Genomic DNA, 501,088 nt, shown 5'->3' on the forward strand with positions numbered 1-501,088 from the left:
TCTGGATAGACGTGATTGATATGAAAATCTCCTTCCATAATATGCCATCGATAGTTGCGCACTCTGTTTTCGGCACAATGGAAATATTTCATCCTTTGATGATGTCGGGCACATTTTTCCCGATACTTCCAAATGATTCCATCTGGCACATAAATTTCCGTCACGGGTTTTTGATAATCCAAGGCTTTAGCAAAGAATTTAGCTTTCTGGCATCCCACCACATAAATCGTGGAGAAGCTGTGAGTGAGCGATTGGAGAATGCGTCCTAAATGGTTGTAGGGAATATGACCCTCGTTCCAACGAAGTCCGTGCCGGTTTCTTGTCAGCCAGGCATTTGTCTTTTGGTTTTTTTCACTCAGTTGGTGGAAGGGGTGAGGAGGAGTAAACGTCAACGATCCCACGGTCAAAAAATCTTTTGTCGCATAGCCCAATTCTTTTAAAACGTAGGTAAATTCACCCTTCTTGTGGTTGTAGGACTGGAAACCCTCTAGATCGAGCACGATAAAGTTTTCTGAACACGCCATGGCGATGAATACGGTGATGTCTTCCACAAACAGGAGCAAAAAAGAGAATCGAAAAGGTATATATGTATAACAGGGAAGATCTAGAAAGGGGGGGAAAAACAATAAAACGTTTTAGAGTCGTCGTCTTGAAAGAGACATTTTTCTTTTCAAAGGGTTAAGAAGTTTCAAAGGTCTTTTTAAATGAAGTTATGATTATTATCATTATTAAAAAAAACTAAGAATCAAATCGAGTTTATAGATAACCATATTCATAGGACCAAAGGGACTTACCAGCTCAGTTCACGTCTTCTGTTCTATGAAGAAATCTCGCGGAGGACACACACTTTTATACTCGCGCGACATCTGTCGGGATCGCGACCCCATCTAAATGTCAGGGTCATTCCAACCTCTTAAAAGAATCGGAATGAAAGAAACACTTTGATAAAAAATATATTTATGAAAAGATATCTGAGGGTCGTGAGAACATTTTCTCTCGCCACCCCCCGCCTATTTCAAAAAGAAAAAAATAATAAAAAGTCTTTCTTGGATCGCGTCAAGATTACAAAACAACTCACAGGACTTGTTTATCTCGATCTTGTCAGGGTCACCGTTTCACATAAGAAGATGGATGGACCCTGAACTTTAGACATGATAAAAATTAACTCTACCCGCCTTTTGTCTGGGAATAGGGTCTCACCGTTTCTAAAAATAGACCAGATCCCATTCTTGAAATTCTATTCTTTAAGAAAGGAGGAGTGATGGTCTATTTTTAGAAAGTGTGAGACAACATTCCCAGACAAAAGGGGGGGTAGAGTTAATTTTTATCATGTCTAAGACATGAAAAAAATTAACAAAAAGTTTTTTTTTTTTTTAAAGGCTGAAAAATTTTTCTGAGAGAGCTGAGAAAGATTTTTCCTCCCAATCTTTTTCGACGATGAAAAGGGAAAAACTACTGATCCGATCTCCCTACGCTTTAGGGAAAAAAATACTTATGAAATATTCATGTGTTGAAATTGACTATTCAAATAAGTGACATTTTGTTTCTCATTGGAACTGTTCAACGGCGAGTCCACTCGTCTCATTCTTTGGGGTAGGGGATGAAAGTACAGCGGTTTGTTGAAATCGATGATAGTTTCCTCTTTAGTCGGCGGAACTGTAAATCTATCCCGTCTTAACTCTTCTAATCTCTTTGAAAGTCTTTCCACTTGCTCTGCTAAGGTTTCCTCGGTACTCATGGTCTCTCTTAGTTTAGGGAAGTCTTGACGTATTGACTAGAGAACAGAGGGTCTTTTTCTCTCTATACATATATCATGTGGGAGCGTGTGATTTATAAATCCTTGTGAAATCTTTCTACGTCTTGTGTAACTTGGAAGATTCGTCTTGTGTAACTTGGAAAATTCGTCTTCTTCTCGTCGATTGGGCTGGAGTTATAGAAAAGAAATGGGATTGGAAAGAAATCAACACATTACAAAAAAAAGGAACTTTTTTTTCTATTTTTTTTTTCTCTAGGGATTTACATACCATTTCATTCATGAACATTCAAGGGTTCTCTCCAAGACCAAATTTTAGAAGAGGACCACAAAGAGTACACTTGAGGATCCTCTTTCAGGTCTAGGTGAGATAAGGGTTGAGACCAATATTCTTGGGTCTCTAAAGCATCCCAACTTAGACATTTATTATTATTATTAGAAAGTTCATCCTCCTCCTCCTCCTCCTCCTCATCGTCGCACGAGTTCTCCTGGGGAGATTCTTCCGCCTCCTCTTCGTCTTCGACAGCTTTGCTCTCGGAGGGGTAACAATGTAATTTCCGGAAAACGTAACTACCCTCCATCAAATGGTATCGAAAATTTCTCACCTTGTTCTCGGCACAATGAATCATCTTTTGGAAATATTGGTGTCGCGTGCATTTCGATTTGTTCCGCCACTCGGTTTTCCCTGGGATGTAAAACTCGTAAACGGATCGCTGGCAGAGCTTGCTGAAAAATTCGGCTTTATCGTATCCATTGACGTAGATCACCTCCACATTTTCGGTCAGTATTTTCAGGATCCTAGGAAGATGCTCGTAGGAAAGACGACCCTCGGTCCATTGAAGGCCGTGTCGGTTATTTGTAGTCTGGTTGACCACAGCTTGATTGCGGGACGATAAGTCATCGTAATGGACAGGAGGGAGAAAAATCATGGATCCGCATAAGGTTAAATCACAAGTGATGTAGCCCAGTTCTTTCAAGATGAAACATATATCTCCCGTCTTTGGATCATAACAGTGAAAGTATTCCATGTCCAGAACAATGTAGGAATCTTTGAGAAGTTTGGTACTCAAAATGTCCATCTTCTTCAATTGAGGAAAAAAAGAAAACAAAATTCTCTCTCTCTCTCTCGCTGTGTGTCCTGAAGGAAAAAATGGATAGCGTTCTCTCGCCGTCTCCTCTTTTATATATATAGAGAGAGAAGGTTGCACGTGACAGGTCGTATGAATTCTGGGAAAGGTCACATTTGTATATATATATTTGTTTTTTGAATAATATCGTGCGTATCTCAATACACATCCATCGTAATAATAATAAAGGTCACCTTGGAAAGAAAAAGAAATAAAAAACATGGAACTCGTGCTCGACTTTGAAGGTTTCTACGATTCTCAAGGAGCCTTTATTGTGAAAGAATTGGCTTACGTCACATTGGACGGTACTTCTCGAGGGGTATTTGTTTTTAAACCCCCGTTTCCATGGCAAATGCTCACCGAGAAAGAAAAACGAACCGCTGTGTGGGCGAGTGATTATTATCACGGCTTGTCGTGGTACGAAGGAGAAATTCCGTACAGTTATTTTCCATGGGTGTTAACGATGTTGACGGAACCTTTTTTCATGATTTGGGTGCGAGAAGAAATGAAACGGCGGTTTTTAGAGAAATGGTTGCAAAGATCCATTTATTGCATTTCGGGATCGACGCAAGAGATTCTCAAATACAATGGGATCGAACACATGAATTGTCCTAACCATACGAAAGGTTTTTTCCATTGCGCTCTGCAAAAAGCGGTTCGGTATCATTATTATTTAAAGACACAGAGAAAAAATTCGCAAGGTCGATCCTGCACAATTCAATCTTGACAGAACTCATTAAAAAAAAATACATATATCATGTTACTTCTTCAACAGCACAGATGGTTCTGAAGCGAATCTTGGAATTTTGAAATAATAGATCAGGGAGAAATCATTCTTAATAAAATGGTAAAGTATCGAATCGGCTGGGAGAAAAAAAAATTTGTCAGAGCTGAGATAAAAATTCTCTAATGAAAAAAAAAAAAACTTTTGGTTAATTTTTATCATGTCTTTAGATATGATAAAAATTAATGACCCTCCCTTTTTGTCTGGGAAGGATGTCTCACCCTTTCTAAAAATAGATCAGGACTCATCCTTTCTCTAATGGCAATCATTCCATGAATGAATCACGATTTGTTTTTCAAAAGAGTGAGACAACATTCCCAGACGAAAAGGGAAGAGGGTCGTTAATTTTTATCATGTCTAAGACATGATAAAAATTAACAAAATGTTTTTTTTTTTTTTTTTTTTTTTTTTTTTTTTTTTTTTTTTGAGTTGGAGAATTTTTCTCAGCTCTGAAAATTTTTTTCCAGCCGACTCAAGACTTTACCATTTATATTTACGAATAGTCTTTGGATTATTTATTTCTTTTCTTTTAAAAAGAAAAATTCTGAGCTAGACCTATCTATTGGCTTAACATTCTGGTCATAGAAACAGTCTAGAATCTCATTTTATTTTTCGAGGCTAATGCACGGGTTCTCCAATCAAAAGGGTTACTATAAAGGGATTGGTTTGAATGCATTTATCTGCAAATGTTGTAGGATTCTGTTGTTGAGATGGGGATATATTATTATTATTATTATTATTATGATTGTGGCAGATGCGTTTTCTACATGGAAGTCTAATCTCCTCCGAAGACCTTTTCTGGGGATTGTCGATAGATGGTTTTTCAATAGGAATCGTTTCTCTCGGATCCTCAAGAGATAGAGGGGGGTCCTGTCTTGAGACATGGAGCGGTCTCTCCTCCTCCTCCTCCTCGACAAGTCTTGAGAAAGGGAGAGGATTTTCGGTTCCCTTATTCTTGAGGGGTCTTGACAAATTGAGAGGTCTCTCCTCTTCGAAAGAGAGAGAAGTTTTGGTTCCCTTATTCTCGAGGGGTCTTGACAAATTGAGAGGTCCCTCCTCTTCGAAAGAGAGAGAAGTTTTGGTTCCCTTATCCTCGAGGGGTTTTGACAAATCGAGAGGTCCCTCATTTTCGAGGGGTCTTGATAAATGGAGAGGTTTGTCATCTTCGAGGGGGTTTGATAAAGGAAGAGGTCCCTCCTTCTCGAGGGGTCTTGATAAATGGAGAGGTTTTTCATCTTCGAGGAGTTTTAACAATGGGAGAGATTTCTCCTTCTCGAGGGGTCTCTCTTCCTCAAGGGGTTTTGAGGAAGGGAGAGGTTTTTCATCCTCGACGGGTTTTGACAAACGGAGAGGAATCTGAACAGGCTTCTCCTCATCCCCGTCATTATCGAGGAGGATGAGGATAGGCTTTTGGAAAGGTTTTTTCTTTTTCTTCTGAACAGGCTCCTCTTGATGCTCGGGGAGAGGGATGGGGTAGTTGTTCCACCATTCTATTTTTTCTTGCTCGAGGATTTTTTCAAAAGTCGTAGCCTCTCTATGATGAGACGAACGAGGAGAGTCCTCGAGAAGAATATAATAGGTATTCTTCCCAGTCTTCTCGATCGAGAGAGGTTCGTGCAAACATTTATGCAACCATTCACTAAAATGAACGAGAATCCCTTTTGTCTTCTCAAGACGATCCATAATCCTATTCATTTGCGAGACGGTTAGAAAGTGGGACGTGTAAAAATATTTGGCTCGTTTCATTAACAAAATTTGTGCATCCAGAGGTGGAATGTCACGAGCCATCAACACGTTTTCGTCGGAAAAAAATTCGTCCCGCATCTTTTGATAACTCCCCACGGTATAATAACCCGCACATTTTGAAAAATCGGAGGCTTTCAGGTAAACGACTCCTTGGATGATATAAAAGGAAAGATCCAAATATTTATATTTGAAAGGAATACACGTAGTGAGCTGGGGATGCCTCCTCATGATCCACTTGGACAAAAATACGACTTTGGGGCTCTCCCCTTTTATTTATAGAGAGAAAGAGAGTGTGACCTTCCCTTCCCTCCTCCTCCTCTCTCCCTGCTTCCTCTATCTCTGGACGTCCTTGGATTGGAAAGGGTGACTTTGAAAAAAAAAAGAAGGTCATGGTTGGATAATTTTTTGTTTATTAAATTATTACTTTCACTTCCTCATTCCCACACACATTCATCTTTTTAAGAAACGAAAAAGAGGTCATGGAGATAAGATTTCTTGGAAAGAAGAGAGAGAGAAACAAAAAAAACAAATAAAACGGACGTCATAGAGCCTCTATGTGTGTCTGTGTGTGTTTATATAGATATATAAAAAGACGAGAGTACTGGGCGAGATCATTTCTTTTCCATTGGGAGCCATGTCGCTATTAGACGTTTTTCCAACTCAACGGATTTCGAACCTGGAGGATTTGAAGACGCTAAAGCAAATCTCCAACTTGAAAATTTTTTTGGCGTGTCATTGTGCGACATTTATTCCGCATTTAGCACCTCATCAAGCGATCGTTTCTTTCAACCAAGATGTTGAATCCTCCAACCTGCTCGTTCAGAATATATACAGAAATTTATTCGAATCGCAACAAACGAAAGAGGAATCTCCCTTCTCTTGGAATCGGATGGATCGAGCTTTGAGACGGCCCATTCAAACAGACCGGCGATATACAGATCCGCGCACGAGTTTTCGGTGGAAGAATATTTTTCTCACGAAACGATATTTTACGTTTGGAGTGAGAACGACGGCTGAGGACGAAGTTCATATTGTTCAAACCACAGCCGCTCCTCTCGCCTATTACGAATCATCGTCCCCCAATCTGAAGGAAAGAAGTTTTAAAGTCAGCGACAGGATGAAATATAAGAAATATATTCTAAGACCTTTTCAAAACTATGTCGTTCCCCCGAAAACGCAATATCTCATCGTCACAACCCAGAAGAGTCTCTTTCTCGTCGATCGGTGCTCGTACTCGCTTTGGAAACAATTGAAAGAGGAGATTTCTTTCCAATCGCCGATGATGTTTCAAGAAAAAGAAGAAGAAAACCCTCCGCCACCTTTACCCATCCCTTCCTTAGATGATAAGAGGAGCTGGACCAAACCGTCGTCATGGCCCGAAACAAAATCGACCCGGCAACGGAATGAAATTGAAGTCATCACAATTGAAGATGAGGAGGAAGAAAAAAAATTACCTCTTAAAAAACGGTCGACTTACCGGAACCTACCTGGCGTGCAAGATCCGCTTCAGAATCCAGAAGCTTCTTCTTCTTCCCCGACTTGTTCCAACAGGCAACCTCTTTCGGACTCCTCACAGACAGAACCTCTTCCAGTATCCTCTTCTTCTTCTTCTTCTCCTCCAACCTGTCCCGAAATCGTAGAGGTAGAATGTCAGACCTGTCCACAAGCTTCAAAAAGTCCCGACATCGTAGAGGTAGAATGTCAGCCGGGTCCACAAGTTCCAACAGGTCCAGAAATCATGGAGGCAGAATCACAGCCGGGTTCACAAGTTCCAACGGGTCCAAAAATCATGGAGGTAGAATTTCAGCCGGGTAAACAAGTTCCAACGGGTCCAGAAATCATGGAGGTAGAATCGCAGCCGGGTCCAGACATCCTAAATCCCTCCACTCATCCCAAAGAGACTCCAAGTGTTTCAAGACAGCCTTGTGAGGATCCAGCCCTTCCCGTATGGAATGATTATATGGACTTACAAAATTTGGTGCAACAGGAAGGAGAAGAAAATAATCATACGGATGGGTGGGTCAAAGCCTGTTTAGATCATTTAACCTCGAATGAAATTGAACTGTTATGGAATTGCATTTCTGAAATCACATCGGAAATGGGATAAAAACCAAAACAAAAAAAACAATTTTTTTAATAACAAATGGGAGGAGGGTCATGATGTCAATTTTAAAAAAAATATTATATAGAGTCCAATCTTGGTGGTTCACTTCAGTTTTCCAGCATGAGGTGATCCACGTTTCCCGAAATATGGATCCCATTCCAAGAGAGATTGTGTAGAGCCCTCACTTCAGTTCTTTTTTTTTCCTACCAAGAGGAGAGGGTCCCCAAAGGGTTACCCATGTCCAAAGAGAGAAAGTGTAGAGCATTCATTTCAGTTTTTTTTTCAAGTTTAGGGGAGGGAGGTCTCAAAATGACACCCCCCCATTTTCAAAGAGAGATGGTGTAGAGCGTTCATTTCTGTTTTTTTCCAAAGTTAGGGAGTTTTCAAATGGCTACCCATTTCAGAGAAAGAGAGAGAGAGAGAGAGAAGGTGTAGAGCGTTCATTTCAGTTTTCCAACATTAGAAGGTCCCAAAATACCTTCTGAATTCAAAGAGAGATCGTGTAGAGCGTTCATTTCCAGTTCTCCAAGATCAGAAGAAGAGGGTCCGCTTTTCCCAAAAGGGCTTTCCGCATTCAGAGACAGCGAAATGCAGACTTCAGTTTTCTCCCTCCCCAAGAATAGAGGGTCCCAAAATGGCTTCCCATTTCAAAGAGAGAGGGAGAGGCGTTCATTTCCATTCTCCAAGATAGGGTCGTCTGCTTTTTCCCAAAATGGCTTCCCAATTCAAAAAAAGAGAGAGAGAGAGAGTAAAAGGGTGTGTAGAGCGATCATGTTCATTCTCCAAGATAGGGTCGTCAGCTTTTTCTCAAAATGGCATCTCCCCATTCAAAAAGAGATCGTAACCAATTTTTTCCAGTTTTTTCCAAGATGGGGGTGAGAAGAAAACCTAGGATGGAATAACACGACACACAGAGGAAAAGAGAAAAAAAAACGCCATCTTGTCATTTTCTGATAGGGTACCGGTGTTCGAATACTTTTGTGACCGACTGTACATCATTTTGGTTCTGCCGGGGACAGTGAGCTCTGCTTTAGAACTTGGGAGGTTCATCATCTTTTTTGGGTAGAAGGGAAAAAAATTAAAAGCAAACTAACCAAAAATTTACTAATTTAAGTAAAATAAAAGTTGATCTAAGGTAAATATGGTGTGGTGTAGAACTGCAGACAGACAGAACACCGATAAAGAAAAGTTAATGATATATGGTTCACATTTTGTACAAATCTTTAGCTAATACGAACGAATAATTTTTACTAAGGTATCATTCTCATATTCTGATGATTAACTAAAATTAATACTTGGAAACTGTTAAATGAATTTGAACGAAAGATAAGCAAACAAGCCTTCATGTTTCCTAATCCTCAAATTATAATTTCATTTTTGTACAAGAAGATTGGCATCATCGTTATTTGTTGTGGTGTCTTAATCGTCGTTGAGTGTATAATAAAAATGTGGTAGTTAGGTGAAATTTTAAAGTGTTAAGCGTTTTGGGGTGGTTATGAACGTAATATATTAATCATAAAGTGCGAGGCGTCTAATGTATTCTGAAGAATAGAATTGTTTTTTTTTTGTTGTGCATTGTACCGGCTCCGCCTAGTTCTGTAAAGGTTTGTGCTTATGTATTCTAGTTTTGGTTTTCGATTTATATAATAGAGTACGTGAATGGTACCTATAAATGTATTTTAATCATATTTTGACCGTTATTTAATCTTCCAGTGTTCTGTTTGTAGAATTTTGTTATTTTGCTCTTCCAATTATTCTCCCCGTGTTTGTAGTTTTTAAAACTTAAGACCAGAGTTGTGTGCTTTATAATTTTAAAATTTGATTTGTAGCTTGCTGTTTTCTAGATTTTCAATTACAGATATTGTATTTCTAATATTTATAGTATTTGAACAAAAATGTCTGATCGGAGACAAGAGTTAGAAAGGAAGAAGCAGAAACTTGCTTTAATTAGAGAAGAGAAAGAAAAACGTCGAAGAGAAAAAGCTAAAGAGGTATCTTTTCTCTAGTTTATTTTATTTTATTTATTTATTATTACAGCAGATCTGGATTGCAGTCAAAAAGTAGTTTTAGTTGTTTTATAATATTTTTTATCTAACAAAGTAGGTTGAAATAAATAACCAAAATTTTGCAACTTTTTATTGGGTACTAATCCACTCTAAGTAGAATCGAAGATAAAAGGGGGGCTAATCTTTGGAATATGGTAACAGGTAGTTTGGCGACATTTTGGAGGCGATAAAGGTTACTACCTAGGACTTTGGGAATAATGTGAGAAGTACTCAGTTCCGATTATGCATTATTTCGTGTGAGGGAAATGAGAGATCATGAGATATGTCATGTGACATTAATGGACGAATTACAGTTCTTTAATCGGAAAAGGGGTAAATTTGGAAAAATATCTGCAGTACTATAGTATTTTGTATTAAGCTTCATTGTGTGTTGTGTGAAAGAGTGTTGATTAATTTTTGGATAGCATGGCGCCATGTAAAGTGAATTCTAAATTTTTAATGCATTTATCTGATAATAATAATGGGTTGAGATTGTGTGAAAGGAAGGATATTACAGTTAAGTTTAAATGGCGGTGCAAGAAATATGGTGAAAATGGACATTTTGTGAAAAGGAGTGTAAGAAAGGGTACATGGTTTGCTGAAAGTAGTTTGAGTATAGGTGAAATTTTATTAATTTCTTTTTACTTGGTGAATAGACTTCCAGTTGACTACTGGATTTAGGATTTAGAAATTAGCAGTTGTACTGCAGCCACGTAATGAAGATTCTGAAGAAGAATAGGTAAGTTAGTATTTTTAATCATTTGAGGATGTTATTTTTATGCATTGTTCTAAATGTAAGGAATAAATAAATTAATGTGTTATTATTGGAAAAATGTTATTAGCAATGATTTAGTTTAAAGTAATTAGGATTGTAATTAATTTTTATTAATTTAATGTATGTGCTTATTTATATTTTAAGTAGTGTTTTTTAATTTAATTATATTTTAATTTAATGATCGTGATTTTGTGAGTTATATATTTGTAGTATTTTGGAATATGTTTGAGTAGTGTACGTTGAGTATTTTCATGAATTTTCGTGAAATTTTTCTAATTTATGAGAAAAAAGCAGTGTATAAAAATTGTCGCGTTTATGCTCACGAATTCACGATTCTATTTTTTTAAAAAAACAAAACATTTAATGAAGAGCTTATGTACATTATTTACATTATTGAAAGCAAAAGCACAAAATATACATATAATATAAATTTTCCCATCATAGGCCAAGATTAGTTTATCAAGAACAGTTATTATAATTGTTCATTACCGCTATGCGGCCAAGAACAGATCATTTCAAGGCGTCGCCCTCAAGCTGACTAAAAGAGTATTACATTCCTTCTCTGCCGCCAGTCACGTGACCTAGTCCGCGACAGACGATAAAAAATAAAAGAAAAACTGAATCCATTGGAGGGAAAAAGAAATAATTTCAACAAGCAGTGTACATGGATATAGTGAAGAGTGCGCGCAATGCCATTTTTGTGCAATTCTGGGATTTTTTTAAGTAAAAATAAGTCGACGTGTACATAGTTTAGTGATATTTTAATTAAATGATAGTTATTTTGTGAATTTTATGTTTGTAGGAATTTGGTATACCTTTCAGTTGAAGTAAATGTGTATGGAAATAATTTAAATATTTGACACTAAGTATTTGTAACTATTTTTAATGTTTGCGTATAAATTCGTTGCTGACGTTTATAATATAATAGATAATTTAGATGTAAAAGTTTTTGGATATTTTATTAATTTTATACGTGGAAATGTTCATCCTTGTATTACACTTTTTCGCGATGAGGTAATTTCATGTATGTTCTTTTTACCGGATTTAAAGATTCACAAAATTTTCATGCATTTTCCTGAAATTTTTCTAATTTATGACAAAAAAGCAGTGTACATGGATATAGCGAAGAGTGTGTGCACTGCCATTTTTGTGCAATTCTGGGATTTTTTTTAAGTAAAAATAAGTCGACGTGTACATGGTTTAGTGATATTTTAATTAAATGATAGTTATTTTGTGAATTTTATGTTTGTAGGAATTTGGTATACGGTTCAGTTGAAGTAAACGTGTATGGAAATAATTTAAATATTTGACACTAAGTATTTGTAACTATTTTTAATGTTTGCGCATAAATTCGTTAGTGACGTTTATAATATAATAGATAATTTAGAGGTAAAAGCTTGAGGATATTTTATTTATTTTATGTGTGGAAATGTTCATCCTTGGAAAGGGTATGTACTTTTTCGCAATCAGGTGATTTCATATATGTGCTTTTTATCTAGTTTAAAGATTAAGAAAATTTTCCTGCATTTTCATGCAAATTTTTGTAATTTATGAGAAAATAGTAGTGTAGATGGATAAAGTTGAGTGTGTGCAATGCCATTTTTGTACAATTTTGGGATGGTTTTTTAAGTAAAAATAAGTTGACGTGTAAATAGTTTATGTGTATGTGCTATTCTGAAAAACGCGCAAGGAGTTTGCGATTCTGCACTTTTTCCCAATTTTGCAGTTAATATTTGTCATGATTAAGCAGTTTTGTTACATAAAATTTCTAGCATCAGTGTAATTCTGCTAGTAGATTGTTGGAAAAAGTGTTGAGAAATAAAAAGAAAAGAAACATGTCTTTACGAAATAAAGACAAAATGGCGGCGAAAAAAAAATAGAGGGTTGCTGTAGCAGAGTTGATCGCCAAAAATCGCCAAGTTACCATAATCCAAAGATCAACTATAAGTTTGAATGGCGGTGCAAGAAATCTGGTGAAAATGGACATTTTGTGATCCGCCATACACTCAAGATTTTGTAGAAGATTAGGTAAGTTAGTACAGTCAAAAGTCGTTAATCCGGACTCGTTGGGACTTCTGCAATTCCGGATTATCGATTTTTCCGGATTATAGATCATCAGTTTAAATCTGGTAAGATGGCATGCAGAAATTATAAAATTAAAAATATGAAACCGTAATTTATGAAATGAAGAACGATTATGATCTAAAGGATATCAAAATTTACACAAAAAAAGCTTAATATTTATTTGTTTACTTTATGTTATTTATTTGTTTACTTTATTTCTTTCAATGTAAGTTGTTTAAGTTGCTTTGTTTTGTGTGATAATACTTTCACTTTAATTCTATGAACAGACATAATTTCTTCTTCAGTTACGAAGTTCCACTGTTAAAGTCCTATAATTGCTGTGTCGAGAACACCGACTAATTTGTCAATCGAAATTTTTTTGTTTTCAATAACCTCTGTGTAACTTTCTTCACTATCGGAAGCGAATTATAATGACGAGGAATTTGATTTAAATCATATCAAAGACGGAGTACATCGAGATGAAATACTACATTTAGTAAGGAATTATAAGCGAAATAAAGTAAAAACATCTGCCCTGAAGATCAGGATAGTGCTGACAGATCAGCTTCCAATTCATTACGTGCCGTGGGGTCCCCCCCCTCGCCGCAGAGCAGCATGAAATTGGTAAAACAAAGGATATGCCTTTATCCATTTTTTGCAGGAATTCCACTTTTTGTTTAATGGACTTCGAAACATACTTTCGAAACATACCTTTACATATTAGTAAATATATATCGGAAATTCTATTTGACATAATTGAAAGTTCAAGCTTACTTTTATAAAATTGCTCTAACAGTCTGCAAAAAAAAATATAAGATGGATCCAATTCAAAGATTAAGGAACAGCGCAATCTGAAACATTAACTGAATTAGATAATTTTAGCTTAGCTTATACCATCCATTATACATTAAACGTGCACGCGTAAACGTATTATGTTCATGTGCACACACATATTTGCAGTCATAAAGTTCTTACGCGCATGCGTCAATGTTTGTAGTTTTGAGGTCTGGATTATAGATCATTCCGAATTATGGATTATAGATGGGCGTCTGAATTAACGACTTTTGACTGTATTACGTCTCTTTCTAGGTGTCCAAGCTACTCTTTTATTTGATGTCATTGCTTCTTGACTAAATATTAAAACTTTTTAGAAAAATTCCTACTTGTAATTGCAGTGTATAAGAAACAGGTCCTTCTTCTACAGAACAGAGCAAATTAAGGAATTGTTTCAAGTGTAAACATGATGTCAGCTTCTACTGGCAGTTACTATCATTTGATTGGTTCTCAGAACAAGAACAGTGATTGGTCAGGAAAGCTAGACATTACAAACCACTTCATAACTGTGTTTTTCATTTATATTAAAGTACATATAACTTTTTTTGTATTGCAAATAATTGAATTTTGTGTTTTGTATTGAATTCAGTAATAAATTTTCTTTAAAATAATATATACAAGTTTGCATTTTGCAAAACGTAACATTTTCTATAAGCATACAAAGTTCAAAAACATAAAAATTTCCAAAAGTGTCCACAATTTTGGCCACCACTGTACTATTTAAGTGAATACTAGCTAGTATACTTCAGATTTGTTTTGCTCGTTATTTTTCATGAACGATTATGCTAGTGCCTTTTACATCCAGGGATAAAAAATCTTTTTAACTGAAGATATAATCACCTAAAGCCAGTGTTATTCCTAGGATTTTTTTGGAAGAATAAAAATATTCCTTGACATTTTTAGGAGGAGTGAAATATGGAAATAGCATAAACTACATATACAGAGACAAATTTTCTATAAAAAAACACTTTTTTAATTGACAAAATGAAATAGAAAAAAATGAGGATGCTGTTTTGGTTTTTGAGAATTACAGCATATGTTAAGTATTAGTAGAAATAATAAAAAAATTTTAGAAATAAGAAATATTAAACATTATAAATAAAAGAAGGTACAACTCTAATATATGCCCTAATTTCACTAAATGTGGCGATATGTGTTCTGCGCTGGTTTTTGGTGCGATTGCGTGTTCTATGGCAATTCTGTTGACGTTGAAAAATCTTTCGCTGGAACTCGTTGGTTCGCCTCTGTGTCTGAGAAGATGGGAGGGAAAGATAAAATGGTAGTTGTTGAATTGAAGTTCGGCAAAAGGAAATATGATTGTGGCTATCCTGTTGAGGGGTAGTGGGTATTTGGAAGTGTGGAAAGAGGGTCTGGGAGATTATTTTTAATGGCAGTGCATGATAGAAGTAGGGATTTGTGATTTTATTTATTTGTGAACCGTAGTATAAATTTTCTGGATAGTGTGTCTGGCTGTCATGTAAATACGATAGTGATAACGTGGCGGCATGTTAAAGGCGGTATGAAATTTATATTTCTGCTATTCGAAAACGCATTAATTCATGGTAATAGCATTTTATTTTATCCTTGTTCTTATTTTGTAGAATGTTATGTTCATTGGTTCTTTAGTATGAATTTCTGTCGTTATTATTGTTTTTTTAAATTGTTTGAAATTTATTTTAGTTTATTTTGTTGTTTAGTGTCTAGACTGTACAATTCGTAGATGTTTTTTAAAGTTGAAACAGAACGCTGTGTACATGGTATTATTTGAAATTTATTGTTATGTTATTTTATTAAAGCGAGGAGTGCGTAGATCGTAGATTCCTTCCTTGCCTAAATTGTGCAATTCGTAGAATTTTTTTTAAGTTTAAACAGGATGCTGTGTTCATGGTATTCTTTGAAATATATTGTTGTTATGTTAATTTATTAAAGCGAGGTGTGTTATGTTGTTATGTTAATTTATTAAAGCATAGTTTGTAGATTCGTTCGTTGCCTACATTGCGCAATTCGTAGATGTTTTTTTAAGTCAAAACATGTCGCTGTGTACATGGATTCTTGTCAAATATTTTTGGTTAGAAACTTTACGTTTTTGCTATCTAAATTTTTTGTTTTTGTTTCGGATTTTTAGCTAAATTGTGTGTTCAAAACATAGTTTTTGCATGTGCGAAAACCGTGTTTTTGGAGACATTTTAGGCTAAAAGTTCAAAATGTAGACAAAAAATTTAGATAGTAATATGGTAGCGTGAAGTTTCTCGCCAAAAATATTTGGCGAGAAATTTGGCGACTTGAGGGCGCATATCGGAGTAGTTCCTAAAAGAATTTATTTTACATTAAACGTTCTAAATGAAATATTTATTTAATATTACAAATTTAATATCCTTTTCCTCTGATTTTTCCACTATGGTACAGCTGATTTCCTTACAATATCAAAACTCTTTCAAAATTAAAGTTACAAAAAACATTTTTTCTTGGTTACATTACAATTTTAATCTCTTTCTTCCCTGATTTCCTTACAATATCACAGCTTTTTCAAAATTAAAGTCATAAAAAATATTTTTCCATGGTTACATTACAATTCTAATCACCTTTTCCTCTGATTTTTCCACAAAGTTACTGCTCTTTCAAAATTAAAATCAAAAACAACATTTCCCTTTTGTTCTTTGAAATTCGGGCCTTGCTCAGATATTCTCGTTAGAATTTCCAGTAGTTTTCCCCCCAATCTATTTCTCCTATTTCATTTGATCCTATTTTGAGTAGAAAATCCTCTTTCACAAACAGCCGTTGATAAAGGTATAGTCATAGCTATTTGTGCAAGGGCTGTAAATCCTGGAAATAAGAGTTTACCATCTAAGCTTGATGAGAACAACAAATTGGCAAACTGTTTAAATTTGAATTCTCTGTAGCGTGCATAAAAACACTGTACTTCAAGGTGTTCTTGCTTTAACACTTCTGCTGAAACACCCAAAACCGAAGTTGAATCTGGCCTATAATAATGTTTAATAACATTATCTTGGGACTCCAATCTTGATGATTCTGTTGTAACACAAGAGGGATTCAACAAAACATCAAAATCCTGCAAAAGATGCATCTGCTGCAAATTAAATCTTTCTTGCTGATTCTCTATCAGTGCACTCAAAAAAGCATTTTAGCACTCATGAAATCATTTAAAGATTTAGTAGAAATAGATAATTTAATATCTTGAATTCGATAATACCCATTATTAAGAGCAGACTCTAAAAATTTCTTTAGATGAGTGCCATGACCTTCCTCCTTTTTTATTTCGTGCATGCAATTAATAGTTGATTCTAGACTGTTAACCAGCACTGAGAAGTCCAGATCAATGCTCTGAAAAATTCTGCTGACTTTGTTCATAATCAGTAACACATCTCTCAAAAATGACAAGGTGGTTGCAAATGAAAATTGTGAGCATTGTTTAAGTAGTCCTGAGCCCTTGTCCATAGGATTGCTTGTTTTTCTGTTTGCAATTATGTCTGACAGGGTTCGAGTGAGTCTCTTTCACAGTCTCATTTTCACGGGATTTCATAAGCATCATTAAAGGCTTAAATTTCATTAAAAGAAGTTCTTCTCCAATAGTGTAAACAGTCTTGAACACTGCCAAATCGCCATCTGTTGCTGTAGATTTTTCCTTTTCGATGATATTTCCAAGAGCTTTGGCAACTTTCCTGGCATTTAAAGAAAGCATGTGTTCTGTAGTTTTTTCATGGTGAGACAGAGTACTTCTTTAGAAACATGATGAACCCATCACACCCATGCCATTCTTCATATTGGCAGATTGACATGTTTTACAAAACATTTTATTTTGCTCTTTATTGAAGAGGACCCAAGGAAATTCTTTAAACCTTTTACTTAAAAACTTATCATGTTTAGAAGTAGTTTCTTTTGGTTGTTCATCAATCTTTGGTTTCTTAGCTGACGGTGCTGAGCTGGTTGACACTTGGCTTAACGGCTTTTTTATAAAAAAAAAAAAAACTCCTTGATGGATTTAGAACTCATATTTAAATATTTAAATTAATTTTCTCCTGGAATAATTGCTTCAGTCTCAAGGGGACCACCCAATTGAATTAAATAGTTTTAAAAAATTAGTTAGAAACTAAAAAATATTTTTGATGTGTTTCTCCTAAAAGCTGATCACTTGTAGAAACTTTCGTTTCGTTTTGCAGACTGTATGGAATTTCTTAAATTTAAAATTTTCTGCATGCATGATCTTAACTTCGCTTAAAATATTAATTTTTATATAAAAGGAATTTATCTTATAAGCGCGAATACAAATTACAATCGTTTTAAGAGCGATATTTAGTTAAAATCAGTAATGAGTTAGGTGATCTCGCCCCATCAAATTAAAACAATAATTATAATAAAAATTATACTTCTCTCCTACAGAATATTTCAAGAAAACAAGAGTATTTACCGCAGGGTTTGTACAATCCGAAAAAGTACTTATTTTTGCCCAAAACTCGGTAAAAATCTCAAAATTTACGCCAAATATGAATTTTGAATAGATGTCAGCTAAATATTGATTTTTGCATGGGGTGACTCTTAGACGAATTAATTTCATATAACCAGAACGTTAAGTCTCAATTTGCCCACTAGAAGATCGCAAGGAAATGTCTTTTTATCACAGCCGACAATTATCGATGCGATTCCAATTTTTGTTCCGAAAAACGTGATAAAATTGCTATTTTTTTTAATGAAATAGCAATAAAACACCCAGATATGTGCTGTAATACTAGTGAAGATCAGTATTTTTTAAAAAGAAGATTGGAATTAAAATTTTATTTTTGTACTGGTAGTTTTTGTACTGGTTTGTACTTGAAGTGTCTGGTGTGCAAATATAGAAAAATAACACTTCTCTGACTCCTATGGAACCAATATTTTATTCCTTACGATGTTATAGCTTCTTATTCATAATATTTATTTACATTTTACATGCACGTAGCATCGCGTGACAAAAACTCGGAGCTTGTTTACTTCGTTCTTCGCGGAGACTAGAAGGTGTTGCCATTCCGCTTTAACTAAATTTAATTAGAAATGTAACGGAACTGAAGCGACACTACACACCCCCTTCCTAGTGACAGCGATTATGGAAGATAGTCTTTAAAGTGACTGGGGAACTTCACATGTCTGCCGGTTCTAGTAGTCTTAGTTTCATGATGATTTTCTGAATTTCCTTCAGTGTTCTTGAGTGAAGGTGTTTCCCCAAGTTCCGCTTTCTTGGAATGGGAGTTTTGAAAAGGAATATCAGAATCTTGCACTAGGAAACATGGCTTTAGTCTGTCTATTGAAACTCTTTTAACTTTTCCTTGGATTTCAATATCGAAGTACTTATCCTTTCTTGCTCTTACAGGATACGGTCCAAGATAGACAGGCTGTAGCGACGAATTATTAATGTTGTTGTATAGGAATACGTGAGAACAGTTGGTAAGATGTTTAGAAACAAAGACTGTTCTATTTCCATGGGTGGTGGTAGAACTTGGCTTCATAGCTCTTATTATTTTCTGAAGGTTTTGAGAAAATTCAGACTGTTTCATATGAGGTACTGTTGAAAAGAATTCACCAGGTAATGCTAAAGGAGTTCCGTATACAAGTTCTGCGGATGAGCAACCTAAGTCTTCCTTGATGGCAGATCTTATGCCTAATAGAACGAAAGGCAATGCTTCCAGCCATGATTTTGATTCGAGTAGATGACATTTGAGACTTGCTTTTAAAGTTCGGTGTTGTCTTTCGATCAGGCCATTTGCCTGTGGATGGTACGCAGTTGTAGTGTTTGTATGGAAACCAAGATATTTTCCTAAAGCTTGAAAAAGTTGGCTATCAAATTGCCGACCTTGGTCAGATGTTATGCGATTCGGAATTCCAAAGCGTGAAAACCAAGTATAAATCAAAGCTTTAGCAATAGATTCTGCTGATTGATCTTCTAACGGTACCGCTTCGATCCATCGTGTATAACGATCGATGATGGTTAGAAGGTATTTGAATCCTTTGCAAGGAGGTAGTGGACCCACCAGATCTACGTTTAAATGCTGGAATCTGTGTGGAGGTACTTTGAATTCTCCCAAAGATGAATGTGTAGGTCTGTGAACTTTAGATCTTTGGCAAGATAAACATGCTCTAGTCCATAGTTGGCAGTCTTTATTCATATTGGGCCATATGAAACGTCGTGTTATCAATTTTATCGTGGATCTTATTCCAGGATGAGATAAATTATGGATTGAAGAAAATATTTTCTGCCGAAACTTTGCAGGGATGTATGGTCGATTATAATTTGTAGAAGTATCACAGTAAATTTTCTTGTCGCTGTCCGGTATAGGGATCTGTAGGATTTTTAAGTTTGGGTTGTTTTTAAGTATCTCCAAGTCGTCATCTTCTTGACAGTCTACTATAGTTTGTAAGTCTATTGCAGATGGTACAGAAATGGTGTCTATGCGAGAGAGAGCGTCAGCGACGGTATTTTCATGCCCTTGTATGAATCGGATATCGGTTGAGAACTGGCCAATATATGACAGTTGTCGAGCTTGTCGTGGGGAAGCTTTTTCCAAATTTTGTTGGAAGGCAAATGTTAGTGGTTTGTGATCCGAGTATATTGCAAAAGTTCGCCCTTCTAAGATGTATTTGAAATGTTTTACTGCTGTATAGATGGTTAAGAGTTCTCTGTCGTAGGCACTATATTTTTGTTGTGCTGATGTCAAATTTCGGGAAAAGAAACTTAAAGGTTGTTTTTCATTATTCACAATCTGATGTAAAACGGCTCCAATGGCAGTATCGGAAGCATCAGTTGTTAGCGATATTTCAGCCTTTTCGGATGGGTGAGTTAAGTTTGTGGCATGAATAAGTGCATCTTTTAAGATCTGGAAGGCGTTTCTTGTTTCTGCCGTCCAGGTTATTTCTTTTCTGCAGTTCTTTTTAATACCACTGAGCAATGTTGTTAAAGGTTGTTGCAATTTCGCACAATTTGGTATGAATCTGTGATAAAAATTCACCATACCTAAAAATCGTCTTAAACTAGTAAATGACTTTGGTTCTGGGAAATTTTTGATGGCATCAACTTTCGTTGAGAGAGGTTTAAGTCCTTCAGCTGACACTTCGTATCCCAGGAATGCAAGTTTTGCTTGACCAAATTTACACTTTGCCGCATTAATACACAGGCCATATTCGTTTAGTCTCTCAAGGACTGCTCGTAGATGTTTTTGGTGAGTTTCTTCATCTGGGGAGGCTATTAGAATGTCATCCAAATAGCAAAACACGAATTCTAGTCCATTCAACACACTGTTCATGAAACGTTGGAACGTTTGGGCCGCATTTCGTAGGCCGAAGGTCATGAATGGGAACTCGAATAAGCCAAAGGGAGTGAGAATGGCCGTTTTCGGTATATCTTCTTCGCGAACAGGAATTTGTTGGTACGCTCTAATGAGGTCTATGGATGAGAAAACTCTTTTTCCAGCTGAAATGGAACTGCAATCTGTTAAAAATGGTAGAGGGTATCTATCAGGAATCGTGACGTTGTTTAACGCTCGATAGTCTCCACAAGGCCTCCAATCACCTGATTTCTTCATAGCGAGATGTAGTGGGCTCGACCAGTTACTTTTGGATGGTCTGCATAAACCCATTTGGAGCATAAATTCAAACTCCTTTTTAGCCGCTTTAAGTTTCTCAGCTGGGAGCATAAATTCAAACTCCTTTTTAGCCGCTTTAAGTTTCTCAGCTGATAGTCTCCTGGCTTTAGCGAAAACTGGTGGACCTCTGGTTTCGATATAATGTTCGATGTTGTGATTTTTAACTTTATTATTAACTACATTGAGTTTTAACAAATCCGGAAAATCGTTAATGATACGTTTATATGGATCATTTACGGCATTTAAAATCGGAATATTATTATTGTTATTTTGAAAACAAGGAGTTCCATTGGTTGTTAAGAATGTAGTACCATCAATCAACTTGCGATTTTTAGAATCTACCAAAATGTTAAAATTTGCAAGAAAATCCATGCCTACTATCGGTTTGTTTACGTCCGCAATTACAAAAGGCCATGTGAATGATCGTCTGAGTCCAAGATCAAGCTTGTGTAATTTTTGGCCATATGTTTTAATTTTCGTACCATTTGCAGCAAAGAGTTCTAATTTTGAGATGTTTTTTTTTATCTGCAGGCAAGGGAGGAATGACAGAAATTTCTGCCCCAGTATCTATTAAAAATTGGGTAGCCGATTCTTTGTCGCTGATGAAAAGACGACTCAGCTGCACCCCTTGTCCCTCCGTCGTCAATGAGAGACGGGGAGCTAAACTTGTAAGCTAAGTTCACTAACCTGTTTTTGTAAACTTTCAATCACTTCCGTTTTTACCGTTATAGATGATGCAGCAGCTATTTGGGGAGTAACAGGGTTTAATTCCCAAATCTTATCGGCCATTGTAGCCACTTTTGACAAATCTTCACTACTAACAGATATAATGCTACGCATATTAACGGGTAAACGTTGTAGCCACAATGTTTTTAGGAAAGTATCTGTTACTTTATCGCCAGCCAAATTACGCATCTCACACAGTAATTGAGATGGCTTTTTGTCACCCAGTTCTAACTCACTCAGTAATTTTTGGGTTTTTTGAGTCTCTGAATCAGCATATAATGAAATTAGTCTATTTTTAATTGCCTCATATTTATTATCTTGTGGTGGACTTAGCAGAATATCAGATACCTGTGACAAAATATCAGGTTCAATGGAACTTATAACATAATCATATTTTGTTTGATCTGCACTAATTTTTGCATTTCTAAATTGTGCTTCTAGTTGAATAAACCATATTTTAGGATCTGGCTTCCAAAAAGGAGGAACATTAACGCTTACCTTGGCGACAGATGCAGTTGTTGCTTTAATTTCGGTTTCGTCTTCGTCAGCCATTGTAGAATTCGATCACGCCGGGATACACCAGTGAAGTGTCTGGTGTGCAAATATAGAAAAATAACACTTCTCTGACTCCTATGGAACCAATATTTTATTCCTTACGATGTTATAGCTTCTTATTCATAATATTTATTTACATTTTACATGCACGTAGCATCGCGTGACAAAAACTCGGAGCTTGTTTATTTCGTTCTTCGCTAAGACTAGAAGGTGTTGCCATTCCGCTTTAACTAAATTTAATTAGAAATGTAACGGAACTGAAGCGACACTACAGTACTCAATAAAATTTCGACTTTTTTCCTAACTAGCGCAGAATAATGAAAGAATTAAAAATGCAAACACTATACGCATAAAAATGATTTAAAGGCATATTAGAAATCATGCTAGAAAAATTTGGAAAAACAATTACCTTTATATATGCCTTTAATTTTCAATTGGCCTTCAATTTTCTGAAAAGTGTGCAAAAGATTCTTCCATCTCGTAATGTGAAATTTCACCGAACTCCCAAACAACTTGTGTCGATAACCAATTCTACTATTCAAATGACCATTCAGTAACATGGAATGTGTGACAAAATCTGTGCTCGTAAATATACAATGAAACTTCAATTTCACTAGTCAGGTTCTTTCTTCTACCCTCTGGCTGTGATCGCTGAGTCAGCACGCCGCCACACAGTGCCACGCCTATTCTTTGTTGCGGAGAAGGTCGGGCAAAAATGTCTCGATGGTGTTTTGAGTAGAAAAAAATATTCTTTGTTGATTTCAATGGGGCGCTATGCATATTTTAAGCTAAACCATTGTTAAAAATTCAATACGTGAAAATATGCCTATTGGGCTAGTTTTTTAAAGCATATTTCCGATTTTCAGTGTGTGAAATACGCTCTCAGAGGCATTAAAAATATCTCTGCCTAAAGCTTTTGTGAGCAGGGCAGTAATTCCTAGTAAATTGTCTTTAAGGTATTAGCCTTATTTTTTGTAAACACCGTATAATTTAATTTTTAGACAATCAATAAACAGCAATGCATGAATAATGTTATTGCGTGTTTGATGCAAGTACATTGTTTTGTTTTCTTCCCCATGCTATTCCACATTTTAGTTTTCTGAATTTTTGTTTTCTTAAATACAAGCTTATCTCATTGTTGGTTTAGTAATTCTTCTATAGAATGTTCAATATGTGTTATGCATTCTGGTCTGTTATTTGTTTTTAAGGAGTTCATTATCCTTGAAGAGAGGAAGAATTTTTCTGAAATATTATCTTTTATTTTCTTCCCCATGCTATTCCACATTTTAGTTTTCTGAATTTTTGTTTTCTTAAATACAAGCTTATCTCATTTGTTGGTTTAGTAATTCTTCTATGGAATGTTGAATATGTGTTATGCATTCTGGTCTGTTATTTGTTTTTAAGGGGTTCAGTATCCTTGAAGAGAGGAAGAATTTTTCTGAAATATTATCTTTTGTATGTGTGTGTGATAATAGTTCAAAAAGTGATTATACATAGCAGTTCTTCCTGTTTTCAAGATAAGCATATGTATGAAGTCTTTTGCAGAGTTTAGTTCAATTTATACAGTTATAGGAAGTTATGCTGAATTCAATAGAAACAGATAACAGCTACTCATGTGTATATATATTTTTTTTATTTTGCATTATGTAAATGCATTTGAGAGAATTCAAAATAAATATATGATCAAAGAAAGAGGGGAGAATATTTTGAAATTTGTGTGTACATTACAACTACTACGATATACAAAAAAATTATTTCAATTTAGTTGCAAAAATACACATAAATGGCATTTTAAAAAAATAAAAGTGTAAAAACTAAAAACACAATCAGGATGTAATTAATTATATTGTAGGATTTTCCACTGTGTAATTCTAAGTTACAGTGAAAAGTGAAGAATTTTAAGAACTAGTAAGCGAATAATCACTTGAGTTCGTGAGACAATAAATAAACTTGGAAAGGTTTCAAAGACTCTTTATCATTCAAATAAGATTTAACAGAACTCCGTCTCTGAGTTGTACAATAAAGCCGAGACTTGGGCTTGAACTTAAGAGACTAAGAATCAAATTAAACTAATCTTAACTAAGGAGATATAGCCGAAGCTATCAAAATTCTAACAGAGTTGGCCCTTTAATGCTAATTGACTGCGAAGCTATCAAGGGCCTAAAGTACAGCCGAGCATAATAATAGTTTACGAGAGAGTAGCTTAAAAAGGCGGATGCGTGCAGCCAGAATTTCTGGTATATCTCTCTCTATTTTGATTCTTGTGATCTTTTTTCTTATTTGTATTTTTAACATTTGATAAATAATCTTTTGCTTACCTTTCTTGATTAAAATCCACATGAACGCTTGGAATTCTTTTCCATTTTTTTCACACAGAAGCTTTATTTACAGCTATGTACAACAATTGTATGCTTACAGAAGAACATTCATCATGTTTCTTGGTTGCCACTACATCTATATCAAAATCCGCAATGTGGTAAGAAAAAAATAACAAGCTAAAAGTAAAAAAGTGGCGCCCTCTCATGGCCAGCTACATAAACTGTAATACCCTAAGACAGTAGAACTTCGCGTTTAAATACCACTCTTCCTCATTAGCATTCAGATGTGATTCTAAAACTACGTTCTGCCAGGAAGTGGTAAGTTGAAGTTAAGAAGCGATAGGAAAGGAAGTTTAACTCAAAATGTAACTGTTAATAAAATTAACACAATCCTTACAACATAAAAATTTCTATTTTAATTTTTTAACAAATATTTGTTGGAATTATTAATTGTTAGAAATATACAAACACAAATTAAAAAAAAAAGCGACTTAATACAATGAAATACAATTGGACAATAAAATACACACACAGTTATAGTGCTAATTAAAACACAATTACAAATCAATTATTTACGTAAAAATTTTAATTATAATTCTTTAACAAATATTTGTTTAAATTTTTAATCTATAGAAACATATTTCAGGCTGAAGAAGCTGCGAGATCAGTTATAAAACCAGAGAAAGATCTGAGAGCTCAAACAGAAGAACTTTTAGAATCACTAGGAATTCCTGCTAATGGTATAGTAGTTTTATGAATTTTTTAAAAATTGTCTTTCTTTTGCACTTTGTAAAGATTTAACTTTGAACTTTTTATTCAAGTCTTTGGTACATTAATATTTTTATTTTATTAAGAATCACCTATTTCTCGAGTTAGTTCTTCACCCCGCTCTGCTACTCCAGAAATTCGAAGTTCACCTACTCCTGATAGTCTACCATCATCTGCACCACAGTCTGGGTCTTGGAATTCAAAGTAAGTATTAAATAATTTTATGATATTTTAGGCTGTTTCTGTAATTATGTTAACATGATGTATTCTCTTTCTGTTAATAAATGCTAATGCATGTAATTTTGGTACTTTTCCGTTTCGTCGGCGCAAATCTCTCCAAGCAGACTTTATTGGCGACAACATACAGTATATACATAAAATATGTTAACAAATGTTAGTTCTAAGAATTTTTTATTTTAAAGGCATAAACATTTTAATATCATTTAAAATTTTGTGAAAAGCCAATAAATTTGTAAAATAACATTAGTTTAAGAATTTACTGTACTTTCATGGTTCAGCATTCTGATTCGCCGGTTCATATCACGTGATCCCATCTCATGCAAACTGCGCTACAAAAACATAATTCTCTCAGTAATTATCTACATTAATTTCAAGTTAAATCTTAATTTGGAATACAAGTTTAAATGCAAGAATTATTTCAGTTCGTACGATTAGCTTACTCAGAAATTATGTAAAACCGCAGTGCTTTATTTTGCTAGTGAATTCTCAGTAGAATTGATGATTTTAACCCTTGACTTTTTTTTTTTCTGTATTTTTGCCTTCGGGTGAGCGGTGTGATTACATCCTAATTGACTTAATTACCGCGAATGCCCTTAGGGCTTAAAATTGAACTATCTGGTAAAAATTCTATGTGATTGTATGCCAGTATTGAAAGAAACAATCAATCTGACAAGAAATGGCTGCAACTTGTTTTGAAATGAGGCGTAAAAGGTTAGCAGCGAGGATATTCTGTTTGGCATCAGTTGTACCATTTTTGGCGACTTTATCGCCTATGCCAGCAAAACAGAAAAGTACTGTAATTTTTAATGGTATTTCCAAGAAGTAATTATCAGAAAAAATATATCTAACTGTATGTAATCATGAAAATGAGTTAATATTTGTTTAATATACATTATAGATAAGCAGATAGCATGTATCTGTTAATGACCCTTAATTGTGACTCAAGGGAGCCATTTTTTGACAAAAAAATTATACCAAGTATTTCAAATTCTGAAGCATCTAAATGCTGCTTTTAATTGCATTTTATGTTTTCATTTAAAGATTGTTGGGTACTTTCCGTTTTGCTGGCGCAGGCGATAAGGTCGGCAGTAATGGTACAACTGAGGCCAAACAGAATATCCTCGCTGATAACCTTTTATGCCTCATTTTCAAAACAAGTCGCAGCCATTTTTTATCAGATTGATTATTTCTTTCAATACTGGCATACAATTACATAGAATTCTTACCAGATAGTTCAATTTTATGCCTAAGGCCATTCGTGGTAATTAAGTCAATTAGGATGCAATCACATTGCTCACCCGAAGACAAAAATATTGAAAAGGGAAAGTCAAGGGTTAAATTCATCAATTCTAATTTAAATAGACTAGCGAAGTAAAGCACTGCGGTTTTACGTAATTTCTGAGTAAGCTATTCATATGAATTGAAATAATTCTTTCATTTAAACTTATATTCCAAATTAAGATTTAACTTGAAATTAATGTAGATAATTACTGAGAGAATTAGATTTTTGTAACGTAGTTTATATGAGATGAGATCACTTGGGGTCACGTGATATGAACAGACGAATCAGGATGTTTAATCATGAAAGAATAGTAAATTCTTAAATTAATGTCTTTAAAAATTTATTGTCTTTATTGGTTTTTTACAAAATTTTAAATGATATTAAAATGTTTACGCAATTAAAATTTCTTGGAACTAACATTTGTTAACATTTTTTATGCGTATACTGTATGTTGTTGCCAATAAAGTCGTTTGCGCCGGTGAAACGGAAAAGTACCGATTTTTGATTTAATTAATTAGTGATTTTCATGGTCATATCGTTAAACTTTTCATTGTTAGTTCATGGCTAAAATAATGTGGCAACCCTCGAATTCGCCAAAACATACTTATGTAGCAACATCGGTATGCATGCGAGATAAAAAAATTATGCAAGTCAGCTTTAGAATTAAATTTAACAAAAGGTTTTTAATTCCTCATTTTTGAGTATTTCCTCTCTGTATTCTTAAAATTACAATAACTTTCCGGGACCGTGTCATTTCTAGATAAATCTGTGTCACGCGGCTTGCATAACTCTGATGACATAGCTAATTTGTAATTTGAATTAAAAACTTCATTCTCTGTGTTGCTTGGACACTCTCTCTTCCTATCGCATTAGTATTAAGAAATGTAAGTGTTCTGAAAATAGGTATGATTACTGTGTCAGGTGAATTGTAGAAACAAATGTCAGTTTAAATAAAAATAGAATTCAATCCATCTCGACTACTTCCCCTTCAGTATAGATCTACGTTCTAAGCTTTCAAGTATATTTCTGCATGTCTACGTCTCAGTGTTCTTACATCTGTACTTAAAATTTTGCTTTTATTACATGCATATAGCTTATGTTCAATTTGCTGGTGTGCAATGCCAAAGCTAAAGTTGTTTGGATGTCAATGTGCCAATTCTCTGTTTTTTTTTTTTTTTTTTTTTTGTAAGTGAAACAGATTGTTGTGTACATGGAAAGAACAACAGTGGAAAAAACAATTTAAAAAAAATTACTGGCCTCTACTCTTGTATGTGCCCTAAGATCACCAAATGTGGCGATATGTGTTCTGCGCTGGTTTTCGGCGCGATTGCATGTTGTATGGCAACTCTTTTGACATTGAAAATTCTTTTGCTGGACTGGTTTAATTGCTCGATGGTCCGTGCCGTGCTTGTTTTGAAATGGCCTATGTTGCAATGAGAGACATGGTTGCAAGATGGTCTGGGACAGTGTTTCCCAACCTTTTTTCCTCGCGAACCAAAAGAAAGGTCCGAAAAAATTTGATGAACCCCCTATGTAGTCGTTAATGACAGGTAAAAAAAGCAATAAAATTTGATAGAATACATATTTTTCATATTGCAGAATAATTGATTATATTAATCGTGAAACATTTAAATAAAACATTAATAAGATTAAAATGATAGCTATAAAAGTTGAAAACAAGATAAATTTAACAAACTGGTTCTTATGTTTTACATTTGGAAAAACTCTTAATGGGATATTTGTGGCTGTTTGATAGAACAAAGGAATTTAAAGTTAGGCTCAATATCTGACAATTTCAGTCTTTGATCAGGTTCTGTATTTAGCCTGTTTCTGCATTTATCTTTCAGATAAGTATATGTTGAAAATCCTTTCTCACATAGATATGTTGTGCAAAATGGTAATAGAACTTCAATGGCTTTTTTTGACTGAACAGTATATTCATTTTGTATACTGAGCCAGAAGTCAATTAAAGATTGATCTTTAAAAATTGCTTCTAGAGAACTGTCACAAAATAACTCTATGAGTTTTCCTTTTTCCAGTATATTTAGAGAGGTTTCTGAACTTACATTTCCTTGAAATGGATTACGTATCCAATTGTTTGAGATGGATATATTGCATCTGTTGGGAAAATAGTCATCGAAAGTTAACTGAAGATAGTTCAGATGTTTGCATATACTCCTTTTAATGTTTTCGTCAAGTTTAATTGAATTTTCTGATAAAAAAAAGTGCTGACAGAATCTAAACATCCATACTCATTCATCTGCAGGCATTGAATCCAAAAATTGATCTTTTTCAACATAGCCTCAAATCTATCATGTACACTGAAAATGGTGACACCCTCTCCTAGTAAAGACATGTTTAATTCATTCAGTTTACAAAAAATGTCAGCTAAATATACAAGCTTTTGCAGCCAAAGAACATCGGATATACAAGAAGACAAATGAAAAATGGATGATCAATAAAAATGCTTGGAACTTCAGACTTCAATTCAAACAAACGTGCCAAAACTTTACCACGAGAAAGCCATCTAACTTCTATGTGAAGTAGTAAAGAAACGTGGAAATTTCTAATATCCTCACAAAGCATACGGAATAGACAGCAAATTGTAGCACGTGATTTTATAAAGTTCACAATTTTCACAGCATCACATAAAGTGATAGATAACTCTGCAGGAATACGCAACCAAAAAATTTTCCTCTCATTGATTTTGCACCATTTGTACACGCACCCACACAATAAGACCAGCTTATTCCATTCTTTGCAAAATACCCATTGATCATATCGAAAATCACTTCTCCAGTTGTGTAGGTTTTCAAATATTTTACAAATAGTACATCTTCTTGAACAATATTCATAAAAAGATATCTAACGTAGACAAGCAAGACTGCAGCATTTGTTATATCCATCGATTCGTCAAGTTGAATTGCAAAATAATTCAATTTTATTCTTCTTAGAAGTTCATTTTCCACATAATCAGCCAAGTCATAAATTCTACGCGACACCGTGTTGTTTGATAAGGGAACTAACTCAATTTTCTTTGCTGCCTTTTCCCCAAGCATACATTTGGCGATATCTTTCGCACATTTTCCGATTAAATTTTCTGCTATTGTATGCGCTTCTCCAGATCTTGCAATTCTATAACTTACTCGAAATGATGCTTCAAGGGCCATTTTACTATCTTCATTTGAAATCAAGAAAGAAGAAAGGCTACGCTTTTTGATATTTGCTAATTTTCTTTTGAAATATTCAAGAGGTTTATCTTTGTGTGTCGGATGTTTTGTTTCAATATGTCTACGAAGAAGTGATGGTTTTAAACTGCTGTTGGCAAGAACTTCGTTACATATAGCACAAAGCGGTTTAGGTTCCGACTCATCCCCAGTAAAATGGAAACCCAATTATAGATAGTCGCTGTAATATTTTCGCTTTTCCCCTTTTTTATCATCATTTCCTTTGTTTTTCGTCTGTTGAAACTGTACCTCACTACAGCTTTCAGTACTATCATCTCGATTATCATGTCTCGTTTCTAAAGACCCGTTTTTAACCATTGATCCATAATAAAAATAAGCTATAATAATCATTAAATTAATAATTATTAAATCATTTACACGAGAACTTGACAATCACACTATGACTATCGCTCAAGCTTTACAAGTGCTAAGCCTATGTATGAACATCGACAGACAGACAGACAAAATAGACAGTTAATACAACATTACTCTCCCAGTTCCCGGTTGTGAACAAGTATCTAATTCTAAAATCTGTAGTAAACTGCCTTAATTTGATATTTATTTCCAATTGTATTGTAAAAAAAAATATTACATAGAAGGAAAAACTGCTGCAATGATTTTAAATATAAAGCAGAACATCATACTAATCACATTGATAAAATGTTTCGAATATAAATAAATGTTTGTAATAAAAAAGAGAATAGTATTTGATTACTTGAATAAGAGAAATAAATTATAATGTATAAAACTGTTGATATAATTTGATATTGATGAAGTAATTTTGAAAAACAAATAAGGAGAAAAAATGAAAATATTGAAATTTATTATAGATTTCTTAACAAGCAGGCAGCGAACAATCTGTTTTACAGTGGGCATGTTTTTTATTTTTTTTCTTTTGATTTTAATGCCATTTTAAAAAATCTGCCATTACAATATTATTTTCGTGAACCCCCTCTGCAAACACTGTGAACCCCCAGTTGGGAATCACTGGTCTGGGAGATTATTTTTAGTGGCTGTGCATGATAGAAGTAAGGAAACAGTGATGCAGTGTATTAAAGAGTGGATTGAGCCTTGTACAACTATTTTTTTGGATGGCTGGAAATCTTACAAGGATTTAGGAAAAGAGGGTTTTGAACATTTATTTGTGAACCATAGTATGAATTTTATGGATAGCGAGTCTGGCTGTCATATAAATACCGTAGAGAGTATGTGGCAGAATGTTAAAGCTATGTTCTGCTGTCCGAAAAAAAACATCCACTATTGTAAGTGCATTTTATTTTATTGTTTTTATTTTGTAGAATGTTACGTTCATTGTTTTTTTACTCTGAATTTCTGGTGGTATTGTTGTTTTTTGAATTATTTATAATTTATTTTAGTTTATTTTGTTGATTTGTGCGCAATGCCTAGATTGTGCAATTCATAGATTTTTTTAAAGTTTAAACAGAATGCTGTGGATATGGTATTCTTTGAAATTTGTTGTTGTTATGTTAATTTATTAAAGTGAGCTGTGTGTAGTTCCTAGATTCCTTCGCTGCCTATATTGTGCCATTCGTGGATGTTTTTTTAAGTTTAAACATATCGCTGTGTACATGGATTTTTGTCAAATATTTTTGGTTAGAAACTTTACGTTTTTTTGCTATCTAAATTTTTTGTTTTTGTTTTGCAATTTTAGCTTAAATTGTGTGTTCAAAACATGGTTTTTGCATGTGTGAAAACCGCATTTTTGGAGACACTTTAGGCTTAAAGTTTGAAATGTAGACAAAAAATTTAGATAGTAATATGGCACCGTTTGGCGACCTGAGGGCGCATATAAGAGTAGTTCCAATTACTGATGTTTCTTGCATTTTTAATTTTATTGATTAATTGCTTTGTGTGGTGTTTTTAATACACCACAATTTAAAAACAACTGTTGCCTTTCATGCATTAGGATGGCAAAAAATTAGTCACCGAGTTTGCGAATGCTCGCCAAAGTTGCCATTGAGTTTGAGACACTTTGGTCTGGGTGTGGATAATCAGAATATATCCCAAAATTGTAAATATATTTTTATGAATTTGTACATAGGTTGGTCATTTTTGTACAATTATATGCGGAATTGTATTTTTCTGTGTAGTGTAATGAAAAAAAAATTAAACAGACAAGCTATGCCGGAAAAGTAAGAATATATAGGGTCAAGTCCATTTAAAATTAAGTAAATGGATATCTTGGTAATTTGGCAAGATATTACAAAGCTGGCAACGGTTTTGGCAACTTATTTTTGTCGCCAAATTTGGCAAGAAATTGTTGACCATTTAGTGATATTTTGATCCAGCTCCTGTATCACCGTAATAGGTATTGTAACTGAATAAATGTAATTGATTACCAAATTAGCTGTAATCGTAATTTGACCCTCATATTGCCTTCCAGTTATTTCAAGAAGCAGAAAGTACTAGAAATATCTCATCGGCTGGGTGAAAACTATATAATGCCAGTGAGAGCATCTTCTCATGGTTGTTATTGTTGTTGAGGTTAGCTCAGCATGAGTTTGGAGTACTGAGATTTCTCTGTGTAGCTTTCTCTTTAGGTTATCTTTGCGTTGTGTTTAATGTTCATAGTAATTTGAAGTGTAACTACTGATTGCACTATGTGATATTGTGAAGAGTTATACGACTATTTTTGTGGAAAGTTACAGATCTGTGAAGTTTTATTTTTTAATAAAATAAATTTTATCAAGCTATCATTGGACCTGTGTGCATTTAGTCTGTAATGAACCTTACACAACAGTATGAAGATCTATATAAATATCTTTATCAAAGAGGAATAAAACAAAAATATCATGCTTTTTACCTTAATTTAAAATCAAAGAAAGAAACAACATAAAAATGAAAATAGGTTTTATGAGCAATCATCCTCGAGCTGCATAGCAGTTAGGGTTGTCGTCTATCTGCCTTTTTATTAATAATGCCCAGCGCACATCATTTCTCACAGTGTCTGGTAGGCATTAAAATTATTTTTTAACTATGTAACATTTAATCAGATCTATATTTATATTGCATTTTGTCTTTAAAATAAACAGTAGAAAATCTTGTGTTGTGTGAGTAATTGAGCACATAAACTTATGACTTGTCAACTACAGCATGGCATTGACTGAAGCCACTTCAGGATAAGATAACAAGGGGGGAGAAAGTGCTGTGTAAAGAATTTTATCAGATTACTAATACAGTTAAAAGTCTTTAATCCGGACTTGTCGGGACTTCGGTGATTCCGGATTATAGATCATCAATTTAAATCTGGTAAGATGGCATGCAGAAATCATAAAATTAAAAATATGAAATCATAATTTATGAAATAAAGTGCAATTATGATCTAAAGGGTATCAAAATTTACAAAAAAAAAGCTTACTATTTATTTGTTTACTTTATTAAACATTTCTTTCAATGCGCGCCTGCGTAAAGCATACAATACACATAGTCGAAATTAGAAAATGGCAACCAGAAAACTATTTGATGTGTATTCGTGATATTTATAATGACGAGGAGATTTTTAATTTGTGATATTTATAATGACAATTTATAATGATTCGTGATATTTATAATGACATTTAGTAAGGAATTAAAAGCCGAATAAAATAAAAACATCTGCCTTGAAGATAAGGATAGTGCTGAAGATCAACTTCTAGTTCATTGCGCGACACAACGTTTCCCCCCACCCCCGCAGAGCAGCGTGAAATTGATAAACAGATTTCGGACTGGTTAGAAAACAAAGGATATGCCTTTATCCATTTTTTGCAGCAATTCCACTTTTTGTTTGATGGACATCGAAACGTGCTTTCGCTTTGTAGATCCTTTGGCAGCTCCAGAATCGGAAATTCTTTTTGACATAATCGAAAGTTCAAACTTACTTTTATAAAATTGCTCTAACAATCTGCAAAAAATAATAAGCCGAATCCAATTCAAAGATTAAGGAACAATGCAATCTGCAACATTAACTGAAATAGATAATTAGATAATTTTAGCTTAGCTTATACCGTCCGTCATACATTAAATGCGCATGCGTAAATGCATATGCACATGCATAAATGCATATGCGCGGTTATTATAGATCATTCCAGATTATGGGCATCCGGATTAATGACTTTTGACTGTATAGTGCACAAATAATTCTACAGTCCCATTATGATTTGATTCAAGACAAAGAAATCTAATTGTCCACAACAATTGTCCAAAATTGAACATGAACTCTATAAGCTTCATCTGGAACTCGTTAAAACATATCCAAAATTCACTGCCCTTGAACAAAAGTCTTGGTCTAGAACGGAGAATGCAGTTAACCGTAATAAAAACACCCTTGCAGTTAAATTCGAAAAACTTCTTTTACAGTCTTCCAGTTCAAGTAGTTCAAAAAATCTTCCCATTGTAAACATCAAGCCAATAGTTAATATTTCTAATGTTAGTCTTTCAGAAGAACAAGAGAGAATTCTAAAATATAATTTTAACTTCTCACAAACCTGTAAACCCTCGATTCCAAAGATTTTGGCTCCTATCAAAAAAGCTTTCAAGTTCAGTAAAGTTTCAGATTCACAGAAAAAAATGATTAGGCATCTTATCGCTCATAATGTGAAATTCAATAATAAACCTTTGAAACCAAATCTAACTGCGAGAGAAAGAGCTACAATGCGCGAGATTCATTCTAACCCGGATATTGTCATTTCAAAGGCCGACAAAGGTGGCCAGATAGTCGTCATGGATAAGAACACTTACATCGATGGTGTCACTAAACTCTTAAACGAAGGACCATATAATCCGATCCCTGAAGATCCTTCACCTTCGGACTTATCCAAAATAAAAACTGCGATCAAATCTTCGCAAATCATTTCGGGCAACTTAAAACATTCGCTTATCTCATCTGTTGTGAATTGTGCCAGATTATATGCTCTTCCGAAAATTCATAAAAGTGGTATTCCTTTCCACCCTATTGTATCAAATTTAGGTGCTACCTCGTATCCATTGGCTAAATATTTAGTTTCTAGATTTTCCACTCTATTAGACAATAACATTTACACCATAAAAAATTCAATAGAGTTTGTAAAAAAGGTTAAAAACATTTCTCGTAATTTACTCATGGTTTCTTTTGATGTAAAATCATTATTCACCAATGTCCCAGCGGAGGGTGCATTAAGATGTCTAGAAACCAGACTTCGCGAATTTCATTTCTCTTGCATCGAAATTGATGAGCTAATTTCTCTCACTCAACTCTGTTTGAAACAAACACATTTTGTTTTCCAAAATAAATATTACAAGCAAACTGAGGGATTAGCCATGGGAAGCCCCCTCAGTCCCATCCTGGCTGATATCTACATGCATTATTATGAATCAAAATTGTTTGAAACTTTAAACTTCCCGGCATGGTTCCGCTACGTAGACGATACTTTTACCCTGTTTGAAGGTAATAAAGATGATTTAAATAGAGTTCTTTCAACAATGAATTCTATTGATCCTGCTATTCGGTTCACTTTTGAACTTGAGACTTGCAATTCTCTTCCGTTTCTCGACATTCTGGTCACACGTAACACATCCAACTTCAGTACTACAGTTTACCGTAAACCTTCATCGGTTTGCCTTCCACCACACTTTAAATCATGTCATCCGACTAAACAAAAGTTAGCTTCATTTTATTCCTATGTTTTCCGTGCTCTTCAAGTTTGCTCCTCCAAACTAGCCCTTGATGAAGAACTAAATTATTTAAAAGCAATAGCTATTGACAGGGGCTTTTCACCCAACATTATTAATCAAGCAGTTAAAAAATTCTCATCTCAACACACTAAAAGCCACACTCTTATTTTAGGAGATTATAAAAATTCTGTTGTCATTCCCTTCTTTCCATCAATTAGCTATAAAGTTGCACATATTTTGCAGAAATTTAACTTTCGGGTTGTTTACTCTCCCATCAATAAAATTCCAACTTCTATACTCAAGGACCCCATTCCGGATATGAATTCCTGGGGTATTTATAGGATTCCTTGCCAGTGCGGTTTAATTTACATTGGTCAAACTAAGAGAGCCTTAAAATTTCTCGTCAAAGAACATGAGGCATATGTTAGAAAAAAGGAAACACAGAAGTCTTCTGTTGCTCAACATTGTTGGTAGAAGTCTTCTGTTGCTCAACATTGTTGGTCCGAAAATCACACTTTCAATTTTTCTGCTGCCAAAATTATTCAAAAAACATCTTCCATTGGAGAACTGGATTTTCTAGAGGCATTTCACATTCATAAAAATCTTTCTGTTCTAGTTAACGATCCTAATTCCAATCCAAATTTGCCTTCGGCTTTTAGAGAAATTATGTTTTAGTTCTGGTTTCGCCAACAGATGGCGCCACTTGCTTATTCTTGTCCAGGCTTTCTTATCTTATCTAAACATTATTTCCTATCTTGTTCATTTGCGGTTTTGCAGCTGAAGATGATGGTTCGGTAAAACCATCGAAACTAGTCCTGTGAAAATTTTGTGAATTAACGCTGATTTTTGTTGTTTGACTTCTGAATCAGTATTTATTCGGCGTGTTATTGTGTCTTAAAGAAATCTAGTCGATGAAAAATGTGCTGATTAGAAAAAGAGCAGGATAAGATAATATTCTTGTCTCCAACAAAACGTTAATCTTTTTTTTTTTTTTTTCCATGCTCTTCTCCACATGTACATAGAAGTCTGTTTCAGCTAAAAAAAAAAAAAAAAAAAAAAAAAATCAGAGAGTTGCACGAACTTGGCATTTGTCTCTACTTGGTACTGTACATGTTGCCATTCTCCCTGTGTGCAAAGGGATCTATTTTTGATTTTAAAAAAAAAATCAGAGAATTCCATCAATTTAGCATTATGCACAAATTTTGATCCAAAAAATTTTATCATATAAGAAGTACAACTGCACAGAATGCAGATTTTTGCCTTCTTTATTGTTGAACAAAGCACCATATTTCTGAAGAAATCCAATGCTTTCTTTCTCATCAGCTAGCAAATCCCACAATCCCATTACAATTCCTTACTAGGAAAAAAATGTATTAGAATGCAATAAAAAACAAACACTAATCAGAAAAATGACCATCACTCTGCTCTTGTCTGCTGCATATGCAGACGTACCTGTGTTGCCACATAAATACATTTTGGTGACATCATGGATTGCCTGTTTTGGTAACATGGTGCATTACCTCCTGAATAGTTTCAAAAGGGTGTAGATAATCAGAAAATACAAATATTTTTCTTGACTTTTTATTAGAGGTGCAGGTAATCAAAAAGGACCAATAATTTTTGTATGACAAACAATTGATTATATGCTGAAAATAGGTCTGTTATTCAGTCTGTAATCTAAGATTAAAGCTTAGTAATGCTTATTTATTTCATTAAGAATTTTAAAATTTGTTTCACCTTAATGAATAAAAAGAGATAGCAGTTATATATCATCAAAATTATTCTAAATAAAACCAAGGAAGTTCTTTCTAAATAAAAATAAGACTGTTAAAAATTATTTGAGACACATAATTATCAAATTACTTATTGGATATATAAATTTGACACCACTTCTTTAAAAGATCTTTTTAAAAATATTATTTCAACATAAGTATCTTTTTTTTTTAGAAAGCCTTCTCTAACATTTGTAAATGTGAATCAAGTAACTATACCACCAAAAGAAAAAGTAATATATAATAAACAAACGCAGACTGCTTCTACTGGTCAAGAAAAAGAAGGTAATTATAATTATTTTTTCTCTGTATATTTAAAATTTTAAATTTATAAATAAGCAATAACTACTAAATATATGTACTGAAAATGTAACTGCTGTTCTTACTTTGATAATCCATCATTAAATTTATAAAAGCATTAATGTGGCTTACAAAGTTATGAAAACACTGTGGGGAGACTGTATTATGTATTTCATTTTGTATAAGTGTTCATTACCTGAGTAGGTATTAGCAGCAACATTATGTCTTGAATTCTCAGCAGTTTTGTTCTTTTGTTATGTATAGGTAGGTTTATATATACAGTATTAATGCATATCTCTAGTTCCAAAAATATTCTAACTTAGCAAGAATTGTTAGCAGTATGCTGTTTTGAGTAATAATGTTTTCTGATGAAATAATTTGATTAGAATAGTAACCTGTTTTACACAATAATCTAAATTAATATGTGTACTTATTTAAAAAATATTAAAAAAAGAATAAAACTACTGCAATGAACTATTAATTAATTGTGAGATCTTTGATTGCTCAACCTGTGCTAGTTATCAAACTGGCACTCTATAATCGGAATTATTATGAATATTTTATTATTATTGTTGCACTTTCATTTAAAACAAAATATTAGCCATAATTTTGAAGATGTCAAAATTCTGAACATCTATTAGACATTAGAGCATGTATTGAAATTAAATGCAATAAAGTGAAACCTTGTTATAATTCCCATCCTTTTATTATGTATGACATTTGGAAGCCACAACAGAAATGTAAGAATGACACAACTAATAAATCTATACATGTGCTGCTGTCGTAGGCATTGTTGTCAAAATTAACAGAACTTTTTAGTATCACTGTAATCCATTAGGTTAATTCCTTTGGGACTATAGCGAAAGCCACATTGGTTTCTAGAATCAGCTTGCTATAGTAGTCTGTCGGGATTTGAGAATGAATAATTAAAAGGCCTTAAGAAAGTAATTAATTCTTAATTTTCAGCAGTTTTGTTGTTTTATTTAAACATGAGTATTAAATTTAACATTATGTTATTATTATTGTTGCACTTTCATTTAAAACAAAATATTAGCCATAATTTTGAAGATGTCAAAATTCTGAACATCTATTAGACATTAGAGCATTAGAGCCAAGGTCATTTTTAATGTTTAGTAATCTTATTGTATTAGAGCTATGTCATCAGTTTTGTGGTTAATTATATGCTTTCCTTTCCATTAACCCTGTATATTTCTACTTCTAAATTTCTGGTCTTTTTGTTAATGAACTGTAAATGCATTGTATATATTTTTAATTCATTGTAGTTAATCAGTAAGAACATCATTAAAGGAAAGACCAGAAATTTAAAGATATGTATGCACTGTAGTGGGCAAATTAGAAGTATAAAAATTCATTTAATTTAAATGATTTCGTAGCTAAGAATATGAAATTTGTGTAAGATCTTTGCCATGCTTGACATATCTGCAAAATGCAGAACTGTGTATATCTCCAAAAAAGAAATTTATATAAGGACGCAAGAAATGTGATGTAAAGTGGAGACTGTAACTAGGGCACTTTGCAGCCCAAGTTAGTAGGATGCATATCATGTGTTCCCTGCATAAAGCCTTTTTTTTTTTTTTTTTTTTTTTACACAACTCTCATGATATATCTGGATAGTTGAGTTTTTTTTAGAAGCAGTAAATTTCCTTGCAATCTGGGTTGATATCAGGTGCATCTTTCTTTTAGCAATTGTTGCCGAATAACAGTGTTTAATGTCTGTTGTGGCATATTTTTGACTTTGGCCTGGCCATATATATCACCAATATCTAAACCATTTCCAGATTCTTGACATATGCTCTTGGCTACTTACATTTTTACAGATCTGTGTCAATGTCTGTTCCATATCTATTCTTCCAATCTCGTACCATATCTTGCAATCCATCAGATGCCTTCTCAATGTTATATTGGATTTTCCACATGTAAGAATTTTACTGAACTACTCATACAGTTCTTCAAATTAAAATCTGAAGTATCCTCTTGCACTCTTTTCGATATATGCTGGAAGAAAAAGTTCAAAAATTTGCATATTTGTATGTATCAAAGCTGAATTTGATTAGACTACACAATAACATCAAGCTTGATCTACCAAACAGCTGCCTTTCATTGACTTTTTTTAATAGAATTAAAATACAGCATGTTTCAAAAAGAATATACGTATTTCAAATCCATATATTTATTAAACTGCGTGACATACGAATATGAAACTTCACACACATATGTACGAACCTCTCAAGTTCAGATTACAGATGTTCAATTGTCCTCCATCAGCGACATGAACAATATCACATCGATACTCAAATTCCTCCTATTACTCGGGCAAGCATGTCCGTCATCACTGATGTTATGGCAGTACAGATCCGGTTCGTCACCTCTTCCAGGTTTTGTGGGAGTGATGGTACATAAACTTTGTCTTTAATGAAACCCCAAAGAAAGAAGTCACAGGGTGTCAAATCTGGTGACCGTGGAGGCCAGCTAAGACATATTAAGTATCCAGCTCCTTGACGACCAATCCAACGGTTCATAGAGTTTCATTCAGATAATCGCGCTTTTAGTGACACGTCGGGAACGAGGGCGGCCAGGACTCTTTCCTTTACATACACATCCTTGTATTTACAAACTCCACCCATTCAGAGGATCACTTTGGTACCTCAGCTTGAAACGTTTTTGCATTGTAATCACGGAATTGCACTTTGCAAACTCGAGAACACAATATGATTTCTGCTGTGGAGTAGCCATTTTAAACATGTGACAGTTACCACGCAAAACAGAAGACAACTGACATCTAGCAGCTATTAATATAAACTAGACTATGTATTCGTTTCACCAATAGCCAAGCCGAGGTGCTGTGATTCATAGTTTGGACAAAATAACACTTTGTAATACGTATATTCTTTTTAAAACACAGTGTATATCATCTTTTTATAATTGTTTCTTTAATTTTCTCCTCCAGTGTATAATTACTAGTTGATTTATTTATATTGCATTGTGCTGTAAATGCATTAAACTTCATTCAATTGCATGCTTCACTAATTGAAGCTTAATTTACCTTATCAGTTTGTTATTCTTATTTGATTTCTAATTAGGTCTGCCCGCTGCTGGTGGTGAGTTATATCATTATTAAAAAAAGAGCATTTTTATGAATATTAGATATCTTCTGTAACATCTGTATCTGTAATATCATCTGTTTATTTATTATCAGATGTGATAGTGTATTTATTCTGATTTTTAAATTGATTGAATTTATCGAGTATGTATATATACATGTGTGTGTGTGTACACTACACATGTACAATTACACATGTCACACATGTCGAGTAAATTTAGTAATTTAAAATATATGCCTATATATGACTTGTTATTAAATAATTATTATTAATATGTTAAATTTGGTTTTCCCTTTTTTTAATTTCAGTGTACTTCTAATTTGTGTTTGTTTTTCTGTTTTCTTAAGAATGGTTTTTATGTTATCTTTAGCCTGTTTAAATACTAGAATTCATTTTGCTTTAGGTGTTAGCATTCATTTTGCTTTAAATGCTGGTAATAATTATTTTTTGTTGTTATTAGCTTAAGCTTTTCTCTTAACATGTGGTTATTTTTCTTAAACATCAGTGGCATCATGTATTGTGTTTAACTGACTATGCTGTTTCATTTAAAAGTTGTTTTTTATAATTTAATTGTTACATTCATTTCATACTTATAATTTCTTTAATAATAGTTTCCCTTTTTCAAATCTATTGAATGCATTGTTTGAAAGCTGTGAAAAAATTTCAGTTAGACCTTTTTATTTATAAAATTGGTGAATGATTGTTCTAATTTTTATGCTAATATGCTGTTGCATGAATGTTTTATTATATCCATTTATGTGGCTTACGCAGTGCATTTACAGTTTCAGCATGCTGAAACTTATTATTTTTTAAAAATTACCTTTTAAGATATGAGCTGTTTGTAAATTCAGACATATTTGTAGTTTCAAAATTGTTTGCTGTTTGATATATTTTTTATTCAAATGTGTACTACAAAATTTTATTGTATTTTTTTAAAATTATATTTTTATGGAGATTTACTATGCAGGTGTGATAGAACAGTACTTTCATTACTTTATACTTAAAGTTATTTACTCAAATAATGAATAAATGGAAAGTCTTTGATTAGCTATTGTTAAATAGGAAATATTTTAAACATCGTACATTGCAATATAAATAATTATAGAAATTTCTGGTTTAATTGGAATTTTCAACAGCTTTCAACGTGTATCACAGGCAAAATTAATTTTTTCTTACTTGTTTATATTGTTCCATTGTATAAAACCTATATCTATTAATTTAAATGAAGGCAATTTTTGTATTCAGAAGAATAACTATAATATTAATTGAGTAATTGATTGTTATGTTGATAAGCATAGCTATAAATATGAAGTATGCATAATTTCTCAATATAGTTACGAGTATACATATGAGTACATACAGACATTCATGTGTATTTTTCAACTCACCTTTATATGAAAGCATGATATTTTAAATTCAGCTAGTCAGGTAAATATTAGCACCTTATTTATGTGTACAAAAGGTATCCAATATACCTTATATCTTCTTTATCCAATATTTCTGTAAATCAGAATTAGAGTATTGCTTATTCACCTTCAGTTAATGTGATTTATTGTAGTCTTCTGACTAATCCATCATTTTGGAAATGGATGTGACTTTAAAACTTTCAGACACCTTTTTGATTTTTTGGTATACCATAATTCATTCACGTATTTCAGACAACAGTTTTTTTAGCTCCCCAGTTAATGATATCTCTGTAGCATTGCACCTCCAGTCATGGCAAAAACATTGCAGATGAGCTTTAAAAAGGGTGGTAAATGGATGTATCAAATAGTTGCAGTATTCAAGCCATTCTTCTTGGTATTGCAACCATATCACTTTTATCCTCTGTTATCATCTTTTTTGCATACTTGTTCAAATGACTAGCTAGTGTGGACTGTCAGCTTAATCATGTAACTAGATACTGGAACAGTATTGTCTTTCTGTTTATTACTCATCTCCTGTTGACCAGGCAGAAGGCACGTCAAGAAAACTTACTAGAGTGGGCGCATGGGGTGTTTAAAATTCGGTAAAAACATATTTATTTAGTTTTAAAGCTGTTTTTATTTTATAATATGTGAATAATATTTGGATTATAAAAAAAATTTCCAAAATATGCTTATAGAGAGTTAAAATTAAGATAAATGAGAATAAACAAAATAAACATCATACCTCTAAGTTTTATTGCATATCTAATACACAATGCTTATTTTATTTGTTTACCCTTTGAACAAAATACATTCATGTGTTCTTAGCACAGAAAGTTTTCTCATTTTAAATATCGCATTCACGTTCTTCTGTCCTTGGCTCGAGGACATTCATCACATATTTTATACTTAGTTGCTCTGAATTTCATATATTCTTTTGAATTATTCCTTGAAAATTCTGCTCTTCTTTTGCATGCAGTATATAAGTTTCTCGGTTAAAGTATTAATGTCTGATCGTTGTTCAATACTTATTTTTTTTATTAATTGCAGTACTAAGTCTCTCAAAAACAGATATCTGCTTCTGTATATGGATTATTAGCAGTTGAAAGTAATAATAATTCTAGCATTTACTACAGCAACATTCAGTGCAGAAAAGAAAAATACCATTGGCCACCTTCTTGTTATTCTGGCAATTGAATAGCATGCTGCTGTTTCATCCATAGTATCCATTGCTCCCTTAGTCATATTATAAAAGCATATCATTTCTGGTGTTTTCTTTTCTTCAGTAGTGTCATCTATAACATCATCATTATGTAATGTTAAAAGTGTAAAAACAGTTTTTCATCTTTTAGAAACATAAGAAACTAATATTTCATCTTTTTCGATGCCATACAGTGTAGAAAATATTCCTATTTTCATCTTCAGTTTCTGAAATGCTTCATCACTTTCAAATATTTCTCATAAATCTCACAGCCGTTGCATTTCCAATTCATACGGAGTCATTTGTTTTGCCATAATGCGCTTAGAAAGCTTTAAGAATTTAATTTCAAATACTTTAAAATCGTTTGCGAGTAGAAATATTTACTGTTGCACTCTAGAAATAAATTTCTCAAATAAATATTCAGTCAGAAAAACACTTACGCGGACAGGTGCATGGAGTGTGTCATATCCCAGTTGTAATAAAATATTGATAAATCTTTTTTCTGAAACACACAGGCAACGGAAAAGTGGTTCTGAAAGTCACTCACTACTAGAAACTCAGCTACTAAATGCAGCACAGAATTTCAGTAGTTAGGAATATTCCACTTTTTTGTACAGTATGATACACCCCACAGGTTAATATGCACTGAGCAAATATTCAATGATACTTATTAACTATCACTCAAGCCTTTGGAATTTGTGTAGTTTCCACATTTCTATATACCCTTGTCTCTCTCTTTTGTCACCTGTTGATGGAATTCTAAAATTATTTTTTTTTTCCAAATATGAGATACAATTTATACACTCAAGCAGCTCCACCAGCAGCTGAGTGTTTGACTACTAGGCACTGGCAGTTAAACCATTTTCACCTCAGGTGAACAGGCTCCCTGCATTCAAATGTAAATAAACTTCATCTCGTTACACTGAAGAACATATGATTTGATGGGGAAGGTTTGACACTTTACTTATATGTGCCAAATTTGTCAATAATATAATGCCATTTTTCTCAACATATATTGCAACATTTAATCTAACAAACTTAAGCACTTTAAATTATTTGTAATAAAAAATAAACCACTTTAATGTATGTATTCAGAATTAATATGTAGGGATTTATATATATTTATTTTACCTAACAATTTAAAGTTCAGACTTTGATTTTTTTTTTTTTTTTTTTTTTTTTTTTTTTTTTTTGTTTCCCATTGTGTAGTTATAATATAAGCCTTCAATTCCCCCCCCATTAAAAAGTCCACATCAAAGGCACACCTCATCTTAGGCAGATAATCCTTATATGCTTTGCCGTATTTCAGTAACCATAATCTATACACTCAAGTTATCTGTATGCACATAAATATAGTATATGATTCGTTGGATTTTAAAAGTGCAAATATAACTCTTAATTTTGCTAAGTATCTAAAACACATTTCACCTCATCGAAGTAAATTGAATAGTTGGTAATTATAATGTAGTGATAAATTTTTTGTACATCCAGTTTGCATTAATCATATAATATGATAAATTCCTTTTAAGACATATCCTCTCAACTGTGCATATCTGTTATTTTTAATTATCACACAGCCTATCATGTTTTTAGCCTACATTTTTCTAATTTATTATTTGCAGTGCATTTAATCAGTGTAGTTAAAAACTCATTAGTTGTTTTAGCAAATTAGATTTATCTGATACCTCATAATTTTTATTTTATTAACATCTGAAATTAAACTTGCGATTATGTGTATCCTATTTTCTTTTATTTCCTTGGAAGGGTTGATTTTTTATTGAATGCAGATTTCTTTATATTTTATTGCACATGCTAGATGCAAGCTGGTATTAAAAGAAGTTGTAAATTAGATGCTTTTTTTGCCATCATTGTAGCTTGTTATTTTTATTATTAGAAAAATTGCTGTAACATTCTTGTAATCAATTTGTGAAACTATGTTATTTCCAAATGAGGTCCATGTTTCAGGATTACTTTTTCATTTTCGTTATCGCAGAGGCATTTATATGAGCTAATAGAAGCTTTCTGACACTGTTAGACGGCGGTTAAAGCCTAATTCTCTCTAACCCCTACTGAAACTCGCCTTTTAAATACTTTCTACAAATTAGAAATTTGCATTCCTTCTTGTGCGCTACAATATTTACCTATTCTGGCACTGACAATTAGGGGTATGATGGCTTATAGAAAAGTCTGAACTTTAAATTGTTAGGTAAAATAAATATATATAAATCCCTACATATTAATTCTGAATACATACATTAAAGTGGATTAATTTTTATTACAAATAATTTAAAGTGCTTAAGTTTGTTAGTTTAAATGTTGCAATATATGTTGAGAAAAATGGCATTATATTATTGACAAATTTGGCACATATAAGTAAAGTGTCAAACCTTTCCCCATCAAATAATATTTTTTTCAGTGTAACGAGATGAAGTTTATTTACATTTGAATATGATTTCAAAGTAAATGATGATTTGAATTCTCTTGTCCTGCAGAATAATTTATGCTGTTATAAAGCACTATATATAATATTTGATTACCATTCAATGATTTATTGTTTTCTAATAAATAAGTAGTTTTTTAACTTGATAAACTGTTTTGTATAAAGTTTAGTAATCTTCTTATAATAAGTTATAACCAAACTTTAGACAGACTGGCAGTGAATCATAATTAAGTCTCAAATAACAACTGAGCCTTGACTAGAGTTTAAAATACCCATTATTTTAAAGAAAAAAGGCACACCTGGTGCTTACAAGCTCAGCCAGCACTTATGGTGAGATAACTTAAAGTAACATTAAGTTCAAATGTAAAATTTAAATAATCTAATAGCTAAAGGCTACATAGAGCAGTTTAACATGAAGTTAGCTTACAAATCTAACCAACATGGAGACTCAGTATCAGCAATTATAATGCATGGCCAAAGATTACAAATCTTACCTGAGCTAGCAACCTAGTAATGTGGCCTAGAGAGGCAGAACAATCGTCTTACAATCTAAAAGCTTCAGTTTAAATACATGCAGACTGATTTGCATTCTGGTGTGCAAATGGTAATAAGAAGTGACAGTAAAGTTCTAAATCATAAAATAACAGATTAATTAACATAAAGAAATTTTACATCTCTATATAAGCAATTAATTCATAATTTAAAAAATTTTATCAACATTTTTAAATTATGAGAACTTGGATATGTTTATTATAAAAATTAATTTATTTGTTTATTTATAAAAAAATTTTCATGAAATCTTTTGAAGTGGTTTAAAGTTTTGACTAATTCTCATTTCAGATTATCCCCGTTGTAAAATGGGCACTGGTATTCAAAATTAAAGCATATTTCCCTTGTATAGCTGTTTAGGAATACCAGATTTCTTGTTTAAAGATGCTGTAGGCACAGATTTTTGGTTCATGGATAGCAGTGCTCACACTCATCAAGCTGCTGTAATGTCTGAATATCTTCAGACTGAAAGTGTTGTTTTGTTAAATTAGTCGACATATTTGTCTGATTTCACTCCTATTAAACATGTCTGAAATTCTTCAGATTGGCAAACTGTAATGCCTGGCCCCTCCTTATATCTGCAGAAACTCAAATCTGCCATCTTTAGAGAAATGCCACATTGCATAACTTGCAGTTTAATTTTTAGTGTGAAAATATAGGTACTTACGTATTGGCTTATATTAAATCATGAAAGTTGTCAGAGAACCCACCAAAGTTGCACCAGTCATTCCTTTGGAATTCTGAAATAATTTATTCCTTTTTATCTAATAAACATCGAGTATTCAACCTGCCTTGTTTCTGCACTTTGGAAAAAAAGCTTTTATCGATTTCTAGCCCTCTCATTTTACCAGAAGCTCTGTTTAGAACACTAAGAGTGTAAGCTTCCCATAGATTGCAGTCTATTAAACTTTTGTCAGCTATATACAGCTGACCATATCATATCCATTTATGCATACTTTTATTGATGGTAGGAAATTTGAAAAAAAGTCCACTGTTTGCTGTTCTGCAGAAGACAAGTCCCAGATTTTAATAACTTTTACAAAATGTATGGAAAAAATGCAGCAGTAACAGCTGCTTTATATACTTGTTCATAAAAACAAAATGTGGCTTATCAACAATTTATAAGGATTACATCAAATGAAAGCACAGATGTTTTGGGTGTGTTACATCACGCTTATCCATAATTGCCTGATATCACACTGCTTAATGACAGTTTTATGAATGGTATGATAATGCATAAATACTGTAACATCATCCTTATCCATAATTGCCGCTATATCACACTGCCCGGCAACAGTTTCGTGGTTGACAGGATGTTACATAAACACCAAAAGATGTTACAAAGTGCACATTTCATTTTCTCTTGAAGAGAGCATATACATTGTATTAAATAATTGTACTTTCAATAACAGAGATGCTTTCATTTTTTGATAAATTTTATTTATTTTGCCATATTAAGAGCTATTCAACTTGCAAACAAGGCCATATATTTCTATAAATATTCGTGTAAAATTTTTGTGTATTCTGTTGTCCTGCAGCAAAAGTAGTTTGATTTTAATAATTATCCTTTGATGTTGAACATGGTGTTGTAAACATTTAGTTGAATTTAAGGTGGCAAAAAGTAGTTTAAACTTTTAACTAATTTTTTTTTTCTGCCTGTATTACATTAGAAATAATCAAATAGCTGTGCTGAGAAAAGACAAAAAAAGCAATCTAACAAAAGTTGCTGAAGTCAAAATGAATATTGCTGAAGTTGCAAAATACATATGCTGAATGTTATTTTGTTAATTGCAATATTCAGCATATGTTGGATATTGCTGAATATTGCAAAAGTTGCTGAAGCCAAAGAAAATATTTCACCTTTGGGGCAAATGTCCCCAAAATGAAATTTTGTCTAATGCAACACCCCATTAATATCTGAAAGCAGTTAGCTTCAGAATATTAAAAAAATAACTTAGATTCTATTCCTATCTGAAGTCTAAACATATGGTATGCTAATTAGAAGTTAGTTTAACTTTGGAAGTCTTCCATGAAGGTATTCCTCTTGATATAAGTAACACTTGCATGATATGTCATGAATGTGTGTATAACTTCTCTAGCATGATTGATTGAAAGTCTCTTCTCACTATAGAAGTTCTAAAAGAAATATTCAAAACCTTTTATTTCTTGCCATCTATTTAATTTTAAGTAAAATTTTATGCTAATTATTAGTATAAATAATGAAATCATACAGTATTAGTTAAATAAAGACTTTGTATTAATGTAATATATGAAATTAAGTACTTTTGAACTGCTTGGAATCTGCATTCAAATCCAATTGATTTTAATTCTAAAATATCCGTATGTGCCTTTCTTGTAATAGTAATTAAAATGCTTTTTTTTTTTCATTTAACTGTGCAGTGATATTTATTTTAAAACAAAGATAAAACATTTGAGTTGCAGACTACCTCTCTTGCAGTACTGTATGCTTTTAGCTCACTCCTGATTCTGAATAAATGGCTTATGCTATTACCCAGCAGATCTAATTTCATAAAAAGTTAGTTGGAAAGTTTTTTTCACTTTTTACCAAAATTTTTGGTAAAACTTTTTTATTTCAAAAAACTCGTGTCATTGAAAGTAGAAAGAGAAAATATGCTAAAGTAAAATTTTAAGCCAATTATTAGTATAAATAATGAAATCATACAGTATTAGTTAAATAAATGACTTCGTATTAATGTAATATATGAAATTAAATACTTTTGAATTGCTTGGAATCTGCTTTCAAATCCAATTGATTTTAACTCTAAAATATCCGTATGTGCCTTTCTTGTGATAGTAATTAAAATGCTTATTTTTTCTTTTAACTATGCAGTGTTATTTATTTCTTTTATGATGTGAAACTCAGCCATTTTACTTTTCCTTCTTATAAATAAATTCTTAATAATTTTCTGTTCATGATAACTAACTAACAAAACTAATGCAGCTTCTTCTTCCTCATTGCAAGGCTCTCTTAGTTCTTCTCCTTTTAAGGATAACAGTTATTATTGGAGGACTCGTAAAGGTTTGTTGAAACAGGCATTAGAAATTATTACTCATAAACTTGTAAATATTTCTGTTATAAGCTGTATTCAGCAAGCCCTTTTACTTTTTTTTCTTACTTATGTTGTATTCTGACTGATAGATAATGTATTGGATTAAAATTTTTGCATAACTCATTGGATCTAATGTGTTCAAATTAATTTATTCTAAAATTAAATTTTTCAATTTTTTTTTTTTTTTTTTTTTTTTTTTTTTTTTTAAATGTTAGAAATGCTTAAGATAAAAAAGATTCTGAAGCTTAGACAACAGTCTACTGAATATATTTTGATACCTGTAAGTCATGCATTACTGCTGGCTACATGCAATGGGATTTTGTGAAAAAATTTACATTATAAGTATTGATTTTATTAAAAAAATTTTGAAAAAGACAATACTTTATTTAAAGGCTTTCGTAAGTTAAACCAAGTGAGGCACTTATTTCATGCATAAAATCGGAGAAGATGCAAAACATTATAAATAAAATACTAACTTGGAAGTGATAAAATGTACGTAGATAATGCAGTCTATTTCAAGTACTGGAATTTGTTAACATGATTCTCATTATAATTGTTAGCAGTGATAAAAATATGTGAGTCATACAGGTGTTTATCCTGATTATCAACAGCTGAAATAAGTAATTCTGTCTGTTTGAAAGAGAAGCATAGTACAATTTAAAACTAGGCAAAAGGGCAAATATTTATGAATACTGAACAAGCTGAATATTATTTTATCTAAAGGCCTAAAAATGCCAGTCTAATACAGCATAAAGTCTGAAATCCAGACATCCAGTAGCTGGAATAATCTAATATTCAGACCTCTAAACCACCAATCCAATAAGTAAATAAGTATATGAATAAAATTTAAATAACAGGAAAAAATTCCCCTCCTTGCTCACAAAGTCCAGGAACAGAGGATATACCGTATTTGACGGCATATAAGACGCACTTTTTTTCCTAAATTTGGTCTCAAAAAAGTTACCTGCATCTTATATGTGAAAGAGTCTTATACGTGAAGGTAATTGCATTCAATAATTGTTTACTTGGTTTTTACGAAATGTAAGAACTAAAAGAAACCACGCTATTGAAACTTTTTTTCCTTGTGTATGGCCGTCTAAATAAGGGTGCGTCTTATATGCCGTCAAATACGGTAATACTCAACAGAAGGAAGCAGGTGAGCTGTAATTCCGATTTTCCTCCTTGCTAACTGAGATTCCCAGAATGTCACTTTCAAACTTGTGCTGTCCTAGGGAATCATGCTGTGGCCAATGACAGTGAATTAATCAGCATATTGATGGTGGCCAGAATTCCACTTTTGAGCCTTGAGTGATTGTGACGGGGTTGGCATTTTTTCTAGAATGTTACCATGTCTAGTCATTTCACTAAATTTAAACTGATGATCTGAAAATTTCTGAAGTCTGGAATCAACTAATTTCTGATCTTGGATTTTGTACCGTATAGTAAATTATTGAATAAATCTTTTATCTGTCTCCTAGTAAACCAGTACATCTAACTAGTAAACCATCACATCTGCTAGTAAACCGTCACATATTTTTAATGTTTTGCTTATTTTTTTAAATTTTATTCATTGACTGGATTTGAAAAGGCTTTCTTAAAGTAATAACAGTATCCTATTCATTGCATTAGCTACAAGTTTATTATTCAGATTATGAAACTAATCATGTATGAATATCAGTTTTCATCCATAATAATAACTAAAAAATTAATTCTCCAGATTCTAGAAATGGTAAGCAAGTAAATTGTTTACTATTTGTTTTCTCTTGCATTTTTTCTACTTGACAATTTTATTTAATCCTCTTTTATGAGACTGTTTTATATCATAATGATTTTATAGTTAGATTAGATTGTTTTTCATTGTAGAATGAAATTTGAAGTTATTTCTTATTTTTCTAATAGCTTGTGAGATTACTTGCATATTTAGGAGAGATTTTTAGTGTAATTGCTTCCTGTCTGTAGAGCTTGGAGCTGAAAATATGAAAATTATTTAATAGATAACTGAAAGTATTAATCAGCAAATTCAAATATCTCACTGTCAATCAAATAAAATATCAATCAGAATACAGAAATAAATTATTATAAATTATAGTTAAAATGCATCATACCAGGTGTAAAGGCCTGTGATGAGTTACTGTACCATCCCAGACTGACTAATACCAGGTGTAAAACAGACCTTCTTGCTGTCTTTTACGCTAATTACAGCCTCAAACACGTGTATTTTGAAGCAAAATAGCTAAATAATTAGCTGAAAAATAATCATTTATGGAATTTCATGTATGCTTGTAGATTACAAGCCTACTATACCAATCTGTGGGGCTGGCTTTTGGTAGAAGTGATATTGTAAAAGATGGGAGAAATAAAATATCCTTTTTTTACCCAGTTGATTGATTCTTGAAACTAGTTGATAAAAATTAGCTAGCTAAAAATACATTTATATGCAATTGTTTAATAATGAGACAACTTTTAAGCAAATAAAGTGCTTTCGTTGTATTCTGTATTTTTGGTTTGTGTGTATGTTCCATAGTTTTTTATTTGTAGAGTGGTTAATTGATTGCTGTTTATAAAACTTTCGAATCGGGAACGTTATTATGGGTTAACACAAAAAATAAAAGAAACGGTGAATTCTGTACATTGAATAGTTAAATAGTAAAAGCCTAAATATCAGGCGAATAAAGAAATTTAAAACTAGGCGAAAGGGCAAATATTTATGAATACTGAACAAGCTGAATATTATTTTATCTAAAAATGCTAAATATGCCAGTCTAATACAGCATAAAGTCTGAAATCCATACATCCAGTAGCTGGAATGATCTAATATTCAGACCTCTAGACCACCAATCCAATAAGTAAATAAGTATATGAATAAAATTCTGTTCCTTTATTAAATAAGTATATGAATAAAATTCTGTTCTGTTCCTTTAAACATCTGCTAAAATGACTGGTGAAAGTTTGATGGCATTTATGCTAGCTTTCATAGTCAGCAGGACTTAATGATTGGGTAAAATCTTTTGCTTTCATATAGTTCATATGTTCCAGGTGCTCAAGCATATATTGTACATAGTTTTTTCTTCTTCGGTTTTTGATAATAATGGCATTAGAGAGAACAAATATGTTTTTGTAAACACTTTTAGAAGCTATAAATAATTTTGTTTTCATGTTATGCCTCTTTTTTGTGATTTCCTTTTTTAATCATGGTATTTTGACCTGACAGAAGTTTGTTTTCATTTGTGATCAGTGAGTAATGTTATAAAACTATGCCATTTAGCATATCTGTCATATTTAAACATTCCCCCCTCCCTGATTTGAAGTGTCAATTGTACAAGATCAAATGCTTTTTTCTTGAGGGATTAAAAAATTGTGTCTAGTTCATGCATAATGCCTTTTTAATTCAGAGACCATTAAAAATTTATGTGTATATATATTAAAAATTGGTAAAATTGTATATAAAAATAATAAATTAAAAAAAATTTGGTCTTGAAGTCTTGAATGTATTTCGTTTTATGAGAATTTTTTTAAGTAATGTTTGCATGGAGGGCGAGTATTTTTTTTTTTTTTTTTTTTTTTTTTTTTTTTTTAATTATGTGTCAGCTGAATATTTCTGATATACTCTAGTACAAGTGATATTTTTTATTTGTGTGGATCAGTGTAGAAAAGCCAAATAAAAATAAAAACCCACTTGAATAGATCTTGGTTGACATTGTTCTTATTGGCCTCTCTTAAATAAGATATGTTTTTCTTATTTCTGATTATAGTGTTCACGTTTTTAAAATTTGTGTTGTCAATGAAAAGTTCAAAAGATGTCATTCTGTTTTAGTTATTACTTTATTGTAATAAGTAACTTGAGAAAGTTATTCTTCTTATGTTTAGAAAATTTGTAGCTACTTGTTGTTCTATAATAGGAATGATCCTATTTTGATGATTTCTTGATGATTTGCTCTTATTCCTGAGCATATCTAAAACCTCAGTTTTAAAATAATGCTTAAGTTTTATTCAGAAAACAATTGTGTAACTACAGATTTAAACAAATGTTGGTAAAAGAAAATACTGTTTTATAAAATCGCTACAATAATACTACTATCAAATAATTTATAACTATTTTAAATCTATCTCACCTGCATAGTTGAATGAAATATTTTGTTTGGAGGAAAGGGGGAGAAAAAATGAAAAACAGCTGCCTTTTTTTTATATATATTTCATATTTTCATTGATATGGTATATTATAATTTAAAAAGTGTATATTATCTAAATCTTTTTAACATTTAATACTTGTTTATTAAGTGAATGATTAAGCTTTATATTATCAAAATCTGGAATAAAAATTAATTTTTTTCTCTTTCATTTTTAATGTAGCTCATCCATTGGATTATTATGGTGAGAGTTTTTCTTTTATTGTTTGTTTGTTGATTAAATATGTGCATTTTATGTATTTGTCTGCTAGAGGTATATTTAATAACTAAGAATTTAAATTTTTTATATTCTATATTATGACAATTTATCACTGAAATATCTTTATATATGAATATCTATGCATTGTTTTACTTTCATTAAATGATAATAGTTAACAATAAAAAATTTTACTAGTCATTCATTGGGATGAAGGTAAGTTAAATTCTTTTTTTAATTTTATTGTTAATTTGGTGTGTGTAATTTTTTTTTCCCATTATAGCTAGACTTTTAAACCGTTATTGCTTATAGGTTATAGCTGAGCATTTTTGCTTAATTAATTTTTCATGAAAATTTCACATAATTATTGGCTGAATTGAATGTATTTTTGGCTATGAATTTTGAGCTCTATGCAATTTTTGTGTCATTTTTAAAAATTAATGATTAGCCATAATTAGGTATCAATTGAAATGGTTTTATGCAGTTAAATATAAATGTCTTAATGTCTTGAAGGGACACAAACTTTTCTATGAAACTATTTTTTATCACTGTTGAAATTTTGTACATTAATAAGCTAAAGAATTATGTATAGTAGCTTCATAAGTTTTGGATTGCATTAAATGTGCAGTTTTCTTGTACATAAATTTTCCATGAACTGTGTGAGTGAATTTGATATTTCTTCCATTGTAATCTTGAAAATATATATATATTTTTTAAATTTTCATCCAACAACTTTTGTAACTGGCATTACTGCAAAAAGACTATGCTTAAAATATATCTTAAAAAGAAATCAGACATGCCCATTTATAATCTAGGTTTTAAAAATAGTAGTTGTTTATTTTTGAAAAAGAAATTAAATTGCAGATATGTATGTTTTAAATCTTGTTTTATATTTCTATTTAAAGCAACTGTTACAGAATTATTTACACATTTTACTGTTTTCTAATGTGTTTATTTGAAATGTTCTTGTGGAATATCACTGTTTTTAATGAATAAATTGCTTATATAATAATATATGAACATTCAGTTTAATGATATGGTGATGCTGCCTGTGGAAAACTAATAAGTAACAAATAATACCATACAACTAACATTTGAAAAAAAAGTCTTAAATAGGGAATATGAAATAATTTATTTTAGAAAATGTTTCTATGGACTTACAAAACTAATAATTATAAATTACATTTTTTTATATCAATTTATTAGATAATAATATAATTGGAGACATTTATTGCAGATGTTCTTTATGTAGTGACTGTATAAAAATAATGCACGTGCAGTAGAAAAGCTAAATGATGCAAATGCCTTATTTATCATATCTATAATTTAATATTTGCATGTTCTTTCTCTTGTCTTGTTATATTTTATTGTGTTTAGTTGCTTGATTTCTTTTATAAAAATTATTTAATCACATATAGAAGTAACACCTCAAAAATGGTAATATATATTATTTTTTAAGGGATTCAAAGAAATTAATTTTGATAACTTTAATTTCTCTCATGGAAACGTGAGTTCGCTCTTTTTTTTTCCCTTCAATATAATAAAAGGTAATATAATAAAGAGTCTTCATGTAAAATATGTCATGTTCAAATATGTTTTCTAACTGGAATCTTTAGTAAAGTTTATTGATTGCTATGGTTCTCTTCGCTCTGGCACCTTTCAGTATAAGCTGCTTGTTTAATTTTCTTGCAGAATATTAGATCTTCTTTTATTTCAAAAATGTTCAGTTAAACAAGCATTGTATTTATTTATTACTCAACGTAGTTATTAATGTGCCAGTTACTTGCTTTTCGTTTGGAGAAGGGGTATAAATGTCAAGAGGAAAAGGCAGTCTGTCCTCCTTTTGACTAATTTTCTGTTTGGGATTTATTTCTCCATTATTTAATCACTATTTTGTTATGATTTTTGTTTCCTTATCTCATCCATCTACTGTACTTTCCCCTAAATTTAAACTCGAAACAGTGAGAGAAATTTTTTTATAGTAGCAGGAATAAAGTTCTTAGTACTGCAGCGTCTGAGCAAAGGACCAATATCTATAATAAAAATAAACAAGGAAAATATAAATTTATCAAAATTTAACCTTTATATTGTATTTTGCAAAGTTCTTTTCAAGCGATAAGTTAACTAGAAATAAAAAGTTGAAATCAGTTACATGGTATCAACAAACATTTGTATATAACCAATACTTTATCTAAACACAACTTGTAAATTTAGCACTTGATATGCTATGGGATGCTTATTGTTTCTATGAAATATAAATTGAAAAATTGTCTTTTTCTTTTTGGTATTTCATTTAATAAATGATTTATTGTCATGCCACATGGCATGCAATTTATGTCAGTGAATCTGTATATGATAGAATCAAAAATAGGGGTAGATTTATTTCATTGAAAAAGTTAAAAATATCCTGATTTTTTATTAGTTAAAAATTTTTATTACAAAAACTTTCCCAATCTCTAAAAAATTATTATTTTATTAAAATAAGCGATTCTGTCATCAATGACTACCTTTTCATGGTTGATGAGATTGGTTCTAATTTGAATTACATTTTCTGTTAGATCTTAATTTTCTTCAAGTACTTAGAGGAATATTTCTTGTATTTAAATATTATCCTTCAATAAATACAACTTTGACGGACATGTTAAATTTTTCTGTTATTTTTATTTTTTGAAAACTATACTTTAAAACAAAGTCTTAAAATTTTTAATTTAATTAATTGATTTTATATTTGAAAATTTAATATTTTATATATTTATCAGTTACTATGCAGAAATAAATAGGGAATTCATAGTTTTATGGACTTTTTTGTTTTGTCTCTTCAATTCTGTTAATATTTTTTTTTTTTTTTTAATATAAATGCTGGTAAATGACCTGTATGATTTTGTGATTATGTTAATGTAGTTTTATTTTAAATAAAAACTACTAACAATTTGCCTTTACTAACCGTAATAGAATGAAAATGCAAAATGGTGAATTTAGTGCCTGTAAAAGAAAAGGAAAAAAATTGTTTGTAACACTTTGTAAATGAAAAGGAAAAAGTTGAGAAAAAAGATCTATTTTATTAATCTGTGTTTAGCATGGCTGATAATGCTGCTTTTGAAGGTTAAGTCTTAACCATAATTTTGAGAAAATAAAGATCCCATATTTAATTTGCTTACTTTTTGCTTCATTTATGCCTCTTCTGCATTCATTTTTTTTCTATCCTGAAATGTTGTAGACAAAATTTTAAGTTCTAAATTTTGGAACTTATCAGTGGGATTTCAAGCAGTATGAAATTTTCAGTTTCTATATAGTTCATTCCTATAGGGATTCAGTTTTACTGGAGTTTGTCTTATATAAAGTCAGCTTAAGTTAATGTGTAAAATATATCAAAACCATTTTTTTTAATACATGCTATAGTATACTTTTTCCTCAAACGGATAGATAAGCTTTACATAAGTTTATCTCTGAGATAACCTTACTTATTATACTGCTGCAATGTATTTCATTCCTTAATCTATACAATTAAAATTGCACATCCTATTAAATTTCTTTATTTACCTTTTCTTTTCACTTTCAATCAAATCTTTGTAGTAAGACTGAAATACTGCAGTTTCAAATTTATGATTTCAGTCTTTAAACTGGAAGGTATTAAGGTAATTTAGACCTTAATTTTTGTTACTGCAAATACTTTAAATAAATTATGGTTGTGTAATTATGGTTTATGAAAATATATTTCTTTTAAACTTATAAAAGAGTGCTAGCATAATTTAAAAATTCAGTTTTTAGACATTACGGTGATTACTTGCAAATGGTATAAATTTTATTTTCTTAGTTTACTATTGGTGTCTTCTGTTTATAATTCTTTTTCTGTTATTCTTTTATGAAAATTCTTAAACATATCATCATAATATTTTTATACATTTTCAATTAGAAATTCTTTTAGTTTTGATTTTATAATTGTAGTTTTAGTTAAGTATTATAATAATGTAATGATGAGCACACAAGAATCTAGAATGTATGCTAATACTGTAGCATAAGTATTTTCCTGGAATATATATTTTCAAACATTATTCTGAGTTCTTATTCACAACTGATATGGCTATTTTATAATTCTGTTGGCTCATTTCAAATTCACAGAATTCACTTACTATAAACTGAATTTTTTCAAAAAGAAAAGGAAAATACACTTTTCAAGTTTTATTTCCAAATGTGATCATTGTCTTTTATGTGTTTTGGCTTAAAATAAAATGATTTACAGTTTTTATTAGTAAAAATATATTTCTTACATTTTCCAAAATTTTAATTGATGCAATCAGTACTATTTCAATTAGCTCTTAAATGGGCTTTTCTTGTAAGCACATATTTTTTGGAAATTTTAATCTAAAGCTGGTTGTATTTAAAAAAATGTGTTGTGTTTTATAAAATATTATAAACTGTTAAATTTAATTTTGTATACGTTGATTTGTGGAGAAATCTATAACTTTCCTATTCTTATTCCAATTCCGCTGGAAACGTTATTTTATCACGACTCTAGAATGGGATGATGAATTTCAAGGTAGGTCTTCTCCGAGACAATATCAGTACAAATGCTAGTGACATACTGACTTGCTTTGCTTTATCAGTGACCATATTCTTGTAGTTTTATGTATGCATGAATTTTAACAAAATTTAATTGTACTGAACCCTGACATAAAATTGTGCTATATATTAAAAAAATTGTAGATATACAACCCTAAAAATTTTCAATCTTTTTAACCAATTAATATGTCTTTGCCTTAACATGTTAATAATATTTGCTATTAATATTTACCAGGGATACATATATGCTGTGTTTATTCATTTATTTCTAAATTTATGTATTTATCTTTAAATTGTGTTACATGTTTTATGCTTTATATATATGTTTGTATGTGTGTTTCTTTAAATTTTAAGAGTAAATTTGTTATTGTGTATGATATTTTGCATGAGCTGTTTGTGCAGATTTTGTTTTCATCAAAACACTTATTTTCTTTTATCCATAATAGCTTTGCTTGTGCATTAAAGCTTAATGCTTATTTTATTAATGCTTATTAACATTTAATGGCTTTGTTTTGTAACTGTTTATGCTGGATTACTTTGTATATGTATTTTTGTAGATTTGAAGTCTCATGACTTCCGAGAGAATTTTTTTCTCCCTAAAAGTTGTAAAATTTAACTATCCATGGTTTGGAAAACATGCAGGGTGATCATAAAAAATTTTCTCCATATTCCCTTAGCGGCTTATCTGCTCAGCCAGTCAAAATGAAATTTCAGATTTTGTTATTTGAAAGTAAGTGCTCGAGATTGTGATGTTTTAAAACACTAGAGCTTTCACTTTTACAGTTACACTGAAAAAATTTGGAAATTTTCTAATGGCAGAACCCACTTTTTTCCTTCCCAAATTGATCTTTTTTCCTTCCCATTGAAAAACCGTACATTGTGTTGAAATTATATGCGCATGATGAAAACTGCTGATGTAAAACGTTTGCTAAAGGATCCATAATAGCACAAGAGAGGTGGAGGAAAAAACTTTTATTGGAATTACAAGCCTTCAATGTGCCAACCTTCGCAGATAATAATGCATGGCAGTTGGGAGATTGTTGACAACAGTGACAAACGTAACATCACAGGAGGAATACAGGATCAAACAGAAAGGCTAGTTCATTCCTCTGAGCAACTCCTCACCGATGCAAGCCTCATTAATTATTTAGTTTATATAAGCAACACATATGCTGTTGCTTTGACATTCATATAGTGATAGCTATCTATATGTTGCATTTCTTTTTTTTTTTTTCTTCATCAATATCAGTAAAAAATTTTCATTGTCAGTATTTTTCATTTTAATTTCTGTCACAGATGTCTGGATGGGGATCATTTAGATATCTGCATTAAACAGTATCTTTTAAATATTAAAATGTATTCTCTCCTAGACACTTAGCAATAGATAGTTTAATTATTTTCATCATCAGCATGTTTTACTAAACCAGCACACTCAAAACAGTTTTAAGAGGTTAAATGTAGAACAGATTGCCAAGATATTTTTATCTTCTACCACATTGCCTGAAGAAGATAATGAATTATTTTCTATAATCATATTTCAAGATGGTGATCACTTCATGATCCACAAGCTGTGTTTAGATATTAAATTCAGGATTAGGAAAGCAATCAGTTATAAATTTCTGATATTTTTACTACTGTGGTCACCAAAACGAGAATTTAATTTTTTTTTGGCTAAACCTCATCATCCCACATTTATAGCTCTTACACAGTTTTGTCATCATTAGTACCATATGGTTAGCTTTTCGAAATTAGGCTGTGATAGTTTTCAGTCCTGGTTGCAAACACATGGTCTTATTTGTAATTTTGATAATTTTCTGTTACACATTTTCCCTTTAAATTTTATAATTTGATTTAGTGTCATGTAAAATAGACCAGCTTCATCTGTACTGATACGAAACATTATCCCAAACATTTTTCTCTATGTCTTGACATCATATGTTGAAAGATTTTCTAATACATTAATAATTTCCTCAAGAAAATGTTCCATATCCTAAACTTGATTGCCCTGTCATTTGAGCATAAAATGCATTATTTCCAAATTGTTTGGCAAATTCATTGGTCTTGCTTTCATATTCTGACAAATAGCAGCAGCTTCTGTGGATTATAAACCACATGGATGTTTCTTCAGCATCTTTATGCTTGACCTTTTATATTTTTCTCTCGGGTATAATTTTTTATGTTTTGTATAAGTAGAATTTAATCCATGTAATACTGACTATGGTTTTAGTAAACTGCATTATTGGGAGTTGTCAGTTTTGCTATATCCATTTTCAATTTTTCTAATTATCTTCACCCTATTTTTTGGGCAGAAAGCTTTTATTTAACAGCTTGCTAATTTTGACACAAGTTTCATGAATATGGATTGAAGTGAGTGAGTTTAAAAAATAAGTAACATTTGGAAAAGTTGGAAAGAGAGTGAATTTTTTCAACAATCTGCCCTACCCATTTTCAATTAAGAAGCCTGCTCATTTCCACTTCCAAGATATATGTATTGTGAAACCTAATCTTCTAAGATGTTGGATCTCTTGGATGTTGCCTTATATGAATTTTGTGCGGAACAGAAAGAAAGGTGGAAAGATACAGTGCTGGAAGTTTTTGTGTGAATTTTTTTGGAACACAAAGAAAGACGGGAATCGATACAGTAATATAAATATTGTTACGAATTTGGTATTTAAAAAGCTAATGACAGTTCAATTATAAATCAAATGGTTTTATTACAGTGCAGCGCGTGACGAATATTAAAAGAAAGCTAAGCCGGAAAATTGAAAATACAAGAGCGCATGCATTAAATAAATAAATATCTCTTTTTGATTTCGAGAAAGTACTGGAAAATTCTAGCGCGTGATTTTAAAATCTTATAAAAGGAGGAAAACATCTCAGTTTGGAGTAGAGTTGCTTAGTTTGTTGTTGTTTAGAAAACTGCCGTTGTTGATTATAGCGAATTCGCGGATTAGCGTTTTTTAGCTGTTTTGAATTACGTTCTATTGTACATTTAAGTAGTTAAAAGATAACTACTGTGAGATATTGTGATACTGCATGATAATTTGAGAAAATTTAAGCATTTCTGTTGTGATAATAATAAATTTTTTTCATTTTTCATCGGACTTGTGCATTCATTTCATAACGAACCCGTACGCACGCAACAATTTTTGGTGTCAGAAGTGGGGTTTGAATGCCAATAACAAGAGGGATGGAAGAACAATTGAGACAGCTCATTACTGCTTTTGCTGCTTTCCAAGAAAAGATGGAAGCTGGCCAAACATCTTTTAAAGAAGAAATGAAATTGGGCCAGGAATCCCTCAAAGGAGAAATGAAATTGGGCCAGGAATCCGTTAAGGAAGAGATGAAATCTCTTAAAAATGAGATGAAAGCAGGTCAGGACGAAATGAAAAGAGAAATTACCTGCGTAATAGAAAATAAATTTGAGGCTATGGAAGGCAGAATAAACGCGGTTGAAACTAAAGTTGGACATATAGAAGAGAGAGTTTCTGCCGTCGAACAACAAATTGATGATAGGGTTTCTGCTGCCGTCGCCAAAGAAGTTGACAGCCTAAAGAAGTGCATAGCGACGGTAGGAAACAATTCTGAAGGTTTCAAATTTTTATCGATGCCTGCTCGTTCCGTTCTGAAACTATCTACATATGATGGGAAGACCTCCTGGCAGGTGTATAGGACACAATTTTCTATCGTTGCGGATGCGAATGGGTGGGATTCCCAAGCTAAGGCCTGTCATCTCGCCGCTTCTCTGAGAGCAGACGCTTGCCGAAAATCAAAGGCTAGATTTCGAAGCTCTATCCGGCGCTTTGGAGCTGCGCTTCGGCGAGAAATGTTTAAAAGACTACAGCAGGCTCCAATTAAAATCTCGTCAACAGAAGCTCACCGAAACGCTTCAGGAGCTCGCCACGGATGTTGAAAGGCTGTCACATCACGCCTTTTCAGAGTGCCCGACAGAAACAAGGGAAATCCTGTCCCTGCAATATTTCATCAATGGCATCCGGGACCCTGAAATACAGAAAGCACTGCGAATGGCGGATGTTAAAGATCTGAAAAGCGCTTTAGTGTATGCCATGAAATTTGAGGCAGCCCAGCAAGCCACCCGTCGAGACCGCCATCCAGTCAGAGCTGCTCAAGTCCAGGAGCCAGGGGATCAAGTCACTGCTCGTCTAGACGATTTAACTAGACAACTGAACGCCTTGAGACAGAATATTCGTGACAAGAAACCGACCGTAAAGTGCTGGAACTGCGGTGCTGAAGGACACATCCGACGAAACTGCAGAACACCCCAGGGCACGAATGCTAAGACCGCTCCTAACAAACAGCAGGGAAACTAATTAGTGGCCATCTCGCGGGGCGGAGGTTGCCAGATCATGAAAAGCCCCAGTTTAAAGCGCTTCAGATTTCTGCAGTGAGAGGCGGCAGTAATGGACTTTTCATAATAGGACATATTAATGGAGTTCCCTGCAATATGACGATAGATACAGGAGCCAACGTTACCATCATCCGAAAAGATTTGGCTCAACAACTGGGAAGCAAACTTATCTGGACGCCGCCCTGCGTTACCCTACAGACTGTGTCCGGTGAGAAGATCAACATTGATGGAAAAGTAAATGCTAACATCACGTTTGGAAGTGCCGCTTACCATCACACGGCATATGTAGCAGAGATCACTGATTCTTGCATACTCGGATTGGACTTTCTAAGGAAATACAATTTTTCCTTGGACTTTAAAAATAACGAATTGCATTCTACATCTGAGGACATAGCGTTATTTGGAGTCAATGATGAAGTTAAATCTGTCCATAAAATCATAGCACAAGACAATATCACAATACCGGCAAGAACAGAAATTTTACTTCCTGGATCCATAGCCGAAAACAGAAATTTCCGCTACGGCATCATAGAATATCCCAATAACTGTAATAGCCCAAAAGGAGTACTAGTAGCCTCAACACTCATCGACCTATCCAGAACGGTTATCCCAGTGAGAGTCGCCAATGTAACTGAGAAGGGGAGAATTATTAAGAAAGGTGAAGTGGTTGCAGCATGTACTCCAGTAACCACCGTTGAAAGAAAGAGTAACATCCAAGAATCCGTGTCTTCAGAGAGAATTACATAGGAGTTATTGCAGAATGCGCAATTAAACGATGAAGAGAAGAATGCTGCCGATCGCGTTATTAAAGATCTTCAAGTTGTTTTTTCCCGCTCGTCTTCTGACGTGGGTCGAACTAGTTTGACACAACATAGAATAGATACTGGCGATCATCCCCCGATCAAGCAACATCCAAGGCGTCTGCCGTTTGCTAAACAGGAAGAGATGCGAACACTGTTAAAAGATATGGAAGAAGGCGATGTCATCGAGCCTTCAACAAGTCCATGGGCATCTCCCATTATTCTCGTCAGAAAGAAAGATGGCTCAACAAGATTTTGCGTTGACTATCGCCGGTTGAATGAGGTTACGAAGAAAGACAGTTACCCTCTTCCTAGAATTGACGACATTCTAGACACCCTTTCTGGAAGCACGTGGTTCTCAACGCTTGATTTAAAGAGTGGGTATTGGCAGGTAGAAATACACCCTCATGACCGAGAAAAGACGGCATTTACTACGGGACAAGGGCTTTGGCAATTCAAGGTGATGCCGTTTGGACTGTGTAATGCGCCGCCAACATTCGAACGCCTCATGGAGACTGTTTTGAAAGGACTTTCCTATGAAGCCTGTCTGATATACCTGGATGATATCATCATCGTCGGAAAGAGTTTTGAAGAGCATCTAGAAAATCTTAGAAAGATGCTTCAGAAACTGAAAGAAGCCAATCTAAAGCTGAGTCCCGCTAAATGCAAATTGTTCCGAAAGGAAGTGACTTACCTGGGACATGTCATCTCTGCAGAAGGTGTGCGCACGGATCCTGAAAAGGTATCAGCGGTTAAATCCTGGAAACATCCCGAAAATGTCCATCAGCTGAGAAGCTTCCTAGGGCTTTGCACCTACTATAGGAGATTCGTGAAGGACTTTTCTTCCATCGCAAGACCCCTTCACAAGCTGACAGAGCAACCAAAAGTTCTTGTGGACAAAAGAATGCGACGATGCATTTAACAACTTAAAGGAGGCTTTAACATCTGCTCCAATCCTGACGTATCCTCAGCACGGCCAACCATTTATTCTCGACACCGACGCTAGCAATGAAAGTGTCGGTGCTGTTTTGTCCCAAGAAATAGACGGCCAAGAACGTGTAGTGGCATACTGGAGCAAGTGCCTGTCTAAACCGGAGAGGAATTATTGTGTCACCAGGAAAGAGTTGCTCGCCATAGTCAAAGCTGTAGAACAGTTCCATCACTATCTATACGGCAGAAAATTCCTGCTCCGCACCGATCATGCATCATTGACCTGGCTTTTAAATTTCAAGAATCCTGAGGGTCAAATAGCCAGGTGGATACAGAGACTCCAAGAATATGACATCACTATCCGTCATCGTAAGGGATCATCACACGGAAACGCCGACGCCCTGTCTAGAAGACCTTGCCAAGAAAACTGTTGATATTGTTCCAGGGTGGAAGCGAAATACGAGCTGCTGACTCCGGTCGCAAGACAAATTACAACATCAACATCGGCTGATCGAGAACCGTGGAGTGATGATGAAGTCAGGAAAGACCAGCTGGAAGACCGCGACATTAAACCCATAATTGATCTAATGGAGTCGTCAAACAGAAAACCTACCTGGCAGGACATTTCTATCTGTAGTCCTACAACCAAACAATATTGGGCACTCTGGGATTCACTTCACATTCGAAACGGCGTCTTATACCGGAAATTCGAATCGGATGATGGGGAGACGTTCCGATGGCAGCTGATACTTCCAAGATCCCGCATTCCTGATGTCCTTAAAGAACTACATAACAGCCCTACTGGAGGTCACTTTGGAATAATGAAGACCTTACAGAGAGTTCGTGAGCGCTTTTACTGGAATAATGCAAAGGATGACATGCAAAAGTGGTGCCGATCTTGCGATGCCTGTGCAGGTCGGAAAGGACCTAAGAGACGCAGCCGAGGCAAGCTGCAACGTTACAACGTAGGGGCGCCTTTTAAACGAATCGCCTTTGACATCCTGGGACCTCTGCCACGAACTGCTGATGGCAACAAATACATACTCGTTGTCGTTGATTACTTCACCAAGTGGCCTGAAGCTTATCCTATTCCTGATCAAGAGGCTGTCACAGTAGCTGAGGTAATGATACAGCACTGGATTTCCAGGTTCGTAGCGCCTCTTCAGTTACATTCCGATCAGGGAAGGAATTTTACCTCGGTAGTAATCAAAGAACTATGCAAACTACTCGGCATTGACAAGACCCAAACGACGCCATTACATCCCCAGTCGGACGGCATGGTAGAGAGGTTCAATCGAACCATCCTTAATAACCTCTCATTAGTGGTTTCCAGAAACCAGCAGGACTAGGACAAGAAATTACCACTCTTTTTACTGGCTTACCGCAGTGCTGTCCACGAGACTACCGGCTATTCTCCATCACAGATGCTCTTCGGTCATGACCTTCGTCTGCCTTGTGATCTATTGTTTGGCCGCCCTCCGGATGCTCGTTCATCGTCTGAGGAATATATTCAAGATCTCCAGGTCCGGTTTGAAGTGATGCACAACTTTGCATGAGAGCGAGTCAACTTGGCGACGGAGAAGATGAAGACCCGCTACGACACAAGAGCTACTGAACATCAGTTCCACGAAGGAGACAAGGTGTGGTTGTAGAATCCGACTCGACGGAAAGGACTTTGTCCGAAATTACAGTCACCTTGGGATGGCCCGTATACAGTCCTAAAAAGGCTGAATGACGTCGTGGTTCGGATTCGTAAGTCTTCGAACTCTAAACCTAAAGTCGTTCATTACGACAGGTTAGCTCATTACTATGGCCATAGTACGTAATGTAAATAATTGTAAATAGTATCAGACCATGGTCCTTTTTGTTTTTAAATGTGTATTTGATTTGATTTGTATTTAGTATTTGATTTGCTTTAAGTATTTTATTTGTATTTAGTATTTGTTTTGTATTTAGTATTTGATAGCATTTGATTTGTTTAAGTTAGTTATTGCATTTATTGTTTATGTTGTATGATATTGTAATGTAATGTTTATGCCTCAGTTGCATTTATGCCACAGTTGTAAGTTTAGCTTCCTGTCCAGGGATTGTACTGCCCGAGACGTGCAGTCCTTGGGAAGGGGGCAGTGTTACGAATTTGGTATTTAAAAAGCTAATGACAGTTCAATTATAAATCAAATGGTTTTATTTCTCGCACAGTGCAGCGCGTGACGAATATTAAAAGAAAGCTAAGCCGGAAAATTTAAATTACAAGAGCGCGTGCATTAAATAAATAAATATCTCTTTTTGATTTCGAGAAAGTACTGGAAAATTCTAGCGCGTGATTTTAAAATCTTATAAAAGGAGGAAAACATCTCAGTTTGGAGTAGAGTTGCTTAGTTTGTTGTTGTTTAGAAAACTGCCGTTGTTGATTATAGCGAATTCGCGGATTAGCGTTCTTTAGCTGTTTTGAATTACGTTCTATTGTACATTTAAGTAGTTAAAAGATAACTACTGTGAGATATTGTGATACTGCATGATAATTTGAGAAAATTTAAGCATTTCTGTTGTGATAATAATAAATTTTTTTCATTTTTCATCGGACTTGTGCATTCATTTCATAACGAACCCGTACGCACGCAACAATATGTTTATCCTAACAGCTTAAGTGTAGATAGTTTTAGGAACTGGTAATTTTTGAATTAGAACTTGCAGAAATTTTGAGAATTATGCAAAATATGAAATTTCATTTGAAAATTTCAACAGAATTCATTTTCTCTAATTCTTCTAAACATAAAGAAATTAAAGTGAGATATATTTTCACATGTTTTCATAAGTCTGCATACAGTAATATTGTGTGTTTATAAATTGCAATGTAACCAAAATTTTATTTCATTACAGTAATGGTTGCATGTAAATAAAAATAAAAATTTAGCTGAAATGGGACCGAAGCATAACTATAATTTCGATTTTAAACCTTTAAAAATTTTTTATTACTTTTAGTTTAATTAATTAATTAAGGCTGATACTGATTTTTTGTAGGCTTATGTTGCCATTAAATCAATAAGAATATTGAACTAATTCGACCCTTTAATTAATCATATATAATTTTCATGAACGTTTCTCTCTTTTTAGAACAAAAATGCAGTTTTCATCTTTCAGAACATTAAAAATATATTAAATTTTCAAGACCATGCATTTTTGTTTTGATATACTTAGTTCATCTTATAATGTATCATTCAGATCATTGAACTAGTTAGAACATAATTCTGAGGTAAAATACTTTAAACATTAACTGGTAACAATATTTAATTCAAAGTTCTAAATTTTACTTTCTTTTTGGTCAATTGCATGCCATTTTACAATTCTTCAAAATTTTTTACTGATCAAATTCAAGTAGGAAGGAAATATTTTTATTAATCAAAGTGCTTTTAAACACAATATAATTAATAATCAGCATGCATGTATTATGTAGGTAAATGTAGTAATGTATCGCTTATAGATGTAAACGAAAATGAAATATACTAATATATATTTTTGAAACATCAGTTAATTCTTCATAAACTGGTTCATTAGTGAATTTATAAAGTTGTTACTTGGTTTTTCTTTAATTCTTCTATATAAATCCTTGTAATAGGTTAAAGTAGGTAAGAAAATAAAATTTAATCAGAAAAATTATGCTGAAAATTACTGTTGAAAAACAGGCTTAATTTTAATTAAGAAACTACAATATTAACCTTTCATTGAGAATTTTTCCTTAGACTTTTCTTCACATTTCCTTTCTATTCAACTCTTCATGATAAATATTGGTTTTAAAGAAATGATATACAAGAGAAACAAACCTAAATTCAGATAAATTTAAAACAAGGATCGGGAGTGCCACGGACTTACTGAGAAGGTTCACATCTCTACATATGTAAATATTTTCCCCCCTAAAAGTATTTTAATAAAAACAATGCATATAACATTGGATTTACTACTTAATGAGAGTTCATACAATTGCCAATTGGAATATTTACCCCCCTCCCGGAAATGGAAAACCATCTTGACAATGCTTCTTTGGAATATTGAATTAATTAATAGATCTGCACAGTGTTGAAAATGTACCCTAAGAATTAAAGGATATAATTTGACTGTTATGTTTATGAAGCTGAATTGGTTTTGAAAGTGTTTTTGTGCATGGATATCATATTTTATTAATTTCTGTCTATCCTTAACCCTGTTTCATTGTACAATTTTACGTTTTTTCTGCCTATTCTGCTCAATTTATGTTTTTCCTGTGAAAGCAACTTTTGTCTTTTTTTTGATGAAATTATTTTATCACTGCATGTATTTGCATTATTATTCATCTATTAGTTCTCACATATGCTGATATGCCTGCTGAAGATGATGTTGAAGGATCCTCCTTAACATCTCATGACATGGATACACCTCCTCCATTATATACCCCAAGCCATCGTCATTCTCATAAAGGATTACCTCATGTTGAAATGGTTCGACCTGCTCAAGATGGTAGTACTGTCATTACACCTAGTTCAGAATCAGCAAAAGATGAGAAAAAGAAAGGTGAGATATGATGTTTACTATGTAAATTAAATATGTATGTGAAATACATATTTAATTTATGATTTTTGAAACTAGTGTGAAGTTGCATTGTATAAAAATAGCATAGCAAATTATTAATCTTGATTGTATGTAATTTCATTATGCATTAATTCACATGGTAAAAATAATGAAGACAGTTATTGCAGAAATCCAGTAATATAATTGTGTAATATTTATTAAAAATTATAATATATAATATATATTATTTATAAATAAATATGTAATTTTATTTGAGCTTTTTTACCCGTTTGTGAGATTAAGCTGATACAGTAGAATTTCTGGCATGTATTCTTATATTGGATAATACATATTTACATAGAGCAAATCTCATGGAAAGAAGACATTGATCACGTGCAATGGCAACCATATTCGTGTGACCACAGTACCTTTGGAATGCCCTTAGATATGCTATTTTTGCTCATGTACTCTGTACTCTTTTCTTGAAAGAGCTACAGGCTGTTCTGTGAAATGGACAAGTATTGCCTTTTGGTACAGTTTGACATTTTAAGTTTGGAATATTACTGCAGAATTTGCATGAAAGTCAGAGATGATCATATCCCTTATTAAGATGATTTTATTTTCATGTATTACAAACAGTGTCTAATACACAAAGTGTAGTATGGCAGTATTATGAGAAAGTAATAAGAATTTTACTTTGGATTACAAAGTCTCTGACGTAGATATAGCTATACAGGATTTCGACTGCATAAACAGTAACTTCCTGTAGCCCAAAGTAATTCCACAATGGGCATGTTGACATAAAGTCATGGTAAAGTAAACATACAATTAATATTAGTAGGATTGGAAATAATCTAAGTATACCTTATGTACTGTAATTTTTCATTGAGGAATATATAATGATATTGTCTACTTTCAAGTGAATTTTTGTGTGATCAAAGCATAATTTTCCCAATTATGTCAAATTTACTATTGGATGCTTAATTTTTGGAAAGCCAATGTATTGCAGATTCAACTGTTATTTTTTAAAAGTTCAAACAAGAGAAGGATGCATATTGAAATGCTAAATAAGAATCATAGGTACTAAAGGAAATCTTAATAGCAGTACATTTTTCAGGCCTAGTCTTTCACTCTAGTAATATGCCCTGATTTGAAGCATATTTTTGCCTTATTAAATCATTGGTTATAATGCATAATTGGTAGTAGTTTGATATTTCACTCAATGTTTTTAGCATTCTGCGTCTAAGAGCAGCCAAAAAATTATTGTTGTTTTATACTGAAATCAGTGACATTGTAGATGACATTTATCTGCTAGAAGGATAAAATAAATTAAGCCATGAGTATTTTTTTCTATCTTGAGTTACTAAAAAAATATTAATTCATTAATTAAACGTTGATTCAGTATTTTTCATTTAGTATAAACTTTTAATTCTGTTTTGAGTAAGTAATGGAATGTACTAAAAAACCATGGTAATACTTGTATGAAACTTGTTATATTTATTAGTAGATATTCTTTATGGAGATAGAGAAAGTGAAAAATCAAGCCATACTTTTAATAGGTTAGGTTATTCAATTATGGCAAAGCCTCGAGGGCTATCTGCCTAAGGGGAGGGATGCCTTCTTGGAGGACTTCCTAAGGGAAACTGGCTCGCATACACGTTACACATGGGGAAAACCACGAAAGCACCCATGCAGCCAGCCCGTTCGTGTGATTCAAACCTCGGACCGAACTACCAGTATTCAGTGACTTTACCACTCGGCCGCTGGTGGACCTCATACTATAAATATCTAATTTTATTATTGTATGTAATACAATAGTAAAATTAGATATTTTGTATTACATACAATAGTAATGAAATGGCATTAAAAATTTTTATTAAATTATTTTTTTAAAGACTGGCAATTTATTTCTTTTTCTGCTTAAAGGTGATTTGAACTTATGTTATTTAATATTCACAGCTTCAAAGTGAAAACAGCAGGGAGAAGATATTTTTCGTAATGTAAGATAGATTAAAAGTAATTATTCTTACTGATAATTGCAAATAATTTTATTAATTTTTAGTCAACCTGGCTGAACCATGCTTTAGTAGTGAATATGAAATCGAGGAATTTGTGTATAGTGTTAAAATTCATTATAGGTCCATTATGTTTAGAAGTAACTTTGATCGAGTTGAATCAAAACTTTAACAATATGTTAGTCAGAACACGTGAAGTATATACCTCAATTAATGCAGAGTTTAAGGTTCTGTGCAGCAAATTTCCTCTTTCTTGTCAAGCTGCATGCAGATTCGATTAGTGCATAATGAGACTTTAAAGATAAACCAGATGTCATTTTGGAGCTTGGTTAAATACATTATTTTCATTTATTCATCATACTCAGTAAGAAGTGGACTCATAATATTGATGGATGTCCTACTGAATTATGCCATTAACTTTATAAGGCTTCATTTTATGGAATTGGAACCCTGATGTGATGTCCAATATTTATTTTACTGTTGCAAAAATTCAGAAACATTTATTTAATGCAGACAGAGTTGTTTACAAAAGTTATTTCATATTTTCACTTGCAAATGCCCATTCATTCTCTCTGAAATGGATACCCATAATGAATGAATTTAATTGTTAAATGATAATAATTGTGTAGTTAGAGGCATTAAATTTTAATATGAAGTTATAGCTTGTGTTTGTCATTTGTCATACTGATTGGAAGACAATGATTTATGATCGTTTACTTTTTTTGGCAGAGGGATTTTGTTGTATACAGTCAAAAGTCGTTAATTCGGAATCGTCAGGACTTCGGCGATTCCGGATTATAGATCATCAGTTTAATTCTGGTAAGATAGCATGCAGAAATTAAAAAATTAAAAATATGAAACCATAATTTATGAAATAAAGAACAATTATGATCTAAAGGGTATCAAAATTTACAAAAAAAAAAGTGCTTAATATTTATTTGTTTACTTTATTAAACATTTCTTTCAATGTAAGTTGTTTAAGTTGCTTCATTTTTTATGTGATAATACATTCTCTTTAATTCTATAAACAGACATAATTTTTTGTTCAGTTACAGAGTTTCGCTGTTCAAGTCCTATAATTGCTGTATCGAGAATACCAACTAATTTGTCAATCGAAATTTTTTCGTTTTCAGTAACCTCTGTCACTTTCTTCGCTATCGGAAGCGAATTATAATGACGAGGAATTTGATTTAAATCATATCAAAGACGGAGTACATCGAGATGAAATACTACATTTAGTAAGGAATTATAAGCCAAATAAAATAAAAACATCTGCCCTGAAGGTACGGATAGTGCCGACAGATCAACTTCCAATTCATTGCGCGCCCGCCGCGGCGTTAAAGATAAACAAAGTTTAGATAAACAAATGTTAAAGTTTAGATAAACAAAGGATATGCCTTATCCATTTTTTGCAGCAATTCCATTTTTTGTTTAATGGACTTCGAAACATACTTTCGCTTTGTAGATCCTTTACATATTAGTAAATATATATCAGAAATTCTATTTGACATAATCGAAAGTTCAAGCTTACTTTTATAAAATTGCTCTAACAGTCTGCAAAAAATAATAAGCCGAATCCAATTCAAAGATTAAGGAACAACGCAATCTGCAACATTAACTGAATTAGATAATTTTAGCTTAGCTTATACCTTCCATTATACATTAAACGGGCATTCGTAAATGTATTTTGCGCATGCACACACGCATATTTGCAGCCATAAAGGTCTTACGCTTACGTAAACACCTATGGGCATGCGTCAATGCAATGCATGCGCAGAAAGTTTGTTAATGGTCCGGATTATGGGTGTTCGAATTAATGACTTTTGACTGTATAACATATTTAGGTGTTCTCTTCTTCCACATGGAAGATGCTTATAACCTGGACTTTGGTTTCATATAAGATAAGATGCATTTGGAATAATTTATATACATATACACTGAAGTGACAAAAGTCATGGGATACCTCCTAATATTTTGTCGGTCCTCCTTTTGCCCAGCGAAGTGCAGCAACTCGACGTGGCATGGACTCAACAAGTCGTTGGAAGTCCCCTGCAGAAATATTGAGCCCTGCTGCCTCTATAGATGCCCATAATTGTGAAAGTGTTGACGGTGCAGGGTTTTGGGCTCGAACTGACCTCTCGATGATGTCCCATAAATGTTCGATGGGTTTCATGTCGGGCGATCTAGGTGGCCAGATCATTCGTTGGAATTGTCCAGAATGTTCTAACCAATCACGAACAATTGTGGCCCGGTGACATGGCGCATTGTCATCCATAAAATCCCATCGTTGTTTGAGTACGTGAAGTCCATGAATGGCTGTAAGTGATCTCCAAGTAGCTGAAGGTATCCATTTCCAGTCAATGATCGGTTCAGTTGCACCAGAGGACTGAGTCCTTGCCATGTAAAAACAGCCCAGACCATTAGGGAACCACCACCATCTTGAACAGTGCCTTGTTGACAACTTGGGCCCATGGCTTCGTGGGGTCTGCGCCACACTCGAACCCTACCATCAGCTCTTACCAACTGAAATCGTGACTCATCTGACCAAGCCACGGTTTTCTATTCGTTTAGGGACCAACCGATATGCTCACGAGCCCACGAGAGTCGCTGCAGGCGATGTCGTGCTGTCAGTAAAGGCACTCGAGTCAGTCTTCTGCTGGCATAGCCCAAGGAAGACAAATTTTGCCGCACTGTAGTATCGTACACGTCCCTCGTATGTCCCACATTAATTTCTGTGGTTATTTGATGCAGTGTTGCTTGTCTGTGAACATTGACAACTCTACGCAGACGTCGCTGGTGTCAGTCATCAAGTGCAGGTGGTCGGCCACTGCGCTGTCCATGGTGGGATGTTATGCCTGAAATTAGATACTCTTGGCACACTCTTGAGACTGTGGATCTCGAAATGTTGAATTCCCTAACGATATCTGAAATGGAATGACCCATGCGTCTAGCTCCAACTACCATTCCGCGTTCAAAGTCTATTAATTCTCGTCGTGAGGCCATAATCACGTCAAAGCCTCTTCACATGAATAACTTGAACACAAATGAAAGCCCTGACAAAGCACTTCGCATTTATACATTTTCTACGCGATACTACTGCCATCTGTATATTTGCATATTGCTATCCCATGACTTTTGTCACTTCAGTGATGAGCCAAAATATTATGACCACTTACTCAATAACATGTTGCATGACCTAGCAAAACAGCTCCAGCTTGCCTTCGTATGGATGCCACATGTACTTGACAGATGACGGCAGTCAGATTTTGTCAAATGTCTAAGCAGTGGTCTTGCAAAGTCAAGATATTCCAACATAGTGGTGTTTGAAGTCTGAGCTGCTGCTCCATGGCATCCCAAATGTGCTCTATTGGGTTTGGATCCCACAAGTTAGGTGGCCAGGACATTAATTGGAATTCATTCTTATGTTTGCCTTTATATACTGTACCCTTATTTTCACAAAAATGAATATATTGGTGATTTCGGGAGCTGAAAATTACGCGAATTTTATATGAACAGATCCGAAAGTTGAAAAATTTCAAAAGTACCTAAGTGAAGTTGAGAAAGTTGAAAAATTCCAAAAGTACATCTTTTGCATAAAACATTTTAAGAAACTTCCTTTTGTCCGAAAAGTTCTTCCCCCCCCCCTTCCCATCTAAATGGCGAGTTCAAGCGCTTGCTCAAGAATGAGTTTATTGAGTGGTATTCTAATGAGTTTCAATTTCTAGAGGAAAAAGAATCTGTGGACTTGCAAATATCACGACTAAAACCGATTCATGCTTCTTGGCTTGTGTGCGTATTTAACGGTATTGAAGCCAATAATGAGATAATTTTGAATTGCTTCAAAGAAGCTAGTATAAATAGTATTCTAAGTGAATGAGCTGCCTTCTATTAATTTTATTGTTTTATATTCGAGAAATATATATTATTCAAAAAATAGTTATAAGAAAGAAAGTTGTCAAATAAAAGCTTGTAACTGCAATAAATCATTAAATTTTGGGTAAGGGAAAAAATTCTGATTTTTTTATTATTATTTGAGGTGGAAAAAAAAAAGTATTTCGTGAGGCTTAAATTTTTGCGATTACGATGGGCTCGTGAAAATTAAAGCCTCGCGAAAATAATTGCCTTTACAGTAATATATATATTGAAACAGCTTTTGGACTATCTCCTAAGAAAAGAAAGGAAATTAGGAAACTTAAAAAAAAAGTAAACTTTAATGCTAGTGTAAAAAATGTTTTATTAGCATTGTGTATAGCAAGTAAAAAAAATAATTTTATGAAACAGGTAAATAACAAAAATGATAAGAAAGAAATGAGCCAACTATTTCTATCAAATGGAAATTAATTGACTTTTCAAGGGGCACAAACCAATTTCCAATCAATATACAATAATTAATAGAAGCCAATGTGTTTCATCATCTTAATGTGCAAGAACCAATTATAAAATACCAAACCAAGAAGATATTGCACCAAAATTGATTCAAAGTACTAGTTAAGAACAAATCTTAAAGGGATATTTAAGTAATATATATAGATAGATAGATATTGGGTTTTGACAAAAGTTTCCCCAAACAGTTCAAGTTGGTGTGTTTCATCATATTTTGTCAAGCAATTTTTGGCATTTGAAAGAAAGAGACTTGTTTTAGAGTACTGTGTTTAGAAATTTGTAAAAAAATATCGTTATCATTAAGTACAAGGTGTCTGATATGGAACTATCACGCTACCAGATTAGAACCATCATTTACTTCCAGTTCTGTTGCAAAAAGTCAGCCACAGAATGTTACCAAATCATGTGTACCACTTTAGGTACTAATGTTAAAAAGGAATTAGATAGTAAATAAAGGAATAATAAATAAATAATAATTAATAAAGGAATTACACATTAGTTTATGTGATGCACATCGCACTGTGCATCGCATAAACTTAACATACAAGTTCTGTCACAGGGTGTCCCATGAGCTGACTCGAGCAGATAAGAACTCATGTGTTTGGGCCTTCATTAATCTGCTCTAACATTGCAACTACAAAATTCTGGACTGGATCGTCGCATGTGATGAGAAGTGGATTTTCCTTAACAACAGAGGCTAGAAAAGGAGTTTGTTTGCACCCGGTGAGGCCATAGCCAGCGTCGCGAAGTGCAATTTGACTAAGAAAACGATCATGCTTTGTATGTGGTAAGATTGCCATCTATGAAGAGTATCTGGGAAGAGGTAAAACCCTCAACAGTAGGGTGTACAGCGAGATGTTAGTCCATATTGTTTCTGCTATCAAGAAAAAATGTCAAACTGAGTTCCATCGCAAAAAGATAATGTCCCATCAAGATAATGCAAGACCACATGTGTCTGCATTTACCAACTTGACTCTGTACGGTCTCAGATGGGATCTTTTGCCACACCCTCCATATAGCGTGACATCGCTCCTTCGGACTGCTACCAGTATTCACATGTGCAGCTACATCTTGCTTGTACTGTCTTCCATTCTGCACAGGACACCCGAAATGAGGTTGATCTGTTTTTTAACTTGCGGCCACCAAATTTCTAAGCTGAAGGCTTTAAAAAACTATTAGCAGAAAATCAGAGTTTTGGGTGGTGATTATTACCTGCACTAATGGTACTGTGTTCATGTTTTTTTTTTTTTTTTTTTCCCTAACTTTATTAAGAAGGATTTTTGGTGAAAATTTTTATTACAACCATATATATATATTACTTAAATATCCTCTTAAGATTATATATATATGTATTATTTCTTGCAGCTTTTAGTTAACAAATACAGTATTTCAATTGCCATAGCTCTCAAAATCAGTAATTGATTCTTTGGTTAAATTCAGAAATGAAAATTTCTTCAGATATCAATATTTCATGCAATTTGCTGTGCATAATATTTCATTGGTAACCTTAAATCCATTATATAAATTCAAAGTAATATATTTTTTTTTTTAATTTGTTAATGCATTTTATCTTTAAAAAAAATTTGTAATTGACAAAAAAATTTATGTGAATGTGAGAAATTTCACTTGTTTGTTTTATATATGCTATATAATTCTTTATTAATCTGTGCATTATTATTTGAAGTTCGAGAATTAAGTGAGGAAGAAAAAAAGCAGATAATGCTGAGGGAAGATTTTCACCAGTTTTTTGACCGTGCCACTAGAATTATTGAAAGAGCTTTATATGAAGATGTAGATATCTTAGTTGATTATACTGGCACGGGAGAAGAGCAGGATGGGTAAGTCAGTATGCCAGTTAACTTGCATAATATATATTTTTTCTTTTTAGTAGTCTTTGTAACTAAAGGCTACTGTAATAAATAAGTGCTGTAATAACTTTCGTAAACATTTTTATACATATCATTGTTTCATTGTTTTATCAGGATCAAAATCTACACAAAAAAAAGCAAATTATTTGTAGGCTTTAAAATCTGAAAAAGAAAATAAATGGATTGTTTTTAATGGCATAAAATTAAATAATTTAGCATAAATTTTTTAACCAAAATTATCTTTAGTAATGAATTAGGATTATTGTGAAATATTTACTTTTGTTACATTTCAGTATTAATCTCAGGATCCATTAAAAGAATGTTATATAATAAGGATACATTTTTTAGTATTTAAGTCTAATTATAAATATATCTGTTTGAAAATCGATATGTGTTTGTGGGCTATTTAACTTTTATTGTTGGATTAATAGCCTTATCCAATATTTAGTGCTTTATTTTTGTCAAATATAAATGTAAATGTAATTCGTCTAAATATATAAAGGAATTTTCTGTGCTGTCAACTTTCTTCATAGAAGTTTCCAAGATCTCAACCTAAATAAAGTATTTAAACAAGCTAAACAGAAATCTCTGATTGAGTCTAAAATAATTGTCTGCTTGAAGTACGACAAAAGACTGAGTAGTTATATTACCAACCCTCATGAAGAAGATTTTCTGGTACTTGATACTGCAGTGAAGAGAGATTTCTCTCATATGTGGATAAACAAGCATATTATTACAGGAAATCTAGATATTGCACAGGATCAAGAAATAAAGCAGATTATAAATAAAGGTACACAATTTAGACCAGTTAAATACATTCCTAAATTCAGTTAGTTTGAAAGGATTTCAGCAGATGTTGATAAGTTCATAAGAAAGGCAAGTTCTCTACTAAGTTCACCTACTCATCTTTCTTTTTATGGAATGGAAAAATAAAATATTCAATCAAAGCCTTCATCTCTCAAAAAAAAAAAAAAAAAAAAAAGGATTTAAAGGTATTAAAAATTGGAAAGGTTTACTTCAGAAATTTTTGTAGTTGAAAAAGCAATTTACCGTTACAAAATTGATAAAACAAGCAATAAGTTTAGTATTATATGAAAAAAAATTACAATTCTCTTATTAAAAAGGAATGCACAATTCAACTACATATTGTATTTCCAAAAATAACGAAAGGACAATAATCAACAAAATTTATGTTTCTCATAAAAAATCAAAAATTTCTCTTTTTACTACAAACAAACAATAGATTTGCCAATTTATATGCAATGCCAAAATTTCATAAAAATGCTGTCAAAATTAAATTTATGGCAAATAGTACAAGCAACTTCAAGAAGAATTTTGATAATATTTTAACATATCTGTTTAAATCGGTATGTAATTTAGTTTTTCATAAAGCTAATACAGTCAAAAGTCGTTAATTCGGACACTCATAATCCGGAATGATCTATAACTCGGACCTCAAAGCTACAAACTTTCTGCGCATGCGTCGAATTGATGCGTGCGCGTAAGACCTTTACGGCTGCGAATATGTGTGTGCGTGTGCACAAAATACGTTTACGAATGCACGTTTAATGTATAACAAAAGGTATAAGCTAAGCTAAAATTATCTAATTCAGTTAATGTTGCAGATTGCATTGTTCCTTAATCTTTGAATTGGATTCAGCTTATTATTTTTTGCAGACTGTTAGAGCAATTTTATAAAAGTAAGCTTGAACTTTCGATTATGTCAAATAGAATTTCTGATATCTATTTACTAATACGTAAAGGATCTACAAAGCAAAAGTATGTTTCGAAGTCCATTAAACAAAAAGTGGAATTGCTGCAAAAAATGGATAAAGGCATATCCTTTGTTTATCTAAACTATAACGGTTGTTTATCTTTAATGCCACGGTGCACAATGAATTGGAAGTTGATCTGTCAGCACTATCCGTATCTTCAGGGCAGATGTTTTTATTTTATTTTTCTTATAATTCCTTACTAAATGTAGTATTTCATCTCGATGTACTCCATCTTTGATATGATTTAAATCAAATTCCTTGTCATTATAATTTGCTTCCGACAGCGAAAAAAGTAACAGACGTTATTGAAAATGAAAAAATTTCGATTGACAAATTAGTCGGTATTCTCGATACAGCAATTATGTAGGACTTGAACAGCGGAACTTTGTAACTGAACAAGGAATTATGTCTGTTTATAGAATTAAAGAGAATGTATTATCACATAAAATAACGAAGCAACTTAAACAACTTACATTGAAAGAAATGTTTAATAAAGTAAACAAATAAATATTAAGCAATTTGTTTTTTTTTTTTTTTTTTTTTTTTTTTTTTTTGTAAATTTTGATACTCTTTAGATCATAATTGTTCTTTATTTCATAAATTACGGTTTCATATTTTTAATTTTATTATTTCTGCATGCCATCTTACCAGATTTAAACTGATGATCTATAATCCGGAATCGCTGAATTTCCGACTAGTCCGGATTAACGACTTTTGACTGTACTGATGAAATGTACTGTTGGATTATTCGCAACAACTTATAGATAGCTGAGAAGATTAAAAATCTAAAAGTTTGCAGTATCAAACTTTTTCAAAGACTCTAAAAATCTCTATACATGTGTCCCACTTAAAGAAGTTTTTGAAAGTTTTCTTGAGCTACCATATTATTATTTTCCTGAAATGTTTACTAGTCTGGATTTTCAAAAATGGAAAGTCTCTAATTTTAGCTTCTCAGTAACTTACATAAAGCATGCAAATTTTTGATACCTACAAACAAATGATATTCCAATGGAAAGTTCTTAGTCAACTCACTTATGTAACCTCTATCTGTTTTCTAAAGAATATAAATTTCATAAATACCTTTCTGATAATGACTTCAATAAATTTTAACACACTTTTCAGATATATTGATGATGATATAACATTCAAAAATAATATTCATAAACCTTAAAAAACATTAAAAGAAAAATTGATGATTTTGGAATAAATTTTGTCAAAATTTTGCAACAAGGGGCTAAATTCTTTTGCTTTATTTGTTGGAATTTTTTCATACCGATGTGTTTTGTATATTTCTCTAATGGATTGCCTCTGCATCCACTGAGTAAGTTATGATTTCAATGTTCTCAGTTTATTTCTTAGTATATTTCGTATAAGTATATATTAATTTCAATTTTAAATTCGGCAAAATGTGTCTAATTAATTTCTTTTGCTTTATTTGACATTGAAATTTTACATAGGTCTTTGTATATTTCCGTAATGGACTGCTCCTACTTCAAGGAGGAGTTTAAAATTTTCAGGTTAATTGTTGTAATTAAATAATTTAAAATGGTTTACCATCTAATTTTAAATGAACAGAAATGCAGTGTTTTCCAAGGGAGGGGGGGGGCAATTGAGTCTGATCTGCCTTAACGATAACAGATTTTCTTGGTACGAAACCACTGATTGCTAAAATAAGCAACTTTTGTTTGTATTTTTTTTTTCCTAAATCTGATTGAAATTACTTTGCAATGGGGATTAAAAGATACCTAATTTGGTTCTTGAAATTCTGTGCAAATTTTGCGCATAAAAGAAACTTAACTTACGAAAGTATGATGGGCATTTTTTTATTTGATTTTTCTGTCTGAAGGGAGCATATAAGAAGTTAGATTTTGTTTTTACCCTGTTACTGCTAGTGCTGAAACTGTTTTCATAACATTCTCAATTTTATTTTGAGAAATTGTAATTTGAAGTACATGGCTAAGATCAGTATTTAAGAAAATAAAGCCAGTAGCATTTTTTAAAAATATTTTTTATAAAGCCTAAAACAATGATTTTTGAGTTGTTTTATATCAATGCTATCATATAGTAAAAGTGTAATAATAATGTGTGCTATCTGTTTAAACAAATGTAATATACATTCAGGGTAATTTAACTTTCCCATTTGGAACAAGTATATGCAGATCTTGCAGCTGTTTGTGATCATGATGCATGATTAGCTTGTGTTGGTTTGTGGGAGAGAAAGAAGAGATGATCATCTGTTAATGTCATGTCAATGGTTTGAAGTCCTCAGGTTTCTTATGTCTGCAACTTCTGTATTTACTTCAAAGTTGTCGATCAGATTTTGTCATCTGCTAAAGTGGCTAAAGCTGAAGGGCTTCAAATATGATAGCATGGCTTGACTGTTGCATCTATTTTCTGTTATGAAGTGTTTTAGAATTTCTTGTAAGAACTTCCGAAGCCCAGTGGCACAGTGGCTAGTGCGTTGCGCAGTAGCATCACAGGTCCCCGGGCTGGGCAAGGTTGACTCATTCTTTCATCTGTTGAGTGGGTCGATAAATTAAGTGCTAAGTTCTCCTGGGAACTAAACACCGGCGGTCCTGCAACAAACTGACCACTTGTTCAGGGCATATGCTCCCGCACCCCAGGGCCCATGATCAAGAAAGCAGATTTTCAGGCACTGCAGGCCTTGGCCCACTGGAGCTGTTGCACCACTGAGTTTACTTTGTAAGAACTTGAGAGCATGAGAGTGCTTTTATAGTTTAAATTATACTTTTTGGCCAATGCAAATGAAGGCTGAGATCTTTTTTTCACTATTTGCCATTTGTTCTAAAAGCTGGTTTTGAATTTCTTTTGGTTAGCAAAAGCAAGTACTTTAAAATCTTTCATAAACATTATATTCCATAAAATTAGCATTGGCAAAATTAGGGATATTTGTATAATTTTGAATTAAGTATTATTATTATTATTTAATATTAATGATAGCAGATAGTTTGGGAAAATGATCTTGTGCTTCAGGTGAGAATTAATACTGATGTGCATAAATTGCATTTAATAATTATGAAGATGTTGGCTATTATGATGAAATTTATGCATATTGTTGCCAAAGTTGAAATGATGTTAAAAACGAAGGACGTACCTAATACTGTAGTAAGTAGGTACTACAGTATGATATACTTACTATAGCTGTAAGTATAATTTAGCTATAATAATTTTTTATTTAACCCCTGTAACACTACCATGCCCTAAAAATATCTAAAATAAACTCATCATGTGTATTATAAAGGGAGCTATTCACCATGTAGCTGAATACAGCTTTAAAAATTTGTTCCTTCTAGATATTGGGCTGTGATTTTTGCATTTAAACAAACAGTATTCTTTCTGCCAAACAGTATCTTTCTATTACAATCTTAATAGAGTCTTCTTTTAAAGGAATATATAAGTAGCTAAAACTGAGAAAGCTGTATAATTTGGCCCAGTTTTGGTTTCTAACAGGCTGATTGCTGGACATGATTTTTCTTGCACATGATATAAAAGCAAGCCATTTATTGAGATTAAAATATCAACTCACTGCAGATATTTAGAAGCCGATTAAATATACTGTTTCTGAAAACTACTGATCTTATTTCATCTTCACATTGTCTGATATAGCTCTGAAATGTTTCTTTTGAACATGATTTGTGCAAAATGAAAAAAAGAAAAAAAAAAGTCTACGTTTTTCAAACTGATAATTTCTTTTCAGAGATGACAAGAGCGGCATAAAATTATCTTTAAATAGGACATTTTTTGATGACCATTGGTCGAAAAATAGGACTGTGACTAGTTTTGATTGGTCCTCACAGGTTAGTATAATCTTATTTAACAGTCATAGACTTTTTTTCCTTACAGAAAGGTAACAGTCACTAAGGAATAATATGGATAAATGTTTATTATTAGGGGGAAAAAGATATAGTTCGCAATTTTTTACATAATAAAGCTTGTACGTAATAAAGCATGAAGTTGATGTTATTTGTTATGACTTTATATACTAGTTTTAAGTGACTTTATATACTAGTTTTAAGTTTAATAAGTGTGTTAACTAAAAAAAAGATAGTTCTAATTATGCTGTGTAAAATTCTGAGGTTTTTTTTATATATGCAAATTACTATCTATTTATTGGTTTTTAAAAATTGTAAATCTCTAGTTCATGTCTAAAGTACAACCTATGTATTGAAATTAGTAAATATCTTTTACCACAGATAAGATTTGTTCATCTAATATATATTTTTTTCTTCACATTACACAGTTTCCTGAATTACTAGTTGCATCTTACAATAACAATGAAGATTCTCCTCATGAACCTGATGGTGTGTGTTTAGTATGGAATATGAAGTTTAAGAAAACAACACCTGAATATATCTTTCATTGTCAAGTGAGTGATAATTTTTTCAGTTGTGTCATGTTCCACACCTCTAGGTTTAGTAACATTTATCTTAGGGATCTCTCTCCATTTCACTGTAAAATTAAGTTTAAAAATATCCTATCAGGTGCTAGTGCTATTATCCTTTATTTTTTAGTATAAAGCTTTCTTAAATTATATAGATAGAATTTGGTGGAATTATATAATTTTAGAACCTTTGATATATCTGTCATGGGATGAGGATGTGAATTAAATATTTCATTATTATTTCATGAAGTTTGAAATATGTTTTATAAGCTGTTAATGTGCATCAATTTCTTTAATTTGGAGGCAAGTTAACTGGCAAGTTGGAGAATAATAAATATTTGTAGGTTTCATGAAATTAACTTTTAAGAACACTTAGTATATTTATTTATTTTTAACTTTTAATTTCTTCATATTCATGAAAGTGAAAATAATAGAAGTAAGTGGTTTAAATTTAGGTAAGAAATAGTATTAGAAATACTTACAAATTTTAAGAAATATGTCATACAGCAATAATTAAAGATGCTAAAAATTGGGGAACTCAAACCTATAATTAACTGGGTTGCCATGCTACCTGGAAAACCGGAAAAAGTCAGAGAATTCGAAAATTGACCAAAAAAGTCAGGGAATTAAAATATTTAAGTCAAAATCTGGAAAATTCAGGGAATGTCATACGGCAATCCCCAAAAAAGTAAATTTTGCGCCAGCGTTGGAAGCAATCACTTTGTTGGTGAATTATTTATCGGATGAGCGTCATTCAGGCAACTGGCATAGCGCCAATTTTCGCAGCTCCAATCAGATTGTCTTTTAGAAAGGCAAAGCAAGTTTCCGGCAAGTTTGGTTTCCAGTAACCTCGAGAATCCTAAGACTCGCATGTGCAGTACATGTTGAACTAAAAAAAATACCTTCCCATTCTCGTATACAGCAAAATCGGTTTAATCCTAATATATGGTATCATGGAGGCTAGAATAGCCCCCCATGTACTCTGTTCTAATGTAAGAACGTCTATGTAAAGAAAGAAAGGTTCCGTAGATGTAATGTATGTAGCGCATTCGGAAACTAAGTACCGTTTCATTCTAGCGGCGTCGCAGCACTGTGGTAGGCGTTCCACGCATGCGCACGAGTCTTTCTTGTTCACTGACTTTCAATTTTCGCCATTTTGGTTGCTCTATGTTGTGTTTTCAGTTTGCTGTGCACATTCAAAATGTTTAAGACAATTAGTTCTCCCGCTGACTGGGAGATTCGTGCCGTGATTAAATTTTTGAACGCGAGGAATGTTAAACCGGCCGCAATTTATCGTCAAGTGACAGAAATTTACGGTGAAAACGTGATAAGTGATGGAATGGTGAGAAAGTGGGTAAGAATGTTTGATGCAGGTCAAACAAATGTCCACGCCGAGGCTCGGAGTGGTTGGCCTTCTGTTGTCACCGATGATTTGGTAAGGAAAGTTGATGAAGCAATTCATGAGAACAGACGCTTCACAATGACAACTCTTTCAGAGGCATTTCCACAAATTCCACGTACTGTTTTGTTCAAAATTGTGTCTGAACGCTTGAATTATCGCAAACTGTGTTCTCGATGGGTTCCAAAAATGCTCACTGATGTTCACAAAACAAAGCGACTTGGCAGTGCCCTGACATTTCTCACGTGGTACAGTGATGAGGGAGAAAACTTTTTAAACCAAATTGTGACAGGTGATGAAACTTGGGTGTGTCATTTCACACCAGAATCAAAACAACAATCGATGGAGTGGAGACACACTCATTCTCCGAAAAAACAAAAGTTCAAAGGGACAATGTCATCACAAAAAATCATGTGCACTGTCTTCTGGGATAGGAAAGGCGTTTTGCTTACTGAATTTATTCCCAGAGGTGAAACCATTAATGCGGCACGATATTGTGAGACTTTAACAAAACTAAGGCGTGCCATTCAAAACAAACGAAGAGGAATGCTCAGTAAAGGAATTGTTTTGCTCCATGACAATGCTCGGTCCAATACTGCTGGTGTCACTCAATCGTTAATTCGACAGTTTCATTGGGAGCACCCGCCGTACAGCCCGGACTTGGCGCCGTCCGACTATCACTTGTTCCTGCACATGAAGCGCGAGCTTGGTGGCAAGCGCTTTGGATCTGACGATGACACGAAAAATGCTGTGGAGTCGTGGTTTTTGAAACTGGTGGGAAGTTCCTTTGACGATAGTATACAAAAACTGGTCACCCGCTATGACAAGTGTTTGATTATTGGTGGAAGCTATCTTGAAAAATAGTTTAAGACATGTATTTTCATGTAAAAATAAAATTGAATTCGAAAAAATTGTTTTACTTTTTTTTTTTTTTTTTTTTTTTTTTTTTTTTTTTTTTTTTGCAAATCGGTATTTAGTTTCCGAATATGCCTCGTAAATCAGTTTGCTATAGCGCCACTAGAAAGCGGAGGGAAAAACTCACCAAGGGATTTGGCAATGGAATCTGACGGCGAGAATTACTCCCTCTGCGATGTGTACAGGAAATTGTGGAGCATGTGTTAAGAAGAAATGTTCCTTGACTTTCACGATAATTTATACTCGGATTTTCATACTCTTTTGGCTCAAAATAACTAATCTATTAATTAATTTACTTGCGCGAAAAAATATTTTCTTTTCCTTTAAAGTTTAAAGAAATTTAAAATGATATTCGTTTTATGTACTCTTGATAAACTTGACCTTTGTGAGCTTCGGTGAGAGATATTTTGCGCATACGCAGCTGTTTCCCTCTACATTGGGACAGAACCATTCCTGTTGCAGAGGTTTTTTTGTATCTTAACAATACATATTTTTTTATTCTAACCTCCATGTACGATACACACGAGATTTAGCGACATTATGATAAGCAGTAACAACAGTTACCTCTCTGTCTGTTAGTCTCTGTTTAAGAAGATGTTGGGCAGTAAACTGGTCATTTTGGTGTTGGCGGCAGTTTTCGAAATCGTACCAAGGCCATCGCGAAGACTAGGATTTTACCGCAAAATCTTTTAACCCTCTGGCTGCTCATCATGCGATTTCCGCAATCACGTGTTTTTCTTTTTTTATTGAGGAGCACATCCCTTTTTTTCCCCCGTTTAACCACTGAAATAAATTATATACAGTATTACAGTATTAGACGTTTAGTTTACGCTTTGGTCAATAGTTATAGTTAATTGTCCACTAAATTGCTTCGTTTGAAGGTACGTGATATTACCACTCAAACAACCGCTTTTTTCTTACAAAAATGGGTGCTAGAAAACATTCAGCAATTATCTTGATTATTAAATTATTAATTAGATTTATTGAATCTGGTGCAAAGGCTGTGAAGTTGGACTTTGCCTTGAACCCTGTTTTGAACTCTATCATATTAAACTGCATTTCTAAGATATTTTTTCCTCAGTGCTTTATATTTTCTTAAATTTTATATATTTTATGTTTTTATAATATTCAATAAATAGAAATTAACTGTAATTCAACTGAAATTTATTTTTAAAAAATTTGGGGGGGGTGATAACATCTGAAATTGGTTTTTCTGGCAACTTAGTTTCTCATGAGAAAAATCTATGTAAAAAAATATTTTCTAGAAAGAAAAAATGCATTTTCAATTCTCTAATATATATAGATTTAAAATATGAAAAAAAATTTACACAATTTTTGAAGCGATTTTGGTCCACAAATTGAGCAGTTAGAGGGTTAAACTTTTTTCATTTAATAAATGCCTTATTTTTCATTTTGCAGTAAAATTAAAAAAATAGTAATCAGTCATCTAGGCTAACGTTTAATATGACTATATTCGCCAAAATATCATTGATTATTGTAATTCAATTTTTAAGTAATTAACTTCATTTTAATGTTATTTATATCATTTAATGTTCTTCTTTCCTCTAAATTTATTTATCATTAGTTAATAATACTTTCAGATTTCAGGCAAATTTCTCTGGCATAATTCTGAAACTAAATCTAGTAGTATGATGACATACTATCACGGAATTTAATGAAATTTAAATAACTCCTATTATAGCTATAATAGTATAATATATTGTATATATAATAAGTCGTATGCAATTGGCAAATTTTTGTGTTTTCAAGCGGTACCATAATTAATTTACCTCTCAGCCCAGCCAACACACACTATGCGGATAGACTGGAATTTTCTCAAAACACACCTGGAAAACCTAGAAAAGTCAGAGAATTTCATTCTCCTCTTTGAGTGGCAACCCTGAATTAAGATATTCACTTTTTAAAAAATATTTTCTTGAATGGTAGAAGGAAACTGTGAGCATGTACCCTGTACCCCAATTAAAAATCAATGTATAATGAATTATTCCTTCTGTATCATAAAATAAGCTGTCTATTTAATCTTATTATTTTTTGTAATGTCTTGAATTTTTTACTGTAAAAATAAGTATATGGAAAGAATTTGGGCACTTTTGCTTCCATGTAGTTGTAGTGTACCAGTTTTATTATTATTATTATTATTATTATTATTATTATTATTATTTCCTCCCATTTTAGGAGAGCGGAATGATTGAGATTTTAATGAACTGAGAATTGAAGAAAATATTTGTTGTTCTCTAAATATTTACACCGAGTCTCAAATTGGTTCATGTATATCACTTGCGGAAATTTTTTTCAAAAGAGTCTTTTTTTTTTTTTTTTTTAACTTACCGAATTTGCTTGTTACTTTTAAAATTACTTAATTATTTAACTGAAGTTATTGAATATTAACAAATCCCTAGATGTTCCTTGATTACTTTGTTATATATGCTTCTTTATATTTTTTTAATGCAAAATTAGCGACTTTAAAGTTTGATACACATGAATAAGTGTGTAGGATACTTTAACTAATGCTTGATAAATAAATATTCAAAGAGAATAATTTTTAAGTAATCTGATATTCTGGTTGGGAAGATTTATTATAACGAGTTTAAAATTTTTAGGAATTTTTCCTACTGTGCATCCCCACTAAGAAAAATTACATCTAAAATTTCCTGTGACATACCAAATAAGTATTTCATATGTAAGAATTATCTTGCTTCTACGCTTTCATTAGTATTTATAAAAATAATACTTTTTCTTCCCTTCTAGTCAGCTGTAATGTCTACATGCTTTGCCAAATTTCATCCTAATCTGGTATTAGGAGGTACTTACTCAGGACAAATTGTCCTTTGGGACAACCGTAGCAGTAAGAGGACACCTGTTCAAAGAAGTCCTCTTTCTTCTGCTGCACATACTGTAAGTATTGTTGTTATTTAGATTAAAATATTAGAAATCTACAAACCATGATAGCCAGAACAATACTCTTTCCAACTATATATGTCAAGTCAGTGCTCAACTGATCATGTTTCTTTAACTAAAATAGCTGCATTGCACGTAGATGTGTATGCTTTTTAAGTATTCTCAAATTATATAAATTAGGAAATTATAGTCATTCATTAAGTCCTGTAATCTTTGAGTAACTGTTAAAATGTTTAACTGTTGATTTGTTTCCAAAGGACTTTTTATAAAATTAAAGCTAAAGAATATTACAGATAATTTGCAGACTTTTACTTTAATACTTTATGTATTGTATGTCACAATTTAACTTGCATGTAAAAACATAGTTGTTTTGTACTTATATATTAATGTTTTAGTGTTGAAAATTTTTGTCCAAGAACAATAACATAGTTTCTGTTCCCCTTCTTCCTTTGCAAATTGCAAAATATATTAAAAAAAATTTTTTTTAATTGCAGGTTGGAAACTTATTAATCATAATAATCAAAAGAAGCTTCTTCATATGCATTAGAATAATTTTAGAGAATGTCATATTTTAGAGAATTCATTTAAATATAGGCTATTCTATTTGATTTTATATATTTTTGGATTTGATTAATAAAGAAATATACTTTTTACTGCCAGTGTAATATAAATATTTATTAACCTTTGTAGCATCCTGTATATTGTATTCAAGTGGTTGGTACTCAAAATGCTCATAATTTAGTTAGCATATCCACAGATGGGAAGTTTTGTACTTGGAGCCTTGATATGCTTTCGACACCTCAGGTAAATAATTACATAACTATACTGAACCATCTGTAACTTTTGTGAATTAAAATATTTGTGTATTTTTGTTCTGTGTGTTTTAATGTTATCATAATATATTTTAAATGGTGCATGAACAATATGGCTTCCGAAGATTATTAAGACTTGAATAAAAAGCTTAAAAAAATTGATAATTAGTTACTGAAAGAAAAATTTAAGAGATAATGTAAAAGTATCTGAAGCACAAACTAATTTTTAATGAAAAATAACTTGGTGTAAGTAACTGTGCATTATGCAGGATGTGTATTTCATGGAACTTGATGTGTTACTTGCATAAAAATTATAGAATGCTTTTTTTTTTTTTTTTTAAGGACCAAATAATTTATAACCAAATAATTTCTCTTAGAACAATAGCTATGCCAGAGTATGTGATTGAGTATTGATTTTCTTTCTTCTCTTCCTTCCCTTATTAAATTTATGTCAATGTTGAAATAAAGACAAAAATCCCTTTTGAACAGATCTTAGTCAACATTGTTACTTATTGGCCACCTTCAAATTTAATGTGTTATTCTTATCTTTTATAATGAAGTTCTTGTTTTCAAAGTATTGTGAATAAAAGTGTTAAAGTATATCCTTCTATTTTGATTCTCTGTTTATTTAAATAACTATTCTAAGGGATATATTTTTTATATTTAAAAATTTTTACTGCCATGTTGTCTTATAACAGTAAAAATTTTTATTTAGCTTTCAAAAAGGTATTTTCAAAACCTACTGATAATTTGAATGTTAATGTGATGTATAATGAGATCAAATGATCTGCATTCAAAAAAGTCTTAATTTATTGATAAAAAAATTATTAGTGTCATATATATTTCTCTCATGAGCAATTAGCTCAAATTCTTTTCAGTTGCAGCATGTGAATTTCTTGCTATTGGTATCATACTAAATATGCATGGCTAAACTGCTTTTGCTGTTTAATAAGAATGATTTTCTGAACTTAGCTAATTCTTTAGAAACTTTTACCTTTATTATGAAGATCTGCCTAAATACTTCTTTGTACAAAATATTTAATAAAAATTGATCAGAAAAATGTGTCACTTCCTGCTTACCTGTATTCAAATTTTTATCAGATCCATCTATTTGTCAAAAAAAATTCACTGTAAAAGGTAGCATCACAAGAACTAGTGAAGATAGCAAAGTAAATGTCTTGAGTTTGAATACAAAAGAGGCCTATTACTCTCCCCTTGATCAATTATACACTGGTCATCAAAATTAAAGATGATGAGAAAAAAATATGCTTACTAAGTTAATGTTGCAACTGGTGCCCACTGCTATAATTACCTATGTTAATTAAATGCAGTTGAACACAAAATTGTACTTCTGTGCATACATTAGCGGCAGAAATATGCAAATTCGGTGATTGACAGTGTGTTGCACAGTAGATGCATGTTTAAATTCTGGTCTGTAGTGTTGATTGAAGTGAATGTGGTTTATGAGAGTGATTAGCATTCAGTAGTTATGACTCAAAGGCAACATTAAAGTGAATGTCAAAAGTGGCAAATAATTGGTAGAATCAAGGGAGACCAAGTGCAGATGGAGGTCGCCCAAGATTTGAATATCCGTCAAAATGTTATATCAAGAATTCGGAGCCACTTTTTAAGCACCAAATCAGTTGATAGACAGCCTGGTCAAAGGCATCCAAGTTCAAAACTGCATTAGAAAACCATTTTCTGTCATTGTTGGTTCAAAGAAAACTGCAGTGACTACTAGAGATTTGGTTTTAGACCTTCAGGCTGCCACAGGAACTCGAATTACCCATTCTACTGCTGCATGAAGACTTAACAAGGTTGGACTATATGCAAGAAAACCAATGGTTTGTTTTCCCACTCACTCCAGCTTCCTGAGGTGCCGTATTAAACTAGTGCCAATTTCATGTTCAATGCAGCCAAGACATTATATCGTTTACTGACGAGTCCAGATATAGTATGAACTAGATGTGCTTTGATTCTAGATCTGCGTTGATCTGGGGAGAGGAAAGAACGTGCATCTTGGCTTCCCATGTCTGTGAAATATCATGTTTTACCATCCGTGGTTTAATGGTTTGGGGAGGAATCATGACAAATGGCCGCACTCAGCTGCATGTCTTTCAAGGAGGTTCTGTAACCACTCAGAGGTATCTAAATGAGGTATTGGAATCCCAAGTTAGATGGTTTGGGCTACTGTTGGCCCAGAGTTTTGCTGATGGATGACAGTGCTCAGCCTCATTGAGCATATGTGGTGTCATAATACTTTCAAACAGAACAAATCACTCAAATGGACTGGTCATCTTACTCACCAGGCTTGAACGTGATTGAGCATTTGCTTAATGCCTTAGGGTGCCAATTCCTTCCTGGACCTTCCAGAAGCTGAAATATGCACTTTTGGAAAAGTAGTATGCAGTTTCACAAGACTTGATCAACACCTTGAGAAAGTCTAGAATCAAGATGTGAGGTATGCATATATGTACGAGGTGACTGCATACCATATTAAAGACAAAAGGTTTCCACAAGCGGTGACCTAATTTTCCATAAATTTGGTTTTAATTTCTATATTTTGCAAATAATGAACTGCCAAACTTTGTAACTTATGCTAACTATGCTTTTGTATAAATTTCTATTAATAATTTTTCATTAAGTATCAGTTACATTTGATTTTTGTCATTATCCTTTAATATTAATGGCCAGTCTATATAACTTTTCTTGCTGTTTATGGACTTATGTAAATTTATAACACAATTATGGATACATTTTCTCCAGTTGCCATTGAATAATTATAATTCCTATTAATGTGTGCTACTACAACCTGTGAAAATGTGTGACAGTTCTGCAGCACTGAAATGTTACAGAAGAATTGGATTTTTTCTTTTGTTCCTTTTCAAACTTCTTGCCATGTATTTTTTCCCTGTTTGTTCTGCATTATCTAATATATTTGAAATAGCCCATAATTCAATGTTTTATTTATGATGCAGCTTAATTCCCCACATTCTAAATTAATACAAGAGATTCTAGCTACCTTAAACAAAAAAAGGGAGAAAATCAACTTTTGGTGATAATTCTGGAAAATGATTTTGTACAAATTTTGAGATAAATATTTATTCCTTGTTATTAAAAGCTGTGGCCATAATGGCTGTTTTGAAGATTTGTAACATACCACTTCAGTTGTTATGGTGGTCAACGATACGTGACTAGCTGTGATGCCATAAACATTGGGAAGGAATTACCATATTTACTCAAAAATATGCCCCTCTAATGCATGAAAGGTTTCTTACATTTTAAAAAATAAAAAATGTAGGTAAACTATTTTATTTTGCAATGATTCTAAGAAAAAGAATTTTAGTTTATTATGTTTTGAGAATTTCTTTAACATAACAGTACCATTCATTAGCTGTAGCCCAAAGGCAAGGTAAGAAAAATTTAGTGATGTCTTGTTACCTATTTGTTTGAAGGCGTATCATTACAGTGGCTGCAGGCCTAAATTTAAGTAGTCTGCTAGAGGAAGTAAATATCACAATCAGTGACACTTTTTAATAATTACCTATGTTGTTCATTTAGTATTTAAACAGTATAATTATCTAATGATAGTTAAATGTCTTCCTCTTATTTTGCAGTTAAATTTTTTTTAAACAAAAAACTTACACAAAAAAAGAAGTTTTTATTTTTGAGTAAGTATAGTAATCTCTTGTTTTAAGACTTTCTTATGGGGGGTCTCCATTTTCCTTTAAGTGTCGTATCAATCATCTACTCTTTGTGATGCATCCTGGACAGCATTCTGAGTGACTAGATGGTGAAATGACATGAACCTAAGCCAATGGTGAAATGACGTGAACCTAAGCCACAATATGGTAAAATTCACCATGAGATGGAAGAAAACAATCTTGAAAATAATGGAGAATTTTACTAAATCAGAAAATTCTAAATATCATTGAATGAGTATTAAAAATACTATTAAAATGTCATGTTTCAAGAGCTCCTGAATTGCATTTAAATAGCAGTATGTGAGTGTGAGTGGGTGGATGAATGACTGGCTGATTGACTGATCTGATCATATCCTCAGATCCTGATCTGATGTCGAACAGTGCGAGTATGTTAAAGAACTGTTGTTAAAAAGATTTATGTTAACCCTTGAGAAATTCTGCCAGTTATTCGCTTCACACTCAAAGACACCAGCCAGTGCCTGTCCTCACAAATTATTCATATACTTTGTGAAGCATGGATGTCAGGATTGAAAATAACAACATTCAAATAATAAAAGAGTTTAATTGTCAGTGATCAAATTAAGGACCAAGCTCCACCATATTTCAGAGAATATTACTTAGACAAATGGAGTAGTATTGTTTCACCATTAAAATTGGTTAAAATGTTTGATGATTTCAAAAATGTAAGAAAACCTTCTAAAACATCATCTAATATGGAATGTGATCAATCAAAGATATCACAATCTCCTTTTTTCAAATTTTTGAGAGAAGTTCAGTGGGAACAGAGAACAAATAATGGGTTTGTTGACCAGAATGTATCCGGAAACTGACACACTGAAAAGTTTAAGAGACAAAAAAGTTCATTGAAATGTTATGAGTGTAGAGACAGTGAACATTTCAAATCTTATTTTCTCAGAGTGACCAGGAAGAGAGGTGATCCTGTAATAAAGGTCAGCGAAAAGGCCTCAGATGCTCATATTATATGAGCATATAATGATGTTGTGAATAAAGGATTTCAAATCAAAAAAGTGACTTTTAACAGCATGACTGTTGTTGTACTGGTCAACACAAGCAGTTCAGTGTGTCTCCTGACTGAAGAAGCATACTTCAAAACAGCTGGCATGTCAAAGCTGTCAGAGAAACTGATACTTTTATTCAGAATTGGATCATCACAAGTTTGGACTATGGTATCATTTAAACATGAAGCTGAAATAGATGGATCGATGTTTGCTTCGACGTGGAATGTGGTACCCATACTCAGTTGAATTATCTGGCAGTGGTAAAACTGGGTATTCTTGACCAAACTTCACTATTTTAGTAAAAACGGTGTTAAGTGTTGTAAGTATGAGACTGCAGAAGAAGATTATGCTGAATTTAAAGATGTTATTGTGAATGATGTGAAAAATGGTTCAGAAAACTTCTGTGAGAGCAGAAGCATAATCTAATTTTCCTTGTAATGGGAAATATAATCAAAAAGCTTAAAATTTTGATTCTCCTAAGAGGCGTAATGAATATTACAAAAGAATTATAACTAGCATAATTCTTAAGATTATACATACAACAAAAGACAACCTTATGCATAGAATGCCGAGTGTAATTTCAGAGTAGAGCAATAGCTGCCAGTCTTACCATAAACTAAATTATCATCAACATTAAAAGATCAGTTAGTAAAAATTGTTTCTTCACATGAATCCCAGGAAAGATAGTTCTTCTATTTCTTAAAGTTATAGAGTATCTGAAAAGGAAAATACTGTTTAGTTTCCTGGAGTTTTGTCTTTAAATTTTGAAGAGAAAGTGAAGAAAAATTCTTGCTCTATAATGTATTTCCTCATGTTTCCCGCCCTCCTTTTTTTAATTAATTTTATCATCTGAAAATCAAGAGGGAAAATTATGCTAGTCATTTAATTTTTGAAGATCTCAACTATAGTAAGAACATAACAAATGAAAAGTAGTCATGGATAAACTTATTTGACCAGTGATAATTATAATGATAATTTGACCCCACTTATAATTATTACAATATTATTTCTTTAAAGGAAACTTACATTCCAATAAGAATGCATAGTAATATTAACATTACAGTATCTGATGTATATTGAGCCAGTATCTGACAGTTATTGAGCTGATGTTCGGCTCAATTGCCTTGTAAAACCCAGGGCATCTTATATGAATGAGTCTTGACCACAGTTCCCAAAAGAGAAATTGGAGGAGCTGAGGAGAAAGGGGTAAATAAAAAGACCCGGCTTTCAAATGGTTGAACATATCAGCAGCAGATAAGGCTACAGTGAGCTGTAACATAAATAACAGAAGTAAGGTGTTTGGAAAGTTTCTAAAATGTGAGAACTGCCATGTCTGTGTAGCTTAACAAAGAATCTGCACAAAATACAAGTATGTTTAAAGAATAAATGCGAGAAAAAATAAAATGGATGAAATGCCAATTCAAAAATGCAAATACCAATTGAATGTGCTGAATAAAAATAAAAATTATCAAGGGAATACAATTTAATAATAAACTAGCTCTGAGAATTATGTGCAATAGAACAAAGAGAAAATTATGCAAATATTTTTTCAAATTTTCTGAACCTAGCACTAAGGAGCTAGAAGAAAAATGCTCAAGAAAGTACGATGTATGTGGGAAATGTAAATTATGGTTCCATACCTTAAAAACTTGAGTAGCATTGTCATGTTTGTGGATTAATAAATCAAGTTACAGTGCAATGCGATAAACATACTTGGTTTTGCTTTTATAGAATTTCCAGATAAAGAATCAGTAAGTACTTCTTCAGCCTTTGATAAAACTTTATTTCAAGGAAGATTAATTAAGGTACTCCCTAAACATGCAAATGCCCCAGGCATTAATAAAATTAACAAGTTACTTAGATCAAAGTTGTGAAGAATTCCTAGATATCCTTCTTTGATTATCCATTTATGAGGAGACTATTGAAGAGACATATCTAGTTCTCTTCCTAAAGTATCCTTACGGTGACTCCTAGGATTGTCACTGTAAGATATAAATGTCGATTTGAGTGTATTATCTTTGAGTGGATGTTATTGAGAACAGCAGGTTCTGGTAATGGTTTTTCTTCTGTAAGAATATGTATTTATATTACAGTCATGTGTCTCTTGAGTAAAAATAAATGTTGTTATTAAGAAAGAGGACTCATCATGACAAAATACCCCTTACAGACCATACCACATATGTATGAATATATTACATATTGCTGTATGAATGCCATTCAGGAAAATTATATATGTATACTATATTTACTCACATATTTTCGCCCTTGCTTTTCCCCCTACTTTTTTCAGCATATGATTTATGGCTTCTGATTTATGGCAACAATGTATGCACAAATAGTATATAGTAAATATAAAGAATATCATTGAAATTGATAAGTTTTTTGAAACACATAATATTAGTGTGTCTTTCTGTATGCTTTTTAATGTGCTATGTTTATCATTTTATATCATCTCTTCAGAAATAGTATATAGTGCATATTTTACATAAAGTCATCACTCATAAAGCAGATAGTGTTGAAACCTAATCTGAAGTCAAAAAACAGCACAACAAGAATGCTACACAGTGAAACTGAAAAGCTGCATAGTAATAATATTATGATTTAATCAATTCTTATTCAACACTGTATGAGGACTAGAATTCTTTCCCATAGGTCTTTATATACTGTGACTAAAAGTGGGTAGTTGAGCAGAATATTGATTCTTGAGATGTTGAATGGTCACAATAGAGCTAAATACTGCAAGTTGCATTATACATGAAATTTTATAGGACATGCAGTAATTATGAATGTATTTGCATTTGCGTCATTTCAGTTACATACATCCCAACTTCTTAATATTTGAGGTACAGTTTGGAACAACTTATTAGTGAAGTTTATTTTCTAGCCTCATGTAATAAGCTTTATAATTAGATCTTATACAGAAATTAAAGATATCTACTTTAAAGTTGTAATATTCTTAGAATAATTTTATAAATGTTATTTTGTTTAACGATATGAACATCAAAGTTATATAATTTTTAGCTGTGTATTTTTTATGCTCTTTAGGCATAATAGTTGAAAGGTGTCTTTCATGTATCATATGGCTTCCATTCAACTGCCTTAAAACAATTTCTTAATAATGTTGATACCATTGATGATATGAAAGATATTTGAAGACATTTTTGCAGAATTATCTGCTTATGTAGTATGCTGATAAATAATCTAGTGTACTTCTTATGTTAATTTAACTTGATATTACTCTGTCTTAGGAGAAAGAACATTTTTTCCTTTTGAAATATAACACACATATTTATTGCTAGGATACTATGGAGTTATCACACCAAAAGCAGTCAAGACCTGTATCAGTAACAAGTCTCTCATTTCCATCAGGAGACTACAACAATTTTGTAGTTGGAAGTGAAGAAGGAACTATTTATACAGGTAATTTATTAATTTATAATATATTTGTGTATAAATTAATATTTATGCTTCTGTTTTGTTAAAACTGTTACATATTCCAGCATGCAGGCATGGTAGTAAAGCAGGAATCCATGACTTATTTGAAGGACATCAAGGTCCAGTGACTGGCATTAGTTCTCATAGTGCTCAAGGCCATATCGATTTTTCTCATTTGTTTTTATCTTCATCTATGGACTGGACAGTGAAATTATGGAGTTTGAAAGTAAGTTTTTAGGGCATCTAGTTATTGAAATGTATGAACTGAAATATATATTCATCATGGCATATGTTTTGCCACCATTAAGGATATTCATGAAAATATGAAAACTGCATTTCACAATAAGTATACAAAAAGCAAAGTCTGAGAGTGTCAGTCTTTGGATGTGAAGGTATTTCTCTGGCAATGAATAGTTTGGCTCTAAATGAGCATTTGATGCACAAAAGGTGATTGGTGTGTATTAAATGATCTTACTAATCCAAAGTACAGCAGTCCTTTGGATTAATATATGGTAATAGATGGTGAGTAATATGGTGAATTTTTGCTACATAAAGCTTCTCCTGTGGCTGTGTAATGTGTAGTGTTCTGAAATGCTGCCCATATTATTACATAAGATGTAAATATATATTCTGGAATTAAATTCAAATATTAATTAAACTATTATGCATATATTTAATACTATCTGTATCATCTTTAAAATTTACCTATTGTAAGATCATTTTGTAAAATTTAAGAATAAAAATTAACACTGTAGAAATTTAAGCCAATATGATAAATTATTTACACTAAGCTGAATTAATGATTGGGTTCTTTAAAATAATTTTGCTATAAATAATGAGATCTGGAAACATAATTCCTTTATTTATCTAGTACATAGCATCATTCTGACAGTGAAATTAGGTATATTGTCAGTCTCCTTAACACATAAATAATTGCCTTGGTGGAATTAGAAAGCAAATGTCCTAAAGAATATTGTTACATTTATCAACAAGGATTTTTATCTTTTCTCAAGAGTGCTGAATTCTCAAGAAGTTTGAGAGTTTTATTCTCAAGAATGCTGAGTACTTTCACATTGTGCCTGGGAGAAAATATGCTTATGACTGTGTATTACTGAGAAGAGTTACTTGAATAACTCCACAGATATATTTTAAAGAATTTAATGAACTCTCATTCTTAGGATAGAAACAATAAGCTTTATTCCCAAATAAGCCTTTCACTGTTTGTAGTGCTTTTATTCCTAAAAATGTATCATTAACTAGGCAACTCAGATTTCTTTAAACCGTGTTTGTAAAATATCTTCAATCTTCTCATAAGGAGATTTTTAAGCATTTTTTGCTTTTTAGCTTCACTACCAAACTTCAAAATTTTTTCTTCCATAATTTCTCTGTTATTAAAAGTATTTTGAAGAGTGAATGGTTCAATTCAAACTTTTGTGCAAGAAATTTAGTTCCTTATAAGGGTTAAACTTTAAACTTTGGCTTGTCTTCAGAAGTTAAATATCTTTTTTCATTTAGTAGCCATATTATTCACAATAATAAAACTCCTTAGTTAGAACAATTTTAGAAATCAGCGGTGATGAAACTAGTCCTGTGAAAAGGAAACTGGAGAAGTCTAGATAAGTAAACATATATAAGAGTTCAGGTTTTTCAGTTTAACCTTTTGAGGCCGGGGCTTTGGTAGCAGTAAAGGCTACCAAAGGACGGGTAATCTTGAACCGAATGCTTTCCCCCCTTTAAGAAATCACCTCCTATTTGCAACAAAGATTCTTGTGTATAGTTTAATGGATTCTCAGAGGGGTGCATCTATATCGCAAAAGGAAGACCTTTGAAAGAGATAAGTGGTTAAAACCCCAGGGACGTCAAGTTTGACATTTCACCCCACTTTTCAGCCTTGAAAATGGGGGAAAAAGACATGGCCACTAAAGTGGACAACCCCATCTTTTCAAAGAGAGGACTCTATGGCCACTATAATGGCCATCCCGTCTTCAGAAGGTTAATTGAAAGGAGTGTTTCTTATATAAATATATGGCTTATAGATGTAAAAGTGTGTATTAAAAAGTTTCTAGTCTAGTTCTGTAATGCACAGACATATAACAACATAGGGCTAATTTTGCAGCTCATAGTGACTTTCAAACATGATAAGGCAGTATGCCTAGAGACATTGCTGTGTTAGCTCAGGAGCATCAGTGTGATTTTTGTGGTCACATATATATGGCTATTTGGAATTTTATAATGGACAGGAAGGTGATACAATGAACCATTACAAAATTTTGCATTAAACTGGGCAAATTGGCCACAGAGATATTTAACATGTGTCAGCAAATTTAAAAAGGTGATGAGACAATGAATCATATGCAGTGTTTTAAGGGGCAGAGATACTTTAGAGGTGGAAGAACATCTGCTGAACATAACTAGACCTTGAAGTTATGTAGAAGACCTTGTGCATCCATCATCCCCAAATGTGTGAATGAACTCAAGATGCAGGTCATTGAATGACAATCAGTGACATTGCAAACATTGTTGACATGTATCATATGGATCATTTCAGACAATCAAATCATTGATGTTTAACATGCAATGCATCAGTGCCTGGTTTTATCTCCTAATCCCTGAGCAGAAAAATTATCTTATTGCAATACTGTAATTCTGAAACCAGTCCATTATTATGCAAAGTGAACCCTTTTGAAGGAGAGGGTGTTCAAATTTAGGTAGGTAATATACAGCATGTTTCAAAAAGAATATACGTATTCCGAATGCATAAACTGTATGACATATGAATATGAAACTTTACACACATATGTACGAACCTCTGAAGTTCAGATTACAGATGTTACAGATGTTCAATATGTTCTCCATCAGCGACACGAACAATACCACATCGATACTCAAATTTCTCCCATACTCGGGCAAGCACGTCCATCTTGACTGATGTTATGGCAGTTCTTCACCTTTTCCTGGTTCTGTGGGAGTGGTGGTACATAAACGTTGTCCTTAATGAAACCCCACAGGCAGAAGCCACAGGATGTCAAATCCAGTGACTGTGGAGGCCAGCTTAAGTCGCCATCTCCTTAAGACCAAACCAACGGTTCAGTAGAGTTTCATTCAGATAATCACGCACTTGGCGACACCAGTGAAGGGGTGCCCCGTCTTGTTGAGATATGAAGTTGTCTTTGTGCAGCCTTGGAAACAACCAGTTTTGTACCATTAACTGTGTTTCCATCAAAGAAGAATGGGCCGTAAACAGATGATCAGTATATCGCGCAAAACACATTGATTTTGGACGAATCTCCTACATGTTCAATGGCTGCATGTGGGTACTGTAGGCCCCAGATTTGAACATTGTGTTTGTTTACGTGACCACTAACTTGAAAAGTGGCTTCATCACAGAACACAGTGCATTGTGCGAAAGTGTTATCATTGTCAATAGCATAAATAAACTCGTTACAAAATGCCACATTTTTGTATTTGTCATCAGGACGCAGAGCCTGTAACAAATGTAACTTGTACGGCGTCATAACCAACCGACACCTCAAAACATGCCAAATTGTTGTTGTAGGCAGTTGTAACTTCCGATTGGCACGACGAGTTGATTTTGAAGGGCTTTGTTGGAAAGCAGTTTGAATATTTTCATCAGGAACCCGAGGGCACACAGAACTCTTTCCTTTACATACACATCCTGTATTTGAAAACTGTTGATACCACCTGCAAATGTTCCTCCCATTCGAGGATCACTTTGGTACCTCAGCTTGAAATGTATTTGCACTGTAATCATGGAATTATACTTCGCAAACTTGAGAACACAAAATGATTTTTGCTGCATAGTAGCCATTTTAAACATGTGACGGTTACCACGCAAAACAAAAGACAACTGACATGTAGAAGCTATTAATATAAACTAGAATATGTATTCATTTCACTAATAGCCGAGCCGAGGAGCAGTGATCGATAGTTTGGACAAAATAACACTTTATAATATGCATATTCTTTTTGAAACACAGTATACTTTTTTGTCATCAGAGCTAGTCTAGAACCTTTTTGATACACTCTTTTAACTTGCTTGTAGTCATAAGCATATAGATGCTAAATGGTCAAATCGTACCCAATTCATTCATTTTTCTAAAATTTAGGATACTTTAATGCTGACTGGAAAATAAATGAGGTAATAGGACTATAATTCTTAAACATGTTTGTATCATTTACAGGACAGCAAACCCCTTTATTCATTTGAAGATAATGGGGATTATGTTTGTGATGTAGCATGGTCTCCTACTCATCCTGCAGTGTTTGCCTGTGTGGATGGCATGGGAAGATTAGATATATGGAATTTGAATAATGACACAGAGGTAAATAATTATGTGTATTATTACAATGATTATGTGCCTGATATTATATTATCACAGCTTTTGTGTCATGCATCATTTATCTCATTAGTTATTCTTAACTCTTGTTCAATGTGTTAATAATGAGAACATTAATATGCATATATACACACACAAAATTTAAAAAAAAAAAAAAAAAAAAAGTTCAAAACCTAATCTATCTGCTTGTTGATAGCATTATAGAAGCAACAGGTTGTGGTATTAAAAAGATATGTTTACATTTCATCCCATATTCAGTTTGGAATAAATTGTATGCAAAACCAAAAACAGAAGTATAGTGGCAAACTGCAAGACATTGGGGAGGAGGGGAACAAAATATGCCAAAACCAAAAATAAAAATGAAATTTGCATCTTTCGCTGCATTGTTATTAGAGGATTGGTGCAATGAAAGAAGTAAATAAATAAAACAGCCTGTTTCTGAACCCATAATATTTAAAATTTTAAAAAAAATCTTAGTAAGACAGTCAAAGTAATCTGTATCTTTTATCAGTCAACCCCTGCAATAAGTATTCGTGCCCAAGTGAGCAGTGCCAAAAATGCAAAATTATAGCATCAAAAACGTAAATTTAAAAAAAAATTGTGAAATAGACAAATTTAAAAAAAGTATTTTGAGTAGATTGAGTTCAAAAAGAAAACTTGCAAAAATAATAATCCGATTGTTGAAAACTGAACTGTGGGCAAATTTTTTAATCTAAAATTGGTAAAAACGAAATTATATGCAAATTTTGAAAATATGCATATATTTCAACTCAACCTGTGTTAATTATTTTTAACTCAGGTTGAGTTAAAAATAATAGCATAAATCAGCAAATCTCAACCTTTTGACTAACATGTACCATCTAAACAAAAACTGAAAACCTTTAGTACAACCACTATAAAGTACTACTAGCACCACCACTCTTGAACAAAGCTCAGATCGCATAATGTGTGTTATGCAATTTGAGTGTTAGAGAGAAAACTCGGAGTGTTAGAGGAAAAAACTCTTAAGTGTTGGAGAAAAAACTCAATCTGTTGGGGTTTTAATTTTGAATTTAATTATTAAAAATACTTTCACACCACCTATTTTTTCCTTGCGTACAAACGGTTGAAAACCCCTGTTATAAATCATAAACAAGCAAAAAAGCTTTAAAAAGTTTTTTGGTATGAGTGGACTCCAAAAACATGTGAAGCAGAAGTAATATCCAACATACGCAAAAATAAAAGAAATAAATGAAAATTTGATGTAAAAAATAGAAGAGTAGTTCTTAAAATCTGTAATGCGAGAGCAACAGAAGCTTTGAAATGAAACACACACACACATATATATAAAAGTAGTAAAAGGATTTAATAACTTATATATATATACTATTTTGCAAAAGAACCGAAGTATAAATTTAGCTCATAGGCTATAGCTTGAAGAATTTACTTTTTAATTTTATATACATATATGCCTGTATAGTTGCAAAGCCTAAATTGTGTAAAGTTATTAATTTATATAAGTTTTGAATTTTTAAGTGATAAAACTCAATAAATATTTAGAAAAAACGTCTGCTGTAGCATAAAAAAATGTAAAAGTAAAAATGAAAAATTTCAAAAAGGTGAAAATGTTGAATTACCTGCATTATGAATCTCTCTTTGTGTATATATATAAATGTAATTTGCATAATTACAGGTACATAAATTTTAATATAATAAAATGTATTTGTTGGTTTAATATTACGTACATGTTCATGAATTTACTAATTACAAACCTCCCTTTGGGTGTAATTGTGATCATGTAAACATTGTTTTTTCCCTCTTATTCAGTATGTAATAGGTGTGATAGTCATAACTTTAACAGGTGATAGAACATGGCAAAGGTAACAATGTTCTTAATACTATGATGAAATGTGAGCCCGGAAGCACAATAAGTATGAAGTTCATGAAGAACAAACAGTTGTTATTTATGAAAATGAATGATCACCAACTGCAATATGCGCATAACAATGACAGTAAAGTGATTGTCATATACTTTGGAAGATGCCGAGCATGCAAAGTATTTTTCAGCAGCTGCACTAATTCTAGTGACCCGCCAGTATCTTTTTTCTAGTACAGCTTTGTGAGAAGTTCTTTCATCAGACTTCTTTATGGCTCTCCCAACTCCAGGGGCAATTTACTTTCCACTGCATGTTCAAAAGAGACTAGGCAGGCGTAATTAAAAATAAATTGCAATTATTAAAGTGAAAAAAGTATTGTCTAAAATGAATAAACTTATGAGGGAGGAAGTTATCATCAGTCACTGATTAATTGAAATTGTAGAATAAGTTATAGAACTGGACAATAGGTTGCATTGTTCAGGTTTGTTTTCCAGTAGCAAAATGATTTGACTGCATATGTGTTTTCTTGTTTTTCCCAGAGAATATAAGTTTTTTTCAAAAGTTCTCATTGATGACATGTCCCCCCAAGCATTCTGCTAATTAATTAATAGGATCAATTAATTAATACATATATTTATTATTTATTTTTTTATTCTAGAAAAATGTTTCTAAATAATCAGTTTAAGAAAATATTTAAAATTAATTATTTTTGCTGTAAGTTTACCATAAACAATAGGCATGGCCAATTTATGGCTGTTTTGGTTCCTTAAACGGGGCTCGTGAACCACAAGCAGTTTTTTTACCCCTTAAATGCAACTTGCTTGCGGTAAGCAGTATGTTATTTTTGAAATGTAGCTGTTTTGAAACAGAAATTCAGCAATGCCACATTTCTTTAATAATTTCATTTTTTAAATCGCATCGTACGTGTAAGAATTTAATTGGTTTTAAACCATTCAATGTGCACTAATCATCATAATAACAAACAGAATGGTGGGTAAATTTGTTTCTGCTAATTACTACCTATGTCATATTATGTTTTAAAGTTGATAAAGGCTTTTTGAGCAGCATAAAAGATAAGTTACAAAGATTAATTAAAAACTAATGCACTTTATTCATTCATTCATTCATTCATTCAGGTTCATTTTAGTTCAGACAGTTTCTCCTTGTAGTCATTCCTTTGGTTCTCAGAAGAATCTGAGATCTGGTGGACTCATGTGTAGTTGTTATAGCAGATGAAATAAAACTTCCAGTCGAATTTGGTCAACAAAGCAGTCTTAATTTTCTTACCTATGGATGTGCAAAATTAAATTGCCTATCACTGAGCAAATCAGTTAATCTTTTTATGCTTTGCTTCAAAATTTTTGCAATATTCACAGTAATATGTTGCACTGACACTTTGCCACATGGTACTCTATATTTTGAAATAATTTACTGACAGTCCTTAGCCAGTGATCATCATTTGCTTCACCTATAATTGTGCATGTCTGTAATTTTTGAAGAATGGACTTTTGTATCAGCTCAGTTGACTCAAAATCTCTAAGTAATGTTTTGTCAATATTTTTCTCCATCATCAAATTGTCATCTCAGCAACTTTGTATCAAACAATTAGAGCACAAACTTTTTTTTTTTCTTGAATATATGTCTGTTATTTATTATTTTTTTTTCCTTGGTATACTAATATTGATGAATTTGCTGTAGCTTGTGATATTACTGTACATGTTGTTCATAGAATGTCTTCCTTTCTAGCCCACCACATAAGGAACACTTCCTTTGTCTATTCATTTATTTAGGTTTTCCTGGACTTTGGTCAATTTTCAGCTGACAGCTCCTTCAGGAAAGGAGTCTCTCAATGGAAGTATATATTACAATCAAGTCACCAAAACTTCATGCAATGCTCTATAAAATTCTGTTGGGGTTTTCCACATAAACTAGATGGTTGAGAACAGCCTTCTCAACCTTTTGACTAATGCGTACCATCTAAGCAAAAACTGAAAACCTTTAGTACCACCACTACAAAGTACCACTACCACTACAACTCTCGAACAAAGCTCAGATCCCATAAATTTATGAGTGTTAGAAAAAAAAAACTCAATCAGTATGTTCGGGTTTTAATTTTTGAGTTTAATAGTTAAAAATACTTTGCTTCTTTGCGTAACCTATTTTTCTCTTGCGTACCACCGGTTGAGAACCTCTGATCTAGAATTTCTTTTAGAGAATGCATAGTGCATCTGTCAAAATGGATTGAAATATCTGTGGCAGTGGCATTAAATCTAGAACTCGTGCAGTCTAGTATGATATAGGTTTACACAGCAAGATATAAGTTATGGATACTCTATAAAAGTAAATAAAATGGAAAGGCAGGAAAAAGGTGTATACATTATGTGCAAACAATGTGTAACAATCAACAACTGCCAAACTAATTATGCTAGATATCCTTCTGTATACACATTTAATGGCTTCTTGGTATCGTCGGTTGATGTTAGCAAAGGATGATAGATTCAATCTCACTGCGTTTGAAGTGGATTCAAAAACTGTATTGATAATATCAACATCATACGCAGATGTGTGCAGTATTTTGGCATGAAATTGGGTGGGAATTCTCCTTTGCATGACTAATTTTTCCATTTATTCTGTCATTCACTTAATTCATAAGACTTGATTTTATTGTTCTAACAAGAGTTGCTTGACAAAGTGAATCCAAATCCTGAAAGATTCTTTAATCTTTCAAATCTCAGATCTGCTGATTTCTCCAACTAAGAAAAGAAGAGGAAAAACATTTACTTAATAGGGCTTTTACATAAAGGAAAATTCAAAGCCTGCATTTGATGAAAAATAACAATAGGTTTCTAAAAAAAAAAAAAAAAAAACCTTTGTTTATTAAAAAAGATTCAAATGAAATTTAGTAATTGAAATGTAGATTTAAAGTCTTAAATGCTGAAGTATGTTTTCTTAAAATAATTTGATAAGCAAGTTCAAAATATTGGTTCAAAATTTAGCAGCCATGGCTGGCTTGTTCGACTAAGAGATAGATTAATATGTTGTAGTGCTTATATAACATAACTTGAATTATTAGAAACATTCAAAAACTATTAGTAGTAGGTTATCTATATCCATAATTTAGATCAGTTAAGATATTGTTTTGAGAATTTTAGAGAAAGCAGAGTGCATTGATTCAGGCAGATTTTGCCAAATATTGTACTGAAAGAATTTAGCTTTCAGAGTCGACACGAGCTGACACTAATAATTTAATACAACTAAAATTGCATCAGTCACATTTTCTTTTTTATTGAGTGCTTCTATTGGACATCAGTAAAACTGATCTTTCTAAATATTTGAGCTAAACTATTGTGATTTCTTAATTTAGGAGTAAAAAAATTTGATTGGTGAAAAAAGGCTAAAATTCGAGATTTTGAATTTTAGATCTCTTTGAAAATTCGCAAGATCTGATAATTTGAGTATCCTATCCTTACAAAAAGCAAAACAGAACAGATGATCTGTTTCTTAACTAGTGAATCAATTCAAATAATTAAAGCTAAGTTTGATCTCAGTATGAAATCCTCTTGTTAATTTTAGGTTTTCCTAATTATGTGGGAATTAAATTGTTATTTTTTTATGCAAAAGCCTGTGAAAGTTGAGTTTGTTTCAAATTAATTTTCCTTTCTTGAATAACAGTTTCTTTGCAGTGCATGCTGCTTCCATGTTGGTTATTTTATTCTTTCCAGAGGAATAGGTGTGATATATTTTTTTTTAGCCCAAAGGGCATTAGCCCAGAAAGGCTATTAATTTCAAAACAGCATTTTACGTTGATTCTATTTTCAAACTGTTGCCACCAAATATTATTGCCATGTATTATATTTAAAGAAACTAAATGAAGAATCTGCATGAATGTTTCTTGCATTGTGAAAAAACAATGGTACTTAGAGCCATCAAATTTTGAATAGCATAGTCTTCCAACCAAACATGGGCACTTGGAAGCCTGAATTTTGAATTTGTTTTATTATTTATTACAAATCTGTAAAACATTAACGAATTTTTTTATTACAAACTCAATCATTTCAAAGCGAGCAATGGCGGGGGGGGGGGAATATCTCTAGCGTGCAAGACTGTATCAGAAATTCTAAAGATACTGTTTTTAAAACAGTTTTAAGCATGTACACTGCTCAAAAAAAAAAAAAAAAAAATGGGACAGTCCTATATCTCCCGATCTACTGGGCCGATTGACAAAATTCAAATTGCGTTCTTCATGTCTCGAAAGCACAACTTAGGATATATATTAGATTTATATATAGCACTATTCTAACATAGGTATTTTGACACAAAATCGGACTTTTTCTGAAATAACATACCAATTTTTTTACATATTTCGATTCTACGACTCAAATTACGCTTAAATATGAAATTTTGTAAAATTTGGAGCGAAATTTACGGAGAAATTCACAAATTTATGTTGGTATTTTATGTCAGTTTGCGCCAAGAATACTTCACTTGGCGAACTTCTTAATATATGGCAACGTAGTTTCCTTTCCCATGAGAGGAAAAAAAGTCACCATCGTTCCTTTTTTCCAAATAATATTCTTTATATTATATTTTTAATTATTATTTTAAGTATTTTTTTCTTTTTCGAATTTCATTTTAATTGTTTAAGATGCACATGTTTTTTTTTTTTTTTTTTTTTTTTTTTTCCCCGAATAACTGTTTTAAAAATTTCTATTTACCTATTCGAACTGCGTAAATAAAGGTGCAGCGATTATTTTTTTTCAAATAGTTTTCTTTATATATATTTTTGTCATAGTTATTATTTTAGGTAATTTTTAAATTTTTATACTTTTATTTTAATTGTTTGTGTTGCATTGTCTCTTCAGATAATTGTTTTAAAATTTTCTATTTATTCCTTCGAACTCATTTTAAATATATTTATTAATATCAATTTTCCAGAATTTGATTTTATTTATTGGAACTGCGTTTCTTTCGGAAGAATACTTTGTAACCCAGACTACGATGAGTTTGAAAACTGCATACTATATTATAAGAGAAAATACACTAAAGCACACTTTTACATGCCTTTCAATGTTCCGTTCAGAAAAGATATATATAAATAAGAGAGATGTATAACCGACATTTTAACTTAGGATGACTTGCATACACTACTTTAAACAGTTGTGCCCATTGCTTTACACAATTTTATCCTACATTTGGTTTCTTAAAATGTTATTCATATTTTATTCAAATATTTTATTTTTGAAATCGCAAGAATCAAATATCATAACATTGAAAAGTTTTAAATTAAAAAATACAAATACTAAATTTTACGAAAAAATTTATTTTTCTTCTCTTTTTCTTTAAGCATTCTGAAAGTATAGTAAAAAGTATCCAACTTTTCGAAACATTTTGGTATTTCTGACAATCATTTTAAATAAAGTTATCGCCTTCCATTTCATAAAGGCCCACAAACGGTCAAGCGGTAAAGACGCTGATCACTGGTAGTTCAGTCCGAGGTTTGAATCCCGCGAACGGGCTGGTTGCATGGGTGTTTTCGTGGTTTTCCCGATGTGTAACGTGTATACGAGCCAGTTTCCCTTAGAAAGTCCTCCACGAAGGCATCCCTCCCTTTAGGCAGATAGCCCTCGTGTGCTTTGCCATAATTAAATAATCCAATCCAATCCTTAATTAAATATAATTGATTTGTAACTTCTACTAGAACTGATGTTAAGAATTGAAGTGCAAATAAATAATATCGTGTGCAATCTTGATTAATATAAAATTAAAAATATTTGCACAGAAAAATATTTGCATTCAGACAGAAAATTTTTTGAAATATTTGCAATTACTTTATAAGAAGGATTTATTAATAACCGTAATAATTACTTATTATATTACTGATGATTAGGAATCAGTTCTTGACAATTACATTCTAAATTAGAATTTTAAGAATTATTAGAATTTTAAATTAGAATAATGAAAATACGCTATGCACAAAAATACATTTTTTGATAAAAAATGGGTTGATTTTTTATGTTTTAAAACTTCTTGAATTCATTTAATAAACATCGTATCCTCGTTGTTAATTGAATTCAGAATGTTGGGTGTCGTTTATATAATTATTCTTACTTGTCCATGGAATCTGCTGACTTATCCAGCGATTAAGTAGCTGCAGATCATTTCTACATAACCATTGAACTTCCATTAATTCAGTCTCTAGAGGGTTGTATATTTATATCATAATTTGACTTTTATAAAAATGATTATTCTAAATCTTATGTTTCTATAAAAAAATACTGTGCTTTAAAAATATGGATGATAGTACCAGCCGCTCTATCAGCCACTTCAAAAGCATTAGTTTGTTTAGAAATAAATTGTGCAGTTAATGTCATAAAATTCAAATAAACATCAAACGAAAATTCTCAGTTTTAGACAATTCGATTTAAACGGAGTAAAGTAGCAAATGATAAAATGCCGAAGGTAGAAATTTACTCTTACAAAAATGTACTCTTATTTAAAAAAAAAAAAAAAAAAAAAGATAGAGAGAAATTTAAAAAAATATTTAAAAAAATAGATTTTCATATAGTATTAATAAATATTTATTACGCATCATTGAGGGAAAAAATGTCATATAATTAATTCTTCGTAAAATTTTACTTGAAATTTAAGGTTAAAAATAGCTGTGGCAATACAGTGAAACAAAAATCCATAGACCACATTTGCCGTTATTATCGCTCAAAAAAAGATGCCAAATTTCAAAACGCGAAAATATGTAAATTTGTGTATATCTTAGAAAATTTTGAATAAAAAAGTCTAATTTTTTGCAGATATGCTTAAAAATATACCTACTTTAAGATGATGGTAAAAATTTTATAGGTTATAATTCAAAATTTTTTTCGAAAAATTTATAAAAATTATTTAAAAATAGAAATTTAAAAAATAAAACACAAAAAATGGGTAAATTTTATTTGGAATGAACCTAAATTTCGAAATGTGAGAGAAAAAATCAAAAAAGTTTAATAAAAAAAGAGACATAAATAAATATTTGCCAAATTCAATTAACATTGAGGAGCTAAAATTTTGAGAGTTAATATTTCAAAAACTACTCGTACGATTTTTACAAAACTTGGTATTCTGGCATAATTTGAGTCGTAAAATCGAAATATGTAAAAAAATTGGTATGTTATTTCAGAAAAAGTCCGATTTTGTGTCAAAATACCTATGTTAGAATAGTGCTATATATAAATCTAATATATATCCTAAGTCGCGCTTTCGAGACATGAAGAACGCAATTTGAATTTTGTGAATCGCCCCAGTAGAACGGGAGATATAGCACTGTCCCCCCCCCTCTTCTTTTTTTTTTTTTTTTTTTTTTTTTTTTTGAGCAGTGTACAATAATTTGATGTGTGTTTTTCAGCTGCCTATAGTGAGTGCTATGGCTGATGGCAATCCAGCTTTAAACAGAGTAATATGGACTCCCTCTGGCCATCAAGTTGCTGTTGGTGATGATCTTGGAAAAGTCTATATATATGATGTTGGAGAGGTTAGTTTTAAGTTACTTAATATGATTTTTTAATCTTATTGGTTTTAATTTTCTTCATTGTTTCCTATAAAGCTATTTAAATTCCACATCAGCCTATCTACGTGAGGAAATATGTTTTCAGGTGGGATGGGAACATATTGCTGATGCTTGCCCCAAGAAGTTATTTATTATTACTAAACTACTGCTGTGTAAAAAAATAAGCACAAAATAAATAATTAGTGAAAACTTGGGAAATTATTATGTTTGTTGTGAGAATAGAGGTCTCGTAATGGATGTGAATCATACCACATTCTGTAACCTCTTTGATTAGCTTAGTAGTACAGAGTAGTTTTAAAGCAAAATCATCCTGTTTAGATGAACTGCTGTACTGCTGTCAGGCAGTAAGGTTATAAGAGAAAATTATTGCAAGTATTTAATTTTTTTCTTATTATTATATTTTTTAAAAAATTTTATTTAAAGAAAAAGAAATCCTCGTGCACCACAAAGTACCACACGAGACTTACAAATCGTAAGTAAAAAAGGCAAAATTGTAAGTAATAAAATCAATTTTCAATAATACAATAAAATCATACACAAAGGGAAAAAAACACAAAAAAAAAGTATAAAAATGTATAAAGAAATCATTTACAATGTTTAAAATAAGAGTTAACAAAATCGTTGAAAGCTCGGTAGGCCGAAGCTGAAGATACAAAATCATAACATTTCGATGGCCAATGAATTCCAATTAATTTTAATCTGCATTTCAGTAGATTTCTTGCTTTATCAAGCAATGGGCAGTCAAAAAGCAGGTGGAAAACACTTTGAACGCTACGTTTGCAATAACACAAATTGGAAGATGTCAGCTTAAACCGCTCAAGATAAACATTAAACTTTCCATGTCAAGACAAAAATTGCGTAACTTTAAAATTGAGCAACAAGTCCTTACTTTTCAGTCTTTCAAAAATAGTTGGGAAGAATGTTTTTGTAACAGATCTCTTATCAGAAGAGATATAATCACAGTTCCACTGCTCAATCATTTTAGCCTTGAATGTTTTTCTGAAATAAGATTTTGGAATATTTACATCAACATTAATATCATTTTTAGTTGCATTTCCACAGCAAACCAATCAGCTGTTTCATTTCCATAATTACCTACGGACCACGGGCAAATGTAAAAAAACATTGAAATACCTTTTTTCTCCAGATCTCCGAGAGACTGCTGTATATTAACAATAATATCACTACATAAAGAAGTATTTTAAGGGACTCCTGGGAAGAGAGTGAATCTGTACAGATTAAGTAGCTAGAACCACGTCCATCCTGCGTAATTATCGACTTAATTGCAAAATTAATACACAGAAGCTCAGAAATATATACAGTACATTCATTTCTAATGCGAAATTGGTGGCACTCAGTTACCATATCATCTTCAAAAATAACACAAGCAAAAACAACTTTATCACCAATCCTTCTATCATCCATATACAACACAAGTGAGAATGAATTTACATCAGTGTTCATACTATTCAAACTATTATTGCAAGTTAACTTAAAATTCATTTATGTTAAACAAGCTTATAAGGGAAATTTATTGCACCAGCAAGCAATGTTATTGCCTCATATAGATGGCCTTGTTATTCATAGAAATTTTTCATATGCTGTTGTTATCAGTTTCAAAAGGATGTATAAAAATTTATATGTTATGTGCAGTATCAGTATTTTCCAGGTAATATAATATTGTGAGGTTAGTTGAACTGTTGTCCACAACCAGTTATAATAGCTCTTTATCACTTAGTATAGAAAAATATAAGAGAAGAAATGTTTTTAAATATACATATTACTTCTATTGATACTGTGGCTAGTGGAAACTGTTTGTCATGCCAGAAGACTGGAATTTAAATTTCAGGTATGACATGGACTTTACTGTCTGTAATATGTTTAAGTAGAGAAGCTTTTTTAAATGCATTGTCGAGAAATTAATCACAGAAGAAAAACAATTATGAGTCCATTGTCTGAGGTGTTCGTAGTCAAAAGTGTGATTGAGGTAGGCAGATGATCCATCATGTGCTTAGCTATAATTACGTAATTCAGTACTTAAAATGATTGGTATCTTTTTCCTCTTATGTAAGGTTTATGGAGTATTTAATTTGTTATTTGGCAAACACTTGATGAGTGGCTTAATTAATTTTTGCTTTTTGGAAACAGAATATAGGAACTTTTCAAAAAACAAATTCCAAGAAGAATAAAAAAGTATTTGATATTATTGTGTTAATTAAGACTGACACAAAGGAACTTCGTGAAAGAGTATGCATTAAAACCGGTCAAGGACAACTCCTAGCCAGCAGCAGTAGCCATATTTTAACCACCCACCGCAGAACATCCCTTCCCATAGACATAACATTGCAAAAAAATGCTGAAATAGATACCATTTGTAAAAGCCAGGACACAAGAGAAAATGTCTGCACCTCTCCAGTATAGAAAACAGTAGAATGCACAGTCAAATCTGTCATGCCTGCTTTGGATTTGGAGTGATAGCCAAACCGTCAACTCCCCCCCCCCACGGCTGTGCCCATGGAAGGCTAGCCCATGCAACTTTCCACCCTGAAAGACTTGAATCAACCAGATCAGCTATTGGGCACAGAGCCTGACTAAGGCAGGGGCATTCGGGCCAGTTGCACTGGGCCCCCACATCACAGTAGGGCCCCCCCAAATTGAATAGAAAGTTTATTGTTATAAAATTTTAAATATTTCCATAAAGTTTGCTTGTTCATTACTGAAGTAGTGCAGCAGAGGGAGCCCCCAAAAAATTTTTGCACTTGGCCCCAGTTAGGCTAAGTTGGGCCCTGAGCCCTTCGAGGAACATTTTTTACTCTACAGATGTTTAAATGCCATCCCTTTTGTAACCTAGTGGACAACTGCATATAATTTTTTGGTTAATTTTGCTTGGCTGTCAACAAATGCATCAGCTACTCCCAAAGGTACTCGAATGGGTTGAGAAGAGAACTTTGGCCATCCAGTACAGATCATATGTCCCAACTTCCTGCAGTCCCTCCATTTATGATCTTATCTTTATAAATGGATACATTATCAGAATTAGTTCTAAACAGTTGCAATAAAGTAGGTAGAATGAAACTATTCAATACTGCTCTATAGATGCTGGTAATCAAGCTTCTGAGTGTAAAACCTAGTAAAATCAATACCCCTTTCCTCCAAAAAAAAAAACCCACATGTGAATTGTTTTCAGATCAGATTTAATAGTGGTGACAACAGACCTCCTCGACATATAACACGATTCCTCACTTCAGAAGATGTTTCACATTTCCTTTACACAATCAACAAGCAACATTTCATTCAGTGATCATTGGCTCATGTATTGCAGCTTGGCCGTAAAATCCATATGCAAATGCCACCACACATCAGGATTCTGATCTGTCAATTTTGAGGTTTCTAGGTTAGGGCTGGGGTTTTATTGTTTTTCTATGTTTTCATTTTAGTAATACAGCACTTACTGTTGTACATGGCATTAGAAATTTATCAATAACTTCACAACAGAATGACCAAATCAGTGGGTGCTTAAGATCATACCATGTTGAGCTTCACTTAGCTCACATTATGTTTTCATTTTTAGAGCAGTAATCAGTATAGACATCTACTCAGAGCTCATGACCTTTTTATTGGATGATGACGTACAGATGTTGTTATTTAGGTTCCACTGGATGCGCAGTCATTGATGACAATATAGTGTATTTTGACCATAATTCAGAAATGCATTGTGTTTGCAATGTTTCAGGACTAGATCATGGAAAATTGAAAACAGGAGGAGACAAAATTCTTATTTTTAGATTTCAGTATGCAGTCTTTGTAAGCATATCAAGTGCCTGGCATGACTTGATTCTTCCATAGAACTTTCCCTTTAGAATGCTCTTCATATTCAATTCCACGATTTTCTAAATGGTTCTTTTCAGGTCATGGTTTTCTAAACATTCTTAGGACTATTAAAATAATGGATTAAGGGGGAAAAAATATAATAACCTGCAGGTGCCAGTTCTGAGTTACAAAACTAGTTGAGAACTGTGACGTTTTGGAGGGGGGTTAGGAATTTCTTGAATATACTTCTGTGAATGAATTCTTAAATATGTTGTGCACCAGAAATCAGTTATTCAATTAAACTTTTCAAGCCTAGTGAGATAAATTATCATGTATAATCGATCCATTATGTCTATAAAACATGAAGTTCACATCTTTCCATCAGAATAAATTCTGCAATCAAGTTTTATTGTCACCTGCAAGTTGTTAGAAAAAATCGGAATTAATTTCCACCTTGTCTCAAAACTGTATTGCTGTTCTTTGCTTACCTTTTAAATTCATGACAGCAGATGTTCATTGGATCAAAGAAAACAATTAACTGCATAGAAAAGTCTGTTCATAAGTAGATATTATTAGAAAAGCAAGTTAACATGTAAAAGTAATAATTATTGTCATCATTTAGCAAGTTTTTTTTATTTTTTCAAATTAATCCTACAACTTGATAGACATGTAATATATATACTCCAGATTGTGAAACATGCCTAATAAAAGGAACTAGGATATTTAATATGAGGTTCTGTTTGTTTTCTCTGGGGAAGTATACATACTTAGAAATATAGAGTTAATTTTAGATAATCATATTGATTATTTCTGCTTTTCTCATATGGTTGTTGCTTTAAAGTATAATGAAATACAAAATTCCTTTTATCTTATAGTATATAAAATTATCTGGTATCATTAATATTAAATTTTTAATTGCAGTTGATCTCCTATGTCCTAAATTGAAGGGTTTGATGTTTAAACTTTTGAATATAAATATGCAATGAAAATTTTAAGTATATTATTGCTTATTCATTTGTAAAATATGATTTAATACATTTGTCCTTTTTTTCCTCCCTAGCAATTGTCTATTCCCAAGAGTGATGATTGGTCTAGGTTTGTTCATACTTTACAAGATTTAGAAAATAATAAAGCTGATCAAGAATTAGACTCTCTTAATAACTTTTCATCTAGTAACTCATTTGTACTTCCTATTCGCTGATGAAGATAAAAATCTATATTGAGTAAAAAGTTTATTCTAGCAGTTTTTCTTTGATGCACAGATTGGACTGCTGTATTATATTTTATTCAAAGTTAAATTAATAATTTATGATTCTGAAATATCTTATTAAATCAAATGTGCATGCCTTTCACCTAACACTGTGGATCTGTATGTCAAGTTAATATTTGAATGTGCTGTAATCTGACTTTGAAATAAATTTATTACTTGCAGTGCAAATATCTTGAACCAATTGTTAGTATTTAATTCATGTGTAATGGTTGTTATTTATCAGCACTGTTATTTACTTTTGTTGTATAAAGAACCAATTTGTTTTGTAGTTTGTACTTATTTTATTTTGAATACAATTTAAAACAGAGCTGAGATGCCATTCATTTTTTTTATCCCATTTTTGGATGAAATAATGTATTTAGTCATTGTTAGTGGATATGATTATTATATTTGAAGTTTTTATTAAATATGTGCAGAATGTTTTTTCAGTTCATAGTGATATTTTGTTATATAGCAATTATGATTTACTAAATTAGTTTTGCCTAAATTTATAATATCAGAATTGCGTTCTTTTTATGGTTGCTAGGAATCATAAAAATTTAAATTATTTTTAATTACTTAGAATACTTAAAATTATTTTTTATTGTGTTTTCAAAAGGAAATATAAAAATGTAAAAAAGTTTAGTTGTTATTTTTTTAAGGGTCAGTATAATGTTCTATTTGCTGTTTTAATTACAATCATCACATTAGCAATTAAGTTGTAATTTAAAGTTTGTTTTGTTTTGTTTTGTTTTAACAGTGCCATATATTTCTTTAGACATTACAATATTAATATGCATTGTAGTAATGTGTTTCATGTAACTTGTAAGTTTGTTTGGTAAATGAAGTGTATTTTCATTATTAAACTAATAACAAATATTTAAGTGCATAAAATTGTAGAAACTTCTTATTTATGTGGTTTCTTAAACATTTGTTTAGTTTCTGTTTTTGAGTTTTCTAAAAATGTTCGATTAATTTTAAATGTAGAGTTGGGGAATATTCATTCATTGATAACACAGGCCTGCATGATCGTTTCTTAACTGTTGCTAAAACACACAATACATTCAAAATGAGAAAGGGAAATAATAGAAGTTAAAAACTTAATTATACAGTACGTTCTAAATGAGAAAATAAAATAACAGTAATAAAAAAATTTACTAAATTATGTGATTCAAATCTTATTTATTGCAACAACTTAAACTATTATGTCACTTTATGACCTCTCTTTTCGACTTTCACCAGAGCATATCTGTGATTGTCGACATGAGTGAGGGTCCGAATATATACAAGAATGTAGTGAAATATTCGGTCTTTCACTGACGTATTTAGTGAATGTTGATATTCTCCGGTGAAAGTCGACATTCTCCAATTTCGGTCTTTCACAATAACATATACATTAAAAGAATATATTTTATTCAAATGAGAAGTACTGTGTATATTTGCAGAAAACCTTGAAATACAATTGTTAACATAAGGAAAAAAACATTGAAATACAATTGTTTACATAAGAAAAGAGCACCCTGGATAGTATACTGGTTTGCAGAAGTTGACTGCTAATCCAAGTGTATTCGCATATAAAGTTTGGCTGCTATTTTCTTTCCATTCCCTTTTTTGTAGGTGTTAAGATTTAAATTCAGCCTGAACTCAGCAGCAATGTTTTTCAGTTTTTGAGTGAAACCATAAACCCAACTGAAGTCACTAATAAGATAAGCTCTGGTACTTTTCTATAACTAATTCACAGAATTACCATAAATTTTATTGTTAATTTAATTAATATATTTTTTCTTGTTTATAATGATCTTATGCCAGAATTCAGTATTTCTGATGTTAGAAGACAAGCAATGGTAATATCAGCTGCTCCTGTAGTACACTCTGAGCAGCGCTCTCGCTGTCGAGATAGTAAAATGACCAGTGTGTCTGGCCATTTTCAGTGAATATTTAACAAGCCTGTGTCTGGCTGTTGTGAAAAATTTCCAAAGTCCAATCACTGCTTTTGATAGCAGAGCTGCATCGATTTTCTTTCTTTTATGTAATGTCACTGGTTTCTGATGTAACAACAACATTTTCAACATTTCAACAACCTTAGTTTTTTCTATGTATTTTCTTTACTAAAGTGCTTTCTGTACTTCTTTATGAATTAAAATAAGGTTTAAGAGTGAATTTAAAAAGTTAACTTTTTACATTGAGTAGTGTAAAGATCCAAATTTTTTAAGCATATCTCTTAAAGCATATAGTTATGACCAAAAATACAATTGCTTACTCCAAAAACTTAGCTATTGTTAATCCTTTGCAGCAATTAAAAATTATTTTTGAAGCTCTTAAGGAATGTTTTAATATCCATCTTGATTTTTGAAAGAGAGAACTTTTTATGAAAGTATTTTAAAATGTTTAGCACTTTTCTAAAAGGTCTGCGTGAATTATATCTCATGAGACATACTTTCATGTAAAATAGAGGTAAAATTATTTTCTCTTTGCTCACAAAGCTTCTCAAGTCTTTTGCTGCAGTGAAGATATTTTCTTAGGTAGTCTTTTTACTTCAAGAGCTGGTTTTTAGCTCAACTGTCCCACTCATATGAAACATGAAAACTTTAGAATAACAATGCTGTTAACCATGAAGTGAACCATTTATTTCAAAGTACTTCCAAATTATTTCATGACTATTATATTTTATATGCTATGGAATTGGTTTCAAATTCTCATGCATATTTTTGAGATATATTAGAATGGTTAACAATTATATAAATTACATAGGCATAGTTTTTCTCACTTCCAAAAGAATTACTTTAAAATTCTTAAAGAAGAGTAAATTTAAAAAAAATCATTTTTGAATTGATAGTAGACCATAATTGTTAGTTTGTTTATTCAAACTTTTGGCCATTAAAATTTCTTTATAATTAATTCAAATTATGCATTATAACAATAAGCAAATATTAACATATTTAATATGAGATAAAAAGAATCAAGTTTTTGAAAAAAATTGTATATGATTCAATTTTTAGTACCATTTTTTAATTCATTATCTGAAGATACTTTTAAGAGCAGCTACAATTTAAAAAAAATAATTTCAGGTCAATGTAATTTAAAATTTGTATTTTTTGCTTATTTTCAGTTGCGTTCTGAATTTGTGGTTTGCATTTTTTTAGCAAATTAATTTTGATCTTGTGATTGTGCATCTCAGATTGTACAGTAATATATTGTAATAATCTTACGTGCAGTCATTGTTTATTAGTACAAACTCATGTAACTTAATTTTCTTTTCTACTGTTTGGCAACTGACAAGATGTATTGTATCTGAATTATATTTAGAACAATTATTGTGTTATTTTTATTGTGTTGAAAATAAATTCTTTGGAGCACTTGAACAAAACATTTTCCTTTGGGAATTTATTTTCTATTTATTTGAATTATAATCTAAGTACAGGAATTCCTCATTTAACATGATTTAAGTTACCACATTTTGAAATTTACTTAGTTTATTAATTACAGCCCTGTTATCTGCTTGTTAAGTATTTATGTATTTTAATATCAGAACGTAAGCTTTATGTTAATACAAACAATATTTTATAATTTTAATATATTTAATTTATGAATAGCAACAATATTTAATTTCAGTTTATTGGTGTTCTTAAAAGAATTTCTTTCAATTAATGTATTAGAATGCAAGATTTTTGCGACATGCCTGGAAGAATATATGCTGTCTTTATTTGAGAATCTTTAATGTATAACGTTTCTTTGTTATGCAAATTCTTTATTAAAGACGTTATGGAGCCTGGAGTTTAAAGGTAAATGGTTTAGTAAGTAGTAGTAGTAATTCAGTGAATTTTCATATTGCATGTTATATTTGGCATCTGCTTCTAGGACTGTTAACTAGCATTTATAAATCGAGGTTCAAATGCTGTATTCATCAGTAAGATACTTCAATATAGAATAGAATATTAAGATGACATAATGCGGAGTTAGTTTTCAGATATGACGCAGTTTCGAAAAAGTTACTACTATTTTTAGAATAGAGTGGGGGAAGTGCCCAAATTTAAAAAGAGGAATTAAGGGGCTATTACTAGTTTAAAGTATAATTCAAAGCTAAATATTTTTTTACTTATGTATTATATATACATAGCACACTCATTGGTCATAGTCATATAGTTCCATTTACAAAAGTGCTTTTAAATGACGAAAATATACACCTGTGGCAGTGTCAAATTAAAAAAAAAAAAAAAAAAAGTTTTTGTCAAATAGCCAATTTTACTTTTAATGGGGTCTGTCGGTTCCTATATGATATTTGGAAAAGTGTTATGCTCATTATAAAAAAATAAAATTATAAGAATTTGACAAGGATATTTAATTTCAAAATTGGCAAATTTTTATATTATTTTCAACTTGCCTGGAGGGATCGGTTAATTCAGTTAAAATAATTTGAGGAAATAAGTTTAAGCGAAGTGCAGCAAAAAATGTGTTTAAATTAATAGGCCATTCAAGGAAGTCATGTTGTGTCCACATGAGACTTTTTTAATGTATGTTGCCGCAATATTGTGTATTTAGTATATTCAACATGATGTGAAAACAGAATGTAAAATATTCTGACTGTAATATATAGTCAGAAGGTGGAAAGATGTAGTCTGCTTGTTAAGTATTTATTTATTTAAATATAATGCTTTAAGTACAAACACATTTTTATTAACATAATCTGCAAGTGCAACAATATTTAATTTCAGTTTATTGTTGTTCTAAATAGAATATTCCTTGAATTTGCATATTATAATGTGGGATGCATTATGTTGGCTTTAGTTTTCCTTATGCAAATTTTGATCGGAGGTCAATCGGCGGTAAGCTAACGTGGTTGCCGCCGATTTTCCGATGACGTCAAGATCGATGGTTTGGCCAAGTATTATATATATGTACGCCGGTATCGGCGAATGTCTTGTTATGAGTTAGCATTATGCTAGTTTTTTTTCCCTCAAATGGTTTTAAACATAAAGGCTACAGTGTTAACTTATTTTAATTTACGGATTAAAGCATGAATTTTATTTAGATTAGTGTTAGCTTTACGTAAGGGAAGCAAAATATGCTTTGCCTTTATCACCACCACCAACACATTATACTTCACTTGTCTGGCAGAAAATATGGTGTAAAAAAAACATCTTTATTTGAGAATCTTTGATGTACAATGTTTCTTTATTAAGGCCTGGGGTTCAAAGGTAGGTCAGTTAAGTAGCAGAAGTTTCGGTGAACTTTTGGATTGCATCTTGCAAACGTATTCTTGCTTAACATATAGCAAATTAAATTTACCACAGTTGGAACTCCTTAAATTGAAAAATATGTGAAAGAGAATCAAATTTTTAAATGTGTAAAAATCATATAATAATTTCATTTGTTTTAATCAATCATCAAATTGGAATGTTTAAATCTTCCATTGCAGAGACTGAATACATCTTGTTCTGAATGATTTTTTATTGAAAAATACTTTCTCTCAATTATCTCATTATATTTCAGAATAATTTTTGATGGTATCAAATTTGTGTGGAAAAATATAAGAATAAAGTAAGCATTTATTTTTTTCATAAAAACTAGTGTTTCTCAGTGTAATTTTTTTAAGATAAATTTTCATTTGTTTCATTGATCAGCCTTTCTTTCACTTTCATATGCACTCCTTTTGTTCTTTTCCATTTCATTCTCCTATTCTGAAACCATACTTTTACCTGAAAAAAAAAAAAAAAGATTTATTGTTTCAATATATTATTATTAGCTCTGTGTGGGGAGGGGAGGGTCTATAAAATAAACTGAGAAAAATCATCATATTAGAATAGAGTTATTCGAGATGCATATTTGCTGAGTTTTTCGTAATTTTTAAAAACTATCCCAGAATTCATTTTTTACAAGTATTGCGATTTTTATAAAGGTTTTTTACACTCTAGCTGAGCTTGCAGTCCAATCTGCTGTTACACTCACTCCTGCTAGCACATTTCTTTTTGTCTTTTAATCTTTATTATTGTGCATCATTTTCTTCGCACTTACGCCATATACAATTCAACAGCAAAATAACAAAGATTTTAAAAGTGGCAATTATTTAGAATTCCATATGCAGTGTTAAGTGTTTGCATGCATTTATTTTATTTTTAGACCAAAGGACTCTTTTTATCCAAAGGCATTTTGCATACTCTCACTCTCTGCTTTGATTCACTGTTGCCATCAAATATTATCGCCATGTATTATATTTAAAGAAACTAAATAATGAAGAATCTGCATGAATGTTTCTTGCATTGTGAAAAAACAATGGTACCTAGAGCCATCACATTTTGAATAACATAGTGCTCCAACTGAACATGGGCACATGGAGGCTCGAATTTGTTTTATTATCTACTGTTTCAAATTCCGGAAAACTTTAACGAATTTTTTATTAACAAACTCGACGATCTCAAAGCAAGAGTGGCAACACTATGTGGAAACGGAAAAAAACGTTATCTCCAGCATGCGAGACTGTGCATGGGAAATTCTAAGGATATGCTGTTTTTAAATATTTTGATATTGCTGTTGAATTGAATTTTATATGGTTTAAGTGCGAAGAACATAATATTTAATAAATATAGGTAAAAAATAAAACGTTAAAAAAGCCCTTTTGAGCATAATATAAAATCTAAAAGCGGATTTCTTTCTTTCTTTCTCTTTTTTTTTTTTTTTTTTTTTTTTTTTTTTAAATCCCTCCGTGTATTTTCACTGTTGATCATATCAATGTTCAGTTTTCTCAGTAACATGGCTTGAAAACGTTTTTTCCTTTTATTATTAACGTTTTGTGTGTTAACTTTTGTTATAAATATTTTTATTAAATACCACGTTCTTTGCAAATAGGCCACCTCAAATTCAGTTTAACAGCAAAATCACAAAATGTCTAAAAACAACAAATCTTAAGAATTTTCAATTGTCAGTCTCGTGCTTTGGAGATAAAAATGTTTTATTTCGTGCCGTGTTGCCACAGCTCGCTTTGAAATTGTTGAGTTTACATAATCAAGAATTCGTTAAAGTTTAACAAAATACGAAAGAAATAAGGAAAAAATATATGATGTCATTCTCTGAAAATGCTGAATATTTTTATTTAGATAGATCATGAAATAAATGCATTTCTATTATTTAAATCAATCCGACTGAAAAGTAAGAAACGATTATTCTTAAGATCTGCATCTGTTGCTTTCAAATACCTTAGTTTTTTAATCCACAACAGGTAGATTCAGTTTGAAAGATAATTATTTTAGATTTTGCTTAATGAACTCGAATGAAAAATTAAACGAAGCAAAATCTCATTTCGAGACTAATAACCCCTTTTTAGCTAAAAAAAATTGCAAATTTTAATAAATTAGAATCTTTTTTTTTTACACATGGTGATTTTTAATCTTAATAACCACATCAATCAGCTTCACACTAATTATTGAAGCAAGAATAGAAACCTACAGTAATTAAAAGGAGAGGGAGGAACATTTTAATATGTAATAATCTTTTATAAAAATTTTATATGTAAAGAATTTTGCTTATGAAGTTTCCGAAATAAATTTATACTTTTAAAGTTACGGTTTCAGGTTCCCATAATTAAATGTATGCTTTAAGACTATAAATTTGTGTGAATATGTAGCTTAAATATTAACTGCGCGTGTAGAAAAAGAACGCTAGTTAGTCTTAAGAAGTGTAAGATGCACGATGTTTCTGTAAGATGATAAGACGTCATTAATGTTATCTATATCTTAAAAATATTTATGTTATTAAATATGTATTGTGAATAATAATGTAAGTAGTCACTCGGCCATGGTAAAGTCCCATATGTATATTATAAAAAAGATGCGTAATTATTTTTTGAAAATTTTAAGAAAGGTGTATTTGTTGAAGAAAGCATCACGATAGAAAAGCGAATTAAGTAATGTTCAAAGGAAAAGCAAGAAGACAGCATCATTGTGAGTAAATAATGCAACGAAACAGGAAAAGAAGCGAACAAAACTCCTAAAAACTGAATATCTGCCAAAAAATTATTTCAGTTTTAAAGAGCACGGGGTGGTGCAATAGAACACGAGTTATTGGGGAAAACGTGCAATAAGTGAAAATATACGAGGGTTGGGGCAAACTATTTTTTTCTTGTAGATATGTGAACGGATCGTAAAACGTATATGTGTTGTGTGGAAGTTCTGCAGTCATAATGTGTATGCAGAACAACAGATGGCTCTGTAATCAGTTCAGTTGGTGAGTGTCGTGCGAGATGGAAGTAACTCGTGTTGAGCAACGCTCTTACATCAAACTAGCCGTTCTCCGAGGGAGAAATGCGATGGAATGTCACAGTGAATTAGTAGAAGCCCTTGGGAATAATGCCCTACCATATCGTACAGTAGCACGGTGGGTAGGAAAGTTTCAGCAAGGACGTGTGTCAACCAGTGATGAGCAACGTTCGGGACGACCGGTGAGTGTACGGACCGACTTGGCACGTGCCGTCATCGAGCATCTCATGGATGAAGACAGACGATGGTCGTTACTGGAGTTAGAGAGGGCAAGTGGCATCGAGAAACGCACCGTCCACAGGATATTGCGTAATGAGCTACAGCTACGCAAAATCGCTTCGCGGTGGGTACCGAATGCACTGACGGAAGTTCAAAGGTGGGTGCGCTATGCAATATGCTCCGACCACTTTGCACGTTGGCAACAGGACGGCGATCAATTCTTATCACGAATAATCGCCATCGATGAATTTTGGGCCAGGGCATACGAACCACAACTGAAACGTTAGTCCGCGGAGAGACGACATCCTGGATCACCAAAGCAGCTGAAGGTCCGTCAGAATCCTTCCCTAGTCAAATTGATGGTGATCGTTGCGTATGACTTCAGGTGTGTCATTGTTTGCCACTTTGTTCCTCATGCCAGAACAGTGCTACAAGGACTTCCTGGTACGACGTGGCGTTCGAGATAAACATCCGGATCTTGTGGACGGTGCAATAATTCTGCATGACAATGCAAGACCACGTAAAGCAGAGTATGTACGGCAGCTACTCCGACGTTGGGGATGGAAAGAATTGGAGCACCCACCGAACTCTCCTGACCTTTCGCCCTGTGACTTTGATCTCATTTCCAAGTTTAAGGAACCAATATGTGGTAGGCGGTTCGCAACACGAGAGGACATTGCTAATGCTGTGCGCCAACAGATGACCCGATTCACACATGGTGCGGCAAATGCTGAGGCTGATGGTATTCAGCGCCTCCCACATCATTGGCAGCGTGTGGTGACAGTAGCAGGGGACTACATTGAGGGTCTTTAGGCCCAGGTTTGTCATGTCAACTTTATGTGTATTGTGTTATCATTCTTTCACACGGTGAAGGCCATATTGCCCTGTATACTACCGTGATAAATTCGTGTGCTACGATATTTCAGTGCTATTCATTGTCCCCACATGTAGTCAAGACATTGTCCTTTCATCTGTATATGTCACATTTTCCAACCGGACTGGTATCTTCAAGAAAAGATAGTTGCCATGACTTTTGCCCCAACCTACGCAAATATGGAGAAAACAGGTGAATGAAAAGAAGCAACTTGATATTTAAAAGTATATAATTACGAAATATATAAGTGTTTACAATTTTTATTTTCAAAATAAAATGACTATTGACAATAAATTATGTATCAGCCTATGCTAAACTTCTCTAGAAAATACAGTTTTGAAGGCGATTGCTTTGAGGGATCTCAAACGAGCCCTGGCTGGTAGTTTTCTTATATTTAATCTGAATACAAGTCAGCTTCACAAAAATGCCTTACAAGATATCTTTCTCTTCAGGCAGATAGCTCTTTCGTGCTTTACCATAAATACTCTATGTAATTCAATCCGAATCTGGCCGTGCCACGGTGACAGAAATCATGATCCTTGCATTACGCATCACCATTCCGATCCATCACCTGGGGTTGTGGTTTTCGATGTCATTGGATTTTGCTTCCGCTCCCACCTGATAAGCATTCGCTGCATGCTCAACAGCCACCTGTAATTGCATTATCATATGTTGTGCTCTTTATTTAAAGAAATGTACTTCAAAAAGATTTGGAACATTTACACCAAAACTTCAACTATTTGCAGGTTAAGTTAATTGATTAATTAGGTAGATAGGTTATGGAGGACTGGAACGCCTGGTGTCTAACAGAGGTAAACAGGCATGTGTTCCACGCCCTCCTCTAACTGCAGCAAAAGCTCCCTGGATCCTCACGAGGCTGCACCAGGCGATTATTGAGGTTGTCAAAGGGAAGTATAGGCCTTACAAGGGCATTATAGGATTGTATTACAGATTGAAGAGGCAAGCTGTGGTGTTACAGATGGTAGGTAGTTAAACTAAAAGTACGATAGGACGTACACATAAATACACATACCCCCCCCCAAGTCCTGCTATGCTGCCTCAACATGGCGGGGGGTGTCACTGGACGGAACGGGCGAAGTACGTCGAGAGCATAGCTCCTACTAGGGCCACCCTAGGCGTGAAGGCCGTTCCAACACGCCCAGCTAAAGCATAGCAGGTGAAGATCCTTCAGGGGATTACCGTCTCGGTGATCGGGTGTCACAATCCTGGAGCCCCAGTGATCTCTCCTCCTTTTTGACTCCTCTCCTCTTCACTGCTACTTTTCCCGTTTTCCTTCTCCCATGTGGTTTTCTCTGAGGTTCGGGCTCGTCATAAGAAACTGGAACAGCCTTGTCCCTAGTTCTTCGAGTGGCGAGAAAACCGCCCACGTGTTCGCCGTACGTGGAGGCCCGTGTCACTGGAAAGGAGGGTCCTGGTAGTTGAGGGGCGAGGTACTGTCCCCAACACACTGCTTTGGCCTCTGCTTCAGTTAAGCGGGAGGCACTTTGTCGTCCTCACGGGTGTCAATCGGCTGGTCACTAGTCCTTGTGTTGTGGCTTCGGGACAAGCCCTCGGGAGTACCTGCTTTTGGGAAAACCGACTGTGGGACTTCAGATTGCGTATAGGTCCGGCTAGCCCTGGCGTAGGAATCTGCGTCCCCTTGTTGGGCTCCATGGTGGGTGGGGCGGTCGGACCTGAATCTTTCTCAATTTAAATATGAATACTATGATACCTTCCTGCTCCAACAATGTACCTGATACTCCAACTGTGACTAAAAGACTAAGAAGCGACATAGTAAGCACTGCATCAGATGTACTTTGTCCACGTTTCTTAATTATAACCAGCTCTGAAGAATTGAAAAAAATGTCACCCTTTCTAATAAACAAACATCTTTTGTCTTCTGTAGGAGAACTGAAAAATATTAAGAGACTTCGATCTGGGGACCTTTTGATAGAAACTGTGTCTGGAAAGCAGTCTACTAGTCTTTTGAAACTAACTAAATTAGGACAAGCAAACACTGTAGTTAAGCCACATAACACTCTAAATTCGTCCCGAGGAGTAATCTCTGAAATAGACTTACTGCCAGTAACTGAAGAGGAATTTGTTAAAGAGTTGGCAGATCAAAACGTGTGTGGTGCTCGTAGGATCAAAATACGGAAACAAGGTCAACTCATTCCCACTAAACATGTCATACTTACTTTCAAGTCTCCTAATCTGCCTAAAAATATCAAAGCTGGATACCTAAACTGTTCAGTCAGGCCATATATACCGAATCCAATGCGTTCTTTTAATGTTAGCACTTTGGACATGGAAAGACCTCTTGTCGCGGTAGCCTCACGTGCGCTCGATGTTCCATCGTAGGCCACGCTAGTGAAGGCTGCTCTGCTGCCCCCTTGTGTATAAACTGTAAAGGCGAGCATCCAGCTTTTTCAAGATCATGCCCGAAATAGCAGACAGAAAAACAAATTCAAAACATTAAAGTTACACAAAAGATATCATTTGCAGAAGCCAAAAGCCAGTTCTAATCAGCCAAGATCTAATAAATCTTATGCATCCGCAACAAAATCATTGAGATCAGTATCAACGCAAACCACAATAACCGCACAGAAAAAAGAAGTAGCAACCACAGAAGATCCTAGAAACCAAAAACCAGGTAAAAAAACCTGACGTTGAAAGTAGTACGCCAGTGACAGCGACCAATGGAAAACAGGATATCCAACAGAACAAGCATAGAGATGGTATCAAAGAGAAAAATAAGCAAAAACCCAGGACCCCAGTCAAAGTTCCATCGCAAGCATGAGTTCAGGATGCTTAGACGACTCCGACAAAATGGACGTTGAGGAAGGGTTATCCCTTCCGAAACACCTTTTGCCTCGAAAGTCAAAACACCAACACCGCCAAAACAAGCATCAATAATGGTTACATTTATTTCGTGGAATTGCAGAAGAATTTATTTCTGCATATGCAAGAATTTATTTATTTCGAAGAATTTATTTCGGGGTTTTCGTCAAAACCTGGATAACATCAAGGATTTAATAAACATGTATCAACCTGCCTGCCTTGCGCTTCAGCAGACCTTGTTAAAACCAAGCAGACATGCTAAGATACGGAGATATACAACAGTAAGAAAGGACAACCCATCTGGGGATCGTGCCTGTGGTGGTGTGGGCCTTATCACCTTCCACAATCACCCATACATTGCTCTCCCTTTGACGACCTCCCTGAACGATCCCTTGACGTCCCTGACGATCTGACGATCTGTCCCCTCCCTCCCTTGACGATCTGAACCGCCACAGCTTGAAAGCTGTGGCGGTTCAGATTAATTTACGCTTTTCAATCTCTGTATGCACCATTTATTTACCCCCACATAAGCATATTGATTAGCGAGAGTTGGACAGAATAATAGAGCAGCTCCCAGAACCTTTATTGCTTTTAGGTGACTTCAATGGCCATAGTACATTATGGGGAAGTAGGGACACTAATTCAAGGAGCCGGCAGATCGAACAATTAATGGAAGATCATTCTATTTGCGTGCTCAATAATGGAGAATACACTTACTTTCATCAGTCGACTAGAACCTTTCATGCAATTGATCTGGTTTTTTGTTCTCCATCTCTACTACCTTTCTGCTCTTTCAGTGTAGGGGAGAATCTCTACGATAGTGACCACTTCCCAGTCATTGTAAATATTACAGGGAATTCAAAGATCTCAAGACAACCCCACTTACTTTACGATAAAGCTGATTGGGATCTTTTCTAATCTTGTGCTGTGTTGACTGAAGAAATGGTCAACGATGTGGACATTAATACTGCAGTAAAAATTATCTCTGATACTATTGTACAAGCAATTGAACTCTGTATTCCGAAGTCCTCAACAAAGTTCCCAAAGTTCCCTAAACCCTGGTGGAACAATGATTGTCATAAAACTTCGAGAGAGCAAAAGAAAGCTTGGCGTATCTTTCGCCGATATCCAACACTGGAAAATCTTCTGGCCTTTAAAAAAGCTAAGGCGAATGCAAGAAAAGTGAGGCGGCAAAGTCAGAGAAAATCATGGGCAGCCTACGTGTCCACTATTTACCTCCTCAATGTCTAGCAAAGAGTTTTGGGAAAGAGTCCGCAAAGCATCTGGACTATATAATGCTTTTCTGTTCTAGAAAAAGATGGAAAGTTGATTAGCACTAGAGAAGAAATAGCCGATGCTTTAGGTGATATATTTGCTGCTGTATCTGGCACTAGCAATTAATCAAAAGAGTTTCTGCCCACAAAGATGTGCTTTGAAAGGATTCAAATCGACTTTTCAAATCCTAATGGAGAATCTTAAAATAAAGATCTCACCATGTTTGAATTAAGAAATGTAATATCTCGCACTGATAGGACTTGCCCTGGTCCTGATGGCATAAGTTATCTGATGATAAAGCACCTGCCCAATGAATCTCTAGTGGTCCTTCTTGCTCTGTATAGTAAGATATGGAAAGAAGAAATTTTTCCTACTGCCTGGTGCAGGGCCTTTGTTATCCCTATAGTAAAACCCGGCAAGGACCCAAAAAATCCTTTAAATTATCGCCCCATCGCGCTCACTAGCTGCCTTTGCAAGATTATGGAAAAAATGGTAAATCACCGTCTCACCTACTATCTGGAGACTAATCATTGCCTATCGCCTTACCAAAGTGGTTTCCGTAAGGGAAGATCTTCACTTGATAATGCCCTGTTTTTAGAAACCGCTATACGCAATGCATTTGTGAAAAGAAATCATGTAGTTTCAATCTTCTTTGACATGGAAAAGGCGTACGATAGAACTTGGCGAACTCTTCATGACCTTTACAGCACTGGATTGCGAGGTAATCTACCCAACTTTATTCAAAACTTTTTGAAGGACCGCACTTTCCAAGTCAAGATTGATTCGTTGCTTTTTCAAGTATTTGTACAAGAAGAAGGTGTACCACAAGGTTCAGTGTCACTCTTTTCAGCCTGAAAATTAATTCAATTTTAAGAGAACTTCCTCCCACATCTACCCATCTTTATTCAAAACTTTTTGAAGGATCGAACTTTCCAAGTCAAGATTGGTTCGTTGCTTTCTCAAGTATTTATACAAGAAGAAGGTGTACCACAAGGTTCAGTGCTCAGTGTCACTGTTTTCAGCCTGAAAATTAATTCCATTTTAAGAGAACTTCCTCCCACAGTGCATGGTTCCCTGTATGTTGATGATCTATTGTCAAGGTCAAGATATGAGATACATTGAGAGACAACTACAAATTGCTCTAAACAGAATCATAAAGTGGTCCAACAACAATGGTTTTTAAATTTTCTAGCCAGAAGACAGTCTGCGTGCACTTCTGTCGCAAAAGAACTCTACATCCTGATCCAGAGCAGCCTCTTGACGGCTCTTTGATCCGAGTTGAACCAGAAGCAAAATTCTTAGGAGTTATCTTTGACCGAAAGTTCACTTTTTTCCGCATATCTTAAATCTAAAGAAAAAAAATGAGCTAAAGCTCTCAACATACTGAAAGTCCTGGCCAATACCTCATGGGGAGCAGAACGTTGTTCTATGCTCCGCATTTATAGAGCTTTAATCCGTTCCAAACTTGACTATGGCTGTGTTATCTACGGATCAGCAAGACCTTCTGTGGTCCTGAAATTGGATCCAGTCCACCATCAAGCGCTACGGATTTGCTGTGGAGCCTTCAGAACATCTCCAGTCCAAAGTTTATGTGTAATCTGTTTTGAACCATCTTTGGAATTCAGACGCAAGCAGTTGTCCATTGATCTTCGTTATAAAATAATGTCACAGGCCGAACATCCTGGTCGACTCATGACATCTGATCAGTACTGGCGTCTTTACCATGCCCGTCCTTCATGTATCCCACCTTTTGATCTTCGCATTCACTCACTGATTGAAGAATTTAACCTAAATGTTCTGCATCCCAAAAGCTTTGACCTTTTCGGTATTGCTCCCTGGCAAGAAGTGAATATTCACCTACTTAACATTTTTGGAGAACTAAAGAAGAGGATTACCAATGATGTCCTATATCAACAACGTTTCCTAAAGCATAGAAGCAGTCATTCTAACTACAAAGCAATTTTTACTAATGTCTCAAAGAATCATGACCACGTCGGGGCAGCTTTTGTTTGTGATAAAGAAATAAAGAGTAGTAAACTTTATAAGGCTGCATCTGTCTTTACTGCGGAAACTTTTGCCATTTCGAATGACTTAATCTTTATCTCTTGGCAGAATAGCAGATCGTTCATCATCTACTCTGACTCTCTGAGTGCTCTTGAATCAATAAATACAAATAGCAGCCACATTTTGGTCTTAGAACTTTTAAAGGCACACCTCCGTTTGAGAAACGCAGGTTATTATATCGCGTACTGCTAGGTGCCTGGACACGCTGGCATCAAAGGCAATGAACTCGCCGATATTGCAGCAAAATCTGCTGATATTACATCAGAAAACGATGTCCTTTTACAGACATACGGAATTACATTATAACTAAGGTCTTGTTCAGATGGCAAGAATTCTGGGAATGCCAAACTCTGAACAAATTAAGGCAGGTAAAACCCAATTTGGAGTACTGGGAGTCGAGAGGGAATCGGAAGGAGGATATACTACTGACTCGCTTACGAATTGGTTATTGCAGACTCACACATCAGTACCTCTTGAAAGGAGATTATGAGCCTATTTGTGGCACTTGCAACGTTCCCGTTTCAGTCAATCATATTTTATTATTGAATTTTTATTTTAACTCTACGAATGTTAACTTAACAGATCTCATTGGAAAAAACCCTCACATCAACCTCATAAGTTTTTTTTTTTAAAAAAGACATCTCCTTTTACCATATGATTTGAACTACATTTTATTCTCCTCTACCTGTTGCTAGAGCATTTTTCAGTCATTTCTGCCTGGACATTTTAAAGTCATTTCTCCGTGCCTTCGTCAGTATTTCACGCTCCTTTTATCAATTCACTTGATACTTGTTTATGCATCTCTAATTTTACTCACCATTTGTCTGGCGCATAATAACCCTCGAGGTTTTGTGCCATTTAAAAAACTAACCAACCAACATAAATACTCATAAGCAAAATAATACACAAAGCGCAAAATGCATAAACAGAGAACACATGAAACAGGTACATACACATAATCACTTAAGGCACAAAAGACAAATGGAGTACATGAAGGCTGGAGCACAAAGTTAGTGTGGGGCAGGGTGATCAGCAAATAAGCCCTGATTTCAAAATTAAATATCTCTACGACAAAGATCGATAGAATTATGCGGTAAACTGTACGTTTATTAGCAAAACTGTAAAAATGGTGTACAAAAGTTTAGAAGATTTAGTTACGAAAATCGTTAACAGATGGCGCTCTAATCGCAATAACATATCAATAGCCTTTAAAATGTGCTTCAAGGTCTAAAGTGATCAGCATTCGACCGCGTCTGGCATGAGGGGTTTATTTATAAACTTATAAATCTCCCTATGGATAGAGAGCTGATTCAGCTAATTATGTATTTCATCACTAATAGGAAATTCACTGTGGCTATTGGAAAGGACATCTCCAGTTTACGCACCATGAATGCAGGCGTCCCACAGGGGTCCATTTTAGGGCCCGTCCTGTATTTATTTTATGTTCATGACTTCCCTAGGGCTCACATTGGCAGAAATTACTTTCTTGGGTGCTATGCGGACGATACGGCATTAGCCGTAAAGTCCGTAAACGCACACCATGCAATCAAGAAATTACAGGAGCTTCTACCAGTGGTAAGAAAAGTGGTGTACTACTTGGAGAATTGCTATTAATGCCAGCAAGTCGCAATTATTATTGATATGGAGGGAAAATACACAGTTGACTATTAATAGCAAGCTCTTCTTATTCTCTGAAGAGATTCCTAGAGTTAGTAAGGCGAAATATTTAGGAGTAATGCTAAATGAAAGATTAAAATGGGGAGATCATGTAACAGAGGTCAGAAGAAAAATTTTCACTGTTGTAACTAGTCTCATCCCTATATTGGGTAATTATTCTAGCTTAGACCTCAAGAAAAAGAGGCTAGTTTATATCACGGCAATTAGGCCATTGATGACTTATGCGTCGCCGGCCTGGTGCACGGCTACCAAGGAGGATATAAAAAGACTTCAAATCATGCAAAACAAAGTCTTAAGGCTTATCATCCATGCTCACTTTTTTGTGAGCAATGCTACACTGCACTGTGACTTAACTGGACACTCTAGAAGAGCACCTGAACAAGATCAACAGGAAATTCTTCACGAAAGCTCTGAACTGTGACCATATGAGAAATTTTGATATCTTTACCTACGAAATATTGAAGAATGAGGACGCCAAACTGCGCCCACTTGCGGCCCACCTTATCAGGGACCCGAACTTTTCCACCTAGTGCCCACCTGTAAATAATGTACCCAATGTGTTTATTAGCATTTTTAATTTTGAATCTTACTCATTTATTGTACTGTGTATTTCTTAAATTCACTAGTTTTATTCACATTCTACCCTCATTTTATGACTTCCACTTAGTCACGCCTTTACCGGGCCGGTTACTTGCTAGTGAGCTCTTGCGTTGCTGGTCTTCCTATTCTTTATCCGTCTTTCTCCTCCTTACTGCGGACATTATGTGAAGATAGTTCTATGTTATTGTGCCCATCCGGCATAAATTTGATTGATCCAGATAAAGTACTGATCTCAGTAGTATTCTGGCTATAAGTTATCAGTCAGTCAGTCAAAGTGATCAGTACGACTGTTGGCTAGTGAAAAGAGGCTAGCGTAGAAAGTGAAATAATGTATTCCATTGAACAACTTTTTTTTTTTTTTTTTTTTTTTTTTTTTAAATTTCACCGATTAGAACAGACTCCTACGGCAACACGTCGCAGTTTTCAAAACCAATCCAATGTTCTAGTTGGACCCGATGCGAAAACCATTCGCATGCTCTTCGAAAAATTCGAATGGACTGGCAGCGTGGCTGATGGTCGAAAGGGAAATGTTAAGCCTAGGCAAACTGTAGTCATTTCTGAAAAATGCAGCCAAAGTCTCTGGAATTGCTCAGCAAAATCCTAGGAAAAGCATCCGATGGATTGCATCAGAGACAGGTTTTAAGTACACGAGCACGCAAAAAATGTTAAAAAATAGCCTATGGCTGTTTCCATACAAAATCCAGAGTCATCAGGCCATACCCATGAAAGCTGTGCAACAAAGGGATGACTTTGCGAATCAGATTCTAACAACGATCTACAAAAACAGATTTGATGTGAGCTCCATCTGGTTCAAAGATGAGGCACAATTTCATTTGAATGGAATCGTTAATAAACAAAACTGGAGATTTTGAGGTTCCGAAAATCCTCATTTGTGTGAAGAGAAAGCACTGCATTCGCCTAAAGTTATTGCATGGGCTGCGGTTTGCGCCAGAGCCATTATCGGGCCCTTTTTCGTACCAGAAACGATAACTACTGAACATTACGTTACAATTTTGGAATAATTTGTCAGCACTCAACTAGCGCTGGAGGTTCGACCAGGTCTCGATTGGTTCATGCAAGATGGGGCTCGACCACATCGAACAGATAAAGTTTTTCGCCTTCTTCATGAATACTACTTTGGGAATAGAGTAATTGCGTTAGATTATCCGCAATTTACGGACACAGGAATAGCTTGGCCTCCATATTCTCCCGATCTGAGTGCTTGTGACTTCTTTCTGTGGGGCGCATTGAAAGACACTGTCTATCGAAACAATCCCGCTACTCTAGATAAGCTTGAATTGTTATTGGCGTTGCATGTGATTCCATTTCCGTTGAGACATTGCAAAACGTGATGTCAAATTTCCTTGTTCGTTTATGCCACCTGATTGTTTCGAATGGTGAGCATTTTGAAAAATTTTTATTTTGATTGCAAAGGCTGCTTCCCTTTATTTTATTTTATTTTATTTTATTTTAGACTCCTTTCAGAGGAAGAGTTTTCATCGCAGAGCACCATCTGTTAACGATTTTCGTAACTAAATTTTCTAAACTTCTGTTCACCATTTTTGCAGTTTTGCTAATAAGCGTACAGTTTACCGCATAATTCTATCGATCTTTGTTGTAGAGATATTTAATTTTGAAATCAGGGCTTATTCGCTGATCACCCTGTAAATACAGGTACATCGTGAAGGATGAGTTCGTGAATACTCATGTGTGCAGAAGAGTGCAGTTAGATTGCTTAAGGCGTTGATTATTGTAGCGTCACTAAGAAGGTAGATAAAAAAAACACTGATTAAAAGAGCACGAGGATGTTGTAGCACTAATTATTGGGCTCCAGCAACGTGAGTGCTCCAGCAACGTGAGGCACACAAACATACAATAACACTGCACAAGCACATGCTGTTGAACGGATTGCGGTATGCAATATATCATAAGGATTGCGGTATGCAATATAACATATATCATAAGGAGGCGTTCATAAGTGCTACGAAATAGGAAATCGATAATAAAACAAATTTCAGATTCAAATTAGGGCTTCCACATGCCCATATTCTATGGAAGATTAGTCAAATTTTGATGGCTCTAGGTACCGTTGTTTTATCACAATGCGAGAAATATACATAGATATTCATGCAGATTATTCATTATTTAATTTCTTTAAATATAATACAGGGCGACAATATTGGGTGGCAACAATTTGAAAAGTTATTCGCCGTTTATAATTTTCAATGTAAAATGCCAAAACGAAATTAATAATCCTTCAGGGCAAATTGTCCCTTTGGACTTAAAAAAAAGCATATGTAATCATACCGGTAAACGTAATCAAAAGATGCTGCAGATTAGGACAGATTATATTTCTAATTTAAATTTTTTTTATTCAGATCTGTATATGAAAATGCTGAAAAATACTTACTTGTCTTTCAGTAAGATCAAGGGCAACGGCAATTTCATATCGTCTGAGTCTAGTTAAGTAATTATGCTGAGCAAATTCTTGTTCCAGTTCTTGAACTTGGTGTTTGCTAAATGCTGTTCTCTCTTTGCGAGGTTTGCAAAAATCTTCTTCATTCGGACAATCTAATAAATAAAATTTACGTCATGAAATAATCATTTTATTAGTTTTGAAGATTTATTAAATGTTTCTATAAGTTCATTCATATCCTGTAGAAAACATAATTTTTCCGGCCTTTTTAATTATGTAAAAGGCATTCATTAAGTGAATATATATTATTGACAAGATATTTCTTTCAACATCGTCAATTTATAATGCACAGAATAATAATAACTGAATGAATTTTTAAGTACGACGCTCAGAAATAAGAAACAGATTTAAAGTGGACCTATACTTACATATGGGCCTGATTCTAGTGTTTCGATCTTCTGAATGCTGGGAATTCGTTTCGGGTTCAATTTCACGGGAACTGGCTGGATGCGTGGTTAATATTCATAGTTTTAAGCGTGTGTAACGTAATTACTGGCCAGTTTTCCTTCGAAAATTCATCATGAAGGCATCCCTTCCCTTGCACTAACAGCACTCATATGTCTTGCCATTGGCCTAACTCACTGTTGTGTTCGTAATAGATTGAATGTACACAGGTCCGATAATAGTTTAGTAAAATTAATTTTTATCAAATGAAAGACTTCAAAATTCTGAAATTTTCCACAGAAATACTCGTATTGCTGTTCACAGTATTACACAGTACAATCAATATTTACGCTTCAAACTACTAAAATCGTTAAACACAATGCAATGAAAAGCGGCTTTAAGGAGAAAGCTAACCCGGAGATAACCCCGCGTTCACGCTGAACTGACAACTCCCAACAACAATAATTGAGAGCAAATGCTCTCGCCGCCCTTATATAGTTCCCACCTGGCTGCCGAGAGATTTCTAATAACTTCTGCTTCTTGAAATTACTGTAAAGCAATATGAAGGTCGAATTACGGTTGCAACTAATATAGTGATCAATTATATTTATTCAGTTACAATACCTATTACGGTAATACAGGTACCGCACCAAAATTTCACCAAATTTGGCGACTTTTGGAGAACTTTCGCCAGATTTGGCGATAAAATAAGTCTCTAAAACTGTTGTCAGCTTGCCGATATGTCTCTAAATGACGGAGATACCCATTTACTCAATGTTAAATGAACTTGCCCTTATATTCTTACTTTTCAGGCATAGCTTTTCGCTCCTAATTTTTCAGAAAAATACCACACTTTGACATATAATTGCACTAAAATCATCTATTTATAAAATTCATGAACTAACGTATAGTTCAGAAACTTGGAACCTTTGAAACCTTTGAAAGTGCAAAAAATTTACTACTTTTTCGGCTGAAGAAGAATGTTTCAAAAAGATGCAGAAGCTTTTACATTCTTTAAAAATTTTAATCACTTAAAAGTGTATCATGTATCTCTTGGTTAAGGGAAGAAAAAGGATTTTATTCCCATGGTAATTACGAATTCAGTGTGTTATTTCAATGCAATTCTTTCCAAAATTTAATCGGTAGAGAATGACTGTGTATTATGCTCTTGGCATATAAAATCTCCAGACCTGACCTTTTATGAGCTTTTCTTATCTACCACTTAGCAGAACTTCTCTATCGAATTGTTTTAGCTGCAACACGAAAATGATTATCGTTTTAATGTGTGGGAACTTACGCAAGAATATATGGCATCGTACACTTCAGTCTTCTTCCTACCGAGTGATGTACAACATATTCTTGAATTTAAAAAAGTAATATTTTTACAATCATATTAAAACAACTATTTCATTTTGAAAGATACGTATTTCTCACGGTACACAGTTATGGTATTATAAGGGTAAAAAGTAAGTCCTAGTTAAAATTGTTAATAACTTGTTTAACTAATAGAATTTGTATAGGAGAAAAAGTATTGTGGTCTGTAAATGACGTAATGTGCAAGAATTGTATTGTTAATATCTTAAAAATTTAATTTGTTTTATTTCATAACTTAAATTTTAATTTGTTTTATTTCAGAGTAATAAGAGCAGCAACAGAGATAACCCAAAACTCCGCAATGCGTGATCTTGCCATATCACATCCTATGACAAAGTGTGGCAGTCTGTTGTGAAGGTGCAGAGATGGTAGCCCAGTTTTCACCCCGTGTTTCAATTAATGCCAAGACCATCAAGAACTGCAAAGCCAAACTCAAGGTATGTGTACTACATACAGGTTTTGTGGGCCTACGGGATGAGAGGGTATGTGGGAGGTACTTGCAGAAGCGATCATTCCTCGGCATCTAGAGAGGAGAATATGCAAAGCTGTGCCTGAAGTCCACAAAAGTCAACAGGGCAAGCTGCTCGCGAAGGTGGTCTATCTCCCCACTATCACAGTGTGAGCTGTTTTTTTTTAAAAAAATAGGGCTCATTCGTAACGGGATTTGACACGATCACTCAGTATCGGGTGTTGCGTCATTCTTCGTTGCTCTTCATTGCTTAATAAAATTAATAAAAACAGATGTTAACGATACAAATATTCTATTTTAGGAGTCACAAGATTATTATTTTAGGAATACAGGATTAGCCTAAAAGAAATTTGCCCCGCTATCGTGCAGTATTTTTTTATGATTGCGCAGAATTTGTAGGAAGAGAAGGAATATAAAAACTCGGGTCTTTGGTTTAATTCCACAAGAATAAGTCACACGCTGTTATTGGATTCCTAAGTAATTAATATGCATTCTCTGATTTGTTGAAATGACAGTCCAACGCCGAGCAGATTTTCATCTATACCACCATACCACGCTTTAAAATAAGGCAGTATAACAATAATAAAGTTTGTTATTTACGTATTCGAGGCCCAGTTGCGCAGTGGCTAGCGCATCGCGCAGCTGCATTACAGGTCCGGGGTTCGATTTCCGGGCTGGGTAAGGTCGACTCAGCCTTTCATCTCTTGATTTCCATCACTTGGGTCGATAAAATGAGTATCAAGTTCGCTTGGGGATTAAACACTGGGGGGTCCTGTGACAAACTGACCACTTTTTCAGGGCATATGCTTACACACCCCGGGGCCAACGGTCAAGAAAGCAGATTTCGGGCACTGCAGGCCTTGGCCCATTAAAACTGTTATGCCACTGAGTTTATTTAAGTATCCGAACATACAAAAAGCTTTTTTACTTCCTTTCATCATACTTTCGGCATTTATTTTCTCTTTAGTGGCTTGCGTGGCAACCTACCAACTTTTATTCACAATTTTTTTATGACTAGAACATTTCAAGTAACGCTTGACAGGTGTGGTGTCACAATGTCAGGTGTGGTGGGACAAGAAGATGGCTTCGAGGTTGTGTGCTAAGCGTTACATTGTTCAGCTTGAAAATAAATTACATGTTGAGGGAACTTCCCCGTACCGTTTTAGGAACATTTATGTGTTGATCTCCACATAAGCTGCTGAAGATATGATATATGGGAAGAGACAGTTGCAGATCGTTCTTAACAGGATCCAAACACAGTCAAATAAAAGATTTGTGTTTTCAAAACAGAAAACTGTGTGTGCCCAGTTCTGCAGGAAGCATAATTTTCATCCTGAGTCTGAGCTTCGCATTCAGGGATCCTTAATGCCTATGATATCTGAAGTGACGTTTTTAGAAATGATGTTCTACAGAAAACTGAACTGAACTTTCTCATGTCCTGTACTTGAAGAAGAAAATGTTTCAAAACATTGAGCGTTCTGAATGCCCTAGCGAACACCTCTTGGGTTGTTGCCGATTGCTTCGCATCTATAAAACACTTATCCGTTCAAAATTATTTTTCAGTGGTTTATGTTTCTTTTGTATACATTGTCCCTGTATACTTTTGTATAGTCAAAAGTTCCTATTAAACTCCTGATGACGTACTTCTGAAGCGCAAGGGAGTTCTTGCATTGCACAGCTGCGCCGATTCTGGACGATACTCGAGTGGTTCTTGTAAGACGCACGGGTGTCAGGACCTGCTTTCGCTTGTATTACTGAAACTCGATTCTGTTCATCACCAGGCTCTGCGGATATTTCGGAGTGTTTGGAATATCTCCTGTTCAGAGTCTATATATTGATTGTTATGAACCCTCACTTCACTTCAGTTGAAGAGCAAGCAACTGCTCTTCATCTTTATTTCAATATATTATCTCAGAATGACTACCTGTGTAGGCTGCTTTTGCTTGATGATAGGTGTAAACGTCTGTTTGAAGCACGACTGTCTTGTGAGCCTTCTTTCTTTTTAAAGATTCGCTCGCTAATTGAAAAACACGGCATGACTAATGTGTATAGCCCAGCAATAAAGTATTTTGAAATTTCACTTTGCCATCAAGCGAAAATCCAGTTTCTTGATGCTTTTCACCATCTTTACAAAAGGAATACTAACGAGATCGTACACAGACAACGCTTTCTTAAACATAGGCAAAAATACAGCGTATACATTCCAATATACACAAATGGGTCGAACGAAACTATCACGTTGGAGCATCTTATGTGATTGGCAATCACACGGAGGGCATAATTTTGCAAGTTATTTGCTCAGTACTGACCTCTGAATTATCTGCTATATATTATATCATTTCATTCATTTCTGGACTATGCCGCAGGAAATTTATAATTTATACAGACTTCTTTAGTATCCCAAAAGCTTTAGAAACATTTTCTGACACACAGAACTTAAGAGCTGTTCTTGTGATAAAACTAACTTTAAACTTAAGGAAACCAGGTTATCAGATACTTTACTGCTGGGTTCCCGGGCATACGGGGATAAAAGGCAATGAGCTGACAGACATCACAGCAGTGTCTGCTTTTGAACTGTCGAGCCAGCTTGTTTCTTTTCAAGATATCAGTACTGTCATCAAACATAGTATCATCAATAAATGGCAGCGACTATGAGACATTCAGTTTTTCAATAAGCTGAGAAGTGTAAAATGTAGAGTAGAAGGCTGGGAAGCCAGAAGAAGGAAGTCTTTTTGATTGGACTTAAAAATGGCCACTCTGTTATACATAATTATCTTCTAAAAGCCTATTTGCTCTCTCTAATCCCATTTTCTCAAAGGGTAATGCTTCTCAGTCTGTGCTTCCCATTTTAGTAGAATGTGTATACTTAAAGAGTTTACGTTTTATATATTTTAATAGCTCTGACTTATCTTCTGTTTAATCGGATAAGTGATCAATTTTAATCTGTTTCAGTATTTGAGAGAAACTGAATTTTATTATTTAATTTGAAGATTTTTAAATACTTTATTTTTTTGTGTTACATGTATTGAGATTTTATCTGATTTTATATTAAAATTTATATTGTAAATTTCAAGTAACTATATTTAAATTTGAGTAAATAGACTGTAAATTTGGCACATTACCTTTTAGGTTATGCGTCAAAACTAATCAACCAACCTTAAAGGACCAACGTGCAGAGACTACTGCAAATGAGTTTCTTGCCAGCTTGGTGTCGAGCCTTGGAGTTCCTAAAACGATCACGATAGATCGAGGAGCAAACTTCAAAAGTTAGCTGTTTTGTTGCCGTAACTAAATTTTTAGATGCCTTTAAGAATCGATGCACTGCTTACAATCCTAAGTGCAATTGTATGGAGAAGCGTCTGCAATGTCAGCTTAAGGCCATCCTGATGAACAACAACTGTACACAGTGGGTAGACTCTCTTGCAATAGCGTTGTTTGATCTGCGTTCTAGGCTCAAGTATCATTTAAATGCCGCACTTGCACACTTTGTTAAGGAGCTCCTCTGCAGAATTCTTTAGAAATTCGAGCCAGAGTGCTGTTTCCCAATTAGAAATTTCTCCGATCTCTGCAGCTTAAAATGAGGGATCTGACACCACCTCCATCGTTGAGACATACGTCCTGTGGTGTCTTTATTCACCCGCAATTCTCAGTTGATACACATCTTTATTCGAAGATATTTCGTTAGGTTTAGGCCTTTGCAGCAGCCATATTCTGGTCCCCATGCCGTGAATTCCCCGTTCAGATAAGTACTTTATATAGTGATCATTAAAGGCAAGGACGCATCCGTATCTGTTGATCGTCTGAGGCCTGCGTTTAAACTGTTCCTGAAGGATGGGCATGGGCAAGCACCTGCGACTATGACAGCGATCAGTAAGTCTGTCGTAACGAGATCAAACCGCATTTCTCGACCCATTGTCCTGGTCCAGAGCTGACGTCCTTCGCATTCCGGAGGTGAGCGAATGTAAAATTTGGGTGGAGAGAAATGCGCACGTAGCCAGCCTAAAAGCATATAAGTCAAGCTATTTTTTTAAACCGGCAAAGAAAGCATAGACCGAGAACTGAGCAAATGGACAGCGGAAGGAGCGGCAAGCTGCAGTGGATTTCTTCAGTCGGTACCTGAAGAAAGCAAGGCAAGGTAACCCAGTAAAGAATATGGACTTTCAATCTTAGTAGCATTGCTGGTGTTACCTTTCTCATCGTTACGTTCCTCTCAATTAATAACAGGATTTCATTTTCAGTATTATTTTTGGTTACGTTAGTTTACTAAATTTTGTTATTTAAATGGGGGGCATAACAAATAACGGTTTAGTTATTAGTAGATTCTGTTTTCATTAACATACCTTCTGATTAAACGGAGTCATATGTGTGAACATGTTTTTTTTCGTGCCACCACAATTATAATTACTACAGTATAAAAATGTAACAAAATAAATGAGTTCTGAGATTTCTGGAAATTATCACATTTTTATCTTATGCCATAAAGACAACTTAATTGCCAAATTTTCCCGATTGGACAGCATAAAATTTGGCATTACAGATAGCTTATACAGGGTGATTCTACGATCATGGGACAAACTTAGGAGGATGGTTGAGCGTACCAAAACATGAAACTTTAGTACATGAATGTAGGGTCTAAAATGACGTGTTAAGGCGCGAACGCAAAAAAAATGATAGGGGAGGAAAAATGTATTTATTCACAAAATGAACTCAGAGTACTTCTTTGCAGAAATATAGTATTTACAAGAAATGTTCAAAATGCGACCACCAACAGTACATACTTGGTAGCATCGTAGAACGGATCGGCGAACCCTTTGAAAAATGGAAAGTATTTCGCGCACGCTTGCCCAAGCATGTCACTTGATGACTTTAGCACCTGGAGAAGTCTTGAGCTAAAAATTTTGCCTTTCTCACACTGCGTTTCTTCAAAATATATCTGTTTAAGTTACCTCAGTATTAATTGATACCCGCTAATATATGCCAGTGTATACACTGCCAGTAACATATTGCCTGCTTTGGACAATGAAATATATGTAACTTCGGCATTAGAAGATCGATTATATACGTTTTTTGTTTGTCTGTTTCCGGCAAGTATTGTTTGACAGTTGCATCAGTTTGTTATTATCCGCCTCTTGTCGCTGCTTCTATGTGAATTTTGTTAAACGAGATTGATCTGTTTAGTCATGGCAAAACAGGCGAGGGCTATCTGCCGAAAAGAAGTGATAACTCTCAGGAAACGTTTTTAAGACACTGTTTCGTATCCATATCACACACGCTGGAAACCACGAAAACGAAAATCCAGCCAGCCCCGTTCACCAGGATTTGAGTCCATATCGGACTACTAGATTTCAACGATTTTATTGTTTGGCTGGTGGTGGGCCTCTTTTGCTATATATAAGGTAAATGACTTCTCTCGAGCATTTCTCAGTTCTTATTCTAGTGCGTTGTCAGCTGTTGAGGGCATTATTTTTCCATCACACATCTTCTGTCATAATATAGTTTCATTAGGTTAAATTCGGAACATTTCCGTTCCTTTTCCTTTTTCTTTCCAAATCTCGGAAAATCTAATAAACGCGTGATGCAAAATGCAGCAAAATTAATAAACATTATCCCGAGAATATTTTGTAACATAAAAGTTAAAAAAAAAAAAAAAAAAAAAAAAAAAAAAAAAAAAGCAGTGCAGATATAACGCTTGCTCTAATTGTTCGGAAATTAACGTTGGAATAAAAACAGGAGACCCCGCCGCCTTTCCTGAGGGAAGGAGGAGTTTCATCTTTCCAGAAAAGAATCCTGAAAAACGTCTAGGATTGCAATATTTTTGGCGATGTATTGGAAGATACCCACTGATACACAAGCGTTGCATTTAATTTGAAGTTAAGTGTTGTCCAAAATACTATACACTTACGACGTTCTAAATAGGAGTTATGGAGTAATGGAATGTTGGCGCCAAAACATCCACGTGAACACAAACATATGTGCCACTGCCCAATTTTGCATAAGCCAGTAAGTTTTTAAATGATGATCCGGTAGTTGACAACTTTAGCACATAATAGTCCAATATTATCATGTTCAAGTAACACGTGGAATTTATCGTTGTTGGGGTGAAAAAAATGGACCAGTGAAAACACGTCGGATAAATCTATGCCTTAACTTTTCATGACAGTGGTCTGATTTTTTTGTCTCTTCAGTTTAGATAATAAGAATTTTGTACATAGATAGATGATTTTAGTACAATTATATGTGAAAATGTTGTATTTTTTCTGTATAATGTAACTTGAAATTCTAAAGAAGCGAAGTTTGCAGGAAAAGTAAGAGTACAGGATAAAAGTAAGAGTACATTGAGTAAATGGCTATCTCGCTATTTTGGCGAGATTTCGCCAAGCTAGCAACAGTTTTGAGGACTAATTTTCCAAATTTGGCGAGAAATTACAAAACTTGGCGACATTTGGGTGTAGTCACTGTATCTCTGTAAAGTGTATTGTAATTGAATAAAATGTAATTGGTCACCTTATTAAGCTGTAAACGTATCGTGTCCTCTTATGCCTTTCAGTAAGTTCGAGAAACAGAAAGCACTAGAAATATCTCGGCGGCCGTGTGAAAACTATATATATATATATTCGGCTTTTATTATAACGTCAAAGAGAGCATCTACCCTCAATAGTTGTTGTTATGAGTTCTGGGTTCAGAGCGACTTCGGAGTATTAAAAGCTTTGCCTTTTTTGATGCTCTTTGCTTGCGTTGTGCTTAACGTTCTTAGTAGTTTGAAGTGTGACTATTGATTGTTCTCTGTGATACTGTGAACATCTGAAAGAGTATTTCTGTGGAAAATTCCAGAACTCTGAAATTTTTCTTTTGATGATATAAATTTTGGTGCATTCAATCTATAATGAGCCACTGGGCACGAAACAATATTTTACTTATCTTTATCAAGATGAATTAGCCTCATCCCAGAGGTTAGGTTAGATTATTTGAATACAGCAAGGCGCTCGAGGGCATTCTAAGAAAGGGCTTTCATGGAGAGCTTTCTAAGTAAAACTGGCTCATATTCGCGTTACACACGAAGAAAACCAACCACGCAGTCAGCTTGTTTGCCTGGTACCAATATTCAGCTTTCTTAACCACTCGGCAACTGGTAGGCCCGCCTCTGCACAGAACTATGCATTTCCAAATGCACAAATATATTGGAGAAACGCTATGCGTACTGAAAAGCTATGTGATGATCAGTGAATTTATATTAATATATTTAATGCAAGGCATAAATTTATACTTTTGCGATTGTAAATGTTTTTCCTGTCCAATGGTCGAAGTTTCAGTTCTCTTTGTACTCGTATCTCCACGATTCATCAAAGTATTTAGTTATAAACATTAGCTTACGTAAAGTTATTTTAATTTGGTATTTTTAAATCACAAATAAAAGTAATCAAATGGTATGGATTTAAAATAGTTTTAAATGTCGTTGACTAGCTGTACATTTTCACTTTAATACAATAAATAAATAAATAAATAAAATAAAAAAGTCTGAACGGTTTCAGATTTTAAATTACGTTCAAAGGGGCGTTTTGTTAACATTTTGTTTGTTATCTTTATTTACTTTATTTATAAATATCATGTTCTATGTACTCAAACTATAAAATTCAGTTCAAAAGCAATATCGCAAATTAATTTTAAAATGAGCATATCTTTAGAATTTCGTATATAGAGTCTCGAATGTTGGAGATATTTTTTCCCCGTACAGTGTTGCCATTCTCGCTTTGAAATCGTTTAGTTTTTTTTAATCAAAAATTCGTTGAAGTGTTACAAAATCTAAAATCGATAATAAAACAAATTTGAAATTCAAATTAGGGCTTCCACAAGGCCATATTCTATGGAAGATTACGGTATACAAATTTTGATGACCCTATGTACCGTTCTTTTATCACAATGCGAGAAACATCCATACATTTATGCAGATTCTTCGTTATTTAAGTTCTTTAATTATAAGATAGGTCGATAATATATAGTGACAATGATTTGAAAAGTAATACAGCCTTTTAAAGTTTTCAACGCAAAGTGCCAAAACGAAACTAATAGTCCTTCAGGGCAAATTTTCTCTTTGGACAAATAAATAAATATGAAGGTTGCTATTTATATTTCTGGCCTTGGCAACAGCAAGTTTTGCTAAGCGACTACAGAGGATTCCAATCGAAAGTCTGATATTTTTAACCAGAACTTCATCAGAACGTTTTGCCATTTTAGCGTGATTAATGTTGTTTACAGTAAATTGAAAAACTAATCTCGGGCAAAAAATGGCATTGACTCGTGAACATTTTCGTGAGATTATTTTATCAGGGTCAATGTTCCTTCTAACCTTCTTCGGGAACATACAAGGACCTGACTCGGAACAGAGAGCTTACTAAAGCTACGTTCACTAATTGTGGTAAGTAGACAGGATACAGACGAAGGGTATACAAAACCCTTTATTTTTCTCTATATACAATAACTTCCGTACTTCGGAATACAATGACCCGCCACTCGGGGTCTAACGTAAAAGTATAAAAATAAAACTAAACTCTAATTTAACTTTAGAATAATACACGTGGAAGATTGGCCTTATAATAACAGGAAGCGTATGTAGCACAGAGACTGTGAACACTACAATACGTTTAATTTATCAAGAGGATTAAAACCTCTGGCCTGGAAGGCAAACAGCAACTGCGTAACTTCTAAGGTAAGCGGCCTGCGTTGACTCACTGCTTCCTCTCTTTCGCTTGGCAAAAAGGCCACACTTAAATACTTGGCGTTCGCCAGACAAACTTTGCATAAAAACCATCACGCTTATAATTCTGGCCGGAAGTAGAAAATAAGAAGTGATAGTAAAGATTTAAAATAAAATAAACGTTAGTAAAACTTAAGATCCTTACAATTTTTCATAACTTTCGACGTGAATTATAAAGACAAGAGTGCTTAGATGAATTTAATTCTTTATATAGCGATAAAGCACCATCTTACAGTACTATAAAAAACTGGTATAACAAATTCAGTCGTGGTCGATGTTCGCTCCAAGACAAATTCCGTGAAGGTCGTCCAAAGTCGGTTGTAGTGCCAGAAAATATCAATGATGTGCGTGAAATGATAAAGCAAGATCGTCATGTGACATACAGTGAGATTGAGGCATCTTTGGGCATTAGTATGATAAACATCAATAAGATATTACATGAATATTTGCCCGTAAAAGAGATTTATCTGCATTGGATCCAGCATAATCTGACAAATGCTCAAAAGAAGACTCGTGTGGATTGGTGCAAGGAAATGTTGGGAAAATTAGTTCCAGGTGCATCAAAGGCTGTGTATAACATCTGCACAGGTGACAAATCATGGATCTATGCATATGAGCCCGAAACAAAACAGCAGTCGACTGGATGGGTTTTCGAACACCAGCTAAATCCAACAAAAGTTGTTCGTGGAAGAAGCACATCGAGGCAAATGGTTGCTTGTTTCTTCGGCATTACCGGTCACATGGTGACAGTGGCTTTAGAGCAACGCAGAACGGTCAATTCCGAATGGTACACGACCATTTAGTTGCCAGAAGCTTTCGGAGAAATTCGAAAGAAGCAGAAAAAGAGGCAAATCATTCTTCATCATGACAATGCGAGCTCTCACACATCGGATTAAACAAAGAATTTTTGACGAGCCAAACCATCGAATTGATGGGTCATCCACCGTACAGCCCTGATTTGGCAATCAATGACTTTTTTATTCCCGCACATCAAAAATAAATTACGTGATCAACGATCTACCATACCCGAAGAAGCGGCTGATGCATTCAAAACGCATGTTTAGGAGTTACCTCAATCGAAGGGATAAAAAGTGCTTCGAAAATTGGTTCAAACGCATGCAAAAGCGTATTTATTGATCTGAATGGAGAATATTTTGAAAAACAGTAAAACCAATTTCGATCATAAACATCTGTTTTTTCATTATTAGGCCAGAAACATAAATAGCAACCCTCGTACACTCCTTTTTCTTGAAATTCTTTACGCGACTTTTTTCGCAACCGACAGTCATAGATATATACTTTCAAATACAAAAATGTTTTAAATCCCAAAATATGTTTTGGGGGTGTTTAAATTTAAAAAATAAATTTATGAAAATTACGAAATATAACTTTTTATATGGCTTCCCAATACCTACAGCTATTTTTAGTAAACTTTTATACTCAAAAAATAAAACAAGAAATTTGACTCTCATACGACAAAAATTAGCCGATATATTTAATTTCAAAATTTAGCATTTTTGTCATCGTTTTCAGCATTTTCTGATGGACTTCATTAAAATGAATATGTTGTTTTGGTTTTCTGCTATTGCATGGTCAGATGGAATTGATATATCAAAACATAAAAATTTAAACTTCCATAGGTACATCGATTTTATTTATAAAATAATTGATATTTTCCTTTCCATTCGTATTCATTCTGCTTTATTTTGAGTTAAGATTACTTGGTGGGGTCATTTTTTTGCATTGAAAATATGTATGTATTATTTACGTTGAAGATAAAATAATGCTGGATATAAGGAATATGAACAGAAATGTCATTCTGAGTATGTTTCTGAATTCCTAGCGGAGAATTTCTAAAAAAACAAAACTACTTTATATTTAGTTAGTTAGTCCTAAGCACTGGCCCCCCAGCCCACCTAGCAGTCGAAACCTGCCATATGGATATGAGGGAACAGGGCAAGCCACAAAGGCATAACCCCAAAACAAAAAAAAATGTAAAGTAGATACATACATTCCAAACACTCTCGGTGAATTAGTATATAAATGCGTCGTTTCCATTTCTGTCTTTTTTCTGAAGTTTAAAATCTTTATAATTTTTACTCTCAATTAGTTATTATTCCAATCTTCTTTAGATTATCAAAATTCATCTTAAATTTATAAGTTACATCAATTATTTCCTGTTTTCAGTATGATTTTCTGCTTTGTTATATCTCGATACCAATATTCTTCTTATTCTCATTCACCGTTTGCATAATATCTCTTGCAAATGTTCTAATTAATTACTAAATAAATCCTCAAACTTCGCAAATTTATATTTTTCTCTCACACTTCCACTCAGGCAACAGTCTTCGACGAAATGCTTTGAATCGCCGAATTTATTACAAATTTTACATATATCATTTTCCTGGAGGTGGAACCTTTTTAAGTAAGCAGGGAACCTTCCATGTGCAATGAGAATTTGATTAACATCTGCATCTCCTAAAATTCCCATTTTTTTGCTAATTTTTAAACATTTTAGATAGTTTTTGTTTCTTTCAGAGAGATCCCATCAATTTTTCCAGTCTCTAATAAGCTTGTCATATATATGTCATTCAAATCTTGAATAAAAACCTTTTCGGTCCCAACCCCCAGGGAGGCTTCTTTTGCTAGAGCATCCGCTCTCTCATTCCCATATTAATTTATACTCAGGTAAACTTTATGTTTAGTATTATTTTTTTAGTATTAAAGTAGTACTTATGAATGTTACAGCTGCATACAATTTAAATTTTACTACTGTCACTTAAATTATCCGCTACTTACGTATTATCGCAACCACCTTAGTAGAAGTCGCCAAATTTTCAGAATGTGCTCTGGCAACTTTGCTCATGAATATTCTTCAGGCAACGTTCATGTCAAAACTTTCGCACATTTTATTTATTTATTTGTTTATTTGTGTGTGTGTAGTATTTCAAGTTTCAATGGTTTTTATGGACATATCGTGGTATTTTTTCCTTAACTCAATTTTAAAATATCGTTTGTAGAATTTAGCACCAATGAAAGAAATTGCGACAAGATTTTCACAGGAACACAATATTTTGCCACAGAATTGCTAAAGGTAACAATGCTGACAGGTTATGATAGATAGCCGGAGCGCAGTGGAGTTTTTGCAATAACCTGATTACTGTGTATATGGGGTGAAGAGCAGCGTTAAAGAATTGGTGAAGAATTTCGCGGAAGTCATAAGTATTTGATTCTGTCAATGTATCATATAATCTTTATTTAAAAACTAAAATTTGTATTTTAAGATTTTCCAAATTTATTTTTATTTTTATGTTTTGTCGACTTATTAAAAATATCGATGGCGTATGGCGATGCTATTAAAAAAATGATAGATAAAAGAGAAAAATCGTAAAGTTCTACCCGATAAATAATTTTTACCTTTTCATCTGTAAAAGATCGCCAAATTTCGCTGAGGTGGTTGCGTTAATACGTAAGTACCAATTATCCATCCATATTTAAGTAGCAAAGAAGAACTAATTGCTTTGGAATTACATCTCCATGCTTATTATTGCTATTTAAAAACACTTATTAATAGTTTATTTTACGTTTATTGTAAAATGCTAATGCTCCTAAAATGCAATCGAGATAAATTTAAAATGCTTTTTTAATAGTGTGCGGAGTTTTATTTAATTTTAACTAACAATTCATTTTATTTTGGAAGTAACCTTTTCTATATCTCTTATTTTCAACCCACGTTCTCTTGCTAAAATGCGATCATAGTTTCGCACATTGTGCAAAGTAGAGTAGAAGGACTCCTGTTTAAACTGGTGTCTGACTTACTTCTGACAGAGCGTGTTCTGCCTTTTCGCTACGTTATTTTTTTGCTACTTAAACTTGCTATTTTACGGCCGTGCGTATTAATTGCCGGTTAGTTTACGTCGGTGGTAGGGCCAAGAGCCAACTACGCGTTTTTTAAATATCTTTGTGCTGCTTCCGCTGATTTATTCAACTTCGGATTAGCTTTAATTTTGCGTTTTTTATTTTGATTTGCCGCCGAAAGTATTGCGAGGCCCTGTAAGAACCACGAATGCCATCTGTACATAGTTGTTCTTGAGTTGAATAAAAGGGTCTTTGTACCTTTTCCCTGTGTAGTTACTGATACAAATTTATCTCAGCGAATAGTCGCTTCGTAGTTCAAGATCTAGCCTTCCAAATAACTTTAATTTAGCTAGAATCTTACAAGTGTGACAAAAATTTTTAGTTTTTACAAAGCAATATTTCCGTTAGCACGTTTTAAACAGTGGAAAACGCATAGAGTTACATATAAATAGCAATTTGACGAAACTCGACAAAAAAGTGCGCGGCAGGAAAACTTGCCTGAGCTTCCTACAGCTTCCTACGCTCTAACAAGCTTTTCCTACAGCTCCTACAGCTGACGGGCTTTCCTACAGCGTGGGTTGCTAGTAGAAGCTTAATTTACTTCTTACCTGAGAAGCTTCTGTTTGTGAAAAGCTCACAAACTGTGAATTACCGTTTCAAATGACGTGGAGAAAATAACTACTGTGCGACACGTGTTACGATCACAAATGGGGGACGTCGAAGTGCCTATTTTAAAGTAACAGCTATATATAGGATATAATATTAAAATGGCAGATGTATATATATATATATATATATCAAAGACTAAGTTAATTATATATATATACAAGCATTGAGGAGCCGTAAAAAAAGTTAGGTTTTTCTAATATAAATATAAAACTCGTTTATAAAATTGATTTTTTTAAATTCAAAAATACAAAAATATGATCACTTGCGTCTTTAAAAACAATTTTAGAAATGGAATTATATGTTTGTGATCAACTGTTGCAAAAATAAGAGCCATATAAACTGACAGAAGTTTCGGAAATATTAAATTTTCTTTCTTACCTCCCAGTAGCTGACTTTGCTGCGATATTTTCTCCAAATCTTCATTAGGTGCCATCAGCGCAGAAACATTTATATCTAATCCTTTTTTTAGTTTCATTAGCTTGGAATTAATTTCGGTAGCGTTTTGAAAATTCCTTAGTATATCCGAGGAACATAATTCTGTTTGGAAGTTTCCATCGTTTTCAATGATATCTTCGTGTTTTAAAAATAACTTTTGATCATCATCTACCATACTTTTATCGTAATTAGTATTGCCAAAAAGTCTTTTATTATATTCTGATTTTGTTTTTGGTTCTAACTCGGCTTGGGGACTAGGTTTCACGTCATGTACTTCATAAGGTTGAGTTGATGCGAAGCTGAAGAACGGAAAGTATTTTTCAAAATGTTTTCTTGTCCATAAACATGGCATTTCTAACGTATCACTTGAAAGCATCTCAGAATTCGTTGCCTTTGAATTGTAAGCAGTGAAATTTAAAGCTTTATTGAAACACACACCTCGTTTATTTTCATCTATATTTATGTTTGAAATAGTATTTTGAAGACTTTCTGCGTCCAGAGATTTCCCTGAATAGCCCTCGCAAAAATAACATTGTTCTTCATGATTTAACAAGTCATTCCTGATAACATTTTCGAAAGAGTTCATTTCTTGAGTCTTTGATTCTGGCATAGTCAAGTCAATAGAGCAACAATCATCTATCAGAGATTCTGATGAAGATTCTAAGACATCACTGCAAAACCAGTCTTCTGAAGTCGTTGAAGATCCATCAAAATCTATGAAGTCAATGAAATCGGGTGAGAAATTGTAAGAACAAGGCGAATTCTTGTGTAATAGTCCATCAGAAATTTGCTGTGAGGGAAAATGATTCTGTGCAGACGAACCATGTTTGCTGATAATGGAAAGAGAAGCAACGTCAGAAGGAATCCATTCGTGACTGGCGTGGCTGCTGGACAAATTCAGATTTTCCATTCGTTGAGATGGTGTGGTTTCTGAAAAAAATGAAAATATATAATAAGAATATAATATGTCTTCATTCGTCGATTAACAACGATATCGAAGGGAGGACATTAAAACATGTACTGAAATGTTTTTTTAGTCATAAGCTACAAATGCTTCTGTAAATTAAATGCAACATGTAATTCTATGATTATTTTTTCTCTACAAGCATAATTTGAATTCACTGTTTCTATGAAAAATGTTAATAATCAGCATTAAAACTGCATAAATTTATTTTAAAATTAAATTAAAAACCTAATTTTGAATGAGAAAAATTAATTAAGCTCAGTATAAAGAAAAACCTTAACACATATTTCTGAAACCAACTCTTATACCTCTTTTCGCATGATAATTTTTGTCTTTTGAAATAGCTTAGAAAAATAATTTTTACAGTTTTTTTAAACCCTTGAAAACAGCTAAACAGATCTGATAATGGTGAACTGTGTTTGCATAAAGAAATCCAAAAAAATCTTCAGCAACAAATATGTTTCAATGTAAGAAATAAAAGGTAAAGAGCAACCAACTGATGTCCCCTGCTAAGATAAAAAGTTCCTTATGCATGCTTGAGGTATTGGCCACGACATTTATCAAAATTGTTTCGTCCCTGTATCAAGAGAATGATATCCTTCGCAGTGTAATAATTATGAGGGGTAATATATTATTGTACAAAACAATAAAATTTATCCAATCGCAATCTTATTTACAACATTCCTTCATACCGGAGATAATACTTTTTCCGTACTGCTTCTCTTTCCATTATCAGCAAACATGGTTCGTCTGCACAGAATCATTTCCCCTCACAGCAAATTTCTGATGGACTATTACACAAGAATTCGCCTTGTTCTTACAATTTCTCACCCGATTTCATTGACTTCATAGATTTTGATGGATCTTCAACGACTTCAGAAGACTGGTTTTGCAGTGATGTCTTAGAATCTTCATCAGAATCTCTGATAGACGATTGTTGCTCTATTGACTTGACTATGCCAGAATCAAAGACTCAAGAAATGAACTCTTTCGAAAATGTTATTAGGAATGACTTGTTAAATCATGAAGAACAATGTTATTTTTACGAGGGCTATTCAGGGAAATTCTGGATAGAGGGACTTTAGTCACTTTGAATCATCATACAATGCTGTCATCCTTCAGCAACGCCTTTCGGAATTCTGGGCTAAAGTAAACCATAACCTGAATTTGATTATATGTTAAATGGAAATTTTCAGCAAAAAGAACAGAATGATTAGTTTCAGAAGCAAAATAAATCACTGTTGACTAATTTTTGAAAACTGCAAAAAACATCGTTTCTGAAACAAACGAGACTTTGTGAGCATAAGAAGCGAATCAAATATATAGGGTTTTTAACGAAAATTTCCTGTCTTCGCAAATATCGTCTGCGCAAACAGTTGGCGTGTTTAATCATACTTTGTCGAATGATTTTTGACATTTGAAAGAGAGAGACTTGCTTTAGAGCAATGTGTTGTGAAATCTGTAAACAAATATCGTTATCATTAAGTAAAAGGTGTCTAAAATGGAACTATCACGCTACCAGATTAGAGCCATCATTTACTTCCAGTTCTTTTGCAAAATGTCAACTACAGAATTTCACCAAATCATGTGCACAGCTTTAGATTCTAATGTTGTATCATATGACACTGGGAAGGTTTGGTGCCGAAAGCTCAAAACCAAGGACTTTGACATTCACGAAGCAGAGCGCTCTGGCCGGCCTACTGATGTTGATGAGGCCCGCCTGCGAGAACTGGTGGAAGAAGGTCGTATGCAACCACTCGAGAGCTTGCTTAGGAGTTAGACGTTAGTGCCATGTCCATTAGTCGCGCTGTACATCGCACAAACTCGACGTACAAGCTTGACTGCTGGGTGCCGCATGAGCTGACTCGAGCAGATAAGGAGAGACGTTTGTTCGGGCCTGCATTAATTTGCTCAAATATCAAAGCAAGGACAAAATTCTGGACCGGATCACCACTTGTGATGAAACGTGGATTTGCTTCAACAACACAGGCCGAAAAGGTGTTTGATCTGCCCCCGGTCAGCCCATCGGCAGCGTCACAAAGCACAATTTAACTAAAAAGATCATGCTTTGTATCTGGTGGGATTGCCATGGTATTATCCACAACAAAAAATATCTGTAAAATGGTAAAAAAAAAAAAAAAAAAAAAAAAAAAAAAAAAAAAAAAAACATCGACAGTGATTTGCACAGGGAGATGCTAGTCTGTGTTGACGCTGTTATTAAGAAAATGCTGAGTCATATCTGAGTCAAAAAGGTAATGTTCAAGATAATACAAGACCATATGTGTCTGCATTCACCGGCTGCGCTCTGTACAGAATCGAATGGAATCTTTTGCCACACACACCATATAGCCCCGATATCGCTCCTTTGGATTTCTACCTTTTCTTTCGCACTTGCCAACTACATCTTGTTTGTGCTATCTTCCATTCTGCACAGGAAGTCTGAAATTAGGTTGATCTGTTTTTGGACTCGCCGCCATCAAGTTTCTGGGCCGAAGTCTTTGAAAAACTACCAAAATGTTGGCAGAAAGAGTGGTGATTATTACCCGCGCTAAAAGTATTGCTTTCACTTTTTTTTTTTTTTTTTTAAGTCCAAAGGGGGGCGACTTGCCCAGTGGACTATTAATTTCGTTTTGGCATTTTGCGTCGATTATCGATAAGCGTTGTTCCACTTTTCAAATTGTTGCCACCAAATATTATCGCCCTGTATTATATTTAAAGAAATTAAATAATGAAGAATTTGTATGAATGTACACTGCTCAAAAAAAAAGAAAAAAAATAATGGGACAGTGCTATATCTCCCGTTTTACTGGGGCGATTCACGAAATTCAAACTGCGTTTTTCATGTCTCGAAAGCGCGACTTAGGATATATATTAGATTTATATATAGCACTATTCTAACATAGGTATTTTGACACAAAATCGGACTTTTTCTGAAATAACATACCAATTTTTCTACATATTTCGATTCTACGACTCAAATTATGCCAGAATACCAAGTTTTGTAAAAATTGTACGAATAGTTTTTAAAATATTAGCTCTCAAAATTTTAGCTCCTCAATGTTAATTGAATTTGGCAAATATTTATTAATATCTCTTTTTTTTATTAAACCTTTTTGATTTTTTCTCTCACATTTCGAAATTTTGGTTCATTCCAAATAAAATTTACCCATTTTTTGCGTTTTATTTTTTAAATTTCTATTTTTAAATAATTTCTATAGATTTTTCGAAAAAAATTTTGAATTATAACATATAAAATTTTTACCATCATCTTAAAGTAGGTGTATTTTTAAGCATATCTTCAAAAAATTAGACTTTTTTATTCAAAATTTTCTAAGATATACACGAATTTACATAATTTCGCGTTTTGAAATTTGGCACCTTTTTTTTGAGCGATAATAACGCCAAATGTGGTCTATGGATTTTTGTTACACAGCTATTTTTAACCTTAAACTTCAAGTAAAATTTTACGAAGAATTAATTATATGACATTTTTTCCCTCAATGATGCGTAATAAATATTTATTAATACTATATGAAAGGCTATTTTTAAAATTATAGATGATATTATTCAAATTTTTAATTATTTTTTTTTAATTTCTCTCGTATCTTTTCTTTTTTAAAAAAATTTAAGAGTAAGTTTTTGTAAGAGTAAATTTTTACCTTTGGCGTTTTATCGTCTGCTACTTTACTTCGTTTAAATCGAATTGTCTAAAACTGAGAATTTTCGTTTGATATTTATTTGAATTTTATGACATTAACTGCATAATTTATTTCTAAACAAACTGTTGCTTTTGAAGTGGCTGAAAGAGCGGCTGATATTATCATCCATATTTTTAAAGCACAATATATTTTTATAGAAACATAATATTTAGAATAATCATTTTTTATAAAAGTCAAATTATGATATAAACATACAACCCTCTAGAGAATGAATTAATGGAAGTTCAATGATTATGTAGAAATGATCTGCAGTTACTTAATGGCTGGATAAGTCAGCAGATTCTGTGGACAAGTAAGAATAATTATATAAACGACACCCAACATTCTGGATTCAATAAACAACGAGGATACGATGTTTACTAAATGAATTTAAGAAGTTTTAAAACATAAAAAATCAACTCATTTTTTTTTCCTAAAATATATTTTTGTGCGTAGCGTATTTTCATTATACCCTTAAAATTCTAATTTAGAATGTAATTGTCAAGAACTGAATCCTAATCATCAGTAATATAATAAGTAATTATTACGGTTATTAATAAATCCTTCTTATAAAGTAATTGCAAATATTTCAAAAAACTTTCTGTCTGAATGCAAAAATTTTTCTATGCAAATATTTTTAATTTTATATTAATCAAGATTGCACACCATATTACTTATTTCCACTTCAATTCTTACCGTCAGTTCTAGTAGAATTTACAAATCAATTATATTTAATTAAGGATTGGATTGGATTATTTAATTATGGCAAAGCACATGAGGGCTATCTGCCTAAAGGGAGGGATGCCTTCGTGGAGGACTTTCTAAGGGAAACTGGCTCGTATACACGTTACACATGGGGAAAACCACGAAACCGCCCATGCGGCCATGCCCGTTCGCGGGATTCGAACCTCGGACTGAACTACCAGTGTTCAGCGTCTTTACCGCTCGGCCGTTGGTGGGCTATTTAATTAAGGAATGACCATCTAAGTTAAGAAGTTAAGAAACAGCGTACCGTAACAACATTTCAATTATTGGCGCCGTATCTTTCATGTTACTCCCGATTGGCTAGCTACATGATTTTTAATGAGTATTCTGATTTTACTAGTAACTTCACTTGGAAATCGCGCTTAAACTAGGTTAGTTGGTTATTGGAACATAGAAAGAACATGGGAGCAATTTGATTAAGATGCTTTCATAGAGAATCTTTGTAAAGAGAACCTAAAAAACTACGAAAACCAACCATGCAGCCTGGGTTAGACTGAGCAGCAAACAATTAGTATTTAACAATCTTTTTTTTTTTTTTTTTTTTTTTTTTTTTTTTTTTTTTTTTGTCAAATGCTAGGCAACTGATGAGGCTCCAATTTAATATTTTATTTGTAAATATTTAAAATATTGTTGTATTCTTAGACACAAAAAGCAGAATTTAAGTTTTGTTAACTCGTTAGTAAACTACCAAGCCGCAGTGCAAATAAATATTCAATTTCTTTGGCAATAATTGCACACTTAATATTCTTGGAATATGAGCTAAAGAAGAAACGTTCTCGGAAGATTAAAGAAGTGTTTAAATCCAGTGATATTAGGTTTGTCTTACAAGCTCAAACGATTTGTCAAAACGATTCTGCAATTGCCCGAGTAGTTGACTTGTAAATGGATGTGAATTAAGCAGATGACTTTTAATCTTACGTTATTCAGCCAGAAAACGTATTCCAAATGTTTTGTATTGCATGACAATGCATCTTTTCATTATTCAATAACCAGTCGGAGAACCGCTTGTGTTCCGAAAATAAGTATGTGTACTCAATCGTCCTGCATGTTCTTCAAATTTGTCTTCTTGTGATTTTTTTTCTTTCCCAAAAACTAAAGTTGCCTCTCAAAGGAAAGTTTTTTGACATTGAAGAGACAAAATTAATATGACATCTACTTTTAGAGGCATGTCAAAAACAGATCTCTACAAACCTTCTCTTCCATTACATGTTGTGCAGTCAGACAAAAAGTTACATCAGCGTAAATTCTATAATCTATTTTTATTACACTTTGATTACTTTATTAACATACAGTTAATATATACTAAATCTTTTACTTTAGCTTAAGTAATTCGGAATTTTTGACGGAATTGTTGTCGGAACTAGGACTTAGAAGATAAGTCAAATTAAATATTTCGATAACCCAATAAATTCAAGTTCGAAATTTCAATATTTTATTTTCGGAGAGAAAGGATATGTTTTCAGTTTTGATCCATTATACTAAGTATATTTGCTTCGATTTTTTATTTTTCCATAAAAGCGAAAATTTTGCGCATGGTATACATATAACGCATAGCTTCAAATTAAAATTTAATAATATACAGAGTGGTTATAATTAAAGTTCCACATTGAAACGGTCATAAAAGGAAAACTACTGGATCAAATGTTATCAAACTTGGAAATCATGTAAAGGAGGTCATGGGAATTTATTTTCCGCGAAAAAAAGGAAGTTCGAAACCTCACCACCAGGGGGGAAATGGCGCTGTATGCAATATTGTTAAACGAAATATGGGTCGGAATCTAACTTAACCTTTTGTTAAACGGGTTTAATATGTTGTATACACTTAAGAAACTTTGAAGTAGGCAAATTACCATTTAAAAGCGTTGAATTCGATAAAAGTCGAGTGCGCCATCCCTGTAAGTGAGAATTTCGTCCGTGAAAAACACGAATTAGCGATTAGAAAATGTGAGATCGCAAATCACTCTCACAAGCGTGTACAATCTGGAAATCGTTTTCTTACTGATCGCTAATTTGTAATTTTTTAAGCCTGAATTCGGCACTAAAACATGAAGATACTGATTCAAAACGCTTTTAATCGATTTGGGCCAAAGAAATCTCTCATGTTATCTATCTAGTTCCATTGCATTCTCCTACTGCATTCGATTGCATAACAGTCATTTCACACCGTTTACTGTTGAATGACAGCTAGTTTTATAACTGAACCATTTTTTTTCTGAAGAGTAGTCGACAGCTGGACCACTGCGATTGCAGCTCACTTAGAGCCAATATTAAAATGTTTCGTGATACATGAACTGCAGTAACGTGACATTTTAGATACTACGATTTTTATGCAGGGCTGGGCACCACCTCAAGAGTGTCGCATAGTTACTTAGGCAACATTTCACGAATGAACGTCTTATAGGCCAACACTTCCCCTCTTCCCACCAAACCTCAACCTCTGTGACTTTTGTCTATGAGGTTATCTCAAAAGCACTGTTTATGGTGATAATCTAAACAATTTGGCAGAAATGAAAAATGTGATACACTGAAAACATTCCTCCTGATATGCTATGTGTAACGTGTATACGAGCCAGTTCCCTTAAAAAGTCCTCCACGAAGGCATCCCTCCCTTAAGGCAGATAGCCCTCGAGTGCTTTGCCGTAATCTAATAAACCAAACCAAAACCAAACCTGATATACTAAGAGCTGCTGTTGAGAATGCAGTAACATGATTTAACTTACTTTCGGAAAATGCTGGACGCTACATTGAACATGCTTTGTAACACGTTTCGGAAAATATTAAACACATTTTAAACAGATGTTTTCGTGTCTTATTTCATTTAACAATATAGTATACAGCGCCATTTTTCCCCTGATGGTGAGTTTTTGAACTCTTTTTTTTCCGCCGAAAATAAATTCTCATAACCTCCTTTACACGATTCCCAAGTTTGATAACATTTGGTCCGGTAGTTTTCCTTTTATGACCATTTCAAAGTGGAACTTTAATAATAACCACCATGTAAAATAAGCTTTAAAAGTCTGACAGTTTGGTTCAAGTCCCAACTTTAAAAAATATATATATAAATATAAATTTTTATATTAATTCTCTTAGAAAGCATGTTTTAAGAAGCTAATTTTTCTCTCGCGTTATAGATTGTATAAAAATACATGATCTTTAATATGATTTAGATTGTTTCAGCCGATATAAGAATCGGGTTACTCTGTGGTACAGAATAAACCCTGCTGGACTGTTTTATTTCTTTGTCATTTAGCAAAAATCTTTTAATTAAAATATTTATCCTTTGGACTTCGCTTTAAACTTTATTTATAGCTAAAATGACTAGAAAATGAAAAGCTGTCTTTAGCTGAAACGCAATTCATATAATTGATATTTTAAAAAATTGACAAGAATGCAAAATGTATGGAAGTCTAGCAGTCGAAAAATCTTAATTTTCTTGTGTGAGCACTGAAAATAACTGTAGAAGGAAAGAAGAAAATTAGGGAGAAAAGTAAGCAAAAATTTGCAGGGAAATTTGGCTGTCAGACGTACCAAGATTGTTGTTGTTGAAAAGTTGGACGCTTTCGAATATACTTTCAGGATACTTCAAAGAATTTAGGTGTTCAAAGAGAAAACACTTGGACGAGTACACCAGCAAATACCATCAATTGAGCTTGTGTTAACAGAAAAGACAAAACGATATCATTGCAGATTAAAGTGAAGAGCGACTGGTTTTAAACTATATGGTTGTGTAAATTACGTTATAGAACATCATATCGTATCATAAATGGTGAATCCCATGATTTCCTCAGTCGAATTATTTGAAGATTCAGGAGTTTATCCAGTGATGTATGTGGATGTCACTTAAAGATGTTTTTTTCCCTTCCTGATGAAACAGCGGCCGAGCGGTAAAGTCGCTGAACACTGGTAGTTCGGTCCGAGGTTCGAATCCCGCGAACGGGCTGGCTGCATGGGCGTTTTCGTGGTTTTCCCCATGTGTAACGTGTATGCGAGCCAGTTTCCCTTAGAAAGTCCTCCAGGAAGGCATCCCTCCCCTTAGGCAGATAGCCGTAGTGTGCTTTGTTATAATAAAATAAACCAAAACCTTTTGATGAAACCAGTCTTTCCTTTCATCTCATACCTTCAAAATGTGTAGCCTCTAAAGACTGATAAAGGCTCTGACGAAATACTTCGTGAAGAACTTTCTAAGGGAAACCAGCTGTCATACGCGGTACACATGAGAAAATCCACGAAAACGCCCATGCAACCAGCCCGTTTACCGGGGTTCGAACCCCGGAGTGAACTACCAGTGTTCAGCAACTTTACCGCTCGGCCGTTTGTGGGCCTTTATGAAATGGAAGGCGATAACTTTATTTAAAATGATTGTCAGAAATACCAAAATGTTTCGAAAAGTTAGATACTTTACAATATACTTTCAGAATGCTTAAAGAAACAGAGAAGAAAAATAAATTTTTTCGTAAAATTTAGTATTCGTATTTTTTTTAAATTTAAAACTTTTCAATCTTATGATATTTGATTCTTGCGATTTCAAAAATAAAATATTTGACTAAAATATGAATAACATTTTAAGAAACCAAATGTAGAATAAAATTGTGTAAAGCAATGGGCACAATGATAAAACTGTTTAAAGCAGTGTATGCAAGTCATCCTAAGTTAAAATGTCGGTTATACATCTCTCTTATTTATATATTTTTTTTCTGAACGGAACATTGAAAGGCGTGTAAAACTGTGCTTTACTGTATTTTCTCTTTTAATATAGTATGCAGTTTTCAAACGCATCGTAGTCTGGGTTACAAAGTATTCTTCCGAAAAAAACGCAGTTCAAATAAATAAAATCAAATTCTGGAAAATTGATATTAATAAATATATTTAAAATGCTCAGTTCGAAGGAATAAATAGAAAATTTTAAAACAATTATCTGAAGAGACAATGCAACACAAACAATTAAAATAAAAGTATAAAAATTTAAAAATGACCTAAAATAATAGCTATGACGAAAAATATATATAAAGAAAACTATTTGCAAAAAATAAATAAATAAAAATAAACGCTGCACCTTTATTTACGCAGTTCGAATAGGTAAATAGAAATTTTTAAAACAGTTATTCGAAAAAAAAAAAAAAAAAGTGCAACTTAAACAATTAAAATGAAATTCGAAAAGAAAAAATTACTTAAAATAATAAGTTATAATTAAAAATATAATATAAAGAATATTATTTGGAAAAAAGGAACGATGGTGACTTTTTTTCCTAAGGAAACTAGGTTGCCATATATTAAGAAGTTCGCCAAGTGAAGTATTCTTGGCGCAAACTGACAAAAAAGTGCCAACATAAATTTGTGAATTTCTCCGTAAATTTCGCTCCAAATTTTACAAAATTTCATATTTAGGCGTAATTTGAGTCGTAGAATCGAAATATGTAAAAAAATTGGTATGTTATTTCAGAAAAAGTCCGATTTTGTGTCAAAATACCTATGTTAGAATAGTGCTATATATAAATCTAATATATATCCTAAGTCGCGCTTTCGAGACATGAAGAACGCAATTTGAATTTTGTCAATCGGCCCAGTAGATCGGGAAATAAGGGACTGTCCCATTTTTTTTTTTTTTTTTTTTTTTTTTTTTTTTTTTTGAGCAGTGTACGTATGTTTCTGGCATTGTGATAAAACAACGGTACTCAGATCCGTTAAATTGTTAATCATTACATATGTTTCACTTTCGCTTTTTTACTTTTACGTATAAGTGTTTGTTAAAATTTGAATTTAAATTTGTTTAAATTTATGATTATATATATAAAATTACTTATAAAATTTGTAAAACAGCATTTTACAGGGCACAATATTATCAAAGACCGTATTATTGACTTTTGCAGTTCTCTACAAATACTCGTAACAAATACAATAAATATTACTGCAAAATCAATTTCCTTCATCCTAACTATGATCATATTCAGTTTAGCAAAATTTTCAGAAAAAGACAACAACTTTTTCCAGCTACCAAAGTACAGATCTCACCAGCTTTCAAGTATCAAAAACCTCTTAGTAAATTGCTAATTAACCACCATGAATTAGCTACTACAGCCCATTGATACTGTAAAGAGCTTCAATACAAAGATTTCATAGATAAATTTCATCAACATATTATAACAGGCAATTTAGCAATAGTTCAAAACCAACATTTAAGAATTTTAATGGAAAAAGGTACCAAATTTAGACCAGTACTAAAAATTAACAAACATCACAGTTTTAAAAGTTTCGTAAAAAATATAGACGAATTTATAGTTAAAACTAGTTTCAAATTAAATATTCCAAATTCTACCTTTATGGCATAGAAACATGCAGTATTAGAAGAATTCAAGCAAAAAATTCGAAGAATTGAATTTAATAGCAATTTACAGTGGAATATTCTCATACCTCTTTTACAGGATTTAAAACAAAAGTTCATAATTACCAAAATTGACAAAGCCAATAATAACTTTAGCATAATATGAAAATTTTTTTATGTCTCATTAATTAATACTGAACTCAATAATGCCATTACTTACAAACTCACCAATCTACAAGAAAATGTTATTGCAAAAAAGCTAAAAGCATTTCATAAGAAACTGCAAATCTAACTACAATAGATTAGCAAATCTATATGCTCTCCCAAAATTTCATAAATCACCACTCAAATTTAGATTTATTGCTAATGGTACAAATAATTATAAAAAGAATATAGATTACATATTTGCAATTATACTTAAAAAATCTGTAATTTAATCCAACATCTTGTTAACAAACAACACAATTATAGTTGGATTATTTATAATAATGCTCCAGTTCTCAGCAGTTTTAAAAGTTTAACAATCAAGAACATTAACTGCTATGACTTTGAAAACCTTTATACTTCTCTACCATTAGAAGAAATTTTTACTAGTTTAATGCAACTCCCACAACTTTTTCCTGACATACATGACATCCTTTGTATTGAAAGATGGAATACTTATCTGAATTGTGCATTATTTAATAACTACATTAAATTCAATAATAAGATCTTTCAGCAAGTTAGAGGAATTCCTATGGGAGCAAACAGTTCTACACAAATTTGTAACCTATTTCTTTTTACTTTTGAATATAAATTCCAACTAAGTTTAAATAAAAATGAATTAAAGCTATTTGCTCATACTTTTAGATACATAGATGATATTATAACATTCAATAATAATTCTACTTTTGAGCAATTCAAAATTTACCCAAATAGTTTAACACTTAATAAAACGAATACGAATCAAGATACTATTGAATTCCTAGACCTGCAAATTATTAAACACAGCAAAATTAAATTATTAAATAAAAAAAGGAATTTCCATTTTCCTACTATTAAACTAATTAATTGGAACTCTAATATCTCTAGAAAAGTAATAGAAAACACGTTTCATAGCCAAATTATCAGAATAAAATATATATGTACTGAAATAGACGATTTTAAGGAAGAAATAATAAAGCTAATTAATGTACAAGTTGATAACCAAGTACCACCAAAATTTATTAATTTATATATTAAAAAGGCAGGCCTTGACTTTACTTTATAATTTTTTGGCTCTTTTGGATATGATAACATTACCTTAAATCTTAGCTGGAGGGTAATGAAGGATATAAAAGAGTAGAGAAATTATTGTAAATTTTTATTGTAAATATTTTGTAAATATATTTAATTAATACTGGATTCTTTCCTTTTACTAATAAAGGGCCAACTCTTTTCAAAAGTCTCAATTATAGCCCGAATTGAGTGAAGATTTTAACCTTCTTCTTCTAATTTTCCATACTTTAGCCAGTTTTTAGTTAAGTTTTGATATACCAATTGAATTAAAACACATTTTGTTTTCCAAAATAAATATTACAAGCAAACTGAGGGATTAGCCATGGGAAGCCCCCTCAGTCCCATCCTGGCTGATATCTACATGCATTATTATGAATCAAAATTGTTTGAAACTTTAAACTTCCCGGCATGGTTCCGCTACGTAGACGATACTTTTACCCTGTTTGAAGGTAATAAAGATGATTTAAATAGAGTTCTTTCAACAATGAATTCTATTGATCCTGCTATTCAGTTCACTTTTGAACTTGAGACTTGCAATTCTCTTCCGTTTCTCGACATTCTGGTCACACGTAACACATCCAACTTCAGTACTACAGTTTACCGTAAACCTTCATCGGTTTGCCTTCCACCACACTTTAAATCATGTCATCCGACTAAACAAAAGTTAGCTTCATTTTATTCCTATGTTTTCCGTGCTCTTCAAGTTTGCTCCTCCAAACTAGCCCTTGATGAAGAACTAAATTATTTAAAAGCAATAGCTATTGACAGGGGCTTTTCACCCAACATTATTAATCAAGCAGTTAAAAAATTCTCATCTCAACACACTAAAAGCCACACTCTTATTTTAGGAGATTATAAAAATTCTGTTGTCATTCCCTTCTTTCCATCAATTAGCTATAAAGTTGCACATATTTTGCAGAAATTTAACTTTCGGGTTGTTTACTCTTCCATCAATAAAATTCCAAATTCTATACTCAAGGACCCCATTCCGGATATGAATTCCTGGGGTATTTATAGGATTCCTTGCCAGTGCGGTTTAATTTACATTGGCCAAACTAAGAGAGCCTTAAAATTTCGCGTCAAAGAACATGAGGCATATGTTAGAAAAAAGGAAACACAGAAGTCTTCTGTTGCTCAACATTGTTGGTCCGAAAATCACACTTTCAATTTTTCTGCTGCCAAAATTATTCAAAAAACATCTTCCATTGGAGAACTGGATTTTCTAGAGGCATTTCACATTCATAAAAATCTTTCTGTTCTAGTTAACGATCCTAATTCCAATCCAAATTTGCCTTCGGCTTTTAGAGAAATTATGTTTTAGTTCTGGTTTCGCCAACAGATGGCGCCACTTACTTATTCTTGTCCAGGCTTTCTTATCTTATCTAAACATTATTTCCTATCTTGTTCATTTGCGGTTTTGCAGCTGAAGATGATGGTTCGGTAAAACCATCGAAACTAGTCCTGTGAAAATTTTGTAAATTAACGCTGATTTTTGTTGTTTGTCTTCTGAATCAGTATACCAATTGAAATCAAGTTCATTAAACTTTTAATATTTTCTTTCATTAAATTTAAGTTTTAATTAACTTCCTAAAGTAATTTTTGAGAAATTTCTGGAATTTTTTAGAGGTTTTTTAAGGACTTCTTTTCAAAAAATTTTGGGAAATTTTACTTTAAAACTTTAATATTAAAACATTTCAGTTTTCTTAATTACTTTAATTTTTTGCAATTTTCACACAAAAAAATTTTTCATTTAACGGTTTTTTTTTTTTTTTTTTTTATTTATTTATTTACAATTTTTACACACTTTTTCAACAAAACACATTTCACATTACAAACAGTTTACATTTTATTCACAATACCACTTCACTTTATTTTCCTTCAAGCAAACTTACATCTCTTGATTGGCTCAGTTCTTAACTCCCTAAAAATTTGATAATTACTACCTTTAGGATTTTTAATTTTTAATTTAATTTAACTTTTAATATTAATGTTTACAAAAAAAATTTTTTTACTATAACAAAGATAGCAGCTTGACACTCAACTTTACCTACATAAGCGCCATCTATATAATTTGAAGAACACACTTACTTCTCTTTTACAACACTTTTGCAGACCCCAACACTCATATAGTAGATAAGTTAGAATTAAAACTTACTATTTACTTATTTTAAGTATTTTTTTTAAATTTTTTATGTAGTACCAAAGTATTTTCTAAATATGAAATTATATTTTTAAATATATATTTGTTTTTTAAAAATGAATTAGTTCTTTTTGTTTCTTATTGGTTTATATGGATTATGTCTAGTTCTTTTTTAGTTTCTTTTTATTGATATGCATATGCGTGTAGGGGAGGTTTCTGTAGACAAGGGTTTCTAAAATACATTGGTTTCTAGATTTTGTTTTATTACTTTTTTATAAAAAATTAATTTTTTAAAAAAAAGTTTAATTCTTGACTTTACTTGCTTGTTTCTCAAAAGACTTCATTAGTATTTTCCTTTTTGAACTTAATTCTTAAATGTTAATTTCTAAGGGAACCACTTTATTGGAATTACTTTTGGTTTTGACTTTTACCCTTGCCTGCATGAATGACGAAACACGAATTGAATGATTGGAGAGTTAGGTTTGGAGGCAACTTCCCCTTGATAAGTCTGTCTCCTGCCTACTCAATGGTCATTCACATATGCATTTTTTTTAAAAAAAATGTTTAATTTAATTTTAATTTATTAAATTAGTAAATTTATTTTCATGGATTGATTTTGCACTTGATTTGCTTATGCTTCTGAATTTAAATGATATTGTAGATTAGTTCTAGTATTAAATCTTTTATATGTTTGCACATTTTTTTTTAAATTTTTTTTTTTTTTTTTTTTTTTTTTTTTTTTTAGGATTTAAATTCGCTTTTTTACTTTTATACGTATTTGTTAAAAATTAAATTTTAATTTGTTTAAATTTATGATTATATGTATATATAGATATGTATATTGTGCGTGTTTGTATAATGTTATGTTTTCAAACATAATTTAGAATTATTTTTTTATTCTTCCCCCCCCCCTACACACACACACAAACAGGTAAATAAATGGTCTTGCATTGTATATAGGGGCGCACATTTACCTCTTTGCCTCAGGTGAAAAAATATGTAGGCACGGCTCTGCCAGATGGACTATTAATTTCGTTTCGCCATTTTGCATTAATTCACTATAAGAGTTGATTCACTTTTCACTTTCAATAATATTTATTGCCACCAAATATTATTGTCCTTTGTTATATTTAAAGAAATTAAATAATGAAGAACCTGCATAAATGTTTATATGTTTCTCTCATTGTGATAAAACAATGGTACCTAGAGCCATCAAAATTTAAACAACGTAATCTTTCGTAGAATATGAGTATGTGGAAGCCGTCATTTAATTTGAAATTTGTTTTATTATCGATTTCATATTTTGCAACACTTAAACGAATTTTTGATTAACAAACTAAAGGATTTAAAAGCGAGCAATGGCAACATTGTAGGAAGAAAAAAAAAAAAACTTTTTTATCTCCAGCGCGTGAGACTCTGTATCGAAGTTATAAAGGTAGGCTCATTTTAAAATTATTTTGCGGTATTGCTGTTGAAGTGAATTTTATGGTGCAAATTTTATGGTTAAGTGCAAAGAACATGATATTTAATAAATAAAGGTAGCACACAAAACATTTAAAAAACGCCCCTTCAGACGTAATTTAAAATCTAAACCCTTTCAGCTCTTTTTTTTTTTTTTTTTTTTTTTTTTTTTTTTTTTGTTTGTTTGTTTGTTTGTTTTGTTTACTATTAAGAACGGTTTTTTTTGGGGGGAAGGGGATCGGAAAACTTCCGTTACAACCAGATTTTCTAGAAATTTTTAGAAAATGTGTTAATTTACAAGTTGCTTACTAATAAATAGTCAGTTTTAGGTATGAAATGAATGACTTAAGTTATTTCGTTAGCTTTACTGGACAAAAGGTAATAAAATAATAAGGTTCTCGAAGTTACAGCTTCTGACTTCAAATTTTTCTGATTCTTTAGATTAGATTTTACTCGTAAGTGCCTGAAATATATCTTCGATGGCACTTTTTCGAGTCCGAAATGATTTGAAGGATTCTGTTCTAAAATGGACTCTTTTTTCATTGAATCAACTCACAAATTAAAATAAACTCTACTAAGAACTTAAAGATAATAAAGTTGAAATAAAACGCTGATGTGCATAAATTAAAGATGCAACATTTATTCTCTTTCTTCTGAATTCTAAACGTAACCAGCAACGCTCTCTTGCGATACATCGCTGTTGCCACAAAAATCTTTAACATAAAAAATAATTCTTGCACATTCGAGATATTAGGTGCTAGCATAGTACATCAGTATTTACCAGACTCATTACTGGATCTTATCTGTAACGAATATTTACAAGCATTTACTGCAAAGATTCATTTTAGGTGAATTCAAAAATATATATCCAGAAAAGTTATTAATAATGATGTTTAAAACATTTATGTTGTTTAACAAGCATAGAATCTTCTTTTATTTTATTCTTACGACGTTTTATGCGTTTAAATTTTTTCAGATTTTTAGTCCAAAGGAGCAATTTGTCCAGAAGAACTATAAATTTCGTTTTGGCATTTTGCGTTAATACACTATAAACGGCGAATCATTTTTCAAATTTGCCACCAAATATTAGAGCCTTGTATTATACTTAAAGAAATTAAATAATGAAGAAACTGCATAACTATATGCATATTTTCCGCGTTGTGATAAAATCACGGTACCTAGAAGTTCTTATTCAAAATTTGAATTTGGAATTTGTTTTATTATCTATTTCATATTTTGTAAAACTTTAACGAATTTTTGACTAACAAACTCAACGGATTTAAAAGCGAGCAATAGCAACACTATACGAAAAAAAAATATTTTCATCGCCAGCGCGGAATACTGTGTATCGGAAATTCTAAAGATATGTTCGTTTTAAAATTATTTTGCGATATTGCTGTTGAACTGAATTTTATGATTTAAGTGCGAAATAAAGGTAACACACGCATAGTTTAAGTTACTATTGCATATGTAATTTTGGAGAATCTAAAAGAATAACGATCTACCATTTGAATTAAATAAAGATGTGGAATCAAAACAGCTAACTTCTTCTTTGTCGTCATTGATGATGTCAAGCTTATTCATTCTTGCGCCCGACCGCCCAAATATGACATATATATATATATAGTATAAAATAATAATGAGGAATATAATATAACATAATAATGAAGGATATAATATAACATAATAATGAGGGGGAACTTCAGGTTACGATCTAACACCAATTAAATATATATATATATATAAATAATTAATTGGTGTTAAATAGTAACCTGAAGTTTTGTAGCTCTCATTATTATGTTATTTTTCGTCTCCTCCTTTTTTCATTTGAAATATATGATTATTCAAAACATTCGGAAAATTATTCGGAAAGTGGAATATTCGAAAAGCACTGAACTTTAGAGTTTCGACCTAGAAACGTTACACTTTTTAGTTCCCTTTCCTTCACGATGGCAGCAGCTGCAGAACATTTATCTTTGGAGATTTCCGCAGTCGAAGTTGAGAGAGCAGGGAAGACACCTGTTTCTTAGAAAACCGAAATTGTGCTAAAGAAATTTATTGCTCATTTTTCCCCCTTGGAAGATTTTACAGAGAGTGACTTCAGTACATTAATTTTTCTAGAAATATCAGTGCATTTAGATTCAAGGAAGTAATTTGTTCTCGTAATTCTAGTGACATTGACCATCATCTTGTTTTTGAAAAATGAAAAAATCTTTTTATTCGAGCAAAATGTTATTTTCCTCAAAGTAAAGGAAGTACTGAAATCGCGAAAAATTTCGGGTATCATATTTCAACGAAAATATCCATTCTGAACGGTCTCGAATGCAATTTAACGATGTTTTTGCGTGACATCTGTACGTAAAAACATAATAAAGGACTTTTTCCCAAAACGGATTATAAAATGGATTTAGAAGAGATTTTTTCCGTGATGTCTGTACGTACGTATATATCTCGCATAAGTCAAAAACGAGTAGCCTATCAACGTTAAAATTTTGAATATAAGACTGCTATAACATGTAGTTGTGCATCTCCCTTTTTGGCTTCAATTGGCCGCACCAAAAGCGTATATATATACACCCACTCTGTTCTATCTTTAAGCCGGGTAAAGGGTATATATGTATATACGTTTGGTTTCCCCGATTGCAATAAAAATGGAAGACGCACAACTAGATGTTACAGCAATCCGATATATAAAATTTCAACGTTCTGCGGCCAATCGTTTTTGAGTTAAGTGGCATTATATATATATATATATCTTGTATATACGTCATGAAAAAATCCATTCTGCAATTCGTTTTGGAAAAAAGTGTCCTTTATTCCGTCCGTACATATAGACGTCAAGCAAAAAAATATTCAAAATGGATTAGGGAACGGTCAAAATGGATATTTCTGTTGAAATATCATACCCAAAAGGTTTCGCAATTACAATGCTTCCTTCACTTCGTACAAGGAAAAGTAAAAATGGAAGAGAGGCTTATTCTGGACTAATTTCATATGCCCATCTAATAAGTTCTTGACAAAACGAACTTCCATACCATTTTGCAAATATATCATGATGTTAAATAATTAAGCCAATATAAGAGAATTCACTGCACCCCCTCTAGTAAAAATTACGTTTACATCAAATTTCGTTGCTCGAAATATAATAGATGCGAAGCTTTTTGATACCCTAATAAGCAGTCAGACTTTTGTACTTTAGTTAACAATCCGTAGTTCTTCTTTTTATGGCTTTGTGAAAATCCTTCTCGGTGAGTTTCTTCTTGTGTATAAATGAAAGCAAAAACGTCCTACGAAACATTTATATAAAAATACACTTCTTGGTCTTAATCGTTAAGAAATTTCTTCCAAATTATTTAGTTATCTTTTATCTTTTAGCTTAATGTTATTAATTTCCTCAAATTTCATTTGTTGTAAATTTCTTTAATTAACCCAAAGGCGCAATTTTCCCAGAGGGGCTATTAATTTCGTTTTGGCATTTTGCGTTGACTCACTATAAACGGCGAATCACTTTTTAAAATTGTTACCGCCAATATTAGAGCCCTGCATTATATTTAAAAAATTAAATAATGACGAATCTGCATACATGTATATATGTTTCTCGCATTGTGATAAAACAACGGTACCTAGAGCCAACCAATTTTCAATAACGTACGTCTGCGACCGAATATGGGCAATTGGAAGCCGAAATTTGGAATTTGTTTTATTACCGATTTCATATTTTGTAAAGCATTTATGAGTTTTTGATTAAGAAACTCGACGATTTCAAAGCGAGCAATGACAACACTGCACGGAAAAAAAATTTCATCTCCAGCACGCGAGACTGTATATCGGAAATTCTAAACATATCTTCTTTTAAATATTTTGTGATATTGCTGTTGTACTGAATTTTAAGATTTAAGTGCGAAGAACATGATATTGAATAAATAAGGTAACACACAAAACCTTAAAAAAACGCTCTTTTGGGCGTAATATAAAATCTGAAAGCTTTTCATTCATTTCATTTCATTTATTATTCATTTGTCAATTCTTTTTGTTTAATTCGATTTTAATTATTTAATACTATTTTTCTTTTCTGCGTCCATGACAGCCATCCATAGCAGTTTTACATTTCGAAATTAAGCCTGGGTTAGACTCATTGATATGTTTACTTTACAAACAAAAACTTAGTTCGCTTTTAGGCCATATCTATCGATGTAAGAAGAAATACTGATACTGAATGAGACCTAAAAACACTTTTCTTTTAAAATATGTCTTCCCTTATGATCCCTCACACAGCCGCTTACTTTACGTAATTAACGTCAGTCTCTTGCTCTTGGCCGCATTTGCAAAGCCACCAGAAGAAATTGTTTCTCCAAGGATTAAACGTACTCTAATATAGTTAGTGATAATGTAAATGAGACCGAAATCCTCATTATAAAACCTGAAGGTATTATACTGGAAGTAAATAGTACAAATATGCTATAACATCATGTAAAGTACTGTACTGAAAAACGAATGAATTTTAAATGAAAACAATAAAATAATTATAAATATCCAAGTATGATATGTACATTGCGGGGTGGTGGTGGTGGAAAGAACAACTATATGTCTCCCGTTCTACTGAGCCAATTGACGAAATTCAAGTTACCTTTTTTATGTCTCAAAAACGTGACTTAGGACATATATTAGATATATATATAGCATTGTTCTAATATAGGTGTTTTGACACAAAATTGGACTTTTCTGTAATCACATGCCTTTTTTTTTTTTTTTTTTTTTCTATATTTTGATTCTACGACTCAAATTATGCCTAAATATTAAATTTTGTAAAATTTGGTGCGAAATTTACGGAGAAATTAAAAAATTTATCTTGGCGCATTTTTTCAGTTTGCCCGAAGAATACTTCACTTAACGAAATTCTTAATTTATAGTAACCTACTTACTTTCCTTTTTTTTCATTGATGCACGAGCAGAAAAAAGGTCCATTGTTCTTGTCTTAGACAATTTTAGCTAAGTTCGTAAACCACATTTCCGTTATTATCGCTTATACTAAATACGTCAAATTTCAAAACGCGCAAAAATGTAAATTCCCGTATATCTTATAAAATTTTGAACATAAAACTCTAATTTTTTGCGGGTGTGCCTAGAAATACATTTACTTAAGATGATGGTAAAAATTTTATAGATTATAAATCAAAGAATTGTTTTTATAAATTATAATTCAAAGTTTTCAATAGGTTGTAATTCAAATTTTATAGATTATAATTCAAAGTAAATTTTTTAGCGAAAAATTTACAAAAAAAAATATTTAAAAATACAAATTTTAAAAATAAATCATAAAAAAATGTGCGAATTATGTTCAGATTAAGCCTAAATTTCGAACTCTGGAAGAAGGAGTGAAGTAAGTTTAGTAAAAAAAAAAAAAGATATTAATAAATATGTATCAAATTCAATTTACATTGAGGAGCTAAAGTTTTGAGAGCTAATTTTTTGAAAACGACTCGTACGATTTTTATAAAACTTGGCAGTTGGGCATAATTGGAGTCGTAGAATTGAAATATGAAAAAAAACTTTGCATGCTGTTTCAGCAATTTTGCGTCGCAATACCTATATTAGAACAATGCTATATGTAAATCTAGACATAAAAAAGGCACACCGAATTTCGAGACATAAAAAAGGCTTTCGACTTTCGAGACATAAAAAAGGCACACTGAATTTCGTCAATCGGAACTGTGTCATATAGAACTGTGCCCCCCTTTTTTTGCGCAGTGTACATATGTATTTAAGGGTCTACATTAAAAATTATGTTTATGCACATCAGTCAACAAGTTATGATCAAAAAGCAACAAATGCTATACAAAAGAATTGAACACTTAAAGAGAACTATAGAATACAATGAATAAATGCTGTGTACATTTACTATAAATACTTTCATACCCTTAGTTCACATGCAACGTATCCATGTATGTTACATGAACTTGCATCGAGAAAAATATTTCCGACGTTCTCTGCATTTTTTTATACTTTTCTCTAAAATAAAATTTTGGAATGTTGATTATTGCTGAGTATTATTTCGCATTATTTCGAAACAGCGCTATTCGTAAGAAAACTCTTAACTTGGTTTTGTGGCTAAACGTTGCTGCTCCAGACCTGTGTTATTTATACGTGCTTTTAAAGACAAAACTTACATAATATGTAAAAGCGCGATGTGTCAAGCAGCTTTATAGAACAGGAGCTGGGTTCTTTTGTTACGGCAAATCTATTTATCTAACGAATGGGATGCCTTCGTGGGGGGGGGGGATTTCTAAGGGAAACTGACTCCAGTTACATACGGGCAAAACCATCCATGCAGCACGCCCGTTCGCCTGGGTTCGAGCCCGGGACGAACTGCCAGTATTCAGCGGCTTTAACCGCTCGGATATCGTTGGGGCAGCGGAAGGAATATTTTACCTTTTAACTCTTTCAGTTGTTTCTTATGAATCAAAGAATTGTAATCATATGATATAAAATATTTCTAAATCCAAAAATTCTCTTAAAACACTACTAAATATGGTTATCATTGATTATTGCGTCCGAGATTGTGGCCTGGACAAAAGATTAAAAAGAATTGCGGGTTTACAGGAAGAGGAAAAGACTGCAATCTTAAATGATATTTTTACTGGAGTGTAAGCATATCTGAATAAAACCAGGCAATTTTTCTAAATTATGTTGCATACTTTCCTTAATCCATATTAGTTTGTTCACAAAACTCGGCGGCAGAATTCAATGGATTCGCAATATTTCGGCAGAACCGTTTAGGAGTTTTTGTTCGAACTTGTTATTAAAAATTAAATTATATTTATTCAGGCAGTTTTTTTTACATTAAAATGGTGGTTAATTATCCCTTACTTAAGACAGTGAGCCAATTCTTGAATTATTTGAATCTTGCCAACGAACAGAACCTGTTACAGAATGTATAGTCTACTTTTCAATATTCTGAATATTCTGTTGACCAAATTCCTTGCCTTATATTTTCCTTAATTAATTTTTTTTTTTTAATTGAAAGTCTCTACTGGAGAACTGATGATACTGAAACAAATATTACTAGAAGTTTCTTAGTACTGAAATTTATTCATTGAAAATATCCTGGACAGAAAGAATCCCTTTTCTCTCCTGAATTATGAAAACTTTTCTACTAAATTTTGAGTACAATGACCGTTAATCGAGAAGAATTTAATCAAAAAATCACTAAGAATCCACTGACCATTGAAACAGAATGTCATTCAGAAATAAACAAACAGGAAGACAAAACTTACCATGGAACGAGGAGACCAATTTCTGCTGCTAACAGCGGATCACTCACCAGAACTAGGGTTGACAGACCGACATGTGCGGGAAGAAAAGTAAAGAAATATGAACGAGCGAAAGATACAGGATCTCGACAAAAGTATCAAAAAGAAAAAATCGCTCTCCACCCCCACCATCGCAACCACGTGATCCAGCTGGACCCGGGGATTGCGCCATCACAAATCACCACTAGCTACAAGTGACAGTTTCAGGGACTTGGAAGCGTTCGAACCCGCCAGATTTCTAGTTATCCCCTCCTTTTTTCTCTGTTTTTATTTTCCTTCTTTCAACAGTTTTCTGAGCGCTGATCCTACCCTTTGAGTCAACTCAACGTGACCGTCAACAAAATGTTTTGGAATTTGAAAAAAAAAAAAAAAAAGAGCTGCACAGAACTTGCACAGTTATGAATTCCTCCAAAAAAAAGTCAGGAATTAATTTCTACGTAAAATTGCATGCATTTTGTTTTTAATTCTAAGTTTAGAACATTTAAAATTAGAGGCAGAACGTGCTTAAAATTTTAGGCTTTTCTTTAAAAATCAGACACAGAGCCTTTGAAATTACTGAGAAATATAGCATTAAAAGAAACTGCAATCTTTTTCATTTAAAATTATAGGATTTTTAAACTGGAATTTTTAATCAGCTTGATCATATTTTTAAATAATTCCAAAATTAATTTCCAAGATGATCAGAATACAAATACCACAGAATGACTCATAAAAAAATATGATTTTTTTCAATGTTTCAAAGAGATTAAATTTTTTAATTTTCTATTTTATTCGCGTATACTTATTTATTAAATTGAAAAACAGTTTAGTTGCATTAATTCAATGATAGTTCTATAATTTAATTAAGGTTTGTGGTAAATTTGATAAGAATTTTTTTAAGCTCTTCTCTTTTTCTTCCCGCTGAAATTTTTTCAGGAAAAACAAGACACTGTTTTAAATTGTGCAAATTTAGGTTTTATAATACCTACTAAACTGACACTATGAAAAGAAAACTCACAGAGAGATGAAATCTACTATTTTTTTAATTAACAGTGAAAGAAAAATGTTGAATCACAAATTATTTCACGAAATGTTCTTTATATAAAATATAATTTGCTTCAGTGGCGGATTTCCTCACATATGCACGATGCTTTGGGCATCTTAAATAGAAGGGCCTCACATTTCAGATCTCAAAGTAAAGAGTTGTTTCATTTTACTTATTAATTAACTAGCAGCTTTGCTGCCAGCCTTCGTCTGGCTTTTAAATGTACCGGAAAAATGGCTGAAGGGAACACCAAACGTTAAATTTAAAAACTGCGTAGCATTTTACTCTGCAGAACAATTTATAAAAACAGTTATTACGTATAACAAAATTACAATGAAATAAGCAATATCCCTTAATACAAATATTAATTATCCTAATAAATAAATTAACCAACTTCCCTTTGTAAAATCTTAAGAACTCAAATGGTATAAAGGAGGTTAAGAACTTTGTTTCCTAAAAAAATCACTCAAAACTTTTCAATATCTTAAAAACAGTGAAATGAGCAATAAATAACATAAAAAATACAAAAAACAAAAAATTCTGAAAAGCAAAGAATAATTAATGATATTTTATCTTATATTTTCAAGAGAAGAAAATTACAATGAAATAAGCTATATCCCTTAATACAAATATTAATTATCCTAATTAAAAAAATTAACCAATTTTCCGTTAAAGAAAAAAAATCATGCAAAACTTTTCAATATCTTACAAACAGTGAAATAAGCAAAAAATAACATGAAAGAAACTCAAAAAACAAAAAATTCCGCGCACAATTTTACTCTGCAGAACAACTTTATCAAAAAAAAAAAAAAAAAAAATCAATAAAAATGTATTCTATATATATATAAATGACAATGAAATATGCCAATCTCTTAAAAACAGTGACATAAGAAATACGACGAAAAATTGTTACCAAATCCATATTTCTAAAATAATGAAACTATTCAAAATGATGCGATTTCATTAAAAATCTATCAACAACAATAAGAAAGGAACATTGTTGCTAAAATGACATTTTTAAAGATGTGAGATGTGAGAAAGTGTATTCGAAAGTTTCATTTAAAAAATGTTTTAAAAATACAAAATATTGTCATTTTCCCAAAATTCGTTTTGTAAAAGCAGTCGCAAGGATGAAAGTTTAACGTATCCAAAATCAAAGAAAAATAAACTGTACATTTTCAAAAATAAACTTTTTTAGAAAACATCCCGTTGGAAAGGTGTTAAGCTCACTTTTACTCACTTTGTTAAATAAATTCGTATTGAATCGATTTATTGAAACACGAAATTTATTTTAAGTTCGTAAAATAGCTAAATGCCTACGTTTCATGACGATGTGAAAATGGAGTGTGTAGTGTAAATTCTCGCTTTCCTATAGCCCATTATGTCTCAAAATGACGCGATTTCGTCACAAAACATAAAATTAAAAAAAAAAAAAATTATAATTCGAATTTCGAAAAAGTCGCTTCGAGGTGCTTTGGCTCTTGTCTAGATCACCTATGTACCAAATTTCGTAGCCGTAGGTCTATTAGCTTACGCGCAGCGCAAACGAAAGACACATACACAGACAGACAGACAGACTCTTTCTTTTATTATATGTAGAGAAGAGATTATTATTTTCCTAATAAAAATAACTAATAATTTTCTCTAAATTAAATTGACAAATATATGACTCTATGTAAGACATATTTTTTGTGGCAACTCTAACGGTCATATTTCATATGATATGGAAGTTTGTTCTACCGATGCGATAAAGATAAAATATTCTTTTCGAAATTTCTTTCTGAAATTATTTCCGAAGTTTATACCTATAATTCATTTCGAATTTTACGAAAATAACGGCATAGTTAATTTCATTGGTGTTTTAATTAGTGTAGATGTCCATTTCTTTTGTTATTGAGTAAGTATATGTAATAACTTAATATTGTTACAAAATACTAAGCTGCGGTAAGATAGCTTCCTCGCAAAGCGGAGTTAGGTTTGCCACAAAGTGGCAGAGAAAGGTAGGGTTGCCAAAATTGGCGCGAAATCGCTCTTTGGTGACAAAATCGTTGTTATGCCGTGGACGGAGAAAGAACATTCTAGAACGCATTCTTAGCGGTTTTCTCCGGAATATTCTCAAAGATAGGTTAAAGCTATATATACTCTGCCTGCACGAGTAGTGTAGTGTGTCCTGAGTTCAGAAATTGGCCTGAGGGCGATCAAATGAATCGGGAGCTGTACTTTGGTGCTTTGCCGTGAAGCTGTCTTCACCGTTATAGGCTGTCCTGATAGTTTCAGCGTGTTTGTCGCAGTTTTTCGACGACTGTAACGCGTCTTTGGAGCTGCCCTGTGTAATACTGACGAATAAATTGTGTTTTGATTCTTCATCAAGTATTGCCGTCAATGACTCGAAGTCCACGAACCCGTAGAACGCAACAATATTAATAACATTTATTTATAGTCAATTATAAAAATATAAAAATGTCAATACCTAATTATTTAGGTTGACATATACGTCATTCTTAATTGTTTGTAATGATATTCTCATCTCATGGGTGGTAAATGGGCATTTACTTCTCATGGGTGGCAAAATATATAACGTTGCCAAGCAACAGCGTCATATCTTCTGCTAAAGTAAGCTAAAAAAAAAAAATAAGGATTGAAATAACAAATAAAATAATAATTTTATGTTTAAAGCTCAGTGATAATTAGCAAATATATATCAGCAGGAGCTTACACATTAGAACCTCGCGCTCTATCTGACCTCAAGGCTTCACCTTCCACTCGAATACAAAAGCGCTCGACTAAAAAAAGAATGAAATACATTCCTCCTCGAATGTAATATACTATTTTGTAGTCGATCTGCCAATTCCCGAATAGAAATAATTATAAAATCGATAATTATTTTAATATCATGCAAGTTCTTATACTCTGTAATAACTTAATATTATTGCTCATAAGTTATTATTTATTTCATACTGGTTATTAATATTGCATTTTTAGGATTATTTTCCTACGAAAATTTGAATTCAAATAAAAGCTCCATTTTGCCCCGCCACATAGTAGTGGTTATACAGAATGTCTACGTATGTGGGATACATAGAAATTTTTTTGCGTTATTATTATTGATCTGACAAAAAGATTTTACTCTTCACAAGAAGAAAAGAAAAGAAAAACGAAACCTTACGTCCAAAGGGGCGTTTTTTTAACATTTTGGTGTGTTACCTTTGCTTATTAAATATCATGTTCTTCGCAAACTTAAACCATAAAATTCAGTTCACGAGCAATATTGCAAATTAATTTTAAATTGAGCATATCTTCAGAATTTCCGGTATACAGTCTCACGCGCTGGAGATAAAAAAATCTCTTCTGAATCCATTTTGAATCCAATTTACAATCCTTTTTCGCCGAAACAGTCCTTTATTCTGTCCGTACGCACAGATGTTAAGTAAAAAGATCGTTCAAATGGCTTCGAGAGTGGTTGAAATGGATATATTCGTTGAAATAATTATACCCGAAATTTTTCGCGATTACAGTACTTCCTTTACTTCGTACAAGGAAGTAAAAAATGACAATTTATTATTTGCTGCGCACATAAATTTTATTTGGCAAATTCGCTTGTTGCTTTAAAAATTTGTTTGCAAGTTGACTGGATCACTTTCTCATCTAACGTACCTTATTATACGAATTTACTTCCAGAAATGTTGTGGGGTTCTGTTTATTTCTACTAATACTTTTTTTTATTTTCGAGTCTTTCTGAGTTGTCTAATTTCCCCTCGCGTTTCCTCGCCAGGATGTAAATGAAATAGAGTGAACGAGAGTATTTAAACTCGTGGGGGAAGCTAATTTCGCTATTGCGAGTGCACATTTGTTAGTTTCTACCAGCTGTTAATAGCGGCTACGCATTCTTGCCGTCGAGTTAGTATCCTGTCGGCGTAGGTTCTGAGTTAACTTGTTAGTTTAAATTAAAATGTGTAGTCTCACACTATTCTTTACCTTTAAATTTAGTGTTACATTATCTTTTAAGTTCTCACCGCAAGTGGTTAATGTTTCTTGCAGTGCTTAAATTGCGCCGGAGCCCACCGGAGCTCGGCTCCGGTGCTTCTCAATTTTTTAGATAAATTACAATTTTAGCCGGAGCGCACCGGAGCCCTAAATAAGACGAACTCTGGTACTTCTTTTTATAAAACTGAACTACAATTTAAAGGGAAAAAAGTTTAGAATTCCTAAAGTTTTAGTTTAACAATAAGCAGACCTTGCACCTTGCAATACTCTATTTCCTAAAGTCCCCTCACTCACAAGCGGAAACCTTTCCCTTTAAGAAAAGCAATAAATTTGGGGGAGTTTATTTAGGAACGCCTAAATTTCTCGTCATGCCATTGTATCTAGTGTATTGTTACCGATGCTTACAGTTAGTTATCCTCGCAGGAAGGAAAACAGGGCTAAAGAAAGAGAAGCCCTGGAAGGAAAATTTGTGTTCTTAAATGTGTGTTAAGTGACAACGAGTACAATAAGAGTGAAATACTGAGATAAACTGCTCAAGCAAGTCCTATACATCGTCTTCCCACAGTATCCACTAATGGGGGGGGGGAAGCGTAGCCAGCAACTTTGCATTTAGGAGTCCAATTCATTCCGATTCATTTACCCCTGACACCCATCTGCTTGATGGCTATAATTATATCAACAGAGAGCCGCGGTCAAAGAGCTCGTTCTCTCTCACCAAGATTTCCCTCATTTTTTGTTTCCACCCACTCATACCCTCATTCTGTTTCGCCCTGGAATTTTCATCAGCTATACTTGAAGTATATTTAATTTTTGTGATGATAAAAGAACTCCCTCCCCCTACGATCAGAACTTAAATTGGGGCCGGAACCCACCGGATCTCGGCTCCGGTGCTTCTTAGCTTTTGTAATAAATCATAATTCTATCCGGAACGCACCGGAGCCCTGAATAAGAAGGATGCGGCACTTCTTTTATGTAATTGAATAATAATTTCAGTAGAAATTTTATCTCGAAAATTTTATTTTAACAATAAAATTATATTAAAAATCGCGTATTAAATTTCAATTTATCTCTTTACATTTTATGTAATTTTAATTAGTTAATTACTTCAATCTTTAATTATTTCAATAAATAATAATGAATTATCTAATAATTATCAATTAAATTACAATTAATTAATTATATAATAACTATTGATTAAATAACAATTTATAAGCATTAATTAAATATCTATTAATTAATTCGATAATAATTAACTATTTAATTTTAAATTTATTAAGGAGTTTAATAGTCATTTTATTTATTTATTTACTCTTGTTCCTCTCTGCTGACGGTCTTCTGTAGGGCTCCCGCACTTCTAATCTTAGAAATTAAGCCCTGGTTTCTTGTAAGCACGCAAGTCCGTGCCAGCTGTTAAATATTTTGGGGTCAAAAAAAAGGGTCTTTTGCATCCTTTTCCTGGTTTTGCTCATCTTCAGTCTCGTGCGAGAATTTGCAAGGAACAATACTTAGGTAGATCTAGTCAGATTTTACGACAGCTAAGCGTATTAGATCCTGCAAAGTAAACATTACTTTAGAGGGAAAGGAATTATTTCTTGAAATGCCAGTAATTGCAAAGCATTTCTTTAAACCGTATTTAATAAAAGAACATGAGCAAGCAGAAAATAAACAAAAATGACATGCGGGGAGCTGGCATATCACATGAAAAATTCACGGAGGAATATTTAGCCGTAGGTAATAGATGAGTAGTTGCTTTCCATCTCGCGGAATTCAAATTCCTCGCATCTTATTCTTCTTGAGTTTTAAGTCCAGAGGGGGGGGGGGGGGTAGGGAAAAAAGGGAAGTTCCCTTTCTAAGGTTTACCAGCCTCTGAAACTTTTCGAGCTAGGGAAAAAAAAAAAAAAAAAAATATCTTACCTCATTTTTTCAATAATTCCAGATGTTGTAATAGGAAACTTCAGAAAGCAAATTTCCGCAGGATCAAGTAGCTCTAAGTTTCCCTTATTAATTTCATTGAATGGAAAAATGAATTTAATGTCCATTTTAAATAAGTGAACGAAAATAAATCTTTAGTGCAGTGGTCTAAAACAAGAGGCTCTCCCACAAATTTTAGTTATGTATTTATTGTAAATCCTGTGACTAAAAGTTTGTAGATGGCCAAGGTTATGAAACTCTGAATCCCTGAGTTTGTTACATTTCTTGAAGAAATTAAAAGTGAGTACAGAGAAATTATTTAGTAAAAAGAACTGTAAGAAAGGAATCAAGTTATTATTGACATGTATGCTTGCGTTAAAAACTTCTAAATTGCGATTCCGGAAACACATTTTAAATCAAAATATTTCGTACATTTCCTTCATCTTAGAACCTGCGCTCTTATTGCAAATGAAAAATCTCAAAAACACGCAAGAAAAATAACATTTTTACGACAGCAGTTTGAACATGCATTGGTTTTAGTGATGTGCAGTCCAATTTTACGTGATTTTCATTACTGTTAAAAGGAAGTGGGGATAATACACCAGAAAATCTACAAATGGAGCTAATTAATTTGCCAAAATGATACAAACCTTATTCAAGGACATGAAGATATAAAACTTGTAAGGTAATTCTCCCGCCTTCGTGGTGTAGTGGCACTTCACGCTGGGCCGGTATTCCAGAGGTCCATGGTTCGATTCCCCGCGAAGGCGTTTGCTAATTTTTCCTCTTGCCTGCTTCCAAAAAATACCTAATGTCTCTACAGTGGCGCCCGAACTATAAAGGGTGTTGGATGATGATTCTCCTCACCCAGGATTTGGCGAATGGGTCCCCTAAAAACCCCAGTCGCCCTTTAAAAGGGGGAGTATGTAAGGTAATTCTCCCGGCTTCCTAGTGTGCCTTAGTGGTGTAGTGGTTCTGCACGTTGGGCCGGTATTCCAGAGGTCCGTGGTTCAATTCCTAGCGAAGGCGTTGGCTAAATTTTCATCTTGCCTGCTTCCAAAAATACCTAATGTCTCTACAAACTGATTGATTTCTATTTGCACTCGACTTTATTCAAGCTCGTTTTAATAGTAATGAAAATAATGTAAAACTGGACTGCAAAACATTAATACATCTTTCTACAAATTCTTGTCACAAAAATTCCCCGTAATTGCAATTTAAGAGTTTTAATACAAGCATGCATGTCAATGGAAAGCTTTTTTTAGCCCAAAGAGGTTATTAATTTCGTTTAGGCATTTCGCATCGTCCACTACACAACGGCGTTTCACTTTTCAAATTGTTGCCAACAAATATTATCGCCCTGCATTATATTTAAAGAAATTAAATAATGAATAATCTGCACGAATGTGTGTATGTTTCTTGCATTATGAAAAAACAATAGTACATAGAGAAATTTTGAATAACGCAGTCCTTCACCCGAATATGGGCATCTGGAAGCACAAGTTTGGAATTTGTTTTATTATAAATTTCATATTTTGTAGAACTTTAACGGGCTTTTGATTAACAAACTCAACGATTTCAAAGGGAGGAATGGCAACACTGTACAGAAAAAAAAAAAAAAAAAAAAAAACTTGTTTTTATCTCCAGAGCGCGAGACTTTGTATAGGAAATTCTAAAGATATGCTCTTTTTAAATATTTTGTGATATTGTAGAGACATTAGATATTTTTGGAAGCAGGCAAGATGAAAAATGAGCAAAGCCTTCGCCGGGAATCGAACCAAGGACGTCTGGAATGCGCGCCCAGCGTGCAGACCACTACACCACGAAGGCATGTTAAGAAGGCGAGAGAGATACCTTATATACTCCCACTTTTAACCCTTTCCGGCACGTTACCTTTTAAAGTAGGAGTTTTTATTTTTTAAAAAAAAGGTAAGCAGTCTAATTAGGCCTAGAAGAGTACACAAGTAAAATTTTGTGAAGATAGCAGTTATCGTTTATTTCTGTGGGTTTGCCCTAAGAGGGCTCACTGATTGAATAGAGCTTCGAAAAGAGTGCTGAAACGAGCATTGTTGTCAATGAACTGACCAATGAGATGCAGAGAAACAAAGAATATAGACTCTCAGTTGACCTAGATTATCGATGAACCCGGTCCGGGCACACCTAGAGTTCGCCGTTTGATTTTAGGCAAGATTTCAAGGTAAAAATTTAAAACTAATATAGAATAAGGAGATTAACATACAGCCAAAAAAATAACATAGAAATTTCTTTTCAAACAATTCCTTTTATACCTTAAAAAAATCTGGAAGATTTCTTTAAAAAATAAGGGTCTTAAAAAACTAAACATAGCTAAAAAATATATGGACTGGTTTGTGTTGAGCTGCCATCTACTTTTTATAAAGAAGGTTCAGAATAACCTATAGTAACCTATAAGAAGGTATACAGAAGGAAATTTTTAGGTGTGTCCAGACCGGACACACTTTGCCGCAAAGGGTTTTAGGGGACCCAATCGCCAAATACTGGGTGTGAAGAATCATCATCCAAGACCCTTTAGCAGGAGCCATAAAAAATCAGGGGAGTGGAATCACTGTTCTTGCTGGATATACTTAGCGACTTACAACACAACAACATGCCACGATGGAACGCAATAATACTCACAATTTTTTATTTCAAATTGTCGGTAGCCCAAAGTTTAAATTTTGATGGTTATTATTTTTCAAGTCGATGCCAAACATTTATATCTTCACCTTTTTTTTTTTTTTCCTGAAAGAAAAGATTATGAAGAAATAATTATTTTCATACTCTACATGTTAATAAAATTAACGAAAACAGAATAAAAGACTCAGATAACATGTATCTTTAAATGTCGCTGAGACATTTATCAAAACAGCAGTTTCGAAAAAGATGTTATTTGTTTTTCGTCCTGCCGACGTGGCGTGCATTTTGTGTGAGAACATCCGGGTACCACTGACGAGAATGATGTCATGTTGGTTCGAAGAAAAAAGGATCATGTTGTCTATAAAAAGGCTGTTCGTGTTCTTTTATTTGTTTATTTCAGTATTTACGTCTGTAAAAGCGCAGACGACTTATGCTCTCTCGATCCGGATGTGTCAAAAGATCACTGACATGGTACGAACAGTTGCAGAACTAAAATTAAAATTTTGAGATGCTTCTAGTTACACCATGATCACAATGAAAAAAAAATCTTTTGACAGATTCATTCAAAAGTAGAAATTCGTTCAAGAGAAGATCGTACAACTACTCGTAAATACATTTCCTTAATCATTAGTAGCTGCAGTAGAATTCCAAGTATTCGGACTAACTGTGACCATGCCGCATGGATATTCAAAAATGCGGATAATGTAGCTGCCCTCCTCTTGTAATTTAAATAGGCATTTATTGTAATATACGTCAGAGAATTCCATCTCTGCTTTATCGCTTTTTAATTCAGTAACGGTTATGCAGTTAAAAAAATAGCAAGACATTTTTATTTCGATGAAACAAAACGCACACTTTTTCACATCAAAATTAAGTAATGAAATTGGTTTTCTTTTGTTCAGATGCACAGTTCATTTCCATTTCAATTAAAATCAAATGATAAATTTAATTTCACTAATTTCAATTTTTGCAGAGATTCTAAATCTGTGTAGATAAAATTAGTTTTACCTTTAACATGCTGAAATTATACGAAGAATTAATTTATAATTTTGTAAAACATTTTTTCAGACAAAAGGAATTAATGTAACATTACAAATATTAATAAAGGGCATCACATTTTTTTCAATCTGTTATCAAAAATAATCTAAGCAATAGTTAATCACTGATTCATGCAATAAATAAAGAGCACTAGGCATTTGAATATTTGCTTTTAAGTTAATAATTAAGGCTGCCGAATAATGTAAACTAGTTTGCGTGTCTCTTTTACATTCATATAAATTAAATTAATAGTTTCTTAAAAATTTTCTACTTCAATGTTCAATTACTTAAATCTGCGAAAAAGTTTAAAACATATGAACTAATTAACAATAAGTGTAATTTTACTCGCCCAGTTATTCGAAACAATTCGAATAACTGAAGTTTCAAAGAAATAGTGCTTGGGTAACTGAAGTTACACCATACATTATCGTAAGAATCAGCCTCTTTATATACTATTATATGCATTAGCGGGCGAGTCCTCCACATAAGCGGGACTGGGGCCAAAGCAAAATTTGTAAGCCTTTGAAGACCTGAAAAAAAAAAAATTATAAAAACATTTTAATGTGAATGAAATCAGTTCATTCTTTCCAAGCAACAAGCAATTCGTAAATAATGCTTTTGTTGCCAAACCAGAAAACAAAATCTTTTAAATTTAATGTAATAAAACATTTTTTTTTCAATATCAATAAAATAAATAATGTGGCAATAATATACCGTGTCAATTATCCTAACTTGTAAAAAAAAGGTTGCCAACAACAGCTATTTATTAAAAATGCTGATATTAAAGAAAAATTTTCGACATACAATGACGTCACATGCAATCGCGTGTTTTCGTCAACGTCAGAATATGACCTTACATAATAATAATGTATTTAATGTTTGAAATGCAGCATTCAATTTGCTTATCCATCAAAACTGCCATCATCCTTCTACTTATTGCTTATTTTTAACATCTCACTCAGAGATTGAGTTATGCCTAAAGGACTGCTTTTCTACATTGCTTACCAAAATTGCAAGCAAGGACTCTACGCATAATTGCTACGTTCAAACTCATCATTTTCCATAGCTTTATCATAATTGCTGTACATACTTTACGTATATTTCTACAAGTCAACGATTCATCTGAATTGCTTGCCATAATCACAGTACAAACTTTATAATTGCTCAAGTCTGATACTACCTGACGTTGTCAAGATTGATTCTTGCCTATGGGTATTGGTGTAGTTATTACTCCATATCTTTAATTATAACCGCAAAAGGCCTAGTGCAGATGTATTAAAATACTGGTTAAGGCACTTAAAATTCGTGCACCAGAGGTAAGAGAAGTTCACAAGTTCACTATGTTTGACAGTGATATTTTTATTTCATATTTTGCAAAACTTACAAATTTTTTATTAACAAACGCTATGATTTGAAAACGAGCACTGGCAACAGTTTTCGAAATAAAGCAGATTTTTATCTCTAGCTCGCAAGACTGTTGCCAGTCGGAAAAATGAGGGCGAAAATTAGCGTTTTCAGAGTATTAATATCTCGGCTGATTAAAGTCGTATGAAAATGAGAATGGTCGAAATGGCTTCCCATAAATTTTTTGAATTCGGTAGTACCTCTTTCGAAACTCAACTCCTGCTGTTGCGGAGGAGATGATGCTACAAACAAGCAGACAGGCAGACGCGCACAGATTTTAATAGTATCGACAAGTGTGTGTATAAATGTGTATGCAATACTTTAGGAGCTGCGTAAAGTAACAGTTGCATTATAAATGTTAGTTGTCCCGATTTACGTTTATTTGTTTATTTTGAGAAGCACATTCTTAATATGAATTACACATGGCCAAAATCTGCGTACAAGTACAGATACCAAGAACGGATTGGCGGAATACCAAAATTTTGAAACCTCTACAATTTCAAACCTGCGGTCGCTTTCTACAATAAGTAATAACTTATTGTAGAATGGTGACTGTTTGTAATAAACTGGAGAAGCTGGTGACGTCGTGAAATGAACTCTTTGTAATAAGCCGGTGAAGCTTTTTGTAATAAGCCGGTGAAGCTTTTTGTAATAAACCGGTGAAGCATCATCTGATACATAAAGAATCAGAGACTCTCAAATGTAGCGGAATTGAATTATTATTTTTAATTCATGGTTGACACACGTTTTTCATTAAGCCAGCACACGTCAGATGCGCGTTATATAGCCCTGTTGTGAAAGAACTTTCACATCGGTATCGAGTAGACTTGCAAAATGCATTTTTGAAGATGACAGGAAGTAGCGACATATTGCAACAACGAAGCAAAGCGCCGAAAAGTGCCTACGCAAATTCAGGAGAAGCGTAAGAGATAGTGAGAAAGTTTCGGTTCATTTAAAATGACGCAGTTTAGATTGATATCTTATAAATAGTTACAATTTATAGAACAGCTAGGGGAAGTACGCAGAATAAAATGAAGAATACATAAACTATTTCAAAATTAAAAGTTAGTAGTTTGCTTTTATATTTTCTATCTTAGACACACTCACATATATAGAGAGAAAAAGTATAAAATCTTATTGTAATTTGAAAATTATAGTAACAGATAGAAGTTATGCCCAATTACAGTTATTTTAGAAGAAAACTTTTTAATTAAATTTATTACTGCTGTTGAATGGCAAAAGGTTTGACTTTTCAAAGAGTATTAGCCTTTCTCGATATCACCAACAATTAAGGAAATCTGAATTGTATTTCGTCTTCCAGACTACTTGAGTGAAAATTCGATTTAAATAAAATAAATAAGTGCATAAATTGGTATTTAACTCAATTAAACTAAATTAATATTTAACTCAATTAAGTTAATTCAAGTCACGGATTTAAGAAAATCTTCTAAACTTGTAAAACGTATTTTGCTATTATTGACGTTAATGCAAGAATATGTGTCCAATATGCTAAATCCTTAGGTTCTATGATTAGTCATAATAATAATATGATGACAACATTTGGCTCTATCAAAAAATTGAATTTGAAAAATCTTTTAGGAATTATCGTAAACATATTAATATTGGAAACATGGAAATAATAGAAAATTTAAAACTTAGAAATCTTATGAAACTTCGAATTAAATTCCATCTACTCCAAACACCAGCAATAAAAAACGCTTTGACATAGTTATCTACAATATTAACCATATCATGGTAAAAAATAATAATAACTCTGGTTAGTACCATTTTAGAATTAAATTCAGATTTATTACCGATGGTACTAAAAATGACAAAAATAAAATCAATTTTTTTTTTTAAAGTTTGTAATGACATAGCTAACGATACTTATGAACTACAACACAATTATTGTGTAAGATTCCTAAGTGTTTTAATCTATAGCAGGGTTTCTTAAACCCCCAAGGCGGTCGCTGGACCTGCAGCAGGGGCTCTTCAAAAATTTTAGCAGTTTTAATATTTCTTTAACTTATCCTAATAATTTTACATTTACCAAGCATTTTTACGCAATGTATCTGAAAATAAATAAAGATAAGACAATACAGACAAAGGAAAAATGAAAACGTCGCGACGCTGTCATTTCGTCCGTTACTTATTTAAAATTTTCACATTGTTCTATGTCTTAAAATTAGAAATTAAAGTTAATGACCTAAAAATGCAATAGTATATTACAGTACAAGTGAAAAAATTGACAGTTTCATTCATGCGTGTGTCGGATTTGAGTAATACTTATGGAGGTCCCACAAAATTTTTGTAAATACGAGTATTATGGGGTCCTGGGAGTCGCGGAAAAATCTCAGGATAAAAAGGGGTCGCGACTGAAAAAAGTTTAAGAAACCCAAATCTATAGCTAAATTTAAGGAATCTTAAGAACTGGTAAGCGAATTATCGCTTGAGTTCGTGAGACGGAGAACAAAATGTAAGAAGGGTAAAATTACCCTTTATTATTCCAATAAAGTTTTAACAGACCACCCCTTTCTTGGAGTTACAATAAAGCCTCCACTCGGACTTGAACTTAGGAAACTAAATACTAAAACTTAACTAATCTTAACTAAAAAGATATAGCTGAAGCTATCAAGATTCTAACAGAGTTGGCTCCTTAACGGCCCCTAATAACGGCGAAGCTATCAAGGGTCTAAAATACGGCCGACAGTAATAATAGCTTAAGCGAGAGAGTATCCTAAAAAGATGAACGCGTAATAGTAAGAATCACTGGCTCTCTAACGAAGTCAGTAGAACTTCACAATTAAATACTTCTCCTCATTTCCACTCAAAAGCGATTCTAAAAATACGTTCTGGCCGGAAGTTGTAAGCTTGAAATTAAGAAGATATAGGAAAGTAACTTTAACCCAAAATTTAACTGTCAGATAAATTAACATAATCCTTACAACTGGATTATTAAAAATAATAAAAAGGTTATAAAAACCATGAAAAATAATTATTAGTCTGAATAGCTATGATTTCGAAAACTTTTGTACCAATCTTTCGTTAAATGAAATCGAAAACAGTCTTATTTCACTTTATAGCATCTTTCCGGAACTTAATAGTATCTTAAACTTTAAAAATGGATTATATTTCTCGACTACTCACTATCAACAATTTTATTAAATTTGAAAATAAAATATTCAAACAAATAGAAATGGAAATGGAATACCCATGGGTACAAATTATCCCACTGTAATTTGTAATTTCGTCCTTTCAGCACAAGAATTCAGTTTCATTCAAAACAGATAACAATCTGAAAAATTTAATTTTACTTTTAGATATATTGATGATATTATTATATTCAATACTTCGTGTTAAATTTAAAATGTACCTGTGCAAAATGTTTAAAACTTAACGAAACCAATACCAATAACAACAATGTTGATTATCGTGATATTAAAATTCTCAAATGTAAACGAATTGTGCTTTTTGATAAAAGAAGACTTTAATTGCTGATAAATTTATCACCTAAAATTCCAGTGTCTCTAAAAAGTAATTGCAAACACAATAATTAATTACATTTTAAGAATTAAACAAATTTGCATTGATGTTCAAGACCTTAATAAAGAAATTAGCCTATTCAAATTTTTTTACACATATTCATAATAAAATTATTGTTAGTTTTCTTTAATTTGAAACTTCAAAACCTGCACGTTAGGTCTTTTTAATTTTTCGTTACTAATAATAAGAAGTATTGTAATCTCAAATGAATTGAATTGGATTATTTAATTATGGCAAAGCACACAAGAGCTATCTGCCTAAAGGAAGAAATGCCTTCGGGGAGGACTTTCTAAGGGAAACTGGCTCGTATACACGTTACAGATGGGGAAAACCACGAAAGCGTCCATGAGGCCAGCCCGTTCACTGGATTCGAACATCGGACCGAACTACCAGTGTTCAGCGTCTTTACCGCTCGGCCGCTGATGGGCCCGTAACCTCAAATGGAAATAATTACTTCTAGGGCTCACGTTTGTGTTTTGTATTCCCAGAACCCAAAAAAGAAATGTTTATTTGAATATGTGTGGCAACAGTGGTTTGTAGTTCATTTGTTGTCAGAAAAAGAATAAAATTTTGTCGGTTCATATAGTCGTCATTTGAGTTTTTTAATAGATGGATTCTAATCAACTTCATCTTTCATTTCCATTATATACTAGATGCGTAACAATTGTAAATGTGTAGCTACTGTCTTTGTTTTTAATGTTGATAAAGGGCTATTTCTATATAAGACCTATTACGGAAAATAAGTGAAAACTTTTTCTTGTTAACTCACTATATCCCATTTCTTAACTCTTTTCCTATTTCTCCTGCCAATTATTTCTACGCATTTTTAAAAACATAGAGTTCTGTTTTCAATATACCTCAATTTAAAATTGAAACTTAAAAAAATATTTATCTTTAATGTTAAATAAGGAAAAAGGCAGCATCTGGAATCATTAATTTTTGAACGCACATAGTCTTCAACTCGAACATGGCCTTTTGAAATCAGAATTTTGAATATTGGATTTTTTTTTTTTTTTTTTTTTTTTTGTTATTTCATATTTTGTACGAATTCAATGGATTTTTGATGAAAAAGGCCCCGTGATTTGAAAGCTAACAATGACAGCATTGTTCGAAATAAAAAAAGTATTATCTGTAACGCGCGAGACTGTTGCCATTCGGCCATATGTAAAATATTAGTCTTTCAATTTTCTTTTTTTTTTTTTTTTTTTTTTTTTTTTACCCTCAAATTAATGGAGAAAGCAGAAGTACAAACCTCTTTGACTCCAATTATTATAAAAAATTATTTTAGACCTTTAATCTGTATAAAGGAGGCGAAGCATTTGTGTTAATGATGAAGAGATGGTAGCAGAGTTCTGGGAGGGTGTAGGAGGAAGAATCAAAATCTGTTGTAACTAAAATACAATAAAATACAGATAGGAATGTATAACTGAGTCAGGATGGTGTGTTCTTTTGAATAGCAAAACTGAGTTTTGATGGTGTTTGACAGAAAGATAAAATTTTATTGCATTGTACCTTAGTCATTTATGCATTCGATTTTCAGATCTCTATGTGTGCCAGAGTTCATAAAGTACCAGGAAGTAATTTGTTAAAGGATCTTATTCTGAATGACCTGTATTTTGTGTATTTGGACCATTCAACCTCATACTGATTACCCCATAATGAGACCACATACTTCTATAGGATTACTTTATTGTTGATGGAGAGTAATTATTGTAAACGATATTATATACACCACTGTAAATGGTACCTATTGTAAATTTTATACAAAATTAATAAATGCCGGGCATACGGATGAGGGACCTGGTTCCTACCGGAGGGGACGGTCCTGGAGATGTGGGCAGCAATCATTCGCTGCTTGTTGTTGCTCCACTCGAGTCTTTTGGGCCCTGTGGGTTGTTGTTGGACTTACGCAGTAGTGCGACCTGTGTGAGCATATGCGAAGTTCTGGTGCTCCGTCCACTTTTCCCTTTCACTGTTGATAGAGATTTCAATATGGTGTCCGAGGAGAGACTGTATGCTGCAGAGAGTATAATTGCATTTCGCTATAACTTTCTTTATGTGATGGCTGCAGGTAAGTTTGGAAACTAGGGTGACTTCACGATAGGCCGTTTTGCTTTCCCAGGCAACAGTTAAGTTAAATAATCCGGATTCAGAAACATGTTTATTTGAATTTACTTTTCAGAAGATGAGGCAGAAGATTTGTACTTTGATATTTTTATTGGAAATATGAATAGTGTTTGCCAAGATACGTTATTCTGTATACCAGTGTTCAAGGAGGTTTATATAAAGTTTAAGTTATTACCGTACTGTTTTGATGTTTACAGCTTGGATGAATACTGCGGTATCATCGTCAGACAATGCCAATCGTATTTTGGAATCAAGCGGGATGTCACGTGGATGCCGAAAAGAATGAAGCTCAACCCAATGTCTTGGGAAACTCTTACACTGATATTGCGAATAGCAGAGAAATTCGAATTGATTCGGATACAGAATTTGCGGTTCTTGAGGAGAGAACTGATGATCTTGATGATATAATCAGGCAGTTTGAGTTGAATGAGCTTTAAGAGCAAGCTGTTGTGCCACACCCTGTCAAATGCTTTAGCGACGTCTAGAAGGACAATGCCAGTGAGTAATTTGCAATTGAACCTGTATGTTATTGACTATATAACTGTCCGCTCAGACGGTAAAATGCGTAGTGACACAAACGGCTGAGTTGGCTGCCATCCAATGTGCATTTCCCATATTCGTCTGGAATTAGTTACCAACCGAGCAGATGCCAACCATTATCTGCCAGATTACAGCCCCGAGACCAGATCCACAAATCATTGAAGTGGTTAGTGATACTGAATAGTATCGATGGACCCGGATTCGAATCCCGCAGAAGGCATGGATATTAGCACATAGTGTCTACGGCTAGCGGAAAGTCCTTTCGAATGGTTGATGGTAGGGGAAGAGAGGTGGGAGACCCTCGGATAGCCTTTCGGGGTGGTTTTCCTCAAACCTGGGGTGGAACTGCAGAGTTAGCTCTATGATATACTATACCTGTGCGATCTATGATGAAATTCTGATGGTACTGTGCTTATAATCCTGAGGAGCTGGTATATGGTTCTGTGACATGCTCAGAATCTAAATTGTTCAGGAGGAAAGTTCTTGGTAGTATTAACGGAGCAGCAGATGCAGGATCACACTTTCGGCGATCTTCGAAAGTGTGCTGAGTGAGCTGATGGTTTCTGCGGGAAAGTATATTTTTTTATTAGGCTTTGGAAACAAGACAATTGTAGCAATTTTCCTGCTTTTAGGAAAGTAATTGAGCTGCAAGTAGGAATTTAGGATTTTGGTAATATTGGTGACATTATGAGGAGGAAGAGGCTTCAAAGACTTCTTAATAATTCCATCGAGGCGGATAATGGGAAGGCATTCCGAGGGCAGCTGATACTTCCACGACTCCGGATATTCTTAAAGAATTACATAGCAGTCCTACAGGAGGCCACTTCAGAATAATGAAGACTTTTAATAGAGTTCGAGAGCGTTTCTACTGGAATAATGTAAGGTTTAATGTGCAAAAGTGGTGCCAATCATGCGATGCTTGTGTGGATGAGAAAGAATCGAAGGAACGTAGCTAGGTAAAGCACAATGTAGGAACGCTTTTGCAAGCATGGCCTTTGACATCCTGGGACCTCTGTCTCGAACTGCTGATGACAACAAATATATCCTGTTTGTCATTAACTACTTCACAAAGTGGACTGAATCATATCCTGTTCCTGATCAAGAAGAAACTGTTATGGTAGCAGGGGTAATGACACAGCATTGGATTTCCAGGTTTGGAGTGCCTCTTGAGTTACATTCCAATCAAGGAAAAAATTTTCCTCATGTGTGATTAAAGATCTCTGCAAGTTACTCGGCATCGAGAAAACTCAAACCACACTTTTACATCCTCAGTTAGACTGCATATTAAAGAGGTTTTATCGAACCATCCTTAATAAGCTGGACTGGTGGTTTCCGAAACCAGCAGGGCTGAGACAAAAAAGTTACCTCTGTTTTTCCTGGTGTATCGTAATGCTGTCTACGAGACTACCGGCTATTCCCCATCCTAGATACTTTTCGGTCGTGACCTTCGTCTGCCTTGTGATATCTTGTTTGGTCCCTCGGATGCGCCTTCATAGCCTCCAGGCACGTTTAAGACCTCCAGGCCCGGATTGAAGTGATGCGCAACTTTGCACGAGAGCAAGTGAAATTGAAACGGAGAAGATGAAGACGCGATACGACACAAGAGCTACGGTACATCGATTCAACGAAGGTGATAAGGTGTGGTTATGGAATCCGATTCGAAGGAAAGGACTCTCGCCTAAACTACAGTCATTTTGGAATGTTTTTTTTACACAGGTCTAAACAGGCTGTACGACATCGTTGTTCGGATCCGTAAGTCATCGTATTCTAAACCTAAAATCGTTCATTACTATGGCCATAGTACGTAGTCTCTATAGTGTATATAATGTAAATAGTATACTAAGATTATGGTCTTATTTGTACACGAATTTGTAAATTTATGCATTTATTTATTGCTTTAAAACTTGATTTGTTTTATGTCATTTATTGCAATTATTGTTTAAATACTGCATTCATTTGCCTTTGCTGTAAGTATGGCTATCATCCCTATACAGGAGTATAGGGATGATATTGCTCGAGACGTGCAGTTCTTGAGAGGGGGCAATGTTACGAAATTTTTATATATAGAGAGAGTTTTAGTGCCATTATATTCGAAATTGTTGTTCTTTTCTGTGTAATGGAACATAAAAATCTGAAGAGACGAAGCTTTGCCGGAAAAATAAGAATATAGGGAAAGTTTATTTAACATTGACCAAATGGCTATCTCGCTAAATTGGCGAGATTTACGCCAAAGTGGCGGATGTCTGGGGGCCATGTAAAACTATAATTGGTATTGTGATTGAATCAATGCAATTAATATGTATATGTACCTATAACCGTATCTGGCCCTCATATGCCTTCCAATAATTTCTAGAAGTAGGAAGTACTACAGATTCTTCGGCGGCCAGGGGGGAACACTGTATAAGACTGGAGAGAGCATTTGCTCTCAGTTGTGAGTTCAGCGTGAGTTCTGAGTACTGAGATATCTCGGGGCTAGCATCTCTCTTCGGATGCGCTTTGTTTGCGTTGTGCTTAACGTTGTTAGTAGTTTGAAGTGTAACAACTTATTGTACTCTGTGATACTGTGAAGAGTTGTACGATTTTTTTGTGGAAATTTCCAGAACTCTGAAGTGTTTCTTTTGATAAAATAAATTTCATCAACCTAGCATCGGACCTGTGTGCGTTCAATCTATTACGTTCACAGCAATACTGTAACAGTCAGATTAAATTTGAAATTTAGATATCTTACGCTTTACTGAATAGGAACACCCTGGTAAAAGGAAGACAGAAGTATTTTAATATCAAGCAGTGACAACTCATTGCTTTTAAATAGCAGATTTTGTTGATTAAATGGAGTGAACCTTCTTCGCATGTCATGTGCAATGAAGATGAAGCCATGACACATCCACGGCATGACGTTACGACTTATCATGATCGCTGCCATAGACGAACTTCTGGCTGATTTTGTTTATATTCTAACTGGGGTTGTCTATATGTTAGTTATACATCACTGAACGTTTACAAGTCTCCCGTTCTAATTTTAATCCTTAGCATAATTGATTTTCTACTTTTTATACAGAAAAAAGCGCAAGGATTGTAAATAACTGGGCAAGATTCTGTAGTGTGTACTTCTAAGTTATAGTTGAAGGTGAAGAATCTTAAGAACTAGTAAGCAAATAATTGCTTGGTTGGTTGGTTGACTTTTAATGGCAGAAAACCTTGAAGGCTATTATGCGCCAGACGAATGGTGAATAAAATCCAAAATGCACAAACACACTGTATCAGATGAATTGTTGAAATGAACCTGTAATGCTGATGAAGGCATGGAGAAATGAATGAGAAATGCTCTAGCAACTGGTAGAGCAGGATAAAATGTAGTTCAAATCATATGGTAAAAAGAGATGTCTTTCAAAAATCTTATGAGGTTGATATGAGGGTTTCTTCCAAAGAGATCTGTTAACATTTGTAGAGTTGAAATAAAATTCACGTTTCTGACTAAAAGCAGGACAGCAGGTTAAAATGTGATTGACTCAAACGGGAACGTTGCAAGTGCCACAAATAGGCCCATTATCTCCTTTCAAGAGATACTGGTGTATCAGTCTGCAATGACCAATTCGTAGGCGAGTCAGTAGTACATCCATCTTTCGATTCCCTCTCGACTCCCAATACTCAATTGGGTTTTACTTGCCTTAATTTGTTCAGAGTTTGGCATTCCCAGAGTTCTTGCCACTTGGACAAGATTTTGTTCTGATGTAATTCTGTATGTCTGTATGAGTTCTTGGAATAGGAAACTACAAGTAAGAAAAGTGAAATAACCCTTTATTATTCCAATAAAGTGTAACAGAACTCCGTCTTGGAGTTGCCGACACTCCGGCTTGAACTTAAGAGACTAAGAACGAAACTAAACTAATCTTAAACCAAAAATATATAGCTGAAGCTATCAAATTTCTAACAAAGTTCGCCTCTTAACGCTAATTACTTCGAAGCTATCAAGGGCCTAAGGTACGGCAGAGAGTAATAATAGTTTAAGAGAGTAGCCTAAAAAGGCGGACGCTTGCTACCCAGAATCTCTGGTTTTCTCTAAGACAGTAGAACTTCGCGGTTAAATACTACTCCTCAAATTTGCATTCAAACGTGATTCTAAAAATACATTCTGGCCGGAAGTTGTAAGTTGAAATTAAGAAACGATAGGAAAGGACTTAACTCAAAGTTTAACTGTTATATTAACATAATCCTTACAACTGTTTTAAATTTAATAAAATCTAGGTACATGAAAATGTGTAAAGGGTAACTATAAGACAAATGTATACATGGTTAAAACCATTTTGCCTAAGCATCACTTCAACCATTCAACTTGTATCTCAAGCAAAATGGGCTCCTAAATAACGAAATCCCAAAAGTATAAGCCATTAATTTTATAAATTTATCAACGGCACCCCATTCTTTCATTATTTGTGATATAAAATCGGAGGTGAATTTTGCAAAGGCAATTATTTAATCTTCTGCTCCCATTAAATAAAGGGTATGATAAACTCTCTTTCTACTTTTATTTCATTAATTTTTTAAGTAAAAACTTATTTTATAAAAATTATTAGCCTAAAGGGCATTAGATCAAAAGGGCTATTAATTTCGTTTTGGCATTTTGCGTGGGTTCACTATAAATGTCGGTTCATTTTTCAAATTGTTGCCACTAAATATCAGAGCTCTGTGTTATATTTAAAGAAATGAAATAATGAAGAATCTCCATAAAATGTATGTATGTTTTTCGCATTGTGATAAAACAACGGTACCTAGAGACATAAAATTTTGAATAACGTAATCTTCCACTAAATGTGGTCATCTGGAAGTCCGAATTTGAAATTCGTTTTATTATCGATTTCATATTTTGCAACACTTTAACGAATTTTTGATTAACAAACTCAACGATTTCAAAGCGAGCAATGGCAATACTGTATGAAAAAAAAAAAAAAAAAAATTCTCCAGCTTGCGAGACTGTGTATCGGAAATTCTAAAGATATGCTCATGCGATATTGCTATGAATTGAATTTTATGGTTTAAGTGCGAAGAATAGGATATTTAATAAATAAAGGTAGCACACAAAACGTTAAAAAAACGCCCTTTAGGATGTAATGTAAAATCTGAAAGCTTTTTGATTTTATTTTTTTTTGTTATTATTATATTTTAATACCAGTGAATCTATATCCAGATCCACAAGTGGCCAGATGGATAAAACCACTGAACACTGGTAGTTCGACCCTGATTCTAATCTCATCGAATAGGTATGCTGCAATAATGTTTTCATGCTTTTCCCATGAGCCGCTCAGCCGATATAGTGATTAGTGACACTGACTGCTCTACCGACAGGCTCGGGCTCGAATCCCGGACAAAACATGAATGTTAGCAAATAGAGCCTGTGCAACTAAGAGCCACTTAAAATACCCGGCGAGCCGAAATCCTCTGAGAGGATGGTTGCAGGCAAAGAGGAGTGAGACACCTTCGGACTGTCGCTCGAGATGTTTTCCCTCAAAAGTGCGGCAAAACTGCACAGTTAGTATGGCGGGTTAGTATGGTAGTTAATATACTTGCACGGCCAATTGTGAAATTCTGGTGTTCATCCCACTTCTGCCTATACCAGTGCCTGCTGCTAGAGAAAACATATAAATGTTAGCAAGTGCGGTCTGTGCGAAAAAGGGTCACTCAAAATACACGGCGAGCCGAAAATCTCTCGACAAGTTGGTTGTAGGCAAAGAAGAGTGGGAGACCCTAGTACCGTCTTCCGAGGTGTTCTTCCTCAAAATTGTGGCGAAACTGCAGAGTTGGTAGGGCTGGGCTATATCTGTACGACTAACTAAGAAATTCTGGTGCCTAGTCTGCTAGATGCAGAAGCGAGTACTAAGGTAAATTTAAAATGTCTGCCTGAAATTTTTCGTTAATTTTTTTTTTTTTTTTTTAGCTAGGTACAACTTACAGAAATCCATTTAAACAAATTTTTCGTATGCTATGTATCTGATCGCGCCACTATTAGTCCATTTTCAAGTTCGAGGTAAAGTTTAATATTCCAAGTGGTAAATGTGTTGAAGGGCAATGCTTGTTTTCTGAAATCTTGAAATATGTTCTGAGTCTTCTTATCAAATACCAGTCACTGCCGTATAGTTTTTGTTGCTTACATAACTACTCAAAGAAAGTTCTAGAGTGAGTTAAACTGCTACTATTAATGTGATACTACTGCAATTTCAGTTGAATTCGAATACACTCACTCTTTGAAAATATCTACTGTATTATTAAAATCTGTGCGCGTCTGTCTGTTCTCTCAGGAACCGTTTCGAAAGACGTACCCTCGGATTCCAAATGTTCATGGGAAACATTTCGATCATTTTTATCTTCGTATAACTTTAATCAACCGAAACATTAATTAAAAACTATGAAAACGCTAATTTTCACACTCATTTTTCGAGCGACAACAGTCGCGAGAGCTGGAGATAAAAATGCTTTATTTCGAAAAGTGTTGCCACTTCTCGCTTTCAAATCGTAGAGTTTGCTAATGAAAAATTTATAAGTTTTACAAATTATGAAACAAAATTAGCATTGCCAAATATTAAATATGTTATTATTACATACGGTCGTATTCTGAATCTGAGGAAAACACGCGTTTGTATGTGACATGATTGGATGTCGAAAGTTTTTCGTTAATGTCAATATTTAAAAAAAAAAAAAAAAAAAAAATCTGAAATGTTTCAGATTTTAAATTACGTCCAAAGGGGCGTTTTTTAACATTTTGTGTGTTACCTTTCTTTATTAAATATCATGTTCCTCGCACTTAAATCATAAGATCCAGTGCAACAGCAATATCGCAAAATAGTTTTAAAACGAGCATATCTTTAGAATTTCCGATACAGAGACTCACGCGCTGGAGATAAAAATGTTTTTTCTGCACAACGTTGCCATTGCTCGCTTTGAAATCCTTGAGTTTGTTAATCAAAAATTCGTCAAAGTTTTAAAAGATAGGAAATCGATCATAAAACAAATTTCAAATTTCAAATTTGGTCTTCCACATGCTCATATTCGTTGGAGGATTACGTTATTCAAAATTCGATGACTCTATGTACCGTTGTTTTATCACAATACGAGAAATATACATACATTTATGCAGATTTTTCATTATTTAATTTCTTCAAATATAATGCAGGACTCTAACATTTTGTGGCAACAGTTTGAAAAGTGAACCGACATTTATGAGTCCGACGCAAAATGCCAAAACGAAACTAATAGTCCTTCGGGATTCAAATCCCTTTGGACTAATAAACAGCTGCTGCTAGCAATTTTTTTGTTTCAGATTAAGATAATTAACATAATACGTTATCGCCACATTCATTCTTTTATTGATATTGAAAAAAAGTTGTTATATCCGATTAAATTTTAATCATGACGTCATATGACCTGAAGTGTCAAAAGTTTTTTTCCCTAGCCTTGGCAACAAAAAGTTAGTTACCAATTGGTTGTTCCTTGGAGAGTATGAAGTAATTGTATTGAAGTGTTTTTATGCATTCTCTTTTCAGATGTACATAGAACCTATAAGTTTTGTTTTGGCCGCAACTCGCTAATCATTTATAAAATACGCATTTTCCGTTCATTTAATTACGCTGTTATTTCCAGTAAAAGATCATTTAACCAATTCATGCTATTTTTTTCATTCAGTTTTCTGTTTCATAAAAGAGCCGCATCAACGCGATGGGAGGGATTCGCTTTGTCCACGCCTTTGTTACGTAGAAATGTAAACGTAATACCTGACCTATTTAATAAATTTTTTTATTCATGTGTTATTTCTTTTAAAAATTCCACAGCGGCATGGAATAAAAGCTCGTGTTTTCGATTACTAAAGCTCTTCGTACAGAATTTTTGTCAACTACAAGACTGAGCATGTTATGTTGTGACAATTCACCACCATAATAACGGGAGAATTGATTGGGATTATTGGATTTGGAACATATTCGCGGCGCCCTCTTTGGATGACAGCCGAACTCATCCATCACTGGAGTTGGATATTTTGAATCCAAACAAAGTATGCGCCAAGCAGAGAGAATTTGAGAAAAAGAGACCCGAACTCGCACGTGTCCAGCAAAAGCCCTCAATCTTCAGTCCAAGTTCCTCAGACAGTTTGATCCTCGCGAATTCAACAGATCTCATTCTTTTCTTTTTCGTTTAAAGAATGAGGTGATAGCAGATGATCCGTAGTTCTCTCTCTCTCTTCCTCAGCCCCTTCTTAGCTTAGAATCCTCTGCTGTTTTGCTTTTAACTGTCCATATAAAAGAAATTGCTATAACGCTCATGGGAAGCTCCACATGCGCTATTTTAATACTTTTAGACAAGCAGTTCTCTAGTTTTCATCACAGCTATAAAGGCACTGAATACATAACAGAGGTGAAATAAATACATCCATAAACATAAGTAAGTTAATATAGAATAGATAAATTTTTATTTATGACACATCCGATTTTTATTTATTAGAGCAACTGTTGCCATTCCTCAAAAATACAAATACTCTTCTAAAACACAAAATATAAAATTATCAGATGTAGTAGTGAAATTTTCTTGCAAACTACATTAGAAAAGCAGATTTCGAAATAAAAATGTGAAATTAATAATAATTAAATCCGAACATCATTTGTGTAGTTTTTCCGGTTTTGATCGCCATTATGAAATGTTACGAAACGAAAGAATTTAACATTCACTCTCAAGCTACCAATTCTCCAACCTGTTGCCATTCGAGTTTCATAAATTCTATAATTTATCTTTCAAACTAACAAGATATTCACTAAGTGATCGATTTGGAACAATATACGTATTTCTTAATAATTCAAATTCTTCCTTTATTTTTCAATAATGCCTTTAACTAATGTAATTTACAATGCATTCAATTCATACTATTTAGAATATATCTAGCTGATGATTCTCATAAATATTTTAAATATTATTTAATTAATAAAGGTCATTTCTACCCCCTCCGATATTAGGTATCAGTAATCAAAAATCGTTTACCAGGCATTTAAAAATGAGTTTTTATTTAGAATAATTTGTTACAATTAATTACATACTGCTTCTAATAACAATTAATTTTATTTTAAAATTCGAAATATTTTCAAAATACCATTTTTTCTCTAAGTGTAAATGTCTAGAAATAACAACAGCACGTCACTTTAATATGCACGACCACCAAAAATTTATTTATTAAATATATTGTATATTTAATAAAAGTAGGGAGGAGGAATTTGAATTCTTTTAGATATATGCAATAAATTATGTAAATAACTTGATGCTTCTTTACTGCGCGCGGATAGAATGATGACTCATTGTATTAGTTTGGTAAGTGCTAGAAGACATCATAGATATATAACGAAAAAGAAAAACTAGAAGACGTAGTAAGGCGTAATTTATTACTAGACGATTCTTGAGATACATATTCTCAAACACACATCATTTTGGGTGCGATAAGCACTCCAGAATTTTGTATGGCTCTTCACATCTTTAGACAATGGACAAAACAGAGTGATGAATTACAGATACTAGTACAGCAAGAGGAAAGCGGGAAAGTAAATGCGCAGTTAGCAGCAGCAATATTATAGAGTCTACGCTTAAAATTTGGTTCTGTGATTGGATAAAAAAAATATCCGATTGCTACTCTTACCTAAGATGGTATGACAGGTTAATTTTAAGATGATGTACTTCATTAGAAGGGAAGATTCATTAGAAGGGAAGGAGACGTAGCCAAATTAAAATGAGGAAAAGGGACTATTGCCAAATTAAAGTAGTTTATTTTCATATTTACTATTATTCACAACACATATTTAATAACAGGTAAAAAATATTTACAATACCTATATATATATGTGTCATCATTTCGAAGCACAGTCACGATGGCTGAGTGGTAGGGCGAGAGGAAGAAGTTGATAGTAAACTAAGTTCAGCCAATTATGATCTTTATTTCCGGATTTCCAGGCACTCTAAAATAATTCCACGTAGACAATATACTCTTTAAAGATAACAATTACGATAATTTCTTATACACATTGGTTTTCTGAAAAGAATGACGCAGGTATTTTAAGAAGCGAAATGAGGAGATATTAGCAAGGTGGAAGCTAGCAGAATAATGACGCAGAATTAAGACGTAGTTAGCTTGCCAGAGGTATTTACATCAGAGTAGGTGGATTCTAGAAACAAGCTATGATTGATTAATATTAGTTTTAGTTGCCCTTTTCCAGTAGAGTTACATATCGTAGAAAAATCTCGAATTTGGGAGAATTTAGGACAAGAGCACCAAATCTAGAAATATTAATTTTGAGGTCGCCAAGTATTTTTTTAAAGCAGCTATCATATTTTGTTATACCTTACACACATATATATATATAATATCTTAATATAAACAAAAATATACTTAATTTGCAGTTAGATAGTGCAATGTGCAGCGTTATTTCTAGAAGCAAAATGAAAATGCTGGATATTCCAATACGAAAGCCTGAACTCTGTTGCTCTGAACGATGTCATTTGGAAATTAGATTGAATCTTCGAATTAACTTAAGGAACAGGTTAGAATCTGGATACGTGCCGATAAGTAAACCGTTCAGGTCGTGCATTAAGTTCACGTAGTTGCACCTTTCCTGATGCGCAACACATCCCGGCTGGCTCATTTTTAAATTTAAGAGCATTACAATGCGGGTATTCCTTGTCCCTATCACCAATTACCACATTTGAATGAGCATAATATTGAATATCGGTCTCATACTCGAATGCTAGACGCAGGAATGAATCAGATGTAAATGATCGATGTACTTGTTGACGTTGTTGGTCATTTGCTCTGTTAACTATGAAACGGCGTGCTTGTCTTTGTTCTAATCTTGTTTGTTCATTTCGTTCAGCTCGTGCATCTTCTGATTCTGCTTGACGCCACTGCGCCATGCTCACACGCACATGAATATCATCTTGCTGGATTTGTTCTTCTGTTCTTTGGGCTTTTCTTTTTCGCATGTCTGCAGCTCTACTTGTTTGACGGCCCAGATTAGCCCCCTTGCGTCTTGTTGGCATTGTTCACTGTACAAAACACACATAAATAGAACAAGTTGAATTACTTAATGATGAAAAACCGTATAGTAATAATGTATTTATTCTTTGATATATACTATATTTAGTGTTATTTAGTGTATATCGTGTATATTTTCTTTTATTATTTTACCTACCTTTCACAAGATTTCTCTTTTAAAATGATTCTCATAAAATTTTGCACTCCGCACTGACTATAATATTATTATTATTATAGTTTCGTTTAATAATAAACAAATTAATAAATAATAAATAAAAACTAATACATGTATAAGAATAATTTATACGTGTAACACAATAGCCGTTGTTGGCGGGAGCTCATAACATGTGTTGAGTACTTTTGAGGTTATATGCAATCACTTAATTAATTAAACGTGAGAACTTCACTCAAAATTAATAATTTTATTAATTATTAATAAAATAGGAATAAATAATTATAGCCCTGCAAATTAATAATAAATTTACTTGAGAATATAATTAAAATGAGAGACGCTGAGATTGTAAACTTCACTACTACAATCGGTGCACAAACAATAATAATGGCCGAAATCTGTGTAGGGGGTGAGAGAAGGCTTATTTTTGAGAGAAACAGTAGACCGGCTTCGGTCTCATCCTTACTCAGTGCTGTTTACTGGGTGAGAAATCGACCAGGGTTAAAAATTATTAAATTACTAATATCACTATTAAAAAATAGGGGTTGGTGGTAGAAGGGTGAAAATTTAGGGTTGTATGTATTTTTTAATGCCACATCATAAAAAAAATATATAAATAAAAAATTTTGTCCAAAAAATGAAAAAAAAATTGCGGGGGTGGACCACCCCTTATCACTTAGGGGTATGAAAAATAGATTACGACCGATTCTCAGACCTACCGAATATACACATAAAGTTTCATAAAAATCGGTCAAGCCGTTTCGGAGGAGTATTGTTACAAACATTGTGACACGAGACTTTTATATATTAGATTGAAGTGTTATTTGGCTGTAGATAATTATCTTGTTGTTGTAGAACTGTTATGAAAAATGGCTGAAAAAAAAAAAAAAGAGTTGCATAGGCCTTGAAAAAACAATGTACCTTCCGTAGCGGACACCCTATAAATTAATTTCAAAAATAGGAAATCATTTATTTGAATCGAGTGTACAAATCGATGAATTAGAAAGAAAGTCTTTTTAGTGCAGTAACAAAACAAAGACGAGCAGCTTAAATATATTGACAATAAAATCGACAATTTTTAGATGACGCAAAAATCCATTCGGAAATAGAGCATACTGATAAATTGCTATGAAGTAATTTCTTAACTCAGTAAAAGTAAAAAATAAAACAAAACCGTTGCAATCCACAATTGAAAGCCCCTAACAAGACAAAGTAGATAAAATACACACAGGATGCTACCTAAATTGAAAGTTCAAACGTATTACGCTGATCCATCTGAGTATTGAAATTTCTGGAATCAAATCGAAAATTCGATTGACAAAAATTTTCCTTTCAGATGTCTGCTGCCATCGAGGCGAAGCTCTTTATTACATTTCGCTATTATCTCAGAAAACTATTATTAGGTTTCGCTATTATCTCAGAAAATTATAAGCCGGTTATTCCAAGTTTATTATAAGCCGGTTATTCCGGTTTTATAAGTTATTCCAAGATACCTTTAGTCAGAAAGACGCGTTAATCAATACCCGTATTTCTAAACTACTGAACTTAACCCCTTAAAAAAACATTTCCAATTTACAAGAGCTGAGAAATCTGAAGTGCCAAACCCAAATCGTAGTGTATAAAATCGGAAAATTCAGCGTATTGCTTTTAGCTTTAATTCGCTTCTTCGTTTGAAACATAAGATAAAAGTAGCAAATACTCTATCAAGGGTATCGAAAGATGTATACAATTTTAAAGGTACCGTACGGTATTTTTCATTCTTTAAGTATAACATTTTTGCTAAAATCTATATTTTTGTAGTTCAACAGCTTAGTATTTTATAAAACAAATTCATAATCAAAATCGCTGTTGTTAGTTATCGAAAAATAACTAAGATGTGATATTTGCGCAAATGTCACTAAACTATACAAATTGCTATTATCCATTACACTATGAATGTTTCTTTTATGCGGAAGTGTCTCGTTTTTCGATTTGTATGGAACTGCCTTGTGTCGAAACACTAAGAGAGCGCTGTCAAGTGAGCTTCTGAATGTAAACAAAAAACAGCCCATCTGGTGACCGAAGCTTCGGAGCAGTGCTTCACTTGCAGTACTGGTTTGGCCACTCCTTCCTTTCTTACCTCCATGTGCTGCGCCCGGGAATAGATGTCTTCCCTTGTCCCACCCTAGCTACGCCACTGATCGTCAGATTTTATTTTTTGTTTGGCAGTGGCTCTGAGCGTACGTTTTTGAAGAAAGCGCTTTCTGAAAGGCTGGGATCAAATATTGTTGGTTCCAAAAAACTGAATATCTATAGTTTGGGTGTAAAGACTCCCAAGCTGCAGGTTTTTCGAAGGGTAGAATTGAAGTTGCGAAATATTTGGAATGATAGTGACGTGTTTATTGAAGAATTAGATAGTAATGAAATATCGAAAGCTGCAATAAATGTTCCAGATCGAGGTATTTGTGCAGAATTGGAGTCCAGGAGATTTGCTTTAGCATTTGATTTTAAGGTGTTATCTAGCAACTGTCAAAATTCATTGCTGATAAAATCAAATTATTACTGAGATTTGTCAAAGAGATTTGTGCACTTGAACTCATTATTTGTAGTTATAGAAACTTCGTTCGGATGGTCAGTCCAGGAAAAATGTGATGAGTTAAGTTCACTTCAGTTAATATCGTTCTTAATGAAATGGATTCGGTCTCCACTAAGCTCAATCACGTTTAGGAATATGAGAGTTTGGAAATTAAAGTGGATGAAATAGATAACTCTCGGTGTGAAAGAAAGTTCTAAAGGAGTTTTAGGAATCGGTTCAGTTGATCAATGGCAGGTACAGTGTGAAGTTGTGGCGGCCGTGGATAATAGGTATGTGGGAGAAATTAGGAAGTAATGGGGAGGTTTGGCGCATTGAAACGTTTTAATAGCTCAGTTAGAAGGTTTAATAGAGATCTGTCGTCGTATATGAATACCGAAAGGTTGTTTACAGTTATCTTAAGGAATAGTTGAAAGTACTAATTATCATTTTACTTACCCTATCATGCTGTCGTTCGAGAAGACAAAGTCAACAGTCATCTGCGAATAGTGTTTGATGATGCAGCTCATGAGGGAGAACTTTCATTAAGTGATTGTCTCCACAGTAGAGTGAAATTGTTTCCTAATTTTTTTGAATTGTTGTTAAGATTTAGATAAAATCCTGTAGCTTACACATCGGAAATTCCTTCAAATTCAAATCAATCTAGAAGACCGTCGATTTATTAAATTTTTCTGGACTGACAATCTAAATTCAAGCAAAATTATTGTATTGAATTTTACTAGTGTCTTGTTTGGACTTACATCAAGTTCTTTCCTAACACGAATACATTACTCCCTGCTGCCTTAAAATTTCCTTTTGAAAATTATTAAAATTTATACCTAGAAACTTGTGAATTAGTATCAAATTCTTTCTGGGTTGCCGGTTTCGTTATTGTAACTGAATAAGTAGAGACAGCTCTAAAAACCAGCTCTGAAAGCACTTAAAAATGCTGGAATAGTGCTAAGTAAATGGAAGACTAATTTCGTAGAACTTCGTAATCTATGGAAAAGATTTAGTATAGAAATTCATAAAACTGAATAAGCCATCACTCGATAAAGTCTGCCATCAAAGGTTTTAGAAGAGACCTGGGACCGAGAAAAGGGCTTGTTCTTTTTCGAAGTAAAAATTTGAATGCATATTCTTAGCAATGGGTCTAGTACAAAGCGTTCCGTCTTGCAGATATTGGATAGTGTCTTGGACCAAAGTGAACTCATCGGGCCTTTTATAGTTCGACTAAATCTGTTACTTCAAGAGCTGTTGAACAGCTGGCATGGATTAGGATGATGAGTTACCATCTTCACTGGACTACAGGTGGCAGTTGTGGAGTAGCGAAGTTGAGTTATAGTTCGACTATTACTGAGTTATAGTTCGACAAGAACTATGAAACAGCTACCATGGATTAGGGTGATAAGCTACCATCTTCTTTGGACTACAAGTAGCAGTTGCGGAGCAGCGAAGTTGAGCATTTAAATGTCTCTGTTCTTAGATATTATCTTTTTAAATTCAGTTTCTGTGACTTTTGTTTTATTTGATATCAATTCTTTTTCAGATGTGTCTGTGGAAGCAGGTGAAAAAGTAATGCATTTGCGAGAGGTGACTAGAGAAAACTAGAGTTATAACTAATTTTGTGTTCCCCCAAGGTACAGTCGCTTGTCTCTAATCTATCACACTGTCCCGTTTGAAATTGTTAGAATGTTTATTGTCTTATAATTTGCTACACATGTAAGAAAATGTTAGAAATCTGAGGTAAATTGTTACTTCTGGCCTGATTCCGAAATATATCTGTTTTGGATAGGGGGCCAATGCCATTCGTAATTCATTCTTATGAATTATAAATTATGACATCATAAGTCAATCTTACGCAACCTTTGTGAAGAACTGAGTAGGAGAAATTTAAAATTTGGCCGATCCTAGCTCGTGGGTTCAACATTCTTAGAACATGTATCTGCACTTTCTTCTCGCGTACCAGAATTTAACTTTAACGATTTCAAAAACCCAACTTGGTTCTTCAATAAATATTAACAAAATCCTAAAATCAAAAACAGGAAATAGCAGGGTAACGAAAACGTTCGATACCCCTACACGAGTACATTGATAAACTAACCAAAAATCAAACTCTGAAATAACAAGCTCTGCAGCAAAACAATATTAGCTGCCCACTTCTTTCTATAAAAGTAGAAAGACTACAATAAAACCCCACTATCAGTATGTTTCAACACTCGAAATACATCAAAACTGCTGAGAGAGATAACAGAGTCTAAGTGGTTCAGACACTGAACAAACTAATTCCATTAAAGAATCTCAAAGTAAAAATCAGCAAAATAACCAAAATTAAAGGTTGTGGTATTGCAGTCTTGCGCAAATCGAGTAAAGGCATCGACAGCATGGAAAGTGCCATAAATATCAATGATAAAGTAAAAGAAATTCTAGAAAAATTAAAACGAGAAGACAAACCTCAAAAAATTATTATCAATTCAATACCGGAATCCATTATATCCAAATGAAGTGGCAAAGATAATTGCCCATCATCTTAACTTCAACAATAATAATTTCCAGCTCATGTTCAGATTGAACGTTCAAATAAGCAGATGTATTCTTTGGGTTCTGCAGTGTTCTTCATCCGCAGGATATACCAACAAATTACAGAAGTGTGGCAAATTATCACTATTAAAGAATGTCTTGGAATAAAGGATTATCTCGGAAGAATACTTTGGATTTAAATGTTTCGATTTCGGATATTCGTAAGAGCAATTCAAATTTAAAAACTAGTTACTAAACTCAAATTTAGTAGTGTCCACAAAAGCACTCTTTCAATATCCTGCATAAAGGATACAGCATAATTTATTAATTCCATAATAAGCAACAATATTAACAAAACCAAATTTGATAACAATTACTCGGCCTACTCCCCAGTACATCATTATTAAACATTAATAATTGTGAAGACAGTACCATCAGTAACCTTCCATACGATGAGAATATATACCAACAAATCACAGATGAAAACAGTTCAACAAGAGCATGCATAGCCTGCATAAATAGGACTCTGTGCCTCTTCCTAATTCACTCGAGCAGAGATATAGTCTCTAACTCCCTAAACAACCATCAAGAGCAGTATCTCATAACATCATTTTATACATCTCCCACAGAGGATTTGAATGAAAATTTAAGTATTCTTCAACTAGCATTAACCAATTTCCACAGACACCCCATATAATAGTGAAGATTTCAACTCAAACAGGGGGCTATTTAAGGAATAACCCAGAAGGAACTCTATAAATAACAAGCATGGGATGGGAAGGCCATACTCTGATCTTATACCATCTCAGCAACTGTATAAATGACTGGAAAGTTCTTCAAGACACAATAATTTGTGAAAAAAAAACCTTTCATAATAGATTAACAAAGCTTCTATCAGTAATGCAATGATATAAAATCAGAAAAAGCGCAAGTTAAAAACTTTTGAGAAAAATTGTGCCCCATCCATAATAAAATAAATGCCGCTAAAACAAAAGCAAGAACTAAATCATGCATTCATCCTTCTAACAAAACATTTAAAAATGTGGCAATAACTTCATAACAAGAACAAAGTTAACTGTTGCCCAGACGGTATTGTGGTTAACGGAGCCTACTACGGTACCGAAGGGCCCGGGTTCGAATCCCAGATATGACATGGATATTGTAAATGCATAGTGTTGGTGCAGCACTCTAAATGTGCGACGAGCCGAATGTCCTCTCATGTAGATTGATGGGAGACCCCCTGGGGTGCAACCTCTCTTCGGAGTAGGCTATAGCAACCATTGTTCCATGTAATAATATAGACAAGATAACAACAACAACAAAATGAATTGGTGAACAGGAGAAGTTCATGCAGAACGGAGCAGAACAAAAGTGCTCCAGAGCTCTCAATAATGAAGATATTACTACCAAATCACAAAATGACATCCACAGCCAGTGAAGAGGATGTGTATGAATCATTTGTTTTTCCAGCGACAACACAATACCCCACTCAGGGCAGATGCTACTATATCCATTAGAAGTGAATTCGGACAAATGCGATCCTTGATCAACCAACAGTTTATCTGTATGTTGGTGTGTGTGTGATTATGGCAAAGCCTCGAGGGCTATCTGCCTAAGGGAAGAGATGCCTTCGTGGAGAACTTTCTAAGGTAAACTGGCTCGTATACACATTACACAAGGCGAAAACCACAAAAACGCCCATGCAGCCAGCCCGTTCGCGGGATTCGAACCTCGGACAGAACTACCAGTGTTCAGCGACTTTACCGCTCGGCTGCTGGTGGGCCAGTTTATCTGTGGGATGGATGTTACCAAATGGGCAAATGCCAGAGCTCAGTGATGCTTTTAATCAATGATCATGAAATATCTGCATTGCAACACCAGCCTTATCATTTGATTCTGACTTAAAGATCACAATTCGCTGAGAAATAAAGACGTTTCGAACTATTCAGATTTTTTACTCATATTTCTGTTAATATTTGTAGTTAATAGCTGTAAATAATAATATAAAGTTAATTCATGAGTGTGTTTGAATTATTTCTTCATTTAAGATTTTTACATCTTACAAACGCCAAAATTAGAATGATCCAGAGAAATAGCCAAAACTCTTGTAGCATTTTCTTCTCCTTTAAATTCCAGTTTTATCAATAGAAAAATTTTATTATAACTTAGAACTCTGGAAAAAACTAGATTATACAGAAATCAAATCATGCATTTTGGATAGTCAAAATTAATTCATTTAGTTTTTGAAAGTGATATTCTTGCTCTCATCAGAAAATATTTAAGCATCAGATGAAAATCTGATGTGATCTTCATTTCCAACTAACTTTTCAGTATATAGTAATTAAATATAGCATTCAAATACTGATTTAAACTAAAGATATTTTTTGAATAGCAATACAGCACACTGACTTATTTCTCTTACAACACAGACTTTTATTTTAAAATTCTACTTAAAATTAACTATTTCAAAAGTCAAACAACAAAAATCAGCGTTATAGTTAACAAAATTTTCACAGGACTAGTTTCGATGGTTTTACCGAACCACCATCCTCAGCCGCAAAATCGCAAATGAACAAGATAGGAAATAATGATTAGATAAGATAAGAAAGCCTGGACAAGAATAAACAAGTGGCGCCATCTGTTGGTGAAACCAGAACTAAAACATAATTTCTTTAAAGGCCGAAGGCAAATTTGGATTGGAATTAGGATCGTTTACTAGAACAGAAAGATTTTTTATGAATGTGAAATGTCTCTAGAAAATCCAGTTCTCCAATGGAACATGTTTTTTGAATACTTTTGGCAGCAGAAAAATTGAAAGTGTGATTTTCGGACCAACAATGTTGAGCAACAGAAGAATTCTGTGTTTCCTTTTTTCTAACACATGCCTCATGTTCCTTGACGCAAAATTTTAAGGCTCTCTTAGTTTGGCCAATGTAAATTAAACCACACTGACAAGGAATCCTATAAATACCACAGGAATTCATATCCTTGAGTATGGAACTCAGAATTTTATTGATGGGAGAATAAACAACCCGAAAGTTAAATTTCTGCAAAATATGTGCAACTTTATAGCTAATTGATAGAAAGAAGGGAATGACAACAGAATTTTTATAATCTCCTAAAACAAGAGTGTGCCTTTTAGTGTGTTGAGAATTTTTTAACTGCTTGATTAATAATGTTGGGTGAAAAGCCCTTGTCAATAGCTATTACTTCTAAATAATTTAGTTCTTCATCAAGGGCTAATTTGGAGGAGCAAACTTAAAGAGCACGGAAAACATAGGAATAAAATGAAGCTAACTTTTGTTTAGTCGGATGACATGATTTAAAGTGTGGTGGAAGGCAAACCGATGAAGGTTTACGGTAAACCGTAGTACTAAAGTTGGATGTGTTACGTGTGACCAGAATGTCGAGAAACTGAAGAGAATTGCAAGTCTCAAGTTCAAAAGTGAATTGAATAGCAGGATCAATAGAATTCATTGTTGAAAGAACTTTATTTAAATCATCTTTATTACCTTCAAACAGGGTAAAAGTATCGTCTACGTAGCGGAACCATGCCGGGAAGTTTAAAGTTTCAAACAATTTTGATTCATAATAATGCATGTAAATATCAGCCAGGATGGGACTGAGGGGGCTTCCCATGGCTAATCCCTCAGTTTGCTTGTAATATTTATTTTGGAAAACAAAATGTGTTTGTTTCAAACAGAGTGAAAAAAATTAGCTCATCAATTTCGATGCAAGAGAAATGAAATTCGCGAAGTCTGGTTTCTAGACATCTTAACGCACCCTCCACTGGGACATTGGTGAATAATGATTTTACATCAAAAGAAACCATGAGTAAATTACTAGGAGAAATGTTTTTAACCTTTTTTACAAACTCTATTGAATTTTTTATGGTGTTATTGTCTAACAGAGTTGAAAATCTAGAAACTAAATATTTAGCTAATGGATACGAGGCAGTACCTAAATTTGATACAATAGGGCGGAAAGGAATACCACTTTTTTTAATTTTGGGAAGAGCATATAATCTGACACAATTCGCAACAGATGGGATAAGCGAATGTTTTAAGTTGCTTGAAATGATTTGCGAAGATTTGATCGCAGTTTTTATTTTTGACAAGTCCGAAGGTGAAGGATCTTTAGCCACTTGTTTATTCTTGTCCAGGCTTTCTTATCTTATCTAATCATTATTTCCTATCTTGTTCATTTGCGGTTTTGCAGCTGAGGATGGTGGTTCGGTAAAACCATCGAAACTAGTCCTGTAAAAATTTTGTAAGTATAACGCTGATTTTTGTTGTTTGACTTCTGAATTAGTATTTATTCGGCGTGTTATTGTGTCTTAATTAATTATTATTAATCAAATAAAAATATTAATGAATTGCATTCTGAAGAAAGTAATGTCATAAATGTTAGAAAATTTCAAACAAATAACTTTTATGCAAGTTAACGAGTGTTTATATTTTAATATTAAAAAATCTGTAATATTTAAGCCATACATGCATGAATGTATAAATTAAAGATCCTTTTGTTAATCAATGATTTATGTTAACCGTTAAATACACTTTTCCCTAATAATATGCTGTGCATGTAATTATTATTATTATTATTTTAATATTAGCTTTTTGGGTTTTACTTTGATTTATAATCCAATCTTAGCACCAATAATAAAAAAATCAAAAATATCAAATACTTATGTTGCCTGTCAGGTATTCTAATGTAATTTAGTTTCGGATCTAGAATTTTTGTTAAAAAATTAATATGATACTAATCTAATCATTTATTTGCTCACCTAACAATTAACAAATCTAATAAATATCCACATTATAGATTATTTAAATGATTATAACAAAGGTCAACATAAATTTGTAATTTTATTAAAAACCTAAAATGTACAAAATATACATAATACATTGAGGACAGCAAAAATGAAAGGCACATTTGGCTAAAGGGCAAATATAGCACGCAAAGCATGATTTAATCTGAAAGGCACACATAGACAAGACAAGAAGATATGAATTAGTTATATTAACTTGCTGAAAATAAATATTTGGTAATAAAAACTAATACAGTAACCTAAAATTTTAACAGTGATTTTATAAAAAGTAAAGTATAAAGAGTTTATCAAGTGTGATTAATACTTGGCAATTACACATTGAAGGAATTTAACTTGTTCTATATAATTGTATCACAAATAATAGGCAAATAAAGCATTTAAGATTTGTATAGCCTAACTCTAAAAGTGACCTGTATTTCTTAAAACATAAATAAATAGTGATATTGAACATCAGTTTTATAAAATGATCATCTCCACGGAAGACCAAAATTATCTGGACCATGGGCGATCGTCTTAGTATTTTAAGAAAGTTTTATGAGTATCTGCTAAGTTTCACAGATATTGTATAGAATAAAATTTATTCTGGATTGATTGCTTCAGAAAATATTGTTTATGTTTGCTAATCATTGATATGAAAGGGAAATGCATTACACATGCAAGATGGATAAAATTGTTGACAAACAATAAATGCAATATTTTTATTAATTTTTAAAATTTTAAGATGCATAAAGGTGAAATATTCAACATTTAACTAAAATTTACATTTTATAAATTTCTATAAATTTTATATGCCATCAAAAAAAATTCCCTTTAAAAAGTATTCTTCAGTATGTTTAACACTGATACGGTAAGAAGTCAAAACTATTACTTTATAAATTACACAGGTTATTCAAAAAGAATAATTTTAAGTTATACAGTGGTTCACATTTATTTTCACATGTATTTCTGAAATTTATTTGGGTATTTTTCTGTTATCAGAACTGGATTCATAAATATATGTATGTAATGAGTGTAAACATGTGTATGTATATACATACCTTTAATAATATAATAATAATAATGTAACAAGAAAATAATTTTCCTATTTCACTTGCTTTCTTTTTTCCTTAATAAAATGAACCAAATTAGATTTTATAGAGCTATCAAATCCAGCAGTTTTTTTAAAATATTAATTAATTAAAATTACTTAAACTAGATTAAAATGAAAAGGTGTTTTGTGTTCTGTAGAGCAATTTTTAAAAGTACTATTTGTTTAGAAAGGACAGCAAAAAGAAAAATTTCGTAAATGAAATAAGAAAATAGGTTGCAGCAACATGGAACAAACTTTTAAATGTTAACTGTTTGTCTTTTTCATATATAGCAGTGCTACAACTAAACTCTAGACGTTTTTCCACAGTGAACTGATTTTTGTTTTTTTGGCCTTCCTCGTCCCTGTGTGGTTATCGCTAGCGTGCAGAAACGCAGTGTGAAATGTTTTGGTAACATGCTCTTTTCTTTCACTATGTAACTGTGAATAAATGTGATTAATTGAATAAGTTTAGCTTATTTATGAACCTGCAGGTAATGACAACCCAAACATATCTAAGATGCTAAATTATGGAAATGGATTTGTATGACAGAATTATCTAAATTGTGTTTTCAAATGGCTAATTAAAGTGAGATCAATTAGTAGCTTCAATAGTAATCTCAACTAGTACAAGAGATGGTACCAAAACAAAGAAAATACAAGTTAAAAATACGTTTCACTGAAATTTTAAATAAAAAAATTCTATTACTATTGTACTTATTACTCCTCCAATACTTAGGGCTCTCTTTGTGCTATTGCATAAGGATAATTTTAATTTCTATAAGAAAATCTATCTTTCATGTCATTTCAGAAAATATTTCAAGCTCAAAATAATACAAACAAACATAAGGAAGACAACACAATAAATCATCTCTTTCAATTACTCCTTGTGCCAAATATTTCACTTGAAATATTTCAGCACCATGTATAAATATACAAAATATACACTATTGGCCACAGACAAGTATAACAAAAACAATAGTTTGCAAAATATTTGAGCAACAGTAAAATATATTACATTTGTACAATAACAAAAATTTGCTCTTATAAGCTATATTAAGCAAAATCAAATTATAAATTGAAAATTCCTATTTTTCAGTGTTCTGAGATTCATAACATAATACATAATACAGAAATAATATTATTAAAAATAATTCTGTTGCAAATAAAATAAGCTTAAAAATATTTCATTATTTTATGTTTGTTCACTGCTTAAAGATATAAATTTTTTACAGCATAATTTCATCAAATTTCACACATGAAAATTATAATTTGTTTCTCAGTTGATAATTTACTCACTGACAGTTTTCATTCAATTGTTCAATAAACTGTTCTTTTTTCCTCAGATTAAATAATTTCTGAATAATCTTGATAATACAGAACTGCAAACATACAAATAATTTCTAAAAATGCATTAGCTAACTGAATATTGAATTCAACTGGTGTATCTCATAATCTCTTCGGATGATGGAAGAGGTATAATATTAATACAAACAATTTTACAATATTTACAAAAATGTGATGAAACACTGGCATGATGATATTTCCTTCTGTTAAAATCTTTCATACTTCCTTTACAGGGATGCATTTTGATAGACTGTGTACATATCACTTTTACAAAGATTGTTCAGAAAGTTGTTTGATTAAAACTGAGTCTTTCGAGGAATATCTTTCTTTTTTTGGCTCTCAAGCATAAAAATGACAGAAAATGAAACTTAACTCTTTATAAATATACATGATGAATGCCTGTATTTGACTAAGAGAAAGTCATGTGTATAATCAGTTTGGCAACATTCACTGTACAAAACGAACTATGACAGTTCCATCATTCTTACAATTAAAGAGTATGTATTATATGTTTGGCAACATCACACAGTTGAACAACTTTTTTCGCTCTGCAATGAATAGCAATTTAAATCTGAAAATTGAGGGGGGAGCTATACACAGTTCCTTGAACATAATGGCACATATGATATCTGAACTTTTTTAATTCGACTAGCCTGTATTGGACCACAGCACAGATCCTCAAAAATGAGTCATAACTGTTAAACTTTTCATCTTAGATTCCAGTTATACGAGTTTTAAACTCAAGCTCTGACTACTTCAGGTACAATAGCTCTCCTCTGAATACAGAGGTGTCCGTAAATTTCGTGTCAGAGTCCCATTGCAATTGCGCTTTATAGTTGCTTCCTTCTGAGGTACTTTTAAAGGACTCTCAGTTAATGGTCTAGCTGCTTTCCACTCTGTATTTGATATATATAGATTAGCATCTGTTCCTCTTGGAGTAAGACGTGGTAAGTCATGAATTTTTCTCTGCTTGAAAAAATACATTCCTAATGTTCCAAGTGCTAAGCCAGCAGCTAATCCTCCTATGAAAGCAACAATTACATGTTCCATGTATATACCATCGTCTTCAGCAACATGAGATTCCTCAACATCATATTTCACTGTAAGAGAGAAAACAATTTATATATGACACAAAATGATAACTGTTTTTTTCAGTTATAACAAGGGAAAATAACAAATACTAACATAAATCAAATAAACACATGCTGAAGGATTTTCTCTCTTTCTAAATGCTTCCCTTTTAATGAACAGTTTTATCAACTTAAAAAATAACCACATGAGAATATTTATGATTAAACAACACTAATAATTTATAACAAAATATATAGGAACTTTGGAATATGAACTCCTCTCGTCATGAACAAATTTCCTGAATGAAAAGTGTCTCAAGTTATGAACAATGTCTCCAGTAAGGAATATGCAAGTTGACAACAAATGATTTTCCAACATGTTTTGAGGTAAGGTTTTGTAAATTCAGACACAAAATTAACACTCAGAAACTTTTAGAAACTTAATAACATACATAAAATATACCGGCACTGACAGAACAGAAAACATTTTTGAATTTGAAAACAAGAAAAAAATTCTTTTATTCCATTAAGATATGTTAATTAAACAAGTTTCAGGTAAAGTTAAAGATGGCATCACACACTGAAACACACACACATTACCTTGAAAACTAGCACACAATGAAGATTATATTACCTACGCAATGTCCCCCTTCATATGCACAAAATTTTTTTTTTTTGGCCTTCTGCATAACAGAAGTTTCTGCACAAAATGCATTTTCCAAAAAACTTTATAGAAAAATTATATTTTTAATCAAGCATAGCAAAATGATTCTTATTCAGTCTTTTGAAATGGAAGAAAGATAAAATACAAAAAGATGACAATATGATAAGGTCATAACTGAACAGCAATGAGCTATGTGAGATTGAGTGAGTGAAACATTACTAGCGGTGCTATCTGTTGAGAAGAATATTCTTTGCAAAACTAAAAACTGTTGTTTGCTAAGCTGATGCTTAAATCATCATATCAGAAGTACAATCAAGATCCAAGGGCAAGTTAAAAATTAATTTTCTAGCATACCACTGCTACAGAATCATACCTACTCTACCAGCACAGTATGCAAGCTGTGGGATATGTGAGCCTTACTGCATTGAACAGCATGTGAGAGGTGAGCATCAGTTTGAGCAGAAATGCGTGGTGTATGATCGAGCCTAGGTGCATCTATATGGGTTGTGGGAAATATCTATATGTATATATATAACAGGATGACTTGGAGAAAGCTGCAATGGATTAGCAATGGTTTCCTTAACTTGGAAAGGCTTTACTGTGCAGTTAGAAAGATGAGACTTGAAGACAGACGTAGCCATAAATACCACATATAAGTTTACTCCTGAATGATCAATTTCGAGGACACATTCTTTTTCATTAACATCATCATTATGCTATACACTTCACAGTTTTATACAGATTATATTTTTAGAACAATGGACAATAGCTGGCAGAGGATAAGCAAGGTAGCATCCTAGTGACAACAGAGGCAGAAGCAAAAGTGCACAGTTATCCAGTATTATCCAGATCAAGAGAAGGTTTTGGTTTAGGTTGCTTATTAAGAGAATGGTTTCAGTTCTCGAAATTTTGAGTTCAGATTCCGAATTAGCTATGTCATCAGTGTTATGCAAGCTATGTAACACATAAATAATGCACACTAGAAATAATGCAGTCCAGAAAAATTATTACTGTTTTTAGGATAGAGAGGGGGAATTAAGGACTAGTGATAGTTTAAATTATAATTTTGAGATACAGTGCAAAGTCCATAATCAGGACGTCGATTATCCGGAATTATCTATAATCTGGACCTCAAAGCCACAAACCCTTTTTTTTTTTTTTTTTTGTATGCTTTATGCATTGGCGCTTTGAAAGAAATGTTTAATAAAATAAACAAATAAATATTAAGCTTTTTTTTTTTTTTTTTTTTTTTTTGTAAAATTTGATACCCTTTAGATCATAATTGCTCTTTATTTCATAAATTACGATTTCATATTTTTAACTGTATAATTTCTGCATGCCATCTTACCAGATTTAAATTGATGATATATAATCCGGAAAAGCCTCTAATCTGGAATCGCCAAAGTCCCGACGAGTCCGGATTACGGACTTTGTACTGTATATATATATTGTATTGTTCTCACAACTTTTCTTCTAATATATATATATATTGTATTGTTTTCACAACTTTTCTTATAATATATATGCATACAAACATTTCTCATTTTAGTTTTTAACTTCGACAGCCAGAAATCAATTTTCACTTTATGAACTTTTTCAAATATGAACAAATTTGTTCACAAAGTGAGAAATTTGTAGAGAATCAAAAAGAGTTTGAAGCCTTACTTGTTTGAAAAACCAAAACTTAAAATTCTGAGATGTTTGCTACAGTCAGCTGTGCCATACAGTACTATCTATCATCTTATTTATGATGAAAGAAAAGGAAACTTCTTTCTTAAGAAGACGAGTTTAAAAGTTTTCTTAAGAAAGACACTTCAGTGTTTCTGCTCTATCTAACATGCCAACAACTTCCATCTCTCATACAGATTCCTCATCACAAATGTCTCCTTTACTTCATGATGAGTCTTCAAAAAACAAGTCAGACAATGACTTATCTTATCTCTACCCTATATACAGGCCTACTAGCCTCATTCTCACCCTATCCACACATGCCTCAAAGATAACAATTCAAGGTACATACTGTAATTTTTTTATTTATTTATAATGTACTGTGGTTAAAATATATCATTTATTTGTTTAGTATTTTTAATTATGTATTTGATAGTATTTATAGCTCTTATCTAATGAACATCTCTAGATGATATACATAGTGAATATAGTAATATTTTACAAACAATTTAAGGTACAAACAGTTATTCACAACATAACTCGTTCCTAAGATGAGAGAATTCTGTACATAAGGAGAGCATAAGTAGCTTACATATATCCATTGTCATTAATCTATAACAAGGAGCTGCATAAGGTCAAGTAATGAAACATTGTTAGGATACTCTCTTTGAGAAAAATATAATTTGCAATCTGAAATACCAACGTCATCAACAGTTAAGTTATCCTGGTGCTTAAACCATTGGACCAAAAGTGCATCCATGGTCCAACATCAAGTTGAGGATTAATTTCAGACCTTAAGCATGCCTTTATTACACTTGCATTATAGAGAGATTTATCACATGATAATTTTATTACATTCACTACCAGAAGATTAGACAGAATTTCATTCAACAATCAATCAATTTAATCATGAATTTAACATTCAACAATTACAAACTTATAATCAGAAATAATACATACCACCTTCTACTTGATTTACACATAGACGGGTTTCCCGACTAGCACCAGAACAGTACTTTGAGCTAGGAACATCAATTCTACATTTACGTTGTCTGTGCTGTTCTTGTCTGTAATCGCAGAGAGACCAAACAGTCCATTCATCCCAACCTTCAGATTCTATAGTTGATAAAACAAATATGACATATTTTTTAATTAGCAGTTTACAAGATACAGAGTATAAATGAATTTTTACCACAATTTTTTCATTGATAATATATGTTATAAAGCTTACATTGAGAATTTTTTCTTTCTCCTGAATTACATTTTAAGTACAATTACAATAGAATGAAAAATTTCATTAATTTAAACAACTACAGAATACTCTTTGCATTACAAATTAAGAGTGCATTTTTATTCAATAAAATTTTTTTAATATTCTTAACCATAAAGTATTTTAAAATACAATATTTTAATGAATATACTTGATAATGAACAACTATTTTTAACTTACTCCCTTTACATCATGTGATAAAGTTTGCTCAATTTGAAGCAAAAATTTAAATCTTACATACCAGATGCAAAGCCACAATGATTTACATGAATTATTTTTAACATGACAATGAACGTGCACATGCAATTTGATTGAAAAGGTGACAAGCAGTTTTAATTTCCATAAATGTTGATCTAGAAATATATTTCCAGTTATAAAGTTTCTCAGAAAAAAGGTGCAAAGTTTTAGAGAAACAGTTTCAATATTGTGGAGTTTTTTTTTTTTTTTTTTTTTTTTTTTGGGGGGGGGGGGGTAAACACAAAATCTAATTTTTTTGTATAGTAGAGCAAAAGTTGACCAAGTTACTGATTGATTACATTTTAATAAGTTAGACACAAAAAATTCCATAACCTTATATGCAAAATTTACAGAAATATTCAAGAACAAATTTATTGCTAGTTTTGAGATCTACTGCTAAACAATTTTTATCAAATCTGAATTAGATTTAAACAGAAATAACAAAAGAAAAGCTGCTAATTTGCTCTAAAATGAAATTATTAATTACTGACATTTCTGTGTATTTTATACATAACAGTTTGGAACCTTTCTGTATTTAACTCATTACAGCACAATGAACATTTTATTAATCAGGTTTTCCTCCCTCTGGGAACCCTACAAAGGGCTAGATTTGGTATTTACAAAATTTTCAGAAATTCTGTAACTCTTGCACCCTTTGTGATGCAAAACTGTACATAAAATTTTCTCTCTTTCTGTATTTAACTCATTACAGCATAATGAACATTTTATAAATCAGGTTGTTTTTTTTTCTTCTGGGAACCCTACAAAAGGTTAGATTTGGTATTTACAAAATTTTCAGAGACTTTATAACTCTTGCACCCTTCGTGATGCAAAACTGTTCATAAAATTTTCTCTATCTTATTTTGAGAATCTGTTATTGGGTATACATGTCTAGGTTAAAGATGGGTATAAAGCCTCTACTTATCTTTTACAAAATGCTGGATTATACTATAACTGTAAAAAGTACCCCCATTAAAATATTGTACATTTAGAGAGATTTTTAATTATTTCAATAAAGAGTATTCCAGTCCAGTATTATGTAATAAATACAAATAAACAATTTTAAAGTAGTATATTACCATAAAGCATCTTTCTAAGTAATTTTGAAAGAGAAACCACACATCCTAGTTTTAAATTATTGAGAAGATTTTTGTGACTATAACATAGGTTAAATATGACTCAATAAGTAAGAATTTTATTGATTCAACATCTGAAGCCTTTGGTTTAGGCACCTTTGTTATTCTGGTACTTACATTAAGCTTGTACATTAAACCAGTTCCTGAATACCACTGCCAATAACAGTACCCACTACAGCTTCTGTGATTGCTATAGTACTTGCAGCAAGCACAAATGTGGGTCAGCTTTTAAATTTGACACAAACTGATAAGAAAGCAGATTGGTAGGCAGTATTATTGGAGCAGATTGGTAGACAGTGTACAGGGAGGTATATAAATGCGACAGTTCTTCTGCATATTTATAGGAACAGCACATACTTTTAGTTTCATTTTTTTATTTCTTTAGCATTTTCAGAAATCATCCTTGTTCTAAACTTGAGCAAATAAATTATATTATCAATATGATGGTACAGTAAATAATTTAAAGATTTTTTCATGTTAAATTACATTGATTTATTATTATTAATATTTATATTTAGATATAATGCAAATATATATGAATCTTAGTATTAAAACAACCAAAGCATTTCCAAATTACCATCACAGGGTGGCAATTCACATTGTCTTTCTATTCTAGAAGAACCTTTGCATTCTGCACCACTTCCTGAAAGCGATGGGTTGTCACATGTTCTCTCCCTGTATTGTACACCAGTTCCACATGTGACAGAACAAGATGACCATTCGGACCACTCAGACCAGTCAACATCAATATTCTTAGAACCTAAAAGTAAAATATTAATAATAATAATAATTAACATTGTGATAGCTTTTAAGGCATAAACATTACTGTATTTGACAGCATATAAGACGCACCCTTATTTAGACGGCCACACACAAGGAAAAAAGTTTCAATAGCGTGGTTTCTTTTAGTTCTCACATTTCGTAAAAGCCAAATTAACAATTATTGAATGCAATTACCTTCACGTATAAGACTGTGTCCTTCACGTATAAGACTGTGAAGACTGTGTCCTTGACGTATAAGATGCAGGTAACTTTTTTGAGACCAAATTTAGGAAAAAAAGTGCATCTTATATGCCGTCAAATATGGTAATTAAGTATTAATAATAGTTACAAACTGACTCTGATATATTCTCTTAAATTTAACTAACATTAAATGCAAAAACATTTAAAAACTTTTCAAATAAATAAATAAAAATTCTAAAAGGTTTCAGATTTTAAACTACGTGTAAAGGGGCGTTTTTTTTTAACATTTTGTATGTTACCTTTATTTATTAAATATCCCGTTCTTCGCACTTAAATCATAAAATTCAGTTCAAGAGCAATATCCCATATCTTTAGAATTTCGGATACACAGTCTCGTGCACTGGAAATAAAAATGTTTTCCCTGTACAATGTTGGCACTGTTCGCTTTGAAATCTTTGAGTTTATTAATAAAAAAATCATTGAAGTTTTACAAAATATTAAATGGATAATAAAACAAATTCCAAATTTCAAATTTGTGCTTCCAGATGCCCATATTCGCATAAGGATTATGTTATTCAAAATTTGATGGCTCTAGGTACCCTTGTTTTATTACAACGTGAGAATTTAAGTAGATTCTTCATTATTTAATTTCTTTAAGTATAATAGTGGGTGATAATATTTGGTGGCAACAATTTGAAAAGTGAAACAATGCTGGTAGTGAATCAACGCAAAATGCTAAAACGAAATTAATAGCTCCTCTGGGCAAATTGCCCATTTGGACTAATAAAAATATTCATTGTTTTGCAAGATGAACTTTTCATTTCAACCATAATTTCAGAAGTATTCTATAATTTTTCTCTACCAATTATTCTATTCAAATGCAATTTTAAATATAAACACTCTTTATATTCACACAAAACATTTATAAGGCAATAGTACTTCTAAGTGCTAAATTTTGAAATCTTCTAAATTTTGAAAACTACCTACTAATTTTGAAAACTTGTTGACTGATATATCAAATATCACAAAACAAATTAAACCATTTTCCTAAATGAACTGATCCATGTGCCTGAACTCTCTGTAACTTATGCAAAGAGAAAATATCCAAGAAAAATGGGATCATAGGAAACTAGATAGGCACAGTAGAAAAATATTAGAATTATTAAGAACAATGAATAAAATAATTCTTGAATTAGAGTAACATATTCTACCAAGAATGCAGAAGATGTTAAGTTTTCAAATAGTACAGTTATAAGATATTTTCTCCTTCCTTTCTGCATGCCTTCATGGTGTAATGATAGCACACTTGGTGCATATTCAAGAGGTCCAGGTTCGAACCCCGGCGAGGGCATTGCTCATTTCTGATCTTTCCTGCTTCAAAATAACCTAATGATTCTACACAGTAAAAGCTTGACTGTATGGAAAAAGCTCCGGAAATGTGGAATTCCAGATATACAAAAATTCTGGGTAATTCAACCTATAAAAAAATGCAACTCATGATAGAAAAGCCAAATGAATGAAAGAAAAATTTCAAGTTTAAAATTACAACTAGAGTCATTTTAATTGTTAACATCTTGAATATCAAATGCCTATACACATAAAGCGCTAATTGCAGACATAACTACTGAAGTAAAACATCATATTATGATCATAATTTTGCCACCGTGAAAATTGGTCAAGATCTCAGCAAATCAGTGCTAATCATTTCTGCAGAAACTTGAAGGAATAGACTGCTCTTTATTTAATCAACATATACAAGTTATGGACATATAAAAAACTTAAATTGCTAGTCATAATTTTTCACATTGCACAGCCAGTGTTTATTCATTTTCACATAAGTCATACTTTTCTTGATGGTAGAATTCTGTAAATTTACTCTAGTGCATGCTGTTCTATTGAATATACCCAATTTTTATAATTTTTTTCAAAACGTGATTGAAAAACAGATAAACAGCAGTTAACTTACACTGTTTTTTACAAAAATTAAATCAGCTTGTTGAGAATTAACCAGGTTTACACATAAAGCCAAAGTGTTATGTCACACTTATCTATTCCTGGTGCTAACTCGCATTGTTTGTTAACAGTTTTTGTTTATTTCAAATCATAGTACTATTTGTGCTTTATAACAGAATTAAAATTCTCTTAGCTGCTTAATTTTACATTTAAAAGAAAAAAGTTTCTATATTCGAAAGCATTTTTGTTAGATGAATGCTGAATAGTTAGGCTTTTACTGTGTTTCGAACAATCTTAATTTTAATACATTTTAAAGTGCCAAATAATTTATTTTAAAATTATTATTTCTTTCAAGAACACGAGGGAAAAAATTAACAGCAAATTGAGTAAAAAAGAAACTTCAAAAATACAGTTTCAAAATTAATAGCATAATTTAGTTACATCTATATTTATATTATAATTTGCTACTAAAGAATACATTACCATAAGCCTTATACTACATTACATTTCACCTTAAAAAGGACCTTCACTTTGTATGCTTAATTTAAGGCTGATAAAGATAAACCTTCAAATCAATTTTTATGGTGTTATTGCTGTTCTGCCAAAAACCCACTTAATTAATTAGTTGAGGTCAAGTCTCCTTCCTGCCTTCAGGTGAAAATACTTCATAAAGTAATACCGTTAATGGTATATACTGAACTATACTGCCTATACTACTGAAGATGTTTGTTAAATGAATTACAATACACTAGGAATCTGACAGTTATTCATTTTAAAAACAGTTATCTGTCATGCATGTGAAATCAGTAATTATTAAATGAATAATCTAATTTTAAATTGCAATTGTTTGATATCGTATAATACTCATAAGAAGCCTCAAATGTTTCTTGACAAATAGTTATTTTATTGAATGACTTCACACTTTTTTAAAAAATCAGACACTTAGGATAATAGTAATTAATTAAGATAATAATTACCTGGATCTGAGCAACCTGAGCTGCCCTCCAAGCAATATCTCTCTTCTTTCTTTAAATGTCCTAAGCGAATATCATTCACATCAACAACATTTGCTCGACATATAGCTCGGAATCTTTGCTGAAAGAAACCATCTTTTGTGAAGTTCACCATCATCCATGAAGTCCATGGAGATGTTTTCCTATGTTCAGGACACATGTGGGTATTACAAATACGAAAATCCTGGTGACAACCAATACACTCCTTGCCTCCATACTGAGGCATAGGATCATCACAACTGCGTTCTCGAGTTTGAATTCCACCTCCACAAGGAGAACTACACTCACTCCAAGAGTTCCATTCTGACCAATGACCATGTATGGGCAGTCGAATGTAAACTAAATAAAATACAATACATGTGTGTAAATGATTACAATATGAAATACTTTATGTAATTGCATAATTAAATATTTTAACAAATTATTTATGGCCTTTATTACTTTATTACAACATAGTGTAACATAGGTAAAAAATATCACTGATATGGACCTGTGTTACATTACATTTGCTTTAGAATAATTTCTAGGCTTTCCCATCTGAGGAATAACAATCAGGATGAGAAATGTTTTTGCATCACATGCATCTTCAACACATGTTACAATGGAAGAGTGGAACTAGAACATTGCATGGAAAAGTGAAATAAGAAACTAAAGGTCATGTGCACTCACAAATTTGCAAAGAAAGATTCATACAAGTACTTTGATTGCATGAATCATTCTTCACAAATTTTTTATTCTATTGCTATTCTGATTCTACTGTTATTTGATGTTACTGCTATTCTGTTTATCATGCAAAACCATACTACCCATTGAAATCTGGAAGAGGGTAGCAGAAACTAGCCTATGCTCTTATTTTTCATCATAATAAAGCCCAATAAAATATGCATCAATCACAGGAATTATGTGAGAGTAGAAGAAATGATACTTCTACTCTCTCTCTATATATACCGAGTTATCATCATGGTGTCAAACCTAGATGACTCTCTCCCCAACTGGTCTTATGGCTACTAAACTGAAAATTTTAAAAGACAAGGTGAGCAGACTTCCTGTAATAATATCTGTCTAGCACAGAAAAAAAGTCTTTTACTTCATTACTCTTAATATTTAATGATGCAGTACATACAAATAGTACACTATAACAGGGGCGACTTAAAGTAGAAAATAGCATAATATGTATAACTGTAATATAGTATAATAGGTGATTTTAAGCATAAAAATGTTCACATTTATTGCAGAGTATATATATTTTATTACTGTTAATATGTACAGATTTATTAATTAAAAAAAGCATTGTTTGTTTTATGTGATTATGAAAGCCACAGGAAACATAAGTGATAAACCCATAAAATTATAAAATTCTACTCAGTTCCCAATGAAATCTGAACAACTGAACTGTGTATGCCTTATTATGAATTGTTTTGGAGTTTCAGTATTATGACACAGTTTTTAGAGAAAGACTCCTCTGAAGCGTCAGCCCACCAGCGGCCGAGCGGTAAAGTCGCTGAACACTGGTAGTTCGGTCCGAGGTTCGAATCCCGCGAACAGGCTGGCTGCATGGGTGTTTTCGTGGTCTTCTCCATGTGTAACGTGTATACGAGCCAGTTTCCCTTAGAAAGTCCTCCACGAAGGCATCTCTCCCGTTAGGCAGATAGCCCTCGTGTGCTTTGCCATAATTAAATACACCCCCTCTGAAGCGTCATCACCATGTTTAACAACATTTATTGTTCCGATCACAGGTCTTAAATGTTAACATTTCTATGTTTTGTAACGTATGTTCATTTGTATGCACGTTTTTGTTGTTGCTAAGATGCTAATGTGGAGAACATAACTACAAAACCAGGATTCCATGGCTTATTTAGATCTGAATATTAAAAAATGGTTTCCAGCTAAGTGGATTGAATATGATTGGATTATTCAGTTATGGCAAAGCACACGAGGGCTATCTGCCTAAAGGGAGGGATGCCTTCGTGGAGGACTTTCTTAGGGAAACTGGCTCGTATACACGTTACACATGGGGAAAACCACGAAAACGCCCATGCAGACAGAGCGTTTGTGGGATTCGAACCTCGGACCGAACTACCGGTGTTCAACGTCTTTACCGCTCGGCCGCTGGTGGGCTCCACCTAAGTGGCATTGTATCCAGATTCACAACATGCTTATGCTTAGGAATGATGGGAATTAGTCCAAAGACCTTTCATATCAAGCAATTAAAGCTGTTCTTTCTTTTTCTTTCTTTTTTTTTTTTTTTTCTCCCAACATGAATACAATTTTCCACCAATACTTGACACTTTAGAATTCTACCAAAAGTCTATGTGCATTTTGAAATTTTCTAAGGAGAATTTCATAATTTTTAGTGGGTAGCATCATGATCAGGCAAGAACATATCCATCAGATTTTAAAATATATGAAATCTATCAATCAAGGCAGAGGCAAAATGAGCCTTGCCTTCAATCTATCACTGCAAAATATCTCAATCTGAAATCCAGTGCTCTGAAAGCTTTGAACCATTAGGTCAAGATCATTAACTAAATGATAATATGCAGTATTATTTACAATATGAAAATGAAAATGGATGAGAACATAAATACAGACACAGAAGGATATGTACAATCCTAAGGCTGCAATACAGTAAAATTTGCAGCATGCAAGAAACTATTCCAGGCTATTAAAAATTCTCAGTGTTATGCTTGTGCACTCCTATACATACTTAAAAGCATTCCAATTCCTGCACGTGTTATCCATCCGCACATGATTAATGACTGACTTGCAAAAATGGAAGTCAACTGTCAATTAAAGAGCCAACTGGTGGGATCACCAGCCATCCCATATATGCATTGGTCATTTTGTAGTGAACGAAAATGGTACTAATAACTCATATAGAAGTCATGTGCTGTCAGGTAGTGTGTAAGTTATGCAAAGTCACTCATTAAAAGTTTTTTGAAAAGAACTTACATGCTCTGTGCAGTGATAACTATAATATTCTGGTTGGTGCTTTCACTCCTTTTTGTTAGGTTTTCTTTATTTGGGAAAATATCTTGGTTAAACTTGTACCTCAGCTGAACCTATATAGTCCAGAATTTTATTGCTGCTGGAATTTCTTTTGCAAGCAGTCAAAGATTCTTGTCAGTTTGATTTTCTTGTTTTCAAATAAGAGCACATTACTGTTGCAGCCAAATTCTCACTTACATTACATTTCCTTCTACAGCTTTATTATGAAGCAGATCATTATACTTCTGACCATACTATCATCATGCTAGTGCTATTATGAAAATGGATAAGACTTGCTATCATAGTTACTTAGGTATCCTCCCATTGCTATCACAGTTACTTGTGTATCCTCTCTTTTATACTAATTTTAACACTTGAAAACCAGTAGGGGAAAAATACAAAGTACAGTCAAAAGTCTTTAATCTGGAAGTCCATAATCTGGAATGATCTATAATCTGGACCTCAAAGCTACAAACTTCCTGCGCATGCATCAACGCATATTGCGTTAACGCATGTGCATAATACCTTTACGCACGTGCATATGCGTCTATGCATGCGCATAATACGTTTACGCATGCGCGTTTAATGTATAACGGACAGTATAAGTTAAGCTAAAATTATCTAATTATCTATTTCAGTTAATGTTGCAGATTGCGTTGTTCCTTAATCTTCTAATTGGATCCACCTTATTATTTTTTGCAGACTGTTAGAGCAATTTTATAAAAGTAAGCTTGAACTTTCGATTATGTCAAAAAGAATTTTCGATTCTGCAGCTACCAAAGGCATGTACAAAGCGAAAGCATGTTTTGATGTCCATCAAACAAAAAGTGGAATTGCTGCAAAAAATGGATAAAGGCATATCCTTTGATTCTCTAATCATTCCGAAATATGTTTATCCATTTCACGCTGCTCTGTTTGGGGGGGGGGGGAACGACGCAGCTCGCAATGAACTGGAAGTTGATCTGTGAGCACTATCCTTATCTTCAGGGCAGTAGTTTTTATTTTATTCGGCTTATAATTCCTTACTAAATGTAGTATTTCATCTCGATGTATTCCGTCTTTGATATGATTTAAATCAAATTCCTCGTCATTATAAATATCACGAGTACACATCAAATAGTTTTCTGGTTGCAATTTTGTAATTTCGATGATGCGTAATGTATGCTTTACACATGCGCGCGTTGAAAGAAATGTTTAATAAAGTAAACAAATAAATATAAAGCTTTTTTTTTTTTTTTTGTAAATTTGACACCCTTTAGATCATAATTGCTCTTTATTTCATAATTACGGTTTCATATTTTTAATTTTATAATTTCTGCATGCCATCTTACCAGATTTAAACTGATGATCTATAATACGGAAAAACCAATAATCAGGAATCGCCAAAGTCTCGACGAGTCCGTATTAAAGACTTTTGACTGTATATACTAATTCTGGAGCACATAAAAAAGTACACAGAAAGGAACACTAATAATCATTTCAAATGATTTGTCAATTTCAGTAGAATTCTTTTTACTTACACAAAATTTCCTATTTGTTCATAAAATCTACGTTTTCGCCATAAATCAGAAGTTCCTAAATTATATGATGAAAAAAACTAAGGGGGAAAATAGTGTAAATATGGTCTTTAGTTTTTCCTGTGAATAATCTGTTTACTATAAGGCACATTATCCTTCCTTTGTAGGAGGAAATCTTTCATTCCAACAAATGTGTTTTCATCAAATTAATTATCCTGTATACCCTGTAAAAGCTGCAATAATCTCTAAATTTTGAATTATGCTACCAGTTCTTGAGATACTGATTCTTGAGATAAAGAATTTTAGAACTTTAAAAATTATTATTTTAGTAATCTAGAATATATGTTTTTACACAATTTGTAAAAATGATTACAGACTTTAATATACATACCTGGGCAAGGAGGATTTGCTATACAATACATTTCATCTCTTTCAGGCCCTATACAGTTGTGACCTCCATAGCTTGGTGCAGGATTACCACAAGTCCTTCTTCTCATTTTAATAGCAACTCCACAAGACTGAGAGCAAGCAGACCAAGCTGACCACTCTGTCCATTGTCCATGAACTACAGATTGCATAAAGATAATTAAAACCTTAGATATATTTAAGAATAATTTTACTATTATACTAGTATTAAATATATAAAATATAGCATTGAGCATAAACAGTCAAAAAGATGGCAAGAAAACATATTATTCCTCAATATTATTTATAAATAGCTGCATATATGCTGCCACTTACAATAACCAGAGTGGCAGCATTCTTGGTTATTGTAAGATCTGATAAACTGTGTAATGTAGAGCAAAAGTCACTACTGGTCACAACTATTGATGTTAAAAAATAAACTCTCTTTTTATGTGTACCATTCTTTCAAATGCTGCTATGTTGCCAAGACCATTATTATTTGTTTTACTCAGCAATTTCAATTTAATTATTTGATAAATGGACCATAATGCAACAAGCATTTTTTCATAAAGAACATGGTTTAGAAATACTAATGGCGTGATGAACAAGAAAACCTCAATAACATGCTTAAGTAAATTACTAACTTAAGTAACTTACTATGCTTAAGTAACTTATATAGTTTAAACCAAAATTAAAATATGATACAATGAAATAACTGCATTGATTAATTTATATTTATGGATACAAACCATGGAATTACTTCTGACCATATGAGATATCATTCTCCAGTTTGATATTTTTAATGATGATTTTATGATTTTAACAACTTAAATTCAATTATGCTTATAGTTACACTTCTAGTAATTAGCATTTATATGGTGGAAAATATATATAATTTGTTTTACTAATTAAAGATGCAAATAACTTTGATTTATTTTTATAATTGTCCTACAACTAGTTTTTGGACTCAGATCAAAAGAATAGTAAGTAAGTCTCCTAATCTTAATGAATCAACTGCATAGATGCATGTCTCAAATAATGCAAGTCAAATTTAAAAAAAAATAAAACTATTTCTTTACATCAACATTTTTATTAATACTAGAACCGTGGTACTTTCGATATACCTAGAACCATGGTGCGGGTCAATTTCACCCTAGCTATGCACAAGTGATTTACTTTAGCTAATTAAAACATTTTATTTTTATGTAATAATCAATATTTCTCAGAATTTACTTTACATATTTTATATAAATCAATGGAAATTACCTAAATTATTAGAAAATCATATTATTTAAAATTTGAGTAAGTATAATAACATGTCTTTTAAACAAAATGAAACATAATTTTTTTAATTTTGATGGAAAAACCGAGTATATCATTTAAATAAGTTTAGACATAAATTTAGAGAAAAAATAAAAATTTTACCAGTTACTTATTAGTTTTACAGATTTTTAAAAATCCAATTTATTGTACACATTATGAACAAAATTTTGTAATAAGTTTTATACATTTATCTTAAACGGGTGCTTTTTTCTTTTAAACAAATGTCTTGGGTTCTATTTTAACATTTTGAACTGTAACATTGGACTGGTTTACACTTATCTTGAGGTTTTTTCTGTCGTTTTTAGAGGTTTGCTATACACCCATAAGTCACCTTTTTTTGTCGGGAGAGAACAAACTTTTTTCTCAGTTCTTCAACTAAGCCCTGAATGAATTGCTGTCTATTAAAAGATTTTCGAGATATAGCTTTGTGTAAAACCCAGGCACTGACAGCAATAAGGTACAAAATATTATTAAAAAAATCTGCACCGGCCATCTACGGGAAGCAGACTTGACAATATACTTCATTGCCATTTGGTCAATCGTGTCCACACTGAATTTATTGCGTTTTGTCCACAACGAATTTATTGAAATTGTATCAGTAATTTTTTTGGACTATCTATAATTTCTACAGCTGGATAAAGACTACTTAGCAACAAAACATTATCTCTTTTCCCTTGATAAACAGTAAGACTGATGTCTTTATGTGTCAGTACCATAGTCGTATGCAATGCGGATTTTGACCTTTTTACAGAGACTGTGTTTTACAGTTCCTACAAGGCTGGTGTTTTTAGATTTCAGTGCCTCTACAAGCTTAAGTGTTGTGAAAAAGTTATCTGGCGTGACATTTCTATCTTTGTTTTCATATGGACTTAATAGTCGCAGTACTACACATTGAGAAAGAGAAACGTTGAATAGACTTTGGTTATCTTTTCCAAGATATGGGAATCCATTTATTAGATATTTTGAGTCACATCAGCAGCTAACAAGAACTTGATTCTAAATTTATTCAAATTCCAATTCAAGTCCTTTTGCACAATATATACCACGTGCATACAAAATTGCTATAAAAGCATCCATTTCTTCTACTGTTATATTCTATTCATTTTTATGAATCTGTTGTTGAGGTTGAGCTTTTCTTTATATGCTTCAATATCCTTTCATACATAAAAAGTCTCCAGGCACTTGACGGACTGTTGTCTATAATACTGTGGTTAACCATGTGGTGCTGGGCCATTAATTTCCTTCAAAATATTTTACTTTTCTTCCTTTATCAGTTGTTCCTAATTGTACGACATTCCAAACTGTCCCATCTTTGCCACTTCATTATTTCCAACTTTGAATGCTACTGGTGATTTTTTTTTTTTTTTTTTTTTTTTTTTATTTCCTTGAATGTTTGCATCTTTTCTTAGAATTTTCTATCTTTTTTTTAATCTGATAAATTATCATCATTATTGCAATGAGAAGGTCCAGCAATTGTTAGGGCACTGCCAGAGTCATCATCACTTTCATTTTCTTCATCTGTATTCGAATTTTCCTCATGAGCAGGCAGGTATTCATCCTGGCTGCTCAAATCAAAATACTCTCATCATTATTATCATCTTCTGTATAATTTTCAGATTATTGTTGTAAATATTCCAAAGCTTCCTGAAGAGTGTTGAACAATCCTAAAAGACGTCCTGACATCTTATCTATAAATCTCTACTAAATATAGAATAAAAGCAACTTCAAAAAGTCTTTCGAAATATTTGCTGTAATTTTCCACTACATTCGAACACAGTTCCAGTTTAGAACCTTGACTGAAAATCACACTATTCCCTATCTTGGTGCAGTCCACAGTCCATTTTAAAAAATAGAGGGCGAGTCAGATGTACTTTACATTTACTTCCAAGAAAATGCATCTGTTTTTTGTCATTTGGGCATAAACATTTCTTATGGGTCAAAATGGCCCGCTTTGCAGTTCTAGGTATAAGTGTTAATAATCCGAAATTTATTTATGTTACACAATTTCAAATTCGGTAAGTTATTGTTTACCTTAAATTATTAAAAGTCATGAAAGGAATTTGTTTTTCAATCAATACTTTTCATGTGGTGACAACTTAAACATCGGCTTGGGTCAAATTGATCCGCTCCGCTGTTCTAGCATTAAAAAAAAGGACACCTTTAAAGTGAAAAAGTTTACTGATATACTTACTACAGCAATTGTTCTGCATTCATAGGTTGCAGTCAAATTTATTATATTATTATTATAAAATTATTGCAACAGAAGATATTTCCAACTTGATGGAAACAAAAGAAAAATTATTTTTATTTCTAATACAATATTTTCAACGTATGAATACAAACAACAGCCATTTTATTAAATATCAATTTAAACATACCTGTACAATTAGTAACCTGTATTGAAATGCCATCACATTTCTTACCCCCATTGGCTGGACTAGGTCTATCACAAAATCTCTCCCGGCACAAACAGCCATCATTAGAAGAATCTTTCTTTAATTGAGAACATGGAGCCCATTTTGACCAATCTCCCCAGTCACCATCAACTAAAATAAGAAAAGATGGAAAATACTTAATCCATGCAAGCTAAAGGATTTATTATTTTTGTTTTCAGTCCCATCAGTTAAAATAACAGCCCACCAGTGGTTGAATGGGTAAGATTTTGAAACACTGGTAGTTTTACCTGGATTTAAATTCCAGTGAACTGATTAGTGTTTATATAGTTTGTTCCATATATGCAAGTATACGCCAGTTTCTCTAAGAAAGTTTCTCATAAAGACACTCCTACACTTATGCTACCAACTGATGATACATAAGACATACCTTTTATTTATTTTCAACACAAGATCCTTACAGGACCAGCCTGATGAGTTACATGTGCCATGCAGAAAGATAGTCACATAACTTAAAATAAAAAATCAGATAATGTTGCTATTAAATTAAAAGATACACAGTACATAAATAAAAGATACTTTATTTTTTAATGAAAGGTAACATATAAATAAAAGGTATTTTAGTAGATAATAAAAGGTATTCTACTCACTAAATAAACTACACAACAAACTTCTCTTAATTTTTTTTTTTTTTTTTTTTTTTTTGGGTTGCTAGATATCTAGGCAATTTTCAAATTTTAATCACCCCTGAGGCCATAAAAGACACATGCATCATGGATCTATGCTATGACAGCCTATGCTATGGTTAACATTAATCATTAAAAAATATAATACATACCTTTTAATTACATTTTACTGAAAGCATTAGTTCATATTATAATTGTAATAAATAAAATACATTCCAAATACCGTATAATATTTTAACCCCAAAATTTCTAACTATATTTCTTCTGTATCCTAATATCAGCAAATGTGAAAAATCAGTCCTGTTTATTCATTTCATTTTTTAAATTCTATTCACACAATAAAGTACAAAGTCCATAATCCGGGCTCGTCGGGACTTCGGCGATTCCGGATTATCGATTTTTCCGGATTATAGATCATCAGTTTAAATCTGGTAAGATGGCATGCAGAAATTATACAATTAAAAATATGAAACCATAATTTATGAAATAAAGAGCAGTTATGATCTAAAGGGTATCAAAATTTACAAAACAAAAGCTTAATATTTATTTTTACTTTATTAAACATTTCTTTCAATGTAAGTTGTTTAAGTTGCTTCGTTTTTTGTGCTAATACTTTCTCTTTAATTCTCTCTTCTATAAACAGACATAATTTCTTGTTTAGTTACAAAGTTCCACTGTTCAAATCCTGTAATTGCTGTGTCGAGAATACAGACTAACTTGTCAACTGAAATTTTTTCGTTTTCAATAAACTTTCTTCACTATTGGAAGCGTTCATGTGTAAATGCTTTACTGGCTTTATGCGCATGCGTAAGTTTGTGGCTTTGAGGTCCGGATTATAGATCATTCTGGATAATGGACATCCAGATTACGGACTTTGTACTGTAGTATACTTTTTAAATATTTTCCTTCTTAAACCATTTTAAGATAAACAAGTAATATTAAAAAAAAAAAAAAAAAAATTAAGTCAATTCCAACTGAAATCAACAATGAAAAAATGTTGTTTTTAGCCCCTACTATATTTTTGATTGATATAACATAAATGTTCCTTGATTACATGCAATATTTTTCTAGAATATATTATCATACTGATGACCATTATTAGATTATATGTGAAAAAGTTAATTGAAAGAGTTATTATTAAATATTAATTATTGAAAAAATTAGTACGTGAAAAAACTGTCGAGCTAATAGTAGGAATTAAAAAAAAAAGAAATTTCAAAACAAACTCCAGGGTTTCCAGAGTTACCTTTTTTTCATTTTGAATTTTAATTTTATTCAACTGTAAAGATTCAGTTTTATAAGTTGGCAACAGCAGATAATATTCTTTATTTAAAAGCAGAAGTGAAATATTTGTGTACATTTTTATTTTCAATTAATTTATATATATATATATATTAGTTGCAAACATTTTAGCAAGCTATATCATAATCTGAAGTTTTAACTGTCGAATAAAATTTCATTTCTGTTTTCAGTAAGTAATAAAATTCTGTCCATTATAAATATACGAGGGCTATCCAGAAAGTAGATTACGTTTTGGAATAAAAAAATAAACAAAGTATAGGAAACAAATTTTATTATATACAGATGAAAGCCACACTCAAATACTACTTTTCTACATAGTCACCATACAAATTAAGGCATTTATCGTAGCGATGTACGAGCTTGGAAATTCCTTCGTCGAAAAATTCGGCCGCCTGCGCCTTCAACCACTTCGTTACCTCTTCTTGCAGCTGTGCGTCGTCATCAAAACGCTGCATAGCCAGCCACTTCTTCATTGCTGGGAATAGGTGGAAGTCGCTCGGTGCCAGGTCGGGACTGTACGGCGGATGAGGAAACAACTCCCACTTAAAAGATTCAAGAACTTTACGAGTGACATTTGCTGTGTGGGGCCGGGCGTTGTCGTGAATCAACAAGATCTTAGAGCTCAACATTCCTCTGCGCTTGTTTTGAATTGCTCTTCTGAGTTTTTGGAGAGTTTGGCAATACCTTTGAGAGTTTATTGTAGTGCCTCTTTCCAGGAAGTCCACCAAAATTACACCTTTTCTGTCCCAAAAAACAGTCGCCATTATCTTCCTTGCCGACATTGTTTGCATGCATTTCTTGGGTTTTTGGGGAGAACTTGTGTGCCCCCACTGCATTGATTGCAATTTCGTTTCACAGTTCACATGTTTCACCCATGTTTCGTCACCAGTAGCGATGCGATCGAGTAAAGAGTCACCATCCTTATGGTAAGCGTCCAAAAAGTTCAACGCTGCAGCCATTCGCTGATTTTTGTGGTCCTCTGTCAAGATTTTTGGAATCCATCTTGCACAAAACTTGTGGTAACCAAGCTTTTCGCTGATGATTTCGTGCAACAAACTTCGCGAAATTTGTGGAAAACTCAAAGAAAGTTCCGTTATTGTGAAATTTCGACTTTCACGGACTTTAGCATCGACTTTTTCGAGAAGTTCGGCGGTCACTATGCTGGGTCTCCCACTTCGATCTTCGTCGTGAACATTGGTTCGGCCATTTTGAAATCTTATGACCCACTGACGCACTCCACCTTCAGTGATAATGTTGTCCCCATACACTTCACGAAGCTGCCGATAGATTTCTATCGGTTTACAGTTTTTTGCAGTCAGAAACCTTATTACTGAGCGCACCTCGCAGCTCGCGGGATTTTCAATTAACGCAGACATTTCAAACCGTCACAGTATCTGAACGGAGCACAGCACGAACCTCTCACTAGCACGGCTAGATGCAGACTGAGCTGCGCAACGCTCTGACCCCAAGATGGCCGCGCTAGCCCCGCCCCTAGCGGACACAGACGGAAACGTAATCTACTTCCTGGATGGCCCTCGTAGAATAGAAATGCAAGAGCATGTTATTGCCTATTGACAATGGATGAGGTTTTATTAATTTTTACTACATAAGTTTTATAGATATAAAAAAGTTAAATGCTTTAATGAATTAAAAAAAATATTTAGGAAACGAAATGCACATATTGGCAGATGAAGTGTACATAACTATTTTGTTACAATGCTCGCAATACAAATCATAAAAAAATCTCTCTTTCTCTTTTACACTTACACTATAGGTGCAAATGTTTATAAAAGCTGCCTAGTGGCTATATTATGAAGTACAAACATTAGATATGTAATATATAAATTAGTTATATTTTAAAACATAAAACAAAAATACAGATTATGAAGTATAACTTCAGCTTTGAATTGCTCAGTTTAAGCAACAAAGAGTTCTAAGCTGAAAGACAAATTAAAGATCTTATGTTACATGGAATGGCAACATTTCAACCATTTAACTACGAATGGTATAGTGACATCTGCTCTTCAACAGTATGTGAGATGAAAGAAATGGAAACATGCTGAAGCAATATTTTCTGGATTACTGAAGGAAATTCCGTGCCTGTTTCTTAATTCTTTATTTTCAAGGGTTATTTTGGCAAATGAGATCTCATATGAGAATTCAGTTCAGCAGCAAGACCCTAGTTAACTCTCCGTGGTCCTCCAATATGCTTTAAATTTGGATCATTAGACTAATTTTCTGAAATAAATGTGACAGATCATCTTCCAACATTCACTAGCTTAAACAATATAATACATGTTTGTCCATAGTTACAATAAGGATAAGGACTGATAAAACAGGCATATATGATCTCTTCCAATAAGACAGAAACTATCCTAATGCAATCTAAAAAGGTGTCCTTCAATAAGAAAAATGGTAAAATAATGCCACTCTTAGCTGTTATCAATTTTTGATAAAGAAATAATTTTTGGAGGTATATATATTCCTTTCCTTTCCTTGTATACCCCTTTGCAGGAGTATAGAATTTTCCTCACCCAGATCCAGTAATCAGAGAACAACACCATGGAAAATATGATATGATAAAACTCATACATATCATAATCAAAAAAGAACATTCTTGGACATCACATCTCTCTTGGACATTAGTACTGGATCAATATACCAACATTCATGATAAAACATGTGCAAATAGTAAGTATTTTTACACTGCTATGAAACTGATGACAAAATATTTCTGTAGTGTATCATCACTGAATAAGAATATATAAAAAAAATTCCCAGATTAGCTGCTCCACTGACAAAAATGTGCATTACTCACCAGAGTCTGAACACCCCCCCCCCCTTTGAAACAGTTAGCATGTGCAACACTGCAACACTCCTGACATTCCTGGCACATTGAAATATGGCTCAAAGCTATTTTGCGTAAGTGAGCCCTTTAACCGTTTATTCATATAGGATCTGATCACTAATGATATTCCCAATTGTAAAGATTTAAAAGAAGTGAATCAGAGGCCGATGATAATTAAGTAGAGGCTTTATTAAAAGATGGAATTTCACGCACATGGTAAAGCACGTTTCTACATATCACACGAGCACAACTACAACCGTTGCCAGATCAACCTAAGCAAAAATTATAAAACAGTTACAGTTAAAATACATGACATTAAAACAAGAACGGGGAGTACGTGTGATTATTCTCAACACCCTCCCTTAATCACATATTATTTTACATTTATCTCTTAAATAACACAATCTTGGTTTAAGCAAGCATTTTGTAAACAAATCAGCTAACTGATTTTCACTAGAAACATATACGAGATTTATATCGTACAATTTTACAATATCCCTAATATACTTTAATTTAATATCCAAATGTTTTAGTCTAGCACAATTACTTTCATTCAATATTGCTTTAATTACAGACTGATTATCCTCATAAACTGAAACTTTAATATTGTCGACTCCTAAAATTTCTTTAGATACATTATAAAATACAGTTAGGTCTTGAATAGCTTTTGCTAAAGCCAAAATTTCTGCCTCAGTAGAGGACAGAGCAATAGATGTTTGCTTTTTAACAGACCAAGTTACAGGACAATCATTAAAGAAAATAATATACCCTGAAATAGATTTTCTATCATTTGTATCTGACCCCCAATCAGCATCAACATAAACATTTAACATAATATCAACACTATTAGATTTACAAACTAATAATTTGAATTCAGATGTCCCTTTTAAATATCGAAGAATTTGCTTCAGACCAGCCCAAGCACTGTTAGTGGGTTGTTCTTGTATCTGACTCAGACAGTTCACAGAAAACAGAATATCTGGACGAGTTGTCATAGACAGATACAGCAAAGCACCTAAAATTTCACGATAAGGGCCATGAAATCTTTCACCATTCACAAAATTTGATGAAGTTGACTTAGGCACTAGAGGAGTATCAGATGGCTTACAATCTAACATTCTAAATCTATTTAACAATTTTTCAACATAAGATTTTTGGCCTAAAGTAAGTTTGTTCTGTGAATATTCAAAACTTATTCCAAGAAATTCATTTGCAACTTCAGCCTTGGACATCTCAAATTCATTTCTAAGTAATTCAATCACAATTTTTACCTCTGAATCATTAGAACCAGCAATTAGCAAGTCATCCACATACAGCACAATAAATATTTCACTCTGTTTAGTTCTTCTTACAAAAGTACATGCTTCACAGTTAAGTTGTTGGAAGTTTAACAGAATTATAAAATCAGTAAATCTCTTGAACCACTGCCTCGGTGCTTGCTTAAGTCCATAAAGACTCTTAAGAAGCTTGCACACACGACCACTGTTGTCACTGTAGCCCATTGGTTGTTCCATGTATATTGTTTCTTGGAGATCACCATTCAGAAATGCAGTCTTTACATCTAATGCATAGATTTCAAGATTCTTTTGAACAATGATAGCCAGCACAAGTCAAAGTGATGATGTACTAATTACAGGAGCATAGGTCTCAAAGTAATCAATACCTGGCTTCTGTTCAAAGCCACGAGCAACCAATCTAGCTTTGTAGACATTGTTTCTTTTGATGCGCAACACCCATTTACAGGATATTGGCTTTTCATCCTTTGGCAAGTTGACTAACTCCCACACTTTATTTTTATTAAGAGAAGCTATTTCCTCATCCATGGCTTTCCTCCATAGGACTTGCTTTTCTGTCGGCAATGATGTTATATCCTCATATGTTACTGTATCAACAGTTGCCACATTAGCTTCATACACAAAGTAATCATTCAACTTTACAGGTAATTTTACATTTCTTCTTTGCCTAGTAATTTCTTCATGACTTTTGGATTCTACATCACTTGAATCATATACTACCTCATCTTTAGCAGGATCTTTACTTTCTATGGAAAAATCATCTTGAACTGAGATACATTTCTTTTTCTCTTCATTGAACAATACATTTTGAGAAACCACAACATGATTTGTGACTGGGTCCAGTAAACGATAACCCATGGTAGAGTATCCAATAAAAATCATCTTTTTTGATTTTGGATCTAATTTCTTTCTTAAGTTATCAGGAACTCTCATGTATGCATCAGATCCAAACACCTTAATAATATTCAAATCAGGCGGCTTCCCATATTTGAGCTTATAAGGTACATTTTCAACAGTCTGATTTGGAATTCTATTCTTAAGATATGCAGCTGTCTGTACAGCATAGCCCCAGAAGGATTTAGAAAGCTTTGCTTCACATATTAGAGCTCGGGCCTTCTCTAAAAGATATCTGTTGGCTCTCTCAGCCACACCATTTAAAGGAGGTGAATATGGAGGAGCAGGATCTAACATAACACCATTTTTCTTGCAATAATGAGCTAGTTCACCAGACACGTATTCCTTGGCATTATCCCACCGAATTTTGTACACATCAGGATTCTGCTTTAGGAACAATTTAAACACTTCATTTATGTCACTCTTGTGCTTTAAGAGATGCACTTCAGTAAATCTAGAAAAATCATCTATGATTGTAGCAAAATACTTTTCACCTTCCCTAGTGGGTGGATCAATGGGACCACATATGTCAGTGTGTACCATTCTCATCGGCACATGCTCTCTGCTTCTAGGACCTTTGTTCATAGGAGTGTTGGAATGTTTTGCTAATATGCACTCTTCACAAAAGCTTGAAGGTGACTCAGATACTGGCAAACCCATTTCTTTTAACATTTTATCAGATGAGTGCCCCATGCGCCTGTGCCATAATTCTGCACTATGATTTGCAATGTATGTTGAAGCTTTAACTGTTTCAAATTGACTCACATACTGTCCTTTCTCATTGAGTTTAGCAAACTTAAATTTTTCATTCCTCTTTTCAATAACAGCTACATCATTCTTAAAAATTACACTGTAACCTGCTTTTTGAATATTCTTCACAGATATTAATTGACCGTTCAACTCAGGCAGATATAACACATCTTTAAGTAATATTTCTCTTCCATTTAATGTTCCAGGTACTGTACCAATACCTTCTACCTTTAAAATTTCATTTTTTGAAGCACATGCAACAGTTCCAGAAAAAGGTTTAATTTCTTCAAACCACTCACCTTTATTACACATGTGTGTAGATGCTCCAGAATCCAGAATGAAATTTCCAACAGGCTCACCAACCATGAATGTTACTGCAGCCGATTCTCTATAATCTGATTTATGCTTAAATCTGCAATCCTTCCTGTAATGCCCTGGGCGTCCACATCCAAAACAAACTAATTTTTTTTTGCAAAGTCTGGCAATATGACCTTTACTTTTACATTTGTGGCAGATGATATCACGCTTATCAGCGCTAAAAGCTACGTTATTACTTGAGCCAGAAATACGAGAATCGTAAGAATTTCTCTCACCTTGCAATTCTTCAGCATTCAAGAGCCTTTGCATAACAAAGTCCAGCGTAAGCATTTCATTTGGCTGGTTCTCAATCGTCGATTTAATAATGTCGTACTCAGAAGGTAGCGACATCAACAAATAAATAATCACATCCATATCTTTGACTTCAGCACCCGAAAGCCGCAGTTCATTTACGATAGCCAACAGTTCGTTTATATGTGACTGCATACTGCAATCTCGGCGTTTCTTCAGTGTTGATAATTTCTTTCGTACTAATATTTGACTAACTGCACTCACCTTATGGTATTTATTCTTTAAACTGCTCCAAATTTCACATGCAGAAGATTCACTCGACATGGTCGCCAATATGGCATCATCTAGAAGGGTTAGCAGCAATGCGTAAGCCTTTTTTGCATCTTTGATTTCAGCGACTTTCGTTTCATCCGCTTCAACGTCTAAATATTTATAAAGTTCTTTGGCTGCAAACACAGCTTCTACATGGCGCTTAAACAGAGAAAAGTTTTTACCGTTAAACGGCTCAACACAATACTTTGTGTTCTCATCACGTGCTGCCATTTCAAATTTCACTTAACGCGCGATTCCGTTCCAAACAAATAAGTTCAACAAAACAAATATAAATGCTTCGCCTCTAGCGTGTTCAATATCAGAACCACGCTCTGCTGTAAAGATTTAAAAGAAGTGAATCAGAGGCCGATGATAATTAAGTAGAGGCTTTATTAAAAGATGGAATTTCACGCACATGGTAAAGCTCGTTTCTACATATCACACGAGCACAACTACAACCGTTGCCAGATCAACCTAAGCAAAAATTATAAAACAGTTACAGTTAAAATACATGACATTAAAACAAGAACGGGGAGTACGTGTGATTATTCTCAACACCAATCATGAAGAATGGATTATCTTCAGCATGCTCCTGAAGTTCTTGGCACCTTTTGACACAAAGTTCTATAGTTTAGAGGTCAGCAGATGGGAAACAGACAGTGATAAGTTGCATACTCAAGTCTGATATTAAGAGAGTTTGCATGGACCCATTTTACACATCAACAGTTCTTGCAATGTCATTTATCATCCTTTGGTGATCTGCCACTGCAAGTTCTTGAATCTTCATTCCACTTTTTCGGGATGATGCTCATAGGTGTTCTAGATAGTTTGTTGCCTTCAAGTTACAGTTAATCTGGATCATTTTTTATATAGCTACATAGATGACAGATGGTTGTATTTCTGAATGAAACTAGTTCCAGAATGATTTTAAAAAATATTTAACTGAAGTTCTGTTGGAATGCATGAGTGGGTGACATGAGACAAGTGCCAATGCCCTCATTTGTTCAGTTTTGCCAAAAAAGCAGACAATTATGGATCTGTACAAAAAAACAGAGTTTACAATTCACACATACAGGCAGTTTATCTTTCTTCAGATAGTGCAAATTTATCAATTTTTCAATGCTAAATATTTAATATGCTTATCATAATAAAATGGTGGAACAAAAAACACAGGGATATAGCTTGATATAGCTGGAGTTCACAGCATATATTTAGACATTATATGAGGCCTCATAATGTGTTTGAAGCATTACTAAAAGCAATAGTTGAACTGGTTTGGTTTATTAGATTACGACAAAGCACTTGAAGGCTATCTGCCTTGAGGGAAGGATGCCTTCATGGAGGACTTTTTAAGGGAAACTGGCTCGTATACACGTTACACATGGGGAAAACCACGAAAACACCCATGCAGCCAGCCCATTCGCGGGATTCGAACCTCGGACCTAACTACTAGTGTTCAGCGACATTACCGCTTGGCCGCTGGTGGGCCAATAGCTGAACTGTGGCCACCAAAAAGTATTGGTTTAAAAATGAATTTCTGTTACTATATGCTATTTATTTAAATCAACTGTTCACAAAATTGCATTAAGTAAAACAACAAATACATACTGACATGGAACTGCTTCTGTATGTGTATATTATATACACATTATATATTCAAAAATATTAAATGAATTGTTTTTCCTGTAAAAAGAGCTCTATAAACATGCAAATAAACAGTATCTATATAAACAAACCTCAGAATATATGTTTACCTGGAGCATCAGGCTTTGGACACCGTATGGGGTTCTGCACCCAAAAGCTACTCAATGGATTACGATGAGGAGCTGTAGTGCATGCCATTTGATACTCATTCCATCCACAGTATGGATCCAAAGAATTTAAACAATCACTGCAGAAGAAAATGAATAACTGTGTTAGTATTTTTAAAGAAAATTGTATAGAATTAACCATCACTGATTTCAGACTTATTATATACAAACAATTTAATCACTTTTTTAATTTTTAATTTACAAACAGTTACTAATGCAAAATATTAGTATAAACAGAAGTTCCTCAAATAAATTCCTCACCTTTTTCTTTTTAGCCCAAAGGGGCATTAGACCAGAAGGGCTATTAGTCTTGAAATGACATTTTGCGTCAAATCACTATAAACAGCTGTATGACTTTTCAAATTGTTTCCACCAATGAAATTTAAAGAAATTACATAATGAAGAATCTGCATGAATGCATATATATTTCCCACACTGTGAAAAAACGATACCTCAAATTTTGAATAACGTAGTCCTCCATTCGAATATGGGCTCCTGGAAGCAGGAACCTTGAATTACTTTTATTATCTATTTCAGATTTTTTAAACTTTAACGAATTTCTGATTAAGAAACTCAATGATTTCAAAGCGAGCAGAGGCAACATACTCTATGGAAAAAAATACTTTTATCTCCAGCACATGAAGAAATTCTAAAGATATGGTATTTTTAAATATTTTTAGCCCAAAGGGGCATTACTCGAAAAGTATATATACGTGTAAATGAAAAAATGCCTCTTTGGATGTAAAATAATTGAAAGTTTTCATTTTTTAAATTGAAATGACAGAAAAATTATGAAAATTGCAGCTATTTAAGATTTTAACTTCACAATTAAAACTTATTTAAGCTATTAGAAATATTTTGAAGTACAAATTTTCTTCAGATTTTAAGATAACATAACTTTAATACAAATCAAATGACTATTATTTACTTATTTTTAATAATGCTGTGAAAGAATTATCCAATATAAATAAATGACATAAAAATTAATCAGTACATTGGAGGTAACTTACGATTTTTTCTCAAAACGCTCACATCGATGAAGTGGAACTCGAAGAATTGTATCATTAGTTGCAATATATAATGAATTCTAAAGAATAAAATAAATGGAATTAATTTGAAATCTTTACTTTTACATGAGAATAAACTGTTAATATTGCAAGCACTACATACTCAGTTCATATATCATATGTATGGGGTGTACACATGTACAGAAATATATTTTTGAAATACACATTTATTTATATCAAATTTAAACACTAATTTGGATAAATTTTTTCAAGTCAAATTTATCCAATAATTATTATTTTATTAGAAGTGTTAAGGTAACAAAAAAAAAGTATAATACTCATAAATTTACTGGACTAGTTTCAAAGGTTTAAATTAAAAAAAACCTTCTTCAATTGCAGGTGTGCAGAATGACACTTCTGCACGTGAAGAATGTGGTTCTGTATTTAAACCTTCAAAGCTAGTCTTGCAAATTTATGAACAGTACACTGATTTATGTTGTCTTAACAGTTCCAATAATTAATTATTTGGACTATTATTTTAGCTCAAATTAACACTAAAAATTATTGATCTTACTGTATCTTTCAGCAGTTTCAAGATTTTAATTTTCTGAGATTTTCCTGGGGGAAAAATTTCAAGTTTTTCTATCAGGCAACTTTCTGGTGAGTTTGGAACAGTGACTAGCTTTCGAAGTTCACCTTCATTTGTTGCAACATACAAAACATGAATGTCATCATGATACTTAGTTGAGACAACATCAACAACAATAGAGCTCAGCCTAAGAGGGAATAAAAATTATCAAAAATAGAGGACATTGTTTCATTGTTCAAATACATATACATATGATTTTGAAATAACATGGTTCACCAGTAAAAACAAATACATTTTTTAAACAAATTTTTTGTCTAGCACATTTTTCAATTTCAGCACAAATCCCCCCCCCAAATTTTTTTAAATTCTAATTTTGACAGTGTGATCAGAAGTCAGTCAGTTTAGACCCACACATGTGTGTTTAGGCCCACACACTTGGACACATGTGTTAGTGACTTCATCAAAGAATTTATAATGTTAAGCATGAAAGCTTTATCAAAGCAGGAATAGCTCAACCACAATGAAAAGGAGCATTCCTTCGGCCTTACGTGCATGCATGAAATAGATGTGAAGTAGGTTTTGAAATTACAATTCTATCAAATGCAATTGGTGGCAGAGGTTTTATGATGAAGGTGGATGACATCGAAGAATTGATGTGAGAAAGCCCTTTGGATGAGGACAATTTGATTGAATTTATGAAAGTTTATGATAATAGAGAAGTCGATAATGACAAAGTCGAAAGTGAAGTTCAGCTATTAATGGCTGATTTAATTTGCGAGGGCCTGAAGTTTGCTACAAGTATGGAACAACATTTTTTTACTCCTGATCCTGACATGAAGCATGCATTACGATTTTAATGCAATCTTAAGCTTTGTGTAGCTGGATATTACAAATTATATAAGAAACCTGAGCCCCCTCAAAAAGGTCGCTACTAACAGACCTTTGTAACAAAAAAAAAAAAAAAAAAAAAAAAAAAGAGAGAGAGAAAAACGTTATATTAAAATATAAATAAATATTATATGACGTGACCAATATTATGTAAAATTTACTGGTTTGTATAATCTTTAGCGCTGAGTTGTGTAGATCAAAGGAATTCTACCATATTTATCAATTGATTGAAAAATAATTGCATTCAAAGGTTTAAACAAGATTGAAATGTAATTAGTTTTGATATCTCTCAATACTCTTGAGATAACAATACTTATACAGTTGGTACAGACAAACAAAAAATACTTTATCAATGGTTAAAGCAACTACACACATCATAAAATTTTATTGCAAACATAAAAAAGAGAGGAAGTTCAATACCTTTCCAATTCCCTCATATATACTGGTCTGGAATGTACAGATTGGACAGCATCATCAGTTAATTGATAGGCTTCTGCATCTAACAAGTGCTGAGTACTGCCCGGACTTTGACACTACAAAATAAACACAAAAAATCAAAATTTAACATAAAATTCAATATTTTTTAATCATTTCATTTGAAGATATAAGCTCTGTTATCTTTTCAATAAATGTAACTCTACATTATTACTGCTTTTAAAAGACAATACTTATAAATTATAATGTATAATTATTATAATTATATTGTGTATATTTCATATTAGTGATCTTGCTTGAGAAAATACATAATGGCACATATATCCTAACCTGTATATATTAAAGCCAAAACAGAATATGACGTACATTAAAAGTATAATGGAAATGTAGTGATTGACATCTCTTTATTGTGCGCTTATAAGAGAAAGTGAGCAAAAGTTTTTTTAATAAGATGCTTTAAATAGAAAAAAAAAAAAAAAAATCTGCATAATAATCACAGTGTTTTGTTTTGCAAAGATACTACAGACACAGATCTAAATTGCTACACTGGGATCTATCACGGTATAATAGGAAACCTCTAATCACAATGCTAATAATGAAAAACCAAAAGTGCAAGGTAATTTCTAAAACAATTTATTATCAAAACACATTTGCATCTCCTTTATTACTTAGATGTTAATCTTGTGGATTAATTTCTGTTCTCTAAAGTGTAATTTCATCTTAAGGGCATATTTTATAGAGTACATCAGAAATTCAGAAAAACATGCAAAAGAGTTAAAACATATTCTAATGGCTGACTTCTAAGAAAATATCAAGAAAGATAAGGAAATGTGCCATAAATATAAGTGTGAAATACATAAAAGAAATGCGCCTAGAAAGCTAAATAATAATAAAATTGTGTTTCTCAAATCTTGATATTTTTGGAGAAGATAGGGATGAATTTAATATTAAAAATTTTGCAAATGCACTGTTTATGCCAGTGTTTTAATCTTTCACCTTATAAATTTATTCTCAAATCACAAAATAATATTTTGAATATCAAACTACCTGAAAGTGTTTATGAGTTACAGTATGTTTCTCCCATGCTGCCTTTGGATTACTCTGGTACTTGAGCGGGCCATTAAAAGCTTTATGTATAGCCGAAAAATTGAAAGCACATATGGCACTGCCATATATACTGTTCCTGAAATGAAAGCGTGCATCTTTATAACAAACATTTCAATATATAATAAAGACAATGCAACTTAATTTGAAAAAATCAGAACAATGAATAGAAGTTTATATATATACAAAAAGAAATCTAAAAAATAACTGCTTACACATTCAATTTTTAAACATTCTCTAGATACACATTTAAAAAGGTTACAAACTAATCATATGTAAAATTTAAACTACTCACTCTGGTGTTGTAAAGGTAGCATACATAATTTGATGACTTTCAATGAAATAAATACTCTGAATTTCATTATAATAAAATGGATAAGGGCCTGGAATTGAACAGTTCAAGCGAGCTTTTAAAAATGTTGTCCAGTTGTCTTTCAAAATAAACTGTCCTCCTTTATCATTTTTGCACATTCGGCCAACTCTTGAATATATAATCTAAAAACAAAGTGAAATTATGCACTGGAATGAGAAAAAAGCTTTCATTCAAAATATCTTTATACAAATTTGTTTTTAATTTCTAAAAATTTACAAAAGCATACATCTTTTTGCAGAAGTCAAATTATTAATTATTTAAAGAATAGAATTTCCAAAAAATTGCTTTCCACAGCAAAATTTTTAAAATTTTAGATACAATGATTATTTGATTTTTATAACATAGCAATATTTAGTATTTTTGGGTAAACACTGGAGAAGGCGTAAGGAATAAGCGTTAAAAAATATGCATATTAACTTCGGTATTCCTTCACAGACTTAAAAGATCTAGTTTTAAATTATTGGTACTTTCTGATTATCTGCAACCCCTCTTGAAAAGTATTCTTAAAGCAATGTGCTATGTTGCCATAACAGGCAATCTAAAATATATTAATATAGTTGCATTTCTTCAGACAGATGGCATTTTGCCTAATGCAAAAGTTCCCATTCACTTCATAAACTTTTGTACTTTTGTACTTCTTTTGTACTTCATAAATACAACTTTTGTACAACTTTTGTACTTCATAAATGACTGAATTTTTATGGATCAAAATTTGTATCCCAATGCTGAATGTGTGCAGTTTTCTGATGATTTTACTGCAGAAACAAATTAATATGTACACGGGAACACAACAATATGCAGTGCTCAGTTTCTGTTGTTCTCAGTTGTATTTTTAAGTGAAATAGATCACTATGTACATGAAAAGAAAAACAGTAACAATGGCAAGATGAGTTGTGAGATTTTTTTAAGCCAAAAGAGATTGCCATGCACAAGGAAAGAACAGTACCAAAAAATAAAAATATAAATGTTCTATTATGGATGTTGCATTTTACGTTTTGTTAATTGGTTGCTGTTCTGTGTAATTGTTAGATCACTGCCATTTGAAAATCGCTGTTGTCTTTCAAAAATTAGTTGCAGATGGTTGCCGACTTGATGCAGATAATTAGAAATTATTATATACAGTTTCAAGATGGGAGCTTACTTTTCCTTCATTTATCTCAAAAATATAATACAGATATATATATATATATATATATAATGTTGTATGATCTTAAATTCATTTAGTGCGAAAACAAGTAACTACTACTACTTCCAGTCCCCGTTAAAACATTTTTAACAATTAACTTTCAAGTTACTTCAAAACATTTTTCAAAAAATAACTTGCTAGTATGGATTCACTCTTTTAAGATAATCCTACTATAATTATACTTAAAAGATAATATAATCAAATAATCAATATTATTTAGTAAATATATATACAGTCAAAAGTTGTTAATCCGGACTCGTCGGGACTTCGGCGATTCCGGTTTATCGATTTTTCCGGATTATAGATCATCAGTTTAAATCTGGTAAAATGGCATGCAGAAATTATAAAATTAAAAATATGAAACCGTAATTTATGAAATAAAGAACAATTATGATCTAAAGAGAATCAAAATTTACAAAAAAAAAGCTTAATATTTATTTGTTTACTTTATTAAACATTTCTTTCAATGTAAGTTGTTTAAGTTGCTTCGTTTTATGTGATAATACTTTCTCTTTAATTCTATAAACAGTCATAATTTCTTCTTCAGTTACAAAGTTCCGCTGTTCAAGTCCTATAATTGCTGTGTCGAGAATACCGACTAATTTGTCAAATGAAATTTTTTCGTTTTCAATAACCTCTGTGTCACTTTCTTCACTATCGGAAGTGAATTATAATGATGAGGAATTTGATTTAAATCATATCAAAGACGGAGTACATCGAGATGAAATAATACATTTAGTAAGGAATCATAAGCCGAATAAAATAAAAACATCTGCCCTGAAGATAAGGAGAGTGCTGACAGATGAACTTTCAATTCATTGTGTGTGCCTGCCGCTGCGTTAAAGATAAACAAAGTTTATATAAACAAACGTTAAAGTTTAGATAAACAAAGGATATGCCTATATCCATTTTTTGCAGCAATTCCACTTTTTGTTTGATGGACATCGGAACATGCTTTCGCTTTGTAGATCTTTGATAGCTCCAGAATCGGAAATTCTTTTTGACATAATCGAAAGTTCAAGCTTACTTTTATAAAATTGCCCTAACAGTCTGCAAAAAATAATAAGCCGGATCCAATTAGAAGATTAAAGAACAGCGCAATCTGCAACATTAACTGAATTAGATAATTTTAGCTTAGCTTATACTGTCCGTTATACATTAAATGCGCATTCATAAACGTATTTTGCGCACACGCCTATTTGCAGCCGTAAAGGTCTCTTGCTCATGCGTCAACGCGACACATGCGCAGAAAGTTTGTAGCTTTGAGGTCCGGATTATAGATCATTCCGGATTATGGGTGTCCGAATTAACGACTTTTGACTGTATATATCTATATATATATAGCTGATAATAAGTTATATATATTATTAGAAATTAGAATTTATTATTAGAAAAATTTTCTATATACTATATAAATATAATAAAATATTAAGTATTATAATGTAGAAAAAGTAAATAATATAAGAAGAACAATAATTTTACACATCCAAAGGTTAATGAAAAGAATCCTACTATTTACAACACCCAGACCAGTAATAAAACAGAAAGGCCACGATAAATTGCATATGCCACATATTTAACCACAGATTTTACCCACATATTTACCCGATAAATTGCGTATGTCCCATATTTACCCGATAAACTGCATATGCCACATACTTACCCGCAGAAAGAACAGCATAGGATTTGCACAATAAATTTAAACATGTACAGAACTGAAATGCAACAAAGCTGCTGATGGATCAATAAATACCTTTAAGCAACATATAAAAATAAGAAGCTAGAAAACTTGAATTCTGAACATTTTGAAATAAATTACAAATATAATCTTTAAGACTTAGGTACACATATCAAAATTTGAAAGAATATGAGGGTTAAAGGAAATGAACTAAAAAAGCAACAGGGCATAAAGCATCTATATTACTACTCAGTAGAATTAATGTAGTAACAAATAGCAAGCAAATCACCAGTCAGTTAGATCCTTTATTTCAAATTTTATTTGCCATAAAAAATTTTAGCCTCCTAAATGTTCATTTGCAATAAAATTATACAATGAATACCAATTTATAAATCCTCATTCCTTCATTTTTTATATCTGCCCATGTATCTAAAAATTATTTAAACACAATATTTAATAAATTAAGTTTTTTAGTCCAAAGGGGCTTTGTCCCTGAGGGGCTATTGTTTTCGTTTTGCAATTTTGCGTCGAATCACTCTGAATGTCCGTTTCACTTTTCAAAATGTTGCCACCAAATATTATCGCCCTGTATTATATCTAAAGAAATTAAACAATGAAGAATCTGCATAAATGTATGTATGTTTGTCTCATTGTGATAAAACTATGGTATCTAGAGCCATCAGATTTTGAATGATGTAATCCTACTGCGAATATGGGCATCTGGAAGACCAACTTTGAAGTTTGGAATTTGTTTTATTATCCATTTCATATTTTGTAAAATTTTGTAAACGAATTTTTGATTAACAAACGCAAGGATTTGAAAGCAAACAAGGACAACGTTGTACAGAAAAAATATTTTTATCTCCAGCAAGTGGAACTGTATATCAAAAATTCTAAAGATATGTTCAATTTAAATTATTTTGCAATATTGCTCTTGAACTGAATTTTATGGTTTAAGTGCAAAGAACATGATATTTAATAAATAAAGGTAACACACAAAATGTTAAAAAAATGCCCTTTTGGGTGTAATTTAAACTCTGAAACCTTTCAAATTTTCTTTTTCTATTTTTTATTAATTGTTCTCAAAACTTTTATTATTATTATTTTTAACACATCAGCTATTTTTTTTATTAGAATTACTGTAGCCAAACATTTTAGCGATGACCAAAAATCCAAGATTCTGCCAAGCAAAAAAAAAAAAAAAAAAAAAATTTACAACGATTGTGATGTTAACAGAAAACATTAGTGAAAAAACATACCTTTCCACAATTTATATACTCCACAGCTATTTCTCTAAAGAAAAAATATGTAAAATTTCCAATTTCATACGATGCCACAAAACTTGGTTCTATAAAATGGAAAAAAAAAAAAAATTACATAACATATTAGTCTAAACAAATTCACAGTAAAAATATACAAAATATAAAATAAAAAATGCTTCACACTAATTATAAATGGAACTTTTTTGAAGGCCTTCAATGATAAAAAAATTAAATACTTTTCAGTTAACAAGATGCCACCTAACACCAAAAGTAAATGTTGGTGCAAAATTTAAAGACAGAAATAATGAGAACAACTTTAACGATATACAGTTTCATAATAGAATAGCTATCTTATTAAATCTAAATTGAATCTAAAAAAATAACAATTAAAAAAACCCTGAAATTTACAAATAAGAACATATGTGATAATTTCAATTAACAGTTATACAGTGATTCATTCTTAGCTGCAGCTGACAGAATTCATCAAAATGAGCCCTTGACACAAGAAGCTAACTGCTAACAGAAAATGAATGTCTTAACTTTTGAACCAATATACACTCTGTAAACATTTCTTCTTGCTATAAAGGAGGTTCAGATGAAAAGGTATGCAATGACACTGTGGGTATAACTGAAGTTTTTATTCACTAGTAATCACTAGACACCTGAGCACAACTATCTCACTGTTTCATGGACCAAAGGACTCCCAGTAGCTATGACAGGAGCCAGTCCTTCAGTTTGTCATATGAGCTGAAGTGCTTCCTTTTGAGATGTTTTTTTATAGCGAACCAAACACATGGAAGTTGCAGAGTGACATGTCTGGGCTGTATGGTAGATGCTCTAGCTGCTCCCATTTAAACTTGGCCATTACAACTTGTGTGACTTTGGAGATGTGTGGACACACATTAACATGGAGCAGAATCATTTCCTCTAAGAGCAGCCCTGGCATTTGCTCTTGATGGACTTGTGTAGGCTATGGAGTTTCTCATACTACATGTCACTGTTAATGTTTCTCCTGTGCTCGAGGAATTCGATGAGCATTGGACCTTGGATGTCAAAAAAAGATGGCTAGCATCATCTTGCCTGCCGAAGGCACAGCTTTCACTTTTTTATTGGAAAGTGACAATGCATGCTTATGCTGCATGTTGTCTCCTTTGGTCTCTAGTGATGGTATGAGCTCGCATCACTGGTAGCTATCTGTTCCAGGAAAGCATGGTCTTCATCATATTTCAACAGGTTTTTGCAATGTTACCCTACACATAGTTCCTTTTGCAGTTTACTGAGCTTCTTCAGAACCTATTGTGCGCACACCTTCCGGCAACCCGATATATTGCACACAATTGTCCATACTGTTACAACACCGTTCCCTACCACCACTGTTAACATTCGCTTGTGACACACTGATCACCTCTCACCAGGTCATTCACCTTGTTGATGAGTTCGGCCATGATTACCATGTTTGCCTAGCCTGGCCTCAGGTCATCACTAAAACACTCCTGATTTTTGTGAAAACGGGCATTTCACTTTCTCACTGACTTGTCAGAGACACAGTCTTCCCCATACATGGCCATCTTGAAATGAATATCGGTCAGTTTAACCCATTCCGCCATCAAAAATCTAGTAACATCTCATTGCTTCTCAGTTTTGAAATGTCCTCACACGCACTGCTTCATCAATTGGACAAAACACACAACTGCTTGTTCTCCTGCATCATGTGCAAGTGACCTCACATGTCCATAACCATGCCAGACACTACTTTCATCATAGATATCTCACTATGTTATCCTACAGCGGCACACTCAAATTTCAACTGGTTTGGTTGTGCCTTTTCATTTAAACACCCCTCATACATGAATGATTCTGCAGTGCTACCCTATTTTGATGTTTTGGTAAAAACAAAATATAATTTCATTTCATGATTTTCCAAACAAAATCTTTCAGTATAGATAATATATTCATCTCAAACGAATTTAATCAACCATTCATTATTTGGCAATTGCCAAATTATATAATCCATATCAATTACTTCTTAAAAAAGTAGCAATTCAATTTAAAATAAAAAATAAGCAACTGGAAATCTCTGAGCAACTCTTGATGTGAAATAAACAGATTGCCACACTTGGTTGGCACATTATGATTGACACAATGTTCACCAAAAAGTACTTTAAATTTTAAATGCTTAAGTAAAGTACACACATTATATGGAAATAATATTAAAAAAACTGTGCTAAAATCAAATGCAGGTTTTAAATAAGTTTTTAAGTGGAAAAGATGCCAAGATGAGATCTCATTTTAGTGACAAGTCTATTGTGTGATCATACTGTCATCTATTGTCCAGTGTCAAAATCAATAAAGTTCCATTTAAAATCAATGCAAATCTAAGGTTGCTTTTGTAGCATAATTTAAAATTTTACATTTGAGCATGTTTTTCTTTCAATCAAAATATTAAAGTTTATGATAAAAGGCACATATCATCTTACACAATGTTTTAATTAAAACTGTTAATCAATCTATTACATACCAGTAGTGCTCACTAAAATCTTTCAACATTTCATGATTTCAACACCTCTTTCTAAGTTATATATATATATATATATATATATATACAGTGGTGGCCCAAATTGTGGACACTTTTGGAAATTTTTATGTTGTTGAACTTTGCATGCTTATAGCAAATGTTACATTTCACAAAATGCAAACTTGTATACAGTCAAAAGTCATTAATTCGGACACCCATAATCCTGACTTCAAAGCTACAAACTTTCTGCGCTTGCGCGTAAGACCTTTACGGCTGCAGATATGCTTGTGCGCGTGCGCAAAATACATTTACGAGTGCGCGTTTAATGTATAACAGACGGTATAAGCTAAGCTAAAATTGTCTAATTATCTATTTCAGTTAATGTTGCAGATTGCGTTGTTCCTTAATCTTCGAATTGGATCCGGCTTATTATTTTTTGCAGACTGTTAGAGCAATTTTATAAAAGTAAGCTTGAACTTTCGATTATGTCAAATAGAATTTCTGATATATATTTATTAATATGTAAAGGATCTACAAAGCGAAAGTATGTTTCGAAGTTCATTAAACAAAAAGTGGAATTGTTGCAAAAAATGGATAAAGGCATATGCTTTGTTTATCTAAACTTTAACGTTTTTTTATCTAAACTTTGTTTATCTTTAACGCCGCTGTGGCGTGCGTGCAAAGAATTGGAAGTTGATCTGTCAGCACTATCCTTATCTTCAGGGCAGATGTTTTTATTTTATTTGGCTTATTATTCCTTACTAAATGTAGTATTTCATCTCGATGTACTCCGTCTTTGATATGATTTAAATCAAATTCCTCGTCATTATAATTCACTTCCGATAGCGAACAAAGTGACAGAGGTTATTGAAAACGAAAAAATTTCAATTGATAAATTAGTCGGTAGACACAGCAATTATAGGACTTGAACAGCGGAACTTTGTAACTGAACAAGAAATTATGTCTGTTTATAGAATTAAAGAGAATGTATTATCACATAAAAAACGAAGAAACTTAAACAACTTACATTGAAGGAAATGATTAATAAAGTAAACAAATAAATATTAAGCGTTTTTTTGTAAATTTTGATACCCTTTAGATCATAATTTTTCTTTATTTCATAAATTACGGTTTCATATTTTTAATTTTATAATTTCTGCATGCCATCTGACCAGCTTTAAACTGATGATCTATAATCCGGAAAAATCGATAATCCGGAACTGTATATCATTTTAAAGAGAATTTATTACTGAATTCAATACAAAACACAAAATTCAATTATTTGCAATACAAAAAAAAAAGTTATATGTACTTTAATATAAATAAAAAACACAGTTATGAAGTGGTATGTAACGTCTAGCTTTCCTGGCCAATCACTGTTCTTGTTCTGAGAACCAATCAAATGTTAGTAACTGCCAGTAGAAGCTAATATCATGTTTACACTTGAAACAATTCATTATTTTGCTTTGTTCTGTAGAAGGAGGACCTGTTTCTTATACACTGCAATTACAAGTAGGAATTTTTGTAAAAATTTTTAATATTTAGTCAAGAAGCAATGACATCAAATAAAAGAGAAGATTGGACACCTAGAAAGAGATGTAATATTATTGTGTTACGAGAAAGTGCTATGCTGAAATTGCAAGACAGGTGGGTGGCTCAGTGACTACATCTGGAGTCCGAAAGTTTTTTTTACGATATCAGGAGACGAATGCAATAAAAAACAAAGAAGGAAAAGGCCGAAAAGGTGCACCACATCTATTGATGACAGAAGAATAAAACGAATATGTCTCCAAGATAGAAAAATGTCATCAGCGACCATCAGAAGTGATCTGAATGATGCTGGTGTTTCTGTCAGTTCCAGAACAATCAGGAGAAGATTAACAGGTGTTGGACTCAGAGGTAGAATTTCACAAAAAAAGCCTTATCTTAATTTTCAGCAACGAAAAAAAAAAAAAAAGAAAAAAAAAAAAAAAAAGACTACAGTGGGCAAAGGAGCACATTAACTGGACAGATGATCAGTGGTCACAAGTTATATGGAGTGATGAAACTAACATATTGCTATTCGGTAGTGATGGGCGAAAATATGTAAGGTGTAGAATAGGAGAAGAGTTACATCCTGACTGCATTCAAGCAACCGTGAAGAACCCAGTTAGTGATATGATTTGGTCATGCATGTCAGCAGATGGTATTGGTTGCCTTCATGTCATCGATGGGACACCGAATGCCAGAAAATACATTGACACTATTCTAGAACAAAAACTTCTACCTTCCATCAGAGATCTTTTCCTCAACAATGCTTCCTTTATTTTTCAGCAGGATTCTGCTCCTTGCCACACGGCCAAAATATCGAAAGAGTGGTTTCGTACAAAGAGCATTAAATTGTTGTCATGGCCAGGAAACAGTCCTGACCTCAATCCTATTGAAAATTTGTGGCACCGTTTGAAAACTCTTGTCCGAATGAGGTGCCCATCAAATAAAAGGGAACTAATTGAGACTATAATTGTTTCCTGGCATCATGTAATAACGAAAGAAGAGCTTAAAACTCTTGTCAGCTCAATGAAACATCGATGTGAAGCTGTAATCAAAAATAAAAGGTACCCTACTAAGTACTGATAACTCACTGCAATCATCACTATCTAATGTATATTGATAACTATTATCATTTAACTTTTTTTGTATTGCAAATAATTGAATTTCGTGTGTTGTATTGAATTCAGTAATACATTCTCTTTAAAATGATGTATACAAGTTTGCATTTTGTGAAATGTAACATTTTCTATAAGCATACAAAGTTCAAAAACATAAAAATTTCCAAAAGTGTGCACAATTTTGCCCACCACTGTATATACAAATGTTACTTTATATATATATATATTACAAATATATATATATATATATATTTCTCAGCTGTTAAAATTTTACAGGTTAGTTAATTTACAGGTTAGTTACTGGTAAATTTAGAAAAGATTTTGCTGTACAAGTAGAAAAACAAACCTCTTGCTTTATTGATTTAAATTTTTGATAAAAGTAGTACAATTACATATCATCACTGTTGCTTCAAAAGGTTGCACATCAAAAAAGGCTGCGAAAAGTTTTCTGAAGATGCAAAATAAAAAATAAGTTTATAAATGTTACACCTAAGAATGGCTTGTACCAAGTTCGCACTTTCATATTCTATATACTGTTCCATATATATATATATATAATAAGTTATTTACTAAAGTAATATTGATTATATTATCTCCTAATATAAAGAATGCATCTGAATGAAGTAACCCAGAACCATGAAATTTAATCTCAAAAATAATATTTTTAAAGGAACTTGAATTTAAATCATGAAAAATAGAAATGGAAACTTTTAATATGAAAATTAATAAACCAAATAATTATCATCATTGATTGTAAATTGGTTGACTTTTCAAGAATAACAAACCAACCAATGTTCAGTTAACAATAATTAATAAATGGGATAGTGTTTGGTCTTTCATTCAAGTATATTTCCAAACTGGCAATTTGAGTTAAGGCTAAACTTGTATGTTGAGTTTTAATCCAATCAGTAAGATTGTTATTGCCAAATTGAGTAGGAGTAAATAAATTTCTCTGCTGGATAAAGTAGTAATAAAATTTTTTTATCATTTACTTCAGTTAAGTGTCCCCCCGGCACCCTCGCTTTCATATATGTTAATTCAAAACTATTTTTATAAATATAATAAACAGAATTTAATCTTTGCTATATTTACAAAATTAAATTCAAAGTAATCGTTATAAACATAAAACAATGCAATCTTTGCAAAATTAATGAAATATAAGTTGAAAAAGTAAAAGATATTTATAAAATAAGGTACAAGGAAATATACAAAGTTAAATGTACTCCTACTCAATTTGGCAATAATATCTTGAGATTTCTAAAAAACCATTAACTTAATGGAACTGCTACATTCAAAATGAATTCTTTATAGTATTTCACTTTAATTCATCTCACTAATTGGATTAAAATGCAACTTACAAGTTCGGCCTTAACTCAAATTGTCATTTTGGCAACATACCTTTTACTTAAGTAAAAGACGAAACACCTTCACATTTATTAATTAATTTTAATTGAACAGGAGTTGGTTTGTTTCCCTTGAAAAGTCAACCAATTTCCGATCAATGACGATAATTATTTGGTTTATTAATTTTCATATTAAAAGTTTCCATTTCTATTTTTCATGATTTAAATTTAAGTTCCTTTAAAAATATTATTTTTGGGATTAAAGTTCATGTTTGTGGGTTACTTCATTCAGATGCATAATTCTACTAACTTTATATTAAAAGATAATATAATCAATATTACTTTAGTAAATAAATTATTATTATCTTACTTAGCAGCTATTGTGCAAGTATTAGAAGATTATTTCGATTTCAATTAATTAATTCAATCTTTGATATATATATATATATATATATTTCTGCTGAACTGTTGAATAATGCCTTGGTTTAAAAACAACTGTTTTTGACATATGACTTTCAGTCTATAATCATAAAAATTTCAGTTTTTAAAATCAGAACATATTCATTCTTATTCTTCTAACGTCTTCACGAATACACATTCAACAAGAACAATTTAAGGGGGAAAAATCTCTTATCTCCCCAACAAAAGTAATTTTTATGTTGTTATTTTTTATCCTCTAATTGAAAAGATTTCAATTAGGTTCATGAATTCATCATGGGAAATTGAAAGTAAGCACTTATCTAAGGCTTAAAGGCTTTGAAGGTAGTTTGAGTTTTCCCCCGCTTTGTCCTAATTTTGATTCACCTTAGCAGATGGATTTAAAGGGGTCCTATTCCTCTTTTCCTACCACTAGTGTCTTAAAACGATTTTCAGCTCAATAGTATTTTAAGAGCTTGTAAGACACAAAGACATTACATTCTTACAGACATCCAAGCCTTCAACAAGTTTCTAATTCAAAACCAAAGATATGGAAATCAACACCCCTATCAGTTGCCAACAAAGTGGCATTTCTTTTATTATTATGGTTTTAACAAGAATCCTAATAGTACATAATTTTTAATATTATTTTTGTATATTAATATAAATCATCATTTACCCTTTATTAACTTCATACTAATAAAATTAATTGATTACAGCAGTGAATTTTATACCAAATTAAAATTTCTTAGTTAATTTAAATAGAGATTTAATTTTGTATTAATGATGCTATTTCCAGATATAAACTAGTCATATAAGTTAAATGCAGCTGAATAGCATTTCAGCAGAATAATACAGCAGAATAATATTTCATTTTGTAATGGTCAACAGTCTACTTCAAATTTCAGTTTTTTAAGAATTTTCTCCTTTATTGTTTTAATATCAGTTTACACATAAATACAGTAACCAGAAAATTCCAGCCCCGTTTAATGCTCATTTCAACAAAGACCAATTTGGAATTTCACCAATACTTGAAGTTGATGTATATAATATATTATTACAAAGATTAATTAACTTACCATTCAGCCATTTGGGATCATACTGTACAGTCCGCAGAAATGGCTCAGTTCCCATTATACGAACGATAGCATAGTTCTGGGATGAAAAATCCAAGGCAGATGCTAAATAATAATCTCCTTCAGATGTCATAAGAGCTGTACTATTAGTATGAGGATTACTCGGGCATTTAGCTAGTCCAGATTTCCACTCGTGCACAGTATGGAGGGAATTAACCTGATCAACAATTAAAAAAAATCTATGTAATAAAAATTTATTTCTTATTTATTTTATATAAATGGCTATATAAAAAATTTTCTGGTTTAACTTCAAAGAATCTTAACAAATGGAAACACAGGATTATTAACTTGCAGCTACAGCGATCATCAGTCTAGGTAAGGCAGTATACCACAAGACATCGCTGTGTTAATATGGAGAACTGCAATAATCATGTTTCTGTGATCACATATATGTGGTAGCTTGGGATTATCTCATGAATGGAAAGGTGGAACAACAAGCTAACATGAAATTTTACATTGGGTAAATTGGCCACAGAGACACTAACTCTTCAAATCTGCAAATGCTGTAAATAAATTTATGTTTTGTTGTTAAAAAGAGTTATTTCTTGCCACTTTACAAGTAACTGACATAATAGAAGTCACTGGTGTGTATCTTGTTCTCAAAACTGGTTTGCCAAGATTACAGCGATAAACTGTATGCAGTGCTTTGAGTGGCACAATTCAAAGGTAAAGAACATCCTTGTAAGGGACAAGTGATCTGGGAGACTTCCCACAAGCATCAACCTCGAAAATGTGAGACGGATTCATGAACTTGTGCATACGGATAGTCAAAGAATGATCAGTGGTGCCTAAATGATCCTAAGTGGAAGTTAATATGTAGTGTGTAGCATTTAACATATAATCATCTTTTTATGGATGTAAAAGAGTAAAATATGGTGAAAATACACAATTTAGTCTTCTATCTTCAACTTGATACAAAATCTATAAAAGTCAAACCAATCACTCATTTCTCCTTGGCAGAAACTAAAACTGTGAGTTGTTAAATGGCATGACAACACGATACAGGGTATCCGATAAATGTTGCGACAAACTTCTGAGGGAGGTAGGACACATCATAAAGATTAAGAACTGCACAGGAACCCATGCCCAGAAATGTCAGGAGTAAGTAATAACAGAGGTAGAAGATGGGAAAGGAAGCAAGAGAGTGATTAATTTGAAACATTTATTGGGCATGAATACAAATGGCAAACAACAGCTGGAATGTTACAACAGATGCTTGAAGTCTGCACCATCAGATGCCAAACATGTCTGACACCAACGGACCATTGATTGCTGGACATGTTCCAACACACCAGGAGTTTCTTTGATTATAGCAGCTATGCAGGCGAGACTTGCCACAAGATCCATTTCAGACAAAACAGGATCTGATACACTGCACTTTTGATGGCTTTCCAGCACAAACACTCCTGTAGTTGCACAAATTTTGATGCAGACATGCAAACAAACTGTGATGTGGTTGATGTCTGTCAGGGAAGCGTTTTTGATAAATGCGTGTAGTAGCTCGTCCATTACCCTCAGCTATTCCATACATTAAGTGCATGTCTACAAGCTTTCCATTAGTATAGCGTTCCATGCTCTTTGTATGGTTCCTACCGCTCAAATGAGGCAATCCTCACTTTCCGCTAGCACTCTCTACATCACCCCCTGGCGTCATATAATGACGTTTCTGGCCATGGGTTCCTATGCAATTCTTAATCCTTATGACATGCCCTACCTCCCCCAGAAGTTTGTCGCAACATTTATGGGACACTCTGTAGATACAAATGACTTTCCACCTTCCTTACTAGTTTTGAACTAGCTCCTTCAGTTAAAAAAATGCACCATGATTTTCAAAGAACCCAATAAAATCATACACCACTTTCTACCACTACAGAAATTAAAAGAAATTTTCATAAAATCATTGGGAGCTTTTCTGTCAACATGGCACCAGTTGTCAAATCTGGTAGCCTGTTAGATCATGTCATGAATAGCTGTGCAATGACACTATTATGATTCAGTGGAGAGAATGACCATCAATCCAGGAATACATCTTTCCTAGATTTTTTTCAGTTGCTTTAATGGATGAACTAGAAACTACTACAGTCAAAAGTCGTTAATCCGGACTTGTCAGGACTTTGGCGATTCTGGATTATCGATTTTTCTAGATTATAGATCATCAGTTTAAATCTGGTAAGATGGCATGCAGAAATTATAAAATTAAAAATATGAAACCATAATTTATGAAATAAAGAACAATTATGATCTAAAGAGTACCAAACTTTAAAAAAAAAAAAAAAAAAAAAAAAAAACTTAATATTTATTTGTTTACTTTATTAAACATTTCTTTCAATGTAAGTTGTTTAAGTTGCTTCGTTTTATGTGATAATACTTTCTCTTTAATTCTATAAACAGACATAATTTCTTCTTCAGTTACAAAGTTCCGCTGTTCAAGTCCTATAATTGCTGTGTCGAGAATACCGACTAATTTGTCAATTGAAATTTTTCCGTTTTCAATAACCTCTGTGTCACTTTCTTCACTATCGGAAGCGAATTATAATGATGAGGAATTTGATTTAAATCATATCAAAGACGGAGTACATCGAGATGAAATACTACATTTAGTAAGGAATTATAAGCCAAATAAAATAAAAACATCTGCCCTGAAGATAAGGATAGTGCTGACAGATCAACTTCCAATTCATTGCACGCCGTGGTGGTAGTGCTTAAATGTATAACATGTTTTCCTTTTTTATGTTATTTTATTGTTTGGTTTTAAATGTGTTTTATTGAGATTATGTATTTTTTGTTTGCCTATATTGTAGAATTTGCTGCTCCTTTGATTTTTCAAGTGAAAATATATCAATGTGTACATGGACAAAGTAAAGAGATTGCGCAATGCAAGTTTGTGCAATTCTGGGATTTTTTTTAAGCGAAAATAAAACATGTGTAAAATAAAACATTAACATTGACAAACATAAAACATAACATTTTTTAAGCAAAAATAAAACATTGCGACGTGTACATGGATAAAGTGAAAAGAGGTTGCAATGCCATTTTTGTGCAATTCGGGGATTTTTTTTAAGTGAAAATAGGTTAACGTGTACATGGATAAAGTCAAAGGAGTGAGCACAATGCCCTTTTCGTGCAATTCGGGGATTTTTTTTAAGTGAAAATAAGTTGATGTGTACATGAATACTGAGTTTGTGCAATTGTTTTGTCTTGTTATTTTGGCTTTGGCACAAAAATCACCGCTTTGCAAGCCAAAATAAAGAGTAAAAAAATTGCACAAAATTGGTATCCATTTACCGCCAAAAATTGCGAAGTTTTGCCAAGGGGTACCCTAAACTATACTTTTACCGACATTAATAGCAAATACACTATTTTTGATGGATTGCAATGTGATGTTGTGCAATGTAGTGAAATAAACATCAGCGCAGCACAGGGTGCTACTATTTAACTAAATCTAATCTAAATTATCAAAATGTAATCTGAAATTAATCTGTAAAAATTTATTTTGCAATTGTTTTTATTATTATACTAATTCCAGAGTTAATAAAATAATCATTCTTTTGATAAAACCTTACATATTGTTAGGGTCGCCATCATCTAGTTAGATTTTATGTCAATGTTTAAATCTGGTGCTAAGTCAATGTTTAAATCTGTGCTTTATTAACAGAAGAACAGTTCCCAGTGTTATTTGTGAATGAACATATACAACTTTTAAGCACAGTATAACTCTACAGTATGCATAATTGAATTATATTTATAGTAAAACAGAATATTAGAAACTTACATCTCGCCATGAACATTCAGGTGAGAATGCATTTGTTCCACAGATAAATAACCTGTTATTATGCATTAGCAAGACCCGTATGTAATTGTGACAGTCTTCCTATAATAAGGGAAAATAATAATAATAATTTAAGACTGCTAACTCATATGCCATAAATAATGAGTAAAAATTCCATAACTAATGACAAAAATTACATACATTCAGCATATACAGAAATTTTATCATCGATAAACATTACATAATTTCTTCTAAAAAGAGCTTAGAAGTATCTTTTTTTTCTTGTTTCTAGACCAAAGTTTCATGAGAAATTATTATAACTATTAAAATATAAAAATTAAAAATTTGTGTAAATGAATTCAAATGAAATATCACATAAATTGTTTTTTAAATGCATTCAAACAGAACATTAAAAAATTATAATAGATTAGAGTAACAAATTAAAACAAAGCCATATGGATTTATTTTTACATTATTGATTTGTAATGATAAATGTAACTTTAACATGTATTTAATAAAATAAATAAATTAATAAAAATCTTTTGTTTTACATTTTCACTAACTTCAGAGATTAAATATGTAAATCACACATAAAAATTACTAATTTATTTTGAGAAACATCATTATATTTAATCAATAGTTCTTTTATTTCTGTAGCCTCCAAACAGAGTATAAATAACTAATAAAATACAAAAAGAAAAATAACCTCAGACTGTCCTTTCTGAATACATGTATTAATATCCCGTTCAGGAGCTGGCCAAGCTGCTTTTTCTAATACCCTCAAACCTTCAAGGCTCAATCGATATATGCAATCCCTGAAAGTAAAAACCAAAATAATTTGAATGAATTAAAAAAGATGCATAGAATTCACACAGTTACATAGCTAATAGAGAGTCTAGTTTGAACAGTTAACATTTTAGAAGTCTATTTTAGGAGTATACAGTCAAAAGTCGTTAATTCGGACTCGTCGGGACTTCGGTGATTCCGGATTATCGATTTTTCTGGATTATAGATCATCAGTTTAAATCTGGTAAGATGGCATGCAGAAATTATAAAATTAAAAATATGAAACCGTAATATATGAAATAAAGAACAATTATGATCTAAAGGGTATCAAAATTTACAAAGAAAAAAAGCTTAATATTTATTTGTTTACTTTATTAAACATTTCTTTCAATGTAAGTTGTTTAAGTTGCTTCGTTTTATGTGATAATACTTTCTCTTTAATTCTATAAACAGTCATAACTTCTTCTTCAGTTACAAAGTTCCGCTGTTCAAGTTCTATAATTGCTGTGTCGAGAATACCGACTAATTTGTTAATCAAAATTTTTTTCGTTTTCAATAATCTCTGTGTCACTTTTTTCAGTATCGGAAGTGAATTATAATGACGAGGAATTTGATTTAAATCATATCAAAGACGGAGTACATCGAGATGAAATACGACATTTAGTAAGGAATTATAAGCCAAACAAAATAAAAACATCTGTCCTGAAGATAAGGATAGTGATGACAGATCAACTTCCAATTTATTGCGTGCTGCGGCATTCCCCCCCCCCAAAGAGCAGCGTGAAATTGATAAACAGATTTCGGAATGGTTAGAGATACGCCTTTATCGATTTTTTGCAGTAATTCCACTTTTTGTTTAATGGACTTCGAAACATACTTTCGCTTTGTAGTTCCTTTACATATTAATAAATATATATCAGAAATTCTATTTGACATAATCGAAAGTTCAAGCTTACTTTTATAAAATTGCTCTAACAGTCTGCAAAAAATAATAAGCCGGATCCAATTCGAAGATTAAGGAACAACACAATCTGCAACATTAACTGAAATAGATAATTAGACAATTTTAGCTTAGCTTATACCATCCGTTATGCATTAAACATGCATGTGCACATGCACATTCGCAGCCATAAAGGTCTTACGCGCACGCGTAAACGCCTATGCGCATGCGTCAACGTGACGCATACGCAGAAAGTTTGTAGCTTTGAGGTACGGATTATAGATCATTCCGGATTATGGGTGTCTGATTTAATGACTTTTGACAGTATAATGATGAGATCTTATAAACGTGGTTAAAGTATGGAATAATCAAAGACCTGAAAATGATGTAATGACTCCTGGACATTTCTTGCCTTATCGAGTGGTATTTAAAATTCAGCAACAATGAAAATTAGGCCTGTGCTTGATGCCTCCGTGCATACTAAAAACTCAGTATCTGTGAATGAATGTTTAGTGAAAGTTCTGAATCTCATGTTTCTCATTTCAGCAATATTAACTCATATCTGTAAACAGCTAATTCTTTCGTACATTCCTAGTAGATATAAAACAAGCTTTATTGCAAATTAGTATTCAGTGGATTTTCATCACTCCTACCAATGTCTGGTGGGATTTTCATCACTCCTACCTCCTATGTCTGGTGGAGCAGATGGGAATGACCGAAGAGTCTGGGATTAATAGGAATGACCAAAGAGTGCTGGGATGGGCCCAACTATATTATGAACTGACGACGATCTTGTACAAAGCAGAATATGTAATCAATAGCTAATTGGGGCAAAAGCTGATTTACATACTTCTTATCTTACAATTGTGTATTGTGTGCTCTGTTCCTGTCACAATTACATTAAAAATGTAAATGGGCTAATCTTTGCAATATGGTAACAGGTAATTTGGCGATATTTTGGTAAGGCAATAAAGGTTACTAGTTAAGACTTTAGCCCTGTACATGGATAAAGTCAAGAGTGTGAACAATGCTATTTTTGTGCAATTCTGGGATTTTTTTTAAAGTGAAAATAAGTTGACATGTACATGGATGATACCATGTAATTCTTAAAAACGCGGCAAGCAGTGGGCGATTCTGCACTTTTTCCCAATTTCACACCTAATCTTCATCATGATTAAGCACTTTTGTTCCATAGAAGTTCTAGCATAAGCGTAATTTGGCTAGCAGATTGTTGGGAAAAAAATTTTGAGTTAAAAAAAAAAAAAAAAAAAAAGCCTTTACGTCGTGAAAACAAAATGGCGTCCAAACAAAAACTAGCAGGTTGCTGTAGCAGGGTTAGTCGCCAAATTTTCGTCAAAAAATCGCCAAGTTACCATAATTCAAAGATTAACCTGTAAATGTTCTGAAAATAGGCATGATTAGAGTGCCAATTGAACAAACAAACTGTGGCTATAAATTTGGATTTAAATAAAAGTGGAATTAAAACTGCCTTGACTGCCAAATTTCTTATTCACTATGGATCAGCATTTCAGTATTCTATGCTTAACAACATTGCTATGTCTTTTTCTATCATACATACAAGTATATAAGTGGCTTGAAATGAAAAAAAGTAGAATATAAAGCATCTTGTGTATCAAAAGGGCATAAATCAGAAGTACTGGGGCCCTGTGAAAAGTCATTAAAATGATGAACAAAATTAAATGTATGAAATAATAAATAATTAAAATTAAATAAAATGCAGATAAATAAATAATAAATTAAGTTCAATTAATGTCAAGTAGTTAACTAATAAAATGAAATTAAAAGCCAGATTATGTGTTATTGATTTCCACATACAATTAGAATGATAAAAACTGCTGAATTTTAAGCCTTGGTAATCAGGTATTACGGGACAGGTGTTGGTAATGTCCCTGTAAGAAAATTAATTTTGTCTTTTCTCAGTGTATGTAAAATAACACTTGCTACTAGGTGTTAGAAAGACAATATGATCCTTAAATATAAATTTACTTAAGTGAGATCTCTAAAATTTTAAATAACTATACATAAATCTAATTATATTGTAAATTTTAAAGTATCTTTCCTCAGTCTTTTTTTCTAAAGTCAACTATTCACAGTCCTTATCAGTCCCAGAATCCCAAACATTAATTAATATCTGATAATTTATGGCAAAATTTCAAAACATATGTTAGACATAATGAAATAATTAGAATCGCACTAATTCAATACCTTGCTCCAACTATGAATTGGTATCGTTCGGTGTCAAACAATAACTCAGTAAACACAACAGTGGACTCAGAAAATGTTTCCATAGTGTCTTGAAGTTCTGAAAGGCAAAAGTAAAATTTAAATTAATCACCAATTTTCAAGCTAGAAGGATGCTAAATAAATCATTTTTGAAAGCTACTTACATACATATCAAATACCCCAAAATAACTGGAATTACAACACTGTGCATGAGCATTTTGTAATTACAAATCACACCATTTGTCAGATTAAGATTTCCTAAGCCTGTTTACCAAGCAGCATCAATTTGAGAAGAGTTCTTCATCTTTAGTGCTGATTTGTGAGTGTTTCTGCTTGTACTGTTCTGTCATTTTTGTGATGTGTGATCACACAAAAGTAAAAACATGCATATAGATTTATTTTTTTTAAGAAAAAACGCAGCTAATACTTTTATGCTTTGACAAACTTTTAAAGATGATGTCTTAAGTAAATTACATATGTACTAGTGGTTTTCCAGATTCAAAAAGGGTGACATGTTAAATGAAAACTGCTATTTTTTCCACTGACAAGAAGAAATGAGGAAAACATTGAGAAAGTGTGACAGTCTACTAACAAAGATCATCGAAAGTTTATTCATCTGATTTCTAAAAAACTCTCTCTGTTTCATAATACTTGAGAAAAAACAACATGCCGCTTGTGACTCAGACATGCAATTCACCAGATCTTACTAAGTTCGTAAGTATTTTGGCTTGCGTTGACAAAGAATTGCACAAACTCGGTACCCATGTACACATCGACCTATTTTCACTTAAAAAAAAATCAGAGAATTGCACAAACTAGGCTTTACACACTCCCTTGAGTTTGTCCATGTACACATCGATATATTTTCACTTAAAAAGTCAAAGGAGCACTCAATTCTACAATAGAGGCAAACAAAAAATACATAAAACTACATTTTAAACCAAACAATAAAATAACATAAGAAAGAATTATGCATTTAAGCATTAAACAAAGCAAATATCCACTTACCTCTGTGACACACAAAATTCCTTAACAGCATCCCAAAAACTTCCTAAAATTATCTGAACTAGAATCCGTATATCGACGTCGCCACGTAAATTCACAAAAATAAGAGTAAAAAACATTCTACGTATTCCGGACTGTCCCGAAAATGGCTACTAAGTAAACCTTCATTTTCACACCAGTCAATTAATGCACTTTTCTCCTTTTGTTCCAAATCGTACAGAAACTTCAAATTAATCTTACTACATTCAACCATTCTACCATCTAAACAATGAAACAAGCAATGTATTTCCTAAACAGCACACCAAAAAAGGCCTTAACTCTTGTTGTTATTTCATCCCATGATTCAAAATTTCTCGGAATCATGAAAACGATTATGTTATTATAGGGTTTCCATAACATTCAACTACTCAGGTTACCATAAACAAAACAACAACTTGGCGATAAATGAAACAACTTCGCTATAATACAACGGGTACCCTAAAGTCAACTCTAACCGAAGATTGTTTTGCATCTCTTATATTTGTAATCCAATGCTGGATAAAAGTTTGCTAAAGAGTTAAATTCCTTGATACAAAGAGACAACCAATCTTTCAAAAGAAGTAACATGAATTTGTAATTTTTTTTTAGTCAATACTAGGTTTTTAAATCATGGTGGATTGAAGCATTAGTCACATACTATGATAGACAGATCTGAGAATCTTGCTAAGAACAACCTGAATCTTCTTTCTATAATTAGCAGCTCTAAGAAAATTTCACGTTAGAAAAAAAATTAGCAGAACAGGGAGAATGACAGAACAATTTTTAATTCCAACTTTTTCTATATGCCACGATTATCGGGTACTTTATGTGATGTTATCCAGCTTTTGCAAATAAATGCCATTAGGTTACATAACCTTAAATATTTCTGTACCTTAAAAGCCTTAAACTTTAAAATCTCATAAAGTGTAAAGATCAAAAGTAGGAAAAGGAGTATGACCATTTGTCACACAGAATTTTTTTTTTTTTTTTTTTTTTTTTTTTTTTTTTTAATTTACCTTCAGTTGATATAGTTCCATAATTTAAACTAATACTGGTTGTTATGACAGTAAATAATTTTTTTTATGTCATTATACAGTGTTTAAATTACAATTCCAGTATAAACATTATTCACCTCTCACCCAGTAAAGCTTCACGGGAACACATTAATCTGAATAAATTTCAACTTCTCTCTCCAAAAGCATATCTTGGACAAATCGAGGTCATTTGTAACATTAGGAAAAAAAATTAACTTCCTAATTTCAGCATCCATTTACATTAATTAATGAATTATCCCTTTCAGCAAACTATCCCAATGAATATTAAAATTTTCAATCAAAATAAATAATGGGTGCACTTCTGCTAACTTCAACCACATTGCCCTACTCTTTTTAATGGACCAAAACTTCCGATTTTATTGGACAATAAAAATTCTCACGACATAGAAATGTTAAAAGTAACGTAGCGATAAATTTATAAATCGAGTTTTTTAAGACTGTCTTTAGAATATGCATATATACACAGATATAAAAAATAAAATTTGGAATTTTTATAATTGTTCTCCAATTAATTAGCTATAGAATACAATGAAGCCTACTGTATACGGCAACTTTCTTTTGCTACACAATGGAAATAACAGAAAGATACCGATTAATTCTTATCTTACAGCAACATTCTAAATATATAAGCTGAGGTACTTGACTGAGGTACACACCATCTGGCACTCTTTGTTTCGGTGACTAGTTTCGATAGATGGCGCCACTACCACATGCTGATTGTGGAATTATACCATACAGGTTGAAAATAATATATTTTTACCTCCATAGATTTTACAGTGGGGTAATTTCAGACAACTCAGGCGAATGCAGTTCGCAAAACGGGTATCCGTGTTGATGCACTATTCCAGACTAAGATGACTTTTTTAACGTTTCTTGTGTCACAGCATAAACAGAGATCAACCATGAAGTTTTCACACAGAATTAAGTAACCCACCGTACATTGTTTTCTGAACAGTTACGCAAATTGTTTTCCTTTCCCAGTCCAACGTCAGCTACGACATCAATATATTAAAAAGCACCACGATAGTTCAAATTATATTCAGCTACAGATATCCTGAACTCCAACTATCCGGACTACTTGGTCCTTCTGGATTAAGTAATATTATTGAGCTACTAAACAAGTTTTTTACTTTTTCGTTAATTTTAACGAGTCGTTTCATTAAAACCATAACGCTTTAATAAATTAATGCGAAAATTCAATAATATGCGTTATACTGTTATTTTTTAATTATTTTAAAATTTAAATTTCATTGTTTAATTTTACTTGAAACTGTTCGTGTCTTTTGGTCATGTTTAACTATATCGAAATAAATGACTTTCCTATTATATTTTTAAATATATAACCTTCGTTAAAATAAAATTTAAATAAATAAAGCAATATATATCTGTTTGCAAAACCGTAAATATGCATTTAGCACGCCAAACAAATTATCCGAATATCAGGGTAGCAGCTTGTGGTCGCAGTTTAATCGGGATATTTGGAATATATTCGAATGGCGAATTATAAAAATTTTGAGAAAGAGCTTGCGCTTTATTTTTTAAAAACAAAACACCAAATTCTAATTAAAGTGATAAGTTTAAAGATTGTCATTAAATCTAAAATATGTGGTACAGTCAGAGGAGATCTCGTGAAAATATTCATCCAGCTGAGAGTTCGTTCAATTTTGCAGCAATAGCTGTAGCGATAATTTGCATAATAATTGTAGCTCAAGTCAAAGTACGATTATGACACGCAACACTACAGTCGTAGCAAGGGATTTCAGCTCTCAGGGATCAACTGAGGATTTCGCTACCCGTCCCCCCTGTTTGTCAAAATGCAATAAGGAACTTAGTGGACATCACCGCTGATTTGGTGACCCCTTGTGCTACGCTTGAAAACAGATGCCTCCTTGCCCTCTCCCCAGCTACGCCACTGCGCGACACGTGTTTTTCTTACAATAAATAAACATGCCAACAAGAGAACAAGAGGTTCGCATTATTGGAGACAATTTTAACAAAAAAGGTTTTCCAGCAAAACCATCATTGCTTATATCTTATTAAGGAATGCAAAGTTTCATTTATTACAAGCTCCACCGTTAGGCACTATACAGAAAGCGACGACGTCCTGTGGAAGACTTTTTTTTAGAAGCTGGCTCGTATCCACATTACACATGGGGAAAACCACAGAAACCCCATTAGCCGGAACTCAAGCCCCAGACCGAACCACCAAGGTTCAGTAGCTTTTACTGCTCGGCCGTTGGTTGTCCAAGGAATGCAACGAACTACTTTACTAAACTAACATTCATAATTAAGATACAATAACATGCCGAACAAGTATTAATTTAGAAGTCAAACAACAAAAGCGCAAATGAACGAGATTCATCTCATTTGCGCTTTTGCAGCTGAAGATGATGGTTCGATAAAACCATCGAAAGTAGCCCTGTGAAAATTTGAAAATATAACGCTGATTTTTGTTGTTTGACTTCTAAATTAACATTCATAAGTTTAACAAAGTATTTCTAACATCAAAGTTATCATTAAATTAACGTTCTTAGTTTAATACTGGATTTGATTCTATGTTAGTAACAAATGTTAACATTTGTTAATTTAAGCTTGATAAGGCACAGATAAACATACTTATAAAAACGAGAGTAACAAACAGTAGATTTCAATAGGAAATGAAATTTTAAAATCGTAAGAAACGAAGAAATAAAACTCCCCTTAACAGAGACAAATTGCCTGAATGTTTTTATACCACTAATCTTGGCTATGTAACTTGACAGCCCAATTAATGCATTCTGTCCCCAGTAGAAACTTCCCGCTACATGCACAAAGCGGGGTTAGGTTAAAAAAAAATTCTGGGGCAGTGATGGATACTTTCCCCTTCGTTGCATGTTACATTAGCTGCTCGACTAAAATTCTCAGCTGTCAAAAAAGTAAATGAGAGTGCGAATCGCGTGGTTAAAAGTAAATAAATATACAGTACGAAACATGTATTCAAATGAATAATTTTTATATATAAACTTACTTCTATGAGTTTATATTCGTAACACAGATGAAATGTTAAAACAATTTATAACACACAAGAACATGCACCTCCCACAAGAAAACGCCCACCGTTCCATATGAAGTATAGAAATACAGAAAAGCGCTGTTAGAGATAGCTCGTAAAGATTACGAGTGAGTAATTTTTAAACTCGTAATTTTTACGAGTGAATTTAAAAATTGAAGTGAGTAATTATTACACTTCAGTTTTTCAGCCCCCCTCCCAATCTGATTCTGATTCCAAGGAGCTTCACTATTTAGATTTCAGCATTTCCTACATATGTAAAAGTTAAAGTACTTTAAATCTGTATATTAATTTACAGGTAAAGATATTGTTATTTCATTGTATGTATTGTGTATTATTATTGTTTATTGTTGTTTGTATTATTGTTGTTTATTGTATTGTTTAATTTACAGATAAAGATATTATTATTATTTTATTGTATGTACTTTATCTGTACTTTTTACTGTATATTTATGCATTTATTCGAGTACACTTAATGCAAGACTTTTACTTTAATATGCGACTATATATACAGTTCTCAAATATTTATCTTTACACTGCAACACTTTTGCAGTTAAGATAACAATAAATGATCAATCGAAATGACAACATGCAGAATAATAACGAAAATCCCAGCATTTTCCAAAAAATAACATAATACACACTCTTGAACTACGAAGCACTAATACATTAAAGGGAAAATTGAATAAAAATTATTTAAATTAGTTTCCTTCCTTTGCCTGCACGAACAGTTACATATTTTTAAGAGAAAATGGGAGATTGGCCCGCATATCTATAAGAAGCATGAATCATTAATTCATTTATAATTTTATTAAAATATGAATAAAATGAAGAAATTAAAAAAAAATACATAAATGTGATGTTTTATAGAAGCAAACATCAAGAAAATAGATAACCAGAAAATACTCCCATGTATTAAATACGAATTATGTCAAATTATTCAATGGATTCCTAGTTCAAACTTTCAAATAACTTTCAGTACATATAGTCTATTGTACTTCTTCAATGGCCAGACAGTCCAGAATGGGCCCTTGCCTTCCTCAGAATCGAATTCCAAGCTCTTCTATCCTTGGCCCCTGGACATCCAGTTAGTTATTTTTAAAATTCTGAAGTCTGTTTCCAAACAGTCGAGCCACCTAAGTTTAGGTCTCCCGGACTATTGCACTACTATATCAAAAACATTTTTAATACAAGATCTACAATTAAATATGCTAATACAAGATCATATGTATTAAAATCGATATATATTGCTAAGAATGTTGTATATATGTAAATAATTTTAGTGAAATTATATGTAAATTGTAGTATCTCCCGTAAAATGTAACACGAAAGGCCTCAGGAGTGCAAAGCATTGCCGGAAAAACAGGTTTACAGGGGTAAGTCAATTTGTCATTGAGGTAAATGGCTATCTCGCAAAAATTGGTGAGATAGACCAAACCCAAACTGGCAAGAGTTTTGAAGACTTATTTTTGTCTCCCGATCTGCCGAGAAACCGCCAAAAGTAGACAAACTTGAAAATTATTTAGTCGCATTTTGGTCCAATTTTTACATAACTGTAACTGGTTCGATCCTTATGTATCTGTAACGGGTTCGATCCCTATATAACTGTAGCTGTGTATGCCTTCCAGCAACTTCGAGAAATCGAAGGTACTGGAAATTTCTCAGCTGACGCAAGAAAACTATATAAGGCCCAGAGAAAGCATCAGTTTTCAGTTTCATTCTGAGTTTAGCTCAGGGTATTGAGAGATTCCTGTGCGGGCTTACGTTTTTTGAGGCTCTTAGCATTACCTTGTGTTAGCGTTCTTAGTAGTTTGAAGAAGTAACTACTTCTTCAAACTACTAAGAACTGTGCTTTGTCACATTGAGAAGGGGTGTGCGAGTACTTTTATTAGAAAAGTGTTTCAGAACTGTAAAATGCTTCTGGAAAAGTAAATTTCATCAAGCTTCTATCGGTTCTGTGTGCATTCAATCCATTGCAAGCCCGTAAGTACGTAACAATTATTTTACTTGCACTTTGACTTCCCCCTTAAGTTATCTACATACATTATTGCATTTAATGCAATTCATATCCAACGTTCTGGTTTTATTATTAGTGGAGGTGGTAGATAACTGCCCTCAGGGGCTCCTCAAAAAGGCATTGTCTCCTTGACATCTGGATCGTGTTGCTGTAGTGACACAGAAGAATGATCACATGCTGCACGTATGTGTGTGTGTGCTATATATTGTGCTTACAAGCGGTTACTTCGGGAAAATATGAAACCAGAATATGAAACAGAAGCATGACCTATGCATGCAGAACGAATTCAGTTAAAAGTAAATTAATCCAGAGAAGAATAAACAGGTTATTTTTATGCATGTACTTAGTGCATCCAAATCAGAAAAAATATGTATCAGTTCAGATTATGGAGCAGTTTAAGGATGTTCTTGATGATGATTGTTTTAATCATGACAAAATGTGTAATTTCAAATTAAAGTTCGTAAAAATTAATTCATCCATTTCAAAGAAACTTATTCCACAATTCTCGATCATAATTCTTTTTCAAAGACTGATAATTATGTGATTTATATTTATTCCATAATAATGCATATTTTTAAATTTGCGTTTAATCTCTACTGATCTAATGCATAATAATCTTTATGTTTCAAAAGCCAATGCTTATAAATATTAACTTCTCATTCGGCCGAGTGGGTATCGTATAGTCTTTTCGTCTATGATCAGAAGAATTCAAACTGACAGCTAATTAAAGAACTTGTAACGCCTTCTTTCATAACAAATGTTACAAATGAATAGCACCAAGCAAACCGTAAAAAGTTTACTTAGCAAGAAATACTACTCTAAGGACAGGTATCCCTCCTAATAACACGTGTTATATGAAACTAATAAACATACAAAACAGAAGGCTGCGAATATATATATATATATATATATTAGTTTCTGACAGTTGCCTCATTTAAATTTAACTTTTTGCAACGAAAGATGACCTTTTAGCAAACGATTTTTAGCTCCTTTTAGCAAACGATTCAAAAATTGTATTTTCGTCTCCAATGAAATAACTTTTCTTTTAAAAGTTGATAGTTCAATTAAAAATAAATTGTTTTAGGTGAACAACAGACCAAGTAAATGTTTTCATGACACATATATTACAGCACCACACGATAATTATAATACTTATCACTTCATTCAAACTATTCTGTTTAGAGACTAATCTCTTCATTAGGCTTAACACGTTAAATACCGTGTTAGTCAACGGTGACTGACAGTATATTTTTCGTTCAGGCCGCATCAGCCACTCTCGACAGACAATATACAATTTAAAAAATTATATTCTTCAATCAAATTCTACACAAATCTCCGGCTGCCAGCAAATCAATGAAATCAGATATCACCGATTAAACGGAACGATATACAAAACAGGCATGGAGTAATGTGTTAAAAGAAACTACATATCATGATGCATGAAGCTTAACAGAATCTACTCAGTCACGCTTTCTCAGAATTCCATACGCTGAAAGGTTTATCGAAGTATTTGAAAATATTTACGCTGTTTTCCGTGCTAAAAGAAAAAGGAAAACTTACGAAGATACGAAAAATTAGACGTGCAGACATTTCTTCATATATATATCAACAGAACATAGAAGGTTGATGAAACAGAAATACCACAGATAAGCAGAACAAAAACACGATCTACTAATATTTACAACTACAGAAATTTATATTGTTACGAATTTGGTATTTAAAAAGCTAATGTTAGTTCAATTATAAATTAAATGGTTTTATTTCTCGCGCAGTGCAACTCGTGACGAATATTAAAAGAAAGCTAAGCCGGAAAAATTAAAAATACAAGAGCGCGTGCGTTAAATAAATAAATATCTCTTTTTGATTTCGAGAAAGTGCTGGAAAATTCTAGCGCGTGATTTTAAAATCTTATAAAAGGGGGAAAACATCTCAGTTTGTAGTAGTTGCTTAGTTTGTTGTTGTTTAGAAAACTGCTCTTGTTGATTGTAGCGAATTCGCGGATTAGCGTTCTTTAGCTGTTTTTAATTGCGTTCTATTGGACATTTGAGTAGTTAAAAGATAACTACTGTGAGATATTGTAATACTGCATGATAATTTGAGAAAATTTAAGCATTTTTGTTGTGATAATAATAAATTTTTTTTTGTTCATTTTTCATCGGACTTGTGCATTCATTTCATAACGAACCCGTACGCACGCAACAATATGAATATTCTTGGTTCCTATTCCTTAGATATTTCTGTCCTATCTACCTTCAACATCATCATCCATTTATAAGTATTAGTAGTATATCCCCCACTATATGCGGCAAAAGGATGCCGCCATGACGTAATAGAACAAAGGATGACGTAACGGGGACGTGGCCTCCGCCATACTGGATCACGTGGTGTTCCTTTGGAATGACTCATCCTTTTCCCGCCATGCCGTGCGTGCTGAATCGCCGAGGCATTCATTAATTTTATTCGGTAAGTATTTATGAAGGATTTAATTAATTATTATTTAACTTACCTATTTAATTTATTAATCACGTGGTCTTTGGAGAACATCGGCCATTTTGTTTTGTACGGTGATTTATGCTGCCCTTCATGACAGTTTCAAAAATTGCGTGGGCCCGAACCCACGATGTCGAGATCTCCAGCTACGCGCTTTAACCACTGAGCCACGCTTTTGTTACCACAGAAGACTAAAAATTCGTACTTAGAAAAAAAAAAAGGCAAAGCGTTCAACGAGTTTACCGATCGAAAAGTTTCTTTTAAACGATGAAAGAGGGGTAGAAGACATATATTTTAATTTCTTAATTTTTTTTCGACCATTGATTACCTTCTTTAAGATATTATAAAGATTATTTTGTCCTTAATTTTTAATTAATATTTTCAATTTATCAAATGATTTTTTTTTCTGCTAAGTGGGTGATATTATTTTCGAATGGAAGAAATTTTTTAAAATTATTTATTATCTGCAGGGAAAGAGTTAAAATGATATTTTTACATCTGTACTGATTTTCTTGAAGCTATGTTACTGCTGGCGCCATCTAGCGTCCAGAACATCATCTAAAAGTAACAGGATCGTAAAAAAAAATAATATGAAAATGTAATATATTTCCTTTTCACGGGTTACGAACTCGCTACCACCCAATAATTAATAAAAAGGGATTGAGGGGGACCGCATCCAAGTCTTTAAGCGATACCCCACAATTCCTTGGTTGATATGGTTCTTAATTATCTGCATAAGGTTTTTCCGTGCTCCGCCATCTTGGATTTCCTCTATAGCCGCCATTTTGAAGAATTTTCTTGGTGGGTAAATGACGTCACCCTTATCATGTTTGTGCATGATTTGGTTGGGAAATGGCGTCTGCCTTTTCACTCCCTTTGTGTAGACATCCGCGTAGGTGAACGAATACATTTCTGTGGACCAATCAGAAAGCAGAAAAATGATGTCATGCCCTCTTAACCAATCCGCGTATTCAGACAAAGTAAAAAGTTCGGAGCCGAGTTTCAACCGCTGGATTGCCTCCGAAATTCATTACTTGCTAAATTCTAGAAGTTTGTTACCACGCTTTTTGAAAAAACAAGAAATTCTCTTCGTATCTGCGAAAATGGCTTCAAGAAACAGTAAACGTTCTTTGGAACCCTTTTTTGATCAAGTAAGTATTCATATTTTTATTTTATTTATATATAAAATGTATTAAGGTTATTATGTGTTTAATTTTATTATTTTAGTGTTTTGTTTTGTTTTTTCTTTGACCACGTGCCTGTAATACTGACACGCAATTAAAATTTTTTTGTAGTGTGAGGATTCCGATGTATCTGTAAGAGATTCTAATGATCAAGTAAGCTAAATTTTATTTATGTGTTTTATTTACACGGCTTAGATTTTTTTATTATATTTTACCCTGTTTTGTTGAAACACGTGTTTGTAATATTAACGTTTCAAAACAGTTATATCGCCATATTATTTTCAATTGTTCTTTGACCACGTGTTTGTAATACTTACATGATTAAAAATACTATTATTTTGTAGTGTGAGGATTTCCATGCGCTTTTAAGAGATTCTGATGATGAGGTAAGCTAGTTTTATTTATTTCCTTCTGTGGCTTATTTTTACAATGTATAGTTTTTTGCCCCACCTAGAAAAAGACTATTCACTATTTTTAATTTATTTAGTGCCTGAGTGAAACATCTCAAATATTCATCGAAAATCCTATTGACGGCATTGAAAATTATTTTAGTGATTCAGGAGATGAAGTACGTAGTTTTTTTTTTTTTTTTTTTTTTTTCCCTGTCATTAATTTTTTTGCATTTTTTTTATATAAGCTGAACCTAAATTTCTTTAAACACAACTGTTACTTTTCTTTAGCTCTTAAGTGAAACTTCGCAGATATTTTTGGAGAATCCTTTGGTTTTGCCTCTTTACTATCAAGTAGGCTCGGGATATGAGGTAATATCAGTTTTTAATATATATATAAATATATATGAGAATTATTTTTTTCTATGTTTGTTATGTTTTTCATATCACTGTGATGTCTATACATCTTTTAGACTCAAACTTCTGCTCCATCTAAAGGACCTGCATATGTGGAACATGACATTTCAGTAAATGTGAGTTTTTCTCCTGTTTTAGGGCTTATGGTGTGTTTGCGTGTGTGCTTATTTTCATTTACACTGAATTATGTTCTTTTCTTTCCAGATGGAAAATGCTATTATACTCAAAGAGAAGGCACGGCGTCGTAACCGAAAGTATCAAGGCGAGGAAATAACCTTCCAGGCACGTGTTGATATGAATCGTCTGCCTCAAAATATTCGCAACAGGTCTCTTCTAGCCGTAACTGAATCTGTTAGACAGCTGTTTGAAATATTAATTCAACGGTCAACAGAAAATCTAAGGCCGACAGATTGGATACGAATGTGTATCCAAGCCGATGGATTGGATAAACCCATGTCTACGAAAATTATTGCCGTATCTTCCATGACGGTGGAGACCGTATTATCGGTTATTATGAAAGTTCTGCAGTCAAAAGATGAAATTCGGCTGGATTCAGGCTTCCTAGTAGATGTGATCACGATTCGCAGGGATATCGGTGCAGGTAGAGCAAAGATAATCAACATTCAAGTAGATCGTCTTAAAAAACGCTCTGTCCTTTCCATCCCGTCAGATGATGAAGGGTTGTGTTGCGCAAAAGCAATCGTATATGCCCTAGCTTATCTTGAGCAAGACAAGTCAGCGCTTAATTCTCTACGGGATCGGAGACGATCTGTTCTAATGCTACGAGCTCAAGAATTACACAAGTGTGCTGGAGTTCCTCTTGGTCCTTGTACATACACTGAAATCTGCACATTTGAAAATCATCTAAATATACAAATCGTAGTAATAAGCAGTGAAAATTTAAATAAAGTAAGCCAAAGATTTTAAACAAAAAAAATTAATTAAATTAAAAAATGTAAAATGAAATTATATTTATAAACTGTTTATTTCTAGGTCTCGTATAAAGGAAGATATCGAACTCGTCGCATTAATTTGTGGCAACACAATGGCCATTTTGACGTCATTACAAATTTACACGGTTTTTATGGTTCGAAAAACTATTGCGAAAATTGTGAAAAGCCATATGACCGTCCAGAAGATCACAGGTGTGACAATATGTGCCATGTCTGCCTAAGATTTCAATGCGTTCCAGCATTGCCTAAAAGATGTAAAGATTGTGATCGCCTCTGTCAATCTGAGGACTGCTTTGCAGCGCATAAAGCCGTCACAGGTAGACAAGAGCATTCAGTATGCGATAGGGTAAGTATTACTCAACTAGGGGGGAAAAAAAAGTTTTTAATACTTACATTTTTAAAACTTTTTTTTTTTTTTTTTCTAAATATATTTTTAAAAAATCTTTGTTCTACTTTTTTTTTTCCTAATTACAGATGTATCAGTGCAGACAATGCTCAAAAGTTATCATGCGACGGCAGTGTCCTAAAATTTTACATCGTTGCGGGACTATCAAATGCCCTTCGTGTAAAGAGTATGTTATAGCGTCAGAACATCATTGTTTCTTACAACTCATTTCTGCGAAAAGTCCATCCGATAAATTAATTTTCTTTGATTTCGAAACTGACCAATCATCAGGGGAACACATCGTAAACTTTGCTGTAGCGCAGTACAAAGATGGCCAAGAGAAAATATTTAAAGGATACGAAGCATGTCATGAATTCTGCTCTTGGCTGTTTACAACAGTGCACAAAAATTACACTGTTATTGCACACAATATGAAGGGGTAAATGTATTCTTATTATTTTTAATCTGCATATATATATATTATAGGGCTATTGTTTTAAATATAATACATTTTATAAAATATAATAATTTTTTTTTCTTTACAGATTTGACGGTCAGTTTATAATGGCATGGCTTTTAGAACAGGGTACGGCACCTGAAGTAATCCCTAATGGCTCTAAAGTGATGGTAATCACCCATACCGCCCTCAACATAAAACTTATTGATTCTTTTAATTTCCTGCCGATGGCTCTCTCAAAGCTGCCTGCTTGTTTCGGCCTTACAGAACTAAAAAAAGGATATTTTCCGCACCTTTTCAACAAGAAAGAAAATCAAAATTATGTGGGATTTTTACCTGAGCCTAAGTACTACAATCCTGATTGTATGACTAGTGCGGTGCGAACCTCCTTTTTGGAATGGCATAAAGAACACGCGAAGGATATATTTGATTTCCAAGATGAAATTCTCACGTATTGCCGGTTTGTATCAACAATCTATTTCTAATCCTTCATTATGATCCGTCTTTTAGGTGTATTTTTTTTTTTTTTTTTTGGTACCATGTTTTATTTATTTATTTACTCTTTTCGTTTTCAGATCAGATGTTGATATCCTTCGTAGATGTTGCGTTGAATTTAGAAATCAGTTTTTAGAAATTACAGGAGTAGACCCCTTTTGGTATTTTACAAACCTTTTCTTTTACATGGTTTTGTCATTTTGTAACAACGTATTGTATACGTGCATGTATACTTTATGTATATATGATTTACACTTTTCTTGTCCGTTTTATTTTCAGTTACATAACCATTGCATCAGCGTGTATGGCGGTTTACAGATCCCGACACATAATACCTAATACCATCGCAATGATACCTGTAGGAGGTTATATCAATCGCACGAATCATAGTCCTGACTGTATTCGTTGGCTTGATTTTATTGCCCAAAAAGAGAGCATTGAAATCGAACACGCTTTGAACGGAAAAGGAGAAAGACGATTGGATGGTATATCTGTAGACGGATATTGCAAAGAAACAAATACTGTTTATCAATACTACGTAAGAGTTCAATGTTTATTTATTTATAAATATATTATTTAATTTATTTATTTATTGGTATTATACAAAAAAATTTTTAACTATCGCAGGGATGTTTCTTTCACGGTTGCTCCACCTGTTTTGACGGAGATGCACTCCACCCCATAACAAAATTACCCATGTCGACATTGCGACAACAAACGGTAGACAAGACTTACCAGCTACGTGATCGAGGGTATAATGTAATTGAAATGTGGGAGCATGAGTTTGAGATGAAAAAGAAAACAGATGAAAAAGTAAAATATTTTCTTCTAAGTCACGAGCTTCAGGATCGATTGAATCCTAAAGATGCTTTCTTCGGCGGGCGGACAAATGCCATTCAGCTGTATTATAAGGGTGATGCAAAGTATGTGGATTTCACTTCACTGTATCCATGGGTAAATACTTTTTTTTCTGTGTTTTGGCATAAAATAATCTTATTAAATGCGCATGTCTTATTTAAAAAGAAAATCGCTTTTCCGATTATTCATATTTTTTCAATTTTTCCTAGGTCAATAAATACTGTTTGTACCCCGTCGGACACCCTAATATTATTACTGAAAATTTTGATGCCTTGGAAAACTATTTCGGTATTATAAAGTGCCGAATACTGCCTCCTCGAGGTTTATACCTCCCCGTATTGCCGTACAGAGCACAAAATAAACTGATGTTTCCCCTCTGCAAGACTTGTGCTGAATTAATGTATCAAGGCATTTGCCAGCACTCAGATGATGAGAGAGCCATCATTGGCACATGGGTGACTGAAGAAGTCAAATTAGCAGTGAAAAAAGGTTACTGTATAACAAAGGTAAGTATTTTGGGTAATTATTAGTATTATTGAATGTGTTATAAATGTCACAGCATGTATTTTTATTGTATATTATTATATTCATATTCCCACTATCTTTTTTTTTTTTTTTTTTTTTTTTTTTTCAGATTTATGAAGTGTACCATTTTTCTCAATTTACGGATACTCTATTTCAATCTTATATCAACTTGTTTTTAAAAATAAAACAAGAAAGCAGCGGCTGGCCAGCCGATTGTGTAAGCTCGACCGAACGAAAACGCTACATTGAAGCCTATTTTGAGCGAGAGGGTGTGCAGCTTGATAAATTTAATATTGTTACGAATTTGGTATTTAAAAAGCTAATGTTAGTTCAATTATAAATTAAATGGTTTTATTTCTCGCGCAGTGCAGCGCGTGACGAATATTAAAAGAAAGCTAAGCCGGAAAAATTAAAAATACAAGAGCGCGTGCGTTAAATAAATAAATATCTCTTTTTGATTTCGAGAAAGTACTGGAAAATTCTAGCGCGTGATTTTAAAATCTTATAAAAGGAGGAAAACATCTCAGTTTGTGAGTAGTTGCTTAGTAGTTGTTTAGAAAACTACTGTTGTTGATTGTAGCGAATTCGCGGATTAGCGTTCTTTAGCTGTTTTGAATTACGTTCTATTGGACATTTGAGTAGTTAAAAGATAACTACTGTGAGATATTGTAATACTGCATGATAATTTGAGAAAATTTAAGCATTTTTGTTGTGATAATAATAAATTTTTGTTCATTTTTCATCGGACTTGTGCATTCATTTCATAACGAACCCGTACGCACGCAACAATTTTTGGTGTCAGAAGTGGGATTTGAATGCCAATAACAAGAGCGATGGAAGAGCAGTTAAGGCAATTGATAACAGCCTTTGCCTCGTTTAAAGAAGAAATGAAAGAAGAGATGAAATCTAGCCAAGGAAAGATGGAAGGGGCCGTCAACTCTGTTAAGGACGAAATGAAAGCCGTTCAAGCTGGTCAAGAAAAGATTGAAGCAGGTCAAGAAGAAATGAAAAGAGAGATTACCTGCATAATAGAAAATAAATTTGAAGCTATGGAAGGAAGAATTGACACAGTTGAAAATAAAGTTCGACTAATTGAAGAAAGAGTTTCTTCGGTGAAAGAAGAAATAGAAGAAAGAGTTTCTTCTGTAAAAGAACATATAGAAGGGAGAGTTTCTGCTGTGGAGGAACGAATTGAAGGAAGAGTTTGTGCCGTGCAACACCAAATCGAACAACAAATTGATGAGAGAGTTTCTGAAGTTGCCAAAGAAATGGAAACGTTAAAGAAATTCGTAGTGACGGCAGGGAGCAAGAATGATGATTTTAAATTCTTACCGATGCCTGCTCGTCCACCTCTGAAGCTATCCACATATGATGGGAAGACATCCTGGCAAGTGTATAAGACACAATTTTCTATAGTTGCGGATGCGAATGGATGGGATTCCCAAGCTAAGGCCTGTCATCTCGCCGCTTCTCTGCGAGCAGACGCAGCGGATATACTGCAGACGCTTCCCGAAAACCAAAGACTTGACTTCGAAGCTCTATCCGGCGCATTGGAGCTGCACTTTGGCGAGAAATGTTTAAAAGACTACAGCAGGCTCCAATTAAAATCTCGTCAACAGAAGCTCACCGAAACGCTTCAGGAGCTCGCCACGGATGTTGAAAGGCTGTCACATCACGCCTTTTCGGAGTGCCCGACAGAAACAAGGGAAATCCTGTCCCTGCAATATTTCATCGATGGCATCCGGGACCCTGAAATACAGAAAGCACTGCGAATGGCGGATGTTAAAGATCTGAAAAGCGCTTTAGTGTATGCCATGAAATTTGAGGCAGCCCAGCAAGCAACTCTTAGGGATAGCTACCCAGTCAGAGCTGTGCGAGTCCACGACCCAGGGGACCAATTGATGGCTCGTTTAGATGATTTATCCAGACAAGTCGATGCTTTGATACGGAGTAGCAGTGAGAACAAAGTGGCTGTAAGATGCTGGAGATGTGGTTCTGAAGGTCACCTACGACGGCATTGCAGAACACCCCAGGGCATGGATAATAAAACAGATGAGTTGACAAGACCAGTGAATGCTTTAAGACGGAATAGTGGTGAAACAAAACCGACCCTAAAGTGCTGGAATTGCGGTGTTGAAGGCCACCTACGAAAGAACTGCAGAACTCCCCAGAGCACGGAAAATAAGGCATACGATTTAAACAGACAATTAAATGCCACGGGAAGGAAAAGGACTGACAAGAAACCAAAGTGCTGGAACTGTGGAGCTGAAGGCCACGTACGAAAGAATTGCAGAACACCCCAGGGTACGAAAATTGAGACAATTTCTGAGCAACGACGCAGGAAACAAATTAATGACCATATCAAGGAACGGAGGTTGCCAGATAATGTAAAACCCTGTTTTAAAGCGCTTAAGATCTCTATAGTGAGTGGCAACAATAACGGACTGTCCATCAATGGGAATATCGATGGAGTTCCTTGCAATATGATCATTGACACAGGAGCTAATGTTACCATCATTAGGAAAGATTTAGCTGAACAGTTTAAAGATAAACTTATTTGGACGCCATCCTGTGTTACCCTTCAGACTGCGTCTGGTGACAAGATCGACATAACTGGGAAGTTAAACGTAAACATCACGTTTGGAAGTGCCGCCTACCATCACACGGCATATGTGGCGGATATTACAGATCCATGCATACTCGGATTGGACTTTTTAAGGAAATACAATTTTTCCTTAGATTTCAAAAACAATAAGCTGCATTCAGCATCTGATGGCATGACTATCCATCCTCAAAAGGGATCCTCGCCTGGAAATGTCGACGCCTTGTCCGAAAGATCGAGCTCGGGAAGTTGCCGAAATTATACTAGGGTCGAAAAGAAACGCAAGACTACCAGCTATTCTCCATCTCAGAAGCTCTTCGGTCAAGACCTTCGTCTGCCTTGTGACCGCCTGTTTAGTCGCCCTACGGATGCGCCTTCATCGCCTGAGGAACACATCCAAGATGGCCAGGCCCGGTTTGAGAGGATGCATCGTTCTGCACGAAAGCGAGTCAACTTGGCGACGGAGAAAATGAAGACCAGATGCGACACAAGAGCTACTAGACATAGATCCAACAAAGGAGACAAGGTGTGGTTGTGGAACCCGATTCAACGAAAAGGACTGAGTCCTAAATTACAGTCACCATCGGATGGTCAATATACAGTGCTGAACACGAATGACGTCGTGGTTCGGATCCGTCAATCTTCGAACTCTTACGACAGGTTAGCTCATTACTATGGCCATAGTACGTAATGTAAATAATTGTAAATAGTATCAGACCATGGTCCTTTTTGTTTATAAATGTGTATTTGATTTGTATTTAGTATTTGATTTGCATTTAGTATTTGATTTGTATTTAGTATTTGATTTGTATTTAGTATTTGTTTTGTATTTAGTATTTGATAGCATTTGATTTGTTTAAGTTAGTTATTGCATTTATTGTTTATATTGTTTAATATTGTAATGTAATGTTTATGCCTCAGTTGCATTTATGCCACAGTTGTAAGTTTAGCTTCCTGTCCAGGGATTGTACTGCCCGGGACGTGCAGTCCTTGGGAAGGGGGCAGTGTTACGAATTTGGTATTTAAAAAGCTAATGTTAGTTCAATTATAAATTAAATGGTTTTATTTCTCGCGCAGTGCAGCGCGTGACGAATATTAAAAGAAAGCTAAGCCGGAAAAATTAAAAATACAAGAGCGCGTGCGTTAAATAAATAAATATCTCTTTTTGATTTCGAGAAAGTACTGGAAAATTCTAGCGCGTGATTTTAAAATCTTATAAAAGGAGGAAAACATCTCAGTTTGTGAGTAGTTGCTTAGTTGTTGTTGTTTAGAAAACTACTGTTGTTGATTGTAGCGAATTCGCGGATTAGCGCTCTTTAGCTGTTTTGAATTACGTTCTATTGGACATTTGAGTAGTTAAAAGATAACTACTGTGAGATATTGTAATACTGCATGATAATTTGAGAAAATTTAAGCATTTTAGTTGTGATAATAATAAATTTTTGTTCATTTTTCATCGGACTTGTGCATTCATTTCATAACGAACCCGTACGCACGCAACAATATTAAGAAGAATCCTGGAAGACGGCAAGTAGCCAAATTGGCTTTGAACAGCTTCTGGGGGCGGTAAATAATTATTATAATGTTTTTAATAGAAAGAGTTGTTTCACATCTTTATATCATTTATTATTTCTTAAAAAAATGCTCATTCTTTTCTTATATATTTTTTTTCTTTAAAGATGGGGAATGAACCTGAACAAGATACGTTTGACTTATGTTCATACATTACCTGATTTCAATAAATTATTAGCAGATCCAACAAAAAATGTAAGTTTTGTAATTTTATTTTCTAATGTAAATTAAGATGTATATTTTTAAATGATTAATCTTGCAACCTGCTAACTTTTCCTCCAGATCAAAGACTTATATTTTCCGACTCCTGAAGTAGCTGCTGTGCAATGGGACTATAAACATTATTTTGTTCCACAGGACACATCCACAAATGTGTTCTTGGCAGCTTTTACTACTGCATGGGCACGGTTAAAGCTTTACAGTGAAATGGAGAAGTTGGGCCGTGCTGTGTTGTATCATGACACGGATTCAATTATATACGCAAGCGATTTTACCAACGATCCGCCTCTTGGTAATTTTTTGGGGGATTTTACAGATGAACTCAATGGAGATACTATTACTACATTTGTCTCTGGTGAGTTTCATTTTTATTTTTATTTTTTATTAGGTTGATCTTTTATTTTTGTAGTTTCTGTAGCATATTCTTCCCCCATTCAGGAGGCCCTAAAAATTACGCTTATGTAACAGCCCGAGGAATGACTTGCTGTAAAGTTCGAGGTTTCTCCCTCAACTTCAAAAATCAACAGATTTTAAATTTTTTGGAGATTAAGAATTTAGTGTGCTCGATGGATCGAAAAACAACAATCGCCATGTACGATGAACATAAAATCATGAGAGATGCCAAAAAGAGGAAAGTTTTAACTAAGGCAGAAACAAAACTGTACAAAATTGTTTACAACAAAAGGGTCCTAAAAGAAGATCTAACTACTGTTCCCTATGGATTTTAAGTGGTATGCATCTCATTTATTTTATTTCATTGCAGGGTTATTGTTGGATTAATGTTAAAAAAAAATTATATTTTGCAGTAAAATTTTAAAATTGTGTGGTTGACTTTTTTTTTCTTTTTCTTTTTTTTTTTTTTTTTCTTAGCCTTTTCTTAAACGAGAGGAGTATATAAAGCTTCACACATTTCTGAAGATCATCAGTACCCCACAAAATGGAGTGGCCTGTGTTGAAACACCCTTCCACATCTCTCATCAGCGGTCCGACAGGATCCGGTAAGACATATTTTGATCCGGTAAGATATATATTATAACGAGTCATCGAAGAAAGTCTGCTTTCTCCTATGCCTCAGCGTATAATTTATTGCTATGGAGCATATCAACCTATTTTTAGTAAAATGAAAAATGTGCAGTTTGAAGAAGGACTACCATCGAACCTCAATTCCCTGCAAAATGCACTAATTATCATTGATGATTTAATGTCTGAGTTAGCGAGCGATACTCGTTTAAGTAAACTTTTTACGAAAGGAAGCCATCACCGAAATCTTTCTATAATATTTATCGTTCAAAATTTATTTCAGCAGGGTAAAGAGATGCGAACCATTCATTTGAATTGTCATTACATGATACTGTTCAAAAATCCTAGAGATAAATGTCAAGTCGTACATTTGGCAAGGCAGATGTTCCCCGGGAAAACAAAGGCTTTTCAGGAAGTCTTCCAGGATGCAACTTCAAACCCTTACAGTTATTTACTAATAGATTTAAGACCAGAAACCCAAGAAATGTTAAGGTTACGTACAGGCATTTTCACTTCAGATAAGCATTTTGTTTATGAACTCCGTTAGTTGCTGTTGCACTCAACAAGTTTTCTCCTTCAGTGATTTAATTTGTAGGTTTTTTAAAATTTAAAACTCTCTTTTACATTGTAAAAGAATAAAATTTGCCAAACCGAATTTTTTTTTTTTTTTTTTTTTTTTTTTTTTTTTTTTTTTTGAAAATTAGATTATTTAAAAAATGTCCTAAAATATAAGATCTGCACAAAAAGCGGTTGCTTATGCGACCTTTATAAAAGAGAAGGAATTGTTAAAGTACCAATCATTTGAGGTCCAGATGTCGAGCCTGGAACATCTTAAACTCCTAGGCAAAAGTAAAGTAAAAAAAACTCTTCTAAGAAAATGTCCCAATAGTGTTATTAAAAGTGTATGTGAATGTGCTTTAAATGTATTACAGAGTAACGTTCCTTTGTCTAAAAGACAGAAACGTAAACTGGCCGTATATAAACGGACTTTGCGTACATTAGGTGATAAAAAGATACCCTTATTTAAAAAACGGAGACTATTGGTACAAAAAGGTGATGGATTTCTTTCGTTGCTCATTCCTGCCGCAGTTTCTGTACTGAGCACATTAATTAATGGAGTTCGCTCGTAAATTTATCCTTGTACCCTCGGATCGAGAATTAGAATTTGCTGAAAACCATTTATCAGATTTAGATCAGCAAATGAGCACCATTTTAAACGAGAAGTTATCCGAAGATGAAAAAGCCAAGCAATACCTTCAAATACTTCAAAAATATGTAACATTTCCCCAATTAAAATCAGAAACACAAGAAAGTGTTCAGCTTAGCAAAGAAGAAGAGAAAAAGTTTACCATGGAAGAAGAAATTGTGAATTCCGCTCCAGTGAAATTTAAGAACATTGCCAAAAGAATTATAGACTTTTTAAAACTTCACAATGATATTATTACATGGACTCCATCTAAAGAATTAATCATGAACCAAGTTAAAATTAATAATTCTAATGTTCAAGACTTGGTGAATTATTTGTTAAGAAATCAACAGACCAAGCCTGTAGGTTATGAAGAGTAAAAAATTCTTAGATGTTGTAGATTTTCCCAGGGAGTTTGTAAAAAACAAGTATCTGTTTACAATGTATGCTAAACCTAAATGTGTAAAAAAGAAAAGAAAATTGTATTCAACTTCTTGGATAAAATATTAAATAAAAAGAAAGATATTAGTTAAATTTGGTGTGTTTTTATGTGTGAAAAAATATTTTTTAATTTCAGGTTGAAAAAAAATGATCCAGTTTTTTTTTAAAGGTAAGTTTTTTTTCCTTAAAAAATGTGCAGATGTCATGAGTAAAATAAATCTTTTTTTTTTCCAGTAATTTACAATGGAAAATAATTTTTAAGCTTAAATGAAACCTTTAAAATTTATTCTATAACTAAAAGGTAAAAGAAAAGTTATTTAAGAAAATTGTAAATTGCACTTTATTAATAAGAAAGACAAAACTAAAATTCCAAGCAAATTAATATTTTATTTCTTAAAAATCATTTTTACACCATACCTTTTCTTCACAAAATGAAATACATGAAAATCGCTACTTCTTACAGAAAGATTAGATACAATTGATTCCAAACATAATCCTTGACATCGTTTTAACAAATAATAAGTACAATATTGTCCACAAACATTTGATGTTACACTCTGAAGAGAAACTTGATTCCATGTCACACAGTTAAACTTGCTAGTAAATTTTGCTATGTCATCACCATAAGTCATGGGAGGAAGTCCATAAGAATCGAAAAATTCTAAAGTCTGATTATTTTCAATGAAGAAAGCCAGCCAGTGCGTCCTTTTCTCGTTGTGTTTATCAGTGTTGACTACAATAGCTGCTGGGAAACGATGAACATCTGGGATTTTATCTGAAGGGAAAACTCCAGTGTAGTACTTTGCTGTCCATTTGTCATGAGAGAGTATTCTATGAATTTCTGAAGAATTCATTAGTTACCAAAATCGTAGATAATATTTCTAGATTTATTGATTTCTATTAAGTTTTCAAATTCTGCATAGACTATTAACGATGTTGTTATTGGCAGAGGGAAACCGAATTTTACCTCCAGTCTCAAATTACTATGACGGACTAAATTCAAGTGAGAACCACACAAGTCAGGTGATAGATCGAAAAGAAATAAGCAGTATCCTTCTGGATACTCTGATCTCGAAAGATACAATCCTCGGTTTTCTGCATTGGCAAATAAATTCTGATAAGCACGAATAAAGGTTTTATTCATGAAATCAGGTTGAAGAGGATTGTGAGGCATAGGTTGCCCATCTACGTAAATGCCAATAAAATTGATATGATTGTGCTTAAATTCGAAGGGAGATTTTTTATAGTTTCCGTTGAAAGCATCATTATCGACACAAGCAACAATTAAGCGTTTAGGCATCTGGCCCGTAAAAATACTATCTTGAACAAAACTCATATTTCCTGATGGAATGGAATACACTTTGCAAAGCACTCGGTTGATAGGATATTTCGCTGTCGCTTTTTCTAAACTTTTTGCATGCCCTAAAATTACACCTGGACTGACTCGAACTTTGCGTACAAATAATGAGGCATGTTCCAATGACACTTTAAAATTCCCCTCCCCCAGTAAACAAAATTCCGGTTTGCTGCGGATAAGTTTAATTTTCATATCGACCATGTTCAACAAAAGTCTTTCTTGATGAAACATATCTAGATGTAGCCGTCCAATCATATCCACTGTAGCACTAAGTTTAAATTCTTCTGCTCTTTTATTGAATCCCTCATTAGGTTGCTTATCCGCAGTATCAAAAACATTCATACGGCCTGCTGTATCTTTAAAATATAATTCTGATGATAATTGAGAAGTTTTCGTATCAAAACCATGATTAAGTAATTTTTCTATGATGGCTCTGTAAGGGTACGTGTTATTGCCGGAGGAAATAAGTCTTTCATTTAAGCTTATATCAACTTGAGAAAAGAGGGAGTGCAGAAACAAATTCACGGGTCCCACTTTATCATCTTTTCCGAGAGAGCCGCCATTGCTTTTCAAAATTTTAACTTTGACGTATAACTGAGTTTGAGATAAATCCAAATAGTCATCGCCACTACCCGCGACATTGAATTCGACAGGACTTCCATCCGACACATTCGCAAGGGGATGAAATTCTATCCATTGTCCTCTTTCTATAACTGTTTGGGTTGGAGGTAATGTAAATAAATCGAGTTCAGATTTGGCGCATTCTGGAGAATCTTTTAAGAGGAAAGCCATTATGAGTTGAAAATGTCACGTCTTTGCACTTTCCTGGCTTTAGACGAAATGAAGCGTTTGGGAGATTTGCGTTTCCTTTTAAACTTTCCGTGACCAATCATCTCATCTGCTTTTTGAACTGCTTTCCTTGCTAATTTTTTTCCACTTTCTTTAGATCTGGTTTTAAAGGCTGATTTAAAATTTTCTCCTGATATCACATCGTTTGCAATTTGCGTTCCTGCACGTAGAGCTTCTTTTCCAACAGTTTTTGCTCCCTTAATTAAAAATGGCATGGCACTACGGAAAAGTTTCGCAAAAAATCCACCTATTCCGTATCCTTTCTGTAAAACCATTCCCTGATAATACGGCAGACCTTTTCCAGTTTGTCCCACATAATAATCCTCAAAGTGTTTGGTGCAACAAGCATATGGAATGAGCATTTTTGATACAGCTTTTAGAACGTTTACACTATGAATGAATAATTTTTTCTTTTGGTAAAGCTTTTTATAGAATTTGTCTCAAACGAAAGTGGAGCACTATGAAAACTTTACCTCTTTCAAACGGCACCAGACTCCCCGAATGAGACCTTATTTCGATTTCAATCGTTTGAAAATGTTGACGAATCACTGGTAAATAAAAAGGTCGAGAGTAATGTTTGTCAATAATCTCTCCGTCTTTCCCTTCCACTGTTACAATTTTCAGAAGGGGGGTTTGTACGTCACCTACGATTTGTGGTTCAACTAAATCACAGTATACATACATAACGGGGAAAAAACCATTCGGATTCGCTACGAAAGGACTTTGGACACTTCCTTCGTAAACACCCGGTTCAAATCCTAAGAGCTCAGCTAGTCCTCCGTGAAGAACCACTTTTGATTGTTCATCCGTCTTTATCATTACTCTTTTCGTAATGTTATGATAAGAAAATTCAATTTTGTTTTTATGAGAAACTAAAGTCATAGCTTTTAATATGTCCGGTATCGTTTCATAATAACCAGGAGGAATATGCCGTCCTTCCAGTTCTCCATTGTGAACAGCAAACCCAAATAAATTATTATCTTTTCCGACATTATACCATGAATGAGGGTAAATAATATTTAGGAGAGCTAGTTCCCAGTCCCCATTACTAAGATCAATAGGAGACGGTAGTTGGGTAATAAATCGAGAAATTTTATTGTCTGGAAAAAATCTCCTAGAGCTATCGCTTATGAGTGTTACGTAGAAGGACATTTTCGCTCAAATGAAAAGTAAAATACAGTACGCATGTTTTTATATCATTTTCAAATTTGAAACCCAAGTATTAAATTTTTCAGGGTAACCCTGAAATTTAACAAAGTATTCTGATTTTCCCCAATGCTTTCTTGTCTTCAGTACCTTTTCGACAGGATAGTACCCACAGTCCGCTACTTTTTGTAATTCTTGTTTATAGAAGGTTCCTTGTATATCTTCTCCCGCTAAATCTCTTAATTTATAGACGATAGGATTTCGACGAATTATTTTATGGATTGTAAAAATTTCTCTTGTCCAGTTTTGTTCGTATCCTTTCTCGAAGAGCATTTTTTCGCGGCTGATGCGTACCGTGTCTCCAATCTTTAAATCTGAAGGAACAGGTTTTTGTGCTGATTGCTGACCGTACAAAGTTTTCCAAATTTTTTCTTGATTTTGTAGCGTAACCGATGCAGGTTCTGTCTTAATACTTCGATGCCATGTGTTGTTATAACTGGATATCAATTTATCTATAACATCGATGTACCTTCGTGTATTCATTTCGGTAAAGTATTTCCACATTTTAGTTTTAAGGGTCCTATTAAACCGTTCCACGACAGAAGCTTTTGTATTATTGTGTGTCGTAAAAAAGTGGATATTTTTCTTTTTCAAAAAATTTTGGACTTGCTTATTGGTAAACTCTTTTCCTGCATCTGTCTGTAAAGACTCGGGTGTACGTTCCGAAAATATCTTTTTGAAAGCAGATTTAATGGACACAGCTGTTTTATCTTTGAGAGGGATAGCCCAAGCGTATTTGGAAAAAATATCTATGCACGTCAGTAAATATTTATAACCACTATTAAAAGATACCAGCGATTGCATATCCACTAAATCAGACTGAAATTGTTCGTCGATGCCCCCTACAATGACTCGGTTGCGTTGGAATCTGTGCCGCAGAGGTCTGTGAAGCGTATAAGAATCTTTCGCCTGCAACCATCTTTTGATTTCTTTGCTTTTTACTCCAGAAACACGTTGTAAAGCATTTATACCACCGAAGCTTGCCGGCTGCGCTGGATCCCGATATGTCAGATTCAGAATTTCTGACATTACAACAGGAATTTTTATCAACAGAAAAAGTTATGTTCATCCTCGGGCAAGCACTACCCAAATAAAATGATAAATCAAAGTGAACATTTATTTATACTTTTTTATACCCCGCTTCACCTAATCCTAATAACATCTTTTTTAAAAATATTAACTATTTAGTATTTTCTTAGTTAGAAAATTAAAATTCATGCAGAGTCACTCAAAAAGTATACAATTTTTTTAAAAAACAAAACAAAACAATATTTTGAAACAAAAAAGAAAGCAATACAAAAAAGTGAATAAAAACTAATATTTTATTTTATTTTTTCAAAAAGAAATATTCAGTAAATCTTTAAACAAATTAGTTTCTTCACATACATATAAATTTTGAATAATATTCAGTACATCATTTACATTAATCATCAAAAAAGTCATCAGTAACAATTAGTTTACTAAAATTTATATTACATTCATTTTCACGAATGAAGTCATTTGCTATCTCAGGCCAATTAACTGTAAACAAAGACTGGTCAAAATAAGTTTCACATTTTTCAGCACGGCTTGTTGATAAGCATTCATGTCCGAGCTGATTATTAATCCCTTGTTTGCAACCAAAACACACAAAAGGTTCTGAAATTTTTTTAGAAATAAATTTTTCAATACACTTACACAAAGAGTCCTGCAGCTCATGAAATCCATTTGGATGGTCTGGATTACCAGCATATTCATTCAATTCAAAATGTGTATCACCAACCACCTGCTTTTTCACAAAATATTTAAGAGTTTTAGAAATAAGTGTTTCCTTCGCGACACCACATATTTCGCTATATATGGAGTCCAGTTTGCGTAAATGTTCTTTCCTCAACAGAACACGTTCCGGTACAAATTCAAATCGTAAATCTTTTCTTTGGAACAATCTTTGTAGTGATATAATTAGTTCACCGTTGACATTTTGTTTTGAAACACACACATCTTTCTTCACAATAAAAACACTATCGGAACCTTCAAAGGAAGCAAATGTATTGGTATGATCGCTCAATTCTTTCCATACTAGAGGAGAAAGCGAAACTCCATCTTTGCTAGGATGTAGCAAATCGTTGTCATCAGTCACATATTTCCGAACGTGAACACGAGTCAAACCTAAAAAACACGATACAGTGACAAAAATATCCCCTCCGAGATGAAACATATTCTTTGGCAAAGAATCAAGCTTCAGCAAAGTTTCGTCATATGAAGCACCGCAAAACTTCTTTGATGATAAACATGAATTTGCAGCTAGACGTTTCATTATGCACAACAGTATAACAAAGCAAACACAAAACTAAATAAGCAACGCGTGGTAACAACTTCCAAAATTTAGCAAGTAATGAATTTCGGAGGCAATCCAGCGGTTGAAACTCGGCTCCGAACTTTTTACTTTGTCTGAATACGCGGATTGGTTAAGAGGGCATGACATCATTTTTCTGCTTTCTGATTGGTCCACAGAAATGTATTCGTTCACCTACGCGGATGTCTACACAAAGGGAGTGAAAAGGCAGACGCCATTTCCCAACCAAATCATGCACAAACATGATAAGGGTGACGTCATTTACCCACCAAGAAAATTCTTCAAAATGGCGGCTATAGAGGAAATCCAAGATGGCGGAGCACGGAAAAACCTTATGCAGATAATTAAGAACCATATCAACCAAGGAATTGTGGGGTATCGCTTAAAGACTTGGATGCGGTCCCCCTCAATCCCTTTTTATTAATTATTGGGTGGTAGCGAGTTCGTACCCCGTGAAAAGGAAATATATTACATTTTCATATTATTTTTTTTTACGATCCTGTTACTTTTAGATGATGTTCTGGACGCTAGATGGCGCCAGCAGTAACATAGCTTCAAGAAAATCAGTACAGATGTAAAAATATCATTTTAAATCTTTCCCTGCAGATAATAAATAATTTTAAAAAATTTCTTCCATTCGAAAATAATATCACCCACTTAGCAGAAAAAAAAATCATTTGATAAATTGAAAATATTAATTAAAAATTAAGGACAAAATAATCTTTATAATATCTTAAAGAAGGTAATCAATGGTCGAAAAAAAATTAAGAAATTAAAATGTCTTCTACCCCTCTTTCATCGTTTAAAAGAAACTTTTCGATCGGTAAACTCGTTGAACGCTTTGCCTTTTTTTTTTCTAAGTACGAATTTTTAGTCTTGTGTGGTAACAAAAGCGTGGCTCAGTGGTTAAAGCGCGTAGCTGGAGATCTCGACATCGTGGGTTCGGGCCCACGCAATTTTTGAAACTGTCATGAAGGGCAGCATAAATCACCGTACAAAACAAAATGGCCGATGTTCTCCAAAGACCACGTGATTAATAAATTAAATAGGTAAGTTAAATAATAATTAATTAAATCCTTCATAAATACTTACCGAATAAAATTAATGAATGCCTCGGCGATTCAGCACGCACGGCATGGCGGGAAAAGGATGAGTCATTCCAAAGGAACACCACGTGATCCAATATGGCGGGCGGACGTCACGTGATCAAACATGGCGGATGGAAGTCACGTGATCCAATATGGCGGAGGCCACGCCCCCGTTACGTCATCCTTTGTTCTATTACGTCATGGCGGCATCCTTTTGCCGCATATAGTGGGGGGTATACTACTAGTATTTATTTAAATCTACTAATATGATGTTGTGAACTTTTACAGAGATTCGTGTTTATTTCACTGTGTTTTAGTTTTTACATGTTGTTAAAAGGTTATACACTCTTTTACTTATTTGGTTAATTATTGCATTTTGCGTTATAATTTTAGTGTGCACTTTAATTTAATCGAATATGTGGCCACGTATTGCATTTAGTTCATCTATAGCATAGTCTGTAATTCTGAACCGATCGATGTTCAAATTGTGAAAACAGCTCAATTAGAAATCGAGATATAAGCAGAAACTTTCCTGACTGGCATTGGCGACAGCTTTTGTCGCCAAGTTGGCAACATTAGGAAAATTTTCGTCAATTTGGTGAATTTCAGGAAAAAGCATTTTCGAAGGTCTAGCAATGATTTTTCCAGAAGCTTCCAAAAGGCCAAGGAAACGGCTGTATTTGAGCCCTGGAGTCAGTTTAATTTAAAGTTAGCTGAATCACTGAGTTTGAAGTTAGCTTATAACTCAACGATTCAGCTACTGCGCCTTTGTTCAATGAGTAAATTTTTATTAGGTACTTTTCCATTTTTTTCCGGCGCAAGCGATCAAGTCGCCAAAAATGGCACAACCGATGCCAAATGGAATATCCTCGCTGGTAGCCATTCGCGGTAATTAAGTCAATTACGATGCAATCACACCGCTCACTCGAAGACGAAAATATAAAAAAGGCAAAGTCAAGGGTTAAATTCATCAATTTTAATGAGAATGCACTAACAAAGTAAAGCACTGCGGTTTTACATAATTTTTGAGTAAGCCATTCATACGAATTGAAATAATTCTTGCACTTAAACTTGTATTCCAAATTAAGATATAACTTGAAATTAATATAGATAATTCCTGAGAGAATTAGATTTTTGTAGCATAGTTTACGTGAGATGAGATCAAGTGATATGAAACGACGAATCAAGATGTTGTACCATGAAAGCATACTAAATTCTTAAATTAATGCCTTTTTACAAATTTATTGTCTATATATCGATATTAAAACATTTATGCCTTAAAAACTTCTTTGAATCATTTTCACATTCTTTGAATCATTAGTAAAAAATTTTTTATGTGTGTTTTCGCCAATAAATTCTGCTTGGCGAGATCTGGGCCGGCGAAACGGAAAAGTACCTTTTAATAGTTTACAGTGTGAGGAATATCGATAGTTTTCACGTAATTTGGAGACTTCGTCTTATCTCTGTTGTTTTCCTTCAGCTATTTGTTGTCAGATGTTATCTGTTCTAATAAAGCGCAAATTTCAAGCGCATTGATTCAGCAACATCATATATGTCTGTCTCTTTGTCACGGACAAATATCAGTAAAACCTAATTGAAGTCAGACGGGGCTTATGCTATGGTCACAAAAGCACTCATCTCAACTCCGCCATACACACACACACTCGATTGTATTTAAAATAGGTACAAAGCATACCCTATCCGTTCATGAAAACAAGTTTTTTGGCTACGCCCCTGAGCTAAGGAAAATTTTACTTTATCTTCAAAGGAAAATTTTACTTTATCTTCAAGTCTTTTTTACAGTATTTTCTTTTATTATCTTATCTCCTTTTCAATAAGAACATTAAACAAATTCGGCCTAAGTTCGATTTAAAATTTTTATCTCAAGAACACTTCTACAGGAAATATGAAAAAGCTGCATCCTTTTTGTTTATTAGGTTTCTTTGGAGGGTTGGCGTACTCAACGAAAACACAACAAATGAATGACAAGGGCATGACACTAGGAGGCAGATAGTAGTATAACGGGATACCCTTCCTAGATATCTTTTTTATGATTGCCATTCAGTCCCAAAGGTCATTCACTTTTTTGTTTGTTTTCGCGATACAGTTCCTTTGCCCTTGCTTGGTTCTTTCGCCGACGGTTTTATCTTAGCTTCCTAGCACTACACAAATAAAATAGGACACAAATTCATTTATTTATACTCTACATCAAAGCGCACACCTCTGATTACGATTAAAATTTTTTATTCATTTATAAGCAGAGCAAAGGTGGGAGTATTAAAGTGATTGCTATTCATGACAACTACGGTCCACAGACGTTTGAAAATCCGTTAATTCTCAAGGAGGAGGCGTTCAGCATGGAATAATACTTGGCGCAATATTTAGCTTTTCTAGAAAATAGCATTAGACCGTTGTCAATCTTAATGATGTTACATTTTATCATGGCTGGTTTACCTCGGGATGAAGAATTATCACTCTGTGCAGGTTGGTCAGAGCCGTAGCTAGGGTTTTCAGTGCCCGAGACAACTGATGATTTTGCGTCCCGTCCTGTTTGCCAAGAATGGAAAATTTCACAATGGACATTTCATTCTAAAATTCGGGCTGGCTGCATGGGCGTTTTCGGGGTTTTCCCCACGTGTAACGTGTATACGAGCCAGTTTCCCTTAGAAAGTCCTCCACGAAGGTATTCCTCCCCTTAGGGAGATAGCCCTAGTGTGCTTTGCCGTAATTAAATAAACCAATCATTCTAAAATTTCGTAACATCCATTTGGCGCCCTCTGGAGGCTTCACCCGGAGACATATTTCCCTCTTACTACGCCACTGAGGTTGGTCAAGGATTCCTGATCAGCTGATGCATCGCATCCAGTTCCATACCCGGAGACAGATTTCCCTCTTACTACGCCACTGAGGTTGGTCAAGGATTCCTGATCAGCTGATGCATCGCATCCAGTTCCATAATATTCGCTTCAACAGTTATAAGACCATTAAATTTATAACTAGTAATACTGGGGATATTATTTTGAATCCCTTTTGTCAAACTAGCCTTCCCTCCTCCCGGCGGGGAAATGCAAAAATAGGAGAAGCGACAATCATTTTATACCGAAAGCAATGCCGCGGAAAACAGTAATGAAAAATGAAAAAAATATGATTTTAGAATTCTGAAATGGTTATGAACTCGATTGCTATTAATCTCACTAACTAAACAAGATAATTTCGTGAAAGTGAAAAGCTTCAAGGAAATACAATTCAACAAGAGAAGAAGCTTTGAGGATAATTTTTTCAGAATCAGAGTCAAAACTGCAGTCAAATAACCCCACAATGGTCGTCACGCCTGTCATTTTTTGCAAAATTTATTTTGCAAAAAATGAATTTTCCTGAAGAAGAAAGACATGTATCTAATAACATTCGAAATCGATACAGTTTTTTTACGCTAAACTAAGGTTTATTCCTTTGGCTCATTTTAAATTTTGCACTGAAGTGAAGGAAGTAATATAAAAATCTTATCAAAAGGGAGTAAAATGTTTTTAAAATAAAATTCCATAACATTCTCTAGCGCTAAACACATCAACTGCCACTTTCTTAAAAAATAAATAAATAAAAACGGAAGCCATATGGCAACGATAAAGCCTACGCCAAAGATGGTCGACGACAGACGTATAAAACCTTCCAAAATGTTGTATCTAATATTTCAGCTGCTTCACTTCAGGCATTCATCCTGGTTAAGCAGGCGAGAGAAGCTCTTGAAGTGTTGAAAAAAAAAAAAGTTAATTATTTCCTACCCTTACCCCGGGAGACACGGAAATAATCATAACACGGGTCTAAAATAAAGTGTTTCTCCTGACAGCGAAAAGCGAGACGGCGAATGAGCATCAATTCCGTAACTTGCAGCGTTGGCTTCATTCATTATCTGTAAATAAACGAGGAACATTTAGAATTGTGAGCGCTGGCTGGCAATTATGATGTAGCAGACGATAGACATGATTTAAACACCTTAACAATTTCGGGTATTCTTCGTTCACCAGCTATAACAAAGTTATGAAAAAAAGAAAGTTGGGGGGGGGAGGAGATGAAAAAAAGATTTAATAGTAGTTTAATTCAGTTAAAAACCACAGGTAAATATTTGCCTTCCATTAAAAGTTGTTATTTTTAACATTATCGAAGAATGAAGAAACTGTTAAGCTTCGGTTAAAGAAAGAAGAGAGGCGTAGTAAAAAAAATTCAAACTTTCAATTAATTCCGAATAGCAAACTTCCATTATTCCGAACTTTGGGAATGGCAACGTACGAATAAAAATTAAAGGGAAACAATTAACTTTGTAGTGTTTTATCTCTGTCTTGGCTGTTGTAGCACGAGATGAAGTCCATAAATTTTACCGCTGCCAGAGCGCTACGCTTGCTGCAGTTTGTAAGGATTATGTTAATTTTATGAATAACTAGCTGTACCCGCCCGGCGTTGCCCGTGCATTTAGAAAATGCAGATAAGTGAATAGCGCAGGAATAGTAGTGTAGGACATGTAGACTGTCTCTCTCTCTTCCCCCCCCCACAAGCTACAAAAAAGAAATGAATTGTAATTAATCGATTTAATGTATCGTCAAAACAGCAAACTAACGCTAGAATAAAGAAATCAATTGTTACAATCGAACGTTATTTGAAAACAAATAATAATATCAGTGAGTCAAAAAAACCGTGATTAATTAATTATAAATAATAAGCTACAAAAAAGAAATGAATTGTAATTAATCGATTTAATGTATCGTCAAAACAGCAAACTAACGCTAGAATAAAGAAATCAATTGTTACAATCGAACGTTATTTGAAATCAAATAATAATATCAGTGAGTCAAAAAAACCGTGATTAATTAATTATAAATAATAAGCTACAAAAAAGAAATGAATTGTAATTAATCGATTTAATGTATCGTCAAAACAGCAAACTAACGCTAGAATAAAGAAATCAATTGTTACAATCGAACGTTATTTGAAAACAAATAATAATATCAGTGAGTCAAAAAAACCGTGATTAATTAATTATAAATAATTTTTTTAAAATTTTTCTAATTCAAAAATCGAAAATCGGGCTTCGAGGTCTGGTGGCCAGCCCCTTTGTGCTTCCGTATAAAAAATTCCAGGTCCCTGCGTGCGATAGATTTGGCTGGAGAGCTCGGTCAGACAGACAGACAGACACATTACACTTGCTTTTATTATTATAGATTAATTAAATTTTGAGTTAAACTTCCTTTCCTATCGATTCTTAATTTTAACTTACCACTTCCGGCCAGAACGTAGTTTAAGAATTATTATTTATTCCATTATTATTTCATTACTGCATTATTTTCTTCTTTCGAGGTAAAAAAGGAGGGATGCTATAGCTAGGTGGGTTTTTATAACTCGCAGTAACAGGCATATAATGCTACAACATTTGGCAAGCGTTGTTGAAAATAAAATTTGGAAATATTTAAACTGTCACTGGAACTTAAGAAATATTTTAACCGTAAGAAAGGATAACGCGAATTACCGAAGTTTACGTGTGAAATGTACTTTAAGTATGGAATAATTACCATAAAACAACAAAACACCCTTTTAAATGTTTCTAAAATGTAATCATGTGTCTAAGACGTTTGACCTCACGAAAAAATTTCTATGAAGCATTCCCCCCCCCCCAATGGTTCATTTAAATATTCTCCTACTACACAACATTCGAAAAATTGATAGTTTATTTTTGAAATGTCAGAGAGAACAAAATTCCAGGCATGTAGCGAAACGCCCTAGCCTTGAAACTGCCGCGTAGGCAGAGTACAGGCAGTTAAAAACTTCATCCATTCCTAGCCTTCGCTCGATCAGTATTTTAGCCAGTTTACATCTGGATACTTTATTTCGATTAATAACATATGTAGAATTGAGGCAGTTAACATTATTTTCACCTTTTTAAAATTCAATGCAATGCTATACAAACTGAAGCCAAATGCATTTAAATTTAAGCCCAATGTAATTCCACATTTCTTGAAAAGATTTAAAAAAAAAAATAAAAAAAAAAAAAGAATGAAAAAAATCTGAAAGGTTTCAGATTTTAAATTACGTCCAAAGTGGCGTTTTTTTTAACATTTTGTGGGATACATTTATTTATTAAATATCAAGTTCTTCGCACTTAAACCGTAAAATTCAGTTCAACAGCAATATCGCAAAATAGTTTTAAAATGAGCCTGTCCTTTAGAATTTCCGATACAGAGACTCACGCGCTGGTGATAAAAGTATTTTTTCTGTACAACATTGCCATTGCTCGCTTTGAAATCCTTGAATTTTTTAATCAAAAATTCGTTAAAGTTTTACAAAATAGGAAATCGATCATAAAACAAATTCCAAATTTCCAATTTGGGCTTCCACATGTCCATATTCGCAGTAGGATTAAGTCATTCAAAATTCGATGTCTCTATGTACCGTTGTTTTATCACAATCGCAGAAATATATGCAGATTTTTCATTATTTAATTTCTTCAAATATAATGCAGGACTCTAACATTTGGTGGCAACAGTTTGAAAAGTGAACCGACGTTTATAGGAGTCCGACGCAAAATCGCAAAACGAAAACAATAGTCCTTCAGGGACAAAGCCCCTTTGGACTAAAAAGTGATAGGCTAGAATTTCCCAACTCCTTCTCCCCCCAAAAAATACAGTGGAATTAGCGTCTCATTATTTATAAATTACCATATTTGACGTCGTAAAAGACGCCCCCTTTTTTTGTGCACATTTTTGAAGGATGAAACTTTATTACTGATCATTATAATGAATTTACAGTATTTTAAAAAGAAAGTAATACAAATACAAAGTAATACTTTCTGCAAATACCCAATCTTGCTGGGGGGGGGGAACCTCTTAATCTTCTTCATCAAAACCCAGACGCTCATCTCCACAGCTAAATGAAGAGTCAGTTGAGACCGCTTCTAAATCAGCATCTGAATCCTCATACAACAAATTGTTCTCTGTGCCATCCAGTGCATTACTAATGCTACACTTCTTACATGATTTTAACCACAGTCTCTTTTTTCACAGCATCTCATGAAGCTTTGACACATTCACAAATTCCAAATTTGGGCTTCCAGATGCTCATATTCCAGTGGAGAACTATGTTATTCAAAATTTGATATCTCTAGATATCGTTTTTCTTTCACAATACTTTCATGCAGGTTTTCCATTCCTTCTTTAAATATAATGCAGGGCTCCAATATTTGGCGGCAACAATTTGAATAGTGAAACGCCGTTTTACAGTGGACGACGTAAAATGCCAAAACGAAATTAATAGCCCTTCTGAGCAAACTTCCCCTTCGGGCTAATAATCATAATCAACAGCACGGAGACAGTCTTATTCTGTAAAGCGACTGCCCCCAAATTAATAGCCCTTCTGAGCAAACTTCCCCTTCGGGCTAATAATCATAATCAACAGCACGGAGACAGTCTTATTCTGTAAAGCGACTGCCAACCAAGAAAGGGGGTACAAATTAAGTCGAAACTGAGTCATAAGTAATTAGATTTGATCAAGATTGATTTTCATTATAAGAAATTTGCTCTTATCAAAATAAAAAAAAATAACTTTTACCTTCTTGGAATAGATTCGATTGACCTAAATGACGATGGGTTTCTATCACTACAAACACTACATAACAAAAGGTTAGGTTATAGCTACTTAAAATTCAGAGGCGATACGAATCTCAGGGACAAGGGGATCCAGTTTTTTAAAGACCTGTTCTTGGCACATTCCCAATTATATCATCAATCACCTTTCATTCCATACAGACTGCGACGAAAATAGATAATCATAGCCTTTTGCAAATTAGTTTAAATTTTTCATTTCTCCCCCAATACTATTTAGATTATATTTGTGTTCTTTTGCACGCAGTACATTGGCCCTTCAACCATGCGAAAAATCGCAATGACAAAAGGCACAATTTGCAAAAAAGTATTGTATCTCCTTGATTATGTCATGAGGTTATCACATCTGCGGCGCTAGATAAAACTTTACCGAGAAATCTGCTTCTCTCAATATTGGTTTAAAAGGTAGGTCAAGAGCTGTGTCCCGGCTATGTATGCGGGACATTTTGCAACGCTGGCGAAAAGGTCTCGTTTTCAAGCTCTGTCTCGCATACGTTTTCGCAAAAAAAAAAAACTCATTTTTTCGTGTAAGTCAACCAATCAGATATCACGAAAGCGAAGATTTCGAAAATGTTTCCTTCGACGCGCATTCAAGAATAGCTTGGACGTCTGACGATAACGGTTAAGCTGCCCTCTACCGCGCGTCACAAGAAACATTTCCAAGAATCTTCGCTTTTGGAAATCTGATTGGTTAGCTTATGCGAAGATTTCCCAGAAGTGCATTTCTATTTTCCTTCCTACTCGAGACGGAGAATGCTCAGCGAAATATCTTCGCCAGCGTGGCCAAATGTCGCGAGTACGTACTCGGGACACAGAGCCCAGCACAAAATGTTTCGGTTTGGAACTCTTCCGTTCCATGCTGGAAGAAACTCGCTTCTCAAAAAAGTTTCTTCTGGCGTCAAGCTTCGCTATATGTGATAGCGCCATAATGGAAAACGTTTTGGGCTAAAAATGGGCATGAGAAATATATAAAAATATTATTGGCAGGAATGCGGTCGAAAATCGTAAGTTTCCTGCCTAAGATTTGAAAAGTCTGCATATGTGAAAGAAATGCCTACACTTTAAAATCCATTTAATTATGCAACTGAGAAGTTCTCGTCTACCTTAATCTTCAGTTACAAGAGATTAATCTGTACCGTTAAACAAGTTAAAATGCATCTTCGAGATAAATATCAGAGAATTTTATAATTGTTTTTAAAGTGAAGAATTATCTTCAAGCAAAATCTCATTCTCGTGGACTCAACAACAGTTCTTAGCTGCTTTTATTTCCGAGAAAAGTCCTTTTTTCATAAACCAAGACACCTGTCACATTTCTATACGAAAACAATATTAAAAGACGAGCATTTATAATTAATTTTGACGACATATAGCAAAATCTTTCAGCTTGTATCATATAAAATATTACTAAAATAAAAAAACTTCATTCATCATGTTATGAAAGAATCTTGCAAACAACTAGACTTATTATAACTGTAGTTTTAGTTTCATCAATAAAATATTTAAAGAATGCTTAGCTTTTACATGCATAATTACTTCCATTTCTGGATCACAAATCACAGAAAGACAAGTATCTAACATACCCTTCACAAAACAGATTAATAAACTCTGGATTAGATTCTTTGAGTAGCATGAAAATGCTTTTACTGCTATTTGTTTGAATGGGATCTCAATATATTCAAACTCGTCTACTATTTAATATCGACAATCTTAACCTCGAAGGACAGCGAAATACTACTTCATTTCCTTTAGAACTATCTACTTCTGTGACAGGATAAATGACTCTTATATTTCTTCTGTTCAGCTGTGCGTGGGATATGTTATGGCAGCGAGCTGCAGCAATAATAAATAGTGATAAACAGTCTTTATTTTATATGACGCCTGTTTAGCCATTTAACCTACATCGTTTAAAATATACACAGTTAGAGTATTCCAACCCCGTGTGACCCACAGATTATACTAAGGTACTGTTTTGTCTGAATCAAAAGACATCGTTTCCTTTAGTTTATTTGAACGAAAACGGAACTCCAGTATTAATAGGAAATTCTGATATCAATGCAGTATTTCGTTTAACAGTTGATAAAACTGATCAAGCCTTCCTTTTCTTCGGAAGATCAAAATAAGTGCAAAATTTGAACTGCTGAGTGAGGATGATAACATCATGAAAAGACAATTTCTAGAAGAAGAGGAAGTTTCATGGGCTCTGTCCATCTCGTCAAGAAGATCTGATCTGTATATTTTGTCATGAAGCTTAAGCTAAAATGTACAGCTTGTTTCAGAATGCAGAGTCTCTTTAAAATACTTTTTTTCCTCCACCCCCTTCACACTACTTTTTTATCCTACATATACCGTATTAGTTGAATTCACCTTTCACTTGTTTTATCATTTCATTTGATTTTTATGATACCATATTTTAATTTAATATTTATTTACTTACTTTTACTTTATTTTACTATTTCATTTAAGTTTTGCGATATTTTAATTTTTTATCTACCTGCTTATCAATAATTTAATTACATTTCAATTTCCTTTATTTATTGTTTTACTTATTTTATTTATTTATTATTTAAGAGCCGTTCCTGCCGTAGGTCTCCTGCGCTTCAATTTTAGTTTGGTTTAATTTATTTGAAGATGGCAAAGCATCGAAGGCTATTTGCTTAAGGGATACCTTCGTGGAGGTCTTTCTCAGGGTAACTGACTCTATCCACTTTACATTTGAGGAAAACCACGAACACGCCTATGCAGTCAGCCCGTTAATCGGGATTCGAACCCCGAACAGAACTACCAGTGTCCAACGACTTTACCGATCGGCCGCTTCTAATTTTAGAAATTAGTCTTGGTTATAAGAATATAATGACACCAACTGTTCAACATTTTTAGTTGGATCAAATTCATAGCTTTATTCAACAAAACGTTAAGATAACAACAACAAAATAATTTTTTTCATTCCTACAGTCCTACAGTAAAACATTTCTCGTTTAAAATGTATTCTATTTAAATAAATAGTGCTACGGAAACTTTCTTAAAGCAGCTATTTTCCAAATGCCTCACAATTCAAAGATTTTATTTGATGGTTACAGGCACACATTTCCTGTTCGGGTAGGCAGGTTTTACTAGCAGACTGTCTTCTGTATATTTTTCCCCACATAGTTAACTCTTTGGAAAAAGCAACTTTCGTTCCATAAGAATCAATTATACGGTAGTAAACATCTAAATGCTTTTCTCTCCAGTTTACGCTTATCTGTAAAGTTTAGTAATCTAAAACTTTATGTTCCTTCCAACACTATATACCTACCGTGTGAGCAGTTACATATTGATTTTAGAGCTGTTGCACAAGAACTTTGTTTTTTGAACACACATTCAAAGAAGGATATCATTCCACTTCACTATGCAGCTGTATTCTAGATTAGTCATATAATAATTCGCTTTTAGATAAGAAAGGGATGCGAGGGATGTAATTTGTGAAAAACAAAAAAATTCTGTACGATGGAATTTTCCTGTAACAGTACACTGACTGCCAAAATTAATATGCTCAGTCAAAGAAGTTCTATGCGTTAACTTCACAATCAGAATTTTAATACATGTGAATAAATTACATAATTTGATGATATTACGAAACAGATGTCCTTATTAACGTTAAATTCTCGTAAAAATAATCCGAAGTTTTTTTATTAATTCTAGATAACAAGGATATTACGTATGCCAAAATAAGACTGAGCTGGCCTACTACAGCTTTAAGTTTCAAAAAGATCTTTGACAAAAAGGAAAAGAAGACATACGAAAACAATTTATTCTGAAAATTGCAAGGCATGTGAAATGGCTTTCTGCGAATGGTAGTTTTCGAGTTAACGCACGACGACCGCAATTACACGTTTCTGTTTTCTTCCCTAATGAGTACGAGTACGTTTCTTATGCAGTTGAGGAATGTGGTCGCGGGGTGTCAACTTGGACGTGGATCTGCACTTCCTCAACCAGTCGAGGGTACGTCGCATTCAGCAGCAGCAAATAGGTTCCAGCCGTCATGGCCTTGCCGGAGAAAGACAACACGCAAGGCGAGATATCTCTTCGGGAATCCAGTTTTGTTCAACAGTTTTAGTTGTTCTTGTCTTGACCTATGAGAGTTAATTCATTTGTGCCTATGGAGGGAAAAGAAGTGTTCCTTTCGTTTACAGCCTTCGCAAAGTTTCCAGGATGATACCGCGAACTTTCCGGCACCTGATCGACCTTTTCAGCTTATTAAATTGATATTAAACAAAAGGTGAATGGCATTTAAAGAGATACACACTCTCATCAGTTTTTAACCGATATTTTACGTCCAGCAATTTACGGTAATAACGAACAATAATAATTTCAACTAACTTACGACAGTTGAAATACGAGCAATAAATTTAATCCAAGCTCACTTAAGTGCGTCCGTATAAAATAATGACGTAATTACACCATTAGAACTTCGAGTTTAAACCAATTCGACTACATTTTTTATAATGTTGATAAAATCTTCTCGCTTTCATGTTGTGGCGCTCAATAAACGTTATAAATAAAGTCTTAAGGGAAAGTCTGTACTTATTCCACATAGCTGATACACTCTTCTAGTATCGGAAAAGGTATTTTACCCCATTGTTCTCGAACAGCTTTCCAAAGTTTAAGGAGAGTTTTAGGTCGACGTTTGGACAACTCGCTTTTTAAAAGTGCAAAAGCGCAACTTCATTTTTAGAGCAACTTAAAAATTGCTTTTAAAATTTAAAGGCAATCATAAAAATACCTTGAGACGCCATCAATGCTAGATGTAGTCATATAATGATCTTGTTCCCGCATGTGTGAGTTAATATTATAGCGTTCTGCTCGAATGGGACATTTCACAAAAGCATTATTCGTTTAAAAAATTTGGCAATATAGCAGTGCGATAAAATATATCTAATTTTTCAAAATATTCGTTTTAAATATGGTTTTTATCATTCACCTATTGCAGCACGCTTGAATCAAATTAATTTTTATAGAACTGTAATTAAGACACTTTTATTCAAACAATTACCAGCGTAGGGATTTCGGATTACACTTTTTTAGAATCCGGCCAAGTTGAAATCCCGACAAATAGGCTCGCTTCCATGAATGATTTCGTGGCTTTCTCGTGAGTGACATGAATCAGAGCCATTTTCAATAAGAAAGACGTCCATGAAAGCACATTTTCCTGTACATAGGCTGTTTACACATTTTTAGACGATTTTCATTGTAATTACAGAAATATTTCGATTCAAAATTTTCTTTAGGTCGTTTCTCTCGTTAGAATTCAACTTAATTAGTTTAAATTGATTCGCAAAAAATAAATCACAGAACAATATTTTGAAATGATTATACAAAATATAGGTAAATTCGCGGCTTTACAAGAATTTAAGCTTTAAGAGTACGAAAACAGTCAGATCATTTTACATCATGGATTAAATGTAATTAATTTCTGAGTCAATTTTTCATTTATCTGCAAAATATGTGTTTACAAAAGGTTTCAAACATATACATATAGGATATTCGAAGGAAAATGTTGGAAATGCCTAAAATCGAAGTGGAAGAAAGGGAATAAGTGCTCAGGGTACCTAATCGCATTCTAACATAATAAAAGAAAACTGTTTTTCTTTCATACTGTATTAATATTTAAATTACGTACATGGTTTTTATCATTAATGAGGAAGATTACATGTATTTAAATATAAGAGACTTACATAAAGCAAAAATGTGAGTCATAGTTTAAGAATTGTTAAATTAACAGAAAAGAAAACCTACATGTAAGCAAAAAAATTAATATACGTAGAAATATGATTGTAAGTCTTTCATTTACCACAAAAGTCACAAATTCTTATCAGGCCATTTGAAGATAACGACCTCTTCTGTCAAAACTGTGATTTGCCAATATTAACCTTTAGAAATATTTTTCCATGAAGGCCACTCACTCTCTTAAGACAATTATCCACCATGTACTTGGTAATAACACACCATCCTTCTGCTTCCACAATAATTATAGCAAAACATTGTGTTAAATTTAAACTAGTGAAGTTTGTGAAAAAAGATAACAGTCTCTTCACCAGATATATGTCTTCCACTATAAATTTTGTCACGGCATATTAAGACTAGAGGGCATATTTTAAGGTTACTTGGTAACGCGATGCGACATTACTCGTGGCAGAATATAACACTACTCTTCTCCTAAATGCTTATGAAGAAAACGATTGTTCTATAGGGCATAACATCCAACCCAAAAGAGCCATAACTTCAAAGCATCAAAAAGCTTATACAATCCTCAAAGTCAGGCCGCCATGTTAAGTGGCTTCCAACAAGCCTCATCTTCCCCCTACCATATACATAATAAGAATAATGAGTGCTGCATGGGCTACGAGACACATAAAATTCAAAACCCTTCCACACAGACGAAACCGGAATTTAATTATAGTCCTTCTCCCCCATTAAGGAGAGTATATCGTCGAGAAAGCAAGTGTAGCAGAGTATAATTACGACGGCAGGGCAGCAATTCAGAGAATGGAAAGTCGTAGCGGCAGTTCGAACGTTTCTGCCCATTTCCTGGAAAGACGTGACATGCTGGGAAAAGGCTTGTTCCCTGGAGAAGGTACAGAACGATACACGGACAGAAAAAACTGAAGTTTTATTTATTTTTTTTTCCTCCGATATTTAGACATAAAATGATCCCAGACAGAGAAATCATAGGTTGCATCTCTTTAAATGCAGATCTAAAAGAAGTATTGGCGGACAGATTCCAGGAAGCGTACTTCATGCGCACGCTTAGGATAATAATGCTTGTTTCAGTTAAATCAGCGGAATGTTTTTTCTACGTTGTGCCGAAATTCTTGGTCAAATACATTTTATGATTTGAAGAAGAAATATCCAAATTCGATGGATAGTATAAAAATAGAAATTAGACGTTATAGAAATTAGGAAGATGAAATACGAAAACATAACATTTTCAAGGCCAAAGACAAAATGGCATTGCTGTTTCATTAGAATTTCTTCCATTTTTTAAAAACTGGAGAATTTTTAGGCTGGAGAACGAAAGAAAAGAACGAAGGGTGAGATGGAAAGAATGGCACACAAGAATAATAACAAGTTGTTATTATTAAGCTGAGCTAGGAAAATCTGAAATTCTCATTTGAAAAGCTAGCTAAGAATTAAAGAATTAAAAGATAGCTAAGAATGTTCAAAACTTCCTGCGATTTAAGTATAAAAAATTAAAAACTGAATTAAAATAAATATGTAATTAATAAATCACATATACTCTTTTAAGCTTTTTTTTTTTTTTTAAAGGGTTGATGTACAAGTTCGTATACCTAAAAACGACGCAGACAGAACTGATCGAAAAATCGAAAAACAGAACTAACAACGATACTGGCAAATCTTATAACTCCTTCCAAATCTTATCTAAAGGGGACATCCGATTGTGGACATTATCGCTTATCATTCATCTGTGAATGCCGCCCCCAGACATAATACTTAGAAAAAATATCCACAACATTATGCTTAAATTATCTATTCTAATCTATTAATTATTATTATTTCTTGAACTAATTAGTAAATCAACAAACTTTGCTTACAAAGATAGTAGTAATCTATGTGTTTCACAAGATGCAGTTCGCAGTCTACCCACATGGGTAACTAGTAGCATTTCGAGTTCAACATGTTTTAAAATACATTTAATTCTGAGCATTAAAACATTCTGAAGGCAAATTTATTAACCAGATTAAAGGGACTCCAGTTTCATAAGTTATTGACAGCAAGCATCGGAGTTGATCGTTTGGTTGCTGAGAAGCATCTCTAAACATAATACTTTGTAATCCCACAAACTGACAATATAATAATTTTCCACTGCAATTTTGCTTTTTATATGATTTGTGCTGATTCATCATGCTTAGATCATGATCTTTTTTGATTAATGTTATTGGAGAAGATTTATCTTTCATCACCAATGATAATTCGTTTCAAAAAAGAGTCGATTGCATTACGTTTGAAATTATCACACATCGTTAAGTGAATTTCTTTCAATTCATGCGAAACCCAAAGATCGAGCTCCTTAACTAGTTCAAGACATCTTATGTGATTTTCAGTTATTGTGTGTGATATAGTTAACCTTTTTGTAATCTCTCGCACATTTATATGACAATTCGATTCAGTTATGGCTTTAATTTTGACATCATCAGTTTCAGAAAGTCGGCCAGAACGCTGGTCATCTGAAGTGAAAAAATATCCGGAATGAAATTGTTTGGGCCACCTTTGCCTCTTATGAAGGGACAGACAATTACATCCATGCCTTCTCCGGGATTCGAACCCCGGCCCTTCGGTATCGCAGTCAGGCTCTTCTAACCACCACACTTTCTGGACGGCATGTCTACTTAATATTTAAGTGTTTATTTTTGATGTAACAGTGCGTATCTATACTATGGTATGTAATTATTGTCTTAATTAATCATGCTAATGTAATTGTATTGTAATACTAAGCAACTCTTAAACCTAATGCCATACTGTAATGCAAGAAAGCACCATACGTAAAATTGTACTCAAATGTAAATTTATTAAAATTTGGTTTCAATAAAGATTGGGCCTAAGGGGGCTCGGCTTCGCAAGCTCTATTTTTTATTCTTATATGTTGGTAATTTTGTGCATTTTTTTCTGTAAAAATGATTTAATTATGCTGTTCTTTATCTTTCGGTTAAGGTTTTGGTGATTTTATTTAATCTGCATGCAATAGTTGTACAGTTATGAACAATTTAAGACTTGTTAAGTGCAGCTAAGCCTACTTATCTTTACTAGAGCAGCCATATTGTTTACATTTGAAACTTAGAATAGTGAATTCGATTTCTGCACCTTCAGAACTCTAATTTTAATTGCATATTTTTTAAATTGTTTTAACTGCATTTGGTATTTTATATTTTTCTATATTTTCCAATTTTTAACAAAGATATTTTGAGGTTTTATGTATTTCTGCATTGCCGCGAAGTGAGAACCGAATTGTGAGAACTGAATTAATTGAATGAGAAATACATCTAATGAAATTCGAGGTAATAAGTTTAAGTGAAATGCAGGAAAAACTGCGTATAATTTAATATTCTGTTAAGTGATGCGGTGTCCAAATCAGACTTTTTATTTACTTAAGTGACATATTTGTTTTCTCGAAATCTACCAATTAATAACCAATAGTCAAATCTAAAACAATTTTCTCTCCAGCTTTATAGTTTTTTTTTTTTTTTTTTTTGGCTAATTCTTCTAGTGGGCTACGAAAAAGAAAGGGAAAAAAAAAAAAAAAGAAAAAAAAAGCCTAGTAAAAAGTACGACACTGCTGCTACACATCTTTTTCCCAATTAACCCAGGTTAAGGATGCAAATGAGAGATTTCAGATGGCTTAATTTTTAACAAGTGAGATAACAAAATTCGAAAACAAGGTAACATAATGGACCACAGTGTTAGAAGGGTGTAACCAAACAAAATGTTCTGCAGTCATTAGCATGGCAGCCACGCCAACAACGAGTTCCCTAATTCCAGCCTTCGTGTGAGAGTAAGAAATCCAAGGCCAAGGAATGCCTAATCAAAATACAAATAACCCCGATTAAGTCACAGCTGAGGTTTCTCATCTGCCTCTACCACTCGGCTTTTATGCATTCGCCTTCATTAACTGGTGCAAGGGTCGCCAGAGCATGTGGAAATCTCGTCTTAATGCAGAATTAATAGGGTATTTGAAGTAATTTGCAGTGACTGAACCGCCGATGTGAATTTCCGCTGGTGAGGTCTCATTCGCAAAACGCTAATCCAATACGATTTCATTTCAGATCGTTATAAGAAATATAAAACAGTGATTCGGTTATTCGCAGTATTTGTACAAGCAGTTGGTTATTTTAGAGCAGAAGAGCCGCCCAAACGGGATAATGGTTAGAGGAGCTGGGGTATCGATATCGAAGGGCCCGGGTTCGAATCCCGTCTCTTCATAGGAGGTAACGGTGGCCGCCTATTAGGTGCCTCCACAATAAAATGGCCACCGCTTCTGGCCTTAGTAGTGGCCAATGCCGTTATAAGCAAGTGCCCGCCATTAGAGGGGGAAAAAAAAAGAGCCAAAGATGGTGAAAGATGAGTGCCGTTGTCAGGATTCGAATCGAAGATATTCCTGTTGCTGAAAGGACGTGCTACTACTATTTTAGGTTACAGTTAAGAGTATTAATACAAAATCAATATTTATTCATCAATATTTTAAAAAAAACTTTAATTATTTTTCCTACAATGCGTGACAAAATTGTGATATAAAAAATACAACGATGAACTAATCAAATGATTCGCTTTTTTCCACAATAAAGCTTTGTTATATAAAAATAAACGCTGTTAATGCAAATGTGGAAATTTCAATTTATGATCAATGATACTAATACTGCATAATACTGATCAATGATACTATACTACGCAGAACTACTACATCAGTGATGCTACTATACTGCAAAGTATTGATCAGTGGTACTATACTACTTCTTTAAACATAAAAAAGCAAGCGCACTGATATTATTATACGAACGAAGACGCATTAAGAATCATGAATCGAATTTCAATTAAAAAAATAATTCGAATCTCACGAACGGGTTGGCGTTTTCGTAGTTTTTCTCCATGTGTAACGTGTATAGAGTCAGTTTCTCTTAAAAAATCCTCCACGAAGGTATCCCATCCCTTAGGCAGATAGCCCTCGAGGCTTTGTCATAATCTCATAAAACCAAACCAATCCAAACCATTTTTCAAGAAATCATTTTCCAGAAACTCATGAAGTATCCATAAAGATAAGATACAGCAAAAGTGAGTATGCGAACTCACTGAATTCGAATGCGATTTCGTGATTTTCCCTACATGTCACATGAATATGAAACAGTTTCCTGAGAAAAATCACTATGAAAGCATCCCTCAAGCGTTTCTTGCTATAATCAATTAAACAAACAATAATCTTAGACTTTAAAAAGCGTCTAAGATATTGCGTTTATATTGTTGGGTTCTACGGGTTCGTGGATTTGGAGTAATTGATGAGAACACTTGATGAAGAATCAAAACACAATTTATTCACCAGTAAGCACTGTTACACAGGAGAGTTCCACAGACACGTTTATAGTCGTCGAAAAACTACGATAAACATGCTGAGACAATTGGCAACACAGCCTACAGGGTGTAATGGTGAAGATAACTTCATCGCAAAGCACTAAAGTGCAGCCTCCGACTCCGTCGATCGTTCTCAAGCTTAATTTCTGAACTCAAGATACTCTCTTCCAGGTCAGGCAGGGTATCTATAGCTTTAACCTACCTTCGAGAATACTCTCGGGAAAACCGCTAAGAATGCGTTGTAGAATCTTCCCGCTCTGTCCATGGCTTATCACCAATTTTGTCGCCAAATAGACGATTTCGTTCAAAATCTGGCAGCCATGCCTTTCCCCGCCACTTTCTGGCAAACCTAACACCGCTTTGCGGGAAAGCTACCTCACTGCAACTGGGCATTTTGCAACAATATTTATACAGAGGGAGTTGTTGTTACAACTCTTCCGTTCAAATTGTCGTATATTGTTCGATTTGCCATGTATCAATAAATTTAATTTTATTTCTCATTATTTTAACTTCATTTAATTCTGATTCATTCTCCTACAGAAATTAATAAGCTTTATTAACAGTTGTATGATATTACTGCCCCTTAATTTACGCATATTGTTTACAGACCCGTGTCATATTTTTTATTTAAATATTTTCTTCTAAAACAAATATTTTCCTAAGAGGCATAAAGTTTCCACTTATTAGACAAATTCCAATCTTTTCCTTTAGTAACATTTTTATAACATTTTTATTTTAGTAACATTTTACAACCTGAGAGTTTTATGATTATACTAAGTAAAAACGTGCAGAGAACAAGAAAACAGAAAGTGGAACCAAAAAAAAGGGGTGTGGGGAGAACGCGCGAGTGAGAGAGAAAAGAAAGAGAGACAGAAACAAACACTCTTGAGCATATCAGAAATAATAATAAATAAATAAATAAAATCAAAAAAGTTAAAAAAGTACTTCTCGATAGCAAGGTCTGATATCTGAACCCTTTAATTACGCTCAGCAACCTCTAGGCTGTGACGAAGGGGATGACAAAAGGGGAAAAAAGTACATTAAATCCTTTTTCTCCACCACACTTTTTTCTAGATTTAATATGACTACTATTTTTTTTCCCTCCCAGATTGCAAACCCGTGAGAAAGTAGGCAGAATAGACCGGCGGTGAGCGCCGCACCTTCCTCATAAGAATCAATGTCCTGCTGATATGTAAATTAACGTCGCGCTACTCCGATCGCATGCTAATCAATACTCGAATGAATCTGAGTCAGCAGTCGCATTCCTGAGGGTCTGAATCGGAACCCCTCTCCCTCGAACACCCACCCTTCACGAAATATATTTTTTATCCCCTTCCTTATTTCGAAGATTTATGCCCTGAAGAGCTAAGATGTCGATCAATGCTGATACAGATGATGACAAAAAAGGGTAGGTTCTATCTTTTCGATAATAAGGAGAAATGTGAGCGTTAACAAAGTCGTGCGAAGGAGAAAAGATTTCTTCTTTGCTCCTTTGCTGTAACAGCGATTTTTGCTGCCAATAGAATACTTCAAAATCTTTTAAGAGTCTAACAACTTGCTCTTCGAATTTATTTAAGATTTACTTCTTCTTTTAAATTCTGTAGTATCATCTAAGTGTATGTGTGTGTGGTGGGACATACCTGGAGAAAGAATTCTACACACTTTTTAGATGGGGGAGGGGCACACTGGCGTTAGAGAATATTGCTAAAGTCCGATAATCTAAAAATTAAATTGCTTAAAACTGCAAGGAAGACAGGAGAGACTTTTCTTAGACGGAGGCTTGGTTCAGAGTGACTTAATTTTAGTTCACGTTCCCAATGGACAATAAAAAGTTTCGGTTTCCAAATTGAAATCATTATTGACTTCTTATGTAACCATACGACGGGGAATTAAATCGGAAATTACGATTTAATATTAATCGAATTTTTTAATTTAAAATTTAAAAAATAATTAAATCAGAGTCTCATCTCGCATCTATCTCATAAGTTCTAGAGTTTACTGAAGCCGAATTATCAAATATTGCCAGATTAAAATTGCAAACTGCGGTAAAACTGCTTCCCCTCCCCTTCCGCGTTACTGAATTTATTGAAAAGTGCACAAAAAATTGCATATAATAATTCTACAAACACAGTATTCGCTGTTTAATTACATATTGTATTGTTACATTATTTCTTCCTTCACGTTCGTACGGGGTTCGTAGATTTGAGGTGAATAACTACGACACTTGGTTAAGTATCGAAGCATACTTTATTAACCAATATTAATCAGAACAGCTCAAAAACACTTTTACAGTCGTCGAACTGTTATAAACATGCTAACACAATCAGCGACACAGCCTTCACACTGTCAGGCAATAACGGTGGAGACAGCTTCACGCAAAGCACCCGACTCTGCTTTCCGGAGTACAGTTCCCGACTCTGCTTGGTCGTTCTCGGAACTCCACGTACTCTCGAGACTCTCCACGTTACAACTCGCGATGCACTCGACGACACACGAGCACAGCTCCCGTCTCTTCGGTTCAGTCGTTCCCGGAGCTCAACACGCTCTCTCGACGATGCACTAACCGCGATATACTACGAGACTCTTGCGGTGCACTCGACGACCCACTCGGCACTCGCTGCCCGGTTGTCAACTCGATCCACTCCGCAGGGACTGACTCGCTAGACGAGACACACACTCGGAGAGACTGACTCTCTCGCACTCTATGCGAGGCACACACACTCGATGAACTTGAACTTGAACATTACTACAAGAGCTCCATACCTAAGTCGTTAGCCTAGCGAGATGAGACTCTGATTTAATTATTTTTTAAATTTTAAATTAAAAAATTCGATTAATATTAAATCGTAATTTCCGATTTAATTCCCCGTCGTATGGTTACATAAGAAGTCAATAATGATTTCAATTTGGAAACCGAAACTTTTTATTGTCCATTGGGAACGTGAACTAAAATTAAGTCACTCTGAACCAAGCCTCCGTCTAAGAAAAGTCTCTCCTGTCTTCCTTGCAGTTTTAAGCAATTTAATTTTTAATAATCTAGCTAACCATATAAATTTACTATGAACATTTGCAACTCCCCGGTGATACCTCAACACTGAGGTGAGGACTCGATATTCCATTCTTATGTTGTACGTAGAAAGGATGTAAAGTTTTGAGCGTCACAAGGATGAATTGGTTCTAGATAGTTAAAATCTTGTAGGATGTTAGGTTGAAGATTTGTGATACACTAAGCGACATTTCATGAAATTGACGTACCCCCCCCCCCCCCCGTGTTTTTCAAACGGTACATGATTGAATTTTCAGAGAACAGAGTGGTTGGTGGGGCCGAGATTCCGCACCTTTGTCGGAAGAGCTAAAACAGAAATTTTGCCGACGGTAGGAAATGAAGCTGTATTATTTGCAACTGTTGACAGTTTCAAATGAATATTTTGGATGAACAACGACAAGGACGTTAATTGTCGACAACAAAAAAACATCAACGCTTTGCTGGATATGATCATGGTTGATCGCCGAATCGTCCAGAAACTGTGCAGGACATAAATAAAGGAGAATTTTGAAAACGAAGGGGAAAATGAAAGGTTAACTTTGTGATTTTATGCAGAAATGCTCCAGTATCAACGAAGAATATTATAACAAACCGAGAAATGGCATGGAGGAGAAGTGGTTAGGAAAAATCGAGAAAAGAATCATCCAGCGTGAGAACAATGCCCCTCCTCACTGTGTCACAACTAAACAAGCTGCTTTGGTCGATTGTGGCTTCTGGCTCACTTTTTCATTCACCTTATTCCCTCCATAAAATTAATCAAAGTCTGACGGAGCAGATTTTTCTTCGGCTCCCTGCTACCAAAAATTCGCTTCCAGGATGTCACTTCAACACAGATGATGTCATTGAAGCAATTAGTTAATGGTGTGAGGATCAGGACAAAATGTTCTATGACTATAAAACAAACTACAGCATTGAATTCGTTAAGTGCACTGAGATTATGACTATGTAGAAAAATTAATAATGGGAACTAAAGCTCAACTCCCTCCTTCACTGTGAGGCTCAAATTTTTTCACCCTACCCTCGTAATTCATAAAAAGATGCTTCTAACGCCATATGTTACGTAATTAATGCAAAAACCCTTTTCTTTTAAATGTTTATGATGTTGTAGAGACAATAGGATTTTTTGGAAGCAGGAGAGATTCATTCCGCCTTCGCCGGGAATCGAACCGCGGACCTCTCAATTACGCGCTGAGCGTGCAGACCACTACACCACGAAGGCTTGCTAGGAAGGCCGGAAAAATACCTTATATACTCCCCCTTTTAAAGGGCGACTGTGGTTTTTAGGGGACCCAACTGCCAAATTCTGGGTGAGGAGAATCATCATACAACACCCTTTTAGTTCGGACGCCAATGTCAGACATTAGATATTTTTGGAAGCAGGCAAGATATGCAACGCTTTCGCCGGGAATCGAAGCGCGGACCTCTCAATTACGCGCTGAGCATGCAGACCACTAGACCACGAAGGCTCGCTTGGAAGGCGGGAAAAATACCTCATAATGCCCTCACCTTACCCTTTAAACTTTTTTTAATTGCAATTTTTAATTTCGAAACCTCTTTTGAGGTATTAAGATTGTAATCTAAAATCTTCAGACTGAAATTTTCTTGTCTGAAAATATTCTATGTAATACAAAGTTTTAGTAACAAAACAAACAAATGAAAAGGAAAAAAAAAAAAAAAAAATGCGAAATTCGGCGAGCGTCACTTGGTAATATATGGATGCACAGAGACGCGTGAATCTGGCAATAGGTATTCAAGGAATATTTATTTCATAAAATTAAATTCAAGATGAGAGAAATGAAAACACAAATAATGTTTATAAATCTTTGGTTTTATCTTATAAGACGGATTAAATGAAACTAAGTATTAACATATACAGAAGAGAGAAAAACGCGTTTATACTTAACTTAGTTCTGTAAAAATTTAGAATCTTGAAATGAAATTCCCCATCTTTATATAAAAGTTTTGAATTCGTAATTGGAATTTCGCCAAGCCTTTTGCGTAAAGAATTGGATTGCGTCCAGAAGTTACAGGAATTAGCGATTGAGCCAACCGCATGCAAATGAATTGCATAAGATTTTCAGCCTTACAGGAAATCTCTAAGATCGTGTTCGAAGAAAGATTTTTCTATTTATTATTTCTCTCGATATCTTTATTCTTCTCACTTGCATTTACTTTTTTCAAGTTGGTAAGAAAGTGAAATGGAAGAAATTCGAGATAATATTTCCATAGTTAAGAAACAAATTGTGCCTAGCATTTACAGTGTACAAAATTTTTTTATTCATATTTATACATAAATTAGTCATTAAGCTAGTTGCGGAAAAAATATAAAAGGTTCCATTTATATATATATATAAAAAAAAAAAACTGTTGTTGGTTAGACTAATAAAAACGGCCAAAAATAGTTTTCTAGAGCACGCTTCCCCCCTACACTCACACAAAGCTGAGTACATGCTACATTTTTTTTTGTCAACTATGTCGGTTAATATTACATGGCTGGTTGACTTTTCAAATTACCACCACCACATGTTATCTCCATATATCATTCCTGGCATTGTGGGAAAAAAAACGCAGTACCTACAGACATCAAATTCTGAAAAGCATAGTCCTCCACCCGAACATGTGAACCTGGAACCCCAATTCTGAATTTCGAATTTGTTTTATTATACATTTCAGATACTGTAAACCATTAATGAATTTTTCATTAACAAACTCAACGATTTGAAAGCGAGCGGTGGCAACACTATTCGAAATAAAGTATTTTTATCTCTAGCGCGCAATTCGGAAAAATGATATTAATGAATGGTGCCATTCGAAAAGGTGATATATCGGTACGATTACTGATGTTTCAATTTTAATTAAAATGCTTTGCAGTATTAAAGTAATGTGCCTTCGCGGCCGAAATAAAATACTGTTATCTGCCATGCGCCAGCGTGTTTCCACGCATTAAAGCATAAGATACTTATTCCACCGATACTTCTTCCATATTATACTCGCATTTTTATCACAAATTTTAAAAATTTATAAGTTGATCAGAAATCTTTAAAGCATTTGAACAAATTGAACGAAACTAGTGAGACGTACAGCCAAAAAATTAACTATTTGCGCTAATTTGCAGTACAGTTTTGAAGATGCGTTTCTAGAAAAAAATTTTCCTTAAATCCATTACGAAATAACGAAACTAATGCAAAATTCTATAATCCTGCACGGCGGGAAAATAAATAAATAAAATAAAATAAGGAGTTCTATTGAACGGACAGATCTGCGCAATTTCGAGAACATTTCAACTATATCACAGTGTTTACATTCCTATTATTCAAATGGCGCCGAAATCAAGAGAATAGTTTCGGTTTGAAATAACTTTAATAAATTCAACTACTCTCAGTTTACACAAACCAAAATGTAAACACATAATAATAAAGTATCCATACGTAAACATCTGGTAATAATTTAATAAACAAGTATTAGAACAGTTATAGGTCAGCCACACTCTAGCGACCGAATTCTATCGAAGACAAATCTAAAGCGTGTTGCTAATGCAGAGCAACGAAAAATTGTAAATTAATTCGAGAGGCATGGAAGTAAACACGCAGTTTTACCAAATTTAAGATGAATACAAATTTTACGAAATCATATTTAAAGATCAAAATACATTCGCTATCTTTTTCAGCTTAATGTTTTTTTTTAATTCCAGATAAACGCGTGAATAATAAACAGAAATTTAAGAAATTTCAACTGTTGAGCAAACAAGCCTTGCATTACAAAAATACTAGGAAGTCTGATGTAAACCGCCTTCCTTAAATGCGACCTTGACACCTTAAGCAGAAAAGATAATAATATAGCTCCAGACATAATTTTGCACCATTTCTTTCTACGATCTCAGACAGTGTTAAACAATACATCTCTCTTTTTCATCTGGTCTTTACCATGGACATAACAGAAAAAAATATGGCAAAGAAAGTTTGAAATTGTTGTTATCCATAAATAAGAACCAACTGAAGAAGACAATAACCAAGTCTGTTCACCTTGTTTTGCTGTATAAAGTACTAGTTTGAGATTTTCTAAAAGGTAGAGATAACAACCTAACTCATTCTTCGTAGAGGCTCATCAGATTCAAATTTTTCTAGAGGAAAAAAAAAGTTAATAGTTATTTTCCAAAATAATTGTGGAAGAAAATATAATCCTACTTTCATGATCTTACCTTGAAGCTTGTTTTGATGTCTGGTTCAACATACTTTACAAAACATATCCAGTCGAGCAATTTTTTGAAGGCATACAAATTATATATCTTTTACAAATCGAAGAACCCAAAATTCAGAATAAAAGCATCCCTTTAACAGCGTTATATTGTAAGAAGATTTCGAAATTCAAAACAAATCATCGTTTTAAGTTGTATTATTGACTAAACTTTTTGCGCGAAATACCCCTCTTGTTCGATTAAATTAAAGTGATTACATTTCAGTATGAATTACCGTTCGATTATTTCAGTCTTTTGTAAATTATATTCTTTCAAATTCTATATTTAACAAAACTTAACGTAATTTTAATTATAATGGAAAAAAAAATGAATCATTTGGGAATAACTAAACATCATCAACAGAACTTGAAAAAGTGTAAGTTTCCAAATGCTTATTTGGGCCCACCAGCGGCCGAGCGGTAAAGTCGCTGAACACTGGTAGTTTGGTCCGAGGTTCGAATCCCGCGAACGGGCTGGCATGCATGGGCATTTTCGTGGTTTTCCCCATGTGTAACATGTATACGAGCCAGTTTCCCTTAGAAAGTCCTCCCCCGAAGGCATCCCTCATCTTAGGCAGATAGCCCTCGAGGCTTTGCCATACTCACACACACACCAAATGCTTATTTCATATCGTGAAGAATAGCTACAAAAAGTGTTTTCAAAAGTTTATCATTCGTTAATGTCCTGCCCTTAAAAAACTGCTGAATTTGAATTTAAACACCTACATGGGGGAAAAAAATTATCTTGAAAATAAGTACGTTATCGGTATTGAAGAGCGTAGACATCAATCTGGCCGTTTAACTGTGCATTAAATGTACTTTCTTAACAATTTCATGTCATTTAATCAAAACGAACTTTTACTATGTGATTTATACAGACGGGGCCTTTTACTAAACTTTATAAGCTTTTACTTATGTTGTATTACAAATATTCGTTGCCAAGATAGCATTAGACACTTTTTTTTTAATGTCTTTAGCATGTGTTTTTACTAACACTTTTATCAATATGTTCTGTATATATTGTTATGAATTTTATATCTATGTAAATAATTTATTCTAATTGTATGTAAAATTGCAGTACCTTTTGCGTAATGTCCCATGTTGCCTATCTCGCTAAACTGGCGCGATATCGCCAAGCTGGCGATGATTTTTAACGATTAATTTTTGTTGCTAAATTTGGGAAGAAATCGTCAAAAAAAAAGCCAAATTTGGCGATCACTGGACAAGATTTTGGTCTGATCCCTATATGTAACTGTAACCATAACTGGATGTAACTTTAATTGTATTTTAACCTTCAGTAATTTCGAGAAATGAAAGGTACCTGAGATTTCTTGGCGGCCAGGGGAAAACTATATAAGCCAAAGAGGATCAGTTTCTCAATTTTTAGGTATTTTTATTGATTTGTTTAACAGCATATTACCTCCTTGAACGAAGTATTGTAAACGCGAAAAATTTCGGATATTACTGCAACGAAAACATCCATTTTGACCCATCTCGAATACATATGAATGATTTTTTGCGTGACATTTGTTCCTACGGATAGAAAAAAAGGCCTGTTTTTTCAAAACAGATTGTTAAATGGTTTTAAAACGGATTCAGAAGAGACTTTGTTCGTGACGTCAGCTCGCATAAGACAAGCAGTCGTAAAACTTTGAAATTTAGTATACGGGACTGCTATAACATGTAGTTGTGCACCTCCCTTTTCCGTTGCAATCGGCCATTAAGTAATAAAAAAAAATGTTTTGCACGCCACCTTGCTAAGAAAGCTTAACATTGATACGATACACTGAGGAAAGACTGAAAACAAGAGAAAATCGTATGCCAACACTGCATTTGGAATTTTAAACATATGCTGCTTTTAAAAATTTTGCGATTTTGCTATTGAACTGTGCATGGCGTAAGTGTGAAAGAAAACGATGCTTAATAGTAAAGCTAAAAAAGTTAGCAGGGTGAGTGTTAAAAGCTGACTGGTAGACTGTGAGCTCAGCGAAAGCGTAAAAGGCCATAACAAACTCTTTGGGGCGACAGTTAACATCTGAAACCTTTCAAAATTTGATTTTTCATTTATTTTAGATGGCGCTCGGTTTAATTACAAGCTAGTTTGCTTCCAGTTATTCCAGAACTGACTGTACATATCTCGAAAGACAATTCCTGACTACCTACAGCTTCACTCTTTTCCTTATGAATATATGACAAGGCTACGAAGTGATTCATTGAAAATTTATTCCATTCACTTAAAACTGGAAAATGAAATGCGAAATTAAATTATTAATACAGTTCTGAAAATTAGCATGGTTATTCCAGCTTTACTGCACATTGTATTTCACGATAATGTAATTTCCCCTGTTTAATTTATGTGAAAGAAATGGCTGCAAAACATCTGATTAGCTGTAATATTCCTGAAAATTACTAAGCAAAAGGCAATGTGAACGGACTGTCGGAATCGCATCGCTACCACTCAGTCACCCAACACGTTTCGAAACATGGACAGATAAGCAAAGCCTACAAAAACTCACACCAGTGAAAGCTGCAAATTTCTTGGAAGGACAAGATAACAGGGCCATAGAGATAATGAAAGAAAAAAGAGAAAGAGAAGATAATCGTCTGATCCCTAAAAGCAACCCAGGCAGAACGTAGAGGTCGCTAGTTCAAAGCGATAACAGGGAAAAAAAAAAAAAAAAAGTAGGAAAGAAGCTTTTATTTTAACACGGCTGTTGAAAGAACGGCCACCCTCCAATGAAAAATGGCTATTCATCACCGTTTTCTGATATCAAGGCTCTTTACAATAATTCTTGAGCTGCTAAGCATCGATTTAAGCATTTTTTAAAGGGGGGCGGAGGAATTTCAGTAGTTTGTGCTATTCTTTCAGAAAATTATATCTCAGCCATTCTCAACCGGTCGTACGCAAAGAAACAAAGTATTTTCTATTAAATTCTATTATCTATTAAATTAAAAAACCTTCTACTAAAAATTTTCTATTAACTATTAAATTCAAAAATCTCTTGAGGAAAAAGAACAACTGATAGAAATTTCCTGTGATGAACTCTAACTGAATTTTTAAAAATTAACACACTTGTTAACTTTTGGCTGAATCGAAAAAAGAATTTTAAGGCATTTCTAATAAGACTATTAAATTTTTATTGCCTTTCTGCACAACCTATTTGTGTGAACAAGGATTTTCTTCCATGTTATATTTGAAAAATAAATACCAAACAGAATTTAAAGTGGATCAGAATTTACGGTTAAAACTAAGTGAAATAAGACCGACATAAAGAACTTGATCTCTCTTAAACAGTCCCAAATTTCACACTAAATTTTAGAATTAAATTTTGCTGATTAAAATGGCAACCAATTTTTAATCTAATATTTTTTATGTGTGCATATTTAATTCAAATATCCAATAGGTTGTGCAAATGGCAAATTATTTTTTTAATATTTCCATTGAGAAATCGATAAGTAATCATTGTAAAACGTGGTGGTGGTTCTAAAGTTTTTCTGTTTTTGTTTAGGTGGCATGCGTTAGTCAAAAGGTCGAGAACCGCTGCTATATCGTTTTCATTTATAGTAAATTTTCAATATAGGTTGATTTTTCTAATTAAAATTGCCGACTTCGACAGTTTATCAGCAGCTTAAAAAAGTTTCGAAAATCAGCTTTAATTTTAAATGCAAATAAGCTGCTCGTAAGTTATAAAACACGCGCCAGACGAAAAAGGCTTGTGTTATGCACAATTCAAGCGAGGTTCAGTACTAGCTCCTGGCTACAGTTTGAATTTTTTATTCCAATAAATGTGCTTTAAAATAACACTAGCGTCCAAAAAAAAAAAAAAAAAAAAAAAAAAAAGGCCATTCTTTTTTTTAAAAAACAAGCCACGACATAATTTTCTCCAGAAAATTGTTATCCAAAAATTGCTCCGTTTCATTTAGTTCTAAAGCATTTTATAAAAATTACAAAATTTATTGCTAAAAATAGCATTTCAAAAATTATTTATTACAAACTGTCTATTTACATTTCGAATATTAAATAATAATAGATGGTTTCAGATTGCCTATTTACATTTCAAAATTTGACACTGGTTAAAAAAAAATGGAAGAGAAAATGTCTATAAGAAATGTTATCAGGGTAGGGGAGAATCCCTCGAAATTCAAGACAATTCTGCAAGCTTTGTTACTCAATGGAAAATTTAAACATTATTTTTCACCTTTCCTTTCATAACTTCACATTATTTCCAAAGTCTGGATTCGAATGAATCAATTGCTCACGGCAAAACACACTAGGGCTATCTGTTTAAAGGGAAGCATAGGACTTTTAAGAGAAACTGGCTCATACTCACATCACACATGGAGAAAATGGTGTAAACACCCATATTCAACCCAAACAGTCTCAGGCTATAACGCCTATTTACGAACAGAACGAAATTTTAAAATTCGCCGTTTTATTTACATTTAACCATTACTCCATTCAGTTCTCCCAAGTAACCTGAACTTAGTTCAGTAACCTTAAACAGCACGTCAAAATGACATAAACGCAAAAACGCCTCATGCCGTAGTCATCCCCCCCTCACTGGTTCCATAAATCATTTGTCATAAGAGTAGTACAAAGAGAAGAAAAATGTTTACGTTCTTTTCATTTGTAGAAGCAATTACCCAAGAACTGCATCAAGCCCTGAATGTTTTGACGTTTGCATCTCCTTATTCAAATCTCACATAATTAAATAAAATTAATTACTTTTTTAACCCCTTAAACTGACTTCAACGTGTTTCAAGTATCACTGCATGTAAAAACATGTAAAATGAAGGGAGAAAAAATAAAATGTTTGTTGTTAACAAAACCTTTTTCTCGTTTTACATGTTTATAAGAGCATTTCACCGTTTTTTACAACAATATTTTACCAGGGAGAAATCTTACGGGACAAAAGAATAAATTTTAATTAATTCACGTGAAGGTTTAAATAAAAAATAATTCTGCAATCTAAAACATAATATAATGTAGTACATTAGAGCAGCGTCATTTTCACTTTGCGAAAGAATGGAAGCTGTTTCACTTAGCTTCTAACTTTATTATTGCTCAAAATTAATTTATTTTTTGTGTCTTGTCTAAAACCTTTTACCAGGGTGTTTATCAAAAAACTTCCTCGATATATAAATCTCTAGTACTCTATCCATTCAGCCAATCGAAAATAAAATTTCAGAAACTGTTATCTGGAGAAACTGATATTGTGATAATTTAAAACAGAACTCTCAGGGTTAAGGTTACAGTGAAAACATTTCGAAATTTTCAAACGGCAACACCTACTTTTTACTTTAGCAAATCCATCAGCGCATTGAAAAATGGTGCTGGAACGATACACGTATGACGAAAACTGCCGGCTTAAAACATCTACAAAGAAGAGTACTGTAAACGGACCAATGGCAACTCAACAGAGAGATAATAATAATAATAATAATAAATAAAATAAAAAAAACTTTTATTGGAATTACACGTTTTCAATGCCCACCTTCGCAGACGATAACGCATTTCAGGCGAGATGTTGCTGACAACGATGACGAATGTAATATTGCAGGAGGAACCTATGTAACTTCACGTTTTATGGCATCTTTAACCCTAGAATCAGAAATCCATCGGTGTGAGGTGAGAGAACAGCGATGGCCAGAAACTGCAAATTTACGGAAGATGATTCTATATTGAAATGTTGTACACGTTGAAAACTCGTAATTCCAATAAAAGATTTTCCCCTCTCCCTCTCTTGTATTATCATTGGTCCTTTACAGTACTCATCTTTACAAATATTTTATGTTGGCAATTTTTGTCATATGTGTATCGTTCCAGCTCCATTTACGATTTTTCAGTGCGCTGATCAATTTGCTTAGGGGAAAAAATGCGTTTTTTTTTTTTTTTTTTTCATTTGAAAAAAAAAAAAAAAATCGAAGAATTTTTTCATTGTAACCGTGAGAGCTGTACTGTTTACTGTTAATTTATTTTTTAAATGCAGGTTATACATTAAATTATTGAATTTAAATATAGTATTGGCTTGTTTATATAAGACCATACTTAAATTACCATATTTACTCGAAAACAAGACCCCTGTTTTTGTTATATTTTTGTTTCGAAATTTGATATGAATTTACAGAATCAGAAGTTTAATTACCCTACTGTATAGAATAATTACCTGTTTAAATAACAAATAAATCAGATAGGTAATAACCATATATTATTTTTTTAAATTTATTCTTAAGTATCGTACTGAATGGATATTATTTTTGTTTTTAAAATTAATTGCCAAGCATCGCGTCCGGGAATTTTTTTTTTCACATTTCTGAAATAAAAGATTTTAAATTCAGAAATTTTATAAAATAGATTGGCAAATTTAAAAGTGGAACAGGGATTTTGTTCAGAAATGCGAAAAAGACGAAACGCGGTCTTCTTGAATTGCTGGTAATTGTACACAGGGATTCCAATTCTCCTAGAATAGTCGGGATATTTCTGTCGAACTTCAGAAGGATTTTAATTGTTTAAATTTACTTTTTATTAATTCAGCATTAATGAATTCAAAATTCCAGTTTTTGATTTCCACAATAGTACATCTTTACTTTCTAAATTTTCTTTCACATTTTTCTAATCATTTACATATTTATATAAATTATTAATATTGTTTAAGGAATTGCTTTGCTTTGATTCCAATTTACTTTTAACTTAATGCTTTAAGTTTATTGTACTTCAATCCTGCAGCTATAGCACAGGACAGGTATAGTTTTTTAAAAATTTTTAGCCTTATATTAATTAGGTTTTCTTTATGTATTTATATATATATATAGATATGTCTGTGTGTGTAAAATAAAATGTACGTAATTCAAAATTGTAATTTAAATTAGCAAAAGCCCTTTAACTCCTCATTTTTAATTTGGGTATTTCCCCTCTCTATTCTAAAAATAGTAATAACTATTTCTGGATTGCTTCATTTCTAGATCAATTCATATCATATAACTTGCATAACGCTGATGATGTAAGTAATTTCGGCACAGGACCTCAAAATTTCAAAAACTGAAACATTTCTCTTGGTGAGCTTCAAACCTAGATAACTGCGCACTTTGCTTCTACCTCCGTTTTCGCTAAGACACTGCCTCCCTCCTCGCTTCCTATCGCAACAGTATGAAAAATGTAGATGATCTTGATTAGGCACAATTAGAGTGCACAGTGAATCGTGGCCGCAAATGTCGACTGAAATACAGAAGAATATTTAATCTGCCTCGGATGCCAAGTTTGCTATTCATTATGGATTCAGTAATCTACGTTATCAATATTTCTATAACATCATTACTTGTGTTTCCTAGCAATGAATGTTTGTTGTATAATACATATATACTGCATAACTATTGCTAATTATAATAGCCACTTCTCGTTCATTGAACTAAATTTAGACCGGCATCCACTAAATTCGTAACTGGTATGCCTGGATAATTAATAAGGTAGTAATGTATCATGAATTTAGCGTCAAATTTTTCCAGCACCATAAAATACTGCATCTGATTAGGTAGCTTGCCTTTCATTTTAATCAGAAACAACAGAATTCGAATCAGAATCCTGCCGTTATCAAACGTTTACGTATTTTTTCATTTCTTAAAATGTATTTTAAATTAAATTTTATTTTTTATTTATTTAAAAAATATATAAGGAAGTCTTATTTTCCAGCAAATACAGTAAGCATACAATTTATTATGCAAATTTCCGGCACATACAGTATATATTTTATTCCGATTGTCACAAGGCAGCAAGCAGAATCTTAAAAATCTTCGTAATTCATATACTATACAATAATAGTAATTTATATACTTCCACGCGTTTTATAATCCGTCAGTTTTTTAAAAAAATACTGAAATAATTTCAAGTGCAAAAACTAAAAATAAGCAACAATTGTATTTATGTTTTCAAGGTCGAACGGAAACATACACTACGCAAAAAACATCCTTATAGCAGTAATTTAAATATTATTTTTAATTTCCGTTTATTCGATATGCAACAATTTCAATATTAATTAGTATAAAAGACTAATTAATATTTAATTACCCCACTGTAATATTTAAATTGTTCCATACAGAATAAACAAATTCTATGAAGACAGAAAATAAATAAACTTACCTTCATATTTTACAGTTCGCAAGTCAACTCCGCATTCTACATAAACCATTAGATGCCATATGTCGAAAAAGAAAATCAAAAACTGAATTATCTTCATTATGATTACAATAAATATGATTCAAATGCCGCTTCCAAACTTGAAAACGGAGACTAGCGTCCCGACATCTCTGTGTCATTAAAAAGCAGCCCTTCCAGCAACAAGAAATAGGCCTCTAAAATTCAAAAAGGAAAATAAAAATTAAGTATCATTAAAAAAATATAGATTAAAACAATCTAATGAATCATTCATGAGTTCGATTAACATAATATAATAGTAAAAGTACTGTAATTAAAATGTTGCGCGAACCAGAAATATGTAAGTGGGAAAAAAACATTTGCTAGCTTTTGAGAACTTTCCTAAAAACCAACATAGAATGGACACATTTATCAGCCAATTACCAATCAACAAGGAAAGTCCCTGATAACGTTTTACAATATAGCTGTAAAGTGGCTTAGAAACTTAATTAGGAATGCTGGTTACGACTGATATCCCCCCCTTATCGAGAACTCGTAGCACGAAATTTAGTATGCATAACACGCGCGCATGTCTAAATATTAAATAAAACTTTTAAGAATCCTTTCGAGAAGTGGAGTTCATAAACGTTTATATCCTAATAATATTTTTTAACGATTTATTTATGCGAATAAAATTATTTTGCTGTTATTATCTGATAAGAACAATTATATCAATATAAAGATTAATATTCGAATTCCGCGGGAAGAAACGCGATGTTAAGTTTCGTTTAAGGCAATAATGTAGGCAACGAGAACTGGAAATTTATTAAAGAAAAAAAATTTCGATCAGTTAAGAACATTAAAAAAATATGATCTGGACACCACATGACTTCCTTGTACGGTTTATTAAATTATAAATACTTTTTTGCTACACTTCATTTAAACTCATTTCTTCAAATTTCATTATAGATATATTTCTCATTCAATAAATTCAGTTCAGACTGAATACAAATATAACTGTTCAGTTCATACAAATACCGTTAATTTTTTTTCAATTAAAATTAAGAGTTTTTATGCGAAGACAAGCAATTCGGCAACTGACAGGAAAACAAAATTTTCGGTGTACAAAACTGAAAGTTAACTTTCGGCCCCACTAAGTACAAACACACTGAATTTGGTGCACCAGCTGACTTGTTTCACTATTTTACTAAGCGTTTCAAATGTAAACATTAGGCCTACTGTCGCTTAAACTTTTAAAATCGTTGATAATTCTACAACTATTACATGCAGATTAACTAAAGACATAAAAGTCTTAACATAAGAACATCATAATTCAATGACTTTTAAAGCAAAAAATGCACCATTTACCACATAAATAAATAAAAGAAATGAGCTCACCGAACCGGGTAACGGAGTGGGCAAATGTAATATATATACGTTTGAAGCGGCCGATTGCAAAGAGAAAGGTAAGTGCACAACTACATGTTAAAGCAGTCCCATATACAAAATTTCATCGTTCTATGGCTAATCGTTTTTGAGTTATACGAGATACATACATACAGGCGTCAATGGGGAAAAAAAAATTTCCGAATAAAATCCTTATAATTTCCTTAAAAAAACAGTCCTTTATCTGTCTGCACGTACACATGTCACGAAAAAAAAAGTTTGTCTTAACAGATTCGAAAACAGGCAAAATGGATATTTTTGTTGAAATATGATACCCGAAATTTCTCGCGATTACAATACTTTCTTTACTTCGCCAAGGAAGTAAAAAGAGTTCAAGAAAGAAAGAAAAAAAAAAAAAAAAAAAAGTTGCTCCGCTTTTTTAAAATTTATTACTTTAAATTAAATTATTTATTTTTATTTATTATTAATTTAAAAGGTATAGTTTAAATTACTATTTGTTACAACTTTTTTTAATGTTTTAAGAACTGTACCGATTTTTTTTTCTTTAATAATGAAGTTAATTTGCATATTTTCGTTGAAATAATAAAAAATATTTGGTTTACTTTTACCAGTCGGAAACGATTTAAAATAATAACTCAGTTTTCAGTTGTGCTTATTTTATGATTTGTTTTAATACAGAAAAGATAGCGTCGCTTAGAATTAACAGTTCGTTGGAATTATGTTCATTATCGTTAATAAATGATTAATATAAATATATAAAACTAACTAATTTTACACGGAACACCGTTTTGAAATGAGGTATATATATATATAACTTCAACAGTTTCTAAGAACGGAAAATAAACATTCACATTGAATGCCCTCATCCGATTTTTCAGAAATGTCTACCACTCACTGCCAATAAATTCCATGCTAAATTTACTCCTTCGAAACTACAAAAGAATTACTTCAAACAAATTGGAGAAGTGTCAGATGTACTTAAGATTTACAAGTTCTGTTAAAATGACACCCACTTTTTTTCTGAGAAAACAAATGAGGCGTATATGGCATTTTTCTTTCCGTTTTTCTTGTTTTCTCCCCCCACCTACTTTCTCTCTCACTCTTTTTTTTTTTTTTTTTTTAATCTTACAAGCATAACAGTTTTAGACCTATCAGATAACGATTTATATTCAAGATATCAAGCAGCAATCATAATAGTTCATTGCTACGAAACTGAGTCATATTTGTGGCTAAAAAAAAACAACAATTTTAGCTGGCATCACAGATAGTTAAACTGTAATCAGCGTTACAATCACAAAAGGATACCAAAATATTTTTCTTACGCTGAAATAGAATATAAATAAAACAGTATATCTGGGTTATAAAGATACAATGACTTGATAAAAATATTAGCTTTTTAAGACAGGATTATAGAAATTTAAAACTGCAGAATGCTATAATTTTCACGTCTAATTACTTTTCATTAGTAGCACAGTTAATAACTTCTATTAATTGGTAATGCAATAGAATATTTATCGACTTACAAGAGACTGATAATTTCAATCCATCTACTGCAACAGAGTGGTACCACAGGTACACGCCCGCTTTGGAATAGTCCAACTTTCAACAAGTTCTGTTTGGAAGCGAAAATTTTTATTCGGTATACGATATTTGTTTGGAATACGACTCAAGTTCGATGAATCACAACTAAGCGCACTCCCCTTGTTTATCGAGATAAACCCTTTTATCCCCTCTATCGAGACAACGCTATGACTGTCCATGAACGTCAATACGACTGTTGCTATTGTTCGGGAAACAACCTGAGTGATTTCATGCAGTTTTATGAATTTTCGCGTAACTGCTTTTTTTTTTTTTTTTTTTTTTTCATAAACTTTTTGTAAATTTCATTCAAAACTTAAGAGTTTTAAGAAAGTAAATGAGAAGATTCAAGTAATGAAGAAAATGGTTAGGATCACCTGAAAGTGAACAAAAGGGATTGTTGAAAAGTATGAAGATGACGTGCATATCCGAGATTTGGCTATTGCACACCGTTATACCGAGAATAACGGTATGTAAGGATGATGTAAAACAATAATGTTATAAAATCGGCTAACGTAAGACCTAGTAATCCTGAAGCAAGTCCAAGTAGGACGAAAGAAAAGAAACAGAAAAGAGATAAATAAATTTGGCAAATTTGCATTTATGGTTACAGTATATATTTCACACACTCCATTAGTATTTTAGTATATTAAGCAGTGTTATAATACTAACAATTTAATAACTAGGAATTTTTTTAAGAACGGAAGAATTTTTTTTTTTTTTTTCTTTTATTTCTGGATAGAAAAGTTCGTTTGGTATTCGTCCAGTTTGGTACACGTCCAAGTACCTCGAATGGATTAATGACGTGTACCGAGATACCACTGTTTTGAGGAAATAAACCTCTGATGAAGAAGTGTGTAGCAAAATCCATTCTGGATTCATTTGCGTTCATTAAGCTATTCCAGATGAGCAAAGATAAAACATTACGGTATGACGTCACGACTTATCATGGCCGCTGCCATTGGAGAGCGTGTGGTTAGTTTTGTTGACATTCTAATCAGTATTGTCTATATGTTAGCTTTCATCACTGAATATTTAGAAGTCTCCCGTTGTAATTTTAATACTTAACGTAAATGATTTTCTACTAAGTACATAGAAAAATCATAAGTACTGCAAATAATTACTTCAAATTCAATAGAAGTGAAAATGCGCACGTGGTAACTATACAAAATAGTAAAAATCTAGAGAAGCAGTGGAAGTGCTTTACTTAACAATACGTTTTGTAGTCTTATTCGCACGCTGTATGGCGGCCACGATAAGTTGTGACGTCACGTTGTTGACAGTTCCTTGGCTTCATTTTTGTGACGTCGTGCTTACTCCATCTAGTCTAACTTCCTTTTCTGAGATAAATAAATACTATCGCCAATCGATGATGCCCAAGTTCGTTATTTTAACTCTTTGATGTTATGAAAACACGTTGCTCAAAACAACATAAGGTGCAAGTGCATTTCAAACCCAGTCCGTGCAGAGTGCACGTGCATTTCAAAACACCATTCCTGCCTAGGATTTTCTGAACAAATACTTAAATAACATGAAAAGACATCCCTTACGGAGATGGCAAGCGTAATGCAACGTATTAAAAGAACGTGATACAGCTGAAACTGTATGCAACTCGGGCTAGTTTGCGCAAAGAGATCGACAAACATAATTTAGTATAATTCTTCTAAAGATGCGTAATAGTAACAGTTGTATAAACAAGTTCATTTTTATATGTTTCTTTAAAATTATTTAAGAAAAATATTCCAAGCGTATTTTTGATACTGCCCTCTTACTGTCCCTCGGATCAATAAACGCAAGCTTAGATCTCCTTAGCGCTCATGTTGGAAAATTATGATTTAAACAAACAAATCCTCAAATATATACATCGGAACCAACTTCAGGACAGCAGAGACCAATCTCAACGCAGTAATTATTTCACAATCATGCATTTTTAGAGATCGAATTTCTAACGCTGCTCAGATACCAAATCAAAACCCTGGGCAGCATTACATCCAACCAGTCGCGACGAACAGCAAAAGAAATAAATCAGAGGAGCAAAAGCTGAAAGCACAGAGAAAACAGCCTAGCTGATGTAAATAGTGGATCAGAGGGCACTTTTAAGGTGTTCCTGGGGTGCAGAAATAAATATGAGACAGGATGGTAAAAATTTCATCACCGAAGCTCAATAAATAGCATCATACATCTGGAAGGCATCAGAACGAAAGAGTTCATTGTAGGTTACAACTGCAGGGGACGTCGTGCAGATGGTACTGTGGATGCGCAATAAGCATTTCATTAAAAAATGGCTGTTCAAGATTTCAGAACACACCCTTTTTCATGGATATACGATGATAAAGAACCATTACATTACATTACTTACGCGGAAATGAGAAATGAATCGGCGAATGCAATAACATTGAATATACACAGTAATTTTAATATTTACGAAAACATAGTTAAAGTCTAGGCATATGCTTATAAAGTACAATTATATTTCTTTTTTTGAGGTGAGGATTAATTTTTCCGTTTCTTTATATATGTATAACATATATGCATATTAAAAAATAAATAAATAAAAAGGAAGCTTTTAGATTTTCTATTACGCTCAAAGGGGCTTTTTTTAACGTTTTGTGAGTTACTTTTATTTATTAAATATCATGTTCTTCGCACTTAAACTATAAAATTCAATTCAACAGCAATATCACAAAATAATTTAACAAGAGCATATCTTTAGAACTTCCGATTACGCGCCGCTGGAGATAAAAACGTCCCCCCCCCGTACAGTGTTGACATTGCTCGCTTTTAAATCGTTGAGTTTGTTAATCAAAAATTTGCTTAACTTTTACAAAATATGAAATAGATAATAAAACAAATTTCAAATTTGGGCTTCCGGATACCTATATTAGAGTGGAGGGCTATGCTATTTGTTGCGCCTGCGCGCGCATTTCATTACTAGCGTCGGCGCATGCGTCTTGAGCTCTTGGAGTTTGTGACATGAGATTGTGAGCTAAGAGCGTGTGAGAGAATTCGTGGCTTCGAGTGGCCATGAACTATGTAAATTAATGAGAATTAAAGTGAGATATAATACAGACCATTGTTCCTGAGTTTATTGAATTATAGTGTAGTGCCTGAGCAAAACATCGTGGTCCGTCATGGGCCAGAGATCTATGGATTATGAGTTATATACAAGTAACAAGTAAGTCAGCAGTTTCGATTTAAGAATAAAGTGCCATTTTGTTATTTTGAGATACTGTGTAAGAGTTTTGAGAAAATTTATATACTGTGTTTAAGTAATTGAGAAGAATTACTTATTATCTTGTGTTATTTCATTAAGAGTACAATGTTGATAAAAGGTGCACTTAAAGAGGATTTAAAGCTATTGGCTTTAGAACTGAATATAGAGTTAAGTGAAAAGATAACTGTTACAGATTTAAATTTAGCGATTAAAAGTAGTGAAGCTTTTAAATCCGATCCAAATTCGGTAAAGAGTTGGGTAATTCCATAGTAGAGCATCGTAAATCTGAAGAAGCTAAAGTATTACAGTTAGAACAAATTAAATTAGAGAGATCTAAAACAGAACTGGAAATTGCTCGATTGCGAGCTGAAACCAAAAGTGTTAATAACGATCAAAACGAAAATAAAGGAGAAAGTTCCGATTCCTTAGATTCTCTTATTAAAAGTATAAGAACACTAACATTGAAGGTTCCGAGTAAACCTGAAAACTGGAGTTATTTTTTCTCGTCTTTAGAAAGAGCTTTCGCGACAAAATGTGCCTGAGAAATCTAAAGCGGAAATATTGTTAAACTTGTTAGGGGAACGGGCTTCGAACATTATCGTGTATATTAGAGATGAGGAGCTAAGTGACTATGAAAAAGTAAAAGCTATTATTCTAAAAGAATTCGAACCTACACCACAAATTGTTTTAGAAAATTTTAAAAAGGCTCAACGCCTAAATGAGTCCCATGTGCAGTTCGTGTAGCGATTAACCACAAATTTCGAATATTACTTAAAATTGAGGAAAGTGTCTGATTTTGAAACTCTGAAGCAGTTAATAATATCAGACAAATTGTTTGAAACATTAGATCGAGAAACGTCAGCCCATATTTCTATAAGGCAAGCTGAAAGTTGGTTTCCGCCTCAACAAATGGCAAAGGAAGCAGATTTATTTTTCACATCTCGCGGAAAGTCCCTTGCCGCAAGTGTGCACAGTTTTCAAAAATCTAGCAACAATTACAGAACGTCGAAAAATGTTTCAAAGGTATTCCTTGCCGATGCAAAAGGTTTAAAGTGTGTTCTTTGTGAGGAAAATCATTTTTTGGCAAAATGCCCAAATTTCTTGAGACAACCGGTGAATGATCGGGTTGAAATCATCAAAAGTCATAAATTATGCTTTAATTGCCTAGCATTAAACCATTCCGTCAAAAACTGCAAATCAAAGTTTTCGTGTTCCGTTTGTGGGAAAAGACACCACATGACATTGCATTTTCCAGTAGAAAATAAATCATCGAAAGAGAAGGAAAAAAATAAAAACGAAACAGCGAGTAGTTCCAGTGTGCTTTCCCCCCTAGCGCCAGACTTTCTGCCTAACAGCCGTAATACTCTACTTACAGCGACTAGTGTAAACAGATCGAGAAAAAGTGTTCTTCTGAGCACGGCTATTTGCTTTATTAGTGATAGTATGGGTAAGCTACATCCAGTCAAAACATTACTTGATGGCGGCAGTACTTCATCGTTTATAAGCAGAGACTGTGCGAATAAATTCAACTTTGATTATGAGAAGGTAAACATTGCGATTTCCGGATTAAATGATTCCTTGTTTACAATTCGGAAAAGAGTTTCGGCATGCATTAGCAATAAAGATAAAAGTTACATGAGACATTTAGACTTAGTAGTAGTACCAAAAATCACGCAAGATTTGATTCCTTCAAGGAAAATTGATATTAAAATGCAGGATTTTTGTAACATAAAATTAGCTGATGAGAATTTTAATGTTCCAGAACGTATAGAGATGCTTTTAGGAGCTGAGGTTTTCTTTGAGATATTAAAATCTGAACAAATTCGATATGAAAACTCGAGTCTTATATTACAAAACAGCGTGTTCGGGTTTATAGTGTCGGGAAGCGTTACAACAGAAGAACAGAGCCGCGTACATTGTGGGTTAATGAAAACATCTAATGACTTAGAACAAACAATGAGAAAATTTTGGGAAATAGAGAATGTTGAAATAGCCATTCCAAAAAATAAAGAAACAGCAATATGTGAAGAACATTATGCGCAAACTCATAAGCGGGATGAAAAAGGGAGATACATTATAACAATGCCATTAAAGGAAGATCCTATTTGCTTAGGAAATTCAAAGGATGTTGCGCTTGAGAGATTAAATTCCCTATGGAAAAGATTAGTTAAAAACCCTGAATATTTGAGTCTGTATCAGGATTTTTTAAAGGAGTATGAAGAGCTAGGGCATATGACTGAGGTTGAAGAGAAAAATGAGCCTAGGGTAGTGTACTATATGCCACATCATGGGATATACCGACCTCAAAAAACAACAACTAAATTGAGAACAGTGTTTAATGCATCATGTTTAACATCAAATGGAATTTCGCTAAATTGTTTACAACGTAATGGAGAGGTTATTCAAGATGATCTCTTTTCAATCATGCTTAGATTTAGAAAGTACCCATTCGCATTTACGGCGGATATTAGAAGAATGTATAGAATGATTAAAATTAACCCTGAACAGAGATGCTTGCAGCGAATCCTGTGGAAAAAAGAAAATGATGCACCTGTGAAAATCTACGAGCTTAATACTGTGACTTACGGTACAGTTAGTGCGCCATACTTAGCTATGAGAACTCTTAAACAATTGTCGATTGATGAAGGTCCAAAATTTCCATTAGCTGCGCCAGTCTTACTTAAACTTTTATATGGATGATGTGCTTAGTGGAGCGGAATCTTTGAGTACAGCTAAGGAACTTAAATCTCAGTTAACTGCAATACTGAAGAGTGCAGGAATGACACTGCACAAGTGGTGCAGTAATCATGCTGAACTTGCGGAAGATGATCACTCCTATTCCTTTCCTAATGAAGCAGAATCTACAACACTTGGAGTGTCTTGGAGGTCTAGAAGAGACTGTTTCTGTTTTAGAGTGAAACTCGATAATGACATAGTTGTTACCAAACGACAAATATTGTCCACAATTGCAAGATTGTTTGACCCGATTGGTTTACTAGGGCCAATCATAAGTAAAGCCAAAATATTCCTCCAACGGTTGTGGTTGTTAAAGCTGAATTGGGATGAATCACTACCAAAAAAGGAAGCTGATGAGTGGAAGAAGTTCTCTACTGAACTGGAAGTTTTAAGTAAAATAGAAATTGAAAGGTTTATTCTTATTGCAGAAGGAGACTATGTGGAACTTCATGGATTTGCAGATGCCTCTGAGGTAGCATACGGAGCAACCATATATTGCAAGTGCCGTTCGAGAGATGGAGAAGTGAAGACAAGGCTAGTGACGAGTAAATCCAGAGTCTCGCCTATTAAACGAGTTACTATTCCGAGACTGGAGCTTTGTGCGGCAGTCCTACTTGCAAGGTTGATGGTTAGAGTAATATCTGCATTAGAGATTTCTGTGAACAACGTTTATCTGTGGAGTGACTCCATGATCGTGCTTTCATGGATACAAAAGGAGCCTTACCAGTTGAAGACATTTGTTGCAAATCGAGTGGCAACAATTCAAGAGTCGACTAATGGTCATCAATGGCGTCATGTGTCATCAAAGGAGAATCCGAGTGACCTTATATCCCGAGGTTTGGATCCCAGTAAACTTCTACAAAATGATATGTGGTGGAAAGGCCCTCTGTTCCTGAGATACGACGACTACCCAAATAGAGAGATTCCGGTGGAAGTCATTGTGAAGGACTTTCCAGACGAACTTAAAATCCTTAGTGACTCTAATATTTTTCTTAATGTGAAAGCTAACCCTTTCATTGAGGATTTCTTAAATTTAAGTAACAATTACATTAAAATTATTCGTGTTTTAAGTTTTATTTTTAGGTTTGTAAACAACTGCAAGGAGAAGGACAAGGTTTCAGGTCCTCTTCAGAGCTCAGAATTAAAATTAGCTGAACTTAAACTGATTAAGCTAATTCAAGATAGTGAATTTAAAAAAGAAATCTCAAGCCTTGAAAAGGAGGGTAAGGTACCTCCAGATAGCAAGGTAAGAAGTGTTTTTCCATTTTTAGATCAATATGGAATTTTAAGAGTTGGAGGCAGATTAGCTAATTGTAAGTTGAATTTTGATAGAAAATTTCCTATAATCTTACCAAAGAATCATAAGTTGACTAATCTAATTATTGTGATGTTTCATAAGAAATACATGCATATTGGTCCACAAGGCTTACTGTCTATTGTTAGACAAGGGTTTTGGCCCTTAAACGGGCGTAACACTTGTAGAAAAATAGTACATGAGTGTGTCGTATGTTTCAAAGCAAAACCAGTGCCCTGTCAACAACTTATGGGTCAACTCCCTCAAGAAAGAGTCAGCCCGAATTTTCCATTCAATTGTGTTGGAGTTGATTTTTTTGGTCCTTATTTTATAAAATACCCACATCAGAGAAAAGGTCGCCTTAACAAGGTGTATGTGTGCATTTTCGTTTGTTTTGTTACCAAAGCTTGTCATCTTGAGTTGGTAACGGACCTGTCTAGTCAAGCATTTATTGCAACCTTAAAGCGTTTTTTCAGCAGGAGAGGCAAGTGTGCACGCATATTTTCAGACAACGCAACCAATTTTGTTGGTAGTAACGCAGAATTAAAGAAATTGAATAGGCTAGTCAGCAAACCAGATGATGAATTAGGTAATTATTTATCGAGTGAGAGTATTGATTGGTCGTTCATTCCCCCTAGAGCTCCCAATCATGGAGGTCTTTGGGAGGCAGGTGTCAAATCTGTTAAGTTTCATTTGAAACGCGTAGTAGGCAATTTGAAACTAACCTATGAGGAGTTTCTTACAGTAATTGCTCAAATTGAAGGCATTTTGAATTCTAGGCCCTTGCAACCTTTATCATCCGAACCAGAGGATTTTGATATCTTGACACCAGGCCACTTCCTGATAGGCAGACCTATCACGGCTATTGCAGAACCTAATATTTTAAACGTTAACGATAATAGATTAAAGAGCTGGCAAAAATTGACTAAAATAGTACAAACAATTTGGAAGTATTGGAGAAATAACTATTTGAGTGCAATGCAAGGAAGAACTAAATGGTTCTTTGAAAAAGACAATGTCAAGGTTGGAACTATGGTAATTTTAAAGACTGATAATGTTCCTGTATGTAACTGGCCTCTTGGCAGAATCGTAGAGATATTCTTAGGTAAAGACAATAAGGTTAGAGTAGTTTCAGTGAAAACGAAAGGAGGCATTTTTAAAAGATCAATTAATAAAATTTGTCTTTTACCTATGCCAAATTAAACAAAAAGTATGTTTGTAATTAATTATTGTATTTTCTTATTATAGTAGTTTGATTTTTTTGATGTTATTATTTGATATTTACAATTATTTACCTGTATTTCGTATTGTCACTCTGTGTAATTTTTTATTGTAAGATCTAATTTTGAATGATTACATCATGTCAAGGCGGGCGGTATGTTGCGCCTGCGCGCGCATTTCATTACTAGCGTCGGCGCATGCGTCTTGAGCTCTTGGAGTTTGTGACATGAGATTGTGAGCTAAGAGCGTGTGAGAGAATTCGTGGCTTCGAGTGGCCATGAACTATGTAAATTAATGAGAATTAAAGTGAGATATAATACAGTCCATTGTTCCTGAGTTTATTGAATTATAGTGTAGTGCCTGAGCAAAACACTATTCAAATTTGATGTCTCTAGGTACCGTTGTTTTTTCACAATGCGAGAAATATACATACATTCGTGCAAATTCTTCGTTATTTAATTATTTTAAATATGAGGCAGGGCTCTAATATTTGGTGGCAACAATTCGAAATGTGAAACGCCGTTTATAGTGAACCAACGCAAAATGCCAAAACGAAATGAATAGCCCTTCTGGGCAAATTGCCCCATTGGGCTATAAAATACGCAGTGGATGCTGAATTTTGTCTCGTTTCATTGCACATTCAAGGTATATTGAAGAGATGGCACAATTAAATAATTCATGAACTGTTTCATTCAGAAATGAGTCAATTAAGGGAAAAAACTTTCAGATTATGAAAATTCTGGCGACACCTTTTAGTACAATCATACGAATTTAAAATTTTTATTCTGAACCCTAACAAATAATGTTCTAATTAGCATACTGTTGGCGATATTATTAAATTCCTTAGGGAGAGGTCACAGGATGGCTTAAATATTACAAATGGCATAGTCAAAAGGCATAAAAGTCCTTAGCCTCGCTCACACCTGTCAAACAGGATTTTTGCCAATAAGGAAAGGTAAATTTGCCAATGAACGAATGTGTCTACAGGTCTTTAGCGTGCTTTCTTCGTTATGGTCTAGTTGCCTAATAATGAAGTTCTAAGTTACATTCATGCTACAACCAGCTACTTTAAAATAGGAGCTTCAAGGTTATTTTTCACTGCCCGATTTGACCCATAACCATAGCAACAACAGCTGCGGATAAAAGGTCCACTAGCTGGTTTTTTTTTTTTTTTTTTTTTTTCCTACCCACTTTATTTTCGTTTAACGTGCTTCGTTTCATGGAAAACATGCGAATGAAGAATGCCTCAAATGAAGTGGAAAAAACAAAAGTTGTGCGATGATGACGACACAAATTACGCTTGTGAATCTGAGGAGAGAATGGCGACGGCACTACCGTTGAGATAGTTAGGCCAAAATGTGAACGGGCACTTAAATATTTTCGCTCGGAAATGAAAGGCTACATACATTAACTTATAAGTGATATAAAAATTGAATATTCAATTTTGGCGTCTCCAACAGTTGGCAACTTAAAATTTTAGATTTTACATTAATACTTTTCTAATACACGAAACATCTGTATTTTTTCGGAAATTCGTATTCGAAAAGCTAGGATGTCTATCTCTTACTTCCTCCAAAAACTTTAACTTCATTTAGTAACGCTGTCTACAATTCTATACACCAGTAAAAAAATTACTAGTATAAGAAAGAATATTACACATGACTGATTATCAGAACTATCATTTATACAGGCTGACAATGCTACAGAATTGAAAGAATTTTGCACCGGAACTTAACGTGGATGGATAACAAGCTCCGCATAGCACTAACCTTTCGAGAGAACTGCCGGTTCGAACAATATTTTAAGTGCCCCCATGCCACAAAAATATTGTACACTTATAAACAGCCAAGCCTTTTCCGGCCTTGGCTGTTTATAAGTGAGTTGTCGAACCCAGGACCAAGGTAGAGGACGCCGGCTTCTATGCCAACAAGGCGAACTAAAGCAAGGACAATAAATTATATTAAATGATAAACTTCAGAATTCCACGTGTATTGTACAAGCATGAATATCGACGACTAATTTTACATTAAAGAAAAAGCCGCATGTTACAGTGACGAAAATATTGACTATTGAACTACTACGTGTAGTCAGATTCTTAGCCGAATGCCAAAAAAGCCTACTCTTAGCATTCCAGAATTACCACGCATACTGACAAGAAGACAGAAAATTAGCACAAGGAGTGAGGAAATCTATGAGGAATCCAATTCATTATCTTACGTAAACAAAACACTGGAATTTCTGCAATCAGTTTGCATCAAATATCTGATCAAAAACGAATTCTAACTATGTTAGCTTTACGTTATAAAAAAAATTAATTATTATGAATTCCAAAAGAAGGAATGCTTGAATTATTTTTGACAAGAATGAAATGTGCTTATTCTCATACTATTTGTAGTTAGACGATAAATACCTCAAATGTACTAAATTAGCGTAATATTTCCATATCAACTTTTCTAGTTTCGTGCATTTTGTAAATCCCAAGCTATACATATATAAACACTAGGGTACTTAGATATAATCAACGAATTCTAGAGCAATTTTCTTCTTCAATAATCACTTACTTCCGTATGCATTAAAGTCTCAAATTTAACAAAATTACAGTTAAAAAAAAATACTCCAATCTGAAAACTTTAGATTACAGTGTAAAATATCAAAAAGAATTTAACACTAAAAATCTCAGTTTTTAGCTCAAAGCGACAATTTGCCCAGAAGGGCTATTACTTTCGTTTTGTCATTTTGCAGTGGTTCACTAAACACGTCGTTCAAATTGTTGCCACCAAATATTACAGCCCTGCATTATATTTAAGGAAATTAAATAATGAAGAATCTACATGAATTTATGTATGTTTCTCGCACTGTGAAAAAACAACGGTACCTAGAGACATCAAATTCGTAACATATTGTAGTCCTCCATTCAAATATGGACATTTGGAAGCGCAAATTTGGAATTTGTTTTATTGTTTATTTCATATTTTGTAAAACTGTAACGAATTTTACATTAACAAACTCAACGATTTCAAAGCGAGCAATGGCAACACTGTATGGGAGAGAAAAAAAAAAAAAATTTTTTTTTTTCCTCCAATGCGCGAGACTGTGTATCGGAAATTCTAAAGAACTTTCAAAATTATTTTGTGATACTGCTCTTGAATTGAATTTCATGGTTTAAGCACGAAGAATATGACATTTAATAAATAAAGGTAATACACAAAAGGTTAAAAACGCCCCTTTCAGCGTTTCAAATTTTATTATTTATTTTTTAACATAGGATTACGTTCCTCCATAAGGGTCCGACAGGGGAAAAAAAAAATTAAGACGCTATTTGTGGCGCGTCATAACACGAAACAGAATTTCAGCTCATCAGGCGGTGTTGTAAAAAAGATGAGCAGAATTTCTTTAATGATTTAGTGACGAAGTCTTTTTGAGTTTTCTATTTTTCAGAAACAGCGAGGCCATTCCTCTGTATGGTCGATGCTGTTGCAGAAATAAAAAAAAAAAAAAAATTATTGTTGCAAAAATAAAAAAAATAAATAAATAAAAAATAAAAAATTAACTATAAGAAATTAACAAAAATATGAAAACACAGGATACAGTATAACGTTAAACATGAAAACTCGCATGTAAGAGCAAAGTGTTGCCAATCCTGAGCTCAAAAATTTTAAACCGCAGCGAAATTTTTCAAACATTTTAAAACTTTCAGTTTTAGACAGTACATGTAAAGTCTACCTTCATTGTCCAAGCAAGTAAAACTGGCATTCATCTAAAGCCAAATTTTATTAAAAGAGATCTCAGGTGACTTTATTAAAGATTATAAAAAATTAAATTTTCAAAGTAAGAAGGTGAAACAAAGTTTATTAGAAGCAGAAATGTTTGAGCTTCAAGATCATCCTTTTCTGCGTTCGTTAGCTTTTTCTAATCGATAACGAGAAGTACCTTTTGCAATCTTTTTTGATACTTTGAGATCATTCTCCTCTTCCTAAAAATCAGGGAAAATACAGTTTGAAAATTACTGGGTTGGAACACACTTCATTTGAAAGAAAAATATTTGTAGTTTACATTAATATAAAATCCGAAATTATGCGATAGCAAAATAGTTAACACAATAAATATAAACTGAATTCGAATTTTAAAATACGGCTTCCAGGAGTACATGTTCGGGTGTGTTCAAAATCGAATGTTTCTAGGTGCGACCATTTCATAGACAGGAAAGAACTCACCCACATACTCACTATAGATTCTTCATTTCATAGCAATAGAGTTAAGCAAGTTGATGAATGTGAATGAAGCTTAGTTACATAATACAGGCTTTTAAATGTACCGGAAAAATGCCTAAATAGAACACCAAACATTCAATTTTAAAATAATTTACATATTAAAAAAAAATCTACAATGAAATAAGCAATATCCCTTAATACCAATATTAATTATCCTTATAAATAAATTAACCAACTTCCCGTAACCTTCTCTCGACACAAAGGTCCAGCATCCAAGAGAAACATTAAATTTAAAAACTACACAGAATTATTGCTCTCATTTTTTCAAGTGGCAACAGGGCTGATATCGGCAAGGATGGCAACAGTGATATATCAGCAACAATGGCTGCGTGCCATTGTTGCTGATATAATAAGAGATAATTATCGATTTGGTGCGATTTCATCAAAAACATAATTAAAAAAAATCTCTTTGGAATTTTGAAAAAATCGCTTCGAGGTGCACTGGCTCTTGCGTAGATGCACCTACGTACCAAATTTCGTAGCCCTGGATCTATTAGCTTACGCGCCACACGAACGAAAAGACACACACACAGATAAACACCACTCCTTTCATACACAGTAGAACTCCAAATATCCGAAACAAATGGAACCGGACCCTATTCGGATAATCAAAAATTCGGATAACTGGATTTTTTCCAAAGAAAAGGCTACGTACACTTTAATTAATTATTGTATGTACTGTATGTTGAAAATGGGAGGGGGAAAAACTATTTTTAAAGAAAAGTAGGTTTTAATTAATTAAAATGAAAAGGCAAAACTTTTGCATGCATGTTATATAGCGTCCTGTACAGTATTTAGAAGTACTGAAAGTCATTTCTTGCTGAACATCTTGGTCAAGCTAAGCTGCTTGACGGACACTGTGCCTGCACATAAATTTCTCAGCTAGCCGTTACTTGCTTTAAAGAAGGGGGTCTTCGACCTGAGGCCCGCTGAAGACAGTTTAGTGGCCTCACATTTGAATTTGAAGAAATGTTGAAGAATTTGAAGAAATTTTGATTTCATGAAAAATAATTCTGTGGGAAAGTCAGTTGCTAAATAAGAATTCCACTCACTTTCCAAAATTGATGGAGTGTGTGAAGGTCATGTCTACAACATGAAATTCAAATAATTATATACAATGCATTTCAAATTTGAAAGAGGAATTCAAAAGCAGATTTTCCAATTTCCGCGAAAATGAAATTTTTATAGGAATGTTCTCCTCGCTATTTTCAGTAGATGTTGGAAGTGCTCCACCTGAACTTCAATTAGAATTTATAGATTTACAGTGTGACTGCAGTAAAATGCAAGTTTCTTGAAAATTCTACATTAATTTTGTTCGAAGTACGTGATCGAAGACGAGTATCCAGGAATTCTTCAACATGCACTCTTCATGTCATCTTTGACAGTAGCAGTACCTAAATACGTGAACAGCATTTTAGTAAAAAGAAAATCCTAAAATCAAAAACAAGAACATGGCTGACAGACAGACATTTGGAGGAAACTTTACGATTTGCTACAACACAGATTAAACCGGATATTGAAGCTTTAATCAAGCAAAAACAATGTCAAATTTCACATTAAAAACTAAACTAACTACTATCTCCCGCCAGTAATGTAAGTTTTTTTCTTCCTTTTTTTATTGTAAATGCATTTCGTAACATCGTTCTATACAATCATCTTTATGCTTTTTTTTTTTTTTTTTTCCCCAGAGTTAAAAAAGTTGCAAAACATTTTAATTCGATTTCTATTTGACTTTTTCGAGCCCATGATATATACAAATCTGTAACACTATCTCTTCGCCTAGAATCAACTGACGTCTTGCAAAACAAACCTCCCTTTTTTTATCAATTTTCTGACTACATTATTTTTTGACAGACATGTGGCCTGCGAAGCTTCGTGAATTTATTGATGTGGCCCTCGGGCGTGAAAGGTTGAAGACCCCTACTTTGGATAGTCGGAGTTCGAATAATTGGAGTTGTACTGTTTATAAATGATATAGTCTATAAATTATTGCCATAAAAAGAACTGCACTTTTTTCCCTAAAAAGAATCGCTTTTAAAAAGCGCACCATTTTGTTTCTTTCAAATTCCAACAGACCACCAATTTCAAAGGAAAATCGTTATTTTATTACAACAATCAACCATGAATAACCATTTGTTATTCCCTTCTTTTGTTGGCTGAAGAGAACAACAGAACATAAATTTCCGGCGCCAAGGGCCACTCCATGTTTCGCTTTTAACACAAGGCTCATCCCTCTATCATCCAACACCCTCTCCACACTACACCACTCCCTTCCAACAATCACACACCTCCCCCAGGCTTGCCTGTCAAAGAAGACAGTTCTACGTTCTACCTATGGGACAGACCGCAGATCTTCCAGGCGGGGGGACACTCAGCGGTTGCAGGACTCTCATGACAGATGCTTTGCAGCTGAAAGTAAGTGAAGAGCTGCTACAGAGTATGTCCTTCAGAAATACGGGTGCAGGGAGCAATTTTGGTCAAGAAAAGACACCATCTGGCGCTCGTTTCTTTAATTCCAAGAGATGGAATGGCGAGATATGAAATGTCTCATTGTGGTGTTGGGATGTAGTACATCGTTTGCAGTGTTTCTAAATGTAGTAACAAAAATTAAAAGAGGGGTGGGGGTCAGATTACAAAGGAGGAAAAATCGCCCCCAAGGGTATTTCCTCTATCAAGCATAATTTGAGGCGCTCTGATTTTCTACAGCTGCAGAATATAACAAAGTTCTAATTATTATTACGACTGTTGTTACTAATTATTATTATAATTAGTTATCTATTGCAATGGTAGAAACTGATTCAGTGTGTTTCATCCATTAACAAACAAGTACCTATTGGATTAATAAACTGTAAAAGATTTAAACTCCTAATACATTTCACTGTCTTGAATTGGAATCATTCATGATTTAATGATTTTAATAGGTATAGGATATAAAGCTATGACATTTCGATACCTACCTTATGCTAGTTATCATTGTTTTTACACAAAAATGCTTATGCTACATCACATAATTTTTATATACTTTGAGTAAGCATATTTTAGGAACGAGAATCCAGAACGGCGTGTTATTTCAAAGGCCAGCTTCTTAATCTTTTGCTTTGTAAATATTGAGCCATTACTGTGTTATCAGGCTGCAAGAAGCCAGCGTTTAGGTTAGTTGTTTTCCTTGCTTGTTAACTTCAAGCTGATGCACCAGTAAACAAATGTTTTAGCTGCTTTTTACACATTTGTTGTTATCGGTTTGTGTTACACAATACACAAACTGATAACAACAAAGTTATGAAGAGATGAGAAGTCGCCCAGCAGTCTACAGCAAGTTTAGTGATAATACTCGAACAATTCATGGTATACGCTATTAGTAATTATAGAACAACAAATTACGCATCTTTATCATTAAAACAATCTCTTCTTATAACAATTTTCCTAGCGGCTCTTCCGTACGTACAGTGATAAAACATCTATACTCCCTAAGATTCCATCGTTAACATTTCAATGTTATTTTAGTATTTTTTGACTAAAATGAGGACATATGTAACACATGTAAGCGTTCATAATTTAAATAACACTCGAACGAGCTGCGGCGAAAGCAAAATTTATAAGTTCTATGTACATCTGAAAAGAAAATGTATAGAAACATTTCAATATGAATGAAATCAATCCGGTCTTTCCAAGCAACAACCAATTCGTAAATTTTTTTGTTGCTAAACCAGGAAACAAAAACTTTGGACACTTTAGCTTAATATGCATCCGTATAACGTTATAATTTAAATTTAATGTAATTTAACAACTTTTTTTCAATATCAATAAAGGGATTAACATGCCAATAACATATCGTGTCAATTATTCTACCCTGAAACAAAAAAGCTGTCAACAGTTTAAAGTGCTCACTTTAACGAAGAATTTTCGACATACATTTGTAAAACTTAAAAATTTTTTATTAACGAATGTAGGATTTGAACGCTAGCAGTGGCAACACTTTCTAAATAAAGAGGATTTATCTCCAGGGAGCGATACTGTTGCCACTCGGAAAAATGAGGGCGAAAATTAGCGTTTTCAGGGTTTTTAATTAATATCTCGGCTAATTAAAGTCGTACAACGATGAGAACGGTCGACAGGGCTTCCCACGAATTTTTGGAATGCTGGAGTGCCTCCTCCTCGCCGTTCCGTAGAAGACAAAGCCACAAACAAAGAAACAGACGCGCACAGATTTTAACAGTATAGATTATTGTGAAAAATGTTTTTCTTTATTTTAATGGATGGATAAAATACCTAAAATAATCGTTTTACAGCAATTTCCACGACTTTTACCGCTGCCTTATATAGTCCATTTAAATTTTGATGGCAGTCCTATCTATGCAGGCTTGTAGATTCTGCCACGGTGTCTAGACACATTTTGATGAATGACTTACTCTAAATATATCTAATACTTAACAGATACTGCAGCTTTGTCATTCTGGAACTGCTTACTGCCATTTAAAATTCTCGTAACTGCAAGTCTCCTGAGAAGAAATCAAGTTCAACGACACAGAGGCCAACCTTGGCATTAGCGCGGAGATGCAAATAATAATACACTCTCCCCTGCCTTGCCTTCTTGAATTCAAAATAAGCTCTCGTCGCAGATGAAGCAAAGCAAAATAAATTTCAGCACTTCCGCCTGCTAAAAAGTCAGCCGCCGGTGCAAAGTATCACAGGAAAGCATTTTTCAGAAACTTAGTTTTTGATTTGTTGTTGTTGAGTTCGCGGTGCAGAGTCACCGTTTCGTTACGGCTGCGGTAGAGGAAAAAAAAAAAGCTAAAAGCACTTTGATTGGTCAAGGAGAAGCGATGTAATCAACCAAAACTCATTACATGGTGATTATGGGCAGTAAAAATTTCTGTTACAAACCGCCTTCAACCCTAGAAAGATTTTCTCACAAACAAGTTTACCACCATGCGTACTTAACGCAATTACTACTTTTTAAATTTCTTCTTACGTATTACTGTCTTCAAAATAACATGGGAAAATATGTCTTACCTTACTTGCTTCTCGTAAGTTAGACATTATAAACCAAAAAAAATTGAAACAGGTTTCAGCAATTGAAAGAATCAGGAACTGGGAAAATGCTCACGAAAAACTGCATTGAAATAGTTAAACCACGCCTTCTTCGGAACAGAAAATGCTATGACGCACACCGCGAAATACGCCGAAACTTAATATCTTTTTTTTTAATTTTATTTTCTTCATTTTGCATAGTTTAGCAATATTTCTTTCAGAGGTACGCACAGTTGTCAAAGCAATCTTGAGTCAACAGAAAACTTTGTTGTTGTCGTGTCCATATTTACATGGAAAAATGGTTACTAGAGCCTACTCCGAAGAGAGGTTGGACCTCTATTTTCCACCCGCAATTTTGAGGGAGAGCGTTCGGGCAGGATCCAACCCCTCTCCCCTTCCATCAATCCACACGAGAGGACTTTCGGCTCGCCGCATATTTAGAATGTCGCCAGGCCGCACCGACACTATACATTTACCATGTCTTCATTCAAACCCGGGCCTTTCGGTAACGTACGTGGGCTTTCCCTACCCGTCTGAGCGACAACAGAAAACGTTAGCTACTGAACTTAACGTAGTTATGAAGGAAAAAAACACTACAGTATAAAGGTAATCACACTGTAAGAAGAGTGAGTTGATTTCGTGCAGGGACCCGTTTAGCCAAAAAATTGTTCTATCGATGTTGGCTTTCTTCTTATCGGGTATGTATGAATAAGTGTTGGCTTAGCCCGCTAGCTACGTATCGGAGTTCAGTGGCGCCATCTCGTATTGTAGTTGGTAGTTGAACCACCGCGTCCATGACTTCGAATCTGCTTCGGTGATCTTCGGAATCGATCCAAGGTCTATTGGCTAGCAACCTATTATATATTTGGTTCTGCCGCTCAGACGGTATAGTGGTTAGGAGAACCTACTGCGATACCAAAGAGCCGGGTTCGGGTTCCCGAGAGGCCATGGTTTTAAACTGTCTATCCTTAGGAGGTAACGGCTGCCGCCTATTAGGTGCTTTCATAATAAAATACCCACCGCTTCCGACCTTTGTTAACTGTGGTTGGTGCCCAACGTTAACAAAAATCGGTTCCTGTCTTACAAACTTTGGTCCCGATCCCAAAACTATCAGTAAACTTATGTTTCTGAAGCCATTATGTCCATTTCTTTGTTAGTCTGATCACTAGATGGTCGCCCGATTTAGTTGATTATAGAACAAATTGACTGTTACCTTCACTTCTTTCACGCAGTCTTTAAAGCCAGTTAACGCATGCTACAACTCAGAACCTCAACTTAGTTCTCAAGTTCAACTATTTTTCAGCTGTTCTTACATCTTATCGAAATTACGACGCAAAGATTAAATTCAAAGAGTTCTAAAAACGCCGGGATTACATCTAAGACCAAGCGTTATTTCAGTCAGACCTAGTTTTACGCCGGTGTCCCATGCCTAAACTGACATCATAAAACGAATCGGGTGAGAACCCAACACATAATGTGAAGAAGGCAATTTGCTTCTAGACATCCAAAATTATATGTTATTTTTATTTAATGTGATTATATTAATATGAGGGTTTCTTAAACAACGGAAATTAATGTAAAATAGTTTTATGTTAAATAAACGTAAAATAATAACATAATGAAACTTCTCGGGATGACCACCTCTGAAACACAACAGTATTTCTTAAAAATAAGCATGCATCGATATGTAATATTACGTCTGTAAGAAGGTCACCTTTCTGCAGAGCAAAATCACACGAAACCACTGGTCATCTATGAAAATTTTCCTACATTTATATTTGTATGGAAGACAAAATGGGATTTTATGCATCGTCATTACACAGGTGTTTACAATAGCGCCGAACGCGACATTAATGGCCTCAAGATGATCTGGCTGAAGTTCATCCACGGATGAAAGACCAGGTTCAAGGTCATCTGGTGATGAAAGGGGAGAATGTTGATCATCACGGTTTTTAGAGATACCTCGGGACAAGCAGACTGCTCTCTGGGAATCGAATCTTCTGTCGCGCCATTTCTTTTTTATCATGAATCTGGTATAGATTCTATCATTATTAGCTACTACTATCATTATTTGCTGCATGGAATATTCCCATTTCTGCAAAAGTAACAACAAGGTGTAATGACTAATCAAGTTAACTCGAGGGAAGAAATAGAATAACGTAAGTAAAAGTAGGAGTATTTAATCTTCATTTTTTTCCATACTTTTATAGCATTTGTTTTTTAATTCATATTTCCTCATTTAGCTTAATTTCTTCTTTAGAGACATTAGGTTATTTCGAAGCCGGATAGATGAAACATGAGCAACGCCTTCGCTGGGACTCGATCCACGGGCCTCTCGAATACGTGGTGAGGGTGCTGACTACTGCACTATGAAGGCATGCTAAGAATGCCGGAGACATACCTTATATACTCCCCCCTTTGATTAGGGGACCCAATCGCAAAATCCTTGTTGGGAGAATCATCATCCACCACCCTTTTAGTTCGGGGCCACTGTAGAGACATTAGGTTATTTGGAAGCAGGAGATGTGAAAAATGAGCAACGCCGGGAATCGAACCAAGGACCTCTAGAATACGCGCCTGGTGTGCAGACCACTACACCACGAAGGCACGCTAAGAAGGCGGGAGAAATACCTTATATGCATATTAAATACAAATAACTGTGCAAGTTGAATACTTGTCTGCTGAAATTTTATTTGCATTTACTAAACTAAATCATTATTTATTCTAATATTCTGCAGCATGATTCACCTTGTTTAGAAGTGCTATCATCATCAAAAATACATTTAGCATATTTTATACTCGATAAACTTTCTATAATGAGCAAATGAGTTAAAACTTTGTTGAAATAGTCAGACAATTCCATTTTCTAGTTTTCAATAAAAAGTTTTAAGCCAATTCAACTGGAAATATGTACTTTGAGAAGTTGCACTATACATTTAAACATACTCAAGATAAAAGGCAGCTTCTACTACCTTGTCTACAAATTATTGGGAAAGAAGATACATTACCTCAAAAATCACGAAACGGAAAGCAGAAGGAAAATCCATAACTAGCAGCGGAAAAAAGAAATCATAAATAACAGCTCTTGACGTTTATCACAACGGTTAAACGTCATAATGTTGCTATACATGGAGGCTCAATGGCAGAGCTTTTCACAATACGCCATAATGTAATCATCGATGTTTCAAGGAAAAAAAACAGCTAATAAAATCCTAGGTCAATGATCACGTGATTGTAAATGCATGACAGACAAAAACGAACGCGTGCTACTGAAACGTGCGCCTCTGTTGTAACAGACATCTTTTATTTTATTTGATAAAGTATTCACATCGACAATAAAACGGAATTCAGAGTTTAATAGTTCAGCAATTCAAAGTAAAATATTTTTTAAATTACACATTTTTAATCAAATACACTCGAAATTAAAAAATAGTTCTTTCAGGTGTTCTTGATATTCTATCTATTTTCGATCATGTGACTAAAACTAAAATCGTTGGGTTGCTAACGGTGGCGAATTTTAAATCAAAATTGTCAAAGACAAATTTAATGTAATCTCTCTTATATACGCATCATTTCTATGCTATTGCTTCTATTCTGTGAAACTTTATTCTCTTCAACTAATACCACTGACATAAGAGAACCCATGATCTTATTTTTAGTCATATAATTATGCTAGCTAAAAATAAGTAATTTAATTTTTAGAATAAGGAAAGAAAATTGCTGCTTTGGAACTTTGGGAAATTGTGCTATAGATTTTGGCTAGATATGTAATTCTTTTCGCGATTTTCCCTATTTTATAATGCAAACATAATAGTTCTTGAAAAAGTCCACCATAGACGCACTATTCTTTGGGAAAATAGATTAACATGCTTTAGAATAAACAACCCAATTTATCAACAAATTTCAGAAGGAGACATAATCCTCGCCATGAATCAGTTAAGATTATCGCATATACAGGGTGTCTCAGAAAGTCGTTGCCAAACTTAACCTGCTGGTCTGTCATACCATGACAAACAAGATTTACTTGCGTCAGAAAATGCAGACGGTGACCGCTAGAGGGCAAAATTCGCAGGCGTAGAGGGGGAGAAAGTAAATCCCAAGAGGTGTTCATATCATTTTTTTAAAGAACATGGTTAAACCACAGGTGTTCAAAATTCCTTCCATTCGCTACAATGCATACTTCACAACGTCCACGCATGGATTCACGGACCCGTTCAAAATGGGCAGGTGTGTCAAGGATACGTGCTGCCGCTTCCACGATTCTGGCGGCGAGATCCATGTTCGATGCTACGGTCGTCTGGCATACACCATGGTCATGTATCCCCAAAGGTATGAAATACAAAGGAGTCAGGTCGGGGGATTGCGGTGGCCATGGGATTGGTCCGCGGTACCATACAAGTAATGCATATCGGCCAAATCTGAGTCAGTAAACCGATTCATCCTTTCCATTCTTCCAGAAGCCTGCGAACAATGCCTTCTGGCTATCGCCGTTCGCATTTTCACACGAGTTCCTATGTAAATCTTGTTTGTTACAGTAAGGCAAATCAATGTTAAGTTTGGCAACGACCTTTTGAAACAGTCTGAATTTAAAAAAGTACGGTAATGCGTTTTGATCTAGTGGGTCCAAAGTGGTTTTGTGAACATAGACCTAAAAAATCAACATTTTTCCCCCTTGTATGAAAATGAACTGAAACATTAATTAAATAGAAAAATGATCATTTTTATACCTATTCTTGCCATGATGTCACGAAAATTTGATCCGCAGTTTTATAAATGAATGAGACACTAAGCTGAATTTTATGCCTTCTGTGATGTGAAATGAGCCATAAGATCTAATGGCCATCCACAGAAGTTAATTAAATACTTGGAGAGTTATTAATGCTTGAAAGCTACTTACGTGAAAAATTACACAACTAAATAAAACATTTTTAGAACTTTGTCAGTCACCTACAAGAGTATGGGAATGGCGCATGTTCGATTTTTTAAGGACATATAAAGTTAAGACAAAGTTTAGAATTTTGTTCCCGATTCTAATTTTATCTTTAAAAATATCGAATCGAAAACAACATAAAGGAGGTCCAGGACACATGCTCATATTTATGTTTGTCTCTGCATGAATCAGGCCCAGCTTTCACACAGGAAACCGGATCTAAAAAAGCGTTATTTTACATTTGCGAGATGTCCCCCTTCAATTCTGTAACTGGAGTAAAGAGAGAACGTTTCTGCCACAGCGTATGGCAACCTCACACACTACCCGCTACGTGACCTTGAACCGGCCTCCATCTTCTAAAAAGCAGAGCTTCTTGAAGTGGAGAGAAGAAGCAAATCCAAAACCATGGCCATTTTCGCTTCCATCCCTTCAACCGTCCCCAACCCTGCCTCACTCAGCTCTTGTGCCCGTCAGTTGACTAAAAAAAAAAAAAAAAAAAAATACAAACCTAAGTACTGCTTGCAAGGAAAGGGAGTGTGTACAATAAAAAATCCATTTGATGAGCCATGGGGAAGAGAAAAGAACAGTTATGTAACGTTTATACGTTCTTATCCCCTTTTTCAGCTCTTACTTTCTTTTCATTAGGGAAGGGAGCAACCGATTGGATATCCTATTAGTAATCCAATCACCCTGCAACGCTAAATCGATGATGAAAGAACATGAAGATAATAAATACTTACAAAATTGGACAGCAGTAAAAAAAGGGGGCATAAATAAAAAGTTTTTGTCTTTTATAATGAATAGGAAGGAAATAAATTACAGTATAGTCGAACCCCCGTATTTATCAGTAAAATTTTTATCGCGGATGACAGTGAACTCTGTAGTAAGCGTGATAATAGAGAGACATACATAAATACAGTCTAATTTAGTTTGTAAATTACATATTGTATGTACGTACTACCAATGTCAAATAAAAAAATATTGCTCACGACATCGCTTTCTGCAGAATTAAGCAAGACAATGCGAAGTAAACTGAATACTGTAGCACGTTATTTCTCTATGAGTTCTCGTACTTTTGTTTAAACAAATCCAGTACCTAGAGTGTAGCTTATCATGTACTTTTTCCAATGATAGTAAAAATAAAAAAAATAATAAAAAATCATTCTTTCTGCATAAGGAAGCAAACAAAGCGAATCAAATATTAATTCTTTCCTAAAAGATTCCTGGCAAATAAATGGGACACTGCAGATCATGGGACACAAGTCCATGGTTGATAATTCCAAATCCCACAGCAATTTCCACATCAACCAATGCATAAAAATTCATGTTCCTTCTCTACATAGCTATACCCAAAAATCATACCAACCAACCATCGTTGCTGTACTTGTGGAGAGAGTACATTCTGACTATTATACTGTTGCGAAATACCCAGCTGCGGTAAGATAGCTTCACCGCAAAGTGAGGATAGGGTTGCCAGAAAGTAGCAAGGAAACGCAGGGTTGCCGGATTTGGTGCGAAATTGCCTATTGGGTGGTTTTTGGAGACAAAATTGGGGATATTCCATTGACGGAGCGAGAACATTCTAGGACGAATTCTTACCGGTTTTCCCAATAATGTTCCTGAAGGCAGGTCAAAAGCCATATATACCCTGACTGTATGCGGAGTAAAAGAGTATCTTGAGTTCAGCAGCAGTGTAATACAGTTCCGAGATTAGTTTGAGAGCGACCAAACCGAGTCGGGAGCTGTACTTTATTGCTTTGACGTGAAGTTGTCTTTAGCGTTTTAGTCTGAAGGCTGCGCTTGCTGATTGTTTCAGCGTGATTATCGTAATTTTTGGAACTCTTCTGTGTAATACTGGCGAATAAATTGTGTTCTGATTCTTCACCAAGTGCTGTCATTAATCACCCAAATCTACGAACCCGTAGAACGCAACAATATATACGTAGGGTCACCTACCCTAGTTATGCACTACATTCCAGCAGAAGTCATAGAGTATAAAAAAATACTTATAAAGACTGGCCCCACTTTAAGACGAAAACAGTAGACATTATGAGATGGATAATTACTGTAGGTAAATGTTAATAGTTTACGAATTTTATAAAATTAACTAAAATGTCACTTATTAGCAAACACTGAAACATAATCCCAGTTCCTCTCCCCCAATGGGTTTACTGAGTATCAGAACTTAAAAGTATAAACACACCGCTCCCAAAGTAATGCTTGCTACATCAACACGTGAAGACAATACTTGATGACAAATGATTCTAGAGTGGATGTCCTTCATGCTGATAGTTGTATTGTTATCTGCGGAGATGGCCGCTCAATAAAGATGATGTTTAGTGCTAGTCAATGTTCTCAGAAATAAATGACTACTATCAGAGGCTGTCTTACAGAGATGGGCACCGTGAGAGATTCATTATACTGTGAATTATTTTGTTATTCCTGCTGCGCTTCGGAATGTTTTCATACAAAATGTAACATAAAAATCTTATACGAAGTTAATCTGTCAACTAAGTCATATGTCGATCATGATCATTTGGAACCCTTCCATATCATTTCTCAATAAAAACGGTTCAAACAATAAAGACAAATTTGTTGTTAAGAGGTACATTTTTTTAAAGTAGGTCATTTGTTGCATGAATATATATGAATTGCATTGTTACAATTTGAAAGATGTTGTTACATGGCTCAAAAATTTTATTTCAGGAGGAACGAGATTTTTAGATCACCTTCAAAACAAAAAAGAAGCCTATATTAAATTAAGCATAATTTCTTAACAAAATTTTACTTGGATAATAACCCTTACTGAAGATTTTCTTTTTTGTTGTTCATCAATTTCGCAATCTAGAAAGTAAATCATATAGGATTCATTAATTCATAAGCCAAACTAGAATTTAAATTCCTACAGATAGGCTAGGGGGAAATCAACGCCCCTTCCAGAACTATATTGTTAAGCCACATGCTTGTTAAGCTACTGACACTCACACTTCATAAAACCATGGTTTGAGAAACAGAATGATTTGAGTTTTGGATTCAGAAACTGAAAATTTATTTTTTTGCCAATACAACAGATATAGCTTTTAATGAATTCAAGCATTTTAATGAATTCAAGAATTTTTGTTTTTAACATATGTTATTATTTCTTTCGCAACTTGCAACTGCAGTGTTTCTGCGTAAAACTTTTGTACTTTGTACTAGTTTCAACATGCCTATTATAGCTGCATATGTATGTGTTTAATTAGTTCATTATGTTTTAGAACTATACGTTACATAAAATTAACATAATACGAAAATATTTACCCCGAATTTTGAAATGCCAGAAACAAAAATATCAAACATCCCATTAAATTAATAATTATGATATATATACATATATATATAGTAGGTAGGAACATTGCTGCAACCTTGCTAAAAAGTTACCAGGAGCTGTAGCTCCACGAAATGTTGTAACATAGTACTATATAAGCAATAAGAAATTTGCCTGGTAAAACTGGAAAAACTGTATAAGCGCGATAAAACTGCCAAATTTTAGTGCTGGAAGACTTGCTATTGCACGAAAAAAATTAATTAATCTGACCGTTGTGTAATGTTAAAAGTTAACTCACAGGAAAAATGATGGACGGAAAAAATATATATGTATTAGGAAGTCACAAAAAACATGGATTATAAATGTCAATATATAAAATGCCTATACATAAAAAATTAAAATTAAGATTGCCAATATATAATATGCCAATACATAAAAATTAAAATCAAAATTAAAAAAATAATATAAAGACACAAAAAGCATCATAAACTAGCTACAAAAACAATAATTAAATAGCGGAAAAATGGTATATTAGCCCACTCGTACTCTCAGTTGGCTTTTCAAGGGAAAAACCTGTTCTACGAAATAGGCTAAATACCATTACGCGTTTCGCCGAAACAGACCATTGAAGCTCTTGTTTAATGCGAAAAAAACTTTTTACAAAAGTATATTACTATTTCCGAAAAAATTCCTTTGGAATAAATCCTTTTTAGTAGCTCCACTGCTCTGTCTCTTTTTCCCGACGCGTCCGCTGAAAAACAACATTAAGGTGTCAAAGGCTATTATGATTCCGAACGATGTAAAATAAAAATCAAAATCAAAGTAGAAAAATAATAAATTAAAATAAATAGCGGTCTGCTATTAGTCAAAATACACATCAACGTACGGGCTGGTCCTTTACCTTAAAGACATCGTAACTTTTCGCTTTACATTTTCTTTTTCAATTATATATATAAATATATATATATATTATAGGACATTACCAAGTGTATTTTGTTATTCTGTGAAGAAATTTGTCAAGAGAGAGGCTAGCCAACGATGTTGAGAGTAGACAACTCAGCCATTAAGTTGAATATCTGATAATGGCGATATTCCGAGAGATGCTTTCGTTGAGACTTTTCAATGGATGCTTCGCTGTATTTACGCCACACATTGAGAAAAACACGAAAATATAATTCGACCGCCTCATTTACGACCATGCATTGCGTCATTCGGATCAAAATTATTCTCATAATAGGGTGGAAGGATGGGAACTTTCTTTCACTCGAGCATATAAATTCTCTCTTTCTGGAGAAGACTCGACGAATCAGAATGCGCCCAGGAGTTGACTGTTGGGTATCCTAAATTCATTTTGCTTTCACTGCATTTTACACTCCTCAATGTCACAAAATTAAAATAATCTTTACACAACAGTTAAAAGAAAGTGAATTGAAAAGACGTTCGATTTCGGAATACAGACAACGATTCGAATACGCATATTTATTTCTATACATCTGGCTGTCTGTAGGTTTGCATACAAGAGAGACGCAGTTTTTTTTTTAAATGACCACTATCTTTCGCAGCTTCAAATAAAGAGTTAACGAATAAATGCCCTTTCACTGCCTACAATTTTACAAGCATAAAATGACGTATTTATCGAAATGTCATTCTTTCCCTCAAGGAAAGAGAAAATGACATTTATGAGGCAGCCAAACGGTTGAAAGGAGAATTCCCATCTTTCGTATCGGTTTCCGATTGAAATACAAGGTAAAGGAGAAAACTTGAGAATGCCAGCGAACAACAACAACAGTGACAAGCAGACGCTGTCGTATCATAGCGCAACAAAAGAAAGTGTCGAACCATTTCACGATTTGCCATTGAAGCAGCTCCCAAAATTCTATCATCCCCCTCATTCTATGCCCGTCCCTTCTCCAAACGTACTTGCAGTAGCGATATGAGGCGCCGCGAAAGCAATTTATCACATTTGCTTTTAATAACCCGATTAATATGCCGAGAAAGAATTTTCCCGCAATCACGTGGGCTATGCAATTTAAAATCATTTTCTTTTATTTATTTGCTTATTTCCCTCACATATTTGTTTGGATGATAGCCAACGAATGGGATCAGTTCACCAATGCAAATAACAATACTCGCAAAAGTAATCAGGAAAATGTTTAAAGCGAGCGACATGAAATTTCATGGTATTAGATATGTAACCTTTCAAAATAAATGCTATTTGCATATTTATACCTATTACTGATACTCGCATAGATAAATTGAACTGGATCTCCTTTCCATTATTTACTCTTCTCCGCTCTTTCCCATCAACATGCAGATTTTTAAAGAAAAAAAAAAAATTTGCTTATTTATTTATTTAGTCACTGAAATGCAATCAAAAGTGTAATAGCGGTGTTATTAATCATGGCTATCCCATAATTTCATACACATAAAAGATTTAAAACGAGTTAATTTTAGAAAAATTAATACACTCAAGGTGTTTGAGAAGGAAATGACCATGGGTTGGGAGCTAACAAATTAGAATATTATGAATTAAAAAAACAAACTTAACACATGCCCCATTCTCAAGCGCTGCGGAGATGAATTAAAAATCTCGCGAAGGATTATCGATGTCCAGCATAATTTTAATAAATCTCGGAAAATGGATTTAGCGAAATGATTCGCGTTACTCTTTAATACCTGCGAAACTTCAATACTTAACTAATTTCGATTCTAATTTACCAACTTTTTGCATCTAGTTACTTTCAATATTTCATTTGAAAAGTTTTGCGATACGTAAGTCTTAACAATCGAGTTAAAAAATGTCAATCTGATTGCAACACATGTCACTGTTCCTTGAGGTTTGTGGTTAGCAGTGGCGTAGCGAGGGGGGGGGGGCAAAGGGGTGTATGATGCCCCGGGCGCCGCTTGCAGAGGAGCGCCAAATGGTCTCCAAACAAGCTTTTCATCATATCACTGTGTTTTTTTCGGGGGGGGCGCCAAAAAGGTATTTTGCCCCGGGGGGGCAGTTATGCTTGCTACTCCACTGGTGGTTAGATTGTTTTGGCTTATTTGCCTCTCGCACTCGAGGGCTATATCTGCCTAAGGAGAGGGATACCTTCGTGGAGGATTCTACGGCAAACTGGATCGTATGGACGTTACACATAGGGAAAACGACTAAAATGCTCGTGCAACTAGCCGAAGATTATTTATCAAATGTTAAAAATAAGAATAAGAAAATAAGAACAAGAAAAGAGTAAATTCTACACGCCAATAAGTTCCTGACAGTTCTGAAGTAATTCATGACAAACAGATCTTAAAGAAAGACGGTGCAGGATTACAACTTTACTAATGTTCATTATCCAAAAACTGAATTAGGCACCTGTAACATAATTATAATTATCCACAGCTACGCAGATATATCCATAATCTTGTTATAAAATTTCACTGCTTCGAATGTTACATCCGCCTGTCGAATGCATATCACTTATGTAGAACCATTACGCGATATATTATTCCATTTGCAATTTGCATGTCTTACATCCGCACACCAGTCAATGCTGAAATGCTGCGCATTTTTTGTAATTGTAATAATGATTCAACCACCTGTTCGACAATACCACCGACAATTTGCTAAACGCACTAAAAATACCCTACTAAGAAGTGTTTTCAAATTTCTTTGTCTAAATACAGTAGGTAAAGGGCCTGTGTTAAATTTGAATAACAGGATGAATAAAATGCAAATGAAGAGAAAAGCATTTCTTGAAGGACTCAAGCAGCGCTACATATAATTGCAAGAGAGCTTCCGTAAAATTTGCTCCAAACACATGAATATGCTAAGCAGTATACAGTTGCACATACTGGGGAAACACAAACACAACAAATGCTTCACTAGTATATGCAGCATCTTCAATAAGAAGGCCTTATTAAATACCTGTCTTTGGATAACAATTTATGGATGCTACTTACCGAATGATCTCATGCATTTTGTCCAACAATAAAGTAACATTTTATCAGCTCTTCAAATAGTAGGTAATTTGCATAACTCTAATCACTATCTTATCATAATGGGCAAATATTAATAGGATAATACGCATTCGGTGACCTTTTCGGGAAAACTATATGTAGCTGTTAAAGGTTGCAGTAAGCACTACATAAACTTGTTATGCAAAAAATATACCCCAAAGTCAGTCTTTTGTCAAAGCGAGGCAAAGAATTTTTCATATTCAGTTGAATGCAGATCATTTAAGCGAACATAACTGCATTGCTATTCAATCATGATTTTTCAGCACAAATTGCGGTTGTTACAAATACAGTTACCCTCCGTTTAACTGATTTGAAATCAACTGAATAAGTTACTTCAATCACTTAAAATTTAGGTGCTGCCCTATTCGGAACCACTGCAGTATCATTGAGCCCGGATTCGAAACACTGAGAAAGCATAGATGTCTGTACGGTATAGCATCTTTAGGACATGAGGGCGCTTAAAATACTACCAAGCCGTAAGTCTTCTGAAGCGGTAAGTGTTGAGATAGACTAACAGGAAACCGACGAATCCGTCTCACCCCCCCCCCCGCCAGATGTAATCGGGACGGAACTAGGCAAAGTCATAATGTCACTTATTATGTTCCCAAGGCTTTAACCAACTAGTACAAGCATAATGCTTCTCCTCCTGGCCATGGTGCATTTTGACCTGATCTAAACTAAGTTCAGGTCAGGGGGGGATTAGTCACAAGACTAACAACAATGAAATTTAGAGATGCCCTGATTGGTACAGTGGTTAGCATTGCTGGGTGCAGTATCGCTGGCTTCAGGTCAAATACCAGAAAAGGCTTGGATGTTTCCAAGTGAATAGTGTCTTTGCGGCATGGAGACACTTAAAATACAAGATCAGCCAAAAAGTCCTCTCGAGGCTTTTTGGCTGAGCAGACGAGGTGGCAGGAGAAGAGGGATAGGAGACATTTGAACTCGTCCCCAGGAAAAATTTTCAAAATTCGGATGTGACTGGGCAAAGTCGTACTGTCAGCCTGGCAATGTGCCTAAGGCCCATGCCAAAGACAAATGCAATCCTGCGCTCTTAGCCACAACAAAATTCGTGGACATGATTTGATGTTAGGGTAAGAGAAGTGAGGTAAGTCATGACCAATTTAGGTGATAACAAAGCGGGAACAGTTGTAGTCCTAATAATCATGATTTGTGCAGAAGAGCTTTCTTTTAGATGCATCTGAATATTATATTCAAACATTCAAAATTCATAGCAATTAATTTAATGAACTCAGATGCTATCAATGTCGTTTAGTCGTTAAGTGTATGTGTTAGGCTCTCACATTCTTTACATTGTAGAGTCATTGGGATATTTTGAAATGTGCAATACTCTCGCCAGGACTCGAACCTGGACCTCTCGAATAAAGCACCGAGTGTGCTAACCGCTACACCGCGAAGGCATGCTGGAAGGAGGGAGACATAAGCTTAGTATTGCTATATAAGAATTCTAATTCTGCATCAATGATATCTTCCACAGTATTCTTGAAACTTTGATGATGATGATTATAGACAGATAATAAAAAATACGGAAACGAAAATTTAATTTCTTCACTGGCTGCGAATCTTACTATATCATGATCTTTCCTTCTGAATAATCATCATCTTAGTTCCTCGAGCTATATATTTTCTCTCGATTATCGCTGAGCGATGACCATACATCGTTTGAATTTTCAATGTGCCTATCTGTGACAATTCCATCTTGTTCAACGAGGCAAAAGAAACGAAGATTAAGAACTACGGGTACAGCGCTTAGCTTACAACTGGGAGGAGTTCACTGCCCTCAAGGCAAAGGGTTGAGAGATATAAAAAGAATATAAAATGGTCGTAGAAGAAGAGAGAAGGGGGAAGAAGAACCTGAGCCCGAAAATTTTGTCGCCTGAGTCAGCATTCATTGTCACTCTAGAACAGTGGTTCTCAACCTTTTTTGCCCCACGTACCCCTTTCAGCATTGCCAGATGATCACCCCCTACCCTTAAAAAAAAAAAAAAAAAAAAAAAAAAAAGAATACCGTGTTTTATAAATTAAACAAGGACGCTGTTGGACGGATTTTCTTACGGTCTAACTTCTTAACTATCGCAACCAAAATAAAACATTTATTAACGTTAACACTTGACCTGACGGTTACAAACACTAAAATTCTACTGACTTACGTGCAAAATATCAAGCCTCTCAATCAGATTTAAAGTAAATTGAATATATTCACAGTATAGTCAAGGCCTACCTTAAAATTTCCCTTTGCCTGCCTAACTACATATGGAGAATCAAACCAAACAATCTATGTCGGTAAGTTATTAGTGCAATAGAAGAATTACAAGGTGAAATAAATAATCAGCATAAGCTGCTCCCTAAATTTTGAAACATGACTTAAAATGATTCATATTTATAATTAATTAATTTGTATTCTGATGAAGGTTGACACAAAAAGCGGACGTATAGAACAGCAAACATAATAAGGTAACTAGTTAAATAAAATTCTATAAAGCTGTTTTTTTTTGGAACTTTTTACTGATTTTATTTATTTATTTATTTATTTATTACTAATTTGACTACAAAAAGAATTTTATCAACGATTTCATTTACTTGCGCACACACATAAAAATTAAATTTTAATGTATTTTTAGTAAAAAGCACCAGAAATCTAAAATTTTCCTAATCTGATTTGCCTATATTACTCGATTTATTTTCTAAAATTTAAACCATAAGCCTATAACTAGTCGTTTGCAAGATACTTTAAGTGAAATATCTTTTTTTTTTTTTTTTTAAACACATAGTATATCCCTTTAGAAAAGTTAATGGCTTGTGTGGGTTGAATTATAGCCTTTCCTTCACGTTTGTCTTTAAAAACGTAGGAAATAGTAAGTTCACAGAATGTTCAAAATACGCAAGAACTATTTCAGATCCTTCAGACTCGAAAAGAATGAAGAGTAGACTGGTGACAAGCTGAAAACGGAAAACCGAAGCTTGTTAAAGGTATAGAGGTCCTCGCGCCCTGAATAGCGTCCACCAAGAGGGGATTAGTGTCATCATCTAGGAACCATCAATCAATTCCTCGAGTTCTACAATTTGGTTCTAGTCTTTCCCTCTAATTTTAGGAAGCACGCGCCATTTTTTTTTTTTTTTTTCTTGCCGTCTCTTCTTCTGTGATGTAGTACTGATATAAATTATCTTCTGAAAGGAGAAACTCTTTCGCATTTGCCAAGAATATAGACCTTAAGAAAAAAGAATTGCGAAAGTTTCAACTGTGAATTATGGTCAGTTGTTCAAAATATTGGAATTAAAAAAGAAAGTTCTAAATAGAGACGTTCACTTCCAACATGAAATTCACAATTATTTTGACTTTCATTACCTGCAGGCACTAAAACGGAAACATCCGACGACACACCATGATTCTTTCTATATTTTTTCTTCAGTGAGATTACTGTAGTTATTTCCAAGGAAAAGAAGTTCCGGTTAGGCTAACTGATTAAGGAAAAGAAATACAAATTCTATCTGCCTCTAGTAGGAGACTTTCATGGAGGCCTTTCTAAGGGAAACTTCGTATCCACCTTAGACATCGGGAAAACCACGAAAACTCCTATGCAGCCAGTCCATTTACCTGGATGTAAGCCGACATTGTATTATAAGGCCCGCCTTCTTAGCATTCCTTCGTGGTGTGGTGGTCTGCACGCTGGGTGCATATTCCAGAGGTCGTGGTTCGATTCCCGGAGAAGGCCTTGATCATTTTTCATTTCTCCTGCTTCCAAAATACCTAATATCGGTACAAGTGGTGCCCGAACTAAAAGGGTGGTGGGTGACGATTTTCCCCACCCAGGATTTGGCGACTGGGTCCCCTAAAAACCCCAGTCGTCCTTTAAGAAGGGAGCGTATAAAAGGTATTTATCCCGCTTTCTTAGCGTGCCTTCGTGGTGTGGTGGTCTGCACGCTGGGCACGTATTCCAGAGGTCCGTGGTTCGATTCCTGGCGAAAGCCTTGCTCATTTTTTCATTTCTCCTGCTTCCAAAATATCTAATGTCTCTACAGTATTACCAGTGTTCAATGATCGAACGGGCACTGGTGGATACCAAAGGGAGAGGGGACGTGTTACTGATAAAAAAAGAATTTTTGATTGCTGTACGAACAAGGTTTTATTTTCCTACAATATTTACAAACAACAAAACACAATTGCACATCAACAAACAACAAAACACAATTGCCAACAAAAACACAAAACACAAACAACAAAACACAATTGCCAACAAAAAAATTTACAAACAACAAAACACAATTGCCAACAAAAACACAATTTGCACATCCATACCTCACCACAGTAGTGCAGATACTTCTTGCAAATTGCTTTTTTTTTCCAAGATTTATCCTCATAATAACGTACGTTTATGGCAGATCTGGTTTTTCTGGTACGCTTATGGCAGATCACTACAATGGAAAAAACTGCCCCACTTTTATGTCGACACACCATTATATACTGATCCATCGATTTCACTTTTCTTGCATAAGATACATCGCAGCTGTTCTCGAAGTACATCGTAAATACAATCCATATTTTTAGACACCTTTTCATAAATAGTAAAACTCTATAGGGTAAGAACTTTCCTGAATAATAATGCGAATAAAATCGAGAATTTTTACATACCTCTTCATAATAAATGAGAGACAACTACATTTGCCAAAATACAACATAAATACAACCAATATTTGTAGTTGTATATCGATTCCTAAATGGCAGACTTCTGTAAGAATTTTCTCCAAGGTATAACATAAATATAGCTGTTTTTTTAGGTATCCTTTTCATAACAGACCTCTAAAAACGTAAGAACCCTCACGTAAAATACCACAGTTCATTTATGCAACTGCACAAAACAGTTGCTTAGTGGTCAGAATTTCCTTGTTTCCAGATTAAGAATATTAATTAGTATCACTTCAACCGCATATTTTGCAGTAGCATTTGGGATAAAATAAAGTCCACGATACTTCATCCAGGAGGAAAAAAATTAAGACTTTTTCTGAATGTCGCAAAACTCATAGGAGTTCATTAACTTAAGAAGAAACACCAAATTTCCATTCGAACAATAGCAGAAATGGCAAAACGAGATGTCTAAAAATGTTCATATTATCTAGCCACCATTAACTTATTGGCTTGCCCCAAAAATAGTATTGGATTTTTCTAACAGCGTTCTTATGATTTTCCGTTCAAAATATGGATCCTAGTTATATAAAGTATTTTACTAATCCTCAAAATATCAAATACTTTATGAATTAATATTTCAACGTACAATTTAATAGAATACTGCTGCGTTTTGGGGCATATTTTGAAGAAGACTTACAGTAATGGCAAAAACTACAGAAACACTTCGAAAAATGTGCATTTTTGAAGTTCAGCACCTCATAGCATTCATATGTATTACTATTGTTGCGTGCAATACGGCTTCGTCAATAGATTGAATGCGCACAGAACCGATGATAGCTTGATAAAATTTATTTTACCAAAAGGAACACTTTTCAGCTGTTGATACTTCACACTGCTAATAACGTTAAACACAAAACAATGCAAAGCTCATCCAAACAGCGAAGCTCGCACGGAGACCTTTCAGCACCCCGAAGTCAGATCTTGAACTAACAAATGACGCTCTCTTTGGTTTAATCTAAGATCAAAGTGTAATTGCTTTTTTTTTTTTTTTTTTCCAGGTAATCTCAAATCCGAGAAAGTTATTTATTTCATATTACAAATGCTATTTTAATTTTAGTTCGATATTTTAAAACTACTATGGAAACTTTGCAGCATGTAATTATTCCAGTCAGTCTTACAGGTCATTTTTAATTCTTCCAGACAAAATTTAACACTCGTTAATGCTTTACTCCACAATATGTAAATCTGACTGTTGCAATAGTAAATGGCCGACGACTATTCTCGAACTAATTACCGTTTCGAATGCTTTACACTTTTTCACGTTGCATTTTCAAAAAGATTGCTTTCCAGAATACATCATCATGAAATGCGAATCTGAACAATCCCGCTTTTGTGGCAAAATATTATATTCCTGCAATAATTCACAGAACTTTCCTTGTTTGCAGGAAAATCCCAAAACCGCATATTTCAAAATTCAGATGAAGACCAAAAATATCGCAATTTGCCTTTAGAGCTTCTAACACAACCAAAACAACACGCATGAAAATGGCGACGCTGCTTATTCAAACTTATAGTAATCGATATGGTTACCTGAAGAATCTTTATCCTCATAGTTTGCCACAGTTTGGCGACTTCTACCAAGGTGGTTGCGATAATACTGTTACGAAATGCCCAGCCGCGGTAAGATAGTTTCCCCGCAAAGCGGTTATAGAGTTGCCATAAAATGGCAAGGGAAGGCAAGTTGCCATATTTGGAGCGAAATCGCCCTTTTGACGACAAAATTGACGATATGCCATGGACGGATGGAGAACAGTCTAGAACGAATTCTTACCGGTTTGGCCCAGAATATTCTCGAAAGCAGCCCGAAAGCTTTATAAACACTGCCTGTATGCGCTACTCGCGGCTTAACATCAGAACTGGAACTGGAGTAGCAGTCGATCGCGAGAGTATCTCGTCAGTCGATCACGAGTCTATCGAGTGTCTCGTAGTGTAGTGTCGAGTTGGTCGTCGATTGTATCGCGAGTTGGTGCATCAAGACTGGGCATCTTCGAGGCTATCGAGTTGGTTGTCGAGTGCATCGCGAGTTGTAGCGGGGAGAGTATTGAGAGTATGTTGAGTTCCGAGAACGACCGAACCTAGTCGGGAGCTGCATTGCTGTGAAGCTATCTTCACCGCTTGTCGTAGATTTTCGACGACTGTAAACGTGTCCTGAGTAGTACTGGCTAATAAATTGTGATTCCATTCTTCATCAAGTGTCGTCGTTAATCACCCCAAATCCACGAACCCGTACAGAATGCAACAATACCAAAGTACCAAATAATACCTAACAAACTAGATTGCTATCAGCCTTGTGGTACAAGGTCGAGAAGCATATCATAGTAGCCTTTCCTTAACACCTCGAATTTCATCCAAGAAAAAAAAGATGAATAACACTTAACGTTAATATCAAGTGCACTGATATCTGTATTATCCATATTACACAATGCGTTAAATGCCAGTTTAAATACTGTTATCTCAAGCACTTACCGTCTGTCTTTATTTTGTTATTTACAATTGGTATATACAATACGCCACTCTTACTTTCTGCTATTTAAAGTGAAATTAATGACGCAAATTCTTCTCATATATTTTGCTAATATGCATTCTGCCTATGTAAATAATTCTATGAATTTTACACACAAACAAAACATATTTATAAATGCATGCTAAAAAACCATAAATAAAAAATAACAGGAAAATTTCGGGACAACTCAAAGAAAGGTTATTAATTACCAAATTACGGTAATACAATTCCGAAAGATAAATATAAGACAGCATACTAAAAAAGAAGTTACAATAAATAAGATTCTTAGAGCATGCTTGCAAAATGGAACTGACTAATTTCCACACAATCCTAAGAAAATAGGTCCTTATTCATCTGCTTATTTATTGCTTGTCTAATTGTTTAATGACAATAGGCCTACCCAATCATACTTTCACAGAAATCAAATTACTTTTAAAGAATATTTAATTGTCACTTCATACATGCCGAAAGCCATTTGCTGCATTACTTTTTCCTTAAGCCATTACTTCCTTTCATTGTTTCACTAAACAGAATTCTTTCCCGAGTGCAAAAACACAAAAGTTACAAATCTATAACCGGAACATTATAAACAAGAACTACGACTGGTTTCAAAAACTCGACGGAAGATGCTGCGAGTTAAAAATTCATCGTTAGTATATTACAAATTATATTATTGAACAGAAAATACTAATTCAAACAACTGAAATTGACAGGTACAATTCCTAATTCAAATTCAATTGAGAGTTTAAGGTTGAAGAAGGGTACTTTTATTTTTCACTTTGCAAAATATTGCAATCTGTCCTTTTAAAGTTAAGTAGTTAACTATAATCTAATTCTTAACGCTTTATTGATGTTATACTATAAAAAATTTTGCAAATATTTTAAAAATCTTTGCAATTTGCATCATCTTTGTTATAAATTAAGGGGTTCTTTTATTCAATTTTATTATTTTCCCAGGATAGTACTATTACTTCCGTTTTAGAAATTTTCAGTCATATATATAAAAGGTGTTTCAGAAAATCGGTTAAAAACTTTCGGAAAAACACACAGCAAATGCATGGTCGGAAACACTTTCCTGGCGCGGTAATGACGACGCAACACAAGAATGAAAGGACATGAACAGAGTGAGAATAATGTTTATTATGCTTAGTGCAGCGTAAACCAAGAAATAAGAACAAAAACAGACGATCGTCATCAAAGAAGATGTTCGAAATTACGACCCAGGCCGTGATGCAGGAACCATGCGTCATGCATCTTCCATGCGATATTCCATGCATGATGCAGATCTTCCATGCGCCGGAGATGTAAGGCCTGCATCACGGTCCAGGATCGTAATTTCGAACATCTAATGACGATCGTTGCCTGTTTTTGTTCTTATTTGTTGATTTCTGCTGTACTAAACCTAATAAAACACGTGTCCTTCCTCTTATGTGTCGTCACTACCGTGCCATGAAAGCGTTTCCGACCCTGCATTGCTATAGGATTTTCCATCGTCCAGGCTAGGTGTATTCTATCTCTCCAGAAAGTCTGCAACCGATTTGCTGAAACAATATCAGTACGACGGTGATTTTTGTCACAAAAATTAAGAGTTGAGGTTTGAAAGAACTTCCTTGTTAGAAAAAGTGGAAGGGGAAAGGTTATTTCGTAGCAGGTTCACTTTTAGGTTGGAAGTTCTCAGTTTTTTAGCAGTTTCTTTATTGAGATTCTGATCTGATTTGGGGACGTGGGTGGGAGAGAGTTAGTCCCTTAATCTGGAGTAGTTGATATATTTGTAAGACTCCCTCTTAGTTTAAATTTGTGCATTTGGTAGTCACCCAGTCGAATGCTTGGTAAAAATGATGTTGATATTAAAATAAGTATTACTAGCAATGCTAATGATGACAACTGGGACAGTTACTAATGAAGAATCTGAGTATATTTTATTATACTTTTCTACTCTGAATACAGTTAAAACATGAGTTATATCAATTATCAGTTTATAGTTTAAAATTAAGTTACAGTAAGAGCTGGCCAAGGATAAAAGACAAGCAAAAGGAACTGGAAATTTGCCTGCATGAACCACCCTGTTTTGCTACAGCAGAAGTACAGTCTAATGTTACAGAAAATAAATAACACTGTTTCTGTCTCCTTCCACCCACCTGTAAACCACCGACAAGAGTCATAAAACTTCCTATAATCGCTTACATTATTTACTAAAGACATCAATTCCATGTCGACCATAAATCTATTTAAGGAGAAAATCAAATGGTATATACCGGGGGTGGGTTTTTGGTGTGTTACTTTTGGTGTGTTAGTTATGGCTCAATAGTTCTCAGGCACTTTTTTTTTAATCAAGCATAAATTCAGAATGCTTCATCTTCTTTCTCTTGAACAAAATGTATTTATTGGAGAGGAGGGTATCTATGCATATCAGATCTGTTAAAGTTATGTATGCATGTTAAAGCTTTCGACGCACATTTTGGAGAATGCTGACCTTCAAAACCTTGCTTTACGGAGGAGAAACTTAAATAATTCTGCGAGTTATGGGTTCGTGAATGTTAATATAAAAAATCACTCCAGATGAGTATGAAGAAATTGAGAATTTATTATAACTAATAATAAAACATTTAAATAAATAAATAAATAAAATAATCATCTGGCTGTAGGAGCTGTTTTATTTATATCGTGTTGGACAGGTTTCTGGAAACTTTGGGAAAAATCGGTTTCAGAGTTTCATTTTCCCGAAGCTTCCAGAAAATCGCCAATTTAATGAGAGGTCGCCAAATGTTGCAAAGGTCCGTCCGGAGCGTTTTTTCTTCTATCTTGCGTTCCAATTGAATTGTTACAATAATTTACATTTTGTTGCGCTCAAAATTGAAAGATTTACAATTCAATGCAAGAAATAAACATTCAAAACATGTGGTCACAAATTTAGTTACACACAAAATAAACCCTAAAATTGTTACCCTAACTGCAAAAAATTAAGCAAATAAAAATTAAACATCAGTATTCTTTTTTTCTTTTTGATATATGAATTATTAAAGGTCAATTTTTGAAAAACTAAGAAAATGAAAATTTTGTACTGTATAACGAAGTTAAAAAGTGCAATGAAGCGTTCGGTTTTCTTGAGAATCATTATACTGCTGATTATACTGCTACATATTTCAAATTTTATACCTTTTTATAAAAATATTTCTCAATTCTTCGCATTCCTCTTTTTTATTTACAACAAAAACCCCCACATTAGTTGCTTATTTCATATTTTGTAAAACTTTAACTACTTTTTGATTAAACAACTCAACGATTTCAAAGCCAGCAGTGGGAACGTTGTACGAAAGATAATATTTTTATCTCCAGCGCGCGAACTATCGGAAATCCTAAAGATATGCTGTTTTTAAATATGTAAGATTATCTACTTAGTACCTTAAGTTACAGTTGAATGTGAAGAATCTTAAGAACTAGTAAGCGAATAAGCGCTTGAATTCGTGACAATAATTAAAACTTGGAAAGGGTTAGAAGACTCTTTATTAACAGAACTCCGCCTTGGAGTTTTACAATAAAGCCGACATTCGGGTTCGAACTTGGGAAACTAAGAATTAAAACTTAACTATCTTAACTAAAAAGATATAGCCGAAGCTATCAAGATTCTAAGAGTTGGCCCCTTAACGTTAATTGACTGCGAAGGTATTAAGGGCATAAAGTACGGCTGAGCGTAACAATAGCTTAAGAGAGAGTAGTCTAAAAAGGCGGACGCGTGCTAGTCAGAATCTCTGGTTCTCTCTGACTAAGACAGTAGAACTTCGCGGTTAAATACCACTCTTCCTCAATTTGCATTCAAACGTGGTTCTAAAACTACATTCTGGCCGGAAGTGGTAAGTTGAAATTAAGAAGCGATAGGACAGGAAGTTTAACTCAAAATTTAACTGTTAGCTAAACAAATATAATCCTTACAAACATTTTTAGTCCAAATGCTCTCGAAAGGTGTATGTGTTTGTAAATGAAAATAACGCCCGTTTGGTCGTAATATAAAATACGAATTAATATGTCGAATGAGCGGATAATCATAATATAGGTAAGCATATTAAATACATAAAAGTTATTAAATCAAATAGAATTCAATTAAAATGCAACTCGCATAAATTGCTTCAAATTGGATTTGTGGCTCTGACCAAATAATAAAAGAAATTAAAAAAAAGCTGTCTAATGAGTTATCAATTAGTTACTATGACACAACCTCTACACGAAATGAAAAATAAATAAATAAATAAAATAAAAATAAACCCTCCAGAATTCAATTAGCAGCTCCCAAATGATCCAAATTTTGATTCAATCGCAAGTTACGTAGCCAAATAGGGAAGCATTTGAAGCCAGTGTAAAACGGGGTCAACAATGCAATCGAAAGAGGACAAGTCCCGAAGTTTGGTTTGTCTGACTTTCGAATGCTTTACTTACTCCCTCCTCACTTTCCTTGATATTTTTTACATGTCTAGTAAACGATTTGGGATCACGAAAAGCTGTCCTGACACTAAACTAAAGATGTGATAAAATTTCGAACAGACTGGGGGAGGAAGAAGGAAAAGAGGGGAAGTACTACAAAATCCACAGGTAACTGTTACAAGTATACGATTCATTCAGTTTTCAGAAATCTCATGTCAACCGAGAGAACCACATAACTATGTTTTAAAGATTCAGTAATTTGTGGTTTCAGGCTTTTTAATTTGCACACTACAACTGATAAATATTAAAAAATAAATAAATAAATAAAAATACAAATCACTTACCAGTTGGTTAATTTAGTCTAGAGTTAGTTACAGTTAATAGGTAGTTAATTTAGTCTTATTTAGTGAATTAATTTAGAAATTAAAGTTAATTAATTTAGTCCTATTTAACTTAGTTGATTTAGTCCCACTTAGTTAATTAATTAAATTTAGTCGCTTAACAGTTAGTTAAATTTAGTTTCATTGGGATTCTTCCATTTACTCTTTTATTATTACTAAATCCAGGGTTTTAATTATAAAAGTCTGCACTGAAAGTTTTCATTGAATAAACCACTTTTAATTCCACAATCTATTACATATTCTATTACATATAAAATCTATTACTCTTTTTTCCGTTGCGGAAGAATGAATTAAAATAGCTGGTAATACAAATCGATGAGTCATTGCCATTTTTGAACTGCGGTTTTCACGCAGTGATTTCGTTATTATCTATAATAAACAGCACCGTCGTTACATAAGTACCTTAGTATAAAATTGAAAGAGTCGATATTACGATTTCGCTCTAGTATTCGTGAATTCCAGTAGTAATTGAATAAAATTACTAAATCATTAAGTTGATATAACGGTAAATAAAATTACCGTAATATCAACTTAATTACATATTATGTTAATATCTCTTTCTCAAAACATAATTTATTTTCTTAAATTTTCTTTTTATAAAAAACACTTGAAGAGTTTTATGCACAGTTTTACTTACTTATTTTCCTTTAATCAGTGCAGTTTTTTAAAATGAACTTTTTAGTGACGTTTGGAAATACAATTTCCCAAAATTATCGCAAAACGTTTTGCACTTTAACGTTACAGCATACGCATAAATAATACCGATTTTCTCGTAATTTTAGAATGCTAAACTTCCTTCAAAATAACTTTTATAATATACTTATCTCTTACTTCAACTAAACCCTGTGAAAAATCACTGTAAAAGACAAACGAACTGCAAGAATTACATTTGATAATTCTGTCTTATCTTCAAGGAACGTCTATTTTCAAACAGCACACAGCAGTATAAATTTGAAGTGATGAAAATAATAATAATGATGATAATAATAGTAATAATAATAATGTCTACGTATTTCCCGCCTTTAAGGCACTACACGGAGCTTACCCTTTTACCTCTATATTAGTCGTGAGGTGGTCTTGCCTCGGTAACTCCTCCGAGACAACAAAGTCACACTTGCCCCAACGTCCCTGAATTCCCAATTTAACAGTCGTGGACATTTTACACTACAACAAGACAGCTTTTTTTACTACTACAGAACAAGGCTCACGAAATTCATTCTGGCAAGGAGAGCAAGATTCCGCCTGTCGTTAGCAAAGCCTTGAGCACCATACAACTGTCCAATAAAGGACGATGTGATGCTTCACAGAGCATTGAATAGCAGGTAGCATAAGAAAGGAAGATTCAGCCAAATTGTGAGGCTTTGAAGCGTTAGCACTTGTGAAATTCATCGTAAATATAAAAAATGTAATACTGAGGAAAGAATAAATATTCATACAATATTGAAAGGAATTTTTAAGTGAAGCGAATGCAGATTTATCTACTAATTACGTTCGAATTGCTACACATGTGAAATTACCATATGCAATTTTTTTTTATTTCTTATTACATTCAATAATGTGAAACGAAATCGCTTTGCTACTTTACACAATTTTAATCCAATAATACAGTATATCGTTAAAATCTGTAATCTCGCGGATTATCGAATTCAGCCAGCACATGAAAAGCAGAAATATCTGGGTTCCAACAGAACCCATGCGCCTAACAAAGTTCTAAATTCTTGTTACATGATACATGGAACAGGCGTTGATTTAATAAGAAGTAAATAAGCAGCAGTTATAGATTGCTTTATCTAAGCTGAAGGTGGCAACAGCAGATCGCTTTCTGTCACGTGTGCTTGCTTTGGCTCGATTTTCAAGTTTGGCATGTTCGAATGGATAGACGAAGGACAAAAGTACCACACAAACCTCGCTCGTAATGGTAAATGATGGAAATTAAATTCTTCAACTCTTTTTCCTCTCTAGCAGTAGACATGCTGTCGCCTGTCTGACATTTTTTTCCCCTCCCAGTTCTTTCAAAACAAATACCTTGCTTCTTCATTGGTATCTGCAACAAGTTTTATAGCAAACTGTTTGCTTTCTGAACAAGAAAAAAAAATATTTTTTTTTCGCTTTATACTCAGTAGTTTAAATTTAAAGAGCAAACGAGAATAATAATTGTAACCATGCGCAGCTAAAAAGCATGGTTCTTTAAAAGCATATCAGACTTACGATTTACGGTATCAGTTTTCTGCGGCCCCTTCCTTCAGCTCGAGAAAATAATTAAAAATATCTAATTAAGATATATTAATAAAAAATAATAATAATAATTTGAAAGGTTTCAGATTTTAAATTACGTCCAAAGGGGCGTTTTTTTAACATTTTTACGTGTTACCTTTATTTATTAATATTATGTTCTTCGCACTTAAACCATAAAATTCAGTTCAACAGCAATTTCCCAAAATAATTTTAAAATGAGCCTATCTTTAGAATTTCCGATACACAGTTCCCCGCACTGGAGATAAAAATGTTTTTTCTGTACGACGTTGACATTGCTCGCTTTTAAATCGTTGAGTTCCTTAATAAAAAATTCGTTAAAGTTTTACAAAATATGAAATCGATAATAAAACAAATTCCGAATTTCAAATTTGGGCTTTCAGATTATCATATTCGCAGTAGGATTACGTCATTCAAGATTGGATGGCTCTAAGTACCGTAGTTTTATCACAATGCGAGTCACATACATACATTTATGCAGATTCTTCATTATTTAATTTCTTCAAATATAATACAGACGATCGTATTTGGTGGCAACGATTTGAAAAGTGATACGCCGCTTATAGAGTGCCGACGCAAAATCGCAAAACGAAAAAAATAGTCCTTTAGGGTCAAAGCCCTTTTGGACTAATAATAAATAAATAAATAAAAATATATAAATAAATATAAAATAAAAATAACTAAAAATATTTTATTAAAATAACTCGTGAAAATAACTAAATATATATTACGTTTTTTAGGTTACTTTTATTTATTAAATATCATATTCTTCGTCGAATTTAAACCATGTAAAATTCAATTCAAAAGCAATATCGCAAAATATTGAAAAACAGCATGTCTTTAGAATTTCCGATAAACAGTCTCACGCGCTGGAGAAATTTTTTTTTTTTTTTTTCCGTACAACGTTGCCGTTGCTCGGTTTGAAATCGTTTTGCTTGTTAATCAAAAAGTCGTTAAAGTTTTACAAAATATGAAATAAATTTTAAAAAATTCGAAATTCAAAATTCTGGCTTCCAAGTGTCCATATTCGGGTGGAGGATTACGTTATTCAGAATAATGATGGCTCTAGGTACCATTTTTTTCCCACAATACGAGAAACATACCTACATTCATTCACATTCTCCCTTATTTAATTACTTTTAAAATATTACAGGGCGATAATATTTGGCGGCAAGAATTTGAAAAGTGATACAACTTTGTACAGTCATTCAACGCAAAATCCTGTTTCGAGACTAATAGCTCTTCTGAGCTGACGCTCCTTTGGCCAAAAATTGGAATTCCATGAAATATCCACGCATATATATATATATATATATATATATATATACGACAACCTCGTGTTATAAAAACGATTCTTGAGACAAGCTTTTAACAAAAATACTTTCACAAAAGTCAACGTGAGCCAGCCCATTTGCAAATGGAATTAACAAAATTTGAATACGGTTCTGCTCTAAAGCAAAAATTCAGCGAAAATTATATTCTTGAATTTTACACATGTTTCCTGCACGGTTCCCAGTAATCCGAAAATTTGCATCGAAAACTGCATCTAATTTCCATGTTCGGTAATTTGACCAGTGTGAACAGCACTGCTTATTAACAAAAAGGTACCAGTTCCCGAACGAGATCCAAGTTAATAAACATTTTAATATATGTTTAACCTCTGTTCTGAAAATTGGTAATGCAAGAAACATGTCTGATGTCAAAGAGTAGGTTGTAGGGAGGGAAAAAAAAAAAAAAAAAAAGCCAAGTATAGCGAAAGAAACAAAGTATCCGAATTCTTTACAATTTCGGATATAATATATCAACGAAAATAAACATTTTGACCGTTCCCGAATTCATTTAGACAACTTTTTTAGGTTATGTCGATACATGCGGTCAGAATACAATAAAGCACACTTGTTTTCAAAACGGATAGTTTCGTTAGGTTTGTACGTAAGTATGCATGTATTTCGCATAACTCAATAAAGATTAGCTGTCGAACTTTGAAATTTTGTATGCAGGTCCGCTATAACATCTAGTAGTGTACCTCCTTCTTTTTTTTTAATCGATCGCACCAAAAGTGTGTATATATATATATATATATATATATATACATATATATATGTATGTGTGTATATATATACACCCACTCTGTTACCTGACACGGTGAGCTCAGTTTTTTTTTATTATTATTATTCTCATATGTTGGTAAATAGTGCATTGTTTGCTATAAAGGTGATTAAATTATGCTATTTTTATGTTTCGGTTACCGTTTTTATGCTTTTAATTAATCTGCATGCAATAGTTGTAGAATTTTCAACAATTTAAAATTTTAAGCGGTGCTAGGCCTAACGTGACCGCCATTTGTTTACATTTGAAACTGTTAGTAGAATAATGAATTAAGTTAATTGATGCACCAGGTTCATTATCTTTTAGTGGGCCAAAGTTAACTTTCGATTTTATGCACTGAAAATTTTGTTTTCCTGTCTGTAGGCCGAACTGCTTGTTTTCTCGTATAAACTGTAATTTTGATTATAATTTTTGGTACTGTATTTGTTGTTTTAGGTTTTTCTGTATTTTACAATTTTCGATAATGTTTTGAGTTAGTATGTATTTTTGCTTTGCCGTGAGGTGAAAACTGAATTGATTGAATGAGAAATAAAGAATGAAATTCGAGAAAATAAGTTTAAGGGAAGTGCAAGCAAAAAATGTTAAAAATTTAATAAGCCGTATAAGGAAATCATGCAAGGATAATCATACATCACATCAGACTTTTTCTTTTTTAATAGAACTATAGTATTAGGTAACATTTTATGCATTTACTCACTTTTTCACTCACTACATTATAAAGTATGAGAAAGAATTTTGACACAAATCCTTTTTTTTACGTTGACGTTGACTGCATCATGTTCCATTTAACAATTTCTTATTCTTGCAAGACATACTTGAATAAAATTTTTACAGAGCAGTTAAACAAAACGGGCGCCCTTTCTTCAGTACTTATATTTATATCTTTATTATATATATCACAATTCGTATGAAGAAAGCGAAGCGACAGACTATGCGTTAACAGTACACATGCTGAGAAGAAATGTACAGATGTTAATGTTGGTGAAGTTATAGATCCACTTCATTTCTATCAGCTAATCAAGGTTTTGGTTCGCAAAACTTAACATTATTAGTGACTAAAAAATTTTTGCTTTATGAGTAAAGGCGTCATGATGGTTATATCAGAATCATGCGCCAATTAATTTTGAAAATGACGCATTAGGCACACGTTAAACACGTTACTATTTTTAGGCTGCGAAGAGGAAATAACCAAATCAAAAATTACAATTAAAAGGCAATTACAAATTAAAGTTACAATTTTATTTTACATATTCTTTGCCTTGTATTTTTTTTGGGGGGGGGCAGAATGCAACGTGGATTCGGAATCACAATCGCATATATTATCAAGCCTTCATCCCGTCGTAAAGAAGTCTGTAAAACTTCCAAGAAAGGTCCTAAAAATCCAGTATGGAAGGCTCACATAATCGAGGAAAGAAAAAAATACTACATTAATAGAAAATACTCAGGACATGATGACTAGACAATCATGCTCGATACTGTACATTATTCGATTACCAAGAAGATCGTGCGGAAACATATATTGCTTCCAAATTGCACGAAAACAATATGAAGTTAGTCGATAATGCTACTTCCCCGACTGTTGCCTCCAAGAACGTAAGAGTGAGTGAAAGTACGAAGGGGGGGGAGGACATATGCGTCACCTACTTGGCAAATTAAACAGGTATCATTCTCTGAAACAAATATATCAGCCAGAAAGAAACTCATTCTCTGACTCATTGCACAAAATTAAGAGCACATACTCAAACTGGAATACTCCCTTAGCTAAAGGCTCAGACAAATTTCACTTTATTCAAGCACAGTAACACAACAAGAGGGGGGAGGGAATTATTTTCCTCTCTTGCTGTGTTACTGTGCATGAATAAAGTAAATATTAATGTAAATATCAATTTACAAAGATTACCTGTTCCGTAAACATGGAACGGCCAACATTCAGCCGTTGTTAATCATTTCAGACTTCTGTCGAGTTCGAAAGGAAGTTAAAAAATCTGATTTGGACACCGCATATGACTTCCTTGTACGGGTTATTAAATTGTACACATTTCTGGCTGCATTTCATTTAAACTTATTTCTTCGAATTTAATTGGAGATATTATATTTCTCATTCAATCAATTCAGTTCTCACTTCGCGGCAAGGCAAAAATACATAAAAACTCAAAATATCTTCATTTAAAAATTAAAAAATTTGGACAAACATAAAACACCAAATACAATTAAAACAACTAAAAATTTCCACCCAGTCAAAATTAGAGTTTCTAGGCAAAAACAAGCAATTCTGCCAGCGGGCAAGAAGGCAGTTTTTTCAGTGCACAAAACGCCTAAAGCGTTATGTCAAGTCAGGGTAATGTGGTAACTCCATTTAAAAAGGGTGACTGAGGAGAGTGGGACCCAGTCGACCAAATCCAGGTGATGCTGAATTATCGTTCAACACATTTTAGTTTGATCAAGCATGTCCTCGCCGAAATTCGAATAATGGATCTCTCATTTGCTAACTTGTTATACTAGCCACTTACTCTACCACAGCAAGCGCAGGAAAATGCGAAATTTACTGCTGTTTGTTACTTTATCACTAGAAGAACTTTAAATCGAGTGCTGAAGGAAACGAATAAAATACACAGCTCGTCAAATTTAATTTTTCTTAAGAGACAAGATGTTTCTCCACTTAATTTTATTACTGTATAAGGTAGTTTTCCCCTCCTTCCAGCATGCCTTCGTGGTGTTACGGTAACACACTCGGCGCGTATTCGAGAGATCCCGGTTCCAGTCGTGGCGGGGTCATTCTTCAAAAATAACCTAATGACTCTATAGTGGCGCCCGAACAAAAAGGTGGAGACAATAATTCGTCACCGCTAGGATTTGGCGATCGGGTTTCCCTAATCCCCAGTCGCCCTTTAAAATTTTCTTCCTCCTTCCAGCATGCCTTCGTGGTATAACGGTAGCACACTCGGCGGGTATTCGAGAGGTCAAGTTCGAGTCTCCGCACACCCGGTTCGAACCCGCGAGTCAAGTTCGCGTCCCGACATCTCCTGCTTCAAAAATAACATAATGAATGTACAACTATTTAGTCTTTTACTTTAGTCTTAAGTCTTTACTTAGCACTTTAGTCTTTTAATACCTTAACAACAAATAGCAGCTGTATAAAATCGCACAAAAAATTCCTCAGAAATATCTTCCTGAGCGTAGATGGTATTTACTCTAAATAGTAAATACATAAAATTTAGCTTCATTAATAATCGCTGTCTCTTGTTATAGTCTGACTATTTATATATATATATGAGCTTTTAAAACAAAGGGGGGAACCCTCTTTTCAAATTTTGCTCTGCAACCGTGCATATAACAATAGGTTATTTATCAGGCATATTTGTATAAGAAGACTATTCAGAACATATGTTCATAAATTAAAATGCTGAAATTTCACTGAAAAAGACTTCTACAATAACGACAGAATTCAACCAACTTAAAACAAAAACCTGAAATGTTTCAGATTTTAAATTACATCTAAAGAGGCATTTTTCTTTACATTTTGTGTGCTACATTTATCTATTAAATATCACGTTCTTCGCACTTAAACCGTAAAATTCAGTTCAACAGCAATATCGCAAAATAGTTTTCAAATGAGCCTATCTTTAGAATTTCCGATACAGAGACTCACGCGCTCGAGATAAAAAAAATTTTTCTGTACAACGTTGCCATTGCTCGCTTTAAAATCCTTGAGTTTGTTAATCAAAAATTCGTTAAAGTTTAACAAAATAGGAAATCGATAATAAAACAAATTACAAACTACATATTTGTTTGGTCTCCACATGCCCATATTCGTAGGAGGATTACGTCATTCAAAATTCGATGGCTCTATGTACCGTTGTTTTATCACAAATGCGAGAAATATACATACATTTATGCAGATTTTTCATTATTTCATTGCTTTAAATATAACACAGGGAGATAATGCTTTGTGGCAACAGTTTGAAAATGAATTCGCCGTTTGTGGTGAATCGGCGCAAAACGAAAACAATAGTCCTTCAGGGACTAAGCCCCTTTGGACTAAAAAGTTAAAATAATGATTTCGTGTTTTGTTACGAAATAATACACGAAAAAGCAATAAAAATAACGCAGTCTCAGCAATTCCATACTAAGTCACAGATGCTGTTTAAAGACTGTTGCAACTTCTATAAACACGCCAACTGTCTTCCAATCATTTTTGCAAGGAAGGGTGGGGACACACTTACGAAGACGTCTTTTATTTCTCTTTTCCGCTCAAAACTACAATTTGTACGCAATTTACGAGCGTACAAGACAAAAGGAAGTACACTTTTCCTTTTTTACGAAAATATGACTTTTTTATGGGAGGACAATGATTCCATCAAGACGTAAGCAACGTGCTATATGGACCAAAAGCGAAACAGATGGCACAGATGAACATACTGTTCTTAAATGAGGGGAAGATGAGTGGGAAGGTTTAGAACTCCGTCCACGTTTTGTTCTCGTTAAATGTCGCTGCGAGCGCAGTATCTGGCTACGGCTTTGACATCAAGGTCACCACTGCCCTCAACTGGCGAGAAAAATAAAGTGGTTGACATCCTTCAAAAATTCGGCGATAACGACAGCTTGAACAACCGAGATGACTTGGAGTTCAGGAGGACAAGCATTTGCAGATTACAGAGGACGAACGCGTAAGATGACGGCTAATACTTGACTTCCTCAGGCATATAAGTCGCGGCCTGTAACATTACAATTACGGTGGCCCTTTTTTTTTTTTTTTTTCTAGATTTTTGACGTAGCGAAGAAATAAGAGATGTACTAATGGCCGTCATTATATTAGTCTCGCTTTTTAATAATGGATGTTCATAAATTTTCAGTTCATTAATTCCCAAAATAAAAGCTGGAATTCTTTAACATACTTTAACTATATATGTAGTAGAACTGTTAGATGTAGTGTTTGAAGTATTTGACTTGACAAAAGCACACAAATATTTCTTATTCTTCTCTGGCAATGCCTTATTTCCATCTGGATGTTTATAATCGCATTCAGTTTCTTCCCCGCTTTTTTTTTTTTTTTTTTTTTTTTTTTTTTTTTTTATAGTTTTAAACATTAATTGTTCGCTGCTGATGTTTGATGTTGAGGGTCAACTTATGTATTAATTAACTGAAGAAACATTATTTTTGCTTTATATAACCCTAACAAGCATTAATCAAATTTTTCAATATCAGTACCCGATTCAGAATTTTCTAGCATCCTTTGGAAGTATCTGGAAAAATCACATTCCGGCTACAGGTACGAGTGAATGGCATTGCCCTCAATTTCACCGTTAATATCATTGTCATCTAATAAGAAAAGTAGTATCTTCAGTTCCGTCCACAGCACTGCTGATGCAACATTTGTTTAACTATCTGATAACAGTCTCTACCATGTTTTCTTACGGATAAAAATTTGGCTCTCATTTCCAGCTCGCCTTATATGTCTAGAGCTATGTAAGTTAGCGGATCAATTATTCGAAATTCTGATGATATATAGCTAGATCTACGGTGAATTTTAAATTTACTGTAATGCCTATACACAGATATTCAATTTTAGCTGAATTTTTAAAGCAAAACTGGCTCTTCTCAGCTTATAATCGGAAGATTTAAATTTCTTTATTTTTGCCGTATACCATAAAAGCCAACTGTTTCAGAGATTGATTACACCAAGACAATGAAAAATCACATATCAATGCACGGTCGGAAACGCTTTCTTGGTGCGGTAGTGACGACACAAAAAAGGAAGGACGCGAACAGTGTGATAATACATGTTTTATTACGTTTAGTACACCAGAAACCAACAAATAAGAACAAAAACAAACAACGATCGTCATTGAGGTGTTCGAAATTACGACCCCGGACCACGATGCAGGCCTCACATCTCTGGCGCATGGAAGATCCATGAAGCACTCTTGGTAATAATTTCGAACACCTTCTTTGATGACGATCGTCTGTTTTAGTTCTTATTCCTTGGTTTTCGGAGCACTAAGCATCATAAACATTATTCTCACCCTGTTTGCGTCCTTCCTTTCTTGTGCTGTGTGTCGTCACTACTGGGCCAGGAAAAGCGTTTCCGACCATGCATTGCTATGAGATAGTGTAGATGTACTTTATCTCTCCCGAAAGTTTGTAGCCGATTGGCTGAAACACCCTGTATATCGTATTTCTTCCCTCGATTTAAGACATACTTTTTCTCCTAAGAAAAAATTAATGGAACAAGACCCTAACATACATCAATACAATATTTTTTGAGTTATCGACTTCGATTTATTAAAAACGGTGTATCTATTCAAATAAATAATTTAGGGAAAATTGCTTACTTCAAAGTAATTAGTAACACAGAAAAGTCTGTGATTCTAAAAAGTACATTTATTAGATTCGATGAAGACTAATATATCGGAAAAGTAATACTATAAAAATCTATGTTACGAAACTAATATATTGGTGGCATACATATTACTAAACATATACCATTACTAACATAAGACTTTTTTCTATACATTAATAATACGTAGTGGTTTGTAATATACAAGACCATACTAATATGCCGACCAGGGACCGAACGGTAGAATCGCTGAAAACTGGTAACTTGGGTTCTAATCCAAGCGAACGGGCTGACTGCATGGGTGTTTTCGTAGGCATATAGCCCTAGTGTGCTTTGCCATAATAAACTAAACCAAACTAAACCATATTAATGAAGATACAAACTGCAAACAGGAAATGCAAACTTTGGTACTGATAAATACAGCAAAATAATATTTTTTCTGTCTTAATTTTTGTTAGTACTAATTTGTTCCCTTTAGCTTGATTCATTTTAAGAATACAGTACATAATACACACAAAATACAGTAAATCCTCTCTTAGCGGCCTTCCTCGTCCGATGCTCATCTCAGAAATTGGCCAAGATCTCTGAAAATATAAACTAACACCAATATTGAACTTTACCTCTTCAAGACGACCACTTCATACGACGAAAGAGAGTTCATTTTTATGTGATAAATAACTATTACGTGATAAAGAATTTTTGCCTGCCTCACTTCGTGCTCTCGTAGTGTAACTGCTAGCACGTCCGGCTAGCAATCGGAAGATCCACGGCTGGATTCCTCCAACGATATAGCTGATTTTACACGTTCCTCGCTCCAAAATGTTCTGCTAAATCTATGTAATGTTACTGGTAAAACTTTGGGTCAACAGTAGTGTACTACTAGAAATTGAGCTTTAAAAGAAATAAAACAAGAATGTTGCATTCTTTAAGAGGCGTCTTTATGCACGATTTCAATAAATTTTGCGTCACTCTATCACATGTGTTATCTTTCGGAGATAACTCTGTATTAGATATTTCGCGATGAAACATTTTTCAGGTTTTTCCAACCAATATTTTAGAGACTCACGTTGATGACATCACTCCGAATAGCATGTTAACATTTCTAAAGTATGTCCATTAGTACTATTTACTAAGGGTTTCTGAATCATGTTACAACACCCATCTGTAATTCCCTCAACAGTCTTCTTTTCGTGCTGAATTAAAATGCAAACAGACTCTTAACTACATCAACCTCAACCGTCAATCTTCTTTAACCCTTGCTCTTCAAGTTATGATTAAAGTGCAAAACATACCACGTCTTCCTTGAGAATACTGGCAATCAAATTCAAACCAGTGCGAATGCAGGCCGAGGATCGCTGCACCAGCTGCTCATATGAGTTCATCTCATCATTAAAAAAAAAAGACCCGTTAACAATAGAATCAAGATAAAGCACTAATTCTAGCATGGCGCCAAATCTTTAGAACCTCAATAGCATTTTAAGTACCATCAGATCCACAAGTGGCGGAACTGAACAACTCTTTGGAAGGAAGAATCTGTTGCGGCCATGAGTAAAGAGGAACAACAACACGGACGCTAAACTTTCAGTGATATATGCGTTCTGGTCACGTACACAGAAGAGGCGAGGTTTTCGAAGAAGCGGTATCACAACTTCTCGTTTGTTTGACACCAAATAACTTACTTAGTGTAGGATATCAAGAAGGATTATTGTCTTGCGCTTTAAAAAGTAATAAGATGAATGAATAGTTTGGCTCCAACTGGTGTAATAATTCGTTTATTTAGGTTGCTAAAAAGAATTTTTTCATAATTATAGCTGTGCAAGAATAAGAGCATTTCTTTTGCGAGAGAAGGATTATTAGTATAAATTTTAATAAATTCCGCAGATATAGGAAAATATCCAATTTTTTAATCTGGCACTCCTCTTCTTTCTAAATGACTCCTTTTATTACACTGATAAGCAATGCTCCATTGCCATTTGAGAGACAAATGAAATATGAAACAGCTTGAATGGACACGATTCCAAAGACATTAGTAGTGCTTAATACTGTATTGCTGCATGCGTACGGGTTCGTAATTGACTGAATGCAGACAAAACCGATGATAGCTTGAAAAAAAAAAAAAAAAAAAAAAAGTTTGCCAAAAGGAAAATTTTGCAGTTCTGGAACTTTCCACAAAAATATTCGCACAGCTCTTAGCATCACACAGCACATTCAGCAGTTACACTTCAAACTATTAAGAACGTTAAACACAAAGCAATGCAAAGTGTATCTAAAGAGCGAAGCTCACACGGAGATATCTAAATACTCCGTAGTCGACTCTGAACCGAGAAAACTGAGAGCTGATGCTCTATCCGGTTTTATACAGTTTTCCCCCCCGGCCGTCGCGAACTTTCTAGTACCCTTCATTTCTCGAAACTGGAAGGCATATACGATTAAAGTTACATATAACGGCTGGATGCGGTTACAGTTACATACAGAGGGATCAATTACAGTTATTCAATTATAGCATCGATTAGCTATACAGAAACCGGACCAAAATGTCGCCAAACGGTCGACAATTTACTAACGGTCGACGGTTAATGACTTGGCGATTTTTTACCAACTTCGGAGACAAAATTAGTTGCCAAAAAGTCACCAGCTTGACGATATATCGCTAATTTAGTGAGGTAGCCATTTACTTCAATGTTAAATAAGGTTGCCCCTGTAATCTTATTTTCTCGGCACAGCACCGTCTCTTCTGACTTTCATGTTATATTACTCAAAAGATACCACAATTTTAAACATAACTTCACTAAAATTATTTATATATATACAAAAATTCGTAACGATATGTTAAACTGCACAAACTGCACAAACATACGTTGATACAAGTGTAGTTGCTAGATAAAACATAAATGTAATTTCTACAGTATAAGGTACTTGTTTTGGCTAATTTTTATGTACAATGTATTATGTACTTCTGAGATGGTTTCATCTACATTTCAGATGGTATTAAATTGACAGTTAATCAAAATACCAATTTAAACTGTATTTATTTAAAAGTTTTCTACAAACATGCAAATAAAAATGCTTTATTTATTTACTTTTTTATTAGCGAACAATACCAAGGCGCGTTATTTTATCTTAACCTTTTCTATGCCAGAATATATGCACATAAATCATACGGAAATCATTCTAAACTTTTTTTATGTTTTCACATAGTAAAATTTTGTGAGACTTACGCGAACAAATGTTATGTAAGCCAAATTTATTCTTGTGCAACATTTGAATAAGTTTCAAATTCAATGCAAATTAGAGCTTTGCCCCCCCCTTTTTTTTTTCTTACTAAGAATTTTCTAAGAAATGAACGATGAGGAAACGGAGAAAAGAAGTTCACTTTTCAAACAGCTAAACTAGCACATTGCACTACCATCTAAATTCATTTACTCAAATTCCACCGACGGAAAACCGCCATGAATAATTATCTTCACAGAATGGCAGCACTTTTATGCTGATATTCAGTTGAAGCCGGAATACATTCAGGCAATTCTTTACGTTCTACTGAATTTATTTTGTTGATTCCTAGCTTTTGTATGCATGAAAGTAACTCAGTTACAGTTAAGGCACAACGCCCACATAAAGAGAAATATGCATTTTTTCTTAGTAAAGAAAGCTACAAGGCGCAATGAATAAGGATGACTGATCTTTCAAACCGCAGTCGTAACTGCATTTGCAACCAGAATTACAGTTTAATGAATTCTTTAGAAACTTGAATAGGAGCAAAATAAATAAAATTCGCCATTTTAATTGTCAAGCAACGTTATTATTATTATTATTATTATTAATTTTAGTGCTAATAATATGGTTTCCTATCTTTTTTTTTTTTTTTTTTTTTTTTTTTACAAACACAATCACAAACAGTCAATGTTAAGATTTATAATTCAGTAGCGGGCTAAGGCTAAATCAATATTTATTAGTTCTACGTATACAGATAAACTGAAAATAAAATTAAATATTAGTTTAATGTACTGTATACAAAGCCGTTAGCGGCGACCAAAGCAAAATTTATGAATTCTATGTATACCTGTATATAAGTGCCTATTATTTCAATATGAATGAAGTCAGTTCATTCTTTCCACGCAACAACGAATTCGTAAATAAATTTTTGTTGCCAAACTAGGAAACAAAAACTTTGGAGATTTCAGGTGTTAACGTATGATGTCATGATTTAAATTAATAGTAATATACAAACTTTTTCTCAATATCAATAAAAGAATTAACGTGGTAACATACCGTGTCAATTATCTTAATCTGAAACAAAAAAAGCTGCCAACAGCAGCTTTTTATTTAAAATGCTCATAATAACGAGGGCGAAAATTAGCGTTTTCAGATTTTTTAATTAATATCTCGGCTGATTAAAGTCGTACGAAGATTAGAATGGTCGAAATGGCTTCCTACGAATTTTTGGGCCACCTTTGTTGGAACTCAATTCCTCGCCGTTCCGGAGGAGATAATGCCACAAACAAACAAAGAGACGTGCACAGATTTTTAAAGAGTATAGATTACGTTCTCGATTTATAATAATCTTACAAAAAATATATCTATAGATTAGATTCTCTCTATAAATATCTATAGATTAGATATAGATAATCTCTATAGATTAGATTAACTTAAATTTTATGCGCTTATATAACACTTTAACTATCATTTAAAGCACTTCAAAATTTTGCCTCCCAGACGGTATAGTCAGGGCTTACTTTCTAAAATTAGAAGTGCCGGAGCCCTGTGGAAGAACCAAAAAAAAAAAAAAAAAAAAAAAAAAAAAAAAAAAACTGAAAGGTTTCAGATTTTAAATTACGTCCAAAGGGGCGTTTTTTTAACGTTTTGTGTGTTACCTTTATTTATTAAATATCATGTTCTTTGCACTTAAACCATAAAATTTAGTTCAGTAGCAATGTCGCAAAATAATTTTAAAATGAGCCTATCTTCAGAATTTCCGATACACAGTTCCGCGCCCGCTGGAGATAAAAAGGTCCCCCCCCCCCGCCGTAGAGTGTTGCCATTGCTCGCTTTTAAATCGTTGAGTTTGTTACTCAAAAATTCGTTAAAGGTTTACAAAATATGAAATCGATAATAAAACAAATTCCAAATTTCAAATGTGGTCTTCCACATGCCCATATTCGTAGGATGATTACGTCATTCAAAATTCGATGGCTCTATGTACCGTTGTTTTATCACAATGCGAGAAATAGACACACATTTATGCCGATTTTTCATTATTTAATTTCTTCAAATATAATGCAAGACTCTAACATTTGGTTTGGTGGCAACAGTTTGAAAAATGAAACGGACATTTATAGTGATTCAACGCAAAATCGCTAAACGAAAAAAATAGTCCTTCAAGGACAAAGCCCCTTTCGACTAATAAAATAACTAATTAAATTATTAATAATTAAATAATTAATTGTTAAAACAGTTAAATAATCTATGATTAAAGTAATAAAATAATAATAAATTAAAATTTAACAAAATTTAAAGAGATAAATTAAAATTTAACACGCGATTTTTATATAATTTTATAACTGAAAATAAAATTTTTGAGATCAAATATCTAACCAAACGTTGTTTGAATTACATAAAAGAAGTGCCGGAGCCTTCTCATTTAGGGCTCCAGTGCGCTTCAACTAGAATACTGATTTATTCCAAAAATTAAGAAGCCAGTGGGCTCTGGCACAATTTAAGTTCTGTGTATAGTAGTTAGGGGATCATACTGCGGGACCAAAGTGCCCGGGTTCGAGTGCCGGAGAAAACATGGATGTTTGTAAATGTATAGTGTCCATTTTAATCGCGACGGTCCGTGCAACATGGGGCACTCTAATATTCGGCGAGCCGAAAGTCCTCTCATCTAGTTTCGTGGAAGCAGAGAGAGGTGAGAAGCCTACGAACCACCACCCCGGGGTGTTTTCCCTCAAAACTGGGGTGGAACACAGAAGTCCAACCTGTCTTTGGAGTAGTTTCTGGCAACCATTCTTCCATGCAATATGGATTCGGCAACAACAACTTTAAAAATTTAATTGTTTTTTAAAATCTGTTTTGGAAGTGTCCGTGCGACATGGGGAAAATTCTAAATATGCAGTGAGCCGAAAGTCCTCTTGAGAGGTTGGCGGTAGGAGAAAAGGAGTGGGAGTCCCTCGGACACTTTTTCCCGGGTGCTCTGCATCAAAATTGGGAGCGGATTTGAGCGAAGTCGTACTGTCACCTGTATGGTACTCAAGGCTCTTGCCAATGGCAGGTGCAATCTTGCACTCCTTGCCAAGGTGAATTTCGTGGGCTTGTTCTGATGTTACTGTCAGACAAGTGAGATAAGCCAAACACAACACACGTCAACACATACATAATATAAATACTTTGTCAAAATCTATGTTTGTGCAGTCCAAGTAACTTAAAATTTTGCAAAGCAAATTAATACTCCAAGTCGCTGTTCCAAGCTATAGAAAGATAACCTAAGAAGACGTAGTTTTATGTGGACCTGTCTCTAAACTACTATTACACATCCATCAATTATGTTTCTCATGCGTAAGCGTCGCTGCTTTTAGATTTATGCGCATGTGTCATCCACGCAAGTGCCACTAAATCTTCAGATATCTTTTGTTCCTTTCAAAGTAATTTAAATAAAACATAATCGTATTGCTATTCAACAAAATTTGGTCATGTGCTACATTATCAGAGTGTTTTTAATGTATTTATGTATTTAACACCTTTTTTTTTTTTTTTTTTTTCCTTACAGTACTTATCTGTTCCAAAAGTCACGGTAGTAAGTCGCTGAATGGCGCTTAATTTGAAACTGTTAAAAATTAACACTTACAGGCATTAGCATTATTAGAGTTAGTAAAATTACTGACAGTTACGACAGAGAGTGATTTCTGTTTCATACTGCATGCTAATTATGAACCGAACTGCATTAAAGGACCAAACAGCAGCATGCGACTCGCTAGCTGTAGTTTGGCCACTCCTGGTCACCAAAATATAAGAACATGAAGAAAAGAAAATGTGAATGGCAAAAATATATATAGCCATGTTAATCTCGGTGGTGGTCATTCGAAACTGCAAAAAGGCCACGGTAAATATCAACCTCGTTCGCATAAAAATGTCACCATTATTTATGCTACTTCTTTCCTTTTTCCCAAAACCATTTAGTTTCTGCAAGAAGATTCACTACCATTAAATTACTTCGCGTTTTATCCGTCCATTAACGATGACGTCATAATGCGAAATAGACGCTGGCAATTAATATATCTTGGAATCATTTCGACTCAATTTAGTGCAACATGTGTGACGTCGTTTAGATAGAGACCCGGATGATGGTCGGGATCTAAATGTGACTTTCGATATTTTTGGGTCAGGGAGAAGAAGAAAGGGCAGACTACTCAGCCAACAAAAGCGACTAAACTAAATCCGAACAGGCTTTCTCGTTTTTTTATCTCCTCTCTTCCTTCAGTTGGTACTATTCTATTTTGGTTTAAATCCCGTCTACTGTTTGAGGTAGTATTTTGATATTTAGACTGGCAACAGTCTCTGGGCTATTGTCTCCCAGAATTGGCCATTTCCCTATCATTTCCTGCTGTTGTCTTTTATTGGTTGACAGCAAAGGTTTATTTAGATTGCAAATCCACGCCTTTTCAGCTGCATGATTTTGAAACGCTGAATAACTGTCAAACCTAACAAAAAATACCAATTTTTTAAAAAAATCTTGGCATCCTGAATACTAATCGAACAGTTAAAATTATTTTTATCAAGTCAGCTTTGAAATTTTCGCTACATGAATGATCAATGCTGTGTAATACAATGCGAACGGTACATACAGTAAATATTAATTCCATCGCAATTTTTCCTGCAAGCCTCCCAGACAAGTAATAATGTAAATATGCCTTACATTACTAGTTCTTTTTATTTACTTTCTAATTTTACTAGAAGGAATTTCTTTAAGAAGTCAGAATGATAATTAAATGCGGAGATGTCTGCTAAACCAATTTCATAATCATTTAGTGACCTGGCGACCAAATTTCGCTCTAAAATTTAGTCACAAACCTAATTTAATTAGTTTAACTTACAGTAGAGGCTCAAAAATATTATTATAAAATACTAATTAAAATAATAAACAAAATAATATAAGTAGGTTTTTACAATAAAAATACATTTATATAATGAAACCACATACCTAAATTTTATTAAAGCAAACGTTAAAATATAACATTTTATTTCATTATACATTATTTTAATTAATTTTTCACACATTTTAACAAGAAACAGATCAATATAAATAATAAAATAGTAAAAGTTTTTTGCCCCGAAAGAAAACCCGAAAGACATTATGAATCGTTTTACATGTTATATAATGCAACCACCCTTTTTTTAGTTAAATACAAGTCTGCACTTTTACAAGTGTTCTAAGAAAGTAAGCTAAAACGCACTTAAAAGTAGCGCAATATTAGTGAGAATAAGACTGATCCTGACCAATGACAGTATTTAGCTGAATTTTCGATATAATCCAATATGGCAACCGAAAAATACGGAAGACATTTCCATTTAGATATTTTAATAATTCAGACAACAGCAAAAAGAAACATGATGTATGAAAAATTCATAATTAGCCAATTACTTCCTAATATATGAGAGTACTAAGTAATATTTACATATAATAAAAGAAAGAGTCTGTGTGTCTTTAGTTCGTGTTGCACGTAAGCTAATAGACCCAGGGCTATGAAATTTGGTATATCGGTGCATCTAGACAAGAGCCAGTGCACCACGAAGCGATTTTTTCAAAATTCGAATCAGATTTTTTTTTTTTTATCTTTTCAATTTTATCCTATCATTTTGAATAGTTTCATTCTTTTAGAAATGTGGTTTTTGGCAACAGTTTTTCATTCAATTGTATACTGGACTGTTGACTGTTGGAAAATCACCATTGTTGCCACTTGGGAATTGAGGGCGATAATTCTGTGCAGTTTTTAAATTTAATGTTTCTCTTGGATACTGGACGTTTGTTGAGAGAAGGCAAAGGGAAGTTAATTAATTTATTTATTAGGATAATTAATATTTGTATTAAGGGATATTTCTTATTTTATTGTAGTTTTGGTATATGTAATACATTTTTTTTTTAATTTGTGGGTTTTTTTTTTGGGGGGGGTGAAGTTGTACTGCAGAATAAAATTCTGCACAGTTTTAAAATTTAATTCCCTTTAGGCATTTTTCCGGTACATTTAAAAGCCAGACGAAGGCTGGCCGTGTAGCTGCCAGAACAGAATAATATAAGCTAAATTAAGATGCAAATACGTAATTAATTCATAGTCTGCTGTAAACAAGCCACCAATATTACATTACTCTAAGAAGAGCTCTAAGCTATGACAAAACACCCTCTAAGGATAGAAATAAAACCTCAGAAAAAGTGTTTGAGTAGTCGAACAAACAATTCGATACGTGTTCGAATTCAGACGAATGGAATAGCTGCACTGTGGTTTCCTAGTTTTCCCCATGTGTAAAGAGGTTACCACATATGGCTACAGTCCCTGCTAGACGGGACGTTTCTGAGAAACGAGATTCTGGTAGCACTGGTTTAAACGGAAGGATTCCTAGAAAAAAGAGCCCGCTGGAAGCGACGTCCCGCCTTAGCTTCGGAAATAATGTTGCGGCTACGCGGGATTTTTTCAAACCTCACCGAAAATGTCTCGGGTCCCGGGTAGAGACAACCAATCAGACGAAAGATCTGCTTCTGAAGGATCACGTGATCCCAATTTGAGCGATAATCGATTATTGTTTGGCGTTCAAGTCTTTGTAGTAAGAATGGTAACCTAGCTGCGTGTGGCGGGTTCTGAGAATTGTCCCTTTCGACATCAAGTCCCGCATAGCCGAAACATAATGTGATTGGGACCTAAAGAGAATATGAAACAGTTTCCTTTAGAAAGTCCCCCGCGCAGACACGTCTTGGGCAATCTGCCTTCTGTACTTATTTTAATTAATCAACCAACCAACGTTCCAATTAGGGAGAAAAACCCTCGTGTTCTTTCCTTCTAATAAGAATTAACAACAATACAAATCATTTTCAATATGTTATATGATCAGCTTAATTCGAGACAGTTGTTTATATTACGATCAATGCGGTTAATAAATTATTTAGTTTATGTTTTTTTTTTTTTTTTTTTTTCCTTAAATCTCTCTCTCTCTCTCTCTTCGGGTAAACTTTCAATTCCACTGGCATTTTCATCTCAAGCGCCATAAGTACTGGTACAACAATTTAGCATCAAAGATCAAGACAGAACGGCCAGATCTGTTATTCAGTGTTACATTTGATTAAAATGTTCAGTTTTCTTTTCTTTTCTTTCTTTCTTTTTCTTTTTTTAACTTCTCCTTTCTAATGGCGTTTCTTCTACTACATGTTTTCTCCAATGATTGCAAAACATTCTTTTCGAAATAGTCTATTGCTCTGTCGTTTGTCTGCCCCAAGACAAGTATCTTCTACCATTTCAGCTCAGACGAGTTTTGAACAAATGGTTGTCATTGAGCAAGATTCCATTGTGATTTGTCTGATCGTTAGTTAGTCGTCTGGATAACTGCGCATTGGTAGTGCCGAGGATTGCTCAATACATCATCAACAAATTGATACTTTAAAGAGTAGTTACCTCCACAGGGCGCCATTAAGGACCCCAACAGAAAGACTTTACTCGAATTTTCGAATGAAAATAGACAAGGTTTAAAATATTTATTCGATTAATAATTTCATGCCATAGAATGAATTATTCAAGTAATAATAATATATATCCACCCACAGCAGGAGGTAACTAATATGAGTTTAGCTAAAAGAGAAACACGGCAAAGAAAATTTAAAAATTCTGATTAAAATTTGCTCAGATTATCCACAAATTCAATTTTCAGCTCACTTTCTCAAGTACTAATAAATTTCGTTCCCTAGTTCTTAAAGATTTCCTTTCTAAACTTAGTTTATTGAGTAATTTATATTTCCTGTTACTACAAGTTCTGAATTATCAACCAAATTAAAGTAGCGTTGAAACTGGGCCTTAAAGAATAACCTACGTCTGAAAAAAAAAAGAAAATAACAAGTCTTCGATAGCGAGTAATAGGCTATAGAGATATTAGGTCATTTCGAAGTAGGAGACATGAAAAACACCCTCTAAGGTCCGTGGTTCGAGTCTCGGCGAGCAATGCCCTCGCCGGGACTCGAACCACGGACCTCCCCCCCGAATACGCACCGAGTGTGCTGACCTCTACACCACGAAGGCATAAGAAAGCGGGAGAAATACCTTATATACTCCACCCTTTAAAGGGCGACTGGGAATTAGGGGACCCAATCGCCAAATTCTTGTTGTGGAGAATCACTATCCACCAGGACGTTCCTTTCGGGCTAATGTCCGTTTGGGATAAAAATATTTAAAAACAGCATATCTTCAGAATTTCGGATAAACAGTTTCGCGCGCTGGAGATAAAATTGTTTTATTCCTTACAGTGCTGCCACCTTCAAATCATGAAGTTTGGTTGCTTTGAAACTGTTGAGTTTGTTAATCAAAAATTCGTTAAAATTTTATAAAACTCGGGCTTCCAGGTACCCATATTCGGGTAGAGGACTGCGTTACTCAAATTGATGGCACTATCGTTTTTTTTTCACAGTGCGAGAAACATACTTACATTCATGCAGATTCTTCATTATTTAATTACTTTGAATATAATACAGGGCGATATATTTGGTGGCAACAGTGAAACAGATGCTTATAGTGAACTGACGCAAAATGCCGTTTGGAAACCAATATTCCATTCGGGACTAACGTGTCTTTTGGAATAAAATTTTTAAAAAGTTCTACATCCGCTACGAAAGTGCTAGGGTCAGCCTGGCTACTTACCTGTATCCGAGTACGTTTGGCAAACGATACTTCAGAAAACACAACCTAGCTATTTGGTTTTAGAATATTTTTCTAGGCAGCATTTTCGTGATAAAGTATTTTTATTCACGTTAAACGCAGACGAAGAAAACGGCAATTACAGGTAGCCAAATGAAAATCCCATCAGCCGCTAACAAATATAAAGACGAGAAAATTTGCCTGTACTCTGATCTCGTCAGTACCTCATGGACCAGTGGAGAAGAATCTACAATAAGTGCCGAAAACAACGTCACATTAAAATAAAAAAACAAAGTCCTCTGATATTTTCATTTCAAGACTTTTATTCTTTACAAAATCATAAAAATAACTTTCATAAAAGGATATATGAACTAAGTAAGATGTTGGCGATCCAAAAGATTGGAAGGTATTTTTTCAGGGAAAAATGGAACATTCGAGATCAGAACAGGGAATTATTGTCCAAACAAATAACATTTTTAACAGTAAGTATTCCCCTTTTTCCTTCTTTCAATTCCTCTACAGAAGATCCTACCCCGCCTCTCCACACGTGACGCACCAAGTCCAGACATGTCCAGGCAAAGCGATAACGTTGTCAAGATGTGCACAAGGGGCCACAATCATTGAAGAAAGTGACAAGACGTGTACACACATAAAAATTTTTGCCAGTCATCTTTATCTTTTCTCGGATATGTCAAAACAACCGATGAACAAATTCCTCACAAAGTAAGTACAAAACTTCTTTCTCTTATTATTTTGCTTTGTCTGTTCTCATTGTTTTTATAAAGGAACTGAACTGTCAAATCAAAATTTAAGTACTATAAAATGCTTTTTTCCCCATATTTTTTATACGTAAAAAGAATCGTTTAGAGTTCGCATTTTCGTATGATTCAACGCGTTAAATTCAGCACTTGTAACATTAATATAACATTCATTTTGGGAAAAAGTTCTAGTTCTGTTATATCTTTAATGGAAATAAACACTGCTTATTTTTTTAGTTCTCTTCCTATTACCGCTGTGAGAACACAGTTCATAATATTTACTATCATACATTGTTACTGAATAGAATTATGTATTTATTATATATTAATTTATATTTTACATATTGCTGCATATTTATTATTGTTATCAATTTATCATATATTAAGTATTAATTTATTACGTAACTTACTGCCAATTTATTATTATTATTATTATTACTAAAGCACACAAATTTGAAAATACATATTTACTTGGCTATAAAACTTTTTCTGATTTATTTTATTTTATATTTTGATATGGAAATATGTGTAGTGTTCATTTTTCACATAATGTTCCTTTAACCAACACGCTAAAATAATATTTAACCAATGGGACCTCGCAAATTGCCAATTCTGAGAGTTGTTGCCACTCTTTGGGCATAAAATTATTTTATTTTTATAATGAAAATCGTAAACTTTGCATCTCGGGTCTTCGAATTATAGCAGTGCATTGCATTGCATATGTATGAGGCAAGCAAGTAGGATTTTAAAATTGGAAAATTATAGGAAACAAAACAAAACAAAAAAAAAATAAAACAGTTTTGAATTTAAGCTGAAATGTAATTTTATGTCTTAAAAATCTGAATAAAAAATATTAAATAACTCAATACATTCCGAAATTAATCCGCACTTTAAACATATAAAAAACCGCTTTAAAAAACATGTATATAAACACGTGTGTATTGTAAAGCGTGTTTATTTACGTATTATTTTATTATATAAACACATGTTTATTTCATGTTTATAAATCGTGCTTTTCAACAATGAATATACATATTAGTAACAATCAAATTTTCACTTAATTAAAAATTTTCCCATAATTAATTTATTAGTCCAAAGGGATTTGAATCCCGAAGGACTATTAGTTTCGTTTTGGCATTTTGCGTCGGACTCATAAATGTCGGTTCACTTTTCAAACTGTTGCCACAAAATGTTAGAGTCCTGCATTATATTTGAAGAAATTAAATAATGAAAAATCTGCATAAATGTATGTATATTTCTCGTATTGTGATAAAACAACGGTACATAGAGCCATCGAATTTTGAATGACGTAATCCTCCTACGAATATGGGCATGTGGAGACCAAACAAATATGTAGTTTGTAATTTGTTTTATGATCGATTTCCTATTTTTTAAAACTTTGACGAATTTTTGATTAACAAACTCAAGGATTTCAAAGCGAGCAATGGCAACGTTGTGCAGAAAAAACATTTTTATCTCCAGCGCGTGAGTCTCTGTATCGGAAATTCTAAAGATATGCTCGTTTTAAAACTATTTTGCGATATTGCTGTTGCACTGGATCTTATGGTTTAAGTGCGAGGAACATGATATTTAATAAAGAAAGGTAACACACAAAATGTTAAAAAACGCCCCTTTGGACGTAATTTAAAATCTGTAACATTTCAGATTTTTTTTTTTTTAAAGCTGTTTTTAAAATTGATTTAGTAGACATCAAAATTCAAATGCGAAGTAAATAAAATAAACGAGTGCCTCCCGTTTGTTAATATCGTTTGTTTTGTTTCTCACTCTTCTTTCGATGCAAGGATAGTCTAGTATTACCCGGAGGTTTACAGTAATATCTGTTTTATAAGTTAGATCAGGGATTCGCAACCGGTGGTACGCAAGAGACAAATAGGTGGTATGCAAAGAAGCATAGTATTTTTAACTATTAAATTCAAAAATTAAACCCCCAACATACTGATTGAGTTTTTTCTCTAACATTCGTAAATTTAAGCAATCTGAGCTTTGTTCAAGAGTGGTGGTGGTAGTAGTACTTTGTAGTGGTGATATTAAAGGTTTTCAATTTTTCTTTAGATGGTACGCCAAAAGATTGAGAACCGCTGAGTTAGATGTTATTTTATTAACATTTACTAGGGAAATAAAGTGGTTAAATTATAAAATGGGTTCTTTTTCTTTCTTTTCTTAACCCAAAAGTGGCATTACTCCTAAATGGAATATTAATCTCGAAACCGCATTTTGCGTTAAATCACTTAAATGCGTTGTATCACTTTTCAAATAGTTGCCACCAAATACTCCGCCCTGTATTATATTTAAAGAAATTAAATAAAAAAGAATCTCAGTGGATGTACGTATGTTTCTCGCACTGTGAAAGAACAACGATACTTAGAGCCATTAAATTTTGAATAACTCCACCCGAACACGGGCACCTGGAAACACGAATTTTGTATTTCGATTTTGTTTTATTATCTGTTTCATATTTTGCAACACTTTAACGAGTTTTTGATTAAAAACGTCAACAATTTACAAGCGAGCAGTGGCAACACTGTACGAAATAAAACATTTTTATCTTGACCGCGCGAGATTATATATTGGAAATTCTAAAGATATTCTGTTTTTAAAATATTTTTATACGTAAGCGAAGAAAACGACCATTTGGGAAAAATATTTTTTTTTTTTTTTTTTTTAATTTTATTTATTTATCTATTTATTTCTTGTTGTTCTCTCTCGCTTAAAACTATTTGCATTTTTGTCTTTTAATTTACGGCATGTTGCGTTTTGCATTTTATAGATGAAGTAAAATTACTTAATTAAATACATGGAGCCCTCTAAAGACAGTCATCCACGATTTCATACGATTTTAGTCTTCTGTGAAAATGATGATTTTGGAGAGGTGAACTTAAACACCGATATTCTTTACATTCTCAGAAATATTTAAGTCACTTTCGAAGGTGATCATAAGCAAGGAATCTGTAGAAAGGATGAACCTTTTTCATTTCTGCAATACTTAAAGTTTGCTTTTATGTATTTACAACACTTGTCTACTGCAGTTCAGTGCAAGTTATAAAGTAGTCGATGTAGTTAAAAACATGACTTTTCTAATGAGGGCATATTATGTACTTCGATTATGGGATAATTTAAGTAAATAGTATGTTATTTTTATACAATTCAAAACTTAGTAAAATAATTTATTTCTCGACAAATGTACATTACTTTTTATTACAATTTTTTTTAAAAAAACTGATAATTCTGATACTATGTCAAATTCTATTGCAATTTTTAATATGTATTTATTTAGTATTTATTTGAAAAATTCTGTATTTGTTCTCAAAGACAAATCTCAATAGTAAGAACGTTGTTCTTATTTCGAACTAATTTGATGAATAGCATCTTTACAAAAGTTTACTATTTAATTATTAAACAAATATCTTAAATATTTACTTCCCACACTGTCAGTTTTATTAATTTGTTAATATTTTAAGGCAAGAATACTATTATAATACTTTCGGGAGGAACAAATTACTTACAATATGGTACTTGTTTCTATGGAAACTTTAGGCCCACTGCAGTGTTTTATTTCACCTTGAATACTTAAAAGTTTTTTGTATGTGTATATTATTATTATAACTTGTGTAGAAAGACTATTACTATTTTAATACTCAAAGATCGTAAGTTAATAAGGTTCCAAATCATCCAAAAAAATTAATTTAAACGTGCTCTTTTTCTAATGCAAACACTATACATTAAAAGCTTTCTATTCAGGGCACGAAAACATCTTTGTCCAACATTATTGTGTGCTTTGATAAGTAGAAAATAACTCTCGTGTTTAAATTTACCGGAAAAAAATAATTTTTTACTTTCTTACATGAAGATGGCTGGCTTCTCCCCCCCTTTAATGACTTAACCATATAATCTTAATGAAATACGCAATAAAGTATAATACACAAAAAATTAAAATTCCCTTGTTTGCATTACAATAAGTTATTTTGGCTACAGGAAGGAAGATAATTACCTAGATTTTTCGAATATCCGGATTTACTGTGGTTCCAGTTAGTGTGAGTAATTAACGTTCTACTTTAAATGGTTTTGGGAAAATAAAGAAAGGAAATTACATCCGTAAATACATGACTGCCAGACACAAAAAGGGAAATGAAAACAATTTATTCTGAAATCAACCGAAAAGGACATTTCATATAAAACGAAATTCAAAATATATATTTTATGTTAATATAGGGGTTGTTGTAAAACAACAGAATTCGATGCTAAAAATATTCCATTAAAAATTTTAAGAATTTTACAGAAAGAACGCCAATCTTAAAAATAACATTATACATCTATTAGAAAACAAAATGTCGTTATTATAAAGTTAAATGTACCACCAGCATTAGAATGAAACCCATTCCGCTGATTCAGCCTACATAGTCATACTTTTCGAAACTGCCTCTTTTTAATAACAGATTTTTGCAAACACATAGCTACAAAAGTCAGTTCAATTATAATTTATACTCATATAAATTTTGTTACTCTTTTTAATCCATTAAGAATTTACCGGCAAAAAAATCGTTTCAATTCTTGCAATTATAAGAATAATGAAAAAAAAAAAAAAAAAAAAACTTCGTTTTAAGGGCCTGGCGCTTTATTTAATAGCCATTAGCCTTGAACCACTACAAGGGCCGGAAGTGGTGGCCATCTCATTATGGAAACAACAAAACCTAAATAAGTGGCCATCGTTGCCTCTTATGAAGGGGCGGACAGTTACAACTATGCCTTCTCCAGGTTTCGAAACCAGGCCCATCGCTATGGCAATCACAGTCACTAAGCACTATACCAGCTGGGCAGAATAAAAGCAAAATAAAATCCCCATATTCTAAATAGCGCCAATGGTGCACCAACGGCCGAGCGGTACAGTCAATGCAGACTTAGTTCAGTCCGGGGTTCGAATTCCGCCGCACGGATTGACTGCTTGGGCGCTTTCGTGGTTTTTCCCATGTGCAATGTGTATATAAACCACTTTCCTTAGAATGTCCTCCACGAAGGCATCCCTATTCTTAGGCAGATAGCCCTCGCGTGCTTTGCCATAACTAAATAAACCAATCTCAATAGCGCGAAACACAATGCACATGACGCAATGAATACCGAAACATGAGGGCTTTCTACATTCACTGGTGGACACTATAGTTCACAATCTTCCATGTAAATAACAGGCCCACCAGCGGCCGAGCGGTAAAGTTGCTGAACACTGGTAGTTCTGCCTGGGGTTCGAATATCGGCAAACGGCCAGGCTGCATGGGTATTTTCTTTGTTTTCCCCGTGTGTAACGTGCATAAGAGCTCGTTTCCCTTAGAAAGTCCTCCACGAAGGCATTCCTTCCCTTAGGTAGATAGCCCTCAAGTGCTTTGACATAGTTAAATGAACCAAACCAATCATGTAGATATCAAAAGTAACCCTATGTGAATGTAGATAAAAATTATGACTAGAAATTATATCAACTAGACATATATTACGAATAAAATAATGATAATAATACAAAATACGCATAGTGATGTTTCGGAATGGCTCAATTTATCCAACTGACGAACAATTTTCCTCCTCCTCTCCAATGGCGGGCTCTAGGCCGACTTCGGTTTGGCCACAACTAAGACCAGAAATGGTGATCACTTTATTATAGAGGCGCCTAACAGGTAGGCCACCTCTGCATCCTATGAAGGGACGGATAATTAAAACAATGCCTTTTCCGGGATTCAAACCCGAGCCTTTTGGCATCGCAGTCGGTTTCCCTAACCGCTATACCGTCTGAGCGGTGATAAATTATTGTTATAATTTCACAGATAAATTAATTGCATGATGCTGCTAGGGTTGGCAACACTTTCAAGTTTATTTTATATGTTAAGTTCCACTTTTTGATCATACGGCGGGCTTGTGCCGGCTAGGTGGATCGGGGCTGTGCCCTTACGATGATAATGGGTAACTAACATTCTGGTAACGTAACAGAAAATAACGCGAAAAATTAAAGGTTTACGCCAGGGGCTCTCAACCGGTGGCACGTAAAGAAGCAAAGTATTTTAAACTATGAAATTAAAAAATTAAAATCCCAACATCCTGATGGAGTTTTTTCCCTAACAATCGTAAATTTATGCGATCTGAGCTTTGTTCAAGAGTGGTCGGGGTACTTACTACAGGTTTTCAATTTGTGTTTAGATGGTACGCGTTAGTCAAAAGGTTGAGAACCGCTGGTTTAGGCTATAAAAGTTTCTAACTACAAAAAATGGTAATAAACACGTAAAACTATTTATAAAGAGATCTAGGATTAAACACTAGCTTCGTCGTATCACGAAAAATATACACGTTTTTCTAACAACAAAATAATGAAAAACTAGGCCATATAAAATTTCAATGGCCTTTTCTGCTAGATAAAACTGGTAACATAAAGATCACATAACTATTGATGATCTTTGAATCTAATGTGAAAGACCACCAAGTGCCACTCTGATTTTATCAGAGCCTAATCTCCGGTTTACTCTTCTCTGTCATCATATGATAACGTAATTCGACTAGCATGCGTTCCCATGTAAACAAAGTCATTGCGATTAGGAGATTCAGAACGCTTCTCCGGTCTGTTACTTCTGGCAGTTGTATCATGAAAATTTAATGAGATCATGGCCGTAATAATTGAAGAAAATTACCATAACTCATAAGAATTACCGCCAGGATAAAATTATAAAAATGCCAGATTCTCTCTGCTGGTAAACATATGTTTAATCATACAGCGGGTCAAGGATGGTTATTTAAGCTCTTTAAATGCATCTAAACTACCACACTGATGCATACCAGGAATATGTTTTTAATATTAATATGGGATTTTTTCATCAGATAAGAGCGTATCATCTCGAAATTAGCCTGTTATTTTGTTGGAATTATTTAAAAAAGAAAAACTATATAAAAAAATTAGAACAGCGTTTTTTAATTTTTTTTTTAAAGTACTTAACTCTTGTTCCCTTCGAAAGTAATGTACTTATATTAAATACTGTTATTTTTTTCTTCTTACGTACGTTTCTTTAGCCCCGTTACGGGTTCGGGGATTTAGAGTTAATAATGACGACACTTGATGAAGTATCGACGCACACTTTATTAGGCAGTATTATCCAAAACAGCTCCAATAACATGTTTACAGTCGTCGAAGAACTACTATAAACACGCTGAAACAATCAGCGACACAACCTTCCAGCTATCAGGTTATAACGGTGAAGACAGCTTCACGGCAAAGCACCAGTACAGCTCCAAACTCTGCTCGGTCGTTCTCGGAACTCCACGCACTCTCGAGACGCTCCATGCTACAACTCGCGATGCACTCGACGATACACTAAGAGTACAGCTCCCGACTCGGTTCGGTCGTTCTCGGAGCTCAACACACTCTAAGATAAAACTCGACGATGCACTAACTTGCGATACGCTAAGAGACTCTCTCGATGCACTCGACGACCAACTCGGCACTCGCTCTTAACTGATTCGATTAGGCACTGACTGACTGACAACTCGCTAGACTAGGCACTGACTGACTGACTCTCTGCATACCAGCAGGGTTTATATAGCTTTTAGCTTGCATTCGAGAACCTTCTGGTCCACACCGGTAATTCGCAAGTTTTATCGTTGCCAAGAATTCGTTCTAGTAGGTTCTCCGTTTATGGCAAATCGCAAGTTTTATCGCTGCCAAATGGGCGATTCATCGCGAAGTGTGACAACCCTGCCTTACCATGCCACTTTATGGCAACCCTAAACCTGCTTTGCGGGGGAGAAGCTATCTTACCGCGCCTGGACATTTCGTAACAATACAATAAAATCAATGACATTAACTAATTAATAAATAGAACATTCATATTTTTTTTAATAATTCAAGTCTATTATTAGATTCTGGATAAACTTATTGACTAAAATTAAATAAATGTTGGTATTCACATTAATAAGGCATATGAGCTTTATAGGTGTTCTCTGTTTGGATGTAATATGCTGGTGAGAAGCACCACTGCCTTTTGTTTTTAAGACGGCAGTGGAAAGTTCATATGTAGAGCAACTAGTAATAAATCTTATAAAATATCATTCTTGGAAGGAAAAGAGACAGACGATTGTCATATGCGTAGTTATCTAGACTCTGAGATTTTCAGCTATGTTGCAGTATGCGCAGTTAATTTAAATCTCATTTTATTTGTATTTTCTGGAAATCTAAAAAGACTACTGGCCCACTTGTGGTCCGCAGACCATATATTGAAAAACGATGTTTTAGATGATACACGTACAGAATATGACAAAACATCAATTAGGTTTTTTAAGGGTGGAACGGAATTTAATAATAAGGAGAGATTATTAAAATTAATAAAGCGTCATCGGAAGGGGGGAATTTAAAAACATTAGTTCCACAAAAACATTAAAGCCAGATAATTACAAAAAATAAAAAAAAAATCTGATGTGAAACAACACCACATGAGTTTAATACAAACAACACCACGGCCTATTAAATTATATACATTTTTTGCTGCACTTAATTTAAACTTTCTCAAATTTAATTAAAGATATATTTCTCATTCAATCAATTCGCTTCTCACTTCGCGGGAAAGGAAAAATACATAAAAACTCAAAAAATCTTCATTAAAAATTGTAAAATACAGAAAACATATAAAATACCAAATACAGTTCAAACAGTTATTTTTTTTTAAATTAAAATTAAGAGTTTCTACGCAAAAACAAGTAAAACCTTTCTACGCAAAAATAAGCCATTCGGCCAGCGACAAGACGGCAGATTTTTCGGTGGACAAAACTGAAAGTTTACTTTTGGTCCCACTCGGAAAAAAAAAAAGAAAAAAAAAGAAAAAAAAAAACTGACTTAATTCACTAATATTCCACTGAGTTTCAAATGTAAGCAAATGGCGGTTCATTAGGCTTAACTCGCCACTTAAATTGTTGATGATTCTACAACTATTGCATGCAAATTAACTAAAGGCATAAAAACGTTAATCATAACAAAAACACCACCTAATTCAATCACTTATAAAGCAAAAAATGTACAATTTACCAACATATAAGAATAAAAACTAAGCTCACAAAGCTAGGTAACCAAGGGAGAGCAACCAATTGCAACGAAAAAGAGAATGCTATAAAAGTCCCATATAAAAAATTTCAACATTTTACGGCTTCTCGTTCTTGAGTTACGTGAGACACATACGTACGTACAGACGTCAAGGAGAAAATCTCTTCTGAATACATTTTAAATCCATTTTACAATCTATTTTGGCAAATATAGTCCTTTATTCTGTCCGTATGTACAGCTGTCACGCAAAAACATCGTTTAAATGGTTTCGAGAGCGGTTGCAAAGGATATTTTCGCTGAAATATGATACCCGAAATTTTTCGCAATTACGATACTTCTTTACTTCGTATAAGGAAGTAAAAATCTTTGGAGGGCCGTATTGAAAGCGCTCGCAAGCCGTTGTTTGGGAAGCTCCTGATTTAAAGTATTTTTCGATTGTTTAGAGAATGAGGGGTTTACTAGTAGGATAATTATACGTGTAATGGAGAACAGTGGTTCTTAACCGGGGGATGGAAGTTCACAGTTTCAGGGGGATGCAGTCAGTCTTTTATTTAGGTGTTAAGTATTTAGTTTTAGTTTATGAATATAAATAACTATTTTTACTGCAATTTTGGTACTTACCAACACGTTTTTGTTTTTTAATTTATAAAATATGTTAAAAGTAACCTAAATATACATACGTTTTTTGTATGTTTTGGAGGAAAGGGGGAAATGACTTTTTATTAATGGTGAAAAGGGTGCACGCGGCAATAAAGGCACTGGACTAGTATTATTCCAGGGCTTGATCATAATACACACTCAAAAATCATATCACTACTGAGAGAAAATATCTAAAACACCAAGTAATCTATGAGTTTGTTAAAGCAGTTGCCTACGAGATGTCAAAGACGTAGAGTGAAACGTTTAGGCGTTCCAAAGAAACAAATCTCGGAACGTTTAAAAACCCCTAACTTCCCTCTTCTGAATAAAACAAACAAATAAAAAAAAAAAATTCTCAATTACGGAGGCTGTGGAAGCGCGCGAATTAAAGGTTCCCCGAACACAACCACAAGAAGCAACATCACGTGACTCGTGCTTCGTGCTGGGGGACGCCCACGCGGGTCCGATGTAAGAGGAGAGAGGGAGGGTGATAAAGGAAGCCCTAAGCGGGAAGTTGAAGAGTCCACGCCAAAGGTGTGAATCCCACCTGTGCAAGAGAAGAGAGATTCCATGAATGAAACAGTCACGGTAGTAAGCACGTCAGGCCACGATGTTTTTACTACGGGCAATTACGGATTTACCGTTAGAAAAACGATTGTATGTTTCCTTTCTAGGATGGAGGTCAATGGACAATGGGACCTTCAGTTCTCACCTGTGGGTCGTTCATCACCATCTAAATGATTACCCACTTCTAGCCAAATTGGTTACACTTTTCTTGCACTTATTCTTTACATTGTTTACAAAACATATTTTGGAACGGGGAGGGGGAAAAAACATACGTACCGAACTTTCCAAGGAAAAAAATAACCTCCTTTTTGTTTTTAACAAAAAGCAAATTTACTAGCTTTGTATTTTAAACTAAAATTTTTTCGGGTGGGTGAGGCGACGAGCAGCAGAGACAAGTTTCCCTACGTGGTATAATTTCAGCTACGTCCTTTTCTAGTCCTTTACTGTCTTTTTTTAAATTGGGGAGGGGGCAGAGCCCGCCTTAGAACACGGACTCGCTTGGCACTTGCCCGGGAGACAGAGCATAGGAGCCACATCCATTTGCATTTCATTTCTGTGAGCGATTGTTATATGGGCCCCAGCGCACTGGTTTATCGAGGGGCCCATAATGTTGTTAACATGGAGGTAGGAAAGGGAGGAGGGGCCATTCCGCGCTAGAAGTGAAGCACTGCTTTGAAGCTTGGGTCACCAGACGGGGTGTTCTTTGTTTACATCCAGAAGTTCGCTTGACAAGATTCTGATAGTATTTCGACACACGACAGTTCCATAGAAATCGAAAAAGAGACACTCTCGCATGAAAGAAACATTCATAGTGTAATGGATAATAGCAATTTGTATAGTTTACTAACATTTACGCAAAAATCACATCTTGGTTATTTTTCGATAACTAACAACAGCGATTTCGATTATGAATTTGTTTTATAAAATTCTAAGCTGTTGCACTACAAAAATATAGATTTTAAGAAAATTGCTAAAAGAGATCTGCCAAAATTTATTTTCTAGAAGATTTGAAAAGTTTGAAACTTGATGGCTAAATGTAAATATAAAATTATGTATGTTAAAATATTTGTAATTAGGCACATAGGTCAGTTTAAGTTAGTTGAATAGAGTAACGCATGCAAGGGCTATCTGCCTAAAGAGAGAGATGCCATCGTGGAGGAATTTTGAAGAGAAACTGACCTTTGAGTGGGTATTAAAAATAATACTTATAATTTTCATTCAAATTATATTCATATATATTTTTTATGTAAAACTTTCGGGTGTATGCTAAATTAGTGTAAATTACTTTACACGAAAAATATAGTGAATGCACAGAAATTAAAGATTTGCACATGCCGGAAATGATAAATAGGAAATATGTATGGGTATTTATGCATGTGCTTGCAAAAAGCATGTATCTGCCTTTGACAAAATACTTAAATATTCATTAAATTATTTATAAATGTGTTTGAAATGAAGAATTTATTCACTTATAAACAACTGTGAAAGTACTGTGAAGAAATTTAATGAATAAATGTATCTAATTTATAATGATTATAAATGTTATCTAAATATATACCTTAATATTGAATTGTAAAAATAAATTGAAATCCTGTTGACAAATACGTTATAAAACTATTTAAGCAAGAATTGTTTGTATTGGAAAGCAATCTGTTAAAAGGTATTGTAAAGCAAATGCTATGAGATGCGCACTTAAGAACGTAATAAAGAGTTTTGGAATATGTATTGTTGGGAATGAAGAGTAAAAAAAAAAATCTGATAAGTATAATTAAAAGAATTATTCCCCTTTCATTTTATAATAACTCAGTTTCAAGTTTTAAATAATACAAAAAAAAAAAAAAAAAAAAAAAAAAAAACAACTTATTTTATTCCCTTTCAGAAATGTTCAGAGAAAGTCAAGTACTATTTAATACCTATTTTATTATTAGGAATTAGCGAAATACTTATTAGCCATACTTATTCGAATACTTACGAAATACTTATTCCTAATAATTCTCTAATTTAAAATGAACCGAATAGAGCATTAATTATAAATTGACTTACACTTTTCGATTTAAAAGAAGCCAAAAAATCATGTCATATTTAAGAAAGTATTTTAGGAAGAAGCTCTATAAATAGAAAAGAAATAATGCATAATTTTAATATTAATAATGCAATAAACTTTGATCTTAATTTTTGTACCTTAACCGAATAAAATCGAATTACCTTAATTTTTTTTTTCTAATGTAATTAACGAAAACTTGTGAAAATATTTCATTCAAATTAAACCATTCTGAGAAAACCGTCCTGTGAAAAGTATAGCATTTAATTCCGTTCAGAATGAAATGTTGTTTAAAAATATGTTGTTTTCACATACTTAGGACTCTGAAGTGTTGTAGAAAAAGAAAATATATACATTTATATGTATATTTACAACGTAATTACAAAATATTTACATCCGAACGCGTCAAATCCCATTGAACTCAATGGTAAATGACCCAATGTTTTGGTCACCACGTAGGGATCGCCGGTGCTTCAGAGCAGGGTACGGAGAAACTTGTTTAGGGCGACTCCATCTTACTTCCTACCTCCATGATTTGCAATCTGCCGTTCCCTACAATAATCTCTGCAGTAAAAGCAATGCGAAATCTTTTGCCCAATCGCCGCTCAGAATTAAAACAATGTCTTCCAGAGCTTATAAATACTACTGCAGATACTACGCATCACTCTTTTGCTGCTTGCTATGCCAAGGAAAATCACGTGTCTTCACTCAGTTTCCTTTCCTATTATCTAAAATGTAAACGGCGTACACAGAAATTCTAGGCGGGCGTTTAGCATCCTAACCACCTGCCAATTAAGCAAAAATGTATTTTCCGAATCTATTCTTAATACTCCTGTTCAAATTAAAAGGACGTTTTAACCATCAAACTAGTTGTGTTTTCCCTAATACATTCCAATCATAATATGCGCAGGAGTTTTTTTCAGCCATGCTAAAAAGTGACTTGGCTTCATCTTCCGCAAAACATACATCGTCATATGTATATTTGAGTAAACTTGTAGAGACATTAGGTATTTTAAAATTTATAATAAAGTATAAATTTGAAATATAGTATAAATTTGAAAGGTTTTCAGAGTTAAGGAAATGTCAGAAATAACAAAGCTTTACAGCAGCAAGTTAGAAAATGTAATACAATTTTAAATATATATATATATATATATATATATCTGTGCTCGGAATTTCGATTATTATCGGACAATAAATTGCGTATTGGTTATATTCACCCATAATTCGATCAAAACGCTTCCTTTCTAAGACATTCGCAATCAAGGGGGTGTGGGTGGAGGAGCGACATCAGAATTCAATACTGATACAAATTTCAGAAATTTTATTTAAAAAAAAAAAAATCAGTTTTTATAAGATATAACACATATACAGAACGGATGCGTAAATGAATAATAAAAATCTATCATACTCTTTTCTACAATTTTAGCGCTCGGTGTTCTGTGAGATAGGCAGAGAATAAAATATTCTGCGAAAACGAAAATCGAAAATTCCGTCCATCTCTTCCGTTCTCTTTTCCCCTCAGGAAGGGGAGAGAACAAGAACTCACCTCCACGCGTTGGGGGTGGAAAAAAAAAAATTGAATTACATATTCTTCTCACGATTCCATCCTGAATTCCTAATCAGTAATCGCATATATTCTTGGAAGTATTTGGATAAAGAAATATTCTTTGACGTAATCCAATAAAAAGGAATACGTGCGGTTCTGCAAAAGAAGCGTACGCAACTCTTGCAGCTTCAAATAGATGCTGCCATGTTTGTCTTCTCACTTATGGACAAAGTTTAGAGATACAAATATCAATAATATGGCTGTCAGTCAGGATGAACTTATGTTTTGTCCTGACAATCCTTTATTAATTAGCAAATTTTAATACCTAAAAGAGGAAAAAGAAGAACGCCAAATTTAACTTTAAAAATTAGGCTCAACATTTTGTTACCCCGTGCACCATTTTCTTCATTACTAGACGATCATTCCGTCTCTCTTTAAAAACACTCAAATAAATAAATACATAAATAAATAAAAATAAAAAAACTCAAAGCTTGCAGATTTTATATTACGCTCAAATGGTTCCCCCCTTCCCCATTTATCCACACATACCCGTTTTGAGAGCATTTGGGTTTAATGTCCTTTCGTGCTAAAAATATTTAAAAACAGCATATCTTCAGAATTTCCGATAGACAATATCGCGCGCTGGAGAAAAAATGTTTTATTCTTTACATTGTTGCCACTCCTTGCTTTGAAATTGTTCAGTTTTTAAATAAAAAATTCATTAAAGTTTGCGTTAAAATTTGGTTCTCTACGAACCAAATTTGTTTTCCTCCTGGCCAATAAACATTCGAACCTCTGCTCTCTCACACCCTCCTGGTAAACAAAAATGTATTTGACTAAACAATGATGCGTCATCGACTATAATTTGATTCAGGTTATTCGTATTGTACGGCAATAAGAAACGATTTTAGCCATCTGCGAAAATGTTATCTTAAGACAGATAATGCTTAATGCTGATTATTAATGCTATCATAAATACTGATCATTTTCACAGGCTACTGTTATGGATACCTGGTCGCTAGGACAGGATTCAAAATATATGCAATTAATTAAATATTATTCAAATAAAATTATACAAGATCGGGCTTGATAATTACTCTAACTACAAATAATATTATTTTTGATGAATATAAAATTCAAAGAGTGAATGTTACTTTTCTAGTGCTTTACTAAGAATAAAATTTTAATTTCATAGGCAGAAGGGGGGAAATATCTGAAAGGTTTCATATTTTAAATTACATCCACAGGGGCGTTTTTTTAACGTTTTGTGTGTTACCTTTATTTTTAAATAATTTTTAAATGAGCATATCTTTAAAATTTCCCGATATTCCAGTTCCGCGCCCGCTGGAGATAACGTTTTTTTTATCCCCCGTAGTTATCATAGCTGGCTTTTAAATCGTTGAGTTTGTTCATAAAAAATTCGTTAAAGTTTTACAAAATGTGAAATCGTAATAAAACAAATTCCAAATGTGGGCTTCCAGATGCCCATATTCGGGTGTAAACGTACGTTATTCAAAATTGGATGGCTCTAGGTACCGTTGTTTTACCACATTGCGAGAAACATACACACATTTTTACAGATTCTTCATTATTTAATTTCTCCAAATATAATACAGGGTGATAGTAGTGGCAACGATTTGAAAAGTGATACGCCGTTTATAGCGTTCCGACGCCAAATTGAAACAACAGTCCTTCAGGGGCAAAGCCCCTTTGGATTAATAAAAAAAAATCTGAAAAGTTTTAGATTTTAAATTACGTCCAAAATGGCTTTTTTTTTTTTTTTTTTTTTTTTTTTTTTTGTTAACATTTTGTGTTACCTTTGTTTATTAAATATCATGATCTTCGCGCTTAAACCATAAAATTCAGTTCAACAGCAATATCGCGAAATAATTTTAAAATGAGCATATCTTTACATATACAGACTATACACAGTCTCGCGCGCTGGAGATAAAATAGTTTTTTTATGTACAACGCTGCCATTGCTCGCTTTGAAATCCTTGAGTTTGTTAATCAAAAATTCGCTATACAAAATATGAAATCGACAATAAAACATTCCAAATTTTAAACTTGGGCGCCCATATTCGCAGGAGGACTACGTTATTCATAATTTGATGGCTCTAGGTACCGTTGTTTTATCACAATGCGAGAAACATACACACATTTATGAATATTCTTCATTATTTAATTTTTTTTAAATAAAATACAGGACAATAATATTTGGTGGCAATAATCTGAAAAGTGAAAGGACGCAAAATGCCAAAACGAAATTAATAGTCCTTCTGCACAAATTGCCATTTTAGACTAAAAAAAAAAAAAAAAAAAAAGAACGGAAAGAGGGGGAAAAAAACATAGTAACAGATCTGTAGAATGATAGCTTCACATTTCAGAATAAACACATACTTAATTAATAATTTAATTTTAATTAAACGTTATCCATTTGTCTACGATAAAATGATTTAAAAAATTATTTTCATTTTCATTTCAATTATTTTCATTTTTATTATTCGCAATAAATTATATATACTCTTTTTTTAAGTTTTTCTTGGCTGAAATGTAAAATTAGGCGTGGTATGGACAAAACAAATAAGAAACAAAACCACGAAAATTTGAAATAAAGACAGAAATGGAAAATTTGAAATAAAGACAGAAATGGGTTTGTTCTGCATAATGACAACTTCAGGTTTTCGGCTGTCTTAACTGCGACCGTTGTCAGACCTCAGAATCGAAATAAGATGAAAACGGAGAACACGTGCATGGGGCCCCAAGAAGGGGAGCAGTCAGTCGGGGAGTTCGCCCCTCCTCCCAACCCTCCTGAAGATAACACAACTTTACTCCCTCTGTTTTCGTGGGGTGAATCCAGGGGAAACGAAACGGGGTCGAAACTACGCAGACGATGCGGTGACACTGGAAAAAAAAATAAGGATGTTTTAAAAAAGTCCAAATTGTAGATAACACTATGTGTACTTGCGTTGTGTCAAAAGGAGTTTTGCCATATAGGGTTACAATAATCTGCATCAAAAGCTCTATAGTTTTGCGAAATATATTATGAGGTTTATAAGACTGCAAAAAAATTAATTAAAATTACGCACTCTGCTCAATTTACAGATTGCTTTTTGAAAAAACGCGTTGCTGATGCAGTCAACTCAACAATTTCACAATACTCTCTAATTCTAGTATTATTTACACAGAAGTACATAAATAAAATCCTTTTAAGAAGTTCTCGCTATTTTCCTTACATAGTTAAGGCTTTAATAATGCTTCTTGTAATTTTTCTTACAGCTACGCAGAACGAAATTACGGCTGGGTTATAATTAATGATTAATTGCTCATTGCACAGATAATTAAATAATTGATTTATAATTAATTGCTCATTGCATTATTTGGATCATTTTGAATGCTTTCTGTGTTTATCGTTCAGCGGTCTGCCTGCAAGCGGGAAGTTACGCCAGGATAGTTTCGTAATGGTATTTGTACGCAAGTCGGCCACTATAAGGCGGGGGGATCTGAAAGTTTTTCATGTTTTATATTACGCCCAAAGGGGCCTTTTTTTAACGTTTTGTGTGTTATCTTTTTTATTAAATATCATGTTCTTCGCACTTAAACCATAAAATTCAATTCAGCGGCGATATCACAAAATAATTTTAAAAGAGCATGTCTTTAGAATTTCCGATACACAGTCTCGAGCGCTGGTGATAAAAGTGTTTTTTATTCCGTACAGTGTTGCCACGGCTCGCTGTGAAATCGTTGAGTATCTTAATCAAAAACTCATAAATGCTTTTTACAAAATAAGAAATAGATAAAAATAACAAATTCCAAATTTGGGTTTCCAGATGGCTCTAGGTACTGTTGTTTTATCACAATGCGAGAAACATACATACATTTATGCAGATTCTTCATTATTTAGTTTCTATAAATATAATATAGAGCTCTAATATTTGGGGGCAACAATTTAAAAAGTGATCCGCCGTTTATAGTGAGTTAACGCAAAGTGCCAAAACGAAATTAATAGCTCTTCTTGGCTAACGACCTTCTATAAATTAGTTTTAAAACTAATTTATAGAAGCTAAAAAAGAAAATTTATGAGTGTGGTCCAGCCTAAAAGTGATCGCATTCTTTTTCAGAAAGCAATCTTCATAAAGGTGTAGGAACTTTCATGGCGAGGCACTGCCACGCAAATAGCATTATCGTTTGCTTTGCTAACAATAACAAACTAAAACTCTACTTTATCATAGTACTCGAACGAATCTTTTATCGAATCACATTTAGGTTTTTCTTCTGGGAAACATTCTTTTATACTTTTCTTCAAATGGGAAATGTTCTACACTGTATTAGTTTTAACACTGTCGTCTGAATTGAGTTCATTTTCGATTAGAAAACTATTAAGTTTCGCAAAGCATTGCCCGTTGATCTCTCCTACACATGATAAGTTTTAAAACTAATTTATAGCTAATGTTTTTTAGCTATCTCTATGTTTTTTAGTTAATAAAGAATGGTCAATTAGCGTGAATGTTTTATAATTTTTGCCTCGAATTTTTATTTTAACTTGCGGAAGACAGTTTGAAGACCACTTCTTAGTTCAGCAACTAAGAAAGCAGCTATTTATTACTCAACAAACCATCGTTCCAGATGGAAGAATACATCTGTAAAAGAAACCGTAAATGATGTTATTAAGCATTTTATGAAATGTACGAAATAACTATTGTATTTTGTTACACTGCAGTCAATAAGGTACACGTTTAAATTATTCATCTCTGAAAAAGTATGTGCTAATTCATCTCTGAAAAAGTATGTGCTAACTCATCTCTGAAAAAGTATGTGCTAACACATTACGTGGCAATATATTTATTTTTTCGAATTTTGCTAACATGTTGTTCAACTAAAACTGAGAAGCTTAGAATAACACTGATAGTCGCTTCCACAGAAAATTAAATTCTACAAAAATACTATACTAATAACTTTCTAATTTCTAAGTAAAATTCTATACGAGTCTGATATGACGTTAGAAGTAGCAACGAATTCAATAACCGTCAAACGTACTGCATAAAAATTATTAATTTAACAAACTAAATGTATTTCAGGTAACATCAGTTAGATACGTAATTTAAAAAATAAAGTAGTTAAGAAATGTATTTATTGCCTTAAAGGCGCACAATTATTTAAAGCTAACGAATATTTTAAGCCAAGAAATAATGATGATAGAATGATAACCGATATTAGTCGGAGACACTCTGAAGAATTGGCTATTTGCCAAGCCGCGTTCAAGTTTTTTTTTTCGCGCACTGACAACTGTCAAGTAGCGTGGATAATACATATATGGCAGGGTAATATAACAGCTCAAAAAATTTTAGGAAGACGTTCGCGTAAAATTCATCTTGTAAAATTAGCTTGTTTTTTTTTTTTTTTTTGTTTTTTTGTTTTTATGTCTAGGCGCAATTTCAAATTAGCATCACATTATTACATTAGCATCGTCCCAAATAAGATTAGCATCACAATTAAATTAATTTTTTCATTAATTAATTATTTTTTAATGCTAGATATATATTTAACTCGCAGACGCACTCAAAAGCTAAGTGAACAATCGCAGTTCACTTATTAAAATGGTAGCGTAATGTAATATACAAGTATGCTGCAACCCTCCTGGCCAATAAAATTCGGCCTCATGCTTAACGCAGCACATCCAACACATACAAACAGAAATACAGTTAAAACAAAAGATTAAAACAGAAATACAATCAAAAGCATGAAACCAAAATTCCCGATATTCTTCTATTGCCATTTATAAAGTCCATCAAATCCTTTGCAAATCTTTATCGCGGCAGTAGAATTTCTTTATGTTACCCCGTTTTTCCCTAACATGCCGCAAAAATAAGCAGTCTTCGACGAAATGTCGTGCATTGCCTACAAAAATTTTAAAGTGGTATCTTGTAACCCCTGATGACGACCACCTCATTAAGATGACATTTTCTGAAAGTTTCTTCAGTATTTCTGAGAACATTTCAACTGAGCAGTGCCTCTCTAAGATGGCCACCTCCACGGGAAACCAAAATTATGTAAACCCTGTAATTCGTATATGCATAATACGAATTAATTACGATTATTTTCACCGAACACGCCCAGATCAATTATTTTATTTTACTTCCGTAAGTTATAATCTTCTTAGCTGCCACCTCCAGTAGATATTATGTCTTGTTTTGCACCCGCTAAGCATTTCTGCCCACAAGGAGAAAAATCAAGCTTAGTTGAGAAGGAAAGGCAATGAAAAGAGAGCAATTTTGTTCGAGAGAAACATAAATTCGTAGCATTTGACAGGACATTTTTAAAGCAATGTAAAAAACTGGGTTTGAAAAAAAAGAAAAAAAAAATAAGTCTTAGGCTATATAAAAATAATAATAATTATGGGCAAGATGAAAGAGAAGCGTGAAGTAACCTAACCATGAATATGCCCTAATGTGCAATGAACAATGTGTCAAATACTGGAGAAGTCTATGTGACCTGACAGACTTTACAATGTGTCCAATACTGGAGAAGCCTATGTGACCTGACAGACAGGGAAAGCAGACAGATGTCTTGTTTTGCGCTTATTAAGTCTTTCTGTCCGCAGGGCGAAAACAAGCTTAGATGCGAAGGAAAGGTACACATATAGCGGGCAATTTCGCATTTCAGAAAAAAAATTTCGTAGCTGCAGTTTAATCATACAGATGGTTACGGTTACAGGATGATCTCAACCGTCTCTTAGAATCGTTTCTACGAATACGACTGATTAAATAAAGAATTTTCGTCAAACACAGCTGAGAAAAAACTTCGTAGCTTACACAAACACACACACAATACGTATTTACAATATCATGCATAATTTATGTAATTTTAACTTATCCTAATCTCATTTAACTGCAGCTCTAACGATCAGCTGGCGAAGCAGTGAGTGGCATACGCAAAATATTGCATATGCCATTTTCAGCGCCTACTTATTATCGCTTGGGTGCAACTTATTTTACATTTCAATTTAACTCAGCTCGAAAGATAAATTTATTTAAACACGGGCGAATTAAGCGAAATTTATAAACGTTTCAATTAAGTCGAATAACTAAAAATGAATTAGAAAAGTAATAATTAAAAATAAAACATTTCTTAGGTTTCATTGAATTATTACTTTTCGGTGCACTCTAAATTCAAAACTGTTATTTTCAAGAGCTGATTTAAATCGATATATATTTGTTTTGTATAATAAAACTTATGGCTTATATGTTTATATTTATATCTGCGTATGAAATACATCATTTTAGCATGAAAACATAATTTCAAGAAAATTGATAATAATTTACTAGTCACTATTTCACAGAGAATTTAATCATGCAACATTTAAATAAAACTTTATCTCTATTTTCAATGAAAAAATTTAGCTTAAAATTGTCAGAAAACTAATTCTCGCATCGTAAACAGACAGACGATAACATTTGAATTTACAAAGTACATATTTATTTTTTACGGAAGTTTGAATGCAAAAATTTTGCATTGGAAACAGTATGTCTAAAATTATCTAAAAACATTAAATAAATCATTTCTAGGTGTTTTTTAATTAATTAAAAATAAATGTATGCATATAAATCGCGATAAACTGTCAAATTATTGCCAATTTTGAGCATACTATACCATTTAATACTATATAGAGAAATATATATTTTACAACGTTACATTATTTATTGTATGATTTGTTAATACATTATTTTTAGAATACATCATGAAATATATTTCATAATGCAGTCAGAGGCTAAAGTATAGAGTGTGGTATAGCTTACATGAGTGAAAGAAAAAAATCGTCTGTTTTCTCGCAAAGATGCCAGAATTTAGAATGTAAAAATTTTACGCGATTAATCGCGCCAAATTTAAAATGTAAAAATTTAACGCGATCAATCGCGCCAAATAAACACGCATGACAATTAGCCTAAAATCTTTTAACTAACTACTTACCGACTCAACTCACGCCCAACAATCGACACGCGAAACTGGTTGAAGTTGCAATAAAAACTTCGCTAATGCACTGGATAATTTAGTTCTTGCACATCGTTCTAGAGAATTCACAGGTGGAAGTATAGTCGGAAATATTTACAAAATTTCAAATCTAAATCCACACGGCAACGTGATAAAAAATCAATCACAGATTCCGTCGAAACCATGCGCGCAAGATTGGTTCTTTCCACTTTTTTGCTGAGCAGCAGTGTTTGTGTGTGAGCTGCTGGTTTCTCAAGGTTGCTATAACAACGACGCCAACTCTTTCACGCCAAAAGGTCGCCAAGTTTAACAAGATTCTTTTTGTTTTGTTTTTATCTGCTCCTGCTGTAAGATATTTTTTTTTTTGTGTGTGCGTTTCAAATTCTGTCATCGTTAGATTAAACTACTATAATTTTGTTAACTATTGTTCTTCAGAACCACAATTTAAACGCGCATTTTGTATTAATTTATTTCAATGTATAATATTAAAATAGCCTTTTTTTTTTTTTTTTTTTTTTTTAGTGGCTTTCGAATCAGTGATGCTACTTGCATTCAAATTATTCCGTTCTTATTAAATTCCTATTATTAGCTCACACTCCTTATCTTGTTCCTATATCTTGTTCAAATTTTCAAACGTTAATAAAATACTTTTTATTCATCCACTCAAGTTCAAATACATTTTTTAACTTGTAATAACACTTGATGTTAATACAGCTTTTTCACATATTTTAAGTGACGGGTAATAATAAATTGAATGATGTATCAATAATCTACAATGTATCAAGAGATACGAAATTTGGAATGAAAGTAAGCACTCCGAACTTTTCAAGAAATTTTTGAACTAATAGTATTTTGCTTAGCTATTTTGCTTCTTTTAAATTTTTTAAATTATGTGAAAATTTAAAATTTTTCGATTGGGAATTTTTAATGCGGTCTGCCTCCAATTTTTATTTACACTTATCCTTATGCTTTATTTATCCTTATCCTTATGCACTCTGAAGAATTTTTTTTTCATTATTTGAATTTAATGTCCGAACAAAACAGTCATTGGCTGCCACTTCATTCATGACAAAGATCACCACCAATCAAAATGGCCAATTTTCAAAAGAGCATAAATAAACATCATCATACAGAATCACTTCTCTGACTCCAGCATCGCAGGTCGCCGTTTCAAAGGTGGCTTACTGTATTCATTGCAAGCCTCATACACAAGCGAACCAATGAAAACAAAGCACGGCTACGTCTTGAATAATTAAGCTTTTCGTTATTAAATAAATTTGAAAAATTTCAAGTGGCTTTAATTCGGGAAGGAGCAATATCAAAGAATTTTATCTTAAGCGTTAGTATTTTGAAACTCACGTTTTAAATAATATATGATTTTTTACAGGTTCTGTTATCTTAAGTTTCTTAGAATTCATTCTGAAACTAATAAGCATGGCAACACTCTGGAAATTAGCTGTTTCCCAGAAGTGTGGAAGATAAAAGATCTTATATTTCATGCAATGGCAACATTTGCTTACTTACATGAGTGACAAATAACGCGACAGTGTGCGATATAGAAATGCACTCTGAAAGATAGTATAGAAATGACGTAAAATATTTCTTTAAAAACTAACATCATTTGAAGGTTGACTTTCCAGTAATTTTTTTGTTTCATGAATATTTTCCTTCGTGTGAGATTAAGTTTTTTGGAAAGGAAAAAAAAAATCAGATATTTCAAGATTGAAATCTATGGACTTATTGAATCTTCACCGCTAAATTTTAAAAAGCGTTTGGGAGTGAATGATTATCCTTCTCTCTTCCACATCTAAACTAAAACAGTATTTTTCCTCTCCAAATATACATATTTCATAAATTTCATTGATTATTTTCTTTTTCCATTCCTCCAGATACAATACAAAAGCATTGCGCTGTTTATAATTCGGTTGCTTTATGACACAGGAATTTTAAACTTGCATTTATTATTTAATATTTAATGAAGTCATAAATGATTGAATTATCATGATTTTATTTATTTATTATTATGAATGTATTGCATTATTATCATTAATTATTATTTAAATCACTGAATTGTTAATTATTATTTATTTCACTGAATTATCAATTATTATTTATTAAATTATTGGCCCCAATTTCCCAGAAGGGCTATTGATTTCGTTTTGGTATTTTGCGTCGGTTCACTATAAATGATGGTTCACTTTTCAAATTGTTACCACCAAATATTAGAGCCCTGCGTTATACTTAAAGAAATTAAATAATGAAGTGTCTGCGTAAATATATGCATGTTTCTCCCACTGTGACAAAACAACGATACCTAGAGCCATCAAATTTTGAATAACTTAGTCCTCCATTCGAATATGGGGATCTGGAAGCCCAAATTTGGAGAATTTGTTGTTTTATTATCAACTTCCTATTTTGTCAAACATTAAAGAATTTTTAATTAATAAATTCAACCATTTTGAAGGGAGCAATGGTAACATTGCACGGAAAAAAAAAAAAAAAAACATTTTTATCATTTACGTACTGTAAGACTGTGTATCTGAAATTTTAAAGCTATGCTCTTTTATGCGTTTTGTGATGTTGCTGTTGAATTGAATTTTATGGTTTAAGTGGGAAGAACATGATATAAGTAAAAGTTAACACACAAAACCCGTCCCTTTAGGCATAATATAAAATTTGAAAGCTTTCGAATTTTTTTTAATTTGTTGAACTATCATGAATTTATAAATTCTTTAATATTTAATGAATAATTTTTGAGTTCATTTACTTTTATTTCATGTTTGTTTCCTAAGCTTTTGCTTCAGATTGTTTTTCTGCGCCTTTCTGTTAGATTGTTTACCACTCTTCGTTGACATGAGTTTTACCTATTTTATTATCTCTTTTACATATAATAAAATAATATTAAACAGACAAATAAAATGACTCTAGAGCGATTAGCTGCCAATCATGGCAACCCACACCAACAAAGAACTGTTGATAATGGCTCGCTCGTCTCTCCGCCAATCGGAGTACCCGTAGCACGTGTTGAGGAGATTTCTTTACTAGAGCTGATCGGCCATTGCCTCGGTTGCAAAATTAACGGGGAAGAAGAGAGGGTTTTCACTGCCCATCGGCAGGGGGGCGAGTATCTCGCGACGAAAGATGAGGAGTTTTGTTATGGTCACCTGCAAGGTCAGTGGGGCAACTAGGAGATGGAATAGAATTTTGGAAACGGGGCGGTTGGACAAGTGGAAAATGACTGTGGGGGTGAGGAACAAGTTTTCCACATGGAGAGAAAAATCGTGTAGATTTGAAATCATGATTGCAAAAAATGGCGTTTGCATCCCTGAAAACGTGGCTTTAGCTTCTTAGAAAAGCTGTTTGTCATCTGGGAGGTAATTAGGTCTAAGATAAAAGTCAAGATTCATATCCGCGAAAAGTGAGTTTGTCTTTAGATAAGTTTGCCGCGATAAATTTGCTAAAATAAAAACATATAATTTTTTTCGTGGTACAACCTGGCAACGGACCGAGCACTATAAAATTAATATGGTTAGTAAAATTATGGGCTTATTCATTTGAATAATGAAGCTGAATTATTTTTAGAAAATCGAATATAAGCTTCAATAATTCAACCGAAACTAAGAATCCGTATATAAGCCGAATTTAGATATCGCTGTACCAAATAAAACAAAGATATAAATAACCAAAATAAATTCAGCTGTATATATACTGCTATATGTGTGAATAATTGGCCTTCTAACTTAGCTAGCCCTGTTAGAGAAGCTGAAAGTGAATGCCAATTCACCGTCAACTTCTATTAATATAAAAGAAGTAAAAGCACTGCAGAAGAAAGAACAATATTGGATCTAAAACAGTTTTTTTTCTCCTTTTCAGTTTCCTAACTTTTATGTATGCGCATAATTTGGCGACAGCTTCTAAGTTTTCCGTCTCATATACTGGTTGCATGGGTGCTTTCGTGGTTTTCCTCATGTGTAACGTGTATACGAGTCAGTTCCCTCAGAAAGTCCTCCATGCAGGCATCCTCTTCCTTTGGCAAATAGTCCTCGAGCGCTTATCGGTATGGAATATAACTTCCCTATAACAGCAATCCTCACAAAAGACCAAAATCAGATGGAACTTTGTGCCGTCGGCAGAGAAAGAACACTCACCCACGGCGGAGTTTCATAGCTTCAGTGGGGTAATGCGATCAGCCATTTTTTTCACCTGTTCAAAATTCATTTTTATTTTATGATTATAAACAACTCCTTTTATTCAAGTTTTGGTATTTATGAACGTTTTCTATACTGTTTCTTGTTTAATTAAATGTTTATGTGTTTTTCGAGTTTTTGAAGGGGGATGAACGTCTGACAAAGGTGAAAGGGCTGCAAGGAGCAAAACAGGTTGAGAACGCCTGACTTAACTAATTTTTGTAACAGGGGGAAAAGCAGGAGTTGCGGTAAACCGCGAATGGTGAAGTAGCAGATACGAGAAAACATCTGCAGTTCTTAAATTTCATTTTAAAGAGAAACCAACCTATTTTTCATTTATAATCCTCATTTCATTTCATAAAACTGGAATATGTTAATCACCAGACAAAATTATATTATCTGATAAAAATAAAGTAGAAACAACCGGTTTACCTTTTATCAAATTTAATGGAATATTAAATAATTTCACCTTCTTCTTCATAATCGATGCTGCATACATTTCGCCGTTAATATCGCTGTCTCCTTCAATACTTGGACTATTTAATCTGAAGATATAAATCTGAAGAAGAAGTGTTATTCTAAAAAAAGACCTTGAAGTTCCAAAATAGTGGAATTCGCTCGATTCAAAAAAAAAAAAAAATAAATAAATAAATAAATAAATAAATAAAATAAAATAAAATAAAAAATAACAGCACATTTCTTGTTGATGAGTTCAAAAAAATAACAACATATTTCTTGTTGATGAGTTCAAAAAAATAACAACATATTTCTTGTTGATGAGTTCAAAAAAATAACAACATATTTCTTCTTGATGTTATTATTTCGCATCCCGATACGTTACGTTATGCTACTAGAGCATTAACAATCCTGGCACAATTATCATCACTCTTGTGACAGAAGATACTTAAAGGAGCGTCTTTATCTGCTCTTGAATATTTTTTGCCCTTTTTTGGCCGTTATCTTACATTATGTCACCATGGCATCATTATTCATAAGACCTGGCAAGTATTGCCTTTCATGAGACATAGGATCTTTAATTTATCTTCCACGTTACCTGGGAAATAGAAAGCTGCATATAGCAACTCTCTTTCCCCATTCATAAGACATGGCAAGTATTGCCTTACATGAGACATAGGATCTTTAATTTATTAGCCCAAAGGGCATTAGTCCAGAAAGGATTCAAAACGGCATTTTGCGTCGATTCACTTTTCAAAATGTTGCCACCAAATATTATCGCCCTGTATTATATTTAAAGAAACTAGACAATGAAAAGTCTGCATGAATGCATGGATGTTTCTCGCATTGTGAAGAAACAACGGTACCTAGAGCCATCAAATTTTGAATAACGTAGTCCTCCGACCGAACATGGGCACTTGGAAGGCCGAATTTTTAATTTGTTTTATTTCTCTTATTTCAAATTCTGTAAAATTTTAATAACGAATTTTTGATTCAACAATTTCAAAGTGAGGAGTGGCAACACTGTACGGAAAAAAACATTTTTCTCTCTAGCGTGCAGAACAGTGTATCGGAAATTCTAAAGATAGGCTGTTTTGCTGGTTTTAAATATTTTGTGATATCGCTGTTAATTGAATTTTTATATGTTTCAAGTGCGAAGAACATGATATTTAATAAATAAAGGTAACACACAAAACGTTAAAAAACGCCTTTTTGGCCGTAATATAAAATTTGAAAGCTTTTCATTTATTATTATTATTATTATTATTATTATTTTCTTCCACATTACCTGGGAGATAGAGAGCTACTTATGGCAACTCTCTTTCCCAGGTAGAGTTCTATTGGTATGGCAGCTCTGCATTTTGTACTTATGATATGATATATCTTTTACATTACCTGGGAAATAGAAAGCTGCCATTTGACGTGATATAAGATTTTTAATTTATCTTAATTTTTAAATATCCAGAAAATATGTTAAATTCATATGCATCATAAATTCTTCAAAATTTAGAAACTTATTGGGCTTCGGTGATGTCTGTTTCCAGCTTCAGAGACAAAAAAAATATCAGGTGGCAGGAACTACTATATTAATTCTTTTATATCATTCTTATGTACAATAAAATTTAGAGATATAGTTTTAATCTAATAAAATAAAGTTTATGCGCTAATAATAAATCAGTGTACCTTACTTTTGTTGCTTGCATAGGAATATTGTTGCAAAATGAATTCAAAATAATTTTGCTTTCTTCCTTTTAGGATTAATATTTGCTAAATGACATAATAGAATAAGCATCTGGGAAACATCCACTATATGGAGATTGTTAAAGTCATTAGCATTATCTTGGGATTACTGAATAACAGGATGGGAAGATAAATATGATGAGAAGATAAATAACAGTGTATCAACAATGTTAACAGCATTGGACCATTAACAGCTTTGACAATAGGTTTCTTAAATTAACACTGAATGGAAGTCGTCAAGACATAATTGGAGAAGAGATATCTCGGAAGCATGGAGCTCATTTCCATCACAGATAATTGAGTAGTTACTATAATTAAATTACGAATCTCGAATTTTATAAGCTGCGAACGTTTTTCGCGTTAGAGAAACTGTACTTGGTATTTGGAATCTTGACCATTTCCAAACTATAATGATTTAGGATTTGCGTACAGAAAACGAAAACGCCAGTCAATTTTGATTGAACGTGACGATATTCAATGCTGGAGGCTTAGATATCTGAGAGATATAAAAAAAGTATCGTTCACAGGGCAGGACAATTTATTACACCGATGAAACTTGGGTAAATTTTGGGCATTCTAAAACCAAAATTTGGGAGGATGCAACTATAAAAAGTGCTAAGAGAGCGTTTTTGAGCGGTCTTTCAACAGGTTTAATTACTCCCTCAGGAAAAGGCTCACGGTGTATAGCTGTTCATGCTGGTAATGAAAACGGATTTATTCCTGAAGTATGTGATATATTCGAAGCTAAGAAAAAGAAAGGGGATTACCACGGGGGAATTAATTCAGAATATTATGAAAACTGGTTTGAAAAAAAAATTACTGCCTAACTTGCAACCGAACAGTGTAATAATGCGTTTTGTCTGAAAACATTCCTTCTTCAAGTACAAGGAAAGCAAACATTCAGCTCTGGTTGACAGAAAAAAATTGTTCCTTGGGAAGCTGATATGTTAAAAGCAGAACTTTTAGTTCTTGTTTCTAAGTTTCAAAAACAATTCGATTTCCATCGTATAGATGCTGTAGCTGCTGAAGCCGGACATACTGTTTTGCGTTGACCACCATATCATTGCGAACTGAACCCAGTTGAATTCATATGGAGTAGTGTGAAAGGGTATGTAGCATCCGAAAACAGAACTTTTAAAAAGGACGAAGTCCGTAAATTAATTGAGAAAGGAATTGATTTGGTGACCACTATGCAATGGGCTCAATGCGTGAGGTATGTATTAGAAGAGGGAAAGAAAATGTGGAAATTAGATTGTCTGGTGGAGAACAAACACCGTTGAGTGTGTGCAATTTAATATTGATGAGTCGGATAACTCAGATTCTTCAAACGATAATCTTAGCAGGATTGAATACCTCATTTAAAAAAAAGTTGCCTCAGTTAAAAAAAGGCCCTTTTCAGGGCCACAAATTAAAAATACAAGGGCCGTTTTCAAGGCCACAAATTTAAAAAAAGGCAGAACTATAAGCAGTTATAAATAACATTATAAATACAAGCTAACATCCATTAAAAAATATAATATGAAAGTGTTCCACCAGTAGCCGAATGTTTTACGATCGCTGAATACTGGTAGTTTGATATTGTTTGAACCCTAGCGAACGAGCTGGATTCATGGTCAGTTTTCGTGGTTTTTCCCATGTATAACGTGAATACGAGCCCTTTACTTTAGAAAGTCCTCCACGAATATATCTCACCCCTTAGTCAGATAGCTCTTGTGTGCTTTGCCGTATTCAAATCACCTAACCTTACCAATACGGAAGTACTGATCAATTAAGTTTACTATGGTAGAAGGAACAAGAATTTCTGTCTAAAGGATAAGATGTTTTCGTGGAGACTTTATAAGGGTAATAGACTTCTTTTATATAATGCACTGAAATACTCCAGCTTACAGTCATTACATTACAGTTGAATTTTTTTAATAATTTTTTAGTTCATATGAACATTTGCGCTTTGTTATAACTAACAAAAGACATTTCTACTGTTATATTTTTAACTGATTGGTACAAACTAATTGGTATAAGATCATTTACGTCTTAATTATTATGTTTGTTTTTCAATTTTAAAGTTTTTAATATTTTTCTAATATCTTGAAATTTTTAAAGGTAAACTCTTCAGTCGTTAGACTGTAATCCGAAGATCTCAGTTTCCAGTATTTTTATTTATTTTATTTTTTATTTTAAACAGTAATAAAAAAGATAGAATAAGACGTACTGTAGGAAAGTGATTGTTTGGGCATGATTGGAAGAGTATGTGTCTTAGGAGACAATACAGGATATAATTTTTATTGATGTCTGTTACAAAATATAATCAGAGTTTTTAAATAATCGGAAATTAAAATCAAATTAACATCTTTAGAGAATAAATATCGGTATTTTTCTCTTCACTGCTTCGGAAGCAACAAACTCCGTAAATTCTTAAAAATTAAAAGAAAATAACTTCTACCAGATTTTCTAAATTTATATATTTTACTTTTAACTAAGCGAACGGTCTTGGGGACAAAAAATTTAACCCAAACTACAAGGAATACATTGTTGGCTTTTCCGTTTCAAGTTTTAAGTAATGATTCGGGTTTTAAATGTCATCAAATTCGTATGTGTTATATTTAGATTATAGTGAAAAATTTCATATAAATTAAGACAATAACATGCCCTACATTTTACACTACAACGAACTAACAATTTCGACTGCAGCTTCATCGCATAAAAAGATTGTTACTTAAAAATACGCTGGATTTGGCAAGAAGTCGCCAAATATGTAGCGAATTGGAGGTGTGTGTATGTGATCATGGCAAAGCTTCAACGGCTGTCTGCCTAAAGGCAGGGATGCCTTCGTGGAGGACTTTCTAAGGGAAACTGTCTCGTATGCACGTTACACATAGGGAAAACCACGAAAACGCCCATGCAGCCAGCCCGTTCGCGGGATTCGAACCTCGGACCGAACTACCAGTGTTCAGCGACTTCACCGCTCGGCCGCTGGTTGGCCTAGCGAATTGGAGGAATTGAATTTCCACGGGCGGTGTGGTGCGTATGGATAACCTGAAGAACAGGATGAAAAGCCGTGAAAAGGTCGTTCTAGCCTTGTATGTGTTCTCAGGTTAGCTTGTCATGAAATATAGGATATTCTTTAGATGTGATTCTGTCCGAATAAGGATGGACATCTAGAAATGGCATGGTTCTTCTTCCTGTACGAATGGAGGCCCTTTACGTAACGAAGAGAAGAAATAAATTGAGTAATCGAAACTTGATATCTTCAAGAACAGAGAGCTGGCAAAGACCGATTTACAAAACTGAAGGCTTGGTGGCAGAACTTTTTGCGGGCGTCTTTCCCTCTAAATTTATAAAATTACACTGATAAATATAAAGGAAACAATTTCAGAATAGCGCATATGATATAAAACTGTAGCACGAAGCAATAAAAATGGTAATAAAATGTTACCCGGAGAGTTCAGAAAAAAAAAAAAAAAAAGAGTAACTTGCCAAAAAAATTAAGACTTATGAATTTAATTTGGAATGTGATCTTCCCTGACTTACATACTACAACGCGTTTTCTTGTTGGCCATAACGTTGTTAATCTCAGTTTGGGGCACTGAATTCTACTTCTGCCGCAATGTGGTCTCCAGGGCATTTACATCTCTAGGAAGTGGATGCCTCCATTCAGCTGCTCTCTCAAGATAGTTAAGTTCTCTATCGGGTTAAGATCAGGAGATTTTGTTGTCCACGATATTCGTTAAATGTTTTCACTATCAAGGAATTTGTTACCGGAGTTTTTTCGATGTGAACGATCACCAGCCTCTAAATGAAAGTCAAATCCATACAACCCCTGATAAGCCTACATGAGGTTTCTAGGACCCCATCCCCATACCTCTGGTCACAGATCCGCTTTTGAAAACGTGTCACACGTTTTCAACAGCCACGTTTCCAGCTGATCCCCTTTAGGGTACTACGTCCATCGATCAGTATTCCTCCCCATACCATTATATCTGCATTACCGAACTATTACGTTTTACAATGTCCGAAGAACGTTTTCGCGTTCTTGACTTCCTCCAGATGTAAACACGCTTAGATATTAAATTAAACCTCAGAGTAAAGAGAACATGGGACAGTTGGTGTTCATTCCAGTTCTGATGCTCGTTGTACCAATTAAAGCGATCACTCTTGTTATAAAGAGACTCAAATACATATCCTTGGCTTTCTGGCATAAATATATTTTTCTTTAAAAGACTATCGGTGTTTAATAATGTATATAAACACCTCAAACTTTCTCGCGATACAACAGTTCCAATGGAGGCTGCAAGCTCTGCACTTAACTACCGAGCATTAGACTTCCTGTTATGACAGACATTTATTGCAAAACATCGATGTTGAGAAGCAGTTACTATTTGTTTGCGACAAGTCGAGGTTCTAGTGTTCTGAAATTGATTCCATAGCGTAGAGACTGTCTGTCGTAAGATAGTGTATATTTCACTACTTCTGTGATTATGTGCCCTCTTCTAAACAATCGATGATCCGCCACTTCAGCATTCCTAGCGATTTTCAGCCTTCGCACATTGAAAACAAACGATGAATTGCGGAAATTCACTCAGATATTCATTTTAACGCAAAGCATTTGACTTACCGTCAAGCGAAAGGCTTTGATTTGCATAGCTGAAACCGCTTGATCACTTATGATCGGACATTGCTATTTAGGCTTGACGTTAAAAGCTTTCCTACAAAAACGGATAACATCGATTGGATATATCATGGTGTATCATTATATTTTAATATGCAAAGAATAAATTTGGATGCGAGTATAGTTCCTTGTTTGTATCTTTTTATATGTAATATTTAAATATCTGTTTTCCGCTTTCATGGAGAACCTCAACTAAATTCAAGAAACAATATTTAAACTCCGCTTAAAACCTTTTTTCCCTCCTTCTATTTTATGCAGTTTTCAAATGTAAATCTCTGGTACCCGAGGTCATAAGAGGCACATGCATCATTATAACAACGTGTGGGCGGAAATAACATATACATTGAATTCTTCAATCCATTTTAAATATTCTATTAATTCGCATAAATGTAAAACAACTAAAAAAACAACTAAAAAACATTTTTAAATTTAAAATTCGGAATTCGAGATGCATATATTCTGTTGCAGAGATGCAACAAGATGCATATATTCTTTTACATGTGCTCAAAATATGGTGACTTTAAGTGCCACCAACTTTCGACAATGCGGCGAGCTCTCATACTCATTGATTCTTTATTTTTGCTGTCTTGTACGAAGTAGAGGAAGCGTTGTAATCGCGAAAAATTCCAGTTGAAACTCTTAATAGAACAGTTAATTAAGTCATTTGGTGCACAAACTTCATTGCCTTTTTGCCCAATGGGACGGAAAGTTAATTTTCAATTTTGTGAAACGAAAATTTTGTCTTCCTGCCCATTGTTTGAACTGCTTGCTTTGGCGTTGGAATTCTAATTTTAATTATAAAAAGTGTTAACTGTATTTGGTGTTAGTTAATGGGTATAATTTAATAAGCCGTACAAGGAAGTCTTGTGTAGTACACAATAGATATTTTAATTATAGATTTGGAAGCGGTCCATCGAAACATTTATGTTTTTGGAGAAGGGTATTACAGAGGAAATTAGAATTCAAAAATTTTTTGAGTCAACAGTTCTTAAGAACTACAATAATATGTGTTACTTTATATGTAAAATTTCTCTAATATTAGTCAGTTCATAATTCTGAAAGGACGATTTGCCTTTTAACGATTGGCTATGTGGGAAAGCAAACTCCCACTCTCTTGGTTGATGGCTGATCATGAACTGCAGGGGCTCCAGAAAAAAACAGTTTGAGTGATTTGTAGTTGAAGGGTTAGATGGGATATAATTCTTCTCAAACTGCTTTTAAACCGGATTTTCTTCAGGTCGATTTGCCTTGCAAAAACTGCTGGCTAAAATTCAAATTAATTGAAGTTTCACCAAAAGGGAAAATACTATGCATAATAAAAAAAATAGTTACATGTTTCCATTTCATTTTTTTAAGGATTTAATGTTTTCACAAATTTTATTTTTTTAACAATGTAATTTTGTCGGAAAAAAGCATGTTCAAATATCTATTTATTCCGGAAATATAATACATGCATTAAAAAATATATTTTTTGCAAATGTTTTGTAATATACTAGTAGTTACACATCTTGTAAAATAACTTTTGATTTGCAATGTAATATATTCACTCATCATGTAAAATAACTTTTGATCTGTCATGCACCTACAAGAATGGTATTTGATTTTACTAACATATGTAGCGGAAAATTGTGATATTTTAAAAATAAAGTGGAAAAGAGAAAATACTTTTTTCATGTAAGATTTTTTAATTAGAAAATATTTTCTCTCTTATTCATAAATAAGGTAAACAAATCTAATAATTTTAACCCTCTGAGTGGCACGGTTTTTTTTTATCTGTCATGAAGACCTGTGTTTACGCAGCACTTATTAGCTAAATTTATATAATTACTTATTTTAGTCTCTATTTTCATAAACTTACATTCATTAAGATTACATTTACAATAATACTAAAGAAAGTAAGAAAGCAAAATATCTTAAGTTATAAGCTAATATGTATCAAATAACAAAAAATCTCATGACCGGATAAAGCCGGTCATGCCGCTCAGAGAGTTTTATTCGTCTCCTTTGCTAGATGAATAATTGCAAATATAACTGTTATCTATCTATGGAAATTTAGCTTTCAATCATCGCACTGAATTTTTAATATCCTTTAATTAATATACAATATAATTATTTAGAAGAATGGGAAGTATTTATAAATACTTCCCAACATTATTAATTCCTAGAATTCCTATACTATTAATTCCTAGTATTGGGAAGTATTTATAAATATTTCCCGATACTATTAATTTCTAGAATTCCTATACTATTAATTCCTATATTATTAATTCCTATACTACTAATACCTATATTATTAGTTCCTATACTATATTCCTTAATTCCTAGAATGGGAAATATTTATAAATACTTCCCATACTAGGAAACTATCTCTTTGCAGGCAAAGATAACATTTACTTTGTAGAAAGTTTAGAAGTTTGAGCAGGTTTCTCTGGCTAGGAATCGAACCTGCATTTGACGTGAAGTAAATACAACCGTTGAACTTCTGTGCCAAGAAAATTTGAGGGCCTCTTCCACAGGAAAAGGGAATTCAAGAGTCCCAAGTCAGAACGAACAATTATTTGCATACCATTATGGATAAAATCTCCCAAATAATGCTTTGACATAATCTCTTAAAGCTGCTGTGAGCCACACATGTTTCTTTTCCTTTTCGTATTTTCTGTATACAGTTTTATTTTACGCTGATGATCTGGGATAGAAGGTTTTAATTTTTCCGCAGTAATCAAAGTTTTTTAAGACATGATCTGGTTAATCCACTTTCGGATAATCAAGATATTACTTAAAATGCTTTCGTAAAAATGAAACCTAGTTTGGACACCATATGACTTCCCTTGTACTGCTTGTTTAAATTATACACATATTTTGCTGCATTCCATTTAAACTTATTTCCCCGAATTTCATTAGAGATATAGTTCTCATTCAATTAATTCACTTCTACCTTCGCGGTAAGGCAAAAATACATAACAAACTGCAAAAACCTTCATTAAAAATTGTAAAATATAAGAAAACCTAACACCCTATACAATTAAAAATAGTTAAAAAAATAATTTTTATAATTAAAACTAGAGTTTCTACTCCAAAAGAAGGAATTCGGACAATGGGCAGGATGACCCATTTTTCGGTGTACAGAACTAAAAAGTTTACTTTTGATCTTACTCGCCAAGAAGATACTGAGGTTGGTGCATAGACTTAATTCACTATTCTACTAAGAGCTTAAAATGTAAACAATTGCCGGCTTCGGCTAGAGTAACTAAAGGTATAAAAGCCTTAACAGGAACATAAGAACAACATAATTCAATCACTTTTAAAGCAAAAGATGCACAATTTACCAACATATAAGAATAAAAAAACTGGGATCACTGAGCCGAGTGAATATATCTATATATTATATTAAAATATCACAAAAGTTTTTTTTTATTATTTAGAAGCATAATTATTTTCGGGCAATATGCTGCTGAAAATTTATCCATATAGCTGTATTGATCCGTGCATCCACTTTTTTTTTGGAGGGGGGTCTTTGTTTAAAAGAGTTCTAACTTTTATACTTTTTATCTATATATATACGTTTGGTGCAGCCGATTGCAACCACACACACACACAAAAAAAAAAAAAAAAAAAAAAAAAAAAAAAAAAAAAAAGAGGATGTGCACAACTATATGTTATAGCAAATATACAAAATTTCAACGTTCTGAAGCTGCCCGTTTTTGAGTTAATGCGAGATACATACGTACGTACGTATGTACAGATGTCACGAAAAAGTCTCTTCTGAATCTATTTTACATCCATTTTACAATTCATTTTGGAAAAGAGTCCTTTATTCTATCCCGTACATACAGATATCAGACATTTGCATCGCTTATTTGGATTCAAGCGAAGTCAAAATGGACATTTACTTTGAAATATGATACCCAAAATTTTTCGCGATTGCAATATTAAAGGAAGTAATAAAAACACAGTTTTCAAAAAGACTTTATGTAATTAAATAAAAATTTAGTATGTATTAATTTTTAAGAATCGGCATTTTTAAACTTCGACCCTTTTTTGAGTAACCGCAAAAAGGATTAATAAAAGCCTCAAAGTGTCCAACTTGCCTGTTGCAACTCTCAAATCTTCCGGGGTAAAGAAAACTGCAAGCTGAATATATGCTTGCTACGATACGATAAGGTAATCCTCGAAGACAACAATATTTGGACGTGATTTCAATCGCTGGATCTTGGCGTCGCCGTCGTTCTGGGGCGCCATGTCGGGTTGGAGAAGGGGGACCCCTCGGAAGGACATTAACTGAACCTTGAAAGCGAATTAAACCTACTCCTGGACAACAGCCGCTCGGCGCCTGGATGGCGATTTGCTTGCTACTGGAGGTTCAATAAATAATTTCTCTAATATTAGGCATAGCAAACGTAATTCCGAACATTGTTTTATGTTCTTAGTCATTAGATTACTGATGTAATGGATACTTTCTCTTACTTAAAAGAAGTTAAGTTGCTTACGCACTTGGTGCAATTAAACTGTATATATCTCCGGTGTATATTCGGAATAAGAAAATATTGACGGTTCAAACAGTAAATAAATTCACAAAATTTACAATCCGAAAGCTTCAGATTATAATCTAACACCTCAAAAATGTCATATTAAATAAGCTACAGTTCACTCCGACGTGACAGGGGTCCACGGTTAATTCAAAATCCATATTAATCCGAAGGCAATTAAACACAGGAAACAAGAATATTTTGGTTTATTGAGATTATAGCCAAGCACTCGAAGGCTACCTGCCTATTGGGAAGGATGTCATCGTGGAGGACTTACTAAGGGAAACTGGTTCAAATACAAGTTTCACATGGACAAAGCCACGAAAACTTCCATGCAGCCAGCTTGTTCGCGGGATTTGAACCTGGGACCGAACTACCAGTGTTCAGCGACTTGATCGTTCGGCCGTTGGTGGGCCCTGTTTTTCGATAGGAGTCAACAGAAAACAAATTAATAAATTAAATTAACAAATTATATACTTCATTTATTTATAAGACTAGTTTACTTTTAAAGCATTATTTAACAACATTTATATAGTCTATGATTTGTGCAGTTAAATTATCTACTCTAAAGACAAAAACAACTCCCAATTACTATAACATGCACGGCTGTCTGCTAGCTCAAGGAATTTTCATTTCCGTTTTGTGTTTTCCTTAGACAATCGTGTGTTACGCTGATAGTTTGCGATAATAGTTTTTCAATCATTACACGGTAAACAGATTTAACTTTTTTTACAGTTAGGGCCTCGTTAATCTGTCTCAGGATGATTGAGAACTGATTGTACGTGCAATTTCAAATGAAAAGGGGAAAGTAAAGTTTTATCATTCTACAGTTAATGTGATTGTCTTAGAAAAGTGGTCAACATAAGAGAGATCAATGCATTTTAGTTTGCTGTTAATAAGAAAATATTTCCGTTTCGAGTAATAGCAATAAAAATTAGCTTGATATTCTCTAAAATCCACGTGCGTTGCCCTCGCACTAGATTTTATTTTGAACACTTCCAACAGCTGTGCGAAATGTAATAAGTTATCAACGTCTGCAACACTCTGCCACATATATAAAAAGAAGTGAAATTCTTTCTGAGAGGGCGGTACTAAGCTATTAAATATACATTAAATAAGCTAACAAGAAAGAAAAACATGATGCCACTCTAAAAAACTACTTCCATAAACAATCTCTGAACGATAAAAAATGAATTTTTGAACTAACTAAAAAAGTGTTGAAGAATACCACACCCAATGACTGTCTACTCTTACCGCCACTTACACGCCTCAACTGTGTAATAAGAGTCAAAATTCGCGGAAAAAGTTCCTTCTTTAAATCTTCCCAATTTTGTATCATGCTATAGCGTCTGCCATTTCAAATGAAAAATCTTTTTTAAATGTGTAAGTTACTAAAACGCAATTTTCCTTTGGTTGTTGAGTTTTTTGCAATTATTACATTTTCATTGCCAGTATGTAAAACTATACACTAATTTAGAGCTTTCCATGTTTAAATAAATTTATAATTTTTTAACCCGTCCTCAGCTTCCGTTACCTTTTCTTTTCTGCATTTTTGCCAGCGTGTTGTAAAGAAAATATAAAAAGGGATTTTTGAATATTACTTTGAATTGATTTACTTTACTTTAACGTTAGAAACGTCTGTTCGCTGAGGTGAGCCAGTCGACAAATCCTGGCGATGAAGAACCATCAGTCACCACTTTTTAGTTCGGACGCCACTGTAGATTTACTGGTATTTTTGAAGCAGGAGAAGAGAAAAACGAGTAGTGCCCTCGCCGGGACTCGAACCTCGGACCTCTCGAATACGCACCGAGTGTGCTGACCATTACACCACGAAGGCATGGTAAAAAGGTGGGAGAAATACCTTATCCGGGTCCCACTGTAGATATATTAGACTATTTGGAAGCAGGAGACATGAAAAATGAGCAATGCCTTCTCTGGGACTTAAACCACTGGCCTCCCAATACGCGTCGAGCGTGCTGATCACTACACCACGAAGGCATGCTAAGAAGGCGGGAGCTTTGTCTACTGATTACTTCGCAATTCTTGAACCTTATAACTTTACCACAGCATTATTCATTTATCTAGCTTTAAAAACTGTCAGTTCTGAGAGCTGTTGCTATTCCTTAGGCATAAGATCTTTCTTTTATCTTTCAAATAATAATAATAATAATATAATGCTTTGCTTATCAGAAGAGCAAACCGGCTGAATAAAGAAAATCATATTAAAGTATTTATAAATAAAGGTCATTGTGTATAATCTAATGTATTTAACTAATGCTTTTTGTAAACATTTACTATATCGTTGTAATTATTAAAAGACCTATCGAAAGCCATATCTTATGTTATACCTTACCTGTGGAGAATACTCAAAATCGTTTCCTTTTACGGGGGTCTCCTTAAATGAATGGTGGGATTTCATGAGGTCATCAGTGTTTAAAATGCTCCGGTTTCCTTCGGAGTCAGGCTCCGATGCATCTCAATTTTGATAATCTCAAAATGATAATCCTGGTTGGAACGCACGGAGCCCTAACTCTATGAAACTGCACCACAGTTTCAAAGACATGAGCACATTTTTTACGAAATATATATGTGGGAATTATTGTATAAATGTTATAACTCGATTTTTCCCGAAATCAAGCGATTGCCTGAAAACTTCAAAGACGTTTATACAACGCAGTGGACTCGCACGTAGATTCTGCTTGTTCACGCTGCAGCGCAGTGTAGTTCGCAAGACTCACAAACGGTAGATTGCGCTGGCGCACTAGGGGATGAGTGCTGAAGCGACGCGATTTATACGGGAAACATTCGTAACCTACAGGAATAATTTACTTTTTCTGCTTCAGTATTGCGTTAACAACGACAGCCCCTGGAGTTTGATTTTAGTCATTCAATTAGATATTTCAAACGATGGACAATTATCCCTTTAACAGATGGATCCACAACTGCAGCATTTTCCTTCCCTACACATAACTTGCCACTGCCATAGAGGTGAGAAGAGGTTCCCCCCCCCCTCCTTGCTGCGATGGTGAGAGGCAACAGGGTGTCATAGCCTTTGGCGGGATTCGAATTCTGAAGAAGGCATAGATGTTTGTAAAGGGATTATCACATCTAGCGACGGTCCCCGTAGACGGGACTTTTCTAGAAAAACAGCTCCGCTGGAAGGGAAGTCCCGCCTAGTTACGGAAACCATGTCCCGGCTAAGCGGGATATTTTGAAACTTCGCCGAAAATGTTCCGTCTGGAGCTCTGTCCCGAATAGAGATCAACCAATCAGACGAAAATTCTGCTTCTGAAGGATCACGCGATCCCAGTCTGAGCGATAATCGATTACTGTTTAGTGTTCAAGTCTGTTTAGTAAGTGAAAATCGTAACCTAGCTACGTAGGTTTCCTGAAAATGTGTGGGTCCTGAGAAATATCCGTTTCGACGTCCAGTCTGGTGTAGCGGAAGCGTATGTGATGGGTACTCAAGTATTTAACAAATGTTACAGCATGAGAACACTTAATAAAAGCCAAAAGTCCTCCCCGGAGTTTGGTGTTAGGAGAAGAAGGTAAGAGACTTTTGGATCCTCCGAGTATTTTTCATCAAAATTGGGAAGGAACTAAAGTAATGACAAGGTTCGTCAACCAACATGCTGAAACTCTAGTTGACAGGCCTACAAGTTTGTTCGCGCAAAAGTGTCTACTGTTTTCTTCTGTCGGCCGTTTATGAACTTCATGGCCTATAAGAAACCCTTAAACTTTGCACTTGAGGATCTCTCTCGGATAAAGCAGAATAATGAATAATCAGAATGATACCCATTTTTTTAACGGAAAACTATTCACAAAGATTGCAGCTTAATTGTGTTCTTATTACTTTGCAAAATGTATATTGTATTTGCAAAATGTATATTGTTATTTTGCAAAATGTAAAAAAATGTATATGCGTATTTTCTAATTCATTAAAAAACCGCGGTACAAAGAACATAAGGCTACCGACTGTGCTAAGTGTGCTACAGATAGGATAAGAAACAGAGTTTCTTAAAAATATCCTTTTCACGCTGTGGGCTATGCTCTGTATAAGCGGCTATGCAATTCGCCACAATTGCGGAATTTGAGGCTCTGAAAATTCATAAGTGACACATGAATTCATTTGAGATTCTTCTATGGCAATATTTGGTGTGGTTTAATGAGTAAGATTTTTAGGATATTTTTCTTGCGCGAATGTTATTCAAGTTAATATTAACTTCAATGCGCATTTAGACATGGCCGCAGATCGCTTTGTTTCCTTAACTAGAGCGAATAAAATGGGAAGCCTTTGAGTTGCAGAATCGTCTTTCAACAAGCTGAAGTACCTCTCCAATATACGAATCATGCGTGAGAAGATTTAAATCATTGATTTCGAGTTTGGTGGATTGGCAGAAATTGACCTATTCCATGGTCCGCAAGTTATTAGCTGATTTCTTCTGTGGAGATGATGGTCTAAGAAAGGGTGATGCTCAATACTAATGTTTATTTATTTATGTTGTTATTGTTATCGTTGCTGTTACCAATCTCACTTATCTGACAAAGATCAGCACAAGCCCACGACATTCATCGTGGCAAGGAGTCATATCGGCTTGAGCACCATATAAGTGACTTTAGCTCAGTTCCGCCTCCAGTTTTGAGAGAGAGCACCCCGAAAGGACGGGAGATATTTTAATACCCTAGGGATATTTTATCCCTCGAGAGATATTTTAATATTTTGAAAATTGCGTCGCATCTCATCTATAATAACTGCTTAAAGCACCAGGCTGCCCAAGTTTCATCACCTTTGCTTAGTTTGGTCTTACGGTACTTAGAGAGACAACAGTTACCTCGGTCTAAGCTACAAACATCCGGTCGGCCACGTTCTCTGGAATTTTCTTCTGAGTTGGCATTACTCCCCTTGGTTTGGCCTTAGGACGGAGGCCTTCTCAGAAGGTTAACCATTTACCCCGAGAGGACGGGACAGAAGTTCTCTTTTACCTACCGCCAACATCTTGACCCTTTTACCTACCAACAACCTCTTGACAGGACTTTCAGGTCACTGCATAGAGTGCCCTTATGCAGCACAGGTACTATACAGTTACAAAAATCCATGCCTTCTGCGGAATTCAGAACTGGGCCTTTCGGTACGGCAGTCAGAGTCACTAACCACTATTCCGCTTGAGCGGCTTTATTTATTTTTTCAGAAAATCTGGTAATCCTTTTATAGGTGGTGATCGCAGGGAGGTGGTCCTCAAGAGAGGATTCAGTAAGCAAAAACTGGAAATTCTGCGTCTAAGGCGACAAATTAACATGAAATATTTCCAAATTCTTTTTATAATATATAAGGGGAAAACTTAGACATTAGGGTATTTGGAAGCAGGAGACATGAAAAATGAGCAATGCCTGCCTTTCCAGGGACTAGAACCACGGACCTCTCGAATACGCGTCGTGTGTGCTGACCACTACACCACGAAAGCATGGTAAGAAGGCGGGAGAAATACCTTATAAACTGAATTAAATTTCAAGATTCTTGATCACAACGACTGAAATTTTAAGCACTTGAGAAATGTGCTTTGTCATCAACTACCTAACTCCACGTAGGTCGAATTTCAATGAGTAGCAGTTTAACAAAGCATTCTTACCAGCTACGGGTTCATAGAAACTCTTAATTAAATGAGCCATAGGAAGAAATCAACCTTTTTATTGAAAACATTGAAGCTCTATACCAAGATAAAAAGTTTTAAATAGCTTAACGATAAAAAAAAAAAAAAAAAAAAAAAAAGTAATTCACTTTAAAAGACGCGATGACTATTGCAGATCAGCAATATCGCTCGGCAAAGTATAACTTTCAGTACAGATGTGCAATGGACTGAATTACTGAACTGATTGACTGCTGAAACGCACCCATATTTCTAGTACCATCCAACAGTTCTCATAGCTTCGAGAAAAATTTTTTCTAGAGTTCCAAAAATACGTTCTCTGGAAATTTCCCCAGAGACTCCAAGTTGGTGAGAAATCTTCAGATGTGGCCATTTTGCTGAAAGAATTTATCATCAAGTCCCATCAGGAAACTTTCTGACGATATATCTGGTTAACTGAGATATCTTTACAAGCCAAAATTACAAGATTTACAACATTATGCACAAATAATCATATACAAATATAAAAAAAACGCACGGTAAAATTGTTGCATAAAACGCACAAAGTGAATAAATAAATAAATAAAATAAAATCTATATTAAGCCCAAAGGGCCGTTTTTTTTAACGTTTTGTGTGTTACCTTTATTTATTAATTATTATGCGCTTCGACCTAAGCTATATAAAATTAACTTCAACACAGTAATGTCACAAAATATTTAAAATAAGCATATCTTTACAATTTCCAATAGACAGTCTAGCGCGTAGGAGATAAAAATGTTTTTTCCGTACTCTGTCGCCGTTGCTCGCTTTGAAATCGTTGTGTTTGTTAATGAAAAATTAGTTAAAGTTTTACAAAATAGGAAGTAGATAATAAAAAAAATTCGAAATTCAAAATTCGGGGTTCCAGGTGCCTATGTTCCAGGTAAAGGACTACGTTATTAAAAATCTGATGACTCTAGGTACCGGTCTTTGCTAAAAATATACATACATTCATGCAGTATCTTCATTATTTAATTTCTTTAAATATAATACAGCGCGATAATATTTGGTGGCAACGATTTGAAAAGGGATTCAGAATTTCATAGCGATTCAATGTAAAATGCCGTTTTGAGACTAATAGCCCTTCTGAGCTAACGTTCATTTTGAAAAATAAAAACAATACACAACACTAGAAAAGAACACAAAAATCAAAATACAAACATATTTATGATAAAGCATCTTTATAATTAAAATTGTTCCCCCTTAAAATGCATCTTTATAATTAAAATTGTTCCCCCCTATTACTTCTAAATGTATATTTTTTGGAAAACAAGACTCTGAGCTTTACCTTTAGCGAAACAGTAAAAGTGTTTCATAAGGATATTGGGGGAGGGGGCAGGAGAATTTAGAAAAAGTAAATGCATTGCTTTTAGAATGAGAGGAGTGTAGGTTCTAAAAAATGCTTCAGCATTCCGAACTCCGTGAAATTTGAGAAGTTAAAATATTAATTTCTCCTTTCCCGTAGTAGGATGCAAAGGCAAAAACACGTCCCTCCCTCCACATGTTTCAACATACTTTACTGAAATCAAAGATTTTTACATTCCATTTATTTTTTTGTTATAATCTTTGGATTGGAAAGAGTTTTCTTACATGGATATTGAGTATTTTGTTACATTTCTCTTATGCCTTTGGAACTATTCTAGAGCAATCTGGAGTATGCATTTACCTGGGTAAAAAAGTCATTACTGAAAAATAAATAAATAAATAATGCTTAGACATGCGTCATATGTCGAAGAGTGATGATAGACTGAGATTAGAGAACGTCAACTGTGCCTTACGATAGAGTTACGTTCTAATAATAACTGAGTCCATTGAAAGTCAGAAATATATAATTTATCGAACATTATAGTGCCATAAATTTTGTATAAATATCATGAAACCTCTCACAGCGACGACTTTGTTAAGATGACCTTTCTGAAAATGTAATAATAATTAATAATATTATTAATATGGATTACTGAGCATACTTGACAGTCATATTCTTCTAAGGCAGAGGTTCGAATCCCGAGAACGGGCTGGCTACATGGGCGTTTTCTTGGTTTTCCCCATGTGTAACGTGTGTACGAGCCAGTTTCCCTCTGAAAGTCCTCCACGAAGGCATCCCTCCCTTTAGGCAGATAACCCTCGTGTGCTTTTCCATAATTGAATAACCCATAACCTCTTATAAGGTAATAGCTTCGACATAAGACCGAAATATCTGCTTTTGCAGTTGGTCGCCTTAGGGAGAGTTCTCTTTTTTCTGTTGTTTTGCTTGCAATTTAATGATTATTTCTTGTGTATTTCTATAAATTTTAATTTATTGACTATAATTGTATATTAATGTTTTTATATATTTTTATTTTTATTTTTTATTTTGTAGTATTCGTAATCCTGCGTAAATACAAAATAGAATAACCTTTTCCAACCTTAGCTTTTTAGGCCTTAAAATTTAAAAAATATTCCCGTAGCTTTCAGAAAATGAGCTTCTCTAAATTTTAAAATATCTTCGTCCCCGTATCGATTGTTTTCAGCTTATTAAGGCAGATAAACCCTCTCAAACTACCCGCGAAGATCACGCCGAATCTTTCCCATATAACTGCTAAACTTTACGCCTATTCAACCACAGTGAAGCAAAAACAAACTGACATTCAGTTTACGATTTTGCTGAGAAAGCTGCACATTCATCTTCTGTGATTATTTATAGATTATTTGAGGCCTAAGGAGTACCACATGCAATAATAAGAACGGACGACAGTCAAGTTACAGGAAAGTAGAAATGAAAATACATTTTTAGATATTATAATGCTAATATTATTATGTATTCATATACTGAATGTAGATTTCTATACATCTTTTCGTTAGTTTTCGTTTGTTATCTTTTTACTGTAACTCCGTCTATCGGAAATTAAATTATTAAGTTTCCCCCTCTTGATTTCCGAATTTCGAAGGCAATTAGAGCAGCCATTTCTTACATGCACGAAGTTTTTCCACCAAATCACCATTAGTATGAGATTGAATTGCACCTAATTTTGAACCTTTTATTTTTAAGATGCATGCATCCATTTTGCTAAACTAAAGGCGTTTCTGCTGAAGTTCACGCAGAACTTTAAGATAAACGACTTTATAGATCTAGAAGAGGAAATTACAAACATCTGAGCGAGGTGTTGAAAAAGAAACAGCTTTTCTGCTAGTAAACAACGCATGAAGGGGTGGACTTTCTAAGAAAAAAAAAAAAAAAAAATATTGTTGTTGAGTCAGACGAGATAACAAAAAGTGGACGTCACGTGAGGCAGAGACCTGAGAATTAGTTGACAATGAAGCGTTCCTTGAATGCTCGGTGAAAGATTATGTCACGAAGAAAGATATTTAAGCGAAGAAGATTAAATAATATTTTTATCCAGACAAAATTCATTTAAAACTGAAACACTTATTACGATTCAATTTTTCTGATTTAAGGTAGAATTGAACTTGTCGAAAATAATTTAAATGAAAGAGCATTATGAATAAGACTCCTATTGTTATTATATCACCGTACATGCAATGGCATCAATCCTGTAAAAATCGTGGGCTGGATAATACGTCATTCCACTTATCACGTCATTTTCCAACGATCTAAATTGCACTAAACCTTCTCGTAACGACCACCTCTCTAAGACAACTAACTAACTCTAACTCTGAAACAACTAACTCTCTAACCAACTCTGAAAATGACCAGTTCCCCTGAGAACAAATAAACATCAGTACTGAAAATTATCTTCCTAAACCATCTCTTAAAACCAAGTCTTATGTACATTGTCTCTTAAGATGAATGAGGAACTGAATGAAAACTTCACACGTCGTAATGGATATTTCTTAGATCATAAAGAAACGTTGTTTTCAATTTCTTTACATTCTTGTCTTTCAGATGTAGCTATTGCCACCAAATATTAGAGAAGAAGGACTATTAATTATGTTTTCACATTTTGCGTTGATTGACTATAAATGTCGGTTTACTTTTCAAATTGTTTCCACCAAATATTAGAGCAATGTATTATATTTAAAGAAATTAAATAATGAAGAATCTGCATAAACGTATTTATGTTTCTAGCATTGAGATAAAACAACGATACCTAGAGTCATCCAATTTTGAATAACGTACGTTTCCATCCGAATGTGGGCATCTGGAAGCTCAAATTTGGAATATGGAATTTGTTTTATTATCTATTTCATATTGTGTAAAACTTTAACGATTTTTTGATTAACAAACTCAACGATTTCAAAGCGAGCAATGGCAACACTGTAGGGGGAAAAAATAAAAACATTTCTTATCTCCAGCGCGCAAGACAGTGTATCGGAAATTCTAAAGATAAGCCCATTTTAAAATTATTTTGCGATATTGCTGTTGAAAAGTCCAGTCTGATATTCTACAGATCCAAATAAACTTAAAGAAAACGATTAAACAAATGCGTATAAACATACAATGTATAAATGCATAACGTGTAAACAAAGTACACCATTAAGTTTATTCATGCGTACAAGTTTAATTTCGAAGTTGGACTATTGACTATTCATGTGAACTTTTCAGTACAAAAGAGCCAGGCATTTTTTAACATATCAAATAGAGTTCAGCAGCCTAGACGTTTATAATTAAAATTTAAAACGAAATCAAAGCTGCGCCCAAACCGAACAAAAAGGAAAAACCCAACTAATTTATAGTCGTTCCTTTTCTTAGATGACAATTTGTGAGCTGATAATATCTTTCCTTCTATTAAAGCCCATAACATCTTCTCTTGACTATTGAATCACCGATTGCCCGCAGCCAGAATGAAAAAGAAAAGACGAACAGCAACAACAAAAGGAAAACCATCATCTATTGTAGTGGCCTTGCAGACAAGGAAGTCTTTGATTTATGATTCTTTGTAGAGCGAATCTCGGCCAATTGTGGAGTGAGTAAAATTAACCCTGAAAAATCAGTAGATGCTGCCGTTTGAACTCTGAGATTTTCTTCAGTTTGTCTTGTTTGAAACGAGATCCGCTGATAGAAATGGAAGATGAAAAGGAAAGCGTTAGAATAAATTACTCTGTATCGTTTTACGGAAGGCAATGGAGTTAATGCCGGGAGGTTTACGTTTAGGTATTAATATCGCTTTGTTGATATGCAGGTTATGACCAGCCGCACCCCGTTTATGTTGATATAAAAATGTCCAGTTCCGAAGGATGCCTCTTAGTTAAATCTCAGGTTTAGAACTTTGATAAATGAAACGATGTTACTCAAGTTAAATATAATTAGGACATATTTCGACAAACGTAAATAGATCTTAAACTGAGTAAACCTCAAATTAACGATTTTAAGATAGCCGCTAGGATTGTTTCGATAAAGTTGTAGAGACATTAGGTATTTTGGAAGCAGGAAAGTTGAAAAATTAATAGCGCATTCACAGGGAATCGAACCGCGGACCTCTGGAATACTGACCCGGCGTGCAGACCACTACACTATGAAGGCACGCTAGGAAAGCGGGAGAAATACTTTATAAAGTAAATATTTTTCTTCTCTAAGTTTTCTTGCAAACTTCTCAAGAGTGCTTGCGTGAATTCAAAAAGTGCTCATACGCCTAGAAATTATACAATCTATAGGTGGCGACTTCAGAGTGATCTCCTATGATAAAGGTCCCCGATACCTTTATTCAAATCGTTCACTTTTCGAAAAAAAAAATCTTCGTGTTCCGGCATAAAGGTTCTTACATTCTTGCACTGATCAGTCTCTAAGTTGTAAAAGACAATCTTCTTAATTGTTTCGGTACTGCTTAGTACTGCTTAGTTGAGACACTGCTTAGTAAATAGAATTTTAGTTTGTTTCTCTAATTAGCCGCGCATATTGTAACGAATTTTGTACATAAATTGCTGATTTTAGTGCAATTATACGTGAAATTGTTGAATTTTTCTGTATAATGAATGTAACATGAAAATCTAGAGAGACAAAGCATGCCGGAAAAGTAAGAATACAGGACCAAGCATATTTAGCATCGAGTAAATGGCTGTCCCGCTATTTTGGAGAAAAATCGCCAAACTTGGCGATCATTCGGCTACACTTTGGTTCGGTCCCTGTGTAACTCTAATGGATACAGTAACTGAGAAACTTTAATTGATGCTCTGTAACCGTATTCCCATATGTCTTCCAGGAATTTCGAGAAGCAGAAAGTACTAGAAATATATCGGCGTCCGGTTGAAAATTTTATAAAACTGAAGAGAGCATTCGATAGTTCAGCATGAGAGCGGAGTACTCAGATAATTCCTGGCTAGCTTCGCTCTTTAGTTGCGCTTTGCATTGCATTGTGTTTAACGTTCTTAGTAGTTTGAAGTGTAGTTACTGATTGTACTCTGTGATACTGTAAAGAGTTGTAAGACTATTTTTTTGTGGAAAGTTCCAGAACTGTGAAAGTGTTTTCTTTGATAAAATAAATTTTTTCAATCTATCATCGGGTCTGTGTGCATTCAGTCTATTACGAAACCGTACGCGCAGCAATATGAGATTCTGCTGACACGTCTCTGCTTTAAAGATGGCCGAATCTTTAAGAAGGTTGCATTTTAGAAGTTAGCAAACTGATCTTTATAAGTGAGCGGTCACCTAATTGCGGGGGAACCTTCATGAAGTTTTCTGTCATTTAACGGTAACTGACTTGCATAAGGATACCGGGTACTTTGGGACGGCATACTGTTATGAAACAATCCTGTTTATAGAACACAAAGAATTCCCTAAATTCTCTGAATTCATTAATGAAAAAAAAGAAAGATGACCAAATTATATCGTACCAAGTATCTTATACCAAGTGGTATAAAGTTAGAATATTTAGGCAAACTCCTTGAATCAGTTTTTTTTTTTTTTTTTTTTTTTTTTTTTTTTTTTTTAATGTAACAAGGTTCGATTGCCTAGCAACGAAGCTCACCTTAGACCAATTATATTTTAACTACCTTGTGAAAAGCTTAAAGTAACAGCTAAACAGTTGTGCAATGTCCATGAAATGAAATCATACTTTAAAATTTTTTCCATAAAATCTCAATTTATTCTGTACATGAAAGTGTCAAAAGTTTAGCCATATATAAAGGTTGTTCCGAGTCCAAATAGCAATTGGTGTTAAACAGATATTTTACATTATGCCTGACAGCATCACTAAATCGTTACAATAAACTCAGTTTCTGACAGTTAATTGTTACGGTTTGGCTAATTAGTTGACTAGTTATTACGGTTCAAACACTCATTTCCCACATTACATGTTATTTGAAATTTTTAGTCCAAAGGAGCTTTGTCCCTGAAAGACTATTGTTTTCGTTTTGCGATTTTGCGTCGATTAACTGCAAACGGCGAATCACTTTTCAAACTGTTGCCACAAAGTATTATCGCCTTGTGTTATATTTAAAGAAATTAAATAATGAGAAATCTGCATAAATGTATGTATATTTCTCGAATTGTGATAAAACAACGGTGCATAGAGCCATCGAATTTTGAATGACGTAATCCTCCTACGAATACGGGCATGTGGAAGACCAAATTTGGAATTTGCTTTATTATCGATTTCCTATTTTGTAAAATTTTAAAGAATTTTTGATTAACAAACTCAAGGGTTTCAAAACGAGTGATGGCAACGTTGTACAGAGAAAACGTTTTGATCTCCAGCGCGTGAGTCTCTGTATCGGAAATTCTAAAGATAGGTTCATTTTAAAACTATTTTGCGATATTGCTGTTGAACTGAATTTTATGGTTTAATAAATATACGCGATATTTAATAAATAAATGTAACACACAAAATGTTAAAAAACGCCCCTTCGCACATAATTTAAAATCTGAAACATTTCAGATTTTTACGGTTTAATTTTATTATCGACAAGTGGTTGTTCTTTTTTTCGCATATCAGCGGCTCGAGACAACCATCTTACTCGACAATATGCAGTGAGAGGGGCTGACAGCGGCTTCCCATATTTTTCACACATTAGTATACAGTATCTGCTTTTAAGAGGTCTTGATTTTTGCACAGTTTGTTATTTTTGCTATCACCTTATTAATAAACACTTACTAGTTATACAACTGAAACCGTAAAGAAATAAAATGCACAGAAAACTCGTGGAAGAATCTCTAAGAATTCACGACATTATCGTTATGCCATTTCAGTATGAATCAATTTCAAATCGAAGAGTAATCTGTATTTATATGGGGTTAAGTTTCGGAAAGCATGGAATAGATTCCAAGAATTTTCGAAGGATCAAGAATGAGAAGCTTCTCGGATGTGCAATTCCGCGTAATGCTAGAGGAAACACGAAATTGGCGAATTTCCGCCTTCAAAATATCATTTCAAAACTTTTGTTTTAGATTCAATTTTTTGTTTTATTCTTCAGTTTCATACAGTGCTTATTTAGTTTATTTTTCTGAAGCGATCGAGGAGTCTTTAGGAGCAGCACAGATTGGGAATCGCTGGTTCCATTGACCTTGCACTTTTTTTTTTTTTTTTGGTAGAAACTGCTTGACAAGCGTGGAATTATGTGACGACGCATTATCGTGCACAGCAAATTGATCTTTTTGAAACTTGAATGGTAATTCTTTGCTCTAAAAATTGCGTTTCCAGTTTTTTAGATCTACACCCCATAATTTTGCTTCTGCTGGAATATAAAACACGTTATATTTTGAACTTTTAAACCGCTATTATAAATACAGCCGCTTTCTGCGATATTCAGAAACTTAACACAGTTTAAATTTTTTTAAAAATTAATTCAATTTAAAAGCGAAACGCAGTTACTGTTGTTATATCTCAGATATTTATGCACGATGTCAATCTACAAAAGCAGATTACAAATAAAAAACATAAAGATTTGATCTGATACATTATGTAAGCGGAGCAAATAAGCATAAAAACAGAGATTTATGCGAACTGAGAATAATTTGCAAATATTTATGCCCAATATAATATCAAAAAAATAAAAGAAAGAGGGTGGGACATTAAAACTTCATTAAAAAAGAGATTAAACTTGTTGCACTTAAATAATATCTAGTGAATCTTCTTTAGGACACCTAATCACAGTTCTGGATGAACTCGATAATCTTTTCTGGAAGGTGTCGTTTTAGAAAGACTATATTCAATGGCAATTTTGTTTATGCATCCAGAAATGCTGGTTACCTTTAGAAGTACTGAGATGGTTGTCATGAAAAGGTTCCCTGTATTAGAAGCCAAACTTAGAAATTGAATGAAACTAATTATCAAATCATAGACTATCCCCTACGAAGAGTAAGCACTTGAAAATATGTCAAAGTCGTTTAGCAAAGTAAATTGACATAAGCACATAGCAAGAATTCGGTACGAAATTGACTCAAACCTACCTCTAAATTCAGAAAATTGTGAGTAAAATGGGCATTAGAAACGAAAACTAATAAATCAGAAATCGAGAGGGAAATATAAAAGAAAGACGGAAGTAGTTATTCGGTTCTTGCTGTCTACGTCTTGGACAAAGAAGCAGAAGTTGAGCATTTCAACTTTATACAGCAGAATCGCTTCAAACCGGCAGCAAGTGGACCGCGCCGATTCCGGATAAGACATTTTTCCTGAAAATTGAACACAGCTTTTTAGAACTTACTTGTCCATATTTTGTGATGTCATCTGCAAAAATTACAGGTTGAGAAGTCCGTCGGTAGAGTTTTCGATTTATCGGTGAAATTTAAACCTATTGTTGTATTCTGCGGCTTCGTGGATTTGGAGTATTGATGATAAAACTTGAAGAGGAATCAAAACACAATTTATTCGCCAGTGTAATACTCACTGGACACTTCCAAAGACACCTTTACAGTGATCGTAAATCTACGATAAACACTCTGAAGCAATCAGCAACACAGCCTTCAGGCTATAACGGGAAGACAGCTTAACGGCAAAGCACTAAAGTACGGCTCATCGGTCGATCGCTCTCAAGCTCATCTCTGAGCTCAAGACACTACTATACTACAAATGCTACAACTCGCTCCCAGGATAGGCAGGCTATATATAGCTTTAACCAACTATCAAGAATACTCTAGAGAAGACCGCTAAAAATGTGTTCTAGAAAAATGTTCTCGCTCCATTTATGACATATTATCTATTTTGTCGCCACATACCACTAAATGCGAAATTTCGCGCCAAAGATGGCAACCCTGCCTTTCCTTGCCACTTTCTAGCAACCCTAATACCGCTCTTCGGGAAAGCTATCTCACCGAGGTTCGCAACAATATAATATCGAAAACCGTGCCCATTATTTAAAATTAAAACTTATAACATGGTTTTATATTTCAGAAAAACAAAATTAAACAACATTTTAAAATTATATTTCTTATGACATGAGAATTGCGAATTTTTGCTTAGTGTAATGGCATACAATTTCAATGCCTGCTTGCAAAAATGTTCCATGATTTTAAAATTTTGTTGCGTATACAATGAAGATACTTAACATCATGCAAGGACGTAGATGAACATTTCACGGGAAATCTTATGAAAGTCTGCGGTTCTTCGCCAGCTTCCTTCCATGCAACTTTCTTACTCTACGTGTCACCTTCATCTTCATCATCTCCCTCTTCCTCCTCCTTATCTTTCTCCTTTCCCAGTACATGCCCGAATATTTCGTCACCATCTTGAAAGAAGGCGACAGGAAAAGAATTATCTACATCCATCCAAGCCTGTACTTCCTCTTCATTAGAATTAATCTTCTCCGAATCCAAGATGTCTGACACGAATACCCGATGTGTTTTAAAACCAAGAAAATCACTGTTACTCGATGCTTCATCTACAAATATGGTCATAGGCCACAATGTAGACCAACAGCGACATGAATTAATGCTTTTTGTATCTTTGCAGGAAAGACACAAAGTAAATGCAACGTCCTTCAGTACGAATTTTTTTTTTTTTTTTTTTTTTTTTAAATCTTAGACACTATATTCGATGTACGCATGGGGGTATAAAAAGGGATCGTTAGTTCATCTCTATATTCTGGTTAATCCCTTGATTCACTAGTTGGATAAGGCTTGTTACAATGGCCGGCAGAAATATGTGCTGTTCTTGTGACTTACCTCACTCGTCTGTCAGAAAGAGCAGAACAAGCCCACGAAATACATCGCGGCAAGGAGAGCGAGCTTGCACCTATCGTTGGCAAGAGTCTTGAGCACCATACAGGTGACAGCCCTACGTTAGCTGAGTTCTGCCCCCCCCCCCAATTGTGAGAGACAGCACTCCAAGGGGACGGATCCTAGGGCCTCCCACCCCTCTTTCCCTACCACCAACCTACCACCAGAACTTTGGGCTCGCAGCTTATTTAAAGTACCCCCATTCCGAACAGATAGTATACATTTACAAATATATACATGCCTTCTTCGGAATTCGTACCCGAGCACTTTGTTATGGAAATCAGAGTCGCTAACCACTATCCCGGTTGGGCGGCTTTCCTGTATACTTGAGAGAAAAACTGAACAGCTGGGGGAGGGGGGGGTTGTAAAAACGTGATCTTTTTAGGAGCGGGAACTAACTTAAGATTGTAATCTGCTAAACGGATTAGAAGCCAAAACAAAATAGCAAATTTATTTGCCGCAAAAAATACTTTTTAAAACAACTGTAAGCAATTCTGAATTTTGTGAAGCAACGGAAATTAACTATTCCTTCTCCGAGACTCGAGTAAAGAATCTTCCACCGCTAGCTGGACGTGCTAACCACTTACACTGCAAGAGCGCAAGGACGAATGGAATAATTCCTTATATATTAACTTTATTATTGATTTATTCATCTGAACTTTGTTTTATTATTTCATTAAGTTTGATGATACATTTTTAAAATGTAATATTAATTTATTCTCTTTTCATTTGTTTTATTATTTTCCTTAAATTGTAACACATTTTAGTATAATTTTTATCTATTTATCGCAGGTTTAATTTAATTTATTAACTTAATTAAATGTGTTGCCGCTGCCAGAAATAAAATATTTTTATCTTCACCGCACCTGTTACCATTCAATAAAACCTAAGATACTTTCAAATTTAATCTGGAATGTTACTGAGTAATAAATTAAGAGATTCAAAAGCAATAAAGACAGTTCTCAAGTATAATTTTTTTTTATCTTTTAATGTGATTGATTTAAATAAACGTATATTAAAATTAGCAGATGTCTAATTAGAAATATTCAACATTTTTATGAAATTACGCTAGACGGACTCATTAAAATCATTAGTGGACTTTTACCTTTTTTTGATAACTATTTTAGTCTGCTGGCAGCGCGAGCGGCTAATTTTTAAAGAAATAATACAGCGAATGTATGTATATATTATAAGTGTATGACAACATGTAACCCTTTATCGGAAATTCTGCTGTTTTAAAATATTTTGTGTTTTTGCTGTTGAATTGAATTTTATGCGCAGTAAGTGCGAAAAAAAGTAAAGTTAACACATAAAAAGCTAATAATAAAAAGACAAATTTTTTTTGTTAGGCATCCTACTAAGAAAACTGAATATTATGATGAGTTGAGAAAAGTCTGAAAAATATAAAAATGTACGTCATTATTTAACACTGCATCGGGTATTTTTAACATACGTTGCTATGCAGCTTTGAAAAATTTTGTAAATTTTTTGTTGAACTGTATGTGGCGAAGAAAACGATGTTTAATAATAAAGTTAAAAAGACAAAAAAAAAAAAAAAAAAAAAAAAAAAAAGTGGGTAGGTAAGCAGGAGTGAGTGCAAAACGTAAAAAATCTTTTTCAGCGACCGTTAAAATCTGAAACATTTCAAACACTCGTCTTTCATTTTTTCCATTTTATTTATTATTATTTTATCTATTTATTTCTGTTCACCGCTTCTGACGGTCTAACGTAAGGAGTTCCGATACTTCTACTTTTGGAATCAGACCCTGATAGAACTAAAATTTGATAAAACATTTTTTAATATTATGGAAGTAACTAAATTGGTATTTAAAGCTGATTTGCACTCTACATATTTTACTCCGTACTACATAATACCACTTCCTTATGTTTAAACGAATATCTTCGCTTCAAGCTCTTGGTCTTGTGAACGAAACTGATTACTAGTTAGTTTCATTTTAGCTGCTGAATTTAATTTCTTATATGCTAAAAAAAGCATAATAAAAAGAGATGTAATTAATAACAATCAAATAATCCTAATTAATTAAATCAGTGATCAAATAAATATAACAACAGCTGTCTAAGAACGCTTTATTGCTCGTTCATTATCCCATCTAAGTTTATTCATGATCAATGAACCATGGCAAGATATTTACACAATTTTAAATGCTTACCCGTCCATTTAGTTGCTGAAGCTAAAAAACAATTCCTACAGAATAATTGAAAACGAAAACCAGATGTAAGACATATTATTTTTTGCGTCTATAATCATATAAACTACCAGTCAAGTAAGAAGCAATTTTTAAGACGTTCAATTAAGCTTCCTTTCATGCTACAGAGCCGAAATAGGATATTACCAGATAATATTTATTAATTTGGTAAAGTTTGCATTCCAGACTTTTTTCCATTAAAAATGTTTGAGAGATATAATTTGGACGAAGCATTAATCATTATCAAGACAAGTTGCTGAAAGCAGGACAATCTGCTACTCGGGTGGGAAGAGTTGCAAAAGCAAATCTGTCGTTCTGGGAAACCAAGTCGCCCACGAGCAACTTGCTCTTCGTATAGCAGATATAATTTTGTAATACCTCTGGTGGGTGAGGAGAGATAGTATTTGCTAAAACCAGACATTCAAATGACACAAAAGAAATAAATAATAATAATAATAATAATAATAATAATTAAAAAAAACCAATTGAAAGCTTTCAGATTTTATATTACGCCTAAAGTGGCGGTTTTTTTTAACGTCTTATGTGTTACCTTTATTTATTAAATATCGTGTTCTTCGCACTTAAATAATGAAAAACCCAATTCAACAGCAGTATCACAAAATATTTAAAAGAGCATATTTTCAGAATTTCCGATAAACAGTCTCGCCCATTGGAAATAATCCCCCCGTAATTGCTCGTTTGTAATCGTTGAGTTTCTTAATCCGAAATTCTTTAATGTTTGACAAAATAGGAAATAAATAATAAAACAAATTCCAAATTTGGGCCCATATTTGGGTGGAGAAGTATGTTATTCGAAATTTGATGGCTCGTTGTTTTATCATAATGCGAGAAGCATACACACATTTATGCATGTTCTTCATTATTTAATTTCTTTAAATGCAATACAAAGCTCTAATATTTGGTGGCAACAATTAAAAAAGTGATTTGTGCTTATAGTGAATCAACGCAAAATGCGAAAATGAAATTAATATTTCTTCTGGGCAAATTGCTCCTTCACAGTTTAACAGTGGTCCAAAAGGGTTTGTTAAGGTTTTTCACTCTTTCGCTGAGCTTGCAGTCTACCAGTCTGTTGTTGTACTCCCTCCTGATACTCCATTTGTTTCTGTCTTTTAATTGTTATTATTAAGCATTATTTTCTTTGCCTTTACGTCATGTACAATTCAACAGCAAATTTACAAAAATTTAATAGCAGCCTACGTTTAGAATTCCGGATGCAGCGTTAAGTGTTGGCATACGTTTTTCTTTTCTTTTCTTTTTTTTTTTTTTTCCAGTTTTTCCTCAGTTTATCATATCGATGTTCAGTTTTTTTTTTTTTTTTTATTAACATTTTGTGTGTTTACTTTGTTTATTAAATATCACATTCTTGGTGCTTACGCCACATAAAATTCAATTCAGCAGCAAAATCACAAAATATTTTTAAAAAGCATTAGAATATCCGATAGACAGTCTCTTTGTGCTGGAGATAATTTTTTTTTTTCCGTACAGTGTTGCCACTGCTCGCTTTGAAATTGTCGAGTTTCTTACTCAAAATTTCGTTAAAATTTTACAAAACATGAAATAGATAATACAAAAATTCGAAATTCAAAATTCGGGCTTCCAGGTGCTCATGTTCGGAATGAGGTCTACGTTATTCCAAATTTGATGGCTCTAGGTATCGTTGTTTTTTCACAATGCGAGAAACATGCATACGTTCAAACAGATTCTTCATAATTTTATTTCTTAAAATATGACACAGGGTGATAATATTTGCTGGCAACAAATCTGAAAAATGACACGCCGTTTATAGCGATTCAACGCAACTAATATCCCGTCAACGGGACTAATATCCCGTTTGGGACGATCAACCCTTTTAGACTAAAAAGAAGGGGCAAAGACTGATTTTCAATCCCGTTAGCGTGTAATTATGACTGCCCACAAAATTCGAGACCGAATACCCGGTTTATATCAGTAACCTTTAAACTGCATTCTGCTGAACCCCGGCTTCCATGCAACTAGAAGATTCCAGACTTCAAAACTAAAATTAAAATTTTCCTCTAAAATATTTTTGTATACCATGATGACCGCAAAGCTAAAATAAGTTTTTTTAAAGAAAATATTCCCATTGCGTTAATAAACCATTATTCCTTAATTTAATTAATTAGGAGCCACACTAATAAAACTTTAAATGTATGTGATCTTTCTGCGTTTCAACTTATGGCCAAACCTCAATAAGACTTTGAGCGACTTATCGCTACGTCTAAAAATATTACAGAGACTTAAGAAGGGTGTAAATGACCTTTATTTTAACCTAAAATAGATGAACAGAAAGCACATCTGGTGCTTGCAAATCAGTCAACATTTATGACAAGATCTCAAAGTAGAAATTCAAGTGTAAAAGTAAATTTAGATATCTAATAACCACAAGCTACGTAGAGTAAATTAATCTCGAATTCGGCTCTAAGACTTTCACCGGCGTGAAATCACTATCAGCAAGTATAATGCATGGCCGAAGACAGGAACTCTTATCACAGAATAGGAATTCTAATAACTTGACCTTCAATAGGCAAAACATGCTTTGTCTAAACCATCTCAAAACTTCACTTATATACACGCGATTTAATTTAATTCTGGCGGGAAAACGGAAAAAGAGAAGTGACAGTAAGGGTTCAAAATATAAAACAGCTGGTTAAACAAATTAAATAAATCCTGCAAACTTTTGAAATTATTGGATGAAAAAACTGTAACGAAATAATTCTTTTCTTTTCTGTTTTAATATAAAATTCTCAACACTCATGTATTAACGATACCGTTTTCAACATTTACTTTTTCTGAAGATGTTAGGGTTTTCGAAAAATCAAACCAATATAGTTTTATGGGTTTCTGGAGTCAACAAAGACTGAAAACTGGTGACCAAAGTTTAAATGACCAGACGCCCCGGACTGTGCTGGAGCGTCCAACATTTCAACGCAGGGCCTTGTTTAAGGATATGCTCCAGTAAATATCCAGAATTCTGTAAATTTTTTTCGAACTTTGTAAATGTAGTTGACATAAATCTTGTGAGTACCACTCCATACGATCATAAAACTTTCTTAGGTTTAGAAATATTATTAATAATTTCAAATAATCGTGATTTATATATATATTTTAGGAAGCTCGTGAGGCTCACAAGAAGACTAATTTGTGAAAGAATTTATGAATTACTGTTGTAATTGCTTTTCGGAAATTAACAACGATATTCAGTTTTAAATGGTTTGTCTTTTGAAAATACTATAAAATATAAACACGCGGAGGAAAACTTAACTTCTGAAAGAAAATATTTTGACGAAGAAAAATTACCTACTAATAACAAATTATTCCGTAAATACCGTATTTAGGAATATATGAAATATCCGAAAACTTATGCCATCCGAAGATAAAAGTAAAAGTAAGTTAAATTCAGAAACATTTTTCTTATAATAAGAACGATCCTATTCCTTTTAAATCTGCAACAGTACGATAACTGAATTCTTCTTACTGGGAGCAATTACAGCAAAGCGAATGTTTCGATAGTAAATATTCTTGCGTTCTACGGGTTCGTGGATTTGGAGCGATTGATGACAACACTTGACGAAGAATCAAAACACATTTATTCGCCGGTAGGACAGTTCCAAAGACACGTTTACAATCGTCAAAATACTATGATAAACACGCTGAAGCAATCAGCAACACAGCATTCCGACTATCAGGCTATAACGGTGAAGACATCTTCAGGCAAAACACTAAATACGGCTCCCGACTGGGCCGAATGCTCTCGGAGCTCAACACCCTGAAGATACTCTTCACGATAAAACTCGACGATGCACTGCATTTCGTGTAGAAGTAGGATTTATATAGCTTTTTACCTGCCTTCGAGAACATTTTGGGGCAAACCGGTAAGAATTCGCTGTAGAAAGTTCTTGCTCCGTCTACGGCATACCGCCACTTTTGTCGCCAAATAGGCGATTTCGCGTCAAATATGGCACCCTGCCTTTCCTTGCCATTATTTGGTAACCCTAAACCCGCTTTGCGGGGAAGCTATCTTACCGCGGCTGGGCGTTTCGTAACAATATTGTTGCGTGAGTATGGGTTTCGTAATGGATTAAATGCATACAGAACCGATGATAAATTAATAAAATTTATTTTCCCAAAAACACTTTACAATTCTGGAACTTTATACGAAAGCACTTGCACAGCTCTTCTCAGTATGACAGAGCACAATCAGTAGTTACACTTCAAACTGCTAAGAACGTTAAACACAACGCAAAGCAAAGGGCATCTAAAAGGCGCACGGATATCTCAATACTCCGAAGTCAGCTCTGAACTAAAAACTGAGAACTGATGCACTCTCCGGTCTTATATATTTCTTACTCGGCCACCGAGATATCTCTAATACCTTCCATTTCCCAAAATTGCTGGAAATATATACTGTTAAGTTCATACTTACTTACCACCAGTTGAGTTGCTGTACCGCCTGTAATATGAATATCAGCATTTGTACTCAATTGGTGGAGCATTTTGTTGTCGCTATGCCCAGCCAAAAATCTCTTTGGAATATTAAAATTTGTAGCGGAATTAAGTTACTTCGGAAGGTGGGTATTTGTGACCTATGACCATTACAGAGACCCTATCAAAACTTTGACTATGCTAAATGAGGATTTTAGCAATGTTTTACGCATTGCGATTCTGAGTTTACAGAGAACATTTACTCTAGAATTCGGCGGTATCTTGGATATAAGAAGTTATTCAGATGCATTTTATACTGAACAGTATCAACATGGTATATTAATGTACATCATATGTGCTGTTCACATATTGGCAAAATTCTTGCGTAATATTTGCTTGTCACATTTATAGTAGTGTGTTGTTCACATTTCGCTTACAATTCACTTATTTATAGTGTACCTGATACCTGGAAGTGACGCTGAGAAATACAAATCAGTGCGCAGAGTTGAAAATGTATGTGCTCATTACGTTTGTGGTATACTTATATACAGAGCACCATTTCCTATAAAGGGCCGGATATTGTTACAGTTACATATACGGGTCAATTACAGCAGCAATTATAGTTACGCAAAGACCGGACAGAAATGTCGCCAAATGGTTGCTAAGTTTGGCGACCTTTGGTGATTTCTCGCCAAATTTGGTGCTAAAAATTAGTCGCTAGCTTGGCGAAATATTCCTGAAAAAAATAAAAATTGCCTTGAAAATGCCTTTCACGAAAGCGGCCGAATGTAACTTCCTATCAGAAATTGACCGGGAAAATAATAATAATAATTAAAAAGAGCGGAAATGAAGTTTGTACAAAAATATTTCTTCTCATCATCTACTATAAAAAAACAGCGGGTTTCCATGCGCTCATTCTAAAGATAACTGTATATCAGCTGTGTGCTGATATGATCTTTGAAGTGCAAGCTTTTCGGCAAATGTAAGGGTAAATCGGTTGTTACTGGATATAGGTCAAACAGTTGTAGATTTAATAAAGCCACAGGGCGCGGGTACTGTCGACGGACCGTATAGAAATAAATCTGAGTTTGACTATAAATAAGAAAAACTGGGTCAATTAAAGTGAATTTTTCACTTGTAAACATGACCTGGAACACAGTGTCGTGTTGCGCGTTATTATGTTTGAAATAATCGAGCTTGATGGTTGTTTACGTCAGCGAGCAGTTCTTTTTTATTACAATGTCATTCGAAGTTTCATAACTGTGCCCGTAGGCAGTGATTTAAATTTTACGAGAAAGGAATTCGTTTTTTCTAACTGGAAGAATGAACTGACATGTGTTGTTTGAAATGTATTATATTAGAGATCAAACAAATTCTAAATTTTCTAAAAAAAGGTTCTCGAATCTTGAATCTCTCGAAACGTTTACAGTAAAAAGAAATAATAAAAAGATGGAATAAAAAATTGATTATCATAAATTTTTTTTTTTACTAAAAGCAGAATTTGAAACATGTTTTAATAAGCAACAAATTTAAGAATACACTTTAGTCTATCGATATTTATTTACAAGATGCAAATGAAATTTAGTAAATGATTTAGATATGATTGTTATAGGCAAGAAGATCCCATTGATTAGGGGAAAAAATGACATTATAAAATTGATAATTAATTGTTTATTGATATTGTTACGAGTTTTTGCATATATGTAAATAATTTTAGTGATGTTATGCTTAAATTTGTAGTATCTTTTGCATAATATAACATGAAAATCTGAAGAGTCGAAGCTCTGCCGGAAAAATAGGATTACAGGAGCAAGTCTATTTAACATTGAAGTAAATGTCTTATCTCTCTAAATTTACTAGATATCGCCAAATTGGCGACTAATTTTTATCGTCAAATTTGGCGAGAAATTATCAAACGTTCCCAAGCTTGGCGATCATTTGGCGATATTTCGGTTTCTGTAAAATTAATTGATACTGCAACTGAATAACTGTAAAGATCCTTGTATGAACTGTAACCGCATCGAGCCCTTATATGTAACTTTAACTGTATATGCCTCTCAATAATTTCGATAAAAAGAAGATACTAGAGATTTCTCGGTGTTCGGGAGAAAGGTATATAAAACAGGAGGAAGCATCAGCTCTCAGTTTCTCAGTTTAGAGTCGACTACGGAGTATTGAGATATCTCCGTGTCAGCTTCGCTCTTTAGATGCGCTTTGCATGGCTGCGTGTTTAACGTTCTTATCAGTTTGAAGTGTTACAACTGATTGTACTTTGTGATACTGAAAAGAGCTGTACGAGTATTTTTGTGAAAAGTTCCAGAATTGTAAAGTGTTCCTTTTGGTAAAATACATTTTATCAAGCAATCATCGGCTTTGTGTGCATTCAATCTATTATAAACCCGTACATACGCAACAAAGCTGTATCAAGCAGTAAGGAAGGAATCATATAAAATAAGTATAAGGAGAAAAATACACAAAATTCATTTATTTTTAAAAAAATTATAATATTTTTATTAAAAAAAATTTCTTACATACTCCCCGTTTTAAAGGACGAATGGGGACAAGGGTACCTAATTTTCAAAATCATCCACTACCTTTTTAGTTTGGGTGCCACTTATAAAGATTTTTTTTTTTTTTTTTTTTTTTTAGAATTTTTCGATGTCAGTAAACTAAAGACATTCGCAGTGCCCTCAAACTCTAGACCTCTGGTATATGTGTGCTTGTAGTTACACCACGAAGGCATGCGGAAAGGATAGAGAAAATATCTCGTATCATTAGTTAAAATTAAATTTTAATTACTGTTACGAGATGTAACATTTTAACTTTTCTCGTAACATTAATTAACTTTTGTGTAATTAGGTTCTGGGATTTTTTTTGAAAACTTGTTTATTTCTAAAATTAAAAAATAATATTAAATCAAAATAAATAATAAAACAAAAATTTAATAAACCATTTTTTTTTCATCATCAAAAGTTTTGTTGATATTCTTAGACTAATTGTTATGTTTAAGTTATTTATGTGTAATTACTTGTATAATGATTATGTTATTATGTTGTATATTGCGTATTATAAAGTAAACATAAGTGGATCGATGATGGAAAAATTTCTTTTAAAAAGTGTCATTGCAAGAAAACGGTTGGGAATCCTTGGCTTAGGTAAATATACAAAAAATTAAAAGTTACAATATTCTTAATCAATGTTATTAAAAATAAAATGAACTAAGCCCATATATAAGAATTTAAAGATATTAAAGAAAGGATAAAATAACACGCCGAATAATGATTATTGGAGAAGTTAAGCAACAAGAATCAGCGTTATATTTGTAAATCTTCCAGGACTAGCTTCGATGGTGTACTACAGAACTATTTTCCTCAGCAGCCAAAGTGCAAATATCAAAGTACTATAAGTGCGTAAATATTCATTTGAACTTTGGCAGCTGAGGAAGATGCTGCTGTAGATAAACCATCGAAACTAGTCCTGGAAAATTTACAAATATAACGCTGATTCTTGCTGTTTGACTTAATATGTAATTGATGATGATGATAATAATTGATAATTATAAATGATAATATTAAAGGAATTTTTAGGAGCAATAGAATTAATAGTATAGAAATGACATATATGAGAATGATTACATTTGATTTATTCAAACTTCACTTTAACAACTTTGCTTTAAAATAGAACATTGCTTGCGACTCTACGATTTTTTTAATTATATATATATATGACACCAAGTGTTGTATGATTTTAAATCCTTTTATTTCGAAAACAAGTTTTTCTATTGCGACAGAAAAAAGAAAGAAAGAAAAAATAAATTAAATTTTTCATGTATTTACCTAAAATCGCATAGCTTAAAAGGTATTTTCAAATAGTTTTCTTATTTGGTAAACTATAATATACGTTGTCGCTTAAAAGAAGGCTAAAAATATATCGTAAAGCGCTTATTTTTCGTTGATGCTCAGGTGCAAAAGATATATGATCTACTGTTGCTTCAAACTGTCCGAGAACACCTCCAAGAAATTTTCCGCCTAATGTATTCTGTTGAAACTTTTAGGCTTAATTGTCATAATTTATCATACCTCTCTTTCTCCAGACAGACTCCTGGATCCTAGAAACTAGGTAGGGGAGCCCTTTCGGCCATTAACAGTATTTAGGAAACCCACATCAAACTGCGATACGGCTTGTCTGAGAATTCCTTTCGAGTGGCACCTTTTATAATATTTGGCCCCAGAGTTTTCCGAATCCATTGTTGGTCCACCTTTCGCAAGAGATAGAGGTCTGTCTTTCCCCCGTCTACATTTGTGAGGATCTGATTGATGATGGAATACCTCGACTTCATGGTCCCTCGGATGTCGCCTATGGTTGAAACTGCCTCGGATACTCTGAGTGGTTTCTTTGTTCTCATTGATGTAATCAATTTGAGTGTTTCGATGTTGGCCATCGTCGCTCTTTCAAATTGTGAAATAGAAGATAAAGAAAAAGATTTAATCTTTGAGCTTAAACTAGAAGGTGATTTTGTTGAAAGATTAAGCTGTTTTCCAGTACAGAAGAACAGAAGCTAAAATTGGTATTTTATTACAAGAAACAGATAGCGTATATGAGTAGATCTCACTCGGAAATAGCGGAACAAGTAAACTCCAGCCTAGAAACTTCGAAATACAGCTAACTACTATTTTTTTATTATTATTTAAAAAAACATTAAAAATTAAAACTGTTATGCAGTTTTTAAAAATGAATGATACTCTATCAGTTACCTAACATACGACATTAGATATACCTTGTATTAATTACTACGAAACTGCAAATGCTCATAAATTTTATCAGTTGGGTTTATTATAAATTAAATGTATTTTAAGTTACAGCCAATAGACACATTTTAAACTACGTCAAATAAATATTTCATTTATTAATAACTGTGCATTTAAATCAAACTGTTTATTAGTCAATAACGGATTGGTTAAAACAAAGGAAGTCAATTATCTTACACTTTGACGAATGGCAGCACTCTGAAAATGGCTATGTGCGAATTCGCGTGGAAAGTAAATTAAAGGTCTTCTGTTTCGCTCAGTGACAATACATGCCTTTAAAATTTTTCAAATTTTTTAATAAGCAACTTATTAAATTATAATTTGAATTTAACAAATATTTTCTCATTCATATAAAGCTAATTTAAATTTTAAATTATGAAAATTCAATTGTATACAAATAAAAGCTTAATTACTGCTGCCAAATAATTTGCAATATCATTCAAATTCAGAAAGCATAAGTTCTTAACTCCATTTTTGGACAGGAAAATTTTAAAAAACTGAGAATCTAAATGGTATTGCTAATTTAATTCTCTAAAATTTAAAATAAACTACTGTAACTAAAACAGCTAAGGTATTTTCTCCCTCCTTCCAGTGTACCTTTGTGGTGTAACGGTAGCATACTGGGGGCATATTCGAGAGGTCCAGGTTCGAGTCCCGGCGAGGGCATTGCTCATTTTTATTGTATCCAGCATAAAAAAAACCCCTATTAACTCTACATTGACGCCCGACCAAAAAGGTGGTGGTCAATAATTAGTCACCACCAGGACTCGGCGATTGGGTACTCCACTCCTCAGTCGCCCCTTAAAGGGATTAATATATAAGGTATGTTCTCCCTCCTTACAGCATGCCTTTCGGGGTGTAAACGGTAGTAGTTTTATTACTGTTTTTCTTACTGTGTTTGATTAGAATTGTTGTACGAAAATTCCTCGATGTACTTGTGAATACTCTACACAGCATTTCAAAAAGTAGCAATAGGGATATAATATACTGATAATAATTATTCGTATTTACTAGAAAATAAAATCTTCTATATTTGCCATATTGTTTGTTCAAAAATTTGATAGCGTCTTATAAAAAAGTGTTTGTGTTCTAAATATCTACAGGGTGTTTCAGCACAGCGGTTACCAACTTTCAAGGGACAAACTTCAGACTTTCAGTTTTCCTAGTAACATAGCTAATAAAAATTTTATTTTCTTAATTTTATTTATTAAGCTAGCGGAAGTGCCCGATGGCTATTAAGTTAGATAGAGAAAAATGCATCTAACAACAGAGAGAACGATACCGCTGTAATCCTTCTCTAATAATGATGCTAAAAATACGATTCATAGTCATACATTTTTCAAGTTGATAGGATATGGAACCCACATAAAAAATTTTCATAGAAAAATAAGCTAATTTCTCTCTCATTATATCAGCAATAATGACACACAGGCTTTAATGATTTTCGTCTTTCTAATCGAATGGTCGTAAAAGCTCAACTTCTATCCAATATTTCACTTATATTCAATTTTAGTACATTAAATGTGGCAATAAATTGATCGTAATTGATCAGAAATCAATAACGCGAACAAACAAACAAATACACAAACAGACGTTCTAAAATAAACTTTATAAAACTAATATAAACTTTGTAAACTTACAAACTGTTCTAATATAAACTTTGTAAAACTTACAAATTTTTGATGAACAAACTCTACGATTTGAAAGCAAGCAGTAGCAACACTTTTCGAAATAAAGCAGATTTTAAAGAAAGATTATTTCCAACTCGCGAGACTGTTGCCACTTGGATAAATGAGGGCGAAAATTAATGTTTTCGGAGTTTTAAATTAATATCTTGGCTGATTAAAGTCGTACGCAGTCGAAATGGCTTCCCACGAATTTTTGAAATCGGGAATAATGTATTTAATGTTTTCATCATAAAACTTATAAATTTTTTTATTAACAAACTCTAGGATTTGAAAGCGAGCAGTGGCAACACATCTCGAAATAAACCAGATTTTCATCTCGAGCTTACGAGACTGTTGCCACTGTGGAAAATGAGGGAGAAAATTATCGTTTTTCCGAGTTTTTAACTAATATCTCTGATTTTAACTACCTTTTTTTTTTTTTTGGAAAAAGTGGACGTCGACCTTTTCCAGGACCCAGAAAAGAATCGTAAAAAGTTTGGCGACGATAGCTATAGTAGTGACTGAGTTATTAGAGGATAAACACACAGACTTTCTTCTTTATATATACTATAAATATCACGTTTTTACGCGACATAAAATTCAATTCAACAGCGAAATCACGAATATTTAAAAACTGGGTATGTTTAGAATTCCCGATAGAGTGTTAGAGATTGTTCTACATATTTTTATATTCTTTTCATCATTTCTTTAAAACCGAGCCGTTAGCGCAACCAACCTCCTAAAATAGTTACCATAAAAAAGAGAAAGTATACAATGATTTTAAAGAGTGTACTAACTTTAACGAGTATAACGAATAACTAGTGTAATTTCTTAAAAGTATTGAATACTGAATGAGATTAGATATCTTATAATTTGAATGCATGTTTATTGAAGTGAATTACATTAAAAAGTAGGAAAAAAATAATCGTAGGAACGGTGTTTCTTCCTTTTAAATCGCTTAGTTTATTATTCACTAACTTTTAAGATTAAATTTGAATGAAAGCTGGCACTAGGAAGATGAAAGTATTTTATTTTAAGTCGCGTTAATAAATTAAAAACATTAATTTTCGCCCTCATTTATCCGAGTGGCAACAGTCTCGCGAGTTGGAAATAATCTTTCTTTAAAATATGCTTTATTTCGAAAAGTGTTGATATTGCTTGCTTTCAAATAGTAATATTTGTTCATAAAAAAACTTTTAAGTTTTACAAAGTCTATATATATATAAAAGCAAGAATGTCTGTTTGTATGTTTGTTTGTTTGTTCGCGTATTTTATTCCAGTAAGAAAAACATTGCTTTCATAGAGCCGAGTTTGTTAATTAAAAGTATTTAAAATTAAGAGTTAATTAATCTTACAGTTTTTCCGAAGGGAACAGTCTTTTGCGCTGGAGATAAAAATGTTTTATTTCGAACAGTATTGGTACTGCTCGCTTTCAAATTATTGAGTTTGTTAATCAAAAATTTATTAAAATGCTACAAAATAGGAAATAAATAATAATAATCAAACTTTTTTTTTTTTTTTTCCGAAATTCAAAATTTGGCCTTTTAAGTCATGCTCGGGTGGAGGACTACGTTTTTCAAATATGATGGCTTTAGGTACCTTTTTTTTTTGTTTTTTTTTTTCACAGTGTGAGAAACATGCATACATTCATGCAGATTCTTCATTATTTAATTTCTTTAAACCTAATACAAGGCAATAACATTTGATGGCAACTGTCTGAAAAACGATACGCCGTTTATAGCGAACTAATGCAAAATCCCACTTTGGGATTAATAGCCTCTTTTGGTCTAAAAAAGAAAGAAAGACGAGAATATGAAAAACAAAAATAGCAACTGATTAATGATTCGTTTAACTCGGGAAATAATCATTTCATTCAATCGCTCTAAATCAGCGATTTCCAACGGTGGTATGCGTACCATTGGCGGTACGCAAAGAAACAAAGTATTTTTAGCTATTAAATTCAGAAATATCGTGAAGAAAAAAATTAATTGACAGAAATTTCCTGTGATTGAACTCTTACTGATGATTTCAAAAACTTGTTAACTTTGGCTGAATCGGGGAAAAAAAAAAAAAAAATTAAGGGATTTTTAAATAAAGCTATTACATTTTTATTGCCTTTCTACCTTTCTACATAACCTGTTTGTGTAAACAAGGGTTTTCTTCCATGTTATATTTGAAAAATAAATACATAAGAATATTAAAAGTGGATCCATCTAATTACATAAAGAAATTGATTTCTCTTAAACAGGCCGAAATTTCACACTAAATTTTAGAATTAAAATACTATAACTTAAATTTTGACAATTGGTAAAATTTTTAATCTAATATTTTTCATGTGTGCATATTTAATAGAAACAGCCAATAGGTTGTGCAAGTGGCTAATTTTTTTTTTAATATTTCCATTGAGAAATTAAAAAATAATCATTGTAAAATGTAATGGTGGTACTAAAGTTTTCAATTTTTGTTTAGATGGTACACGTTAGTGAAAATGTTGAGAACCGTTCGCATGTATCGAATTCTCGTTAAACAACAAATTCCTATAACTCGAAAACGAGCTAAGCTGATTCATGTCCATTAACAAGTTACAGGGCTAAAAGCTAAAGGGTTACTACTAGTTTTTTTTTTTTTTTTTAACCCCCTATATACTCTTAAATTTGAACTTGAAGCATTAATTGATCCGGATAACTGGAGTTCGGATACTTGGAATTCTAGTTGTAAACATAGATAGATAATAATAAATTAATTAACATCAAGGAATCTGCAAACCAGATTTCGATGCAATAGATCTAAGCGCCCAAACACAAAATGCGGTTAAATTCAGGGCAGCATTTGCGAAATAATGTTGCACAACTGCTTTCATCGTAAAGTGCATCTCGGAGTTACAGTTTCAGATTCTCCTATCGATCAAATATGAACGGTTACCAACGCTGCACTAAATGCGTCTTTTCGAAGAAAGCCTTCCGACTTCTTCACGATTCTCAGAAATTAACCGGAAACCGTATCCCTCCTATACAATAAGCCAAACTGGATGATTCATATTTTCTCCCTAAGATATAACTTGGGGGGAGGGAAACCCTTTCTTCACCTGCCTGGCAAAATGAGAAAGCATTTGTTTACGTTGTAAAACAATTGTTTTCATTCGCGAAGTTTAAAAAACAAAATTAGCTCTACTGTTTTTAAACTTAGATGGCACTAGATCAAATTCGTAAATAGAGGGGGGGGAGGGAAGTTCACTGAACCGAGCAGCTAAGTGTAATTTAGTTATTTTTTATTTCTTTCTCCTGTTCACTTGTTATGACTCTGATAAAACAGAATAAATAGAATTTTGATGAATTCCTCTTAACGAATGTAAGCATGTGAAATAATTTCTGCATGCACAGTAAGGCCATTTTATTGAATCATTAATGAAAGGTAACATTGAATCAGCAAATGCTAAAAATCCTCTCCGACGTTTTTAAGCAAAATTTACTTTTGCTGTTTCATGTTTTAGAATTTTAGAATTTGTTGCATATTTTCGTTAAGTTTATATTTGTTGCTTTCGAATTAATGTTTCTATATATTTTTTTATTGATATACTGTTCTTGTATTTACTTATTTATTTAATTTGTGCATTTTGCATAATAATTTTATGTTTAATATTATGTATTTCATTTAATTTTGAATTTTTAGTCACTGATTATGTTTGTATGCATTTATTTTATGTTCGATAGGGTTCTTAATTGAGTCAACTGACGTTTAAATTATATTGATAGCTTAAGTAGAACCGGAGAGGTCTTTGCGGCAGTCTTTGTCACCATGTTGTCGACAACTGGCGATTTTCGTCCAACTTGACGACATTCTGCAAGTTTCCGGGAAACACATTTTCGAAACACTAGAAAAGATTTTCATCGAGGTTTCCAAGCAGCCTACAAAGATGAAGGAGGCTGTGAGTAACCCTGAGTCACGTGGCCGGAAATTTATGCTTGCTTAACTAAGCTTGTGAGCTTCTTTGTTTTTATGATTTATCCCACTCAATAGACAGTAACATTAAATCAAGTCTCTGACATCAGAGCTAGCCTACGAAATTTATTATGGCAACAGATCAATATTGCTTCTGTCATTGGCAAGACCCTTCAGCACCATACAGGTGACAGAACGATTTTACCCAGTTTCGGCCTCAATATTGATGGACAGCACCTCGGAGCAACGGATCCGAGAGTATCCCACCAACCTTTGGAGAGGACTTTCGTCTAACCGCATATTATTATTTCGCTCCATCCCGCAGCGGCACGATACATTTACAAATATCCATGCCTTCTCCAGGATTCGAACTCGGGCCCTTTGGTACGGCAGTCAGCGCTGCTAACCACTATCTCGTTTGGAGTCTGGGATTCTTCGTACGGTGATTACAGCTTCAAATTCTGCTCTGTGAAGGACTATGGCTATATGTGAAATTTCTCATGTGTTACGGAGAATTTCGTCTTACTCAGTTTTTTTCTTTGGTCTGTTTATGTTGCCTCTAAGAGCTATTATATTCTTCAATAAAATTTCTATTATAAACAAAACTTTCGTATTTCAGTATATCATGTAAGCCTTTTTTTTTGTCATGAAGAACAAATGTATGGCTTCTCCACAATTAGTCGTTGGTGTTAAGAAGACAGTAATATGACAATTCACCTGCTCTCTCTATCAAACAAAATAATAATGTCCTTTCCTCGTTAACATGAAAAGCAAAAGCACCGTTCTTCATTTAAACCTTCACATAGTTTGATACAAAACGTATCTAATAAAACAGACTCTATTAACTAAAAAGCTGATCAGTTATATAAAAATAATTCAGCAAGGTTGATGTATTTTTAGAAGACATGCATCACACAAAGAAGTTAACAGATGTCAGACGTCTTTTCATCTTTTATTCGCGATGCAAGATACATTTTAATCGCTTGTTATATACAAAGAGCATCTATCTTTTTCATGGCAATTTTCCAATAGCATCTAAGTCTGGGATACCTCGATGACAGCTCGTCAGAAAAACAGCGTGACACAGACAGTGAATGGCATTTTCAGAAATATGTTGCGTCGCTCTTCATCTCTGGCACAATTTATATATCTATTTTTTATTTTATTTTTTTTTTTTAATTTTGAGGGAGAAATTTTGTCTTATTTTATGAAGACTAAATTGATTGCAGAAGAAAGAAAGTTGACTTTTTCTGTGCATTAGAATCCGGACAGTTTCTTCTCTTTTCATAAATGTCATATCTACTGCGCATTATTAAGATTCATGTATGAGATGGAAAACACGGATTATTTTTTTATGTTATTTTTAAGGAATACTGTAGCTTTGCATCTGAAGGATATTAATAGTATTTTTACATAAATACGCTTCAGGAATATTATTCGATAGAAAAATTAAGATATTCGATAGAAAAATTATCTTCTAAGTATTCAGTAAAAATTTCAGAATTTGTAAAGGTATTGGAATCTTACGTATATGCGAAGGTAGTCTCTTCGCTCTTTTTTGGAACCTCCACAAAAATTTCTCCGTCGATCGTCTTTGCAACAAATCTGAAATGATTACTCACATGCACCTGGGAAGACCGCATGTAAACTGGCACCTTAATATAGCCTTATAATAACTCCAGTATTTTATCATACATGCTCAGTGCAGGATTTACGTATAAGCTACAGCTATAAGCTACAGAAGCTGTAGCTTAGGGCCCCCGCTTTCTTGAAGGTCCCCCCAAAACCCTCTAGGTATCCGAAAGTCATATTTGGCACTGACATATAATATCTGGACTTATAAAGGACCCCCATATCTCAAATAGCTTAGGGCCTTATCAAGTCTAAATCCGGCCTTGTACGTGCTACTCTCATCTTATACACTGTGAAGCAAGATGAAAAGCTTGATGCAGATTCATGTCTGGAAGAGTTCATCTCTGACTTCTTATACTGGCCCTGCGATTAAACAGCGCTAGCATTGGGAAATAGATCCGAATATCGGCTGAGGAGGCCGAGGTGCAGTTAGTATTGCGATACGATGTGCGGACTTTACTGCGCGGGCTTCGATTCGATCTCCAAGTTCACTTAACACCAAGGCAGAGCTACTGCAATTTTCTTCTACGTTATGATAATAGCGCCATTAAAAGGGGGACTACAATAAACAAAATCTAGGTCCTCCTACATATATTCATAGTGATCACAAGGATAAGCTCGCTTATCTGGAAAAACAGCAAAAAATCTCACATACACAGCGTTCCTCGTCACTCTCACATTACGTCAAAAGGCCCAGCTATGCTTGATCACGCAATGGGGCTGCAGCCGACTATCGCAATGATAAACTATATCAGCGCTCAGGACCCGCAAACAGGTCCTCAATGGGCTTTAATCGCAACGACAGTCATTTTCTGTAGCATCGCATTACAGATGTTACGAGCGGAATGTGAAGCAATGCAATGTTCACCCAGCACTGAAAACAGTTTCAAACATTGGTTTATAACGGTATTTCTCCCGCCTTCCTAGCGTGCCTTCGTGGTGTAGTGGTTCTTCACGTTGGGCCGGTATTCCAGAGGTCCGTGGTTCGATTCCCGGGGAAGACGTTTGCTCATTTTTCACCCTGCCTGCTTCTCAAAAATCCTAATACCTCTACTGGCTGAAGAAGCTAAAAGTGGACTTTTGTTTCAAGTTTGGTGAGCGGATTCGATCCACACATTTTAGTTTGATCACTTACCAGCTTCGAGGCAACAATGGTGCAATTACCTGGAAATATAGTCAGGCCAATCAAAAGCGTAGATGGCTGCGAAGCTCAGTGTAATGCCCAGTGTCGTCTGCAGTTTGAGGAAACAATTTCAGGATACCGGATGCATATCGAGAAGACATGAACAAGGTCGACCAAGATCCAAATTAGAATAGTTATTTGGCACTTCCGTCGCGGCGACATAAGACTGATACAGCCTCACAGCTCTCACGTGAATTGTATGCTGCCACCGGAACCCGAGTTTCATGGTCTACAGTTGTCCAAAGGCTTCATGAGATAGGGCTGTATGCCCAATGTTTTTGTTCCGCTTTCTGCTGTATATAAGAGATCGCGTTTACATGGTGCAGACAACATGCGCCTTGGCCCAGACTTCAGTAGAGCCTCGTGCTTCTTACAGATGAGTCGAGATTCAGCCTGGACACTGATTCTCGGCTCACATATATCTGAAAAGCGTCTGGAACGCGATACCATCCCTCCCTCTTCAGAAAAAAGGATCATTACGGTGGTAGAGGTGTAATAGTTTGGACAAATCACTATGGTGCAATAGTTTGGACAAGCATTATATTGGAAAGACGCATGCCCCTGTATGTCTTTGACAAAGGCTTTATGACTGGTATGAGGTGTAAAGTTTATCCTATGCTTCTCACAGTTAATTTTAGTTAAAGCTACTTTCCTGTCCTTCCTAATTTCAGCTTACAATTTGCTACTAGAATGTGTTTTTAGAATCGCGGTTAATGCAAATGAGTAAGAGTGATATTTAAGTCGAAGTTCCACTGACTTCATTAAAGAATTTCAGAGTTTTTGACTAGCCCGCGTTCGCCTTTTGGCTACGTCTCTCTCTAAGCTGTTACTACGCTCGGCCGTATTTCAGGTTGCTAGCTTATCCGATATTTAGGGGCCAACTACTTAGAATTTTGATAGCCTTGGTTATAACTTTTTAGTCGAGCATTAGTTAAGTTTTATTTCTTATTACTTTGAGTTAAAGCCCAAATGGAGGGTTTGCTATACCCTCTGAGAAAGGAACCGACTGTGAAATTCTTATTTTGAACAGTAAAGGGTAATTAACCCTTCTTGAGTTTCACTTCTCTGTTTCCGAACTCAAGCGATTATTCGCTTATCTGTTCACGAGGTTCCTACACATTTAGCTGTTAGATAAAAGAGTAGAACCCCACAGATCGACACAAGATATTTGAGCACTATGTTCGACTTTTCAGAGGCGCAGTTGGTCCTGGGTTCCAGTTAATATAGACAAAGTTCTTCTACATGGGGCTCATCTGGTCAACAATTATCTGGAAAGTGATGTTATACTCCGCATGGATTGGCAAGCTAGATCTCCTGATCGTAACCCCATAGAGCATATCTGGGATGCTGTTAAGAGGGCAATTGCGTTTCATCATCCCACTACGAGAACCATTCAGGAGTTCAAAGTTGCCTTGCTGAAGTGGGATCGACTGCCACAAAATCTTCTCAGCTGCCTTCTGTACAGTATGCCGTCATGCTGTGTGACCTGTCTGGCTGTGAGAAGGGACCATGCCCCATATTAGACTCATTTTAAGTTCGACATCGCAGCGTGCAGTTGGACATCCTGGCACTAACGAGATTTGTTTTATAATCATGCGGACCTATAATGACTTGGCATATAATGAATGGTGCGTCTCTTTCTCTGTTATAATTGTACATATGTATCAAATTTCATCAAAATCTGTCCGCTAGATTTTCAGAAATTCGGCAGAGTATGCAAATTCTTTTAACTTTGTACACGAGTGTCTTTGTCGATTTTGTTGCTGTAATTGCATCTTTAGCTTATCAGGGAGCAGCTGTTGTTGTCAGTTGATGAGAAAGTGGTATAGTTGAGTTTCCTCCTATGGGTCATCCACAAGCAGAGGCTAGTTAAATTATGTTAGGCTTTTAGTCCTATTTTTGCTTTCATAATTATGCAGTACCATGCGATAACTCACCAATCTCTTTACGTAACTTTTACAATTAGGTAGTTTTTAGTTCGTTTGACGCCACAGAAATTATAAGGCAACATTCTCCACAGAAGAGGCCCAAATATTATGGATCATCTTACAGTCGCGGTCATCTTACAGAGGATTCACTATATTATTACTAAATTTCAATGTAATTGTTAGAATTCAAAAATTATAAAGCAACCATTTCCACAAAAGCCCCAAATCCTACAGAACCAAAACATCGTTGTATTATAGAACTCATTTTGTTATTATTAAATTTCAATGTGACCGCTAGATGTTGGGAATTATAAGACATCTATCTCCACAGAAAGCCAAAAATCATACAGAACATAGATGGTCGTCTTAAAAGCCGATTCACTATATTATTACTAAGTTTCATTGCAACCGCTACATTAAATCTTTATTGCCGGCAATAGGGTAGACAAGGAGAAAAATTAGAAATTTTACAACCAGTTTATTATGTTACGTTTGACACACTTATGGTATCAAAAATAGTTAAATGCCAAATCATTTATTAAATGATTAACTTAATGCTACAATCAACAACGCGCTTTCAAAATATCGCAGAATAATAATGAAAAACCTTGCTTATTGTAGACTGCTAATAACGCCTATTTAATGTCGAAAACAATTTCATCGAAACGAGAAAGAGTACTACCTCTTTTATTTGACAAAATAAATAAATAAAAATCTGAAAGGTTTCAGATTTTAAATTACGCCCAAAGGACCGTTTTTTTTTTTTTTTTTTTTTTTAGCGTTTTGTGTCTTACCTTTACTTATTAAATATCATGTTCTTCGCACTTAAACCATAAAATTCAGTTCAATAGCAATATCGCAAAATAGTTTTTAAATGAACATATCCCTTTAGAATTTCCGATACACAGTTTCGCGCGCTGGAGATAAAAAGATTTTTTTATAAAGATATTTAATAGATAATTTTATAAGATTAAATTTATAAGATAGATTTATAAGATAAAAGATATTTACATTTATAAAGACTCCCCCCCCCGTAGAGTGTTGCTATTGCTCGTTTTTAAGTCGTTGAGTTTGTTCATAAAAAATTCGTTAAAATTTTACAAAATATGAAATAGGTAATAAACAAATTTCCAAATTTGGGCTTACAGATGCCCATATTCAGGTGGAAACGTACGTCATTCAAAATTGGATGGCTCTAGGTACCGTTGTTTTATCACAATGCGAGAAACATACATACATTTATGCAGATACTTCATTATTTAATTTCTTTAAATATAATACAGGCCGATAATATTTGGCGGCAACAATCTGAAAAGTGAATCAGACATTTATAGTGAACCAACGCAAAATGCCAAACCGAAAACAATAGTCCTTCAGGGCAGTTTGTCCCTTTGGACTAATAAAAATTTCTAGAATTTGGTTTAAAGACTTATATAGCAGTACTGATGTTCTCAAGCAAACCGCAGCCTTCTAGCGAATATTCTCTTTCGCTAATCAAACAAGTCAGTATACTTACAGCAACTTTTTATTACTTTTATATTTAAATATTTAGTTACGTACTACCTCTAGACTGTAATAAAATGAAAGAGTGAATGGATAAAACAGAAGACAAAAGGCCGAACTATAATTAAAATCACAAATCTTACGAAGTTATAAATCTGCCAATTTTCATCGCATTTCTGATTCATAATTAGCGAAGAAGTCTGAGTTAACGTATGGGTTATATTAAGGTCTTTAAAAGTCTGCTTCCGTGCGGATGCCGCTCGTTTAAAATCACATGTGGTCCAACAACACCCCAAGCAGAGAGTTCTCCGCGCTTTCTTGATAGATAGCTTCTATATTTACACTGGTCCCTTGTGTATCTGCCCCTCTGGTTTTAAGAACGCTTCAGAGTGACGAACATCCTCGTAAAAGGCCTACTTTACTTTCTTTTTTTCTCCCCCTTCTCTCAATGATGTCTTTAAACTGGCTTGTTTATTTTTTGTTGTTTTTATTACTCTTAACTTCTGCCACGATGCAGTAGGTACAAATGCTTAAATACAGCATGCTAATTTTAGCCACACCTGTGTGGTATATTTTATTTGCTTGCTTTATATCAGATCATGTTTGAGTAAAATGCACTGATTCCACGGAAAACGTTAAACTATGTTCTGACGTGTTTGTAGGTAACAGCAGGATCAGCAGTTTAAAGAATATATCTTCAGGAAATCAGACTTCTGCGCATCTGCTCCAGACATTCAAAAATTACTATTGCTGAATTTGACTTTTGGAGATCACAGCTATATTTCACACTCCTTGAACTTCATAGCTCATTTTCAGTTTGAATTTTAGAGGAAATCCTGATATTAGGCTTAATATTATCTACTTGTGCTAAAATGTCTCGATTAACCCTTCAGCAGGGAAGCCTTCATGAGCGATCGCGGGTATTTCCGAGATACATTATTGTAACATACAAACATATCGTAAAATCAAAATTTTTAAGACAGTAACTATTGAAATGATTTTGTAACTGGTTAAGGATAAAAAACTTTGCTTTTTTTTCAACAACTTTTATTTAGTGTTACGAATTTTGGATAATGTAACATGAAAAGTCAGAAAAGAGAGAAATGGCTATCTTGCTAAATTGGCGAGATATCGCCAAGTTGGCTATGGTTTTGGTGACTAATTTTGTTCCCAAATTTCGCGACAAATCTCCAAAAGTCGTCAATCTTAGAGATATTCTTGTTCGGTCCTTGTGTAACTGTATTTGGTATTGTAATTGAATAACTCTAATCCCTATATGTAACTCTAGCCGTATCCGGCCCTTAGATGTAATCTCTCTGCTGGCAGAAAGGCTTAGCTGGTGCAAAACAAGATATATGACAACTTTGTCTATCTTTCTGTATATGCCTTCCAGTAATTTCGAGAAATGGAATGTGCTGGAAACTGCTCGGTGGCCGGCGGAAAACTGTATGAGAACGGAGAGAGCATCAGAGCATCGGAGAACTGCGTGCGAGCTTCGTTGTTTAAATGCGCTTTGCACTGCGTTGTGTTTAACGTTCTTAACAGTTTGAAGTGGTAACTACCGTTTATGCTCTGGTACAATGAGAAGAGCTGTAGAAGTACTTTTGTGGAACGTTCCAGAACTGTAAAGTGTTTCTTTTGGGAAAATATATTCTATCAAGCTATCATCGGTTTTGTATATATTAAATCCATTTAAGAAGTCATATGTATGCAACAGTATATTACTAGATTATCGCTTTGTTAAAGAAACGGTAACAATGTAAATAAGAAAAACATTAAAACGATCAAAGAATTGTCGAAATAAACGTAGAATAAATGAGATTGCCACTGTCTGACCTGAACTGCTGACTGAAATATAAAAGTATAAAATAATATGAATATAAACAACTTATTCAAATTTAAATTTAAAAAAAAAGAAAAATTTAACCGTCATAGTCATTGAATCGCAGCCTTGCAACTTGAGCGTTTTTGAATAAGAGTAATAATCAAGCAACACAGAGCAGATGTACTTTAAAATTGATTTCTTCAGCTATATTTTCGATTATGAAATTGGTAATCAGAGTGATAGACCTAAATACACTTATCTGAAAACAGTCTTGATGATTTTATTCCCGATCTAGTCCGAGCAGGAAATCGTTTTTGACCATTATTCCCTTTCCACCTCCTTCTCTTTCTACCTCCTCACATAAATGTAAAGGAAAGTGAGAACAATGATGTAGTTTGCATTCGCCTATTTTCGCCATTTGATCTTTCTTAAAAACCAGTTCTTAGTAGCAGTTTTATTTCACCTTCTTTTTCCTTTGTCAGCTTGTCGAATTATACTGTTTTGGTTATGTTAGGGGTTCCTTTAACAAGATCTTAAAAAAATGAAAGAGACAAACTTAGAAAAACCAAAAACCTAGTTTATGATGTCTAGTCTCAAACAGTCTCAAAAACCTAGTTTATGATTGCCTTAGGACTTTTCGATTGCGTTCTACGGGTCCGTCGATTTGGAGTGATTGACGATAACAATGAAGGATCAAAACACAATTTATTAGCCAGTATTACTCAGGACAGTTCCAAAGATACGTTTACACTCGTCGAAAAACTACGAAAAACACACTGAAATAATTAGCAACACAGCCTCCAGGCTACAACTGTGACGGCAGCTTTACGGCAAAGCACTGAAGTACAGCTCTCGATTCGGTCGATCGCTCTCGGAACTCAGCGTACTGAAGATACTCTCCACGATTAACTCACAGTGCACTCACGATAAAGTGACGATACCCTGCTATTCCGCGTACAGGCAGGGTTTGTATAAAGCCTTTTAGCCTATATAATATAGAGCCTTTTAGCCTATCTCTCGTAGCCTTCGAGAACATTCTGGGCCAAACAGGCAAGAATTCGTTCTAGAATGTTCTCCATCCGTCTATGGCATATCGCCTATTTTGTCGCCAAATGGGCGATTTCGCGCCAACTTTGGAACTCTTCCTTCCCTTGCCATTTTCTGGCAACCCTAAACCCGCTTTGTCGGGAAGCTATCTTACCATAGCTGGGCATTTCATAACAGTACATATAAAAGTGGAAATAGGCATTAGTTTGTCGATCTAACAAGAAGTATTCTCATAAAACAGACGAGAGAAGTCACTAATTAGAAAACACATGTATACGCAAGAGATGAAGCAAAAAGCAAAGAACAGAAACATAAAATGTGTTAATTCAGAAGTCAAACAACAAAAATCAGCGTTAATTTACAAAATTTTTGTAAATTAACGCTGATTTTTGTTGTTTGACTTCTGAATTAGTATTTATTCGGCGTGTTATTGTGTCTTAATTATTGTGTCTTAATTATAAAATGTGTTGTTTATTAAAAGAACTGAAAACCATTCTGATGATCTACATGTATTAAAAAAACACATTTTCTTATGCTATAAGGTATTTGTCCCACCTTCTTGGCGTGCTTTCGTGGCTTAGTGGTTCTGCACTCTGGGCCGGTATTCCAGAGGTCTGTGATTCGATTCCCGGCAAAGGCAGCTGCTAATTTCTCATCTCTTCGGCTTTTCCAATTAACTTAATGTCTCTACAGTGGCGTCCGAACTAAAAAGGGTGTTGGATGAGGTTTCTCCATACCCAGGATTTGGCGATTGGGTTCCCTAAAAATTCCAGTCGCCCTTTAAAAAGGGGATTATATAAGGTATTTCGCTCACCTTCTTGACGTGCCTTCGTGGTGTAGTGGTTCTGCATGCTGGGCCGGTATTCCAGAGGTCCGTGGTTCGATTCCCGGCGAAGGCGTTGTTAATTTTTCATCTTTCCTGCTTCCAAAAGAATACCTGATGTCTCAACAATACATTAAATAAAGGTTTAGATTTCGTTATTAGTGTACCGAACTTTGAATCACCAAAATCATTAATGTGCAGAAATCGTCATGAGCTTCTTGGATATTCAGATAACGTAGAAGACATTACTCCTGGAAAATACTCTGAAAATGTTTTATTTATTGAGGATGGTCAGAAAAATAGAATTCTTGTGCATTCGAAACAGATAAATAGTTTAGAAGAAAATGGAGAATGCTTTGGTGACGGAACTTTCAAGTCACAGCCAGTACAGCTATTTACTGGCTGTGACTATAAAAGATTTATAGTATTCATATAGATGCAGCAAATCCTAATGATGTAACAAATATGATGCCAATTTCTCCCGGATAAAAAGGAGGAAATATATGAGCGATTATTTTTAATTAAGGATGAAATACCATCATGGTCCTTAAAATAGGTGAGAGTCGATTTTGAATTATTTTGAATTACCTGTTATCAGCATTATTAAAAATATTTTTCTTTTTGTTGAAGTGAAGGAAATGGCTGAAACTTCCATTACAACCCAGTGCTTGTGGAGGAAGAGGCAAAACATAGATTTAGCAAATTCGTAAGTTCAATTACATTATTCTAACCAGTAAAGATCAATCTATCATTTTGAGCTTTACTGTCACTTCCTCTTTCTATTTCTCTACTAGAATGCAAACTGAGTATGAGAGTATTTAAGGTGAGATTTTTCGATTGACAGTTTGACAGAGTATTTCTGTCTCTCGAGGTCACGTTACTAAGTTACGATTATTCGATCTACGTCTGTTGGGAGTTTGATACCAGTTTGTATTACCAAAGAAGGAAAAGTCACTCCAGTGTATTTGAATTTCTTCTGCATTTAAAGGAAGACCCAACACATTATGATTTTCTTTTTAGGAGAGTGAAGATGAATTTCTTCCCTCTTTCTTCTTTAAAAAATACTCTGCGTCACAACACACATGCAAACAAAAAGTCCAGGATTTAAGAAATAGGAAAATTTTCATTGGGAAATGTTTAGAAGTATTAAGTTATGTTGTAAAATTGAAGAGCTTACAGCAAGATGGCCCCATCTCCACATTCTTACATTTTCGGAAAATTAAAAAAGAATTTAAAAAAGTCATTCTTTTTTCTAAATGTTTGTCCTCATTAAAAGTGCTAGTAAAAATGATTTTTTGCGCCTACTCCAATACAAAGAACAATTTTTTTAAACAAAAAAGGCCCATGAACACAAAATCCAGCAAAATGGAGCTAGGCCCTCCTTGCAGCAAGCTCTTCAATTTTAAAAACTGAATAACCAATTTTTTAGAGTCATTAGGTTATTTCGAAGCAGGAGACGTGCCAAATGAGTAATGCCTGGACCTCTCGAATACACACTGAATGTGTTAACGCTACACCACGAAGGCATGCTGGTAGGAGGATATACTCTCCCTTTTAAAGGGCGACTGGGGATTAAGACACCCAATCGCCAAATCCTGGTGGTGACAAATTATTACTCACCGCCTTTTAGTTCTGCCGCTACGTAGAATCATTAGAGTTTTTCATGCTGGAGACTTGAAAAATTTGCAGTGCCCTCGCTGGGACTCGATCCTGGATCTCTCGAAAACGCGTCGAGTGCACTACCGTTACAATTCGTTGCATTTATACAATTGCAGCATGCAGTGAATTAGATCCAACAATTATGAATTTGCAAGAGCTAACGACAAAGCGATTAAGATATTGAGTTTAATGTAGTTATCATTAGATTATTTTTAAATGTTTTTAGAGCATGAGTAGATCCTTTTCTTCCTATAAGTTTATCGTTTTTGCTGCTGAATGATTAATATGATTAATGTTTCATCTCTTTTTTTTTTTTTTTTTTTTTTTTTTCAGACCCTTGATATCAGGTAACAAAGCAGCGTCACAGGCACCGGCGCTTCGGGAAATTTCCCGAATTTCCGATAACTCCCTTCGCGCCTGGCCCTGAGGATCAATGAAATTTTAAAGGGGGTCAATAATGATCAAACCGAATATGCACAGGCAATTGTTCGGCATAATGAAGATCCCATTGATAAAAAATATTGATGTAATTGATAATTAAATGTTTATTGATATAAACTTGTATTATATAGTAAGGAAGAAATTATATGAAATAAATAGTAGTGAGTTTACGTGCGTGTAGAAAGGAGGAATGCATTCAGCTGATGAGGTTCCGGGATTATATATTTGAAAAGTCACTCCTAACTTCCAAAAACATATCTTTAAAACTTCTAGAAATTAACCAGATTGGCAAGAATTTTTCAAATGACTCAAAAATGGTAAAACATCTTTATTACCAATAGCCGTTAGGAGAAATTTTGCCCATATCTTGACATCTATTTTTTTTTTTTTTTAAATTTTATTTTTGCTATTTCAACGCTGATCGATTTAGAATTACAAGAGCTACAACTTTATACAAGATCATAAAAATTATTCAGAACATTATCACAATACACAAAAATCAAAATGTGATCAAAAGAGACTGGAACATTTTCAAAATTTGCAGCAGTCTCTAGTAATAGAAAAGAACAAAAGACATCTGCTATAGAATACAATCTTCTTCATAATGAAGCCAACTCACAACTACTTACATTTTCTCTATTATCATAATTTCGGCCTATAAAGCCCCCTTTATAACCAGTTTACGGTTTCGATATTAATAGAAATTTATTTTGAATTCCACATTGTACAGTTTGCCTGCCATCTTACTCGACGAGGTCCATAAACTTGAGGGCCTACTTTGCGAGACGATACTAAGTGCTGCCCGATAAAAACAACCACTTTTCGATTTATAAATATTATCTGTTTATTTCCTTTAGGCTAAATTGTATATCTTGGTATCAAGGTTCGCGCGATCTAACTATATGGTACAATCTTTCATAATGAAGAAAAACAGAATAAATAATTCATTTTATAACGAGGGATGGTTAACCGACTTTAGTTACTAACATCCTTAAGGAGGCACTGAAGTCCTTAAGGAAAAAGTTAAATAATGACTTGCAAGAAGAGACCACATGCTATTTCGAAATAATCATATAAGCTTTGTTACTGTTTCGGAGTAAGTTCCAAATAATATCAAAATTTTCATTTTTTAAATCTGAGCATTAAGGGCCATTACATCTGGTAATGTTAGTGATCTGTGAAGTCAGGGGCGCAGCCCAATCCTCCTGGCAGACTTTACGTCGCCCTATAGCCATTTTGAGCAAAAAGGCTATAAGGCGACGTAAAGTCTGCCAGGAGGCTAGCCTGGTCTGCCAGGACGTAAAGCATGTCCTATAGCCTTTTTGCTGTAGGGCCCTATAGCCCTTTAGCTTATAGCCTTTTAGCTATAGGGCTACAGCCTTTTTGCTTTTGCCCCTTTGCAGAGCAAGCCTGAAACAACAGCAGCTCCAGCAATACTACTAATATTAGTGTATCTAATTAATATTATCGTTGGATTAATGCTAATATTAGTGTATCTCTGCAGTGATTTAGAACTAAAGCCTACTTTTTAAATTACAATAATTAATAAGAGTGTTGAGTCATTAGGTTATTTTGATGTTGGAGACGTGAAAAATGAGCAATGCCCTCGCCGGGACCTCGAACCTAGACTTATCGAATACGCGCCGATTGTGCTGGCGTTACACCATTAAGGCATGCAGAAAAGAGCGAGAAAATACTTTATATACTCCTCCTTTTAAAGAGCAGATGGAGATTAGCGGACACAATTGCCAAATCTTGGTGGTGAAGAATCATCATCCACCACCTTTTAGTTCAGGCACCATTGTAGAGGCATTAGGTTATTTTAAGCAGGAAATATGAAAAATGTGCAGTGCCTTCTCCGGGACTCGAACCTGCGCCTCTCGAATATGCGCTGAGTGTGCTACCGTTACATTATGAAGGCATGCGGAAAGGATGGAGAAAATACCTTACAAGAGTTTAAATTCATTGCAGTGCTCATTCACTGAGACTATTACATAGTGATACGCCATTCTTGAGTCATTTTTTAAATGTAATTTAGAAATAGGTAGTAATTTACTGATTATTGCACATTAAAGATTTTAAATCAAGATACATAGAAATATTTTATTCTCCTCTAGCAATGTAACTTCCTAGCAAAGTATTTTTCAATATGATGATAAAAAGATAAAGCATAATGTAGCAAATTCGATGGAAAAATAAACATCATACGATTTCCTTCAGTATTGTCCCTATTTTCCCATTATTTTCGGTATATTGCAGACAAGCTAAATTAGATTTCAACAAGTCTTACTAGAAAATGATTATGAACTACAAGCAATATCAGTTTACATTTGAATTTCTTGTCTTTGCCTTTCAGAATATGAAAAACGTTGCAAGGTTCTAATATTTTTTATACGAATAAGTTGATCAAAGTTCAGTTGAGTAACGATGACATGAAACGATAATTCTGATATTCGTGGAATAAAAGGGTTGTTTTGATATTTTATCTCCCGTCAGCGATTGACGTCAGTTAAAAGTACAGTTGCCATCTGAAAAATGTAAAAAATTAATGAAAACTTATATCTTTTTGTTCTATAGCTGTCTTTTAATTCGGAATTTCTTTTATAAAACATAAGCCAGTTTTTAATCTTTTTATATGAATTACGATAGATCTGGAGCAGGGATTTTATTTCTAATTACAAACGAGAAAAGAAAGGATAAAGCATATTTCTAAAGATAAAAATACAAAATCTTCATATTCTCCTCATCTAGACTCTTTAAACTGAAGATACTTTTAAGCACGTATGTTGTTGTTTTTATGCATGTTATGGCCAAAATGATTATTAGGTCAATTGCACATAATACCTGACTCAATTAGAGACTTACGAAACTGGATGTCCCGTCACCTAAACATTTGAGAATCTCTAATGTTAAAATCCGGGTAATATATTTATATTTTCACATTTATCTATGAGTTCAGACAGTGAACTAAGAGCCTTTTGGAATGCAGAGCTTTTCTCTATAGCGAATTTACAAATATGCTCTGTTCGAGATCATTATGATCCCTCTCCAGGGGTTTCTTTTAATTATTCTCCAAGGTACTGTGTGAAATACTCCCACCAATCTCTCTGTTCGTAACATATGAAGAACTAAAAAGATGTGACCAGTCCATTGCTAGGCAAATGAAAGTAAATGCAGGTGTATACTGTATTAAATTTAAAAACTGGAACATGCTGATTAAGTTCTTTTGATCAATCTTTATTTGAGAAATTCTTCATTTGAATGAATTTGTCTTGGCTAAATCGTAATGGCCGAAAACGTATGTCATTACCATTCTTTCATAGCAATAATATTATTCTTTGGAAGTGTCGTTCTTCAGCAAGGTTATTTGAAATGCTAAGATGCCTGTATTGGTCGAGAATGATTTAAGTAACATGAAGAAGATCTTTACGTATTGTGCTCCAGTCGGCAATTTAATCGATCGTTTGTAAGAAAGGGTTGGAAAAGGAAAACTGACTTGCGACTGCTTACAACTTCCTAACTGCTAACGTATTGATATCAGGTTCAATGGGATACTTATAGAAAGGTACAACGAGATGCTTACAGAAAGGTATAACAAGATGCTTACAGAAAGGTACAACGAGATGCTTACAGAAAGGTACAACGGCATGCTTGCAGAAAGGTACAACGAGATGATTACAGAGATGCTTACAGAAAGATACAACGAAATGCTTACAGAAAGGTAAAACCAGATGCTTACAGAAAGGTACAATGAGATGCTTACAGCCTTTCAGTGCGATATTCTTGTAAAGCTGCCAGATTATAACTGATTATAACTAACGGAAGATGTAAAAAGGGGCTATTTGACAAAACTCAAATTTTACAGAAGCAACAAAAACACTATCCCATTTCTCACAAGAATGTCAGAAGTCAATAATAAAAATCTGAGTTTGATATAACTAGAATCCATGTAATTCAAAGTTTTTTAAACGTATTCCGACATTCTTTTAGGAAAGGAGATAGTTTTTTTTTTTTTTTTTTTTTTTTTTTTTGTTGCTGTTGTAAAATTTGACTTTTGTCACATAGTCCCTTTTTACTTCTTTCGATTCAACTCGGATTTAAAATATGAGGAAATTAAAAGCCAAACAAATTTAAATACATTTGCCTTACATTCATCGTATTAAATACTCTAGAAAGCATACTATAAATCTAGAAAGCAATTTCTGCCTTTTAACTGAATAGAATGAAATCTGTGCATAAATCTTAACAGATTATTTTCTATTTCTATATGTGCAGATGAATGTCAATCTAAGTGGATGTCAGTCTGTCACTTTTTGATTAAATAAACAATACAACATAAGCTATAGCATTAGCAGCCACGCGTCATATGACGCTAAACATAATTATGTATACAAAGAATGCTCGTGTTTAGGAAAAAAATCGAGACGCGTAACAGAAGGGGAAAAACATCATTGCCTATCTTCGTATCCTCTAATTAAAAAGAATAAAAAATAATGCAAAACAAAATTAATTTACCCATTGCGCATGCTCAAATGTTCCGCTATTAGCTACTTTTCGCTACGGAGGAAAGAAAGAATAAAATGTCTGTAATAAAATGCCATTCACATGCTTTGAGATTATCAATTTTTAATCATGGACTTGTCATCATTCCCTCGATTTCACGTGCACAAGAGGTTCTTTATGTTACTTTGTAGCAGCTGGGTGGCATACGCCTTGACCCTCGTATACGAAAAGATCCGCCGCACCCGTAAAGTTGAATTTAATTATTTTTTTATTTAATTTTTTTAAATTAATAATCAAATACAGATGAGGGCCGTTGTCGTAAGGAGCAAAACAAAACCCGTTGCGGATACTCATAGTTCATTTACCTATAATGGAACAAGTGCTTCTGGTGCAACCCTATCGATTTGTAGAGAAAAAAGATGAAAGATAAATCAAAGAACTCATTAAAGTAGCTGTATAGATAATTGCACGTAAAAGAACATCAACTTGAACTTTAAAGCTATATTTTTTACACATGTTTGATAAAACGGTTGTGTTGTTTACATATTTGTATATATTGCGATTTCGGTTATTAATTTATCCAGTTTTGACCTGAATAACGAATGCTAGATTTTGGTTTTTTCTTCATGAAATAGTCGATTTTGCTTTGATATTTTTCTTTAAAATCTTATTCTAGATATGAAAGTCTAATGAAAAGAAATATGAATTAAAAATAAAGGTTATCTTTTACTTTAACTATCAATTTTTAAACGGTTATTGATTTCTTCAAAATAGAAAGATTTGTGAATAAGTTTTTTGCCAGATGGTCTCATTATCGGTATATCAAACTGAAAGTTATTTTACTGCTTGTTCCATAAGAGACGAATCTGTATATTCTCCCACCTATTTGTACAGGAGACCGCGGATTATTCGAACTCCAGTTAACCGAAGACACCAAATTCAAAATGAAACTGCAGTTCGGAAAGGTTTGATAAGAAATTTAGTTTATTGCTTAGAGAAGAAAGAAATTTCGCACTGTTGTTATCAAAAGCAACTCTCATACCACAGGTTAGATTGAAAGCACTCTAAATAGTTAAACTCTCGTGTAATATAAATACATCAAAATTTAGATTAGAAGAAATTTAAGATGTGATTACAAGAAAGATTTGAAGAATTCGAAATTTCAATCTAAATAATTAAATTCTCCCATAAACATTGCTGGACAATTGCTAAGGATGGATCACAAATGGCTATATAGCGCTTAAAAAAGGAAGTGTGGTTGGATGCGAAGTGAAATAAAATAATACGAGAATGGTAGGACATAACAATGAAGATTATTTATTGTACTCTGAAATCCAGAAGGCTTTGAAAAGTGTTCAAGGAATAGTTATTTTGTGCTGAATACGTAAAAGTGCAAAAAATGCAAATACTGTCCACAAGCATTCTAGCATAAGAAGGCAGTACGGGAAAGGGACACCATGGAGGGCGATGCAAGATTCTACTCGTCGTGTAAGGCTTTGCACACCATTATCCAGCAGCTGTTCGGTTAATTTATCGCATTCCTCTGTCAGTGCACGGTTGAGGGTGCCCTTGTTTATAAGAAAGCACTGTCGACCAGCAAGACACCTCCCCAAAGTACCCCAAACATCTTTACCGGTATTCAGATCTGGAGAACTTCCTGACCATAGGAGGCGTTGAATATCCTCACTCTCTATACACTCCTGGACAGCAACTGTTCGATGAAATGTTGCGTTGTCGTCCATGAAAATAAGTTTATCACCGACAGTACCATGGAACATGCGAACATGATGCAGCAGATCATCATTAATGTATCATTGGCCAGTCATAGTCCCAGACGGAAGCACATAGAGCGAGGTACGACCCTTTATCATGATCCTAGCTCATACCATGACACTACATGTAGGATATCGGTCCCTTTCCTGTATGTTTGTCGGACTACAATCTCCTGTGAGTTTACAAAGAGACACCAGCTATCCAAGCCTTCCAAATTATAATGGAAAGAGTGGACATTGCATTTAATAAGGCATAAAAGTGCACTTAATAAATTGATCAACATATTTCAGTACTGCAGTACACACTCCTGTTACTATACACTTGGCTTGAGCGTATATTCTGAATAGTTCATTCAGTTTTCTTCTTACAATCGTTGTAACTTACTATTGTAAATTATTATTGCATTATTGTAAAATTTCTCATTATACTGTTTTTAATAGTATTGGTAAGGCTGAATACATGCAACATCAGTACTTATATTCTGCTTATGTACTGCTTTTATAGTATGTATACCGAATGTATATACTGTTATACTATATACTGTTTTTATACTATGCAATTACGTTCAAATTGTCTGTATTTAGATACTTAGTTCAAGTCTTCTATTATCTGTTATAACCTAAAGTATTACTGAGGTTTCCCATATTAATTTGTTAATAACTGTGGCATGAATCCTCACGGAAGGCCATTGATAATGGTATGTAATCTATGTACAGTAATTACAGTATGTGATAGATATGCATGATATCGTAACGGTTTCGTAACGTCTGATCACTATGCACCAATCTTAGAAATAATTTCACGGAAATATCCACAAAAGCACAATGGTATTTTCCTAGAACTTTGGACTCTCTATTTTTACCTTTACTACGGACTCGTTCAGTGATTCAAACACGAAAGCATATTATAGTCAAAAGTAATTCCCCTCACGAATCATCGTAGCATTCCTATGCAAGTTGACTAAGCAAAAATAGCTTACCCTGACCATGAAACTCTTCAGTGACAACGAATAAAGCTACGTCTGTCGGCTCCACCCTGAGATTTTTCCACCGCACAGGCATCATTCCGCATGGATTTTTAGGACGGAAGCCTACTCCCTTGGCGTGCAGTACAGTACCACCATCAGTTGTCCACAATTAGAAGAGACTGAACCTATTTTAACCTGAGGATAGTACACAAACCCAGCCGTCTTCCATCCAATTGCAGTGCTGACGAAACCATTGCAAATGGGCGGAACAGTAACGTCTAGACCAGAGCTTCTTAAACTTTTTCAGTTGCGACCTCCTTTTATCACTGAGATTTTTTTCGCGACCCCCGGACTCCATAATATTTACGAAGTTTTTGTGGGACTCCATAAGAATAGCGCAAATCCGACATACGCGTGAGTGAAACCGTCAATATTTTCATTTACACTGTAACACACTATTACATTTTCAGGTCATTAACTTTAATTTCAATTTTTAAGACATAGAACAATGTGAAAATTTTAAATAAGTAACTGACGAAATGACAGCGTCACGTGCAAAGCAAGGAAAATGAACGTTTATATTATAAAAAGAATGCGTCGAAACGTTTTCGTTTTTCCTTTGTCTGCATTGTCTTATCTTTATCTATTTTCAGATACATTGTGTAAAAATATTTGGTAATTGTAAAATTATTATAATAGGTTAAAGAAATATCAAAGCTGCTAAAATTTTTGGCGAGCCCCGGCTGCAGGTCCCGCGACCCCCATGGGGGTCGCAACCCACAGTTTAAGAAACTCTGGTCTAGACAATTGAACGCATACAACAGGACGGCGGGCTTATAGTCCTCCTGGATGCAAACGTCTGACTACAGTTTCCAGAGAGATTCTCTTGCCAGTAGCAGCAAACTGATATGCTACCTCAATAGCTGTGCTGCGCCGGTTTCTTTTTGAGAGAGCACTATGTATTTCTGTACCTCTGCAGGTATCGTACCACGAACGCGACCTTCACGTGACGTTTTCTACACATTCTCTCTGTTTGAAATTATTTCCAAAGCCTTGAAACAGCACTTGTGGCTAACGTGGAACTCCCAAACATTTGTTACTTTTCGCCCTTCTTCAATTTTGGCAATAATACGGCCACGCGTAAAATCATTTAAATGCTGTCGGGAAAACATAACGAAAATTGCGAGCTCGTCAATTGATTCTTTCCCGTTAAATTTTGCTTTCGAACAACAACGGTCAGTACGCGTTAAATCATTTATATTTCTTATCAGCGCTATTCCCGTGACGAACAACTTCCGCAACCCAAAATTTGCATACACACAGCAAGTCTTACTGTATCCAGCACTTATGATAATTTTTCCATTTTCCTCTCTTCAATTTTGTTGTTGCTGTCGCTGCTACTGTCATCTGTCTTTAGCAATTGTCCATCAGTGTAGTTTAGATTCTTTACAAATTAAATTAGATGCAGTTTATACTTAATTTTTATTATAATTTTGATTCGAAGAAGTCTAAATTAGAATGAAAAATTAAAGTAATAATAGTTAGTGTAGGCGTAGATGATAATTACAATAATAACAACATTGTATCCGCATGATAGTGGAGAGAAGTGGGAGAAATTGTTATGACAGTGATCTAGGCTCATCAGACGCTGAAACTTTTATGTTTTTAGAAACAGTTATGAGGTGTTACTCTTATGACTAAATGGAGTTCCTGATATCGCTGCCTGGAAAGGAATTTCATCTTTAAAATGATAATAATAATAAATATAATGATCCCTAACTATTATTAGCCCAAAGGAGCAATTTGCCCAGAGGAGCTATTAATTAGTTTTGGCATTTTGCGTTGATTCACTATAAGCGGCGAATCACTTTTTAAATTGTTGCCAGCAAATACTAGAGCCTTGTATTATATTTAAAGAAATTAAATAATGAAGAGTCTGTATAAATGTATGCATGTTTCTCGCATTGTGATAAAACAAGGGTACCTAGAGACATCCCATTTTGATTAACATACGTCTCCACCCGAATGTGGACATTTGGAAGCCCATATTTGGAATTTTGAATCTCTTTTATTATCTATTTCATATTTTGTAAAGCAATTATGAGTTTTGGTTCAACAACTCAACGTTTCAAAGCCAGAAACGGCAACAGTGTACGGGGGAAAAAAAAAATATCTTCAGCGCGCGAAACTGTATATCGCAAATTAGATTAAGAATACCACCCGAGTCGCCTTATAGTATAGTGATTCTCCTTATATGGCATAACGCATTGCTACTTCGAGCTCAATGCTGCGTATTCTACTTTCGCGTAAAGTTTGATTGTTTGTGTAAGTCCTACTCTTCTTTCCGCGGATGCAATATTGTCTTCCCTCTGCTGTGCACCCTAGGCAATGTTCTAGGTAAAGAGATTTAAAAGAACAGACAGGTTTGGTCATTTACTATACTACCAAAGGCCAAGCGCGAAAATCGCTCAACACTGGGAGTTTGATCCCGGTTTATATCCTAACGAATGAACTTGCTTTCTGGAAGTATTTATGGTGTTTTTCATGCGTAATGTAAATATGAGCAAATTTCCCTTACAAAGTTTTTCACGAAAGTATTCATCTCCTTAGCCAGATAGCTTTCAAATGCTTTGCCATAATCTAATTCGGAGTTTCTTAAACGTTTTTCAGTCGCGACCCATTTTTATCACTGAGATTTTTTCGCAACCCCCAGGACCCCATAACATTTACAAAAAGTTTGCGGCACCCCCATAAGTATTGAGCAAATCCGTCGCACGCGTGAGTGAAACTATTCATTTTTTCACTTGTACTGTAACATACTATGAAGTTTAAGGCCAAATTTCTAATTTGAAGACATAGAACAATGTGAAAATTTTAAATAAGTAACAGACGAAATGGTGCAAAGCAAGGAAAATGAACGTTTATATTATAAAAAGAATGTGTCGAAACGTTTTCGCTTTTTTCTTTGTCTGTATTGTCTTTATCTATTTTCAAATACATTGTGTAAAAATATTTGGTAATTGTACAATTATTATAATAAGTCAAAGAAATATCAAAACTGCTAAACTTTTTTGTGACCTCCCTAATGCAAGTCCCGTGCCCCCTTGGGAGTCGCGACACACAGTTTAAGAAACCCTGATCTGACTAATAGAATGTAATGTCCAATCCATTCCGTTACTCCCCAGGGCTTGTTCTCGATTTGTCCGGTCATCGGATTAGGAGGGGAACATCAAGGTTCAGTTCATTACACGATATATTCCGTAACAATTTTGTAAACCCATTTACCGAAGAAATGAACCAATTTCTATTCAGCATTATAGTCATTTACCTAAGAAACATGCAGGGAAAAAATATGACCGCATAATCTGAAAGCACTTTCATGAGAGCAGATCTTATTTTTAAAAATGAAGACGGTACATCGAATTTATGAATTCTCGAGCGAAGAATAACAAACGCAAACCATATTCTGGGAAATTTATCTGCATTTCTAAACTCTGACTACTTCTGGGAGCAACAGTGTAAATAGTTTTGTGTTACATATGTTTTAATTTAAACAAATAAAATTATGCATCCACATCCAAGAATAAACGAACGTCTTTAACACTTGAGAAAAACAAGCTTACGAATGCACATGATTCATCTCTTCTCAAGAAGAGGAACTGACAGTTAAATGCAAAATAAAAAATAGCTAGGAAAATGTCATATGTAAGATTATTAAAGCGCAATATATCCTGGCTCGTTTCCTGCTGGAAAACGTAATTTACGAGTCTGGCCCTAGTACTACTTATCTTAGACCATTTCCTTGCCCGCTGGTACCCAGCAATGATAACTAGAAATTAATGTCTGCCCTCCGCGGAATGGTCTGATGGGCGCCGAAGAATTATTTCACTAGTTGTGAAACATTCTTTACATAGCAAAGTAAAAATTCTGTAATATCAGAAGCTTCGACGCGTAACAGTAAACCATCAGTATCGGGAATAGAGATTATAAACCTGTAACGTGGTACGGGTAAATGGAGAAAAATACAATGTTTGTACACTGCGAGCTCAGCAAGAACATAAAACACCTTAAAAGAAAGCCTTTTGAGGAAACATTAAAATCTGAAACGTTTCAACTTTTTTTTCTTTTTTCTTCTTTTTGCTCGTTTTAGCTTTATTATACATATTCTACAGACTGTCAATTAAGATTGAAAGATAAATATCTTACATTTTTACGAGTGGCAGCAGTCTCACGAGCTTGAATAATAATAAAGAGACTCCCTTGTACTTCTACTATAATAGCAGTTGCAACTATTACAAGCAAATCAGCTAAGATACCAGAAAAATGAGTCACGTAACTCCCTACCCAGACTAAGTCAGATAGTATTACAACAACTGAAAATCACCATTAGAAAAATAGCTCAGCCCATAGAATAGTAACTGGACTGACAGAGCTGTAAGCTTATTACTATCCGTTTTTGTTACAGATAATGCTGTAAGGCAGTTAATAATAACATAGAAACTCCAGTCAATGTGTAACTGAATTAGAAGTTTACTGTGATCATCTCAGCAACAGTATTACAAATATGAAATCAGATAATGTTTAAATGTGCTCACAATTGTCATGATTATATCATGTAACTTATACAAGACAATGTTTGTAACTAACATATCTATGCTTATACACAGGCCTTGCATGCCCATGTAATATTTATATATGGAAGAAATAATCCTTTCTGCCAGGATGACTATTGGCACTGTAATAAGACTTTTGAAACAGTCAAGTCAGCGGTTATCCCAGGTGGCGCTATGTCTCACGCACTGGAGATAAAATGCTTTTTGTTTCCAGCAGCATTTGCTGCATTGCTCGCTTTCAATCGCGAATATTCACAAAATTTGCCAAGTTGGCCAGAAATAGCCAAATGTCAGCAAAATAAATAAATAAATAAATAAAAATTAAAACTCAACGATTTGAAAGCGAGCAATGGCAACAATCTACGGAGGGGGTAGGGACCTTTTTATCTCCAGCATGCGGAACTGTGTATTGGAAATTCTAAAGATAGGCTCATTTTAAAATTATTTTGCGGCATTGCTATTGAACTGAAATTTATGGTTTAAGTGCGAAGAACACATGATATTTAATAAATAAAGATAATACACAAAACGTTAAAAAACGCCCCTTTGGACGTAATTTAAATTCTGAAATCTTTCATTTTTTTTTTTTTTTTTTTTTTCTGGTACAGTGATGCTATTACTCGCTTTAAATCGTTGAGTTTCTTAGTAAAAAATTCGTTAAAGTTTTTCAAAATATGAAACAAATAATAAAACAAATTCCAGATTCCAAATATGGGCTTCGAGACGCCCATATTCGGGTAGATACTCATATTATTCAAAATTTGTTGGCACTAGGTGCCGTTGTTTTATTACAATGCGAGAAACATACATACATTTATGCAGATTCTTCATAATTTAGTTTCTTTAAATATAATACGGGCGATGATATTTGGTGACAATTTGAAAAGGGAAACGCTGTTTATAGTGAAACACCACAAAATGCCCAAATGAAATTAATAGCCCCTTGGGCTAACAATTTAAAACACCACAGGAATAAGGAAAAACAAAAGTACAATGAGAAAGGTTTCAATATTTACAACATACTATTGCGTACGTAGGGGTTCGTAATAGATTCAATGCACAAGTCTGGTGAAAAAATTATTAAAATTTATTCCTATCACAAGAAATAAAACAAGATGCAGAAATTTTTCCTCACAGATATTCGTACAATATCACAATAGTTATATTTTAAACTATTAAAATGTTAAATAGAACACAATTCAAAGCGCAGAGAAAGCTAATCCGATCTCAAAATTGCAGCAGCTAAGTAAAACAACTTAGTAAACAACTAAACTGAGATATTCAACCCCCGGCTTTTATAATCTTTTTACTCAACGAGAACCCTCTCGTAATATCTCGAGGTTTCTGGAAAGCAAATGAGTAGAATTACAGTTACAGCTTACATACAATTGCATTACTTCAATTTAAAAATAAATAGTGAGGTATGTATTTATTAAATGCGCGTGCTCCTGTATTTTTACTTTTCCGGCGTAGCTTTCTCTTAAAACTCGTCACGCGCTGCATTACACGGGGAAATAAAACAATTTTAATTACAATTCTACTAAAAATAGCAAACTAAATACAAAATCCGTAACAATACATTTCCAGGCACAGAATAAATATAAATTGGAATTTTTTCCTTTGAAATTTGCTTTGTTAAAAAATTTCCTTTTAAAAAAGTTTTTCCATTTTGGTTTAAAAACAAATTCTCCCCATCAGCTGCTTTCAGATCGTACATTCGACCCGCATGGAATTTCAGTTCGAGACTACTGGCTTAAGATATTGTCGGAGTGGACAATTACTCGATTTCTTGGCCTTTTTTAGTCCAAAGGGGCTTGTCCCTGAAAGACTATCGTTTTCGTTTTGAGATTTTGCGTTGAAAACTTTAAAAGGCTGTATAACTTTTCAAATCGTTTCCACCAAATACTATCGCCTTGTATTATATTTGAAGAAATTAAATAATGAAGAATCTGCATAAATGTATGTATGTTTAACACATTGTGTTAAAACAACGTGAGCTAAAGCCATCCAATTTTGAATAACGTACATTTCCACCCGAATATGGGTATCTGGAAGCCCAAGTTTGGAATTTGTTTTATGATCGATTTCATATTTTGTAAAACTTTAATGAATGTTTGACTAACAAACTGAACGATTTAAGAGCGAGGAATGGCAACACTCAAGGGGGGTAAAAAAAACTTTTTTATCTGCAGCGCGCGGAACTGTGTGATACGCTCATTTAAAAATTATAACTGAATTTTATGGTTTAACTGCAAAGAATATGATATTTAATAAATAAAGGTAACACACGAAACGTTAAAAAAAACGCTCCTTTGGACGTAATTTAAAATCTGAAACGTTTGAGATTTTTTTTTTTTTTTTTTTTCGTAT

The 501,088-nt window shown here is 33.6% G+C and overlaps 5 protein-coding genes and 1 long non-coding RNA gene across 24 annotated transcripts; 4 read left to right on the forward strand and 2 right to left on the reverse strand.

Annotated features, from left to right (window-relative positions):
- Window positions 1-8,914: 8,914 nt before the first annotated feature.
- LOC118193998 (cytoplasmic dynein 1 intermediate chain 2-like) lies at window positions 8,915-119,914 on the forward strand. 17 transcript variants are annotated; one of them, XM_085807538.1, is made up of 22 exons: window positions 8,915-9,118; window positions 9,397-9,505; window positions 21,392-21,528; window positions 25,106-25,199; window positions 25,314-25,431; window positions 37,573-37,682; window positions 40,799-40,816; window positions 49,378-49,455; window positions 53,837-53,857; window positions 54,068-54,085; window positions 58,386-58,406; window positions 68,864-69,073; window positions 77,153-77,306; window positions 82,830-82,929; window positions 83,373-83,498; window positions 88,597-88,743; window positions 89,437-89,550; window positions 97,581-97,701; window positions 97,782-97,942; window positions 101,919-102,059; window positions 111,327-111,452; window positions 116,359-119,914. In XM_085807538.1, exons 3-22 carry the CDS (start codon window positions 21,403-21,405, stop codon window positions 116,497-116,499), a joined length of 2,145 nt encoding a protein of 714 aa, XP_085663664.1. In that variant the 5' UTR covers window positions 8,915-9,118; window positions 9,397-9,505; window positions 21,392-21,402; the 3' UTR covers window positions 116,500-119,914. The 17 variants fall into 17 exon arrangements, with proteins under 17 accessions (XP_085663664.1, XP_085663671.1, XP_085663673.1 ...); XM_085807545.1 differs by having other exon boundaries at window positions 49,399-49,455; XM_085807547.1 differs by lacking the exon at window positions 58,386-58,406.
- A 2,063-nt stretch (window positions 119,915-121,977) lies between these two features.
- LOC118193999 (uncharacterized) lies at window positions 121,978-176,792 on the reverse strand. The gene is made up of 4 exons (XM_085807621.1): window positions 176,642-176,792; window positions 152,707-153,693; window positions 136,757-136,917; window positions 121,978-122,243 (listed from the first exon to the last, which is right to left on the reverse strand). The coding sequence occupies exons 2-4, from the start codon at window positions 153,671-153,673 to the stop codon at window positions 122,136-122,138; spliced, it is 1,236 nt and encodes a 411-aa protein (XP_085663747.1). The 5' UTR covers window positions 153,674-153,693; window positions 176,642-176,792; the 3' UTR covers window positions 121,978-122,135.
- A 39,253-nt stretch (window positions 176,793-216,045) lies between these two features.
- Window positions 216,046-425,645, reverse strand: Sema5c (Semaphorin 5c). Of its 3 annotated transcripts, XM_085807641.1 has the most exons (19): window positions 425,394-425,645; window positions 335,208-335,419; window positions 271,850-271,946; window positions 268,604-268,712; window positions 267,901-267,999; window positions 264,072-264,285; window positions 256,067-256,155; window positions 251,866-252,065; window positions 251,514-251,649; window positions 250,452-250,564; window positions 249,129-249,330; window positions 248,558-248,634; window positions 247,491-247,627; window positions 237,026-237,193; window positions 233,311-233,484; window positions 228,379-228,753; window positions 225,063-225,245; window positions 222,803-222,958; window positions 216,046-219,540 (listed from the first exon to the last, which is right to left on the reverse strand). In XM_085807641.1, exons 2-19 carry the CDS (start codon window positions 335,302-335,304, stop codon window positions 219,197-219,199), a joined length of 2,970 nt encoding a protein of 989 aa, XP_085663767.1. In that variant the 5' UTR covers window positions 335,305-335,419; window positions 425,394-425,645; the 3' UTR covers window positions 216,046-219,196. The 3 variants fall into 3 exon arrangements, with proteins under 3 accessions (XP_085663767.1, XP_085663770.1, XP_085663775.1); XM_085807644.1 differs by lacking the exons at window positions 335,208-335,419; window positions 425,394-425,645 and adding an exon at window positions 272,876-273,200; XM_085807649.1 differs by lacking the exons at window positions 335,208-335,419; window positions 425,394-425,645 and adding an exon at window positions 272,032-272,324.
- LOC118203062 (uncharacterized) lies at window positions 282,136-287,519 on the forward strand. The gene is made up of 15 exons (XM_085807630.1): window positions 282,136-282,652; window positions 282,797-282,838; window positions 283,030-283,071; window positions 283,173-283,253; window positions 283,366-283,446; window positions 283,548-283,607; window positions 283,696-284,400; window positions 284,485-284,790; window positions 284,919-285,268; window positions 285,375-285,746; window positions 285,862-285,942; window positions 286,061-286,319; window positions 286,409-286,735; window positions 286,849-287,145; window positions 287,274-287,519. Exons 1-15 carry the CDS (start codon window positions 282,440-282,442, stop codon window positions 287,502-287,504), a joined length of 3,447 nt encoding a protein of 1,148 aa, XP_085663756.1. The 5' UTR covers window positions 282,136-282,439; the 3' UTR covers window positions 287,505-287,519.
- Window positions 291,327-294,297, forward strand: LOC118179480 (uncharacterized). The gene is made up of 3 exons (XM_085807639.1): window positions 291,327-291,533; window positions 291,621-291,912; window positions 291,996-294,297. The coding sequence occupies exons 1-3, from the start codon at window positions 291,453-291,455 to the stop codon at window positions 292,283-292,285; spliced, it is 663 nt and encodes a 220-aa protein (XP_085663765.1). The 5' UTR covers window positions 291,327-291,452; the 3' UTR covers window positions 292,286-294,297.
- Window positions 403,293-487,139, forward strand: LOC118192614 (uncharacterized). The gene is made up of 3 exons (XR_004758790.2): window positions 403,293-403,518; window positions 485,393-485,468; window positions 486,755-487,139. It is a non-coding gene; the product is annotated as an uncharacterized LOC118192614 (long non-coding RNA).
- The last annotated feature ends 13,949 nt before the right edge of the window (window positions 487,140-501,088 follow it).

Source organism: Stegodyphus dumicola, chromosome 1, assembly GCF_044657685.1.
Source record: "Stegodyphus dumicola isolate Sdum_Otavi_A_Nest chromosome 1, ASM4465768v1".
NCBI classification, from domain to species: Eukaryota; Metazoa; Arthropoda; class Arachnida; order Araneae; family Eresidae; genus Stegodyphus; species Stegodyphus dumicola.

Bases quoted from the DNA above. Each gene is read 5' to 3' on its own strand.
- LOC118193998 (XM_085807538.1), top strand. From the start codon at position 21,403: ATGACAGAAATTTCTGCCCCAGTATCTATTAAAAATTGGGTAGCCGAT. The intron at 97,702-97,781 runs GTAATTTATTAA...TACATATTCCAG, and splicing joins AGAAGGAACTATTTATACAG to CATGCAGGCATGGTAGTAAA. The intron at 102,060-111,326 runs GTAAATAATTAT...TGTGTTTTTCAG, and splicing joins ATTTGAATAATGACACAGAG to CTGCCTATAGTGAGTGCTAT.
- LOC118193999 (XM_085807621.1), bottom strand. From the start codon at position 153,673: ATGGAAAATCTGAATTTGTCCAGCAGCCACGCCAGTCACGAATGGATT. The intron at 136,918-152,706 runs GTAAGAAAGAAA...TTTATTTATTAG, and splicing joins GCAAAGTCAGCTACTGGGAG to ATTGTCCGAATGAAGAAGAT. The intron at 122,244-136,756 runs GTAAGTATTTTT...TTTTTTTTTCAG, and splicing joins TTGATCTTACTGAAAGACAA to GTAAAAGTATGGTTTCAGAA.
- LOC118203062 (XM_085807630.1), top strand. From the start codon at position 282,440: ATGATGTCATGCCCTCTTAACCAATCCGCGTATTCAGACAAAGTAAAA. The intron at 282,653-282,796 runs GTAAGTATTCAT...ATTTTTTTGTAG, and splicing joins TGGAACCCTTTTTTGATCAA to TGTGAGGATTCCGATGTATC. The intron at 282,839-283,029 runs GTAAGCTAAATT...ATTATTTTGTAG, and splicing joins TAAGAGATTCTAATGATCAA to TGTGAGGATTTCCATGCGCT.
- LOC118179480 (XM_085807639.1), top strand. From the start codon at position 291,453: ATGAACCTGAACAAGATACGTTTGACTTATGTTCATACATTACCTGAT. The intron at 291,534-291,620 runs GTAAGTTTTGTA...CTTTTCCTCCAG, and splicing joins TAGCAGATCCAACAAAAAAT to ATCAAAGACTTATATTTTCC. The intron at 291,913-291,995 runs GTGAGTTTCATT...TCCCCCATTCAG, and splicing joins TATTACTACATTTGTCTCTG to GAGGCCCTAAAAATTACGCT.
- Sema5c (XM_085807641.1), bottom strand. From the start codon at position 335,304: ATGAAGATAATTCAGTTTTTGATTTTCTTTTTCGACATATGGCATCTA. The intron at 264,286-267,900 runs GTAAGTTTCTAA...ATTGTTGATCAG, and splicing joins CTGAATGTTCATGGCGAGAT to GTTAATTCCCTCCATACTGT. The intron at 225,246-228,378 runs GTAATTATTATC...TTTTACTTTTAG, and splicing joins CTCAGGTTGCTCAGATCCAG to GTTCTAAGAATATTGATGTT.